The sequence below is a fragment of the Hesperophylax consimilis genome, chromosome 16 (assembly GCF_061612785.1).
Source record: "Hesperophylax consimilis isolate HC1 chromosome 16, BYU_Hcon_1.0, whole genome shotgun sequence".
NCBI classification, from domain to species: domain Eukaryota; kingdom Metazoa; phylum Arthropoda; class Insecta; order Trichoptera; family Limnephilidae; genus Hesperophylax; species Hesperophylax consimilis.
In genome coordinates this window covers 1894844-2471559 of record NC_142851.1, presented here as the reverse complement: position 1 = coordinate 2471559, position 576716 = coordinate 1894844, and the positions used below count along the sequence as shown (strand labels likewise).

General features: G+C 34.7%; 8 protein-coding genes, 1 long non-coding RNA gene and 4 other non-coding genes across 15 annotated transcripts in view; 5 read left to right on the top strand and 8 right to left on the bottom strand.

The window, feature by feature from the left end:
* The window catches only part of LOC149416536 (uncharacterized), a 3485-nt gene extending 1130 nt beyond the window's left edge, over positions 1-2355 (bottom strand). The window contains exons 1-2 of the mRNA XM_089641268.1: positions 2205-2355; positions 1-1148 (exon numbers count right to left, since the gene is read on the bottom strand). The exon at positions 1-1148 is cut by the window's left edge and continues 1130 nt beyond it. Coding sequence (XP_089497394.1) covers positions 1-1148; positions 2205-2354 — 1298 coding nt within the window. The 5' untranslated portion in view covers position 2355. The remainder of the gene's footprint in view (positions 1149-2204) is intronic.
* Positions 2356-17353: 14998 nt separating this feature from the next.
* On the bottom strand, positions 17354-59546 carry LOC149416534 (nose resistant to fluoxetine protein 6-like). Its single transcript, XM_089641267.1, has 13 exons — positions 59354-59546; positions 49794-50023; positions 48121-48383; positions 24097-24179; positions 23137-23333; positions 22795-22949; positions 21611-21779; positions 20983-21182; positions 20181-20328; positions 19849-20038; positions 19063-19205; positions 18618-18730; positions 17354-17564 (listed from the first exon to the last, which is right to left on the bottom strand). The coding sequence occupies exons 1-13, from the start codon at positions 59544-59546 to the stop codon at positions 17354-17356; spliced, it is 2295 nt and encodes a 764-aa protein (XP_089497393.1).
* On the bottom strand, positions 33572-33764 carry LOC149416535 (U2 spliceosomal RNA). Its single transcript, XR_016303465.1, has one exon. It is a non-coding gene; the product is annotated as a U2 spliceosomal RNA (small nuclear RNA).
* Positions 59547-77542: 17996 nt separating the features above from the next.
* Positions 77543-81377, top strand: LOC149416533 (uncharacterized). The gene is made up of 4 exons (XM_089641265.1): positions 77543-77771; positions 78898-79059; positions 79399-79548; positions 80603-81377. The coding sequence occupies exons 1-4, from the start codon at positions 77543-77545 to the stop codon at positions 81280-81282; spliced, it is 1221 nt and encodes a 406-aa protein (XP_089497391.1). The 3' UTR covers positions 81283-81377.
* Positions 81378-103641: 22264 nt separating this feature from the next.
* Positions 103642-103760, top strand: LOC149416532 (5S ribosomal RNA). Its single transcript, XR_016303441.1, has one exon. It is a non-coding gene; the product is annotated as a 5S ribosomal RNA (ribosomal RNA).
* A 322-nt stretch (positions 103761-104082) lies between these two features.
* LOC149416531 (5S ribosomal RNA) lies at positions 104083-104201 on the top strand. Its single transcript, XR_016303459.1, has one exon. It is a non-coding gene; the product is annotated as a 5S ribosomal RNA (ribosomal RNA).
* A 591-nt stretch (positions 104202-104792) lies between these two features.
* On the bottom strand, positions 104793-104864 carry TRNAE-CUC (transfer RNA glutamic acid (anticodon CUC)). Its single transcript has one exon. It is a non-coding gene; the product is annotated as a tRNA-Glu (tRNA).
* A 1953-nt stretch (positions 104865-106817) lies between these two features.
* amon (prohormone processing protease amontillado) lies at positions 106818-369830 on the bottom strand. The gene is made up of 14 exons (XM_089640806.1): positions 369351-369830; positions 212140-212244; positions 185981-186221; positions 169941-169978; positions 164473-164549; positions 126113-126201; positions 123990-124165; positions 120932-121044; positions 116699-116899; positions 114601-114676; positions 114097-114254; positions 112659-112823; positions 110805-110922; positions 106818-110616 (listed from the first exon to the last, which is right to left on the bottom strand). Exons 1-14 carry the CDS (start codon positions 369513-369515, stop codon positions 110455-110457), a joined length of 1884 nt encoding a protein of 627 aa, XP_089496932.1. The 5' UTR covers positions 369516-369830; the 3' UTR covers positions 106818-110454.
* Positions 369831-383153: 13323 nt separating this feature from the next.
* LOC149416528 (uncharacterized) lies at positions 383154-385339 on the top strand. 2 transcript variants are annotated; one of them, XM_089641389.1, is made up of 5 exons: positions 383154-383381; positions 383527-383728; positions 383818-383898; positions 384075-384149; positions 384959-385339. In XM_089641389.1, exons 1-5 carry the CDS (start codon positions 383211-383213, stop codon positions 385321-385323), a joined length of 894 nt encoding a protein of 297 aa, XP_089497515.1. In that variant the 5' UTR covers positions 383154-383210; the 3' UTR covers positions 385324-385339. The 2 variants fall into 2 exon arrangements, with proteins under 2 accessions (XP_089497515.1, XP_089497514.1); XM_089641388.1 differs by having other exon boundaries at positions 383812-383898.
* A 4278-nt stretch (positions 385340-389617) lies between these two features.
* LOC149416527 (uncharacterized) lies at positions 389618-398671 on the bottom strand. The gene is made up of 3 exons (XM_089641387.1): positions 398409-398671; positions 394966-396189; positions 389618-390957 (listed from the first exon to the last, which is right to left on the bottom strand). Exons 1-3 carry the CDS (start codon positions 398482-398484, stop codon positions 390527-390529), a joined length of 1731 nt encoding a protein of 576 aa, XP_089497513.1. The 5' UTR covers positions 398485-398671; the 3' UTR covers positions 389618-390526.
* A 332-nt stretch (positions 398672-399003) lies between these two features.
* On the top strand, positions 399004-546339 carry LOC149416526 (unc-112-related protein-like). Its single transcript, XM_089640805.1, has 9 exons — positions 399004-399630; positions 533060-533293; positions 534257-534519; positions 535771-536003; positions 536851-537061; positions 537682-537917; positions 541562-541805; positions 542601-543050; positions 544266-546339. Exons 1-9 carry the CDS (start codon positions 399489-399491, stop codon positions 544464-544466), a joined length of 2214 nt encoding a protein of 737 aa, XP_089496931.1. The 5' UTR covers positions 399004-399488; the 3' UTR covers positions 544467-546339.
* A 4508-nt stretch (positions 546340-550847) lies between these two features.
* Positions 550848-551924, bottom strand: LOC149416525 (uncharacterized). Its single transcript, XR_016303427.1, has 3 exons — positions 551528-551924; positions 551262-551332; positions 550848-551177 (listed from the first exon to the last, which is right to left on the bottom strand). It is a non-coding gene; the product is annotated as an uncharacterized LOC149416525 (long non-coding RNA).
* Positions 551925-553339: 1415 nt separating this feature from the next.
* LOC149416524 (uncharacterized) lies at positions 553340-558547 on the bottom strand. Of its 2 annotated transcripts, XM_089640803.1 has the most exons (3): positions 556803-558547; positions 556041-556576; positions 553340-554836 (listed from the first exon to the last, which is right to left on the bottom strand). In XM_089640803.1, the coding sequence occupies exon 1, from the start codon at positions 558339-558341 to the stop codon at positions 557268-557270; it is 1074 nt and encodes a 357-aa protein (XP_089496929.1). In that variant the 5' UTR covers positions 558342-558547; the 3' UTR covers positions 553340-554836; positions 556041-556576; positions 556803-557267. The 2 variants fall into 2 exon arrangements, with proteins under 2 accessions (XP_089496929.1, XP_089496928.1); XM_089640802.1 differs by having other exon boundaries at positions 553340-556576.
* Positions 558548-576716: the final 18169 nt, after the last annotated feature.

Genomic DNA, 576716 nt, shown 5'->3' with positions numbered 1-576716 from the left:
CCTCCTTGTTCTGTTGCCTCGTATCCCTCATCATAATTGGTCTTTGATTCTATCGTAGCCAGACTTGTTTCAAATTTTTCTTTGTTTATATGTTCGTTTGATACATGCAGTGCATTTGGCTCATTTTCAATGAGCTGATCATCTAGCTCAACAGTTTTATCAGGCGGAACATCACTTCTCTCTGTTGAATCAAAAGACTTCGCACTGCTTGTTGTCTGACTTATTTCGTGATCCTGTATCGCAATTTGTTCTTTTTCTTCTTCCAAATTGGAAGTTTCTGGATCGTTGACTAATTCCTCCTGTTTGACTTCTTTTCCTAATGGCGCAATCACTTGTTCTACAATCTTTGCTGTGTCTCCTTTGTCTGTGTGTGGAGAGATAATTTTGACTCTGTCCTTTTTAGTATCACTTATTTCTTTTGAATATTTCTCTTCTGCTGTTGCAATTCCTTTCAAAGGTTCTGGAATGAGTTTCTCTTTTATTAAAAGTTCTAGTGGATTTAATGTTTCTTTCATGTTCTTTTCAGTGGAATCGTCTTTATCTTTGTAATATTTCTCATTGCAAATGTCACTTCTACCACTTCTTCCGCTTCCTTCTGTATCGTCCAAATCGTCATTTGAACTTTGAACTTCTGCAGTCTGTTTTAGATGAATCGCATTTCCATTTAGTATTTTAGGCTCTCCCCTTTCATAGTCATTGTAATATTTTGGTGATGGTTTCGTCAGTCTTTCCCCATCTCCGTTCTGAGGGTTCTTATCTCTGTTATAATAATAAGCTTCTGGGGGATAACTTTCATGGGAGTTTCTTTGTTTTGGATGAGGATCTCTGCGCCTTTCATTATCGTTAGTTTTTCTTTCATCCGGCAAGGGGTAAAGAACATCTCCTTGAGTTTTTGGTACTAATACAAATCTTCTTGAAATCTCTTCAATGGCATCATCCAGAGTTATTGGTTTGTGTGTGTAGATGGGATTGGGTTCATTGTATATTCTTTCATATCGGTAATTAGAATATTGCAGAGGATTGTGGCTGTAGTCGTGAGGGGAATTGGCAAAATTTATTGGAACTCTTTCAGTGAGTATTCTGCCACTGTGTGAATATAATTCACTGACTGAAGGACGGGGGCTGTTGACTTGATTCTTGTAAATGCTCTGGAATAGAAAAATTATTATTAGTTAATGTATCCAAATCTGTTATTTTGATTTAAAAAATCATTGTTCAGTGAAACCCAAATATGAAGTTCTCATAGAAGAAGTGTTCATGCTCAGAGGAAGAAAGTATTGGAGTAGGACGGGAAAGCCTGAGGACTGGAGGCAATGCTGGGGGATCGGAGCCAGTAGAGAACTTTATGGAGGATGCCAAATTCCTCCTTGGGATGTACTATTTTTTATTATTTTTTATTTATTTATTAACATTCAAACCTGCTAAACTACTTATGTAGTTTGTCAGACTAGACATAAACATTAGTGGATCGTGGTTATTCTCAATGGGGGTTCACTCAAAGTTTAGACAAGAAAAATAAATTTTTGATTTCCGTTCGCGTAAAAATCTTTTAAATTTATTACTATATTTGGAAATGCATTAATACATAAATTTTGTGCCTCTAAATAATCTTTTCTTATTTTTACTGTATTTTGCTTTCATCTGAGACGCAGACAAATATGATCTCCCCCCATGTTACCTAGCAAAAATATTTTCTAACTCGACCAAAAAAAAATCTATTAATCCTACAACTGATATTTAAAACCATGATGAAAGAGAAAGGGGCCTTTTTGGCCCGGAGCTCTGTATGCCAATATTTCAAAAGTCAAAAGTAAATATGATGTTATTTGAAAGTGACATCTGACGAATTTTATAAATATTTGAATGTCGCGTGGACATTGTAGATGGTAAATGCTAGTGGAAGGTGTGCCGTGCCAAATTTGAATATTTTGGTGCGAGATATGAAAATTTTGGCTACGATACAGAATATTGGTCACATGAAATATTCCATAAGAATTATCTGTCTATAGGTGCATTCTGGATTCCGCTCCTATGATAAGATTTTCTCACAGGCGGGAGGATTTATGAGTAAAGAATTTAAACTGCGCGCTATTCAAAATGTTGTAATATTATATTTCACGTTTTTTGCCATTATTTGGGAGTTCACTGCACACATGCACCTTAGAGAAAACCGCCACTGGACATAAGTAATGTGTGCTAGCCACCTTCAGAGACTTGATCCTATCCGTCTTGGCTTGCAGGAAGGCCGCCTTCTTCTCCACATTCTCCAGCTTGGCGAGCAACTTCACATTCCTCTCCCGCCTCTTCTTGTGGTCGGTCTGTAACACTTGGTATTGCTTTTTGGCCGCCGACATTCGGTTATTGGCTGAAAGGTTAAAAGTATGCTTTTGTACAAACTACACATAGGTAAAAATACTATCTAATACAGATTAATATTGGCAGCCTCTGTGGTCGACGGGTAAAGTCGATTGACTAACAATCCGGATTGTTAATTGTTAATTGTTTCAAATCCCAACATACCCAAGTAAATTCTATTTGATTAAGTTGAGTCATTTCGCAATTTATTAATTTAAAATAATACATAGAACAGTTGGTATTTGGTTTTGTACGGTATTCACTTAAGGCGATGACATACGTAGTAATGCAAAATAATGTGTTTTGTGTTTGAAAATTTCGTCGCCTAGAAATGTTTCAGATGCTTTAATTAAATACTGCGAGTAGAATACATCTTGGCCTTTGAAATAATCGAGTATTTTTTAGATAAGTCTTTTTATAAGCCCAGAAAAAAATAATGTATAGGCCTATGAAAACTGCTTTAAAGTTCAAAATCTCCTACTTAGGAACCCATTTTCGGTTATGATTTTATTGCATAATGTGGCAAATTAAGTTATTTATAAAATGATCGAAAAAAAAATAATTATTTATGCCTGAACAGCCATAAAATAAAATAAAAGGCACTTTTTGGCCATGTTTTTTTCTTGCATAAATCAAAACAGGCAGATGGTGTTAAGCGGGAATTTAAACCTTATCGCCATCTACGTAAGGGTTATTATTGATAGCGGCTCAATTTAAAATATTACACGACGTAGTGCATCGCCTTAACAAAAAAAGAATATCCGAAAAGCTGTTCTCCCTACAGCTTAATTTTTTCGTCTCTGTGTATGTCCAAATAGGTGTGCAGAGATCGACATTTCTTATTTTTGCAATTAGTTCTCCCTTTGGCCACCTACAAAGATATGTTTGTCAAGCTGTATAAATCTACTACGGCAGGTACCCAACCCACATTACGTACCGAAACTATATTATCCACCATATCTTTACAACCTTTATTCTTCATAAAACTTTTTGAATTTGAACCATTTTTGGGGAAAATGGGTTAGAATGGCAACATTATTTTTTATTATTATTGCAACATTATTATTACATTATGTTAAAACCAAAAACACAATATTATAGGTATATGTATTACCACAAGTCTCGTCATAACATGATACCTTAGTGAAGTTATAATCATATATGTAATATTCTTATTATTGCAAAAACTCATGTAAAAAGCATAAAGATAGGTACTTTACATTGATAATTACAGAGAGAACTTTGCAAAAGTATTTAATTATCGCTTTGCGTTTTGTAGTAGTTTACTGCATAATAAAATAAACCAAAAATTTTGCTTCCTATTTGTTAGAAAGTTTTCGCATTTTCTCCTACAAAATATATTTATCACATCACGGCAGTTGAGGCAAAATTAATGGACATTTCAGGGAACGCAATGATCACAATGTTTCATGTCGAGAATGTGCGGAATATAATCCGACTAATAATGGCAGCATTCGTTAAAAGTTTTGAAATTAAAATGAACAATGGATTGCTAAATTTCCTACATTGCAAGGGGCGGCTTTCCTTAGGGCCGGTATTTCATTTGCTTTTTAAGCTCGGCTTGAAAGATATTAATTTACTATCCGGTAGGTTTCCTGACAACCCAATCTGACTTATATTCCTGAGTGTGGATACTGAAATACTGAAAAATTGACTCGCTAAAACTGGCGGGGATATTTTTAATTGGTGACCGGATAAATCAACAAAATGATAATTCATCACATTTTTAAAAAGTTATATATCATGGAAAGTGATAAAACCAAAACTTTTTTAACTGGGTTAAGTAGGTTAGGTTAGGTTAAAAAAAAATTTTTTTCATCGTTTTTAATGACTTTATATCACTTTTTAAATGTACGTTGAATAATCACTGTGTTGAGTTATCATGGAACCTTTTAATTCACTTTTTTTGCGTGAATGTGCTCTGACGTCATTAGTCCCGGTGATAACATACATACGACGTTAAAAAATATTTTTCTTGTTAAATCTATTCTGATGCTTTCGAATTTACGATACAATTTTTGTTTGGTTCCTAGGTGTAGATACTACACCAAGAACTCCAACATATAACACGTTTATCCCACAGAATACAGATGAACAGAAGAAATACGATGTGGGCGATTTTCGTGATATATTTATTTTCGTGATGTTATATTTCCAATACATGTACGTGTAAGAGAAACAGAGTGCATGTTAAATGGGCTAGACCCTAGCCCTGTTGATGCAGATATATGCATCTGCCTCTAATATATGTTCCTGCATTCCTCCACCCAATTACTTGTTACCCAATTACCTGTCCATGTCTGAAAGTGTGGAGTACATACCTACATCAATGATATTACAAAAATTGTACATTACCAGTATCTTCACGGTCTGTGCCGTGCTAAACTAAGTTCTCCCTCAGTGTGCATAATATCGAATCCATTAGGGAAACTTGCAGTGATTACCACCCGTGTTGTCCCTCTGGGCCATAATATCAACTTGGAATAAGACGTGCATCAGAATACCAGGGGTAATTCAGAATCCCTTTCCAATTCTAACTGTTAACCAGCTATCCCAAATGGTTGTTTAAATTTAAAAAGTTAAAATTATTGATTACAGTCCACTTTATGAACAGATCCAAAAATTACTGATTCGCAGACAATATTTGCGAATACAAGCCCACTAGAGCTTGAACCAAAATGTATGCAAGTCAGTAGCGACATTGGATTCCATTCAAATCTACATGGAAGGCATTTTGTGTGTGTTTTTTTACTCAATACGTTTAGCTAAAAGTCGTTTATTTCGTTTTTAAAATCAATAATACATATATGCATTATCAAATTATTAAAAGTACACATTTTGGGTTTGATCAGACTTGACTCTTTGATAATCTTCAAATATTCCACATTATTTGTGCAAATAATAATAATACCCTGTGTTCATCATGGCCCTCTATTCATTTCGCTGTGCTGAGACCGGATTGGTTAATTTAAAGCAGAGGTTCCCTAACTTTTTTGCCCCCTAGACCACTTACCAATTTTTTTTTTCTGTAGACCCCCTGCCTGCCGAATATTGAATTTTCCTAAAACTACTAACGTCCCATGTGATAATCATTTTTTTTTCTTTTCCTGCCCTTCCCTTCAAAAAAAATTCCCTTCCATTGCCTGCCCTGTAACCGGGTGGCGATATTGTTCCTCTGTTTTTGCATTGTGTAGACAGGGGCGCCCTTGTGAGGTATTACACCAAATGAAAATGGAGCAGGATAAGCAACGAGAATTTCTTTCTGTATCTGGCCCTACAGAACTGCCCCTTAAGTTCTTTGTTAGCGCTTATTCCGATCAGTTCTTCTTGTCATATGATATCCGATTCTTCAACATTCCATTTCCACAGTCAAAATGTCCTCAAACTTAGTTTTGAAGTCTGTGTGAATTACATCTAAATGTTGAACGTCATTATTACCCTGGAAATTTTCAAAGACAAGTTGGGGAACTAGGAAAATTCGCGGCTTCCAATGAGCAATGTTTTGGTTCAATATATTAATTCTGACGAGAAAAGGAACGTAGACTCTATTTATATACCTCAATAAATAACTTTACGATATATAAACATACAAATATCAAATAAGTAATTTCTCAGTCTATTATTAGTATTACGTAAACTGTGGTATTTGTGTTGGGTGTATTGTGTCATTTACGGAACTCCTAAATATTGAGTGGTAAATGGGGGTCCGATTGTATGTACCCCCATTTGAATCTCGTGGACCCCCAATTTTTTTTCTCGCTGACATAGACCGCCAGCAAGCCGATATCGACCCCTGGGGGTACATATAGACCACTATGGGAACCTCTGATTTAAAGCTTAATCACTGCCAACACGCACTGGAAAAACAATAAAGTCCTCGGGGAAAATTCAAAGCCTTAATGTTGTTTACCTACTTCTAATCTGTGCGATCAACCATCTTCGGTCATTAAGCTAACCACACCAGATAGTAACATTTATAGGGAGAAATTAAGTTGTTTACTTTAGTGTGGTTTTTCGTAAATCCAGGACCGTAGGGATATAGTTCAGAATTGTGTACAATAATTTTAATTGCATATTTGTTTTTAGTTAATTGTGGTCGAAGTTTGAAGGTTAATTTAAATGCGTATTAATGAAAAAGGCCGATTTGCACCCTACGGGACAAACAATCGATTTTAAACTTGCAGAAAATTACGATAAATTGTCGTGATTAGATGATTAAAGTTGCATTTTTGAAATCATATTTTTGTCTAAAACTGGAGGTGTGAAATAATTGTTTATAACCAACTATAATAGTTCATAGACTTTATAATACTATAATAAAAAGTACTTCATACCCTGGTAGCCAGGATAACATGATAAAGAACTTTTATTTATTATACTTGGAGCAGGTTGATGAGTTTGTGTATTTAGGAAGTATGTTCTAGAGAGATGGGAAGGCTGACAGAGATATTGAAAGAAGGGTAAATGCAGGTAAATCCATCAATAAAGGGCTAAACGCAGTTGGCGTTAGCAAAAAATTGTCCAAAGAAGCGAATTTAGCAGTCCACAATGGAGTGCTGGTACCTACCCTGATGTATGGAAGTGAGACATGGAACTGGCAGAGAAAGGATGAAAGTAGACTGAATCCTGTAGAAATGAGATCCCCGAGGCGTATGTGTAGTAAAAGCATGCAATGATCGTATGAGAAATATGGAGATCCGCAAATAGTGCAAGGCTGATGTAAGCGTAATGAGTAAGATTAAAAAAGGGACGCTTAGATGGTTTGGGCATGTAGAGCGAATGAACGAAGAAAGGAGTGTAAGGAGAATATATGATGCGAATGCGAATGGTAGCAGAAGTTGGGGACGCCCAAGGAAGACATACCATCGGAAGACATCAAGTGAATCAGCCATGTCAAGAGTCTGAATAATAGCAGAGTATGTATGAGACAATGTATGAATGTAAATGTGGCAAGTTTGTGCCAAGACCGAGTTGTTTGGCGTTCCGTCCGCTCTGCCTACCCTTCCGGGGAAACGGCGTGATGGTTAGTTAGTTTATCAAAAAGCGAATAGGTTAAATTATTATTATGTAGGCACCGAGAAAAATAATCAAATTAAAAATGTCCTTGTCAAGTCTATAAAAAATGGATCCCCTAAATCCCACTAATCCTAAATAAATCTTATTTCTTAACTATTAATAATTGCTTTAGGTAGGTACGAGAATATTGTACTCGTATATTATAATTGCTTTAGGTAGGTACGAGAATATTGTACTCGTATATTATAATATAATATTTTCTTAGATTTTGAAAATAATTCCAGCTAAAATGTCTTGTCTTTTGAATGTGGCTATAACTTTGTGGTTATCGATTATAAATAAATTAAACAATTTTACTTTGTTTAACACTATTTTTTTGTATACGCCGACTGATTTCGTAACAACCGTTCCTTGTCTGAGAAATCCCTCAATAATAATGTGTCCAATATCAATAAACAAAAAATATTAACTCACTCATATTAAAACACTCACTGAAACATTAAGTATTTTTACAATCTACATGCCAACTTGTTCAACTGACAACTTTGAGGAATATTCTAACTGCCTTGCCTCCCTACAAGCAATAATTGACGATAAAAATTACATTAACACAATTATTATTGGAGATTTCAACGCTAATCCCGACTCACTCTTTGGATTGGAGCTAATCTCTTTCTGTCAAGAATTTGAATACGTATGTGCCGACATCGAATTATTACCTGCGGATTCTTACACCTATATCAGTGACGCACACAGCTCTACCAGGTGGTTAGACCATTGTCTGGTAACGAAAAATATTTTGAAGCAAATTGTTGATATGAAAATATATTACGATATTGATTGGACAGATCACCGGCCTCTCGAGCTGATCTTACAAACAGATGGAATAGCAACAACGGAAGTGTTTACATCTGAGTTGAGGGATCCAGCACTATGGAATCCGAATAATATACTCGATATCGGAAAATATAACTCTTACTCGCAAACCTATCTCGTCAAAATCAAGTCAAATAAAACATTTACTGAGGATGGTGGCAACCCTACACACGCCAAAATAAAATACCTATACGGCAGTATAGTAAATGCTCTACGTAGCAGTGCCATTTCTGTGTTTACTAAGCGTACTATCCAAAAACATAAGCAAGTATGTGGGTGGAATGAATTTGTAGCGGATAAATACGATGAATCCAGACAAGCGATGCTCACTTGGATAACTGACGGGAGACCAGGCGAGGGTCCTGTCGCAGAGGATAGAAGGGCAAAGCGTGGTGCCTTTAAAACAGCACTAAAACAATGCCAAAATAACTCGACTCAACTCCAGATGGACAAAATAGCAGGGGATCTAGATAATCGTGACTTCAAAAAATTTTGGAACAAGTCAAATAAACTGTTAAACATGCGTTGTAAAATCTCGTGCAACATACACGGAGAGACGAATCCAGAAGTAATTGCAAACATTTTTAAAGAACATTTTGCAACTACCACACCGACTATTGACTCAAGTGAATCACATTTAACGGCTTATGATGATATCGATCTCACCATCACAACTAACATGATAAAATCGGCCATTAGTAATATGAAATCTGGAACGTCTGCAGGGCATGATGGTTTAAGCACCGAACACGTCAAACATGCAGGGGCAGCGATTATGGGACTTCTGGCAACACTGTTCACCGACATCATAAAGAGTGGCTATCTACCCAAAGACATGACAAAGACAATTATTATACCGATAATAAAATCCAAACTGGCAGACATAACTTTACAGGAAAACTACAGACCGATATCCATCGCCACGGCCATCGCTAGAATATTTGAACGAGTTCTCTTAGATCAAGTCGGATACCATATGACAACGAAAGATAATCAGATGGGTTTCAAGAGAGAATGCTCTACTGACTCAGCTATATTTTGCGTAAAAAGAACGTTAGAATACTACAGGAAGAAGAAAACAACAACTTATGCATGCTTTCTGGACCTTAGTAAGGCATTCGACAGAGTTTCCCACCCCTTATTATGGAAAAAACTAAAGGAAAGAGGGATACCATGGAAAGTGGTAAAAATTCTCGAATCATGGCACCGTCAGCAAGAAAACCTTGTAAAGTGGAAAGACGGATTCTCAGAACCCTATTTCTTGAAAAGCGGGGTCAGACAGGGAGGATGTATGTCCCCAGTACTGTTTAATCTATACATGGACGAATTAACCCACAGATTAAACAATGCTGGAGTGGGCTGCCACATTGGAGGTCTATGTGTTAATAATATGAGCTACGCAGATGACATGGTTCTGATGGCACCGTCAATACGGGGATTGAGAATTCTCCTGAAAATCTGTGAAGAATTTGCTCACGAAACCAACATGATCTATAATGCGAAAAAAACAGCACTGTTGGTCATAAAACACGGGGAAGGCCCAAAAAACATTCCCCCCGTCTTTTTGAATGGTGAGATTCTGAAAACAGTAGAAACCACAAAATATCTAGGACATGTCATCAACAACAAGTTAACGGATGATGAAGATATTGACAGGCAGAGGCGTGTACTGAGTATTAAATGTAACATGCTCAGTAGAAGATTTGGGCTCTGTAGTCCACGAGTGAAAAGGACGCTCTTCTTAGCCTTTTGCACCACCCTGTACACATGCGAGCTCTGGGCTAATTTCAAGAAAAGAACAATGGAAAGGCTTCGGGTGCAATATAACAACGCTTACAGATTGATGTTCGGACTCCCCAGGCACTGCAGTGCCTCCTCGATGTTTACAGAAGGGCGAGTTCCAGGATTTGCAGCTCTGTTAAGAACCAGGATTGCAGGACTGAGGGGAAGGATAAACCATTCCAGAAACACTCTTATGATAGAATCCCGTCTGACTTCAGGATCGAGCATTGAAGACCATTGGAGAAAGATACTTGCTCCCACAATCTTAGATCCGATGGATTCCCGTGCTTCTCTGGTTTAATTTCATGTTTAATTTAATTTTTAATCTTTTTATTTTTATTTTTATTTATTTTACTATATGTAAATACTATATGTACTTATATCCTCTATGGGATGTGTGGGATTGCACTAACCTCCCCACATCCTGGAATAAAGAATTTATTATTATTATTATTATTATTAAAAATACCCATATTAAATATTAAACATATTAAATATTATATTAATATTAAATATTAAATATTATACATATTAAAAATAAATTACAATAACGAGATACACGGACACGGGACGAGAAATTCTAAGCAAATTAGATTGCCAACAAGAAAAAAAACAAGCACCCAAAAATCTCTGATGTACCAGGCCGTTCAACTCTATAACAAAATCCCGAAGGAAATTGCTGTGATATAAAATATTAATAAGTTCAAAAATGAATTAAGAAAATATGTCTATCTCAATTATTAATGTTTCTTTTTTTGTGACTTTATTGAAATATTTAAAGAAAGATTATGTTTGCCAAACAATGTACATGTTTATATGTTTATAAAACTATTAGCACACACGAAGATGTGAGCTAACTTAAGATTAATAAATAAATAAATAAATAAAATAAATAAACCCCCACTTTAACACATAGTAATGTATTACGTTCACCCATTGTTTTGCCCTGAGGAAGGAATGCATTTAGCACTTTCTCAGTACCCATTGTTACATTATTTAATTTAATTTAAATAATTTCTTTAATAAATACAAATAGTTATTTAACGCCACTGGTAATAATACATAACATAAATTCCTTCCATGTAGATTTGAATGGAAATCAATGTCGCCACCGACTGACCACCTTTTGGTTCTAGCCCATTTAGCACGCGCTCTTTCTCTCTGAACAATTGACGTTGTATTTCGCTATCCCATTTGATCGAAATGAAAATTTCATAATGATGATGAAACAGAGTTCTTAAAATTTAAACAAAGAATGGTCAGACTTTTGGAACACGAAACACGCCCACATTGCATTTCTTGTGTTATTATTTATTCCATGGTGCATTTAAAAGCATTCCAAAAGAAACACACATATATGTAATTTACGTAAAACTATGCCAAATAGGTACCTACATTCTAACAAACAACATTACGTAACAAGAATAACATTGATTTATGAAAAGCAACCATACCTTAGCATTTCTCTTTAAAATGATTGACCTTGTTAAAAGTCATAACATGGAATCTGCAGCTATCGATCGGAACGAATCACATCATACTAACAATATTTATAACATCCATTATACTTAACAGATTAATGATAATAGATTAATAACAATTTGTTAACAACTAGTTACAATGGAAATCGATTGATTTGTTTGAAATAACTGATATTATAACTTGACTGTTTGAGGGTAGTTTTGTGTTGTTGGCGTGGTGCTCGTAGCAGGGGTAGTTAACGACTAAACCTACCCCTATCGTTTGATAAACAAACTGGGTTACTAACATCATTCTGTCAGCTGTGCTTCGATTAGTTGATGGGGGAAGGGGTGGTAAATGCGCGGCCCGCTGACGGCCCCTTGTGTGAGAACTTGCTCGGAACGTAAATTATAACTTTGCAGAATATAATGCTCACGTGTGCTGGAAAATGTTGTTTAACCGGGTTATATATGAAATGTATAGCATTTATCGACCAACTTTAGATGGTTAACATAGTTTAAGTAGGGTGTTAACGAAATGAAGGGCTTATATTTATTTATTCTTCTTTTAGATTGACGCTCATAAAATAAATTTCATTGCCTTATTGCCTACGAACTATCTTAAATTTTTTTTAAGATAGTTCGTAGGCAAGGTTTTTATAAGTTATTTTTAATTTTACCAGAGATCAAATGGGAAAATAATTCACCGACTCCAGATATTTTCATATCAGAGGGTTCGGCTCGGTAGAACTCCTAACTGGACCTATAAATCCTACTGATCCCTCAATATAATTATTCAAAAAATCTTTAGTAATCCTACATGTATTTAAAATGATTGATTTTTGCATTTTTATATATAAATTCTTTGACAGATCTAATACGCCTAAATTTTGAATGAGAGATCTAGGTAATGCCAGTAGCCGAAATAACAAATGATAATATTTTTATAGTCTGAGTATGCCAAATTCTTTTATTTCCTAAATCTGTGTATTTTATACAATTTGTAAGTATATAATATGTAAATTATTTTTGCGTGCTTTATTTTATTCTTATATTTTTGTGAATACCGCAGAAGAGTCGCAACTACCTTGAGCCAGCGTGACTATGACATCACTGATTAAGGGTATGTTGAGAGGCTATCGGGAGTACGGAGAAAAGGAGATGAAAAACTTTCTTTAAGGGAAATTTTGTAATTAAATTATATAACCCTAGAAATTTTTTCAATGTGATAAATCTTAGTAAATAATATTATCACACAAGAATAATCTATGTTTAAAATTTCAAAAAAAGAAATTCGTTTCATAATCATTATGAAATTTTGATATACGATGTCAGGCAGTATAAGACTGGAAATAATGCTACGATGTAGCACTGACGAGTTGGATCAATGCTCCTCGTACGCAGCGCGTGGCACTACAGATCTTCATTCATCCACCTACATATTGCCGCAAGCGACCGACTTATTCAGTGGCGACATTGGTTTCCATGCAAATTTATATGGAAGGCATTATATCTATCTATTCAGTCTCAGTATATATCAACACATTTTTGGTACTTTGATTACCAATAGGGTATTTCACTGTCTTTTTACACCGAAAAAATTACAAAAATGAAGGTATTTTTATGTTAACGATTAAATTTTCTATATAAAATAAGCCATTTCCAATTTGCCGTTTAAACAATACGTTTGTTTTTATTCGTGATTTTGGTGGTGTTGACGGCTTACTAGGCGTTTTCTATGTCATTATTACTTTGTGGCCAGTTGGAACCGTTTCGGAATGTGCGGATTTTAAAATCAATAATCAATAAGGAAAATATATTAATCTTTCTATTCAAGTTCTGTTATTATATCATTATTGGCCAGTTGTTTCACAAACCTGAAATAATGTCAGAACATGAATACCAACTTTGAAATTTGATGAATTGTTCAAATTTTGTGAAACAACTCGTCCTAAGTCTTCCACACATTTTTAACGATATTCATAGTTTGTGAAAACTCCATCGATCAATTTTTTTTTTGCATATGCGCTAATGGAGTAATTATTATTAGTTTAGTTTAGTAAAAAGGCGTTTGCCAAAATTTGTTTTGATTGACTTTTATGCTTTATTTATTTTTAAGCAACATCATTTTGAACACCTGTCTAAATGAACGATTTCGTGCGCAACTCTAATATGATATTTTTGTCTATAATCTGGCTAGAAACGGTATTCTAACTAGAAATAAATGTATCCGAAACAATGTAAATACCTAATAAATACATAATACAAGTTCGGAACGATTTCACAATCTGCAAAATATTATCATACTTTCGTCTGTTTACAAGCCATAATATTATTATTAAGGTTAGAACTTTGGGTAGAGTTTATTTATCTCGACAGGTACGTGTGATGCTCTTTATTGGCGGTGTAGCATGATTGCATTCATTATCCATGAGTTGGTTAGTGGATGAGGCCATAGCCATAACCTTTACAGTAATGTGGGGTGGGGTAGATACCCCAGGGTCGTACCGCCAGTGCCAGGGGGGACGGGGGTGGCCAGTGACGCAGTGGCGGTGTTGTGTGACAGTAGCGGTGTTTATTTTTATGTGAATAACTGTTCAGAGCCAGTGGGATTACGAAATCCCTGTTTTGGGTATGTTATGCGGATCAACAGGGTGGAAGGGAAATTATATGGGTTAGAGGAAAGTTGGGATGTTCGTCTCTATTCAGATTTGGTCACTAAACACGGATAAAGCCATTACGAGCAACACTTGATTCTGAATAATGGTATTTCATCAAGGCAATACTGAGAGTACCTATAACTCTTTTACTTGTTTGTTTTATAATCCACGATATACAATTAAAGCTTATTATTATAATTGAAACATCTATACTATACACACATTCCAAAACATATTTAGTTGTTTGTTATAAAAATATGAAACAGCAATAATAATATGGGGTTTCGCGTTGATTTCAAAGTGCTATAACTCGTGATTGAAATAATCGTGAGACCTTCAGAGAGTCACCACCACCTTTGAGAGTCGTGCAACATACTTCTGTTGTATAGTTCACTAAAATGTTAATATTATTATTATAAAAAATAGATAATTACCTAGATTTAGTTATATACAGGGTGTCTGGAGGTAACGTGCACAAACTTCAGGAGGTGATTCTACATGATGATAGAAGTAAAAAACATATATATCTTTTTGAAATTCCATTTTTTCCTTTCAAACAATACCACTTCTTCTTCAGAAAACTACATTAAAAAATTGAATTTTAACAAAAAAAATATCCTTTGTACATACTACTTTGTACTACCATGTGGAATCACCTCCGATGTGTTTGCACTTTACCCCGGTCTACATCTTGTATACATATGAATATTTCTAATTTATTACGAATCTCTTCAAATTATTGGTAATCTGGTTAAAAAAGGGATTGCAGGCCGTTTCCTGATGATAAACTTTTAGTAAATTTCTTTGATAATATATAATGACGAAATGCGAAATATTTTGTGACAATATTCGTATTTTACTTGATTTTTATCAGGAAACCTATCAATTCATTAGTAAAGGGCCTGCAATTCCGTTTTTAACGGGATTACGAATAATTTGTAGGGATTCTTATTAAATTAGCAATACTCGTTTTTCTCCGTGTACACATCATCTGCCATGATGATGGGCACTGTGGTGTTGGATTTATTTCTATAACAAGTTTAATTTGTCACGAACCGTTCAAGCGCCTATGCTGGGGGTATTTTAAATATAGTAAAATTGCTCAACAGTATCTAACTATTGCATGATACAATATTTTGCCATCAAACTCTGCGAAAATGAAATCACAAACCATCAAACCTTTGCCCTTGACGACATATTGGGCTCCTTCTGAACAAAACCATCCTAGAAATGGATAAAGTACAAAAGACGTGTATGCGTTATCTATATATAAGAGAAAATACGTACTATCCATTCCTATATCCATCCAGGAATGCTCGATTTCAATACCCGAAACACGCTGAAAAATATGTTTTTTAAACTGATCTCTGGAAACTTAATCCACTTATATTGAAAGAGGTTAACTTATATGTGCCTAACAAGTATACTTATATTGAAGGATGTTAACTTATATGTTCCTAACGCTTATACTTATATTGAGAGGTTAACTTATATGGCTAACAAGTATACTTATATTGAAAGAGGTTAACTTATGTATGCCTAACAAGTATACTTATATTGAAAAAGGTTAACTTATATGTGCCTAACAAGTATACTTGTGGGGAGTTCCCATGCACTTTTTCATACTTCGCATGCGAGGACTTCTGCCAATCAGAACGCGCCAATCCAACAGAGTGACTACATTGACCATCAACATTTTCTACGTCACTTACAGACGTTTCAGCAACTATCTTTTGACGTAAATATGTCACAAAATAGTAAAACTACCCCCATAATCTTTTATACTTACATGCACCTCAAATTTGTGATTTTTTCCGTAATATATTGGTACCTAACCGTTTTATGGAGAACACGAATAAACAAATAATACATAGCAAGAATATTTACCAGATACATTTACAAAATTTATTCAAATAAGTTTTATTTCTTGTTTAAAATGTGTATATAACTCACAAAATAAAAAATTATTTTCTTAAAAATATTTCATAATCCTTATTAATAACACATTTCTAAAATTTAGTTAAAAATATTGAATGCCTAGGTAAGTACTAAATTAGCCTTTTTTGATTTTGAGCAAACTATCCAAGGAACAAAAATATCTACAAACTTATTTTAATTATGTACAAAAGCAGTTCTATCTATAAACGGTTTATTGTTTTTGTTGGTGAAAAAAAAGAAAGCTTGTCTTAATAGATTGTCTCCGTGAATTAACAATTTTTTACTGCCCAGATATGTCATTTTGAATTTTTGGCACTCAATGGAATGTTTTTTGAAAATTTAAAATTTTGTATTTAGTTAGTTATCGATTAAAACATAATAGTATTTATACAATATCTATTAGGACGGGTTGTTTCGGACAATTTGTACAATTCTTCAAAATTTAAAGTTAGGTTATGGGTTGTTTCATAGAATTTGAACAATTTATCAAATTTCAACGTTAATTTGCGAATTCTATGAATGTCCTATTTAAGTTATGTTATTTATAGAACCTGCAGATCATTAAAATTCTAGTAATAACAATGTTTTATAATAAAAATAGTTAATAAATAAAAATGTATGTATTTCTTTCACACAATGGACTTTGGATTACCGTTATTATACAATTATAATCTTATTCTACTTTCTAGAAACAAAGAAAATCACTTGCTTGCTCCTTACTATTTTGACTTTTTGATAAATTGGCATACTCTTTCAAAATGGTGGATTATTATAGATGGTTGATTTTAGAAATTTATGTTTAATATTACTTACCTACCTATGTACTAATTAGTGGGAACGGCTGTGAGGAACTGTTCACAGGGAGGATTTGTTTAGACTTTTAAATATTGTTCGAATCTCAAATTTTTTTGCGATATATTATCTTCAATTATCAGAAGTCGTAAAACTTTTACAGAAATTTGGTCACTATTGCGGGAGGCCGTTAACAAGTTAAAAAATAGAAATAAATCTTCAATAACAACTTATTCTCAACTTTTACCAAGGTGCGTAGGTATATTAATAAAACACTAAATCATGTAATATATGTTACATATGAATTATTTTCACCTGTATAATTAACCCACCAAAAATAATTAACAAGTAAACTAAATTAGCAAAAAGTTTTCATTCACTGTTTTTTTTTTTATTTACGCAAAGCACTGATGAGGGGGTTTCTCACATTTTCCATATTCAATTACCTACTACCTACATGTGAGATTTCATCTCGCAGAAATGATTTATCTTATTATCTTCGTTATTATTATCATTCTTGACAAAAATCCCCCTTATATCATTGTCTTTACGCTTGACAGCAGGATAGTCCTTCTCCTGCGTATCCAGCTCTACGTCGTTTCCTTTATTGTTGTATCCTGTTTGCGAAAAGGTTTCCTCGCTCACTGGGAGACTACTGCTTTTCCTGTTGAAATAAATAATCAATATAAAATTTATCTAAATAAACATCCTTCACGCAATTATGGCGCTACTAATTCAGCTTGTCTAGACAAGTCTAAAACAAATCTAAATAAACTACCGTTATTTTACGCTTTTTTGCGAAACATAAATAACATATCTCGATCGTTTTGGGAAAACGATTACAGCTGAGAGTTATTGTTAACCATAAAGGCTTCTATTTAATTAACCGGCAAGAAAGTGTAGAATTTGGAGTCGTAAGCTTGTGTGGCCATTTAGTGTGGAGGCAAACTGCCATAAAACTATAAAACTGGGACCCCACCTTTTTTTTTTTTATAGTGAATACCTCACAAGAGTCCCAACTGCTCCCGTCTGGAGCCAGTGAGACTATGGCATCCCCAATTGGGGGATGTTGTGAGGCTGAAGGTAAGTGGGGAAGGGAAAGAGGGGAAGGTGGGGAAGTACCTGGCTATTCAGATCTAGTCACTAAACACGGCTAAAGCCATTTGGAGCAACGTTTCAATTCTGAATGGTGGTCTTACACCAGGGCGATACTGGTAGTATCTTCCACTCTGGAACGTGCCGCAAATATACTATATATTATTTTAATTAATTAATTGTGAAATAACACAAATTAATCAAATAAAATTTATTTGCGCACGCCGGGTTCGAACCCGCGACCTTCGGAATGGCAGTCCAATGCGTTACCACTGGACTATGCCGGCCGTCAAGGATCCTGACCTATCATATGATATTTTTCTAGAATCTATTAAATAGATTAGTGGAAACAAGCTTCCAATGCGATAGACACCCAAAGTTGAATCGATTTCAACTTTCGTTCCATGAAAAAGACAGTAGAATATATTAGGTGGGAATAAGGAACCGGAGGAGGATAGAGTCGGCAGGAGTATAGTCGTTTTCTGGAAGCGGTCAAAGCTTTCAAAAGATTTTAGAGAGGATAAAAAGGGAACCTATTATTTTATGCGGAAATAAATGGAGCACGATAGGTCTTGTTCGTTGGGGATAATAAAAAGGAAGTAGCCAAACTTTCGCTTCTTACTTTTTGGGAAAGATGATCATGTTGATGACCTGTCTGATGGGGCCCTCTACGGTGAGATATAGCAAGAATGATGCAGCGAACGAGATTACCATGTCTCCCAATCCTTGACCCAGCTGTAAATAAAGTTAAAACGTTTAGCGAAATTACACAACACATTCGTCACACTAATAGTAAACTCAATTACGAAATAAAGAATTGTAAATAATAACAGATACGTCGAAAGAAATGACTGTTACAATTTACTTAAACGAAAAAAATCATCCAAATTTATTCATAACGATATTACAGTAAAAATTATTTAGTAAATAACATTAGGTACCATTGAAAAGTTGGCTGCGTATATTTTTCTTAGCAGAGATGGTAGAATGCACCCTTATTGACACCTGTTTTCCCAACGACTTGTGAATTGCAAACTCGCATACAACTATTAAGATTAAGAACTTACTATGATGAGTGGATCCAGGTGGTATGGTTGTCTCGTCATGGCCACCGCCCTGATCTGCAAAGACATGTGCACCAGATATGCTCCGTACACCAGTTTACCCAGGGGGATCCATGGTTGCCAACTTAGTAGAATGGATATAAGAGCTAAAAACGAAATAATGGCACATTCAAAGGAAGGTACGTATTCCAGTTGTAATTCTGTCGTGATCAAGAGTAATTTTCATCTAATTTACAAGAATTTGCCCTGGAAGGCAAGCAGGGGTAGTTATATAAAAAAACATAGATTATTTATCGATTATAGCGCCGTTTTCGTGGAATAATCACTTTGAATAATTGAGCGCAGGGGGTAACAAAGGGATATTTGGTGGATTCTTGTCTTCAGAGGGTAATCAAGGGGAATCTATCGAGGCAGCTATTACCATAGTGCTGCGGTATCTCGGTAGTCGGAAGAGTTGGCAATAGGTATTGCAGGTTACCTCCTGTGTAACCTCTTAAATGCCGGCGTATCCATATGGACACGTTCAAAAATATTTCTGTGAATATACCTAGCTATCCTGGGGAAAGTACATAAGGTAGATTATGATTATGTACTATTTTTATAAACATATAAGCACTTCACCTGGTAAGAAGGTAACGGTTTTCACAAAAACATATTTTTGCAAAAACAAGTAAGTTATGATTATAATTAGATGCGCACGGCGAAAATTTTGCGGCGGCATACCAAGAGTTAAGCCGTTGGTATATAGTGTTGTATAGATACAATAATCATATAAAAAAAACTACTTACGGACGTGTCCAAAGACGCAGCAACTGATGAGAAGGCACAGCGCTGCAGCCCACGCAGGTCTGTGGAGAGCTGCGTAGAAAGAGGCTTCCACAACACTGTAGGGTCTGGAGGGCTCATAGAACACGGTCCCTGAGGCCATGGCGGCCAGCATACCTCCCAAGGCCACCAAGGCACCGATCACAGATAGGGGCTGCATATTATGAAGAAAAAAACTAGAATGTACGTATTTATATTCGGATACACCTTGTATTGGTAATTATTAAATTCAAATAATTTGCAGGATTTTTCGAGGACAACAGATAAACATTGAAATAAATTGCTTTATACAATACCGTAGATATTCTCTTGGTGGATCCAGACTTGTGGTAGCGGACAATCAGATATCCTGTAATCATCCCTATGAAGTACGGGCCTGCTCTGGTGTGGGAACCGATGTATATATACTTGAAGACAGGGTGGGCACGGGGGTTGGTCAAAAAACTAGAAACATTTCATGTTCAAAACAATTTAGATTATTCAGATAAATACCTTTTGATGGAATTTGATGGAACCACCAGTTTTAATTTCTACCACCCACACGCCTCTCTGCCAGATATTATTGGGTAACAATGATACATATAATGAAGCCAAAGTAGGTATTAGAATATTGACACGATCTACTAGGAGAGTATAAAGTTTAGCAGGACTAGCACGGCCATATCAACAACTAAGCAGAAGTGATACGACAAATTAAATAAGCTGTAGACGTTACTTTATCAATCTCACTAGCACGCCATGCGCTTTAAATTAATCAATGTTTCGTCGGTTAAAAACCACCCTGCAATAAGTATCATAAGTAAGTTGTTTATCGTTTGCAAATGTGTTCGCTTTGGAAGCAAGTTTTGTGTACTAACTTTTAGTAGCTTTTCCTGACCATTTTCAAACCCGTTTCCCCAAGTTTAAATCTCTTTTTGTTCATTTAAAAACAAAATAATAATTTAGTTTTGTTTTAAAATTCGGGCTCGATAAACAAAGCAGCTTTTAGTCGATTAGAACAATTGTCAACCGCCTTTCCGATTTGCGAGCAAAGCTAGCAAAGGTCGACTAATCAACGATAATGTCTATGGATGGAACTGGCATTTCGTGTTCACTTACTCGTCAAAGAAGAGCAGCGTGCCCGGCAGCTTGTAACAGAAGGTGATGAGCGCGGGAGTGAGCACGGCGGCCAGGGTTAACAGCGAGAGCACAGTGAGCGCGGGCAGCAGGCGGGAGCGCATGCGGAACAGCGCGCACACGATCACGGACACCAGGAAGTAGTGGAAGTCCACGGGAATGTACCAGGAGTGAACCATGCACTGGAAACATTTCACAACATTTTACTGACAGAATTTTGCGAGAAACTGCCGCCCGCTCATTGCCGCCCCCGCTCGATAGCCAATACCTCTGCCTTAGATTTAGTGATTATAAGTGGTACCCAGGTTCATCGTCGGATGCGTCGGACCGGATCAGGAGAGGCCGGTTGAGTGAGACCCTTTGACCGCCACAGCCGGATTTTGTTCCGCAGTGGGTGTTCCTGTATACACTGACCCCCAGTTTCATAAAAACCTCTCATACCTTTTCCTTCCCAGAACTTCCTTTCCAGGACCTCCTGTGTGAAGTTAATGTAAAAGAAAAAACGTTACCCGCCTCACTAGACAATGTCCGGTCTGAGACGGGTAGCTGGATAAATACAAAAGTAGACTTGACGTAAAATAATATAGTACCTATCTCCTGTTTTGTTTACCATTTGTTCCACGTTGATGTAGTTACTAAGCATGAGAAGGTTGGTCCACCAGTTCTCTCTACAGTAGGTGCCCTCCACCTCCAGAATGACCGGCCACAGGGGCCCGGAGCCGGTCAGGGGCAGAACCTGCGCTGTGAAGAAGATCACCATGGCGTAGGCTGGAATTAGTCTGGAAATAAGAATAAAAGGTTTTGAACGAAGAAATAGCATAAATCATGAACTATTATTATCTACCGTACTATTGTGCCAACTCCCACGGTATCACCGTTTGCCGTGTGCTGAATTTAAGAAAAAAAATTACAAATGTTTTGCAGTCTCAAACAAACAAAATATTTGATGTCAATAGGAATAAGATGCTGCCACAGCATGCACCAAAGATATTAGAAGAAAGAGATGTGCTATGAGCAGTTCATACTGTGTGGAATTGTTTTGCCCAGTGTCGCCGGTTTTGTTCACCAATACTACTGCACACCTTCGCTTACGCTAAGGTATCCGCACTAATGCATAGAACAGATTTCTGTGCGTACACGTCCCGATAGTATTCAAAGTACCCTAATTAGGTAATACTCCGCCTACGGTCCGGCGGCCAACACGGCATATCTTGTTCTTCTAATATCTTTGGCATGCAGAGTGAAAAGATGCTGCCACAGCATACACAGTGATCAGATGTTGCCACAGCATGAACAGTGATAAGATGCTGCCACAGTATGCACAGTGATACGATGCTGCCACAGTGCACAGTGCACAGTGCACAGGTGGGGTCTCAATAGTCTCGGTTGTTTCCCCCAAACCATATGAAAGAAGTGTGTTGTAGAGCAAACTAAATAATACGTTTTGACCTTCACGTACTTCGCATTTGCAGAAGTTATTTGGGTATCCAGGATGATGATTGGTGGTTTTTTTCCGGTTGACCCCACCTTTTCCCAAGATCTGTTTTTGTGCATCTATTTTCTGGCGCATTATCTTGTTTGTCACACTATAAATCATCTATTTTCTAACTTATAACTATATATTTACGTATAAAAAAAGAGTGCATGTAGCGGTCGGCGTTCCTTTGATTTTTATTCAAATCTACAGTTTTGTTCAGAGGTTGATAAAATTTCGCACATTTGACCTTCAAAACAAGAATAAGGACACGGTCGGCATCTGATTTCGTACAACGCCGGCTAAAAGTCAGTTAATACCTTATATATCTGTACAACACCAGCAGTGGAATGTTCATGGGCGCATCCTTCCTCCCCAGCAGCCCGTGGACACTGAGCAGGCCACTGAGCACCAGGAAGGAGTCCACTAACAGGTCGCTGTGGCAGATGAACACCGACGTGAACGAGTGGTATTTCTGCAACCAAAAACATCATAACCGAATTACATACTGATAGCAAAGTTGTTGGCACAAACTAGATTTGAAATCGGGACCTGTCGGGCTGTTCGGGCTTCATAGCGGGAATGGCTTCAGGAGACACATTCGTCGTGAGACATAACTGCTAGGCTGGCTTATAATTGACTGGCTGCATTAGTTAGTTTACCTCTTCAAGGTTCTCCTTGTTGGATATAGGCCCCGAGATAGCGGTCCCGAAGCGATGGTCCAGGATGACGAAGCAGATTGAGAGGAAGCGTAGCCCCCACAGCACCTGCAGCTTGTCCCCGGCGCGAGGCTTCCTGCCGAGGTCGCGCAGGTGGCGGATCACGGAGTACGTGAGCACTATCTGCGGACATTCTGCCTCTAAAGAATTCAGAACAGCTTTTTTATTCTGCCGGTAGATGGCGAGTAATAAATAAATCTTATACAGGTAATGAATGATTGCCCGCAAAGTAATTTTGAATGTGCGTTGGTTTGGTCCTACCCAACATATTAAAAAACAATAAAGTGTAGTAAAATATTTAATTAATTATCATCAAAATTAAATTACAATCAAAATACACCATAACTAAATGACTTTTTATTTTAAACGACCAAAAAATATAGCTAAATGTGCGGTAATTGCCCACTTCGATTCGATAAAAAATCACTAACAAAACAAGCTGAAGGTACCCACTTATTTACTAAGTTTTATTATCAACAATAACAGGTAAAACATTAAAATAATAAAAGAAATGGATACTAGCAAAATTGAAGAAACTTCGACGCGCTTCACAAAATCTGATTTCAACGCGTCTGTTTCTACCAATATTGCATTCTGTCGATTCATTTTGAACTAATAGAGACATCGAATCTGTTAAGATTTCGGTGAAATAATTTATACGCCCTCCTCATTCCTTTTATCACTATATCTCTATACATGTCTATATTTGAAATTTAGTTTTAGGTAAACCCTGATTAGGTGAGCATAGTTCACGGAACATGTCGGTTGGATCCACACAATAAAAAAGTGGTTAATACGAAATGTTAATTGTTTTTCATTAAATTGGTGCCACAAAATACAATAAATTAGCTGTGTTTGAAAAAGTAAGATAGTTTATTATAATATTTAGTGTATTTCTCTTACCATTATCTCTTTCCTTTCTTATTAGATACCAGTGGTAGCAAGAAGATACCACCACCAATCCGACGGATATTCCGAATATCCAACTGAAAAAATAATATATTAGATTTCATTTAGTCTGGTTATGCTCATCAGTAACCTACATCCATGATGTATGTAAATGTGCTGTATCTGACACCAAATGACAAGTTCTCATATAACTCCCATCTCTTTTTATAATATGTATGAAAAATATATATTTATATATATATCTGATCTAAAAAGTATAAAACAAAGTCGCCATTCGAGTCAGTCTGTTTGTGTGCTTAGTTCGTCTAAGCTACGCAACGGATTTTGAAATGGTTTTAACAATAATTTAGAGATTTTCTTCTGGAAGGTTTATATAAATAATACATACAGAAAGTAGGGGAAGTTTTACAATCAAGTCGTATTTTTTTACGTTTTCTCTCGCTTACATTGCTAACGCTGGCTAAACCTTATAAGATATGTTTTTCGAAAAATATTGTATGGAATCCAGCACTGAGTGAGCAATGCCCTACAGGTGGATTATGTAACTACTTTTCGTTACTAGGTACAGTGAGTACAGGTAGTATTTTATAATGGGCCTAATATTTCTAGGTATTTTTATTAGGTATTTTTGAAGTGAAACTTCTTTACGCGCGTCATGCATTTTCGAGGACCGGAGTAAAACCGACTTATGACCGTCACGAAAAACCGTGATCATTTCGCTATAGGAGCCTAGCTAATATTATATACCTTGTTTAGGTCACTTTCCAAACTCAGCTTCGCGGTTTAGAGGCAGAGCGCCCGACTGTCGTCGTGAAGAACCGAGGTTCGATCCCCGCTTTAACTATTTTTTTTCTTTTCGTGATTTTTTTTAATACGAGGAAAAGTGATAAAATGCTCTCGTGCTGCGACTTTGTCAGGCATACATATAAGAATATATCTACATGATTTGTAATAATGTAGTAAAAAATTACATAAATTTGTTAATTTTAACCTTAACTTTTTTAGAGTCTCCCGAAATGTCTAAATCCATTTAGTGAGACTCTAGACCGGCAGGTGTTCACTCGAGTAATTGGCTAGAAGTAACGGTCGGTACCTATATGATATTTTGGTCGAAATATAGCTTACAAATCGAGCCGATAGAGTCGCTCGGTATTTTGATTAATTATTTTTATTTTGAATCATTAAAATTACTAATCAAGGCCGATAACGCGACTAATTACCCTCGCAGACGTGCGTGACAAGTTTTTACGATAGATCTTTTCCAAAACGGACAAATATACGGAAATATTTTGAAAAACGACAGATATGACTTCACACTGCCGATATATCTTCGATTCAACCCTATATAAAGCGTTAACGAGACGTTATGTGATATTATTCATTTGCCGTGTTTGAAAACGAAAATTTGCGCGGGACAAGTCAATTGAGGAGTACACGTTGTATACGCGGTTCTCGTCGCGCGAGATACCTCTCCTCGCGGTCTAGAGGCAGAGCGTTCGACACTCGTTATGCAGGACCCGGGTTCGAATCCCATATTTTTATAACTTTTAATTTTTTTTATCACATTCTACTTATAAATATGTCAATATTAGGAATCTAGTTAAACTTTCATTTGTTAACAACACGCCTATAAATAAATTTATGCTTTTTAAAACTATAATGTACAGCATTCTGAATAATAATAATATGAAATGAAAAGAGAGAGAGAAGAATACTAAAAGTCTCACTTCCGTCGTGCGTAGGCTTGCCACACACTGTATTTTTTAATATGTAATTTGATGGGTATTTTTAATTGTTACTTTTGATGGGTATTTTTAATACACGTTTAGGAACGGAAAAAGGTGGGGAACTTTTCGACAGGGAATTTCGTTGCCAGAGTGGAAGATACTACCAGTATCGCCCTGGTGTAAGACCACCATTCAGAATTGAAACGTTGCTCCAAATGGCTTTAGCCGTGTTTAGTGACTAGATCTGAATAGCCAGGTACTTCCCCACCTTCCTCTTTCCCTTCCCCACTTACCTTCAGCCTCACAACATCCCCCAATTGGGGATGCCATAGTTTCACTGGCTCCAGACGGGAGCAGTTGGGACTCTTGTGAGGTATTCACTATAAAAAATTTAAAACCCCCCCCCCCAAATGGATTTGAATTATTACTATGGGGAATCACGGTGACCAGATAAATCATCACAATGATAATTCATCACATCTTTAAAAAGTTATATAAAGTCATGGAAAGTGATGAAACAAAAACTTTATTAACTGGGTTAAGTAGGTTAGGTTAGGTTTAAATTTTTTTCATCGTTTCTAATGACTTTATCTCACTTTTTAAAAGTGTGTTGAATTGTCACTGTGCTGAGTTAACATGGAACCGGGAATCACATATCCATTTTTTTGTGGGGTATAACCATTGATGTATTATACTAGATTGGCCCTGTCTATATTAAATCCATTTTAAAAATGACCCCACATAGCGCGTACGTCACAAATATGGAGATGAACTTAACAACCCAACTCTGTTTAAACTCTTTGTACAACCGTTCAAACTCGTAAGCGAAAGCACGGAGAATTTGTTGTCAGAGGTGTTGTAATATTGACATAAAACCAAAAAGAAACTAACACTTACAGCAAATTTTATGTGCTGAATAAGGGCTGAATCAGGAAAAGAATTGATAAAAAACACAAAATGATTTTAATTTATTTTATTTGTGTTTTTGAATTTTATACAGGTCCTATAGAACCAAAAACGTTTATATTTTTATTACTGTGCATAGGTTTTTTTTTTAATTTACATTAATTTAAATTTAATTTTATTTTTATTTTTGTATTTATATAGAATGGTATATAAATATTGAAGAAAGCAATCACTTTGTGACTTGACATCATTTTATTTTCTTTGGTTTTATTCCCAGTCGGGCTTTTGCATGCATTTTAATACAGAATATATCTAGTAAGCTATCGAAAATTATACAAAATAATTAAAGCTGATGAATATAAAATAATATTAGTAAAACGTTTAACAGTAACATAAAAATTATAGAGACTAGAACAACACTATGTAGCATTAAATAATCATACTACTATCATTCAATTAAAAGTTATTTTGTCTTCAACCACTTTGTTAGAATTGAGACATTGTGTCAACTAGTTTATCAACCTTCTTCAAGATAGCATTATTGAAAACTAACCTAAGTACTAAACGACTTTTCATTAAACATAATGTAAGATTAACATAAAGAGAGAGTAATGTTGCGTGTTCACAAGCGAGCTGAACCACGACTTATTAAGAAATATAAGATTGCTTCGTTCCTTTCCCATAATTCGTAGTTCGGCTCGCGTTCCGGTTCGCAAATGAATAAGCAGCAATGATGAGGACAGAGCTTTAGTGATCGTATGGGAGAGTGGTAAGGGGGGAGGGGGTGGAGGTTACATGATTACAATACATACTTATTTATTTATTTACGCCCGTTAAATAGAATTTTACGTGTTATTTACGGCATTCACGCACATCGGTTGTTGCAATTCTGGTAGAGGAACAACCGGCTTGTCGATTACAGAAGAAGTTTCAGCAGGATCCAGAACCAGTCCTGTTCGAGAAGAAACAATGACGGTATCTCTTTTCGCAGGACCTGTGGCCATGGTGGACAGCAACTGTCCAATAAACAACGACATTATCAATTAAAACCTGTTTTAAAAAAAAACTTAAAAATTAAAACCAATCAATACATAATAAACTTGCTTAAGTTTTCACACGAAAATCAAACCAAATAATTACCGGAATAACAGGCAAAGCTTTTCAGTCTACACATCGGAAGCCGCTTGCAGTTGAATAAATATGTTTGGCGTGAAAATTATTAGAGCAAACGCGGTTTCCTGCTGATGGTACCCAGTTATTGTCACATAATTGAATGCGGATTGCTTCTAACCATTTCTCCATTTTTTCCGGTTTATGTGGAAACCTAAGCGAAAATACACAAAAAATAAATGAAGTTATTAAATGACGCAATTTTATTTCTATCAATTCTTCTGCAAAAAATCGAAAAGGCGAAGCCCGAAAGGCAATGACGACTTAATACAACCCTGATTAGCAAAATGCACGGACCAAATAAATCACACATACACATGAGTTGTCGCGCCTCTCAATGCGTGTCAACGCTAGACGACTAATACATCCACAAGTATCACGCGTTGGTTGCGTGATTTTCGTATTCTCACCACGTGATAATAATTAACTTGAATCACCCTATTGGTCGAATCACTTGGAGGTGTGTTATGCATGTGACGTCACAAATTTGCCGGAAATAAATCTAATCTCGTTGAATTTTTCACATTTGTTAATACGCTGCCCTCAATCGATCTGTAAGGTACTGATATATTTTTGTATTCAGATAGCTGATTACATTTTCTAAAATAAAGTCCGTGATAGGTACAATCTAAAATATTTGGAACTGGGTTATTTTTGTGATTGAAAAAATGAACTTGCCCAGCATAGCTGACAAGCAAAATAGCTTAACTCTAGACCAACAAAAGGTAAAACGCAATGCACAGTGCCCATTTCGCATTGCGACACAATGCGTGCGCCTTTTCATAAATGTGCACGTGAACCAAAACAAAATTGAGTTGGTGTTATTTTTCACTGGTTACACCTAGTCTAGTTGTATTTAGTCTATGGGTATAACCTTTAGGTACCTTTCACAGAAGTTCTCTAACAACCCCCCCATGGTTTTGAAATATTTTGTGGGGAATTATATTTCACGGAAATTCTCTAACAACCCCATGGATGTCGAATAATTAATTATTGGGGTAATCATTTTTTTTTAGAAAAATTGTGGGGAATCTGTGGGTAGAAATTATGTCAGTATAGTTTACAAATTACTTCTTCTTAATCAATCCTCAGGTCGGTAAAAAAATTTATAACCGGTATTTTTTTGATACCTGTACTCATTGTAGTAAAAGTACCGGGTATTTGTATGCGATACTTTGTACTTCTACTCCACTACTCCAAAATACATGGTTCCAAAATTCTCACTAATATTTTATACGGGGTAAATATTTTTGATAGGTACTTTTACCAGGTATTTTTAATAGGTACTTTTGATGGGTATTTTTGATAGGTATTTTTACCAGGTATTTTTACGGGTATTTTCAAAAGGTATTTTTACCAGGCATATTTGACAGGTATTTGTAGTAGGTATTTTTTATTGGTACTTATTGGGTACTTGTGGGGTATTTATCGTCATGGAATTTCGTAGCCACCCCCCATGGATTTGAAAAATAAGTGTATTGAATCACATATTGAATTTTTTTGTGGGGAATAATCTTTCACACAAGTTCCCAAACAACACCCCCTCCCCAGGATGTGAATTTTTTTCTGGGGAATTATACACTGGAAATTTTGGTAGGGAATTATGTTTCACAGAAATTGTCTAACCACCCCGCCCATGGATATGAAATTTTTTGTAGGGAATTATGTTTTGCAAAAATTCTCTAACAACCCCCCCCCCCCTCATATATTTCGAAAAATTATTGGAGTACAGTTACTACAAACTGTTTAAATTTAAATTACATAGTAAACATCTTAATCAATCTCCTCAGGTCTGTAAAAAATACTTTTAAGTATTTTGTAACCAGTATTTTTTTTTACCTGTACTCATTGTAGATTGTACCCAGTAACTAAAAGTACTCACAGGACTCACCTCTAAAAGTACTAACAGGACCCATCTCTAACTTGTACCAGTTGGCGTATTTAGACCCAGTGAAAGTACCGGGTATTTTCATGTACTGTCATACTTGTGACAAATGTCCAAAATACCTGGTTACAAAATACTCACAAGTATTTTATACTGGGACTAAATATTTTTAATAGGACTTTTACCAGGTATTTTTGATGTGTATTTTGATTTTGAAAATCAAAGAAATTCTCTAACAACCCTCCCTCTCCCCATGGATTTCGAATAATTAATGGGGGAATCAAGTTCTGTGGGGAAAATGTGGGTAGAATATTAAATTCCTAGTAAGAATTTAAGTGAGTGCAGTTTAGAAATTACTTTTTCTGAATCAACCCTCATACCTCAGGTAAATATACCTACTTTTGAGTATTTTGTCACGTTACCAGGTATCTCTTTGTAGCTTTGTACCCAGTAACGAAAAGTATTCATAGGACCCAGTGACCCACCTCTTCTTACTCTAGGGGCCGTCTGTTTCAACGCTAGCTATAGTAAAAGTAAGAATAAAAGTAAATGCTAAAGTTAAATTTCACCAAAATGCGTTTTTCAATCAATTTAACTCCTGGTTTTACGTCACTTTTAACTTTTGTTTTAACTTCCCGAAATCCGAGAGTTACTCGCGAGTTATTCGCGATTCTCGAGTTACTCCGCCATTTTGAAATATTTGACAGTTCTATACGTAAGGTTCTTCTGTTGAGTGTTGTTACGAAACGATTATTAATCATGATTAATATTATCGAAGATGACAGTAGTGAAGATGAATTCGTCATGCAATATGTTTTACAGCGAAAGCCAAAAACATTTCGACCTTGTTTCGTGTTAATAATATGGTCATTTGGGATGATTCCGAATTTTTGGCACGGTATCGCATGTCGAAAGAGCTTGCAAAATTTGTGACGGATCAAATTGAGGGAGATATTACTCCTGGAAAGTAAATTATATTTTTTCCGTGTAATATCGTATATATTATAACAGGTCGTCATTTATTTTTAAATACCCACAGAAATATTTTTCTAGGAACAAAACAATGTAATAAAAGTATATCTTTTTTCATAAACTTTGGTATAAAACTTATTATTATTATAAACCCTGTATATAATGTTTCAATATACATATTATAATTGAAAAGAAACTATGTAATAAATATATAACTTTTTTTTTACAAATTTTGGTTGGAATTATTAATCAAAGGAAACTAGCCCCTCCAATACTCTCAAGAAATTATTCCTAAAACTATAAATCGATCTTCATCATGTAAGTAAAAATTAAATTCTGAAATAAAAAATTCGAACACAATAACAAACAAGAAGTCAGAAGAGGTTATAATGACGCACAACGCACAACAAACTTCTGTATTTTGACAGTCACTTAACCAGAGATCATATTTAATCTTCGGTGTAGCCGTACCAAAAAATAATGCCGTGCGTTTTTCCACGTAATTTCGAGGAATATTCTGCTTTTTAGACTGGCCACACTGTTACTTTTGCATTAAGGCACTTGAAACAGCGCGCGGTCCGATTTAACATCCTTGTTACTTTAACTGACAGTTAAATTTTTAACTTAGCTCACGATTTAGCATTCTGTTGAAACAGACGGCCCTAGGTCAAAGTAAGAAAACGGGCTAGTACGACTCACACGTATTTACTAGAACAGATGTTTGGAACAGATATTTCAAAGAGACTTTCGTACTTAGTATTTATTCTTAAGTATTGCGCGTCTTGGGAGTCTTGCGCGTCTTGCGAGTATTGCACGTCTTGCGAGTCTTGCGAGTATTGGACGTCTTGCGAGTCTTGCGAGTATTGCACGTCTTGCGAGTATTGGACGTCTTGCGAGTATTGCACGTCTTGCGAGTATTGGACGTCTTGCTAGTCTTGCGCGTCTCGCGTCTCGCGTATTCATACCGAGGGCGGGGCATATGTATAGGCATCTCGTTACTCGCTTACATAAGAAGAGTGTTTCCCTAATCTTTGAATATTAGGGAACTTATGTAGGTGAGTAAGCGAGAAAGGATTATGATACTGAATTTAGTAGATCGCGATCAGCGCGATCTCGACTGGTATTGTCAATAAATTCCGACAGTATGCGTCCACCAGTTAAAAAAGGTTTTAGCAAGAGTACAAAAGTATCGCCGGAGACGAGGTCCGGCCGGGCGCTTCCTACGTGGTGCACATAATTAGTGCACGGCTAATGTATTATTTCTCGCTTTCGAAAATTGGAAGCTATCTTGTGCGAACTGTGAACGAAAGTGGCGCCATCTAGAAATAAAATATTAAGGCTTTATAAAAAAATATTTTCACTGTGTTCTTTGTTGGCATTTAAAATCTTTGTTGTTGAGATGCATCACCATAATAAAGCTTGGCTTGTGTATGTGGGGGTGTAATATTATGTTCGGTATTTTTACTATGAGTATTCTGTTTATATTTTCAGTGTATTTTTAAGGTGGTATTTAAAATGTTTATTGTTATTTCTAATACTTTCTGATAATGTATTAAAAAAAATTCACTCCAAGATATTTATAGTTGAATTGCACTGTTTTTTTAATTACTTTTTCGAGTTGTGAGAGTTGATGTTTATCTGGGTTTTCTATTATTTTAAAAGGTGCAGTTTTATTTAGACTATTTTCTTTGTAAATTTGTAAAATTACGTGTTTTCTGACTTTAAATTCTTTAAACAGAAGTTCTGATGAATATGTACCTATATGATTTAAGTGGAATTATTTTTTAATTATTATTTTTATGAATCTATGATGTATCTTAGTTTCCTCACTCTGTCTTTGAGTACGTTAATGTGTGTGGACGATTTTATCCATTAATTTGTCTACTGTAATGTATAGGTATTTTATTTCTGTTTGGTTTTCTATCACTAAACACAAGATATTGCAGATATTATTATGTTGTTGTGTATTTGCTTAGAGTAGATTATAATTTATTTTTCTTTAGTGTTCCTTGTTTTTTATGCAGAATTGCATATAATAATTTTTTTTTAAACATAGTGTTAAGTAGTAAATTTATGTCAAACCACTTATTTTAGTTCATTGATGTATCTGTGTTGGCCATGTTGTTTATTTCCGTCCATGTTTATTAGTAGCACCAAAGATATTAGAATCTAATATCTTTGAGTAGCACTGTGTCGTCCTTTTGTTTCACCTTAATTACTATAAAAGGCAATGTGCATCTGGGAAATTTAAATTTTAACATTCTAATTTTCATTATAAAATGAAAATTCGCTTTCGTTGTACGGGATGACAGTCATTTAATAATTTAACATCTTGGGGCCTCTTATTTAGGTAGCAAGTTTTCCGTGCTAAGACTCATTTATCAAATTAATTAGGTTAGGTAAGATGAGAATCACCGAAACCGGTTCGTTCGGAGAGAAATAAATAAAGTTTTAAAAATTTATTTTATTTTGCTCCATTGAAATTGAAATCCTCTAGCAACCCCCCCCCCCCCCATAATGGATTTGAAAAGTCGTTGTGGGAAGTGGGAATCACATTTTTTTACGGGAATTACCTTTTTAGAAATTCTCTAACAATCCCCCCCCATGTAATGAGCAAGTGAAATACTAGGGAACAGGTATTTGGACTAGGTATTTATTCATACTTGTACCAATTGTTCCAAGTTCCAAGAAGAGCTAGTACGACACACCTCTGGGACCCACCTCTTCTTACTCTAGGTCAAGGTAAAAGTAAGAAAACGGGCTAGTACGATTCACATCCAATCGCCGTAATCTTGACCTCATTACAATTTTAAGATGGGCCGATCCCGGCGGCACTGCAATGCCGGGCCAACCCGCGACAGGAGTGGAGCAAGCCCCGAACATCCCGTCACATTCCAAAAATCAGTTTAATATACTGGTCCCGCATTGCGGGAACTATCAGATATTAAGCTGATAAGAACAGATACTACACTTTGATCTTAGCCAACAGGCCGAGAAGCGATACCTTTCCAGCGAAATTCTAGGCTTATATTGACCTGATAGAATTATACGTGTGCGGGCTGCAAACGGAAGTGTCGCCATCTCTACTAAACATAAAGAACTAAACAAATTTTATTTGCCACCGATTTTGTTAGGCATTTATACTAATACTAGACATTATTTTGTTGTTTAATGTGCATTTGTAGGATTCAGGATTTAAAAAATTGTGTTTCAATGTTTTTTTAAGTTTTCATATTGATAAAAAAAATAAATGGATATCAGATAAAACACATTGTCATATAAATCACCGAACTATCACTGTGAATCGCATTGAGGTATCAATAGTACAAAGTACAACAGGTAGAAATAAACAAATATTTGTGTTAGAGGAGCTTAGATTTACATTTTCGTTTATACGTAACTTATAAGGTATCATCTAAAATTGATTCACAAAATTCGTAATACTTCAAAAGTCAAATAATCCAAAATTGCATTAAGTGCTTACCCATATTGAAGTTAACTCATATTAAGATTATATCTATCTCAATGTCTTACTTGAAGTTCCTACCTACTTAAAACTATTTGATTTTGTACATAAATTAAAAAAATTGGTAAGATCACAGCACCACGTTAATCTAAAATATAATAACTATGTTACGCAATACTACACTTATTTAAAATATACTAACTATGTTTCGTTTACCATATGATAATTATAATGATTCCGATATAAATTATAACACAAATGTTATTTATGATCTAAATAATCCAAACAAATACAATTGGGGCTCATATAGTCTAAAAATCATACATTAGAATATCAGAAGCATTTCAAAAATCGATGATTTTTTATTATTTCTTGATCAATTTAATTACTCATTCGATGTTATAATTTTGTCGGAATGTTGGATAAATAAAGAATACACCTCCAAAATTATACACAATTACTCTGAATATCACACTAACATAAGTTTAAATAAATCAAGTGGAATCGTTGTTTACATCAGAGACGGAATACAAGCACAAGTAGATGAAATTTTATTATCACAAGCAAACTGTCTGAAAATTGTTTTGAACGACAACTTATGTTTCTTTGCAATCTACAGATCACCCGCTTTCCAAAACATCGAAACTTTTTTGAGCTCACTTCAAGCAATCATCAATAGTTCAAAAAAAATAGAACGTCAAATCAACATAGGCGATCTCAATATTAATACTATTCCCGAATACCACCGTCAATATAACGATTATTTATGCCTGCTTACTGAAAATGGATTCATTCAGGCAATTAACACCCCTACTCGAGAACAGGGCATGAGTAAATCTTGCCTAGACCATATCAATGTTAAAAATGTTAACCTAATCGACTCATTTGTTTTTCACACTACAATTTCAGACCACTACACCACAGCTCTCTGTCTTAAAAACAAACCTCCCACTGATGCTAAAATTAAATATGTCCCTCGAACAAATTACAATAACTTAGTCGAAGACTTGCGATCAGAAAACTGGCAAAACGTTCTAGACCAAATTGATACTGACTCAGCAATGAATGAATTTATCACAAAATTACATTCATATATATCTAAACACACTAGTCACATACACATAACAAATAATCAAGTAAAACTCACACCTTGGATCTCCCCTGGCCTTGTCAAATCTATTCACAGAAGGAATCAATTACACGAAAAGGCGAAAAGATGTCCTGAAAATATTTTAGTACAAGCTCATTATAAAAAGTATAGGAATTTATGTAAACATTTAATTAAATCGACCAAAGAAAATTATTATTAAGAAATTATTTACGAAAATAACTGTACGCCAAAACGTCTGTGGGAAGCTTTTCGTAATATATCTAAAACAAAAATTAATAAATCTTCCGAAATTAAATCGTTGTACATTAATAATATAAACTGTTCAGACCCAAAAATTATGGCAAATTTTGCCAATAATTATTTCACTTCAGTGGGAGTCACTCTTGCGAAAAAAAATCTTGATAAACTTAATACTACTGAAATTGATCTCGCTAAGTTTACTACCTCTAATTTCGGTCATAAAATAAACAATATACAAACAACGACAAACGAAGTCATGAAAATAATTGACGATCTTAAGTCATCAAATGCTTGTGGTCCTGATAAAGTCTCATCAAATCTGTTAAAACTTATTAAATCCTCAATCGCAATACCGATCGCGTTCATTTCGAATCTAAGCTTTAAATCAGGAATATTCCCCAATCATTTAAAACATTCAGTAGTTATATTACTTCACAAAAATGGTGACAAATCGCATGTACATAATTACCGGCCAGTTTCTTTGCTAAATTCGGTCTCGAAAATTATCGAAAAAATTGTAAAAAATCGCCTTAGCACATATCTGGAAATTATTATTTTTTTTGATAAATTAATGTTTTAAAGACAAGATTTTATTTATGCATAGCACAAAGGATAACAATTATTTTTATAAGCAGAAGATAATAACATTCTTTCTAATAGACAATACGGCTTCCGACCAGGTTTAAGCACAGAAAACGCTATCGCTAACCTGACAAAAATCATCTCTAATAATATCGATGGAGGAATTAAATGCACTGCACTATTCCTGGATCTAGCCAAAGCGTTCGACACTATATCACATAAAATTCTGTTGAAAAAACTACAGTGCGTTGGAATACAGGGCCAACTATTAAAGTGGATGGTTAGTTATTTAGAAAACAGAAGCCAAAGAGTGAACATAAATGATACTCTAAGCCAGGGGTGTCCAAACTAGATGGGACCCAGGGCCAATAAAAAAGACTAAATACATTGGTGGGCCGCAAAATATTTATAAAAATAAAATACTGGTAATAATACGTAATATCGTTATTTTATTATCTACTTTTTCATTAATTTGTCTTTTACAATTCTGTCAACATCAACCTCAATACTAGTGGTAGCTAGGCGCAGTGCATGTTTAAGTGAAGTATCTGTCAATGAAGACCTGTATTTCGATTTAATAAACTTCATTGTTGAATATGCACTTTCACAAAGGTAGGTACTGCCCATCATCGAGCCCATTTTTTGCCCGAAATTCGTCAGTTTCGGGAAACGTTCAGCGAGGAGCTTAAAAAAATCAATTCCTGTTTCTGTTCTGCCCTTGTAAAAGGGGTCTGATTGCAGATCACACAGTTCCAATTGATAATCAATCTTCACACTCGCAACTGCGATCGTTAATGGATGAGTAAAGAGAGCTATATCACTCTCAATTTTTTTTAAATCTGCAAAACGCCGCTCAAATTCGACGATTATTTCGTCCATGTATTTGAGGTGGTCCAAAAAATTACATTCTTCAAAATTTTTCATCTCTAAATAATGTTCTTTACAACTTGAAAAAAAAGAAAAATCATTTTGTTGTAGAGACGTTTTGAACAATTTCAGTTTACTTCTGAATCCATTCACATTTCCGTACATGTAGGCTATATTGAGGTTTTTACCTTGCAATTTTAAATTTAATTCATTCAAGTGTTGCGTCATATCAGTTAAAAACGCAAGATCCGCCAGAAACTGAGGATCTCGCATTTTATCTTGTAGTTCAGAAGTGTCAGATGATATCTAATTTTTTAGAAATAAAGGTATTTCTTTTCTTAAGGCGAAAAAGCGTTGCAAGCACTGGCCAGCACTTAGACATCTGATTTCCGAATGCAATAGTAAATCTCCATAGTTTGCATCGATTTCACTTAAAAAGTCTCTAAATTTTCTATGTGTCAATGCCCTGTTTCCACCTCTAATCAAATTGGTTATCCTTATAACAACTTTCATAGCATTCATTTGACGCAAAGATTTTCCACACAAGGCTTCCTGATGTATAATACAATGCAACAACGGGCAATCAATGCCATTTTGTGTTAGAAGTCCCGCGAATCCTGTCACTGTCCCGGTCATAGCTTTTGCCCCATCGGTCACAATACAAGAACACTTACGAAATCCTCCATATTCTACTATAGTTTTGTTAACCGCTTCAAATATATCACTGCCTTTAGTTGTTCCATGAAATGGTATTAAATCCAGCATTTCTTCCGTGATAGTAAAATCTTTGGAAATGCAACGTATAAAGATTATTAATTGACTGACATCGGTCTGGTCGGTACTTTCATCCAAACATATTGAATAGTATTCGCAATCTACAAAGTAATCACATATTTTTTTTGTAATATAATTACCCATGTCCTCTATTCGTCGCGCCACCGTTTGATGAGATAATGCAACAGATTCAAACTTTTCCGCTAATTTCGGCTGCATAAAGCGTTTAGCCATTTCAACTGCGCATTTTTTTATTAAAACTCCATCACTAAATGGTTTTTTTGCTCTGGCTAATTGTAATGAAACTTCATATGAGGCAGCCAAGCTTTGTTCATTCTCAGTACTTACTTTTGAAAACATACTTGTTTGTTGTATTAGTTTTTTTTTTGTACTCAGCCACCATAACTTTTCTTGCTCCACCGACATGTTTTTTATACTTTTCTTCATGTAAAGAAGTATAGTGTCGCTTAACATTATATTCTTTACTTACAGATCAAACTTGCATACAAATCAAACACTGAATTTTATTGTTATTGTTGGAGATAAAGTAGTCTAACTCCCATTTCGCATTGAATGTACGATTTTCTTCACTTAACTTCCTCTTCTTTGTAGACATGATGAAAAGTTCAATACACTCAAACACAAAGCGAACAACGTAATACCAAACTTTAAAATAATGTAAAAGTCTTTAATAACCTGATAGTAACCTTGCGCAATCAAAACTTTCATTGCGTTGAATGACAAGTGACAAACAAATGCCCAATGAACGATGCGCGGTAGGTACCTATTTTGAGTTCGGGGAATTCCCCGAATTCTCGAGTCAATAGTGATGTGAGCGACGTGATCGAACATACCCAAAACGTTTGAATTTCGTCGCGAGAAAAATAGTTTGCTCATTAATGTATTTAAAACTTCGAACAAAGAAGATAATGAACTAAAATCTGAATAATAATTGCTTTCATACAAAATGTGACAAGAAATAAATAAAGTAACTAAGTTAAAGCAATTATTAATTAAAATAAATATAGTTTAAAAAAACTAAAAAACACGCTTTTAAATAATATCGAACTAAAAACTTCAAAATAATTTTTAAAATAAGCTTAAAGCAATAATGAATGAAAAATGATAGTATTATTGTTAAAAAGCGTGGGCGCTTTGTGCCATATTTTTCGTATATCGTGCGCCCGACGCTTTTTCACAATAATACTATCATTTTTCATTCATTATTGCTTTAAGCTTATTTTAAAAATTATTTTGAAGTTTTTAGTTCGATATTATTTAAAAGCGTGTTTTTTAGTTTTTTTAAACTATATTTATTTTTCACTTTTTAGTTTCGTATGCTACAAAAGCGTGTTTTTTAGTTTCTTTAAACTATATTTATTTAATGGTAGTTTCTTTATTACCGACTATGGTTCTAACAGGTAACTTTTATTCCGGAGAGGGAGCCTGAGAAACGGCTACCACTAGGGCCGAGGAAGGCAGCAGGAGAGTTACATACAAGCAAGCAAACAAGCAAGCAAACAAACATACAAGTGAAGTTAATATAAAAGCGTGTTAATAAAGTATTATTATATGCAGTGGGTACACCTACAGACCTCTTTGTAGTCGGTGTAACCGAACCGGACTTTTTTTGAAGTCGGTTAAAAAAAGGTTCAATGGGCCGCAATAATCTAAACCGCGGGCCGCATGTGGCCCGCGGGCCGTGGTTTGGACAGCCCTGCTCTAAGCGATTCAGCAAATATTAAATTTGGTGTACCTCAGGGAAGTACTCTAGGGCCAATTTTGTTTAATATATATATTAATGAGCTATGTAACAGTTCCCTTGCCGACCACATTATTACCTTTGCAGACGATACGGTCTTGTTATTTGTAGGTAAAAACTGGAATGAAGTTCACAGTAAAGCAGAAGCTGGTATAAACAGTGTTAAACAATGGCTTGATAATAATCTACTCACACTCAACACGGAGAAAACAAAATTCATCCGCTTCAGTGCAACTCAAGCGGGACAACCGAAAGAAACACAAAACTGTTATGTATGGCCATGTTGGCAGTCCTGATGCGTCACGTGGGAGATTATAACGAGTGTGCGCAGTGTCAATAAACGTCATAGGTCTGAGTCAACAGTCTTTTATTTTTAGTAATCCCCGATATAATAATTGGCGACGAGGATAATCGAAAAAGTTAAATTAATAACGAGTAATATTAAGTCCAGTGTAAAACAGTGATTTCGTCTTTGTTTTTTCAATCATTTTAACATGTCTACGAGTACTTTGCCAGTGCCGCAATACGAGTCGAGTTGTGAAACCTTCGGAATGTTTTTAGAACGTGTTCAAATTTATTTAAAAGTAATTAATATTACGGACAAAGAGAAAATTGGATATCTTTGTATGATTATTGGTGCGGAAAAATATAAAATTTTAAAAGAAACAGTTCATCCGAAAAATATTGAAGAGTTAACTTATAACGAGATTGTAACAACACTTCAAAATAAATATGAAGAAAAAAAATGTACGATCGCCCAAAGATATAAATTTTATAATCGTCAGCAACAGTCGAACGAGGGAATTGATGATTACATTTCAGAAATAAAAAGTCTGTCAATATCATGTAATTTTGGAGCATTTCTGGATGAAGCCTTGAGGGATAAATTGGTGTGCGGTGTGAAAAATGAAGCCATGACTATAAGATTACTGTCTGAAGATGAATCACTGAGTTTCGAAAAATCAAAAAAAGGTAAAATTTCGATCGCGCTGGCCTCGCTTATTATGAATATTTTTTAGATAAAACCTTTAGATTCACCTTAATTACTGTACGACAAAACTTTTAACCTTCGGGGAGGTGGAAAATATTGCAATAAAAATTTCAATTACGTAAAACTAAAATTAGCTTTCGTTTTGTGAAACGAGACCGTCCATTTTCAAACTTTACTGTCAAACGTCATTTTGTTTTGTTGGTATTTCTGTTACTATGGGATAAAACGAACGGCTAGAAGTGGCTAGAAACATAATCGCGCGGGCGTTTTTTTTAATATTAAAAAATTCCGTCAAATTAGTATTTACCTAATATGCATGCATTGTGTGCGTTGTGATTGAATTTTATTAGCTGGATTTTATTTTTTTACGTTCAAATTTTATTTAAGTAAACTATTTCTGCGATGTTGAGCGGCTACGCTAAGTTTTTGTAACATGGTTTATGATGAAAAAGAAAATGCCCCTTTATACCGCCTGCTCGCGTCAATGCAAGAAAAACATCCCAGTTTTCAATTAGTTTAGCGGCTACGCTAGGTTTGTGTAACATGGTTTGTGATTCAAAAGAAAGTGTCCCTTTTATACCGCCTGCTCGCGTCAAGGCAAGAAAAACATCCCAGTTTTCAATTAGTTTAGCGGCTACGCTAGGTTTGCGTAACATGGTTTTTGAGATATATATAAAACTACAACAAACCTAGCGTAGCCGCTAAACAATTTTAAAACTGGGATGTTTTTCTTGCCTTGACGCGAGCAGGCGGTATAAAAGGGACACTTTTTTTGAATCACAAACCATGTTACACAAACCTAGCGTAGCCGCTAAACTAATTGAAAACTGGGATGTTTTTCTTGCCTTGACGCGAGCAGGCGGTATAAAAGGGACGCTTTCTTTTGAATCACAAACCATGTTACACAAACCTAGCGTAGCCGCTAAACTAATTGAAAACTGGGATGTTTTTCTTGCCTTGACGCGAGCAGGCGCTATAAAAGGGGCACTTTTTTTGTATTACAAACTTAGCGTAGCCGCTCAACATCGCAGATATAGTTTACTTAAATAAAATTTGAACGTAAAAAAATAAAATCCAGCTAATAAATTTCAATCACAACGCACATAATGCATGCATATTAGGTAAATACTAATTTGACGGAATTTTTTAACATTAAAAAAAACGCCCGCGCGATTGTCTCTAGCTACTTCTAGCCGTTCGTTTTGTCCTATAGTAACAGAAATACCAACAAAACAAAATGACATTTGACAATAAACAAATAAAAGTTTGAAAATGGACGGTCTCGTTTCACAAAACGAAAGCTAATTTTAGTTTTACGCAATTGAAATTTTTATTGCAATATTTTCCACCTCCCCGAAGGTTAAAAGTTTTGTCGTACAGTAATTAAGGTGAATCTAAAGGTTTTATCTAAAAAATATTCATAATAAGCGAGGCCAGCGCGATCGAAATTTTACCCAAAAAAAATTGTGAAGAATATGGAGACAGTAAGTTGTTCTGCAGAAATATTACACAAAGAAGATCTTTCATCGGGAGTTTTCGAAGTAAAGCCGAAAACGTCACGTCAAAGGAGTACTAGTCCGCAACAAGGTCATAGGAGTTCAATGTCATCAAGTCGTCTTTCATCTCCATCACGTGGAAATCCCAGAAAAAGATGCGAGAGGTGTTTTATCAGTCATTAACCAGAGTCATGTCCGTCAAGGAATTGGAAATGTTACAAGTGTAATACATACGGTCATACGTCAAAATTTTGTTCTAGTGTAAAATCAATTGTTATTAATCATGTAAAATGTGTGGGTAATATAAATGTTTTAAATATGTCCGTGTCTGAAACAGCTAATATTGATTTGTTTGTAAACGGTAGGAAAATGTCCTTCATGATTGACACAGGGAGTTCATCGACCTTGATAAGTCAGAAAATGTACATAAAATTTTTCAAAACTTGTAAATTAAGTCAGTTCTATGGTAATTTGTTTACAGCAAATAGTCAAAATTTATATTGTTTTGGATTTTTTATTGCAAAAGTAAGTGTAAAAGATGATTCTAAATTGGTCGTGGATTTACCAGTATTAGTTATTAAAAATCTATCGTCTGAAGCTATTCTTGGTAGGAATTGGATAAATATTTTGAATCCGTCTTGGGAAAATACATTTATAAATTCTTTTATGTCAAATATTGGTAATGATAATACTGTAAATTCAGTGTCTGTCAGTGGAAAAAATAAATCAAACATTGTCGGAAAAATTGTCACAAAAATATTTAAATTCTTTTTCTAAAACGAATAACGACATACCAATTAAAGAGTTTTCGGTAAATTTAAGTTTAAAAAATAATTCAACTCCTGTTTTCCACAAAGCATATGAGGTCCCTTATGCACTGCGTGCAGAAGTATGCCAAGAGCTAGATCGTCTTGAAAGCGAAGGCATAATTTCTAAAGTTAAATATAGTACTTGGTCTTCTCCAATAGTTTGTGTACCAAAACAAAATGGAAAAATACGTTTATGTGCAGATTTAAAATCTACAGTCAATCCACAATTGAGAATTGATCAATATCCTATTCCACGTCCAGAGGATATTTTTAATAAATTTTCAGGTTGTCAAGTATTTTGTAAATTAGACTTAACAAATGCATATTTACAGTTGTCTGTGTCAGATTCTAGTAAAGAATTACTTACAATTAATACATGTAATGGTTTATATGTTTACAATCGTTTACCTTTTGGGTTGTCATCGGCTCCTGCCACATTTCAAATGGTCATTGATACAGTCTTGGGAGGCATAAAAAACTGTGCTGCATACATTGATGATATTTGTGATTTTTGATATTGTTTCTCATAAGATGGTCTATAATATTGTCCGCGTACAATTATAAATTAGTTTTTAAAAATGGACTGAAAATTCCTCAAGCTGATGTGATGTCACGTTTGCCAAGTGAACAACAATTTAATGTAGAGGAATGTAATTTTGTATACATGTCAACACCCTTAATTCCATTTTCAGAAGTTGAAAGTCATTCTGAAAAAGATGAAATGTTATCTAAAGTCATTAAGTATGTTTCAATCGGTTGGATTGAAAACTTGTCAAGTCCAGAAATTAAAAAATATTTCAAGTTCAGAAATTTACTGTCGGTCAAGGGAAAATGTCTTTTATTTGGTGACAGAATTGTAATACCAGAATCTCTTAAGTCTAAAGTCTTAAATTTAATACATTATGGTCATCCTGGTATAGTCAGATCAAAAATTCTTGCTCGTTCTTATGTTTGGTGGTTAGGTATGAATCAAGATATTGAAGATATTATTTCTAGATGTGAAATGTGTCAGTCGGTACAAAAAGCTAACAAAAATGTGCGTCATAATTGGCCTATTGCTGAAAGTCCATGGGAAAGAGTCCATTTGGATTTTTTTGACTTAAAAGGTTCCAAATACTTGTTAGTTTGTGATTCATATTCAGAGTGGATAGAATGTTTTTATATGAAAAATACTAAATATTCGGATTTGTTATCAAAATTAAGTGAAGTTTTTTCCAGATTTGCGTTTCTTTTTCGTTAAATTTATGTTTTCAAAAAATTCTAAATTTTTGTCACCAGCTCAACGTCTAATAGATTGTTTGTATACTTATCGTTCCACCCCTACTTCTGTCACGGGTTTGTCTCCTATGGCTAAAATATTTTCGTATGAGCCACGTACACCTCTTCATGTTTTGACAGAAGAAAATAATGTAAATAAAAGTAAGCAATCAAGTAAAAATGCATTGACAGAGTATGAGGAAAATGATAATGTATTGGTATACTTAAGACATTTGAAAGGTCCTATGAAATGGGTTCAGGGAAATATTAAGTTAAAATTAAGTTCATGGGTGTATTTAATTCTTTTAATCGGAGGAGAGGTAAAAAAGGTCCATGTTAACCAAATAAAAAAAAGTTGCATTAAGTTAAAATCAAATTATGAAAATCCCGATAAATGGTATGACTTGGGAAGTCAAGAAAATAAAAATGATAGTGAGCCTTTACCCAGCACTAGTGGGAAAACTGATGTAGTAACTAGGGCTGGCAGATTGGTGAAACCTCTTGTCAGATTTAGTCATAGTGATTATGTTTAAGTTTTATTTGGTATTGTAAATTGTTTGAAAAAAAAAAAAAAATAAAGGAGGAAAGGATGTTATGTATGGCCATGTTGGCAGTCCTGATGCGTCACGTGGGAGATTATAACGAGTGTGCGCAGTGTCAATAAACGTCATAGGTCTGAGTCAACAGTCTTTTATTTTTAATAATCCCCGATATAATAAAAACATTATTATACACCACTGCAATAACCTAACTACTTGTAATTGTAACACCCTAGAATGCGTAGATAGTATAAAATATCTAGGAATTATGATAGATTCTGAGATAGGACCTACATATAGACTCAATTTCCACAAAAGTCAGAAAATTTACTCATCTTTTCCTGGGCATTAGAAATATTCTCTGCATAAAAGATCTTAAATGTTTATATTATGCTCTGTGTAACTCATTACTTGAATATGCATCTTTGGGATGGGGCGGATGTACCAAAACAATACTGGATCCCTTAGCAAAAGCACAGAAATCACTACTAAGGGTCATCCTAAAAACCCATTTAGGTACCCCAGTGATGTATTATTCGAAGAGATACGAGTTCTTGATGTAAGGCAACTATACATAAAAAAAATTATATTACACACTCAAAAACAACGTCACCACTACCCTTCCATTGATCATTATCACGACACTAGACATTCAAGGAGGAATCCAGTTGTTCCACCTACTACTATGACATCCTTTGCCCAAAGACAATTTTATTACCTTGGTCCAAAATTATTCAACCTCTTACCCGATTTATGGAAATCGAAAAGCATAAGCATTCTGCGTAAATGAGTTTATTATTGGCTTCTAGACTTAGGAAGAGTCGAAAGCGAACTTATGATGACCAACAGATAAACAAAAATGTTCTGTACTCACATTTATTCATTGTTATTGGCAGTTAAATAAAAAATTCCTACCATGCATCTGATTTATACAATGCGATTGATAATTTTTGTGATTGATAATGTTTATACAATATGTTTTCATGTACCTTGTTTATATTTTTCTTGATTTTGTATATTATATTATATGTACCTTGATTATGTAAATTAATACACAGCACAGTAACAGCGATCAAATTAAGAAACCCACCTAATATTTTTCTTATATTGTAACCATAAATTGAATTAATCCAATATGTTATCATGTACTCTGATACAGTGTTCCTTAATTGCATATTATTACATGTACCTTGATAAAATTTATCAGGTGTTTTCATAAAAAAAACTAATATTCGGGTGTACAAATATGTCTGAAAAAGTTTTTATTTTGATCACTTTGATAAATATATATGTATATAGACTATATTACTAGCGTAACTATTAATGTAAAGTATGGAAATATAATTCATAACAGCAGCGTGTACAAATGTTAACTAAACCAGGCAATTTGGCTGTCCTAAAACGGGAAAATTTCCTAGTTGGACAGCCAAAGCTTCATTAACATGTATGTTATTATTTGTATCTAATAAATAAATAAATAAATAAATAAATTTAAAGCTGATTGTGTTTTAAAAAATCTTACCAGTGATAAATCTTAACCTTTTTTCAATATTTTATAATAAGCCATATTCAAGTTTCGGTTGTCTCCTTATTGTACCTTTTTAAAATGTCTGCTCAGAAAATTCTCATTTCTGAGCACAAACTGCCTCCTGTTGTATATTCTGTTTTAGTTTTAATATTCTTGTTTTGTCCTGCTGTTATTGTTATTTTAAGTTTTGTCATTACTTTGTAAAAACAGTGTATTTAGTGTTATAATATTAGATCTGTATTTGGTAAGGCACACTAGGAATAATTTTAAGAACCACTAATACTGAATTACTATTTTAAAGTTTGTTTTAGATAAGCGCACTTGAAGTGCAATGACACTAAACTGCGCTATACATATAAATGCCATGTTATTATTATTATTATTAATGTTATGAAGTACAAATATACATAAGTTAGCAAAAATATGTTTAAAAATGTAGCTGTCAAAAACCAAACAATTTATGCGCGTTGTTATTAATTTCATCCGTCCGCTGTATGCTGCACAAAAGAATAGAAAAAACAACATTTAATTGAACTAATAAGCGTTCCGAAACAAAAATAATGTTGGATTTCGTATTGAGAATACGTCTAGTTCCTACCGTCATGTCCTTTACCCACAGTTACAGTGATTTTTAGGAGAGTAGGTAATATAGGTAATTGCTATCACAAGATTTTTGAAAAATGGAACAAGAAAGTGATAAACCGAGTTCTATTGTTTTGAGGAAGAAAAAATGAAAGGTTTGTGTTCGAAGCTCGTTGGTGTTGGTCGTTGTTCTGGAGAATTGTTTCCATCCATTGTTTTTCGTCCTATGTTATGATTAATGTAATATGAATTAACTGAAAGTACAGCGCTTTGAATTTTTGTTGATTGAACCTACCTCCCCAGGGACCAAAATGAATGAATCGCGTAATCACTTCAGCCAAATCCAAATTGGATGGTACCGAGATTTGTCATATATTACCTGCTATAATTTAATTTAACAGTAATGCACTAAACTAAACATTCACTTACCTGAGGTTTTTTTTATTTTTTTTATTACAACACTTTTATACTCGTTGGCTGAACACTTAACGCTGCATCTTGAATGTTTATTTAATAAACTTTATATTGTATTTTGGTAGAAAACGGTCACTTTGTTGTTTGAAATAAATGAAAAAAAAAATACCTAGCTTAAACTTTATATTGTTGCGAAGCTTAATGCCACTATTTTGATTAATCTGTATAACGAATTGGTGTACATTATGAATACCTACCAAAAAATATGCTTTATATAAATTGAAGGTTTTCCCAACGTTTCGCTTGAGTAGAATACAAATAAAAAACTACATTACACAATAAAAATATAAATGTAAACTACAATTTTTTTTTCAATAGAAATGTATGAACGCACAAAGGAAACAACTTATACAAAATACAGTATTATAGCTAAGATTATCTGTGACAGTTTAACTTGATTAACTTTTTTGCTTTCTTATATAATTATTTACAAACTAAATAAAAAAACAGTTTTGTGCTTGAAGTCGAACGTTTCTAGACTCCGTTTGTCAAGCTATTTTAATGCCTATTACCTACGATATAAGGTATTCCAAGAATATACACATTTATGGCTTGTAGCTTCCTCATTTTATAATAACAATGGCGTCACACGTAACACTGGACAAACGATTGTAATTTTACAATGTAGTTTTGAAAAAAGAATGTTGGTTATGAAACTATTCTAGTCTAACAAAGGATACGCGATTGTGAAAGAAGAGTGCAACTATGCGATGCTAATAAGTTATTTATTTGTTTTCTCTCTGTGTATTATTAGGGCAGTTCCTCTGTTTATTCTTTTTGAATGGAATTCTTCAAACACAAACAGTTAAAATTTTTGAAGGACAAATTTTCACACAGCAAAAATAGTATTTTTTAATGATTACAAAAAGGATCTACTTACAAAAAAATCAAAGCGCCACTACTAAGCGGCTTGGCCTCGTACACCTCCCTCTGGCAGGTCTCGTTGGGGACATTGACCTCGAAGCTGACTCCTGCCGTTAACCCCTCACGCCCTGCTTGCGCCAGGGCTAGCACTGGGGCAGGCGCCTCTCGACTTAGCTGTTCCTGGAGCAGGGCTGTCAGCTCACCAACCGAACAGCTGGCGGGGGCGCACAGACCCCAGTGGATCTCGTTGCGCTTGATACGGACTCGGTCGCCCTTGTACTGAAAAATGTACATGTGTGGAATATTTAAAGATCATTTATCTGGTTCATTAGAACTTTCATTAGAAATAAGCAATTAGGCCACACTAAGAACACCAAAACGTATTTTTATTCTGATGCAAATGTATTAAATCATTGAAGAAGAGGATAATATTAATAAATCTAAACGAACCACGACAACGGTAACAAGTAGAATCTCTTCGAACCCAGGATCTCGTGTCTTTTCGGAACAGGCGTCTTAAACTACTCGACTCAAACATAAGCCACTCATAATGAAGGATTAGTGGTGAAATGTACCAATTCATCCGGTGAAAGAACCCTAAACTATATCGTAACTACCTATGACTGTTAAAAATAATTCCATTTATCCCGCTAGAGTCAAATACAATGAAAACATTGGCTCTTATATACATATGATTTATACTGATGCCCTTGTATTGCTAATTGGAACTCACATCACTAATTATAATTTTATTATACCTCATGTAGGTACCTACCCATACGTATGAATCTATTTATCAGGGTTTCCGTTGCATGCGTTCTATAATACCCAGAGGTTCTCAAAATCCCCTCATTGGGGATAATAAAATAACGACTTCTCCACAATTTCCTTAAAAGTTCCGTATGTAATTCTACCTCCTAAATGAAACAATATTCTTTTGAAATTAGCATTTCTTTTGTCAGTGTTTAGTTAATTTTCGGAACTTAAAAAAATAAATTGGTTTGAAATTTCTTGTAATTACCTACTTGTAATTGGAAATATTGTTATTCAAAATGTTTTTTATAATTGAAAATCAAGAAATAATGCTCTTTCGGTATTACTTATAAAGGGTTGCTAATGCATATGTTCTATAATATCTACAATGCTCAAATTCTCCATAAGTTCCTTTACCTCCAAAATGAAAAAAAAAATCTATTAAAACAAATATTAATTATGATCTATTCATTTTCGGATTTTTTCCTTCGTTTAGGATTTCAAACATAAAATTTAATTGAAAATTATAATACATTCACACAATTATTGTGAACATTTTTTTCAATGTGATAGGATAATCAAGAAATGTCCAGAAATTCATGACAAATCTCATTCCCCACGAATTGGCAGCCCTGCTATTGGATGTAATTGTTCATTTATACTTGTTTGTAATATAATACTCCTGTTAAATATATTATATAAAACGTTGTAAACATGTACCTACTGACAATCTACAAATGTAGTTTAGCAGGTTTAAATGGTAATAAATAAAAAAATCGCCATTTTATTCGACACATAAACAAAAGCAAAATGACCCTAAACGATTATAGTAATATAGATGATGATACGCTCATTTACGGTCATCGTTATATGAATAAATTATTACGTGTTGGTGGATAAGGGTAGTCTAATTGAAATCTTAAATTAGTTACTTACAAAAATCTTATTGTAGGCGCTTTCGTATGGGTCAAACTTGAACTCCTGGTAGGGCAGCAGAGGGGTCTGCTTGACATGGCTGACCAGGGTGACCTCGGCCAGGCAGTACTGGCGGGCCGGGCCCCCCGCGGGCTGCGCCCTCTCCTCGCCCAGACACTGCCCGAAGTTGCCCAGCTGGAAGGGCGAACCATGCAGCAGACCTGTGGGGCCCCGTCCGCTGGAGTCCCACACTAAACAAGGAATTGTAAGGTTAATAAATTGGAACGACGGAAGATACACCTGGTGGTTTAGTACGATGAAATTGATAACTTGACAATATCGGTTCGATAGGCCAAAATGACGACGACTTTATATTGATATCCCTAGCACGGTTGCGCTGTAGATATCCGAACCGAAATTGATACGAAATCGTTATACGATGGCAACACGGGCGGATCTGTTTATGGATTTCTAAAAGCCAAACGGCTATTTAAAGACTAATAAACGGACAATGTCGAATTGAAATACAAACTTTAATATGCATTGGGAGTCCGCATGTCATTTTTGACCCTAAAAAGGAATTTAATTAGTTAATGGAAGACCCCAAGGCAAGAAGTTGTTAACATACATTTTTCTAAAAAATGAGTTAGAATGCTCTCTAAACTAATTCGCATACGCTCTTTCCAATGAACACCATGCCAGAGGTTAAAAACGGCAAGAACATGCTTAAATCAATGTGATGAACAAGTTAACTACGTGTTTCTGTGACATTAAGTTGATAAAATCAGGGCAAGAACTTGTTAACTACTAAGTTAGCAAGTTCTTGCCGTAATTCTGTAATTAACAACTTCTTCCCATCTACATTGGTTTAAATTTTTATGGTTAACATGTTATTCACTCACTTTGACGTTTACCTTGGTGGTTTTAAAAAGTTTTACAGTGCGTGTTTTTTATTTAAAAATCATCGAAAATGAGTTCCAGAGGTGAAAAAATGGTGAAGATGTGTCAAAAATTGATCAGTTAAGCTGTATAAAACATTATCGTTCATCTTAATTTATCCTTAAAGTAGTTTGAAAATGGGTGAATCATTTTTTTTTGTGTTTTTCTGTCTAAAAGTCAACATTTTTTTATTGTAATGCTTATTAATTTGTTTCAGGAAGAGTTCAAGAGTCCACTAATTTAGTACAACCTGAGAAGCATTTAGAAATACCTCAAAATAATGTAATTTTAATGGATGGTAAATGCAAAAAAAATGTTTTACTCTGTGACTCTGAATATTCTTTTATGTTTTGAATTCCTTCATTAATGCTTTGCAATATTTTGCTTCAGAAAGTGTTCAAGACTCTTTGACTGGTGTTGAGTTTGGGATATTATTAGGAATACCTCAACATGATGTCATGTTAATGGAAGGTAAACTTAAAAATATTTTATTGTGACGCTAAATTCTTTTGAACATTGAACTAAAAATGATTATTTTATTGTACTTTGTATTTTCAGAAGATAATCAGAGTAGTCTAGAGTATATCGCTACTTCCACTGGTACAGGAGATATAATTTTGGAATACGTTGTAGCTTAAAGAAGTAAGAGAACACATCAATATGTTCCCTGCAGAAGCTTCGTATTATTCCAGGAACAAAAATCCCCATAAATTGTACCTCGCATCCGATTTGTCAATCCCAAAACTGTATGAGCTCTATAATATGTTTTGTGGAGAAAAAGAGTATGCCCCTGTTTCGTTGAATCGTTACACTAGGATCTTTACAGAGGATTTCAACTTGTCGTTTGGTGTGCCTAAGACAGACACTTGTGGGACTTGCGATAGCAAAAAATCTGACCAAATTCATGTAAATATGTATAAAGCTGCATTTGAAATGCAAAAACATGATAAGAAAAAGGCATCTGAATGTGATGAAACTTGTTTCATCACATTTGATTTGGAAAAGACGCTACCTCTCCCAAAGATATCCACAAACGTGGCTTTCTATTTAAGAAAACTATAATTTGGGAGTACATTGTGTGACAAAGGAGTTAAATAGGGCATATTTCCATGTTTGGAGTGAAAACGAAGGGGGCAGAGGGAGCGAGGAAATTGCCAATTGTTTAATGGCCTTTGTCAACACCATGCAACTTCAGAGCAACAAGTCTCACCTTATTGCTTGGAGTGACTTGTGTGCCGGTCAAAACAAAAAATATATATTTGATTATGTTCTGGCAATATTTAATTCTAGCAAAAAAATTCAAAATAATTGACCAGAAATTTCTTGAGGTTGGTCACTCATATATGGACTCTGATAGAGATTTTGCATTGGTAGAAAAAAATTAATAGATGCCAGTCCATTCAATCAGTGGACCAATATGTAAATTTAATGATGTCGGCTAACACAAAAAATATACCTGTCGTGACAATGATGGCTGATAAGTTTGTTAATATTAAAAAATTAGGGCAGCAATTGAACTTTATACACAATACAAAAAACACTATCGGAAAAAAGGTTAACTTTCAAAAAGGAATTCGCTGGATAAGAGTGGAGGAATTCGGGATTTATAAATATCGCAAATCACTCTCCGAAGAAGAGCATTGGAAAGAAGTGGATCTTAAAAAAAAAAGGTGTGAAACATTATCTTCCCCGCCAATGCTGTCATCAAAAGTGAGAGATAACAAAGAAATCGATGCGGCCAAATGGAATGATATCCAAAAATTGTTACCATACCTGGATGAGGTTTTTCGTGGATTTTTTAAAAGTCTCAAAAAAAAACACATGCTCTGCTACCTTTTCTTTTCAATAATAATTATTATTTAGTTACTTTATATCAAAAAAATGTTTAATTTGATTGATTAAATAAAACAACAAGAATTTAATATGTTCTTGCCTTTCAATTCTGTATCTTCCTCACCTATCCCTGAAGATGGCATGAACATGTTAACTACATTTTTTTGTAGAAAACATGTTTATTTTAACTTTTAGACTGCAAAACTACTTAATATTACTAGATGTAGTGTAAATTTGGTTTGTTTACTACACCATGAAGGATCAGTACGTTGTTAATGACATTCAAATAAAAAATTATAAGGCAAAACGCAAAAGTCTAAATATCTCAGAATGCCTTCAATGTAAGTTAACAACTTCTTGCCTTGGGGTCTTCAATGAATCTTTAGTCATCATAACAAGTGATATTTGAACAACTTTTGTTTCTTTGAGCTGGAACGGAATCAGTTGATTGCGTTATAGATAAATTTTTTTTTTTTAATGTGTTTATTCAGTTTTTTTATTTGTACAATATTTTATCTTACTTAAATCCTACAAAACTGATCAATACGTTTAATTGTAAGAAATCTCTCACTTTTCCTATTTATTTGCTTATAATAATATATTTAATCTCAACTTGATATCTTGATGCGTAATACATTTATAAAAATACTTACTAATTATTATAATGCTTATGATCATAATGTACGAAAGTAATTGTTTTATTTTTAACAATGGTTAACAGTTCTAGGTATTTTTTACAATATTATTTGTTTTTGATATTATTTGGTTTTCACAGATCTAGGTATTTATCCCCTTTTTTATTTGTTTTCATGTTTCACGGAGGTAGAACGATCTGATTTTCATTTTGATTTTTGAATAAGATGTCTCATTTTGAATGTCTTCAGGTAATGCGTTAAATAATTTCGGAATTTTATGTCTTTTTGTTCTATCTCCGTATACATTTTGCGATATTTTAATAATAAACATTTGTGCTTCTCTATGCCTAGTAGGGTAGTTATGGTTTACAGGTTTTTTGTGTTCTGTGTTCCAGAATTCATCTAGCGTTAGTTGGTAATCTACCCTACTATGTATAGAGAGCACATTACACAAAGAGAACATTTTTTTATAATCGCCTTCACATAATTGCATTTTTTTTTGCCTGATATCAATTTTAGAAAACGGATTTGTAATTGTTCTATTTTATAAGTACGTTTTATATGTTAATCCGTAACTATTTACTCCGTATCATATAATTGATTCCGCTAATGTATTATATATACAGTATAGTATATTTTTATTAACAAAGGTTTTTAGGTGCAAAATTTCCCTAATATGGATCTTAAACTATTACATATATTTTCAATGTGATTTGACCAGTTAAAATTGACATCTATTGTAAGACCAAGGTATGTATATTGGTAAACTTTTTCTATGTTTGGGCATTTACATGGCAGAGATTGGTTTTTTGTGTGAAAACAATCGTATGAATGACTTTTAATATATGCAGTTCTTTATCCTGACTTGCATAATATGGAGAGTGTATAAGCATATATTTTGTTTTTTTTTGCGTTAAATTATATACCTATATATATATATAATTATCGGATTACGTGTTTGATCACCTGCGTTTGTCCTGATAATTCACAATGACGAAACGCAAAAATTTTAGAATTATTGTCAACACATGTTCCGACATCGCCATAGTACATTCGTGTTTTACTGATAGTTTATTAGGAAACCTGTCAGTTCGTTCGTTTTAACGAACGAACAAAAGCATTTAGGCCTGCAGTCCCGTTTTTAACCGGAATACGAAAATTTTGAAAAGATTCTTAATAAATAAGCCATATTTAATGTCATTAAGTTTTCTCCGTGTGGAAATGTTATCCTTGAATTTCGATGGAAGATGCTCTGAGGAACTAGCGTCATAGATCCTTTCGGAACTGGGGTACAGTCGGGAAACAAGCCAAACGCGCGACTTTCATTTGTTGACATTTGCCAAGTGTTCAAAAGCTCGGCTGTGAAGTGATACCTCCATCCTCCTCATTTCCCCGAAAATATCCTCTACACATCATCCTTAAAGATGACATAGGCCGTGAGGGAAATTATTTAATGTAAGAAAACCTCCACAAAACAGGACATAATGATGGCACATATGTAAGTGGTCACATTATTTATGATGATTGAAAACAAAGCAAATGTTGTATATAAATGTAGTGAAAAACAAACCAAGTAAGGTAGGTTGTTTAATACAAAACCACAAGACAGGATCAGTAGGGTATCAGCGTAATTCATCAGTATCCATCTAATAGCCTAAACTAACTAACTAACTAACTAACCATCACGCCGTTTCCCCGCAGGGGTAGGCAGAGAGGACGGACCGCCAAAAAACTCGGTCTTGGCACACACTCCTTGCCTCATTCACATTCATACATCGTCTCATACATACTCTTCTATTGTTCTGACTCTTGACATGGCCCGACTCAAGTATCTGATTCACTTGGTCGTGCCATGTCTTCCTCGGGCGTCCCCGACTTCTGCTACCATTCACATTTATTTGTATTTATTTAATCGCGGTGTAAATACTATTACTTGGCACCAAAATTCGGTATAGTGAAAACACGACGGCGTAGGTATGGTCAAAATGGCTTTAAGGCGAAGCTTAATGCTAAATCACTATTTTGATTAATCTTTATAACAGATTGGTGTATATTATGAATACGTTTGTATGCTTTAGATAAATTGAAGGGTTTCCTATCGTTTCGCTTGAGTAAAATAATAAATTACTCAATAAAAAATATAAATGTAAAATACTAAAAAAAATATTTTTTCAATAGAAATGCATGAACGCGTAAAATAAACAAATTCGGTATTATAGCTAAGATTATCTGTGACAGTTTCACTTGATTTACTTTTTTGCTTTCTTATAAAATTATTTAGAAAATAAATAAAAACCAGTTTTGTGCTTGTAAGCGAACGTTTCTAGACTCCGTTTGTCAAGCGATTTTAATGCCTATTACCTTCAATATAAGGTATACCAAGAATATAAAAAAATTTGGCTTGTAGCTTCCTCTTAAACTGTGCTAAAGGGCGGCTTTACCATACTAACGCTGAACCGGCGCTTAATAATTCAATAAGTAGTAACTAACTAACTTGCATACACACGTACCTAAATTTATATGTACCTCAAATTTGTAATCTTCTCCTGAATAACCGTTTTATGGAGAATTATTTATTTATTCTTAAATAAATAAAGAAAGGGATAACATTCGGACGGATCGAATTCGTTTACTTCTTTCTCAATTTGAAGTCCCACTCAAAAGGTCTGTAATGAAATCATTGGTTTAATACTGTTTATAGCATATTTAAAAAAGTTATTTCAACTTTTTTTTTTTTTAATGCTTCCGATTTTGTTGTCCGGGTTAAATCTTCCCCATAGGAAAAACTAAACCCTTCCACTTACTTTTCCACAAATTATCAGCTAGTCAATCAACACTATGCAAGTGCATTATATAAGTAAAATAAATACAAAACAATACAAGCACAACAACACGTCAACTCACCAGAGATCAAATGGGAAAAAAATTCACCGACTCCAGATATTTTCATATCAGAGGGTTCGGCTCGGTAGAACTTCTAACAGGGCCTATAAATCCTACTAATCCCTCAACATAAATATTTAAAAAATCTTTCGTTATCCTACATGTATTCAAAATGACCGACTTTTGCATCTTTATATATAAATTTTTTGATAGATCTAATACGCCTAAATTTTTAATGAGAGAGCTAGGTATAATGCCAGTAGCCGAAATAACGAATGGTAATATTTTTATAGTCTGAGAATGCCAAATTCTTTTTATTTCGTTTCCTAAATCTGTGTACTTTCTTATTTTTTCATTAACAGATTTTTGAATGTTACAGGAATTTGGAATAGCGACATCAATGATATAAGTTAATAAAAAAATATTAAATATTATTTTCAACTAAATAAAATGATTATTATTACGATCGGTTATGATTGTATATTATTATCTACTGTTTATGAAAGAAATATTTGTTGTTGTACGAAACCGCCAATAGTCCCAACTACTCCCAACCGCCAGTGAGACTATGGCATCCACAATTGGGGTATGTTGTTAAAGTTTCAATTCTGAATGGTGGTCTTACACCAAAGCGTTACTTACAGAGTATATTCAACTCGGGAACGTGCAATTAAAAATACTGTATATTATTTTATGTGACTAAATTGTGAAATAACACAAATTAATCAAATAAAATTGACTTGCGTGTGCCAGGATTTGTACCCGCGACCTCCAGCTTGCGAGTCGACCACTAAGGCCGTCAGATATATTTTTAAACCTCTGTGATTTCAAAACATAATAATCTGCAGGTACTTAAGTGATAAGCAAATTAATTGTTCACCCATGGAATAAAGAAAAACACAAGTAGTACTTGGTGGGCGTGTTATGTGAGCCCGATTTGGGCCTGTATTTTCATACAAACCTGTGTTTCAACATGATTACAAAATTCAAATGGGATGGCAATATACAATTTCAGGCAAGTATTAAAGATACAGGCCGTATGCTAAATGGTGTAGAACCAAAATATTAAAAGAAAGATAAATATTCCCGGGTTGGGTATTTACTTTTCCATGTTCTATAGGAGACAGTACTACCTTGAAACACGCTCGGGTAGGTTACGCTACTTCTCGTAGGTTACGCCTCCTATAACCTTACCTAATATAACCTAACCCACCACGATGCCAATTCGGATACTGACCGGTTACATATATAAGAAAGACACTTCTATTTTCGCAAAGTTACATTATTTATGCATTTATTCCGCTTCTAAAACACAAAAAGTCTAAATAATAAGTCAGACGTAGAACTTTTTGCTTCTTTCCTGCATAATATAACGGGATCCGAACATTGGCGGCTCATGACTTTTGATTGTGATAGGGTGCTAAGTTTGACAAAATTCGACATTATTTGTGTTGTTTAGTCCAAAGAGATTTATTATTTTTTTCTAAAAATCGTTTTTTTACATAAAAATTTTCAGGTAATTTAAGTTTGTCATTGATTATCTGAAAATCTTCATACAAAAAACCGAATTTTCTAAAAAAAACCACTTTCGCATACAAAATCTATAATGCTATTTTTTGTAATATTAGCACTCTAGTTACCTAAAACTTACGAGCCGCCACTGGATGCGAATAGTGATGTTTTAACGCGATTACAATAATTTGAAAGAGTGAATAAATGAGTGAATACTGTCATTTATTATTTTATTCGTGTAAATAATATTACAACATTACAGGTTATGTAACATTATCTAATTTGTTGATTTGTTGGAAAAGTAGGTACCTACCGTCGATACATTTAGTATGCAGAGAAAATTCTTATAAACTTACCGCACTTCGAATTTGTCATCTATAATCTATACTATTCGGGTAGCCAGGGCAGGCACTACGTGGGCGCAATTGGAGCAGTTATCTCCAGGTACCGTATTGCAAAGGCGCTAATAATACCTAACACCTAGTAGTTCTAACACATAACGGTTGAGGTTATTTTTAATAAAAGCGGCGCTACACAAAAGTACAAATAGGCGTCTACTGGTTGTGACAAGAAATAATTAAGCGAAAGTGGTGAAAATATTTAATAAAACACGACTCGTTTGAAATTGAGCAATCTCTCTCGCTTAAGTTGCATTTAAAGATACACTGTGATTTTTTAATGCCTGTAATATTTTAAATAACAGAACGAAGCGTGTTTTTAATGATTTTTGGAGCTTGCTTTACCATTTTTTCTGTCGAAGGAATTTCATAAACTTAAGGTTTCTGCATAACAAATGTATAGATATTATCTTCAAAAATAACATATTTTTTGGAACTTAAAAACTTGAAGAGTCAACTAGAAACTCGCTATAAATCGGTAGAAATTAGATATGCGGGGGCTTAAACAAAAAGAACAATCTGAATTTATGGGCGGGTTTGATATATCTCGGGTTTTAAATGTATTGCAGATACGTCCCATTAATGAATTTTGCTCAGACTTATAATGTGGTATTCAGAATAAATCATTTCTTCTTTTATATAATCAATAATATTATTTTATAATAAAAATTACGTAATAATATTATTATTCAATTTATATATTATTTCAATAATATTATTATTCTATCTAATTATTATTACGCGTGACATCTGTCTCTCCTTCTGATGGCATTATCATAATAATTACACAATAGGACTAGTTTATAAATAAACTGGTTTTTTTAAATATATAAATTGATATAATAAAAAAATAATAATTGACCTGATAAAAATTAATAAAGAAATATGTTCACTTGGATAGTTTAAACGAGTAAGGGCTAATAGAGAGATTCAGGTAAAATATAAACATTTATGCCAAGTTAAAAAAAAAAAACAAAATTAAGCAAGTGAGACGATGGCATCCCCAATTGGGGTATGTTATGAGGCTGAAGGTAGTGGTGAGGGGAAGGAGATGGGGAAGATAAAGGTGGGGGAGTAGCTGGACATTCAGATCTGGTCATCAAACACGGCTAAAGCCATTTCAAGCAATTCTGAAAGGTAGTTTTACACTAGGGCGATACTGAGAGTATCTTCAATTCTGGTACGTGTCGCTAGTATACTATATATTATTTTAAATGAATAAATAGCGAAATAAATAAATTTTACTTGCGCACGCCGGGATTTGAACCCGTGACCTTCTGCTTGCTATTTGAAACCTTTGCACCACGGAGGCCTACGTTACTCTGAAACTCAGATAAAAGTTGATAAAAAAATTGAGAACAATCTTTAGATAAGTACTTACTTTCAACTGCCCACAGTGTCATGTTCCTCAGGTTTGTGTACATCTCCTGTATATCCTTCTCGCAGTTGGAAGACACCTTCTCCTGCAAGTCAGGAAGGCTCCAGGACACGTTGAGGAAACCCTCCACATTGCTGCAGACACTTCCCAACAACACCAAACTCAACAGAATCCGAACAACTTTAACATCCCTCATTTTTAACGATTTCAAATACACTTTTTGTTTGTGTACTGTTTTCCAAATCTTTAAAATATTCAAAACATTGTCATAAACACATTTTTAAAAATAAAATATTTTCACTTGGTTTGATCTCACTGAATTTGTATTATTTTTAGACAATTTTCTTAACATTTCGAGTATTCTATTATCACACCTTGTAAAAACAACTGCAAACTGCAGAAATTAAAACATAGTTTTATCATGAAAAGATCAAAAATATTTATGATATCTGCTTACATATGTGTATTTAAATATATACTTTTAATATATATTTCTAAATAAATAAAATAGTAAATATTCGTTCGTTTAAAATCTTAAATCGCAGAAAGTTCCTCGCCGATTGCTTTGAAATTGCGTGTATTTTCATCTTCCTATAATATATATAGTCACCCGTGACAATAAATTTATTTGTTTAATTCAGTGTAATAATTATACGAAAGAATCTTTTTACGAACCCCATAGTATCACGAAATCGCACTATTTTTAAAATTTGCCACGTATTTGTTTTTACAATCCGTTCAAACGGGTTGTTTATAGAAAAAGACAGCGAGACAGTGGACACATGTGTACCCACGACCGACGGTGGAAATACTTATAAATGATACTCGATCACTTTTGTTGATCGTAAACTATTAAAATCACCGCAAGTTGGTTCAGGGTTGGTTTCACTTGACAGTGTAAGAAATGTTCAAGATTGTACTCAAGTCATGTTCAGGGATTTGTGGTATCAAAAGCATATAAAAAAATAATAATTCGACCATGTACCTTCATTAGTGACCTCAGGTGCAAAATGGGGAGGACAGTAAGGGGCAGCGACGGCAGTAAAAAGGCGTCATAAAATTTTTCAACTAAAATATTAAGTATTAAGACAAAAGCAGGCATGTTTTATCGTGTCAATTGAACACGTGTTTCGATATTATTATGAATTTACTTTATCAGGAAGCGGCATTAAGTCCCGTTTTCAACAAAATTACAAATAATTTCATGAGATTTTAATAAATCAGCATTGTTCATGTTTCTCTGCACACAAAGGACTGGAGGACAAGGGGCAGCGATGGCAGTAAACAGGTGTAGTAAAAAATTTCAACTGAAATTTTCCTTTTTCCTTCCAGATCTTCTTCTCATTCATTTTCTCAAAAGAAAACCTCCACACAGCATCCCCAAAGATGAAATAGGCACCGAGGTAAATTATTTTCCTCGGGCCACCTGTCTTCTGATAATTTAATGATGAATTGTCTGAATTATTCATATGAACGGTTTCGTTTTAAAATGCTTTTTTTCCCAATGAACCGCTCTAAGTACCAACACAATTCACATTGCAACCGATCAAGACCTACATGGCATGGCTCTATAACAATCACTATTAGAAGACAGAATTATTGTATTGGCAGCGCAAATATAAGTCATCGTGAAAATTATACTAACAGTCTCCGTAAGAACCAGCACTGATAAAATGTAAAATCATTTATTTATTCTTATTTTTCGGGGTTTTTACACATGAATATTAAAAAATATACATTATTTACTGTACATAACTGTATTGCTTAATTAACAACATTTTATATTTGTTTAAAGATAAATTGAGTATGTCCACTGACTTTTTCCATTAATTTTTTCCCTCCATTAGTATTCTGGGCAAAGAGGAATACATATGGTAATTAGTCCCACAATTTCTGCACTGAAATAAATCCTGACTTGAAGTGTTACGTTGTGGAATCCGGAAGCTTACCAATGCTAGCAATACCGGACTATCAACTAAATCATTTAGAATTTTATTTAGATATACCAAGTCAGTGAAAATTCTACTGTCTAACAATTTGAGCATATTCATATAATTTAACAGAGTGTTGTAGTTCAACATAATTGCTGGAATACCCATTTTCAAATTTATTTTGTACTTGCAATTGTACTCAAGTTGACTTCTTACATCGGCAAAATATAACAATTCAATACACTTTATATTGTTAAAATATATTATTATTTTATTTTAGTCTATATTTTATCATGTCAATTAAATAACTGTTTTCTAAAAAAATACTACTCATAAATAGAGAAAACAAGAGATAACAACTAACAGTTAGGTTAGTTTAGTCGAGGTTACTCTTTAGAAACGTTATATCGATGTACGGAACGGAATATTTGGACCAAACAGCTTATTACATTATGGTACCAAATTCTACAACAAAATCACACTCTCATTCAAAAATCACAACAACGTTAAAACTTTAAAACTAAAATAAAAAGTTAGATACAGAAACGTAGGGAGATCAGAAACAGAAAACAGCCTGAAACTAAATTCATACTGAAACATAAATCACTCAATCGCACTGAAAACACTTTTGTGTAATTCTTTCAGTAACTTCACATTATTCAAGAAATTAAATTTTAATAATTAAATTAAACCTCTTCAGCACGGGAGATCTCAGTGAGGATATCATTATCTCTACTCGTAACACGAAGAGAAAGATAATAAAAATATTATTATTTTTACCAGCGAGATCCAAAAAAAATTTCGCACTCTTCTGCATTATTGACAAATCAGTATCAATTTTGAAAACGACAATTAAAAATAATTTCCGTCAAAGGTATTTTACGTCATAGGTAGGTACTTTATCGCTTGTCAGAATTCTTCAAATAAACGCTTTCAATTTTGAAAGAAATAACACGTAGCGAAAAAAAAAATCTATTGGATCGGGTTGGGCATTCATAGTTTTAGTTTTAGGTGAATTAGAATGTTGAGAAGTGTGCAATTTTTCTTTTTGCTAAATTTTCCATACATTTTCTCCGAGGTGTAAAACTGACAAAGTGAGTCTTATTATGAGTCTCAACATTGCCAAGTTAATCTGCATACTTCCTAGGAAGTATCAAGTGTGTTAGCGGCCTAACATAGAATCCCACTTCAGCCAGGATATCAAGTGTCGATAACAAACCGTTAAGATATTTATACAGTATAAATCATTATCGATACAAATCTTTACCATGTTTCAGTAACAAAAAAATAAATCAAAAAATAAAATACTTCATACAAAAAAAAACAAAACCGCTGGATGCCTTTACACTTCATTTTTTCTATCATGACTAGTTAGTTGCCATGCGTGTTTTAACTTTTAATGCTTGTTTTGTTATTTAATGTTAGATTTGTTACATTTATATTGTTCTTTAATTTTTTAAATTTTTCTATCCAAATTTTTTTCGTGGAATGTTTTACGAATAAAAAAAACTAATTCAGTTTTCATTTTCATACAGCCTTTTATAAAATCTAGTACTAGTTACTAATTTAGTGTCTATCGACGGAAACTGAACAATGCTTAAACATCTTCCCAGTTTCTATTTTTATTACTTTGTAAGCGGATCAATTATAATTAATAATAATAATAATAATAATAATTGGATAATTTGTAGAGCGCCGTTTTTGTGAAAAATCACCTCAAGGGCGCTGTACAATTTATTTCCTAGGATCTACATTTGTTATTTAGAAATGATACCAAAACATAATTAATTTATATTTAAAAGGATGTGTTCTCATTATCACATGTCATTCTGTAAGACTAATCGTTAAATATTATAATCGCTAACGAGTTCGTCATCATAATCTTTTATATTACTATTACTGACTCAGTTTATTAACAGAGTCAAACTACTAAATAAATAAGATCAATTAAAATTAAAATATCCGTGAAAATAATTTGTTTTAAACGGATCGCTCGAAATTCGAAAATAAATCAAAATTTGAGAAAAAAACAACATTTTTAAAGAAGTATTATGTTGAAATTATTTTAAACCATTCATACAAATTCTTTGTAAACTTTCATGTTTCACTTTTCACTAAAATATTACATAAAAATGCATAAGTATACAATTTTATCAACATTTATAATATATACTTGCTTGTTTTTGCATTTTGTGAAAACAATTAATCATGCAAGTTTCATATTTCACTTTTTCACTACACTTTATAACGCACTTATGTTTATTATATCGTAATTATATTTTAATGATAAACTATTGTTTATAAGACAAGGTTTTTATGCATTGAACAATGAGTAACAAATTATTATAAGCATTATTTACTCGCCTGAAATATCCATACAAATTGAAACAAATATAATAAGAAGTAATTGTCGATTGAAGTACTAGTACATATTGAATTATTTGGCGGGTTGGGATTAAGCCGACGTAGCTCAGTGGTCCGGAGCATCTGACCGGACATCAGAAGGTGCGAGTTCAATTCCCGTCGGAGGCATTTATTTTTACTCGAGAGATATTTTCAATTTGTTTGGATATTTCAGGCGAGTAGTTGATGCTTATAATAATTTGTTATTATATCTTAACTTCAAAATTTACATTATGCTTGTTGATGTACTTTAATATTTATTTTATTTAAAAAGTTTTTTAAACATTAAATTACGAATTCTCCGTGCTATATATTTTAACTCTAACCTTTAACTCTACTTTGCAAGCACATCAGAAATAGTATATTATAACTGAAAAATTGATGCTATTATCCTAAAATATTATAAAAATAACTGCACTTATGTTATTCCTTTAGTATCCCATAACATTTGAAAAGGGAACTTCATTTAAATTATCCCTCTAGTTTCCCATAACATTTTTAAAATATCAGAATTTGTGTTATTCCTTTAGCATTCCATAACATTTGAATAAAGAACTGCAACTGCATTTATTATCCCTCTAGTATCCCATAACATTTGAAAAAAGAACTAAATTTAAGTTATTCCTCTAGTATCCTATAAAATTTGAAAAAAGAACTGCATTTAAGTTATACCTTTAGCATCCCATAACATTTAAATATAAAACTGCAACTGCATTTATTATCTCTCTAGAATCCCATAACATTTGAAAAAAGAACTGCATTTAAGTTATCCCTTTAGTATCCCCAAACATTTGAAAAAAGAACTGTATTTCAGTTATCCCTTTAGTATCCCGAAACATTTGGAAAAAGAACTGCATTTAAGTTATCGCTTAAGTGTCCCGAAACATTTGAAAAAAGAACTGCGTTTTAGCTAAATCGGTTTAGCTCATTTACCTATTTATGTTTCGCGATTTACGTAAGTGAGTGATTCGCGTTAGTCTACTACACACTGGGAACCTTGCACTTAGAGCAATAGTTTTATAAGGCGCATACTCTTCTCTTTCACAATATTTTCAATGATCTTGATTTCGATTGTTATCACGCTAACGATTGCCGATGGACGATTGACCAAGCGACCCATGGGAAATATTTCCTACAACAATATCAGTGCATCTGTTTATGTAAACATAATAAACGGTCTACGTAAATGCGACTTACAAATTGCAGTGAATCACTTGAATAGATTTTTTCCTACATTCCGTCAACATTACCGTCGTTCATTTACATATAATATTATTATACTTATAAATAACTATATATAATAACTTATAATATATAAAGAAAAAGTCTTTTTCAGAGAATGGATAAATCATCAAAGTGAACCATTTAAAAATACCTTTTTATGCTTTTAAAATAGGTAGCAAAAATATTTATTTTAAAATATACAGGGTGTCCGGAAACTCGTAGTACAAGCGGGAAACTGGTGAATCTACATCACATTTGGAGTCGATTTTCTAGTATATATTTTTTTTTATTTGAGCTTTCGTTATCGAGTAAATCGAGTTTGAAGTTGATTTTTTTTTTTTTTTTTTAATCAAATTCTTATAAATTATTACTGAAGATCAAAGTACCCAACTAATTAAAACTGTTTGAAAGTAAAACAAATGAAGAAACTCGGATTTGAAGCATTATTTTGAAATCACCCTTCATTTAACCCGGTGTAATCATACAATATTTCTGCTCTGCAGGGTTAAAACATCTGTTATTCAACCCTAAACACCAGAAAAAACTTTAACCCTAAAATAGCCGAAAAATATATTTTTTTGTTTTTTTTTTTTTTTTTTGAAAATGCTCAAATCAAAAAACTTTATGTTTTTTTGGGTTCCCCATGTGGTGTAGATTCTCCAGTTTCCCGCTTGTACTACGAGTTTCCGGACACCGTGTATATTATTATTAAATTTATTTCAAAAATACTAATTTTGCTCGGAAAACTCTGGTTCAATGAACTCAGATTTGCTATGAATTTAAATGTTATTTAAAAAATTAGAACTGATTACATGGAGAATTCAGACAAGGGAGTATTTTTTTGAATGTGAAACCGCACAAGAGTCCCAACTGCTCCCAAACGACTAGAGCCATGGCATCCCCGATTAGGGTATGTTGTGAGGCTGAAGGTAGTGAGGAGGGGAAGGAGATGGGAAAGAAGAAGTACCTGGCTATTCAGATTTGGTCACCAAACACGGCTAAAGCCATTTTAAGCTACGTTTCAATTTTGATAGGGCGATACTGAGAGTATCTTCCACTCTGTATATATATTTATTAATTTTATGAAACACTTATGAAATAACACAAATTCATCAAATAAAATTTACTTGCGCACGCCAGGATTCGTACTCGCGATCTCCAGCCTGCTAGTCGAGAGTACTACTCCTCCTTAGGCCGTCAAAGTACCTGCACATTTTTTTTATTTTTACCAGAAATTTATTTTAATTGTCATTTTCAATATTGGAACTGATTTCTTGGGTCTGCGCTAGTATGTAATCCTAATATGTTTAAAATCCAGTCAGTTATTCATGCGGTCCAAGGCGTTGTGTTCCGGGTTCAAACCTTTTCTAGCACTCAATGATGGAAGTACAGGGTTTTCCAATAAGAGGTGTTATTTTGAATAAGTTGCCCAAGAGTTATTGTTGAAAAGCCTCTCTATCCTGAACGTGTGACTGTTTGGTGCGGTTTATGGTCTGGCGGAGTCATTGGACCTTACTTTTTAGAAAATGAGGCTGGAGCAACAGTTACGGTGAATGGATTGCGCTATCGAGAGATGATTAATGATTTTTTATGGCCGGAATTGGATGGTGTATTGATCTGGACAACGTTTACTTTCAACAAGACGGCGCTACGTGCCACACAAGCAACGGAACCATTGATATTTTACGATTGAATATCAAAATAACACACCTTATTGGAAAACCCACTAGAAGGGATTGAAATATTGTCTGGTTTTTCGTAATGCGAGTGTGTTTATTTATGTGAGTAATATTATATATATAATATTATATACGTAATATATATATGGATATTTTTAGACTGTTATTAAGACAAAATTGGAAGATATTGCATTGTCCAAGTAATTTTAATAATAAATATAAAGAACTATTTTACCCCTTGCTTTGTTTAATTATGGTAAATAAATTCTTAAATTTATTAAAAATGTGTTATTTTTTAGAATTAATCGTCTGGAGTCTGGAGCCGTGAGACTGCGGCATCCCCAATCGGGGTATGTTATGAGGAAGAAGGTAGTGGGGAGGGTAAGGGGAAGTTGGGGAAGCACCAGACTATTCAGATCTGGTCATCAAATATGTCCAAAGCTATTTCAAGCAATGTATCAATTCTGAATGGTGCTTTTTCTGAAAGTATCTACTACTCTATAACCCTGCAAAGATACTTTATATTATTTTAAATGAATGAATTGTGGTATAACGCAAATTAATCTAGTAAAATTTACTTGCGTTCGCCGGGATTTAAACCCGCTACCTCCGGTTTCGTAGCTAAGATATTAATCGCTCAACCACGAAGGCCGTCAAGGCCGGAGTTATCACGCAGTACCACTCCTTGAATAATGGTGTTTTTTATCAATTGACTGTCGAATCATAGTCGGATCGGATATTATGAATAAACTTTTGTTTTACTAGCTGAAGTCTCTTGCTGATTTTTTTTCAGAATCGGACTTAGTTAGTGATCTTCCTCTTTGAAGGTGAAGTGTGCGAAAATTCATCAATATCGGAATAAAACTGTAGATTTGTATCAAAATCAAATCCACGTCGCCAGCCGGTGTCCGCCCGTCCGCCCGCCACAAATACACACTAATAGTGTTCAGGTGTTTTATTATCTTCAATTTTTGTAAAACTAGGAGTCCAAAACACCCTACACAAATATAAACATTATTTTTATTTTACCGATTATTTTCTCTATGAATGATACATCCCTAAATGATATTTTATGCAAACATGGTGTCTGTGAACCAACCTATATAAAAGTCCGTTTTGTAACCTAAAGTTCCATTTTGTAACTGTCCAACGATTTTGAATACGATATTATCATGTTTTTCTCTCAACAAATAAATATTGAAAGAATGTGTTTTTTGATAATTATGTTCTTAATAATGCTGAAAACAATTTTACATACTAATGAATTTTTATCTGCATTATTTGGATATAGTTACGAAATAGAAATTTGAATGTATTTTTTAAAATCCTTTATATAGTGCGTTTCATGATTATCGCTGTTAAGGAGATTCACTACATAGTAATGCAAAATCATGTGTTTTTTGGTTTGAAAATTTGGTCGTCTAGAAATGTTTCAGATGCTTTAATTAAATACTGCGAGTAGAATACATCTTGGCCTTTAAAATAATGGAGTATTTTTAGATAATTCTTTTTATAACCATCAAAAAATAATGTATAAGGCCTATGAAAACTGCTTTAAAGTTCAAAATACGTAATTACTAACCCATTTTCGGTTATGATTTTCTTGTATAATGTGGCAAATTAAGTTATTTATAAAATGATCGGAAAAAAAATAAATATTTATGCGTGAACATTTACAAAATAAAATAAATGGCACTTTTTGGCCATGTTTTTTTCTTGCATAAATCAAAACTGGCGGATGGTGTTAAGCGGGAATTTAAACCTTATCGCCATCTACATAAGGGGTGTTATTGATAACGGCTCGATTTAAAATATTACACGACGTAGTGCATCGCCTTAATATTTAAAAAAAATCTATGTCTTAAGGTTATGGAATGCATTTTTTTAATCAAGAGCGCACAAAATTAATTATTTAATACTTTTATGATTTTGTTACAAAACACAGTCTGGATGGACACTTTCGCTGCGGTTTTTTTAAAATAATAAACGTATATATTTTTTAAAAGTTAAGGAATGAACTTAAATATATTTTGCTTAACTTGGCGAAAAAAACTTTAAACTTATCGTTCCTGTTATAAAAAATAGGAGGTACAAAAAATGGCAATATCTGATTCTAGTCTTATGTTCATGTTCAACTGTTTTTATTTTATGGGCATACATTACTTTTTTTAATATAGGTCACACTGTCAAGCATCAAGTAGATTATATTCCCAATGAGACCATCGATTGAATTTACAGTTAATTAATCAATTTACAGTGTAAAGACAGGGGAGCTATGTCGCCATCCGGTTGGGCAGCGTCGTGAGGTGGGCTAGGTAGGGGCTGTAGGAAGGGATTTATCAATGCAGGTCTTGAAGGAGGTAAAACAGATGCCGGTAGCTCGTTCCACATAAGAGTCACAAAACACAAAAACGAGTCCTGATGCCCAGTTTCTTGGAAGCCAGATTTACTCGGGCTTTTATAGAGCCCCGATACTTAAGGCGAAGCTTAATGCTAAATCACTATTTTGATTAATCTTTATAACAAATTGGTGTACATTATGAATACCAAAAAATATGATTTAGATAATTTGAAGGTTTTCCTATCGTTTCTCTTGAGTAGAATACAAAAAAATATAATTTTAAAATAAAAAAATGTTAACTCCTTCATTTGTACACGCAACTATACTAAATACTAAAACATACTAAATTTTATAGCATAGTAATGATCAGCAGAATCCATTTCTAGCCAAAAAAATACCCTCGAAAATTCAAATCCCTATGTCTATGAAAGGCGATTTTCAGCCCACTGTGCGGCGGGCCAATTCACCCGTAAATACATCGTTTAAAATATTATTTTTTATAAGCAAAATCGCTCACAATAAACTTATTTATTTTACATAATATATGAAAATGAAAATAATCTTCTTCTTCAATGGCGCTACAGCCCATTTCGAGCCTTGGCCTCCTTTAACATGAGCCTCCACCGCCCTCTGTCCTCGGCCGTCGTCTTCCAATCTGCAACATGGAGTAGTCCTCTGGCATCTTTCCTGACATCGTCCTCCCATCTCAGCCTAGGTCTGCCCGCCTTTCGTTTGCCTCCCGGGTGTCCTGTTAGAACCTTCTTTGGTACACGTGTGCTTGGCATTCGGTGCACATGTCCGGCCCATCTTAGTATTTGGAGCCGTAAATGAGTAGAGAGTCTGGGAGCTTGGTAGATGTCAACGGCCCCCGCAATAGTGGCCAAATTCCTGTAAAAGTGTTAAGACTTCTGACTAAAAATCTGAGATTCGAACAATATTTAAAAGTCTAAACAGATCCTCCCTGAGATCAGTTCCTCACAGCCGTTCCCACTAATTAGTACATAGGTAGGTAAGTAATATTTTCTCATATTAAAAACATAAATTTCTAAAATCAACGATCTATAATAATCCACCATTTTGAAAGAGTATGCCAATTTATCAAAAAGTCTAAATAGTAAGGAGCAAGCAAGTGTTTCGAATCAAATATGCCGGGAAGAAGATTTTCTTTACTTCTAGAAAGTAGAATAAGATTATAATTGTATTATAAGATTATATTGTAATTATTATTATAATTGAAAATGAAAATAATATCAGTACTTTATCACTGAAGAAAACAAATATTAAAAAAAAAAACAAAAAAAAGTTACAACAATATATATTCAAAAAGATATAAAGAAGAGTGTTCATAATGTGTATTAAATTGATTACTGTTTTTCAGGTACAGAAATCACGTAGATGCCTCTTGAAAAAACTATATTAATTAAAAAATATATCTATGGTAGTGTGCGTTTTAGCAAGATACTAATCCAGTTTGTTGACAAAAAAATCCGCACAAAATACCAAAATATGTTAGGGTTTCTTGTAAATATATTAATTGATGTATATGTTATGTGTAAACTGTCATCCTTGCCAAAAAATTGAAAACAAAATTTACCAAAATGACCGGAAGTTGTAAAATTGCCCAATGTCTCCAATATCTTAGTCATGTCAAGAGAATTGAAAAATAAAAAAACACACTTACAATATTGGGTCATTGTCACTTCAATGCTGTGTATAGTGCATACAAATGATAGGTATAACATAATAGTTTATACTAGTTGGCGATGAAGGCTTTGCTTTAACACCTAATCTCTTACGTCCGTATGGAGGTACACATTTGAATACTGATAAAAAGATTTAAACGAGCAGGGCGAACACGTCTACTTTTTTCAAAAAATGCGAGCCGATGACGCGAGGAGAGCCCGGAGCACGGGCGCGGCGAGCAGGGACAGCCGGATACCGGCACAAACTCGTTCACATTACTCCGGTCCGGTGGTTCTACCGGCACTTTCGCAGTGACAAAACGCTCGGTAAAAATGCCGGGCTCGGCAAAAATGCCGGACCCGGGATAATGTGAATAGCTACGGCCCGGTTCCCACTATGCCGGACCGGCAGATCTGCCAGGCCGGTAAAACTGCCGGAAGGGCTAGTGGCTGTACAATTTATATGTAGCTGTTCACATTATCCCGGGTCCGGCATTTTTGCCGAGCCCGGCATTTTTACCGAGCGTTTGGCCCGGTTCCCACTATGCCGGACCGGCAGATCTGCCGGAAACCGGACACCGGACAAGAGTGTTCACATTACACCGGAGCCGACAAGAATATCGGACAGTCAAGTACTCACCTCAGTTGAATTTGGACCTGTGCGCACAATGGACGACGAAATTGTTGTGTTGTGGTGGTATCTTAATAGAAGGCAAAATAAAAGAAAACATTGGGTGCATCCTATTTTACGGGAAAGATTTTCACTTGGAACATTTGAAACATTAATATGTGAACTTAGAAGTGACGAATCAAAGTTCTTCAATTATTTTCGAATGACAGCAACCACTTTTGACAATTTACTGGGACGACTTTCAATAGGAGTACGAGATACAAGTTTCAGAGAATGTATTTGCCCAGAACAAAGATTAGCCATATGTCTAAGGTAAGATAATTTTATGCACTAGCTCTGAATGAATGAATGAATGTTTGCTATGTGTTTGTTTGATGAGTGTGAATATATATAATATGTGTGTGTAAGTGTATTTGATAATAATTATGATAATTAAAAATGCAAATAACTTATTTAAGTATTTATTTGTACTCAAACTCAAAACTTTATAAAAATTCTTCAAACTTAAAACCCTTCAAAATCTAAGTATTCTTGGGAGTCTTGGGAATTTCTGGAATGATTACTAGATGCTGTTGGCGAAGCTGGAAACGGATTGGAGGACGAAGGTGAAGTTGATGGTATAGGTGTTGTTGCCTGTTGATACGTAGAGTATCCAGAGTGGTGTTGATATTGCGTAGGTGTTGCATGTTGATTGACGCTTGTGTAGTATTGTCCGGTCATCTGATTAGAATCACGCCAATTCCTACTTTTAATTTTTTGCAACATTGTCAGGACGCTAGCTTGAAATTCTAAAGTCTCTTCGATATTTAAAGTGTTCAAGATTGGTATAATGCCTTTGAAAAAAGACAGATGATGGTTTTCCTTTTCTGGCTTTATTCTGGAGTCCAAAAACTTTAACATCTTGTCATTTACCTCTTTATTATCAATTTTTCTTTTATTTTTAATTAAAGGTGAACGAAACTCTGATTCCATGCTTACTTCAGTCTCGGTTCTTGCTTTTTTTGAAACTGACTCATGAGGTGGTCGAGGTTCGGAGACTTTTTTTAAAAACATTAATTGCTCGTGATATAAATAATTTCGTGTCTGTTTGGCCGAAGATCCAGATTTAGACTCATCTTTTTGTTTCTTTACTGTCTTAAGCCACGAATCACGTATATTGTTCCATTTTGTTGAAACCAGTTTTCCTGAAATCATTAAAAAATATCATAATAGAATAGAATAGAATTTGTTTATTGGTAACGTATAAAGTAATAATGTAGTAACAAAAGATTATTTTTTTTTCAGATATTTAGCTTCAGGATGTTCATTCAAAGAAATACATTACTCATACAGAGTAGGCGTCTCGACAATAAGTAAAATAATAAAAGAAATGAGCCACGTCATTTGGGAAAATCTTAAGACAGATTTCCTTAAGCTGCCTGATACTGAGAGAGAATGGGAGGACATCGCTTCAGGATTCGAAAGAAAAGCCAACTTTCCTCACTGTGTTGGAGCAGTAGATGGCAAACATATTAGAATTTTGAAACCAGCCAAGAGTGGTTCTATGTTCTTTAATTACAAGGAATATTATTCTTTTGTATTAATGGCAGTTGTTGATTCAGAGTACCGATTTATTTTTATTAGTGTGGGCTCATATGGCAAGGAATGCGATTCTACTATATTAAAGGATAGTACATTTTGGCAAAAGATCAATGATGGTACTTTAAATGTACCAAAGCCTAGACCGCTTCATGAAAACTTGCACGAGAAATTACCGTTTATACTAGTTGGCGATGAAGGCTTTGCTTTAACACCTAATCTCCTACGTCCGTATGGAGGTACACATTTGAATACTGATAAAAAGATTTTTAACTATAGATTTAGTCGAGCAAGAAGGTATGTTGAGTGCGCTTTTGGTATTCTGGCAAATATTCTGACAAAATTACCAAAATATAGAACATAGACAAGAACAAGAAACGACACCTGTGAATCGAAATGGGTCGAGTCGAGGTGGCCCTAATGCCAACGCTATACGGACAGCATTTACTGATTATTTTGTTTCGGATATTGGTTCCGTTCAGTGGCAGGCAGCAGCTATAAAATAATATTTGTGAATACAACATTTTATCAATAAAGCATTAAAAAACTCACCGTATTGTTTTCTTTCTTTTTCTTTCAGTTCATCGAAGTCTGGTTTCAGTAATAAACATACTTCACGCCATGCTGCTAACTTTAAGTTTTTGTCTTTATAGACGTCTTCGGTCTTATCCCACAGAACAGGTCTCTCTTGGACAAGCGTAATTAAAGTTTCGGATTGAATTTACATGATACTCGTCTACTTTGGACAAAAATAGCACAACAAAGGGAGCACGAGCAGGGCGAACACGTCTACTTTCTTCAAAAAATGCGAGCATATGACGCGAGGGGAGCCCAGGGCCCAGAGCGCGGGCGGGGCGAGCGGGGACAGCCGGATACCGGCACAAACTCGTTCGGCCGGGTTCCCACTATGCCGGACCGGCAGATCTGCCGGAAACCGGACACCGGACAAGAGTGTTCACATTACACCGGAGCCGGAAAGATAATGGGAGGACATCGCTTCAGGATTCGAAAGAAAAGCCAACTTTCCTCACTGTGTTGGAGCAGTAGATGGCAAACATATTAGAATTTTGAAACCAGCCGAGAGTGGTTCTATGTTATTTAATTACAAGGAATATTATTCTTTTGTATTAATGGAAGTTGTTGATTCAGAGTACCGTTTTATTTTTATTAGTGTGGGCTCATATGGCAAGGAATACGATTCTACTATATTAAAGGATAGTAAATTTTGGCAAAAGATCAATGATGGTACTTTAAATGTACCAAAGCCTAGACCGCTTCATGAAAACTTGCACGAGGAATTACCGTTTAAACTAATAATAATATTTGGCTGATTTATATAGCGCCGTTTTCGTGAGAAATCACCTCAAGGGCGCTGTACAATTTGTTTCCTAGGATCTACATTTGTTATTTAGACCAACTGTGCCAACACGAGGTTCGTCACCTGTTCAGGTATGTGTCTGCCGCCAATATAGCGCTGACATGTGTCCGCTGCCAATAAAGAGCGCTGACACAATATCCTCACATAGATAACATACCTTGGCAGCACCGCTGTGACGCTCGACGAAGATAGAAGATGGAGACTCTGCTGCAAGAATCCTAGGTAGCGAAGGAACTGTACCAGCTACTGCAGCGAGAGAGACCACCGCGTCCACCAACAGTGCCAGCACGAGGTTCGTCATCTGTTCAGGTATGTGTCTGCTGCTAATATAGCGCTGACATGTGTCTGCTGCTAATAAAGAGCGCTGACACAATATCCTCACATATATAACAGACCTTGGCAGCACCGCTGTGCAAAATCACCTCATCCTAGTCTATTTTAGTCTCTCTACTCACTTCTCAGCTATTTATGCCACTTAGTGTATCCTCTCGACCCTTTTAGACTCTTTCCTGGCTATAATACCTAAATAAAATCCAGCAAAAAAAAAAAAAAAACAATTTTTTCTATTGTCGTGATCCGAAGATTTCATACCTCTGTCTCAGACCTGGCCTGGTTCCCACTATGCCGGACCGGCAGATCTGCCAGGCCGGTAAAACTGCCGGAAGGGCTAGTGGCTGTACAATTTATATGTAGCTGTTCACATTATCCCGGGTCCGGCATTTTTGCCGAGCCCGGCATTTTTACCGAGCGTTTGGCCCGGTTCCCACTATGCCGGACCGGCAGATCTGCCGGAAACCGGACACCGGACAAGAGTGTTCACATTACACCGGAGCCGACAAGAATATCGGACAGTCAAGTACTCACCTCAGTTGAATTTGGACCTGTGCGCACAATGGACGACGAAATTGTTGTGTTGTGGTGGTATCTTAATAGAAGGCAAAATAAAAGAAAACATTGGGTGCATCCTATTTTACGGGAAAGATTTTCACTTGGAACATTTGAAACATTAATATGTGAACTTAGAAGTGACGAATCAAAGTTCTTCAATTATTTTCGAATGACAGCAACCACTTTTGACAATTTACTGGGACGACTTTCAATAGGAGTACGAGATACAAGTTTCAGAGAATGTATTTGCCCAGAACAAAGATTAGCCATATGTCTAAGGTAAGATAATTTTATGCACTAGCTCTGAATGAATGAATGAATGTTTGCTATGTGTTTGTTTGATGAGTGTGAATATATATAATATGTGTGTGTAAGTGTATTTGATAATAATTATGATAATTAAAAATGCAAATAACTTATTTAAGTATTTATTTGTACTCAAACTCAAAGCTTTATAAAAATTCTTCAAACTTAAAACCCTTCAAAATCTAAGTATTCTTGGGAGTCTTGGGAATTTCTGGAATGATTACTAGATGCTGTTGGCGAAGCTGGAAACGGATTGGAGGACGAAGGTGAAGTTGATGGTATAGGTGTTGTTGCCTGTTGATACGTAGAGTATCCAGAGTGGTGTTGATATTGCGTAGGTGTTGCATGTTGATTGACGCTTGTGTAGTATTGTCCGGTCATCTGATTAGAATCACGCCAATTCCTACTTTTAATTTTTTGCAACATTGTCAGGACGCTAGCTTGAAATTCTAAAGTCTCTTCGATATTTAAAGTGTTCAAGATTGGTATAATGCCTTTGAAAAAAGACAGATGATGGTTTTCCTTTTCTGGCTTTATTCTGGAGTCCAAAAACTTTAACATCTTGTCATTTACCTCTTTATTATCAATTTTTCTTTTATTTTTAATTAAAGGTGAACGAAACTCTGATTCCATGCTTACTTCAGTCTCGGTTCTTGCTTTTTTTGAAACTGACTCATGAGGTGGTCGAGGTTCGGAGACTTTTTTTAAAAACATTAATTGCTCGTGATATAAATAATTTCGTGTCTGTTTGGCCGAAGATCCAGATTTAGACTCATCTTTTTGTTTCTTTACTGTCTTAAGCCACGAATCACGTATATTGTTCCATTTTGTTGAAACCAGTTTTCCTGAAATCATTAAAAAATATCATAATAGAATAGAATAGAATTTGTTTATTGGTAACGTATAAAGTAATAATGTAGTAACAAAAGATTATTTTTTTTTCAGATATTTAGCTTCAGGATGTTCATTCAAAGAAATACATTACTCATACAGAGTAGGCGTCTCGACAATAAGTAAAATAATAAAAGAAATGAGCCACGTCATTTGGGAAAATCTTAAGACAGATTTCCTTAAGCTGCCTGATACTGAGAGAGAATGGGAGGACATCGCTTCAGGATTCGAAAGAAAAGCCAACTTTCCTCACTGTGTTGGAGCAGTAGATGGCAAACATATTAGAATTTTGAAACCAGCCAAGAGTGGTTCTATGTTCTTTAATTACAAGGAATATTATTCTTTTGTATTAATGGCAGTTGTTGATTCAGAGTACCGATTTATTTTTATTAGTGTGGGCTCATATGGCAAGGAATGCGATTCTACTATATTAAAGGATAGTACATTTTGGCAAAAGATCAATGATGGTACTTTAAATGTACCAAAGCCTAGACCGCTTCATGAAAACTTGCACGAGAAATTACCGTTTATACTAGTTGGCGATGAAGGCTTTGCTTTAACACCTAATCTCCTACGTCCGTATGGAGGTACACATTTGAATACTGATAAAAAGATTTTTAACTATAGATTTAGTCGAGCAAGAAGGTATGTTGAGTGCGCTTTTGGTATTCTGGCAAATAAGTGGCGAATACTCCATCGAGCTATAGATCTGAACGTAGACACAGCAATTCAAGTAATTAAAGCTTGTACAGTCTAACATAATTTTGTTAGAGAAAAAGACGGTATAAATTTTGAAAATTACCAAAATATAGAACATAGACAAGAACAAGAAACGACACCTGTGAATCGAAATGGGTCGAGTCGAGGTGGCCCTAATGCCAACGCTATACGGACAGCATTTACTGATTATTTTGTTTCGGATATTGGTTCCGTTCAGTGGCAGGCAGCAGCTATAAAATAATATTTGTGAATACAACATTTTATCAATAAAGCATTAAAAAACTCACCGTATTGTTTTCTTTCTTTTTCTTTCAGTTCATCGAAGTCTGGTTTCAGTAATAAACATACTTCACGCCATGCTGCTAACTTTAAGTTTTTGTCTTTATAGACGTCTTCGGTCTTATCCCACAGAACAGGTCTCTCTTGGACAAGCGTAATTAAAGTTTCGGATTGAATTTACATGATACTCGTCTACTTTGGACAAAAATAGCACAACAAAGGGAGCACGAGCAGGGCGAACACGTCTACTTTCTTCAAAAAATGCGAGCATATGACGCGAGGGGAGCCCAGGGCCCAGAGCGCGGGCGGGGCGAGCGGGGACAGCCGGATACCGGCACAAACTCGTTCGGCCGGGTTCCCACTATGCCGGACCGGCAGATCTGCCGGAAACCGGACACCGGACAAGAGTGTTCACATTACACCGGAGCCGGAAAGATAATGGGAGGACATCGCTTCAGGATTCGAAAGAAAAGCCAACTTTCCTCACTGTGTTGGAGCAGTAGATGGCAAACATATTAGAATTTTGAAACCAGCCGAGAGTGGTTCTATGTTATTTAATTACAAGGAATATTATTCTTTTGTATTAATGGAAGTTGTTGATTCAGAGTACCGTTTTATTTTTATTAGTGTGGGCTCATATGGCAAGGAATACGATTCTACTATATTAAAGGATAGTAAATTTTGGCAAAAGATCAATGATGGTACTTTAAATGTACCAAAGCCTAGACCGCTTCATGAAAACTTGCACGAGGAATTACCGTTTAAACTAATAATAATATTTGGCTGATTTATATAGCGCCGTTTTCGTGAGAAATCACCTCAAGGGCGCTGTACAAATATATTTCTTAAATAGTTAATACTAGAACTACTGACTTATCTCTAAGACTTATATCTAGTGACTTACGACTAAGGCCTATAACTACTATCTTAACGACATATATACGAGTATTTACATATTTAGCAACTTACAACTAAAATTAATATTAACAATCTAATCTTACTAACGCCAGAAGAAGGAGGAAGTTCTATTATATTAGGGTGTTTTTTTATTGTTAGCTGGATATATATGTTAAATGAATGAAATTAATGAATAAAATCAATCGTCAATCTTAAACGCATTTAGATGATTCATCTGCCAACAATTAAACCGATTGACTTGTTATGTTCCCGCTGATATTGTCCATTATCCATTGGTAGGCAAGTCAATAGAAAAATTGAATGAACGGAATCGCTAGATAATGTAACAATTACAGTATAAAAAAATGAAAAAAAGAAATATTTGGATAGAATGACGGATTAATGAAAATGAGTGTCTGAAGGCTTTAATATCCTACGTCCGTATGGAGGTACACATTTGAATACTGATAAAAAGATTTAAACTAGCAGAGCGAACACGTCTACTTTCTTCAAAAAATGCGAGCCGATGACGAGAGGGAGGCCGGAGCACGGGCGCGGCGAGCGGGGACAGCCGGATACCGGCACAAACTCGTTCACATTACTCCGGTCCGGTGGTTCTACCGGCACTTTTGCAGTGACAAAACGCTCGGTAAAAATGCCGGGCTCAGCAAAAATGCCGGACCCGGGATAATGTGAATAGCTACATATAAATTGTACAGCCACTAGCCCTTCCGGCAGTTTTACCGGCCTGGCAAATCTGCCGGTCCGGCATAGTGGGAACCAGGCCTTCACATTACTCCGGTCCGGTGGTTCTACCGGCACTTTCGCAGTGACAAAAGGCCTGGTTCCCACTATGCCGGACCGGCAGATCTGCCAGGCCGGTAAAACTGCCGGAAGGGCTAGTGGCTGTACAATTTATATGTAGCTGTTCACATTATCCCGGGTCCGGCATTTTTGCCGAGCCCGGCATTTTTACCGAGCGTTTTGTCACTGCGAAAGTGCCGGTAGAACCACCGGACCGGAGTAATGTGAACGAGTTTGTGCCGGTATCCGGCTGTCCCCGCTCGCCCCGCCCGCGCTCTGGGCCCTGGGCTCCCCTCGCGTCATATGCTCGCATTTTTTGAAGAAAGTAGACGTGTTCGCCCTGCTCGTGCTCCCTTTGTTGTGCTATTTTTGTCCAAAGTAGACGAGTATCATGTAAATTCAATCCGAAACTTTAATTACGCTTGTCCAAGAGAGACCTGTTCTGTGGGATAAGACCGAAGACGTCTATAAAGACAAAAACTTAAAGTTAGCAGCATGGCGTGAAGTATGTTTATTACTGAAACCAGACTTCGATGAACTGAAAGAAAAAGAAAGAAAACAATACGGTGAGTTTTTTAATGCTTTATTGATAAAATGTTGTATTCACAAATATTATTTTATAGCTGCTGCCTGCCACTGAACGGAACCAATATCCGAAACAAAATAATCAGTAAATGCTGTCCGTATAGCGTTGGCATTAGGGCCACCTCGACTCGACCCATTTCGATTCACAGGTGTCGTTTCTTGTTCTTGTCTATGTTCTATATTTTGGTAATTTTCAAAATTTATACCGTCTTTTTCTCTAACAAAATTATGTAAGACTGTACAAGCTTTAATTACTTGAATTGCTGTGTCTACGTTCAGATCTATAGCTCGATGGAGTATTCGCCACTTATTTGCCAGAATACCAAAAGCGCACTCAACATACCTTCTTGCTCGACTAAATCTATAGTTAAAAATCTTTTTATCAGTATTCAAATGTGTACCTCCATACGGACGTAGGAGATTAGGTGTTAAAGCAAAGCCTTCATCGCCAACTAGTATAAACGGTAATTTCTCGTGCAAGTTTTTATGAAGCGGTCTAGGCTTTGGTACATTTAAAGTACCATCATTGATCTTTTGCCAAAATGTACTATCCTTTAATATAGTAGAATCGCATTCCTTGCCATATGAGCCCACACTAATAAAAATAAATCGGTACTCTGAATCAACAACTGCCATTAATACAAGAGAATAATATTCCTTGTAATTAAAGAACATAGAACCACTCTTGGCTGGTTTCAAAATTCTAATATGTTTGCCATCTACTGCTCCAACACAGTGAGGAAAGTTGGCTTTTCTTTCGAATCCTGAAGCGATGTCCTCCCATTCTCTCTCAGTATCAGGCAGCTTAAGGAAATCTGTCTTAAGATTTTCCCAAATGACGTGGCTCATTTCTTTTATTATTTTACTTATTGTCGAGACGCCTACTCTGTATGAGTAATGTATTTCTTTGAATGAACATCCTGAAGCTAAATATCTGAAAAAAAAAATAATCTTTTGTTACTACATTATTACTTTATACGTTACCAATAAACAAATTCTATTCTATTCTATTATGATATTTTTTAATGATTTCAGGAAAACTGGTTTCAACAAAATGGAACAATATACGTGATTCGTGGCTTAAGACAGTAAAGAAACAAAAAGATGAGTCTAAATCTGGATCTTCGGCCAAACAGACACGAAATTATTTATATCACGAGCAATTAATGTTTTTAAAAAAAGTCTCCGAACCTCGACCACCTCATGAGTCAGTTTCAAAAAAAGCAAGAACCGAGACTGAAGTAAGCATGGAATCAGAGTTTCGTTCACCTTTAATTAAAAATAAAAGAAAAATTGATAATAAAGAGGTAAATGACAAGATGTTAAAGTTTTTGGACTCCAGAATAAAGCCAGAAAAGGAAAACCATCATCTGTCTTTTTTCAAAGGCATTATACCAATCTTGAACACTTTAAATATCGAAGAGACTTTAGAATTTCAAGCTAGCGTCCTGACAATGTTGCAAAAAATTAAAAGTAGGAATTGGCGTGATTCTAATCAGATGACCGGACAATACTACACAAGCGTCAATCAACATGCAACACCTACGCAATATCAACACCACTCTGGATACTCTACGTATCAACAGGCAACAACACCTATACCATCAACTTCACCTTCGTCCTCCAATCCGTTTCCAGCTTCGCCAACAGCATCTAGTAATCATTCCAGAAATTCCCAAGACTCCCAAGAATACTTAGATTTTGAAGGGTTTTAAGTTTGAAGAATTTTTATAAAGCTTTGAGTTTGAGTACAAATAAATACTTAAATAAGTTATTTGCATTTTTAATTATCATAATTATTATCAAATACACTTACACACACATATTATATATATTCACACTCATCAAACAAACACATAGCAAACATTCATTCATTCATTCAGAGCTAGTGCATAAAATTATCTTACCTTAGACATATGGCTAATCTTTGTTCTGGGCAAATACATTCTCTGAAACTTGTATCTCGTACTCCTATTGAAAGTCGTCCCAGTAAATTGTCAAAAGTGGTTGCTGTCATTCGAAAATAATTGAAGAACTTTGATTCGTCACTTCTAAGTTCACATATTAATGTTTCAAATGTTCCAAGTGAAAATCTTTCCCGTAAAATAGGATGCACCCAATGTTTTCTTTTATTTTGCCTTCTATTAAGATACCACCACAACACAACAATTTCGTCGTCCATTGTGCGCACAGGTCCAAATTCAACTGAGGTGAGTACTTGACTGTCCGATATTCTTGTCGGCTCCGGTGTAATGTGAACACTCTTGTCCGGTGTCCGGTTTCCGGCAGATCTGCCGGTCCGGCATAGTGGGAACCGGGCCAAACGCTCGGTAAAAATGCCGGGCTCGGCAAAAATGCCGGACCCGGGATAATGTGAACAGCTACATATAAATTGTACAGCCACTAGCCCTTCCGGCAGTTTTACCGGCCTGGCAGATCTGCCGGTCCGGCATAGTGGGAACCAGGCCAGGTCTGAGACAGAGGTATGAAATCTTCGGATCACGACAATAGAAAAAATTGTTTTTTTTTTTTTTTTGCTGGATTTTATTTAGGTATTATAGCCAGGAAAGAGTCTAAAAGGGTCGAGAGGATACACTAAGTGGCATAAATAGCTGAGAAGTGAGTAGAGAGACTAAAATAGACTAGGATGAGGTGATTTTGCACAGCGGTGCTGCCAAGGTCTGTTATATATGTGAGGATATTGTGTCAGCGCTCTTTATTAGCAGCAGACACATGTCAGCGCTATATTAGCAGCAGACACATACCTGAACAGATGACGAACCTCGTGCTGGCACTGTTGGTGGACGCGGTGGTCTCTCTCGCTGCAGTAGCTGGTACAGTTCCTTCGCTACCTAGGATTCTTGCAGCAGAGTCTCCATCTTCTATCTTCGTCGAGCGTCACAGCGGTGCTGCCAAGGTATGTTATCTATGTGAGGATATTGTGTCAGCGCTCTTTATTGGCAGCGGACACATGTCAGCGCTATATTGGCGGCAGACACATACCTGAACAGGTGACGAACCTCGTGTTGGCACAGTTGGTCTAAATAACAAATGTAGATCCTAGGAAACAAATTGTACAGCGCCCTTGAGGTGATTTTTCACAAAAACGGCGCTCTACAAATTATCCAATTATTATTATTATTATTATTATTAATAGTTATTTTAGGAATTATTGGTTTAACCATAAAAGAACCTTAGTATAATTTCACAAATTTCACCATTAACTGGTGAAGTTACTAGGAATTTTACTAATTTACTAACTGGTAATTTTACTAGTAATGTTACTAATGTTTTAGAGACAAGGTTTTAAAAAAAAATGCAATGGCCTCGGGTTCAATTTCTGTCGACGGCATGCATTCTTTCTCGGAAGATTTTTTCAATTCATGTAAGAGTTTTAGGCTAATAATTATTGCTTAAAAATAATATGTTATCTTTTGTGATATGCATAAAAACCCTTGTCTCTTAAATATTAGTTCATAATTAAAAATAATAATTAAGGTGCAAAAATGATCATATAGTTTGAAATTGCACAACACAACCACAAGAAACACAACCACAGCCATTTCATGCAACGTTTCAATTCTGAATGGTGGTGTTACACCAGGGCGATACTGGAGTATCTTCCACTCTTTAACGTGCCGCAAACATACTATATATTATCATAAATTAGTAATTTGTGAAATGTCACGATCTAATCGAATAAAATTAACTTGCGCACGTCGGGATTCGAACACGCAACCTTTAGCTTGCTAGTCGAGAATCAAACGTGTCGACCACGGAAGCCGTCTTAAAACGCACTATGACAAATAGATGTAATTCGAGCTAATTTTACATTATAATATTCTATGAGTTCATCTAATACATTACTCATTTATTTATAGAATGCCCGTAGGGCTTTTACAGACATTATACAAATAAATTAACGCATAAATTTAATATCTTAGTATATATAATAAATTAGATTAAATACAATAAAGCGACCAACAAAATTTTGCACACTCTGTTTGGTTTATTATGGTTTACATTTCACCAAATGAATCAGTTCTATTTGTAGTCATAAAATTTATAAGAGCGAACTTCTGTGATCAATTGTATCTGTCCTGCCAGGAACATGTAACGAAATTAAATGCAACAACACAGTATATTCAATAACAAATAAATAATTTTAAACAAACACGTCATTAACTCGCCAAAATTTTTTCGTTCGCATAATTTTAATAAATTTAATGAGTAAAGAAGGTAGCCGTAATCTAGGCATTTTCTAGGAATACCTATTCTAAAATTTAAATATCCTAAGAAATTATTTTGGGTTCTTTCAATAGTGTGTGAATGAACTTCTTAATTTGGAGATCAAACTGTGGAATTATATTCGATATGACTCCTTACTAGTAATATACAATGTTTTTTATAGTGTAGATATTCCGAAAATCATTAGATAATATTAAAATAAAGCCCTAAGTTTTCAAAGCTTTGGTGGATATGCTTTCTTTACTCTTTATAAAATTGAGTTTCATATCAAACCATATACCCAAGTCACTGATTTTCGAGACGGAAACTAAAGATTTATTACTAATAAAATAATATAAATTATAAGATTCCTTATTCGATAAAACCTCATAATTTGACATTTGTTTATGCTGAGTTGCAATTTATTTTCTTGACAACATATAAAAATTATTTATTAAAAATTATTAAGTTATTTGACAATATATGGCAATGATTAACATTTTTTATGTTCTTGAATAATTTTAGATCATCTCTTAAACAGTAGGACACGAACATCATCGAAAATATATAAAACTTCATTAACAAATAGCAAAAAAATATCGATCCTAAATGTGACCCTTGCGGAACGCCACTCGTAGATTATTACGATGGACTTATCAAAAGGTCGTGTTTATAAATCTTATAATGCCTTGTATTGTGTTGCGGAGTAGCTTATACTGTGACAACACCTGATGGCGCGTGACGTGTCACAGAACACCGCAATAGCTTCCGTTTGAAATTGCAGGTGTACATTGCAATGCATGCTCTAGTACTAGACTATTATGTTGTGTTATTTAATTATTTAAAACTTAGATACATATAATATAATAATTGAATGAGCGTAGCGGAGTGCCGTTTTAACGCGACCGTTTTGCATCTCGTCTGTCTGTAAATTTGTTTGTACGTTCCGTTTCCGGTTTAAGATGGTGAGCGTTTTGATAGTCCAGTAAATATTATTTTTTCAAATGTGAAATCGTTGTGTTTATTTGGACTTTCTTATTTTCATATTTTCAATATTATGGTAACATAACCTGCATGAAAACAGATTGAAAAAATAATAATTGTTATTGAGATAGTGACGTTTCCTTTCTTTATTTGAAATGTAAAAAAAATATCATGATTTACAATAAAATAGGTAGGTTTTTAAGTACCTAATAACAAAACGATTTCAAAGGAAATTAGGGGTTTGATTTTTTTTTAGTCCCAACTCTTCCCAACCGTCTGGAGCTAGTGAGACTAAACCATCCCCAATTGGGGTATGTAGCGATGCTGGAGGTAGTTGGGAGGAGAATAAGATGAATGGGATTTTGGGAAGAGGAAGGTGTGAAAGGGAAATTTTCTCTATCCTGGAATTAAAAGAAAGCCTTCAATTTCGATTCTTGATGTAATACCATCTTCTCTCCAAGGTTTTCAAAGCCGACATCTAGGGTACTGGTAATCTCCCCATTGCACCTGGTACAGATTATCCGTAGAAAAACTTTTAGTATAACTAGTACTTCTATGAACAAACGGAGAAAACTACTTGGTAAAAAAAATATTGCTAATTTATTAAGAATCTCTTCTTAAGATAATATTACACTTAAAAACAAAATAAATCCGGGTTCATTGCACCCGAGCTACACAGACACACACAAAATAGAAATTAGTATTCTTAATTATTGTACGTTACATATAATAATGACACCGACAGTAAAACGTTAGAGGTTGTAACAATTCTCTGCCTTCTCGCCAATTCGTGTCGCTTGGGTGGGGACAAGGGGGTTAATTTAACTATGAACATCTATTAACTATGAGTCTCAATTTTAATTGGGTTTATCAAGTTTTAATACTAAATCTAAATTATACTTAGATCTACTTACATCTATAACTTAATTAGTTGTCATATGGTTCGGATTACTTCTCCACTATTCACATTGTCATTGTTCACAGTTACTACACTGTTGTCACTGAGTTGGTTCTGTTCGTTGGCCTTAGTAAGGCCGAAGTCCTAGGTGGCAGCTTCTGCAGTTCTGCAACTCAGGCCGCGTCTGGTCACCGCGCTTCCTTCGCCTCACGCCCAGCATTACGTCGTTGGGCAGAGGATAACATATCTTGAAAATCACTTTCTCTAACTCGACTGTAACTTCTTCATCCACCGTCCTGCATCACACTGCGGCGGGGAACGCGTACTTCACCACCACTCCTGTCTCGGTCTCCTCTCTCTCCCGCCTCGATCTTGACTGTCTTCCTTCCTGTCGCTCTACCCCGCACTTCTCACTTCTTTCCTTACAACCCACGTCTGTCAACACTTTCTTTGTCTTTGGGCGCACACTGCGGGAACACACTCAATTTATAATTCAAATTTATTTGTGACGAAATTTGATTCGTCACAAGGTGCCTATTGAAGAAGTATATTAAAGCTTTGTAGCTCGTTAATTTAATTCCTAAATAAAATCTGCTTTGGATTACTTCGCGGGCTAATAAAAGCAGGGATTAAACAGAAAAATCCCTTATTGAGATCTAAGTACACCGTAAAAGCATTTCTTCACAAGGATTTGTAAATTATAACACTTAGCACGCAGATGTGATTTTTTGTAAAAAGATATTTAGTAGATTCCGGAAAATAAGGTATACCTTATATTGCAGATAATAGGCACTAAAATCGCTTGACAAACGGAGTCTAGAAACGTTCGATTTCAAGCACAAAACTGGTTTTTATTTTATTTTTTATTTTTTTTAATTTTTTTTTTAAACAAACAGTACATAATTACATAGATGACAATAGTTACAAAATTATAAAAGTTAGTACAATAATTGGTACCAAAGACATGTCGCTGACATATGCATATGAGGTATATTATACATTTTACGGTAAAGTTACATTTTTAAGTTAAGTTAAATTAGTGTGCTGGGGAAGGATTTTATTGGATTTTATTTTATTTATTTTGTAAATAGTTTTATAAGAAAACAAAAAATTTAATCAAGTTAAAATGTCACAGATAATCTTCGCTATTTCTAATACTGTATTTTTTTAAACTTGTTTTCTTTCATACATTTCTATTGAAAAATTTTTTTTTAGTAGTGTACATTTATATTTTTTATTGAGTAATTTATAATTTTATTTGTATTCTAATAGAGCGAAACGATAGGAAAATCTTCAATTTATCTAAAGCACATTTTTTGGTATTCATAATGTACACCGATTCGTTATAAAGATTAATCAAAATAGTGATTTGGCATTAAGCTTCGCCTTAATCAGTTGATAAGGTCTATAGCCATAACTACACGGAGAAAAATGATATTGCTAATTTATTAAGAATCTCTTCAAATCATTGCAGGCCCTTAATGAATGCATAAATAGGTTTTCTGATAAAGTTTTAGTAAAATACTAATGTATTATGAGGAACGTCGGAACACGTGTTCATAAAAATAATAATATTTCCACATTTCGTCATTATATATTCTCAAGACAAATGCAAGTGCATAAACACGTGTTCTGATTTATCAGGAATTTAGAAAAGTTCACCATGAAACGACCTGCAATCCCGTTTTTACCGGATTACCAATAATTTGAAGAGATCTTAATATTCAGGAAAAACTTTAACTTTTAAACTTATTTTGATGGTTATACCCATCAATGTGAAAGGTATGATTTGAGATTTACACGGCAAAAAACTCCTTCTTTAACCAACGTTTTGGACAGCATTGCAGTGTCCATCATCAGGGCAGATGTGTGATTACACATCTGCCAGTATTCACAAACTCTCATTCAATAAAACTCCGGCTTTAACGAAACACTTGAACTTTTATTCTGATAGATTGAAAATAGCTCTGATATATTAATTAGCAGGCGGCTGGAATACTCTGAACCCTGACCTTGAAGTTCCCACCTTATTTATTATCCTATTATTCTCTACAGCTAACGCCATCTATGGGTAACCTAAAATACTTATCGAGTGCATCTAGGAGAGCTAATACACTTATATCAAGGATATTACAGAATTGATAATCCAAAGCGCACAACGATTAAATTAAATTAATCACTTTTGTATTAATTATTCAGATAATTAAATCACACGAGAAAAATATATAATTTACGCAACCTTGATAACATGTTTATGCATAAATTTGTAATTAATGAAGTGAGTGGCTCTTCCGGAAAAAAACTTAAAACAATTATAGATAATAATAACAATGATGAAAAATAATATATATGGATAAATATACAAATATACTCTTAGCAGTGCGTTCGGAATTCTATCGCACAGGGGACGATAGTGTCGACCGCCACTAAAATAAGTTGTTACCAACTCACCCGAAAAGGAGCTCAAATAGAGTTAAAATATTTATATTTTTGATATTAAACCATTTTTAATTATTATTAAAATGGACACAAATAAATAGATCAAACATTAAAATATATTAATTTATACGATGCGGTTAAGTAATATCAAGAACTGTATCGAAAACTAATCATTTTCAATAAATCCTAAATACCACAGGTTACTCAAGAAAATATTGACGATTTTAGTGAAAATATTGATTACACAACAAAAAACTTTACTTTGGAATGAAAAAACATATCGAAGGAAGCAAACACTTTGTGATGTGACATTATATATCAAATGAAAAATACACTTTGTAAAACACCACTTTTATTTTGAATTAATATTAACAACCAACCAGGTTTCGCTTAGCTCAAGCTTCATCAGGGCTTATTATATCAACTAAAGTTATTTTCATACAGACATATATATATATATATAGAAGAAAATAAAACAATGAGTGAAAGAGATAGAAATAAAATACACAAGTGAAAGAGATAGAAATAAAAGAGCAGACACCTTATTAGTGCTAGAACGAGAAAGGATGTATGCTGATTACAGGATGGGTAGGAAGGGAGGGGGAAGGGAGGAAACAGTTTTATCAGAGGTTAACGGAATAAATTAAATATTGGACTATTAGTTAAATTGATTTGATTGTTGATTATATTTGATTTATTATTGACGGCTTTTTTAATTTCGAGGGCTTCTAAATTGTTTAACCTAATTCCAATTCCATTTTTATGTAATATTGTAGTCCCAGAGGTTTTATCAAATGAATGGTTAGTTTCTAGTAAATGATTTGCGAATTCTGAAAAAGCATTATTATTTAAACACCTCAGGTGTTCTTTTATTCTTATGTTTACGTTCCGGGCCGTTTTTCCTCCCTTCCCCCTCCCTTCCTACCCATCCTGTAATCAGCATACATCCTTTCTCGTTCTAGCACTAATAAGGTGTCTGCTCTTTTATTTCTATCTCTTTCACTTGTGTATTTTATTTCTATCTCTTTCACTCATTGTTTTATTTTCTTCTATATATATATATGTGTCTGTATGAAAATAACTTTAGTTGATATAATAAGCCCTGATGAAGCTTGAGCTAAGCGAAACCTGGTTGGTTGTTAATATTAATTCAAAATAAAAGTGATGTTTTACAAAGTGTATTTTTCATTTGATATGAAAAAACATAATTTGGATTAACTCCAGGATTACAAAACATTCCACAAAGCTTGCTCTTTGATGAGCTTTCCCCGCACAGAGTTTTGGTAGCCGGGCTGAAAGAGCCGACGGGTCACGAGTCTGGCCGAATGAAGCGTCACGCTTGTTACGCAACAGTCAGCTTTACCCCCTAGGCGCGCCAAAAGATGTTCCAACAGATTGTATAATATTATTTATTCCAGTTTAAAATGTACCGTAAAATTGCTCGCTGTACAAAAACAATTCTCGTAGGTACTAGGTACTATAAGCTATTATTTAATCGCACGCGTGAATAATGAATAATTAACTATGTGATGAACAATTTCTACTGTTCACGTAGAATGAATTGGCACTTCTTATAAAAATGTGTAAGAATTATTATTAGCATGGATCGTAAACCTTGGTTACCTGGGGAGATAAAAAGGAAAGAATTGCACCTTTTTCTAGTAGGTACCAACGTCTTGCACTATTTCTATAACTGATTCATAGTAAACTTACTTTTTATTAAAAACTATAAAAAATGCTTGCTAGAAAGAAAAATTTCAAAACAAATAAAATTAAGTTATTTTATATGTAATGGTATTCATTTTAAAAGTTCGTGGTAGGAAATATGAGCGTTGAGAATTTCAGATGTTCACCGTTTGATAGTTCTTGCTGTTTTAAACACTACATTTTTCTACTACACATACCAAATTCCCTTTATCATGGGTACAGAATAAAAAAATATGCTTTAAATCACAATTAATTATCATGGGTAGGTAATACGCCACTTTTAATGGGCAAATCCTAACTAATTCTAACCCTTTACTATGCCTTAATTAGAAGTAAACTTGAATATGGAAGCACTATTTGGAATCCACATTATTGCAAGTATGAACACATTATAGAATCGGTTCAAAAAATGCTTGGACTATTATCTTTCAAATGAGGACTACATGACCATCTTAGATCGTACGAAGCACGTCGTGAATACTTTAAGATTGATACACTTAAAATAGGAAGGCAATTGACTGACCTAATATGTTTGCATAAAATTATCCACGGCCATCTTGATACCTCATTATGTCTTAGCAATATTGAAATAAATGTCCCCAATAAGGAAGTTGAGTCCATTTTTTTTTTTTTTATCAATGTTCGCATTCAAACTTAAATACTGGAATTTTTTTTTTTTTTAAGTTTGTTTTCATAATTAAATTAATTCTCAAAGTTTAAATTTTACTAAGCCCGCCAAAACGAGCGGAATCCGAGCGGTAAGAGGCGGGGTGTGGTGTGACGTCATTCGAACTGTGAAAACCACGTCGCATAAGCATTTTGTATCGAAAATTTTGTAATTCTTCAACAAGGAATTCCAGTAATTTTTTTACCAACGTTAACCGTCTATTAGAATTGATGTTATTAAAAAAAAAGAAAATTGATTAAGATTTCATAGTTAAATTAATATTTTAAGTTAGAATATTTGCTTTTCTCGCTCGGTACGGTACTTGTACGGTATTGCCGTCGCTACTTGTTGACGTTCCCCGTGCGAATTCAGGACCACCGCGCAGAAAAGTAAAGACCAATAGTAAAATAACGGTTTACAGCCCAGTTCACTGTTTGACTTTTCTGGGCGGCCGGCGGCCTGAAGTGTATCACATGCTATGTGACATGTATAATAATAAAAACTTCTAAGTTATGCAATAAACAACATATTATTATAAAGCACTATACGAATATGTATCTTTAGAAATCCATTTCATATAATAATAACAATAAATACGTACATATATTTGACAAACCCAAATAAACCTTTGGCCTATACACCTCTCTCATCTAAACCGACCATCTCTCATGTAATAGAAAGAGATGCACCATAGGTGATCTGTTGTACATACAAGTCACGACACATGTGACGTCAGAATTCTTTCGACCAATCGTGGAGCGTATACAGTCTATTGCTATTGAATGCTTTTTCAAGAACGTTTAACTAATTCTAAGAATAATAATATAGAAATATATTTATATATTTAGAATCGATATTTTTTGATCTACATGAACATATTTTTTATAAGTCAAAATATTTTTTACTCAACTTCCTTATTCCCATTGTTTAAGACACCATAGCATTTTTCACCTAAATATTTTCAAAAATAATATCGCCTATTTTAGCCCTCTGACCCAAATGTGTAGACTGTACAATAAGATTGAGTGTGCTGAAGTAGATATTTTTGTCGATAATTTGTATGTATTCAGAAAAAAAATTCTGCTATTGTTAAATAATATGTTGCACTAATTATATTATGTATTACTTGCGTCTCTTACTTTTAAATAAATATGAAATACAAATATTTGTATTTCTATTTATTTTTGAAATTTTATTTTTATTTGTTTTACATTTTAATCTTTATTTAAGTATATGAGAATTAATGTATATTTGTATTTTAATTGAGTTTTTATAACTGGATTGTTCTCACGTAAGTGAGATCGTCTGTAAAAACCCAGTATAAATAAATAAATAAAGAATCCTAATTTTTTCATGTTTTAAAACGATCTACGAATTTATTGTTTTAAATTACGAAAAATCTTGTTTTCATTTCAAAAGTTTATGACTACGAATTGATATGGAAAGTAACAACAACAAACGACTTCAATAAAATCATTTTTTTCTAATTTGATCTGATTCAGGTTGTTCGTCCCTGCTCACAGCAATCAGAAACCTTCTACTTACTACATACACTTAATTGACATACTAAATAATGGCCTACGATTTAATTACCTATTTCATGACTACAGCTCTACTTCTTATTACGGAAATATAATCTGCACTCTCAGATATGTGGTAGATAATGCTAAATTATTGCGTGCGCGAGGTACCAGCTAATTATGTATGTAAGGACCAAAAAATAATTTGGTCTGGGATTTGAGACTTGTTTGCACGTTATTAACCTAATTATAATTATTATCACCGTATAACCACACATATACAGATTATCAGAGATGTGCAAAATGGGTACCCAAAACCATTTGAAATGCAAAATGGAAATGGGTCAAAACTTTTCCATTTGAAAATGCAAAATGGTTTTTAGAAAAGCATTTCAAATGCAAAATGCAAAATGGTTTCTCAGGTTAAACAATTAAAATAATTATAGATTTTTTAAACAATTTTGTCATTTAATAATGGACATCAATGTAGAACAAACATATTACATGATGGTAAATCCAAAAACACCACGACTACAGATTATGAAACCACAAAAAATTTGCGCGGGACTAATGTTGCCAACGTAAAAACATAGAAACTGCTATCTAACATTTAATATTACAGCTTCATGGCTCCATGTTCAGTATTTTTTGTAATGGTATCACTCAATTGCCAGAGCTCCTACCAGGGAGCAACGTGACAAATGTAAATTATCTCTCATGGCGAGGTTGAGGACCGACTGATATTTGGGGCTTATGAAAAAAAATGAGTGGAGATAGTAGGAAGAATGTTGCAAAAAAGCATTTAAAATGGAAAATGCATTCAGAAAAGCATTTAAAATGCCAAATGCAAAATGGTTTTTAGAAAAGCATTTAAAATGCAAAATGGAAAATACCCATTTTGCATTTCCATTTGAAATGGATTTATTTGAAATAAAGCACATCTCTGCAGATTATTATGTATGCCCGTCAAGTTTGACGATGTTGATTTTTGACCATACAAAAAAGCGAGGTAAGCCGTTCACAATGAAGTGCCTACACTAACTAACCTTGACGTACCCAATGAGGCATGGAACTGACATATTAAGGGTGAAAATTACTGAATTTTGTAGAACTAAAATAGCTGATGCATGTTTCTGCTATCGTGGTACGAGAACACGCCGTCAGATGGAATGCAGGAAAACACTTCTTCTTCTTGACATATAAATTTATTAATTCACAATATAATTGCAGAGGATCTTATTTTCCTCTGCTAAAACTTAAACTGAAAGAAATAAAGGTCTAGTTTCCTCTATTCTTCAGTTTTCCCTAGGTTTACATAAACCTAGTAATTATCTCACGACTGACTGCCTAGGTACGCATGTACCTACCAGTTATTTCAACACTCGCTTCTGCGTAGGTACGTCTGTACCTACCAGTTATAGCAACACTCTAATACTGTCCTTTTTCTGGGAGGTATCTGTATTTAAACTAAATTCTGAAGGACATTTTACTAAAATAAAGATGTTCCACCCGCTCGTTGGCAAACAACATTCTTAACATAAAATAAAATGCACTTAACTATTCTTAATGATACAGACGTGATTTAAACAATACAAATATTTTAAAGGAATTATTTTAAGGGAGGTGAAACTTTATTTGGGGTTTTTATTACTATGGGACAGGGGTGGGAAAGGTATTGGCAAATATTTTTAGGCATAATGGTTTAACTAGGGTCATCATAAAATAGAAAGCGAACAGCTCTATTTGAAAGCTGCCGCTGCTTGCAGTAAAATGTCACTAATTCTTAAATCATAAATGATACACAAACAAGACAATATCTTTATAAAAATACCAGGCCAAAGAATTGTTTTATTGTAGGGTCGAATCTGCAAATGTGGGAAGCTACACTATCTTTAAAAATACGAACTGTGAGAACTGGCCTGAAGGTTAAATTTTACTGAGCAATATGTAATAGTCGCATTCTGGAAGATACATACCTCCTCCCGTGAAGTACTTCACAAAATAGGCTAAGAATGCGACTGTTATCTTTATTAGGTACCTACTGCATGTCTACGAAAATTACCAGTTAAATTTATTAAAATGTCTAAAATACAAATATTTATGCTGCTTTTAAAACTAGAAATTCCGTGGAATATGTAAATCTTATGACTAAAAATTGTGTATTAGGTAATGTCTTAAAACTAGAAATTCCGTAAAAAATGTATATCTTATGACTAAAAATTGTGTAGTAGGTAATGTCTTAAAACTAGAAATTCCGTAAAAAATGTATATCTTACTGACTGACTAAATGGTTGTAGTAGGTAATTTCGCATTCACCTCCACCCTTAAACCCGCCTTGAGCATGTATGTATGTAATATCTTGTATTAATTTCTTCGCACTTTCTAATGAATTTACACTATCTAAATAGTCGTCCATGTAATGTTTTGTTTTTATTGCTTTGACGGCCTGGGGATACTGAGATAAAAATTGATCCGTGTTTTTATTTTTTACGAATTGCGCCGAACAAGGTGATGATTTTGCGCCAAAAATTATAAGAAGGGAAGAAACCGCGTCACGCGCCTCTCCTTTTAACGCTTTTTGTAATGTATATAAATTTTTGCTGTCAGATACGAAGTCTGTGGTATGATGAAATATTAATTTGAACGCAATCCATTCAATTGGATTGCCGTTAAATGTGGGAAGATCATTAACTTTGGGCCTGGTATTATATAAAGACATTGCCTTACCAATTGATTCCGCGAGACGGTCTTCAGTTATAGCAGGTGTTGGTCCCTGGAATCGGCCCTGCGACTCTGGCCACTGTTGCCCGTCGCGTTGCTCTGCTAAGTTGAATGGCTGCTCTGATGTAGGCAGCTCCCAGTAGCTACTGCTTGGCTGCTGAGGCTGCGTCGACTGCAGCTGAAGAGATTGCCCTACCGAGGGCTGCTGATCCGATGTTCCTCTGGGTGGGAGTAGCTCGTACCGCCCGCCCTGCTGCTGCTGCTCCAACCGCTGTCCCAAGTGCAGCGGAAGAGTCTGCTCTGCCCGAGGCTCCAATTGCGATGGGAGAGTCTGCCCTGCCAAGGGCTGCTGCTCTGAGGATCCTTTTGGTGGGAGTAATGCGTACCGCCCACCCTTGTGCTGCTCCAACCGCTGTTCCAATTGCAGCGGATGAGCCTGCTCTACCCGAGGCTCCATTTGCGACGGGGGAGTCTGCCCTGCCAAGGGCTGTTGCTGTGCAGTTATGGTGGGCGGTTGTAGTGATAACCGCCCATCATGGAGCAGTTCCTGTTGCTGCTCCATTTGAACTCGAAGAGGCTGTTCATCGTAATCTCCAAGTTCTGACGATGAACTATGATGTGACTGGTCCACCCAGTCATTGACTCTATCCCCGAGAGTCCGTTGCGAAGTCCTTGATGCAGCTTCTAAAACTAGCGCCGCATGTTGCTCCTCTGCTTCCAAGACTGACATTGCTGCAGCCATCTTTGCTTCAGCCATCTCCGTAAGTAGGCGGGCCTTTTGTCTCGTGATGTGCACCTTGGTTGTTGAAGCTTTTATTTGAGCCTCCATCAAGCTGCTGCTGGTTCCCGCCTTGCTGCCGCAGACAGATGACGTCTTTGAGTGTTGTCCCGCTTCCATGATGCTGCTGTTCCCGATGCGGCTCGAAGGACCATATGTTTCTGCTATCGTGGTACGAGAACACGCCGTCAGATGGAATGCAGGAAAACACTTCTTCTTATTGACATATAAATTTATTAATTCACAATAAAATTGCAGAGGATCTTATTTTCCTCTGCTAAAACTTAAACTGAAAGAAATAAAGGTTTAGTTTCCTCTATTCTTCAGTTTTCCCTAGGTTTACATAAACCTAGTAATTATCTCACGACTGACTGCCTAGGTACGCATGTACCTACCAGTTATTTCAACACTAGCTCCTGCGTAGGTACGTCTGTACCTACCCGTTATAGCAACACTCTAATACTGTCCTTTTTCTGGGAGGTATCTGTATTTAAACTAAATTCTGAAGGACATTTTACCAAAATAAAGATGTTCCACCCGCTCGTTGGCAAACAACATTCTTAACATAAAATAAAATGCACTTAACTATTCTTAATGATACAGACGTGATTTAAACAATACAAATATTTTAAAGGAATTATTTTAAGGGAGGTGAAACTTTATTTTTGGTTTTTATTACTATGGGACAGGGGTGGGAAAGGTATTGGCAAATATTTTTAGGCATAATGGTTTAACTAGGGTCATCATAAAATAGAAAGCGAACAGCTCTATTTGAAAGCTGCCGTTGCTTGCAGTAAAATGTCACTAATTCTTAAATCATAAATGATACACAAACAAGACAATATCTTTATAAAAATACCAGGCCAAAGAATTGTTTTATTGTAGGGTCGAATCTGCAAATGTGGGAAGCTACACTATCTTTAAAAATAAGAAACGGTGAGAACTGGCCTGAAGGTTAAATTTTACTGAGCAATATGTAATAGTCGCATTCTGGAAGATACAGATGCATTTATGTGATAAAACTACGTATTACCAATAAACCATTGAGATCCGGAAAGAATGCGACGCTTGATGCTTGAAACGAGTCATGTCAGAGTCAGAATATCAGAGTCTAAGTACGAGTTGTTTCTGAGAATTTGAACAATTCATCAAATTTCAACGTTCATTTTCGGGTTCTGTGAAAGTCCTCTTCAAGTTCTGTTGCTATATCATTGCAGGCTAGTTGCTTGACAGAACTGAAATAAAAATAGAACTTGAAAAAATCTTTCACAGAACTTGAAAATGAACGTTGAAATTTGATGAATTGTTCAAATTCTCCGAAAGAACCCGTCCTAAGTGTAGTGTAAAACTGTTCTAAACGACGGTTTAGTGACGGCCTCCGTGGTCGAGGGGTGAGGCTCTCGACTAGCAAGCTGGGGGTCGTGGGTTCAAATCCCGGGGTGCGCAATCAAATTTCGATGACCGATGATCAAAATGAAAATTCAACACACCCATAAAAAGTGCTATAAAGTTATGAAAAGTGATGAAACAAAAACTAGGTTAATTAGTTACATATATAACCTATAGTCCTTTTGAGGAGTTATCATGGAACCTCAAATTTCATTTGATTAATTTGTTTTATTTCACAATTTACTCTCAGTATCGCCCTGGTGTAGACCACCATTCAGAATTGAAAAGTTGCTTGAATTGGTTTTGGTCGTGGTTGTTGACCAGATTTGAATAGACAGGTTCTTCCCCAACTTCCTCTTCCCCATCTCCTTCCCCTTCCTGCTATCTTCAACCTCACAACATACCCCAATTGGGGATGCCATAGCCTCACTGGCTTCAGACGGTATGGAGCAGTTGGGACACGTATAAAAAAACGAACAAAGTAAAGTGTTGCACACATCAAATAAAATTGTTTGGGTCAATGTGAAAAACTTTGATCAAATAGAAATCACATGATTTTAAACACGTGGTAAATTAAGCAAAAAAAAAGCTTCCAAAAATTTTTTGGAAAAAATTTTTGGAAGCATTGTGCTGGAAAAAAATAAAACATTTCTTTACAAAGCACCTACTCCACGGAATGGACAATACCCACTAGAATACCCTTTTAATATTACCTCAGTCAGTATATTTTTTTATTTTATTTTTTTTATTTATTCTTTAATATATTTGTTAAACAATGGTATAGTATATTGTCCTCCACGCTAGGAGTTCACCTGTGTTGTGGAGGACTTTAAAACTAGAACTTTATCTCAGGCAGTACAATACCAGAATGTATGAAAGGTCGCCATTGATTACCTTTTGGTTCTTGCCCATTTAGTACGCGCCTGTACTGTCTCTTTTACACTTACTTGGCATCGTATATCGCTATCCCATTTGAATTTCATAATGATGATTAAACACAGTTTTGTTTTAATTTGAGATTTTCACGGCTAAAAGTATTAGGGTGATTTATTTTTAAGGTATTATTCCGTGTTGCGGTGCCTCCTTCTTTAGTCAACGTTTCATCACATCTGATGGACAATGTAATGCTGTCCGAAATTTTTACTAAAGAAGGAGGTAGCGCAACACGCCATAATACCCCAAAAATAAATCACTATAAAACACAGTTTTGTATTCGAAATTTAAGGATCAATTTGTCAGACTTTTGCATCACGAAAAACGACCACATCGCATGTATCTTATTCTTCTTTATTCTATGACCTACGAATTTAGTTATTTGTACATTTAAGTTTAAAAGTGCGGTAAAACCATCCATCTATGGTCATGAGAGAAATGTGGAGATCCGCAAAGAATGCAAGTAATGAGTAAGATTAAGAAAGGAACGCTCAGATGGTTTGGCAGTTGGAGCGAATGAACGAAGAAAGGAGTGTTAGCAGAATATATCACGCAAATGTGAATGGTTAAAGAAGTCGGGGACGCCCGAGGAAGATATGGCACTGTCAAGGGAATCAGTAGAGCCATGTCGAGAGTAAGAAGAATAGAAGAGTATGCATGAGATGATGTACGAATGCGAATGAGGCAAGGAGTATGACCGATATGTATATCAAGACCGAGTTGTTTGGCGGTCCGGTCTCTCTACCAACTCCTGCGATTAAACGGCGTGATGATTAGTTAGGTACAGAGATGTGCTTTATTTCATATAAACCCATTTCAAATGGAAATGCAAAATGGGTATTTTCCATTTCGCATTTTAAATGCTTTTCTAAAAACCATTTTGCATTTGAAATGCTTTTCTAAAAACCATTTTGCATTTCGCATTTTCAAATGGAAAAGTTTTGACCCATTTCCATTTTGCATTTCAAATGGTTTTCGGTACCCATTTTGCACATCTCTGGTTAGGTAGTTAGTTAAGATTTTGTTAACTGGTGTATGTTTCATGGTTCCAACAGCGCATTATAATGTTTCATGGCATTGCAAAGTAAATCACAGTTTTGCACATTGGCCTGGTCATTTTTCTAATATTCTTTGAAAAATATTTTAGTAACAGGTTGTCAATTATTTTATGTATAAATATTATTGCGTTCAATGTATAAATCTGTTAGCCAAATAAGCTTCTTTTACGTTTTGGTTACCTTTAAAAATCTTTTTGGCTTAATGCCTGAATTACATCTGCCGAGTGCTCGGCCGAGACCGTACGTTCGGCCGAGTGCTCGGCTGATATGATCCGTATAGTCAGTACTCGACCTAGAAGCGGGTATCCTAGTTGGACAGACAAAGCTTCCTAATATTTAAGTTGTACTTTCTTTTGTATCTTTAAATAAATAAATAAATTGAATAGCGCGTGATGTAAAGCTATATGCTCAAACTACGCAATCTGGTCGATTTAATAATACAAGAGCTTAAATACACACACACAATTACCTGCCATTTTGTAAATCACAATCGTTATAAAATGACCTACATGACCTAAACAAAAAAATCGGTATACGAGTTAAGATTCTTAAATTAAAAAATAGTTACTTATCAAATTTATCAAGGAATGATAAATATGATGTATAGATTTTTTGATGTGTGATTTTTATAGTGTTAGTAGCCTATTCCAAGTACTCAGATAGAGGTGTATATATTGTTTATATGCGTGAGGATGCGTCATATGGGTGTATGTATACATGTGATGTTATATGTATATAGGTATGTCTGCTGCTATATACACATGTGTGCTTGCATGCACACATATTAAAAATTATATACATATATAATTATGTACATTTTTACAATCTAATGCTAATTTACTTCTTTCTCCTTTCTAATTTCTATCTTCTACTTTTTATTACAATTTTTCCAAAATTTTAGCTTCATCTATAGTTACTAATTTCATATGTTTACACTAGATTTCATATTTCATACAAAGTAATTACACTCAATTGGTTACCATGAAACAGGCAGCCGCCTAGTATGGTGATTCATTATATCTACTTTATGTAAATTTCAAAACAATGTAACATGTATTAAATAAAATAAAAAAAATAGATAGTGGATTAAAACCTCCTAGATCACAGAAGTTTTGTAAAGAAGCAAGGCCCAATGATGTTTGACTTTGTTGTTGTGAAACTTCCTTCATTTTTGTCTCTTCCCTTCATCGTGAAACTATGTTGACAGCACTTTAAACTAATCTCAATGAACTGGGGGAATACTCTGTATCTTTCGAAACTTTCCTGCCGCCGGTTTAGCCACGTCACAAACCCTTCCCTTACGGTGATCAAAAATTCCTCGTCCTCCGGTGCTATATAATCGGTAAATATTTATATATTGTAATTACTTAATGCAATACATAAATGTATTAAATTTGAACTCTGTATTTAGTACATTTAGAGAGATATTTTATTAATTAGACCCGATGTTCACTAAATTGACAGCACCGGCAAGGAAAGGTTAAACTACGAACTTACTGGTTTGTTAACCCGAAAGATACAAAGTAGGCCCCCTCACTCGTCCACTGTCTCTCATACATGTGATCACCTCTCCTCTCCAATAAGTTGCTCGGCAGGTGTACTTCGGCCTGTTTATTGTAAATTGTTTTTTGTATATTGTTTATTTACTATCGTTTATTGTATATTATTTATTGTTTATTGGTTGTTGTCTGTTGTTTATTGTTAATTGTTTATTGTTTATTGTTTATCGTTTATCGTTTATTGTTTATTGTTTATTGTTTATTGTATATTGTTTATTGTTTATTGTTTATTGTTTATTGTTTATTGTTTATTGTTTATTGTTTATTGTTTTTTGTTTATTGTTTATGTTTATTGTTTATTTTTTAATGTTATTGTTTATTGTTTTTTTGTTTATTGTTTGTTGTTTATTGTTTATTGTTTATTGTTTGTTGTTTATTGTTTATTGTTTATTGTTTATTGTTTATTGTTTATTGTTTATTGTTTATTGTTTATTGTTTATTGTTTATTGTTTATTGTTTATTGTTTATTATTTATTGTTTATTGTTTATTGTTTATTGTTTATTGTTTATTGTTTATTGTTTATTGTTTATTGTTTATTGTTTATTGTTTATTGTTTATTGTTTATTGTTTATTGTTTATTGTTTATTGTTTATTGTTTATTGTTTATTGTTTATTGTTTATTGTTTATTGTTTATTGTTTATTGTTTATTACCTGTTACAAGCCTGTGTTAAGGTTAATAATTTTACAAAATAATAAAAATTAAAAAGCACCGAGATTACCCAATTCGAAGAAACGTTAATTTAGCAATATTGTTCTCTTAATATATTATATTATTGTTCTCTTAATATATTATATTATATTAAGAGAACATTAATTATATTAAGAGAATTATATTAAGAGAATTATATATTAAGAGAAATAATAATAATATAAAATTATTATATTTAGAGAATATTGCTAAATTAACGTTTCTTCGAATAAGGTACCTACATAGTACCTATTATTAATAATACCTATTTTTTTTTTATTATTTAATATAAGTATAATTATAATTCGCATTACTCTGTGTTGGGTAATTCACGAATTTTGTTCCCTGTCACACAAGAAAATAATCGTTGAGCAGTAGTTAAAACGTGGAGCAATAATTCAATTCAGTGATTCAATCAAAAGTCACCGTCATCAGTTGTTTTATGGTCAGGTGAACAGAGTTACTCCACGACACTGACTAACATAATGCTTAATAATTGATTACTGATTCGATTACCTTCAAAAGATCTCGGTCAGTGTTAGGTTAAGGAGGAAGGATGGAGTTGCGAAATGTTTTCTAATCTAACTATTGTTTGACGATTATACATTTCTCAATTAATCGAGAATTCTATTATCTGTCAATGGAATGCCTTTTTTCTCATTTTTGTAAAACGAGGTAAATTTGCAAAGCATTAAAAAAATAAATACAGGGTTTTCCTATAAGAGGTGTTATTTTGATATTCAATCGTAAAAGATCAATGGTTTCGTTGCTTGTGTGGCACGTAGCGCCGTCTTGTTGAAAGTAAACGTTGTCCAGATCAATACCATCCAATTCCGGCCATAAAAATCATTAATCATCTCTCGATAGCGCAATCCATTCACCGTAACTGTTGCTCCAGCCTCATTTTCGAAAAAGTATGGCCCAATGACTCCGCCGGACCATAAACCGCACCAAACAGTCACACGTTGAGGATAGAGAGGCTTTTCAACAATTATTCTTGGGTTTTCCGAGCCCCAGATGCGACAATTTTGCTTGTTGACGAAGCCACCGAGGTGGAAATGGGCCTCATCACTCAAGATGATTTGAATTTGATTCACTCAAGTGAATTTCAATAATTTCAATGCATTGTTGAAGCGTGTATCGTTCCACTTTTATTAATGGCGTAGTTTCTACTTGTCAAATGTTAAAAAATGACAGCTTCAAAAGTAACATCTACCGAAATAGCGGGCTATTCAAAATAACACCTCTTATTGGAAAAGCCTGTATATTGTGGTTGTTATCTTAATATATAACAAATTCAGCTCATTTTTGGGCTCGCAATACGCAACTCGCATAGTAGTCAACCGATATCGCTGAAGATTTCAAAGTATGTTCTTATTAGGACCACGAGTGTTCAGATAATAATGTGAATGGTAGAAGAGGTCGGGGACGCCCGAGGGATACTTAACGCACATTTCTCGGCACCGGAGTGAGATACAGAGTCGATTTAAAGTTGATGTAATTCAGTTTTTAACAGTAATAACATTACGGTATACAGTAATGAATGGTGAAGAAGTCAAAGACGACGGAGAAAGATATTGTTTATATATATATATATATATATATAAACAATATATATATATATATATAAGCAATATCGAAGCTTTGCAGAGCCAAAAATTATTTATATACACGGTGTCCGGAAACTCGTTGTAGAAGCGAGAAACCGGTGGATATTCTTAACTTGGAGTCGATTTTGTGGTACATTTTTGGTTCAGCAGTTTCACGCTTATAACAAGAGTTTCCAGACACCGTGTAGGACATCTGACTAATAAGTTAGGCGTAGGAATGAAACATATATGTGACTGAACGAATAATATTGTAACTTCAGTACTAGGATTAGGTAACATTGACATAAATTATTATTTTTTTGGTAAACTTAATGTTTAAGACAAGATTTTTTATGCATAGCACAAAGGGTAACAATTATTTTTATAAGCAATAATTATTAGCCTGAAACACTCATCCATATTGAAAAATCTCCTGATAAAAGATACATGACGCCAACATGACGTCCCGTTGGCGTCATGTATCTTTTATCAGGAGATTTTTCAATGTAGATGAGTGTTTCAGGCTAATAATTATTGCTTATAAAAAAAATGGGTGTGTCAAGCCTACGCAAGACAGAAGTGAAACTTCTAGTATTCTTCTCTCTCTCTCTTTTCATTTCATTCTCTCTTTTTTTCTGTCTATTGACATATTTATAAGTAGCATGTGATAAAAAAAATTAAAAGTTATAAAAAAAGAAAAAAAAAATTAGTTAAAGCGGGGATCGAACCTCGGTTCTTCACGACCACAGTCGTGCGCTCTGCCTGTAAACAGCGAAGATGAGTTAGGAGAGTGAGTTAAACTAGGTATATAATATTTACACCTTGCTAATGTTTTCAGTATTATTAGGGCTTTTTTATACTAATTTTCATATATTTATTGGCAGGTAGAGTAGAAATTAATATTGTTTAGCGTTTGCCAACGACCATACCATGTTGAACACACCGGTTCTCGTCCGATCACCGAAGTTAAGCAACATTGGGCGCGGTCAGTACTTGGATGGGTGACCGCTTGGGAACACCGCGTGCCGTTGGCCTATTTTTTATTTTAATTTCATGTTTTTTTTATTTTTTTATCATTACTATAATTAATAATATCATAAAATTCTTTAACTTTTCAAGTATGCTACAGGCCTAAAATATTACTTAGTGGATTGATATTATGGTCAACCATTGAAAAAAAAAATTCCTACAAACTTATTAATGTAATTACGATCTTTTTCAAGCGCGTATGTAATGATTATTTTTATCAACCTCGCACACACCTTGCTAATTTTTTCAATATTATTAGGGCTTTTTTATACTAATTTTCATATATTTATTGGCAGGTAGAATAGAAATTAATATTGTTTAACTTTTGCCAACGACCATACCATTTTGAACACACCGGTTCTCGTCCGATCACCGAAGTTAAGCAACATTGGGCGCGGTCAGTACTTGGATGGGTGACCGCTTGGGAACACCGCGTGCCGTTGGCCCATTTTTTATTTTAATTTTATGTTTTTTTTCATTTTTTTATCGTTAACATCATAAAAAATTTTATATCATTCTTTAACTTTTCAATTATGCTACAGGCCTAAAATATTACTTAGTGGATTGATATTATGGTCAACCATTAAAAAAAAAAAATTCCTTAAAAACAAAAAAATAATATTCCATGGCCGAGAATCGAACTCGGATCAACTGCTTCGAAAGCAACTATGCTGACCATTACACCACCAACGCCAGTTGTCGAGATGAGCTAAGAAGCATTTATATTTTACTATATCAAAAATATCCTTCCTTTGAAAAATAATGATTCTCCATAAAAAAGGAGTGCACTGCCCGGGAATCGAACCCGGGTCGCAAGAATGGGAATCTTGCATGATGTGCTTCCGCATTCCTAAAATAATTGTGAAATTATAAATACATCCCGGCTGCCAAAAGTCCATATTGAAAAATTAACAATTTTATGATTTTTTTCAAGTCACTGCTTGTATTTAATAAAATGAATTCTTAAAAATATCACCTGAAATAATCAAAACACAAATTAAATAAAACAGTATCTCAGAAAATTGACCAAAAATAATTTCCGGTACCGGGAATCGAACCCGAGCCTCCTGGGTGAGAGCCAGGTATCCTAGCCACTAGACCATACTGGACTTGCGAAATTGTGCGTAAATACGTTATTTAACTTGTTTAATAATTACAACGAATTTTGTACACCATTTTTCTGAACGGTGAGCGGTGGTGGGGGTACCCGCTTTTTCGTTTCGATCTTGACTCGGTTTTACTACGTTCCCGAAAATTCATTACGCGGCTAAAGAAGTTTCACTTCAATAATTAACATAAAGATGATTTGAATTAATGAAATTTCTGCTATTGTTGATAATGAGGCTTTAGTTTTTAAATGTTTTCATTCCTAATTGAATTACATTGCCATTTAATTTTAGTTTTCCAGTGATTTTAATTTATTTTGAGGAGATCGAAGACTTTGTGCGAAGTACCCCTAGTTTACGCCACGTCATTAATAATTATAATTCTCTTCTGCAATTAAATTCCGATTTAAACCTTCAGAAGCGCAATCCTCTTTATAAAACATAATATACCTAATATGAATAACTTAAGTTACTTGAACAATGGACATTATTTGTATAGAGATAAAAGTCGTGACCTAAAAATTCTATATAGAAAAACTTTTTGACTTTCATCATGTGCAATTTTTAAAGAAAACCGATTATTATTAAACTTGCAAGATACCAATGAAATTAAAATCTGAAAACACAAGACTAAGAAACTCAAAATGGACGAGAAAAATATTGCTATTTTAATAAGAATCTCTTCAAATTATTGCAGGCCCTTCGCGAATGCATTAATAGGCTTCTTGGTAAACTTTTTATTAAAATTCGAATGTATTATCACGATGTCAGAAGAGTCTTCATAAAAATACTAATATTTCCGCATTTCGTCATTGTATATTGTCAAGGTAAATGCAGCTGCATGAACACGTGTTACGATATAGTAGGAATTTACTAAAAGTTTATCTTTAATGTAATCCTCGGATAATGTAATAATCGGATTACCAATAATTTCTATGTTTTAATGTTTATAAAAAGAAAAAGTTATTGAATAGAATTTATTTACTAATATTTTATTACAAAAAAATATTTAATTATTTGGGTGAAGACTTTATTTTTGGAATAACTTAATGAGTAAAACCCAAATTGTAATATTTAATTATTGAAGAAAATATTAGTGACTCCTAAACGAAAATTTGAAACAGAAGTTTTACTAATTAATTATTCTTTTATTCACTAATCACGTAACCAAGAGGTACATTTTATTGATTTTTCTCTTTGAAGAGCAAAATGTGACACTTTGTTGAGTTAGTTTTTTTATGTTTCTTTGAAGTCTATGAGTTATCATTCTAGGATAAACATATTGTATGGAAATGGAAGTGTCATTTCCATAAAGCGCTTTGCATGATTTGTTATTTTTTTGTTAGAGGCTTGTCAAGTGTTTGTATTGAAGAGTGTTGGGACCAATATGGAGCCTTGTGGTACACCTGCTGTCATGAAGCGAGGAGGGCATCTTGGATCTTCATCTGAAAAGTTCGTTTGCCAAAAAAAATGTACGGAATATTGAGCAACTGATAATAATTGATTCCAACACCTCGAACCTTCAATGGAATATCATTGATCCATACTTTGTCAAATGATTGTGCAGAAGTCTGATAACTATCGAACTATTATTTTAGGCGAGAGTGTCATGTTTTCTAAAGTATACGTATTTATTATTGTTTTCTACCATTTTAATTTGCTTTTGTGTATTATTATTTTTTTTTAATGTTTTTTGGTTTTTACATTTCCTTATTGCTTTTATTTGTCAGGTACATGTTTTCTTATTTATTTGCTAAGGGATCAATCATAGATATTTCCAAATAATCTCATTATTGCCCATACTTATTTAGTAACAATTGCCCGGAGGCAGTTGTCATGGCATCCCTGCATTTGGGAATGTAGTGAGTCTGAAGAAAGTGAGGATGGGGTTCTGGTAGCTGGTGATTATGACTGAAAAGGAAGAAAAGTAAGGAAACTTCGAGTTTTGCTGCCATACTTAATTTACTTAAACAGTTAAATTAATGTTTACTTTTATTCAATGAATAAGTCATCGTTAATTTATATTTCAATTATATATTTCTGTATTTGTCAACTTAAAAACTAAAGTTTATCTTAGTATTTAATAAATTTGTAATCAAGTAACATAAATATATTATTAATAAGATAGCATTAATTCACTAGGGTACATAATAATGTATATATTTTCTGAGGCTGATTTTAATACCCGTAAGAAGAAACACTTTCTTTTACAAAATATTTTCAATATTTTATATAATTTTTCCTAATTCAAGGAACGGGGCTATGCTCAGATAGATATTCACTAGAGGACTTGCAAAATATACTGTCTTCATAAATATCTAATTCAATTTAAAGTTTACTTGAATTAGTTCTTAATCTGGGCAAAATACATACGTGGTAATTGCTGAGACTGGTGCAATGGTATACAGTTTACAGATGTTTTTCAGTAGCTGACTAGAGCTGGTTAGTCAGTTTTCTGAAAAATACAGATAACTGATTTTACTCGCAGGTTAATTCAGAAAATCAACATAGTTACAAAACCACTCGGTGAAAAAATATTATTATATTACTTCCGTGCACTTTTCAAATATGATAGCAAGAATTAACTTGTGAACTTGGGTAAAATAGCCAAATTATATATTTTTTTAAACCTTAAAAGGCTCACTAGTGTACCAAATACAAAAATAAAAAAGTACATTTAAACTTTCGACCCTGGCGTACTTATAAAGTTCCTTGTGTAATCGTGTGGCTGGAAACGGGTACACAAGTCACGGAATAAGTCCCCGGGATTTCGTACTACTTGTATATCTGTTTTCGTTATCTTTTCAAACGAACCTTTGCATTTTTACATGTCCAATTTACATTGTTGTCAAAAATATATGTTAACATTTTATGTAAACAGCATTGCTTACATTTTATTCACGAATATTGTTTTCAATATAACACTCACGTTAATTTAATTTGCATAGTGAAGAATATTATATTTCATTCAAGCCAATTCGGTTACTTATTCAATATTTTATAATATAGAAATATATATTATTTGTTGGTAAGCTGAAATAACATCTACAAATGTAGCTTACGTTGGCTTGGATTTGAATTTAATTTATTTGAGTAGAAAACATAAAATAACAAATCTGTGAGGATCTTGGCTGTAAATGCAATAAATAGTATTTAAAATAAATATTTTTAAAACAGAAATATTTTATATTAATTTTAAAGTTTATTTCTGGGCGTTGACTGATCCGTCACTATTTTCCAGCAGCATTTAGTAGTGATCAACTTGTGTATTTTGATGTAATTCCTGTTTTAAATATGCGTTTTCTTTTTGGAATATGTTCGCCCCTGATTTTTATGAAATGAGGCCTTGAATGTTTTTTTTGTTTTCAAATTACGTCCAAATTAGTTAATCAGTTCGCATCTATTATACTAATGGTACAGTTTCCATATATCATAACACAGTACGTTGTAACGATTTAAATTCTGTAAAAGTAAATATTTGAGATTTACGACTTTAGCATCGAAAATCACTGTTATCTGGTTAATCTTTAAACCAAACAATTATATAAAAAGCTGTTGGAGGTTTTTTTTCTACATAGAATTTGACACTATGAATTTTTGCCATTAATATAATACGGTGATATATTCTCCGCTGTATTAAAAATACCAAAACATTATGATTAATCTACTCGGAAAATGTATTTTATCAAACAGGTTTTATGCTGACGAACCGCCACTGAATAATTATTAAAGTTAACATTATCTAGGATCCATTTTCACTACAGCACAGTCACGTGGTATGATGACTAGGCGTGGGCGCGCGACGGATTTTGAAGTGCATATCAAGTCAGTGCCATCGAGCAACGACAGTTTGCAAATGGCGGTAAATATTGTTGATACTTGTTGTTGCTGCTGATTTACCGCAATAAACAGAGTGAATAATATGCAGTGAAGTTTACTTAGCGACAACACTGACCTTGGAATCTGGAATGCCGAAGTAATTTTTGTGCAGTGCTTTATTGTTTTATTTGAGAATATCTTCCTCGTTCTTCGCCCCCCTAGTTACACACCACGTGTCTGTAGTGAACACGGAATCCTCACGACTAATGGTACAATGTTTCCAGCATTTGCTGAGAAAATGTCAATCAACATTTGACAAACCGTTTTACGCACCAGCTTCGATACCAGTCGATAGGAAACTACCTGACTTTTTGAAAGTGGAAATCTCCACAATATTTACTGCTCTAAAAATATTAATTTAGCTTACTCAAAGGCAATGACAATTAGGAGAAGCCTATAAATAACCATTTGATTACATTATGTATCTTTAAAATTAATGACGTGCGTATAGTTAGAACCACTCAGGGAGAACGATGATAAACTCGATATGTGTTAAAAAGTTTTCATTTGGAAAATTGGTCATTATCTGTCGTAAAATCATTGGTAAAAAATCATTTAATATTTCATTTATTTGCTGCACCTCCAATAAAAATAACTGTCGGTTGAGACATGAATTCAAGAAAAGAATTACTTTCAATACTGTTTTAGTTGAGCGATGGTACTCTTGAACGTAATCAAGGGAAATCATTTGGAAATACAAATAATATGCTCACCGAAGCTTCTTTTTTCAAAGAATTTGGAATAAAGAAGTCACTAGAATAGAATATTCAGAATCTTACAGTAGTCAAACAATCGAACTTTGGAGAAACTTTCTCTGGTTAAATGCAAAACGAGGTGTACGGTATCTACATACAATATATTGGAATAGTTGCGGTTAGGGTCGGAGGGAGTTTTAGTCCAGTAATGTCAGTTGAGTAGAAATTAGGTTTGTAGCGTGCTTAAATAAGTCAGGCTTCTCATCTGGCTCTTAGGACACTTTGTCGCTTGGTCGTTAAGTCTCGATTTCGTCAGATTTTCGGGTTGTTGGCGTTGGGTCGTTAGGTTAGTTTACTGTAAAGTGTGGGATAGCCCTTTGGACTTTGCCAACACAAGTAGTGTCTTGATTGTTTAACTTGGCAATTAGCCATTGGAATCGTTATGACTGATTTATATATTGACTTCCATAGCTTCCTGCACTGTCCACTGCACTAGCGGTAGAGAGTTGAGTGGGGAAGTCCTTCTACCCTGATCTCTCACTCTCCGATGGCTGACCATGTAGGCCAGAATGAATTACTTGTTCCAAGGGAACTGAAGACTCTTCCGTGCGGGGAGGAACTCATCTGGTTCACTCAACTGGAAGGTGCAAAAAAAGATCTTTAGTTAGGTTAGGTCGTTACTATGTTATCACATTGCTAGTACTCAAGAGATTCCTTGTCATCAAATGACTATTTTTTTTCAGATTGGCAGGTCATTGGGGCGTTAGGTCGTGAGGTAGCTTTCAGATTGTCAAGATGTCTGGTTACGAGGTCACTGTACATTATCTCCGTTCAGCTATATTGTGAGGTCTTTCTGGTAATACAGTTGCTTTGTACAGACTGGTATCCTTGACACAACATCAAGACATCACGCCTTTAGCTTGTCCGATAGTAGAGTCATGAATAAGTCAGGTCGGTAGAGTCGGGAGTGTGTTATTGTCTGGTAGGTGAGGCGTGTCTGAGCGGGAGTGCGGTTGAGCCTAGACGGCGGCGCGCTCCTCATGTGCCTTCTTGACGATGGCCAGCTTGGAGTGCGGGTCGAGCGCGCGCAGCCCGGCGTAGGGCGGGTCCCGGGTGCCGTGCAGCACCAGCGACCACTCTCGGAGCCAACCGCGCTGCGGAGTCTTTGAATTGAAGCTAGCCTATAACATACACCACATTTCAATAAGTATTAATTATTTATCTCAATATATAATTTATCTTGCTAGAAACATGGAAACTACAGACTACAAGAGACCGGTCTGTGGCTGAATTGACAAATGCGTCAGGTTTCCACCCATTCATCGTGGGCCACTGACCGGTCATTAAGAGAATGATGATGTTAATTTACCTCCAGTAGCCACGTGCCTTGAGGGTATTCGCCCCAAGTGTGAGTGGTCATGAAGGGCCACTTGGTGAAACCGTCCCTGCTGTCATCGTCGTTGGCGCGTCTGCTCAGGATCATCGACCTGTAACCGTCAATCAAACAATCAAACAAACAACCGAACAATCAACAAGCACGCAACCAAAAAATCAAACAAAAAACTGAACAATCAACAAGCATGCAATCAAACAATCAAAAAATCAAACAAACAACTGAACAATCAACAAGTACGCAATCAAACGATCAGTTACTCCACCAAACAACCTAAAAATCAACGTTCACGCAATCGAACAATCTATTAATCAATCAAGCAACCGAACAATCAGGCAATCAATTAATTTTAACCATTGAAGAAGAAGACAATACTGATAAATCTAAATGAAACATAAAATAAAAACGGTAAAAAGTAACGGTCGCAATTTGGAATCGAACTTAGGATCTGTCTTACCTGGACAGTGCCTCAATCCACTCAGCCACCTACATTAATAATTTAATACGTCATTTTTGTCGATTTCATATATCAAATCCAGAATTAACAATATTATCTTCAACTAATTTTTCCCAATATTTTTGGCTGCTATCTTTATTGAATGATTACAAAGCGGATTGAGAATTAAGATTAAACAATAACTATAAATATCACCATCTTGAATAAACCACTAGTGATTTTTAAGGGTGACAAGAACTGCGATACACTGTCATTTCCCTTTGCCACCGTTCTTGGTGAAGTTAATTGTCTCATTAATTCATTTTTCTTGTGAGCGATATTTTTTTATACCGATCTCCAAAATCTTTATTCTATCGTATTTTTCATACTGACAGTTGCCATTAGAGAAGAAATTATTTTTTTGGGACGATAAACCCGGGCACCCCTGCTAAATCACCAAACGTAGCAAACCACTTAGCGTGACCCATGTCAGTCTGGCAGCCAGCCAGAGAGGTGTTGGTTATCCAATAAATGGTTACCGGGGCGGTGGTACCCAAACCCGCCTCCCAAATTGTTGAATTGAATTCCTTCTAATTTTCTAAGTTCGTAAAGCCCGATTTTAGAAGTTCTAAATTTTTTGAATATAAGTCGTATGTAAAAAAATATGACAAATGAGAGAACTTCAATTTTACCAACTTATTTAATGTCGTAAAAGTTATAAACCTGGCCACAGAAAGTAACGGCAAAACTTTACCCCCGACACACAACTTTACAAGCATAAAAAGCTTATTATGTTTTGCAGACCTTTGTGCGTGTCAGAACTTTTTCTAACTTCTCAGTGCTAAGTTTGAAAAACAAAATTATGTTACTGACTGAAAGCATTATTATGTAGGTTTACTATTTTGTTACGTAGGTACTAGAATACCTGATAATCACTAGCACAATATTTCGTAGACCACGCAGTTTTAAAACGTTAATATTCAGACAAGTTCGTTTTGCAAAACTGATTTTATTACTTAATTTTTACCATTATCGTTGGCCATCGTCATTGATATTCTAAAAACTATCCAAACATCATTCCCTTAAGATAAAATCTGTCGTGGATCATTAAAAAGCAAACAATAATTTGGAATACCACACGAGAATTTTGATAACGATGTTTATCTGTTTTAGTAGACAAGCTTATCTAGAGAGCGAATAGGCTTGTTAAATGAATAATATTTTGTTATGTCAAGTGTTAAAAATCATCGACGATTTGCGCTCGTGCTAGCGCTAGCAAGTGTCGACTAATTACCAATATAGTTGCTAAAAACCTTTTATCGGGTCAATGTTAATAATGTTAAGGCGTTCCTGCTAGTTACCCAGGCACAGAAAGATGCGCTCAAATGACTGACCTGGTTCCCATAGGGCTAGTGAGGAACAGTTCCAGGTCTCCCCGCCTGGTGGCGTTGGCAGTGACCACGGCTTGCACGTGCTCCAGGTAGTTGACTGCGGTGTCGGAGCCCATGCAGGCCTCGGTCTTAATCTTCAGCAGAAGAGAGCGGCCGGAGGGAATTTCGCTGGAAGGAGTTTAAAAAATCAGTTTAGAATCTGCGTCTAGTTAACACCTTGTTGGCTTTGGATAAAGAGTAAAGATAATCATGAAGACTATTTAAAAAAATTATCTAGCTACAAAGTACTTATAACACATCATCACAACAAGTTAACGGATGATGATGACATGGAAAGGAAGGGACGAGCACTAATTGTAAAATCAAACATGCATGTCAAGGTTTCGTTTCTGCAGTTCACAGATGTAAAGGATACTCTAATCAGCCTTCCATACTGAACTATAAACATGCAAGTTCTGGGCCAATGATACAAAGAGAAGCATTGAAAGGCTTTGGGTGCAATATAATAATGCATACTAATGTGGATGGAAGAGTTCGAGGATTTGCAGCCTTTAATGTGAACAAGCGATACAGGAATGAGGAAAAGGATCCTATAAAATCCTGTTAGATTTCAAGTCCGAGCATTGATGCAAATTGGAGAAAAATATTGGCCACAACAATCTTCAATTCTATGGATCAATAGCGACAAACAAAAGCAAAATCGACTATTTTTCCTTTTTTCTCCTTCATATTGTAAATGTATTATTTTTCTTACTATTATTACTGTTGTATATACATGTATTATGTATTTATATCTCCATGGTATGTGTGGATTGCACAAACCTCCCCACATTCCGGAATAAAAAAATTATTATTAATATATTTCACCTCAGTGTGAACTCGAAAATCTAATTGAGCATGAGACCATTGTAATATTTTGTAGGTACCAAAGACTGCCACAGGTTGGACAAGTTCAAAGAATGTCAGATAATATGATATAGCAAAATTATGACTGTGTGGGTGCCCCAGTGGATTAACATTAACTCCATACAGGTGGCCCGGGTAAAAATTATTTGGGGGTGACGTGTGGAGGGTCTTTTTGAGAAAATGAAGGAGAAATTATATGTAATAAAAAGATGTGAGGAGTGGGAAGGAATCCGTGTTCAGTGTGTCCGGGAGTGACGGACGTTTTATCCATCCATCCATCAGCTGGAGAGATTAAAGGGTCTCGCTCAACCGGTCTCTCCCGATCCGGCCCATAGCCCATGTGGTGAGGAAATGCATCTGCCGCCAAGACCATGACAAACCTCACCCCATGAACCAGAGCATCCTGCTAAGTCACATATCGCTCAAGAAAGAGATAACCATTCAGAATGTAAAAAAAATAATACTATTTTTGATTCTTTTGGCTATATGTGAGATGATCTGAATAGTCAGTTTCTCAAAATTAAAAACCACTTACTGCGATCCTATGAGAGATCCGGCCTCGCAGTGATATCTCGCGGGAACGGTCTTCCACGGCTTGGCCAGCGACACCATGGCTCCTGCGTCAAGCACCCCGAACCCGAACAAGTGGTTGAACTCCAGGCCGACTCCGTTCATCGTCCAGTGGAAACGGCCCTGTAATGGACATGCATGTTTAGATTTCGAATAAAACAAAACCATTAGTAGCAGATGGCGTTAGTGTGGTCGGAGGTCATTTGTATGATATGACAGCTATCTTTAAAAGATATTGTTTTAAGGGTTTAAAGGATTTTTTTAAAATGCTTGGTTGGAGAATCAAGGTGTTTTGAAAGTGGTGAACGTGTACACGTAGTAGTACGAGTTTGTACTTATTTATAATCATATCGCTTTTAAAATATAGTTTTGCTCGAATTAGACTGTGCGATTTCAGAGTTATCACAGTCTGATTTTATGTTTATTGCAAATAAGATCATTTTTGTACCGGTATCAGTATGGTACTTACTTTAGCGTCAAACAACGAGTTTCTCTTGGAAGTAAGGACCGTCAAATGTTGAATATCCCTCCAAGTCAGTTGCGTACTGAAAAATTAATTTTGTCATTTTTAATTTGGATTGGTTAGTGGGTAAGTGTAGTGTATAGTTTACAAAAGTAAAAGAAAAAAAATCAAAACAAAGTAAATGAATTAACTAAAATTGCGCTGCATTTTTAAATTCTTCAATGTTTAGTTTCTGGTTTCACAAGCCTGGATTTATTTCTGCGCCGTCGTTATTTCTTTAGTTCCCCATTGTTATTGTTCAAATAGTTTCTCTTTCAAATTTTGTTCTTTATGTTTTCAAGAGTTCTCAGCATTTTATTTGAGCTTTCCCACAGGGAAAACTCAACTTACAATGAATAGATGAACTGAATAATTCTTAAGCTTTATTGTGAACACGTTGTAAACACTTTTTTATTTGAGATGCTTACATGAAGATTGCTTGTAGCTTATTTATTTATTTATTTATATATATATATACGCCTAAAAAGGCTTTTACATAGAAGTGATACATGATGCAGTGCAATAAGAGATATTTATGTTGTTTTGACGCTTTTATGTAAATATTTAGGTTGTGTTTCTAAATAATAATGATAAAAAATGACATTTGCGATTTGAGAAAGGCACTAGTCCCAAAAATACATAATTATTAAGCAATCTCAATATCACAGTAAAACTTTAATATGTAAAGGGCAATTATTACTATTATTTTTTTTTGTTATTTATTTCTACACAACAGACAAGAGCAGTGGCGGCTCTTCTTAGAAGGTCATTTGGGCAATGACCTCCCAAAAATATGATTTAACAAACTACCCGATTTTTAATTTAATTTTTATTCGTGCAGATTCGTACGTTTTTTCGATTCGTTCCAGTGCCATCTAGCGTCCAAATGAGAAGCTATTGCATGTCCTAGCATGGGTCACTTTAACTTTTGTCCCAAACCAATCTCCTTTCTTTGTCTTTGCCATAGAGACAAAGGAGGTAAACACTATCTTGTCTGATGTATGCTTAGTATTATACAAAATTTATTTTTTAGGTATTTTTGGATATGACCGCGGTGAGATAGAGATATCTACGACCTAAGATTATTAAGGTATTAGAGGGAGATGTGAAAAAATGTCAGTCGTAACTTTTTGTTTGATAAACGATAGCCACCTTGAACATGAATATAAGTTGGCGAAATTGTGATTGTTGATTTAATTTGCATGAAATAATTTGAAATGTAAAATTCTGTGGATATCGTATTGAAAGAAATCGCAAACAATTCATTGAATCATGACAGACGTCTTCAAATAAAGTGACAATTAGTTTATGCTTCAAGACAGAAAAATAAGGAAGTTAAACACGATATTTTAAAACGAAAAATTATAATTTGTGTCAGTGGTTTTGCCGGTGCAATAAAATGAACGTATAGGTACTTTTGATTTTATTGTTTACTTTTTAAATCTAGTTATAAAAAATGGACTGAGGTTCGAATTAGTGATTTAAAAACTTTTAGGAGAAAAAAATCTTTCAAAAGAAAATAGAAACATTAATTAGTTGTATATATGTAAATAATTAGAGAAGTAATCTTAAATGAAAGAATATTGTTCTACCGGCTTCAGAACATGTGAGTATCAATAAATTAATTACATACAATGCCGTTTTTATAATTTTCAACACGCATTAGCAATATGTATTAACATTTTTTTTTTTTTTTCAATTGACAGAAGGTTAAAATCAATAAATTGCAAAGAAATAACGAAGAATAAATACCAACCGTCCTGTAAAGGTGTACGTAAACATAAAATAATAAGTGGGTAGGTACCTATGTAAAACATCAGCAAAGAATAAGAGACAATAAAGTAAAGTTAAGCGAAGTCACAACAAGAGATTCCAATAAACTAAGCCAAAGGACAAGACATTACACTAATTTTGTCTGAAATACTGGAATAAACGGAGCGGCGATAAAGCAGAACATAATAAAATACATACTAGATTAGGTTAGTAGTTTTGTTCAATGTTCTGATTTGTCACTGCGCTATTTTGAAATGGAACCGTTGGCTACAGGTTGTAAGAGAGAACTCACTTGGCCTCCAGGGCGAGGGCAAACACGCCCGCAGCCTCGGGGGCCGCCGCGCTGGTGCCGGAGTGCGTGGTGGTGCACTTGCCGTACAGGTCTGTGGTGGCCACGCCGGTAGCCGGGTCCTTGGCGCCGTTGCTGAAGGTGGAGGCCAACGTGCTGGAGCACGACTCGTCATAGTGGGCGTTCTGGCCGTCGTTGATGGCGCTGAAATTAAATATTGGCCATTTTAATTAGGCCTGTACAGATAAATACAACATATTGATATCGATTTATGAAATCCACATTTTTATTTTTTATTTTTTTATTAGTGTCTATTTAATAAGGTTTGATGAGAGTTACATTATATAAAAATCTATAATATTTCATTCATATAGTTTCTTCTTAGTCCTCCTCACTAGGTAGTCCTGTGCTGAGGCGGACTGGTAGATTTCTTTGATTTTCTGTTATTTTGTTTCTATGATTTTTTTAATACATTTTCTAGTATGTCTGCATTAATTTCTTTCACCGATGTTTTGATTTTTTACTTAAGCTTATTTATCTTTTCTATCTTTTTCAAACTTGGAGGAAGGATGTTGTAAAGTTTGGTTGCCAGATATATGTGGTTTCTTTGGCCAAAACTTGTCTTGAATTTCGGAACATCTCGTATATCCCTTTTTGAGGCTCTTGTATCATGTATCCGAGTTTCATTAGGAGATTTTCTGTTTTTAAAATGATGTATTAAAATATTCTTGGCATATATTTGTTTTAAATTTAGAATGTCAAAAAACTTAAAAATATCTTTTGAGGGGGTTCTGATGGGTAATTTTAGTATGGTTTTTATAATGCTCTTCTGAGCAATATCTAAGTGGTTTATTATTTGCTGTAGCAGATCCCCATACTAGAATTCCGTACTCAAGACGGGAATGAACTAAAGCATAAAATTCTTTTTTGATGTCTTTCCTAGGTAGTGTGTTTCTTAGGTTTTTGAAGAAATATACAAGTCTCGTTAGCTTTTTATTGATTCTATTTATGTGTATGTCCCATCTAAGGTTTTCGTCTATTTCCACTCCTAGATACTTAATACTTTTTGCCTTTGTTATAATAGGGCAAGAGCAATGTGACTTATTTTTTTGACACTCGTGCAATTTTAGAGTGTATTCTTTACCCGGTTGACCTCTTGAGTTTATTGAAAAGGCTAGATAATTAGTTTTAATTATATTGAGCGTAAGAGAGTTCATCCGAAGCCAATTTTGAAGTGCAGTTAGTCCATGTTCAGCCTCTTTATAAGTGTCCATCCAGTCCTTTTCGTGGAATAACATAACAGTATCATCGGCAAAACTAATTATGTTTCCATTGATGGGAAGTTTGGTAATTTCATTTATGTAGATGAGAAATAAGATTGGTCCCAAGACACTTCCTTGAGGGACGCCGTAGTTTATTGGAAGAGGATTGCTTTTTTGTTGGCCTATTTGTACTTGTTGTGTTCGTTCTGTCAAGTACGTCATCAGTAAATTTAGTGGAGTGCCAGATATGCCAATTTTTTAAAGTTTTGTGAGAAGAATTTTATGATCTATTGTGTCAAAGGCTTTTTTTAGGTCTATAAAAACAGCCAGACATTTTTTTCCATCGTCTAAATTTTTTATGGCTATTCTTGTAAAATGTTCAATGGCGTCCACGGTACTCAAACTTTCCCGAAATCCATATTGTGTCGGGGAAATTTTTTTATTAATTTCCAGAAAGTGGACGATTTGGCTTTTCAAAATTTTTTCCAGGATTTTTGAGAAAGTGCTTAGGATTCTTATAGGGCGATAATTATTTATGTAATTTTTGCTTCCATTTTTATAAATTGGTAAAACTGTAGCATTTTTTAGACAAGAAGGAAATATCCCCTTTGATATAGAGAGATTTATAAGGTATGTCAGGGGGAGGATCAACTCCTCTTGGAGATGTTTTATAGTTTTGATTGAGATAGGATCATTTCCTGAAGAAGTGTTGTTATCTAGTGAAGCAATCACTTTTCTTAGTTCGTTGCTAGTTATTTGGTTTAGATTTAGTGTGCTATCTTGGATTGAGACTTCATTATTTTCTATTTCCTTTTCATTAGTAATTGGTTTTGTGATTTTATTTGCCAATTTCGAGCCTATGTTAGTGAAAAAAGTATTAATATATTCCAGAATTTTGTCAGGATGCTCTGCAAAAGAAGTTGGAATCATGTCAATGTTTAATTCTCCAATCATTTTCTTGTTGGAGGAGGGTTCAGAAATAGTGATTTCTTTTATAATCTTCCATATTTTTCTGGAGTCATTGTTACATTTTTCTATTTTCCTTTTATAGTAGTTTTCTTTGGCGTTGCGAATAACATTGTTACTTATATTTCTGTATCTTTTATAGAATCTTAATTTAAATATATCGTAAGGGTCTTTTTTAACTTTTAAATGTATTTCATCTCTTTTCCTTATACAGTTGATGATGTTTTGTGTAATCCAAGGTTTGATGTGCTTATTTTTATGGGTTATCTTTTTTTCTATTAATGTGGTATTCGATAGTATTGTATGTTGTATAATTTCGTTAAAATAGCTCCAAGCAGAATTTGTATCATCTGTTTCATAAAGGTTTGTCCACTCAGTATTTTGTATTTTTTTTTTACTACCTTCCAATTGGTTTCTGATGTTTGCAGTACAATTTTATGATTTTGGATTTTTCCTGTTTTATTTTTGTTAATGGAGAGAATTGTTGAGTAATGGTCTGTAATAGTGGATGTATATATAATGGCTTAAGTTTGTTTATTGGTCGTACTGAAGATATGATCGATGCAAGTTTTGCATTCATTTGATATTCGAGTTGGTTCATTTATGAGGCTTTTGAATCCAAGTAAGCAAGCGTCTGCATATAGTCAAATTTTTTTGGATGTCCATTTTGAAGAATATCAATGTTGATATCACCAATAACAAAAACGTTTTTAATGTTTTTGAGTTGATTTAGTTCTTGAGATAGAGAATGAAGGAAAGGTTCTATGTTTTGGTTGAGGGCGATTGATAAATTGCTAGTATGGCTGTATCGTTCCCAATTGATAATTTTAGGCAGTTTGCATTATTTATACTGATCTCTTTAACATTAACTTCTATATCTTCATTAATGTATACAACTACACCATCACTTTTTCCCTTATTCATTAACGTTGAGTGAGGGATGTAATTGTCAATTTGTAAAGCAGAGTATTTATCGGTTATCTAGCATTCGGTAGGTATAATTATGTCCCATTTTAATTTTAAACTTTTTATTAGTACTTGTAGTTCATTGAAGTTTTTATTAATGCCCCTTATGTTTTTATGTAAAATGTTAAAATTATGTTTAAGTGATTTTATGTTCTCTGGTTTAGATATAGTTATTTGTTCATCCATTTTTGTAAATTATTATTATTATATCTTTAACATGCTCCACTTTCTTGAATATGTAGTAACAAATATTTTTATATTCTTATAATAAATTACTAACAAATATTTTTATATTCTTACTCTAAATAGTTTTCCTCTTCTTATTCCTGATTCCGCTACCTCGACGGGTGCAGTTTTGATGTCATTGATGGTGTTGAGGGGTGCAGTTTTGATGTCATTGATGGTGTCGACGGGTGCAGTTTTTATGTCGTTGGCGGGGTCGACGGTTGCAGTTTTGATGTCACTGATGGTGTTGACGGGTGCAGTTTTGATGTCGTTGGCGGGGTCGAAGGTTGCAGTTTTGATGTCACTGATGGTGTTGACGGTGCAGTTTTGATGTCGTTGGCGGGGTCGAAGGTTGCAGTTTTGATGTCACTGGTGGTGTTGACGGGTGCAGTTTTGATGTCGTTGGCGGGGTCGAAGGTTGCAGTTTTGATGTCATTGATCGTGTTGAGGGGTGCAGTTTTGATGTCATTGATGGTGTCGACGGGTGCAGTTTTTATGTCGTTGGCGGGGTCGACGGTTGCAGTTTTAATGTCATTGATGGTGTCGACGGGTGCAGTTTTTATGTCGTTGGCGGGGTCGACGGTTGCAGTTTTGATGTCACTGATGGTGTTGACGGGTGCAGTTTTGATGTCGTTGGCGGGGTCGAAGGTTGCAGTTTTGATGTCACTGATGGTGTTGACGGGTACAGTTTTGATGTCGTTGGCGGGGTCGATGGGCGTAGTTTTGATGTCGTTGACGGGGTCGATGGGTGCGTTTTTCATGTCGTTGCTTAAATGCAATAAGGTAAATTGGTTGAGCATCAAAAGTATAGTCTTACCTGTTTATAGAAACAGTCCACATGGAAGCAGCATAGCCATCGCAGTTGCAGTCATCGTCCTCCCCTCCGTCACCACTGGCCCACACGTAGATGTTGCCCAGTCCATTTCGGCCCTGCCACAAACATACATATATATTCTCAACGAGTCCCTAGGAGGATACTGTGATTTTACTTATGACGGTAGAATAACACTTTATCTTAAACATGCGTACACTTCTCACGCAGGTTCTCCTAGTGAGGTGTTCACAGAACAACACTACTAACCTATTTACATACAGTAACCCATTGATTATTCATGTTCTAGATTTATGGAACTTATTATCTATGTAAGATGTAATCATCAGTACGTGAAATAAATATAAATAAAATATTTACAAACATGTACAAATTACGAATAACCTGACAATGTTCTAATTCTTTCTACTAGCATAACGATAGGCGGAAAATGTTGCATATAGAATGATTGAATACTTAAAGGATTTAACCCACGAGGCATTTGTCCACTCAGCTACTAATCGGTAAAGGTCATAGTCATAATCCGGTCAAGGCTCTCAGGCGGCAGGAGCAAAACCAAAAATAATTATCCTTGAGAGGGGTCTTAAACAGAGCCTATGTTCTAAATCTCTCGTTTGGGCCGGTTCGTGACGCAAACCCGATAATCCTTCTCTTTAACGACCTCACGAAATAAACAATATCCGGCGGTATTTAATAGGACTCCACCACTAAAGCGATAATCCTTAGAAGTGTTACTAAACAGATTTTAAAGAAAACGGTTGTCGTTAATTTAAATAGAAACCGCTAATAGACAGGACGATGAAATTGTTCACCTATTCAATAATGCAGTAGGTATGTTGTATTTGAACGGGGAAACATTTATAAGACTAACTTGTATCCGGTAGTCAAAACACTAAAATGATTTTTAAAGTTATTTTTAAAAGCAAAATGGTGATATTTTGTATGTTTTTTCAATGAGTAATTTATTATTCAATATTTGTAATACTTTAGATAATTCTTACAGGAACAAAATTTAAATACCTAATATTTTGTACATCTTTCACCCTTATTATCTATAAATTTAAGTAAATAAACTAGCTCCCCAGTTAAACACGAAAATATTTCTCTACTAACTCGTTAATTCAAATAGTTAATTAAGATCGTTAACATAATAATTAATTTTTTTATTTGTACATTTTTTTTATAATTTCAATTTTAAATTTCGTAAAAATGAAGAATTTTGATATGTGAAAACGTTTTATCAATTTCACTAGAAGTAAAGTAAATAAAGCTTTCTTCGTATCACAAAATCATTTCTATCGGTTTATATATTCAGTGGATTCCACGGATCGAATTCAACTTTTTAATAATAAATGAACAGCGTCCATTTTCAAAGGCGATCATTTCTAATTTGAAACAATCTCGAATCAGAGCGACTAATGAACCTTTTGTAGAAATTGCGCGAATTCTCGCTGCCGAGTTCGGGCGAATCAAAGGAATAATTTGCAAAATGTTTGCAAAGTTTTGCCGAGTTAGAAATAATTACTTCTTTAACGGAAAATGACTCAAATTTCGCGAGCGCTTCAGGAAAATTACAATAAATCTCCCTTAAAGATACCTACCGCTGTTTCTGGAAATAATATGGTATTTGAGATAGGCACGATCGAGTTCGCACATCTGCGAACTTCTAAAATTCCTCAAGAATATTTTGTTCAACAAGTTATGCAAAGAAATTGGTTGTTTCATTCTGACATGGTAAAATAATTATCCATTTGATCGCGTAGTAGTATTATTATTATTACTTTAATCAAACAATATAATGATTACGGGCAGTTCGTAAATAATAAAAATTTGTAATACTATCAAATGTACCTCCACATAATTTAAAAATATATTAATGTTCACTAGGGCGTGTGTTTCAAATAAAGAGGTATGCAAAAATGGAAAAAACACAGCAAATATTTATTTTTATTCAAAAGGATAACATGTGCAATGAGATCCGTCTAATGTTGTTCAGTTTATCGGCTAAACAAAACTCAACGGCGTTCACGGACGCTATTGGTATGAAACCCAAACGTTAGAGATGATGTCGTGAAAACTGTCTCCGGTCGACCTTTTTCGTGGATCAGATTTTGTAGTTTCCGGTCTTTCGGCGTTAAAGCGTTGGGTGCGTTGAAGGCCAAATCGGACTAATTGGATGTACAAAAATGGAACCTATTTGTTCATTTCATGTCTCATTTAAATATAATTCATCAATGCCCGGAAAATGGTGTGGTCCAGTGTATAACATTAACATATATCTCATTAACCTACTAAGTGTTCACGGGTACGCAAGAGGGTAAGAGATAATTCCGTGAAAATGGTCTCCGGTCGTCTTTTGAAGTTTGCATGTTTTTAGGTCGTCGAAAGATAGAATGGCGTTTGCTCGGCAGCAGTAATAAGGGCGACCGGGGACAGTTATACCAATTTGACTATTACCATTTTCTACGTCTCAGGTATAAGGTTTACGAAAAAAAAAATTACGCTCAACGACAGATAATTTAGCCGACTAAAAAAATTCTTTTATTATAATATTTCTAAATATTAAAGAAAATAAGCTATAAGCGCGTAAACAGATCGGAGGAAATGCCACAACTGACCCCGACCCTGGGGTCATTTGTACCGGTCGCGGAATGTTGGTCAAATTTCAGAATTTAGGCATAACGTTGTTCTATTTGAATAATTTTGGCGAGAAAAACCAGTTATTTTTTTGGTAAAGAGAAAGAAAACTCTTATAAAATTCGTCAATTGAAGTGTTATCACGAAATTGAACTACTTTAATGTGATAAAATGGAAAAAACAAATACATGCCAATATCAAAGCTTTATTTAATCTTGAGAAAATTAAAAATTTTTGTTGAAAAAAATGTGCGTGTCAATTATCCCCCAAATAATATGTACATATTTATATGTATATATATAAAAATAGGAATTTTATCATAGAAAAGAAATAGATAAAGAGTAAAATGAAAAAATAATTTGACATTGGCGAGTGGTGTTGCCTAGTGGATATGTGGAAGACTTACCTCATTAACTCCTCTGACGATGGCCCTCATAGTGGCGTTCCTGGGTCCGTCCACCGTCTTTCCATCGTCGGTGGGTCCCCACGAGGCGCTGTAAATATCGATCTTATGCGGCTCGTGGCCCATGGAGTTGGCTTCAATCAGGTCCGTCATGTAGGGCTGGTCCAACATACGAATCCCTGCCGACAACAACAACACTTTAGCTAATGTAATGTGATACAGAGACTGTATTATACTCCACACTTTCAAATCAATTTGGGAGGCGGTATAAGTAAGCCCCCCGGGAACCACTAATTGGATAACCAACACCTCTCTGCCATAGGTCACCCCAAGTGACAAGATTAATTTTGTTGATACTTGGCAGGGGCACTTAATGGCTGGCCAAATCGGGAGAGGACAGTTGAGGGAGATCCTTTGGCCTCTCCAGCTGGACTCTCCCGATCCACGGCCTTGCACCGCAGCGGAAGGAATGAATTCATACGTCCCTTGTGAACACACCAAGGCCACGTGTCACGTGATTAAGTCAGTGCCATCGAGCAACGACAGTTTTTACAAATGATAGCTATTATTGCAGATACTCGTGTTACTGCTGAATTGTATGTTCTCTTACAGCAAGTATATTTAAATAAACATAGATATTAAACTCTTTTAAACAGTGAAGTTTACTTAGCTACAGCACTGACTTCGTAATTTGGAGGTGGCTCGCCCTGGCATGTATTCTAGTCGGTCCTGGGGACATACTAACCTCCGAATTCCTACTCACCCTTCACACCGTTTTTCTTCGCAGAACTTCCTCTTCTTTATTTACTTAAAATACCCTGACACTATCCCTAAAGATAACATAGGCCATGTCAAAAATATATATATTTGTATCAATGACATAAAAACATATAAGACCAATACGGTTTGCAATCAATCACAATTATTGGAAACTCTTTTTATAGTTAAGTTCAGAAGGTCGCATAATACAAGTCTGCCGAAAGAGAAAGAATACGACGCGGAACTGATATAAAGATTTATTTTCTAAGGAAATCCATTTATTTTTTAGTGGAGGAAGATAAATTTCGCGTTCCGACTGCATTGCTAAAAATAAAACGCGAGGTAACCGTCGTATTTGAAAACTGCCGTATCTGGGAACCATCGCATTTGCTTTATCATCTGAATGTTCTTTGTAGAACGACCATAAACATAAAAGCAATAGGTACCTAGTTACTTCCAAGCATAGAATTAAGAAGAAAACTAGAAGTGCCTTCCATACAAATTTGAATAGAAAATAATGTTCCATTTAGCCCCATTGATCAATGCTTTGTCTCACTTATACTTATACTGGTAGATCTCCATCCGATGTGAATTTCGTAAACAGTTTGAAACACAAAACACATCCTCAAAGCATTTCTTGTGTTTTTTATTATTCTGTACTCCCAAGCATTTAAATATGCTTTTAAAAACATTTTTTTTGCAGTTGAAAATGAACAAACACCGCAATTAAAAAAATGGCATACATTTTGTAAATTCATTCATCCATATAAAAAAAAAACATATATCCCACGTCGAACGCGTATAAGTTAATCCGTTCCCGTACCAATTTTTGTTCGTGTATTCGTTTCACAATATAACGTAATTTTTAGTGGCTTACTGACAGTTTTCCTTGGCAAGGACACAAAATAAACGGAATAGTTTAATAATTTTCCTGCATACTAGTCCTAGAAAAAGCTTGTACGCACGTCATAATTTTTTCACCTGTAAACAATCAACTTTATTTTTGTTATTCTATCATTTTATGGTAGTACAATTTTGGATGAAGACGTAATATGAATCTATGACTAATAATATTTAATCCTATCTAATAATAAATAATATTTAATCCTATCTAATAATGTTCGTAGGACTAATGAGTTTTAACCAAAAAACTTAAGACAAGAGTACAAAGCATTCATATCTGGATATTTATGTATTAAAATGTACACAAACTGTACATGTATACTTTCGTCATTATGGCCATTTTCTGACTTCTGGCTTTTATCCCGCCCATGAAAGAAATAACCTGATACAGTTTGAACTGGCCCAGCGAGGCATTGCAACTAAATACAAATTATTTGAGAATCATGAAAAACTAAAAGGCTTACCTGCAATCTTGGAGTCGTACGCCACCCCCACTCCACACACCCCGTTGTCCCGCGCTGCCGCTACCTCCCCCGCGCACCGCGTGCCGTGGCTGAAACAAACAACACGCCACGTTAGACCACCTTACATCCCGTTACACACCATATACACAACCTAACCTAACAGTACAGTCATGGGGAATTTCACAAACAAGGGGATATACATGGGGGATACCATCTACCATCGAGATTCCGTTAGAAATTTGAGGAAGTGTGTTATACTGATACTTATAATCGGATTAAAAATGAGTATTTTTGGTTTATTTCAATTAGGTTTTTTAGTAGTGGTTTTCGTTTAATTTATTTTATTTCTTATTATTTAATTACAATTCATTTTATTTAAATATAATTTGTCACATAAAAATGTACAATGGGGGCCTCTGCACTAGTCAATGTGCTTATTAACTGTAAGTTTGCTATCAAGGTAAACGCCGAGGTCCTTACATTCCGTTTGAGAGATTAGAGGTTCATTGTTGAGTGAATGCGGGGGTGCCACAAGGATCTGTGCTGTCTCCGACGCTGTTTTTATTGCACATCAACGATCTCGTTGAATGTGCACCAATTCACTGCTACGCTGATGACAGCACCGTTCACGAGGGTTATCTTTTTGACAGGCCCCCTTCCACCTATGATGTTCGAACAGCTCGGGAAGTTTTGAAGCGAAAAATTGACCACCACCTAGAGATGGTTCGTGCCTGGGGTAAGGCCAACTTAGTCAGTTTCAACGTCTCAAAAACCCAAGCGTGTCTGATTTCGGCAAAGAGGGAGATCAATGACTGTCTGGTGCAATTTGATGGGAGCACTCTCCCCAATAAAGACTCCATTGAAATGCTTGGAGTTACTATATCAGACCAGCTCAAGTATCGGGGATCCATAGAAGCCCGAGTAAATCAGGCCTCCAAAAAGTTGGGCGTCTTGTACAGGGCTAGGAGATTCTTCAACAGTGACCAGCTGCTGACCCGGTACAAGTCTCAAGTCCGCCCAACTATTGAATTTGGGAGCCACCTTTGGGCTGGTGCCCCAAAATACTTGATAAACCTGCTTGAGTCTGTGCAAAGGAGAGCGATCCGTCTGATTGACAATCCGTTGTTAACAGACCGATTGCCTTCTCTGATGCATAGACGCAATGTAGGCATGCTGTGTCTGTTCTACAGGTATTTCAATGGAGCCTGCTCCAAGGAGCTAGCAGCATTGATTCCTGATGCACCGGTGCACGTGCGCGAAACTCGACGGACACGAACTGAACACCCGTTCACGGTTGACGTTGGCTTCATGAGAACGGGCCGTTTTTACGACTCGTTTTTGTGTAAGTCGGCTCGTATGTGGAACGAGCTACCGGCATCTGTTTTTCCTCCCTCCTATAATCCGAGCCTCTTCAAGGCCCGCATTAACAAATCCCTTCCTACAGCCCCTACCTTACTCCGCCTCACAACGCCGCCCAACCGGGTGGTGACATAGTTCCCCTGTCTGTGCACTGCACAGGCAGGGACACTCTTGTGAGGAGTCACATAAAAAAAAAAAAAAAAAAAAAAAAAAAAGAATAAGATACTTAATTACACGTTTATTTTTGGTGAATGTCATAGTGTGACATTTAGAAACGTTGATATCTAAACAGTTAACTTAACAATACTTGCAAAGCATATATCGGCCACTTTGTAAAGCTTCACAGCTCGCATATTGTAATCGCCTATTACTAGAAAAATGTCATTTGGATATTCAGTGGTTAAGACAGATATGTCATTTGTATGACTATTGATGATAGAAAAACGTTATTAGACAACTGAGGACTAACTCCTGGTAAGTAAGAGCAACAAATATGAATATTTTAAATGCGATGTTTTGAATGTCTTAGTAATAGTGAATTCCATATGTCGTCGGCTTCAGATGTCCATGATTTTATGAGATCGAACTTTGTAGGTTTTTTTTATACCTATACCAACGCCAACCCCTTTAGTTTTACCCATTTGATTATTATCTCTGTCATTTGTACATACATTATACCGACAATCAAAAAGCTCAATACTGAAAAAAGTCCTAAATAATAAACTGAGATAACATGTTAAGATTAACAAATAATTATAAGCACAATAGCGGCGTCCCGTTCCTGTTGGCGGCATTTATTTTTACTTGGGAGATATTTACAATTTGTAATAGTATTTCAGGCGATTAATTATTTGTTGTCCTTTATGCTATGCATAAAAAAATGTTATATTAACATTAGTTTATCATTAAAAAATAATGTTAAATTAGGTTAGCAACTGGCTACGTCCTATAACGCCTATAAAATATTGGCCGGCGTTACGTCACCAACGCCCTCTCATTACATTTCTTTTTATTGGCAAATAAAAAATTGTATATGTATTTTATATTTTGATCGGTATAGATTATTTATTCGTCATAAATCAAATTTTGCCATTGTGATATTACTACGATACTGTTAATTAACAGGCCTTATTAATCAATTTTCCATCACGATAAATAAACAGGCTTTATTAAGGCGAAGCTTAATGCTAAATCAGTATTTTGATTAATCTTAATCTCTCTTGGTGTACATTATGAATCCCAAAAAAATATGCTTTAGATAAATTGAAGGTTTTCCTATCGTTTTGCTTGAGTAGAATACAAATAAAATAAAAAATACTCAATTAAAAATATAAATGTAACATACAAAAAAAATATTTTTCCAACAGAAATGTATGAACGCGTAAAGGAAACAACTTTAAAAAAATACAGTACTATAGCTAAGATTATTTGTGACAGTTTCACTTGATTAACTTTTTTGCTTTATTTTAAAATTATTTACAAAATAAATATAAACAATTTTTGTGCTTGAAATTGAACGTTTCTAGCGATTTTAATGCCTATTACCTACAACATAAGGTGTACCAAGAATATACACATTATTGGCTTGTAGCTTTCTCTAAAACATCAATTTGCCATCACGATAAATTAACAGGCCTTATTAAGCCCTGCATACCCAATTTCTACTGATTTATAACAAGTTTCTCTTTAAATCTTTAAGTTTTTAAGTTTAAAAAAAAGTCATTTTTAAGATAATATGTATACATTTGTAATGCCGAAACGTTAATTATATGAAATTCCCTCGATAGAAAAAAATCGCAAAGTAAGCTCCGAAATTTTTTAAAACACGTTTTGTTCTGTTATGTAATATTGTTCGAACGAATCGTGTTTCATTAATTATTTTACACATTTCGCTTAAATATTATCATTTTTTAATATAAGCGCACTCTCTCTAACATTCGTATTTACATATCTCCCTTTAAAACTATCTTTAAACGCTTACTGCGGGGCCTTAATAAGACATCAATTTCAGAATTTTTAATCCATTAGTAGTTTTAGTGCAAAAATATTTGGATATTCTTGAACACATGTTCCGATTTCCGTCATCATTATAATATATTACCATAAGTTTATCAGGAAACCTGTTAATTCATTTGTAATTCAAGCAATCCCGTTTTTAACCGGATGTGCCAATAATGTGAAGAGATTCTTAATAAATTAAAAATTCTCGCTTTTCTGTAACATCAGAATGAAGTAAAAATTATAAGGCGATTGTTCAGAAAAGTGTGTTATTAATATTTAACGTGCATAATTAATTAATTGATTCACGTATGAAAAATACTGCTCACAGGGTAAAAGCCTTATTATTTTTTCAAGAGCAAAGAGTAATTAAATCTCTCATCCTTAATTGCATGACCATTCTTTGTTTTGGATCAAAAAATCTCGAGTTCAAAATTATTGAGGTGAAAATGTCAATATTTATGATATTACTATGGGTTTCCTCACAAAATACTAATTATAAAGAGATTTGTTTTTAAATTTATCAATTAAATTTAATTATAATATTATTCAGTTCTGAAAGTGTTTTAGTTTGTATTGTCGTGACATCTGTGAAGCGTACAAAGCCAATAGCATTAACTGTGGTTTTGCAACATTGAGATGGCTTATTAACTGTGTTCTTGCAACATTGAGATGACTTATTAACTGAGAGCTTCACAGATGCACTCGTAGAGGGGAGTGCAAAGAGCTTGCTGAGAAGTCCGCAAGATGGCAGCTAGTGGTCAGTAGTCGCTAGGGCCCGTTAGGCTGTTTCCAAGCAAACATGGTGTTTGCAGATCTCATTTAGCCAGCTCCTAGTTAGGTCGACTATCGAAGTCACTATTGTAATATTCGAAGCATTGAATAAATCTTTGATTTAATATAAAGAACTTATTCTTTAAAATCTCCTACCACGAGTTGGAGAACTGTTTGTGGGAACACAACACTTACTAACTGTGGTTTTGCAACATAGAGATGGCTTATTTTCAAGATTTTACTCACTCCCATCCTACTTTTATTTGTATGATGTTTAAAGCTATTTATTAATATGCATAGAGGTATAAAAAGCGATTTACTTAGAAATTCAAATTGTGTAAGGCGATTACAGTTTAAAAAATCCCTTTATGATGGTTGGTTGCGCCATTGTCCGGAAAAAAAAAACTAAATCCACAGATCCAAGTTTAAAAAAAAACTTCTTAACAAAACTCTTTTTTAGTATTTTTAGTTTACAGATTACGAAAAGGAAAGAGTAAGTAAGACTATCCGTTTTAAGGTTACATTGTACATTGTTTTGTTAAAATGTAAACACCAATTATTTAGTTAGGGCATTGATTACATAGATATAGTTTGGTCAAATTTTATTTGTATACTTATACTGATATTCATTGTCTTTTGAAAATATATTTAAACATGTTTATTTATATTTTTACACTTGTTTTTTACAAAAATATTGATAGACGGTGAAACTTTGAAAGAACTGTTTGAAATTAAATTTTATTAGAAGTAATACTGGATTCCAAACTGACTTTTTCTCTATCCCTATTGGGAAGAATAAGGAGATCCCTAAACAGGCTGAAAATAAAAACAAAAGTGTATAAAACGCAATCATTGTACCACAAGTTAATTAATGTAGCAGCATTCAATTCTTAGCCAACAATGAATTAATAAAAATGTGATAGTACTACAAAAAAAGAGCTATGAGAATTAAAGCGAAGAAAAATAGATATGCAAAAATCAAGTAAATATAGAAGTAATTAAATATCTTGTCTTATAAAAAAATTATTTACTTCCATAAATTATTTTTAATTTAAAAAATAATTAATGGCCACATATCAATTGAATTTCTTAGAAAAGTTGTAAACGTGAAGCACAAACACACACATGAGACGAGGAAAATAAATTAAATGAGAATCCCCTTCAGAGAAAAAACAAAAGTCGTTGATGTACAGAGCATTCAAGATATTTGGCAAATTACCAGAACAAATATTAGAATTTAAACTTGAATTACGAAAATATGTGATTAATTTTTTTTTTATAATCCATGTAGGTATAGGGATTATGTTGAGACATGTATAACGATGTACCTATTTAAAATACCACAAATAAAAATAATAAATTAATGAAAATGAGCACATTTTTCAGTTTTCATGTTATAAAACAATCGGATTTGGTAAGGCATACCAATAATTCTGATGTAGCATTTCCATTAATTAACCTTTCGTATTTGTAATGGGCAGAATCAATTTAAAATTGATTACGAATAGCAGATTTCTCCAATTAGATTATGTAATTTTGTCTTGTTCGCTGAACAAAAACATGATCATCGAATACTGGTTATTTAATTCGTTCAACCGCCGCGATGGATAAATAACATCTAATTGAAGAATGACGTAGTAGAGTATTTTCAGGGTGTTGTTACAGTCGAAAAAACCATTATTACGACATTTTATTTTATTTTTATTATTTACCAAAAGTTCATTTATGTTCGTATGGAAGACTTTTTATGACACCACACCGGTCGTCATTTTCAAGTGTCGGCGTACGACCGGAAACCGTTTTCAAGACATTATCTCTGAGCGAGCGGGTTCTGATAAAGTTAGCAGTAATAACAAGTGTCCGTGAGCGCCTTAGGGGTTTATTTTCATATTTAAGAGGGCACCATGTAGGAACTCTATTTGCCGGGTACATCTCGACCTTCCACTTCCATTCTCCCTTAACTTCGAAATAAATAGGTAAGTTAGTTTGATTGAAGTAGCAAAAATTCTCAAACGGTGATCAGATTTCTCATATTGTGAAATGTTCACAGATTTTCCTTTCTTGAATTTTCATGTCATCTATTTTCAGTATGCACACGCAATTTACATGACATCTATTTTCAGCATGCACACGCAATTTTCATAACATCTATTTTCAGTATGCACATGCAATTTTCATGACATCTATTTTCAGTATGCACACCCAATTTACCAGTATGCACACGCAATTTATATGATATCTATTTTCAGTATGCACACCCAATTTACCAGTATGCACACGCAATTTATATGATATCTATTTTCAGTATGCACACCCAATTTACCAGTATGCACACGCAATTTATATGATATCTATTTTCAGTATGCACACCCAATTTACCAGTATGCACAGGCAATTTATATGACATCTATTTTCAGTATGTAAACGCAATTTACATGATATCTATTTTCAGTATGCAACCGCAAATTACATAACATCTTTTTTCAGTATGCACACACAATTTACATGACAACTATTTTCAGTATGCACACGCAATTTTCATGACATCTATTTTCAGTATGCACGCGCAATTTACAACATTTAAAAACTGTGTAGCTTCAAAATATTCACTTAACCGTAAAAAATTTCATTACAAATCATATTGTATCAATAAAAAAAAAGATTTCATAAAAAATGTTTTTAAATCTCAGGTGAAGAAATATTGGTTTTAATATAAATAAATAAATTTAATCGCATTCGTAGCATTACTCGAGGTAGTACCTAATCAATTGTGTGATTATATAAAATGGATTTAATGTGAGGTACATTACGTATTCTAGCAGTGAATATATGATATTTCCAAAACGTAGGCAAATTGGATATTTTCCATACCGTTATAACGTGAAAGCCCCAGATATTAGAGTTAGGCTGTTCACTTAACGAGGTGTATAATTTGAAATCAGTAGCGTAAAAGTGCCTTACTCTGTCCCTGAAGGGGTAACTTTGTGCGTTTGATTTTTTTATGTTGTATAATATCTCCAAAATATCTGTATAATATTTCTTGTTGAAATTTTAATCATATTTCATATCGTTTTAGGTACTTTTGGTTAAATGTTTTTAACTCTAAGTGATGGGAATAGATTAAATGCATAAATTAAGTTGTTAAGCGCTGTTGAGGTGATTTTCTCACGAAAACGGCGCTATACATATAAATCGTGAGTGTGGGGTCCGTAACTTTTAGCACCAAAGTATTGTCGCCTCGAACACATTCTAACAAAATTGTTGTTTTTATATTCCCAGTTTTTTCATAGACAATAGAGTTTCCTGACTGTCCAGAATTGAAAGTCACAGTCTCTAAGGAGCCAAGATCTACATAACCGCTGTCGTCTGCTAAATATGTCTCATTAACACCCTTCCTTAAACTGATATTGCGTTTGCAAAGCGATGACGCCGTGCAATTACTTTTTGGATTGTCATCAGGTAGTTTGCCATTTTTGCATGGGTGGAAATAATATGATAGCAACAACCAGCCAGACTCTGGTGCTGTCAGAGGCACATTCATGGACGTCGTGAAAAATGCATCGTTTGCTGCGCTCAGATTATTATTTTAGTAGTTGCGTTATTTGAGCACTAATGTGTAAGAAATAATTTGTTTCACATTTAAAAAGATCACATGTTTTACTTGTGATGTGCACCATTATGAAAATTCAGTATTTCAGTCAGTATTCGTGATAAGCATAATTTTTCATCAGCAATAATTAACAAGAAATATTTAAGCCTTTGCAAATTCCCCAATACACATTTTCCAGTGCAGATACTTTCAGTATCGCTCCGGGAAAGACCAGCATTCAGAAATAGCTTTAGCCGTATTTGGTGACCAGGTCTGATTATTCAGGTATTTCAACATATTCCTCCTTCCATCTCCTTACCCTCCCTATGACCTCTGCCCCACAACTTTCCTCAATTTGGCATTGTCTCTTTGGTTCGAGTTAGCAGGGAGCAGATGGCACTATTAAACGAATATAAATTATTAGTCATTTTTTTTAATATCCCCTAAATTAATTATTCCAATATCGCCGAAAATGACGAAGTTATAAGCTTTCAAAGAAAACTTGGGTAAAACGTGTACAATTGTGTCGTGTGGCGTCCCACGAGACACGACTCATGATTCAAATGGCAGTGACAGTACTGCGACAATATTTAAAAAAAGGTTTGTTAGTAATGGAGTATAGGTTAGAGATTAGAAATAGTGCGCTTATCCTTCGGCGGCAAATATTATCATTTTCATGGCTTATTATTCGATACTATTTTCTTATCTTTGGTATCCTACGATATTTTCGAACAATTCTAAAATATCTGTCCTCTCTCTCTTGGCATCCCTAATATCGAGGCCGGAAAGGCAAAAGGGCGTAAGCGACAATTTAGTCAAAATGAGTTAAACACACAGTTCCATAAGATATATTTGTAAATAATATTAAATTTATTTGTAGAATACAACCGTATTTGTTAGTCTGGGGATTTCACCAATTCGATGAAAATTCAAGCAACATAAAATACAGTAGCTTTCAGGTATGTAAATGTTAATTCCGAATAAATTTCCAAATAAACATTTCCCATTCCGGGAATATTCCCGGAAATTTTTGCAGGAATATTCGGCAAAAATAATGAGAAAAAAATGCTTTCCCGGACAGATATTACTGGTTGATTGATGGAAACCAACGTCCAATAGGAGATGACATCAGCTAATTTATTTTTTTGAGTAATAATATAAATAAAATTGAAAATATTTGTTTGTTCAAAATCTTAAATCTCCGAAAAGTCTTCACTGATTGCTTTGAAATTTTTCCAGACCGTTGCATTCGAATAAGCGTGTGTTTAAATACACCCATATTATATAGATGTCACCTGTGAAACATGTTTTTTTTTTTTTTTTTTTTTTAAACAGCGCCATCTGTTGGATGTAAAAGCAACACGCACTGTTGTTTCTCTATCTGAACAGACAGACTGAGTCACATAAAAGCATGGTGGGGTACAGCTAGTTAATAATAAAACAGTTTTTTTACAAATGTGTTTAAGATATCCCTCGGGGCATCTGAGGAGGTCTCGTCATCAAATAAATGAAATAAATCATGGCTTAGTGATGGGTTCCCAAGAATCCTCAAGATGGGTGGTAAGTGGTTGTAATTTGATATAATATGAGAAATCCGATATGTCTCTGGGGTGGTAGAAATTTATTGGTTATTGGAAGCTCCCAATCAGATTATCTGATGGTTAAATACATAACATACGAGCTGGCAATTATTGTGTCTGGAAATTATATTACACAATATTCTACTCACAAATATGGAGTAACATTAATCAGATTGAGCCCGATACTGCGACAAATATATTGGTTGTACCCATGTTAAATTATAGTAGTTTATAGTGGATTCTCATTACATCTCGAAATATTCGTCAGAATAATTTTTTAAAGACTAATCAGTTGACGCATTTGCAATAACCCGAATTTCGTATTTAAAAAAACGAATTTCGCCATTAAATAACTCGAATTTTCACACTATATTCTGGTAATATAAAATTAGATATTTTTTATATCTATTTATACTGTGTTTAAAGACGATCTCACGTACCTACGCAAGAACAATCCTGTTATAAAAAGCAGTTAATACACAAATAGGAAGAACAACCATAATATCCTTCTTTATATTATTAATTATTTAAGTTTGAATAATAATACCGTTTCTCTTTTCTTAAATAATTATTACTAGTTTTCGTATTTATTTCGTGGAACTTAAATTTAAATTAATTTGAATTTTATTGCAATGTAAATTATATTTAATAATGCCATTTAATTATATTTTGATTTTAATTTAAATCGTATTTAATAATCAAATATGATTTAAGATTTTCACGGCCAAAAGTATTTTTGTTATTTGTTTTTGGGGTGTTATGCCGTGTTGCGCTAACTCCTTCTTTAGCCAAAGTTTCGGAAAGCATTGCAGTGTCCATCATCAGGGCAGATGTGTTATTGGCATAACATATTGGCATAATAACACATCTGCCCTGATGATGAACACTGCAATGCTGTCCGAAACATTGGCTAAAAAAGGAGTTAGCGCAACACGGTATAACACCCCAAAAACAAATAACAAAAAACGTATTTAATAATGTTTTTATTAAGTTCTTCGAGTATTTTAGTTTTGTTTTATTATTGTGACAGCTGTTTCGGCGTTCAAGGCAATTTTTAAACTGTGGCTAGGCCATGTTGAGACGACTTATTTATATGATTCTATTTACACCCGCCAAATTTCTTTTTTTATGATGTCTAAAATGATTTATTACTGATTTTTTGAGAATGTAATTGTGACAATAAATTCTCTATTCTCTAAACAAAAAGTCATTTGTTTCGATAAAAAAAACCCAAACACCAAAAAATAACGCGAAACTTTCAGTTCCAAATATTATAAAATTAACATATCATGAAGATCCCCAATATTGGGACACATTTTCATAAACCTCTGTTTATTTTTTAAGCATTTTTGTCTCTTAAAACGGCTTTTGAGAAAAAAGACTAAACTGTTTAAACACAAAAAGCACGTTTTTGTTGCAAAGTTTTTACATCTTAATCGAAGGTTTGAAGAAAATAATTGAGTTAATCTTTATTTTTCTCGTAACATTTTCCGAGCACATTATTTGCTATGTCTAATGCGGTTCCGCAATAAATTCCATAAAATAGTTTTCGATAAAAATAAAACTTTTATTTGTAAGTTTGTTTTAACTCTTTTGGTTCATTGTATGATTCGGAGGAAGGTGAAATTTTCCCTGGTTTACCCGTATAATATTAGAATTTGATTATTTTTAAATGAAAATTTATCAAAATAGGTAATCTAAATCTATAGGTTCTGGCTTAAACATTTAATATTCCACTGTAATTAATAAACTATTTCAATTTTAATTCTTACAATTCGTGGTGGAATTCCAATATATTGATTAATATATTGAAACAATTTTTAACTCTTTTTTTGGCCGTTACCAGTTTCCGCTTATTAACGGTCAAAAAGTAAAATAAGTGGAAAAGTTTAAAATTGTTTCAATATAATATCATAAAACAGTACACATGGAACATGACTGGTAAACGTAAACCATTGTTGAAATTTTTCCAACTGAAATTTAACTTTAAAATATTTATTGACACACCCCATTATGAACTGTTGTTTACCGATTAATAGGTAATACGATAGAAGAAACCATTTCTTTCATTATTAATATAAATAGAATTGATGTAACTGACTATCCCGATTTTTTATTTGGTTGAACTCAAACAAGGAATTTTATGACTTGAAATAATTATGCGAACTTTTTTGTATTAGATCTACACAGGAGACCCTGAGGTAAAATAATTCCCCCAGGGTCTATGTCATGCTGTTTGTATGGTATTTTTTGGGAAAGGAAGGAGACAATGTTCTGGGAAGGATAAAGGTATGATATGAGAGGTGGGTAGGAATCTGGGGGTTCAATGTGTCCAGAAGTATTGGACTTATGAATCAATCCCTCTTACTGCAGTGCAAGGCGATGGATCGAGATAGAGTTCGGCTCAAGAGGTCAAAAGGTCCAAAGGACCGCCACGCAGTAGGTGGGCAACGCATCCGCCGCCAAAGCCTTAGAAAAACCTCACCTTATGAACCCGGGCACCCCCGCTAAGTCACCAAATGTAGCGAACCACTTAGGGTGACCTATGGCAGGGGTGTTAACTATCCAATAAATGATTCCGGGTCTGCGGTACCCATACCCGCCTCTCAAATTGTAAACTAATTATTTTCTAGAAGTTCATTGAAAAACTGACTTTATTTTTGGTAAGCTGTTGGTATTTTATTTAAGTCTAAACTTTTTTTATTATCGTTTCAATATCAACCACCATACCTGTGCTAAATATTCAACGTGTTTTATTAGATGTTGACAGTCCAGACAAACCCATTTTCGGATATTTTTTATTGTATAATGTGGGAAATTCATTTTTTTATTTGATAATCGAAGGAAATTTTCATATTTGTACCAGAACTTCACAAAATAAAACAAAATATGCATTTTCGCGTTGTTTATTTTTACACGAATATCGATCGATTTTCGGGGAGGTAAACATTGAATTTGCCATTGTGAAATAAACTCTATGTCGTCTACGTAAGGGTTTCACGCTTTTGTATTTAGTTACCGCCCGGCGCTGACAGGGTAAAGACGTTCTTTATCTTAGTGCCGCTCTGTTCTGTGAAATTTTTTCAACTAAAATCAGTTTACTTGTAATCGTTTTTTTTAATTCCTAGTTTTATACAATGGGGAGGAAAGATAATAAAAAACTGGGTACGCTCAGTGGCCTAAAACAAAATAAAAAAACACGCTGAAATATTTGGGTTAGTTCAAATAATTTTTTCCATAATTAGGTACATACCTAGAAACAATAACGCAAGAAATATTTGTTTACTTTATGTTATTATGTTTAGAAATCAAACAGATATAAATAAAGAATAATAACAAATACCTATACATTCCAAAATGAACGATATTTAATGTAGTGGATTTATATGATAATACTATTTGAAAAACAACCCTCTTTGCCAAAAATATGTAAATAACGCAGCTGAACAAAACAACGAGTAAAGAGTGTAGAGTGTAAAACCAATTTCAAATTTCGCGCGCTTTTGCGTACCGAAGCGACGCACAGTGGTAAAATTTAACGAAATTTGGAACGTATTTGGTCTTAAAAGGTTCCAAGGGTTATGTTTATTACTAGGATTGTTATAAAGTGGTCATTTATTGTCAATTCACGCATTACAGATTGCTTGTGTTTTATATGTTTATTACCAGGATTGTTATAAAGTGGTCAGTTATTGTCAGTTCACGCATTACAGATTGCTTGTGTTTTATGTTTTATTCTAAATGGTCAATGCAGGTTTTGGAATTGTTCATTTTTCGAGTGAGTTCATTTATAAGGCTTAAAAAAAGACTATGAGAGTCCTTAGATACTTTTTTAGGGATCACAATTATCCAGAATAATTATGTAAATCTCCAATAAGACAAACTTTTGATCGATAGATTGATACCATAGTTGATTTCTTTCCAAATAAAATTTTGAGACAATTGGCATTTATTATTGTGATTTACTTCACCTCGGCTTTTATTTCATTTTTATGTTTATAATTTGTTTTTTTTTTTATTAAAACACAAATAACATTGTTTACATCACTTTATTTCGATACAAAATCTCAACATGTTTCATGAACCAAGTTCACTTCATCAGGAGCACAAGTATACTAAAGTTATAATTAAAATTAGGTCTAGAAAGAAGAGGTAGAAGGAGCGGGGAGGGGTAAGAGTGGGGGAGGGTTATTCAAAGTAGGAATTAAAATGTCATTAGACGGGAAAGACCGGGTAATTGGGAAAATATTTAAAATGGGGTTTATAAAAATTTTTTGTTTATTAATAATATCTGCTTTCATATTCACGTGTTTTCTTATTTCTAGGATTTCAAAATTATTGATTTGAGATACCTTGTAACCAGAATGTAGTATTTTAAAACCTGAATTAATATCGAAAGTATGGTCGTTATTTAATAAATGATCCGCAAATTCTGATTCACAGTTTCCCTTTAAAGCCCTAAGATGTTCTTTAATTCTGATCTCAAAGTTTCTATTAGTTTTTCCTATATAAAATGAATTACAATCATTACAGTTGAGTTTATAAACACCTGATTTTTTAGTTTGACTATCAATATCTTTATTATTAAGAATATATTTTTTTAATTTGTTATTCGTATAAAACGCCGGTTGAATAGTGAAGGGGATGTTTTTATTTATAATTTTGGAAGTATCATTATCTACAAATAGAATTCTACGCCATTGTTTGTTTGTATCTTTATAAATAGGATAAATATAAAGTTTAAAGAATTTATGTTTAATTTTTTTATTTAGTATTTCATCTATCAATTTATTAGGATAGCCGTTATTAGATGCTATTTGTTTTATGATATTTAATTCTGAGATATAATTAGGATCCGACAAAGGAATAGAAATTAATCTATTAAGCATAGAATGGAAAGCTGCGACTTTTTGAGAAAAGGGATGATTTGATGAATTATGAATGACAATATCAGTGTACGTATCTTTACGGAAAATATTAAAATCTATTTTATTACCTATTATTGTTAAATTTAAATCTAAGAAATTTAAACTCTTATCTATACCTATTTCTAATGTAAATTGAATATTTTTGTGTATTTTATTTAAAAAGTTTAAAAACATGTTCAATTGTCTTTCTGTTCCTAACCAAATGCAAAAAATGTCGTCCACATATCTCTTCCAACAATATACATTTTTAAGTAACAAGGCACCGCTATTAAAAATCTTATTTTCTAAATTATTAATAAAAATATCTGCAATCAAAGGACTCGTACTGTTCCCCATGGCCAAGCCATCCTTTTGTTTAAAAATTGTATTGTTAAATTGAAAATAATTTTGTTTAAAAATAACTTCGAAAAATAAAATATGGTCATGGATAAGGTCTTTCTGTAAGTTAGATGAATTTAAAAAATTATTGATGATGGTTTTACTTTCTTCTATTGGAATACTAGGGAATAAATTTACTACGTCAAAAGAAACCAACATAGCATGATTAGGAATTTCCAAATCCTTTAGATAATTAACTAATTCTAACGAATTTTTAACTGTGTATGTTGGTTGAAATATATTAGCATTATTAATTACAGTATTGATAGCTGACGCTAATTTAAAAGTTGGGGCATTACAATTAGAGACTACTGGCCTAATAGGTTTGTTCAGTTTATGTATTTTTAATATGCTGTAAAGTTTAGGAATTTTTGGGTTAATTAAAATCAAATTTTTGTTATTTTTCATGTTTACAAAGATATCACTTTTACAACGTTTAACCGCTTCTTTCACCATTTCTTGACACTTATTAATAGGGTTATTTAGAATTATTTCAAAATTGTCCCCTTGTAGAAAATCCATTGTCTTGTTAATATAGTCAACTTTATCCATGATGATAACACTGTTACCTTTATCTGCCTTTGTAACTCTCAAAAAGTCGCTAACTTCTCTGACTATATTAACAAGACAATGGATTTTCTACAAGGGGACAATTTTGAAATAATTCTAAATAACCCTATTAATAAGTGTCAAGAAATGGTGAAAGAAGCGGTTAAACGTTGTAAAAGTGATATCTTTGTAAACATGAAAAATAACAAAAATTTGATTTTAATTAACCCAAAAATTCCTAAACTTTACAGCATATTAAAAATACATAAACTGAACAAACCTATTAGGCCAGTAGTCTCTAATTGTAATGCCCCAACTTTTAAATTAGCGTCAGCTATCAATACTGTAATTAATAATGCTAATATATTTCAACCAACATACACAGTTAAAAATTCGTTAGAATTAGTTAATTATCTAAAGGATTTGGAAATTCCTAATCATGCTATGTTGGTTTCTTTTGACGTAGTAAATTTATTCCCTAGTATTCCAATAGAAGAAAGTAAAACCATCATCAATAATTTTTTAAATTCATCTAACTTACAGAAAGACCTTATCCATGACCATATTTTATTTTTCGAAGTTATTTTTAAACAAAATTATTTTCAATTTAACAATACAATTTTTAAACAAAAGGATGGCTTGGCCATGGGGAACAGTACGAGTCCTTTGATTGCAGATATTTTTATTAATAATTTAGAAAATAAGATTTTTAATAGCGGTGCCTTGTTACTTAAAAATGTATATTGTTGGAAGAGATATGTGGACGACATTTTTTGCATTTGGTTAGGAACAGAAAGACAATTGAACATGTTTTTAAACTTTTTAAATAAAATACACAAAAATATTCAATTTACATTAGAAATAGGTATAGATAAGAGTTTAAATTTCTTAGATTTAAATTTAACAATAATAGGTAATAAAATAGATTTTAATATTTTCCGTAAAGATACGTACACTGATATTGTCATTCATAATTCATCAAATCATCCCTTTTCTCAAAAAGTCGCAGCTTTCCATTCTATGCTTAATAGATTAATTTCTATTCCTTTGTCGGATCCTAATTATATCTCAGAATTAAATATCATAAAACAAATAGCATCTAATAACGGCTATCCTAATAAATTGATAGATGAAATACTAAATAAAAAAATTAAACATAAATTCTTTAAACTTTATATTTATCCTATTTATAAAGATACAAACAAACAATGGCGTAGAATTCTATTTGTAGATAATGATACTTCCAAAATTATAAATAAAAACATCCCCTTCACTATTCAACCGGCGTTTTATACGAATAACAAATTAAAAAAATATATTCTTAATAATAAAGATATTGATAGTCAAACTAAAAAATCAGGTGTTTATAAACTCAACTGTAATGATTGTAATTCATTTTATATAGGAAAAACTAATAGAAACTTTGAGATCAGAATTAAAGAACATCTTAGGGCTTTAAAGGGAAACTGTGAATCAGAATTTGCGGATCATTTATTAAATAACGACCATACTTTCGATATTAATTCAGGTTTTAAAATACTACATTCTGGTTACAAGGTATCTCAAATCAATAATTTTGAAATCCTAGAAATAAGAAAACACGTGAATATGAAAGCAGATATTATTAATAAACAAAAAATTTTTATAAACCCCATTTTAAATATTTTCCCAATTACCCGGTCTTTCCCGTCTAATGACATTTTAATTCCTACTTTGAATAACCCTCCCCCACTCTTACCCCTCCCCGCTCCTTCTACCTCTTCTTTCTAGACCTAATTTTAATTATAACTTTAGTATACTTGTGCTCCTGATGAAGTGAACTTGGTTCATGAAACATGTTGAGATTTTGTATCGAAATAAAGTGATGTAAACAATGTTATTTGTGTTTTAATAAAAAAAAAAACAAATTATAAACATAAAAATGAAATAAAAGCCGAGGTGAAGTAAATCACAATAATAAATGCCAATTGTCTCAAAATTTTATTTGGAAAGAAATCAACTATGGTATCAATCTATCGATCAAAAGTTTGTCTTATTGGAGATTTACATAATTATTCTGGATAATTGTGATCCCTAAAAAAGTATCTAAGGACTCTCATAGTCTTTTTTTAAGCCTTATAAATGAACTCACTCGAAAAATGAACAATTCCAAAACCTGCATTGACCATTTAGAATAAAACATAAAACACAAGCAATCTGTAATGCGTGAACTGACAATAACTGACCACTTTATAACAATCCTGGTAATAAACATATAAAACACAAGCAATCTGTAATGCGTGGAATTGACAATAAATGACCACTTTATAACAATCCTAGTAATAAACATAACCCTTGGAACCTTTTAAGACCAAATACGTTCCAAATTTCGTTAAATTTTACCACTGTGCGTCGCTTCGGTACGCAAAAGCGCGCGAAATTTGAAATTGGTTTTACACTCTACACTCTTTACTCGTTGTTTTGTTCAGCTGCGTTATTTACATATTTTTGGCAAAGAGGGTTGTTTTTCAAATAGTATTATCATATAAATCGACTACATTAAATATCGTTCATTTTGGAATGTATAGGTATTTGTTATTATTCTTTATTTATATCTGTTTGATTTCTAAACATAATAACATAAAGTAAACAAATATTTCTTGCGTTATTGTTTCTAGGTATGTACCTAATTATGGAAAAAATTATTTGAACTAACCCAAATATTTCAGCGTGTTTTTTTATTTTGTTTTAGGCCACTGAGCGTACCCAGTTTTTTATTATCTTTCCTCCCCATTGTATAAAACTAGGAATTAAAAAAAACGATTACAAGTAAACTGATTTTAGTTGAAAAAATTTCACAGAACAGAGCGGCACTAAGATAAAGAACGTCTTTACCCTGTCAGCGCCGGGCGGTAGAAGTGTGTCGTTCCGGCCGGAGCGAATCAAATGAGTCCGAGTCCGAAGGCGTTTGAATCGATCCGAGTCCGCAAAATAAAATGGATCGAGTCTGGACTCACTCTCACCTCTCGCTCTCAACTCTCACCTCTCGCTCTCGCCTCTCGCTCGATACTCGCACCCCGAACCGAACTGTGTTTGGATTGTTGATCTGCACTGGTTGACGAAAATATTTTTCGAAAAGAAAGTTTAGTAAGTCTTAGTCAAAAGATTGCAATCAAAGCATTGCTTTTTCCTTTTGATGGTCTGCATAGGGCAAATTTGCGTTCCAGTAAACTCGCGCCAACGTTACTTAGGTCTTATCTAGTCTAATTATTTAGCTTTGTGAAGATCATTTTTCAAAAACAAAATTAAAGCAGTTATTAGTATTTTAGCTGGGGGTCACCGCTGACGGCGCTGACTTTATTATTAACAATTTAATCATGTTTTAATATTCCTTAATTAAATTTGTAGATTATATATATATTGTAATTGTCCGAGTAAGCTGCAGGTTGCGGTGTTAGTGATAAAACTGTTTTAATCCACTTGAAGCAAATTGGGAATGTGAAAAAGCTTGAAAGGTGGGTACTTCACGAATTGAGTGAAGCAAATAAACAAATTATTAAAAAAACCTACTTATTTGATTTTAAAAAAATTGGTAATTTTTTTTAACTTTTGAAAATTAGATTTTTTTTGAAAATTTGCCTTTTTTGGGTAATTCGAATTTTTTAGAAAATTTGATTTTTTTTTGAAAATTTTGAATTTTTTGAAAATTTTTGACTTTTTTGAAAATTTTGACTTTTTTGAAAATTTTAATTTTTTTGAAAATTTTATCTTTTTTGAAAATTTTGTTTTTTTTAAATTTGACTTTTTTTTAATCTTGCAAGTATCCTTCCTGTAGTTAATAATAATATGTGTAACTAATCCTTTACCTTTCGAAAATCGCGAGTTGCGAAGTAGGTATAAGGCTAGCTTTAGACTTGTAAGTTTTTTCGTAAATTTACGACTTCTAGCCAATGGGCATATTGCATTTTGAAAATCCAATATGCCCATTGGCTAGAAGTCGTAAATTTACGAAAAAACTTACAAGTCTAAAGCTAGCCTTACAGATAACAGGATACACAAAATTATTATTTCGTGACACTCATTGTGACGTTCCACCGGGTTCTGCGAATCCAGCTGATTCAAATTCAAGTCCACAGGACTCAATCGAATCACGATGAGTCCGGCGGAACGGTTTCTAGTTTGAGTCCGCCGGACTCATTTCAAACGTTCCGACTCAAACCGTTCCGCCGGACTCATTTCAAACGTTTCCACTCAAACCGTTCCGCCGGACTCGCTTGATTCGTTTTGTAGTATGAGTCCGGCGGAGCGGTTTGATCGCCTTGATTCGAAGGAGTCGGAGCGAATCCAATGAATCGAGTCCTTTAGAATGAGTCCGGACTCTGATTCGAGTCCGAAAAATGAGCGGAACGACACACTTCTACCGGGCGGTAACTAAATACAAAAGCGTGAAACCCTTACGTAGACGACATAGAGTTTATTTCACAATGGCAAATTCAATGTTTACCTCCCCGAAAATCGATCGATATTCGTGTAAAAATAAACAACGCGAAAATGCATATTTTGTTTTATTTTGTGAAGTTCTGGTACAAATATGAAAATTTCCTTCGATTATCAAATAAAAAAATGAATTTCCCACATTATACAATAAAAAATATCCGAAAATGGGTTTGTAAATGGGATATTTTGCACTAGACAGTTTTTTTTAGGCCTGATACTTTATTTTTTTCTAGGCTTATAAAAGGTCTTATCAAAAAAATGATCGATTGCTGACAAGCCCAAGATGTGTTCTACTTGCAGTATTTAATTAAAGCATCTGTATTATTTCTAATCAATTAAAAATTTCAAACCAAAAACATCTGATTTTGCATTACTTGGTATTGGATCGCCTTAAAGGTAAAATAATGTTTTTTACAAGACAAGGTTTTTATGTAAAGCACAAAGGAAAACAAATTATTATAAGCAATAATTATTTATTATTATTTTTTTGGTAAACTAATGTTTTAAGACAAGATTTTTTATGAATAGCACAAAGGGTAACAATTATTTTTTATAAGCAATAATTATTAGCCTGAAACACTCATCCACATTGAAAAATCTCCTGATAAAAGATACATGACGCCAACGGGACTTGAACCCGTGTCCTTTCGATTTCCGGTCGACAGCTCTGACCACTGAGCTATGGCGGCTTATCTCTTATCCGCGAAATAATTCAATATATACTAGTGTTTCATTCAACAATTACTGCTTATTACATTTTTTCACCTGAAACAACCAACTTTATTTTATATGAGAAAGGCATTGTAAGTGCTAACTCTCTCACAAGATGGCGTCGAGACAAATTGTCTAATTTTTTTTGTGAAAATACTAGAACTTGTCAAATATTAATTATTATTTTTTTGGTAAACTAATGTTTTAAGACAAGATTTTTTTATGCATAGCACAAAGGGTAACAATTATTTTTTATAAGCAATAATTATTAGCCTGAAATACTCATCCACATTGAAAAATCTTGAAAAAATGTAACAAGCAGTAATTGTTGAATGAAACACTAGTATATATTGAATTATTTCGCGGATAAGAGATAAGCCGCCATAGCTCAGTGGTCAGAGCTGTCGACCGGAAATCGAAAGGACACGGGTTCAAGTCCCGTTGGCGTCATGTATCTTTTATCAGGAGATTTTTCAATGTGGATGAGTGTTTCAGGCTAATAATTATTGCTTATAAAAAACAATAATTATTTGCCTGAAACAGCAAAACAGCAACGAAATATAAATTGAAAAAAATTTCCGAGAAAAAACAAATACGGCCGAATTTTTTTCCCAAATTTTTTTCAATTTATATTTCTGTTTCAGGCAAATAATTATTGCTTATAATGACAAATAATTTCAGGGCTGACAATACCAAAATTAATAATTTTACTTAATCGAACAAGGTCAGAAATAATCCGCCTATCTGTCAGCGTAATCAAATTGAGCTGTTTCATCAGAATGATATAGTTAATGTCTTGAATTAGAATATTCAGTTTTAGTTAATTTAAATCTAAGAAATCTGTGCTGTACCCTTTCTATGTTGTTGGAATGCATTTTATAGAATGAAGAAAAAATAGGCGAATTATACTCTACCTGACTTCTTACTAAAGAAGAGTAGTGTTTTCAAGCATTCTAGTGACTTGAAATCACTTGCAGTTCTGCATATGCCTAGCATATATAATATTTTTTCCTGGTGAATTTTTTTATTTTTATTCTCTGTTTACTAGTGGTAAATAAATTTAACAAGTAAAAAACATCGGCAAGCGATTCTAAAGTTTTTGCTATGCTTGCTAATTTTAAAATTTTTTTTGGGGATACGCTGAACAACAGCGAAACTAGTATCTGAAATAAAATGTCAGGCGGGTATTTTAACAACTTTTAAACGCTACGAAGAGAATTTACAATTCAAGGAGTTGAGAAAGGAAGGATAAGTGAATATGTGTGCGTAGTTAAGTGTAGAATGTATTATGGCTGGTAGGATATGAATCGCTTGCTTACCTTCAGCGATCGGGTGCCGATAGATTATCTGACTCCAATTTATAAATCAAAACACCGATTGTAATAAATTGAACTTTATTGTTCATTTAAATTTATTAACGAATCAATCGTAAATTTATCAGAAGGAGGGAAAAAGAACAAACTGTTATCGAAGGAAGAAAGATCCCGAATAATATTAAAAATAGCCATCGTCCCCAGCTGGATCCTGCAAATATTGCCCGCAGTAAAAAAGAATATTCTGCGTAAATTGTTGTTAGTTCTTATTCCCCACAGTATGTTAAAGAGCAGTAAGTGAATTTGTGTGCGTAGTTAATTGTAGAATGTATGTTAAAGAGCAGTAATTTGTTTGTTTATCGTTTAAAATATGATGTTTCCCGGAGAGGGATCAACCAGTAGTGGCACGGTGTCTAGACTGTCTAGTGCTAGTGATAGTGCTGGTCGTAGAATAGCGGTAGGTGGCAGTGGAAGTTAATGAGCCATTTAATTAACACCATGTTCCTGTGGTCTACTGTAGAGGGGTCCGCTTACGTGGGGGAGGGAGTTCTACAACTTATTGCGTGAGTTCTTCCTTTTATATTTCTGTAGCCTTATTCTCAACGTGAATTCCAAATAAACCGTAAAAAAGAGACTGATAACGAAAAAATTACTTCGGAATATTTCAGATTAATATTGAAACAAACAACAAGTGGTTTACTAGTGTGAACACATTAAAGCTAGTAAAATAGTGGATACTGAATCTGGATTGTTCTGGAGGTTTCTAGTTTTATTATGCTCTGCTGCTCAATCTGTTTAAGAACCCTGTCATCATTTTAAATCATATTTGTGTAACCATCCATCAAAACAAATTGCTATTGCTATTATGAAGGGCCGAACATATGAATAAATCACCACATTTCTTGATTTTCCGACAAAACCTTTTTTATCTGGTGCCTTCGATATTTTTTATAATGAAAAGTTTCATTCCTGGGTTAAGAACAACTTGACAATATCAGAAAATCTCTTACTACCATCACTTATGTTCCGTCGTGATGGAGGACTTAAGACGAGACAATAGCCTAAAATGAAGCCAGAATCTTAGTGACGTAAGTGAAGTAGTCGTGCACAAAAATATACGACGCGTGGCCCTTGTATATTGAACAGACCTGCGGTTGAATTTGCCCTATCAAATATCTATAATAAAGTGGGAATTTTAACGACATAAGTGATGAATTTGTGTAAAAACAATATTCTCTCGATTTTTCCTTGGGTTTATTTTAATTATTTCTGAAGAACGTATTACTAAAATCTCAAATGTTTTAAGAGGGATTCCCCGGTAAGTTAAACTATTCATCGTCTAGAAAAATCAAATCTGGTGCTTACCGATAATTTTATAAATTAAAAACGTTTTATTAAATTTGCCATCCGTTTTGAATTAAATATTTTAATGGTAAGGTCCTGTTTTTTATTAATCTTAAATATAAATAATTTATATCGGTAGGGATCCCTCTAGAAACATTTGAGGCATTAGTAATACGTTCATCAGAAATAATTAAAATGTGAGCGTCGAGCTAATCCCCGTTATTAGAGTCCAATGTCGTCCCAGTCGAGGAATTATTGAACTCTTGACGCGGTGTCATCTCAGACACTGACCGTATTACATGTATTGTAATTATTTTTATCTAATATATGCATTATTGAGGAGAAGAAAGGTGACCAATGTCACCAAAAATTGAAAGGGTCTGTTTATACTAACTTGTTGGAAGCAAGGTTTAGAATAAGGCCACACGTCCTTGTAGGTAATTCTCGTGTGAGCTATTCTGTGGGTTTCCTTGTAATTGTGTTCATTACGTATATCCTTACTTTTATAATGCCAAGTAGTCGAGAGGTTAGTTCTTGAGTGCTTTTTTGTTGCTGTAACCCGAACACGTAACACTCTCACGTTAGTAACGTAGTTAGTGGTTGGGTTGATTGCGTAAGTACTGACTTCGTACTCTTAATAAAACAAGGTTCCATCTGCCATTTGAATGAAACTGAAACATGAATGATATTGAGGTTCAAAGTTTGAATCCGGAATTAAATACTAAGGTCGGGTTGTTGCACAGAATTTGAACATTTCATCAAATTTCAAAGTTAATATTCAAGTCTGTGAAAGTCCAATTCAAGTTCTTTTTAATGTAAGTAATGTAAAACAAATATACCATAATTAAATACTAACAGAACTTTAAAATTTTAACTTTTAACTTTTGTGAAACAACCCGTCCTAAAACTTGAATTTTATGAAAAAGTTAATATGAAAAACTTATTGTAAGGGTTAATTGTAACAAAAAATTTGAACAATTCATCAAATGTCGAAATTAATTTTCGAGTTCTGTGAAAGTTCTATTCAAATGCTGTTATAATATTGATATGAGCCAGTTGCTTTACAAGTTGAGGGTCAGTTGTATAAATTTTTTTTAACAATTCTACAGATTTAGAAATTAATTTTCGAGTTCTGTGAAAGTTCTATTCAAATTCTGTTATAATAGTATTATGAGCCAGTTGCTTTACATAACTGAAATAATAACAGAACTTGAGTAAAACTTTATGTAATTATTTATATAATTAACTTCGAAATTTGATGAATTGTTCAGATTCTATTAAACATCCGACCCTAATTGTATTTTATTTATGCTCGAACATTCTAAAAAAAAAACACTTATTAAAAAAAGTAGGTAAAAAAAACAGTTTTTGCTTTGAAAATCAGCTGAATTTAGATCAGGGTTTATAACAGGGTTATATCTGATTATTTCAACTAGTTTATTTGTTATTGTTTAATTTTTCTGCTTGCAATGATGTCTTAAACGAAAATATAATTCAACTACAATAATGTTCTGTATATATTAATGTATTATTTTTCATCTCAGATTCAAGCCATTGGCAGATTGTTGTTCCAAGGGAACGATTTGACGGCTTGACCCACGCTAATTACTTCAAAATATGATTATTATTATTATTTAATTTAACTACCTTCCCGATATATTTAAATGTATTTTCGTAGAAAGCGCTTAACATCAATAATATCAAAGTCTAAATTTTATTTTCAACGTGGTTTTGTCCATTAAAATAAATTATAGAGGGGAGCTTTTAAGTTATTAATATTCACGTATTCCCAATGATGAGAATTGAAGAAAGACGATTGGCTAAACCTTTCAAAACTTTTTAGCGCTTATACCTTTATAACTATTCCATATTCTGGGAAAATGAAATTTAACGTATTGACGTGGGCGCATCTATAACTGTGTGAATAACTGTAAAATACAAATGCGTTGGATGTATACAAAATGACTCGAAAGACTTTGAAAGCTAACGTAAATCCTAAATAAATATTAACGTTAGCTTTTATTATTCTTTTGCATATGTCCTTTAGTTAATTTTTCACGAAAACGTGAAAAACGTATAAATTAGCCACATATTATTATTATTTATGTAATATTTTATAATTTCTTTAACAAATTTTCCACCCTAACAAAGTATCACTAAATTATTATATGTATCACATGTTTGTAAATATAAAGCCTTGCATTATTTCAATTGATTTCATTTCATGTTCCTAATATAGTCACACGAACTAAAACTATCTTTCACTGCAACAAAACTGTCAATACCAATTAGTTTATAAACTCCCTTATAGCACGCTTAGGTAACAAATATGCAGAAGTAGCTATATAAAAGCACCGAAAAACTTACAAAATAGCATTTCACTTATTTCTTAAAAATAATTCTTGTACCTATAACATTTTTTTTCCCCACTCCTGATTGTAATTTTATTAGATAAATTTAGTTATCATATTAGTATGTCTTCACTGTATAATGTAGTTATCATATTAGTATGTCTTCATTGTATAATTTAGTTATCATATTAGTATGTCTTCACTGTATAATTTAGTTATCATATTAGTATGTCTACACTGTATAATTTAGTTATCATATTGGTATGTCTACTGTATAATTTGGTTATCATATTAGTATGTCTTCACTGTATAATTTAGTTATCATATTAGTATGTCTACACTGTATAATTTAGTTATCATATTGGTATGTCTACTGTATAATTTGGTTATCATATTAGTATGTCTTCACTGTATAATGTAGTTATCATATTAGTATGTCTACACTGTATAATTGTTTGTAATTCTTTTTTGTAAAATATGTTTTATTCAGTATTTAAAGGTATTTTTACAGTAAACAAATAAATATAAAACAAAGTAAACATGCAGCATCTAAACATAATATAGTTACGTAAAACAATGACGACAGAAGTAAAATAATGCTCCTCGCAAACTTAAACCGAATCTATGGAAATCGGTACCAAAATAGAGAGTGCGTCATTTTTTCATCCCGAATCCATTGACAGCCTCCGTGGTGGAGGGGTAAGGCTTTCGACTAGCGATCCGAAGGTCACGGGTTCGAATCCCAACGTAGTCAAGAAAATTTTATTTGATTTATTTGTGTTATATCACAATTTATAGAAGGTATATTTGTGGTACGTTCCAGAGTGAAAGATACTCTCATTATCGTCTTGGTGTAAGACCGCCATTCAGAATTGAAACTTTGCTTGAAATAACTTTAGCCGTGTTTGGTGACAAGATTTGAATAGCCAGATATTTCCCCACCATCCTCTACCCTATGCCTTTCCATTCCGCACTACATTCAGACTCACAACATACCCCGATTGGGGATGCCATAGTCTCAATGGCTCCAGATGGTTGCGAGCAATTAGGACTCTTTTGTGTTTTTAAATGAAAAGACGACCCACAGGGAAAATAAATTATCGTCTCAAACCTGGTCAGAGCGGGGGGTATGCGGTTACTCGTAGGAGTAACTAATGACAATGTGGCAGAAATATTTTTTTTCAGTTTTTCCTCCAAATAAGCTCAGCAATCGCTGGTTAACTCTTGACAGGCCAAGATGCCAAACAAAACGTCTGTAACCAAGTGGGTCTTCCGATGACCCCATGCATTTTTCTGTCTTAGGGGCTTTTACACTATAGAAATGGTAATGGTAATGGATGAGTATGTATTTGCGCAGAAATACGTAAAATACTAAAATGATATATGTAGTATTTAAGCTAATATAAGGAGGATAGTAATTTTGGGTACTACCTACTCCTCCACTTGGCTGCGGGTAGTTAATGGAAGGTGATCTGAAAGGTTGCAACCAATGATCCCTTTCATTGACAAGTCAAAGTAGGTGCCCAACCTTTTCCTCGAGAGATTTTCAATTAGTCACATTCATGTCGCCATAGCTTGGTGGTCGAATGATTTGCTATCTTTGGTGTTTTCGCCCTCTCACAACATGGATCTAACTTATGTATTTGCTCAGAAAATCTGATAGTGAAGTATTTAAGCTAATATAAAGAGAATAGTAATTTTGGGTACTACCTACTCCCCCACTTGGCTGAAGGAGTGTTAAATTTTGTCCGGAACGTACTGATCCACCCCATGTATAATATGTTGTTATGGTGGTACGGCCCACGCCGCGTGTCATCCGTTTTAACATTGGATTCTTGTATTCAGTTTCACGGCCGATGAAATTTTACGATTCTACGTTCACGTCGTTTTCCGCCGCCGTATTTTTCAGCGGCACTAAATTAAGACGATAAACCTTTTATACTGTCAAATGTGTCGCATTATCACCCGCTTACGGAATAATACAATTTAGTGTGAAATATGTCTTTTTCCAACCTGTGGCGCGCAGTAACACCGATGGCACGGACAAGGCGTTTGTTTTCAGGGTGTAACATTTTTCTTCGACTCTATATTTTTAAGAAAGATATCATAAACAAAAGGAATTTATGTCATCATACAATATCTATCGGTTATATATAAGTCATATTAGCCTTAGTGGTTTTAGTGGAAAAATCCTTGGCTCTGGCCAAAAGAACTCGCAAAGGATAAATATATTTTTTTTATTTAAAGAAAGGCAAATATTCTCGGGTTACGAAAAACCTGACGATAATTTGGAAATCTCTAGTAAGAGTGGTAGTAACCATCACAGTTAGTACAACGTATTGCTTGTGTCGTAATAGAGGACTTAGTCAGCTGTGGAATTAAACTCACGATGCCTGGACAGGGCCCAGGCGCGATGCCAACTCGGGCAAAGTCGTGATGAAGTCAATTAAACCGTGTATTTGTACCGTGGCTTACTTGATTCCTAGAATGAAAGGTACTGTCAAAATCAGTGAAAATAACATTCAGAATCAGAAAGTTATTTGAAATGGCTTGTTTAGTGACCAGACTTGTATAGTTAGGTGCTTCACAAACTTCCTACTCACGTCTTCATTCCTTTCCGTTGGGTATGCCATAGACTTAATTGCTCTTAATTTCTTTAATTAGCAGCTTTGTAAATATATAATCCTCACTAAAATTACATAATTATAAAAATAATATAACACGTCTTTCGGCAGGAAACTGCTTACGTGGGTATATTTAAATATACCCAAGTAAGAAGTTTTCCACTAGTCTAACGAAGGTTACATTATTTTGACAAATTACATTGTCAGTGTTTAAAACAACCCTAAATGAACCCTGCCATTATTTCGTGCTTAATTAACTATCCTCGTTCTACTGATAGATTAACGTTCCTGGTTAGGACCAAAGTTTCCTGATCACAGCTTTAAGGGAAGCTTTTGGGAAGCCGTGATACGAGGAAACATACAGATAATAAATAATGGCTGTTTAATATCTATTTGTAAATCCAGCCAACAGCCAACAGGGCACTTGAAAGGTGTCAATTGAATTTCCCCACGAGCGGGAGCTTAACAGATAGGGTATGACAGACTTATTACTTTTAATGGTGTAGGGGCGTAAGTACACAGTGAACAGTTGTCTGTTGAAGGTTTTAGGGGTAGCGGGAGACTGTGCGGGTTTTCGTGGTGGGTTCCACCCCATTTGAAGATTCACAATGATGTATGAGAAGTGAAATGTGACAAAATGGAATATATTAATTTCACGCCTGGAAGAAAACAAATAATATAAATTCAGTAACAAAAATAGCTTTGTAATTTTGCTGACGCAACACCTAGCGATACCGTGAGCAAAAAAAAACTATTTAACTTACGAGGTTACAGTAATAAAACAATTTAACTTACGTAGTTACAGTAATAAAACAATTTAACACAAAGGTACGGAATGGGACCATCGGGCACAATGCATTTTTGTGATTGCTACTGAGAAAATAGATTTTATTTGTTGAACGTTTTATGTTTCATTTGATGGGTGTCCGGTTATCTCATCAAAGTGACAATTCAACACATAAACAAAAAGTGATATAAAGGCATTAAAAGTGAGGAAACAAAAACTAATTTAAATAGTTATTAGTTATTTGTTTGCGCCAGTACATACGCAATATGAATATGAATAAATAGTTTTCTTTGTATAAATTAACCTTTTTTTAAAGAAAAGCATACAAATACAATATTGCATTGGTGATTTAGTCCAATATTATATTTGTATGCCTTTCTTGAAAGAATTGAGTTTTTATACGGTCAAAACTATTTATTCATATTCATATTGCGTATGTACGGGCGCAAACAAATAAATCCTCTTAATAATTTTAAGCAAAACTTGCAAAGAGTGTATTTCAAAAAATAATTAAACTAACTGCATGAACATGAAGATTAAAACGAACGATATGCCTACAAGACCTAGTCTCCGGGGAAATTTGTTGTTTTTTTTCATATTCAAATAAAAAAAAAAATTTTCGAATTTTGTCCCTGAACTATCCTCCGATTAATCGCCAACTCCCCACCTGATCCTTACCATCATGATCCACTGATTTTTTTTTGTTTATAAGAAGAACAAAATCATCGGAAACCAAAATGCAATCTACACCGTTTATACTCCAAATAAGCTCAGAAATAACTGGTTAAAGCATGTCACGTAAGTCTCTTAATACCCTGTATGATATGTTGTTATTGGTTCTGGAAAATACTCTAACAGAATGTCAGCTATGACTATGTGCAGTAATACGATCTGCATTCTTTGATATAAACTACAAAATATTTATTTAATAGTAGAATCATGTAGGTTTTAGTCTGTGACGTCCGGTACAATATATTTGCTTTATAGCTGTACCCCGCCATATTTGCTGTGGCTCAGTCTATCTGTGCAGATAGAGAAACAATAGCTCGTGTTTTTTTAAATTTATTTTTTAATTTAATTTAAACGCCCATAGGGCTTTTACATGCAATGCAAATTTTTTTAAATACAATAAAAATAAAGAGTTTACATAATATATAATAATATACAGATTACATAAAATATAAGATTTAACAATGCGTAGGTTAGCAAAATATAGGTAACATGAAACATAAGAATTTCCAAAACGTAGGCAACATGGAATTTAATTAAGTGAAATAAAAATAGATGATCTGCCAATATCCTCCAAATCAATTGAAAATAAAAAGTTTGAAATTGTTGTTCACATTAGCCTATAAACTATGTAACATTAATTAAAAATCTCTATTACGCAAGATTAGTATAAGAATCGACAAAACGTTGATACGTCCAATAGATGGCGCTGTTTAAAAAAAAAAACATGTTTTTACCTGTCACAGGTGAAATCTGTATAGTATATATAAACATACGCTTATTCGAATGCAAAGTTGTGTCAAAAATACAAAGAAATCGGTGAAAACTTCCTGAGATTTAAAATTTTGAACAAAGGAACATTTACATTTTTATTTATCTAGATTATTTTACTTGGTTGAAGAATTACGAAAGAGTTTTGTAATGAAATTCTGTTGGGGTTTTTGAAGGGTTTTCCATTTTTTAAGTGACTTTTTCGAAATCAAATGAGATGTTTTGAAAGGGATTATCAGACGAGATAAAAAAAGTTTCGGAGGGAAGAACAAAGAACAATATGATAATAACTAAGATTATGGGAGGGTGGGAGATTGTTAAAATATAATTGTAATTTTTATAGTAAAAGGTCACCTCAAGAGCGCTTCATAATTTGTAGAATATCCCTCAGAGAAATTAACTATGGTTTTTGTAGAAATAATTGAGAAAGCTTGCGTCATTTGAATAGGTATCAGAGTTTAATTAAGCAGAAGGATTCAAAGGATTTCATGACGCAAGAGATGAAAAGGTAGACCAGGTTACTAGTTCCTCATCCCTTATCGTTCCTCGCTACCCTTACCCTCTACCTCGATACAAGCTGAGTATAAACTGCGCCCGCAGGTAGGAACTATGAACTACAACTACACGGAGCCCACTACCGTAGCAAGGCAACATTACAATATTGTGTGTTGTGTATTTAGGGGTTCCCACCCCCCACCCCCTCCGATGTCCACCAACACATTCTCCCACAACCCCCAGGGGTCCTTCTTCGTTTGGTTAGATGTTTGATGTTTGACATTGACTAAATACACAAGTAGAGAATATTGTGCCAATAATTTTTATCAATTACAAACTCGTAGTTCTGTGATTGTGAAATGTGAGATGACCTCGCGCCTAATAATAAATCCAACACATCTCTTATTTAATAAATCCAGCCTTTCTCTTATTTAACAAAACGAAAAAATCCAAATTAGCCAAATATTATATATTTTGTACCCGTTTTTCCATTATTTCAGGATGTAAACGATTTGTTGAGAGAAACGCCACTATCTCAACGACAAATCTTTTAAACATTCTTTAGGCCGGTAGGTACCATAAATTAAAAATAAAAGTGAATGAGAAAGTCCAAATAAACACGACGATTTCACATTTTCACAAAATAAACTTCATTAAAACGGCCACCATCTTGAAAGGGAGACGGAACGTACAAACAAAATAACAGACGGACGAAATGAAAAACGATCGATAAAAAATAGGACAGTCAGTTTATATAAGGTGTGTGAATATATATATAATTTTTTTTTTCTTTCCTTTATTCGTAAAATATATTTTTATACAGTTTTTTACATAGTTTTCGACTACCACACTAGACACATGTCCGTATTGTGGTAGTCGAAATTTGTGTATAATTATATAAATGTAATATATGTTCATTTGTTAATATTTTATTTTGTGAAATGCAATGTATTTGTAAAATAGGTAATACTTTAACTAGTTTTCTAGTTAAGTATATTTCACAAGAATAAACCAACCGTATTGAAAACTGTTGATTTTAATGAGATAAAATAAAAATAATACAAATGGGCAAATAAACAAATGACTTTACTTGTTGATATAATAAAATAAAGATAAATTAATTAATTATTTTTGAAAGAAATTTTAAACAGAATATAACAATAAAGCAAGTGAACTTAATTTAATGATGTCAGGCTTTTTAAAAAAAAAGTTCCTTCCCTTCATAAATAACCAATTCTGAATATATAATATTAAGTAGACTATTTTTTTATTTTTTTTTATTTATTGTTTTTATTTTAGTAATTTGTACATTTAAGTTTACAAATGACTAATTAATTATTACATACAAATATACTATGTTTTTTTTTCTTGCTTGATGTGGCTCCTACACAACATCTTGAACTTTTCAATTGGGGCAGACTTAAAGTTTTCCGGCAGCGCGTTATAGTATTTTATCCCTTTATATAATATACTATTCTGGGTATTCGCTTTGTCCTTCTTTGGTAGCCTGATTTGATTGTACGTCCTAGTTTTATGTTTGTGTATGTCCTTGTTGTATACAATTTTATTCGAAAAATATTTGGGTAGCAGGTTGTTTACAATTTTGTGTAAAAATATCATCGTGTTCAAGGTCAACATCTGTTTCACCGTTAGCCAATTTAGTTCGTTTAACATTTTATTTACTTTTGAATACCTATTTCGTCTGAGTTTTGTTCTCATTGCCCTATTTTGGAGAATTTGAAATTTATTTTGTTTATTATCACATACAGGAAAGGAGTTGAAGTAGGTGAATCTTGTAAAAATTAAAAACAAAAATAAAGTAGGATACAAATAAAAATAATAGACAATGTTAGGGATAGTAGGAAGAAAAATAAGAATAATCACATCAGCGTAATATAAAGTTTTTGTTGAAAGTTAATTTAGAGATAAAATTTTTACTCGAGAAATATAAAAAAATAAGAACAGTTTTAAGATGTAAGGCATTCTTTATAATATTTCCTTTCCTGAGCAAATAGCCAGTTATGTACATTAATGGCATAAATTATTATTATTTGTATGTTTTAAGTATAGAGTACAAAACTTAAAATATAAGTATTTTTACTAGTTAACTAGTTACCTTCCATATAAATCAGCCTTTCTAGAAAAAATAAATGCCGCTAACGAGAATTGAACCCGCAGCCTTCTGACTGCTGGTGAGCTACTCTACCAACTCAGCTACGTCGGTTATTTCAAACCCGCCAAATAATTCAATATGTTCTAGTATTTTCTTTCAACAATTATTGCTTATTACATTTTTTCACCTGAAAACACGCAACTTTGTTAGTACTAAATCTGCCACTAGATGGCATCGAGATATATTTTTTTCATGGGAGATTTTTTAAATTTATATGGGTGCTCCAGGCTAATAATTATTGTTTATAATAATTTGTTATCCTTTGTGCTATGCTTAAAAACCTTGTCTTCTAAACATTAGTTTATCATTAAAATAATTAAAAAATTGTTCAAAATTCGATAGCGTTTTAAAAAAACATTGAAAATATCGTATAAACAATATTGTAGGGAAATTTAAAGTGAGTTTACATCTCCCGAAAATAATGATAACATTACTTTTATCCACATTCTTGTGAGGCTGGTATCATTGTGAACCTGCGAGCGATACCTCGCGAGGCAAATAATTCATTCTGTCTCCAGCGGTCTAGACGTCGGTTTAGCCCTAAATCTGCGATAGCGTACGCGATCCGTTTTTGTTAATAAAATCATTGTAACGTGAGTTTTGTTAAAATAAAAACTAAATTGGAAATATCCGAGTTCTCATTATTACACATCGAGAGTAATCACTTCACCTTGGATTCTGCGGATTGGAGAACCACAGAATCATTCTGCCAACAACCCATTGAAATTGGCGATAATCACAATCTTCCAAAATATGTTGAAGAAAAATGAAATTAATTATAATTGTTTTTGAACAGAATAGAACAAAAAAAATTATATGAACGACGGTATGTCTCTCTGCGCTTTTGTCGTGAACAGAAAAAGGGTGGAAACAATTTTTTTTAATTAAAAAACTATCTTTTGTTGTAAACACGAATATAAAGGAGATGGTGGAAAACGTGATAAAACGAATATAAAACGACTTTTCCAAACGATGATTGCATTACCATCATCCGTTGTTTACATAAAAAACGTAATAATTTCTGAACATCAGAATCTCATAGTTTTTCCAATCACTCTCCAATGTCTCTATAATTTTATTGACAAATTCGGCGCTCGTGCTTATTTCTCAGAATAATCTAGACTAGCTTTAGACTAGAAATACTAAAGGTATTTTTCGTAGAAAAGGAACGAAACGTTTTAGAGAGCAGTCAACTTAATGGTTAGCTTCCAGTTATCAAACTTCTGTTATGCCAGGGCTTCCCAAACTTTTTTCAACTGTGACGCCCTTGGGAAGTTGCCATATTTTTGCGACCCCCCCCCCCCCCCCCCCAAATTTCTTTTTGATCTGTACTTATTCTTAATTACTGCAACTGCAGAGAAACCTGTCTCAAACCTCTGTCCTGATGTCGCAAACGGTAATAAAACCCTTAACGCTGCAGTGCTGATGGAACGATATTCTTGATAAACTGAGCTCCAAAATTCAAGTAGCTTCTCCTTATTATATTGCAGCTTAATGCTGGAGTCACAGGACAATTCTATTAACTGTTCTTCTTCTGCTGTCGAAAGTGTTGATATTGAGGTTGACTGGAAAGGGTTTCTAACCCAGTCATATTGCTCCAGATTTTCGGGAAAATATTTTTCAAAATGTTCGCTCAAAGATGACAAGTGCTGTGTAAATATTATTTTTAAAGAAGGTTCGAGAATTTTTTAGGTTTACAGCGCAGTTCACTGTTAGACTTTTCTGCGCGGCGGCGGCCTGAAGTGGCGCGGGACGTTCGTTCCGAAGTGTGCGTGTGGAAGACGCTATAAAGATTGCCTCACGACGCCCCTGGGATGATCCCGCGACTCACAGTTAGGGAAGCCCTGTGTTATGCGAAAGGCGGAAATCAAGTTTATTGTTTGGAAAACTCTGCTTTACGTCATTTTTCCAAGTTTTACATTCTCTAAGCTTTCAAAAATCAAATATTTTTCTTTGAAAAATACTTTTCAGATTTTATGGACAAGGTAGATATGTGGGTACAGGTAAATCATTGCAAAGATAGTCTTTATTGTGTATTGGTGTACTGGATAGATCGAAAAATAAATAAACATAATAATAATTTTGTTTTGTTAGGAAACAGAAGAAAGAAACAAAAAAAATTGTCGATATTTAAACGGATTTGATAAAACATCGCTACGCACTCAGCACCTTTGAGCATTTGCAGGGTAAGAGGGGCCTGTAGGCGGGAGTCAAATTACAAGTTATTTTCAATAATGGTTTTACTTAATACATTTAATAAAATATATTTGTTATGCAACTTGTTTTGCCCATTTGTCGTCTACACATTATGAAAGTAATTAGAGAATTTCGTTAAAAGCAAAATTATTTTTAATCGAGGTCCAGTGAAACTACAAAAGCCTTTTATAAAAATAATTTTCCCAGATACAAATATATACACAACATTGCAATCACGTCTTTTGATTTCATCGGTTTTTGATGGCGCGTTATTTTGAGAACAACTCGATTCCATTTTGTGGTTATTCAAATATGTCAAAACCATGTACAAATAAATATTTAGAGTTCATATCTAATTTATCCCAGAAAATTATAGAAAATCATGGATGATGGACCCTGTAATGCTGTCCGAAACATTGGCTAAAGAGGTACAGGTAGGTAAAAAATAAATACTTTTGGACGTGAATAACTCAAATCACCTACTATGAATCAATTAAACGTATCTACCTATAGATTTTTTATTTCAAAAGTATATAATAAAATCTGTCAATATCAGCGTTACTGAAAAGTACCATAAAAAATATCACAAGTTACGAGTATCCGCATAAAACTTTGTGTGTACCAAACAAAAGCTTTGGCGAGAAACAAAGCCTTGATGAGACGAAAGCTGATTAGCTTCTCATTAACGTTCCTGAAAAGCCTTTCACGAACAATACAGAAAAGCCTCCTGGCGTCCAGCTTTGAGCACAAGTATCTCTGAAATTTCATCAGTTTATTTGGAAGCAACTTCTGTTTCTATTACTCAAACAAGTCGCCGCTAGTCGTGTACATGTTATTTTCTTGTTATATTTAGATTTTTAAGTGTAATATCAATAAAAAATAAAAAAAACATACATAAGCGTTTAACATTAATCTTCCTGAAAACCACATTTGTAGTCGTCACCATGACTGCGACTGGTTCAAGATACCACACGGCAGAACTAATGTTCTAGCACGGTTAGCACGACAAGAAGAATGGTGTTATTGAATGAAATTTCAAAAACGGAAGATTAATTTTATTCCTCTTTATATAACTTCGCAACTTATTTGTAAACCTACTTCCCAAATTTTAAAATAAGAACGCTTGTATTGTAATTGAATTTATTAATCCGTGATACAACAAAAAGTTTTTTTTAAATATCTCATTGTAGCCACCAAAAATTTTCAAATCAATCATACTTAGGGGGTATTTCACTATCTCTGATTATGTTCTGACCAAGCACTAATCCTCGGATTAGTCATTTTTTCGTTTTCACTATATCTGAATAACGCTAACGCTCGGGTTAAAGTTCGATTTGACTAATCAGTGCTCGAACTTCACGTTAGGCGCTATTCCTCGAATCAAAGATGGCGTCAAAACATTCCAAGTTTGACAGCTGAGAAGTGAGTAGAATTTTGTTGAATGAATTTGAATGCTTGTATGATCCATCCTGAATTATTTGATTGTGTTCAAAATAAGAAACAATGTATTAATTCGACACGAATCTATCTAAAATGACCTGATAATCAACATAACATAACCAAAAAAATGCACACTTCGCGGTGTGCGGACTGTGACGCATGACAGCCGTGGCAGTAGATTGAGTAACTGCAAACATTTTGCGATGTTGCCAGACTATTTCGAGTGTTATCTATCCGGAAGTTCGAAACAATAGTGAAACGGTCGCCGTTGAATAACGAAGTTATTCTGATCTTTAAATCCAGCCAACGGATAGCTAGTCAGATATTTAGCCCGACATAGTGAAATACCTCCTAAGGGGGTATCTGATTATGTTCTGACTCAGCACTAATCCGCGTATTAGTCATTTTTTCGTTTTCACTATATCTGAATAACGCTAACGCTCGGGTTAAAGTTAGATTTGACTAATCAGTGCTTGAACTTCACGTTAGGCGCTATTCCTCGAATCAAAGATGGCGTCAAAACATTCCGAGTTTGACAGCTGAGAAGTGAGTCGAATTTTGTTGAATGAATTTGAATGCTTGTATGATCCATCCTGAATTATTTGATTGTGTTCAAAATAAGAAACAATGTATTAATTCGACACGAATCGATCTAAAATGACCTGATAATCAACATAACATAACCAAAAAAATGCACACTTCGCGGTGTGCGGACTGTGACGCATGACAGCCGTGGCAGTAGATGGAGTAACTGCGAACATTTTGCGATGTTGCCAGACTATTTCGAGTGTTATCTATCCGGAAGCTCGAAACAATGGTGAAACGGTGGCCGTTGAATAACGAAGTTATTCTGATCTTTAAATCCAGCCAACGGATAGCTAGTCAGATATTTAGCCCGACATAGTGAAATACCCCCTTACAGTATTTGAAATATCAAAAAACTATCTCAGCTCCCATAACCATGAAACAGTAACATCAATAAATATGTTAAACAGAAATGGTGAAAGATTTCGTATTCCTAGGCTCGTCTATAAGGGATGAAGGAGGCTGTTAAATAGAAGCTCAGAGAAAGATTTGCATGAACAAGGAGGCCGTAAAATGCAAAAGATATGGAGTTACAGAAACATAACGAAGACCACTAAGACAAGACGTCCGGACGCTCATTTATCCCGTATTTCTATATGGTGTGGAAACATAGACACTTAGAGCAAGCGAAAGGAAGCGAATAGACACTCTTGTAATGTGGTGCAGGAGAAAAATGCTCATGGTTCCATGGACAGCCAGATGCACAATTTTGTCCATTCTGGAAGAGAAAGGCATAATAAGTCTTCAACTGTCTGCCTACTACGTATTTTGTCTAACGATGTGTTTGGCAGGAGAAGAAGATGAAGGTAACCAATGCGCTGGAGTGACCAAGTATCGCTAGCGTCCGGAACCTTGGTGCCCTCAGTTCTCCAAGGAGTGGAGGAACCATGGGAATTGGAGTAAAGGTCACAATCCTCAGCAATGAGGAACTGACTTAGGAAGAAGCTAAGTATTTTAATGGTTATTTAATAACAGTTACAATATTTTCCTATTCGTTCTCCAGCCAATTAAGTAAGTTTACTCCTAACTCTCTTCTACTTCACGACATACCCCATTTGAGGATATTTGTATGGTTCTGCAATTTATACAATGAAGTTAAAGAAATAGCTACAGAGCAGTATAAGAATTAAATATAATGTAAGTTGCCGTTGTTATCCTTGTCGATGGCCAAAATAAAAGCAACTTCGTAAATAATAAACATTTCACTGACCTGTTGAACCAGTCATCTGTGTACCTCGGGTAGGGGAATGGGTCGTTACTACTGAAGTCATATGATGCTTCAGCATTCTGGAAAGATAAAGGTTATCCTTAATTATTATTACCTTAATTTCTCACAACTATAGTCCAAAGAAAGATATTTTAAACATTAGCGACTTCGAGTGAACAATTTAAACGCTAAATGACAGAGCATAGATTTCTTGATATTGTTATGGCTTGGGAACACTCTTTGTCCACTATATCTGTTCACTTGTCACCGGTCAGTATTGATGACGTATTGCACATAATCTCATCAGCTGCTAACTTAAACATTCAACATTATCAATGTATCAAAGGATATATTTGAAATACTCCATAACACAACCATAGTCCAAAGTTTTTTTTTGTAAAATAGATTTTAATGATGTATGTATAGAATAGCAAAAGTTTTTAATATCGTTTTACAATCTAACATATAAAATCTTTTTTTTTCATTGTGTACATATTTGAAAATCGGAAGTTAAAGTATCACAATTCCGATAAAATTAAATTGATGTGGAATCTTTTGCTTCAAAACTGCACTATTGTGAAAATAAGTAGTAAGTTTTTTCTTGTATTTTTGTTTCACTCTCTGCAGTTTGTCTGAATCTTTAAAACCTGTCCACAACCTGTGAACAAGTCCTGTAAACACACAACAGTAGTTAATATGTAAATAGCAGTTTTCATTTGTCATTTCATGTTAAAACTCTGTAGTTTTATGGTTAACTACCCTAGACCAGAGTTTTAATGTTATTTCTAGTTTTGTAAAATGCCCTGGAGAATTCACTAAAACAGCGCTATTAAAATAAGCCAAGTACTTTTACTATAACTTAGTTAATAAAATATATTTAACCATTAATGACTGTTGTAATTGGACACCCTTTGATTTATTTTAACTAACTCCAGACAGGAGGCCCTGGGATGCTGCCTGGAGGGAATTTTAAGGATAGAAAGTAGCGGAAGTTCTGTGAAGGGAAAGCGTATGAAGGATGGGTAGGAATCTGGAGGTCAGTGTGTCTGGGAGTTACGGACGTATGAATTCATCTCTCTCGCTGCGGTGCAAGGCAATGGGTCAAGAGTGTCCGGCTGGAGAGATCAGAGGGTCTCCCACAACCGGCCTCTCCTTATCGAGCTGGTGTGCAGGCGCATCCGCCACCAAGAACTTAACAAACCTCAGACCTAGAATCTGTGCACCCCTGTTAAGACGACATAAGACTCTAATTACGGGGGTTTGCTCGACGTTCACATTTTAATTATTTCTGATGAACCTATTTCTAAAATATAAAATGTTCCTAGAGGGATCCCTACGGATATATGTTGTTTATATTTAAGATTAATAAAAACGGGATCTCAGTATATTTTTTTAATGTAAAACGATTTTAAAATTTAATAAAACTTTTTTCAACTATAAAAATAACGGTAGGCATAAGATTTTATTTTTTAGGCAATGAATTTGTGACTTCCTTAGGTATCCTTCTAGGAACATTTGAGATTTTAGTAATACGTTCAACAGAAATAATTCAAATAAACCCCACGGAAAGATACATTTTTTAGGCCTGCTAGGGCAAAGTCGACCGTAGGTCCGTTCATTATGTCAGAATATTGTTTTTACATAACTTCATCAATAATTTCGTTAGTTTAATTTAATTTTAATTATTTGATAGGGCAAACTCAACCTTCAGGACTGTCCAATACACCAGGGCCGCGCATCGCATATTTTGAGCACAGCTGCTTCACTTACGAAACTCTTGGAGTTACCTATAATGGCTGTTTGATTCGTAACACCATTGTTCCACGTTAGTTTTGTTCTGTTCCCACCAATCACCGAGCCAGGATTCAAACCTTAAACTTTGGATCTCCGCAATTATTGTAGGTCGCCGCCGACGATAACTGTACAGCGACATCTGGTTTTATCACGAGGTGATAATTCGACGAGTATTTATTGATTGCTTCAGTATGCTTGTGTTGCTGTGATTAGTGTTTCAATTTATCTTAAAAAGCTGGTCCGATATTGCAATATTGTGTAATACTTTGTCTTTGGTGTTTTCATTTTGTAGAGAGGACCCATTCCTTTTCTCTGACCCATCAGAGGAACAGCGAACCACGTCAACTGTACCGTACAGCTGTTGGTTATCCAATAAATGGTTCTATTTTTTGCCACAAAATTTTAGTTGAAAATTCTAAAACAACAGAAACATAGATAGGTACAATTTCTGCAATATAAATATAGATACCAGATGACGTCTGTCACAATGCTTGTCGCTTCACATTCAACAATTTGTTTCCCCGTCACGTATCCAACAATGAGTTTGTCGTATTCGAACGAATATGCGGTCCCGTCACTCCAAGCGGCTTCCCTTGTTGTGTTCATTTAACATTGTATGTTCTCCATGTATAGTAATAATTCCCAGAACATGGCAAATATAATATATACGATTCAACCTCCGCTTGTTTCCAAAGAAGCCAACATGAACGGTCTCACTCTGAGAAATTCCAGCTGTCGGATATTCGCTCCCGGTAAATAGAAAATTCCATCAAGTTTTATTATGAATATTATTGGTTTTTGTCCCGTCTTCACTGTCGTTTTGTTCCCAGTTATTTTGAATGTTGAACATAGACCAAGTTTTTTTGAATAATTATATTCAACTGCTAGCACATATAGTTGTTATGAATTCTCCGCTTGTGACATGCGAAGTTAAAGTGACAATGAAAAAATAGACTCCAAAACTACAGGACCGATTTGGTTCAAAATTACAAAGTTTGTTATTAAAAGTGTTTGCAGAGTAGTTTGAATTGTAGATTAAGTCGGTGACGCCCGATGAAGACTTGACGCATTCTTTATGAGAATGAGATATGTCGAAAAAAAAATCGATATAATGTAGATTTTTTTGAAGTAACGATGTGGTTTACAGTAGTGAGTGGTAGAAAGTTCGGGGACGCCCGAGGAAGACTTTGCTCTTATTTCTACACTGGAATGAGATATGGAGTCGAGTTATAAATATTCCGAGTAATATAGTTTTTTTAACAGTAAAAATGCGAATTTCATGATTTTACGTGAAGCTAATGGTAGAAAAGACACAAATCAAATAATTATTCGTAGTAATTTGCAGCGTACGTGATGAAAGAAGAAAGAGGTGTAAGGACAATGTATGACTTTGAAGTGAATGGTTAAAGAAGTCGAGGACGCCTGAGCAAGACATGGCACGATCAAGTCAAACAAATACTTAAACAATAATAGTATGTTCACCTTTAAAATGCACCTAATAGTTAATTGACAGCTACACTAGAATTAACAACCTCCAAACTTGGGTGTATTAGAGTGCTAATATTTAAAAAATGTCATTATTGATGTTGTTGTAGCTGAAAACGATTTTTTATTTTTTTCGAAAATTCGATATTTTTTAAGAAGATTTTCAGGAAATTTCAGTTTGGCCGTGCGCCCCACGGATTTCTTGAAAATCTCCATACAAAAATCGAATATTCAATAAAAACGTTTTCAGCTACAACAACATCAATAATCCCATTTTTTAATAATAGACTAGTCTAGTACACCCAAAAGTCACGAACCGCCACTGAGTCTCATAAGTAACCGAGCAACGCAAGTCAGCTAGTAATAATATAAAACATGTGGCAGCTTGAGATTAGAAATAGGAACATTCTTATTTAAGCATAGTATTTAAAGTACCTACTTTAAAATAATATGCTTTCGGAAGCACCTCACGCTTTTAAAAAAAGTATTATCTTTATCTACCATAAAATCCATTTGTTGCCACGTTTTTATATCCATAAATTAGGATTATTACGATTGAGAATCCCTTTTATGAAAGTTTCACATTGTTTTTTTTTACCACCAGTAGATTACGTTCATATAAAATTTAATATGTAATGAAAAGTGCTTTTCCTACGCAACAAAATTTCTTCGTGCTTTTAAAATAAGTTTTTCATCATTTACGCCAGTAACTTTTTTGGGAAAGTAGAATAATATTACTTACTTTTTTTTAGCAGTATGAAATAAATTTTCAATGCAATTAAATTTTTATGGGAAACAAGGAAAACTATGCACTACAGGACAAATGAGAAAAAAATCTTCTGAGAAAAACTCAAACGGTGAGCTCTGGCACTATGAAATTTGTCCAGCAGTTACATCCTCTTTGACTCTTGATTTTTTCGGCTGGCAAGGTAATTTTATTACTGACCCGTAGGGCTTTTTGTGGAATTACGTTTAATTTTACTATGATTTTTGTACGGAAATTTTAAAACATTTCGGAAATAAAATTTGCAGAAATTTGATTAAATTTTGGAAACTTCTAGCAAAATTAAAGTAGGTTCTACCAAATGAAATGTTCTTGATTGCATAAAAAGCGGATTACACCATGAAAAACATGATTATAAAAATTGTTAGGTTATTTCAGCAAAGCTATGTTAGTTCCTTGTAGCATTCTGTATTCATTTTGAAGTCATAAGTCATAATGTGTTTTGAATTATTGAATATATATGATATATAATCTTCATATATATATTTATAACATATTTTTTATTTATTCACATTATTAAACATTATATTTAAAATTTTTGTAAAATTTTCAATTATTAATATTATAGATATTATATAACAAATTTTTAATATTATAGGCCAATAATATCACCATTCAGTTTTCATTACATTGCTTAAAAATAAGCTGTTTTTTAAATTAAAACAAACGTATAAAATAAAATAAATTATTAATTTTTCGGAATAACTTAATTGAGTAAAACGGTCCTGGGTTCGAGTCCCAGATGTGACCGTTTCCTTTTCTGATTTTTCTGTTTCAGATTTTCGTTTAAAAATCACTAATATTGTCTTCAATATTTAAATATTACAATTTGAGGTTTTACTCAATTAAGTTATTCCGAAAAATTAATATTCATTCTAGACTTGCAGAAAAGTCAACAGATGTCGCACATTAAAAATAAAAAAATAAGATAGGTTTATCTAAAAGACGCTGTCTGGATTGCATTTAGTTCGGGTTGAATCTTGCGATCATACATAAAGATAGTTGCCAATAAAAATGTGCGGTGAAAAAATGAAGACAATGTTGGTAGTTCTTATTCGAAGTATGATACAGTTAAAAGTGACCGAGTAGGATAGGGTCCCATTAGCGCAGTTGGTAGAGCATTGTCCCGGAAAGACAAGGGTCCTGGGTTCGAGTCCCAGATGTGACCGTTTCCTTTTCTGATTTTTCTGTTTCAGATTTTCGTTTAAAAATCACTAATATTGTCTTCAATATTTAAATAAAATAAATTGTTAATATTAAAATTGAATTCTTCAAAATAAACTTAAAAAATAAATTCAATTCTATGAAATCATAGAATTCGTGTAATAATGGAAATCGCCAAGAAAATTACTTTTAGGGGTCACTTCTGAACCCCCATTTTTTACATTTAAATTTTCAAGATACTTACATAATTATATTTTAAATCTGGATGCATGTAGTCCACACCTGAAACAAAAAGAAGAGTATTGTTAAAATAAAGACTTTAAAAGTGGAAATTTGGTAAAATAAGCACATATTTTGTGATTATTTACGTACATATATAAAAATCAACATTCATAAAGTTTGCTATTAATGCGAAAAAGCGTTCCTAACAATATTTCAGTTAAATAAAGTATGAAATGTGTGCTGCTAGGAATAATCTATTCATAGAAAGTTGCCTTTGCTTTTCCTCTCCATGCGAAGGCTGAATAAATACCACTTTCATGCTTCAAAGTTCTGAGAAATTCACCGAAAATAAAACGTTTTAACTTTTACGTAATACGCACGTTTAATAATGTATAAGGTTAAGGATTGAAATAAACCGAATAAAAATCAAGCGTGCTTTACTTAGATAAAAGCTCTCTCATAAAAGAATTTTCTAAAAAGCCTTTTCAATTGAACTCGGCACCCTAGACACTATTTCGTCCATTTGATTAAAGCTCACAATTTATCTCGGTATACTTTTTATTCATTTCTAAAGCTACCCTTGTAAAAGATTCGACGAAATTTTATTGATTTCTCGGATTATAAAGAAACTCTTTGACAGCACACTAACCAACTGGCAGCACGTCAAGATAGTTTTGATATATGAAATAATACATTCTTGGTTACTTTGTCAATTGACATAAGAAAATGTCGTTTACCAAATGAATTGTTCAGTTTCGGATTTCTACTTAACAGTTTTATGTTACTCAATGTGATATATATATAAATACTAGCTGACATGTATCCGGCGTTGCTAGGGGTTATCCTTAGGAGATATACATATATCAAAAAAACTTTTTTGTAGGCCTTTTTAAGATTTAAAATTCCGTATTACATTATTTTGATGTATCTCATAAGGTTTAGCCAGCGTTAGCAATGTAAGCGCACAAAATATTTTTTTATGACTTAATTAAAAATATCGACTTTTCTCTACTTTCTAGAAATATAATATGCATGTTTTAAATATAAAAAACCTTCCGAAAGAAATTCTCCAAATTATGTGAAAACCCATAGTTTGTTTTATACTATTTAAAGAAGAGCGTCTGTGGCGGGTGGGTAGACAACGAGCAGCGTGAATTTGATTTGTTTGTAAATCTACAGTTTTATTCTAAGACTTATGAAATTTTGCACACTTGACCTTCAAAACAAAAGGAAGGTTTCCATCTATGTGTATTATAATTCGACGCAAAGCCCTCACAATGTCAGGCACTTCAGCTAGTTGAACCTGGCTATTTTATTATTATTTGTTATGTTCTCTCTGATATTTGATATTGCGAATACTGGAATAACCGTGTCTTATGTTTTTTTGTGTTTAATTTGAAGAGTTTATTATTTTCAAATTTAAAGTAAATTAAATTTATGTTATTGTTAAATTTGGCAAGTATTTTAATTTTTATTATTATTGTATTACATTATCGTATGCCACATCGTTTATAATTTTACATAAACCGCAAGTCAACTCTTTTCAACCCAAAAAAACCATCATCATATCATAATATCCCATATTGTTTATTATATATACTTCAATTGTAATCAAAAACACATATTAGGAACTTAGATGAATCCAGTTAGTAAATAGCAGGTAATTGAGGTCTGCAAAATATGTTTTCATTTAATTATGTGTTTAAAATTAATAAGAAAATCTATTTAGAAAAATGGTATTGAAATTCTGACGAATCAATACACTTTATACAGCTGATTGAACCTAACATAGGGTGAAATATAACTCAATTATGCTCTATTAGTAAATATAGCGATATTATTATCTTCGACATAGAGCGGTCTTGATTATAAAAAATGCCTTGCCAAAGAAAATCTTTCTATCTCCGGGCGGTATCTATTGAATTCCACAAATGTGCGGTAAAAAAAGCACAAACAAATGCTAAAAGAGTCGGGTAAAGACGAGCAACCTTATGCCGGGTTCACACGAGGACATACGATAATAGTGTATTGTTCAAACTACTGTGAACAGTGGTTTGGAGGACAGGACAATGAACCAAGACATTGTCCCAGAGATAGACAGGCAAGCTATCTCCGAAGGACGGTGCCAGGCTGCGCTGTACGCGTATAAACACGGTTGGAAAAGACAGTAGGAAAATGGTTTGTCGTTCCACGAGTACGTATCTCGCTCTCGGCACTCTCGGCTCTGATCTCATATTTCGGCTTTAAAATGTCACGTAAATTTAACAATAAAATACATCTTGGTATTTTTCATAAACTCGCTCGTAAAGCGCGTTGTCATGTTTCCATTTTCACAGCGTTCCGCAGTTCCGCGTTTGAACTACGGGAGAATTATTGTATTGTCACATGTCCTGCCTTGCGCGGACTAGGACAGGACAATATTGTATTGTCTTTCTTCGTGCCGTGGGACACTGAAGAGATAAACGGATAGAATTGCGTTGTCTCCGTATTTTAACAAAATAGATCAATTTCAATGCCTGTCTGGAGCTATTGTTGGAAAGTTTTATCCACTCGAGCGATAAGATTTCCAGGCGATCGGCTCGATTAAAAAATCATACCTTCGTATATTATCAAATCAAATAAGCAGTTTATATTTTTTCCTTACTAAATCTACTAAAAATAAAAATATTTATATATTTATCCCATACATAAGGTTTTATTTTTTTTTAATTCCTTCAACAAATAAACGCATGAATTATGTATGTTAGTAAATACCCTATAATATTACTAATACGTCCAACTCCAGTAAAATATTGGCAATATCAACAACGCTGGCAGCTAGAGGCGCTAGTGTAACATATTGATGTTGCACTTACTAATTTTTATTTTGATAACTATTGATTATTTAACAGTACAAAAATGTCCAAAAAGTAGATTCTGTGTGTGCAGTTTACGGGTGAAATAAATTACAAACAACAAAAACACTCCAAGTCATTTTTCAGGATGCCAAAAAACGTTGACAGGTTAGTTATAATCGCGGGAATTGAATTTTATTAATTAATAACCTTTAATATTAATTAGTTGTTATTCCAGCTAAAATAAATAGAATTATTAATATTATACAATATTATATTAATATATATATATATATATATATATATAATATTTTATTACCTTTCTAAACCATTAACTAGCCATTTAATAAAATATTAACGTAAAATAAAGAACATATTTCACATAAAAATGCATGAAAGAAAATTAAGGTGCACAACTCATGCCACTAGTAGGCGCTAGTGTAGTATACTGCCACAAGGATGTGTGGGAAGTTGGAGGTATTATTATCACTTTCCGAAAGGGTTAGAATATTAATATTGGGGTACGTTGTCTGTGGTCTACTGAAAATGTATACAGTAACAGATATTATAAAATATTAATTTTATACATGTAAACAAATATTACGATTTGAGATTTACACGGCCGAAAATAGTTATTTATTTAGTTATTTGTTTTATGGCGTGTAATATTTACGGCATATTAAGAAAAGAATATTAAGGGCTACCTAAATATGGGTAGCTAACACGCCATTGGTTATGCAAATTTATTTGATTGATTTTCTTTCAGATCGGTACCTTCTAGGGATTTTCTTTCTATACCACAGGATGGTATAAATTACAAGATGGTATAAATATTTATTGCAGAAGAATGATTGTTAGAAAACCGAGGCCGGTAGGAGTAGTATATTTATTTTATCTGTGTATATATTGTACACGTTCCCTAATAATATCATAACTCTGGAGATATTTATGAAGTGTAATATTTATGGCAGTGGAGGGCGGATGGATTATGGCGGGTCGTAGTATTTTATTTCCCAAGGCACGCGAACTTCAAAAAGATTCATGGCTTTGTAACAAAAAAACGTGGAACTTGATTTATGACATTTTTAAGATGCTTATTTTATTACGTTCAAACGTGTTTGGAAAATTTATCTGGTTGCCTTTTTTACTGGCACTAACTTGTAATTTATAAATATAAGAGAAATTCACCGTCGCATCCTTATTCTCGCGAAAAATAATTTTGTATTTATTTATTATTAAAAATTTTCAAACGGTTTCAAACTCTGTATCATTTGGACAACTTTATCCGTCTAGAATTTTTAGATCAACGTAATATTTACGTATTAATCTACATGTGTCTCTTTTGTCTCTTGCCTATCTTTGGCTATTTGTCATTTGAGTGAGCGTTCATATAATTTCCTTTTTTTATTTGTATTCTTTATTTGGATGCATGCAAGCCAATGTATCCACGTCTGAGTAGATTTTTGTAACTATATCTACCTATGTATGTATTAACTGAGTTTTTATAACTGTATTGTTCTGAATAAATCTAATAAATTATCTGAAAAAAAAACAGTATAAATACATCATATTCTAAAGTAGTCACTTTAATGTGTGGATGCGCCTTTACATTATTACGCAAAGTTAAGGCAGTCAATCAGCACAACAGATCGAACGGAAACGAGAAAACGGTCAAATGGCGGCGGATGTGCTTTGACGTTTTGGGACCGTGGAGAGTTTTTAAGGGAGGATTTTGGAATACGTATTGATCTAAGTTTAAGTAATTAATTTAGTTTTGCCCGAAGTAGAATGAATTCTTTTCTGTGGTGAAATAACTGAGTTGCTTTATGTAAGAGTACCAACTGTTTAACAATATGACCTTTCATCTACAGTCATAAATGGTTGATATATAAAAACACCGGGTTCCTACGTCTCAGGGAATGGTTGTCATTGTGTGTAGAGAACTTTAGCTTTAAAGCCTTTCAGAAACATTCCCATTTGGTAAAGGCACAGTGAAACCTCTGATACCAGCCCGGGGCAGCGTAGGAGTGACTTACTATTTTAATACAATAGTTTCCTCAAACCTTTCATTCGGTTTTACCCCCAGGCGCTTCAGTGGCTGAACATTAAGATAATTGTATCGAGATTATCATTTTGTTTGATTAGTTATAATAAAGTCATATTTGAAGCTATAATGGTATGAACAGACATGATGATTACTAGCACGTAAGCATGCTACTACTGAACAACTGCTATTTAATGGCAAAACATTGCAAGTACTAGGCATGCTACAGGAGGCGCGGGTGGAAAAGGGGGCTTTTACCCATTGCATGACTTAACAGGTTTGTTTATGAGAACGTATTGATTCGATAAATAATTAGTTTTAGAGAGTAACTCATCAAATTTCTGCAGAAGCACGCGTTAATGATTTTTATAACTGTTGACATATTCTTCTCGCACTAACAAATGGTCACTTGCTCCAAGGTTTTTGCTTCTAGTTATCCACTTAAAGCGACCTTCAAATGTGAACTTAATGATGATTATTTAAAAAAATAATTTTGCTATGTTTACTCTACTAATATGATGAAATATAAAATTAAAATAGGGATGATTTTAAAAAAAGCATTTTGATGGGCGTAAATTTAAATCACAAACGACCGATTTACGTTGGAACACAAATGTGTTGGATATGAATGAAAGTTTCGCCGTTTTTACAACGTTTTATTTTATTTGTCCTTACATTTACATTCTCTTTTAATATTTTTCTTTTAGTGTTATAATTATATTTTAATTTTTAATCTTTATTTTTAGTTTAAATTTATCATTATTTTAATGTTGTTTTTCTTTTTTTTTAAATGTATAAATTCTTAAATTATAAAATGGGGGCCTCAGCACGGGTAAACAACCCAGTGAGGCCAACATTACTGAATTGAAATATGAAATATTGTAAAAAAATGTTCAACAATAAAAAAAAAATTAACTGTGAAGTAGGATAAGATTATTTTTTTAATAATTACAAATAACTTGCAAAAAAATGTCTTTAAAATCACGCAAAATTGACTTATTTAATGGCCCACATTTCAATATTTAAAACACATTTCCGTTCCAGAAATTTTTTAAATATTCTCATCAGTTTGCTTAGGTATTGTGGCCAAATTCAAATTTAAATTTTGTACGAAAAAGACCACACAACCTTTCCTTTGAACTTAGGGTGCAGTTATAGTCACTGCTAAAATACGACGCCTATACGATGTTCTAAATATTGCAAACCGTTTGTTAAAATAATATGCGCCCGTTTCTGCTCAGAATAGTCAAGGGATTTTCAGATGTTATGGAGCTCCAGACCAGAGGTGGCTGCCAAACAGTGAGACGTACTTGCGATTTGTACAGGGTCAGTATTTGCAAATATGTACAGTTGGAGAGCATGCGCGCAAGCATGCTTATTTATGAGCTGTTGGGGTAAAAATCATAAATTACTCAACGAAAATGTATTATTATTATTCTCTCTTGTACTTTAATAAAAAAAGATGTATGTATTTTCACTTAGCCTTGAATGTTTCGCACAGCGTGGCGTGATATTTATTAACGTTTTTTGTAAAGCAGAACAAAAGTGATTACTTTATTAAACAAAAGTCACAACATTTTATAAGCGTAATGAAATAAGCAATAAGGTAAGTTCACCAACGAACCTTCAAATCACAATGCTGTGGTAGGAAATACATTCACTGTGATGTCATTCATTACCTTTTTTTATATAAAAAAAGTTTTCACTCTTAATTCCTTCATTAATATATGTGTGGCCTTTTTCAAACAATACATAAATTTAGATTTGAAACCAAAATACTCTAATTATATTACATTCAATAGGAATGGCAAATTATAAAATAAAGGCCATTAATTCGATTTTAGAGGCCACGTTGGCAATTATTTGTGAGTTAATGATAATTTAAAAAAATAATAAGTATGCTTTATCAGTACGTTAATATTATTATCACATAATTAATAAATTTGGTTTGGTATTTTGGCAACAAATCCAAATTTAAGTTTTGTATGGAAAAGGCCGCGCAGCAGTTACTTTGAAACACTGTTTCTATCGAAAATATCGTGAAACTTTTTTTCGAGAGCATCGCGAAAGGATTTTTCATGAATGACTTATTTTTATGGATTCATTTTACTAATGAGCGGACCGGCTTCATTTTATTACGAGCATCTTCAGACTGGTTCAATTTGAACTAAATCTGTGATACACACTGAAAGGTCCGAGGAAAAAACCGGAAATATCTTTAAGCGTATTGGAAAAAAATTTTTGGTCTATGTGATATGGATTCACCAGTTTTTGTATATTTGTGATGTGGATTCACCAGTTTTGGTCTATGTGATATAGATTCACCAGTTTTGGTATATGTGATGTGGATTCACCAGTTTTGGTCTATGTGATATGGATTCACCAGTTTTTGCCTATGTGATATAGATTCACCAGTTTTTGTCTATGTGATATAGATTTAAGATTTTGATGGCCAAAAGTATTTTTGTTATTTGTTTTTGGGGTGTTATGCCGTGTCGCGCTAACTCCTTCTTTAGCCAACGTTTCGGACAACGTTACAGTATCCATCATCAGGGCAGATGTGTGATGATGGACAGTGTAACGTTGTCCGAAACGTTGGCTTAAGAAGGAGTTAGCGCGACACGGCATAACACCCCAAAAACAAATAGCAAAAATAAGTGATATAGATTCACCAGTTTCCCGTTTGTACCAATAGTTTCCGGAAACCGTGTGTACAAAATAATGTTTTTTTTTTCTTAGCCCGAGCTTACCTCGGCTAGTGCACTTTTTCTTTTATTATTTATTTATTTATACCTTGAAGGTGTTTATATGTTAATATTAATATAACTTTATATACTGAGTATGAACGATAAAACCAGACAAAATACAAGTTATCTTAGAGCGTTCTGCTGAAAAGTATTTGAGGTAGTATAAAAGTAGCTACAGAGTAATGTGTAGTAACTTTGTTGACATTTATAAAAATTAACATTAACAGTTCCTTGTAAAGCATGTTTGTATTTAGCAAACCTTTTTTTAGCCAGATTGTTTGTTTGACAGAACATAGCTTGATTAATACAGCGATAAAAGGTGCACTTGAAAAAGTATGATTTTTGTTTGATGTGTTTGGAAATGTTTTACAGCGAAATAAATATTGTGCCAAAATAAAGAAGTAATTTAGTAAAGGTACATAAAACAACAACAAGATATAGTATTATTTCCCACCCACTGTGGTAGTTTGGAGTGTCGCATGTCAGCTCGTATTCGTAAAACAACAACAAGATATAGTATTATTTCCCACCCACTGTGGTAGTTTGGAGTGTCGCATGTCAGCTCGTATTCGTAAAACAACAACAAGATATAGTATTATTTCCCACCCACTGTGGTAGTTTGGAGTGTCGCATGTCAGCTCGTATTCGTAAAACAACAACAAGATATAGTATTATTTCCCACCCACTGTGGTAGTTTGGAGTGTCGCATGTCAGCTCGTATTCGTAAAACAACAAAAAAACTTTATTTTTCTATTACGGAGAACGTGGCCCAGTGGGAAGCTTCAGGGTCCGCAATTTTATACACGTGAACTTTCAAACACGTGTTGCTTCGCGCTGGAATGTAATTCAATTTATACTAGTAGTTGCTGCAACAGTAGTCTTAATGTTAATTATTCCAATTCGAAACGTGCGCCAAAGGGCATTAAAGAAAATTATCAGCAAAATATGTGAGTTTTATTTTGCAACTAAAAAGAAAATAGGAATATAGGATAAGGATAGGAGAAGCCGTCGATATATTCACGAGCGTTAATTTGTTATGGTACGCTTTACTTCGGTTGGATATTACTGGAGCTCATTTTTAAGAACTAACTAACTAACTAACTAACCATCACGCCGTTTCCCCGCAGGGGTAGGCAGAGAGGACGGACCGCCAAACAACTCGGTCTTGGCACACACTCCTTGCCTCATTCACATTCATACATCGTCTCATACATACTCTTCCATTATTCTGACTCTTGACATGGCCCGACTCGAGTATCTGATTCACTTGATCGTGCCATGTCTTCCTCGGGCGTCCCCGACTTCTGCTACCATTCACATTTGCATCATATATCCTCCTTACACTCCTATCTTCGCTCATTCGCTCTACATGCCCAAACCATCTAAGCGTCCCTTTCTTAATCTTACTCATTACGCTTACATCAGCCTTGCACTCTTTGCGGATCTCTACATTCCTCACACGATCAAACATGGTTTTACCACACATACGCCTCAGGGATCTCATTTCAACAGCATTTAATCTACTTTCATCCTTTCTTTGCCAGTTCCATGCCTCACTTCCATACATCAAGGTAGGTACCAGCACTCGGTTGTGGACTGCTAACTTCGCTTCTTTGGACAATTTTTTGTTAGCGCCTACGGCGTTTAGTCCTCCATTAACGGAATTACCTGCATTTACCCTTCTTTCGATATCTCTGTCAGCCTTCCCATCTCTCGTAAACATACTTCCTAAATACACAAACTCATCCACCTGCTCCAAGTATTCCCCATTCACAATTATATTGCACACTGTTTTCGTACTCTCTCTTTCAAACACCATTACTTTAGACTTACTTACATTCATCATTAGCTCATTCTTCATGCATACTTCGTTCATCCTAGACACGAGAGACTGTAGATCATCTATACTATTAGCAATCAGCACCGTATCATCAGCATACAACAGGCAACATACTTTCAAATTATTCAAATTCGCGCCCAATCCCACCTCTTTCAATTCTTGCATACAATTATCCATGTATAGATTGAATAACCACGGTGACATTACGCAGCCTTGTTTAACACCTTTTGTGATATTAAACCACCCCGTAAAACCACCGTTTACCCTAACACATGCAACGCTTCCCTCATACAGAGACGCAATTGCCTGAATCAGATTCGTATTCACTCCATACTTGGACAACACCTTCCATAGCTTTTTCCTGTCGACTCGGTCGTATGCTTTTTGTAAATCTACAAAGGCACAGAAAAGTTTCTGGTTTTTTGCCAGAAACTTCTCAGTGAGCATACGCAATGAGAAGATCTGGTCCATGCACCCCCTTCCACTCATAAAAGCACCTTGCACATCCCATATTTTATCCTTTGTTTCCTTTCTTACTCTTTCAATCAAAATTCTACCATACAGCTTGCCAACTGAACTAAGCAGGCTAATAGCCCTATGATTCCCACATTCCATACGTGACCCTTTACCTTTGTATAATGGCATGATCACAGCCCTTCTCCAATCTAAAGGCGTGTAACCTTCCTTTAAACATTGGTTAAAAAGATTGCACAACCATGTGAGAATTACACGGCTACCTCCTTTAAAATATTCAGCAGCAATATTGTCAAACCCAACAGCCTTACCATTCTTCATACATTTAATCGAGCTTTCTATCTCATCCATGCTAATTTCGGTAACATTCACTCCATCGTCATTCATATCTGATTTGCCACTGGAATCACTGTCACTCACTTCACTTTCGAAGACTTCCTCGAAATAATTCATCCATCTCTCTTTTATTTTTTCCTCATTCGTCAACATTTTTCCATCTTTTGATTTTATCACTTTCATGCTTCCGTTTTCTGGGCCACTCCGGGACCTTTTGACTTCTTTCCAAAACAACTTAATGTTTTCTTGGAAATGGTTTGTCATTTTCATTCCTTCATCCTCTTCCAGGCGTTTCTTTCGTTCTTTCACTCCAACTCTTACTTTTTTCTTACATTCCTTATATACTTCTTTCGCTCGATACTTCTCTTCGCTGGAAGCACTGCCAGCCGCAATCAGACACAACCATGCTTTCTTCTTTTCTGAGACCAGTGCTTTAATCTCATCATCCCACCATGCATCACCTTTCTTCCTACCTTGCGTACTTATTCCACAAACCTCCCTAGCAGATTCACAAAGACACACTTTTATGTGGTTCCATGTTTCGTCTATGCTTAGACCATCCATTTCCTTCGCATTCAATCTTATCTCTGCACAATTCACATACTTACTTCTCACATTATCGTTTTGCAGTTTTTCTATTTTGACTCTTGTCGGAGTTGGTACCGTTTTCACTTTAGAGCGCCAACCGCGAAAGAGGTTTACTCTCGACACTACAAGAAAGTGGTCAGTTTCGACCTCAGCCCCTCTGAAAACTCTTGTGTCCTCGGTAACAGCTCTCAACCTAGAGTCAATTACTACAAAATCAATAATTGACCTCTCATTTCCTCTTTCCCACGTATATTGGTGGATACCTTTATGATCGAAGAAAGTATTCGACACAAACAGGTTCCACTCTAAACATACTTCAAGCATTCTGTTCCCGTTGTCATTCGTTCTTTTATCCCCAAACATACCTAAGACCGAATCAAATCCGTCACGTCTAATTCCCACCCACCCATTCAAATCGCCTGCCATTATAATCCTTTCGTTCATATTTTTTAGTCTCATTACAACATTCACACCAGTCCAAAAATCATATTTCACTTCATCGCTTTCAGAATTAACAGGGGCGTAGCAAATAACAAGAAACACCCTTGTCAAACCGATTTTAAATCTGATCCACATTATTCTCGGACTTACACATTCATACTGCAACATACATTCAATCATTCTGGGAGACAGTAGCGCTGCAACACCTTGACAAGCCCTCTCCGTATCTGGTCTCCCAGACCAAATGACGAGCCTATCATTATGCTGCATTGTACCGCTACCTTTTTTCATACTCTCTGTTATACAAAGTACGTCCAAACATTTGCTCACCATAGTATCACACAGTTCGTTCATCTTTCTTTCCATTCCTCCTCTAATGTTCCATGTACCAATTCGACATTGATCACGTTCCGTCCTCCTCTTTGCGCCACCGAAGGGTTGGCGATGTGATGGATAGCGAACCTCATCGACATCTTTGTCGGCCATTCCCTTCCAAGTACTACTTAAACATCTTAATTATACAACTTATCATATCTTATATATTTTAAGAATGTCGGTATTATTAAATGTGTGTTACACATAAACGAGGAATAGAAGATTTTTTCCTAATTTTCCTTTTCCTGTTCTGAAAGTGGGCAAATGAAAACATTCGGTTTGTCGGGTTGGTCTTGACCAAAGATATTATTGGTCTTGACGGTATGTATATTTGAATAAAATCGATAAGCTAAGGCGAGTTCAGGCCATTTTTCAATGTTTTAAATAATAGGATTTAATCAAAAATTAAACGTCTTTGAAAGGAGTAGAAGTTTTAATATTTTGTGGATTCGGAGTTGTATGTAAAGTGGAAATTTAGTATGGTACAAATATATATTTTTTTAAAAAGAATGACAAACATTCCCGGGTTACGAATAACCTGAAAAACTCCTACTACCACCACAGTAAGCGGAAAATATTGCTTGTGTTGTTATGGAAGACTTAGCCAGCCGAGGAATTGAATACACTACGCCTGGGTGGAACCCAAACGCGATGTCAACTCAGCCACCGACCGGTCGCTGATATTTACTTCAATGTTATTGTTGAATTCTTTTGATTCAAATATAATAAAATCACCCCAGTGGTGCAGTAATGGTGTGTCGTATGCCTGTCATACCGTCATATCGCAACATGCATTTACACGAATGCCCGAGGGAGTGGCAAGCAATATAATAGGGAACTGAGAATAGTGAATCTAGCATCGCCATCGTCTGGATGCTATTGGAATTCGTAACCAGGCCAGAAAATTGGAAATAGCTTTAGAAATTGCATATTAATTTAGAATTGCAGTACATTTTTAACAGTGTCATATCATGTTCGTTAATCGTAACACGTATACAATATCCTTCCCAATTGCCTGAACATAGAAAATAGAATAAACATATTTAGGGAAAAAGAAAATTGGTGTTTTTTTCCAGAAATTAGGTATATTTAATAAATATAAAGATTCAGATCCAGTTGTCAGTTCTGATAAAATCTTTACTAAAGGAGATTTAAGGGTTCAGAAGTTGGAGTAGAATAGGATCTAACGGAAGGTGTGTATTCAGGAATTCAGTACCGAAAGGGGTGCATTACTCTCGACATGGAGGACCTCGAAAAGGCGTGGGGTCAAAACCTGAAAACCCTGAGCTAGTTCTTTCAGAGTAAAAGTAAAGAATTTACACTTTGGTTAAAAGTATACGATCAAAACAAGGACTCTCGGGTAAAAGGCAAATGTCGGGCTGTTGGAATGAAGAGATTTTTGAAAGAGATTTTTGAAAGAGATGTACGAATGGGGGGATTTCTTTAAATCTTGGTATACATGTTCAAAAAGACAATATTGGCAAATCAGGGATTAAAGATTTAGTGCCTTTTAAATACAAATAGTTTAAAAACAGAATTCTGCATATTTATCAAACAGTCTAAAATGAAATAATATCATATTTTCTTATGTTTGCCAACCTGCTTTTCTCTAAATTACGAGTGTCAAAAACGTGACGGTGTATTTCACGAAATAATGATAATTAATGATCTGTCAACTATTATTTGGTCAAAGTACGCTGTGTAGTGTTGACGATAATTGATTACTGTTCAACTGACACTTCGTCATTACGAAGGCTTCACGAATATATAAATTAATCTCTTTAGGCTGCTAAACAAAAGAATTCACCATTTCGGTAAAATTGTTTAAAATAATAACCGAAAATAAATTCAACCAAAACAAAATTTATCAGAAAATCTTGTCTACTTAAATATTGACACGATATTATTTAAAATTAAACAGAATCTTCTCCCCGCAAACTAATGGGCACTTGTGAAATTATTTACGAAGCGTGAAATAATAAATCAAAATTAGTTATTTCCCTTGGCAACATCAGTCTCAATCTAGCTGTATCTTAATATCATATAAAAATTCATCGTGCGAATTTTTGTGCTCGCAAAAATCGAAAATTAGTCTAACGATATCGCTGAAAATTTTAAAGTTCGTTTTTATAATTAGGAGTGTTTAGAGAGTGGTTTGAATGGTAGAAAAAGTCGGGGACGTCCGAGGAATTCTTAACGCAATATCTCTGCACTGGAATGAGATACGGAGTGGAATTTAAGTCGATGTAATGTAGTTTTTTAACAAAGACATTGTGGTATACAGTTGTGAATGGTGGAAGAAGTTGGAGACGCCCGAGAGAAACATTAGCAATAGCGATTATACTATAAAAGAATGTCCCAGTGTGTAATTTTTTATCTCCATTTGATGGTATTTTGCAAACTTGAACTTCTAAACAGGACTTTACTGTCTACTTGAAATTTGAAAAACTACCCCCACCCACCGTAAGAACAACGTCGGGTACTTAAGATAGTTCTTGTATTATATAAAAATGGAAAAAGAATCAGATTAAACAATTCTGAAGACATCGAAATTAAGAAAGTCGTTAATATTAATTCGAATATAATTAATAATAATTTACCGATAGTCCCGTACTTAATTTGTTTCGTTAACTCACAATTTTTTTCTAATTCTTAATTTTTCCCCCTTCCCTTAGCTTACTTCCTATAATACATTGTCGCCCTCTACTCTTCCAAAATCTTTCTTTGTAATTATAATAGTTTCATGTTTTATACATGTTTGTGTCTGTATTTATTTATGATTATTATTTGATATAGTATAAGCCCTGATGGTCGCTTGTCTATAAACGATTATCAAATTTAATAAAATTGTGTTTTTCGTTTAATATTTAATGATTCATTTCATACAGCTTATTTTTTAACTCAAAGTTATTTTATTTATTTATTTATTTATTACACGCCCTAGTGGGCTTTTCTTAAAAAAAATACAAGCATTTTGTATCAGAGTAAACACGTAAAAATTAATACAATAAAGAAGAATGTAAACATAATGGCAAAAATGAATCCTCACGCATATAACTGAATAAGATTCAACAAAATAAAATAGTAGAAGCGGAGAAGTTATATGGGTACATAGGTCTATTTGTGTCTAGAAGAATAAAAGTGATAGAATATACAACATTTATACTGATTAGTTTTCAAATAAAAAATATCACCCAGATCAGGATATTTTAATATTTTAATACATACTCGTACTTACATATCAAATAACTTAATATTATATAACGAATATACTTGTATGTAATTACGGCTTAGTGTACTGGTACTTGAAATGCGTTTTTCTCGGAATCCTATTTCCGAACACGTAGCTATAATTTTGCTATGTAGCGAGAATTTCAAGTTACAATAATTAACTTTGTAGATCTCAAACAGGCTGAGATGAGGAAAGAGGAATGAAGGATCAAATGGAGGAAGTTTAAGGAAAATAAGTGAAGTAATTTGAAATGTTGTAGTCAGAAAATCAGTGTAGAGGAGGAACTAGTAAAACAAAGATTGAAAAAACGGTTAAATTAATTCTTTGCTAAAGAATAGTTGGACCAAAGTTTGCATGATAGAAGAAGAAAAATAATAGACAAGCATCGTGACATATAACTGTCTTAAAATAAGATTATTTCAAGAAGAAAAAAAAGCGATTCGAAAATCCTCTTTGCCCCTGACTAACTTATCCGTTGCTATACCATAACTAGACCTAGCCCAGTTCAAAATGATGATTGCCCGTTCGCCGATTCAAATCACCGATGGCCAGAGAAACTTCTTTACAACACGGTTTTACAAATTAAAAGTGTTCAGTTTCGTCGTCACGAAGTTGCAGACTTTTTAAAAACTTTCACTATTAAATTTGTTCCAGTTTCTTATCCCTTCTGTGGTTGAAACTAACAAAGTTACAACCTAATCCATACATTAGAAAAACTACTAATGTGATTATAATTAGTGAAGCAAAGTTCGGAAATGAGAGAAAGAAGAAAAGAAGGGTGACCAAATAAAGAGAATGATGAGCAAACTAATACTTATGAAGCAATGGCTGATGAAAAAAAATCGGGAAAGTTTGAAACATTGAAAGAGGGAAACAGTGAAATAGTAAAACAGAAAACAGAGAATCGGGGCAACATGGAATCAGGGAAACGGGAAAACAGGAAAAGATGAAATCAGGGAAACAGTGAAACAGGGGGAAAGGAAAACACGGAAACAGTGAAAAGTGAGACACAGAATCAGGAAAACAGAGAAACAGTGAAACAGGGAAACATAAAAACTGGAAAACAGGAAAAAAGTGAAATAGGGAAGGCATATATATGAAACGAGAAAAAATGGAATAAAAGGAGAGTGAAAAGATGTCGTTGAGCCTACCGTCGTCCATGATGGCAGTGGTGACGTTCTTGCCCGTGACGCCTTGCGCCCAGGCAGCCTCCACGTTGAGGTCCAGGCGAGCCTTGCCGCCGTTCTGTCCCGTGTTGCGCAGGTACCACTGGAAGGGGAAGTAGGGGTCGCTGGGGTCAGCCAGGGGCAAGGAGGGCGCCGCGGAGGGGGCGCGCGCTCGCAGGCCCCGCTTCACACGCGCGAAACCGGGCTGCTGGATCGCTGAGTGGACCTGGAAAAAAGATTTCAATTTAACAATGCCTAATGTAATATTAATTGACTTTATAGTTATTAGAATTACAGATAGTTTTTACAGTCGTTTTTATTGTCGCAAGATATTTTTTTCTTTAATTTAATTTATCTACCAATGGAGATTTCTGTGGAAGCAGGTAATTAAAAAAAATGTAAATCATGACACAATTCTACTGCACCCAGAGTACTGTATGAATTTGTTCATTGATTACGTACATGCACTGCTTTTTTTACATTAGCTCCACCAGAAATTCCCTCTGGGAGTATGTCTTCTTTTAGGATGCTGTGTGGAGGGTCTATTTAGAGAAAGGAAAGAGAGAAAGTTCTGGCGGTCAATGTTTCCAGGAGTGACGGAAGTATGAAACTATCCCTCCCACTGAAATGCAAGGCGATGGGTCGAGAAAGAGAGTCCGGCTGGAGAAGTCAAAAAGTCTCCCTCAATCAGTCTCTCCCGGTCCGACCCGCCACGCAGTAGTGGGAAAACGCATCCGCCACCAAAACCTAGACAAACCCAACTCCACGATGAACCCGGGCACCCCTGCAAAGTCACCAAACGTGGCGAACTATGTGGGTGACGTATGGCAAGAGTGTTGGTTTTCCCCGAGGCAGCGGTACCTATATCTGCCTCCCAAATTAGTGAGATAAGATCGTTTCGTACTGTCTCTTTCTCCTAGAGAAAGCTTTCACATACTGCGTATCATGTATCGATATACTAACATTAATAATGTTCCATGCGTTCGAAAAAATAAATATTTTCATAATAGCATAATATTAAATGAAATAAACAATTTGTTTTAAACTACTAATTAATTCCAATTTACCGATCGATGTCGATTAGCTTAAGCTGGCGTTTTGTCTCTTTATTTTTAATATTCAGTTATTATAGAGCGGAGATGGTTCACGTATAGTTCCCGTGAGCACTTAGGCCATAGGCTCATTGTGCTATCTCCCGTTTTACCATATTCTTTTGAATAACCCGGTCCCTTTTATAAAGTTCACCAGGGTTGTCGTTGGATATGTCTTCAAACTCCCCTTTGGTTTCGTGAAGGCCCCAAGAGGGAAGAGGACCTCATCTCTCGTCTCCACTCCTCATTGAATTCCTGAAGAAGGCCACACAATGTAAGAGGACATCATTTATCCTCTCCACTTTTTCGTTCTCCGACGGCTCCACGACGGAAGAGTCAACTCTCCCTAAATAAATAAGTGTGTCCCACTCTGTTATAATCTTAAATTATCCCTGTCTCACTTTTCCATTGCTTTATTGTCTCCCTGTTTACCTATTGCCCACTCTATGTATTTTTACGCTGATGGAGCTTAAGCTAGTGGTTTAAAACAAAGTTTTTTCTTTAATTACTTGTAATTGCTGATTAATTCGCTTCTTCTTTCTTATAACAAGGTTTTAGTAATAGAGATGGTTTATTATTCAGTTTTGATAAAAAAAGTACTGTGATAGGTATGACTGCTTTACAAGAAGCAAAAAATCTACACGCTGTATACATTTTCCTTAATGATGAACACAAGAAAGCTGTCCTCAAAGTTGTTTTTGGATGGTAAGAGAAAGCACAAAGCAGCGTAGTATCTTCATTGAAAGTTAAACAACATCGTATAATTATTTGCCGTGTGAATCTTAACTCGTACCTTAGGGAGAATTTTCCCAGAATACAGCAAGTAGTGTCCCTTCCTTTGTGTCCATAGTGTGCCAGGGCCCAAAGGACTATAAAGATCCGTGTCGATCTCATTTCATTAACACCATCCGATACAGTTAGTTTGGAAAGAAAACAACCCGGTTTCTAATAATATGTGATACAGTGGGCTTCACTACGTACGAGTACTTTGCCCGTGCTGAGGCCCTTATTGTACAATTTAATAAATTTTAATGTAAAGATGAAATGAAATAAAATAAAATACAAATAATGAAGGTGATAATGAAAAAAAATCACAAAATTTTATAAGATACGGTTGTATATAATGAAGTGTATATTGCTATGGTATTGTGCATTACGTATATATGTGTTTTATTATTTTACATTATAGGTATACACTTTTTTAAATGATCATTTTTGTTCTTTAATGCGTTTTAATTTTGTATCGAGTGAAAGATTGATGAATGTTTTTTAACCTGGTATTTGTGGTGTCTTAGTCCAAAGCTTGTGTTTACCGTCGGAGTTTTTTGTACGCTTGTCTAACTGGTATATTAATGAGTGTTTGTGTTTGTTGAACTTTACTTTACAATGCATTGGTTAGGAGTAGGCTTGAGAGTGGTTCGGTGGTTTGAAGCCCGCACCAGAAGTATTCCATCATGTTGGATAAGGTTCAAAATAAATTTCTAAGATTTCTCTATCTGAGAGAGAATGGCTGCTACGTGTGGCTTGACCCTACTGACTTTCTCCTGGGTATGCTCGGAATGAACCATCTACAGGTCTGAAGGGATATGTGCATTGCTACACATTTTTCATACTGATTCGTGGATGGTTCGAAAACTCGGCTAACATGGAGAGCATTAATTTCTATATTCTCGATGTTTATCTCCGTCACCCACGTGTTTTATATGTCAGTCTGCACGACTATCTGCCAGTGGAAAAATGTTTTTGAAGTCTGTAAAATGATTGAATGGAACATGCCTGGCGTCCTTTTTTTGGTCGAATATCCGCATTATTTTTCGGCTCAAGTTCATGGATGTTGAAATGCAACGACGCAAACGACCCAAGAGAACCGCATTATCGATCACATTCGCTCCGTTATTTGGGACGTTTTCAGGTATACGAACTAACTTCTCAATCACAAATACTAAATTTTGGTTGTGGGTCTGTCTGTGAGTGATTGCAAAATCTGACTCAACGAACTCGAATTCGACTGATTGTGTCAATTCCGATTTGCGATAATCTTTTAATATTTGATCACCAGAATTTTATTTTCATTTTTAATTTGAACGTGTTTAAATTTATTATGGTTAATATTGACAGGTAAATTGAGATTTCTTGATTTTCCACGGGTCTGTGCTTTTTCCATTTCTATTTCCATCAAGAAAGCATTATTTAACTAGGTACTAACTAACCAGATTTGCTAACCTAATATCGGGTTTTCGTTGGTCTGCGCAAACATCCATCCATATTTGCTTAGATCAAACACAATGATCACCCAAAAATATTACATAAAATCGTAATAATTAATAATAATTTTAAACGTGCGCAGTTCAACGTGTTAGCTGTACCCCATATATTTATTATAGGGGTTAGGTATTTACTGAAAATAAGAATTTTTAATTTTTGATTGTTACGTACATTATTAAATATACTAATTTTGGCTGTCCGTGTATCCTGCGTTAAATCTGATACAATTAACTAAAATTAGCTTTGAATTTAAGTGTAATTTTGATAATTGGAACTGATTTTTTTTTTAAATGAGTTTGTTTATTTAGCTTATTTACAGTCGGAGGACTGAGTGAGGAGTCACTAGGTGTTCCTGTATTTTGATTTCCACACAGTAAAAAATAAATTTAATAAGAAATCTTCGTGTTTGTTGATTGTAAGTTGTGTTGATGTAACTGCATAATTTGAATGATTTCCTTATCTTAACGTTTTGTTGGTCATATTTTGATCTCATTCTTAAACTTTTTTATCTCTATGGTATTTTTAATTTCATTTGTAAGATTATGTGAAGAATTCAGACGAGTCATTTTCTTTTTCAAAATTGGAACTGATATTTTGTCAAGAATTTCGACTATCCCGTGATTTTTCACCGATCTGCGCTAATTGTTTAATATTACAAATCTGGTGCAGTGCTTTTCATAATAATAATATTTTTTTTATATATTTTTTACATATAAGTAGTAGTACAATTTCGCATTTATTATATATGGATGACATAAAATTATTTTCGAATTCTGAACAAAATTTAGAGAAAATGATCGAGGTAGTTAAAAACTTTTCAGATGATATCAAAATGACTTTTGGTTTAGATAAATGTAGAACGATCCATATAGAGAAAGGCAAAATTGTAGATGGGGACGAGAGTATATTTAGAAATTTCCAAATTACTAGTATGAAAAGGGATGAGGTTTATAAGTATTTAGGATACCCACAATCAAATAGATTAGACCATAGTAGTATTAAAAATGATATTAGGATTAAATTTCAAACTAGGATCAGGAAAATTTTAAAATGCAATCTATCTGCTAAAAATTTAGTAAAAGCAATAAATACTTGGGCAATACCTCTATTAACGTACTCATTTGGCATAATTAAATGGTCTAATACAGATTTAGATAACTTAGAAAGATTAATTAGAACTACGCTAACAAAGTTTAATTGCCATCATCCAAATTCAGCTATAGAACGAGTTAATTTACCTAGAAATTTAGGAGGTAGAGGTATAGTCAAAATAACTTCTTTGAAACATAATCAGGTAGAAATGCTAAGAACTTTTTTCCATAGGAAAGCTCATAGCTCAGAAATGCACAAAATAATTTGCAAGGCAGATAGAAATATTACACCTTTAAATTTATACGATGAGAATGCCAACATTTTTATAAATCCCAACCAGGAATTATTAGATTCCTGGTCAAATAAAATTTTACACGCAAAACACTTCAATTATCTCAACCAAACGTATGTTGACAAAATTTCGTCAAACAAATGGTTGAGTATTGGAGAGTTGAGCGCAGAAATAGAAGGATTTATGCTTGCCATTCAGGATAGAGTCATTAATACTAAAAATTATAGAAAGCATATAATCAAAGATACAAATCAAATTGATGATTTGTGTAGAAAATGTTTGGTTTTTCCGGAAACTATAGAACATATTATATCGGGATGTTCTATATTAGCACCGTCCGAGTATACATTTAGGCACAATCAAGTTTTAAAAATAATTCACCAAAATTTGGTAATTAAACATAACTTGATTGACTGCCGTAATGTAGTACCATATTATGAATACGAACCAAATTCATTTTTAGAAAACGAATTTTATAAAATATATTATGATAAAACTATACTAACAGACCGAGCGATTAGTCATAATAGACCCGATATAGTTTTACATGACAAAATTAAAAAAAAAACTTATATCATTGATGTCGCTATTCCAAATTCCTGTAATATTCAAAAATCTGTTAGTGAAAAAATAAGAAAATACACAGATTTAGGAAATGAAATAAAAAGAATTTGGCATTCTCAGACTATAAAAATATTACCATTCGTTATTTCGGCTACTGGCATTATACCTAGCTCTCTAATTAAAAATTTAGGCGTATTAGATCTATCAAAAAAATTATATATAAAGATGGAAAAGTCGGTCATTTTGAATACATGTAGGATAACAAAAGATTTTTTAAATATTTATGTTGAGGGATCAGTAGGATTTATAGGCCCTGTTAGAAGTTCTACCGAGCCGAACCCTCTGATATGAAAATATCTGGAGACGGTGAATTATTTTCCCATTTGATCTCTGGTGATTTGACGTGTTGTTCTTGTATTGTTTTGTATTTATTTTGCTTATATAATGCACTTACATAATGTTGATTGACTAGATGATCATTTGTGGAAAAGTGAGTGGAAGGGTTAAGTTTTTCCTTTGGGGAAGACTTAACCCGGACAACTAAATCGGAAGTTTAAAAAAAAAATATAAAAATTATAACAACAAAACTCGATGACGCCCGCCGTTGTCGATTGGTAAAGCTCTTATGATTTAAGATTTTCACGGCCAAAAGTATTTTTGTTATTTGTTTTTGGGGTGTTATGCCGTGTTGCGCTAACTCCTTCTTTAGCCAACGTTTCGGACAGCATTGCAGTGTCCATCATCAGGGCAGATGTGTTATTTGAGGTTGAGTTAAAGTGTGAGCTTATGTATGAGGTTGTGATACCGTGTTGCCAGCTCCAACCCCCTGAGCTAACATTAACGTATCATTTTTATTTTTTTTATTTATATTTAAAGTCCAACACGGTATCACAACCTCTTACATAAGCTCACATTTTAACTCAACCTCAAATAACACATCTGCCCTGATGATGGACACTGCAATGCTGTCCGAAACGTTGGCTAAAGAAGGAGTTAGCGCAACACGGCATAACACCCCAAAAACAAATAACAAAAAGGTAAAGCTCTTGACTAGCAATTTGAAGGTCGCGGGTTCAAATCCCAGCGTGCGCAAGTAAATTTTATCTCATGAATTTTTGTTATTTCACAATTCATTCATTTAAAACAATATATAGTATATTTGAAGCACGTTCAAGAGTGGAAGATACTCACAGTATTGCTCTGGTGTAAGACCACAATTCAGAATTGAAACGTTGCTTCAAATGGTTTTATCCGTGTTTGGTGATCATATCTAAATAGCCAGGTACTCCCCCACCTTATTTTTCCCCATCTTCTCTCCTCCCTACTATCTTCAACCTCACAACATACCCCCAATTGAGGAAGCCATACACTCACTGGCTACAGGCGGTCAGAGCAGTTGGGACGCTTGTGCGGTATTAATGTATAAATAAAAAGATGTCCTTAACTTATTCACCGCAAAAGTACCGTTATTACGGTGAGTATCACAATAGCGCTAAAAATTAACTGTATAAATAAAAAGATGTCCTTAACTTATTCACCGCAAAAGTACCGTTATTACGGTGAGTATCACATTAGCGCTCAAAATTCAATGTATAAATATAAAGATGTCCTTAACTTATTCACCGCAAAAGTACCGTTATTACGGTGAGTATCACATTAGCGCTAAAAATTCAACGAATAAATAAAAAGATGTCCTTAACTTATTCACCGCAAAAGTACCGTTATTACGGTGAGTATCACATTAGCGCCAAAAATTCAATGTATATGATCGCAACGAAAAATTCCAGGGATATTTCGTTTTCTGAATATCTCGAAAATGCTGACCTTTTCGGAAAATGTTTGATAATATTTAGTACATAATGAAGCAAAAAAACGTTTGACATTCTTGAAATTACGAGAACCTTTCTGTTCACTCAACAGGATATTGATAAATTTCCGAGAAGATTTTCAAAGTTGTACGCTGTGTTTACGGCTAGGTAATAAAAAATTCCATCTTGAGTTACTACCCTTTTAACACCAATACTGTGTTTACGATGCAAAATTGCGAGACTAAATAAAAAAAATGGTATTCGGAGAGACAGTATCAGTATTAATCGAATATTATTGAGTGCTTCAGTTTGCATTTTGATATTTGTATATGGGTAGGAAAAGGCATTAGACCGGTCCAGACGCGGCGAGCGTCCTGTAGGAAGCGAAATAAGTTTCTATAATAGCTACTTCACTCTGTACAGAAACGGGCAGATGGCTTTTTACAGATTCTCCTATCTTAACAGGCAGATTTCAATTTTTAGAACGATGAAAGATGGTAAGAGGAACTAGCGTCTTTGATCCCTTCGTCACTGTCGTTCTTCTTGTGTCTTCTTGACTCTTTGCGTTTCTTCTAGCTTCTCTTGTCACATTTTGCCTCTTTTTGACTCATTTTGGCTCTTCTTACACATTCACTAATATTGTCTTCAATAAATAAATATTAAAATTTGAGGATTTACTCATTAAGTTATTGCAAAATAAAAATAGCAACAGCTTAGACTAATATCACGATATAACTCCCCATTGAATTATGCTGGGCTAGATAATATAAATGCATGTTCCTTGCAATATTAAACAGAGCAAAAAGATATCCCCTGATGTAGTTTGTTAATTTATCGGAAAATGAAGTTGACAATCCAACTTGATCTAAGCTTGATTGTACACAGGGCCGGCACTGTGCAGGCGCAATCGGAGCAGTCCGCTCCGGGCGCCGACTTGCCAAGGCGGTGATGATACCTAACACCTAATGGTACGTATACATTTGCGAACCGAGCCATGGGTTAAGGAAAATGTGTTTCGCGCTCTTTGCGGTTGCTTCGTTCCTTTGCCGTAAGTTGAGGTTCAGTTCGGCAGTTCGGTACGCGTATGTATATGTAGCATAACACAGCGCTCTTGATTGTTTTACTAGCGCCAGGTACCGTTTGGCGTAGGGTCGGCCCGAGTTGTACAAGCTTCTAAAGTCGTATGCGAAACAAGCGAAAAGCGATCGAATCAAATATTTTGAATACATCTCATCGTGATCAGTGGGTAGAATAACGTTAGAAAATTTGCTTGCAATAAATGTAATGCTTTCAATTTTTACATATATTAATACGCTGTCCTCAAACTATGTGTTAGGTGTGTATATTACTGTATACGTATATATTTTGTATTCAGATAGCTGATTATATTTTCAAAAATTAAAGTCCGCGATAGGTACCCACTAAAATATTAAGAACTGGGCTATTTTTGTGATTAAGTCCCTTAGCATGGCTGGGACACTAATTGGCTCGAATTATGTAGACCAACAAAATGTAAAACGCAATGCACAATGCGGTCTAAATAATGCGATACAATGCGCGCGCTTTTTCATAAATGTTCACGTGAACCAAATTGAAATTGGTTTAAGGACAGATGCGCACCATCTATTTCTTATTTGGTCGATGTTTGTGACCAATAATATATTCTTTTGCTTTTTTATAAATGCGCAAGTAATTATTGCTTGGTGCATTGAACATTTTTTTATTATTATTAATGCAGCTCATGGAAACTGAACGATGTCGTCAAAAGGGCTAATCCTTTGATGGGAAGGTCCGACTTCACTATCATAGTAACAGTAATTGATTTTTTACACTTTATTTCGGAGCGGGATATTTGGGAGCGGTTCTGTGCGTTGTGCAGCTTAGTCTGGACCTAGCCATTTAAGTTAATATTGCGGCAATTACTTGGGGTCTAGTAATAGCATGCCAATTAGTGACGGATAGACTCACTCGGTAACCCGATGACATAATATTGGACGTGCTGAGCAAATTTACCAGAGTAATTATATTCCTATTTTCTGTAATAATATATAAGTCGTCACACCAGACATAGGATTATAAGTCAACAAGTGGATTGAGTTAAGTCGATGAGTTAACCCTGTTTATTTTAAGGTCAGGCTGGTGACTTGATGGTTCGTTAGAGTGAATATATATTTTATAATCAGAATATTAATAGATATTTCAGGAAAATTCCTTGATATATTTTCTCTGGGAGATCTAGCATTATAAAAATTTGCACGGCTGCTTTTTACCCGCGATATCGTTTCTATCATAAACTGTTGATAAAATTATATACTGTTACTAATCATTGTAAGATTGATAATATTAATAATTATAACAGTGCTTGTTAGCTGAAAAACGTAGACCCTTGAAGAATAATGAAATTAGACTTCACCTGACAAGATTAACCCTAAGAAATTTGAAATACACATTTCAAATATAAAATAGAATAAAAATAATTTTACTGTAAAATGTATTATTTTTCCCGGACAACTAACTCGGCCATTCGGACCTAATCATTTTTTATTCTTTGTAGATTTAATATTTCAAATTAACAATAACAATATTATTTTCAACTAATTTTTTTACTAATATTAACGAATTTACTGGCATATATATTCTGTATCACTTTTTGCTTGTCTGAATTCTTGACACATCTGCGCCATGTTTGAAAATACTTTTTTGTTAAAATGTTATACAGGCTGTTAAGGGACGTATATGACTTACTTTAACTGTTGACTACTGATATTATGTGTAAAAAAAGGAAATTAAATTTTTGATTTCCGCTGCACGCTTAGTACGCAAAAAATATATGAATAACACTTGGTTTCAACTTAATTACTACATGAAATAACTATTTATGTAAAAAATGTATTAAAGTAACATTTTTTCTTAATCAAAGTTGATTTTCAAGTTTGGGAAATACGCATAAATTATTAAAATAGCCCAAACTAAACCATAAAACGTATTTTCTGCATGTTTACTTAAGGACTTGTAGTAAGCGTTCAAAGATGGTTTTAAAGGGAGATAAATACGAATGTTAGAGGGAGCGCGCTTATATTAAAAATAATAATAATTAAACGAAAATGCTGAAAATATTTAATAAAACACGACTCGTTTGAAATAGAGATAAAATCTCTCTTCAAATGCTTTAATTACATTTAAAGATACAATGTGAATGTTTTCTTGCCTATAACATAATAAATAACAGAACAAAACGTGTTTTTAATAATTTTCGGAGCTTACTTTGATTTTTTTCTATCGAGGGAATTTCATATAAATATCGTTTAGGCATAACAAATGTATAGATATTAACTTAAAAAATAACTTTTTTTGAACTTATGAATTCCTATACGTACAGGAAAAAAATGAAGAAATTTTTAGTAATCATGTCCATGTACCAAGAATGTTCAAACAAAAAAACCCACCCACTTGAAACAACACTACATGATCTCGTTGATATCGAAAAATCCTTTCTCTCTGAAATGATTTGACCAAAACTAGGGTACACCAGATGACGAGCATTCGATAAAGAATTAAGTCACTTCAAATGACTTTCCGCCAGATTTTCATAAATAAACTCACAAACCAGCTACGTGAACATAAACCTTTAAACCGTTCCCGTGAATTTAAATGGAAGCTTCCCGTACAACCTTCTGTGGAAAGCTGTTTTGAATATTTCAAATGGGAGTTCTATTGTAATCCAGACGTGTTTTTATTTTATTACAATTGTGTTAAAATGTAATTAAGTTTCTGTCAGATAACAGCCTACCTGGATGTTAATGAATTTGTTCTCTAAATTGTTCTGATTCTCGCCGATTAAAATTAAAGATATTATACTGTAATTATGGTGGTTATTTTAATCGCTCGCAGGAGTTCTAGATTTGGTTGAATCAAAAACTCACTATGACAACCCACTAAGAATGATAGATAACAAAATTCTGTCCTGTTCAGGGTGGATCAATGCAAAACGAACTCTAAGCAGAATTCTTGCCTGAACAGACTATGGAATACCTACAATAGCGTATTATCCAAGGTTGATATTTTCAGTTGCGAATTTACCAAATACAAGAGGTCTATAAAATAATACTTTTCTGATGGTTTGTGAATAATGTTATGTCTCTATTGTTTATATTTCTATTATGATTTGATGTATATCTACAACCTCTCTCTATGGGTATAAATGTAAAGATAAGTGTTTTGTTTTGTAAATTTTGCGTTTTATAAAATCATTTGTTTTGTAAAAATTTTTAATTCATATTCCTTTCTTACAAATTTAATTTACTTCTTCCTTATTATGCTGTCTCTGTAGAGGTAAAGTCACAAGGAGGAAATCCATAATTGGTTTACTTTGGCTATATAATACTTATGTACAAACTAAAATAAATGTAAACTGTCGATTTCCCGAAAATTAATAAATAAATAAATAAAGTAACCAATAAGAAAACGTGTGCTGTTAATGGATGATTAATCTTTCATACAATAATATAAATAAAGTGAACCAACCTATAAAACTATGAAATAATATAAGTATCTACATTACCTATAATAAAATATTTATAGTTTTAATACAGCATCTCTATTGATAACCCACTAAGAATGATAGATAACATATTACTATTTCGGATATTACATATTACTGAAAATGGATGATTAATCTGTAATAAAAAGTGAACCATTCTATAAAACTTTCAAATAAAAACATTATAATTTAATATTTGTAAACTTTATCTTATCGTAATCGTCCATAATTTTTAACATTCGTTCCACATAACGCCTTGATGACGTCAAAAAAAATTCCTTTTATTATATACGAACGTTTAGTTGTTTGATGAGGCCTGCTGGTAAAACTCTCAAACAAAAGAACTTGCCATTTTTGCCATCCTTTTTATCGAAATATATAAAGTTCTCATTGTACCACCATGTTGTTTAAACATTTTTGTCGGAATAAAAGAATCTAAAACACAATGAAAAATACCAAATTCTATGGCACGAGGATTGAATTTTAAATTACTGTTAAAATTTGAATGGTAATTTTGATTTTAATCACATAATTTTCAGAAAACTCAACCGCAGCTCATATTTTTTTCAAACCTGCCTACGTTATTTATATTTTTGTCATGATCAGAATTAATAAGGATCAGCGTTATCTCAGATAAGGAAAAATTACAATAATTTGAAAGAAGAGAATAGAATTTTCATCTCTCACAGACAGGGATATTCTATTTTCACAGCAGTTTTCCACGAATTATGCATAATACTTATACCTATTTACGGAAAGGGGAAAGTGATTAATATTGAAATAGCCCTAAAAGGAAAACAGTGGCACGTCGTAACAGAATACAGGATCAATAAATCCTTAGGATGAAGTAACTGGACTGGAATACGTATGCTACGTAAGCCACCGTTATAACTCATTATGACAGATGGCATTGTGGGGTACCGTAATACAGGGCGTCTTCACCATCGCGGATATCTGCATTTTTTTCGCTATCACTCAAAAATTACTTGATTCTATAATGATTTATTTCAAACAATGTGGATACCTTATTATTAAAAGCAATAATTAGTCACCTGAAATTTCCATACAAATTGAAAATATCTCCCGAGTAAAAATAAATGCCGCCGACGAGAATTGAACCAGCACAATCTGATGTCGGGTTAGGTGCTCTGGACCACTGAGCTACGTCGGCTTATTTCCAAAATGTCAAATAATTCGTGTACGTACTAGTACTCCAATCAACAATTACTGCTTATTATATTTTTTCACCTGTAAACAGCCAACTTCATTTTTGTAGGAATGACTTTGTTAGTAATAAATTAATAAATAAAATATATACTAAGTTTCCCACTAGATGGCGTCGAGACATATTATATCTACATTCGTTCGTGAAATATTTTGACTTGTCAAATATTATTACTTTTTTAATGATAAAACAAATGTTTATAAGACAAGGTTTCTTATGCATAGCACAAATGATAACAAATTATTATAAGCAATAATTAGTCGCCTGAAATATCCATACAAATTGAAAATATCTAAAAATAATTTGGATATAATTGGCTCTCATATCTTATAATATACCTACCTGAGAGTACCATTATTTCATTGCCTATAATAATCCTGATCACACTCTTCTTCTTGGATTAACATTATACACCTCAAACTATCTCTTACCGAGGGACAAATCATATTTAGGGAGATAAATTCTAATCAAATCCTTGTACAAAATTTTAAATTTGTTTTTCCTTTCCTAAGCATATTCATTAAACAACATTGATATTTATTAAAATAAATACCAGGATTTAATAATAATAATTCCAATAACACGTGTTCCAAATTAGGTCCTCTACGAGCGAGCTGTAAATAAATTTGTCTAATAAACAATAAACATTGTTAATCTCAAGATTCTCAAGTGATCTCCCAGATAAGTATATTCCTGTGTATTATCTGCCTGTAGAGGATATAAATAAATTATAGCGTATGTACATTTTAACGGCAGGATCACGTTAATTGGTACATATATAGTTTGTATTAGTGATCGATGAACCGGTGGATGCAATTTGTTAGCCATAAGTTGTTATAGTAAGCTTTTGACAAAGTTAGGCGACTTTTTTTTGGACAAACTAAGTTAGTTGGGAAGTAGGGATACTTTATTGATTTGGATTAACAGTTACCTCATTAAAAGAAAACTTCGTGTTAAAATAAATCCTACTGGATTTATTTGTCTGTCAGAACAGAATAATTATATTTGATTTTAATTAAATTAAAAAAATAATGTTTTTAAAAAAATATTTTGGGATTGGCGTATTTTTTTTATTTTTATAGTGAATACTTCACAAGAGTCCCAACTGCTCCCGTCTGGAGCCAGTGAGACTATGGTATCCCCAATTGGGGGATGTTGTGAGGCTGAAGGTAAGTGGGGAAGGGAAAGAGGAAGGTGGGAAAGTACCTGGCTATTCAGATCTAGTCACTAAACACGGCTAAAGCCATTTGGAGCAACGTTTCAATTCTGAATGGTGGTCTTACATCAGGGCGATACTGGTAGTATCTTCCACTCTGGAACGTGCCGCAAATATACTATATATTATTTTAATTAATTAATTGTGAAATAACACAAATTAATCAAATAAAATTTATTTGCGCACGCCGGGTTCGAACCCGCGACCTTCGGAATGGCAGTCCAATGCGTTACCACTGGACTATGCCGGCCGTCAATGATTGTAATGATAACCTTATAAAAAATAATATACTAAGTTACCCAGCTTTGAAAGGTGACTTTGATCACCGTGTTATTATTTTATTCCCCTAACACATTTTTTATTTTATTCACCAACAATTTTTAATACAGTTTAAAAACGTGCAATATTTTTTGTCGGTAAATTTTCCGTCACAAATATTTTTGTATAAAAAAGTTGAAAATTGATAAAGTCGCTCCATTTTACGGAACTGTTCATATAGACAGAAAAGTAATTAGATCAGGTTGCTCTTGTAGAGAAAACTGGGAAAAAGTTACAGCTTTTTTAATGAAAAAGATAAGCGATAGTGACACCTTAAGAAGCAAAACAAAGACTTTATATGTTTTCTAAATTTTTCAGATCTTTTTTTTAAAATAATTTTTGTAATATTTATATGTCTTAACTTTGCGCGGTTTATGGCAACCTACAGTGATTCAAACATATTTAAAAAAAAATTAAAGACCATGTTTCGCTTCGAAAACTCAGATGTTAGAACAGAAATCTTTCTCAACAATGTGTGTTTAATTTTAAGACAAGAATTTTTCAGACTTAGGTACTTTAAATTCAAACGTTTGCATTGGTAAATCTTTCAGTATTTATATTCTTAGTATTACTGAAACCTTTGTAAACAATGTTTATCACTTATCGTTAAACAGATATATATGTCACATTTTATCTCGAAGCTATTTCCTGATAAATTTGTTTTGTTCCGTCACACGTCCAATTTCCCCTGATATGGCGTCATAAAGTGTCTGCAGAACGGAAATGCACCGATCTTGCAGTTTTCGCAGTAACTTGATATTGAGATATCCACCAATAAACTGGATTCATATCAACTTCAAGGTTCTATTTTAGAATTAAATTGGCGTGCTGTGCTTCTTTACGTGAAGCTTTTGAGAAATCTATTTTTCACAACCAGTTGGGACTATTGATTTTACCGCCATAAGAAATATTCACATTTTATGACAGTTTTAAATGTATCTTGATTAGTATTTTCATGAAATTTAAACATAAATATGTGAGTACCGCGCAAGAGTCCCAACTGCTACCAATCGTTTTGGAGCCAGTAAGATTATGGCATTCCCGTTTGGGTATGATGTCAAACTGAAGGTAGTGGCGATGGGAATGAGATGGGAAAGAGAAAGGTGCGGAGTACCTGGCTATTCAGACCTGGTCACCAAACACGGCTAAAGCCATTTAAAGCAACGTTTCAATTCTGAATGGTGGTCTTACACCAGGGCGATACTGAGAGTATCTTCCACTCTGTATACTATGAGTTATTTTTAATTAATAAATTGTGAAATAAAACAAATTTATCAAATAAAATTTACTTGCTAACGCCGGGATTTGAACCCGCGGACGCGGTTTCGCATATACCGTAAATATACCCATTTTAACAAAAAAGCAACTTATTTCAACAGATAACATTATGTTTTTTGTAGAAAGCATTTTTTTACGTTTAGTCTTCGATATACTGGGTATAACAGCATGTAGATACTCGAAATACTATAACCATTCCAAAGCTTATTTGTTATTTTGCTGTCCGATGATATTTTTCTTATTAAAATACCATCACACATCGCCACTGGGTACACCCTAACGCATCACCGTAAAGACGGGAAAAAAACCCTTAAATAAAGCCAGAATCTAGCACTAGGTCCTGAGGAAAATAATTTTACTCATGGCCTATGTCATCTTTGGGAATGCTGTGGGGGGTTTGTCGGGATTCATTCATTAAAGGCATGCAATCTCATTTTTAACCGGATTACCAACATTTGAAGAGATTCTTAATAAATTAGCAATACTCAATTTTCGCCGTGTGTGTGTAGAATTACAGAAAGATTTTTTTACCAAAGATATTATTCAAAATCTCTCTTCGGTCAGCAGTATTGCACCCGGTTACGAGATTTAAAACGTGTTAAACAGGATACCTAAAGATTTTTTTCAAGGGTTATGTTATCTTTGGGGATGCTGTAAAGAAGATCCTTTTAGGAGATAACCTGGATCTAGAAAATATCCATTTTGTGAGTTGGAGAAAACACCAAAGATAGCAAATCATTCGACCACCAAGCTGTTGGCGACATGAATGTGACTAATAGAAAATCTCTCGAAGAAAAGGTTGGGCACCTACGCGTTTGACCTGTCAATGAAAGGGATCAACAAATACTTCCTTTTACGATCCTGCCAAAGTATAACATCACAACTGCCATTCTACAAATAATTCAACACTCCTCACACACCAACACTAAACCAGTCTTTAATTCTGACATACACCAGTAAAAAACACGATCACAAAATCAAATACACTTATCGTCATCTACTTAAGCGACTAAATTTGGAATTAACTCCTTACAATACATTGCACATAAGCAATACAACGCATTACCTAGTAATCTAAAACTTCCGGCAACGAAGAAAAAAACATTGGCAGAAGCTCTCAAAAGCTATTTCCTCAGCAATTTTATTAATGATTAACACCATCTTTCTTTGGAACTCCATAATACGTCTTGTGAATCAATGAAATGAGTTTTGTAAACTCACTGGGAATAATACATTATAACTTTGTTATTATTTTGTAATGTATTATCTTTTAATAAATAAATCATTGGCGTCAATCTTCCAGATCACCTTCTGTTAACTATCCCGCAGCCAAGTGGGGGAGTAGGTAGTACCTAAAATTACTATCCTCCTTATATTAGATTTTTTTTTTAACTTCCGATTTAGTTGTCCGGGTTAAATCTTCCCCAAAGGAAAAACTTAACCCTTCCATTAGATTAAACACTTACCATATCATTTTAGTATTTTACGTATTCCTGCGCAAATACATAAGTTACCATTAATAATCCATAATACCACCCAGGCGTAGTGTGTTCAATTCCCGGCTGGCTCCTCCATCACAACACAATCAACATGTTCAGCTTACTGTGGTGGTAGTAGGAGATTTTCAAATATTGTCAGGTTATTCATAACCCGGGAATGTTTGTCTTTCTTTTTAAAAAAAAAAAAAAATAATAATAATTGACTGAATAATTGGGATTTCTATAGTTTAAAGGCCCACGAGACAGAAAAATGCATGGGGTCGTCGGAAGACCCACTTGGTTACAGACGTTCTGTTTGGCATCTTGGCCTCTCAAGAGTTAAAACATCGGAAAAACATTCACAGCATCTTGTAATACTTAACACATTATTTACATCGTCTCTAACGAATGCCACGAATATGAGGGTATCATTCTGCAAAGGGCATCATTCTTCTGTTAGATAATATCCACCGTTTTATATAATTCTTGCAAACCTTCCTGACTATCTACGCAATTACAGGGAAAGCTATTAATACAGCCGAATGAGGTAAGAATTTTTTCAAATATTATTTGTTTGTCATCCTGACGTACATGGTTCGGAAAGGTAATGAGGAGATGTATCACTTACCTGGAAATACAAATAAGAGATCTCGGGAAAAGGTAATGACTATTTACCCAGTAAGGAGTTATTTATTTATCCTGCCGTACGAACTTGAACGTTTTCTAGTTCAAATATGTGGGATGCGAAGGGAAGTGATACAAGTCAAAATTGACGAGAAATACAAAATAATACAAAATAACACATTATTAATCTCCTTGTATGCTAAAGCATTCGATGAAAAAAACGTAAGTAATTGAAGAAAATATGTAGGTGACTTAAATGTGTACCAGGTAAATGTGTCTCGTGCGTAATATGTAGGTAGCATTACACACATATGTGTATATCATAAAATATGTACCTAGCTTTTATTAAGTTTTGTAGCTTGCGTGGAGCTCGTAGCTTACACAATGTGTTTTTTATTTGTATATAAACTCCACACGTGCGAGAAATCTTCGCCTTTGAGATCGCTGTATGGAAGGTTAATGAAATGATTGAGTGAACCTGGATCTTGAAGTGATCCATTTGTTGGAGAGAAGAAACACAGAAGCCGGTAGCTATTGTGTATAATATATCAGAAATACCGAAATCAATACACTCTACAAGAGGAAACATGAAATAAGACTCCCATTCCGAAAGAAGTCAACATCACAGAACTCATTACTAGTTATAAAGAGATATGATAATCTTCCAAGAAATATCGACCAATATAAAAGAAGAGTACAAAATTAAGAGTACACGTATGCCCTGATGATGAACTTTGCAATGCTGTCCGAAACGTTGGCCAAATACCCCAAAAACAAATCACTATAAAGGAGAGTATAATTTAAGACAGTAATAAATTATTTTTTTTGTAATTTGTAGTAGTAAGTATGATTTGATTTTTAATAGAAAAAATGTGTTAAGTATTACAATACATGGAAGCATTTTTACATAATATGCTATTTTGAATTAAATAAAAAAATATATTATGAAATCTTTATTATCTTTAATCATATTCCTCATGTTTTGATAGAGCTTCGTATTTTAGAAAAACCACATTTTAACATTATACGTAGCTTTTACAAAATAAGGCATAAAGCTTATGTAGTTAGCTGCTTAAAATTAATAACTTTATTCATTGAAGTTTTAGCCTTTATTTGAACAAATATAATCTATTGCACCACCTATAGTGATTATCCTTACATCCTTCTTCATAAGAAACATCAGGAATATGTAGCAAATTAAAACGTCGAACCCCGGTTTTTGCTACAATATTTCGATCGCACAACATAGCGATCAAGAAGATGCCAGCAGGCTAATACAAGGCATGCGAGATGGAAGGACGTTACGGGAAAATTTATAATTATTAATTATTTTTGATTGGTTTTACAATCAAAATTAATTATTTACTTTGCGATTACGTCTAAATGACATAGGGCCCTTTAGAATCAAGAATTGATTGATATTCAATATTAACTTTACTTGGTTGTTGTGATATTTACGTACATTAATTAAAACACTAAATCTTTTTGAGTTTTAATAAGAAGGGTTAGTTGATAAGAATAAATAGTTAAGATTCTAAAATTCAATCCTACATTAAGAATATTTGAACAATTCATCAAATTTCAAAGTTGATTTCTTTTCATGTTCTATTATTATATCATTATTGGCCAGTTTAGTCCAGTTGCTTCACAAAAATAAAATAATAATAGAACTTGGATTGAACTTTCACAGAATTTGAAAAACGACTGAAATTTGATGAATTGTTCATATTCTCTCACACCTCAATTTGGGAGGCGGGTTTGGTTACCGCCGCTCTAGGAACCATTTTTTGGATAACCTCTGCTATAGATAACGTGGTGATTTAGCAGGGGTATCCGGGTTCATCGGGTGAGGTGTGTTCGGGATAGCCTGTCCACCAGCTGCGTAGCGGGCCGGATCGGGGGAGGCTGGTTTGGGGAGACCCTTTAACCTCTCCAACTGGTCTCTCTTAACCCATCGCCTAGCGCAGTAGCGGGAGCGATAGAGCATTCGTCTGTCACTCCCGGACACACTGATGCGTTGTTTCTTACCATAGACATATGAATATTAGTAGACCTGCCCTAAGTGATTAAAAGCGTATTATCCCCACTCCCCATACCGGTTCCATTGGAGCCGGCTGTGCTCGCGTATGGCCTCAAGTGAAATTTGAAAACGTGTCATCATTCTTGTGCGAACTATGGTCGAGGAATCATCGGTTCATTTTACGAAATAACACGGCAAAATGTTGACTTGTGCTATGAAAACTTGTAAAAATAGATGTGAAAAAGAGAATAAACCCAATTGTCGTATTACATTCCATAAGCATTATTTTACTTTATTTTAAGCATATTCACATCGTATAATATTTATTTATTTATTTATTTATATATATAATTTGTACATTTATTTATAACAATTACAGGTAATAAAGCCTAAGACGTTATAATTGTACCATTTATGCAGTGTATATGCAATGCCAAAAATCTCGTAAATGCGCTATAGGACACAAAAAATAAATCTAATTTCTTATCTACCGCATTCAAAAAGCACGTAGCTCTCCCCACAGGTGAGTTCATTAATAAATTAGTGCGGCTTGCTCTACTATATAGAAGATTGTGATGACGTCCTCGAGAGTGAGACTCTGGTACAAAAAAATTTAATTGGGCCAGTATCTCATTATTAGATAAGTGACCGTTTATTAGTTGGAAAAAATATTTAAGCAAAGCAATACCTCTACGTGTCTCTAGGGAGTGGTAATTGGTCATGCCTAATATATAAATCGATGGGTAAAGCCAAGGGTAACGTCCATAGAGCCGCGAGAATAAAAACCTTAAAAAATTTTTATGGACTCTTTCAATGCGTAAAGTGTATGTTAATTCATGTGGAGCCCAGATGATCGAGTTTGATTCAAGTACACTTAGGACTAGTGTGTTATATAATAACGTCAGTGTTTTTGTGTTACGAAACGGATATGAGTTTCTAATTACGAAGCCGAGAAGCCTGTATCCTCTGCTTATTAAATTATCGATGTGTTGGTGAAAGGTTAGTTTGCTGTCGTAAATAACTCCTAGATCTTTGATTTGATTTAGGTGTTGGAGAATAATTTCATTGATTGTATATTCAAATACATGCGGTTTCTTTGATCTTGTATACGAGACGATATTGCACTTGGGTGTACTGAAGTTCAAGCCATTTATTTTGGCCCAGTTTGAGACGCAGTCAATGTCACGTTGAAGGAGAATACAGTCAAGATGGTTTTTTATTGAACGATATAGTTTCAAGTCATCTGCAAATAGTAAATACAGCGAATGTGTGATGACTGAACCAATATCGTTGATAAAAATCAGAAACAGAAGTGGTCCAAGGATAGACCCCTGAGGAACTCCAGAAAAAACTGTGAATTCCAAAGAACTGGAACCCTTATAATAAACAAACTGTCTACGATTTCGAAAATATGAAGCAAAAAAACAGAGTAGTCTTTTGGAAAAACCAAATGAAGCTAGCTTATTTAGAAGAATGTCGATGTCAACCTTGTCGAATGCTTTTTCCAGGTCGAAATAAGCAACATCCACCTGTCCCCGATTGTCGAGAGTTTGTGATAAGAAATCTGAGATGCATAAGAGGTTTGATGTTACTGACATCTGGGGTCTAAAACCATATTGACGGTCATCAAGAATTGGATTAACGTGATTAAGTATATATTTATGTAGAATTTTCTCGAATATTTTCATGATGGAACATAGAACGGCAACTGGTCGATAATTCCGGATATCGCGTTTATCTCCCTTCTTGTAGATAGGGGTTATTTTAGTTAATCTCCAGATGTCTGGGAGAATCCCGTTTTTTAGGCAAACATTGAAGAGATGACATAATGGTGGTATTAAAAGGTCGGAACAACCCTTTAGTATAAATGTTGGAATATTGTCAGGACCGATGGAGTGAGGTTTCTTTAAATTTGAGAGTGCCTCCTTAACATCTTTTTCTGAAATACTGACCAGGTCGAATGAGGGCCCAATCTGTACAGTGTGAAGGGTAGAGTCAATATTGAGAGTTGGTTGGACATTTTTGTAAACAGATGAAAAAAAGGTCGCAAAACTATTTGCGATTTTATCATCAGTAGTCAATTCCTCTCCGTCAAGAATCATAGACTTAAATGAGTTGTTGGATTTTTTTAGATCCTTAATGTACTTCCAAAACTGTTTGGGATCGATAGATAATTTTTCTTCCATTGAAGTTAAATGATTTTTAAAAGCTTCACTGATTTCATGTTTTACGATGGAGCGATAGGCTGAAAAACTAGCATAGTCCAAGTTGTGACGTGTTTTTTTCCATCGCTTATGAAAAATATGTTTAATTTTAATATTTGAAATAATACTATTGGTGTACCACTTAGGATATACTCTGTGTGCCGTAGTGCGAGGTGTGGAAATGGGTATACACTTGTCGAATATATTGTAAATTGAATTGTAAAAATTTGTACATAATGCATTTATATCTGTTGAACTTTGGCAGACCGGTTGCCATGAGCATTCAGAAAGCAATTCATATAATAAGTGAAAATTTCCTTTGTTGAATCTCCATGCGTTTATGGTTCTAGCTCCATGATAGGAGGGAACTTCTATTGGACTTGGGTTTAGACATGAATTTGCAACACCTGTGTGAGTTTCACTAATACTTATAGACAAAGCAGGGTGGTGCTTGTCCTCGTTTGTAATAGGGTCATGACATTTCTCAACACACTTTATAAGATCCTTGGCATTACATAAAACTATGTCCAGAGTGTTATTATAATCATTACATATCAAGTTATATTCTTGCAAACCGTAGAAACATTTAAAATAGTTAAACATGTTCACAATATTGGAGTTACAGGAAGGGAGGTTCAAATCACCTAATATTAAGATATTTTTGTCACTGAGAAGATTATAATTACTTTCTATTTTTTCGAAAATGTTGTAGTATAACGAAGTTGAAGAACGAGGTGGCACATATATCACACATACGAAAACAGTTGAAGATTTCAAGGATAGCTTCACCCACAGGGATTCAGTGTCGGGGAGGTCCATTGAAGAAATCCTCTCAGCATGGGTTACAGAATCAGCACGAACAGCCAGGACGACACCCCCCGCTCGTGTGAGGCGGTCACGACGAAAGACAACATAATTTTCTGGAAATAGCTCTGAATTATGCACACTTGGTTTCAGCCACGATTCAGTGATTGCTATTAAATCTAAGCTATCTCGAGCAAATAGGTTGTTTTTAAATACCACAATAAAAATATTTTTAAAATATGGATCAGTTGTAGAAACATATACTATCACATCGAGAAACGTCTGGACGCGAAACACAAAGCTGGTTGGTTGCTGGGAAGTAAATTATGAACATTTATAAAAGTGTCTTAACTAAATACTTAAACGAAATATTCGACTCTGAAAATAGAAGAAATTTTTTGCCGAATTTGGACTTTGCAAATTTGTTCATAACGTGGCGAGTAATTTGCGCTCCCATGTAAAAATGTCTATTCATTCAAAAGCAGATTTTACTTTTAAGAACTAAATGGTGATATTATAATGCGAGATGCCTATTTACTGTCAGATTGATTTATTGACGAATCACAGTCAGCTTTACCCCCTTCGTTCTTCAACAGTTGATTTTACCCCTCGCCATTATCTTCTCGTCTATTAATTCCTATGTCTGTGTTTCCTACCCATCCCTCATACGTTTTTTCTTCCCAGAACTTGCTTTCCTTAAAAATATGACATAGGCCCTGAGGGAAATTATTTTGGGGTGTGGGGTTGATGTAAAAAAATATAAATATATTCTGTGAAATAATCCGTCCATAGAGTAAACTAACATTTGGAGTTGTTGGCTTCATATTTAATAAAAAACTTGTATTCTGTAATTACTCCTTTATTTAAGTACCCATAGTATGATTGATATGTTACTCATTCAAACTCCATGTTGGATTATTAGCTACAGATGGACACAAACCAATTGCAAATTATGATTTCTCTCAAACTTACATACGTTGTGATCATACACAAATTATACAAGTTGTTGATATCAACGTAAACATAATATTATCCAGTTAATTCCTTTTTTAATATATTTTGGTTTAAATACATAGTTGCGAAGTGGGTTGAGTTAGAAACGTTATTGAATATATGTAAGAGCTTTTATAAGAAGACCAAATTACATTACTGCCAAGTTTACCTTGTACCCTCTCCATTTTAGTGGCTTATGTAATATGGCCTTCGTACGTAACCTATGTACGTGTGGCCACATTAGCTTGGACGGGTATATGTATGTTGAAGGGATGTTGCCTGTTATGTATTCTAGGATTGCTCCGTCAAAATTACTTGGGATAATTTAATACTTGAACTTTTAGGAGATATTTATATTTTTGCTGAAAACAAATATTACCTTTTGAGTAATATTGCGAGCTAATTGTATAGACGCACACTTTTAAAACTCTGATTTATTGCTTAGGTTTTAAATACGTGGACGTACGTCACGCATTTATCTTTGATATATTTAATGTGTGACATTACGCTATCGATCAGGCACAAGAGTCCTAACTCCTCGAAACCGCCTGGAGCCAGTAGGACTATGGCATCCCTAATTGGGTTGTGATGTTGTGAAACTAACGGGAGTGGAGAAGGTATGAGATGTGGAAGAAGAAGGTGGGTAAGTACCTGGCTATTCAGATCTGACCACCAAACACGACTAAAGCTATTTTGAGCGATGTTTCGATTATGAATGGAAGTATCTTCTACTCTGGAACGTGCCGCAAATATATTAAGCATTATTTTTTTTAAAATCACACAAATTTATTAAATAAAATTTACTTGCGCACGCCAGGATTTGAACCCGTAACCTTCGGATTGCTAAACGATAGTCTTACCCCTCGAATTCGGAGGCCGTTAAATGTCATCTTTGTGCAGATGTGGACGGTTAATATAAAAATAAGCAGATACAGAAAAACATACTTACTGGCTGGTCATTTACAGATATACACACTTTTATTTGAAAAGTAAAAACACTGGACATTGATTTTATATTTGCTATTTTACCCTACATTACCAATATGATATTACATTTATTAGAAGATTAGTGGTAAGAGTAGACTAGATATTTTTTTAAAAGACTGGAAAATTTTTATTTTCTAACATCAATTCAATTGTCTAACAATTAGAATTGTCTAACGCCACCGCCAAATGCAGTCGTGTTAACGAAAGTCGATTAATCATCGATGATGTTTTTTTATTTTTTTTTATTTTTTATTCATAAGAATATATTTGGATACAGGTTTTTTACATGTTTTTCGACTACCACACTAGACACATGTCCGTATTATGGTAGTCGAAATTTGTGTATAATTATATTAATGAAATACATGATTCATTCAGTTGTAAAATAGGTACAGGTTAAATAGGTTTAACTGAAAATAAGAAAGCGATGAAAATAAAGATAAATTAAATAATTATTTTAAAAAGAAATTTAAAACAGAATTTAAATGAAAAAAAAAGAATAATAAAGCAAATGAACTTATTTAATGATGTCAGGTATTCTTTAAAATAGTTCTTTCCCTTCATAAATAACCAATACTGAATATATAATATTATGTACATGATCACATACAGGAAAGGAATTGGAGTAGGTGAATCTTGTAAACATAAAGATAAAAATAAAAATAAGGTAGGATACAAATAAAAATAATAGATAATGCTAGAGATAATAGAAATAAAGATAAAAATAATCGCATTAGCGTAATATAAAGTTTTTGTTGAAAGTTAATTTAGAGATAAAATTTTTACTCGAAAAATAAGAACACTATTAAGTATTGAGGCATTCTTTATAATATTTCCTTCCTTGAGCAAATAACCAGTTCTGTACACTGATGGCATAAAGATCATCAGTTTTCGATGTCTTAATATCAATACTCAGTAAGTTGTTTAAAACAAACCTTTGTTTTTTACATTTGAAAGGTGTCTGTTAAACGCCAATTCTAGGTACGTTTTAGCTTTCTATCAAATTGTAATAAGTTAACAAGTTTGTCTGATAATTTTTCTCTTCTATCACATGTTGTTCAAGAGTTGAAGCAGACTTGGAAACAGCATTTAAAAATATTTATTTTTGTAAAAGGATATTTTTTTTTACAAAATCACCTCAAGGGGGCTATTGGAAACCATTCAACTGTCAAAAAACAAAATAGCACTGAATGACCACTTGATGACTTTGTCACACGTAAATTTCTGCGAAACAACTAGGTCTAAGTGATGGTTAGGTACAGTAAGTTGTAAAGCGCCAATAAGGTATTTTCTCACTAAAATGGGAATAATTCATTTATTATTATGTCATTAAAGTACAGCTTACCTCAGGGTCCATCTTTAATAACCTCATGTGAGGTATACTCCGACGTGTCCTGGCGTGAGGAAGGGCTCGGTGAGCGAAATGAAACTCCGAGTCGGAACTGAGAACCTGTAAACAAAAATGTGGTCAGATTCAATTTTTATTTTTTATCGAACTTTTTTGAATATAACATTTATTGAGTTCTCTCGACCACCGTATCAGTGTTGCTAGTCGTATGTAATCTAGATCACGTTTTAGTATAACAATTTCAACGTGTTAAAATCCCATTTTTTCAGATTAGCTTTGAATTCGTGTCTATTCTGATTGTATTTATTTTTTTCAAGTTTAAGTTGTAGATTATGATTTGAGATCGGCATTACAGAGTCCATCTGCCCTAATGATGTCCAAAACGTTGGCGAAAGAAGAAGAAAGCGCAACACGATATAATACCCCAAAAATAAATCAATTTGGATAATATAATTTTTAAAGGCGGTTAATTTATAAAAAAAGCTCTGCCAGGAAATTACATCTGCGGCAGTTGTTTCGCCCCCTGAAGACATTATCGACAGAGAGTTTGAAATAAAAGTAAAATTATAACAATAATACAATAAAAGTCCAAGACAACTTGTGCACACATTTCCATCTATTATATTTAATTGAATTAAACTTAATTTATGAGAGTGATAGCTGTTTCGCTTTCCGAAGACGTTGTTAAATGGTTATGAAGCAATTTTCGTACAGAGAAAATATTCGTAAATTTAGAAAAAACAGATTTTTTCGGTTCGTATAGGTTAAATTGGCCATCCGAACTGTTTATACAGGATTTATTGTTTTATTTCAATCGTTGATGTTAGTTATGGCAGTTATCAGTTATTTGGAATGACGACTGATGAACGAGAACAAAACAATTAAAATTTTGAAATTTTCTCAAACCTCACGTGTGATTAAATGATTATTTTTCACGTAGAATTTATATTCCCAAGGGACATTTCATAACCTCCACCCCTCGTGAACTTCCATTATAAAAGGTCATTAACATATGAGTGCCTTGAGTTGAAGCCAAAGGCGGGGACAGGTCCTCCACAGTGAATAGCTATTAGCACACCATTCAGCAAGGTCCATTCGCCAGTCCACTTGAGGAACAAACGTGTCTCTTCAAGAAACACCCTTCCATCCCTCCATGCGTGAGATAGAATTCATATCCATCGTAATGTAATGTTTGGCAAATTTTTAGGATGGTATAGCATTGAATTATTACCAGTAAAACAATATGGCAGAATATGAGTGACTCCTAAACACATAGCAGATAGAGTAGAGTTTTTGTTACACATTGTATAAATACTGTAAAAGCTTTGATTCGAGTTAGTATTAGTAAAAAATATCTTTAACTGCGCTTCAAAAGAACGGCAACGACGGATTTTCCGCAGAAAACGATAGGTTATTTCGGACGCATTATTCTTTAAATGACTGTTACCGAGTGAATTTAATAAGAATTCTGAGAAAGTGATGTTTTTAATAAAATAAATGTTTTTTGCACGAGTATGTGTAGTTAAATAACAGAAATCAACCTTTTTTATTTTGTTAAAAAATATTTTTTTATTGTCTGGAAATTAATTTAATTAATTTTTTTTGTCCAAACTAGATTAAAAGTGTCGTGTAAGTTTTCTTGCAAATTCCCTAAATTAAAGAATTGTGTTTTCAAAATTTCACATTCACGGAATTTTTCGACGTTTCGGGTAAAAATATGTGTATATTTTTCTAATTCGAATAAGAAAATCTAAAAGATAATGTTATCTAGTTTCTTAAAATGGTATTTTTTTCATGATATCTTCCAAAAGAAGAAATATATAGCACATTTAAAATACCTTGAAAATATTCCAACATTCATTGAGAAATTTCTATGAACAACCCCCAACGACTGTGTAAACAATGTATATATCTTTCCACTAACACATCCTTCCAAGAATATGTCAATTTTATTAATTTTTTCAAAAAAACGGTCGTTTATCATTTGAATATAATTTTCTCCACGTTTTTTAGACCGTCAGTAGATAGTTTCAAGAAAAAACAATAATTATATAATACACAACTTTCACTGGAATATAAACGGCCTATCCAGGAACTAATATTGACCCGACAAGACACAATAGCACTAGAACACATTTTTATTATTTTTGGTTCTTTTATATTCTCAATCGTTATTAGTTATTAGGTAAATGTATTATAAAATATAATAAAAAAATTATGTTTGCGATCTTCTAGTGTTTTTTAAAGTAGTAAGACTTGCGATCTTCTAGTGTTTTTTTAAGTAGTAAGACTTGCGATCTTCTAGTGTTTTTTTTAAGTAGTAAGACTTGCGAACTTCTAGTGTTTTTTTAAGTAGTAAGACTTGCGATCTTCTAGTGTTTTTTTTAAGTAGTAAGACTTGCGATCTTGTAGTGTTTTTTTTTAAGTAGTAAGACTTGCGATCTTCTAGTGTTTTTTTAAGTAGTAAGACTTGCGATCTTCTAGTGTTTTTTTTAAGTAGTAAGACTTGCGATCTTGTAGTGTTTTTTTTTTAAGTAGTAATACTTGCGATCTTCTAGTGTTTTCCGTTTTGAAATTTCCAGCTCTACGTCATTCTCATTATAAGTTTTTTTATATTTACAGTGAAAACAGTGGAATATACTCTCAGTATCGCCCTGGTAATGGTAATCATTCAGAAATTGAAATATTGCTTGAAATGGATTAGCCGTGTTTTGTGACCAGATCTGAATAGCCACGTACTTCCTCACCTTCCTCTCCCCATCTACTGCCTCTCCCACTAACTTCAGCCTCACAATATACCTACTGGCTCCAGACGGGGAAATAGGAAGGAACACGGTTTTGTGTAAACAATCTTACATAATCTTACTAATAACACATTTTAACGCAACTTATTGTAATGAGGTCACTACATAACAGGTGTATGTTATTGCTTCTTTCTTAACTGTTATTTTATTTGTTATGTTTTAATTTAATTCTTTAATTTTTCACTCATCATAATTTAATACTGTACTATGTATGTGTAAAAAAAACTTAGGTATTTGAATGGCACTAGTGCCGTAAATTCTAAATAAAGAAATAATATTATAAAAACCACAAATTGTATTGAAATCTATTTCAGGCGGCATCTTTCAAATATATTTTATTCATAAATTTTGTTTTTCTTTTGTAATCCAATTTCTTTGTCCAGATCACTATATTATATACGGCTTCCAGTTTCGACATTATACTATAATTATTCATCAACCCTTTATGAAGTCAACGCGAACTGCTGTGAATAGAAATCAATCTACCGGAATTAGTTCGCCCTTGGAACAGGAAACCAGGTCATGAAATTGTTTAGCAAACCAGTAGACTGTTTACAGAAGACCGCAGTAGACTATACACTAGAACTTTGGAACTGTAGAACTGTAGAACTGTTGAACTGGAGGCAGTGGCTTGTCACGGATAAGGCTGTAAATAACCACCAGCGTTCAGACCTAAGCGGCGCTTTAGTTCAGTGCTGGATTTACCTGAGTTCAGTAAACTGAGTTTAAACGTTTAAACTTTGTAACTGACAACTAAGTATTAACATGGATTCCGCAAAGACGGGAGACATTTTTTAAACTTATAGCGAAGTCTCAAACATAGTAGAGAAATAGGTGTACTTTCATACTATTATTTTTTGATGATAAACTAATGTTTTTCAGACAAGGTTTTATGCATAGATGGCGATAAGGCTCAAATTCTCGCTTAACACCATCCACCTGTTTTGACTTATGCAAGAAAAAAACATGGCCAAAAAGTGCCTTTTATTGTATTTTGTTGATGTTCAGGCATAAATATTTTAATGTTTTTGGATTATCTTATAAATAACTTAATTAGCCACATAATTTGTTAAAATAATGTTATAACCATATATATATTGTTATAACCATAACCGAAAATGGTTTCGTAAGTAGGAGATTTTGAACTTTAAAGCAGTTGTAATAGGCCTTATACATTATTTTTTTTTCTGGGCTTATAAAAATACTTATTTTAAAAATACTCGATTATTTCAAAGGCCAGGATGTATTCTACTCGCAGTATTTAATTAAAGCATTTGGAACATTTCATAGTGCATCGCCTTAAATATTAAACATTTTGTTTTTTTAAAAACAAAGAAAAAAATTCTCCGGTTACGAATAACCTGACAATATTTGAAAATCTCCTACTACCATTACAGGTAAGCGGAAAATGTTGCTTGTGTTGTACGGGGACTTAGCCATATATCTAATATGTTTAAATTTGTGGGCGTTAGTAAAGTGGTGTATCTAGTAAACAATGATTTGGATACATAGTTTATTAGATACAATTTGCAGATTTTGAAACACCACGCAAATGTTTCTAGAAACGCTGTTCTGGAACTTTTACTATCTACATAGTGAGCTTTTGCAAATATGTCGCCTACGTAAAGGTTATGTAGGTACATATGCAAATGTGTAAAGGTTCCCACATCTTTTTGGGATTTACAATGCTTTCGAAATTTCTTCAACAATCCATTCAAACTGCCTCATATAGTTCTATTCATTGAATATTTTTTCGTTGTTCCATGGAGAACTCCACTGTGAAACTGACTTCGGCTTGCTCCCCACCGCCCACGGAAAGCGACGCAATACATCGCGACCAAGATGAAAAACCTAAGTTTATTGCAGCGTATATCAATGACTTCAGAAACACCTAGATTTTTGTTTGTGAAACAGTGTTGATAAACAAATGCTTGATGATGCACAGGGCTTAAGAGGAAGCGACAAGTCAAAAATGTCTTTATTCTTGGTATACCTTATATTGTAGGTAATAGGCATTAAAATCGCTTGACAAACGCAGTCTAGAAACGTTCGATTTCAAGAACAAAACTGTTTTTTTTATTTATTTTGTAAATAATTTTATAATAAAGCAAAAAAGTTAATCAAGTGAAACTGTCACAGATAATCTTAGCTATAATACTGTATTTTTTAAAGTTGTTTCCTTTCCGCGTTCATACATTTCTATTGAAAAAAATATTTTCTAGTAGTTTACATTTATACTTTTTATTGAGTAATTTATTTTTTATTTGTATTCTACTCAAGCGAAACGATAGGAAAATCTTCAATTTGTCTAAAACATATTTTTGGCATTCATAACGTACACCAATTCGTTATAAAGATTAATCAAAATAGTGATTTAGCATGAAGCTTCGCCTTAAGAGTGAACCATTCGAAAAACATATTGCCAAGGAAAATAGTCTCATCCTAGCCATAAGAAAGCTATATCATTTTTGTATTTTGTTTTTATTATTTGCTTTCTTTGGTTTTATTGTTTCAAAAAATTCTCAGAATTTGTTCAAGAATTTAAAATATGCTTGAAATAAGTACATACATATTTACATATACATTTTCATAAAGAGCTACCTGATTTAAAAAAAAGATTTTTCGCTCCAGAAAACTTTGAAGGTGGTTTATTAACATTGAAGCCACTCAAGTTATTATTTTAAAAACAATTATGTATTTATTGGAAATGTAATTTAACTAAATAAATATGTTTTTTGTTATATTTGCGATAGACCGTTCTTAGATGTGGTAGAGCAGAAAAAAATTATTGAACCCGTCTTTGGAAAATACAGTTTGTTCCATTAAAATTATAACAACTTCCATTTAGTAAATAAAAATATGTTTAGTTTGCAAACACTTTAGAGGCTTTTTTACCTTCTCCGATAAGTGTTTGCATTCTTTTAAAATTTGCTCACAGATAAATTGTATAGTATTTTTTCTTATTAACTGTTGTTTTTTTACGCCTCTTAGAAATAATATAATAAACAGAATTAAAAGATTGCAAACAACAAAACAACCTTAGAATATGATCATTTTTAAAAGGGTACATAAATTTGTGTTTCCGAATTTTGAAAGCTATTTTAGAAAATAGAGTGGTTCGGAAAAACTTAACGTGTTTAACTTATACAAAGCAGAATATATGTTTCACGAGGCCCGTGGGACGGATTGCATGTAAAGCATGGCATTATGTCCTAAACAATTCCAGGCTAGGGTTTTATTGGATTTGTTTACAGTTGAAAAGCTGGTCGTTATAAATAGTTGTATTAGTTTTTAGAGTCATAGGACAGATGTTTTATGGTGCTATTTATGATTTGTAGTGTCGTTTAAGATGGCATGTTTTAGTTTAAATATTATTTTATCAGGACATCAAAATACTTTCAGACTTTGAATTTCATTTTTGTTTTCGGCAATGAATCAATGCAAATCTTGGAAGCGGAAATTAACCCACTTTCCTACATCTGATCGAGTTTGGCCGATGGAAATTTTGTCGATGACAATGCATTCTATAAAATTTCCGTGGCATTTACACATAGGCACGCGGACATATACGTATTTCTTTGAAAGACCTACTCAGGCAACCCTCAGTCAAACCAAAAAAAAATATTTTAAAAGAAATTTAAAAATAGATGAATTTTAGGGTAAACGAACTTTGATTTTAACGGTTTTATTTTATTAATTGGTGTGAAAATTAACACTTTTTTAAAGTTACGAATTCAAAGATTAGTAATTTCTGCACACCCCTGCATATATAATCCCCAAAGAAGAGGATAGGGGTTTTTTAGGATCTTAATGTATGAAGTTAATTTAAAAAAAAAACAAAAATTAGTAAGAACTCTGAAATTTGGTTCAAAAATCGTAAGAAGCAGAAATCATATTTACAAAAAGGTTTTTTTTTTAATAATACACAAATAAAGAAAAAAATATTAACAAATCATATGTCACTGGCTTGGCCATAGTTTTAAAACACATTTGTCAGACGAAACAAGTTAAGTTAAGTACAATGACCAAACACAAAAGGAGGGATTGATTTAAGACAATAATGTCCAAACTGCTCGTGATACTAGAACCAAAGGGTATAATCTCTTAACTACACCTTTCAGTAAAACAACTTTTGGCCAAAAAAAATTAAAAACTGCGAAAAAGCTACAAAATGCACTTCCACTGGTCATTAGACACTGGTTATTATTTGAAATATAAATCAGACACAAAGTCTTGGATTATTAGCCAAGACAGATCAAACATCAACGATTTTATTAAAACCCATTAATAAGTATGTATTTCTTAACTGATTGTCTTTTATTTTAAATGTTGTTTTGTTATTTTTTTTGTAAAATGATTATGTACGGCGACGAGGTAAGTTGCGCCACTAACTGGTCAGATGAAAGGAATAGTTCCTCTCTCTGCCGATAGAAAACCTGTGATCGTAATACAGGATTGCACTGCCCACACCAAAGACAAAGTATTAAATAATATTCTATTCAACAGATTTTGGTTATCTTGGTGTGTTGATGCAAGTGGGGCCCGGACTATGATGTGAAGGTAAATTGGAACACAAGGCTCCATAAACCTTAAAACACTTATCACAGCAACACAAGCACACGGCGGACGACCCTTGCAATGATTATGTTTTCCACAACGTGTACGTCGAACTTGACCAGTAGTTACTGATCCAGAGCAATAGACTTGTCACCAGCGGCCAGTCATAAAATAAAAAGTTGAAGTTCTTTCAAAAGTTAAAGTTCTTTCAAAAGTTAAAGGTTTGAATCCTGGCTCTGTGATTGGTGGAAACAGAACAAACTACCGCTGACCAATGGCGTGACGAAACAGCTAATGTTATAAACTGCGCTTTCTCTTAACACAGGAATTAGTGAGACAGGCAAAGCATATGAATATAACTTATTATAAGTAATAAGGATGAATAAAATTTAAAAAAATCACCCTATAATAATGCCCATCTGTGTTCGATCGCAAATAAAGCCATTGAAATGCTTGAAAATTCTTCTAGATGCAGAAAAATAAATTTTATATCCGACATTATATTCTTTATGGCGTCTATAAAAAAAGCAATTCGAAGAAGAGTCAATTCCGCCAGTATTTCCTCTGTAAATGTTTTTCTGTATTAGGTTTCGGAAGATAAAGTGTTGTATTGGAGAAGCCATTCCCCTAATAGTGCTGTCATGTCTCGCTACAAGAATGGAATATTCCGAGAATTGGCCGCTTCCATAGAGCAAGTCCCTTCCATTGTTCCGCTTTTCCATATTCTAGGAGACTCAAATAAATAGTTCCCATGTAATCGATACACGTCTATTTTTGGAAGGTGGTTGACTGGAACTGAATAACGAAAACAAAGCAAAATAAATTTATTATTTTTATTGATATGTAGCATACGTATATATGACTGGAGTAAAAACAATGCACCAAAAAGAAGTCGATTTTTTGTGTTATAAATTGAGGGCTAGGTTCATGGATATTTAAAAGCTTCATTACTCGTGATAAAAATGAGTTTGAGAACTGAAAAAAGCACATGGAAAAGCAGTTCGTATTTAAAGACGCCACGTTTGGTGTTTTTGCTGCCTCAGCGCACTGATTTCTGTTTTGCAATTAAAATTTTAGTTTAATAACTGTTTATTATTAATAATGCACCGCAGTGCTTGAGCTATATGGCAGATATGAAAAAATCATAAAAAAAGTATTATGTGGGAATAAGTTCTTTTTTTTAAACTATAGCTAAAGGTAAAATATTTTGAATAGCATAAAAAAGTATATAACTTGGCCGATGCGAAAGCAAATAGCGTTCCAGTTTACTCTTGTAGAATTCGAGCACTGTCATGAAAACATGAGCAATTGTTTTTTTTAATAAATTCTTGGTCAGCAGGAATCCTCAAATATTTATATTAGGTAAACAGTAAAAGAAAAGGTAAACAAAAATATTAAAGTGGTAAAATGGTTAATCTAGATTATAAAAGTGAACAAGGTGTAATTTTCACAAAACCCACTCGCTGACCTTTGGTTGTCCTTTGTCCAGTCATCATTAAATGATGTTAGGCCTTAGACATATTACGCTATATTATACGCGCATAAATTTATTATATGCTGGGCTGACTCACAACGCTATCTTCTTCGGGAAAGGGAGTCAGATCAATTGGGGAACTGCCGCGGAATATCATTTCATTGTATGGGATCTGTCACTTTGATAGATGACAGCCGCGTAATTACAGGGCTCCGTAAATTGTTTTGACACGCTCTACCTTATAACACATCACCTTTTTAGGTGCAACAGGTCTGTAAGGGATTGTATGGATAGCAATATGGAGTTATTTAAAACGCTTTGAACTTATAGAGTAATCTGTCACCCCCTTTATGGTGATTGGTGACCTTATAGCAGGTCGCACCTCAGCTTCTAGCAACTCTGCTCTGTTATAATATACTATAAACTAGTGTATGTATTCTTATGCAATACTATGTACACTTTTTGAGTCACAGTTATTGGAATTAATATACAAGGAGGGAAAATTCAAAAGCACCTTCACCGTCAGGCCTTTGGTATATTGAACGTTATATTTCTCAAAGACGCTGACAGATGATCGGAGAATCGGTTTGTATTTCCGCTTTACAATAAAATCTTTATAAATAAATAGAATATTTCTGAACTAATCCGAAAATTTAAATCTATTTTTGAAATGTGATGAAATTCACTTTCTAATTTTATTTTTTTTAAATTTTTATTTATTTAATGCAAACATAAAAAAAATGTTTTAAAAATTGCTCACCTTAAGTATTTACGCCTAAATGCTAAAAAAATCATCTAAAAATACGTATTTAATTAGACAAATGTGATATAAACATTACTATTACCTAACTCTTTAATCGTTCCGTATAAAAACAAATTAATAAAAAAAATCTTTTTAGTTTTATAATTTTTTTTTTCGAATTGCAGTCGGAACCTTTGCTTTCATAGATGAGTACATTTCAATTATTTCGTGGTTAACTTCTGGATTTGAATATAAAGCGTGATGTTTTCTCTTTCGCACACCGTTAAAATCATATTTCTCACCATGAAAAAAGGGGGATACAACGATTTCTATTATACCATATAAGCTGTTCCTGATGGATAATAGGTGTTTGTTCCCAAAACCGAACAAATTAGCCTGAGGGGTTACGGTGGTTTCGGTAAAGTATGGTAACTTCGGGAGGTGATTCTACTTACACGATAGTAGAAGAAATAAAGATATACGTTGTCTTTTTTTAACGTTCGGTTAATTTTTCACGAGTAAACTTCTAGTCTATCTATCTATTTACATAAAGAAGACTGTCTGTGGCAGACACCGAGCGGGTAGCGTGGATTTGATTTTTATTATATTACAGATATTGATTCTACTGGTGTTGACACCGTACTTTGCGCTTTTCTATGAATTATAATTATGCTCCTCACACGTTAAGGCAGGACAATCAGCCATGTGGAAGCTTTGCTGGACCATCTTTTTAAAAATTATTAGATTAAATAAAAAATGAAAAAAAACATTAACAAGTAAAAAAATTAAAAAAATACGAATCTACTGTTTTATTCTGAGGTTGAGGAATTTTTTGCACACATTACTTCAAAACAAGAGGAAAGTTACTATTAGATTTTTTTTAAAGCCAAAAAGCCAGGACAACGCCGGGGACTACAGCTAGTCTAGATATTTATGTAAGTGAGATTATACCCCGGACATGCGGCGTGAATTTGATTTATATTCAAATCTACTGTTTTATTCCGAGATTAACAAAATTTTGCATATTGATCTTCGTCACTGTCAATATGACATTTCTAAAAACTACCCGATCCCTTTTTCCAATCCCATAAAGTGACATTTGATATGTCTTGGTGAAATTGTGAACACTTGAGGTTCAAAATAAGAGAAAAATTACTGTCTACATCTAATTTCGAAAAATTCTGCGTAAAATCCGGGCAACGCCGGGAACTTTATCTATAAAATCTTGATTTGACAAAATAATTTATTTGTTACAACTTTGCCAACAAATATATCTTTTATAATAAAAACACATAAATTTGTTTTTGACCACGATAGTTTTATTTTCACTCTACCGGTTTCGGAAGATCCCTTCCTTCGTCAGGAGAATATTTAAAACTAATCTACTACACAAAATATTGACACATAAATACAAAAATGTTAAGTGTTTGAGAGAGATGTCGACAAAGTGGAAGGGGTAATTACGGGAATTCCAGGAAGAACAGAGCGGTTAACTGGAAATATGTCAAGAATAGGACTATAAGACAGATTAATTTGGTTATTTATTATACTGGAGTTATTATTGATGGCTTTTCTGATTTCAAGTGCTTCTAAATTATCTAATTTTTTGTCTTTATTACTACGGTGAAGAATTTTAACCCCTGTATCTTTACTAAAAGTATGATCGGTGGAAATGAGATGATTGGCAAACTCCGAAAAATTATTGTTATTTAAACATCTTAAATGTTCGGTGATTCTAATATTTATATTTCTAGTTGTCTTACCTATGTAGAACGATTGACAATCATTGCAACATAGTTGGTAAATGCCTGAGTGGCTAAATTTGTGATCTTTATCTTTAGTATTTTTAAGTAATTTTCCCAAGTTGTTATCAGTATAGAACGCGGGTTTAATGTGGGTAGGCAAATTTTTTGTACTAAGTGAAGAAAAATTGGATATGTATAAGATTTTACGCCATTGAAAGGGATTTATGATTTTATTATTAGTTTCAGGTGTACCAAATAAAAATGTATTCGTCGAAATGAGTTTAAGTTTCTTATTCAGGATTTTATCAATTAAGTGTGTCGAGTAACCATTATTTAGAGCAATTTGTTTTATTTTTGACAGTTCAATTTCGAAATTAACAGCTGATAGTGGGATTTTTACGAAGCGGTGTACCATTGAATGATAGGCAGAATGTTTGTGTGATATCGGGTGGTTTGACGTGTTATGTATAGTTATATCCGTGAATGTCGGTTTACGATAGATGTTAAATTCAATTGTATTATTTATTGAAGTTAGTGTTAAATCTAGAAAATTAATCGATGCATTACTGCCTACCTCTACAGTGAATTGAATTTTTTTATGAAATGAATTTATAAGAAGAAGGAATTTAGTTAGTTGCCGCTCTGTTCCCGTCCAGATACAAAAAATATCGTCTACATATCGTTTCCAAGTGAGAACATTATTTAAGAGTGATGACTTACAATTAAAAATCTTATTTTCTAAGTTATTCATAAAAATATCTGCCAAAAGTGGGCTAGTAGGAGCTCCCATAGGTAGCCCTTGGCTCTGTTGGAAGACGCAGTTGTTATACTGGAAATAATTTTGATTAAGGCACATATTGAATAAACGAGACAGGTCATCAATCATATCTTTATCTAAATTAGAGGATTTTAACATATCTACAATTATTTGTTTGCAATCAGTAGTTGGAACATTTGGAAATAAGTTAATTACATCAAACGAAATTAGCTTAGCATTATTGGGAATGAACAAGTCCTTAACTGAATTTATTAAATCAAATGAGTTTTTAATGGTATATTTGGGTGAAAACACATTAAAATTGTTGAAGACATTAGTGATATGAGAAGCATTTACCAACTATGTTGCAATGATTGTCAATCGTTCTACATAGGTAAGACAACTAGAAATATAAATATTAGAATCACCGAACATTTAAGATGTTTAAATAACAATAATTTTTCGGAGTTTGCCAATCATCTCATTTCCACCGATCATACTTTTAGTAAAGATACAGGGGTTAAAATTCTTCACCGTAGTAATAAAGACAAAAAATTAGATAATTTAGAAGCACTTGAAATCAGAAAAGCCATCAATAATAACTCCAGTATAATAAATAACCAAATTAATCTGTCTTATAGTCCTATTCTTGACATATTTCCAGTTAACCGCTCTGTTCTTCCTGGAATTCCCGTAATTACCCCTTCCACTTTGTCGACATCTCTCTCAAACACTTAACATTTTTGTATTTATGTGTCAATATTTTGTGTAGTAGATTAGTTTTAAATATTCTCCTGACGAAGGAAGGGATCTTCCGAAACCGGTAGAGTGAAAATAAAACTATCGTGGTCAAAAACAAATTTGTGTGTTTTTATTATAAATTATGATGAGCCACAAAGTGAATGCTTTTTACAATTACGAAATATATCTTTCTTGTTGATTTCAATTTATTACAATATGTTTAGTATTATTTTAGAATTAGATAACTACTGATTTCTTGTTCACTGCGTATTTATACAAGGGAATACATTGCCTGAAAATTAATTGCTAGCTATAACGTGTGACGAATAATGGCTAGCTATAACGTGTGACCAGTAATTTCTAGCTATAACGAGTGACCAATAATGACTAGCTACAACGTGTGACCATTAATTGCTAGCTATAACATGTGACCAGTAATTTTTATCTACAAGTGTGACCATTTAGTGCGCCCTACTGTCGAATTTGGCAGCCATCTCTGGTCTGGAGCCCCAAAATACCTGAAAAAAACCCTTGACTCTGTGCAGAAACGGGCGGTCCGTTTGATAGATTCCCCAATCTTAACAAACGGACTGCAATCTTTAGAGCACAGGCGTCAGGTAGGTATGCTGTCCTTGTTCTATCGGTATTACAATGGAAGATGCTCTGAGGAACTAGCGTCATTGATCCCTTCGGCACCGGTGCGTAGTCGGGATACACGCCAAACGCGCGCCCAACATTTGTACACAGTTGACACTTGTCACATGAGAACGGGTCGCTTCTACGATTCGTTCTTAAGTTCAACAGCTCGGCTGTGGAACGAACTGCCGGCCTCTGTGTTTCCTCCCTCCTACAACATGGGACTCTTCAAGACCCATGTTCACTCCTTCCTCTCCAAAAAAAGACCCTCCACACAGCATCCCCAAAGATGACATAGGCCCCGAGGGAAATTATTTTCTTCAGGGCCTCCTGTGTGGAGTAAATATAAAAAAAAAAATAAAAAAAAATTGTTAGTTATAACGTGTGACTAGTAATTGCTAACTAAAACGAGAAATCAGTAATTTCTAGCTACAACGTGTGATCATTAATTGCTAACTATAACGTGAGATCAGTAATTTCTAGCTATAACGTGTGACCAGTAATTGCTAGCTGGAACATGACAAGTAACTGTTCCCAGTAAAAGAGCTACACATTATATTAGTTTTCTTAATTCTAACTAGACTTCGGTGGCTAGGTCATGTGGAGAGAATGACCGAGCATCAAGAACCAAAGTCCCTGCTGAGCTCAAGACCGATAGGGAGAAGAAGCCTGGGAAGGCCAAGGTTAAGATGGAGCGACAACGTCCTCAAAGATTTGTCTGCCTTGGAGCTTCGAAACTGGAGAGAGCTGGCGCGGGACCGAGATGAGTGGAGGAAGACTCTTGAGGAGGCCAAGACCCACCAGGGGTTGTAGAGCCAAAAGTGATGATGATGATGAATTCTAAATATTAAAAAAAACTTTTGTTTACATTAACATAGCAGCAGTAATAAATTGTTGTTAGAATCAAAACTGTAATGAAATTCAATTTAATTTCGTGTATGTAACGGTAGGTTTATGGATATAAATCTTTGCTTGCTACTTTAGGCAATCTATCAAATTTGACAAGAAAATTCTAGGAAATATATTACGTATTCCAAGAGGATCGAGTCAACTGTCTGAGAATCCTTCGGGACTTAAGAACCTCGGGTGCTCACTGGAGATAAAATGGATTGTTTATTTTTTATCAAGGACTAAATAAATATACGCCAAATAAATACAGAATACATTTTCCAGTGGGAATATACTGATTGATGGATCGACTCAATCCACGCTCTTCATTTTAATGATACGGACAGTAGGGACAGTTAGGTGGTATCACTTAAGACGAGACAATACCTTAAAATAAAGCCAGAATCATAACCACGTAAGTGAAGCAACCGTGCACAAAAAAATGCGACGCGCGACCCTGGTGTATTGAACAGACCGGTGGTTGAATTTGCCCAATCAAATCTCTAAAATAAATTGGGAATCTTAACGACATAAGTGAGGTAGGTGCGTAAAAACAATATTCGTCACGCGGCCCGACGTAATGCACGGACCTACGGTCGACTTTTCCCTAGCAGGCCAATAAAATCGTTATTTCCGTGGGGTTTATTTTCATTATTTTTGATGAATGTATCCCTAAAATACCAAATGTTTCTAGAAAGATCCCTCGGGAAGTTACTAATTCATCGTCTTGAAAAATAAAATCTGATGCTTATAGCTAATTTTATACGTTTATACGTTTTACATAAAATATTTTAATTTTAAGGTCCTGTTTATATTAATCTTAAATATAAATAACTTACATCTGAGACAATACAGAGCAGAACTCAAACCTTTAACTTGAGTCTCGGCATTATTGTACGAATTGTTGCACAAGTCTGTAACGACTTCTTACCTTCTCACACCGTGAGAATGAGACGAATGTATCGCTGGTAAAATATTCCATTTTACATATTGAAAGTTCTATATCAGTAACTACTGATATAATCCGCCGTAAAAGTTGTAGAAAACATAATCATTGCAAGTGTGGATCGCCGTGTGCTTGCTTGTGCAGTGATTAGTGCTTCTGATCCAATTTATATCAACATCATCAGATAATCAAACCTGCTGGTGAGTACAATGTTGTGTGTTAATATCAATGGTTTGGAGCAACGCATTTCTGTATCGGGATTATTATTTTTCATTCGGCAGAGAGAGGATCCATTCAACAATAAAGTAAATCAATTTTGCAAACACACGGCGCGGTTCCACCTTTATTTTTTTACATTATTTGAAAAAATAGTCGACACGTGAAAAATAGCAGAATGTATTTTAACTTTCCAAGATGAAAAGAAATCTTTTTTGATAATCATGTTTCAGTGCTCTAGACCAGTGCTCCGCAACCTTTTCTCACCTACGACACACCAAATTTCTTCCTAGAATTCCGCGCCACACCAAAAGCTAAAATATATACATATAAAATTGATACACAAATTTTACAATAATTTCTTTTTTTATTTGAAAACTATACATACATACATATAACTATAAAAGTTTTCAACTAGCAAATTACATACTATAACGTATTTATTTTTACGCAATCTTAGTAATTATTATAAAATAATAATAAATTAATGAGCGATTAATTGTTAAATTAACCTGCGATTGTTTATTAACCTGCGCTTGTTTCAATGAATACAAAAGTTTTATATTCGGCTCGATTTTTGACAGCGCAACCCGAAATTCTTGGTCATGACCTTTTAAGCATGACCGCTTATCATTTTTAATTAATACAAGCGTTGAAAAACTTTGCTTACATAAATATGTCGTTGAAAATGGAAGTATTGTTAAGAATGCTTTGATGGAAATGTGAGGATATTCTTTTTTAACGTAAATCCGGAAAACATCTAATTGATCTTCGGAGAAGTGAAGTTTTAATGTCATGTCATTATTTAAATCTGTAAATTCCACTCGAATTTGCAGAAGCATTGCTTCCGTAGAATTTATTGCATTAGTTGCAAAAGGATTTCGAATCCAATCGTATTGTTCCGTATTATTGGAATAAAAATATCGACCAAATTTCTGCTGAAGCATACTTAAATGTTGTTGGGCCAGATCCACAGTTAATTGTTTGTTTTTAATTGTACTATGGTTGATCCTTTGGTACATTTCCAAACATCCTTTTTGCAACACTTTCTGCCGAAGTTCGTTATTAAGTTTATTCAAATGCTCGAATATATCAGCCATGTATGTAAGTTTGGCTATCCAGTAATTATCATCGCGGTACTGATATAGTTTAGGCATATTTTGATTTAAAAGAAACTCACACACCTCGTAACGAAGCTCAAACAATCTAGCCAAAACTTTGCCTCGGAATAGCCAGCAAATTTCTGTATAAAACAATAAAAAATCATATTCGGCTCCCGTTTCTGCACAGAGTATTCCAAAGATTCACGAGTTTAGGGCTCTTGATTTAATTATGTTTACTATTTTAATGCATTCATTCATCGTGTTCAAAAGTTCCTCCGGTAAATCTTTGACCATCAATGCTTCTCGATGTATGCAGTAGTGTGTAAATTGTAACGTTGGATTTTTTTGTTTTACATAAAAGACAAAACCCTTTTTACTACCCGTCATTGCCGCAGCGCCATCCGTGCAAACAGCAATGCAATTGCTCCATTTAATATTATATATTTTGAAGAAATCATCGGTTACTTGAAAAAATTCTTCACCGGTAGTTCGCTCTGGAACCTCCTTACAAAATAAATAATGTTCTTTAAGTCCTCGTCAACGAAAAGTACAATAGCTATCAACTGTGCTTTATTTTTAATATCGGTTGTTTCGTTGATCTGAAGCGCAAATTTTTCAGCCAATAGCAGTTTTCTAATCAGTGTTTCTAATATTATTGTGAATACGTCTTTTAACAGTATCTGCATACAATGAAAAATAGACAATATTATGAAAAATATTTTGTCATTGTGTATTCAATACATATTAAATATTGTAAAATGTCAAATACATTGAATTTGACCGCGGCACACCTGTGACCGGCTCACGGCACACCAGTGTGCCACGGCACACCGGTTGCGGAGCACTGCTCTAGACCCTAGCAAAAGTTGTTTTGTCATTAGATCTTTTTTAGTAAAGCTGCTGCCACACGCAAAGCTCACATCAACAGATAATATAAAGCACAATAGCGCTCGCCATACAATCCCATACAGACCCGACACACGTAAAAAGATAACGCGCTATAAGTGTGGTTCTGAACTTCGCTAACCGAATTTATTTTACGTAACCGCTCCCGACGCGATATTTGAAAAGTATGCGTCCCTCTCTCCGCCGTAAAAAGGAGAGGGGGTCATTTTAATTGCGGAGCTACCGACTAAGTTCCGTGTTCCCTTTGACAGCCATGACATAAGCAGCCTAATAATGGTGCTGCCACACGCAAAGCTCACATCAAAAGTTAATGTACAGCGCATCATCTTTTCTACCGACACACGACGCTATCAAATATTTCTTCCTATGGTAGGAGAGGGGGTCAGTTGAATTCGAGAGCGGCCGAGGAACATAATTTCATCTGTCAAAGTGACAACTTTACTTACTGACAGCTTGAGCACGTTTTCGAAATGGATGATACTTGTCGCCTATTGCTGGATCTGTTGGACAGCTCATCCTCAGATGATGATGCCGCCAACTATATAATTATAAATGCTATTTATAAACTGTTTAGATTTTAAACAATCTGCGCGTAAATAGCGCATTTTCACATAACCTGACATAACCTCTCCGTCGAATCAGGAAATTCGCAGTTCGCATGCCGATCGACGAAAGCGACATATAATAAATTATTGTAAAATAAGCTCAAGTCGATTTCCAAAAATGTCGAAGGCAAAGGCGGCAAGGACCAACACCAGGGCAGGGAACGAGAAGAGAGCACGAGAGCTGACGAGAGCAAACCAGATTACCCAGGAAAACAATTGAAAACAATCAACAAACGAACAAACTAGAAGCTTCTCTATGTAGGTATCAGGCCGTCCAACTTTATCAAAAAACCGAATGATATTACCATATAAACATACTTAGTTAAAAATATGATTAATTTTGAAAGGGCGAAACCTCTAACTTTACCCTTTGTTTTATGTTTACTTAAAATATCAGATCTTACCAGTCCCGCCTTTGCTTTTCGTATGTTTTGTTGTTCAACATACACGCTTATTTTTAAACAAGAAAATGTTATTTTATTTGATGTAAGCTTTATTTTAATGCTCTTTTTTATTGCACTGTATAAAAAATCACGTATCACAACATGTGTATGTGCCTAATGAGGTGGCTTCTAATAAACTCTGAATAAAGTTGTTTTTTTAGAACAGCATCGAACTAAAATGGTATAATGAAGAATGATATTTTACTTTCGACAGCGTTTAAAATTATATGAATTAAATACATTTTGAATACTGTAAATAGCGCGTGAGTTATTTTCATAAATATTTAACGACTAACAAATAATTATATACTTAATTTATTTTGAATTTGATGGACACCTGTTCTCATTCAATATATTTTCCATATTCAAGTCATATTCAAATAATTCCTAATTCAATATATTTCATTGTTCATTTAATTAATCTAAGCATTTAGATCATTTAGAGCTACATTAAACGTTGAGCTCTTCCCAAATTTAATCTGGCTTCCCTTTTGCAGCAAAATAAAAATGTTACGTTTTAAATGAAGCTCATTTTTTTCCGCAAATATAATCAAATTACTCAGTTGCCTGAAACAATAAAATGTCTGTCAGAAATTCTTTCTCTGTTAAATTATTTTAATTGTTTTATTTGAGCTGAATAGAAAATTTTATTGGTGTCAAAGTCAGAAGTAATAAACCTAATGAAATAAGCAAAGATGCTTGGTCATTCATCTTAGGCCATTTTATGGGTATTATTATTTCATCTATATTTATTTATTTATACGGCCGTTGGGCTTAACACGCATAGATTTAAAAATTTATTTAAGAATATAAGTACCTACATAGATAGTAGTAATAAATCGTATAATAATTATAACTTAATGATACAGTTAAGGTTTATTGCAAATCGCATGTATATTTGTTTTCTAAAGTCGTAACATATCGAAAGAGCAAGTTTCGTTTCACACACAGCGCAATCACTGTGGAGAAGAATACTTGTGTATAAAATGAGTGCGAGAAGCAACTACATGAAATGGAGCAAGGAACATATAATTAGTCATACTTACTAGGTCAGCACTGTCTAATAAAATATAGATAATTTTCCTTCGATGTGACAGTTCGGGTAGTTCAAGTAATTACATTTTTTGTAAGATTTATAAAAGAAATGAGGTAAGTATATATAAAATATACTACTAATATATTTTTTTAGTATATGCTTTATTTTGAGATTTAAATACTACTCTTTCATGGAAGCGTTAGCTTGTGGTTGGAAATTAACAAAAAAATTACCTATTTCCACGATAGAAATTATACAAAATTCTTTTATAAAATATAGACGCTAGGTCATATATGACCCAAAAATTACGTTGAGACACAAATTTGACGTACCAAAAAACGCTTCTCTTGACATATCTTGACGATCATGGTCGCATTTCGAAGCAAGACTACTGGTAGGTTATTAGGTCAATCGTACGTGTATATAACCTTTGACTTTGACACTGGCAGCGTTGTGCGGTAGGCGGTATGTATGTTTAAGTAGCTCAAAGCTCTACAATGATCGACATCCTTAGACAGAGATCTCCCAATTTACATTACAGGTTCTGGTTCGAGTCCAAGACATCGCAATGTGAATTTGCACAAACAACGACTTTAATATACCATTTTCATGTAGTGTTTTTTTCCAAAATAAAGGAAAAATATATATTTCATCCATCGTCACTGGTCACTCGGCCACTGTTAACCGCCTGACTCCCCAGATCGACTCTAACTGTAAAATACCTACTAAAAGATTTTTTTTGTTGAAAAAAAATCTTGTCACATGAGACCAAAATTTTTTTTTTTTACTGAAAATAATGTCAGGAATCACTGGTTAAAGTAAGTTTCTTAGTACAGTGTATTTGTACCGATAGACACTATTACAATTTAAATAACACGAAACTATTAATCGTTATTTATAAAATATATTAATGTTTCTCTCTGTCTGAAAATATTTAAATCCCAACTCAACTAACAATATGTTTGAATATAACTAGAAACCAACTTTGGAAAAACACTTCAAGGACGCTGCACAAATAGATATATAATTAAATAAATACCATGGTATAAATTAATATTACTATTGTATCCATACTGCCCGAAAAAAAACTTAAAAAGAAGAGTAATTTTTGAGTGGTAGCGAGAACTACAAAAATATTCGGTATGATCAAATTCACCCCCTAATTCAAAAGTCGCCCCATATCACGGTACCGGAAAAGTGTATCGAACGTCACGATGCTTTTTGTAAGGGCAAAGAAAATAAAATATTACGAAAGTCGCCAGTCACCGGTGTTAAAATGTTAATATATCCATAGCCCGTAATACCATCGTGTAAATCAAATTATTATTCACAATTGAAATGAAATGCTTCACGTTGATTTTTAGGGCTTAGTGACAATTCACGGTATATTATTGTGGTAGATTATTTTTAGACTAATGCTTACACAATAATGCTGAAAAAATATATAACTTGTTTACAAATATCACATAATATGCGCCTATATATTTTTTTTTATTTTTACTGTTTTATTAAATTTTCTTGGAAAAATCAAAAGGTTTTAAAAATACATGTTTGCTTTTAAAGTTTTATTTCATTTTATTCAGAAATCAAAGGCTTAACCATTTTATCAACGTACTTATTTTATATCGCCTACGAATTTCGTTGGATTCAAAATATCACAAGGCTTCAGATTGTTGCGGAAACAAACCTACGTCTTCGAAAACATTTTTAAAGTGTATTTTTGTGATAAAATACCGACCTACCTTTTTATATATATTAATAATAATATTTTTTGTTTATTTCTGCTAAACAGAGCGGTGAGCGCAATACGTTGTCTGTCATATAAAAGCATACATCTAAATAAATTACATAATATTATGTTAAAAATAAAATTAAACATATTTAGCATTTGTACTACGGTGGCTTGAGGGAAAGTTTAAATCTATGGTGTAGAAACGCGCCCTGCCACTGGGCGACGGCCTGGACAAGAGTATTTTCCGATCTCCGATAGCGCCTATTTAAACATACTTACATTTTTTAAATAATTAAATAACTTGAATGGGAGAAATTACACAATTTTCGAAACTTTTTTATGTTTATTATTTTTGAAAATAAACAATACAAATAATATTTGAGATTTTCACGGCCAAAAGTATTATAGTGATTTGTTTTTGCAGAAATTACACATCTGCCCTTATGATGGATACTGCGATGCTGTCCGAAACGTTGGCTAAAGAAGGAGGTAGAGCAACATGGCATATTACCCCAAAAACAAATCACTATAATGCAAATAATTATAACTCTTTTTGATTTTTTTGCTATTGTCATTAAATTGTAAAAAATATGTAAAAGCCCACCAGGGCAGTGATGTTTAAAAAAATAAATAAATATTAAAAAACACACCCACACAGCTTAATTGTGGGGGTGCATTGTTACTTATTTACACTGGGTGTAAATAAGTAACAATGCACCCCAAAAATTTAATGTTACTTTTACACTGCTGGTGCATTGTTATTTATTGCATTTATGGGGTAAAATACTTAAAGTAATAATTAATGAGTAACTTAAGAATATCTTTAAGAATAACTAAATAGATATTAATTAATCTTCCAACTGATATTAGCTAGCAAAGCTTTGAACCCACAAAGTCCGGTTTCGAACCCGTCGCATTAGACCAATGACTACTAAAACGGTTATCACGAAACCGTGAAATCTATTTTATTTTTTTTTATCTAGAAACGTTATGATGGCTTTTTACAATGGAGTACAGAATTTCAAAAATAACATATCAACAATTGACAGGTTTGAATAAAGTATTCTAAATTTTCACCCCTAGACTTGAATCTATTTATAAAAATCTACGCTTTAACAATATTTCTTTTCTTATTTTGCAGTTGTCCATCAAATAAACACATTTGCGTAGATGTAAAAAGGAACCTATCGAATTATAATCATGACAGTAGCTAATACAGTAAGTAATACACAATGCGTCTTCATTATTGTATATTCCTTTTATTCACATTATTTGTCTGGAACAGATAAATTTAATGAATTTATATGGAAATACAATGAATGTTTGGCAGTGGGTGGTTTTGTATAATCTAATTTAATAAGCGTGGAGTTGGAGTAATACAATAATGGAAGTGGTCGGGGAAAAACACCTGTGCTAAAGCAATCGTGGAGAGCCAAATAATGATACAATTGTGATCTGAATTGACACAAATTCAATACAATCACCTTGGACAGCTGAGACCAATTTTCTTATTCGATTATTTATATTTTTTTAAAGCAATGAGATATCTATTGATCAGTATATATTATACATTTCTTTAAATACTTCTGCAAAATAATTTACAAAAGTAACTAGTCTACATATACAGGGTGTCCGGGGGTGAGGTGATTCAGGAGGTGATTCTATGTTATTGTAGACGTAAAAAAGATAAATAACTTTTTTCAAAATTAAAATCCAATATTTTTTTCACATATTACTTTAAAACATTGGAATTTCGAAAAACGTTATTTTTCTTTTGTACTTCTAATATCATGTACAAAAATTTACCCTCGGACGCCCTGTAAGTATGTATAAGTATATATAAATGAATTTTTCTTTGTTTGTTCCCTGTAGACTCAAAAACGATTATTTTTTTTCGTTTATCCTCTCACAATTCCATAGACAATGAATATATTATCGAAAAAGACTGGAGAAAAGTAGTCAACCGATATCGCTTAAAATTTCCATGTTTGTTCTTATTAGTGCCAGGAGTGTTTAGAGAGTCGTTTGAATGGTAGAATAAGTCGGCGACACTGCACTGGGATGAGATATTGTAATTATAGTAACAATATGGAGTACAGTAGTGAATGGGAGAAAAAATCGGGATGCGGAGTCGAATTATGTAAATTGGAACTAATTTATTATGTTTGTGCTTTGTTATGTTAGTTGAGCTATTAAAAGAATAAGAATAATTGCTTGATCCGATTGTTCCTTTGAGTAAAAAGAAAAGCACAACGTTGATATTTCTAGAAATGACCAGACAGCGAAAACTTTAAAAATGATTCGATAGTACCATAAATTTTCTCTCTCGGAATGTTCGTCTTTCCATTTAAAAGTATATCCAGATTTCAACTTCGCTTCTCTCAAGTCAAACATTATTTCTTTCTCTCGTTCCTCCGTGAACGCAGCATTACACCCTGACAATGGTATTTGTGCAATCCTTCGTGAAGTGTGCTCACTGTAGAGTTAACTGTTTGCCGGAAAGTATCTCTGGAGACTGGGATGTCGACAGAATAAGAAGAAGAGTGAATTTCTCTCAGATGTATTTGTTTTCAATTTATTTTATAGCAAGGAACCATAAGAGTCATGACTCCATTTGAAAATTGAGGTAAGAACGAACATTCACATAAATTTCTGTTTATTTGTTGATATAACTGCCATAATAAAACACAAATCAGAAGTAACAACAAGTATCAGCTAAAATCGTCGCCATTTGCAAACTGTAGTTGCTCGATGGTACCGATTTGATCACGTGACAATTCATCGCGCGACTGTACTGTAGTAATGTAGTTGGCCTTTGTTGCAGCTAAGTGACTTCGCGCTCAAATATTATCTATCTAAACTCTAATCTCTAACCAAAACAGTTAACCCATTTACGCCTGCCGTGCCCAAACGAGGACGCCTTCAAATCTACCCACCATTCTGTTATTAATGTGGTAAGTTTTGCTAACAGTGCATTATTGTCGAGTTAATTGATGTGTCTTACATTTTATATCAAACATTTTGGATAACACCATTTATAAAAAGTATTTTAGTGTCATAAATAAAGTGAATCTCAGAGTCGCGGTGATTACCAAATGTAAGTATTTTTTTTTATATGTTTACGTTCGTAAATTTTTAATTTTTCTACATAATCATATTGAAAACTTTGTTTACTTTGGAATAAAAATTTGATAAGGTAAAATATATAATTTACTGAACTGTGAACTACTTTTTTTTGTTGGTGTCCCCAAATAGGGACAGTGGGCACATAAAGAGTAAAATATTCTTTTTTTTACAGAGTTTTGACTGCACATAAATATGTCAAAATGGCAATTTGAAGTAAGCGATAACTATCATGGACTCCAGGAGGCCCTTGATGCCATTATGGCAGAAGAGGACTCAGATGTTGAATTTGATATCGTTGCTCTTCCTCCAGAAACAAGTATCCTCACTGACGAAGAAGAAGGCGATGAAGACAATATTATTACCAATGACATGCCAAGAGATATTCCTGGAAATATCGAAGTTTTTGTAAACAGAAACGAAGAAGATTGGGACAGTTCTGATGAAGAGCCTTTGTCGAATTCCGCTAGAAGGCAACGATGCAATGTTGGGCCCCGTTGGCGTAAATGCGAGCCTAGCTACGATCACATGCCTTTTGATGAGAATAATGTACAACAACGATGCAAAAACCTAATTACTGATCTCAAAGGTAAAAATCCTGTTTCAATTTTTGAGAAGATTTTTGATCAGGAAGTAATCGATATGATTCTTCAATATTCTGATTTGTATGCATCACAAAACAATAAACATGATATCAATATTACCGTTGGTGAGTTGAAAACATTTTTGGGCATTCTATCTCTATCTGGTTATCACACTTTGCCTCGCGAACGTCTATTTTGGTCTTTAGACGAGGACTGTAATGTACCTGTTGTTTCTAAGGCAATGACGAGAAACAGATTTTTAGATATCAAAAAGTACCAACATTTTTGTGAAAATACTGTAGCTGCTGAAACATCAGATAAAATGTTCAAGATGCGAACCCTTGCTGAGGTTCTCATGAAGAAATTTATGCAATGGGGAGTGTTTCACACAAATCTGTCAATAGATGAATCCATGGTGAAATATTTTGGACGTCATCCATCGAAAAATTTATTCGAGGTAAGCCTGTACGCTTCGGTTATAAAAATTGGATGCTCGCTAGTGCTGATGGCTACTGCTACAATTTTGATATTTATTGCGGCAAGTTGCAAATACCCACCAATGAGCCGTTGAGTACACGAGTTGTGAAAAACCTGTTGAACAAGCTAAACACAGATCCTAGAGACCATGTTGTGTTCTTCGATAATTTTTTCACTAGCTATGCGTTGCTGCGGAATTTATGGGAATCTGGCTACAGGAACTGTACGTGAGAGTAGGACCTGCAAATTTCCTATCACACCCGTCAAGGAGATGAAAAAGAAAAGTCGTGCTGACTTTGACTACCGGTTCAACACGGTCAATAAAATATTGTTTGTTCGCTGGCTGGATAACAGCGTTTGTACAATGGGAACAAACTACGATAATTTTCTTCCGAGCTCAATCGAAAAGAAGAAAATCGATGAAAATATTCCTCAAGTATTTATGAATTACAACAGAGGCATGGACGGTGTCGATCAAGCCGATCAGTCGATTTCAACGTATCGAACTTCAATACGAGGCAAGAAGTGGTGGTGGGTGTTATTTACATACATGTTCGATCTACACATACTTAGTAACGACGTGAAGATGGACCAGCTACAATTTCACCCATCAGCCTCTGTAGTGCTCAATTTACAGTTTGATGGTTTTGGCCACTTTCCGGAGAAGTTGACAAAACAGTTGCGATGCACTATTTGCCATAGTAAGGCACGTTAGGAGTGCAAAAAATGCAAAAAAACTTTGTGTATTGAAAAACCATCCTTCGAGAAATACCATACTGAATGTGCCCAGTGTCCCCATTTGAGCACGGCACTTTTTTTTCTAGTAAATAAAAAAAATTATTATTTTTTTTTTTTTTGTTAAAAAACTCTATTTCCTACTACATAAAATGAATTTATTCTTTTTTCTACGATAACTTTAGTCATGGGCGTAAATGGGTTTTAATAAACTAACCAATCGCTGAACAGTCATGTTGTCATTTTGTACTTCTCGATAAATTGAGTCAGCATCTGGCCTGTCCGTAGCACATTCCACACACCAATGATATATTATTTTTTGAAACATTCAAGATAATATTAGCGATTCTTAAACGAAAATTCGAAACAGAAAAATCATAAAAGATCTGGTGTCATCTGGGACTTGAACCCAGGTGTTGCCGGCGCGATTCTAACCACTGCGCTAATGGGACCCTATTTCCTTCGGTCATATTTAAATGTAATACGGGATTTTCCAATAAGAGGTGTTATTTTGAATAACCCGCTATTTCGGTAGATGTTACTTTTGCAGAGATGTGCAAAATGGGTACCCAAAACCATTTGAAATGCAAAATGGAAATGGGTCAAAACTTTTCCATTTGAAAATGCAAAATGCAAAATGGGTTTTAGAAAAGCATTTCAAATGCAAAATGCAAAATACCTATTTTCAAAATGCATTGAAAATGCAAAATGGTTTCTCAGGTCAAACAATTAAAATAATTATATAATTTTGAAACAATTTTGTCATTTATTTATTTATTGTTTTTATGACTTGTTGCATAGGTTTTTCAGACGTAATTTTATTCTTATTTTTTATGTTTCAAAGTATCTGTCAAATTAAAATTATACTACCATGTAAAAGCCCTCTGGGGGTTAAATAAATAAAATTTAATAATTGACATCAATTTAGAACAAACATTTTACATGATGGTAAATCCAAAAACACCACGACTACAGATTATGAAACCACAAAAATTTTGCGCGGGACGCGGATAATTGCCAATGTAAAAATATAGAAACTGCTATCTAACATTTAATATTACAGCGTCATGGCCCCATGTTCAGTACCTATTTGAATCAGTATTTTTTTGTAATGGTATCACTCAATTGCCAGGGCTCCTACCAGGTAGCAACTTGACAAATGTAAATAATTATCTCTCATAGCGAGGTTGAGGACCGACTGATATTTGGGGCTTATGAAAAAAAGATGAGTGGAGATTTAGTCTATGGTGGAGATAGTAGGAAGAATGTTGCGAAAAAGCATTTAAAATGGAAAATGCATTGAGAAAAGCATTTAAAATGCAAAATGCAAAATGGTTTTTAGAAAAGCATTTAAAATGCAAAATGGAAAATACCCATTTTGCATTTCCATTTGAAATGGATTTATTTGAAATAAAGCACATCTCTGTACTTTTGAAGCTGTCATTTTTTGATATTTGACAAGTAAAAACTACGCCATTAATAAAAATGGAACGATACACGCTTCAACAACGCATTGAAATTATTAAAATTCACTTGAGTGAATCAAATGCAAATCATCTTGAGTGATGAGACCCATTTCCACCTCGGTGGCTTCGTCAACAAGCAAAACTTTCGCATCTGGGGCTCGGAAAACCCAAGAGTTATTGTTGAAAAGTCTCTCTATCCTCAACGTGTGACTGTTTGGTGCGGTTTATGGTCCGGCGGAGTCATCGGACCTTACTTTTTTGAAAATGAGGCTGGAGCAACAGTTACGGTGAATGGATTGCGCTATCGAGACATGATTAATGATTTTTTTTATGGCCGGAATTGGATGATATTGATCTGGACAGCGTTTCATTTCAACAAGATGGCGCTAAGTGCCACACAAGCAACAAAACTATTGATCTTTTACGATTGAATATTGAAATAACACCTCTTATTGGAAAACCCTGTACTTCGAAAGAGAACTACCATCTTCATTAAACAATTTTGGGTTCAAGTCCCAGATGTGACCGAATCTTTTATGATTTTTCTGTTTCGCTAATATTATCTTTGATATTTATAATATTTAAAAAATTGAGGTTTTACTCGATAAGTAATTCCAAAAATAAAAGATGTATTAATTTATACTGAATGCCTAACGCATTCCTGAAGTAGTCTTGCTGAAGATTGTTAATCATTACCTACAAGTTGATGACTCTACATATTGTGGGGCTACTGCCAAAAGTTGGTTACAAACATTTTTTTTATTTTTTTGAGTTAGCGTTAATTTTAATGTTTATGTATTATAACTATGTCTGGAATAAATTTGGGTCCCCTCTTATGTCATTTAGTAGTTTTTTAAGCTACTGCTTTATTTTATAAAACTTTATAACTTCACATTTTTATAATTAATAAACAAGAAAATATTGTTAAAACTGTTTTAAAAATAAGCATGATTGATTAAAAAACAAAATTAATGATTTTTTCTAAAATAACATTAACAATATTACACAAAACCCTTACTTTATAATGAAGAACAATATTTAAAATTGAGTTTGATCCAAAATATATTTTGTAAGTTTCCAACTTTTGGCAGTTACCCCACGATATATACTTGTATAGTGTATATGTTACGTATTTACAATGCTTAACAAATAATTATAAGCAATAATTGGTCGCCTGAAATATCAATACAAATTGAAAGTATCTCCCGATATTATACTATGCATAAAACCTTGTCTTATAAACATTAGTTTATCGTTAAAAAATAATAATATTTGAAGTAAAAAAATATTTCACCAATAAATCAAGATGTAATATGTCTCGACGCCATCTAGTGAGGAATTTAGCACTAAAAAAGCCTTTCCTACAAAAATAAAGTTGGTTTTTACAGGTGGATAAATAAAATAAGCAGTAATTGTTGATTGAGGTACTAGTACATATTGAATCATTTGGCGGGTTGGAAATAAGCTGACATAGCTCATTGGTTTCAGGGCACCTGACCGGACATCAGAAGGCACGGGTTCAATTCCCGTTGGCGGCATTTATTTTTACTCGGGAGATATTTTCAATTTGTATTGATATTTCAGGCGACTAATTATTGCTTATAATTATTAGTTATCCTTTGTGCTATGCATAAAACCTTGTATTATTAACATTAGTTTATCATTAAAAAATAATACAATGTTTACCTATGTAACCTATTTTTTGTTTCATCACTTTCCATGACTTTATATCAATTTTTGTAGGTGTTTCGAATTTTTATTTTAATGACATACCCGGTCACCTTACAATGCAGATTCCATTCACAACTATAAAGATAATTATTTTATAGCAGCGTTCAATTTAGGTAGGCTATTTTAAAAGGTCGGATGTCCTTTCTGTGTTCAAATGTCAAATATATCTGTTTTGTTTAACCTTTTAACTTATCGTATTAGATTACGTGTTCTGTGGATAACGGACATAGTTATTTGTTTTGGTGCCTAAAATTAATTAATGATGATTACAGAAATTTAATCAACAACATTTTTTGGCCTTAATTTTATGTTCAGGAATGTGGTATTTGTTTTCTGACTTATATAAATTGCATAGCTATGAACGTTGCGTTTGAGGAAGCACATACATTGGTAACTACATCATACTCGAGTTTCGAGTTTCGCCGATGAATGACTACCATTCAGAATCGAAACGTTGTGGGAATTGATTCTGTCTTCTTGGTCTTAATTTCCTTATTTTGTTATTTATCCACGACTTTTCTGCTTTCGGCTTGGGTTTTTCTTGGAGACTTTCTAGACGGATTCTGATTATCGGTCACCTCGGCATAGTACCTGATTTTTTAAAAGGATATTTAACCCCTGGGGGTACAAGGGGGATCTGCCATCTGCCGGGGGGCTAATAGCCAATAAATTATCATTATAACCCCTTTTAATAATAGCCATCTATTAAATATTAAGTTAGTCAAGTACTTTCAACCTTCACCTTCCTCATCTCCCTCCCCTACTAACTCAATTCAGCTTAATAATTTACCCAATATGCGAATTTCATAGTTTCACCGGCTCCCAAATGCGATCAATAATATTATTGTGGCATAGATGACACTAGTAGCATTAATCCAGAGAACTACAGGGTTATAAGTTATAATATTAACTATAACTCCTTAAGTTCATCGAGAGAAAATATCCTACCGCTATAGGATACTGATATTAGCCTTCCTTGTCTATCCAGCTTCACAGAGTCTCTACTCGACACACTAGGCATGTCGACCTATTTTGGTTCCATGATATCTCAACACAGTGACAATTCAACACACTTTTAAAAAATGATATAAAGTCATTGGAAACGATGAAAAAAATTTAACCTAACCTAACCTAACCTACTTAACCCAATTAAAAAATTTTGTTTCATCACATTCCATGACTTTATATAACTTTTTAAAGATGTGATGAAGGATGATTTTGTGATGATTTATTCGGTCAACATTTTAATTACATCCTACTGTAAGCCATTTTAATGTCAGAAATTCAAAAGTGTACATACAGGGTGTATCGGCACGTACCCGACAAACTATAACCAGCTATTCCTTAGCATATTTGGAGTAAAAAATCTTATGTGCACTTTGCTCTCCGGTAACGTTTTTTTTTTAATAAAAAATTTACTGATCATATTTTCACCACATTTCACCACTGTTTTATCCTTTGTCAAAGTTTGAAAACCCATCTGGCAATAATTTATTCGAATTCCGTTGAATAATGTACGTGTGTACCTATATTGCAATCACAACGAAATGGCACGGCACCATTCGTCTCATTTTTAACTATTATTATTTAGTGTGTGCGAAAGAGCGAAGACGATTTTCGACAATACTTGCTTATAACAGCTGTTGAACACGAAAAGCAATGCCAATGACAGTGATGTAGTGTGGAATTTTTTTTTTTTTTTTTATTTGAAAAAAAAATGCTACCGGACAGCAAAGTGCCAATAACATTTTTTACTCCAAATGTGCTAAGGAATAGCTGGTTAAAGTTTGTCGGGTACGTGCCGATACACCTTGTATGTTGAGTGCGCGTTTGCCGTGATTTCCGTTGAAGTTAATGAAAAAAAGTCCTGCTACTCGGAAGATACGACAATTTTTTAATTTAATTTTAATATGATACAAAACAATTCAATTACATATCACGTGCTACAGCGCTAACGAGGTTGAATGGTGTGCTCCACTTACCCCGACCTTGTCACTTTAATTAAGTTCACATCGCCTCACAGCGCGACTGGAAAGAGGGCTGCAAACATTCCAGCTTTTAAATACATTACTTCTCCTCGCAATCATGGAAAAACCGCAGTGAACCTACAATGTATGGAGCACTGGAAAAACGAACCTAGGGAAATTGTTGTGGGCGTGTCAATAGGCCTTTAATAAGCTCATATTTTCCTTACTTATTGATGAAATTGACTAAACATTTTCTGTAAAGATTTCAGATAACTTCAGTAAAAAAAACACACTCCGGTTTTAAATATACGTCTGAGTTTATTTACAAGGTAACAATTTACATGATGACTTTACGCTTTTTAAATCTCTACCCCGATAAAGGACGGCTCGGCCCCTCTGCTAGTTCTAAAAAAACTGCCTTGTTCCGCGTACAAAATATAAGAAGTGATTTTTAAGGAAGCTAATTGTATTTATTAAACAAATTTATCAAATTAACACAATAGTTTTAATAGAATTCTATGTTTTTAGGTGAACCCTGAAATAGTATCCTACCTTATCAATAAATAAACTGCTTTACCATATAATCAGTGAAACATAAGTACGACGGTAGGTTCAGCCAAGCTTCAAACCCAATAACATTTGAAATTCGAAAACTTTAAGCAGATGGCAATACTATTGCCGAATATATAAATTTATGAAAAAAAAATCGCCTGTATGTAGGTTCTATTTTATTTTGTGATATTTAGCCACAAATATTAAAATGTTTTCAGACCAAAATCTAAAGAACTTAATACACCTTATCATACAATAAAACCATATCCGAAAAATGGTTCATAAGTAAGAGATTTTATGCCACCAAGCAATGCTTATAGGCCGGTTACTTTATTTTTTTAAAGACTTATCGAAAATGCTCTATTATAGCAAAAAGCCATGATGCGTTCTACTCGCAGTATTTAATTAAAGAATCTTTTTTTATTTCTAAGCCATTAAATTTTCAAACTAAGAAATCAGTTTACAAAACCGTTTTCTTTCGAATCAGTTAAAATTACATTTTGTGAATACCGCACGAGAGTACCAACTACTCCCCACTCTCCTCGTTCTCCGGACTATAGTAACCTCAATCTGGGTATCTATGTTGTGCAGCTGAAGGTAGCGGGGAAGGAGATGGGGAAGAGAAAGGTTGCGAGTACCTGATTATTCAGATCTGATCACCGAACACGGCCAAATCTATTTCAAGCAATCGTTCGATTCTGTCTTCGATGGCGGTCTTTCACCTGAGCGATACGATTATCTACCATACTAGGGATTTTCTGTTCTGTGCTATGAATATCCCCGTGGTGTTGGCTCTATGTAATTTGGAATATTCTCAAGTGCTCTCCATTTGGAATTAGGCTGGCCCTGACCCGTTCCACCTTCCATCTTCTATCTCCAGATCCACGTCTGCTATCTGTCACTCTTCTAAATGAAGTTAGTCATAGGACTAATGAAGCAAGTCTGTCATATTGAATTCTAAATTCGAAACATCTACAGGTTTATTTGATTTGCTAGCAAGTTTACCTTGAAGAGATAGGCTTGGAGTAACTATTTGTAGATTAACATACATACACCCACAGTAACAACACGACAAAATACAATATTCTACAGCAGCACACATAAGCGTAACTACATTGCCCACTCTCCGATACAACGACTTCACACCATGGGAAATCATCACTTGGGTGATGTTAACATATTCAATACCAACTTGGCAAGTTTTGTGGATCATTTAAAAAATTTATTTCAACAATACTCCTAAACACATCATGTAAACCTACAAATAGCTGTAATTTTCTGTTTTTGTTTCTTGTGTTTGTATGACTTGTTGCATAGCTTTTATCAAATGTAATTTTATTCTTATTTTTTATGTTTCAAAGTATCTGTCAAATTAAAATTATACTACCAACAATGTAAAAGCCCTATGGGTGTTAAATAAATAAATAAAAAAAAAATTATGTAATACATTATTAATTTATCAAGTTAGAACAAAGCTTAGTAAAAATTCTTTTCCGGCTCATCTGAGGCTTTTTTTACTTTTCGTTCGTACTTCCCAGGATAATCTTTTCCCAAGTAATGCTGATTTATTGAAAATCTCTTCAAATTATTATTATTGAATTCAAAATGCTGAGTTTCAGTTTTTACAGATGCTACCCGTTGAACAAAAGCCTGCCGTTGACAAATAGTCCGTGACATTTAAAATAACTTACTAGTAGTACTGTGACCAGTAGACCTCGTATCATTTTTAATAAACCGAATTTGGGAGGCGGGTTTGGGTACCGCCGCCCCGAGAACCATTTATTGGATAACCAACACCTCTGCCTTAGGTCACCTCAAGTGGTTCGCTACATTTGGTGACTTAGCAGGGGTGCCCGGGTTCATCGAGTGAGGTGTGTTCAGGACGCGCCTATCCACCCCGCCAGCCGCGTGGCGTGGTGGATCGGGAGATACTGGTTTGGGGAGGGATAGATCATACGCTCGTCACTCTTGAACCCATTGATCTCTAGATTCCAACCCATCCCTCTTATATTTTTCCTTCCCATAACTTACTCTCCTTCCTTTCCTTAAAAATACCCTCCAAGCTGTACTTTTCTCAGAAACTCCTGTGTGAGGTTAATGTAAAAAAAAAAAAAAATCGTCTGAAAAAAAAAGATTTATAAGCAGGTACATAAATGTCTACTTACTTGATTAAATACCATGTATTATTTTTATGCAACATTTTTTATTTACAATAATGAAGTAACTATACTATTTGCCTAAAGAAACGTCACTATCTCAATGACACTTCTTTTTGCAAACTTTCTTCAGAGAGGACTCAAAACTGGTAAACAACCATTTTTTTTTTTTATGTGACACCTCACAAGAGTGTCCCTGCCTGTGCAGTATACAGACAGGGGAACTATGTCACCACCCGGTTGGGCGGCGTTGTGAGGCGGAATAAGTTAGGGGCTGTAGGAAGGGATTTGTTAATGCGGGCCTTGAAGAGGCTCGGATTATAGGAGGGAGGAAAAACAGATGCCGGTAGCTCGTTCCACATACGAGCCGACTTACACAAAAACGAGTCGTAAAAACGGCCCGTTCTCATGAAGCCAACGTCAACCATAACAATACAATTACAACGTAACAATACATTAATGCTTATTTATAAATTGTGTAAAATGTATAACACGTTTATTAGAGTCAAAAACAAAAACAAAAAGATTAGGAGACAACCTTGTTCTCCAGTAATTCTCCAATAAGTCTGGCAAACTAAAATGTGTGCTTTATGAGCTTAGCTGAGTCGTAGTTTTAAACAGAACAAATAAGAATACATGTAGACCAACAATCTTTAAGGGCCAGTGACGTAATAGGCCCCTTGTTTTCGTTGTCCCGTCACACATTTCCCCCCGGACTCGCCCGGAGTGACGGGATTACTGGATGGGTGACGCGCGCGTGAATATTAAGGCGGCATCAGACGGCTCATTTTTTTTCATTCCGCGTTCACACGGCACATACAGAATGATATAGAAATGAACGTTCATCCTCGGGATCCCACTATGAGGTCGTCGAACGAAGTCGTGCGCAATAAGAATTTTACTAAAATGAAGCAAAGCAAGCGTCGACGGTGGTGGTTGCTGATTTTCAAATACATTGTTGAGAGAAATAGAAATAATACAAGAAAGAGAAAAGTCCGAATAAACTACATCGTAGTAGTTTGTCAAGAACTAATTAGTGGAAGAAGATCCTGAATCACACTTAAATCAAATCACTCACACTTCGAATGGATAAAAGTAAATTTGAAGAACTGCGACTATTTGTTGCTGCGTCAATAAAAACAGATGAAACAGTAAAATTGTCGAATTTCTCTTCATGCAAAGGATTTTCAATAAATAACACTTGATTTCAACTTTAATATCTAATGGTGAGAACTCTTTAAGTCGGGGGTTTAAATAAATACGCAAAAAATAGGTTTTACGTTGTTAGTTTGGGTTATATAATAATTTCCTAACCTTCAAACTTAACTTTTAGAATTTTGCATCTTTTACCATCTCCCCCGACATAAATAGTTATTTCTTGTAGTAGATAATTAAGTAAAAACCGAGTGCTAAGTATATATCTTTTGCGTACTAAGCGCGAAGCGGAATTCAACAAGTTTATCGAAGGTGTATTCGAAAGTGTGAATTCAACAAGTTTATTCGATAAGAAAGAGTATACAAATGTACTGAGAGAAATTAACGAGCATTCATTCCGTGTTCAGACGTTTCATTTTTGTTTCATTCCGAGCGCGAGTGAAAGATGAAGAATGCCGAAATCCACCATCGACGGATCGCTTTACTAATAAATTCATTCGGCACTTTCGTTTCATTTTGTGTTCAGACGTTTCTTTTCGAGTGAAAGAGGCAAAATGAAAGACAGAAATGAACAAAAAGTGAACCGTCCGATTCCTGCTTAACACTTCTGTTTATTCGCGAGCTAAACGGATGTGCGAAGGACTCCTGTTAACAACTAATAGCATTATACACTAATTCCGTACGCCCTCTGCCGGACCAGAATAAACCCACACGCAAAAGCGAGCGCCTGTTTTAATTATGAATTTATTGTTATCAACTTTAATTTGTAGAACTCCATGTATATTATTATTCAACTAGATTTAACTGTTAGTCCCATATTTAATTTGTTCCGCTAACCTCCGCTGACACTGTTATCCCTTCTCCTTACATACCCCTCCTATAATAATTTGTCTCCCTCTTTTCAATACGTATCTCTTTCTGTTACCAATAAGGTGTCTTCATCTCTACATGTCTCTTTCTCTCACTGTATTATATCTTATATTTATATATAATATGTGTGGATATGATTATAATTAGTTAATGTAATAGCCCTGACGAAGCTTGAGATAAGCGAAACCTGGTTGGCTGTCATTAATTCTGTAATAAAAAGTGGTGTATTACAAAGTGTTTTTTTCGTATAATATATAATTTCACATCCCAAAGTATTATTTGATTTTTTACAGAAAATATTCCAGTTTGTTTGTATGTGTTTAAAACAAATCTTAGACTTGATCGAACTAGATATTAAAATAGGTGAAAATTATGTTGATATAAATTTATTTTTTATTAATTTATTCTAGTTCTCCATAAAACGATTATGCACCAATATATTACACGAGAAGAATATAGATTTGAGGTATAAATAAGTACAAAAGGTCACTTGGGCAGTTTTACCATTTTGTGACCTACGTCAAAAGACAGTTGCTGAACTGTCTGCAAATGACGTTAAAAAGGTCTATGTCCAATGCAGAATCGTTAAGCAGTTGAGTCACTCTGAAAATATCTACCGAGTAAAAATAAATGCCGCCAACGGGAATTGAACCCGTGCCTTCTGATGTCCGGTCAGGTGTTCTGAAACCACTGAGCTACGTCGGCTTATTTCTAACCCGCCAAATGATTCAATATGTACTAGTACCTCAATCAACAATTACTGCTTATTATCTTTTTTCCAACTGTAAACAACCAACTTTATTTTTGTAGGAAAGGCTTTGTTAGTGCTAAATTTCTCACTAGATGGCGTCGAGACATATTATATCTTCATTTATTGGTGAAATATTTTTGACTTGTCAAATTCAACTATTTTTTAATGATAAACTTATGTTTATAAGACAAGATTTAAATATTATTTTTTTGGTAAACTAATGTTTTTAAGACAAGATTTTTTATGCATAGCACAAAGGGTAACAATTATTTTTATAAGCAATAATTATTAGCCTGAAACACTCATTCACATTGAAAAATCTCCTGATAAAAGATTCATGACGCCAACATTTATTAAGCCATTTCATGCAACGTTTCAATTCTGAATGGTGGTCTTACACCAGGGCGATACTGAGAGTATATTTTAATTAGTAATTTTTGAAATAACACAAATTAATCAAATAAAGTTTACTTGCGCACGCCGGGATTCGAACCCACGATCTCTAGCTTGCTAGTCAAGAGCCTTACCCCTCGTCTACGGAGGCACTGAGTTATCTTAGGAGGTATACTTAAGAATAATCTTTTATTTTTGAATTTAGAATGTTACGTACGTCACGTTCTAAATTATTTTATTCATTAATATAATATGACTCGACTTGGAAAATAGACAAAAAATATGTATTGTAATAATTCTAAACAAGGAATCCTTTCAAATTTACATTGACCTTTAAACCGCAGAATCAAATATATCTGTTTCATGTTGACTTCTGACTGACATATCTAATAGGGTATTCAAGCTCATGATGACTTCTGACTGACATATCTAATAGGGTATTCAATCTCATGATGACTTCTGACTGACATATCTAATAGGGTATTCAAGCTCATGATGACTTCTGACTGACATATCTAATAAGGTATTCAAACTCATGTTGACTTCTAATTGACATATATAATTATTATTATGAATCGTCTAATTATTAATCTCCAAATAGTATTAAACAAAGTTGCTATCCGCGTATGTCTGTTTGTGTGCTTAGTTCTTCTAAACTTCGCAACGAATTTTGATTTGGACTTATACTATCATTTAGAAAATTTCTTCCGAATGGTTTAGATACATACATTTATTTACAGACAATACATGTATGTTATATTTATATATAGTAGAGAAAAGTCTGGTACACGCCAGATGGTTAATTAAATAAACTGAAATACTCGTACGCAGGAACTGTTCACGTTTCCGCCAATTTTAAACTTCCAATACTTTCAAAGAATCTTCCACAGCTTAAAACCATTTTATTTTCACGAATTTATATAATAACTGCTTTGTACAAATTTCTCAAAGTTTTTACAAAGAAAGACATTATTTTTACTCATTTGTGATTTCTTTACATTTTTTTTTCGTTTACGTCTAACTTTTTTTCGAGATTTCCATGAGTTTTTTTTAATGAATATTTCGCCTTTAGCATAATCAATTCGTCGATTATTTATTTTCGAAAAGTCAAAAGAATGATTTGTGGCCGATGATATTATATTTGTTTTGCTTTTTTTATATATTTGCAAGTAATTGCTTGGCAGCTAGCGTAATTTTAAAAGTATTTTACAAATATACTGGAGCGAGATGGTTTAACCAATTACCGATTAATTTAAGATTGTAAACATATATTATACAAAGTTCAAAAGAACGATAAAAACTCTTTAAACTGTATTTCTCAATTACTATGTTTTTTTATGTGAAATCGCACAAGAGTCCCAATAACTGCCAACCGTCTGGAGCCTGTATGACTATAGCATCCTCAATTGGGGTACGTTGTGAAGCTGAAGGTAGTGAGGAGGGTAAGGAGATGAGGAAAAGTATGGTGAGGAAGTACTTGGCTCTTTAGATCTGGTTAACAAACACGGCCAAAGCCATTTCAAGCAACGTTTCAATTCTGAATGGAGGTTTTACACCAGGGCGATACTGAGAGTATCTTCCACTCTGGAACGAGCTGCAAATATACAAAATATTATTTTAATTGATTAAGTTGTGAAATCACACAAATTAACCAAATAAATTTTACTTGCGCACGCCGTCATTTGAACCCGCGACCTCCAGTTTGCTAGTCGAGAGTCTTACCCCTCGATCACGGATGTTGTAAAATATAACAACACATATATTCTCGACTTTAAGAACTGTTCTTGTTATCTATGTTTAAGCGCAGCTGGGCGTATAACGAAATAAAATAAAATCTGTTAGCTCCTCAAAGGATTACGCCATGGACAATGAGCACATCCTTCTACGAGTTTCGATACATAAGTTAAACAAATAACTACATTCCAATCTGATGTCTTTGTTCTAAAGATCGCCATTTGGGATTTTTTTCAATGTAAATTTTTCTATCACGTCAGTCGCTGTGGAAAATAAAATGTCAAGGGTTACAAAAGGTTCCATCCCCATTTTAAGACTTTTATCAAACGAGGACTGATATTCATAGACCGTATATTGACTTACGATTAATATCGGGATAAAAATCAACTTGTAATAGTAAATAATTTTATGTTTCACCATAAAATAATATTAGAGTTTATTTACGAAGAAATATCTATCGGGCGTTGTTCCCAATATTTCTCTTCAAATGCATGGCATCATCTCATTTCAGTGAAAATTTAAGTAACGTCGTTTTGCCTACTCTAAACATTGATTTACCAAAGTAACTCCTCATTATTTACGCACCGTTCGTCTTCTCACAAATCCATAGACAACAAAATGATATCATGAATATATCATCGAAAATCACTGGAGAAAAATAGTCGACCGAGATCACTAAAAATTTCAAAGTTTGTTCTTATTTTTAGAGAGTCGTTTGAATGGTATAAGAAGTCGGGGACGCCCGAGGAATACTTAAAGCAATATCGAATTAAAGTCGATGTAATGTAGTTTTTTAACAGTAACATTGTAGTATATAATAGTGAATCGTGGAAGAAGTGGGAAACGCAAGAAAAAGACATTGGAAATAGCGATGCATTGCGCAGTCAGTGGTTAAATAAAATTATTAATTTTAACCTTAAAACCACTCACTGTCTGAGAAATATTTATTTAACAATTATCGAACCATATCCCATTACAACACATAACATATTACACGAAGTTAATACGAGCGGAAAGGTTACAATATAGATAATGATAAGTCAAGACATGAACAAGTTTTTGCTGTAGTTCACGACTTTTGTCAAATCAGTACAAAATATTACTCGCGTAGTTACCGACAAAAACCATTAAGACTTACTCAAAAATTCAAGGTCCTGGCTTGGGTTGACAAGTCTTGCCATTCTGGACTTAACATGGATGTGTATGGAATCCATAATTTGTGTTTGTGAAGTGTTGACTGAGGAAAAGCAATCCATTTTTCCGAGACCACGGGAAGGGATATTGAAAGAGATGAGTTACAACAAAGTAGGTGAGTCAATCATACTGTTAATCATGTTAAAAATGCTGATGAGATTACTAAAAAAAAAATATTGAGATGGTTTAATTTTACTTCAAGTTCATCCTGTCAGTAATCGCCTCTTTCTAGGTCTAACCTTCAAGCAATTCTTCATAAGAATCAAATCTGTACGGATTCGATATGATTAATGTGAACATCATAGAATGGAAACCAAATAACGCTTGCATATTCTAGATTAGGGGAACCGACGAACATTAAAGAGGTTTTAGGTTAATTATTATTATTGAAGTTACAGGTAATTCTTGATAAAGCCATGTAGTTTAAGAAATTTATTAATATTTTCTTTATAGTTCCTAATAGATGGATTCAAGGAGTCATAATAAATTACATTTTGAATTATTTAATAACAATATTGTCTATCTCAATCCACTGTCTCAAGTGTGTCGTCTGTAAAATACTTTCGAATGCGGAAATTTAACATAAATATATATACAAACAGCCTATTAAAGCAAATTAACCATCTACTAACATGACATGTCATTGAGAATAGTGGTGTTATTAGAAATGTTCTAATTTACTTTTCTTATTTGTTTATTGTTTAGGAACATTTACAGACTATTGACATGAATTCTTATTCTGAATCTATTCTAATCTATCTATATTATATTTTACTTTGTATATTATTTTTCTTATTTATATTTTTGGTTTGTTTTCTGTTATTTAGCACGTGACGGCCTTCGGTTTCTAGGGCAAGGCTCTCGACTAGCAATCGCGGGTTCAAATCCCGGCGTGCGCAAATAAATTTAATGTGATGAATTTGTGTTGTTTTACAATTGATTAATTAAAAATAATGTATACTATAGTTGTTAAACCTTCCAGAGTGGAAGATACTCTCAGTATCTCCCTGTCGTAAGAACACCATTCAGAATTAGCCGTTAATTCTTTAGCCGTGTTTGGTGACCACATCTGAATATATCTTTCTCTTCCCATATATTTTCCCTACCCTCTGCCTCACAACATACCCCAATTGGGAATGCCATAGTCACACTGGCTCCAAACGGTTGTGAGCAGTTGGGATTCTTGTGCGGTATTCACATATAAATAAAAAAAATTAAAATCTCTACGTATATATAAATTACAAGCTTCACATCTTGTAAAAAAATTTAACTTGATCGTTAATACTTTCGTATTTCCCAGTGTTAATTTTATAAATAAAATCATTTTAATACTCTGTAAATATTCCCAAAAAATTCCATCAGGGCGTTTAAATTAATAAATAAAACAATTTATAAATAAGGAGAGACGGTTTTGTTCAGAAATTTTATGGTCTAACGATAATTGTTAACAATTGGAAACAATGACCGTAAATGTATCAAGTAATAGAATGTAATTTCTAGTTTCACCGTTTAATATAATTGTAAGCTAGTTTCACCCGTTAAACTTGCCACGGCAAACTAATTTAGTAATACAAATTTATAGTTTTTAAGGCTTCCGAGGTCGGAAAGGGAAGCGTCTTCATTGGTTCTCTAAAACGGAGTTTAGAGTTGCGAGGGAAGCCTTTGATGCATATTAAAGTGGCTAACATCGCACATTGTTGGCCCAATAACGTATTGTTTTTAAGGTGGCGTAATATACATAATTATATACCAACATGGTGTTTACATAATACATCATTATTATTAACCAGCAACCCGTGAAAAATCATGAAATACAGGCCAATACACAAAAGAAATGTATATTTCAAATATAGAATTAAAATAATTTTCTGGTAATAAAGTATTATATTATAGGTAGGGTGTATCGCTTGGCTGAATTTTTGAACAATCAGTTCCAATTTTGAAGATGATAATTAAAATATTTTTCTGTTCATATAATATAAACGGAGAAAAAATGGGTATTGCTAATTTATTAAAAATCTTTTCAAATTTTTGGTAATTCGGTTAAAAATGGGATTGCGGGCTGTTTCCTGATTAACTTCTAATAACTTCTTAGTGTATCAGAATACGTGTTTAAGCACCTGCATATGGCTTTATAATATACAATCACATTAATAAGCATTAGAATTTTTTCAATATGTGTTTAGACATCGTGATAATACATTAGTATTTTACTAAAAGTTTATTAGGATACCTCTCGATTCATTCGTTAAAGGCCTGAAATCCCGTTTTTAATCGAATTACGAATAATTTGAAGAGATTCGTAATAAATTAGTAGTAGTCAATATCAGTCATTTTTACGTGCAGGTTGACACAATCAGTTCCAATTTTTAAAATTTCACTTCCAAATTCAAAACAAATCCGAGTTAATTTAACCATTTCAATTTGGTAGGCGGGAATGGGTACCGCCGCCCTGGGAACCATTTATTGGATGACCAACACCTCTGCCACAGGTCACCCCAAGTGGTTCGCTACGTTTGGTGACTTAGCAGGGGTGCCCGGGTTCATGGGTTAAGGTTTGCCCAGGTCTTGGTGGCGGGTGCGTCGGCCCACCTTCTGCGTGGCGGGCCGGTTGGGAGATGCTGGTTGAGGGAGACCCTTTACAACCGGTTACCGCTGTCCGGGCCGCTCGATAGTACAGGGGCCCGACCCTCAGGCTCACGACTAAGGGTGGGCTGCCCCATCAGCGAGTGTAAAAACCCCGCCACTGCTGTTGTGCCGGTTCGTGACCGGAGGGGACCCAGCAGCAGCGTTTGGGGCGCATTGGATGCCCTCTCCAGCCGGACTCTCCCAGCCTATCGCCTAGCACCGCAGTGGGTGGGCTGGAACCAAACGCTCATCACTCCTGGACAGCCTGAACCCCATATTCTTACCCACCCCTCATACCTTTCCATTCCAGACCTTCCTTTCACTTCATACCATTAAAAAAAAAAAAAATCATGAATATACATAAAAACATACATAACATCATTGCAGCGGCGAGTAGCAGGCGTCCCCGGTGCGGGCCAAAACTGGTAAATTTTGCCAACATTCGCGGCCTGCACACTAATTTAAATTCAGTTCATCACCATCTTTTGTCCCGACGTCCCAACCTTCTTTTCCTATCCGAAACTCAGATAGCCGAGCCGCCAGACTCCTCCTATCTGGACTGCCCGGGCTTTACCCTTGCAAGCAAGTTCCGGCTCAAATGAGGAGTCTGCCTCTATAGTCAAGCTGACGTCAACTGTATACGACTATTGAGTCTGGAAAACTCCAGATTCGACGTAATGTGGGTGCGCGTCAATCTTGCCAGTACGGCAAGATTCGACGCTTGTCTATACCGCTCACCGAACCATAGCGAATCAGACACTTCCGAGCTCTTCAAACATTTGAGATTGATGATCTCTTGCCCCGCTACCCTTCGGCCGAGTTTATTGTTCTGGGGGACTTCAATGTTCATAACGAACCATGGTTGAAGTTCTCTGGCCCAACAGACTCGGCTGGCTGACAGGCGGAATCCTTTGCCATTTGCTACGGATTAGAGCAACTGGTTCAGGAGCCTACAAGGGTTCCTGATGTCCAGACTCACCGTTCCAATCTGTTAGACCTATTCTTAACTACTGTGCCACACGGTTATAAGATTGACGTCACAGCGCCTCTGGGATCATCTGACCACTGCCTAGTGACGACATCAATCCCCGTTAACCTCAGACCAACCAATGAGAGGCTGAGGAAAAATTGTGTGGCACTATAGGTCAGCAGATTGGTTCGGTATGCGGGCCCATTTCAACGCTTTTCCGTGGTCAGGTATTTGTTTTCGGACTTCGGACCCTTCAAGATGTGCCCAGGAGATTGGTGAAGTCATCAAATCGGTGATGGATGGCTTCATACAATCGACTACTAAAGAAACTGGTGTGGGCTCAAAGCCGTGGTTCAGTCGACAATGTTCCGAAGCAGTTCGACGAAAAAACGCGGCTTACCGAGCCTACAACACATCTCGAACGCCCGAAAGCAGATCAGCATACAACAAATCGGCAAAGGAATGCAAGAGAATCATTAATAGGTCAAAATTCGAACACGACCTGCAGATCAGCAAAAAGCTGGCTGCCTGCCCGCATGGCAGCAGAGCATTCTGGTCGCTTGCGGGCTCAATAGGTCGGAATTTTTTCAAACCCAGTTTGCCACCTCTTACCAGACCTGACGGCTACTAGCAAACACCGCCACCGAAAAGGCTAACTTATTAGGGAAAATGTTTGCGGAAAACTCGACCCTCGATGACGGACGTGCTGTTCCGCCGTCGGTTCCTCACTGCGGCTTCTATATGAAAAAGCTGAGGATCCGGCATCGGGATGTACTCCACGTTATACGGGGGCTCGATGTTAACAAAGCTAGTGGACCTGATGGAATACCTGCCCTGGTATTGCAGAGGTGCGCTGCGGAAATAGTTCCAGTTTTGACAAAGCTCTTCAAAATGTCCCTGAAGTGTGGCACTGTGCCCTCTGGTTGGAAAAAAGCGGTCATTCACCCTATTCCCAAGAAAGGTGACCGCTCCAACCCGGCCAACTACCGCCCCATAGCGATCACATCAGTTCTGTCCAAAGTGATGGAACGTGTGATCAACGACAAACTGCTCACATACCTCGAGAAGAACAAAATTATCAACGACCATCAATACGGATTCCGGCGGAACCGCTCGTGCGGTGATCTTCTCGCGTATGTGTCGCATGTTTGGGGGCGGTGCCTAGAACGTCACGGTGAGACCCAAACGGTCGCACTAGACATATCCAAGGCCTTTGACCGGGTCTGGCACCGAGGACTTGTCAACAAATTGCCTTCTTACGGACTTCCCGCATCCCTGTGTACGTGGATTGCTGACTATTTAAGGGATAGGTCGATTCAGGCAGTTGCTGACGGTTTCACCTCTTCCTCGCACTCTATAAATGCTGGCGTCCCACAGGGATCGGTTCTGTCTCCGACTTTGTTTTTGTTGCACATCAATGACCTTTTGACATGTGCACCGATTGATTGTTAGGCGGATGACAGTACAGTTCATGATAGCTTTTTGTTTGACAAGCCCCCAAAGGGCACACAAACTCCAACGGCTCAGAGGGCTTTGAAGCAAAGAATGGACGGTTATCTCGAGAGTATTTCCTCCTGGGGTAAAAATAATCTCGTCGAATTTAATGTTTCAAAGACCCAATCCTGTCTGATTACGTCTAAAAGGGATCTAAATGATAATCTAGTCTCCTTCAACGGAAGCAATCTTCCGAACAGGCCTTCCATTGATATGCTTGGAGTAACTATAAGTGACCAGCTCAAGTATGGGGGCTCCATCGAAGCCAGAGTAAAGCTGGCCTCTCAGAAGCTGGGCGTACTGTACAGGGCCCGCAGATACTTTAATAATACACACCTGCTGACCCTGTACAAATCGCAAGTGCGCCCTACTGTCGAATTTGGCAGCCATCTCTGGTCCGGAGCCCCTAAATACCTGAAAAAAACCCTTGACTCTGCGCAAAAACGGGCGGTCCGTTTGATAGATTCCCTAATCTTAACAAACGGACTGCAATCTATAGAGCACAGGCGTCAGGTAGGTATGCTGTCCTTGTTCTATCGGTATTAAAATGGAAGATGCTCTGAGGAACTAGCGACATTGATCCCTTCGGCACCGGTGCGTAGTCGGGATACACGCCAAACGCGTGCCCAACATTTGTACACGGTTGACATTTGTCACATGAGAACGGGTCGCTTCTACGATTCGTTCTTAAGTTCAATAGCTCGGCTGTGGAACGAACTGCCGGCCTCTGTGTTTCCTCCCTCCTACAACATGGGACTCTTCAAGACCCATGTTCACTCCTTCCTCTCCACAAAAAGACCCTCCACACAGCATCCCCAAAGATGACATAGGCCCTGTTATATGTTATTGCATAGTTATAATCACACACAGACAGACCCAAAACCAAATTACTATGTTTGATGATTGATTTGTCGAATTATCAAAGCATTGTCGAACTGCAATGTTTTCACAGTAAAAATAGCAACATTGCAAGATAATGGAAAAGTGTAAAACATGAATATTGTTTTATTTTTAAATTAATAAAATTAATGTGTTAATGGTATTCGGATGAGGATTGGACATTGTTCCGTTCTTTCTCACCATTTTAAAATTCACGTGCTTGACTCTTCCGATTATACATTCTGTGGTCTAGAAGTGGGAACTTTAGATAGCATATGTTTTGGTTGTCCCTCTCTTTCATCAAGCCTTATCAAAATTGCCTACCCTCCGTTCAACATCTCATCTGATATAAGCCTGAACTCGACTCCAATCTTCCTTATAATTACGAAATTTACTCATTTAAATAAAATTAACATGTAAATTCACTTACCCTCTCTCCGTAATTTTAAATAACAGCCTAGAAGCCTTGGAAGATGAAAGTTAAATAAATTTGAAAAAAAAATAGATAATGTCATGTAACGTATGTTTTAAAGCCACCTCCAATTTTTGGAAATCAAATCTATTTAACAGAATTGAAAAAAGGTGTGTTTTATCTAGATTAAAAAGAATGACTATATCCTGTACTTTGATACAGTTTTCTTGTACATGTCGTAGTTATTTTTTTTTTACTTTTTATCATTCATAATGGTTTTTAATGCTTAAATAATAATCAGTTTAACAATAAACTAAAATTGACTGAATTTAATAATAACATAATTAAGTTTAGTGTGTGCTTTTGTGTTTAATTTTAAATTATAAAAAAATAAATGTTCATTAGTACTACGTCCAATCAGGGCCGATCTTATGCGGGCACAATTGGAACAGTTCGCTCCGGCGGTGAATTTCCTGGGCGATTTTTGCATATCTTAGGCTGATTTTAGTGTCACGCCGACCGCACGCGCACCGTCGGCGCTGATGGTCGAGATTTATGAACTTCTAGGAAGCGTTTTTGAATGACGCGTAGCTGTCAGCGCGCAAGGTGGTCAGCGCTGATGGCTACGCGGCCGTACGCGTCGCGCGTCGGCGCCGCGTATCTGTCGGCGCTGACGATCGCACGAGCGCCTCTGCTTTCAGCGAGCGTTCTAGTGTCGAGCGGAGCAGACGTCATCGCGTGTACAGTCATGGCGAATCGCGAAGTGGATACAGGTCGAGTTATCGATGAGGTTCGCCATATAACAAGACAAAGTCTCCAGCAACGGCTCTCTGCTCAATCAATGGATGAACATGGAGACTTCGTCGTCGCCGGTTTTTATTTTTTTGGGATAGGTAGTACAAAGCAGTAATAACTAATACACTCCGCATTTTGGTCTTCGACTGTACAGTAAGGCGGTCAGTACGATACTGAAACGAGCCACGCTGAGCCTCAGCGCTGACGAACTACGCGCTGATCTATGAGCGCTGACGGTGAGCGTGACACTAAAATCAGCCTTAGGCTGATTTTAGTGTACGGCCGCGTAGCTATCAGCGCTGACCACCTTGCGCGCTGATAGCTACGCGTCATTCAAAAACGCTTCCTAGAAGTTCATATATCTCGACCATCAGCGCCGACGGTGCGCGTGCGGTCGGCGTGACACTAAAATCAGCCTAACACGTAACACATCGTCCTTGAGACATAGAGATATATGCCTCGAGATTATTTAAAAAAAATGGAATTGCACAAAAATACAAATCATCCAAATATCATTGATAGACATCGACATATGATCGACAGACGAGGTAAACTGTAGTTTACCTCGTCTGTCGGTTTTGACAGGGAGCAATATTTTCAGCTTACTGTGGTGGTAATAGGAAATTTTCAAATATTATCAGTTTATGCATAACCCGGGAATGTTTAAATTTCTTTTTAAAAAAAATTAAAAGATATATAATTCTTATATAAAGTAGATAAAAGTCGAACAACGCCGGGGACACTTTTTTATTTTTTTTTATTTAGTTACTTTTTTAAATAATTTGGTACATTTTTGTATGGCACATGAAATAAAATATATATATAAAATTAAAACAGATCATTGAAGTCCTCCTCACTAGGAGATCCTGTGCTGAGGGGGACTATATATGTTAGTATACGTTTTCAGCGACTAAGATGATGTTTTAAATATATTAGCTAGTTCTTCTTCCGATATTTCCTTAAGCCAAGATTTGATGTCCTTAATGTAGTTATTTTTCGTTTTCCTTTGTTTTATGTTGAGAGGGAGTTTATTATATAATTTTATTGCTAAAAATTCAGAGTTTCTTTGTCCAAAGGTAGAATTACATTTAGGAATATTTAGCATGTCTGTTTGCTTGGCTCTGGTTTTATGATCGTGAGAGGGGTTTGCCTCTGGTTTATTTTTTAAGTGATGAACTAGAATATTTTTAGCATAGATTTTTTGTGAACTTGGAACATCAAACAGATTAAAAATATCAATAGTTGGCGTCCTTACGGGGAGCTTTAATATGGTCTTTATGATCCAATTTTGAGTTTTCTTTAGTTGTTTAAGATGGTTTGATGATGCTGAGCCCCATCCTATTATTCCATATTCTAGTAGAGAGTTGCATAGAGCATAATATACTCTCTTTAGATCTGTAGTTGACAAGATGTTTCGTAATTTTTTTAAGAAATAGATGAGTTTTGTTAGCTTTTTTGAGGTTCCTTCGATGTGTGCATCCCAATGAAGTTTGTCGTCAATTATGATCTTATAAAATGCGGGACTATTGCCAAGTGGCAATTTTTTCCAATCAACTTTTCTCCTAAAAGAGGTTTAAGCATTTACATACAATAATTGTCTCCGAATATAAACTGGTTCATATAAAGCCCAATATCCATCGGGAACGAAGCTAAGCTAGTACTAACTTAGTTTAGCTTAGCTCGCATTGTAACTATCAACACTTCACTAAAACTATAAGAACCACCAATAGTTCCTTTATTTTGTAGAAACATCTCCAGACAATCGTCTTTATTCAGAATCCTTGTGACGCACCAGCGCGCGCCCGCGTACCTATTTGTTAGAAGCGTATAGCAGCAGAGTAAAAACGTTTTCAATTGAATTCACGTGAACGCGCTACTTCTCTGAAATGGAATTGAAAATCGCATCTATTTTAACCACCTTCGTAAATACTTCAACAGATCTGTTAGTTCCATTATTTAGGTTGGTTTAAGGAGGAAACAATCAGATTTGCATGTAAATAAATTACAGGTAGTTATATTAAAAGACGGATTTCACTGTAAACCACAAGCGGTTTTACTCACAGTCTAAAGTAGAGTGATTCAGTCTGAATTAGAAAATGCAAAACTTCTGACGGAAAGCATTACTATTTTATTTTTTACATTAGCCCCGCTCAAGAGGTCCTGAGGAAAATAATCTCCTTTAAGGCTTATGTCATCTTAAAGAATGCTGTGTGGAGGGTCTTGGAAAGAAAAAAAGGTATGAGGGGTGGGGAGGAATCTGGGGGTCAGTGTGTCTATCTACCTCAGACCTAGATAAACCTCACCCATGAACCCGGGCAACTCTGCTAAGTCACCAAACGTAGCGAACCACTTGGGGTGACTTATGGCAGAGGTTCTGGTTATCCTAACAGCTTCCCAAATTGAAATTTAATTGTTATTTGTTCTTTGGTTTACCGGAGAGCCGATTTCGACAATCAGTAATGATGAAACACTATGTTCAATTTTAACTTCCGCGAAACTTACTTACTAGTTATCTTTATTTAAAATGATTTTTTTTCAGTTTAGCTTGATCTCGACTCACAAAATACTATGTCATGATTCAAAACGTCAATACATAGCGAAAGATAATGTTAGTAGTAGTGGTTCTGGGAAGAATAGATCTCCCGTCCAAAGAAGTTTGATTCTAATTTTCTCTTGGTTAATAAATGAAGATAAAATTTCCGCGGAAATCATAAATCCTTACCTACTTAATAATAAACCATAAATGTGTTACGTAACATTTCAAAATAGAAATTATTTATTTTGTCTAAAGAAAATTGACCATCTCAATGACAATTCTTTTTCAAAAGTTTTTCCAGTCCGGTAGGTACAATGATATCGATTATTCGATTTGACTGGTCACGATAAGAACCACGATCATGCGAACTCTGGCGAGACTAAAAGGTAGTAGTGAAAAAGACCGCCATCTTCAACGGGAACGTTACAAACAAGTTGCAGAGAGATGAAATGCCTAGTGGTCAATTTAATACAGGAATTCGCTATTCTCAATCAATATAATCAGTCTAAGGATGGGTTGTTGAATTTTGAACAATTCATCATATTTCAACTATCATTTTAGGGATCTATGAAAGTCCTATTCAAGTTCTGTTATTATATCATTATAAGTTGAAATAATAACAGAACTTGAAAATCAACTTTTGAATTTGAATGATTGTTCAAATTCTCATAAACAACCCGTTTTAAGTGTAGATACTTTTGAGTGAAAATTGCGCCCAGTCGCAGTGGTCTCATGAATTTTATGCGGAAGATTAATTTTAACTAAATTTGATTGGCAAACGCAACGAATAATGAATTCTCTTTAAAATCATAATAAAAACAAGTCAAAATGTTGAATATCTATATTTTCGCATGTGAATACATATACTCATATTCTGGCCAACACTAATTGTCATCTCACAAATCACATGAAAGCCTTTCGGCGCGAAAAGTAATTGATACACGTACTAAAGGTTTCATAAAATCATGGTTCCCAGAAAGTGTTTATGTTGAGTACTTGTTATTAATAGCATATTCAATATTTCTCGTAGAAGACCAATATCGTGAGTGCTTCTTTCTTAGATGCCGGTGAACGACTATCTATAATATATTTTGCTATCGAATCTAGAACCAACCGCTGAAGTGCGGAATCGCTTTTAAAATACGCTTTTAAAATCGCTTTTACATTCACGCTGAAAAATGAGAAGAATTGTTGATATCTTTTATCTAAGATCGGGGAAACTAGTTAAACATTTTGCAATGCAATGAAGTAGGTCAATTTGGACCATTTCACCAACACCCCTGCTATAGGTCACCTCAAGTGGTTCGCCACGATTGGTTGAGTGAGGTATGTCCAGGTCTTGGTGGCTGATCCGGCCTACCAGCAGTGTGGAAAGCCGGATCGGGTGAGGCCTGTTTGGGAAGACCCTTTGACCTCTCCAGCTGGTCTCTCTCAATCATCTTCTTGCACCGCAGCGGGAGGGATGGATTCATACGTGTATCACTCTTGGACACACTGACAACTAGATTCCTACCCACCCCTTAATAGATATATTCGTGGCACTTGAATTCTGAAATGCACAGTATCAAGCCTGCATCACCTAGCATTTTTACCTTGTGACAAAAAAGGAATATAAAAAACACACTTGACAATTTCGAAATCTTAAAGTAAATAAAGGTTTTAAATTAAAAATATTGTAATACTACACTAAAAAATATATACATATAAATATAAGAAAGTTTTTGAATTCGTTAAAAATCCTTTGTAAGATAGAATATTTACACATTACAACATCGTATACTCGTCAAAACGATGTTTCCACGATGTTTTAAATTCAGCTTTAAGTGTATAATAACCAAAGCATGAATAAAATATTATGTACCCATTAAAATACTTCCTTTATTCATAATCCTTGTCGTTGGTTTTTCCGCGGTGTCGTTTTACCGGGGCCAAGAGAAAATGAAAACCACTTACGAAATTATGTTATTTATACGTTAAAAGCTAACATGGCAATGTAACTAGAAGTCTCTCATAAACTCGGTAAACTATTGAGGTTTATATAAGATTCAAAATGTACAAGATACCTGTGAAGAAGTTTTAAAAGACCTTGAAAAAAGGTGGACGCAAATGTGACGATCTATGAAAAACTTTTTATTCATATTTATCTTCAAATAAAATTTTACCGTTATCTTTAAAGAAAGAGGATTTTATTTTGCATTCCATTTGTACTGGAAATATCAAATGTGTGTCTTCGAGGTTCCGCCGTTACTAAGTTATTCCGTACCGCAAACTGCAGGGTGATGAACGTCCCGACCAAAAACAAACCTCAAAATAAATCACAAAATTTGTGACTTCATGATAATTTGGTAATACATTTACCTTGGCAGAACAATTGAAGCTCTACAGAGACCAATCAAAACAAGGTGAAATATCCCTCTAGGGGGCGAGGGTATTTAAAAAAATACATGTTAACAAACTAAGTCGAGTTATGCTTTGGTTTGCTATGGTAATGCGTGTTATCAACAAGCGACCGACAATATATTACTCCATTCGAGTCTTCGTCGAGGATAACGTCTTAAATATACGTCAACCCCATTAGAATTTATGCTTGCACATTTCTTATTCAAATACTCTTACAACACAATCACATCACCAAAAATATAACCATCCGACACTACAATGTACACAAACTTCATACTATATCAGCACAAATTCCTTAGTAAGGAGTAGAAAGTGGGTTGGTGATTTGGAGTCCACACCAGGTAAAGTATTCTCTCATGTTGGAGAGAGTTCAGAAGAAATTCTTGAGATTTCTCTACATGAAGGAGTATGGCTACTACTCGTGGCTCTATCCCACTGACTTTCTTTTGGGTATGCTCGGAATGAACTATCTACGGGTGAGGAGAGTTGTGCGCATTGCTACACATTTCTTTAGACTGATTCGTGGATGGTTTGAAAACTCGGTCATCATGGAGAGCATTCATTTCTATGTTCCCGATGGTTACCGACAACATAGACTATTTTATCTCCCGGCCTGCAGAACTAACTTGCCAATGGTCATGCCTACGGGGAGAGCAATCTTGCTGTTGAACAGAATCAATTCGAATATTGACATTTTTTGCATCAATGAAGCTTCCTTTAAAAGACAAGCTCTATTATCACCGGTATAGTTGATATACACAGTGTTAATATTAATCTAAGAATTCTTATTATAAAAATATTTTAAAAACGCATTGAAATTAACAATTTTGTAATGTTTTAAAATGAATATACAAAATTGAATTGAATTGAATAGAATTATTATTAATTGAACCTTATTGCTCCGCTCACCTTTCATTACCTGCCTTCAGTGTTCCTTTCCATTTCTACAGTCTACAAAAGAGATAATATAATTCCTTATCCTTTTACAGGAATTTGGAAAGCTAAAAGTAAAGTGATCCCTCTTTATCTGCGGGGGTGAGGTTCATGCAAAGCGGTGCGGGTGGCGAAACCGTACATATTATGTCAAGATAGAATAATAATATTAAATGCTGCGTTCAATGAAATATCCGCAACTATATGTAAACAAACTTCATACTATATCAGCACAAAGACAATTCATCTACCTAACTCCTAAAATTTTCACTCTTCTCCCTGATTACTTAAAAAATGAAGCCAAACTTCATTCTTTCAAACACACAAATATCTCTGAATGAATCCTTACTTCTGCAATACAATTCAATCATAACACTCATACATACTTCACTCTAAGCACCTAATGGATCCTTACATCTGCAATACATTTCAATCATAACACTCATACATACTTCACTCCAGCGCCCTTGAGGTGATTTTTCACAAAAACGGCGCTCTAAAAATTATCCAATTATTATTATTATTAACCATCAGGATCCTTACATCTGCAATACATAAATAATAATAATAATAATAATAATAATAACAATACATACTCTAAAAATTATCCAATTATTATTATTATTAACCATTAGGATCCTTACATCTGCAATACATTTCAATCATAACACTCATATATACTTCACTCTAACCATCTAATGGATCCTTACATCTGCAATACATTTCAATCATAACACTTCTTCACTATAAGCACCTAATCTCCTTTCATACGTCTCTCCCTTATCCAATTTTCCTAATTAAATTGTCATATAAAATATTTTTCACTTAATCTGAATTGTAAAATTTAACCATATTTTGAAATTTTTTAATCTGTAAACTTCACCCGCCAAACACAGGGAAATTCCTAGCACGGCGGATGAAATAACATTAAGAAATGTATCCACTGCAAAATAATTTGGAAATTAATTAAAAAAATAAATTTTAAAAATACTATGTTTTCATTTGTGCTGAATTGATTCATACCATTTCCAAAACGCGGAAATAAAACAATTATAAATCGAAAAATATTTTATTACGTAGAAACGTGTATAAAGTTAAATTATTAATATGTAAATCATATTAATGTCCGCAATTTAAATTATTATCTGACCTCTTATAACTAGTACGTTTGGGGAAATGCGCGAGGTGCTCTCTCGCACTCGCAGGTAAGGCTGGCCGCATACATACGTTTTCCGTATTCGATTTCCGAATTCGTTTTCCGTATTCGGAATTAACGCAAAGCACTAGCACTAGCGCAAACGTTCGTTTTTCTTCATTCGGAATGTATAAACGTCAGTACCCCCCCCCCCCCCTCATGAAATTTATTCTTCTGGGGACAAATTTTATATTTTCTTGAAATTCTCTAGCCACCCTCCCCATGAATTTTTTTTATTTTCTGGGGACAAATTTTATTTTTTTGAAATTCTCTAGCCACCCCCCCCCCCACGAAATTTTTATTTTCACGTAAAAACATCAATCATACATTCTTCTTGACAGTATAAATTAATGAAGATCTGCATAGTCCGCCCAAAATAATGTGTTAGAACACCCCTTCTAGGGGGTTAACCTTTTTTATTTCTACTCGTATATATATATGACCAAAATTTCACGAATGTACGAATTTTGTCCATATTCGTACTATTTTACCCATACTTTACACCACAAGAATTACGAAATGTATTGCAGATATAAGGATCCATTAGGTGCTTAGAGTAGAGAATGTATGAGTGCTATAATTAAATTGTATTGCAGATGTAAGGATCCATTCGGAAATATTTGTGTGTTTGAAAGAATGGAGTTGGACTTCGTTTTTTAAGTAATCAGGGAGAAGAGCGAGGATTTTAGGAGTTAGGTAGATGAATTGTATTTGTACTGATATAGTATGAAGTTTGTTTACATTGTAGTGTCGGATATTTCATTGAACGCAGCATTTAATAATATTCTTCTTTCTTGACTTAACATGTACGGTTTCGCCATCCGCGCCGCTTTGCATGAACCTCACTTCCGCAGATAAAGAGGGATCACTTTACTTTTATCTTTCCGACCTCCTGTAAAAGGATAAGAAATTATACTATCTCTTTTTGTAGACTGTAGAAATGGAAAGGAACACTGAAGGCAGGTAATGAAAGGTGAGCGGAGCAATAAGGTTTTCCAGTCCCTAAACCCGAACTATTCAAATATTTATAAGACGGGGGCGCCTTTGTCCTCTGGGATTATACAGAGGAGGGGCAGCCAAGTGTTGTCAATCTCTTTAAAGCCCTCCTTATTTACCAGTATATTCTTTGTACACTTACATATTATCTGTTGCAGAACGTAGCAGATAAAATGTTTGAACATAAAACATGAACAGTTTAGAATGCCTATATGACCTTTATCTATATCTGAAATAAATAGAATTCAATAAATAAATAGAATACGACGCTAAGTGAATTAATTCGCAAATGAAAGAATATCTTTGTTTTAAACCACTTTATTACATTTATATACGTCGACCGGTTTCGGTTGAACTCAACCTTCATCAGGACAGTAGAAATATAAACTAAAATATAATACAGAGGAAGATTATTAAGTAAACAATAAAGAAAGAGAAAGTATATAAATGTGAGGAAGAGAGCATCATGCCAAAACCGGTCGACGTATATAAATGTAATAAAGTGGTTTAAAACAAAGATATTCTTTCATTTGTGTAATAATGTCAAGCCACAAAGTGTTTGCTTCCTTCGATAATTGAATTAATTCGCTTTACGAATAACCCAACAATGTTTGAAAATCTCCTACTACCACCACAGAAAGCCGAAAATGTTGCTTGTGTTGTGATGGAGGACTTAGCCAGCCGAGGAATCGAACACGCGATGCTCGGGTGAGACCCAAGCGCTATGCCCACTCAACCACTGACCGGTCATATTTATTTTATTTTACGCCCACAGGGCTTTTATATATATACATAAAGGCAGTACAATTTAACATGAGAAAGGAATATACATACATACATAAATGAATTAAAAATAAATACAATAAAAATTTAAATTTAAAGTTCAGTGAAAAATAAAACCCATAAAGTACCGTGATCAGAGAATCACAACATATTATTATTATTGTTACGGTATTGGTTCGGTATTGGTTTCGCATAGTACGAGACCTCTGTACCGGGGAATTAGCTAGTTGCAGGAGTTCAGAACTGTCCGATTTGTATTTTAATATTTTATATAAGTTAATTTTAATGATAATTTTTTTTTTTATTACAACTAAATAATACTACAGATTATGATGGTTTATAATGCTTATATGAATCATACATTTAATTTGCCGATGTAGTTGATAAATTTAACAATCAAATTCTTTAGTGAGAACTTGTATCATGGATAAATGATTTGATTATTTCATGTTTATATTGTATCAGTGACATAGAAGATTATATGCATAGAAGATTACTAAAACCTTAATTACCTAACCACTAAAATATTTCACGTGAAACGGTTTGAAAAATTAGCGCTGAGCACCGGATTATTTTTCTAAGACGAGGAATTAGTAACGTCCCCGTTTAATTTTGTATTGCCAAGATCACCCTTAATGGGTGAAAGCCATAATGTATAATACAAACAAATAATAATAAAATAAAATAAAACACTCAACGTGTAAAACGCTAAATTTTCGTCGTGCGCCAGCTGACTCTATTTTCATAATATCTTAATTGTTTTTTTTCAGAATTATGTGTTGTTTTTATTGTACCGTCTTACCAGGTAATGAGTATATAATTTTATTACTATCCATTTTATCCAGAATAGCTACTTATATTCAGAAGAATATTTTTTTTGATCGTGCCTATCGGCTACAGCGCAGGACAGGTTAAAACGGCCTCCATCTTGAAAACTTAGCCGAAACCTAAAAAAAAAATTACAGACAGATGAAATTTCAAATGATCGAGTCAAAAAGTTTAAAAAAAAAGTAATTAAAGAACCTCAACTACTCGTGTGGGTACAACGGTAAATATCGGAAGTTTTATAACAGGTGGTCTAAATAGATGTTCATGTACTTTTTTTTATAAATCCGCAATGTTTTCGTATCTCTTTTAACTGCACCTGTTTTGTCAGTATGTCGATAACAATGATGCATTGTATTTGTGTGATAAAAAACGACCATTGTGTTCACTCAGTTATAGTTGCCTGGCAAAAACATATTATCTCGTCTGTTTATTTTTTTTATGTATTCACGTGTTTCGATTAGCAATTGTTTGTTTGTTGTTCAGAAAACAACTGAATTACTGAAGTAAACAAATCGCAATAGTTGTAGAGGAAATCACGGCATATTATAACCGCGTAAGAGGCCCAACTGCTCCCTACCGTCTGGAGTCAGTGAGACTATGGCATCCCCAATCGGGGTATTTTGTGAGAATTTCGGCAGTGGGGAGAGGAAAGAGATGGGAAAGATGAAGGAGGGAAAATACCTGGCTATTCAGATCTGTTCACCAATCACGGCCAAAGCCATTTTAAGCAACGTTTCAATTCTGAATGGTGGTCTTACACCAGGGCGATACTGAGAGTATCTTCAACTCTGGAATGTGCCGCAAATATAATATATATAATTTTAAATTAATCAAATGAAATTTACTTGCGCACGCCGGGATTTCAACAGGCGACCTCCAGCTTGCTAGTTGAAAGCCTTACCCCTCGACCACGGAGGACGTCAAAATATCGTGAGCATTAAACTCCAGGGTGTCTAGAACGGTCGATTGCTAAAATTTGTCATCGTCCACGATTGACTACAGATCGCCAACATACAAACAGCAGTTCAAGTCGAATAAATTAAGAGCACTTAGTCGTTGTGAACTGTTGTTTCTTCTTTGGTGATCTTTAGTCCTTCTCGTAACGATTCATTTTTGACAATACTATTATTAAGACTAGACAATACCCTAAAATAAAGTCAGAATCTACGAACCAATGACGTGCACAAAAATATACGAAGCACGATCCTGGTGTATTGGACAGACCTACGGTTGAATTTGCCCTAGCAAATCTCTAAAATAAAGCGGGAATCTTTTAAACATACAAAAGAAAGTTATTATACACATAAGTTGGATCAGGCTGAAAATGATAGTAAAAGAGTATGGACGGTGATAAATGAAATAATTGACAAAAAAAAAACAGGAATAATGAAATCAGTGCTATTAATCATGATAACTCGAAAACATGTTGTAAAGAAAACCCATCAAAAGCTGCAAATATATTTAACACCTATTTTGCAAACGTAGGGAAAAATCTAGCCAATCTTATACATATTGACCCAAATATAACATCTCCAGACTGTAATATTGATGCTGAAAAAAAATGGCAACATTTAAAATCACCACAGAGGACGAAATAGTTTCTATTATAACTGATATGAAAGGAGGTTCTGCTCCGGGCTTTGATGCAATTACAGTTGATATTTTAAAAAATATTAAAAAACTAATTTCCAAACCATTAATGCATATAATAAATACAAGTTTTCAAAGCGGAGTATTCCCATCAGTTTACAAACAAACTACTATTACTCCAATATTTAAATCAGGTAATCCAGAAGAAGTAAACAATTACCGACCCATATCAGTCATCTCAAAATAGCAAAATTTTTTGAAAAAATAGTTAAAAAAAGAATGAGCCAATTTATAAAATGCAATGGTATAATTAATGAAAACCAGTTCGGTTTTATGGAAGGGAGAAGCACACAGGATGCAATTGCAAAATTGAGTAGCCTAGTATATAATTCTTTAGATAAATCATTAAAATGTCTTGGAATTTTCATAGATCTCAAAAAAGCATTTGATAGCATATCACATGACAAACTTATAAGTAAATTAAGAAACATTGGATTAAATGGTACAGCTCTAGAATGGGTAAAAAGTTACCTTTCCAAACGACCTCAAGTCGTAAAAATTAACAATGTGTTTAGCTTGCCAAAAACGAGTCAATTCGGCATACCGCAAGGTACAGTTCTGGGTCCGTTACTGTTTATCATCTATGTTAATGACATATTCATACAAAAACTAAACGGGAAAATAATATCGTATGCTGATGACACTGTCATAATAATCGAAGGTACGGATTGGAATACTGTTAATAACTTGGCAAATGCTGATATTAATATACTGAAAATTTGGTTCGATAAAAATCTTCTCTCCCTAAACACAGAAAAAACAAAATTTATCCCATTTTCAATCAATAAATTTAAATCAGAACCAGATTTAAACATTATAATACACCAACACAAATGTGGCAGAACTAACTGCAATCAAACTTGTCCTATCCTTAGTCCAACATCCAAAATCAAATATCTTGGTGTATATATAGATCAATATTTTAAATGGAAAACACACATTTGTGAACTCGTCAAACGGATTAGGAAATGTATTTATATATTTATAAGACTTAGAAATATTCTTAGACTGGAAAACCTAAAAAGAGTGTACTATGCGATTGTTCAATCTATATTACAATATGGTATTATTGGTTGGGGAGGAACATATAATAAAATTTTGAACCCACTTAAAGTAGTTCAAAGATTGGTAATCAAAGTAATTTTGAAAAAACCATCAAATTTTTCTACCGAAATTCTTTTTACAATTTTCAAAGTACCTACAGTAGACAAAATGTATCACAAATATTCAATACTTCAAATTTACAAAGAAATGCAGTCAAATACTCATAACTTGCAATTCAATACATCAGCAAGATACCAGAAAACTATTAAAATCCCAAAATTTAACACTAAGCTCTGTCAAAATACCTATCTTTATCTAGGCATAATTTATTTTAATAACCTTCCATTAAATTTAAAAAATATCGAAAATATTCAAGAATTTCACCTTAAATTAAAAAATTACCTTAAACTATTATAAGTCCAAAATACGTTTACTACTTACATCTAGAAGTAATATTGTTTAAATCTTGTGTTGTTTCTTTATAAATTATTTACCTTAATACTAACATGTACATAATTGAACTAGAATTCCATCACCAAACACAACAGCATTGTCTCTTTATGATGAGGAAAGGCTACTTTAATTTCTATTGTTTTATATCTTTTTTTATCCTGTATACTTATCTATGTAAATATATATTTTTTCAAATATTAAATTAAAAAAAATTAAAAATAAATCTTCGTGGGCGTAATGAACGGATCTACGGTTGACTTGTCGGTCCCTAGCCGGTCTAGAAAAACTATCTTTCCATGGGGTTTATTTTAATTATTTCTGATGAACGCATTACTAAAACCTCAATTTTATCTAGAAGGTTCACTCGGGAAGTTATTAATTCATCGTATGGAAAAACAAAATCTGGTGCTCACCGCTAAATTTTATAGTTAAAAAGGTTTTATCAAATTTAAAAAACCGTTTTACATAAACTATTTTAAAGAGACAGGCATATCTGAGTGAGACAGCATGACCGAGACGTATAAAAAGGCGTGTCTGTTGTAACTCGTCCTCTTTTCAATAACAAACTCTTATACTGTCCATTGTATCAATACTTATAGCTACCTGAATAAAAACCAAATAGTACGGAGTACCCGCATGCATTTTATTAATAAGTAATCTGGGTGATCGGCACGGAAGATCACTACAGTAAGGTCCTGTTTTTATTAATCTTAGATATAAATAACTTATATCCGTAGGGATCCCCCTAGAAACATTAGCGATTTTAGTAATACGTTCATCAGAAATAATTAAAATGTAAGCATCATGCAAAACTCCGTTATTGGACTATTATTTCGCCTTAAAATATCGAGACAGTATGTTAACAACAACAAAAATATTGCTTAGAATCAAAATTTGAAAATGTATTATTTATCTGTCGAACAAATATGTTTCAATGTTCCAAACTTTTCTCATTTAGAATTTAAATGAGGAAGCAAAACAATTTTAATCAAAATTTCTAGGAATTCATTAAATGATTGCTTACCTTTATTATGATTTATTTAATCAACTCCTTAATTAATATCAGAACACAATGCCTACGCATTACTCTACAATGATCGCTCCTTGTTTTTGCGTAGTCTTTTTGCCGAACTTACCTGGAACAAAGAAAATGGAACAAATTAATGATTTATTTTGTAAAGGTTAACACAGGGAGTAATTTAATAAAGAGGGAATCATATTTCAAACTGTAGACTATTTTTTAACGAATATTCCTTGAAAATATTTGTAAAAATACAACGTTATCAAGTTATATTTTGTATTTAGTCCTGATTTCAAATATTATTTACAAGGTGGGGCAGATAAACCTATTTTTTTAAATGCAAATTAATAAAATTAAAAATATGTATTGTTTGTGGAAAACTTTTTTTTTATAGTGAAAGAAAGCGATTTCAAGTTAAATCTTGCAGTTAAAAAAACATCTATAAGGTGGTTCCCACCATTCTCTTGGCACACATGCAACCTCAGGTAATATAATGTGAAACATCATTTTCTGAAGGTTCTCTACACATGCCAACATGTGTACCGGAATTTGGGATATTTCCTGACGAATAAGCTTGTTGAGTCAAGCTAGGCCTTTTGACTTCGCCATAAAACAAATCATCTCATTCGACACAAATTCCCCGAAAGTCTTAACATCCCCTACATTGTAGAGTTTTGTTAGAAATCAGATGTTTCTGAAAAAGACTCCGCATTCCGAGTTTCTATCGATAAATAACATTCTTCCTCTGAACACGTTCAGTTTTTAAGCCCTTAAAAATTATATTATGTAATTTTTGAAAATAATCTCCATGCATTGGCCGAGTTGAAAAATTTAATAAATATGAAATACCCTCAAAGCATGCTTTGAAAATTATACAAACACACCTTGTTCTGTTATTTAACATGAAACGAATATACGCATGAGACAATGCACTGTGTTCTTTAGATGCTATTTAAGATTTTTGGTCTCTTCAAGACCAAAAATTCTTAAAGTCGCTAAAAAAACCTATAAATTATATTAGTTTTTTTAATTATTTTACGCTCCATCTAACATTCCTATTTATTTTACCGCGCTACATCTAAAATCTCGATTTATTTTACCGCGCTCCATCTAACATTTCTATTTATTTTCCCGCTTCACCTCCTAACATTCCTATTTATTCTACCGCGCTCCATCTAACATTTCTATTTATTTTCCCGCTTCACCTCCTAACATTCCTATTTATTTTCCCGCGCTCCATCTAACATTTCTATTTATTTTCCCGCTTCACCTCCTAAAATTCCTATTTATTTTACCGCGCTCCATCTAACATTTCTATTTATTTTCCCGCTTCACCTCCTAACATTCCTATTTATTCTACCGCGCTCCATCTAACATTTCTATTTATTTTCCCGCTTCACCTCCTAACATTCCTATTTATTCTACCGCGCTCCATCTAACATTTCTATTTATTTTCCCGCTTCACCTCCTAACATTCCTATTTATTCTACCGCGCTCCATCTAACATTTCTATTTATTTTCCCGCTTCACCTCCTAACATTCCTATTTATTTTCCCGCGCTCCATCTAACATTTCTATTTATTTTCCCGCTTCACCTCCTAAAATTCCTATTTATTTTACCGCGCTCCATCTAAGGTATTTTTAATAGCATCGTAATAACTTACGAAAAATATTTCACGTATTTTTTGAAAATAGTAATTAGCTAATTTTGTTTTCTATACCTGATTATAAAATTTAGTCATCTTTTTAGTATGTCTACACTGTACAATTGTTTGTAATCCTTTTTTGCATTTTTTACTCTGTATTTAATGGAACTTGTTCCGAGAGTAAAATAAATGATGATGTTCAAGTATTGAATTCTACTGTACTACAGTTTATTGAAGCCAAATTAACCGTAAATTAAATCACACTTAATGATAAAATGAAAATAAAGAAAAAGTAGGTAGTTTTCAAAATGAATCTTGAGTGTTTTTGAAAGTTCATCGTTCAAAATCAGACTCTGAGAGTAAGTTTCATTTTATCAAGAGCTTTGTCTTCATATGAAAGTTTGTCTTAGAACTCGCTGTCAATCTTCAGAGGAACAACTCTCCGCGAACTAAGTTCTTGCTCCTTATCTGAGTATAATATATTACGTGTCATGCTAAGAGCTCGTGTAGTTAGTTCACTGGAATCTGACGGCTTTCATTCGTACATGTATAATTATAGGTTGTATAGCATTAAATATATAGGTGCCAATTCATCATTCCCGTAGAATATTACAAGAAGATTTATATCATTTTGCGCAACATGTTGAAACGCTTCTCGTTAACATTTAAAATTACGGAGACAAGTGCTTTTGTAATGATTACGAAAGATTATTGGAAATTCAAAATTACAAAAATACTCACAAATACACTCAGAGCTAACTACGTTTGCTTTGGTGCAGGACGGAGAGGTTCTGAATAACTTCGAAAAGATTTGTGTAATGAGTTATACGAATAGGTTTTGTTAAGATTGTCACAGTGGAAAATATTGTGGAGTCTAATAGATTTAGTCAGGGACACATATTTAATACACCTATGAAGTTATTCAGTAATTTAAAAGTGTAAGAACATATTTAATCGATCTCCGGGTAGAAAATAGCAGTAGTTTTAGATTAGAATTAATATTTTATAGCAGATATCATTTACAGGTTGTATCAACTTATATTGGACATCTCTAAAAAAACTTATTATGTACTTTAACCAAGTGGTGTAAGTAAGAAGTATAAATTAATAGAAAACCACGCAGGAGATACATAATACTTTAGCTGTGAAATCACGAGGGAACAGTACCTAAAGCAGTTTCATTGACTCAACGTTATGTTACGTGTCACGAAAGCATGTTCGGAAGGATAATGGGACTAAAGCGCAATCCTTGGACGCTGAGTTCACAGATTTCTGAGCGAAACTGAAACTCTCCTCCTTTGAAAATTACATTTGTAAATAATAAAATTAGAAAATAAACCCTTATTTCATATTTTCAAAAGAAGTTCCGTGTTTGTTTTCGCCTTTTGCTAACGTTTCAGACAGCGTTACAGTGTCCATCATCAGGACAGATGTGTAGATTGTGGTATGGTGTGGGTTTATGTATGTAAAAGTGATACCGTGTTTCGTGCGTTAATCCTCTCAAGGCCAGTATTCAGTATGCTTAGTGTATGTTAATATTAATGGGGTTTTTATGGATTTCAATTGCTCATTGCGTTTGTCGTTTTTTCAGAACTTCAAGAACAAATCCAAATTAATTGCCGGTTTCAACGTGCTTGGTAATTATCCATTTGTCCGGATAGCCGAGTTGAGTTTGATAGTTCCGAGAACCTTTTGGAGATGGTCCGTTCTGTCTTCTTGACACATCCCTCGCAACTGAGTTCAAAAACTCCATCTGTCGGGGAAATTTAGTTTGCAAGGCCCTAAGAAAATGTTAATTTCATGACTATGCCATATTTTTTCCAGCTATTTATTTTGATCTTCTCTCTCTTTTATTCTTCAAATCTCAAACCTTTCACAGCCCGCGACAGTAATACAAATAGTACGTTCAAGATAACGTTTTAACTAACATACTCAAAACCGACAATCGACTGGTCGCAGGGTGTTTGCTAATTCTAAAGCTCGTAGCCCGTCGACCGACATAACTGTGGTAATTTGTTGTATTGCTAATATTTTTATGCGGCTTCAGTTTACAATAATACGGCTTATGAAAATGCCTCATTATATTTTAAAAAGTCTCATTCAATTTTTTCTAGAAAATTTTGCTGAAATCTGCGCTCTCTCTAAAAAAAGGACACCCTTTCACGTTTTTCTTATTATCCTACAAGGTGCTTTGTTATTTCATTAATATTGGTGACAAACGACTATACTGTTAAACTTCTTCCTGTTCTCAACCAATGGGAAGTTTTCCTCCACATCCTGGGTACCATAACTAACGGATATTCCTTAGCAACGGAAATTTCATACTTCCTTCACCCCTTTGGCCTTCCACTTTCCCTTTCGCGCTTTCATGGCCACTTTGGGTACGTGGCACTTGTTGCTCCGTGGAATATTTGTATCTGGAGTTGTTTTTCATTTATTTATATTCTTCAGTTACTCCTGCACGTGTATGATCCTTGTACCTCGAGGAATCTTTTATTTAGCCCTTTATGAAACGCTTGGTTCTGGTTCATTTCCTTCCAAGCAAAATTGATAAATCTGGGAAAGAATTTATAAACCTAATAATTAAAATATCTGTGAAGGAGTTTTCAATATTAACAGAGTAAATTAGATCGATTCTACATTGAATCCAATTAAAATATATTTGGTAGATTTTCATAATTATAGGCGTCACGAGCCCGATAATACCATCATTTTTAAATGTATTCAACAACTTTTCAAATATGATTAAATTTAAAATAAACTCCATAACTTTCAATGACTCATCATGAAACAGCATCTAAAAATCTAATTTTTGACCTCAAAAAATCAATTTGTTATGTCGATCAAATTCATCACTTGACTTAAACCGTTATATTTTTTGTAGTGACCGGATAACTCATCAAAATGATAATTCATCACATCTTTAAAAAGTTATATAAAGTCATGGAAAGTGATGAAACAAAAACTTTATTAACTGGGTTAAGTAGGTTAGTTTAGGTTAGGTTTAATTTTTTTTTCATCGTTTCTAATGATTTTATATCACTTTTCTTGATTTATCATGGAACCGTCTCCTGGATTCCAAAACATAAAACTTATCATCATGCCGCGGTGGTCGTCAGGGTAATGAAAGAATGTTTTAAGAATTATTTCAGATACTGATACGAGAAAAATTAACGGATATCATAATTTTACATTTATAAAGCAAGTAATTTTTTTTAATATATATAATTTTTTTAATGATAATAAGAACATCAGAAGTTTACCTTTCGTTTATAAATCTAGAGAGTTAGTAAATAACACTCTCTTGAAAATGGAAAGCGAAAATACATTTAAAAAAAAATTATAATAATTTTCTGGTTGAAAAATAAAATAAAAATTGTATTATATGCTCGTCTGAATTCTTGACAATCCAATTTTAAAAATGACGCTTAAATTTAAAACCAACCAGAATTACAACCTCAGACAGACCCAAAAAAGAAATGTATTATTTTTTTGATATTACTATGTTTCAATCACAAGAATAATGTCAGAGAGAAATGGTAGAATATAGAGATTTTTATTTGTTGTTTAACGGCGTATTATAAATAAATCCCAGTACTTGTTCGAGACAGGTACGACGAGAAGGTGAGGGAGGTAATTTATAGCATGTCGGCGCCCAGCTTAACCCCCATCCACGGCGGCAGTTAACCCCCTCTCTTCTGCGCTCCTGGTAAATCTCGCTCCCTTTGTCTCAGATGTTTCAAGAACGTTTTATGATGATATATATATCATACAGTAAGCTGATTTTTTCCGCAAAAATGTCCAAATTTCCGTCGCTGTTCAAATACGGTTAATGACACTCAAAGCAGTTAATGAAAAATAATATATTGATTAACAGGATAATACTGAGAGTATCGAACGCTTTCAAAATATAAATATGTGTAATTTACTTTCACACCGTAGATAATTGTGTTTTTTTTATGTCTGTCCCAACTACTTTGTCAAAAGATCTCTCGCCAAAAGTCCAACAGTAGCTATCATTGGCGTTTCGAGGCCTATATCACTGAGAGTTCAATCGGAGATTAAAAAGTTAAAAAAAATCACTTATCCATAATTTCCATAATTATATTGTATCTGAATTCATTGAGGCGTCTGTCGCTAGTGAGTAAAATCTGTAATGAGTGTAAAAAGTTTTTTTAAATTCAAAAATCTTAACTAACGCAATAAACTGTTTTTTTTGTTGTTGTATAGTGAAGATTAATAAAATCAATTTAATAACAACATAAAACATGAAAAACTATTGGTTTTTTCAAAATACTATTCCGTAAAAAAATGGTTTTGGCAAATCTTATAGTGCTTAGATAGATTTATAAAGTTTTGCGCTGAAATGCCACGAGTGTAATATGTTATACTTTTGATAGTAGCTATAAGTTGGTATTTTTTTATTTTTATAATCGTTGAAAAGAATGTGACCTTACTGGGGTACCCCGTTCTAAGGTCATATTTTACATGGTTATTTGTTCGAATTATAAAGAAAGTCTTTTTAGTATGTTAATTTATTTTAAAGTAATTTATTAAGCGTCTGAAAATATAACAAGAGGTAAATTATAAAGCGAAAAATAAGAAAAACGTAAAATTATACGAGAAAAATATATAGTGGAAAAACAAATAGAAGAAAAACCTAACATAATTAGGTTACAACTTTACAAGTAATATCTTAATACTTTTTTTGAAGTCGGTTATGTTTTATGTTTTTTATGGTTTTTATCAGAGAATATTGTTATTGGGTTATCAAACTGTCTAGACAGTTTGATAATGCCTTCAGAGGGCGAAACAGCTGTCACGCGTAATAATAATTACACAGCAGAACTTTTTTTATAAACCCAATAACAATATTATTGAATATATAAAAAATAAAAAATAAAATGGAGTTCTACAAATTAAACTTAATAACAATAAATTTATCAGAGAAATATTGAAAATTTATTTCCCCAATAGTTGTTGTAGTTGTTGGTTGTAATGAGGATCTATCTGTGTGTGCAAAGTTATTCTGGTTTTTTAATGCATAAATTAAAATATAATTATTTCAGAGACATGAAATTCAGGGAATTTCTTGTAGGGGTTCTGATGGGGAAATTGCCTTTTGTGTTATAATAACTGGTTTTAGAATGGAATCGCATGAACTTCTCCCATCCATTATAAATAAATAAATTATACTACACATTTATTTTTTTTTAAACGCCGACCGGTTTCGGAACAACCGTTTCTTTTTCGTGTTATTCTCACTACTACTTTAATATGCCCGTCTCTGTTTTTGTGAGGCGGAGTAAGTTTTTTTTCATTTTCAAGTGTATCAAGGAACGGGTGTTTCGAAATCGGAAAATATTTTTTTCACATACTTTGCCCTGAGGAAGGAATGGTTATTTCGAAACCGGTCGACGATTATGAAATACATATACAGTTGTTTAAATAAAGTTACATTGTTTCAATTATAAATATCCATGGATAAAATCCCATATTCAGTGATTTTGAAATACACGTAAGGTATTCATTTATGACTCGTTCTCGGTAAATTCGGAAACAGGTGGATTTTTTAGCACGGAATTCTTTTTTCAATTACAATCTTTCTTACTTTTCTTTTCTTTCTGGGGTCCAGCTTTGGACTTACACCAACAATGTTTTTTTTTCACGTTTTCCGATTCTTGGAAACTCTCCCCCATTTAAAAACCTGATATGTCAGTTTTTCAAATTTCACAAAGCCAATGTAAATTTGCTCTTTTTAGCATGTTACGATAAAAAAAATGATTTTCCAGTGTAACATACGCTCCCAAACTTCTAAAAATCTTTTCTCGTAATCGAAAGGTTCTTTTAGAATTCCGAAGAGAGTTAATATGCATAATATCGAAAAATAAAATTGACTCTTTTAGAAGCAATCCATAGAGTTTTCTTGTGTCAAAATGTATTCAGTAAAAAAATAAAAGTTCATGAAATAAAATACAAAAAAAATTGTTTTGAATATGTTGAAAATACTTTTTATAAAATACCTTTTCTAAAGAAAAAATTCGATAAATCACATACAGCCTGCTGCAGTCGACTGATCTAGAAACTGGAAATGTTAGTACCGTAGAGCTGTAAATATGTTGCCTTGATTTACAGTTCAGAAGGCAAGCTTAATACGTGTCATTCTCACTTCTACTTTAAAACCCCCGCCCTGTTAGCGCGAAGCGGAGTTAGTTTTTTTTCATTTTCAAGTGTGTGAAGTGGATTTATGATGGCTTCGAAAATTGTTTGTTTTATTAATGACTGTATCATAACTCCATTGTTTTCAAAGATATTATCCATTCTGTAACGTAGTGACAACTTGATACATATTAGGTGGTAGAATGGAGTCTAAAAAATTGTTAAATAATGTCACTTAAAATTATTCACACTTTTTACTATCCCTGTGGAAGAAGGCCCTTAGTAGATATTTTAAGAGAAAAAAATAACTTATTACAGAATAATACACGATACACGCATAACTGAAAAATTTGGTTCCATAGAAAAACCAACTTACCTAGATGGAACTAATATCGACCTGACAAAACATAATAACACTTGTATACTTTTAAATATTTTCAGTTGTTCTAAATATTTATCAGTTATTATGTACTTCCTCTTATGTTGTTTGTTCTATTTATTAAGAGGAGAGTTTATGGGCACTGTGAGCGGCGGCGCGGCGGACACCGCGTGCATTTGATTTCTATACATATCTGCACTCTTATTCCGAAATTGATTGAATTTATGGAAATTGATGGAATTTTGCTCACTTGAGAAAGTGAGAATCAAAACAAGAGAAAGGTTAGTCTCCAAGTCTTAATTCGAAAACCCTGTAATAATTAACAAAAATCATGCACGCCAATTTCGATTGTTATTTATTTGATGTGATGTGAAATATTTCTGCGTGAAATCATTAACAGTTCAATGAACTTTTAATTTTCTAAATTTGAACTAATTATTTAACCAACTCATTATTCGAGTGGAATGACTTATGACGTTTGTCGTATGTAATAATGTACCTTCGACGAGACTCAAGAATAAGAATATCTATTATCTATCTATATCTATCTGTATGTACTTTCGACGGCGATTGCGAGCGACCTGGATTGGAGAATCGATTCCTAGACAAGCGATAAAGCAGGTACCAAAGTCATTTTATCTTAAATGATTAATTAATAACTCTACATTTGAAAAACGTATTTCATTTGTTAAAGTTTTTGATAGAAGTTTTACTAAAAGCGTCATTCGAAAGGTACATTTCTGATTGTCTCTCAAATGAGGCAATTTTTTTTTGTACTTTTAGCTTCACAAATTTTACGATAATAATATCCTGTAATTTTTCATGGGTTTGTAAATAAATAAAGTAAAAAGAACAGTAAAACAAATGCCAGAGTTTGGTAGGTCTCTACATAAATATATAATTTTGAAATGGGTTTGAATTAATCACAAGCGTTGACCAAATCTACAAATACATACATCTTTGATGACAAGCAATCATCATCAATCATCAACCAATACCATTTCCTTTGTCTGAACGTGTGAAGTTTGCTCAATTAGCCTGCGTACCGGATCCATACACGCGCACGTTTCGATTATTGAAAATAATCATCAAAAATATTCTGTCGATTGGATATGAAAACCGGGTTCTATTTCTAGAACTTTAAAATATAGAAAAAATATATACAGACTGGGCTCACACTTCGGTATTCAACTTCATTTTAAATTATAAAGAGAGGGAAGGAGAATTTATACATTAATTTTGTTTAAATTGATATATTTCAAAATTATATTGAAGATTGTAGCCGAGTTTAGACTTAGATGAGATGAGATGTTGAATGGAGGAAAGGCAATTTTAGAAAAGGCTTGATGATAGAAGAGAGGATATTTGTTTAGAGAGGGACAGCCAAAAAATATGTGATCTTAAGTTCCCATTTCTAGACCACAGAATGTACAATCTGGGGAGTCAAGCAAGTGAATTTAAAAAGCGTGAGTCAATCCTCATTCGAATGAGTGAGGAAAATTATTTTTTGGAGGAATTGGGAATTGTTGAAACCACGTTTTTGATGGGATAGCCTTTTGTATTGAGGCATAGCAGGCTCCTCTGCGTTGACTAGCAATGTGCCAATACTTTTTTCCAAACATTGCGTGATGTATCTTTGAGGATGGAAATGTGGTTTACGAGGGTAACAATAGTGTTAGATGATACTTGTTTTGCCAAGGAATCCGCAATATTGTTACTCACGATGCCAACATGTCCAGGAATCGAAATCAGGGTTATTGTTTTTCCAGTGCTTTGAATTGATGCTATCAGCACCCGAATTAAACACAAAAATGATAAAATATATTATTTTGGTACGTACCTACTTTATTTTTTGTCTGAATTCGTGACAAAATAAGTTCCAGTTTTTTTTTAATGACACTTAAATTCAAAACTAATTCGATTTCATTGCATCGGAGTGACAATCACTCAAACAAACAGTCTGACCCACAACCGAAACATTAGATTATATTTTGTATTTCATAATATTTGTGCTCTATAATATGCCTCGCTTTGTTTGCGATATAATTTAAATCGACTGAGAAATATAGAATCTTTTACCATTGTATTTCAAAAAAATTGTGGATATTACGAAAAAGAAATCATTAGAAAAATATATTCGTAAGTATTCCGCAAGTGAGTCATTTTACCATTTGCTTTTTGTATTCTATTCTAAAAAACGTGTTACAAATGAGATATTTCTTTCTGAAATGCTTTCCAGTAAATACAGTTCAGCAATTTTAGAAATAAGATCCGCTGAAATTAAGGAAAGAGATATAAAAAACAAAAGAAAGATCTATGTCTTGTGGTAAATACAGTAAATAGATGTGGTCTATTCCTTATCTTTTAAACAATAAAATACTTTTTCGTATAATAAAGCACCCCGGGGATTCATGAACTTCTCGAGCATTCCTTTATCAAATGTTTATCTTGCGCGTTTGGAATGTTAGCTAAAAAGATTTACAAAATAAATGGTTTTTCTTGTTGTTTTCGCCTCGAGTAAGTCGCGCTTTTTTACACTAAACACGTACGCAATAACCTCGGCGAAAGTGTTTACGTGTTCAAATTACAGGCATTTCAAGGAAATGCGATTAGGTTATCATTTTGAGAAATGAATCAACATGCCCTTGGATTATTTGATACTGGGCCTAGATAAATTTAAGCTAATAAGTATGATGTATTCTCACAAAGTATCCACAATCCTTCTGGAATCCATTGGACATAGTCCGTGTGAAATCTCATTTTTGGCGATTATTAGATTTTTTCACCCATCCGATGCTGGAAGTTCTCTTATGACTATGAGTATATTTCTGTATCACATTGAATGGCGTTAATCAATGACATTATTGATTATCCATTTTTGTTAATTGTGCTACGTGCCCAGCGTGATCCCATTTGAGTGTGGAGAATCTGAAGTTAATCGGATACCTTTGTTCTGTATATACGGCAAAAAAACTAATTAACTAACCATCACGCGATTTCTCCGCACGGGTAGGCAGAGAGGACGGGGCGCCAAGTAACCCGGTCTTTTCACACTATGTAAAGAATTATTAGATCAACTAGACGTTTTAATAGTCGTTGATCTTAAATATAACAAAATGCGCGTATACGATAATTGTGCGAAAAACTGTAATGAGGGACCCAGACACGAATCTCCAACAGAACATGAAATAGGATCAGTCACCGTTTTCCGTCTATGTGTTTTTCTTTAGGTTCGACCCACGAAGTCACTCTGGCAACGAATCTGTCTAATTGCTGGCCAAAACTACCTACAGGTCACATCCAGAATATTGGTGCAGTAACCTGTTCAAAACGTACGTTTAGCGACATCTCACGGACTAAGATTACCGAATTCACAATGCAGGTATTGGTTTGCGTCCGAGACACCACAACACAGTTTCTACCCATACACGCTCCTTGCCTCATTTACATGTATACATCGTCTCATACATACTTTGCTGTTATTCTAACTGTTAACATGGCCCGATTCTTGGATCTGGTTCACTTGATCGTGTCATGTCGTCACATTCGCGTCTTTTTAACTATCTTCAAACTCCTTTTTTCGTTCATTCGTTCTACAAACAATTTTAAATTTAGTGAAATAACTTTGTAAGGTTATTTACATCAATCTAATATTTAAACAATAATAATAGAATCGAATAATATAGACCTAAAACTGAGAATACTCCTGTGGCGTCGAGAATAATCCATTGAATAATTAATAATAAACCGCTCGACCTACTTAGTACCTACTCCCGAATTATGTACCTGCAGTCCAAACCGCAACGTAAACAAAGCAACCTACGTACTGCAAGTACCTACTTGTCTACCAGGTGACAATACGTCACGGGCCATCTTACACATACGAGAACTCGCCAGAAGGAACGAGTCTGCCGCCTATGCATAATTGCCGCGCTATCGTAGGTTCCTGAAACATACAGTCTGTGCGAGTGCCTAGGATTTAGTTGCCATCCACCTACCTACTGCCGCCGTCGGCCGTGTAGTATAAATATGCCCGACGCAGCGAGTCAGTCAGTCAGTCATCATTCCGCCGTCAGTCTACAAGGATCAACGAGTGTTAACCCGCGCTAATCTTACTAGCGCAAAGGACAATATTCCCGGCTTCGCCCGTACCATCATGGACTCTATCGGGACACCATCATAGCGCCTCGGCCACGTCCATGGCCAGCGCTACTCGGATTACAAGCGCCCTGGTTCCAGTGTCTCTGACCAGCGCTTCTTCCACGCTACCATGACCACCACGAGGACACGCAGCATCCTCACTGGTTTACATCGTTCCCGCTCAACCGCCTACAAGGTCCGCCGCACCTTCGGCCTTCCGTCAGCACTGGAGTATTGATTCCACAGATCGCCAGTGCCTGACAGTCATCGAGTCCCGGTCACCAGCGCCCGGCGTCGACTCACTGACCCGCGCCTGACCAGCACATCACAGCCAGCATCCGGTGTATTCTTCTGTCCAGCGTCAACTCTCGTTACGGCTACACTGACTCACCAATAAACACAGTGACCTTCACCACACGTTTTTTTATTTCGTGCCTTCACCACTGATCCCCAAACTCCTCATCAAGACCTATGTATGGAGTATCTTGATGTACGGCTGCGAAACATGGTGCCTATCCGAAAGAGATAAACAGAGACTAGAGGCTTTTGAGATGTGGTCCTATAGAAGACTCTTAGGAATCTTAGGAATTTCCTGGAGAGACCATATTACAAATGAGGAGGTCCTCCAAAGAATCTAAGGAGGAAGGCACCAGCTCAGGACCTTGTCCGAAAGGCGTGCAAGATGGATCGGCCATGTTATACGACAAGAAGGCCTCTTGCATGTCATAATGGAGGGTATGACCGAGGGGACCAACTCTAGGGGACGAGAGTACCTGGAGGACCTGCTGGTGGACGTGCGCTGCTCATCATATGCAGAAGTCAAAAGAGCCGCAAAAGACAAGGAAGAATGGAAGAGGAGATTAGATGAAATTGCTGCAAACCAATCCCAGGATTGAAACCAGAGAGAGAGAATTATAATAATAATCTAAACGAAACACTTGTTATTTATTTTATTTCTAAAAAGTATTTTCACAATTTATTGATTTAAAATACATAACATCTAAAACATTTTAATTTATAATATTGTCACAATAATACAGGATTTTCCAATAAGAGGTGTTATTTTGATATTTAATCGTAAAAGATCAATGGTTTCGTTGCTTGTGTGGCACGTAGCGCCGTCTTGTTGAAAGTAAACGTTGTCCAGATCAATACTATCCAATTCCGGCCATAAAAAATCATTAATCATCTCTCGATAGCGCAATTCATTCACCGTAACTGTTGCTCCAGCCTCATTTTCGAAAAAATAAGGCCCAATGACTCCACCGGACCATAAACCGCACCAAACAGTCACACGTTGAGAATAGAGAGGCTTTTCAACAATAACTCTTGGGTTTTTCCGAGCCCCAGATACGACAATTTTGCTTGTTGACGAAGCCACCGAGGTGAAATTGGGCCTCATCACTCAAGATGATTTGCATTTGATTCACTCAAGTGAATTTTAGTAATTTCAATGCGTTGTTGAAGCGTGTATCGTTACATTTTTACTAATGGGGTAGTTTCTACTTGTCAAATGTTATAAAATGACAGCTTCAAAAGTAACATCTATCGAAATAGCGGGCTATTCAAAATAACACCTCTTATTGGAAAACACTGTACATGTTTTTTGGTATTTTTACACCAATGAAGAGAACTAGCTCTTGAGTTTGGTGTAGGAAAATTAATATCATAGAGTGTATAATATTACGTATAACATGAAACAGAACAAGACACAGAAAATTTAAAAAAAGTAACGGTCGCAATTGATGATCGAAGCTTGGACCTCTATCTTCATTAGGACAGCACTCTAACCAATAAGCTATTGAGACTTGATCATTTACAGTAATTAATTAATTCCCATATTTTTGTGGCTATCTTTTTGTATAATTATAAACTGTTACCCGAATATATTATTTGTAACCTAGAGACTGTCTCTATTATAACTGTCAAGTTTTCTTTAATATTCTCCAATACCTAAATCTGTTGTACCATATCATATACCTTAACATTAGCGAGCGAACATCAAGAAATTACAGTTAAATAGTTTTAGTTGGTTTAGTTTCCATTGTTCTTATAAGTCACCATCTCTTTAACTATCATTTTAACGATTATTGGACCGGGGAATTATTTCAAAGGCCAGAATGACACATTTAGCCAAATTTAAGCTTTACACCTTATCCACGGAAACAAGTTCAACATTTTACTTCTAGCAAGTATTGCGATTCTGTTTAATTGCTTTCTCGTTGATTACCTGAATATAACGCTAGTTCCAGTTAAAATCTAAGGCAGTGATAAGCAACCCGCGAAGCGCGAGCCTGTTTCGAGCGGACCGCAAGCCTTTTTATACTGCCCACTTAATAAAAATGTTACGGTTTCTGTTCTTTACTGCAAAAGGGTTTAGCGGAAAACTTTTGTCTGTCTTCAAAGTTTTTAATCAACCTCAAAATAATAATCTTTTTTATCATATTCAAAAAACAGAATTTTCGGATTCAACTTTAATTGTAGAAAAAAATTCACCTTCGCAATACTGTGCTCTTTTGTTGAGATCTTATGTTTGATGCTTATTAATGGATTCCGTTTAATGAAATACCAAAATATTTCTTGACTAAATTTTGTTTAAGGCGATGCCATACGTAGTAATGCAAAATCATGTGTTTTTGGTTTGAAAATTTGTTCGCCTAGAAATGTTTCAGATGCTTTAATTAAATACTGCGAGTAAAATACTTCTTGGCCTTTTAATAAGTCTTTTAATAAGCCCAGAAAAAAACAATGTATAGGCCTATGAAAACTGCTTTAATGTTCAAAATCTCCTACTTACGAACCCATTTTCGGTTATGATATGGGAATTTAAACCTTATCGCCATCTACGTAAGGGTTGTTATTGATAGCGGCTCAATTTAAAATATTACACGACGTAGTGCATCGCCTTAACGACAAAAATCAATAGCATTTATTGGTTTGAACTTGTACCTATGAAAATTTTGCCTGCGACGCTCTTTTTTGCGTGCTATAATATATATTTGGCAAAGATTTCATTTTATAAGAGTATTCAAATGATATTTCTGAAAACATGTAAGTAACAGAAAGTCAATGAATGATCAAATATTCAACGTTTCCGAAGTCTGTTTTTCAAAATTCGTTGGGGTTTAGCTAAAAAAATGTGAAATGTCAAAAAATTAAAAATTAAAAAATTGAAATTATTTTTGAAATTTTCTTTTATATTTCAGACTGATGTAATCTGCAGGCATTCATTCATGCCTTGGAGAAATACAATTTTCGATTGCAGCGCTTTGTTTTGGGTCCTATCAATGTTATATTTCTGCCAAGCTATACGTAGGTACCATACCCCTGTGGCCCGTGAAAAAAATTAAAATTGATAAATAGGCCCTCCGGCTAAAAAGATTGATCGTTGCTGATCTAAGAATGAAAAATACACTTTTATATAGTTAGAACTGAATTATAACGAAATAGGTGCTTATTTTGTGACGCGTTTTATCCTTCATGTTTTCTTAGCTGGAACATTGCTTTGATTTTATATCATAAAAGTTATTCATGAAGAAAATGCCCATTATTACTAATATTCGTACATATAAAAGTAAATCGTCATAATATATTTAAGCGTACCGCGTTACATGATGGAGAATATATGTTTCTTTTCCTAATGCTGTTGGATTTCACAGTTTATAGGATGTAGGAATTGTGAAGGTGAAATTTTATCTAAAGAACACATTATAACAAGGACAATTGCTGCAAGAAAAAATATTTTCGGCAGCAACATTTTATGATTTGAGATTTTCACGGCCAAAAGTATTTTTGTTATTTGTTTTTGGGGTGTTATGCCGTGTTGCGCTAACTCCTTCTTTAGCCAACGTTTCGGACAGCATTGCAGTGTCCATCATCAGGGCAGATATGTTATATATTAATAACACATCTGCCCTGATGATGGACACTGCAATGCTGTCCGAAACGTTGGCTAAAGAAGGAGTTAGCGCAACACGGCATAAAACCCCAAAAACAAATAACAAAAAAAAAGCAACATTTTAATTAGAAAATTTTTCGTGATAATTTTTTCTTGATCAGTTATGTAAGTCATCAAAATATGTCTGAATCCTTGACACACCAGTTCCACTTTATTAATAATTTTCATTTAAAATATAATATAGGTCGGTAGGTACTTTATTGATTGCCTGAATTATTGGTTGACACTTAAAATCTAAACAAATCTGAGTTGATTGAACCAGAGTTACAATCACTCACAGACAGACTCACAACCAAAATTGGTGGTTTCGATTAACTGAAGTTAAGACGACACCAGAGGAAAACATAACACGATCACATGAGATGAGACACTGATGCATGAGACTGATTCGTTTTTTCGACCTGCTCCGGGGATCAACAGCTGGGACCATTACATCATGGATCTATTCGAGGCTCCAGGTTACTTCCTCTTTGTAGTATAAGTTGGTTAAGTCTAATACCGCGGAGAAACCTTTGTAAAAATGTTAAGGGGGGACAACAAAATTATACAGAGATATACAGCCTTTTTTACTATTGTTGTTTTTTTTTAACGTTACATAAACAAACAGTACATTGGTCACATTAATGAAACAATTTACAGATACAAATTAATTCATTATTTCAAGATAGGTACCTATTATATGTTTCCCTGTAATGTCTTATATGTGGTATGTATATTCAATAATTATCGGGTAATGTGTGTAGTCAGTAATGTATAGGTGTGTATTTGTAAGTGTGTATGCGCATTGAACAGTTTATGTTATTGACATGATGCTACTTTTAAATTTGTAGATAGGCAATAAACGGAATGTGTTTTTTTACATTAATTAAGTTTAATTTCATAAATTATTCATTATCGCATATTTGCGGCACGTTCCCGAGTGGAATATATTCTCGGTATCACCTTGGTATCATCATTCAAAATTAAAACGTTGCTTGAAATGGCTTTAGTCGTATTTTGTGACCAGATCTGAATAGCCAGGTACTCCCTACCTTCCTCTTCCCCGTCTCCTTCCCCTCCACACTACCTTCAGCCTCACAACATACCCCAATTATGAATGTCATAGTCTCACTGCAGTTGGGACTTTTGTGAAGTATTCAAATAAAAAAAAATAAAGGCTTCAGAGCCCATTATCAATCTATCATAAAAAGGTTCAAGTGTTTTGTTGAGAGTTGTATTAACTCTTGACAGGCCAAGAAGCCAAACAAAACGTCTGTAACCAAGTGGGTCTGCCGACGACCCCATGCATTTTTCTGTCTTAGGTGCTTTTAAACTATAGAAATCCCAATTATTCAGTCAATTATTAATGGTAACCGAAGAGTTTGTATTTGCGCAGAAATACGTAAAATACTAAAATTATATGTCAAATATTTAAGCTAATATAAGGAGGATAGTAATTTTTGGGTACTACCTAATCCCCTACTTGGCTGCGGGTAGTTAAATAAGAGAGTTTGTTAGAAAACCTGGAGATACAACAAAAATACACATCTAAAAGCACCGGCAGTGATGACATAAGTCCTGGGGTTTACGTAATTGCTTACATAGCAATTTAATACCCTCTAAACATTTAAACCCAGTTAATCATGGAATATCATACATCTGATTTTATACCACATTTGGTATTCCCACGACGTGACTTTCAAACAAACGTAATCCCGATTGGCCACCGATATCGCACCGAGTTTCAGCTCCACTCTTGGCCCCGAGTTCCCTAATGAAGTTTGCATCTACTCAACTAAAGGCTAAATGTCAACTGACTTTAATTATCTTCACAGGGAGTCTCCAGTGAGGTTCACCAACTTTCTCAATCAATGAACCCAAATCCTTAACCCATTCAAAACTATGAATATGATTTAAATTATTTTGTGTACCCCTTGTAATTTGTAATCGATTTTAATTTCCGCTTTGTAGGGCGAATGCTTCACCAGTTTCAAGTATTAATATTTTGTACCTTCTAGAAGCGCTTTAAATTGGTTATTGCCAATTCTTCCTTATTCCAAGGTCACATAATATTTAAACAAGAGTGTCTGAGAACAAGGCGGGTAGGCTGTCGGGCGGACTGACTTTGTTTTTTTTTTAATCTTCAGCTTTATCCGAGATTAATTAAATTTTACGTATAATTTTGAAAAACTCTTCGTAAATCTCGGGCATCGCCGGGAACTTCAGCAAGTAGATAATAAAAAATATGCGCATCGCCAACATCGCTGTCCTAACCACTGTAAATAGGATCAACGCTCTTTCAGCCATAATAATAAACAACAATAAATTGTGATCATTGAAAACAAAAATAAACCCTTAAGGCTCCGTAGCAAACATTCAAAAAGAAGAAGAAGATAACTTCAAGGGGAGATATGTAAACACTAATATTAGAAGGAGTATTAGGACATGTCAGAATATTAAAAAATACATATTTAAAAAAAAAACTATTAAAAGCCGTATGATGTTAATGTTGCTCTCCTCAATCGCAACTCCTTTACCGTAACCTTCAACGTTGCATTTAGAATTGGTATCATGACATTAATTTTATTAAAATCGTATGCGATGCATGAAAATCGCAAAATTAAATCATTTATTTTCCAGTATAAATCGGAATTGATTGAAAAAAGTTGTCACCGCGCAATAACTTCAACTTTCAAGAATAAAACTGGATGGCAACGTCGTACGTGGCTGAACAGGGGCTTAGTACACTTTACGTTCTCAAAAGCCCTTATTTAGACAGATAAAATGTTTCCGTCCAGTTTTCTTCCTCAAACAATATAACAGTATAATCAGCAAAACTAAGTATGTTTCCTTTAACAGTAAGGTTTATATTATTATTTATCTATATAATCAATAGAATGTTCCCTGTTCACTTCCTTGGGGGACGCCATAGTTTAATCGCAATAGTTTGTTACGACAAAAACCTTTGTAAGTTTGCGTTCAAAAAACAAAAAAGGTTAGAAAGTATTATTTAACAGTGTGAAAACACCTTTATACAATCGCTATTATAAAGGTTAAGTTTAGTGAGGTGTATCTAAAATATTAGTTTTCATACAAAAATGGAACAATATGGCAGATAACTTAAGCCAATTTCCTGTGGTCCTCCATTTTGCAATACATCCGCTCCGCTGCGCAGGGGTTCTCTTTCATCCTGTTTCCGGCGGAAAGAGATGCTAATCGCAGTTCTATTTTTGAAATACAAACTCGTAACAGATTTCAAAGCGAGATGACGCCATCTCCCATTGCTGGGCTTTGAATAATTATCTCTATTTTATTTCAGGTATTTCGAATTTCAGAGTTTCGAGTTTTAGTCGAGGCAAGGAGAAAAATATTTCGCAAATTAATTAAAATTGTATATACTTAGTTCGGACTTTATTTCCTACAGTTTTCTGTTGCTGATTATGCAAACAAACACGATGATATGTTCTCGTTAACATTTTCGGAACAAAGTTATTTTATTACGATGTTTAGTTTTAACAATTTCAGAATAAAGGCGAACTTTATCGGGATTCAGAGAATACTATTCTCACAAATAATTAAGTTTAGTATCAAAATATACCCATTTCAATGTCCAGCACGACATTCAACGAGATGTATTGTACACTTTAGATCATTGTTTTTCAATCTGTGGGTCGCGACCCCTAGGGGGGTCGCGAAGCCTTCCTCGGGGGGTCGCCGGCAAAAGGAAAAAGGCGACGTTTTAACAATAATAAAAACACTATTTTCGTGAGAAATATGAGCTTGTTTATTTTTCAAATAGTTGTGCTATTTTTGATATGTTAATAATCAAATAATTTTCTAAGTTTAGTCTGTTTCTCTTTTTAGTTTTAATGTCCACCATTAAAGAGAATGTCAGTTCACATTATCATGAAGTGGCAAATGGCATTAATAATTTTAGAATTTCCTTTGCCAGCTCTGGATACTCTTCCTTTGTTTTCATCCAAAACACGACAACACTTTTTGGCGTCCAGTCAAAGTTGCACACAGCCTTACCAACTTACCTCGTATTTAATTTCAAAGCTTTCGCGGCTTCCTTGCAGAGCGTAGGCCTTAATAATGAATATAGGTACCAAAATAGAGAAAATAATTAACGTATTTAAATTACTAACTTTTTGTCTGTATCTATGGCCAAGTAGAGTCGCCAGAATTTTTCATCTTGTAAAGGGGTCGCGTATTCAAAAAGATTGAAAAATACTGCTTTAAATGAAACCCTGATATAAGGGCGGCTTCGGCGTAGGCCTATCCTCAAACCATTGTAGTAAATATATTAGACCTATGCTTCCACCTTTTATTTATTCAACTTTGTATATATACTCGTATATAGTTGAAATATATATTATTGTTGTTAAAGAAATATTTATTATATTTAGCTTTCCAACTACAAAACATAATAATGTTATTTCTTTATTTACTGTTATTCTAATGTTATTTTTTTCACATCTATTATTTATTTATTATTTTTTATCTAAAGTGCCTGCAAGCAATATTTTTTGAAATTTCTGTTCCACATTTTTCGATTGAGAATTGCTAATATTATCTTCAATGATTAAATATTACCATTTGAGGTTTTTCTCAGTAAGTTATTCCAATATTTTTTTTTAATATTCATCTTAGACTTGTAACAAAGTCAATAGATGTCGCAAATTAAAAATAAAATGATTAAATTAAATTCGGGTAGAATCATTTATAGCAACCAAAAAAATAAGACGATGTTGGTAGTTCTTAAGTCTACAAGTTAAGTACTATGCAGTTAAATATGATCGAAAGGGATAGGGACGGATTAGCTCAGCGGTTAAAGCAAAGCCCCGGCAAAGCTGAGGTCCTGGGTTCAATTTCTAGATGTGACTAAATTTTTTTCTGATTTTTCTGTTTCACGTTTTTCGTTTGAGAGTTGTTAATATTATCCTTAATGTTTTAAAATTATACTATTATGTTTTATTCTTATCTTTAAATTATATTATGCTGTATTTATTATTCTTATCTTAAACTTATATAACTCAACTTATTATTCCTGTACATTGTAATTTTGCTAACTTATCTTGAGATTGAACACAATGTTAAATAAAATATATCAAATATATATTTAAAAAAATACATGCGGACTATGTCGTTAGAATTGACGCCATGTTTAATCGTATTAATACACAAATTTATATATTATTTTTTTCAAATTATCCTACTACCAACAGTAAGCGGAAAATGTTGCTTGTGTTGTGGTGGAGGACTTAGCCAGCCATGGAAGTAAACACACTACGCCTGGGTAGGACCCAAACGCGATGCCAACTCAGCCACTGACGTAAACAGTAGGAAGAAGATTCTTGTAGGAATTAAATTGAAGCGTACATTTTGACAACATCCAGGACTTGTTTCTCCACTTGCGGGCTATAATATTAACTTAACAACTCCAAATCATCTACGTTTCCCTGACTTTATATATTTGTATTCCATTTCCTCGCTCCGGTTCTGACGCTAGCATCCTCCCTCGGAGAAGAATGATTTATATTCGTATAATCATTTTATGAAAATATTATCACCAACATAAATAACATAATACGTTTAATGTCGCCAGTCACTAACTCGTGTATTTGCAAAGCAATAATTCGACATCTACTCACTAGTATTATTTATAGGCAATGCTTCACGAGCAGTGATAATGGCGATGACGTCAACATTGGACAAGAGGTAGATATAACGTACATACAGGGTGTAGCAGCATGTACCCGAAAGACTTTAATCAGCGATTCCTGATAATATTAACAGTGAAAACTTTTGATCTCATTTTGCTGTCCGATGACATTTTTTTCAATTAAAAATCATAAAATATATTTTTACGTCATACATTGCCACTGGGTTCAACCTATTGGATCACGTGATATGCAATCTATCTCGTTCTTGTAGCACCGCACAGAGGAGACGGAGCGCATATCATGTGATCCGTTGCGGTATGTGACAGTTTGATCAGTGGCGTCGTGTGAAATACATGTTTTGTTTTGAATTGAAAAAATTTCATCGAACATCAAAATAACATCCTTCACTTTACAGTTATAACTTTAATATGATTATGAAACGTTGTTCAAAGTCTTGTGGGTACGTGCTGATACTCCCCGTGTATGCTGGTTTAGGTAGGTATGTGATATGTATGTATGTTGGATATGCATAGTGATTTAGAGGTGTAATCACCTGCGATTACTGACAGCTCCGATAACAGAGCCGCAGGTAATATGGCTGTCACGCTATACCCGGTACCTAATGACAAAGGAGTAGGTACTCTCCCAATAATCACCAATATACCTTATCTATGACGGGAACAATATATGTAAGTTTGTTAGATGATAGATATCCTGTTTGGTGTGTAAAACACTGCAATTCTTCAATACCTAGTTAAGTTTTTGAGTACTTACTGAAAATGCGTATTGCGCACATCTTAGCAAACTAGTGGCCCACGACAAGCGTAGCAAATTATTATCACTTCTGTCGGTCGGTCAACCTTTTTAATCGTTTTTCGCTCGGCGCCTATCTAGTACTCCATCTAACTCAATTACATCAAACTCCTGGTTTGCGTTACGTTAAATTTTATTGAAATGGCCAAGTATTTGCATCAGATGTGTAATTTCACAACATTTTCAGTGATTATTTTTCAAGTAAGATAAAGAAGATCAAAAATGAATGCTGATTTCTATTTAATTTCAGTCAAAAAATTTCCCGACCATTTGGTATAAAATGCCCAATCCATACGAGGCTAGTATTTCACGCCAGGATAGCAAGCTACCACACCGGCGTCCTAGCCTGGCAAGATCTTGGCTTGCTCTTCTGGCTTGGCACAAGCTAAAGCTGTTTAAAGGATGCTAGGGAATGTTAGGCCAGTTTCATTGCAGGAACTAAGGTAACAACAAAAAGTAACAGGAAAAATTAACAAAAAAAATGTAGGGAAAAATGTAGTGAGCAAACATTAGGCATAGACATGTCGGCTCATCTCGACACAGGAATTCCCTAGTGAGATAATTAATAAATAAATCAATAAATTAATTAATAAATAAATACTTGATACTGGTGTTCCACAGACATTCTCACGGTATAATTGTACACATTTTAAATGAACCCCGTTACTCAATTTTGGAATTTATGCACGGAAAATACACAGCGCGTCGTCACCGTACACAGGCCGATCATCCACAAAGCAGTCGGTACAGTAAAATAAAGTAAAGTAAAGTAAAGTAAAGTAAAGTAAAGTAAAGTAAAGTAAAGTAAAGTAAAGTAAAGTAAAGTAAAGTAAAGTAAAGTAAAGTAAAGTAAAGTAAAGTAAAGTAAAGTAAAGTAAAGTAAAGTAAAGTAAAGTAAAGTAAAGTAAAGTAAAGTAAAGTAAAGTAAAGTAAAGTAAAGTAAAGTAAAGTAAAGTAAAGTAAAGTAAAGTAAAGTAAAGTAAATCAAAGTAAAGTAAATTAAAGTAAAGTAAAGTAAAGTAAAGTAAAGTAAAGTAAAGTAAAGTAAAGTTAAGTAACGTAAAGTAAAGTAAAGTAAAGTAAAGTAAAGTAAAGTAAAGTAAAGTAAAGTAAAGTAAAGTAAAGTAAAGTAAAGTAAAGTAAAGTAAAGTAAAGTAAAGTAAAGTAAAGTAAAGTAAAGTAAAGTAAAGTAAAGTAAAGTAAAGTAAAGTAAAGTAAAGTAAAGAAAAGTAAATTAAAGTAAAGTAAAGTAAAGTAAATTAAAGTAAAGTAAAGTAAAGTAAAGTAAATCAAAGTAAAGTAAATTAAAGTAAAGTAAAGCAAAGTGAAGTGAAGAGAAGTGAAGTAAAGTAAAGGAGGAGGCGGAGCTACTAATAGAATAGCTAATAATTGAATCCCATCCTATTAAACTATCCTGGCTTGAGATGCCAGCCTTCTGGCTTCCTCACTAGCCGTATTTGGTGACCAGATCTGTACTCCAGGCACTCCCCCACCTTCCACTTCCCCCATCTCCTTCCTCTAAGCATTACCTTCAGTCTCACAACATACCCCAATTGGTGATGCAGTAGTCTCACTAGCTCTAAACGTATGAAAGCAGGTGGGACTCTTGTTCGATATTAACATCAAAAAAATATTTCATTAAATGTATTATCGAAGCAAATTACCTAGAATTTGCCTTGATAATGTGTCATAACGAAAAACAAAAATTTTCGGATTTTCATGGCAAATGCAAGGCAATTTGCTTCAACATTATATCATGACGAAATGCAAAAATATTCGGATTTTCATGATCATGATAACATATTTTTAAAGTTTGACAATTCATTAGTTAAGACCTTAATGTCATTTTTAACCAGAACTACCAATAATTTGAAGAGATTCTTAATAAATTAGAAATTTGTCATTTTTCTCCGTGTAGAGTTACCAGCTCGCTAGATTACTTGCATTTGCCTGCTGTCCTGGCTTGAAATACTTGCCCCGTGTGGCTTGGGCATAAAGAGAAAGGCCTTATCAAACAGCTGACAGCTGAATATTTCCAAACCGATAGACAAAGTAAGCCGAAAATCCTATAGAAGTGAAATAAAATAAACTTTTACGATCTATAAAATAATGATTTTCGTGTTACATGAACGGAGAGAAGGGTGGTTGGTTAGTCAAATGTTTAGTAAACGAATTTCCGTTCTTCATGGGATTAATCATATCTCGTATCGTGTATTTATCGCATTAAAACGTCATTAGTTTAATCTTTCCATTACAATCATCACTTTATGTTAATATCCTTATTCAGGTAATATTACTGGTATTTATGAAGAATGATATATTGCATCGACGAGATAAGTAATTTTGACAAAAACGAGTGCAATCGCTGGGCAAGAATGGCCTTCATTCAGGAACCAGTGAATAGAGACTGGTGATTGTCACTTAAAAAGGACACAAATACCTACACATTACACTGGAAAAAAAAACAAGCTAAACCAAAAAGAAAATTGTTGAACTTTTAATTTACAAAATTGTATCTGAAATAAATCATATCAGACAAGCGATAAAGTATCAAAATTATTTTAGTAAATAATAATTCTTAATTTGAAATATTTTGATTAAATGATTCGACAAATGATTATGAATTAATGGTTTCACTGAACTAGGTCCAGTGGACATACTTTAGCGGGCCTTTCACATAAATATTCTTTGAATGACTATTTTCATAAGCGGTGGTACATTTTTTGTTCGATGTAGTATGAATATAACGTGCCTTATGTCATCGTACAGATTCGTAAATTTTCAAGATTACTCACGTTCGAAAGATAAATTTCTTCTTTTCAAAGACAATGATCCAGACCAATTTTTTTTTATAAATACGTACAGAATCACAAATCTTACAGTAATAATATAACATGATTTTGACGGTAAAAATTCATGAGTGTAGAAATGAAATCAGAGCGTTTGAGCAGATATATTTCGTATATTGGAAGGAAAGTTTTAAAAAATAATAAACGAGAAACCTTTCTCTGCGGGTTTTCTCACCAGGGATAGTGGCCATTATGCCCTTAATCCTATCCCGCCTCACTTTCCACACGCCACACTCATCACATTCATATGCAAAAAGCTTTTATAATAAGAGCGTTGAAATATGCACGGCCATTACCAGTTCGCTTCGTTTTCAAAAGCTGTACAGTACAATGTAAACATGTGCTTAAATTGAAGATTCAGAGTGTTCGTAATACGTTCGAAAATTTAAAATATAAGGTTTAGTGCAATGACGATACAATATACCTATATAGACGAAGAAGAGAAAGAAAGAGAAATTTCAGAGAGGCAAGTGAAAAGTACGCCAAATGTAGTTTTTTTTTTTTTTTTTTTATATTTACTCCACACAGGAGGCCCTGAAGAAAATAATTTCCCTCAGGGCCTATGTCATCTTTGGGGATGCTGTGTGGAGGGTCTTTTTGTGGAGAGGAAGGAGTGAACATGGGTCTTGAAGAGTCCCATGTTGTAGGAGGGAGGAAACACAGAGGCCGGCAGTTCGTTCCACAGCCGAGCTGTTGAACTTAAGAACGAATCGTAGAAGCGACCCGTTCTCATGTGACAAGTGTCAACTGTGTACAAATGTTGGGCGCGCGTTTGGCGTGTATCCTGACTACGCACCGGTGCCGAAGGGATCAATGACGCTAGTTCCTCAGAGCATCTTCCATTGTAATACCGATAGAACAAGGACAGCATACCTACCTGACGCCTGTGCTCTAAAGATTGCAGTCCGTTTGTTAAGATTGGGGAATCTATCAAACGGACCGCCCGTTTCTGCACAGAGTCAAGGGTTTTTTTCAGGTATTTTGGGGCTCCAGACCAGAGATGGCTGCCAAATTCGACAGTAGGGCGCACTTGTGATTTGTACAGGGTGAGCAGTTGTGTACTATTAAAGTATCTGCGGGCCCTGTACAGTACGCCCAGCTTCTGAGAGGCTAACTTTACTCTGGCTTCGATGGAGCCCCCGTACCTGAGCTGGTCACTTATAGTTACACCAAGCATATCAATGGAAGGCCTGTTCGGAAGATTGCTTCCGTTGAAGGAGACTAGATTATCATTTGGATCCCTTTTAGACGTAATCAGACAGGATTAGGTCTTTGAAACATTAAATTCGACGAGATTATTTTTACCCCAGGAGGAAATACTCTCGAGATAACCGTCCATTCTCTGCTTCAAAGCCCTCCGAGCCGTTGGAGTTTGTGTGCCCTTTGGGGGCTTGTCAAACAAAAAGCTATCATGAACTGTACTGTCATCCGCGTAACAATGAATCGGTGCACATGTCAAAAGGTCATTGATGTGCAACAAAAACAAAGTCGGAGACAGAACCGATCCCTGTGGGACGCCAGCATTTATGGAGTGCGAGGAAGAGGTGAAACCGTCAGCAACCGCCTGAATCGACCTATCCCTTAAAAAGTCAGCAATCCACGTACACAGGGATGCGGGAAGTCCGTAAGAATGCAATTTGTTGACAAGTCCTCGGTGCCAGACCCGGTCAAAGGCCTTGGATATGTCTAGTGCGACCGTTTGGGTCTCACCGTGACGTTCCAGGCACCGCCCCCAAACATGGGTCACATACGCGAGAAGATCACCGCACGAGCGGTTCCGCCGGAATCCGTATTGACGGTCGTTGATAATTTTGTTCTTCTCGAGGTATGTGAGCAGTTTGTCGTTGATCACACGTTCCATCACTTTGGACAGAACTGATGTGATCGCTATGGGGCGGTAGTTGGCCGGGTTGGAGCGGTCACCTTTGTTGGGAATAGGGTGAATTACCGCTTTTTTCCAACCAGAGGGCACAGTGCCACACTTCAGGGACATTTTGAAGAGCTGCCTTCGATTTCGTAGTTTAGGTACTAAACTTTTACGCAGTCGCGTAAGATCTCGCGTCGTGGTCGAGGAGTAGGACTCTCGACTAGCAAGCAAGAGGTAGCAGGTTTAAATCCTGGCGTGCGCTAGTAAATTTTATTTGATTCATTTGTGTCATTCACAAATATTTTATTTAAAAAATATGTACTATATTTTTTCGGCACGTTCCGGAATTGAAGATACTCTCCGCATCGCCATGGTGTAATACCACCATTCAGAATGGAAAAGTTGCATTTTTTTTTTATAGTGAATACCTCACAAGAGTCCCAACTGCTCCCGTCTGGAGCCAGTGAGACTATGGCATCCCCAATTGGGGGATGTTGTGAGGCTGAAGGTAAGTGGGGAAGGGAAAGAGGAAGGTGGGGAAGTACCTGGCTATTCAGATCTAGTCACTAAACACGGCTAAAGCCATTTGGAGCAACGTTTCAATTCTGAATGGTGGTCTTACACCAGGGCGATACTGGTAGTATCTTCCACTCTGGAACGTGCCGCAAATATACTATATATTATTTGAATTAATTAATTGTGAAATAACACAAATTAATCAAATAAAATTTATTTGCGCACGCCGGGTTCGAACCCGCGACCTTCGGAATGGCAGTCCAATGCGTTACCACTGGACTATGCCGGCCGCCATGAAATGGCTTTGGACGTGTTTGGTGACCAGATTTGAATAGCCAGGTACTCCCCCACTTTCCTCTTCCCCATGTCTTTTCCCTCCTCGCGACCTTCAGCTGCACAACATACCCTAATTGGGGATGACATAGTATCACCGGCTCCAGATGGTCGGGAGCAGTTGGGAACCTTGTGCCGTTTCACATAAAAAAATCGTGTGCCACCTAACTAACTAACCATCACGCCGTTTCTCCACAGTGGCAGGCAGAGAGGACGGACCGCCATACAATTTGGTCTTGCACACTCCTTGCCTTATTCATATTCTTACATCGTCTCATACATACTCTTCTGTTATTCCAACTCTTCACGCCTGACTCAAGTATCTGGTTCACTCGATCTTGACATGTTTTCCTCGGAAGTCCCCGAGGAAGACATGTCACTTCTTATACTATTAAAATTCCCGTCATTCTTCTTACACTCCTTTCTTAAATGGTTCGCTCTACATGTCCAAACCATATATGCGTCACTTTCTTAATCTTACTCATTACGCTTCATCATCCTGGCACTTCTCACAAGATCATGCACGGTTTATCACACATACGCCTCAGAGATCTCATTTATACAGCATTCAGTCTACTTTAGTCCTTCCTCTGCCAGTTCCATACCTCACTGCCATACATATGGTTGGGTACCAGCACTCCACTGTGGACTGCCAGTTTCGATTATTTTTGTATGTTTTTTTATTTAGTTATAAAATAACATTTTTATATTTCGTATAAACCTTTTAAACTTATTTCTATTACATTGAAGACACTTTACAATAAATATAAAACTTATTAATTATCGTATTTAGGCATAACCCACGAAAAGCAGCAAGGCTTTTAGCTTCTTTAAAATCTGTCGGTAATTCATTAAAAATTTTAAATCCTTTAATAGAGATTTTTTTGGGTTCCCGAAAAATTTGTTTTTGGAAGTCTAAAATCTCCACAGTTTCTCGTGGGGTAGCCATGTATTCCGAAATTAAAATGAACATTCTTAAACATGTATATTGAGAGTATCTTATTTTTTAGCTTAAATATAAATATTAGGGTATTGTAAATTATTCTCTGTCTTACACTTAACATTCCTAGTTTTTTTTGCACAATAATTATCTTAGAAAACCTACTACATACTGCTCGCATACCTCTATTTTGAATTATTTGCAATTTATTTATCTGTGTTTGATTGCACAAGTAAAGGACACTAGAGCAGTAGTTTAAATGAGATGCTACTATACTATTATAAACTAATTTACTTGTATTTATATTTAATTTATTCCTTATTCTTTTTAAAATATTAACCTCTTTTGCCATTTTCTTAGCTAATAATTCAAAGTAAGAGTTAAATTTGAGTCGATTGTTTATTATAATGCCCAAATATTTGATTTCCTCTACTTCCTCTATTTCTTGGTTGTCTATAATTGTCTGATTCCGTTATTTTTTTACCTATTACGTAGTAAATACGATTAATGCGCGATTTAAATCTGAACCCGGGACAGTGAAACGCGGTCAATGGACGCCGGGGTGCGAGATTCCGTTTCGAGAGTAATCCTCAAAAAGGGCGGCAATCCTCACTCGCTTCGCGCGTAATACCTGACAGGAGCAGGCAGTAATTGACAATTTATCGGATGGGTATCATATTTGAGAGCGGAATCGCCTATTTCCCGCCTTACCACACACGCCTTGCGGTCTTCGCGAATACTCGGACGGATGGTAACCGGAGGCCATTGCAGAGGAACTGATAGTCCCTGGGCTGGGACTGAACGAGAGACGGAGCTGGCGGGCTGGTCGCCCGCGCTGAAGCAGTCGCGGACCCTTGAAGGAAGGCGTCTCCATCCATCCACAGCATAGCTAGTTAGATAGGGTTTTGGTATACGGTCTGTGATGGGGGGTAAGTTTTATATAATATCTTTTCTGTAAAAACCACTTATGAATGAAATAGAGGTTATTGGTCCTATTTAAGAAATTGGCTTTCATTAATACTCATCAGATCTGCTTGCGAATAAGCACCCTATACCCATCCCTGAGGGAGGGTTTCATGTATCTACCACAGCGCTCGCCATACTTTGTCACTCAAAGTTTGGCGTCCTAAGTTTCCTACGGAAACAAAGCCGACCACTGTGTTGGTTGTAAATCACTATGTAAGTACCCACGTATCACTTCTTCAAAATTATTTCCCTTTAAATATAAAAGTGTATCATCTGCAAACAGTTTGACAAAACAGTATTTTAAGCACTGCACTATATCGTTGATATATAATATAAATAGTAATGGCCCTAATACAGATCCTTGTGGAACTCCTAGGTTCACTGGCTGTTCCTCCGATATGGCGTCTTCAAACTTGGTTTTTTGTTTTCTATTTTTCAGGTAGTGCTTAAACCATTCTAGTTCTTTGCCAACTATTCCCATATATTTTAATTTGGATATTAATATGTTCCTGCCTATTGTTTCAAAAGCACGTCAAAAATCTTGGACAATACCTTTAATAAATTAGGTAAATAATGGCCAAAATGCCCTTGTGTGGAGTGAGAAAGTGTTTTAATTATTTGGCAAACACTAATTAAAGCCAACGAAATAAAATTTCAAGGTACAATTGTTTTCCGCCCGACGATTTTATTGTCATTAGAGAAAATGCAAGGCCTACTAGAGTACTTACAGATCGGACGCGTAACTGCCAAATTCCAAGTCACTGCTGTCGCTAAGTAAACTTCACTGTTCAAAATAGTCTAACCTAACCTCCGATTATTTATTTACTTGCGCTAAACAACATACACATCAGCAGTAACAACGAGTATCAACAATCGCCACCATTTGCAAACTGTCGTTGCTCTATTATGACACGGAACTAACTTGATCCATTGACATCTCAAAATCCATCAGACGCCCAAGCATGTACTCTAATCGGTTTCTCAGTCAGCTGCCCGGTCCTACCGTTTGTTTCATTCATACACATATATATTTTGAATACATATCTTTGTCATATATGATCAACGTTTGAATTAAGATTTTACTAACTGAAAACATAAGATTTATTCATACTTGCCACAAGTCTTGATGTATTGTACCGTTATTATTTTAGTGGCATGGACATGTTAAACTTTCGGATAGAATTAATATTTGAAGTAAGTATATGTTTTTTACCCCGCACAAACTCTCGGCATCCAAAACATCTTTTAACTTTGCCAAAGCATCCAAAACAGCAATACTCATTATACTCCGTGTATATTCCGAACGTTCTATTGTAACAGATCAACAGATAGCACAATTCGGCGAAATCAATCGGACAGATTTTTTTTTCTTCCATTTTATTTTTCATTCCAGTTGGTTACCAAACTCAACAGTGGATCGCACATTAGCTTAAAATAATAAGAGATTTCCTTAGAAACATTCTATATTAAAGTACACGAAGTTTCTACCCTACATCTTGAAAAAAACAGCTGCCTAGGTCTATGTGGTGCAGTGAATATATCAAATTGAATTACCCCAAATTAATCAAATTAATTATTTCAAATTAATTCAAATCTTACCATCTTCATTATTATTCCGCTTAGTCTGCCGCTTCACGAGCGCTTGTACTAAATAAACCAGCTTCCATTATTCCAATATAAATAATTTATGCCGTGAAATCCTTCATGTTTCAATATTCAAAATGGAGGAACAGCATCATAACCTCAATCTAGCGCCCTGTGAAACCTTTCCAACGATTTTCCTTGAACAGAAAATTGCTTTTTTAACGTTCAAACTTTGAATTTGCGAGTGGCAAACAGTTTTTTTATTATCGACAGAGACCTCCCGTTAAATTTTAAGCATTTTTTAAAACCATTATAAAACGAGCGATCAGGTGCTTGCTCGCGGTGATAAGCGAAAAGTGTAATTAAAATGTAATAGAATAAACCTGGGCGTTTAAGCAAGCGGAATAAATTTATATTCAACAGATTTCATTTGTTAATGTAATAAAAATAGTAGTGATAAAGGTTTTATCGTAAACTAAACACTCCCAGGGTAGGAAAATGAACTCCAGCGTTTAATATCTTTGCTTGTGAGGGCGATTTTATTATTATGATAGATTTATTGCATTCAAGAGTAGAAGAGGAAGATACTCTCAGTATCGCTTTGGCGAAAGACCACGATTCAGAAATACAAAACACAAGCAATAAAAACAATCATACTATGTATTAGTAACACTAGATCTCTATGTTAAAAACATATCCAACAAGTAACTAACAAAACAGCATTTGGACACAATAAAATCTTATGCTATGTACAATCCAACTCTCATTCATAAGATTTAAATGGCAAATAAAAAGTTGAATACATAACATATAAATAAATACAGGAGATCAGTAATAGACATACCGACACCAAATACAGAAACTGAAACCACGCCACTGCAATAAAATAAAAAAAACTACAATGTATAATTATGATTCTTTCAGAAAAACTATTACTTCAAATAATAATATTATTTTAATATGTAAATGAAAACTTTAGCACGTGAGATCCCAGAGAAGATAGCATTTTTTTCTGTTTATATCTTAAAAAACATTATCCCTACAAAAAAGTGACAAATATTAAAAAAATAAAAATTGAATCGCTGCGTACTTGAAATCAGTATTTGGTGACCAGATCTTAAAAACAAGTACTTCCCCACCTTCCTCTTCCCCATAACCTTCCCTGTCCAACTACCTTCAGCCTTACTATGCCATAGTCTCACTGGCTCTAGAAGGTCGGGAACAGTTGGGACTCATTTCACTAAAATATCATTTGGGGAATTTTGTGACGCTGAAAGAATTGGCAGAAATCAACATCTCATCTTGTCTAAGTCTGAACTCGGCTCCGATTTTCATTATAATTTTGAAATTTGCCTATTCAAATAAAATTAATATTCAAATTCACCTTTCACTTCTCCATAATTTTAAATGATGGCCAAGAACACCCTTGAAGGATGAAAGCCAGAAATAATAGGAAAAGAAAGTTCTTGATTTTTCACTTAAGGTGCAATCCAAATCCTTTAAGTAATATAACATTTATTTATTTATTTACACGTTTATATGTCTACATTGTTATAAGCAAATTGTTCACGGGTGCAATCATAAGTTTATATAAAATAATAATTTAGGCAGGTACAACACAAGTTGTTTTAGAGTTATGTTGTACAAAGGTGTTCAATAATTATTTTATGTACTAACTAGAGTATAAAATAAGTAATTAATGTACTATGAAAGTAGTTACAGAGCATTGTGTAGTAACTTTGTTGATATTTGTAAAAATAAACAGTTTCGTATTAAAGCAAGTTTGAATTTAGAAAACCTTTATTGGGTGTTTTGCAGAGCATAGTTAAATTAATATAGCGATAAAAGGTGCACGTGAAGAAGTATGAAAGATGTAAAGATTTGTGGAAAGTTTTACAATGGTGTTTGATAGTGTAGGTACCAAAGTGTATGGGTGTAGATTGTAGAAGTGGAAGATCGAGGGGATGCTTTAAGACCTTTTAGGGGATTTTCCAAAAAGGTTAACATTCGTCAGAGAACGGATTTTCTTGGTAAGGGTGAATTATTTTGCATAGCTGAAGATAAGAAATGATTTCCTTGACCACCCAGAAGAAGATTATTGTTGAATATTAAAACAGTTTTAATATTCAACAATAATCTTAGTACTTAGTAAGTACGTCACGTAATAAATAGACTAATCACACACTATATATATCTCCCATTATTCTAATTATTGCTCATACACATTCGAAACATACACAACAGCTCAAGTTCGACTCTATCATAAGATTGTAACGATTAAACATCACAAATTAAAACATTAATGAGATATATTATAGACATAGACAAATCACACACTTACTTTCACATATTTTTTGGTTTCTTGGAACGGGCAATTTGCCTAGTTAGGAACCAATAATTTCGACCTGATAAGGTACAATAATCAATAATCACAAAATATATTTTCATTATATCTTGTATATAACATATTGTACTGTGTGTAAATTTAAATGAAATGAATGACTATCCTTTTTATCCAAATTGCCTTTTCCCTTGTTTTGTTCCAATCCTAAAGGTTCCATACCTTCGAAGAAAGAAAGATCGAAGAAAAAAGAAGCCCAAAGCACGTGTTGTTTTGTTTTAAGAGGAAGCTACAAGCTGGAAATGTGTATTTTCTGGGTATACCTTATATTTTAGGTAATAGGCATTAAAATCGCTTGACAAATCGAGTCTAGAAACGTTCGATTTCAAGCACAAAACTGATTTTTATTTATTTTGTAAATAATTTTATAAGAAAACAAAATAGTTAATCTCATAAAACTGTCACAGATAATCTTAGCCATAATACTGTATGTATTTTTTTTTAAAGTTGTTTCTTTTATGCTTTCATACTATACTATTGAAGAATTTCTATTGAAGAAATATTTTTTTTAGTAGTTTACCTTTATATTTTTTATTGAGTAATTTATTTATTTATATTCTACTCAAGGAGAAACGATAGGAAAACCTTCAATTTATCTAAAGCATATTTTTTGGTATTCACAATGTATACCAATTCGCTATAAAGATTAATCAAAATAGTGATTTGGCATTAAGCTTCGCCAAGTGTGAATATAGGTCCATATTTTTCGCACCACGTAATAATTAATGTCATGAAAGTTTTTTAAGGAGTGTAAATTATCATCCCCAAGAGAAAATAGATTAAATATTGTGAGTTGATCACAAAATAGTTAGTGTTGTGGAAACAATGGTGCTAGATGTACATCAATCTGTAAACTATTAATAGTGCCCACGGAACCTTCCAGAAAACATCAGATCTTCCAAATGAAACAAACGTCATTCTCAATGTAAAAGACCTCCTTTTCCCCACTCTAAATTTCCCTTCTAATAATCGTTTAAATTACAATCCATTTGTCCAATACCAATAGTTGGTACGCGACAATTATATTATCGACTTTGGTCGATAATATATAGATAACTTATAGGTCATATAACATTGGCTGTTGCGAATAAAAAATAAAAAAAATTATTTTAAATGAGGTATTTTCAACATCGTACAAAAACATTTCCAAAATAACTCAACGGCGACATTCGCTATTTATAATATAATATTTCGAATCGGACGGAGATAAAACGCGAAGTGGAGTGAAGCCATCATTAGGAGAGCAAATATTTTAGTCTCTCAGAGTATGATAATTTATTATGGTAATCCTCGGGATTAAATACATTATGCAATACCCCGGGAACCTTGATACATACCTCCAGAGGTCCGCTGGGAATATAAAAAGATTTCTTTTTATTACCATTTCAGTAGAGTTAGTATTTTTAAAACTGGGGATAAATTGTGGATTCACAGATTTCAGGGGATAAATAAATCTAAGTGGGAAAAAAATACTACAGTTATTGTTATAAAAAAATAACATCTAAGACTTCCAACCTTTCTCTTATTTTCTTCTCTTCTTTCTCCATTTCTTGAAACTCTCGTTATAACTTAACCTTACTTTACTCATACTTTATAGTTTTTTATTTTTTTAATCACAAACGTCTGTAAGGTTTTTATGGATAACACAATTGTTTATAAATTATTATAAGCAATAATTAGTCGCCTACAATATCAATACAAATTGAAAATATCTCCCGAGTAAAATAAATGCCGCCGACGGGAATTGAACCCGCGCCTTCTGATGTCCGGTCAGACGCTCTGGACCACTAAGCCACGTCGGCTTATTTCCAACACGCCAAATAATTGAATATGTACTAGTACTTCAATCAACAATTGCTGCTTATTATATTTTTTCACCTGTAAACAACCAACTTTATTTTTGTAGGAAAGGCTTTGTAAGTGCTAAATTTCCCACTAGATGGCGTCGACACATATTATATCTACATTTGTTGGTGAAATATTTTGACTTGTCAAATACTATTATTTTTTAATGATAAACTAATGTTTATGAGATAAGGTTTTTATGTGTCTGCAATATCAATACAAATTGAAAATATCTCCCGTTTTTTGTTGTTGTACAGTACATACATTGTTTTGTGTTCACACTGGTGCAGAACCGTGAAAAACAACGTAATATTATGATTGTGGAATTTTTTAAGCTGCAAGTATTTATGGAAAAATATTTGCCTCAGAATCATTGCCTTTCAAATAAAGAAATTTACCATTCGATCGTTAGTAAATTTGAGAATAAAGACATCTGTCAAACATTTAAACAAAAGAAATACGCATTTCAAACTTTATAGTTTGTCTGACATGATTTATACTTCAGTTCCAATTTCGAAAATTAAACATTCATTAAACTTGACATATTTTACGTATTATGCAGGAATACGCAACCACTTACATGCACCCACCCACTCATGCACCGACAAATGAAATGAATATGTTTAATATTGTTATTCACCGTTATTGGACGGTTGGTATACATATTTTTGCTATTACTTTTGTAATTTTTATGTTAATTCTCTTTCTGTTGTGTACTAAACGTGTTGTGCATTAATAAAATAAAATCTCATTCCCCTCTTTAGTCTCTTGCATCAAAACATACCCTAATTGAGGATGCCATTGCCCCGCTGGCCCCAGATAGTTGAGATTCTTGCCCAGTATTCAAACATTAAAAAAATCTACAGTAATATCTAAATTGGAAGGTGAAAGATCTTTGAGAGAAAGAATATTAAATGATTTAGAGGATAATCCCGGATCGCAGATATTTCATAAAGAATTAAAGGACCGAGGTGGAGATGGGTAGACAAAGCTTCATGGAAAACAGATGATTGATGCAGTACCCTGGAACTGTAAACTGCAGAACAGAAGGAAAGGGGATCACCTGGAAAACCACAAATGATTTGCGGTGATGATTAAAAAAGCGCAGAGTGTTAACAAGACAGACCCGAAAGCAGAACCATTGGGAATACTGGAAAGAGCACTATACCCATAGAATAAAGAATAACACAATAAGTTCCCTGTGGGCAAGTTTTGCGATCCAAATATTTACCTAATCGAGGCTTATATTTCAGTCAAGTGTTCGTAAGACGGAGCGCTATTGGGCTATTGGACTAAATGGAAAAAAATCTATTCAAATTTATATGGAAGGCATTTCTGGTGTTATTCTATATTCTATGTATATACCCAACAATGGTTAGAGAAAGCTAAATAAGAGAGAGGAATAAAGGTAAAATAATAACCTATTAGGATAGATGTTATTCATAAATACTTGAATAAATGGTCTTGCGTCGGTTTTAATGGTGATTTCCTTAAGATAAGTAACCGTGCAAACGGTTTTAATGATTCTCCAGGGAACTTTTAAATGCTGTGTTATGTTTGTTTCGAGGAGCATTATTCAAATTTTATCTCCTCTCATGGCATGTGGCACGTGACACGTTGCACAACTCTTTACGCCAGATCGCTTAACTTCTCCAATTTCATTAAAAGCGTAGTTGAAATTCTGTTTAGATTGTTATGAGTTAGTCTTGAAAAACTTCCAAAATACGAGAACAGTAAGATCTGAACTACAAAGGTAGAAATCAGCTTTTTTTTATGTGACACCTTACAAGAGTGCTTACTGCCTATGCATTGTACAGATAGGGGAACTATGTCACCACCCGGTTGGGCGGCGTTGTGAGGCGGAATAAGGTAGGGGCTGTAGGAAGGGATTCGCTAATGCGGGCCTTGAAGAGGCTCGGATTATAGGAGGGAGGAAAAACAGATGCCGGTAGCTCGTTCCACATACGAGCCGACTTACACAAAAAACGAGTCGTAAAAACGACCCGTTCTCATGAAGCCAACGTCAACCGTGAACGGGTGTTCAGTTCGTGTCCGTCGAGTTTCGCGCACGTGCACCGGTGCATCAGGAATCAATGCTGCTAGCTCCTTGGAGCAGGCTCCATTGAAATACTTGTAGAACAGACACAGCATGCCTACATTGCGTCTATGCATTAGAGAAGGCAATCGGTCTGTTAACAACGGATTGTCAATCAGACGGATCGCTCTCCTTTGCACAGATTCAAGCAGGTTTATCAAGTATTTTGGGGCAACAGCCCAAAGGTGGCTTAATAAATACAAAGCTTGATAATTCTCTCGAGCGGTGAGCGTTAATACCGAAAAAATTGCACAATATTTTATAAATCCACGCAATGTTATTACCATCACGAACTATGTACTGTGAAAATGAAAAATATAATAATTGGTTAGCTGGAAGAAATAGGATGTAACCTATAAGTTATACCCTTTGTACTATTTGTATGTATTTTTGTGCAATAAATATTTTTTTGAATTTTAAAATTTTATTAATTTTCATGAAATACTAATTCATGAAATTAATGTAAGCTCAAGCGAAAAATCAGTATTGCTAATTTCTTAAGAATTTCTTCAAATTATTGGCAAACCAGTTAAAAACGGGATTGCGGGCCGTCAAACTTTTAGTAGCATCCTTCGAGTAAAACTTATAAACATATATCTAACGAATTGGTACATACTTTTTAAAAAGAAAGAAAACCTTCCCAGATATTTAATATTAGAGATATTTTAATTCCTTTTACTACCATCATTACAAGCGTAAAATGTTGCTTCCTAATGGTGGAAGACTTAACTATTGAACCCGCAACGCCTGGTACATAACCCTATAACTAATGGTGGAAGACTTAACTATTGAACCCGCAACGCCTGGTACATAACCCTATAACTAATGGTAGAAGACTTAACTATTGAACCCGCAACGCCTGGTACATAACCCTATAACTAATGGTGGAAGACTTAACTATTGAACCCGCAACGCCTGGTACATAACCCTATAACTAATGGTGGAAGACTTAACTATTGAACCCGCAACGCCTGGTACATAACCCTATAACTAATGGTGGAAGACTTAACTATTGAACCCGCAACGCCTGGTACATAACCCTATAACTAATGGTGGAAGACTTAACTATTGAACCCGCAACGCCTGGTACATAACCCTATAACTAATGGTGGAAGACTTAACTATTGAACCCGCAACGCCTGGTACATAACCCTATAACTAATGGTGGAAGACTTAACTATTGAACCCGCAACGCCTGGTACATAACCCTATAACTAATGGTGGAAGACTTAACTATTGAACCCGCAACGCCTGGTACATAACCCTATAACTAATGGTGGAAGACTTAACTATTGAACCCGCAACGCCTGGTACATAACCCTATAACTAATGGTGGAAGACTTAACTATTGAACCCGCAACGCCTGGTACATAACCCTATAACTAATGGTGGAAGACTTAACTATTGAACCCGCAACGCCTGGTACATAACCCTATAACTAATGGTGGAAGACTTAACTATTGAACCCGCAACGCCTGGTACATAACCCTATAACTAATGGTGGAAGACTTAACTATTGAACCCGCAACGCCTGGTACATAACCCTATAACTAATGGTGGAAGACTTAACTATTGAACCCGCAACGCCTGGTACATAACCCTATAACTAATGGTGGAAGACTTAACTATTGAACCCGCAACGCCTGGTACATAACCCTATAACTAATGGTGGAAGACTTAACTATTGAACCCGCAACGCCTGGTACATAACCCTATAACTAATGGTGGAAGACTTAACTATTGAACCCGCAACGCCTGGTACATAACCATATAACTAATGGTGGAAGACTTAACTATTGAACCCGCAACGCCTGGTACATAACCCTATAACTAATGGTGGAAGACTTAACTATTGAACCCGCAACGCCTGGTACATAACCCTATAACTAATGGTAGAAGACTTAACTATTGAACCCGCAACGCCTGGTACATAACCCTATAACTAATGGTGGAAGACTTAACTATTGAACCCGCAACGCCTGGTACATAACCCTATAACTAATGGTGGAAGACTTAACTATTGAACCCGCAACGCCTGGTACATAACCCTATAACTAATGGTGGAAGACTTAACTATTGAACCCGCAACGCCTGGTACATAACCCTATAACTAATGGTGGAAGACTTAACTATTGAACCCGCAACGCCTGGTACATAACCCTATAACTAATGGTGGAAGACTTAACTATTGAACCCGCAACGCCTGGTACATAACCCTATAACTAATGGTGGAAGACTTAACTATTGAACCCGCAACGCCTGGTACATAACCCTATAACTAATGGTGGAAGACTTAACTATTGAACCCGCAACGCCTGGTACATAACCCTATAACTAATGGTGGAAGACTTAACTATTGAACCCGCAACGCCTGGTACATAACCCTATAACTAATGGTGGAAGACTTAACTATTGAACCCGCAACGCCTGGTACATAACCCTATAACTAATGGTGGAAGACTTAACTATTGAACCCGCAACGCCTGGTACATAACCCTATAACTAATGGTGGAAGACTTAACTATTGAACCCGCAACGCCTGGTACATAACCCTATAACTAATGGTGGAAGACTTAACTATTGAACCCGCAACGCCTGGTACATAACCCTATAACTAATGGTGGAAGACTTAACTATTGAACCCGCAACGCCTGGTACATAACCCTATAACTAATGGTGGAAGACTTAACTATTGAACCCGCAACGCCTGGTACATAACCCTATAACTAATGGTGGAAGACTTAACTATTGAACCCGCAACGCCTGGTACATAACCCTATAACTAATGGTGGAAGACTTAACTATTGAACCCGCAACGCCTGGTACATAACCCTATAACTAATGGTGGAAGACTTAACTATTGAACCCGCAACGCCTGGTACATAACCCTATAACTAATGGTGGAAGACTTAACTATTGAACCCGCAACGCCTGGTACATAACCCTATAACTAATGGTGGAAGACTTAACTATTGAACCCGCAACGCCTGGTACATAACCCTATAACCAATGGTAGAAGACTTAACTATTGAACCCGCAACGCCTGGTACATAACCATAAAACTAACCGAATCACCTTTATTCTTATTTTCAATTATTATGTTATCTTAATACGATATGTGTAATAAATTTGTACATTGTTCATCAAACTTTTCAATCGATTTCTAAGCTTTTAGCTCAAACGAATAATTGACATCTCATGTTTTGTTGTAATGGACTTAGAATTAGAATATCAACCCAAAGAAAAATGGGCAAACCATTACGCCACGGAATCGGATTAATTGAGGAACACGTGTGTTAATGGAGCAAAAACTTACCTTAATATTCTCCACCAATTGAAAATATATCACCCTAGTGGAATTGAAAGCGACCAGTCTGTTGATTTAAGTGGCCGCTTTTAAAGACCCTCGAGAATTCGATGACTTTCCTAAATTAATTACGCAAATAAAATATTTTTTAAATGCCCTTTTCCTCGTTCTTCGTTCGGGAGTGTAATTCAATTTATTTTTCTTTTTATTTGAGCATTTTGCTGGCTTGAGAGATTTAAAAAAATATATGCCGAAAGTCGATGAAATGTATGGAAAGTAGAATTTTTAATGCTCAACTTTATAGGAGTCCACGAGGGGTGTAATTCTTTATTAAATTTGATGTCCTGAAAATGGAATGGTTACAACTTTGACATCTAAATTTTTAAACGGTTTCGTTTATTGCCTCCAATAACTGCCATCATTTTAACAACCTCCAGAGTCGAGTGTTAAATGGGTTTTTTTGGTATTCAAAAATAAATTTCTGTACATTGGCACCTCGTTCCACGCATACTCGTTATACTCGGTTCCATGCTAACTCAACACAGTGACTATTCAACACACTTTTAAAAGTGTTATAAAGTCACTAAAAACGATGAAAAAAAATGTTTTTTAACCTAACCTAACCTACTTAACCCAGTTGATAAAGTTATTGTTTCATCACTTTCCATGACTTTATATAACTTTTTAAAGATGTGATTTGTCCGGTCACCGTTATATTTGTACATACTATCAATATCGCCCTGGTTAAAGACCACTTCTACTAATCTAAACGTAGCTTGAATATGCGTAGCTAAAAATATTTTTGGGAAGATCTTAATTGCCAGGTAACTACTCTTTTTATTTTTGCAATAACTTAATGAGTAAAACCTCAAATTGTAATATTTAATTATTGAAGACAATACTAACGATATCTAAACGAAAATATGAAACAGAAAAATAGGGTCCCATTGGCTCAGTTGGTAGAGCGGTGCCCCGGCAAGGCAAGGGCGCTTGGTTCGGTTATGTCTTTCTGATTTTTGTGTTTCAAATTTTCGTTTACGAATCGCTAATATTGTCTTAAATAATTAAATATTACAATTTGAGGTTTTACTTATTAAGCTATTACAAAAATAAAATATTCATCCTAGACTTGGAGAAAAAGTCAATAGATGTCGCACATTAAAAAAATAAGATATATTTATCTAAGACACTGTCTAGATTGCGTTTAGTTCGGATTGAATCTTACGATCATACATAAAGATAGCAGCCAGTAAAAATGTGCGGTGAGAAAATGCAGACAATGTTGCTAGTTCTTATTCGAAGTATGATACAGTTAAATATGACCGAAATAGATAGGGTCCCATTAGCTCACTTGGTAGAACGGTGCCTCGGCAAGGCAAGGTTTCTGGGTTCAAGTCCTAGATGTGACCGTACCTTTTTCTGTTTCAAATTTTCGTTTAGGAATCGCTAATATTGTCTTCAATAATTAAATACTTCTCATTGCCTTCCCGTTCCTCCCTTTGCCATGCCATTTCTCCTAAATGGCAAAGCCATATTCCCAAACGTTAAAAAATGACAGAACTCTGACTCGAAATTCAGACAAGTCTCTTATAACATATTATTATTTCAACTTCGACGCAGATCCAATCAGAACAGCGTATTTTTCAGAGGCTTTGACATTTATTCTCTCCTGGTTTTCGACAAGGGTTGACGAATTTAATTATTTGTGTTGTAAGCTTACTGGGGTATTTAAGTCGAGTATCGGTTGATAGGAGTATAACTAAATATAAATCACACACTGTTATCGAGAACCAGACGAAAAAATCCATCGAAAATTACTGCCCAACGTTTAGCATTTGAAATGAATTATCGGTCATTTATCCTCCGTCGAAAATCTTTTCGAATGGTCAATTTATTTGAAGCTATAATTATTTTCCAGTTTTCTGTATTGGATTGGAAAACGCTGAAACTCGTTGATTGGAAATTCTAACACTACGTTTTAATTGCAATTCATCTCCTAAGAGGAAATGGAACCGATGGAATAGATTGCGATTGGAATCCTACGCTAAAGTTGACTTCATTAGAATTCATCGGTTTTGCAAGCGACTTTTTTTTTACTTCATTTTTACTCATTTGCGTAGATACTACCCTACAAATGTAGAAATAACCTTAGCCTGCTACATTATTTTAGTCTAGTATCTAGTTTGTGTGAGTATTTCATTTTATATTTATTTAACATTATATCAATTATTATTACTTAAACTCAACTTATAACCATGTATTTATTATTTGCATGTACCTCTGTATTGTTATACTATTTTATATTATTTTCAAACGTATATTTCTTGTGTGTCTAATTAATTAACCTCTGTATTTAACTAATGAACTTACCATCACAGCATTTCCCGTAGGGGTAGGGCAGAGAGGACGAACCGCCAACAACTCGGTCTTGAAACACACTTCTTGCCTTACAAAGTCATCTGTTATTCCGACTGTTGACATGACCCAACTTAAGTATCTGGTTCACTTGATCGGTCATGACTTCCTCTACCAATAACATTCGCATCATATATTCTCCTTATGCTCCTTACTTTGTTCATGGCTATACATGCCTTAAACCGTCTAAGCGTTACTTTCTTAATCTTACTCATCACGGTACTGTATTTATTTGTTGTAGTTGTACAATAAAGATATATTATTAATATTGACGAATAGCTTGCTGAACTGTCATGAAACTATGTTCACTTATTCGGCTTATCTAATTTGCTGTTCATACCTATTTGTTGCCCGCTAAAGTTTTATTATAAAGTACTGGCTGACGCAGATACTTTTATATAAAGAAGAGTGTCTGTGGCGGCGTTGCTTTGTTTTTTTTTTATACAAATCTAAAGTTTTATTCCAAGATTGACGAAATTTTGCAAATAAGATCTTCAAATTAAGAAGAAGGTGACTGTTTTCACGCAATATCTATAAACCACCCACATCTCCCTTTGTCACCGCTTAAAGTACAATTTTTATACTCAATGAAATATTACGTATGTAATTTACGTTCAAAATAAGGAGAAAATTACTGTCTACATCTGATTTTGTAAAAATCCACGGAAGTTCCAGTCGTTGCCCGAGTTTTACAAAATCAAAACTTATATATATTTTATAGTTAGGTGTTGTTGAATTTTTGGTAAAAAAAAAATTTTCCCATCTTCAGTGATTGTGTGAAAGTGTTATTTGTTCGGGCTCAGTTGATGAAATCGAACTAAAAGATCATAACTTCTTCAAACAACAAGTTATTAGTTCTCAAAAATGAGTATACTTCACTCAATGCTGAAATCCTTCATCCCCCGTATCTATTAAAATCTACTACCCTTCATTATAATTAACATTATTAAATAATGAAAGCAAAAATTATAATTAACATTATTAAATAACGAAATACGAAAATAAATAAAGAATTAATTAAAAACGAAACGGTGGGTTATTCTTTAACATTTTTCATAGAAGGCCCCTAACTTCTTTTTTTAAATGTTAATTTTTAGATTAATGTCGATTAGAAAGTGTAGTGTTGATAATTAGGAGTAGTTTCAATACAGATCAACAGATATCGTTTGAGTGTGTAGATCTAAGTTATTGATAGGTGGCAGTAGTAACGCAACATGACAGAGACGAGATGCAGGCCATACCCGAATGGTTACGAGTAGAGCCGATGATAACCGATCTCCAGGCCAGCAGCTCAGTACGAGTTGCTTCCCTCACTAGAATAACGGAGTCTCCTATAGAACGGACGTAGGTTCTGCTAGAAATTCACTGTAATAAATAAACTCGCAATCTCAGACGGACAGAAATAGTTATTGTAAACTCCCGATCATCAAATGTATAACTAATTAAGAAGAGAATTATCAGTATACTACAGAAAGGAAAATTATTTATTACCAAGGGTCAACCATCAGACGTTATAACTGAAAATGGCAGATAAACCTACTAAATCGTTAAGGCTATAAAATCTCAGTAAAAATATTAATATTACAGACTTGAGTTGATAGGCTTTTAGGCAAACTACCCTACTAAAATTCCCCTCAATAATAATAATATATTGCTAATCTCTAATAAAGCCAGGCTATTCACAGAGCGTAGGACATGAAAAGAGCGCTGCTTTGTTTTTAATGTGGAAATATTTTCCTTTGCCAGGTTTTAGTGTGTTTGGAGCATGTGTATAAATATTATGTGATAGAAAAAATGGTATTTGCTAGTTCCATATTTTAATAGTAAAGGAACATTGTTACCAAATGCTAAAAGGTCGTGAGGGTTTGTACGTCACATATCCGAGGTTCGTTGTCATTCGCGATGGGGGTTCAATCCAAGTTCCGAGAGAAAAATACATTATGTAATTTAAATCTTCGTTCACATGAAAATCTATTAAATTTTTACTTTATTTCCAAATGCATCAAATATTTATTAAAATGTACCCGAACAATATATTTTTAATAATCAATTTTGATCTGAAAATTCTGAAAAAAAAATTTAAACTTTTTCTTTAACAATTTCATTGGGGATGCGGTGTGAAAACTTCAACGATTCTTTTTGAAAATAACAAAGAAGAAATGACAGAAATGCGTGTGGGAGGTACGCCACGACGCTCTACGTAACATAATATTGTTCGTGTGAAATATGCCATAGTGATAGAAAATATTAATAAGTTCAAAAATGAATTAAGAAAATATGTCTATCTCAATTATTAATGTTTCTTTTTTTGTGACTTTAGTGAAATATTTAAAGAAAGATTATGTTTGCCAAACAATGTACATGTTTATATGTTTATAAAACTATTAGCACACACGAAGATGTGAGCTAACTTAAGATTAATAAATAAATAAATAGTAATTATATGTACATAGGTGCGTTATCGACTCCGCTCCTATGAACGGTTTTTTTTACACGGGTAGATTCCTAAGTAAAGAGTTTATAAGTGATGAGCTGTACATAATGTGGTAATATTACAATTGAATGTATTTGCTACTGTTCGAGAGTTCACTGTACATACGCTACTTAGATTAAACCAGCACTGTTTATAGGTAGATTAAACTAATAGTTAAAACCTAGTAACCTATATTCTGTTTGGCATTCAACGCCAATGATTGGTATAATATATACTATACAAAGTCACACTTGTTTATATTATTATCGTTAACAATTACGTCTGTCGAAGCTTAGAATAATGGCCCATTTCCTTAGAATAATTGAGGTAAATGTTCATCTTTAAAATAGGTGTATCAGAAAGTTAGGGAGGTTATGATTTTGTTCCCGTAAAAGTGGAAGAGTAGTATAAATCCGAATATGTAACTTTTTTGAAAAAAATATTTTGAATAAACCGATCTAATAAGTTACTTACATAAAAATAATGTTTGAAAATTTCTTATCGGATCTAATTTTTCGAAAATGTACCAATCTGTAATGATTTGGTGTATAGAGATAGTTATATCGTGGTGTCACTACTGTTTAGCGGGAACAATGAATTATTCCGTGATAAGTTATAAGAATAATTATGAAGTCATTTAAGCTACTGAAAAATAAAAATATTAATGAAGACAAACAGTGGCGGTTCTTCCCTTAGGTCAATTGGTGTTTGACCCCCCAAAATTATAAGACAACAATAATAATCAATTATGTGCATCAAAACAACTAGTCTTTCTCAATTTATTTAAAATGTAACGCGAAACAGCGGCGGCGGCGAGTGACTAGTAGTGACATCTGTTGTCTCTAACAGAAGCTTTCATTCACAAGTCCACACGATTCGCTGGGTCAATTTAAAGAATGTCCACTTTGGCATCTTCTATCCCTATGCGCGCCATAGAATAAACGAGATGGCACTATATTTTTCGTCGAAGTAAAAATTAGCTTCCGAATAAAGTTTAGGGACGCTTAGGTCATGACCGTGGGGGAGACAACACGGTGAATTATATGTTTTACAGAGAAGGTGACATAAACAAATATCGGTTTTTCATTTTACACGCTTGCAGTGTGTGGAACAATGGTTGTTTTTCAATTAGATAGTTCGGGAAAGGTTTAGAATAATTATTTATGTTGTTATCGACTTAGAATGAAGCTGAAGAATGAAACAAAACAAAAAAACGTTAAAGATCATTGTCAAATATAATCAAACTATTATTTTATTTACTATAAAGTTGTGCACAACTAGGTACATTAAAACTTAATATCTTAAAAATAATTTGCTGTAAGTACATGGATTGTGTATTTATTTCCAATTTAACATAATATGTATTTAGAGTCCGCGACTCTATAACTCTATAACAAATTGATATAGTTAATAATAAATGGGCATTTTCACAATATCAAATAAATAAATATTTGTCAGTAAGTATGCATCTTTCTTCCTAATAATTGATTTCGATCTTCCTTGTTTTTTTTTATATATATCTTATTAAATTAAATTTGTTATTACTGTAACTAACCAATTAATATTACACAAAGAATATTGAAATGAATATTGTGCTCACCTATAATTAGAAACATCATTATAACCATGTATAAATGTAAATTACTGTAAAAAATATGTGATGTATTTTGTTGGTGAGCCAATAAATTAATAAATAAACACAAAAAAAAAAAAAGATTAGTCACACATTTTTTTCAAATGACCTACCATGACTGAATCCCTAGAGCCGCCTCTGAAGACAAATAAGCTACTAAAAAAGATGAATGTCTATAAAGACCCTTCAGCTACTGAAAAATAAGAATATAATTGAAGACATTTAAGCTACAAAAAATGAAAGTTATTTGTGAAAACATAAGCTAATAAGAAGCTAAGCTTAAAAGAAGAATATTTATGAATACATTTAAGCTACAAAAAATAAAAGTTATTTGTGAAAACATAAGCTAATAAGAAGCTAAGCTAAAAAGAAGAATATTTATGAATACATTTAAGCTACCAAAAAATAAGAATACTTATGAAGACATTTAGGCTACTAAAATGAAGCACATTTATGAAGAGATTTAAGCTACTAGTTCAAGAGTTGTCTTACCCCAAATTTTCCAAAGAAGATAAATAATGCGATTGACAATTTGACGTTTTTTTACTACGATAATATGTACAGTTTTTTGATTGTTACGTTTACATTTTGGTGTCTAACATAAAAATATAATTGTGTGTAAACGTGTTTTTGAATATTAGACCACTATTACAAAACCCGCGCCATCGTTTTTTCTCCGTGGAAATGAGGTTTCATGTTTACAACAAGTCAGTTAGTTAGTCTAGGCTACATTTTAACACCCTTAAAGCACAACAACTCGCGAACTATCAATAAACCAGAGGCAATGTGCACCCACTTCGGCAGCCAACAAACAGATCGCTAACGAGTCTCTAATGACAGGGTAATGACTAAATCCATGGGCTGGTGCGGGGGTGAGAAGTTCGTGCCGAGTAATAGGCTATACAATAAGCATATGCCTAATAGTAGGCTGTACCATACGGCTGTAACGACTAGTCTGTACCGCCGAGCCATAAATTCTCTGGATCATAAAACTTCTCCGTCAAATCAACATCTGTGACGTTCTCTCAGTACGCACTACAAAGGGTGATGATTGCGGCTGTATTTATAGATTGCTTGCTCAAATTATCACGCCAAATTGAACGTAATACCAGCGAGTTACGCTGGATATATCTGGATACGTCACAATATTGACAAAGAAAACCATCGATTAAAAATAACCCAAATACACAGCAGTAGGCAAAGAGGGAGACAGAATTTAACATACATAAATGAACAGTGAGATATCTGGTATGAAGCTTGTCTAAAACAGAGTAAATTAAGTGGTTAAAAATAAATTCCTCCGTTCAATTCAAATATTATTATAATTATTGCATATGTGAGATTCCACTTCGAGATGACACGTATACAAAACTACAACTTACGAGTGTAATTATTTAACATGCATTCAACAATTTTTCGTTAAAAGTGACGTAGACTCTAAATTACAGATCGCTCTGCTAATTGAGTTAGTAAAACTATTTACGTTCAATGCTTAAATATATTGTTTCGTGTGGTTATATTTATTACTTCTCGCTGGTACAATTACTTTTTACGTTTCTCTTATACATTCACGTGTAACGTAAAAGATACGGGAAATGTTTTCTTCTGTACACCCCCGAACGTAACCATAACTGATAAAAATAATATGAAACTTCTATTTCTAGAAATTTGACCTGTAAAGTTAAAAATACGACACATTTCCAGCATGCCTGACTGCACACTTTATCAGCAATATATTCCAAACAATATATTTTCCCTTCTTCTGAAAGTGCTTTTTATGGTTTTTCCGATACTATTTGGTTTACTTATCTCCGTGCGAAGAATATCTTCTTCTGACTATGATAACCGCATGTGTTCTGGTTATATAATGTCCCATAAATTATTAATACGCCTTGTTCTCGGTAAGAACCCTTATTAAGTAGGGCACCTCATCGCGGTAACCGACGGGGGAGCCTCTCCCGCGGAGTTGAGTGCTTACACTTTTACAGCGGGCATTTAGCGCCTACTTATACTCGTACAGCAAGACTGAAGTGGTGAGATCCTAATTTATAATAATATCGCTTCCTTCTTCAGTAAATTCTTCGTGCATAAAAATAGGTGTTAATATTATTAAACCAGAATCTGTGAGACAGGGGGTTCCACAAGGAACAGTTATCGGCCCGATTTTTTTTTCAAAATGTTGATTTTTCCCCAATAAAAACACTATCCAATGATTATTTTGATTTATTTTTGAGTTTTTATAATGTATTGAAATTATTCATTCTTTAGTCAGTGTTGCGGACGACTTTACGGTGTCCATCAGCAGGTCAGAGCTGTAGATTGTGGTGTTATGGATGTGCAGATGCGATACGTGCCGCACGCATCCCCACTACCCTTGGCTTCACAACAATACCCCATTTGGGAATTCCATGGTCTCCCTGGCTCCATACGTTTGGAAATACCACTTATGTGTGGTTACACATTAAAAAAATAATATTGGCTCACCGGTAGAGCGGTGCTCCGGCAAGACAAGGGTCCTGGGTTCGAGTCCTAGATGTGACCGTATCTTTTTCTGTTTCATATTTTCGTTTAAGAATCGCTAATATTGTCTTCAATAATTAAATAATTTAAAAACTTGAACACGCCGGATTTCAACCCGCGACCTTCGGGTTGCTAGTTGAGAGCCTTACCCTTCGACCACGGATATATATAACATACCCATTTTTTACGAAAAAATAGAACTCTTTTTATGCCGTCTTATTTTTGTGATTGGAATATGTTCTCTTATTTTTCTTCGCGAAATATTCCCGAATTTTCTTAAAGAAAGTATTATTTTTATTTTATTCCGAAGTGTCAGCCCTCTCCAGCCCCTGAGACGCAAAGGTCGTGAATCAACATTGCCTTCGGGAATATTTGGGATGTTTTTAAGCATATTTTTCTCTGCTTGTTAAGAGATAACTCGAGGAATTCATCGTGGATGTCATTCTTCGACTGAAATGAGATGGCTCAGATGGCGTAATGTGATGTTCGCGTATTTTTCTCCATAAAAAGGTAAGTATGAACTTCAACTATAAAATGGTAAAATAATTCGCTGACATAAGAAGACACATCAAATTGAAAGCTGACACCTATTGTCTCTCAAGTCTATAAAAAAAAAAAATAATCAGTTTTCATTGCGCCGAGTTTGTTTCAATGGACTAGATTCTGTTGAAGATGATTTTATTAGTGCACTACGGCGTTGTTTTTTGGACACTTCAAGCCTAAAAGTCTTTTATCACTTTTTACCTGCTTTAAATTATTTAATAATTTAAGAGAAGCAGATAATGAAGGACGTAATATTTATGTTAACCCTTCAAGCCTTGAAAGGACATTACTAGCGACAAAGTTCATATTCCATTAGAGCCTCTGGGGGTCTAGCACAGTGAAGTCGATAACTACCGATGATTTTATACCAATTTTTTGAGGCACGGTCCCGCTGTTGATACCCAAACAGTTACAAATAATTGTAATTTTAACTTTAATATACGCTGGCAGTTCACGTGTACTTTTTAACATCAACAAAGAGAGTTGATAAGTTCATAAGGTCTTTAGTCATAACTAACAACCTTTGTTTCTTGAAGCTGGAAAGGAATCAATCGATCGCGTCTTAGATGAATTAATTAAGTCTATGGATCGTCTATACAATTTCTTTCGGTTCTTAGAGCTTAGTTAGTTCACCACCATTCAATAATAAGCCAGTTTTTTTGCATAGCGAACGATTTTATCCAAAAAGTTGTGTCTATCTGACACCTTAGAGGCCGCATAAAAGTAGCGGCTTTTCTCTACCGACTGTAAGAATCATATTCTAACCGTGCTCGCAAATATCACTAACTGACCATAGATGACGAATTTCTTCAATATCTTATTGACATAGAGCTTTATCGATCGTCCGTGCTAGACTTCCTGATGGACAGATTTGACCCTGGCGTCCATGCATTATAAAAGTTTTTTTTCTGTAATGTGATTTGTTAGTTGTAGGGAAGAGCAATATGAATTCTTTTCAGTTATAGTAAAATACTTGTTATCATGATCACCATTTTTCAATAATTCCCTACAAAAAAGTAATACATTTTCTAAATATCATAATTTTCCAAAATTATGAACGAGGGAATTCGAAAGAAATGTTTCGGTAAGTTTTATTGTTAACATTTTCATGGTTAATATTAAAATTGTATTATGTAGAAATATCAATGTTTATTTCAAATCAAACATCTGGAAGATAATAAATATTATCTGGTTTCGAAAATGGTATTTGTTGACAACTTCAGAATTAATAAAATTATATATCACATTTAAAATACCGTTTTTTAAATGAGACTTGTTGGAAAAAATATATGAAACCCTGAAGAGTTAATATTCATTATTCTATTACATAGAATTGGTAAAAAAAAATTTAAAGACTTATTCTCACTTTATTTTTGTGCTTATTTTTGAAAAGCTATATAATACTTTTTGCATGCAAGTTTCCCGAAAGACGAATTCCAAATGGCAAAGAACCCAGAAAAGGACTATTCTAATAACATAAATATGTCTTCTGTAAGTAGAAGTAGTCTCAATATGGGAGGCGGGTATGGGCACGGCCGCCCCGGGAACTATTTATGGATGACTAACACCTCTGCCATAGGTCACACCAAGTGGTTCGCCACGTTTGGTTTCTTAGCAGGGGTGCCCGGGTTCATGGGGTTAGGTTTGTCTAGGTGTTGGCTTGGACTGTAACGGGAGACACTGGCTGAGGAAGACCCTTTGACCTCTCTAACAGAACTCTATCAACCCATCGCCTTGCACCGCAGTGGGAGGAATGGATTTATACGTCCGTCACTCTTGGACACACTTACACCCATCCCTCATACCTGTTTCCTTCCCAGAACTTCCTCTCCTTTTTTTCCTTCTTAAACAGACCCCTTAAACAGCCTCCCCAAAGATGACATGTGCCATTATTTCCTTAAGACCTCCTGTTTGGAGCTATTGTAAAAAAGGAGAAGGCAACTTATTAAAGCAACAACAGATGATTTTTATTTTAAAATTTGAAGTTCAGTCGCAAATTGTTGAGTTAAAGGGGATATTAATTTAAAATAGAACATAAAATTACAGAAAGTAAAACGATAAATTTCAAGTTAGTGTAAATAATCACCACCAGATTATAGTGCTCCCAAAAAGGTATTCCCGTTAACAGTGACAAATTAAACAGTTCATTGGGCAATAAGTAATACCAAATAACCCTAGAGCCGCAGCGGACGGGAACCAGCAGCTGCTAGGCGGACGGATAAAGTACGGCCAGGGCCGCCGCGAGGGTGCTCCCGCTTATATTAAAATATCTGTCCACGATATTTCATCAAAATGAAAATTTAACACACCTTTAAAACGTGATACAGAGTCCTTAAAAGCGATGAAAAAACTAGGTTTAATAGTTACCTATGTAACCTATTTAACCTAAAAATTAAAGTTCACTAAATTAAGGCAAAAGTTTGCAGCGCTGCACATTGTGGGAGTTTTATGCGCCGGATTTGAATGTTGGTTCGAATTTCCTGGCGTAACGACGCTAAAATTGAATGAGGTAGCTTAATTTATAACACATTTGTAAAAGTGTCTAACTAAATAGTGTAACAAAGTATTACATTTTGGAAACAAGCCCGATTTGGGATGTGTCATTTTTATACACGCGCCATTGTAAAGGACTAATAATTTGTAAGTAGATTTTATTTTCGAGGACCGAATGGTGATAGTACAGTGAGAGTTACCTTTATACTATCAGATTTAGTGACAAATCACCGAAAATGGGACGGTGACGCTGCCTCCCGCGCTCCGCGCAATTAAGTTTGTACTTTGGCTGATTTGCTCGTCTATTAATTTAGAAGACTATTGTTACAACGAACCTGTCAGCCACAGATCCGTACTTGGTGTAATTCAAGGCTTTTAAAGTTTTCATTAATAACATCCTCTGATAATTAATGATCAGAAAACAATTATTATTTCAGTCTGCTTTTTAGCAAACTCGTTTTCATAATTAATTTAATCTCCAAATTTTGCGTTATTTAGCAAGAGAATGTTTATATGGCGAAGAAGAAGAATTCGGAGTCGCCCGAGGAAGATCTAGCGTAATCAAGATCTTGTGTTGGGTTATGCCAAGAGTCAGTACAATAGCAAGTCTCTGCTTAATCTACGGAGATATTGCATGATGTTTATTTTTTTTAACTCGTTAAGTGAAAAATTTGAAGTTGTTGAAGTCACATATATCCAAATCATGCTCTAGCTAGTGGCATGGGTTCCGATGACGTCAGAATAATCAAGGGGTATAACAATGATTATGCTGACGTCAACGGAACCCATGCCACTAGCTAGAGCATGATTTGGATATTATACCAATTTGAAGTTGTTGAAGTCACATATATCCAATAATGATGACGTCAGAATAATCAAGGGGTATAACAATGATTATTCTGACGTCAACGGAACCCATGCCACTAGCTAGCTAGAGCATGATTTGGATATTATGCCAATTTGAAGTTGTTGAAGTCACATATATCCAATAATGATGACGTCAGAATAATCAAGGGGTATAACAATGATTATTCTGACGTCAACGGAACCCATGCCACTAGCTAGCTAGAGCATGATTTGGATATTATGCCAATTTGAAGTTGTTGAAGTCACATATATCCAATAATGATAACGTCAGAATAATCAAGGGGTATAACAATGATTATTCTGACGTCAACGGAACCCATGCCACTAGCTAGCTAGAGCATGATTTGGATATTATGCCAATTTGAAGTTGTTGAAGTCACATATATCCAATAATGATGACGTCAGAATAATCAAGGGGTATAACAATGATTATTCTGACGTCAACGGAACCCATGCCACTAGCTAGCTAGAGCATGATTTGGATATTATGCCAATTTGAAGTTGTTGAAGTCACATATATCCAATAATGATAACGTCAGAATAATCAAGGGGTATAACAATGATTATTCTGACGTCAACGGAACCCATGCCACTAGCTAGCTAGAGCGTGATTTGGATATTATGCCAATTTGAAGTTGTTGAAGTCACATATATCCAATAATGATGACGTCAGAATAATCAAGGGGTATAACAATGTAGTATTATGAAAGATTTATTAATTTTACGTTTTATAATACCTTCACGAACAAAACCTATTCAGTTTCAGTTTTCGCTAATTTATTTGTAATCATCCATCTAATCAGGGTGTTGAGGGACGTACCTGACTTATTTACCAGTGAATCCTGACATTAATTGGAGTAAAAAATGTTAACGAAATTTTGATTTACGGCCACACTTTTGTGTTTTTTTTTTCATTTGTCGTCACTGGTCAAGCAGCCGAGTAAGTGCTCAACCCTTTAACTTTTCTGTAACTTTCCAATACCAGATTTAAAAGAAAAAAACATAAAAATGTCTAAAAACCTATACCAAAATTTCTTTTTCGTATTATACTCCAAATAATCTCTTGTTTAAGCAAGCACTCTTATATTAAGACACTGTGCTGTATATTAGAGAGTGTGTAAATACAAAATTTCTGATAAAATATTCAAATTTGAACCTGTGTCAGTCGCTATGATAACAGTAGGTATTTATGTCTTTCTCGTGACCAAATGTATGTATATAATTAAAGCATGTTGGGAGGCATAACGCAATTCTGGCAGAAAAATCAGCATAAACAACGACAACAAGTCGTGTACGAAACCTAGTAAACTAATCAATTAGCAAAACACTTAACACAAAAATCAAATAACGTTAAAACTTAAGAATAGTGGTGAAATAATAAATGTATGATTAGGTTCAAGCAACCAATAACTTTATTCACGTGAGAGTAATATTTCCCGAGTCAAGTTATCGAGTTAAAATCCTGCTGTAACTGTGTTATTTCACGAAAATTATCATATTATTTATTACACGTTTGTGATAACATTTTCATCTCACGACCGTTAGGGAACAAGTGCGGGTGGGAACAAAGGGAAGGAGGGGTTGTGGGTGATTTAGCAGGGGGAAGGAAATCTCATATGTGTGTCACGTGACGGGAAACATCTGCTTTAGAAGTTTTCTATATTTTCCCAATCTCAGAAGAAACTTTGAGAACTCTTAGCCATAATCTTTGTTACGAAACAAATAATCCAAAATCTTTATAGCAATTGGAACTGATATAGAACTCATTTTGATAATATTTAGTTTATTTATTCCTTAAGTTACAAAGTACAGTACTTATTATGCACATTTTCATATCAATTACATCACATTTAGCAATACGTTACAAACTAAGTACTTTGATAGCCTTTCTGCTTGAGGGGTAGAGCTCTCGACTAGGAATCCGTAGGTCGCAGTTTCAAGTCCAAGCGTTCGCAACTAAATATTATTGGATTAATATGTGTTATTTCACAATTTAAAATAATATGTAATATATTTGCGGCACGTTTCGGAGTGTAGGATCGTGCTTTAACCGTTTTTGGTGACCAGATCTGAATAGCTTCTCCTAGTTCCTCACCTTCCTCTTTCTCATCTCTTTCCAACCCCCAGCACATTCAGCCTCACAGCCTGTTTCAATTGGGGATGCCATAGTCTCACTGGCTCCAGATTGTTGCGAACTCTTTTGCGGTATTCACACAAAAAACTTCTCACAAAGTAAGTACCAGGTATGTTAAACCTATCAAATTATTTTTAAAAATTATGCTTTGCATATTTTTTCATCTCTTTTTAATATAAATAGTTTTTTTATACTTATAAATTATCATAGAATAACAGAAAAATGTGCCTCTTCTAAATCATTTTTAAGCCATTTTTGTAAGGTCGTTAAATTTAATCAATTATATATTGTTGCATACCGAATCGATTGGTACTGTACGAATGGACTGTAATTTTTTACGAAAATACAAGATAAAACAATCGTGTTTATAAGGAAAAATAGGAGTGGGAAAGGAGGCCTTAATCTTATGATTCATTTTCTGATCACTTTCGATAATAGACAATAATTATTTAATATAATTATTACGAGGGGGCGACAAATACGCAACGATATTAAAAAACAGTGAAAATAACATTAATAAACAAATGGCACTTGCTTTTTGCTTCTATTTTAGGAAATGGAATAAAAACAGGGCAATTTAGGTAGGAATCGGATTGTTGGAGTAACCATAACAAGAGTTTCAATATTAAACACGTATGTTAAAACATGGATTCCTAAAATAACTTATATCCAATTCGAAAGCCGAAAATAATTCAATTCGCATAGATGAAAGGAATTGTTATCAAATGGACGAAAATTGGGATATAAAAATGTTTATGAATTTTGCGAGTCGTGAAACGGTTCTGATTTGTGGGATAAACTGTCGAGAATGGAAAATAATAAAAGACAAAGAAAATCTAAATATGGGTTCTACGGGATACCGCTATTATTATTTATATATGTGAATGTGTTTTATGAAGAGATGAGTGTATATCTTCGCTCTAAATGGAGCATTTCGTTGATAGTTTATATGGGGGTTTATTTCAAGCATTAGGACCCTCTTTATGTAAAACCGCACAAGAGTCCCAAAATGCTCCCAACCGTCTGGAGCCAGTGAGACTATGACATCCCCAATCGGGGTATGTTGTGACGCTGGAGGGAGTGGTGAGGGGAAGGAGATGGAGCAGAGGAAGGTACCTGTCTATTCAGATCTGGTCACCAAAGCCATTTCAAGCAACGTTTCAATTCTGAATGGTGGTTTTTATACTAAGAGTATTTTCCACTCTGGAACGTGCCGCAAATATGCCTATTAGTTCTATACGGCCAAAAGTACTATCATGATTATTTTTGGTTTTATCATGCCGTGTTGCGCTTCCTCTTTCTTTAGCCAATGTCCATTTATACAATATCCAATCAGGATCATTTGTAAATTGTGGTGCACATCTGCCTTTGTAATACTGTTTATCTGCTCTGATTATGGACATTAACGCTGTCCGAAACGTTAGCATTAAGAAGGGCAAAGCGCAACACGGCATTATAACGAAAACATTAATCATGATAAATTAATGCTCTTAGTAATGAAAATCTCAAATCACACGAGAAACAAATGTCTATATCTATAAGTTCCTGGAATTCAAATTAATTTATATGATAGGTCCTGAAGTTTGACCTTTACATGCCTGTTTTATTTATCGGAATCTCCCATGAATAAAATATCCTACAGCCTCTATCTCCCATACCCTCGGGGGATATTTGATGAGCTCAATCAACTTGTTGGGTCAATTTTCACAAATCCCCTCCAAGAAAGGTTTTGGATTTTTCTTTGGAAACGATTACTGATTACAATAAGGAAGTTGAGTCCATTTTTTTTATTTTTTTTATCAATGTTCGCATTCAAACTTAAATACTGGTATTTTTTTTTTTTTTTTAAAGTTTGTTTTCATAGTTAAATTAATTCTCAAAGTTTAAATTTTATTAAGCCCGCCAAAACGAGCGGAATCCGAGCGGTAACAGGCGGGGTGTAGTGTGACGTCATTAGAACTGTGAAAACCACGTCGCTTAAGCATTATGTATGGAAAAAAAATTAATTCTTCAACAAGGAATTCCAGTAATTTTTTTACCAATGTTAACCGTCTATTATAATTGATGTTATTAAAAAAAAAAGAAAATTGATTAAGATTTCATAGTTAAATTAATATTTTAAGTTAGAATATTTGCTTTTCACGCCCGATACGGTACTTGTACGGTATCGCCGTCGCTACTTGTTGACGTTCCCCGCGCGAATTCAGGACCACCGCGCAGAAAAGTAAAGACCAAAAGTAAAATAACGGTTTACAGCCCAGTTCACTGTGAGACTTTTCTGAGCGGCCGGCGGCCTGAAGTGTATCACATGCTTTGTGACATGTATAATAATAAAAACATCTAAGTTATGCAATAAACAACATATTATTATAAAGCACTATACGAATATGTATCTTTAGAAATCCATTTCATATAATAATAATAACAAATACGTACATATATTTGACAAACCCAAATAAACCTTTGGCCTATACACCTCTCTCATCTAAATCGACCATCTCTCATGTAATAGAAAGAGATGCACCATAGGTGTTCCGTTGTACGTACAAGTCACGACACATGTGACGACAGAATTCTTTCGACCAATCGTGGAGCGTATACAGTATATTGCTATTGAATGCTTTTTCAAGAACGTTTAACTAATTGTAAGAATAATAATATAGAAATATATTTATATATTTAGAATCGATATTTTTTGATCTACATGAACATATTTTTTATAAGTCAAAATATTTTTCACTCAACTTCCTCATTGAACAATTAAAATATCAGGCAAATAGAATATTATTTATTATTTTAGCCAGAATTTGTTGTAGACTGTAATTTTTTTGTCTTACTCAATCTTGAAATAAAACTGTAGATATGTATAAACAATAAAGCCACGCCGCGCCGCCCGCCACAGACATTTTTCTTTTAAGATACATATGGTTAGATAGATAGATTGACTAGTAAAATCACAGGATGTGACTCGACTTTTTTTTTGGGTAATTTTTTCTTTTTTCTACAAATTGAAATAAATTAAACATTTTTATACAATAAAAATAATAGCATTGTTTATATTACATCAATTGACTGAATTGTAAAATATTTGCATGCATCGCTTATCTGGATTAGAGAAGAATATATTTGTAATTCTTTTACAGGTAAAAAAGATCTCATTTTGAAAATGTCACAGTCGTACGCACACAAAAGTTTTTTTTGTTTTCCGGACTTTGTTGAGACATTACTGACATTAGAAAACCACCTCGTGGTCCAGAGACGAGGAATTTACCCCTCTACCACAGAGGACTGTTAATCAAGAATGTGCTTACTGTTTGCTTTAATTTATTATATTTCCCATTCCACTATCGAAAAAACAGTCGAATAAATCGATTGGCGAGCGGCAAAAACACGAGATGACAGGCAATTTTTCGGGGAAGCGAAAGCAAAAAAACAAAAAGTGCTTTCAGGAAGGGTGGGGAACAAATTAGGGGACCGACCAGCAGTTTTTTACGCTTTGAGGCTAAAAAAAGACAGATAGGATTGAAAATAAATTATGACCGGCAGTTTCAGGGTGTCCATCCTATTCAGGCCAGAGTGATCAGGAGCCATTAAGACGATGACGGAAAATATGTACCTATCCCTAAAAACTTTGGTAAGCGGGCATTTTCTTTCCGGCAAGATATTGCCGTCAAGATTTCCGTATTTTCGGGAAAAATTGTCGTGTATTGCATATTTTTGTAAGTTCTCTCGGCTACCAATATTAAGACGATGTTGCCAACATGCTTTGTTAACAAAACTTACGGCAATTTAGACGGCTAACGCCTTGCCCGGCAAGACTATTGACGGGTAATTGTTTGGCAGTCGACAATAATAGGTAATTTATCTTGCTCGTTTACCAGCACCGTTAGTGGTGTTTTTAAACATATTTTACTGCATTAGCAAATTCAGATTGATTGTCGCCTAATTTCAGCATGACAACAGCTTCTGACCATGGCAGATATTAAATAAATTTTTACTACATTAGCTAATTCATATTGATCGTCGCCTAATTTCAGCATGACAACAGCTTCTGACCATGGCGGATATTAAATACATTAGCTACTTCATATTGATCGTTGCCTAATTTCAGCATGACAACAGCTTCTGACCAAGGCGCATATTAAATACATTAGCTAATTCAAATTGATCGTCGCCTAATTTCAACATAACAATAGCTATTTTTTTAATTACTCTACATATGAAATAGAAAAATTAGTTACGTATTACACCATGGATAAATGTGTGCGTGGATATTGGACATATGGAAATTATGTATTTACCAGATAGCCTGATTTGATTTGAGATTTTTACGACCAAAAATATACTCGTGATTTATTTTTGGGGTATTATGCCACAGCGTATATGCCTCTGCCCTAGTGATGGACACTGTCCGAAACTTTGGCTAAAGAAAGAGGAATACTAATAAGAATTAACCATATTGAAAATACCTTTAAGCAAATCAAATATTAACATTGTTAATCTTTACCTGATGACAAACTACAAAAGTAGTTCAGCAAAATTCAAATTTATAATTAACCAGCTTCATCTATCCCTTCTATTTCGACTACCCTTAAATTTTAAAGCAATAATCTACCCATGTAACAAATAAAGTATAAATTTCAATTAATTAATCTAATATATTCAGAGAGATTCAGATCTTACGACACGATTTCCTTGCATGAATTAGATCCAATTAATTACAATCATCCCGCTAAGACCCGGGAGACGAATTTATGTTTTAATTGTCAATGGAACAAAACAATTCTCAGACTGGCAAACGCGTTCCACTGCAGTCATATTTTAATGACTAAATCTACGAAGATTTAAGTTACGAACCCGTCGGACGTCGCTTCAACTCGTAAATGCATTTGGGATTAAAGCATTACACAAACCACAACAGAAATTAAAGAGGCGAGGCGACACAAGGCTCTAATAACGGGGTTTTTTTTGGGTTCACATTTTAATTAATTCCGACGAATTCCTAACGATAATACACATTTTTAGACCGATTTCAACGGATGTAAATTATTTATATTTCAGATTAATAAAACACACCTCACCTTTAAAATATTTTTTGTGAAAGTATAGAATTAGCGGTAAGCACCAGATTTTATTTTTCTAATCGATGAATTAGTAACTTCCGGAGGTATTGGTCTAGAAACATGTGAGATTTTAGTTTTACGTTCATCAGAAATGATTCAAATAAACCTCACGGAAAGATCTATGCCCGCTAGGCCAAAGTCGACCGTAGGACCGTCCATTATTATTTGAATGGTAAAATGTTAAACCGTGTTTGACCAAATTACGAATGGCGAAATCGGGGGTAAATTCAACGATGACGTTAGCGAACATAGGTAGTAAACACGTTCTGATTATTTGAATTTTTATAGGGTATGGAGTATTTGGAATATGATCAACTCTTCAAATCCAATCTCCATATTCCTTGACAGTTCTTATAAAAAATAATAACGAGACCTTCAACAAACTTTACCCCTAATATCCCTTTAAAATATTCCACCCACACGGAGAAAAATGAGTATTACTAATTTATTAAGACACTTCAGGAACAACTTGTTCTTTTAACTTATTTTGAAGGTTATACCATAAATGTAATATATCATTGAAGAAGAAGATAATAAATAATTATAAGCAATAATTAGTCATCCAAAATACTAATACAAATTGAAAATATCTCCCGAGTAAAAATAAATGACGCCAACGGGAATTGAACCCGTGCCTTCTGATGTCCGGTCAGGTGCTCTGTATCCACTGAGCTATGTCGGCTTATTTCCAACCCGCCAAATGATTCAGTATGTACTAGTACCTCAATCAACAATAACTCAGTGGATACAGAGCACCTGACCGGACATCAGAAAGCACGGGTTCAATTCCCGTTGGCGGCATTTATTTTTACTCGGGAGATATTTTCAATTTGTATTAGTATTTCGGATGACTAATTACTGCTCATAATTATTTGTTATCCTTTATGCTATGCATAAAACCTTGTCTTATAAACGTTGGTTTATCATTAAAAAATAAGAGGATAATAGTTATAAATCCATACGAAACATTAAAAAGCACAAGACACAGAGAAATAAAAAGATAAGGGTCACAACTAGGAATCGAACACAGGATTTCTTGTCTTACCGGTAAGTCAAGAGATCCTGGTTTGAGGTTTAAAGTGTTTATAAAATATTTACATCAGGATCAGGATCTCAGCCTTTCAAAAAAAATATTAGAGAAATCTGTAAAATCATCATTATGTATAATATATATTGTTAGAATTTTCGAACGCCGCGTTAATTAAAGGCTTACGTGACAAAAAGACATTGTTGTTTTACTGTATCAAATTTCTCGCCAAAAATAGAAAAAAGTTGACCAAGGTTAATAAATATTAAATCTTGATTATGTATTGAAAACCTACGATGTTTACCTCCCTGTTGATGAATAAACCAAGACACGAAGGTGGGAAAATAATTTCATCCCCCTAGAAAATTTTTGTCATCTGACGTGCTTGGAAATACATAATGAATATTTTAATACTAATCTCGGAACTTGGATATTTATTTATACACAGAGTACGTCATACGTCAATTTCGTGGGGACGGGAAGGAGATCGGGGTGGTAGCTGTAAAGAGAGGGGGCGAAAAGGTTAATTGATTTATTCAATATTTCAAAAAGCTGATTGCAAGCGCTGGAGGTTTTATTTAAGTACGCACTGCGAAGGGTAAATACGTCGCGTAAATATTCAAGTTATGTAGTTAACATTAAATTATACACAATTCGTGGTAAATTTAAAATCTAGCCGTTTTGCACGTGATTAAAGTTATTGCTTTATTTTTTAATTATTTTATGGAAAAAATATGTAATTTCACCCTTTCAAATAATGTGTTCCACTCTTAACAGTAGGTGTTTAAAACATTTATTTATGAAACTTTAATAGATATATGTTTCGCTCGTGTTTGCCAATAAAGATTTATTTATTTTTTAAAAAACAAACAGCTTTTTGCAATGCAACAATGCAAAGATAAATACGAGGTTAAATTAGGTTAAGCCCGAAAAGTTTCCTATGCTAATGTTGCTTAATGAGATGAGGGTTTAATTTTGTCTTAAAACTGATATGAAGGTAAAGGGAAAAGGAATATAGGATGAGGATAGGAAATGCTTTCGACGCATTTAATAGAGGCTTTGCAATTCCACGGTGAAAATATGTTTTATTTGACAATCTTAATCTAGATCTCTAAAGACGAGTTTTCTCATTGAATTTGAACAGTCCATAAAATTTAAGTTAAATTCAAGTTCTGTAAAAATCCCGTTCAAGTTCGGATATTATCTAAGTGAAAAAATCAGCACATGATAAAACAATAACAGAACTTGAATTTTATCTCTAAACAACGCGTCCTTATGAACCCTTTTTAAAGATCACCCAATCATTTAAATCACCATCAAAGCATCCAATCATATATTTTTATAGCCGGAAAGAAGATCACAAATAATATAAATATCTTAAGGTTTAGACCAGTATGCTATCCGTTTTCTTCCCTATTAAAACAATAATCCTGCGGCGCGGTTGTGCTTTTTTTCAATGTAAAAAATATTGGTTCGATGAAGAAGTTAGAGGAGTTTACATTCAACGGAAAAGCTCCCTAGCCTAAAGCGTACAACGTAACTTTGCTCGGAATGAGTAATGTTAGCTTTAAATATATCTGGCCGACAATCCGCCCAGTACAATGCATCAACTAAGTGAGGCTGACACATGTTCCTTCCGAGGCGACTTGGAGGGCATTATCTCCTCCAGTGAAGTAGCGTGGGAGGATAGGAGGCCATGAAGGGGTGGTGGGAGGTGGTTAGGGATGTGGGAGTCGGGGGAGAGTGGCCGGGCGTTGATTGCAAGCGACAGGTGATGAGCACAAAGCGAGAGACACGAAACTAAATATTGTTCACTTAGCCGACCTGCCACCAGCTTCAAAATAATCAAACACCTTGGCTTGTTTTCTCATAGGTTTTTGTTCTATTATTTTTTCGTCTGACTTTTCAAGTAAAATCACGCCATGTTTCGTATTATTGATGCTTTTAACATTAACGGCTTTTAGCATCAAACTTCAACTGAATACGACTTACTTATTAAAGCACCATTTTAAAATGACCAAACACCGACCTAGGTTTCTCATCTGAGTATGTTTTATATTTCTGATCTCCAGCTTTTTATTTGAGTTTTAAATTTTTTAATGTTGTGATTTTTTGACGAGAGTCGGATTTTGTTAGGTATAGAGTTTAGTACCATAGCGTTAGAAACTTTTTGTCCAAATGTTGTATTCGTAGTTACTTGTGGGATATGATTTTGTCGAAATGTTGTATTCATAGTTACTTGTGGGATATGTTTTTGTCCAAATTTTGTATTCGTTGATGCTTGTGGGATATGATTTTGTCGAAATGTTGTATTCGTAGTTACTTGTGGGATATGTTTTTGTCTAAATTTTGTATTCGTAGTTGCTTGTGGGAATTATTGACCCTGAATTCTAGTGTTTCTAATATATGCGTGTTTGTTGTTATTTCTTGTGTTTTGTATTTATGAAGGAATATTGTTTTAGAATAGAGTTGTTTTATCAACACGATTGTTGGAGATTTCATCAGCATTAGTTCTTACAAGGACTTTTAGCATAATTTTCATGATAGCTTTTTGAGTTTTGACGAGTGAATTAAGAATATTATCATTTGCACTGCCCTATTCCGTATTACCGTAATATTGACCAATTTACATTTTACATTTTTACAATTTACATTTTTGATTGTTAAAAAAAATATACATTTAAATATATATATTTATTTAAATAACAAATACGAACAGTTAATTTTAATTTGTGGTCAATCTTTACGCTTAGTTATGTGATCAAACCTTTCGAACGAGTTACAGTTAGGTGAAAGGAGCTATGAATTTTCAAGTTAAAGTTTCCTTCTAAGAGTATTATTTTTATATTTAATGTGATGAAATTGGTTTGATTAACATTTAATGAATTTAGTGGTATTCGAGCCATGTTTTATTCTATTTAGTGTGTCTTATGCTTTATTAAACTTCTCTGTTCAGGTAGTCCATTCAATCAAGAAAGCTATTTGAACTTTTTTTTTTCTTATTAGAATATGTCACAAACACACACTGAACACTGCCCAGATCTAGTTGACCTATGACATTCCCGTCGGAGGAGAGATACAAAGCAAGTGAAATAGGGAAGAACGAGTAGAAGAGAAATGTTTGGGAAGATCTTGTTCACATATTTGCGTTTCACATGAGCTCTTCTCCAAATCAGCACATTTTAGCAGGAAACTACCAAAACCACTTCGTTGGCATCAAACAAAACCTTTTTTACAGAACAAACAGCCCGCGTAATGGAGGCCTTTTCATTAGTCTCGGCCGACGGAAGAAATGGAAGCAAATGTTGACCGTCACCAAGTTGGATTTTTTCTAAGCACAAATTAATTTGAATTTCTGATTACTTTTTCTGTTGGATATTTTTGGTTTGCAAATAAAATATAATTTTTTAGGTGTCCACTTCATCGCGAAATAATATTTTTTAGGTGTCCACTTCACCGCCAAATTATATTTTTATGCGGCCACAGAAAATTATTTTATTTAATCAGTTTGCCTACAAATATTAGAGAGTTGGGGAAAAGTAGTTATACGCTTTGAAAAACAATAACGAAACCTAGCTTAATTTTACGAATATGGTATGAATGTTTTTAATATTTTTAAGGTACATATAGATTTACATAATCCTATTACAATACACATAATATATTTTAAAGTATTTGTCTAAAATTACTCTTGAAACCTCCGACGCCAATGTTGAAAATGTCAAAAGACCTAGAGATATCATTTAGAAGCATCATACCTCTTGTCATGGTATGCTGGGTCTGCTGCCACGAGGAATATAGAGCAAGTCGTGATGTCGACCCTAGCGGTAGTTGTTCGGTACGAACAATTTGTAGCATTCCAAGATGTGTGGGATGTTAATAAAGTAGTTTATAATTTTTAACGCTGATATTGTTAGGGCTCCATTCACACTAGATGGGAGATTTTCGTAGCGCATTTCAAAGAGCAAATCCATGTGATGCGTACTCACCATGCATTCTCATATAAAGATATCTTAGAAACTTTTTGTTCCAATAATTCTATGTATTTTTGCAGATATTGGGCCCAAAAAGCAGAAGCGTATTCTAGTTTTGATCGTATAATGCAGTTGAAAATCGATGTCATTGCTTCGGACTTGGAAAATTGTTTTCTTGTTCGTATCGCAAATCCAAGAAGTTTGTAGCATTATGATGGTAACCCCACTTTTTGGTTTGAATACATATTTTGACTTCCTCAGGTTTAATTGATTCCAGAGAAACTGAATCTATAAATTTAGTCACTTCTTGCCGGAGACTCTCAGCATCAGAAATTGTTGGGACATGTTTGGTTATAGACCGATCCAAAATAGTCCGTGAATTTTTCTGACACTAGTTGGGGACGCTGGATGATTTCATCCGGGTCCATGAGCTCGATAGGAGTACCACCACTTGATTTTTGCGACTTGATATATTGCCAAAAGTTTTTTACGTCGTTTTTAATCCCATTTTCAACATTATGCAAGTAATTTTCTTTTTTAAAGTAATTTTTTTTTGTACTGATCGGAGTAGCCTTATATTTTCTGCGAAGAGATTCCTTACATTTAATTTTGTCTATTGTACATTTATTGAACCATATCGAATAACTAACATTTGCTTTCCGTAGTTTTTAAAGGGAACACACAGATCAAATATACTGCCTAGAATACAGTAAAAATATTCTACGGAAACATCAACCGATCTTATGTTATGTAAATAATTCCAGTTTAAGTGGGATAATATTTGCTTACGTGGGTTAACATTTGAGTGTTTAAAATTAAATTTATTAAAATGAATTCTATTCGATGGTAAATTAACCGTTAATTTGGTATAATGCAAACAGGCTTTGCTTAAATATCTCAAAATGTTAAATAGCCAGATTTTCTAGAATAAAAAAATCTACTGATCTATAATTACATAATTGATAACAATGCTCTTTAGACATCACTAATTAAAGACTTAGGCATCACATTTCTATCAAACCTTTCATTTGTTAACCATATAACAGAAATTTCCAACAAATCACTTACGAAATGTTGGGATTTATAACTAGATTATCAAGAAATTTCAACAACATTAAGTATATTAAACTGTTATATTTAGTTTTTATTGGAAGTCAACTTGAGTAAAATCCTCTCGTCTGGAACCCACATTACAACATTCATATATAAGCTTGTGCAAGTATTAAAAGAAGACAAAATAAATTCTTTCGGTTTTCTAAGTTTTAAAATGGGTATTCCGGCAATATTGTTGAACTTCAACACTATATTAAATGAAATAAATATGCTTAAATTCTCGGTCAGAAGGATTTTTACTGACTTGGTATTTCTATATAAAATTCTAAATTATGCATTTGATAGTCCAGAATTGCTTAGATTGATAAATTTTCAGATTACACTACGTAGTCGAGATTTATTCCCGTGAAGAAATTCTGGAACTAACTACCATTTGTATTCTTCATTACCGAGGCAGTTTATGTACCGATTAAATTTAGAGTATAATTTACAGTGTTTTTATTATACTTACAAGTTAAGACAGTTTAGCCTTGGCTTTAATACAATTGTATAATATTTTTACAAATGGGAGTGATTATTTTGCTACCCGAAATTCCAACACAAATTTTCAACTTTGGATATATTAAAAATGTAGGTAAAAAGGCAAAATTGCGTATTATCTTATCTCTTTACAGTTAAGTGGATATTGAAAAGCGCTAAATGCAGATTCCTTTGAAAGTTGAAAATAATGCTGACCTAAAGGTTTCTGAACGATGAAGTTACCGTTTAAGATTTTTTCTGCTTTATAAAGCAGTTTTAATGCTTTATACTCCGATTTAAATTGATCTATATTAGTTTCTTTAATGGCGGTACTTCTCCATTATGAAAAGATGTAACTCCGTTAAAAGAGCCTACCAAGAGTAACTACATCTTCAAATAGATAAAATTTTGAGACAACATATTTGGTTACTTAAAAAGGAAAATTTCAATGATTAGAATTAAGTTATCAGAGCCTCTAGTTTTATCAGGACCAGCACTGATAAAACTATTGGATCTGAGACCTGATTAAATTCTGTTATTTTTTATCGATCTCAAATTTCAATGGATTTTTAACGTTATCCTAACTTATATTTCTATATTTTCATTGAGAGTTGAAAAATTTCGTTTTAATTGAATTGTCGTGCCTTTATATTCTGCTGAAAAGATTAAAACTAGGACAGAGGGGTTAACTGTCCGTCGGGCGACAGTCGGCAGTAGTTGGCGGTTTACAGTTGGCAGTTGGCAGACGAAGGCACATTATTTGGCTTCCAGCCTGAATCGGCTGTGAGGGAAAAGCTCACAGATTATTTCCTCAGCGCGGATGCATTTCCTCTGATGAAATTACAATGCGGGCGGAGCACCGGATTCCAATTTAAAAGCAAGCTGCAAAATTGCAAGTGATGCAGTCAATGCAATGTCGTCAAACTCCGTTGCTGAAATGCAATTCCCTTCTTTTATGGATTCTGAATCCATTACAATCTACGTAACTAACATCGGTTGTTGAAGAAAGGTCTCGTCTTTTTGAAGTGCGCCTAGCTAATAACTGGTGAATGTAATATAATATTTGCAGTTTGAAGCACAGACAAATCAATACCAGTTTGAATACTAAATATTCAGATTATTTCACTTATGGACAACTTCAGATTGATCTTAAGTACATATGTGGCAATAAGTTTGTTTCACTTATGGACAAATTCAGGTTGAACCTAATTAAATATGTCGCAATAAGTTTATTTCACTTATGGACAAATTCAGGTTGAACCTAATTAAATATGAGGTAGTAAGTTTATTTAACTTATAGAAAAATTCAGGTTGAACCTAAATAAATATGTGGGAAAAAGTTTATTTCACTTATGGACAAATTCAGGGGTGTACCTAATTAAATATGTGGCAAAAAGTTTATTTCACTTATGGACAAATTCAGGTTGAACCTAAGTAAATATGTGGCAAAAAGTTTATTTCACTTATAACTTCCGATTGAACCCAAGTAAATATGTTTCACTTATGGATAAATTCAGGTTGAACCTAAATAAATATGTGGCAAATTTTTAAAAATTTATTCAATATAATACTGCAACGATTTTTTCGTTATTGAATCAATTTATAGGTTGTAAGTTTTATTAATAACTTTAAATTATTACCCACAATTTGACTAAAGGTAAAAGAAATACCATTTAGTTGGCTACAAAAATATTTTCAGTAAAACTATTTTGCAAAACAACGATTTCGATTTTCAAATTTGGGAGGCGGGAATGGGTACCATTTATTGGATAGCCAACACCTCTGCCATAGGTGGTACCTAAGTGGTTCACTATGTTTGGTGACTTAGCAGGGATCCCCGTGTTCATGGGGTTAAGTTTACCGAGGTCTTGGCTGCGGATGCGTCTGCACACCAACTAGTGGGCCGGATCAGGATAGACTGGTTGAGGGAGACGTTTTGACCTCCTGTGGGAACTAATATGTTTGATATTGGCGTTTTTAGTGGAATTACAATGTTGTTCTGTGATGGAACTGAGAAGCTTGTTTTGCTACAAAATTATAGAGAAATTAATTTATCTTAGCTTATCGTAAAACAGAAGTAAATTGCTTAAACTTACTGATATGAAATATTGTTAATTTATTAAAAATCTGGTCAAATTATTCGTTGTTAAAAACGGGACTGGAGGCCTATAACGAATAAATTGCCAATTTTCATAACAAACTATCAGTAAAGCACGAAAATGCTATGAGGAAGTCAAAAACGTGTTCTAAAAAATTATTATATTTTTGCATCTCGTCCATTATATTTATTCTGACATTGCCACCTGCATGAGCACGTGTTCAGATATATTCTGAATTACTAATATTTTACTAGGAAATGGTCATGGAGTCACATTTTTAACAGTACTTTTATTTTAAAAAAACCGTACTTATTATCCTCCGTGTAGTTTCATATGTTTATTTTTTAAATATATAATATGTCTTTTAGGACGGGTTGTTTCGGAGTAGGTATATGAACAATTCATCAAATTTCAACGTTCATTTTCAAGTTCTGTGAAAGATTTTTTCAAGTTCTGTTTTTATTTCAGTTTTGTCAAGCAACTAGTCTATAATGATATAAAAACAGGACTTGAATTGGACTTTCACAGAACCCAAAAATGAACGGTGAAATTTGATGAATTGTTCAAATACTCCGAAACAACTGTGTATTATGTGGGTTATATATAAATTACCTAAATAAAGTGACGTTTAAATTATTTCTGAAATAAAAAAAATACCAATTGCTATTTCATGATCAAAACTTCTAAACAGTACATTAAAACGTGAAATGTATGTATCTTAAACATAACACACTCTGAATAATTGCCGATTGATATAATAAATGTCACTGGAAAAAGTCGGTCGAGGAAAGACCTAGCACTGACGAGCTGGACCTACCTACATTTTACGACTTACGTACACGACCGACGTATGCGACCGACGTATGCGACCAACTAAGTAAGTTTTCTATAAAACAATTTTCTACTTGTATTAAGTCAATGAAATTTTAACAAATGAAAATATCGTTCGAATTATTATTTTTTCACATTGGCTTTACATAGGAGGCCCTGGGGAATTTTTTTTTTCCTTGTAATCTTTGGGATACTGTATGGAGCGTCTTTTAGGGAAAGGAAGGAGATGAAATTCTGGAAAGCAGAAGTATTTGAGGGGTGGGTATGAGTCTGCTATGCTGCTGCTAAGTCACTAAACGTAATAAACCACTCGGGGTGACCCACGACAGAGGTGTTTGCTATCCAATAAATGTTGTAGTGGGAGGCGGTACCCAAATCCGCCTCCCAAATAATTTTTTTATACACAAAACTTCAAAATATTTCAACAACGAATACAAAAACCCGTATGAAATTTTTTTAATGTGTTTCGATACGCAAAATTGGTCGCCCTTACGAGGGAACCTTTAAGCATTCCGCGCAGCATGAAAAGCCTTTGAAACATTATGGGGAACAAAGCTAAAGCGGAATTAGCTCCGTTCCCAGTTTTAGTATTTAAATAATTTCCGCTCCGGGAAGCATGAAGGAACGGAGGTATCGGAGGTTGCGTTATTTGAATATTTCATCTTTACTAAACGACCCTTTCAGCGAAAAATGACGCTGAAACATTTTCATACGTCTTGCTCGCCTATTTAGGACGAGAGCTCGAAGCGCTGCTACCCTGTTCCAGCTAGTGACGGTTTCATAAAGCTTTAAGGACTTGGAACAATGTGCTGCATTCTCGTTGTTTACTTAAGTCTAGGATAACACCGGAGCTAATTGGCGTCTTTATCATGAATAACACTGGGTAACGCCAGAGCTAATGTGGTGGCGTCTTTATCTTTAACGGGTTAGCAGAATGGGTAATTCCTATTTTTGTCTTCCACTCTCATCGGAGGACAAAATGCTTTTAAAAGTGATTAGGTATAGAATTATAGAACATAACCTCAATATACAAAATATTGCAAAAGCTTTCAAAGCTTTGTAGTTGTACTATGTAGATTTTTTTTAAATGTTAATACTATGAAAATTCAGTATTTTGCGCATGTTCGCGTTTGAAATACGCCTCTCAAGTCTGAAATCCCAGGTACATATCACACATAGAAAGGATTGATAAAGTGTATCGTCTTCATCTGAGTCATGAGAAGTCAGCCTCGTTTTTCAGGATTTTGTTACTGGAAAGTCGCAGAAATTCCGCAGAGGCACTTTATCTTTACGAAAGTGACCACCTCTATGATAGAATGCCCGTAACAACTTTATTTAAGTAATCGTAAATAATTCAATTAAGAGTGCCCATCAGACAAACCAAACAACCACACATTGATTATCCCTAAATGCAAGACTAACTAGAAAGCAACTGACTGATCTAATATGTTTACACAAAATAATTCACTGCCAAATTTATACTGCATTAAGCTTATTATGCAATATTGAAATAAATGTTCCCAATTACCATTGTTTAAGACTCCATAGCATATTTCATCTGAATACCTTAACAAATAATATCGCCTATTTTATCCCTCCAAATTTAAACCAAATGTGTTGACTATATAATAAGATAGAGTTTGCTGAAGTGGAAATTTTCGTCGATAATTTATATGGATAGAAAAATGTTCTGCTATTGTTAATATTTATTAGCAATAGCCATGTTATGGTACTTATACATTTACAAACTTAAACGTGAACCGAGCCACGAATTACGGGAAATGAACGAAGCAACTGCAAGCGGCGTTTCGCGCCATTTGCGGTTGCTTTGTTCCTTTCCCATAAGTTGAGGTTCAGTTCGGCAGTTCGACTCCCGATGTATACGTAGCGTTATCTATTACTTGCGTCTCTATTTGTAACTATTTGAAAAGGCTTACGAAATATGTCTAGATATCCAAAAACTTAAAATGTTAATTTTAATCCTATTTATTACATCTATACGTGCCCAATTGCCGAACATTACACAAACTAAACCAATTCAGCAAACGAGATACCGCAGAATTAGTTTTTGATCCAATGATTGACGGTTATTACGAGACCCTTGTAATCTTTTTGATTGATTAAAACGGTACCTACCTTATCATGGTAGCTTCGCACAGTTCGCAGCTCAGCGGGGAATGGTTTACGTATTAACACCCATCGTTAATTAAAAATTCCTCCTACAAACGACTATAACACGTACAAAATATGTTTTACGGCGATCATAAACTTGAAACGCTTAAAAATGACCTTTAGCGGAGCTGTAATATCCTAACGAGTGCCATTGTCTGGTAAAAGTTGAAATCTCATTGATAACTAGAAGCTTCATGGAAGGATTTCTCGGTCGTTTAAATCCTCCCTCGTTTAAAACTTAAAGAAATCACTTCTGCGATAAAAGATTCAACGTTAGAAGTTAACTTAATTGATGTTTGCTGATTTATCAAAGATCAGTAAACTGCTCGATACACGACTCTAATAACGAGAGTTTGTTCGGGGACCACATTTTATGTAATTTCGACGAATTCGTAACAACAACACATATTTTTTACGGTTTTATGTTAAGCGGTTTGAACATTTTAACGTTTTTCAACTATAAAATTAGCGCTATTTTTATAGACGATGAATTGTCAACTACCCGCGAGATTCCTCTAGAAACATCTGAGATTTTAGTAATACGTTCATCAGAAGTAATTAAAATAAACCTCATAGAAATATCAATTCTCCATGTCTGCTAGAACAAATTTGACCTTAAATACGCTGGGCCGCTCGTCGAATATTGTTTTTACATGACTTCATCACGTATGTCGTTAAGATTCTCACTTTATTTTGGAGATTTGCAAGGGATATTCAACCACAGATTTCATGTATATTTTTGTGCATGACCTTTTCACTTACGTCGTAAAGATTCCAACTTTATTTTAGGGTATTGTCCAATGGTGATTTTTCATTAGTAATAATTCGAATTAGAAATTGTACAGTCTTTGTACAACATGTAACAAAATCACCGTTTAACGGTTGTGAAGTGATTTTTCATTAATAACTCTGTAATAGTGGAACTAAATTTAGACTTGAAAAGCGCAGTGCAATTCGTGAAAAATAGTTGAAAAGCCAAAGTGGGCTGCATTTAGCCTTTAAACATGTGTTTTATCTGAAGTACATTGTGCAATACTGCACAACTGCCAACTTCACCAGTCGCGAGACAGACGGGTAGTCAGACAGACGGACAGACAGACATAAAGACAGACAGATGGACAGACAGACAGACAGACAGACAGACAGACAGAGTAGCATGATTGCCAAAGCACTGAACATAGAGCATTTCAAAAGAACGACCCCGTGACCTATAAAACGACAGCGGTGCGGACTGTGCAACCAGTATGCTACTTGCTACGTCATCTGACTGTAAATATGCTGATTACATTCCGACATCCTAGTATTAAAGGCAACTGTAGGTTTATTATTTTAAAACTAGTAAAACCTGTGAAAAATCGCAGGGCGTAAACTAAAGAAATGTGCTTTTGTCAAGAATCAACCCGCTTATAAGACAACCATGATGACCATAACCAACGATTGTTAGAACGGCGGCATAAACTCATTTATATGTACTGAAAATATAAGAATGGTTTTTTATTTTATTTTTAGAATGTTACGTAAATCACAACCGAAATTACAATTTTTTATTTATTTTATTTTAATCGCCCAAAGAGCCTTCACATAGGTACAATTCAATACATATTTTTGCAAAAATATAATACAATAGTTATAACAAAATAACAGTAAAAAAATATAGGTAGATAATTTATGAATAAGTAACAAAAAATATATGTTCTGTTAATTTCCTTAAAAAAAACGATAATATTATTAAGAAACTATAGAATTTCGTACATATCACGTTTGAAGTGTGACAAGTTCAAATCATTGTAAAATATGTGCATCTATGTCGTTTAAACGTAAACGTTGTATAGGGGATTGTAAACTATAGTTAGAATGAGATGTAACATTCATTTTTCAGAAGGACATTCCCAAAATACAGTAATATATTTTCAGACGCCAATATTTTCAATTTGTCCTAAGTTTAGTTTACTAAATGCATATTGGAGAAAATACCCTCTCCCCCTGCTGTATGTAAGATATCTCAGTTATTTTCATTTTTTGTTTTCATTAAAGCGTGTAAGATATCTAAGATTTCTCAGTTATTTTCATTAGGGTTTTCTATTAAAGTGTGTAAGATATCTAAGATATCTCAGTTATTTTCATTTTTTGTTTTCATTAAAGTGTGTAAGATATCTAAAATTTCTCAGTTATTTTCATTAGAGTTTTCTATTAAAGTGTGAAAGATATCTAAGATATCTCAGTTATTTTCATTACGGTGTTTTGTATTAAAGTGTGTAAGATATCTATTTTATGTTTTTCTGTTTATTTATGTTTTTTTCTGTGTGTAACATGAATTTTATGTGCAAACTTCACTGGTTAATGCAACATGTTATTATTTATTTAAAATTGTTTGTTTCCACCATATACTAAAATATGAATTTAAAATTTTGAAGTTTGTCTAGTTGTTCGTAAAGGTACAGGTAGATTTATTAAATGGAGGTGTTCACTGCAATCAACTTTATGTTTATCAACGATTTTAATAAAAAAGTTAAATCATTTAATTTCCGTCTGTTAACTAAATTTGGAATATTTAAAATATTCACTAACGACAGGTTATTTATGTGCTCTGAAGGGATGTTATGTTTAAAATTTACGATGCGTAGAAATTTTCACTGAATTGTTTCCATATTATGAATCTGAGTTTAATAGAAGGGCGACCAAACTATGGAGTTATGTTCTATGAAACTTCTAACTAGGAATATGTACAACTATGGAGTTATGTTCTATGAAACTTCTAACTAGGAATATGTACAACTATGGAGTTATGTTCTATTAGACTTCTAACTAGGGATATGTACAACTATTTTTGTTACTATTTTTGTTATTATCATTTTGTTATTATTATGTATTTAAACATCCATGTATGTAAATTTTTGGGCACCATGCCTGTTTTATGTACTTAACCCATTTACGCCTGCCGTGCCCAAACGAGGACGCCTTCAAATCTACCCACCATTTTGTTATTAATGTGGTAAGTTTTGCTAACAGTGCATTATTGTCGAGTTAATTGATGTGTCTTACATTTTATATCAAACATTTTGGATAACACCATTTATAAAAAGTATTTTAGTGTCATAAATAAAGTGAATCTCAGAGTCGCGGTGATTACCAAATGTAAGTATTTTTTTATATGTTTACGTTCGTAAATTTTTAATTTTTCTACATAATCTTATTGAACACTTTGTTTACTTTGGAATAAAAATTTGATAAGTTAAAATATATAATTTACTGAACTGTGAACTACTTTTTTTGTTGGTGTCCCCAAATAGGGACAGTGGGCACATAAAGAGTAAAATATTCTTTTTTTACAGAGTTTTGACTGCACATAAATATGTCAAAACGGCAATTTGAAGTAAACGATAACTATCATGGACTCCAGAAGATGATGCCTATTGATGCTATTATGGCAGAAGAGGACTCAGATGATTTGATATCGTTGCTCTTCCCCCAGAAACAAGTATCCTCACTGACGAAGAAGAAGGCGATGAAGACAATATTATTACCAATGACATGCCAAGAGATATTCCTGGAAATATCGAAGTTTTTGTAAACAGAAACGAAGAAGATTGGGACAGTTCTGATGAAGAGCCTTTGTCGAATTCCGCTAGAAGGCAACGATGCAATGTTGGGCCCCGTTGGCGTAAATGCGAGCCTAGCTACGATCACATGCCTTTTGATGAGAATAATGTACAACAACGATGCAAAAACCTAATTACTGATCTCAAAGGTAAAAATCCTGTTTCAATTTTCGAGAAGATTTTTGATCAGGAAGTAATCGATATGATTCTTCAATATTCTGATTTGTATGCATCACAAAACAATAAACATGATATCAATATTACCGTTGGTGAGTTGAAAACATTTTTGGGCATTCTATCTCTATCTGGTTATCACACTTTGCCTCGCGAACGTCTATTTTGGTCTTTAGACGAGGACTGTAATGTACCTGTTGTTTCTAAGGCAATGACGAGAAACAGATTTTTAGATATCAAAAAGTACCAACATTTTTGTGATAATACTGTAGCTGCTGAAACATCAGATAAAATGTTCAAGATGCGAACCCTTGCTGAGGTTCTCATGAAGAAATTTATGCAATGGGGAGTGTTTCACACAAATCTGTCAATAGATGAATCCATGGTGAAATATTTTGGACGTCATCCGTCGAAACAATTTATTCGAGGTAAGCCTGTACGCTTCGGTTATAAAACTTGGATGCTCGCTAGTGCTGATGGCTACTGCTACAATTTTGATATTTATTGCGGCAAGTCGCAAATACCCACCAATGAGCCGTTGAGTACACGAGTTGTGAAAAACCTGTTGAACAAGCTAAACACAGATCCTAGAGACCATGTTGTGTTCTTCGATATTTTTTTCACTAGCTATGCATTGCTGCGGGATTTATGGGAATCTGGCTACAGGAACTGTACGTGAGGGTAGGACCTGCAAATTTCCTCTCACACCCATCAAGGAGATGAAAAAAAAAAGTCATGCTGACTTTGACGACCGGTTCAACACGGTCAATAAAATATTGTTTGTTCGCTGGCTGGATAACAGCGTTTGTACAATGGGAACAAACTACGATAATTTTCTTCCGAGCTCAATCGAAAAGAAGAAAATCGATGAAAATATTCCTCAAGTATTTATGAATTACAACAGAGGCATGGACGGTGTCGATCAAGCCGATCAGTCGATTTCAACGTATCGAACTTAACTCAATACGAGGCAAGAAGTGGTGGTGGGTGTTATTTACATACATGTTCGATCTACACATACTTAGTAACGACGTGAAGATGGACCAGCTACAATTTCACCCATCAGCCTCTGTAGTGCTCAATTAACAGTTTGATGGTTTTGGCCACTTTCCGGAGAAGTTGAAAAAACAGTTGCGATGCACTATTTGCCATAGTAAGGCACGTGAGGAGTGCAAAAAATGCAAAAAAACTTTGTGTATTGAAAAACCATCCTTCGAGAAATACCATACTGAATGTGCCCAGTGTCCCCATTTGAGCACGGCACTTTTTTTTCTAGTAAATAAAAAAAAATTAAATATATTTTTTTTATTTTTGTTAAAAAACTCTATTTCCTACTACATAAAATGAATTTATTCTTTTTTCTACGATTACTTTAGTCTTGGGCGTAAATGCGTTAAATAAAAATAAATAAACTATGGAGTAACGTTCTATTAGACTTCTAACTGGGGATATGTACAACAGTTTTACGATATGTAACGCTTCAAAGTGTTTAATTGATTTTAAATGTATGAATAATAATAATAAAAGTATAAATCCTGAAATTGAAATTATAATAATATTTATTTTTTGGAATAACTTTATTGAGTAAAACCTCAAATTGTAATATTTAAATATTGAAGACAATATTAGTGATTTCTAAACGAAAATCTGAAACGGAAAAATCAGAAAAGGAAACGGTCACATCTCGACCAATAAAGTTATTCCGAAAAATAAATATTCATTCTAGACTTGCAGAAAAGTCAACAGATGTCGCACATTAAAAATAAAAAAATAAGATAGGTTTATCTAAAAAGACGCTGTCTGGATTGCATTTAGTTCGGGTTGAATCTTGCGATCATACATAAAGATAGTTGCCAATAAAAATGTGTGGTGAAAAAATGAAGACAATGTTAGTGGTTCTTATTCGAAGTATGATACAGTTAAAAAAAGTGACCGAGGGGAATAGGGTCCCATTAGCTCAGTCGGTAGAGCACTGTCCCGGAAAGACAAGGGTCCTGGGTTCGAGTCCCAGATGTGACCGTTTCCTTTTCTGATTTTTCTGTTTCAGATTTTCGTTTAGAAATCACTAATATTGTCTTCAATATTTAAATATAATAATATTGTTTAATAGCGTAGTAACTCACGGATAGTTTAAAAACCAGTTGCAATTTTGAAAATTACAATTAAAATAATTTTCTGTTAAAAATATTACATAGTAGGTAGTTTTTTTTGGCTTCTCTGAACCCTTCACACTACCAGTTCAGTCAATTTTGAAAATGATTAAATGAAAAGAAAATTTGATTACACTGAATTCAATGTTTTGCACGTTTGAAGGCTTTAAGGTAAATAAACCCCTACGAGTGGTTACTTCGTGAACGTGAAACAACAAAAATATTTAACGTGAAAGTGAAACAACTAAATTACCAAGTTGTTTTCAAAAGCTTACTTTGGTGTTGAACAGTGAAAGTTTTGAGGGGAGCTGCCGTACAACTGCAGAAATAAATTTAATAAAAAATATTCCTGGAACTCTCAAGTTATTAAATTTCATTTATATTTAGAGCTCCTTTCATTGGAAACAATACATAGTTGAGTAGCGCCCTTTGTGGCAGCTGGACGCGTCATGCCGTCTCCAACCGCTTTGTGTTTTTTTAGTATTTTCAAGGGAAACGAGGCAACATCCCTTTGAAGTTATTTAAAAAATCAGTGAATCAACATTTTAAATTAACTTACCAATTAGTAATCAGAACTTAATAGTAATGTGACTAGAGTGCAGTGTTTCAAAAATGAATAATCGAAAATTGTGCTAAAAACATTCTAAATTCGCTGAAGTTGAAGTTGAACTTGGGACGAGAATCGGTAACTGTTGTACGCCAGATGTTTTCAATGTTATTCTTGGAAACAGTGAAAGCCCTAACAAGTGCCCAAGGTGATTTATTATTCCGTCCGCCGCCTTTTATTTCGGAACAATGCACCACTAACATAATCACCAGAAACAAGTGTACAAGGAGATGGACTTTCCGAGCGTCACAAGGTTTGTTATCTATGTGAGGATACTGTGTCAGCGCTTAATTAGCAGCAGACACATACCTGGACGGATGACGAACCTCGTGCTGGCACTGTTGGTGGCGCGGTGCACTCTTTCGCTGCAGTAGCTGGTCCAGTTTCCTCACCACCTGGGATTCTTGCTGCAGAGTCTCCATCCTCTACCTTCGTCGAATGTCACAGCGGTGCTGCCAAGGTCTGGAATCCATGAGAGGACATTGTGTCAGCGCTCTATTAGCAGCAGACACATACCTGGAAGGATGACGAACCTCGTGCTGGCACTGTTGGTGGACGCGGTGGACTCTCTCGCTGCAGCAGCCGGTCCAGTTTCCTCACCACCTAGGATTCTTGCAGCAGACTCTCCATCTCCGTGTCACCTGTTTCTGTACTTCATTTTATTTAACTTAATTTCAATTTGTAATATTTATATTATTTTTTTTTGTAATATCTGCATTAACTGTACAGCGCCCCTGAGGTGATATTTCGCAAAAGCGGCGCTATAAAAATCATCCAATAAATAAATAAATAAATTGGTAACTCTCTCTAACAACAATAACATTACGTAGCTTTGCGTGGTCCGTGATAAAGTCCGTCACCCAAGTAGGTACGCTGAAAAGCTGATTGTATAAGAAGTGGTTTTTTTACATTAGCTCCACACAGGAGACCCGAGGAAATTAATTTCTCTAGGTGTCTAGGTTATCTTTGGGGATGCTGTTTGAGTGTTTTTTTGGGGAAAGGAAGGAAGGAGAAAGAGAGTAAGATCTGGGAAAGAAAAGGTATGAGGCGTGGGTAATTGAGCGAACATGTATCTACCCTTAATAATAACATTTTAACAGAAAATTATTTTAATTCTATATTTGACAAGTGTATTTCTTTTGTTTAAATTTGTCAGCATTAATCTTGACAAATTAAAGTCAGATTTCGTTACTTTTCAGGGGTCTGCGTTATTTGTAATAATACTCCAGCGCTTTGTAGAGATGTGAAAAATAGGAAATAATGACCAAACTACCTAAATTTGTAGCCTGTATAATGAATATTCTGTAATACCCCGATTCTTTGTAGAGATAAGAATAGTTTCTTCGTGAACATATTGGAAAATTTCTAATATTGCTTTCCCGCTGCCAGTGCAAAGTTTAAAACGAAGTCGAAATTAAAATATTCTCCCCTATCTTCCGAGAAAGAGATTAAAGTTTTTCACGAAGGTGCAACGGCGAGAGGGAGTATCTTATGAGGCAATCTCCAGCCACTTCACAAGACCTAGAGAGATTTGCATCTAAGAGGCCAAGATCCACTTTCAGGAACCTCCCAAAGCCTCAGGGGTCTCTGCGAAGGCGGAAAGGATGCGGGCTCGAATGAGGGATCAGTTTCTACGTGACTAGAATACTGCAAGCTAGACTAGAATACGCCTCACGCCTCACGCCCGGCCAATCGGAAGACGCTTTGACCAAGGAAGGTATAATTCCTTTTTGTAGATTGTAGGAATTACGGAATTAATATATTGTTCATTAAACAGAATTTGCCCGCTAATCTAAAAAATACTTCCGCGTGATTCAACAATCGAACTGGGCGAATTTAATTTATTTATTGAAAACCTTCAGTAAGAATATACCATATATAATAATTACAAGCATGTTCAAATACTAACCATTTTTTTAAACTAACAATTCACATTGGCATTTGATCATAAACTGACGACAGAAAGTATAAAATTAATACAATCTCTAGAAGGACGTAAAAATGGGTTAGGTTAAATTAATATTGATTGAAAATATATGGTAGAATAGCCTTCTTGTACCTATCTTCCGTGCAGTTAAATAGATCCGCCACATCTGTGTATCTATTACTAACTTCATGTTATCTAGGTACAATCGAGTGTTTGGAATGCTCAGTCCCGGTATTGTTACATTTAAACAGGATTTTGGAACGAGTAGCTCTCGGGTATGTGAAATTCGACAAGATTTATCAGGCTAGAATTTGGATAATTTACCATCCAAACTTCCATGTCGCCAACAACAGTGTACTCTCTTTCTTGCCGAGACATCCCTGCGTGGTTTAACCTCCTTCAGACGTTTTGGGGGTCAGCCGCACTCACAGTGTAGTTAAAATAACTTTCTACATATCTTTAAAAATATTTCAACATTCACAATAAGCTAGAGACACTAATTTTAACCCAGTTTTTATAGTGGAAAACGGCGTTAGTGTTTCAAATTTGATACGACTGTTTTCAACTAAATTTTAAATAAGAAATGTGGTTGAACCTTCCTACAAAGCTTAAATGCGAGTACCATGGAAGTAAGAAGTATTTTACTTCGATGGTATGTACCTTACGTTTCAAATTCTGGGGGAAACAATACATTTGGATTTAAACAAAGCTCCCAGCAAGTAGCAAATCATTAACTCTCTTGTGTTCTCCCCCCTTTCAACTTACAACACAATTTGATCTGAAAAGATGGAGTTCGTTGTGTTGTATTATTTTTTATAAAAATGAGTGCCAGCTGTTGAAAACGTTACATATTATTTAAGAATTGAAAAGCTTTTTACATTTCAATCTTTTTACATTGTACCTATTCTATTTTTCGCCTACTTTTTCATGTGTGTTCTTCGTAGTCTACCTACGTACGCTTTCACATATTATCACTAATTTTCTTATTTAAAAATATGCCGTCTTCAGCCGCTATCTGCAACCTACTAATTATCAGCAGTTAATTGGATATTTTGTCAAAAACTTTTCAAAGCAAATTTTAAAAAGCCAAAGTTTATCGTTTGATATTTTGCTTTGCTTAATACATTTATAGGAAGGTGACATCGATTAAGTTAGTTAAATCGGTTGAAGGTACCTTAACGGTTACGAAAGAGTTGATTTACTAATTAAAGCGCTCCTATTCAATTCAATTTAAATCCTTAATAATTCTTGAATTGGATTCCACTTGTGGCTAACCCATGTTCATAAGGATTTGTAATGAGAAACGTGTTCCGTTAATTCTCTGTAAATTACTAAATGTTTCGTGATACGTTTTACGATACTAGAAACTGAAAACATTCATTTCAAGTTTATATGTTTTGCTTACTTCGTTCACCTTTTCCGTGTAACTTTTCAAACACATTCAACATTTGAAGCAAAACACTTCCAAATGAAGGTGGATCATTACCGTAAAGTTCAAAGGCTGATCAAACATCAAGAGGTCTGTTTTATATTGTGTTACTAGTTACATTGCCTATCTACTTGATTATTAGATCCCAAACTTCATTACATCAGTTCCGAAAGTCCCTTCGTCTGTAATTAGACATACGCAGCAGAAACTAGCCCGAAGTTAAATAAGCCGGGGCCCGATAAACAAAGCCTTGTTTTAATACCCGGCGGAAAGAAAAAACATTTTCCAATAATTACTATTATTGTTGGAGTTTCTTGGATTTCTTAGAAAAGAATGGAAAAGGTAATTAAGGTATCTCCTTTGTACTTAAATAATTGATTTTTCTCTGAATCTTGCTCATTACCTTATTATGTTTCATTTGAAAAACAAACATTTAATTAGGAAGATTGTATTTCATTTATATTTATATTTCGTCTTTTGTTGTTCTTGAATAAAATGTTTTAAAACAATATTGTTTTCGGATTATTTGAGTATTATTTTTTCCCAACGATTTAAAAACACGATCGTGCGTTGTTTATTATTTGTAATCTCCATAAATGAAACACCCAAAAAAAATTTCGTTGTTTTTAATTCTTCGCACCCAACTGCTTACCAAAATTTGCAATCAATAAATACAGGGTTTTCCAATAAGAGATGTTATTTTGATATTCAATCGTAAAAGATCAATGGTTTTGGTGCTTGTGTGGCACGTAGCATCGTCTTGTTGAAAGTAAACGTTGTCCAGATCAATACCATCCAGTTCCGGCTATAAAAAATCATTAATCATTTCTCGATAGCGCAATCCATTCACCGTAACTGTTTCTTTAGCCTCATTTTCGAAAAAATAAGATCCAATGACTCCGCCGGACCATAAACCGCACCAAACAGTCACACGTTGAGGATAGAGAGGCTTTTCAACAATAACTCTTGGGTTTTCCGAGCCCCAGATGCGACAATTTTGCTTGTTGACGAAGCCACCGAGGTGGAAATGGGCCTCATCACTCAAGATGATTTGCATTTGATTCACTCAAGTGAATTTTAATAATTTCAATGCGTTGTTGAAGCGTGTATCATTCCATTGTTAGTTTTTACTTGTCAAATGTCAAAAATGACAGCTTCAAAAGTAACATCTACTGAAATAGCGGGCTATTCAAAATAACACCTCTAATTGGAAAATCCTGTACTATTGAGATTGACTCACATATATGATTTTTTGTAATTTAATAATTTACACATCTCATGTACCTGATCATAAAACATATTCCTGGGCTTCTTCTTATGCAGAAGGAAGATTATAACGTGATTTTAATTAAATTATTCTACTACGGATTAATCACCATTTATAACAGGAAATTTCTAATTTGAACATTTTTTTAATTTTTTTTTTTTTAAAAGAAAGACAAACATTCCCAGGTTACGAATAACCCAACAATGTTTGAAAATCTCCTACTACCACCACAGAAAGCCGAAAATGTTGCTTGTGTTGTGATGGAGGACTTAGCCAGCCGAGGAATCGAACACGCGACGGTCGGATGAGACCCAAGCGCTATGCCCACTCAACCACTGACCGGATTCGATATTTATTTTTTAATGTAAACCGCACAAGAGTCTGAACTGCTCCCAACCTTCTGGAGCCAGTAAGACTATGGCATCTCCAATTGGGGGTATGTTGTGAGGCTCAATGTAGTGGAGAGGGTAAGAGGATGGGAAGAGGGAGATTGGGAGTGTAAGATACTCTCAGAATCGCCTTGGTGTAAGACCACTATTCAGAATTGAAATGTTGCTTAAAATGGCTTCAGCCGTGTTTGGTTACCAGATTTGAATAGCCAGGTACTCCCCTCCTACCTCTTCCCATCTCCTTCCCCTCTCCACTTCCTTCAGCGTTAGTCTCACTGGCTTTGGACGGTTGGGAGCAGTTGAGACTCTTGTGCGATGTCACATAAAAAGTGATTTTATTGCCTCGTATTTGTGGTGTCGAAAGCTTGTGTTTACTGTCGGAGTTTTCTTGTTTTTTGTGAGCATGTCTAACTGGTCTATTAATGATAGTTTGTGTTTCTTGAAATTTTTATTCCGGTGAAAAATGAAGTTTATTAGTGTATTTATATATAATTGGTGTTTATATGGTACGTCAAATATTTTTGGTACGTTTGTTGTTCCTCCCCCCAAACAATGATTCCGTATTGAATTATGGACTGACACAGAAAAAAATTATATACTATATTGTTTTGTTTTCTGTATTATTTTCGTATGTTTTAGTTTATTTATGTTTCTTATTTATATTAAAACCAAGTCGGAATCATTTTCTTTCAACTTTCAACCAACCCACAATTTTCACTTTGGGATTAACATTTTTTTGTGTGGTGCAGATATTAAACTAACCTGGTTTAGGGGACAAAGATAGAATAGGGCATTTAATTAAAGTGTGCTAAAGGAAAAGCAGTTGGTGGGAACGGTAAGGGGCTCTTTAGTTCACATTACTTCTAATGGCACGTATTTATACACTTGCGAGACACGGACCATTCTCGCCATTTGCTGTTAGTTCGTTCTTTTCCCATGATTATTGGATTGGCTCGCAAGTGTATACGCGTCATGATAAAACATAATAATTTTGGTTGTGGGTCTGTCTGTGAGCAATTGCAACTCTGGTTCAATGAACTCGGGTTGGTTGAGAATGAGTCCAGAATTAAAACAAGTGTTTACCTGCTTAATATTTTTTGATCAGAAAATTATTATTGTATTTATTTTATTACTTTTTAACAATAGGTGTACAAATTATTACATGTTGCAAGGTGATAAAGAACAAATAAAAACTCTTCCTCACCATGAAGATACAGGGCTTTTGTGTTTGGTTAGGGGATTCATCCTTAAATAATAAAGCCGCATGTAATAAAATATCGTAAATAATAAGAAATAAAAATACGTAAAAAAACAATAAGTAAACGAAAAACGCTGAACATAATATTTTTATTTATTTATTTAAATAAAATATTAATTTCTCTCTTATAGTAATTCTAGGTAATTTTTCAAATTAATGCTCAAATTCATGAATATTTTCGAAGATTTAATGTAAGGCTTTTAAAATAGGTTATTGCTAGATAGAAGAGGTAGGAAGATGCTTGGTATTAAATTTCGAAATTTTAATGTTATTTTGATTTTTAATATTTATTTAAAAAAAAAAACTGTATTTTTGAATATTTCTCGATACATTTTGTTCATTGTAAATATTTCTTTTGTTTAAATCTTAGGTGTGTTCTTGATAAGTCAGGTTTCGTGATTTTCAATGGTCAGCTTATAGGTAACGTGCAATTATTAATCCTAGAGTAAAATTATAATACCCCGAAATTTTTCATTTATCAGAGGGCGACTCGTTTCAAATGCGCGATGCCGTACACTGTAAAGAAAAGTTATTTATTTATTTTTCTTAGTCTAAATTTGGATACCAATATATTATTACATAAATTACGGACGTAGAAAAATAAATACGTAACAATTATTAGTAATCACAAATGTAGAAGTGGATACGTAACAACACTAAGTGAACATAAACAAAAATGCACGTAGTGACATTATAGTTTCTTGTGTTACTTCACGTTGGTACAACTAGAAAGGGTTGATAGTAAGCAATATAGAAGTATAAAAAGGTCATGAGGCAGTTTTACTATTTTGTGACATACGTCAAAAGATAGTTTGCTAAAATGTCTGTAAATGACGTTGAAAATGTCAAAGGGAGTCACTCTGTTGATTGCCGCGTTTTATAGACAATAGTTCTCGCTTTAGTTGTTGGGACTTTCAATATAGGTGGATTACGAATAGTTCCAAAGGATTATAGGTAAATTCTTCGAAATCACTTTACCGAAATCAATAACCTATTTTTCGAATGGCAGTTCTCGAAATACACATTTTTCGAAGTCTAACCTCTTAGAATAGCAATTCTTCTGCATAAACATTCGGTGATATCCCCCATTGAAGGGTGGTGCAGAGGCTTCATGCAGCAAATCTCGGTGCATCATCCAGATATTTGAAAGTTCATTGAGGCAATTAAGAGTTGCTGGATATTTTATGCATTTGATACACATAAAATACATGGGCAAGTCACATCCATCGTAGATATTGTTTTGACGTTTCATTTCAGCAGATTGTGATTATTGTTCCGTGCGATAGAAAATAATAAAAAATGCCACCGGTACGATTCTATAGCCTTGAAGTACATGTCTTTCACAGTGTGACAGATCGCCGTACGAATACGATCAATAGAAAACACTTCCGATATACATTTTTTATTTATGTATAGTGTAATAAATAAAATGAAAATTCTTGCTTAATAATGGTAAAAATGAAATGTTTTAAATCAGGTAAATAAAGATTGATTTTTAGTCTAAACAATATTGTTGTTTTAAATTATAGTACTGAATTTTAATTTAATGAAGTGTGATTTAGTGAACAATATTTTTTGTCAACCCGTTTTTCGCCAATATGAATAGATAAAGCTTACACAACTTAAAAATGACTTACGACCCTTTTTCATTAAAAAAAATTCGATAAAAAATTGATGGGGGGTGTAGAGAAGTTCAAACTTGTGGTTGTATGTATTTTTGGATGATAAAACTAAAAAAAAAAACTTTTCAAAAATTGAAAAAAAAATTATCGGGTTCAAAACTATCATATGTTTCAAGCTAGAACATATAACCATACACATTCACAAAATTTCATTGAAATCGGTTGGGCGGTTTTGGAGATTAGTGACGCGTGATTTTGATATCGTCCCTTAGCTAACAACACCGCATAAGTCATTTTTACCAACTTTACAGGAGACGAAAAAAACTGTTTATTTTAAAAACTCGGTGGATTTTTTCTGTTATTACTTAATAAATACCCTAGTTAGAGGTTAAGAAATAATTATTTATACTTACTTTGACAATTTACTTTATTTTAACTTTTATTTTATGACTTGAGCTGTGTTGACTGATATTTTATTAGATTTAGGCGGTGTTGCTTGCGGAAATGTTAGGGAATAAGGTATTAAAGATGATTTACAAAGAAAAGTTTTTATCAAGAAATATTTCAAAAATAATTAACAATCGTTATAAATAGGTATTTATAACCTAAATCTTAAGAATAACATTGTTGAGATCAATTGCTTAAAGTTATTTGGTGACACACGAACCTTTAGAGCGTACCTAAGTGCAATTATTATTATTTTTTTTTTTTAATTTAACATGAAAATATTTAAAACATAGTCTTTAATAAACTCCAACAAAACAAGATATAATAGTAATGAAATTATAAAAATAAAAAAATATACTCGAAATATCTAGTCTAATAGTTAGTTGAAGTCTTTAGCGATTGCTGTGCGGAAGGTCATCATAAAAAGAGTGGCAACTAGATGGTAATACACTTTTTAGGTCTTACAAATCTTTATACTTCCGATTTGTAATTGGTATTCTAGCTGCATACAATTTCTGCAGGTGATTTATTTGTTTAATGCTGTTAATTGGCGTGGGACGATGTGGTAACGGCCGAAGCTCGTCATCAAAACCATTTTTTTACCAAATTGTGCTATTTGGTCTGTATTCTAGCATACGTACATCTGTGACGACTGGGTCACCTGCTTTTTTACAAGGCCGTATATATTTATAAATTAATTCTTTCGAAAAGTCGGTAAAAAAGGTATAGTCCAAATAACGAGCTTCGTAAGGCATAGGATCACTCCTAGCGGTTTTAGTAATAGCCATGTATTGTTGTGGAAGGTAAATTTCTTTACCTTTTAATTTACACTCTATTGCACTGTGTACGGAATCACATTCCATGTGGGTATGGCCTTTTACCAGGTACTTTTGAGTAATTACAATATTTTTTTTCAATCGCTAAACGTAATAAAGCATTGCTTAAGGTAACATAGCGATGTGGAGCACAACAGCCATCGGAATATAAAATCACAGGCAATAATTTCTGGCTCAAAACTTTCTCTAGATAGTCTACTAAGCATGAAGCAAAAACAAAGGCTTCAAGTGTGCTATTTGACTCATCGAACCAATAACACATTACTTCTTTAGTTGCTAAATTGTATAATGTAAAATTATGGATGCATAATTTAGTTTTATAATATATTGCATTAGCTTGAAGATACGGAGCCAATTTTACCGATTCAACATCCTGTGTGAATACATGACAAGCTCCGGACTGTGCAATATCTTTGTCTGTATCTTTCTCTCTCCTGGCTCGATCTTTCTTCAAAACATGTTGTGCGTATTCTTCATCCGTAATGTTTCCAGTTTTATGACTGCAACAATCGTTACATTGATCTTTCTTCGGGTAGAATAGGCTCAGATTGAGTTTCAAAAATAATTTGTCGAATAATTTACGACCAAGGCATTCTCTACCCTCTAACTCACAATTCTCTTGATATGTGTGGTAGAGCTGTGTCATGTTCGAGAAAATTGGTTCTAAGCATTCTTGTGATGTTTTAGCACGACAGTAATGCGACGGCATATTTGGAAGACCTGCTAAAAACTTTTCAACATATTTGTGGTCTTCAATTTTCTCTGGATTTCTGCGGTTACTGGTTGAAGTAGACAAATCTGGAGGCATGGCACAGTCTGTTTTTGTCAGCCAATATCTTATAAACGAATCTTTAATGCCAAGAGTGGCCAAGAACATTTTTTGAAAGACTTGGTGACGTACATTATCAATCTTGAAAACGTAAGTTCGACTATCAGTTCTTTTGGATGATTTCTGGATTTTTTGTAATTTTCTTTGGTACTTTATTAACATGAGAAGTTATAAATGATCTTTGCTGCTCCCAGTTCATGTTCTTCTAGAAATTTTCAAATAAATATTGCCGCTTTTGTTCGTTATGTTGTCACATGATCTGAGTTTAGATTTCTTGCAAAACACCATCATCACCTGAACTCCATGAATCAATTTCTTCTCCATCCATAGTGTATTTCAATTATTGAGTTTCCTCAAAGAAATAAAATACATTTTGAAACACCGCCCAAGTTTAAAAAGCTGGTTAGTAAACACCGCTTAAGTAAATGAAGATATTCAATAATGATTTCTTTCTATATGAATATTATGTGATAATCAATAAACATTACTGTATTATATAGCTTACCTCTTAATCTTCTATTAAAACATCTTGCAAAGACCTTTCAGCGATAAAACTCACATAAAAATATAATAATCACGGAGCGCGAAGTACTCTTACGAGAAATGTATGACAGACTAACGACTTGTGCGGTGTTGAGAGGCTAACCGACTTGCGCGCTGTTACTACTTTTTTAATTAAGGCTTCTAATTGACTGAAATCTATATCATGTGACCAATGGTTAGACGCGCAATGAGCAGCTCTATCTATCGGCATTAAAATGTGAAAACCGCCAATTTTCGACTTGAGCGGTGTTGTAAGCTATGGGACGATATATTTAGATAATCGTAGATATTTAACATTCAAATAATGCTCTGCCGCCATTTCTGTCAAACCAGTAGCAGATGCGTATTTTAACTTGCGTATGCAACTAGCGTAGCGTGCAACTGAATTCAAACCCGTCGTGTTTTATCAAAATAGTTTGGCGGATACTTAGGAGCGACGCGTATGCTACGTGCACAAATCTCGAGTAGCTTGTAAGGGTCTCCGTGTACGAATGGCCTTAGGGGTTTTGTTTCTTTTTTTCAACCCCTCGATCTTTGAAAACTGATTTTCGTTTTTCTTTTTGATTTTTATATTACAAACGGACATTATACATTAAACTAAAATAACAGATAATTTTTAAAATCGCTTACTTAACCTTTTTCTTTTAAAAATGACAAACCTTGACCGGGTGAACTTGCTTGAACCGGTTGTACGAATGGCCTTAGGGGTTTTGTTTCTTTTTTTCAACCCCTCGATCTTTGAAAACTGATTTTCGTTTTTCTTTTTGATTTTTATATTACAAACGGACATTATACATTAAACTAAAATAACAGATAATTTTTAAAATCGCTTACTTAACCTTTTTCTTTTAAAAATGGCAAACCTTGACCGGGTGAACTTGCTTGAACCGGTTGTACGAATGGCCTTAGGGGTTTTGTTTCTTTTTTTCAACCCCTCGATCTTTGAAAACTGATTTTCGTTTTTCTTTTTGATTTTTATATTACAAACGGACATTATACATTAAACTAAAATAACAGATAATTTTTAAAATCGCTTACTTAACCTTTTTCTTTTAAAAATGGCAAACCTTGACCGGGTGAACTTGCTTGAACCGGTTGTACGAATGGCCTTAGGGGTTTTGTTTCTTTTTTTCAACCCCTCGATCTTTGAAAACTGATTTTCGTTTTTCTTTTTGATTTTTATATTACAAACGGACATTATACATTAAACTAAAATAACAGATAATTTTTAAAATCGCTTACTTAACCTTTTTCTTTTAAAAATGGCAAACCTTGACCGGGTGAACTCTTCAGCATTTTTTGTTTTATGGTATTATTTAAAATTATACGGAAGCGTCTATTGTGGTATATTGTAATCTTTTAAATTCAAAGAGAAAGCTTGGTTTTCTCGCTTTCTAAATCTGTTTATATTATATGACAGACCAAAATAGAAAAGGAGAGAGAACAAGTTTTAACAAAAGATAATAAATAAATTGAAAGATTTTATCGTGAAAGCCCCGAAGAAGTCTTCAAGTAGTGTACTGATGGCGATTGTATCAGTTCATCAAAGACGCAATAAATAATGAATAATTAAAAACGGGTAAATTACGTAAAAGAAAACTTTTAATTAGTATTTTTAATCCGGGCCGTGGTAATTTTCTTCGAAGACGCGACTAATGGAAACCGGCTCACCGGCTTTGCTAATTCTAATTAATAAACGTACTGAGGCCGAAGCTCTGAAGACTAACTAATAATTAATTAAACTACATTAATTAATCGATAACTCTACGGTGAAATACAGTATCAAAGTTGTGTATTGGGATTCTCATCGGAGGTTTACTATCGCGAGGACAATCCCGATGTGAATGTCACTGAATTCCGAGAAAGAAATGCAATGTTACCATGCATTGTTTTGAACAGCTGGAAATGCTTGCCGCGTGTCATGTCACTCATCCAGGATAATAATCAGTATTTCCACGTTTATAATATTGTTATAAAAACTGAAATAACTACTTTTGGCTCATCAAGTCATCGGCACACGGTGGGCTGAAAATCGGCTCTCATAGACATAGAAACTTGAATCTTCAAGGGTATTTTTTTGGCTAGAAATGGATTCTGCTGATCATTACTATGCTATAAAATGTCGTACGAAGCAATTGCGTGTACAAATGAAGGAGTTATAATTTTTTTAAGAAAAATTTGTATGGCGCTGACATTAAAAATGAGGCTATCTCTGGAATCATAAGGTTGGCCGTTCTATCCTTACACACAGATAATACTACTATTTATTTGTATTTTTTTGACATACTTCATATTGTGGCGCAAGGTGCGATTTTTTTTTTAAAAATCCTAAAGTGGAAAAAAAATCTTTTTTTTGTTGATGATTCATTTTAATGCTTAAATGCTTTACATATGAGTATGCTTTGTCTAGTTTACAATATTTTATTTACACTCCAAGCCAAAAAACTGTGCACAGTGAGCTGAAAATCGCCTTTCATAGACATAGTGACTTGAATTTTCAAGTGTATTTTTTTTGGCTAGAAATGGATTCTGCTGATCATTACTATGCTATAAAAATTTGTATGAAGCAATTGCGTGTACAAATGAAGGAGTCATCATTTTTTTAAGAAAAATTTGTATGGAACTGACATTAAAAATGAGGCTATCTCTGGAATCATAAGGTTGACCATTATATCCTTACACACAAATATACTACTATTTATTTGTATTTTTTTGACATACTTCGTATTGTGGCGAAACTTGTGATTTTTTTTTTTAAATCCTCAAAGTTGAAAAAAAAACTTTTTTATGTTGAAGATTCATTTTAATGCTTAAATGCTTTACATATGAGTATGCTTTGTCTAGTTTACAATATTTTATTTACACTGCAAGCCCAAAAGCATTTAAGCATTAAAATGAATCATCAACATTAAAAAGGGTTTTTTTGACTTTGAGGATTTTTAAAAAAAAAATCGCACCTTGCGCCACAATATGAAGTATGTCAAAAAAATACAAATAAATAGTAGTATTATCTGTATGTAAGGATAGAACGGCCAACCTTATGATTCCAGAGATAGCCTCATTTTTAATGTCAGCGCCATACAAATTTTTCTTAAAAAAATTATAACTCCTTCATTTGTACACGCAATTGCTTCGTACGACATTTTATAGCATAGTAATGATCAGCAGAATCCATTTCTAGCCAAAAAAAATACCCTTGAAAATTCAAGTCTCTATGTCTATGAAAGCCGATTTTCAGCCCACTGTGCGGCATCGTGATAATACATTCCTCTTTTACTAAAAGTTTAACAGGAAACCTATATACTCATTCGTTAATGGGATTCTTAATATATTATCAATACTCATTGTTCTCCGTGTACACTTCTACGGTAGGTACTATAATTAATGGGTCCTCCATCCAGTTAGACGTTTTAGATCACATTTGCAGTTTCTTCCAAGAATTGTCAATTCCAAATATTGATGCTTTCTTTTGAGAAGGTTCAAACAATACTGGTATGAATTACTTTTGGATAAGATTTTCTCTAAGACATCAGTCAAGAATGATGGCTCCAAGTCGTTGAGCGTCTTTAACCAGTAGACCTTTTTAACTGGTCGCGTTCTGTAACCCAGATCCAATATAAATCAGGGGTTAAATTTCACAAAAAGAGATAATTTGATTATGTAATTTAAAATGGATACGTGGATTAATTTCAGTAACTCAGCGTGGAAACAGCAAGAGAATTATAGAGGTTTAGCAACTTCTATCAGGAGACTCCTGTGTAATATATTGGAACTCAAATAAAAAAATCTTTGTCCACCTGTTTTCGCCACATAATAAGTCTTTTAAAGGTATCATTGGCTCACATTCAGCAAGAATATTGTCATTTCTTATACTCTATTTGGAAGGTTGTACACATCAATGTAATTTATTTATTTATTTTATTTATTTATTTATCCATTTAACGCCCAGAGGGCTTTTACATGTGGGTGGTACAAATTTAATGACAGTTTTGAAGCATAAGAAAGAAAAGAAAGAAATAATAAAAATAAAATTACATAAGTATATGCGAGAAACAAAATTAAAAATAACAAGAACATAAATTAAAAAATACAGCGATTTGACTGGTTTACAAAAATATAACTTCCATTTAGGAATAGTATTGAAATAGGTCTTTTACGTAATCCACAAAATTCGCAAAGTTAATATTAAATATATCGAATTAAATTATTAAATTAAAAATTAAATATATGTAATGTTTAATCATTGAAGAAGAATATAATATTAATAAATCAATTGATAGATTACAAATGTATTCGGGTAGAACTTTGTAATCATAACTGGAAATTATTGAGTATTGGCAATACTTAAGGCGAAGCTTAACATTAATTGGATTAATCTTTACTACGAATCGGTTTACATTATAATACCAAAAAATATGTTTTGGATAGATTGAAGCTTTTCCCGTTGTTTTGCCTGAGTAGTTAAATAATTAATTAAATTTTTTTAAAATTATTTTATTGAAAGTGTAAGTATAAACTACTAAAAAATGTATTTTTTCATCATTAATGTATGAACGCATATATGACACAACTTTTTTGAAATGCAATATTACGTCTTAGATTATCTGTGACAGTTTCTCTTGATTTACTTTTTCCTTTTTTACAAAATTAATTAATTAATACCACTTTTTCGCTTGAAATCGATTGTTTTTCACTCCGTTTGTCAAGCGATTTTAAAGTTTATTATCTACATTTGTGGTGAAATAAGGCACACTAAGAATGTACACATTTTGTGGCTTGTGGCTTTCTCTTAAATTTAAATATGAGATCGACAAAAATTACGAAAAAGAATCAAGTCTCAGTAACTCAGTGATAGAGCTTTTCCGGTAAGATCTAGATCCTGGGTTCGATCTCTAGGTGCGACCGTTACCTTTTTTTTGTATTTTCTGGGTCAATTTGATTTATTAATATTACCGTCTCCTTTTTAGACGTTACGTGTACGTTATCTGTTCCATGTGTGGGCACAAAGTCTTATTTACTAATCTTTGGTTTTTAAAAAATAACAATGTGTTTTTTTTTCCTTTTTCGAAGCTTAATGAACTCTGGTTTATCTGTGTAAGTAGGCACGCATGATCCGCACGATAGTTGTCTCAAATATGTCATCAATAGTCACATAAATATATTTGGATGGTACATGCTGATCTAGCTTTGATTACAAATAATACACGCTGAGAACTTTGCTAAAGAATTCTTTCATAAATTTCTTCAATGTACGAACGATTTTATAATTTTATTATTCACTCTATATACCTACCTATCTACATTTGAACTTTAAAAACATTTTAGATTTATTGAATTTTGTGAATAAAATGTATGTTTGTGTTTTGTGAAAGATTTACTTTTAAAATACAGATATATAAATGAACGTATGGTCAAACGAAAGCTCTATCTACAAATTACTTTTGTAACAAAACTTGTCAACAAATGACCATATTGTTAAATCACTTTGACGGTTATTTAATTCTTTGAGTTTTTTGATACGCAATCGTGATGTTTTGATATAATTTGGTAGGGTTTATGGTTAATTATTTACTCACCGGTCCGAGGAAGTCGAAGCCAGTCCTGTCAGCCACCTGCTGGGCCAGAGCAGGCCCCCCCGCCTTCTTAAGCCGCACCAGGAAGGAGTTGGTGAAAAGGGGCCCCTTGGCTGCCACCAGCACTGCTGACGCCAGCCCCATCCACAAGGAGGGCCACCACCACATGCTGGCCTGAGAGCGAAATCCGCGAAGAAGCTAATCAAGCGGACACAACAAAACACGCAAAGACCGCAAAGAGATTGTGTATACAGACGAAAACAAGAGGTTTAATACGATTTTTATAGTAATTTTAAGTTTTGAAGTGTTTTGTTGAGGTAAATTAAGAGTGTTTCTGCGTCGATGTTCTCCCTAGGCGCTAGGGTAAGCGAGTGGCTCGCGGCGCGACTCCTGTCACTTTAGTTCGACTCTCGCTGCGTCGTCCTGTGAGGAGTGTTCCGGTGGAGACTGGCGGCGGATGACGGATCCCGCAGCACTGGGCCTTCTCCCCATTCCCCCTCTCCACTAGACCCATTCACGGCGTGACGTCACGGAAATGGGCGTCGGGTTTTCCTCCAGCGTCGGGGGAAATAACGTGGTGATTTTCCGTTTATCCGCTGGCGCTGTGAGCAAACTGTTGTGGCGATTTTATGATAGGGGGTATTGATTTTACTCCGGCGCCTGCGCACTCCGACGCACTTGTGTGTAGCCGCCTCTTCGGCAATGTTGAATTACGTGACAGGAGGCAGTAACTGCCGTCCCATTCCTCGAAAGGCGTCTACTAACTATCTCGACTGCCAGGTTGTCAGAAGCTTTGAGGAGGTTGTTTGATGAGCGGACAGCTTTCATTCTCAACGTGAAGAATGTTGACGAAGTAGGCTTGTGGCTTCGGACCTTGAGAGAGGAGAGAGGTGACTATGAGGACACTGAACACTTCCACCCTAGTGCCGTGAGCAGTTCTCTTACAGAAGTTGTTTGTTGACTCTGTCACGCGTTGTGTCACTGTGTCTGTGGACTGGAGCATGGAGCTACCCGTATATAATATTATGGTCTTGAATGTATTTGTGGAATACTTTCGTACGTGAGGCACGTAGAAGCAGTGGCGGCTTTTGCCTATTTTCAATAATTCCATTTCCTCTCACATGGCTGTTGAGCAAATTTTGTTAGAACCTTACAATTTAACGATCAACGCTCAAACCTGGAAGCCCCACAGTTTTATGTTTCGCGGGAATCTTATTCGCAACCCTCTAATTCATAGTCACTGACCTGCGATCGTCATCTTAGCTTTCTTATCTACCAAGAGTCGCACTGTCCGGAGCCAGTGGATCTTTAGCACACCTACGGACATTCAATGAGGGGAGAAATATGAAAACGGTATTTTCACGAAAAGGGTTTTTTCCACAAAATGTGTATCTACATTCCTACATAATGTACCAAATGTTGTGAACACATTTGACTTTATTTGTGCACACCGATAGTGTAGAATGTTTCAAAAAGTTCAGACAGTCCCCTCTTACACCACAAACGCCCAATGATACTGAGTGCGTAGAATAATTTATCATTATTTATTCAGGTTGTTAAGGTACGCAGTTGATTTACTTTGAGCAGTTATTCCCGACATTATTCGGAGTAATTTTAGTCTTCAGTGACGTTTTTGATGTTTTTTTTTCAAACTTTAAACAAAAATAATCAGTAGGTATTGAACAGTTAGGGTCGGGGAGAAGGGTTGGGCAGTTACTCTTCTGAGTGATGAGATGTAGAAGTTTTTTTGTTCGATTTTACCAAAATTTCATCGACACTTTTTACTCCAAATAATGTCAGAAATCACTGGTTAAAGTATGTAAAGTGCGTTCCTACACCCTGTATATTGGGTAAGTTTTTAGATTCTCACGGCCAAAAGCATTTTTGTTGTTTGTTTTTGGGGTGTTATGCCGTGTTGCGCTAACTCCTTCTTTAGCCGACGTTTCGGACAGCGTTGCAGTGTCCATCATCAGGGCAGATCCGGTAGATCCGAAGATGTGCTGTATATGTGTACACATCTTCGGATCTACCGGATCTGCCCTGATGATGGACACTGCAACGCTGTCCGAAACGTCGGCTAAAGAAGGAGTTAGCGCAACACGGCATAACACCCCAAAAACAAACAACAAAAAAAACCCTGTATATTGTTAAAAATAGTATTATTACTAGCTGTACATCTCCACCTCCTTGCTGTGGCTCGGTCGGTCTGTGCGGATAAATAAACATTAGCGCGTGTTGCTTTTACATCCGACAGATGGGGCTGTTTTTCAAAAAAGCATGTTTGTACAACAAGCAAGTTGTTACCTGTCACAGATGACATCTAAATGATATGAAAATACACACATATTTGAAAGAAACGTTGTATTAAAATTTCAAAGCAATTGGTGAGGAACTTTCGGCGATTTGAGATGTTGAACAAACGAACTTTTACATTTTTTTTATAGAAAGATATAGGTAGAAAGAAACATAAATATTTCTTTTTCTAATCTTAATATAATATTTGAGTTAATAACTATTTTCACCTAGCATCAGTAGGTATTTAAGTACTTCATAATGAACACATTATTGATTTTTTTTTCCTCAGGTAGGTACTGTTTATTAGGTAAATTTTAAGAAATATGATGTGTCTGCCTATAAACTATACCTTTTGAGCTTAATATTGTATTTTTGCAGTAAAAAAATTTAATTTGAATCATTAGCTTCCAAACTTCAAGCGCTAAAAAGACAAATAATCGTTATTTTTAAGTACATCTATTGGAATTTCACTTTTGTTTTAGGGGATGAATGAATGCAAATCATGGAAGCGGAAATTAACCCCCATTTCCGACATCCGATCGAGCTGAAACTAGGCAGATAGACTCGTTGTCGATGACAAAGTATTCTTTCATCTTTTGGTGGCAATCACGTACGTGCACGCATCTCTCAGCAGTTAATAGAATTTAAATATATAAGAAATAATTTAACAATGTTTGACTGCAGGACAACAGATTGCGATTACTCTCGTAATAATATTACTCTGAAGATCTTATTTTGATTTTTTAATCCTTTCGTTTCCTTTTAAGATGACGGAGACGGAGATAGTTAATATATGAAATTCGATCTCCCCTCGGAGCTCGGAGATTGCTAAAAGTCATCTGTCATGACTGTCACCCGCGGATAGAAGACAAACTAAAATAGCGTCTCAAGAGGTCGCCACCAGAATAATGGTTTGTTCTTCAGACAATTATCAGCAACTTAACTCCTATTTGCCGTGTTGAAGAATCCAGTGCCCGTGCACGATACAAAGCACTTATATTGCAGTGTAGTCCTTATGCATTCACTTTGCCTTTGGATATTACCTCAACTGGGTTAGTTGAAGACAAAAATAATCACTTTATCGAGTAAGGTATTTTCTACGTGTTGGCTTTAACGAAAACTTTTTAACGGGTACACGTAGTAGGTAGCAGGTATGCACGCTATGCGCGTGCATGATGCGCTAGCGGAGTGCAGCTATGCAGAGTGGCTGCCCGTCGTCAGTTGTAGCTGGACGCTTGAATAGGACTGACTCTCTTGTAAGGTACCTCGATGTCACCATATTTATATTGACCAACTCGTTCGAGAACAAATCGCGAGTAGGTTGGTTGGCGGCTTCGCAATTATTCTAGATAACGTAGATACAGCGTACGTTCGCAGTCTTACTCGTAGGTTCCAATGTGATGCGCGTTGCATGAATAAATTTTCTGGAACCTTCTAGTAGCTGCCGCTACAACCTTTTGATTTTTTATAATTATTCAGATTTGTTGGATATTTTGAACGTAAATTCAAAATAACGTTTTGTATGAAAAACGCCGCGCATCCATTCTTTTGATAAACCTTTGTTTAAAATTAAAAATATTCGGAAACCTGTTGCTGAAATAAAAAAAAATGTACTTACTTAACATTAATTATAATTTATTCTATGATTTAAGGAAGATGAAGAATGTACTTCAAGCTTTTTTTTCTAAAATCGTTGTTATGGAAGTTGGTAGACACCACTGCCTAAATGTATAGAGGTAAAAGTAATTATTGGTTACGAAACAATGAAACACCAGCATAATTACTTAATCCATATTCCGGTTCAGTTTTTGTGTTGATCCGTGATAAACGGAAACCCACTGTGAGTGGTTCGATAAATAAATATACTTAGTTGTCTTGAATCTTATACAGGAAACCCAACTAAATTTGAAACAGAATTTAAAAAAAATAATAATGAAAAGTTGCAATTCGAAGAAATTATTTGTACCTACAGACTAAGTAACATATTTAACTTATAACTTAACATTTAGTTGGCTAGCCATTTTTCGAAGGAATCAAATACTGGGTGTGACAATAAAATATATATTTTTTTTTTTTTTAGTTTTTTTTTATTAGTAAAAAAAAGATACACGAATTACATAATATAACAATTACATAATATAATTACACAATATAGTAGGTTATTAATTGCATAATATAAGTATTCGATGTACCCCCATATATAAGCAGGGCTTGTGTGTATGGGGGTGGTATATATTAATTCAAAAACACACTTTGTAATACACTTTTAATTAATCAATAGGTACATACAGCCAACCAGGTTTCGCTTAGCTCAAGATTTGTCAGGCTCATATACCAACTAATTATAACACAGATATTTAAAAGGCAAACAACTTTGTAAGAGCAAATATTGCACGCACAGACTTGAAACGGTGAGCGACATCATACACGAGAAATGATGAAGGAGGCTATGAAACAGAAGTGAAAAGAAGGATTTGCATGATAAACTACGCCATTAGCCAAATAAAAAAGATATGGAGTTACAGAGGCATAACGAAGACTATACATTAAGGTGGAGCGGTCTAGTATGGAGAATTTTTTTTTCGTAATATAGAATTCGGCATACGCGGGATTGGTGCTCCGTTATGTACTTATCTTAAATAAAAAATATAAAAAATATTTATTTATAATTACGACATCGCCACCACTTTGAATTTTTGATAAAAACACTGAAAACACCAATAATGTTCTCCCGATTCTTAGAAATGCTTATAAATATGTAAAAAAAATTGAGTGTTTATTTATTACCTATGATATAATTACATTATTATTTTATAAAATAATTATAAAGTAGGACTGTAGGAACAGTTAAACTATTCTCACACAGCAACGAATCCTTCTACCCCAAACGCGTATCAAACAGAGTGAAGTGTATCGCGTATCATCTTGGCAAAGTTTCCGATCCGCTAGACATTATCTAGTAGATCGGGGTACTGACGCTATTCCTTCTTATAGTTTAAACTTTAGACTCTCAAAAAAATGTGCTTCGTCTTCAATTCCTCAAGAAATAATGCAAAGTGAAGCACAACCAAATAATTCTCACCATGAGGTGAAAGACTTCCCTGTTGTGGCCAGAACACTAGACAGATATTGTATTTCAGATCGAGCAGGAGCTGCAATTGTTTTCGATGTATTACAAGATGTTGGCTTAATTTCACAGAACGATACATCTCGCGTTGTGGATAGGAGTAAAATTGGTCGAGCTCGAATGAAGAAAACAACTGCCCTTACTAGTGAGCCGTTAGTAATCGATTGCAATGAATTTGGTTTATACTTCGACGGACGGAAGGACAAAACTTTAAGCATGCAGGACAACCGGCGAAAAATAATAACTGAAGAACACATTAGTTTAGTAAAAGAACCAGGTAGCGAGTACATGGGACACATTTCATTAAAAACCGGAAAATCTGAAGCAATAAGTTATGAAATTATTTCATTACTGTCTTCGAAAGATATTGCTTTGGAAAAAATTGTTGCAATTGGATGCGACGGAACTGCAGTTAATACGGGGTATAAAGGAGGTGTTATTCGGCGCCTTGAATCACATCTCAAACGGCCTTTACAGTGGATTGTCTGTCAATTACAAGCAAACGAACTCATTTTGCGACATCTCTTTGAGAACATCGACGGAACCACGACTGGACCGCAAAGTTTCACTGGAATTAATGGTAAATCTGTGAATAAGTGTGAACAACTTCCTGTCGTGAAATTTAAAATCATTCAATGTTCAATACCAAGTATGACAAATACACAGGATTTAAGTACAGATCAACTGTATCTACTGAAAATGTGTAAAACTATTGACTCCGGATTCTGCAATGAAAATTTATCAAAAACAAATCCCGGTAAAATTGTACAATCCTGGTGGCTCACTCCAGCGAATCGGATTTTTCGGCTTTACATTTCTACCCTAAAACCATAAAAAAATATGTTATCTTTAGCGACATTTGTATTAACAGTTTACGCACCTATGTGGTTCAACATTAAGACCAAACCATTATGTCTTTCCAGTGTAAGGCATTTACACGAAACAATAGTGCTTTCACGGTATTTGCCCAGTGATTTAAAAGATATTATTGATCCAGTAATCCAGCGTAATGGCTTTTTGGGCATCACGAAAATATATATCGTTAGCCATGTTAAACGACAACCGAAAATACGTAAGAGAGTTGGCTTTGAGAAGAATATTGAAAGCTCGGCAAATGAAAATGCAATCAGACTTTATTCGTACCTTCAAAGTGCCTGTTTTTGATTTTTCAGCAGATGGTTATACCTATTGATGTTATAAAGTGGGAAAATATAACCGAGCCACCACTAACCAAATTTGTAAGTGACGAGACAATTTTACAAGCCATTACCGATCACACGATAATTGACGATGTCATACTACCAATGATAAAGAATTTTCCTTGCCACACTCAAGCTACAGAGAGATCTGTGAAAATTGTAACAGAAGCCTCAGCCGTTGTTTGTGGACCCTTGAGGCGAGATGGATTAATAAAAACAAGGTTAGAGTCACGACACCTTATGCCTATTTTTAACACCAACATGCAGTACCGTTCATAGTAACTTTTGTAATTTTCAAGTTTTTCAATGCGGTAAATAATATATGTACATTTTTTATTTCCACTATTTGTTCCATTCTAACAATCTACGAATGTATTATCTGTAAAATAAATGGTAAAATACAAATTTTATGTGTGTTTTATTTCGCGTATATGAGCTATAAATACTTAGGTAAAATCGTGAAAATGATAAAATATAAAGCTTTGGCGATGTCCAGGTATTGTAAATATATTTTTTTATTATTTTTGTTGTAATTGTTAATATATGGAGCATCTTTCCCAACTATGCCGATTTCGAAATTCTCAAAAAAAAAATTTCACTCCACCTTACTATACATATGAGACTCATCCGGGCGCTGATTTTCTCCATATTTCTATACGGTGTGGAAACATGGACACTTACGCAGAGGCGGATTTGCAGTCTTGGCCGCCCTAGGCCCCAGACCATGTAGCCGCCCCTTTCTCAGTACCCATCATATTGACCAGGAGTATCCAAACTTTTCAGTAAGTTCCTAGGGTCAAAACCGTTTTAATTTTCCTGCCATTATCATTCATGGTTCATGGGGTGAGATTTGTCCAGGTCTTGGCGGCGGATACGTCTGCCCACCTGCTGCATGGCGGGCCGGATCGAGAGAGACTGGGTGAGGGAGGCCTTTTGACCTTTCCAGCCGGACTATCTTGACCCATCGCCTTGCACCGCAGTTGGAGGGATGTATTCATACGTATGTCACTCCTGGACACACTAATCCCCAGATTCCTACCCACCCCTCATACATTTTCCTTTTCAGAACGTATTATCCTTCCCTTCCTTAAAAAGACCCTCCACACAGCATCACCTAAGATGACATAGGTCGTGAGGGAAAATATTTTCCTCAAAGCCTCCTGTGTGGAATTAATGTAAAAAAATACGCTTGCTAAATTCGCTAGTTCAATTACTGTATAATTGTCGATTGTCGCAGGCCGGATTGATGACATTGGCGGGCCGTTGTTTGGAGACCCCTGATATAGACTATAGACTACATAATGAATTTACTTTATTGACAACTTTTATCGAAATCGATTCAGAAATTTTGTTAACTATAATAGCTGCTAGTTTGTAATACTTTCTAAGGTTTCTAGGATTTGAATAAAACATTGAAAACAGTTTTAGGTTTAATTTATTTAACTAGTTTCAGGTTTATTCTCACACAATAATATACATATAAGTGTTTCACAGTTACAATTAGGGTTGCCAGATACGGGCTGGATAAAAAGTTATTATTAAGTCTCCAAACAAATAAAAGAAATCAGCACCTCTTTTAAATAAAAATCAACTTAAGGTACATATTCGAATATAATAACTAAACTTAAAATACAAATTAAAACGTTGATAAAAAAATTTACGTAAAGCATTAGGTATCTAACATTAAAAAAAACTGAACTCAAAACAAAAATCTGGCAGTTACAATTCTCGTCTGCACTTAAGTGCAGCAAAATCATTAATTAGATCTTCGCAATCCAATTTCCTTAAAAAATCTGCTTCTATGTTAAGCAAAGCAAGATTGTTCAGCCTTTGCTCCGCCATTGTTGTGCGTAAATATTTTTTTACACGTCGTAAACAAGAAAATGATCGTTCTCCAGAACAGTTACTGGCGGGAGTACACACACACATTCGAAGAGCAATATCCACGTTTGGATAAATGGTTTGAAGATCTTCAGTTCGTAACCATTTTAACAAACTGACAGCATTGTTTCGATCCTTATTTTTCACACTGCAGTGAGCACGAAAATGGAGACATTCTTCTGAAAAATGGGCTTCTAAATCACTAGAATAAATCATTTGCTATGATTTTGCCTTTTCTTCGACTTCAGACGGGCTTAGTTTTGTCAATTGAGTAATAAAATTAAATTTATTATAAAGTGATTTGTAAGCACCCAGTCGTTTTTTTAGTTCTGCTGATTTCGGTCGAAAATTGGACAACGGACCACTTTTATTTTTCTGCGATTGATTTCGGTCCAAAAATGGACCACATTTCCTACCATTCGTAAAACATTTATTGTAATTATTTAAAACATTTTCTTGGCCAGCCGTTTATTTTAACACGGAGTTATTGCAAATTGCAATGCTTTATCTATTTTGACCATAGATGTCACAAATCCGAACTCCGTAGGCTACTTTAGAACAATGCTAAAAAGAAATAAAAATCCTTTGCCTCTTAATCCTATTCCTACGTTCCTCCACCCCCCCCCCCCCCCCCCTTTTTCATAGATTTTAACAAAAAATATATATATTTTTATTTTTTAAAGAAAATACCTTTAGGCATAATGTCACACTTTATTATTCACTATCATCAGTGGAAAGTTCATAATTGGCATAAATAACATCTTATTATTGAATTATTTTATAATCTCTGATTTATTTATTTATTATAGCTTTTGTAAGGTGATTAAGAGCGTGTTCACACAGAGCTATAATATGCGTGGGATGGCGTATTTCGGCATATCGCTCGCCGTACATTCCAAATTAGAAAGTATGGCGAGCGATATGCTGAAATACGCCATCCCACGCATATTATAGCTCTGTGTGTGAACACGCTATTATGCATAACAATACCTAACGCGGTTCAGTCACTAGCGCAACTGAATCACGGTAGGGATTGGAAATACGCGAGCGGGCGAGCGACGGAGCATGATAGGTGTGGCGAGGGCGGCTGCGGGGCGTGGGGGCGCGCTGTGTGTGAACACGCTCTTGCATATCGCTATTTCGTACGTAGAATATTTAGGTACTTAGGAAGTAATTTCTTGTTATCATCTGTGACTTTTTTGTCACGATTGGCCGCCCCTAATATCTGGCCGCCCTAGGCCCAGGCCTACATAGGCCTAAGGGCAAATCCGTCTCTATACTCATGGGTAAGTACCTTCTTGTAAATTCCTACCTTGGCTTTGTGCTAATGTGTATATCCCTGTCTGTTTCCTTTTTTGTTTCTTCTTGTTTTTTCTACTTAACCTCCCTTTTTCTATGTATTGTAAGTTCCTCTCGTCCTACAATAAGTTTTTGTAACTCATCAGGTTTGCTCTAGCAAGAAATAAAAAATAAAAAAAGTTTTATTGACCTGCCATGACATCTTCACCTGAAATTTACAAAAAACTTTTTTTCCATGTTTCTAATGCTCCTCACAAATCGCAATTCAAATAACTCTTTATTATTTTTACGTTTAGTGGCATGTGTTGGATTATTGTTTCTCGACCCTTTCTAGTTACTATCGTTAAATCAAAAAAAGTGCATGAACCTCAAAATCGCTCCTCAGCATCGATTTATTGATGCCATCCTTAATTACTAAAAAATGCCAACACCATAAAAGATTTGTCGTATCCTTTTTGGTGAACCAAAACGGCTTAAATACAACATGTCACCGACTTATTTTAATGTTATAAAGAAATATTTGTGGGTGAAAAACGATTCTTGATTAGAAATTCTTGAATAACGGAAAAAGTGTGGTATAAAGCTTCATTAATTTTCTCCTATTCCGCCTCACTCTTAATACGCAATATTTCACTTTCAAATAAATGGATTTAGCTTTATTAATTCAAAACATGATTTATTATGTCGGGGGAGACGGAAATATACACACTTTTAATTTTAATTTCGTTTATTAAGTCACTTACGCGATATGTCAATTAGTGTGCGGCGCCGCCGAAAGCGACTATATTCATATCAAGAGTTGGATTATATTCATAATATCGTAATTCATACCTACAAAATATTTCATAGACACTGCTGCCAATCAAAAAAAAATTAGTATTGCCATATAAAATAAATAATATTATCGTGTATAATTAATCAATATTAATATGTAAGTCAATGTATTATTTATAACAAATAATCAACATATAATTAAATAAAATAACCCGAATAACAAACAAATAGAATAAAATGTGATTAAACGTATTCCGTTTAGGTTAGGTTAGGTTAGAGCATGGAAAATAGGTATTAGAATTAAATCACAAACAAGTCTATACAAACCTAGCGTAGCCCACATACTATTTGAAAACTGGGATGTAACTCTAAAGGGGACGCGAGCAGGCGTTATTAAAGGGGCATTTTTTTGCTATAGAAAATCACAGTTAGATTAGGTTAGGTTTTATACATTAATTTAATATTTTCAAGATTTTATTTTCTTTAACTGAATTAGTTCGTAGGTAGGTACTGAACCTAACCCGCGCACTGGCTAGGTAAATAACTAGTTGTGGTATTTCCGGCAAATGTCACATTATTTTGTTTCTTTGAAATCTTGTGTGACATATCGCGTAAGTGACTTAATAAACGAAATTAAAATTAAAAGTGCGTATTTTTCCGTCTCCCCCGACATAATAAATCATGTTTTGAATTAATAAAGCTAAATCCATTTATTTGAAAGTAAAATATTGCGTATTTACCGTGAGGCGGAATTCGTAACCTTTACCAAAGCTTCTACTCCTGTTGTAGGCCAATGGCAAATAATATAACAAACTTATAAAAGTATTAAAAAAACTAGACATATACATTGGTGCATAGATGCCGTTGACAAGTGCCATTGACGAAGCGGAATGATGTTTTCTCCCTCTTAAAATATGGGTCTCTTCCAAACTCAGGTTCAATCTTTCTATTTAAGACCATTCACACAGTATTCCTGAAAATAACGTAGGCCCATTGGGAAATCAGCGTGAAGACTGAAGTTAATATAAAAAATAGTTACAAATCACTTCTATATCGATTGGTTTTTGGAGCGGTCCAAAGCGTCTGGATCCCATCCAGGCGTCGCGGGTTCAATCCTCTCATAGCCAAGTCCTCCAACATAGAGCAAACAACATTTTCCACATGCTTATCAAAATTTTTTCAGAAGCTGTTCGTTTTAGTTATTAAAAGAAATACAAATAATAATAATAATAAGTGTTAACTATCTTTTTTTTGTAACAAATGGATATAATGATTTCCTCACTGGGATCTCCCGTGCTGAAGATTTCATTTACATATGATTAAAATTTAGTATTATAGATAAATATAAAATAATTATAGATATATTCAATAGTATTTTTTTTCTGAAATAATTATAAATATATTAAAGGGTGTTTTTTTTTGTTCAGTTGAGTGGTTTCGGTTTCAGTCTATATTTGGTGTCAGTATATTGTCTATTTCTGATCTCCCTATGTTTTGTATCCAGCTTTTTATTTGATATTTAAATGTTAAACTATTGTTGTAAGTTTTGAATGAGAGTGGGATTTTGTTGTAGAGTTTAGTACAATAGTATAGGAAGCTTTTTTGCCCAAATTTTGTGTTTGTAGTTGCTTGTTGAATATGTTTTTGACCCTGAGATCTAGTGTTTCTAATATATATGTTATTTAGTTGTTATTTCTTGTGTTTTGTATTTATAAATGTAAAGAAGTATTGTTTTAAAATAGAGTTGTTTAAGTGACACAATGTTAAGTTTGTTTAAGATTTCGTTAGTGCTAGTTTTTACAGGGACTTTAAGAATAATTTTCATTATTGCTTTTTGGGTTTTAATGAGTGATTTTAGGATATTGTCATTTGCACTGCCCCCATCCGATAATACCGTATTCTAAGAGCAATTGGCAAAGAGCCTTGTAAATCTTTACATATTAACACCCGTATTCAGAGTCGATCCTTAAAGTTGTCTAAGTCAAGTGTCAGCCTTACCTAAGCAAAGGTAAGAACCGTCCTTACCTTTAACGCTTCTATACAGAGTCCACACTTTGAGCTTCCTTTCCTCAGGTAGAGACCTTTTGTCTACGCCGAAAGAAAGGTGTGACGTCATCCGAAACTTGTCGATGTCCTGCTTCTACGGAAACAACATGCCCCGTTTTGGGACAATCTGTGTGTTTATCTATGCTGTTGTCTATGGATTTAGTTCAAGCGTCTGTCGTAAATAAGTAAATAACAGGGGCATTTCTCTCAGCTTTGGCCTTGAAACTCATTTGAAACCGCCACGCCCACCTCAAAATTCTTATAGAAAACGAATAATATGGCTAAAATCTCAGATCTCATTGGTGAGAGCAGAAGGGTTGGTTTGATCTCTCGCTCTCTACCATAATGACTCGTGTAACAGAAAGAGATGACGGAATTTTGCCGTGAGTGGTTTATTTATACACGCGGGTTGTCATTTGCTGCCGAAATACTATCATTTCCGTCGTTTTAAAGTTGTTCGTGATAAAAATACAATATAAGCCAGTATAGTGTTAGCGAGTTACAAACATATATTCAACCTACCTACGTAAGTTCAAGTTTAAAGTGAATTGACAGTTTTTAGGTTATTACGTAACATACTTGGCATATGTCTTCCTCCACAACGTATAAATGTTATTTTTATATCGACCAACTTATTCATGTTATTGATTAGTGTTATCCTGTATTATCTTATTGTTTTGGTGAAATTAAAGATTTTTAAACATATGTAACCATGAGTTCATGAGGCTAAAAAATGTCGGAATTCTTCGCCGTACTGTCGGACAATCATGTTTTGGAAATTTTCTTCAGTGTTGTTGCAAATTTCTTGTCATTTTGGGTTTCTTCTTCTCAGATTAACAAGTTTCATCTTAAGGAAATGCACTGTAAAAGTTTATTTTCTTAGTCAGATGAACCTTGCCATTGGAAAACATTTCGACATTTTTCTGCTTCAAGGACATTTTTATTTTTAAAATATTTTTTTGGGCTAGTGAATGAATGGAGTAGGCCGAGAGCAATTATATTGTCTATGGTTGCATCTTACTTTTAGATGACCTTGAGTTTTTTCTATCTTGTCTACTGCTCTTTTCCGCACGGTAGGTACTGCTTGTATATCTGTGGTTAAGTACTGTATAATTCTGTTGTATACAAAAAGCCCGAAGATATCGATCTAGAGAGTGGTATATTTATGGTAAATAACATCGGCCTGTCAAAAGTCTCTGTTACATCTTCAGTTGAGTGTCTCGAAAGTTTCCTTTTTAAACAATGAATTCTCGTATTATAATCACGCCGAGTGAAAGGCAATGTTTATTAGATTTAATAAACACATATCCTGCCGTTGCCAGCATTTCGACTAATCATCTGCAACTTGGCGAGAAGAAAAATGCGTGGGCCAAGTTGACAGATGATTTCAACTCAATCGCCGGCAATCAAAAGGTTTGTATCTTTTGTAATTGAAATACTAACTAGCCATCACGCCGTTTCCCCACAGGGATACTCTTTTTTCATTCATATACATACTCTTCTATTGTTCCGATTCCGTAATACTATTATAATACTGTATTATTGAATTCCTTCTTAGCGGACCCAAGCGCAGCTTAAGAAATGCTGGGACAACATTAAGTCAAAAAGGAAGATGGAGCTCTGCGAGGAAAAGAGGAGCAGGATGAAGACGGGAGGGGGCAGGCTGTCGCCAACTGTCTCTGATGAGCATCATCCCGTTGACAGCGTGCTGGACTTGGCCACCAACGTTGAACTGAGCTTTAGCAACGACAGCGATCGCGGTTAGTTTAAGAAAGTTATGTGAAATATTTTGGCTACTTGTTTATTTAACTTTGACCTTATTTCTTATAAAGTATTGTTTAAGTTTCAGATACCGCTGTGCCCAGCACCAGCACGTCTGCTTTATTCAGCATGCCATGGACTGACCAGTCGACGGAAGTGCCGGTGTTTGGTAAGTCAATTTTTGATAATATAATTGATTCTTATCAATTCAAAATGTGATTTGTTGTTAGATGGTAGTGTTCGCATTTCTCTGTAGGAACTTATTACATAATTTTATCAGTTGTCATGCTAAATCTTAAATAATTTTCGAGATAGAAATATTGCAAAAGTGTTTTTAATTTTCAGATATAACAAAAACACCGGAGGAAAGTTCAACGCCCCAGCTCAAGACGAAGACACGTCGCATTATAGCCAAGAAAGGTGACTATATTTACCTCTCTATTTGCTGTGATTACTTGCATTTTCGTACAAAGGTTCAAATAATGCTCGGAGTTCGGAGAGCTTTACTTTAACCTCTCGTTTTCCACCATAAAGAAAGAGGGGCCCTGTTGAAGATGCTGTGTGGGGAATGTTTTTGAGGAAGGAGTGAAAATGGGTCTTGAAGAGACCAATGTTGTAGGAGGGAGGAAAAACAGAGGCCAGCAAATCGTTCCACAGCCGAGCTGTTGATGACAAATGTCATCCGTGTACATGCAATGAATATGCTAATATCGATCACTTCGTCGGTAATCTGGCCTCATACAAAAGATGCATTAAACTTAATTTGTTTGCTAGTAGGTACCACGATAATACATCATGTAAACATAATATGCCTACCAGTACTGCACTCCAAAACTATTTAATGTACTAGAAATCATAGGTACTTGAAAAATTTATCAAATCGGATGACATAATCCAGGATTTCTTACTTTTTATATTTAAATCTTTGTGGGTACCTTTTAGAGATAATTTATATTTCTACATTTTTACTGTTTTTTTTCTTACTTTAAATTTTAATTTTTACTTGTAATTTATAGTTTGCACTTTATATTTACTTTACACTTACTTACTTTACTGTGTAAATAAATAAATATGTTGGGCGCGTGTTTGGCGTGTTTCCCGACTGTGCACTATGTCATGGGGCACAGAGTGTTATTTACACAAATAAACCTGTTATTTACATTGATGACTAATCAGCTTGCAATTTTGTGTTGTTTCACTAATCAGCTTGTAATTTTGTGTTGTTTCAGACTTGATACCATCTAGTGGGCAGGTGGTTCGGGACGAGGGCCAAGTGCGTTGCCTCAGAAGCACCAATCTAACAAAGTACGATGAAGAAATGCACGTAGTAAGGATGGAGACTGCCCGGGAGCAGAGAGAGACTGCCCGGGAGCAGAAGGAGACTGCCCGGAAGCAGAGGGAGACTGCCCAGGAGATTGCCCGGGAGCAGATCGAGACTGCCCGGGAGCAGAGGGAGACTGCCCAGCAGATTGCCCGGGAGCAGATCGAGACTGCTCGGGAGCAGTCGAAAGGAGCTCGTCTGCAGAACGAACTTATAGAACTACAAATAAGAAGAGCGAAGGCAGAATTGGAAAAAGAGCTCGCCAATAAATAAATATGAATAAAAAATATATTAATCTCCAATAAATGTTTTATTTATTTTCCATTCTGTTTCAATTTTTTTGATAATGGACATTATTAATACATACATAGGTATATATTTAAGATAAACCCTTGTGCTCTTTCATAATTCAATACACAGCATAATTATAACATATTATAAAAAATATGACTTCACTACTCATTACATTAGATAAGGTGTCCTTTCACAGCATGACATTACACAGCACAATTACTATGCATTAAAAAATATGACTTCATTAGTCATAACATTAGATATGGTGTCCTTTCACAGTTCAATACACAGCACAATTACTATACATTATATATGGTGTCCTTTCACAGTTAATTACACAGCACAATTATTATACATTAGATATGGTGTCCTTTCACAGTTCATTACACGGCACAATTACTGACGTCACTATTCATTACATATATGGTGTCCTTTCACAGTTCATTACACATCACGTAAAATGTCTTTGGATAAATGCATCTCTTATCGTTCTGCCTGAAGCAGACTGCACCACCGAATTGACAGGTATATTTATACCCTCAAACCGCCCAAAATGCTGGTCGTTTGACGATATACATAAATTATGCAAAATGGCACACGCAACGATAATGTTTGTAGTATTACTTAGTTTATTTTCTAATTTCCTCCTCAGACAAGGAAATCTCCTCTTCCATACACCAAATAATCTTTCGACTACATTCCGTGTGGAAATTTGCGCCTTATTATATTTTTCTTGCCCTTCATTTGCAGGATTTAATACTGGTGTGAACATATAATTTGTCTGGCCATATCCGCTGTCCCCGAGAAGAATGCCTGTAATCCTTTTCTCCTCAAACTTTAGGCGGCACGCGCTGTTTTGAAATATCCTGGAATCGTGGGTAGAACCAGGCCACCTGGCAACTATGTCCAAAAATTCCAAACGTGGACCTGACACAGCTTGCACATTCAAGGAGAACCATCCTTTCCTGTTGCGAAAAGATTCCCCTATTGTTCGGCTTGGGCTCTTGATGGCAATGTGTGTACAGTCAATACATCCGACGACTCCTGGAAATTGGGCTCTTGAATAGAAGAGTTTCCGATTTTCAGCGTAGTCCTGGGGCCGTTGAGGAAAATGAATAAATTCAGTTATCCGTTGCGCCAATCTGGAGGAAATCTTTTGCACTACTCTGCTGGAGGTTGGTTGGCTCAGTTTGTGTAGATCTCCCGCAACAATCTGGAATCATATAAAAATATGTAGGTAGTTAATGAACATTGAAAATAATACAAGATGAACACTCCATCTAGATATTTTGTACATCTAAGGGCATCTGGTTAATTTTAGGTTGACATCATGTTTTCATTAAATAATATATGCATTCTTTCATTCTTTGTCGATTTCAAATCAGTACAGACATAATGTAAATAACAAGTTTCAGCATCACAAAATGTAATATTTTCGTTTCACAAAAGTAGAACATAATTTGACAATAGATATCTAGTAAAAAAGACGCATTTACCTGATAATTACCAGTAGCGTAGAATCGCAGCGCGATAGCTACCTGAATAACAGGAGGTATGGGCAAGCCTCTATTATTAACTAAAGCGTAATTCGGAAATAATAGAGGAATTAATATATGCATTACAGTTGTTTTCTCCAACCGATAACGATCCTTAAATTGCCGGTCACTGTAAAACTCCACGGGATTTTCAAAATCGCGTAAATAACGCCGCACGCTGCCCATATTGTCCGTGCCAACGTCGTCACGTGTATTGTATGGATCAACGATGTAATCCAAAAACTCGTTATCCATTTCCATGATCTCCATTTCCATAATCTGCATCTCCATTGTTTTATGTTTTCAACAGCAACAACCGCAACAACTGGGAACAAATCACCGACTTAGCAAGGCAAAGGTACCCTACCCACCAACCTCGAGTTTTGACAGCTAAAAGTCAAAGTAAGCAAGTATGCGCGTGCGCAGTGTCGTAGAGACTTCCATAGTGACGTCTCTGAATACAAAATTTTTTGAAATCTTGAGAAAGGTAGCTTCCTTACTAAGTGACGTCACACCGACTTTAGGCGTGTCTCTGAATATAAAACGGTGTTTTTTAAAGGAAAGGAAGGTTTCTTGAACTAAAGGATCGACTCTGAATACGGGTGTAAGTCTTTTTTACGAAGAACATTTCTGATGGTTTTGAAGAAATAATTTAGTTTTTTAAATTTTATTATTTAGATAGTTAATGTGCTCAGTCCATTTAAATTTTTATACAATTTTTCCACCTAGATAAGTTACACGGTCAACGATTTCCAATGTATTAATTACATAATTGATATAAATACCTGGGACAAAAACAGCTTTCAAGTGATATCTAATTGCTAACTACATAATTATTTCATCCCTATTGGCTGTCATACTGATATCAGATTTACCTCCAAAGATTCTGTTCCTAGAGAGTTGATCGGTCAGGTAATTTGGTTTCAGGTCAACATAGAATTACTTGTATGTATGTTTAAGTTTGTTAGGATAAAAGGTACCAAATAAATATAATTTTGCTTTTGTTTTGTACCCTATGATTTAGATTAGAAATTAAGAAATTTGATAAAAATAATACAAAGTAAATTTGCATCTCACTCCAATGGTGGTGGAACTACTGAAAGATCACTATTAACCTTCCAGCGGGAGCGTTGAGAAATTTCCCTTCAGCGGGTGCTTGTCGTAAATTTTACGTCATCGAGTTTTCCCCATGTAAGTGGTGTTTTATTACACAAATGTTAGTGAATTTTTTTAAGGATATGAAAAATGATAATAGGCAGTAATTATTTGACTTTTTCTTAAAAAAAAACGAAGCAACACTCTAAACATGTTAATATTTCAAAACAAAATATTTTATCGACCTATTTAGTCAGAATCAATATTCTCATCCTTACAATTGTTACAAACCACCTCAACTGAAGAATGGTTCTTGCATGTAAAGGACTGGCAACGACAACACTTCATTGATTCTGAGGATCTTTTCTTATCCAGTGCACATAACCGACAAACACCGCGTTTTGGAAAGCTTCTGTTTTCTTCTTCTGTTATCGGTTCAACTGCCCGACCGTAATTCACTTTGAGAAAAACATTTATATCTTGCGGTAAATGTTTGACATTTAATTTGACTCTAGCATAGCTCGAAGCTCGATGCTGACGACTAAGTGGTGAGAGTGGGGGAAGCGATAAGGCGCGTCTGTCTTAAATTTTACGACAGCGCGCCCGCTGGAAGGTTAACGAGTTTGGTGACTGAACAGCCAGGTACTTTCCAACCATCTTGGTTCCCTCCAACCTCACAGCATCCCCCTTAATTGGGATGCCTTAATAGTTCTAATGGCCCCGGGCAATCACTCAACACTTGTGGAGTAATACATAAAAAAGTTATCATATTTAATCAATCAAAAGCTTGCTAACCCTCCCGCACCAGAGGAGGGTAATATACATACCCTAAACAAGAGTTTTGTGTGATATCTAAGTTCTTTTTGCATCACATATCCCTAAATATTATAAAACAAAGTCGCTCTCCGCGCCTGTCTGTTTGTGCGCTTAGTTCTTCTAAACTAAACAACGGATTTTGATAGGGTTTCCATTATTTAGAGAATTTAATCTGAGAGGTTTATATACAGGGTGTTCTCTCGGTTTACGCGTCACTGGCAAATAACAAACAACGTTACCAGTCTCGAGCTCGACAAGCACACAGCGAATTTATCGGGTAAGTGTGTACCTCCACTAAGGATTTTTGGCAGGTATGTCTTTTTGTGTGAAAAAAAAGTTGGAATTTCGGAAAAAGTTGTCTATCTTTTTTGCTCCTATCATCATGTAGAATCACCTCCCAAAGTTACTACACTTTCACCCTGAACACCCTGTATTTATATATTACAAGCATATTATATTTATTTTAGGTAATTCTGAAAAAGTACTCAGTAATCAATCTGCATTAAAAAAATTATCCCGTTACTATATCCTAACACATAAAATAAATTAAACTTAATTACTCTCCCCACCCCCCAATAGGACATGGCGGAGTTCCACAGGTACAAATTTTTCATGGTGGATAGGCACTTCCTGCACTCAAAGAGTCGATGATTAATTGCTGGGCAAAGATGGACAATGTCATATAAAGGGCAAAAGGAATATTAAGAGATACAATCCCTCCGTAACATATGGCAGACCCTAGTCACCGCCCTTCAGAAGTGATTTTTACCTTCAGGTACATAAAGGTATAATTTGAAATAACACAAATACTGTTAAAGTATGTACAAGATTTATTCCCAGAATTTTGTAGAAAGTTTATTCAGCAAAATAAATCACAGCAGGAAATTTGCTGGCAAAGATCCGCCCAGTCCCAATATTATTACACAAAATAAAACTTCAAATGTATTAAATCAATACAAACGACCCTCGACACATCATCCTCAATGAGGGCATAGGCCTCATGTGTGGAGAAAAAGTAAAAAATAAAAATATAATCTTTACACTAAATGATTATTAAAAAGGCTTAAAACATTGTAAGAATATGCATATCAAATTAAAATCAACAGTAATAATTATATTACGTCTGAAATTCTGTTGGCCCTTGTAAGCCCTTCTTCCATAGGAAGTATCCGATACTAGACAATTCAAGTAGCTTGGTGACTACCGCCATACATCTGTGCGGTGGCATTTTGTAAACTTGTTGGCGATATCAGTCTCCCGCAACCAGTGGGACGAGGTTGTTTTTGGACATTAAACATGGCGTGCTTTAGATCAATGCTAGGAACAAAACTGTCAACAAAGAATGACAGCTACTTACGGCAATTGTTTGGTAGTGAGTGAGATTATGAAAGTATTCTAGTTTTGACGTTTCGAGAATTCAACAATGGTTGGTGGCGACACGGGTCTTTGTGATTTCAGTAGTGACCTATACGGACCGTGTGCAACAATTGTATGTGACGAGAGTACACAACATGAGTTTCGGATACTAGGAGGAAGGGCCTTACTTAACAGAAGCAAACATAAAAGACATACCGTCGATAGCTTTGTTGTAACTTCTCCCTGTTCAGGTAACAGACGGTGTACAACAAAGCTTTAGGACCAGTTTCATTATAAATTATCCTGAAAAATGAATATTTCATTGACAGCAGATCTACAGAGTTCATTTCACAGCGCACATTGATTTCCTCCTTTTAAAATCATTTCCTTAAAAGACCTAAAGCTTTCTTCATTTGCAATTTTTGCAACGCTTCTTTCCGTTTTCTTTCAATTTCTTCCTGAATTTTTGATTCATTCACTAGCGGAACACTTTTAATATTCTTGGATACAGTTGAAGCCTTGTTATTATTGTTGTTATTATTCTGGTAAGTATTATTTTCTAAATTTCTACCATTCTTTTTAACATTTTCAGCAACACTAGAGGCTTTTTTGTATGCCGTGAAATAGTTAGTTTGAAAGGCAAGTTTTGGTGGCGAATGGAAGTTATCAAGTTCAGGATTAGATGGAAGAGAGTTGAGAGAAGAACTTTTCTTGGAGCCGGGTTCTTGTTTCCGCGCCATCAGCTTCTCTCTGGCAGCTTGGTGTTTCTTCTTAATCTCGTCTGGAGTGCACTTCATCGGTTGGGAGAGTTCTGAAAATGATTACAATTATTATGAGTTGGTGTAAAGGATTAATCTTTAATGAGATCATTATCATACACATCATTATGAGAGAATTTCTTTTTTCAATTGGCCATAATGCATAATAACAAACTCCTGTACATCCAAGTTCCCTTCACATACATTTACTTATTTAATGTTTGCAGATGACTTAAAACTGTACTGCAGTGTCTAGCAACACTGAACAGGCGGTTCGGAACTGCTCGGGAAGGCCGAGCGCTTCCGATCCGGTTGCGTAAACTACGGGCGCTGGCGGAGCAGCGCCAGATGGAAAATTACCCCGCTAGCGAGCACACGTTACCAAACTAAGATTGTACAGCTCGGTTGTAATTGCATTTATCGTAATAAATCTGAAAACGTCAGAGTTTCAATCACCTAACGAGCCTTGAGCATCAGTAAAAGTGTAGTAAACACAGAAATACTACGTATAATCAAGAACCTTATCGACTGCGTTCTTCTGCAAACTGAAATAGATTCCATTACAAATTAGGCAAAAACAAACTACATATCTAAAGGCTGGTTCGGACTAGTAATTTAGTTGAGTGGCGAATAATTTAGTAGCTAAACCCAGTTCTACTTGTATCCGAACACCATAAATTTAGTTGAGTAGTTTAGTCAGTGATTTAGTCGGGTCAATCCATTTTATTCTATTTTTTCGGGCGAGTAGTGCCCCCCACCACGTTTCACTGCTCACTGACGCAACCACTAAACAAGTCTGAACCCATTAACATTCATTAACTGCCGCAAAAACATCGTTTCGTTGGAGCGAAGATACAACTCTAAAATTTGTAACGCTATATTTACAACATGAGTGGCTATGGAATTTTAAATCCCCGCTGTGTAAGCATAAAAAAAGCAATCTACATATGCTGATTTGGAAAACGAAATGAAAATATCTGGATTTGGTGATATGGTGTAACAGTGTGCAATATAGTTGTGATTGTTGTGAATGAGGAATACTTGGAGCAGGTTGATGAATTTGTGTATTTGGGAAGTATGTTTACCAGAAATGGGAAGGCTGACAGAGATATTAAAAGAAGGGTAAATACAGATAACTCCATTAATGGAAGACTGAACGCAGGTGGCGCTAACGAAAAATTGTCCAAAGAAGCGAAGCTAGCAGTCCACAATGGAGTGATGGTACCTACCCTGATGTATGGAAGTGAGGCATGGAACTGGCAGAGAAAGGATGAAAGTAGACTGAATTTTTTTTAAATTTTTTATATTAACCATTTTTGGAGGCCACACAGGAGGCCCAAAAGAAAATAATTTCTCTCAGGGCCTATGTCATCTTTGGGGATGCTGTGTGGAGGGTCTTTTTGTGGAGAGGAAGGAGTGAACATGGGTCTTGAAGAGTCCCATGTTGTAGGAGGGAGGAAACACAGAGGCCGGCAGCTCGTTCCACAGCCGAGCTGTTGAACTTAAGAACGAATCGTGCCAGACCCGGTCAAAGGCCTTGGATATGTCTAGTGCGACCGTTTGGGTCTCACCGTGACGTTCCAGGCACCGCCCCCAAACATGTGTCACATACGCGAGAAGATCACCGGACGAGCGGTTCCGCCGGAATCCGTATTGACGGTCGTTGATAATTTTGTTCTTCTCGAGGTATGTGAGCAGTTTGTCGTTGATCACACGTTCCATCACTTTGGACAGAACTGATGTGATCGCTATGGGGCGGTAGTTGGCCGGGTTGGAGCGGTCACCTTTCTTGGGAATAGGGCGAATGACCGCTTTTTTCCAACCAGAGGGCACAGCGCCACACTTCAAGGACATATTGAAGAGCTTTGTCAAAACTGGAACTATTTCCGCAGCACACCTCTGCAATACCAGGGCAGGTATTCCATCAGGTCCACTAGCTTTGTTAACATCGAGCCCCCGTATAACGTGGAGTACATCCCGATGCCGGATCCTCAGCTTTTTCATATAGAAGCCGCAGTGAGGAACCGACGGCGGAACAGCACCTCCGTCGTCGAGGGTCGAGTTTTCCGCAAATATTTTCCCTAATAGGTTAGCCTTTTCAGTTGCGGTGTTTGCTAGTGAGCCGTCAGGTCTGGTAAGAGGTGGCAAACTGGGTTTGCAAAAATTCCGACCTATTGAGCCCGCAAGCGACCAGAATGCTCTGCTGCCATGCGGGCAGGCAGCCAGCTTTTTGCTGATCTGCAGGTCGTGTTCGAATTTTGACCTATTAATGATTCTCTTGCATTCCTTTGCCGATTTGTTGTATGCTGATCTGCTTTCGGGCGTTCGAGATGTGTTGAAGACTCGGTAAGCCGCGTTTTTTCATCGAACTGCTTCGGAGCATTGTCGACTGAACCACGGCTTTGAGCCCACACCAGTTTCTTTAGTAGTCGATTGCATGAAGCCATCCATCGCCGATTTGATGACTTCACCAATCTCCTGGGCATATCTTGAAGGGTCCGAAGTCCGAAAACAAACAGCTGACCACGGAAAAGCGTTGAAATCGGCCCGCATACCGAACCAATCTGCTGACCTATAGTGCCACACTTTTCTCCTCAGCCTCTCATTGGTTGGTCTGAGGTTAACGGGGATTGATGTCGTCACTAGGCAGTGGTCGTGACGTCAATCTTATAACCGTGTGGCACAGTAGTTAAGAATAGGTCTAACAGATTGGAGCGGTGAGTCTGGACATCAGGAACCCTTGTAGGCTCCTGAACCAGTTGCTCTAATCCGTAGCAAATGGCAAAGGATTCCGCCTGTCGGCCAGCCGAGTCCGTTGGGCCTGAGAACTTCAACCATGGTTCGTTATGAACATTGAAGTCCCCCAGAACAATAAACTCGGCCGAAGGATAGCGGGGCAAGAGATCATCAATAGTATCGCTCAAATGTTTGAAGAGTTCGGAAGTGTCTGATTCGCTATGGTTCGGTGAGCGGTATAGACATGCGTAGAATCTTGCCGTACTGGCAAGATTGACGCGCACCCGCATTACGTCGAATCTGGAGTTTTCCAGACTCAATAGTCGTACACAGTTGACGTCAGCTCGACTATAGAGGTAGACTCCTTCTTTGAGTCGGAACTTGCTTGCAAGGGTAAAGCCCGGGCAGTCCAGATAGGAGGAGTCTGGCGGCTCGGCTATCTGAGTTTCGGATAGGAAAAGAAGGTTGGGACGTTGGGACAAAAGATGGTGATGAACAGAATTTAAATTTGTGTGCAGGCCGCGAATGTTGGCAAAATTTACCAACAGTTTTGGCCCGCACCGGGGACGCCTGCTACACGCCGCTGTAATGATGTTAATATAAGTTAATAATATAAGTTATTTTTTTAATTTTGTCATGTAAAACTATATCGGGTCTATTATGACTAATCGTTCAGTCTGTTAGTATAGTTTTATCATAATATATTTTATAAAATTCGTTTTCTAAAAATGAATTTGGTTCGTATTCATAATATGGTATTATATTACGGCAGTCAATCAAGTTATGTTTAATTGCCAAACATTGGTGAATTATTTTTAAAACTTGAATGTGCCTAAATGTATACTCGGACGGTGCTAATATAGAACATTCCGATATAATATGTTCTATAGTTTCCGGAAAAGCCAAATATTTTCTACATAAATCATCAATTTGATTCGTATCTTTGATTGTATGCTTCCTATAATTTTTAGTATTAGTGACTCTATCATGTAACTCTCCAACCATTTGTTTGATGAAATTTGTCAACATACGTTTGGTTGAGATAATTGAAGTGTTTTGCGTGTAAAATTTTATTTGACCAGGAATCTAATAATTCCTGGTTGGGATTTATAAAAATGTTGGCATTCTCGTCGTATAAATTTAAAGGTAATATTGGGATTTCTCCAACTAGAATTATTGAACAATATAAATATATTTTGTCAAGTATCATTATGCAGGCCCTTTGAAGCCCAGGCCCCCCCTGCAGAGGCCCGGGGTACTTATTCGGTCACTAAGACACTAATGACATAAACTAAATAGATGTGTAGTAAAAAAGGAGTTTGTACCTTCCATATCCTGAATATCGGCTACGGTAGGCATGGTGCTGTGACGACTGAAGGTGGACGATGATGAGGCACTGTTGCTCTTCAGCTTCTTGGTCTGCGGCGCCGTGGGGGACTCCGGCATGGACTTGTGGCGCCCAAACTTACTCCTCGACTCATTCAGGAGACTGTTGTTCATCAAGTTCGACATGTTGGATATATTATTCAAAATAGAATCCCCTGTCTCTTCATTCCAGCAATTATTACCTTTGTTAATATTTGTAACCTTTCCAATGCTGTTTTTCACAAAATTAAATGTGTTTTTCTTAGCACTCGCCAGACGGGGTGAATTCCTCGAGAGACTCAAACCTTTCGGCGATTTAATTCCTAATTTCTTTTTAACCACATTATCAGTGGGGGGCGCTTGCGTTAGAAATTCAATCTCACTGTCATTCATGTTGCCGATTAGGTTTTCAAAAGAATCGTTACTTATTTTAGGCGAACTCAACATGGTGACCTGGTTATTTTTAAACGTCAAGGACAATCTATTATTTCTTAATGTATTATTATCACAATTGTTTGTATTCATTTTAAGTAGGTGCTCTTCCTCGACCATCTGGCTGGCCTTGAGCAGGAATTCATTCATGGAATCATCGGACTCTAACGCTCCTTCATTATCGCATTTAGAAACTTTATCAATTACATTATTCTTAAGAGGTAGCGAAGAGGTATTCACATTGCAGTCGTCTCGGACAGGTTCTTGGGGTGGTTTAATTATGCTATCAAACAGACAGTCATTGTTGTTCGGAGTCGTGACAATGTGTCCCACAGGGGCACTGAAGGAAGTGTCAGCATCCGGGGAAGTCGCAGTATTGTTAGTAGGCTCCGAACACATCAACCCTTGAACATTCTTATTTAGAGCAATCAGTTCTTCTTTGAGTCCTTTGAGGAATTCTTTCTTTCTTAGAGAAGGTCTGATAAGTTTCTTCTTCATGGGTATTCGAGTGACTGGGGAGAAGTCATTGTATTGGAACTTTTTCTTCCTCTTCCGGATGGGCGTGTGGTGTGTGGGTGAGCCCTTGTCCGAGGAAGGGGAGTAGTAATTCCAGACGACATCGTGCTCGCCGCTGGAGCCATCCTGCGTGCAGAGGAATGGGATAGGCGAGGGTGCCGAAGAGTGACACGGGGAATCGCTGAGCCACGGCGGGGAGTCAACATTCTCACCAACTTTCGGAGTGGAAGACACTTCTACAAAATTTTACATATGTCAACTAAGTATCAAACAATTTACTTATCTCAAACTTACATATCTTCACCTTCATTCGTAGACTGAATGGCTGGCATTTGGTATTAAAATTAGTTCTGCTTCGAACAGTCAAAATCGTAAATTCAAAAAAAAAATCTTTGTTTTTAAACACAAATTAGTAAAATGTCCATGGTGCCATATGTCAGAATGAAGTAAGCTTCCGTTTTAAAATAGAAAGCCTTAACTTATAAACGTTTAATGATTGAAAATAAATACAGAAAAATATGGATGTTCTGAAAATAAATAAAAATGACTTATTTATTTATTTATTAAACGGTTATGCACCAATATAATATATTAATATTACGGACAAGATTACAAGATGTTTCATCGTAAAAATATAATGACCGGTCTTTGATTTTTTTTTTACTACATAGGTTTTGTGCCTCCTGTAAAATCTGACAAATGGTAGTTAAGCATTCTACGAATTAAACCAACCAAATATATCTTATCTTTGGTAAAATTTCTGTACTTTACCTATATTCTAAATATGCACAAATTACTGAAATAACACTTTGTTTCAACTTAATTAGTACATGAAAACATTATTTATGTCGGGGGAGATAGAAAAACATGCACAAAATAAGTTATTAGGTTCTTAGTTTGGGTTATTTAAATAATTTGTGCGATTTCCAAACATCGGCGGCAAAAAAAGAAAAAACACAGAAATTTTTTTGCTTTGAAAAATGAACTTTGCATCTTTTACTATCTCCCTGTTGTAAATAATTGTTTCTTGCAGTAATTAAGTTGAAACACGTTATTTAAATAATTTGTTTGTATGAAGAAGTAAGCGGAGTATGGAAACTTTACCTTCGGGCCTACTCTGTATCTTTCGGGTTAACAAACCATTAAGTTCGTGGTTTAACCTTTCCTTGCCGGTGCTGTCAACTGAGTGAACATCGTCTCTAATTAACCTTTCCCTTACTGTGCTAAAAAAATACATGCGTTACGGTGCTGTGTAGTCAATACACATCTCAAAATAAGCGATTTAATATCGGAAAAATATGAATATTCATAGCAAATCGATTATGTTCATTATATTTTATATCAAAAGTGATAAAAATTGTAATTTAATTGCTGAAAACATGAAAAAACCATCGGCATATGCTAAAGAAACGTGCGAGGGGTCCACATCTAACGACGGTTCGCGGCCAACTGGCTAGCGGCGCAGCTGGCACAAACACAGCTGTGCGGTCGTAGGTATCGATGGTCTAAATCAAAAACTACAACTGCAGAAGTGTGGATGTCTCATATTCCCGCCTAGCGAATTAAAGCGGGACATCAATAGCGTGTCATTTCCTCGCACACTCTTCGCGTATTTAGTATCACACGGTTGATTGTATCTGTGTATTTGTTCCCGATTTTTAACAAAAAACTCTGATTTTTAATTGAATTTGAAAACTATGTAATGTATTATTTTTTAATTCAGTGCATAAATGTATAACGGAGGAATACCTAAAATCTGAACCCAGAATTTATTATATTTGTAGAGTTATTAAAGTTATTAGAAGCAATGTGTAGTAAATACACACCACAGATGAGGAAAGGTTAATAAATATCTCTCTAAACATATTAAACACAGAGTTCAAATTTTAGGTATTCCTCCGCAATACATTTATGTATTGCAAAGTAATTACAATATAAATATTTACCGAGTGTATAGCACCGGAGGACGAGGAATTTTTTAATACCGTAAGGGAAGGGTTAATATGAGTTTGTGACGTGGCTAAACCGGCGGCAGGAATATTTCGAAAGATACAGAGTAGGCCCCCTTATCTTTTTATGTTGCTTTGTCTTTTGGAGTATCCACCCTGATGATGGACACACTACAAGACTGTCCCAAACTATGACTCATGAAGAAGGAAGACGACTCAACACACCAAAAATAAAACAGGATAATATCATTAGCCTTGAGGATCTAAAATAACATTCCATTATCTTGCATATAATAATAATATTCCTGGTGCTATAGAAGCTACATAGAATTATTTTATTTATTCAGAAAACTTTGTAATTAACATGTGTAGCAGTTTGGTTGAAAGTGAGCACGGTCAGCATAGATTTTAAAGAATGGAGAATGAATTTAGATACACTTTGACACATCGCAAGAGACTTGGCGCGTAAAACGCACAGAATAATTAACTAATCACAATGAACGTACCACTTTTCTTCCGGATATTCACGCCATTCTTTCCTGATAACTTTAGTTTTCTCCCTTGTTTGGGTGTACGCTGCATATAGAAGATTTCTTAAACAGAAATAATATCAATCTCATGAGTTATTTTATTATTTCGCAGAGAAATGGCTTACGTACACTAACTTTTAGGAACTTCACGAAGTCGAAGTCGAAAACTCAAAACAAATTTGACGTTATTGACATTCATAGACAATAATATTCGATCCTTCAATTTTCGTGCCCTTTTAGGGTTGTTAAAAATATGCAAAAATGAATCGAATTCTTGAAAAGCAACAAAAAATTGTTATATAATTTTATAAACAACTGTCTACTGATAAATTTAATATTTTTTCAATGTCTGAAAATGAGTACTTTAGTAAATGACGTTTTTTCATATTTTTTATATGAAATCAACGAGTTCCATAATGCCGGTAAAACAGATATCTAGATCGATAAATGCAAAGTTAAGTAAAAAATTCACAGGTGGCGTTAACTCCGTTTATCGGAAACTATTTCCAGCATCTCACGGCGCGCATTCCGGAGATCCGCTTCGGGTTATGTCGGAAACATTCGACTGGGTTCGGGTCCACACCGTAAATGGTCATTGCCAACTTTAAAAAAAATTAAGATCTCTCGTGACAGTTTGAACTTTTGACTTGATTTATGATTTTTGTCATTTCATTTTTGAATGCACACGTTATTTTAAACTTTGATTGTGTTTTTGCCCGACAAGGTGCCTAATTCATTTGAAAAACGTAGTGAGTTGGCGGATTGATTGCGCAGACCGCAGAACGGCAAAACGCTCGGCTGTCCCCGATGGATCCGTGAATTCCGCACTTCCTTCAGTCAGTTTCTCAGAGCGCGCGCCGTCGTTTGGTCGTGTGTTGTTTGACGTCTGTCGGAAGACACAAAGTTTATCCGTGTTTTTGTTTATTTATAAAACTTCATCGGAGTGTCGGTGTCTTCCAAAGTTTGCGATCGCGAGTTTAAAATGAATATTACCACAAATAAGTGTTCTAAGTGATTTATTTTATTTGAGAAGTGTATTCTGGGAACATAGCAAAAATGATTTCCGACGGTTATTTGGTCGGCGATGGGTCGTGGACTCTCCGGGTCTACGTGACTGATATGGATACTGAGAGGACCCTGAGAGTCAAGGGAGAAACCCACATCGGGGGAGTGATGCTGAAGCTGGTGGAAGATCTAGGTAAGTTCCATAACCAAGTAACCGGAGTAACCCTACTTTAGTCTGTACCTGGCCTGGTCTGGTCTGTACTACGTCATTACCAGTTAGGTACTGTACTGGCACTCGACTATTATCATAAAGTACGCATCAGATCTGATATAGCTCCTTGTGCGTAAGCAGGTACCGAGATGGCGTATTCTCGGAGGTGACATGGGCTGATTTGTCACCATCGCTTGCAGTGGCGGCGCGCAGAATGGCAGAGGCAGAATGGCACGGGCGGCAGAAAACGGGATATTCTAGCGTCAGTGATAGCCAAGGCCGTTTGAGGCCACAACAGTGGTGTAGTCAGTAGCAGTGCAGGTAGGGTGAGAGGTTCTCCGCCTGCAGTTGCGCTAACTACCTACCCGTTCTGTATAACCTACTGGTATGGAAGTAGAGGCGGATTCCGAGGCCCGCGAAACACTTCTGGCCAATGGAATCTGGGTGCTCCCCTGGAATGCAGATAATTACGGATATTTTGCGTGGTCCTACGCCAGACAAACTTAACGTGGTATGCAGAGGCGTTGATAAATAAGTAAACAGTCCTCTCCTGTCAGTAGAATGACAACATGTGGAAATTACCTAAATACTATAATAAACAACACAGATAACTTCTTGATTTATGACTGAAAGAACAATACAAAATAATTAAACGTTTACACCAATAATTATAGTATCTCTTATCTATCCACTCTTCAAAATACTTGTAGCCGTTGTTTCTATAAATAAAAAAAAAACAAATAATAATATTTATTTATGTACATTAGCCCTTATGGGATTTAAAAAAATGATATGTATGTACAGTGGAACAGTAATTATAATTATGAAGTAAAATTTACTATTAAAATTACACAAAATTCATGCATTATGCTAACCTTAATTATTATTATTGAGCTATGTTGTTATAGCCTTCTTGTAACTCTATTCCGTGCAGTTGAACACATCTACAATTTCTGCGAAAGCTGTAAAAACTGCATGCAATCTAGGTATAAACGAAAGTGACAAATGGTCCTGATATTGTTTTTGCAATTAAAATTAATTTTCGATCGAGATGTTGAAGGTGTTTAGGCACAGTAAATCAGGGCTGTCTATAATTCCATTAATAATAATTTTAAAAATCAAAGTCAAGTCGGTAACAAGTCTTCCATCTGAGATTTTTAATAATTTGAATTCTTTCATCAAGTGGTTGTAATTTATATTATGATTTCTGTCGGTAAAATAATACAGAGCTATAAAATAAAAATCTTTCGCAATATGAAGCAAACGCACGGAGATAAAAAAAAAACTTGTAACAACGATAACAATATTACGATGTTGATGATATTAAAATGATACCTACGTTATTATTTTTAGAATTATTCTATCAGCGAACGCAAATATCTGACGTATCCATTATTATTGCACACACCACCTGGCATTATGTCATTTTTTTAATTTGCCCATTCAACGAGTAAAGTTAAATGACTGCATGGACTGCTTCTCTGTTTGGCCATGATTATGGAAACATAATATTTCATACGCCCACAGCTCTGTTCTCAACTGGCCCGAACTAAATGGTATTGAAAATACACATTGTTGCTTATTACACCATTATTTTAATCTCGTTCCATACGCCTTCGAACATCACTTGAATACACAATGAAAAAAAACCCTCTTATTTACGTCGATAGTTTATCGTAAATGTTGCTTCACCATGCTATTTATTTTGCTGCAATTTTAACGTTTTGTAGATAATAAATTAATCAGAATTCTGCTATCCGTGCCTGGATTGATTACACCAGTAAATAATAACATTGATAACATTTAAGTAGGTAGGGGTACCTACTATTTACTTGATTTATATATTCAGCACGGTCGAATTTACAAGTTTTACAAGATAAGTAATAGGTACCTACCTATTTACTACTTTGAGGTGTGGCCAATGCCCAAAATTGTGATAAAAATAATCGTACCACCTCTAGACTTGGAAAAAAGAACCAATCGTATTGATATTCAAAATATAAATGACAGTCTCTACTATTTTCTACTATTGCTACCCAAATCTAATGTAAATGCGATATGGTAAGATATTAAGTTGTTTACATTAATGTACACTCGTTTTAAAATGTTCAGTTTTTGCACACTATCCGAAAACACATCAATTTCCTTATTTACATTCGGCTGCTTACGCCATTTTAAAATGTTTTAAATATTTCCCAGTTTGAAAGTCACTGTCCTTGGGAGCACGTTTGACTGCAACGAATAGCAGCTACTGAAGCTTGAAATACCTACATTATTTTAAAGTTATATTTCTGTATTTATCACTTTAAAATGGAACAGAGAGAATAATTTACAGCCGGGAAAAATGAAAACATGTTCGGTGTTCGGTTTGGCGCTAACGTTTATTTTGTTCGTGGTAAGCACGTCGGACTTGGCGCCAATTGGAATTTCGTAATGGTCCCAATTTAACCTCTATCTCGGTTTGGTTAGGCTTTATTAGGATAGTGTCAATGTCAACGCGTAAATGGACGGCTTACTGTCAAATGATTCTAATCGTTGGCGCTAAGAACGGGTCTTTTTAAAATAAAGGCCGGTCTTGACACCATTGCTGTTGTAATCTCGATTATTTGTGCAATTAACCGTTTTACTCGATGCTACCCGGCTTATTCTAGTTCCCCCGTATCAGATTTGCTGGAATAAAAAAAAATGGGCCGGTGTCAAAGCTCACCATTTTTGTATTGTTTTTTAAAAATATAATTTTGTAATAATGAACTCCATACTGGTAAATGACTATCTGTGAGGATGCTATGTGGGGTCTTTTAGATGAAATATCCATATTGTAGGAGGAAGGAAACACGAAAGCCGGCCAATTCTATACGGTCAAGCGTCAAGCTGAACTCAAGATCGAGTAAAAACGACTCTTTCTGGTGCGGAAATTTCAACTATGTTTCCCAGCCGTTCACCGGTCCGGAATCAATGATGCTAGTTCCCCAAAGTAACTTATATTGAAATACCATCTATGTTATTCTAAATACGTACTGCAATCCGACACAGCAGCAGATTTGTTGAGTCAACATATGTGTATAAATTTAGCATCACTATTTTTAGTTTATTTTTATGTATTTTCTTAACTTTTGCCCCATTTTACTGGGTTTTGGTTGACATGCCTAATTGATAGCGTCGTTCCACGATTTTTCTTTCTATTTTATGTTATCCTGTGTTAGATGTAGTATAGATTTTTAAATTTGACAAAAGACAACCCAGTGACCACACGCGTACAAAAAACAACACTGGACCGGTTTATTCCTAAATACATTTTGGTGTTACCCCATAGGACTTTGTCAACAGCTCGTGCTAGAAGACTTTTTGTTCATAAGTAAGCCCTTGGAAACATTTCATTTCATCCATATTATTTGTTAAGTGTGCGTCCACTTACAAGGCCTTTTAAGACGATTTTATTTTTTATTTTTATTACTTTATTTATTTTCATTTCTTTACACATATTATACATATTAATAGATAGTATATAATAACACAATATATAATACCAAATAGTATACACAAGAAATGAAAACCCACTAAGGCACTGCCTGAGTGTGGGTAATATAAAACGATTACTATATTTCAAGTACCTAAAGTATAATATACATTAGTAGAAAAAGTTTTTTTTTGTTTATAGTTATTATAAAAAGTAAAGAGAAAACATTATGTACAATAGTTTGTAAAGTTTCAGCAAGTGAGTTGTAGAAAAGATCAATAAATTTATAGTAAAAGCGTTTCAATATCTGCCTCATTTAGCCATAATTTTACCTCTTTAATATATTCTATCTTTTTATTTATCATTTGAGTTTGTAGTGGTAGAAGGTTAAATGTACGAGGACCAATGAAACTGCTATGTGTCTGCATTAATTTAGTATTGGTTTGGGGGTGTAAAATATATTATTTGTTCTTTTGCTCATTCTATTTTGAAATTATTTTTGTTTTTAAATAAATATTTCATAGTTTGTAATATAAATAATTTACGAATGTTAAATAATTAAGATTCCTTGTATAATAGGTCGGTCGGGAATGTTTTTTTTTGTTATATATGACTTTAATTATGTGTTTTTGAATTATTTGTAGAAATTAAGTTTATATTTTCACTGGTTTTACTACCCGTGTTCGTCCGAGTTTCACCAATATGATGAATATTATGGCATTTTAGAATAACTAAATCTAACTAACTTTTCTCCGCAGAGGTAGGCAGAGAGGACGGACCGCCACATAACTCTGTCTTGGCACACACTCCTTGAATCATTAACATTCATACATCGTCTTCGGAAAATTGTTTGATTTTCATAACAACGGAACTCACAGTTTGAGAGCTGTGCCGATTATTTTTTAGGCATGTACGAGTAGATTATTATTGATCACTGGTCACTTTTATGATTGGACTAGCTCAGACTCACGAAAATCACGTGATAGTCGAAATTATTTCGACTATCCAGTATAACAGTTCCAATTTTGAAAATAACAGTTAAGGCGATGCCATACGTAGTAATGCAAAATCATGTGTTTTTGGTTTGAAAATTTGGTCGCCTAGAAATGTTTCAGATACTTTAATTAAATACTGCGAGTAGAATACATCTTGGCCTTTGAAATATTCGAGTATTTTTTAGGTAAGTCTTTTTATAAGCCCAGAAAAAAATTATGTAAAGGCCTATGAAAACTGCTTTAAAGTTCAAAATCTCCTGCTTACGAACCCATTTTCGGTTATGATTTTATTGTATAATGTGGCAAATTAAGTTAGTTATAAAATGATCAAAAAAAAATTAAATATTTATGCCTGAACATCCACAAAATCAAATAAAAGGCACTTTTTGGCCATGTTTTTTTCTTGCATAGATCAAAACAGGCGGATGGTGTTAAGCGGGAATTTAAACCTTATCGCCATCTACGTAAGGGTTGTTATTGATAGCGGCTCAATTTAAAATATTACACAACGTAGTGCATCGCCTTAAAATAATTTTCTGTTAAAATATTATACATATTATCGCTTTTCTGAATATTACGCACAGTCAGTTTCGTTTTTTCATTTCACATTTACATTCGAAACAAATCAGAGTTCATTGGACCAGAGTTACAATTACAGACAGTTAACCGAAATTAGTATGTTTAATGATTTTGTGTGAAAGATTGATGATTTTGAAGAATGTGGAAAAAAATGATAAAAAGTATGTAGTTTTATCACAAAAATATTGTTTCCCATAAAATGGTATAAAGACGGTGCTATCATTTGAATTCTCTGTAACACTTTGTATGTCCATTGTACGCTTCAGTTCATCCTACGCGATTATTTGTTCAATTTTATTATCTCGCAGCACTATTTCATCTGCAGCTCAATTAATTTAATTGTTATTCCTCCCACAAGCTTACCCTTATTCCGGTTTCAATCCCAACTTTTAAAGTCCCTGAACACAAATTACGAGAACTCATCGAAAATGTTCAAAAATACCCCGCATTCATTTTTTCCATGTACAAATAAACATACCCTTTCCTTTCCACCACAATGTAAGTACATACTTTTGATGGTACGGATTTTGCCGATCATCTTGCTTCGAACAATGGTTCTTGTGTCCATTGTGTGCTTCTTTACCTGTGTAGTGTAGGGCCTGTTTTTTATTTGTTGAGGGCAGAAAGGACGAGGCCAGTGAACACGAGGACAGTGGGGTTTCCTTACAATATGACCTCCATTAGCAGTCGGGTAGGTACTATTTTCGAAACCTTCCTCTCGGTAGTAAGTTGTCGTCAGTCCTTACGTTCTTGACCTGCCCTACAGAATGACAAGAATTTGTTCGGAAACTGAGAAAACCATAGAATCACATTCGTATTCAAATATAGAATAATTATTACATTTTTAAATTTTAGATGACTAGTTTTATGAGAAGGAGATGATGTCACAATGAAGCTATCGACGGTGTCCTTTTACCAATTTATACCATCTATTTATATGCGACATCTTGCTTTAATTTTTTTTTAATCGTGTGACGTCACGGTACATAAAATGACTAGCGCGGCATAATGCGGTACTTACTGCTATTCGAATTTTTTTGAATTGTATTGTAATTTTGTCTCGTGACGTCCCGGGTATTTTTAGAGATATCGGAAGCGCCCTTGAGGTGATTTTGTACAAAAACGGCGCCATACAAATCAACCAAATATTATTATGAAAACTAATTTGACTGTCGTTAAAAAAATTTAAAAATTAAAATTATTTGAAGACAACCTCATTGTATTATTAATTATGATTAATGAAAAATTTCCATTACATTCTCTTTATCATCTATATTTTTTGTCTATTAACTATTACTTTTTTTTTTACATTCGTCATGCTTTGTTTTTTAATTACACTTTTCTGCTTATAGTATGTATCATGCATCATAATTAACTGCACTCCGCATTGCATGAAACTATCGATTTTTACTACGAAGTACTTACCCTACCTAGAATTCTTCTATTTTTTACTGTTGTGTCACGTTTCATCAAAATACATAACCTACCCAACTCCTGTCCTCCCATTACTGTAATCTCATTTTTGCCTTTGAGCACGGATAACGTTATTAGGCCGGTTTTGTTTTTCCACCGCTTGGATAGTGGGAACTTGATGTGTAAAGTGGGCTTGGTTTAATGTGAGTAGGTAACCTAGGAACCTACCTGTCATTCAATGGAACGCGTGGCTTAGATTTCGTCGTCTATGGTTATTTTTTTTGTTCTATGATTTTTCTCCCTCCAATTTGAAGTGAATTACAAATAAATCTTTTAGTCATCGAGTAGTTCACTCATCTATGGCCTTGAATGTAAGACGTTTCTTAGTAGAACCATTTTTTATTGGGTCAAGGTTCGTCTTTTTCATTATCTCCTTATTCTTTACAACTACACACGAGTACTTAGGTTTGATTTTCTTTTGCAATGCTTGCTTTTCGAGTTAAACCTACATAATTCATTGTGTACCCTTTTTTACACTCCGCAATTAAGCTTCGATCAACACAATATTACGATTTACGAACTAGATAAAGCCATATTGTTTTTTCCTTGAACCTGTGAGAGATAAGTTTAGTAAGGCCAACGTTTTGCGCAAAAATCACCTCAAGGGTGCGTAAATCGTGCATATCTTCCCAATATTATTGGTTGGAGATAACCACTGACCTCTATTGTAATAATGATAGATATTACTGTCTATCAGATAATAATGTAATCTGCATCAATTTCATTATTAACGCTGACGTAATAGCCAGCATACAAACGACTATCACAAATAATACGTTATTATTAGTTCAACTATGTAAGTAGTAAACATAAAACATTAACACTAGGCAAACAATCTTGCTTATTATTTATTACTGGATGTTTGCTTAATATCTAGTTAGGTGGTGAAAAATAGTCGGAGTAATTTTAAATACTACATAATTATCTATTTACTTTTGTGTCGTACACTTGTAAATAAATTGTTGTTTTTAACCCGCTAAAGTTTAACATTAGCAGTTCGACGCACAGTGGAGGTTTGTTTTCAATGTATTTCAATGGCTTTCACCCTTCGAATATGTTCTAGACCAGGCATGCCCAACCTGCAGCCCAATTGAATAGTTTTCTGCCTTCTGTGTTTTGGATTTTGGCATTCACGCAAAAAAATCGTTCTCGTGTTTTTATATTATATTTTTTGAATAAGTGAGGATTTTTTTGTTATTTTCAATGGGGAACTTGTTGAATTGAATTGAATTGGAACTTTTTGGTTTTAGTAGATTCCTATGCAAATTGATTGCTTAATATAAGTGCATCGCTGAGCGAAAATTACAAAAAGGCACAGTTACATTGGTAAATGATAATACCAAAATTGAGAAGTTAGGACAATATGCAATAATAATTATTAATACCACATATTTCTTTAGCCTAAGTCCATTAAACCGTTACTATCTGTGCTAATTCTTGATTGTTTTTCCTACGGAATGAGCCCAAGCATTAGTAGTAAACACCACCGTGTATTATTATAGTAAGTGGCTATTACTAAGATGCGATATGCGACGTTGTTAGTCGGTGCTAGTGCTAGTGCTAGTACATTGTGTGCGACCCAAATACCTCCATGTTGCTCACACGTATTAATGCTGTCGTTCTGCCCACTTTACTCAACTTCACCGGACAATCGTTTCCATTATTCAGAAATAATACTTATTCGCTCCATAATCGGAAATAAGCCCGTGGCGTATCGTCTCTCTCTATAAACCATCCAGGTAGTACATACTGAGTCTTCTCCCTGTGGGTCTCTTCAGCGTTCTAATATTTCTGAAGACATTCAGAAGTGGCCGATGTTTTTTCAGCCCTAATAATATAATCCATATGTAGTTATGGGTGTTATAATGAATTATATGTCTACTAAGATCGCCATCAAAGTTACTTGCAGGTATATTTACACTCAATTAACAGACATAATTTAATATTTAAACTAGAAGGTGGTGCGTTAACCTCGGCGTCAGAAACTGAGTGGTTCGGTTCGGGCTCTCTCGGCCCGTGCTGGTGTCAGTTATCACGTCCGCTATTGGTGAACGAGTCGTCAATAATAGGTATGATCGCTGCTGTGTTCGCATAATTTAATGAAATGATTTAATGTAATGTGATGAAAAAATGATTTACATAAGTAATAAATGTAAATAATTCATCTTTATCCAACTTAGAAATGACAGCATTATAGATAATATGTACCCTGTATACTGAGTACACAGCACCGAAGCTCGTGGGATTTTCAATCACTGCAAGGGAATGGGGAACTCCGTTTAATGGACTAATCATTGCGATACTAATATATCATGCTTTACCCCCTTTTCTTTTCACAGTAACCCAGTTGCTTTGATGCTGTTGAAGAGATGTTGTTGTTGGATGCTGGCGATGTCTCCTGGTTTCTCAACATGACTTTCCAAATATCTGAACCTTCAAATGACAGCTGGACATTAGCACCTGTCTGCGCATTTCTGGGTATATTATAGTTATAGGTCTCCTTTCAGTATTCTCTGTTTTGGTCCGCTGTTCTACCTTCAGATTATGTTTAGGCCATCGCTCAACCTCCGCTTTGATCTTCTTGTTGGTTTAATTTACTGGTCTCCGATTAAACATTACGAGTATTACTCAAACTATTCATTTTCGTTGGTGGCACGGGCCCCCTTTTAGTTGTACCAGTATTTCGACAACGTCATTAACGTGAAAATGATCTCTAACTTATTTTCAATAAATGAAACAATTTAACTTTTTTACCACTATATTTTAATAATAATAATCAGTCCATTAGTAATAAACAAAAAAAAATATCTTACAGTCCCTTCTTAGACATGTTCCCTTTCACCGTCCGTTCCATCTCTTCCCCCCACTCCTCATCAATAATCCCCAGTGACGCCCCCACCCCCATTTGAACACTTAGTAATATATTATGTCCACCCATTGTTTCGTAGTGTTAAGTTGTTAAGATAACCACAAAGTTATGGCTACATTCAAAATTATCAAATCCATTTCTTTGTATTGTGATTCGTTAGTTAAAGGTAACCTAAACCCGATTAAAGCTTAACATAACATATTTATTATTACGAATTGCAAACATTTCTTGGTGGTGGGTGTAAAAACAAAATGGTATTAATATCACCGTCGCTTATATTTCCTCTTTAGAGTATCGGCCCCGCTCTACACTAATATGGAGTTGTACAATGTACACTCTGAAAATAATACTGCACGAATATTATTATAACCGAGGACCGACCTCCATTATTATTAATAATTATGCGTAATGTTATTCGGTTCAACAATCTGCGAACAAGGAGTCGGTGGTTCAATTTACGTGCTCACGAAACCGCCCACGGCCATGTGCGATATTTCCTATGGAATTAAACAAAACTAATCAATTACTGCATGCGGTCACCTTCATTAATGAACACTAACGAACAACTCTGAAAACGACAGCCGGGAAAAAAAACAACAAATGTTATTTATTTAAAAATTGAAGACAATATTAGCGATTCTCAAACGAAAATTTTAAACAGAAAATCAAAAAAAGATACGGTTGATTAAGTTGAGACATACGTTCACTATTATTCCATAATCTCAATCAATTTGTTGAAGCTTTGAAGTCGCAAATTACCATTATAATTTGACTGGCAAAGCTTTTAAAATAATGTTGCTTGCTTGTCGAAAACTGCTCTACTGTGGCTCTACTCTAGAATTTTCGTTGTTTTGAAATCAGCTATTTGACAGTTTCAACATTTATTTTAAAGCCAAGATCAAATAATGTTTACAAAACCCTCGTTAATCTGTGCCTCATTTGTTTTATTGAAGACGGAATAATGTTTAACAATGCCCAATCATTTCAGCTAAAACTTGGCTTAATATTGATAAATAATATTCCAGCTTGGCTTGCGGTTGTGGTGATTGTGGTTTGTTCTCCGAGAAACAGTAATCAGAATCAGAATAACATTTTTTAGTATCAAACAGTCGACGCTATTTATAGGTTGTAGATTAGGAATTTATCGCCGAGCTGCAAATTAACATAAAATAATTCAACCTTTGGCAAATATGCACTTTGATAAGGCGTTGGTGACATTTTATGAAGGTGAAATGTATGAAACACGGAGAAAAATTAGTATTACTAATTTATTAAGAATCTCTACAAATTATTGGTAATCCGGTTAAAAACGGGATTGCAGGCCTTAAGGAATAAATTCAGGTTTCCTGATAAAATTTTAGTAAATTACGAATATGTTATCAGGTCATGATATATTATCAAGACAATTGCAATTTGCCTTGATAATATATCATGGCGAAATGTGAAAATATTCTAAATTTTGAAAATATGCAATCCCGTTTTAATCGGATCACCAATAATTTGAATAGATTCTCAATAAATTGGCAATACTCATTTTTCTCCGTGTACGTAAATCCGAATGAAAATTTTCGAGTTTCATTTATGTAACACCATGTCTTTATTTTGTCGCCGATGTATGCCTCACATTAGTCTTGTGACATACGAGTACCTACGGGCGAGGAAATAAAGATAATGTTTTGTTAATTCGAAAACGTTGATTTCGGAATTATCTAGTTGTCGCAATTACTCTTCGGGTTATAAATAATGGTAATTTAACCATCAATTTAGTGGGGGTTTTCCCTGTGAATGGATGATAAATATATTGTAATGTATACATGTAAAGCATATAATATCATTAAGCAGATGTTTGATGGATTATGATCAAGTTGCATTTTCGATGTGATGATGAGTTTATTTTTTTATCCAATATTGTTCAGATTTTAAGTAATATAAGACAATACAATAATTCATTATAAAATATAGAATGAAAGTGGTAAAAAAAGCATAGGTCATGAGGGCGTACTGTACACATCTCCTTCCCGATTGTCTGAAAACGGAAAATCGGATAAAAAAATAAAAATTTGTTTAATCTCAAGATAATTGAGGAAAATTAATATCTACCTAGACAGAATACTGTGTAAGATATCAATAATCAATATTATCTATGATGGGAAACAGCAATCTGTAAATATTATGTGAAAGCAAAATTTATTTCTTTCTATAAGAAATAAATAAATAGATCAGGTAGGTACTTTTATCAATGCTTTGGGGAGACCTAAACTCCCTCCTAATTGGCCTCGATTTTTTTAATTTGTGTATACGATGTGACGACGTTTGCCTCAGTAATTTAGTTTGTCATAAAAATGAGGGATTTTGTTTCGGTTATTTAGTTGTGTCATGTGAAAATGGGAATTTCGTCCTGTTATTTTGATGTGTCACGTGAAAAGGGGAATTTCGTCCAGTTATTTAGTTGTGTCATGTGAAAAGTGGGATTTCGTCCACCAACTAGTCAACTCAAACGGGGATATTTTTTATTCTTTCACTGAATCCAACCTTCCATAAGCTAGTCACTTTTCTCTGTCACTGCACTCTCGTTCGGTTCAATTAATGTGGACTGATCCTAGAACGAAGAAATACGAGTAAGCCATTGATTTGGATTAATCCATACAGGATAACAATATAAGTGTCATTAAACCCATCAGCAATACCATTTTTATCGAAAATCAATCGTTATTGGTAGTTATAGATTATATTATTTGTATAAATATCCAAAACAGAAAAATGATTATTAAATGGGTACTTTTGACTTTTGGAAGAAATTGCACAAAATCTCTATTGTCCCATAATAAATACTGCCATGTTTTAAGTCGAGACGATAAACTTTTAAGATTGAATCCGAAAGTTGAAACTTACTCGAATTTCAAAATTTGCATTTATTTAATTTTCACTTCGCCGCCGCATTTTGTGTCTTCATTTCGAATAAAATTCTTCAGTAAACTGGAGAGATTGCAATTCTTGTTCTTATGGGGTTAGTTTTTCGACCGCTATTTATTTCAATATAACCACATTCAAACGGTTATTTCCTTAGTTTTGACGTGCATCATAACTGTCCAAATGGAGATATAAACTTAAAAGCCTCTGTCGTGTGATGGTTGCAAATTCGATTTTTTCTCCGGGTAAATTTACACCTGTAACATGTAAATCTGTTTGTGCGTTCCGTGTCCGGTTGATCCTGTCAAGATAGTAGCCGTATTTGATATTAGTTGAGGTGATTTTTCACAAAAACAGTGTCATATAAATTATAATTTTTTGTATGCCGTTTTTCATTCCGTCAAAGCGCGTAAACGTTGCGAGCTGTAAAGTCGGACTAATCAACATTACGCGTAGTCTACTGTTCACAAAAGTACCAGTGTATGGAATATCTTAGTAAATCAAAATTTTGAAAATGTTGTTAATCAATTTCGCTTAACTTTGGTCAGACAGGCTCGCTTACAGTACCCTTTTATTCTTGTTTATCTCTTAAATTATACGAACAATTGTAATAAATACAACGTAAGCATATTTGGTTCTAGTTTATGAAATAAATTAATTTATATGCATTTTGAAAGTGACCAAATTTATGGAGCACGTTATCTCTAAAAACAAAATTAATCATGTGCGTTGTAAAATATTCGCTTTTTTTCATTTTTCTTGGCCAGTATTGACAAACTCGTCCATTCTACTTTACCTCGTCCCATATTATATTCGCGAGGAATGTCGCCTCCCGTTAGCTGATAGTGCGTTCCTTCATCAGCTGTCAATACCGTCATCGCTTCCTCACCGCCTCCCTCCCCCTTGCTACCTCCCGACCAGAGCGGGACGGGCGCGGAGGCTGCGTGCTAATCTGCCTAGGAAACGCAGCGCGGTCAGTTTTTACACCTGTATTGGATGCGACTGTAGGAATGCAATATCGAGTGTCGGGTCAGGTGCAACGATTATTCACTTGATTTGTGCATACATTTTGACGGAATCGATATTTTCTCACTTAAGAGGAAGCTACAAGCCAAAAATGTGTATATTCTTGGTACACCTTATATCGTAGGTACTAGGCATTAAAATCGCTTGACAAACGGAGTCTAGAAACGTTCGATTTCAAGCGAAAAACTGGTGGTTATTTATTTTGTAAATAATTTTATGAGAAAGCAAAAAAATTAATCAAGTGAAACTGTCACAGATAATCTTAGCTATAATACTTTATTAATAATCTGTTTCATTTACGCGTTCATACATTTCTATTGAAAAAAATATTTTTTAGTAGTTTACATTTATATTTTTTATTGAGTAATTTATTTTTTATTTGTATTCTACTCAAGCGAAGCTATAGGAAACCCTTCAATTTATCTAAAGCATATTTTTTGGTATTCATAATGTACACCAATTCGTTATAAATATTAATCAAAATAGTGATTTGGCATTAAGCTATAATAATAATATTTGGATTTGGAAAATAGGATAAACAGTCTTTAGCATAGACAAGGTTGGAGATCCAATTAAGGAAAAGGAATGTAGAATTTAGCATACGAATTCCCCTGTAAACGTACGTATCGATCTTCCTAAAGCGGCTGGCTAGGAGTAATGGCTTAGGAGTAATTTACGCGTCCGGTTTCGCCCACCGCCACCTCCTTCCTCCTACCATAACAACGATCTTCGCAATCTCCCTCTGCTCTGCCATTATCTCTGATAGCCACCTACACGGGGCTGACTTCAAGGAACTTCTACAACTATGTTATTTACATTTACGTAACTGACAAACTGCGCCTACCTGTTGCAATTCACGTGCAACGCTTGTTTAATAATCTACAGACTACAGACATTTAGTAGTTAGTCCAAGACAACAGATTGCTTGGTTTATTTGATCTTTGTAATAATCAGAATACATATTTTTATTTATTGTACGATTATTTATCAATTTACAATGCGAGATTTGAAAAGATGCTCTACAAAGAAGTTTTAAGTTTTTTTAGAGTAATTAATATTAATATGTCCACTGTTTTAGAAATTTCATTCAATAATTCCATTATCTCAACAATAAAGCCGATAACACACCGGAATTGGATATTAGCCGGACTTCTTTTTCTACTCAAACAATCATTACGTCGCTTTCTTCTGTGACATGTTTGTATGGCGAGCGGTATGGTGATGTAGACAATGCCCAAATAACGCTTTGAGAGTATAGTGTATCAGTAGCATCATTCAGAATTCTGAACAGGAGCATTACTCAATTTTCGTGATACAATTTACATCCAGACAAAAGTTGTGTACATCTGTAACCTTCACCGTTCAAATTTGGTCTTTGATCAGTGATCATTGATTGATTGATGTTTTATAATTATTTACATTTGATAGTAAACAAATATGGAAATGATAATCTTGACGCTGAAACTCTTCGTCTGTTGGTTAAGCATTTTCTACCAAAGATGTCTCACTGAAATATTACCTTTCTCGACCTTAGTGATATCAGCCGTCATTTTCAGTTACTTTTTCTCTTTTGAATGTTAATAAATCAAAATTATATGTACTCGTGCACGAAATATAGTATGTACACTGTCTGTCTGATATCTGCATTTTACCCAGTGAATAGTAATATTTGTAGCAAACTAATTGAATGCCAGAATGACTGTGGTAACCGCTTGGACTAAAGCCGCCTCCACACACATCCGACTTGCTCACCGTTTCAAAGAAAACATGTAGGAAAGGTATCAAACAATGGTCTTTACTTAATGAAGGGATGGTCGACGTCCGAGCCTTTCGACGCAGTGGCTTCAGTAAGTACTGTGCAAACCAGTCGTGTGAAGACACTCAAATTGTTGCCATTCTCTTTGGCAATTTGATAACACTGTCCACTAGTTTAGTTCTGTAGCTTGCATAATATTGAATGAACGTATCTGAAAGTTGGTTTCTTCGTATAATTTGTACGTAAAACAAGGGGAAAAACAACGTTTTACTACTATGCTTTTAGAACTTGGCAGTCGTCCATACAAAGTGGAGACCCGGACGTGGAAGCCGTTCCATAATATTGACTTAGTTAAAGTTAGGGAAATAATTGGAACATAAATCGGGGGCGTGACGCGATGTTTCCGATTTTCGCAATGTTCCACGGCTAAAAGTTTACGATCGTAAGCTGGAGATTGAAAGAGCTTTCTCAAAGTTGAAACGGTCCTTCCATATAATGCAATTTTAACAATATTAGGACACTACCATAAACCATAGCCTAACTCTCGAAGAACTTTGATAGGACTGACTATTGGAAAATTTTAAACCTAAAAACCCCTCGTGCACTAAAGAGCATGTTCATGGAAAAGTTGATGGAGCGTCATAATTTGATGGATTGTTGACCCGCGTTCGTATAATACCCGTACTGCCAAATAACGAGTCTCATTGGTGCGTTATCAATATCAGAGCCTATGGGACCTTCCGTCGCATTTCATAGGTTCATACAAAACGGTAACCGGGTAACTCAGAACAGTGGATAAATGATAGTGATTAAAAAACTAGGTTAAATAGGTTACGTTAGTTTAGGTTTATAAGCCAATCGTATTTCAAAAGTGTGTTGAATTGCCACTGTCCTGAGTTGTCATGGAACCGTTGCAGAATCCATATCTGCTGAACTATCATTGAATAGCGCTGTAAATTTATAAGTAGATTTAGTTTAATAGGCCGACAGCTTGGTAGTACTGTGTGTACAGTGTTCTGTGGGCCGTGGTTCGACACCCACTAGTGCTCCGCCATCTGGCCGGCCCTGGATTGGCGTGGGCTAAACAACCAACTGCCAACACCCAATCAAATATATCGCTCCTGTTGATAGACAGGGTTGCCACCTCACCTGGCTATGATTACATAGAAATAGTTTAAACTTTCCGCAATCTGTCTGCAGTAAGACTCGTTACAACCGGTTCAACGTGTGCCCTAACCTCTCAAACTCCTAAAATGTATTTCCGTTCTCCTGAATTAAGATTGGAAAAGTAATCCAAAGAAAAGTTTTGACACCAAAATTAATTAGTTCCATTTCAGATTCCAACCCAGTTTCAATTGTACTCAATCTCTGAGCTTTGTTAAAAATAAGCTTTATTTAATAATATTGCATGTTTACTGAAATAATGACTCAATACGAAACTAAATTTTGTTCGTGAAACGAGATTGAACATTTTAACACTATTCTCATAATATCGTGAAGTAATATTGGCACTTACTGATATTAGTAGAAAGTGCAAATGGAAATGGTTAATTTTGACGAAATAAGTCAGATATGCACATTTTTGTCGTCATTGCAGCAAACGAGTGATATAAAGTTATGGAGAAGTTTGTGTACAAACGAAACCCGGAAACCATTTAAAATATTATTTCTTTAGCTAGTTGGACATCCAAGTTTAAAAACGTCTAATTTATTATTAATTAATAGTAAATTGTGGTGTTGCAAGTTTAAACGTAGCCACCATTTTTCATTTGCATTTTTATTATAATATTATCTTCTGATTCATATTTGCAAACAATGCATCTGACTTTTAATAAAAAAATATTATTGTGTTTTAGTTTTAATTTCAGCGAGTCCACCGATTTACGAATACTAAGATAAGGAAGCTACGTAGTATAGTTTATCTTTCTTGTACAACTAAAGATAAGAGTGCCATTATTAATTTAATGAATTGAAAGATAAGTTTTACTGCTTATTTACTTTATTAATAAATTATTATATTCTACCTATTCGATTTGTAGAAATGTTTATTAACTGGGTGTGTTTTGGGTTTTAATCAACACTATCAGCTCGTCGATAGTGTGTGCCGAAGTTCAAAATTAACTTAACCTGTACATATTATTAGGTATATTGATAAATAATACGCTGTATGTGGTTGTTTGGTTTGTTGGACCACGCTTGCGAGTAAAGCTGGACACACACGGCAAAGCTAGTGAGCCAAATATCCCCGCGCCGATCCAAAGCGTAATACTCAATTTTAAATAAACCTTTGTTTAATATTTGTGAAACAAAAAACCTATTTTATTTATCCATGTACGATTTTAGTTTACAAGTTGTTCACTCGATGGTGACGTAGATAGTGATGCCATTCCTAAAATATACCGATGAAAGTTTTCTCTCTGAGGTTCTCTAGCCACCAGAAATATAACAACTAACCCCTAATATTTGATGTCCTACCGATTTCCATTCTTGCGGCATGGCATCACTAGATCAAACCTGGCTCGGCTCTCGGCTCTTTCGGGTGTGGTCTCCCAATTTGGACCGTGTCCAAATGGATTCAGCAAAATGGTTCATGGTCAAATGGCTCTGCCTTGTGTATTCAGCTTCGTTTTATATTATTTATATCAAACGAAGATGGACAGATAACTTTAAATCTTTGCACGTTTCATAAGTTCACATACAGGACGACTGATATTTAAAATAAACGTTTAAATTGTACTAGATGTCATACATTTTCCTAATGGCACGGTTCATGGTATAAAAATGCGTTTGAAGTGCTGTAGACTGATGCTCTCAGCATCTGTTACCACTAAAGATTATTGTTTCGGCACTTCAAAAGTACTTCATATTGGTTATTGGTCTGCTTCTGAAGTGATTGGGAAAGGCAAGCACTTAGAAAAGACACGACAATCTGATTTATTCTCACAGTTAGCAAATATAAAATGTAATAATTGACATCCTTTAGTTTGTGTTTCATGTTGTGAGAAATGAGATCCTAATTTTAATAATTCTGTGATATAATATTTTCGTTCTTCAATATTATCTTCTGATCGTATTATTATCTCAATGACTGTACAGTTTAGGATTGTTGTAAACGGAAGTGACGCCCTCTGTTTTTTTTTTCCAAAAAGAACAAAAGTTTTCAAACGGCGTCCCGCGGTGGATTTTATATTTTCACTTACGTTTCAATCAGTGGGATTGACTACAACAAGGCAACTCGGAAGTCAGCTTTTTCGAGTTAACCCAAAAATATAACTTTATTTCAAGCCCATATATTCCACAATACGTATTTTGTTGTGTCTGTTGCATTAATGGAGAGAAAATAAAAGTATGTTTTTTTATGTAGAATAACTCGTGAAGCTAATTTATTTATTTATTATTATTACACGCCCTAATGGGCTTTTACACACCACAAAGTTTAATAGTAGAGTATCACAGTTATTATAGATTCTACAAAATTAAAACAATAAAGGAAACATAATACAACGAAAAAAGAAAAAATATTAAATGTTACAACAAAAGCATATAATAAAATAAGATACATTAGTAAAAATGATAAGAAGTCTCACATAAATAGATATTCAAAATAAAAATATAAATATATCGGAAATTATAGATGTCTATTTGTGTCTCGATCTATAAAAGAATTGAAATAAACAATATTTATATTGATTATTTTTAAGATGAAATATATCTCCCAGATCAGAGTATTTATTTCCGAGACTGTGAAGTCTTGGAATTGGGGAATTTTGATAAGACAGTGTCCTTGTGTTGTAAAAATAAAAAATATTTTTTATTTTTTTTATTTATTGAAACATATGTATAAACAAGGATACAATTTTTTTAACAATATAAACACCAATATATCAATCACTCTCCTAATAAAGCAGCTGCTTGTGTTTAGGAGAGGACAACAAAAATATTTTTACATTTGTTTAAATTAAACAAAAAATATTAGTAATAAAACAAAAAATAACACAAAAAATAACAATAAAAGTAATAAAAATATAGGTTAGTTAATAAATGATTCAAAGAATTTAAAAGGCAAAAACATATTTCTAAACAATAAGTAAAGTTATGAGGTGGTACAAGAGTATTTTAATTTAATTTTTTTTATATATTTTTCGTAGTTTTCTTCCGATCGTATATCAAGGGGTAATTTATTAAATAATTTTACACCCTTGAATATATAGTGATGTTGTGCTGTTGTGGTTCGTGCTAGTGGCACGGTTAGTCCTCCAACAGATATTATTCTTTTGCTAATATTCAATTGTGGTAAATTATTTTTACTAAAGAAATCTTTATGTATTTGTAGAAGTGCAATTTTGTCATAAATTTTTGTAAGTGGGGGAACCGGGAAATCTTGAAAAACATTTATAGTTGGGTAGTAATATGGCTTTTTTAAGATGATTTTTATTAGTATTTTTTGAATAGTTTCCAGTGGGAGTAGGGATGATTTATATGCACCCCCCCAAGCCACGATTCCATATTGTAGGACAGAGTGCGCCAGTGCATAATAAATATCTTTTAGTATTTTTAATGATACAATATTTCTTAGTCTAAAAAATATATAGATTAGTTTTCTCATTCTGTCTACTGTGGAATTTATTTGACTTTTCCATTTAATGTTATTATCAATAATTATTCCAAGATATTTTATTTCTTTTTTACTACTAATGTTTATACAGTTTGAATTACAGGGTGCGAATTTAAGGAGGCAATTTCTTTCGTGAATTTTTATGTTTAGATTTACATTTAAGTTATTCCCTGTTAGGCTTTCTAAGTTACATAATTATATTTTTTTAATGATACACTAATGTTTATAAGACAAGGTTTTTTTATGCATAGCACAAAGGATAAAAAAATATTGTAAGCAATAATTAAGCACTAACAAAGCCTTTCCTACAAAAATAAAGTTGGTTGTTTACAGGTGAAAAAATATAAAAAGCCGTAATTGTTGATTGAAGTACTAGTACATATTGAATTATTTGGCGTGTTGGGAATAATCCGACGTAGCTCAGTGGTCAGAGCACCTGACCGGATATCAGAAGGTGCGGGTTCAATTCCCGTCGGCGGCATTTATTTTTACTCGGGAGATATTTTCAATGTGTATTGATATTTCAGGCGACTAATTTTTGCCTATATATTTGTTACATAGTTATAGTAATTAGGCTGAATATCAAAAACTGTTACCACTGGTTTAACGTTTATTTTTTCCTCGCCTTTTTTCTAATCATCAAATGTGGTAAAGCTAATTGACGTGAGAGCAGTAAACAATCATCAAGGCATTATTTTGGATGAAAATAGAAAAAGACATAAATAAAGCAGAAAAAAAAATTACTAAAATTATCGCATAATGTTTGGATTACCTTGATTTTCATGGCAAAGCAAACCAAAAAAAATAATTAAAATATATTAAAGTATATTTACTTTACGTTCATTAAAATAACTTGTATTTATAAATCTCATTTTTTCAACTTAAGACTGCCCACCATGCGTGTGTTATGATTCTCGGCAGCCGAGAATGTAGACAATTGTAAATTCAAGGTTCGCGGCGTGGATTGGTAAAAATTCTATTTTTTTTTTCGCGGAAACGATGTCTAAAATAGAGCAACTTTATTTTAGTTTAAATCTAGCTGACGTATACCCGGCCTTTGCTCGACTTTTCTCTACTCTCTATAAATATAATATGCATCTATTTTACATGTAAAGGATTTGTATTTCCTTTTAGATTTTTAATTTTGCCGTTGTTTCTGAACAGACAGATGATATAATACGTGGAAAACCAAACAGAACGAAAATCAAGATGGCGATATTACATCAGAATTTTTACGTGGTTGAAGTAACCAAACCGAACTAAACCGATTGTTAAAAAATAACTGATTCAATAAACTTTAATATCGTTTTACAGAGCAACACAAATGTTTTATTCAATCAATTGAAAAGGAATTAATGTTCAATATTATATATGGTAAACCTTCCGGAAGAAATTCTCTAAATGATAGTGAAAATCCGTTGCATAGTTTAGAAGAACGAAGCGCACAAACAGACAGACGCGGATAGCGACTTTGTTTTTGTGTAATAGAGATTAATCTCTCAATTGGTTAAATGGTTTTAAATACAAACTTTAGATGTTTTCAGTTATTAGTTTTTAATCTCAGAATTTCTTCATTAGCTTAATAAAAATATATTCATCTTGTCATTTTCCGAGTACATTCGCTTAAATATAATGATGTGTAATTTCTTACTTATCTTATCATTTATTTCAAAGTCATGTTCAAATACCAATCTTGACAGTGGCAAAATACGAAATGCTGAAGCTTTGTTTTGTGTAAATACTAGAAACATTTAAGCTAATTTAATTCAGTATGACAAAGGCTATTTCGTTATCAACAAGGATGTGGTGGTCGTTTTTCTTTAAAAAGAATTATTTGTTTTATCAAAATAATTACGACATCCGTAGTAACCTGCATTTTTTTTCTCGTGATTCAATCACTAAATTTTACTGCGGTGAAATGTGTGTATTTTTTTCCCATGAAATCATTGAGAATGGATTTGGCTGTTGTAAACTCTTCATATCATTGATTTCCGATGTGTAGAAAATTTAAATACTTGCAGAACTTCTATTGTCAGGAACAAACACTTTCTGTTACTCTCAATGAAGAAATTATTCGCCGTAAGTGTGCTTGCATTGTAAATATACATGTCCTCTACCAACGCCCGTTGTTTCAACCTGCGATGAACATCTTGCGAATGTTGTCATTGCAGAATAATAAATAACACAGATCATAAATATTTATGGAATGCTAGAGAAAATATGCAAATGTATTCAGTGTGAAGTATTTGTATAAAATTAGGTTTATGGTTCATAGTCTTTGTGATTATCACCAGTTACCAGGTTTACATGTTCTCGATGCCAGCTCTTAAAATAGCATTAATTCAATCAAATGGTATTTATTTCCCTCCGAGAGCGCTTTCGAGAATACTAATTATTATTATTGTATGTGGGAACAGGAAGTCGGGTTCATTCAGTCAGATTGCCCTGAACAGCTTTCACCTCCATATATGAGACCATCGGCAAATATCATTTGATAAGCCGCCGGTCTCTAAATAAATCTACTGCTTTGTCAGCGACGCTAATGTTATCATCTTTCCTCTTAACCCTATCAGAGCCTAGCAAAAAAATGTTATCATTAATTGTAAATGAATTTGTCGTGTCGCGCCACTCTCCCGCCTTTGTTTTTGGACAAGACAAGCTTAGCGCTAGAGATCTTTACGGGTTATTCTGTTCAAGTCTTAAATTTCGCAATTGAAATGCAAATTCGATGCCGAAGAACGTTGTGATTACACGTTTGGAACTATCTCCGTCGCGAATTTCTCTCGTAGACATTGTCATCCCTCGACAAAAGAATCGCCGCAATTTGCAGACTTTTTATAATTGTTTTGAAGCGATGTATTATTACTATGCAAATTAATTTGTCACCCATCGTTTGCTTTATGTATTGTGTTCACCGTCGGCATCCTGGGTGTGACGTCACGAATCACGAAGGAAGTTTGTATTTGGGGCCCTCTGCAGTTTTCTCACGTAGCGTGAGACGTTCTGAAAACCTTGAACTTGCAGATTGTGCCCGAACACCTATTCGTATTCGCGTGTGTTACTTTTCAATTAGCGAAATAGTGTCATTCGCCTTTCCAGTTTAGTTTAGATTGGATAACGGGGTCAGCTGAATTTAAAGTTTAGTCAGAGCCGGTCTACATTAGTTAGCCCACATCTCCGTGACTTGTGGTCTGTAGTTCACCTTATACGTTGCCTTCCGTTGGGAATTTATTAATCTATTGAGATTCACGAACTCCGGGCACGATTTTCGGACCATGACCATACCATATTGATGCGGCTCCTACGGCATCAGGATTGATTTAATGCTCAATTGTTTTCCTGGCCAGTCCACTGTCCACACAACTTGCGCTGTGGTATACCCAGTTTTCTAGTGGCTGCTCCTATGCTAAAAGTGAGCCATCTATTATCCTGTGAGATATGTCTGTTTCAGCTGGAAGTCGTCCAATATATTCTCTTAGTTGAACAGCCGTCCTTCCATGATCGAACTACTATACGTTCTCTGCTCGATCTAGAGCGCTAACTGAATCAAATATAATCGTTCAGATTCTTTATTTCGTACCATTTTATAGCCATCTGGTCAGAATTCTTATTAATCCCTCCATGTTTGGATGTATATGATTATATTTCGGTAATGCGCGTAAAAGCTGAAAATATTTACGTTAGGCCATGTTCATTAATGCGTGTCGTATATTTTGTGACGAATTCAGTACCTCCATGCTTGTAATATGGATAGGTGCAGGTTTATCGGTTACATTTACACGCATATGGCGTGTTTATCCAAGTGTATCATTTCTGATAGTAAGAGCATGACTGAAAACACTTAACTTTATTTCGAGACTGTCATTGAAATATTTGACAAAGCCCAGAGTTTATTACGCAAAACAACATGATATCGAAACCGCCCACACGAAATGTCACACATGCAAATTACTAATTATAATCAGTCAACAGAAGTACGATAATGGGATACAAATTAGTGTGTTTTATAACATTTTATCGGATTCGGAGTTCTACGCAATTCATAACTACAGATGCGTACACGGAAGAAATGACTAATACTAATTTATTAATAATCTCTTCAAATTATTGTTAAGTTCGATTAAAAACGGGATTGCAGGCCTTACGAATAAATTTCCTAGTAAAATTTTAATGAGACTCGAAAATTATCATATAATTAAAAATTCTAATATTTTTGCATTACAACGATTTTTTTTGTATCGTTATAATATGTTATCAAGGCAAATCGGTAAAACATTCTTAAATTAATGTTTTATTAATAAGGCCTTTTAATTTATCGTGAGGGCAAATATCGATTTCTCTCCGTGTACTTATAACGTCATTAGTATATTTTGATGACACCCTCAGTATCGCCTTGGTGAAAGATTACCTTATAGAATATCTTCTTCCCCTCCACACTAAATTCAGCCTACACAACCCAATGTGCGTCTTGTACGGTGTTACCTTTGTACACAGGTAGATGAAAAAAAATCTTCAAATCATCGTCTTAGGTCAAGTAACGAAGATCATTATTAGCACGGGCGAAGTCGGGTAAGAAAGCAATCTAAATAGAAATCATAAATTCCTTCGCGATCCGTTTGCCTTAGGAAGCTTCTTTCAACAGTCATAAATAAATAACTGGATCGATTAGTTCTGCCTATTGATTCAACAAATGAAAGTAACTGGAATGAATCTGTAATGTATTATTGCCGATGGTTAAGTAGATCAATTTATTGTCTCCAGTATCAATCAGAGCAGCTTCTGTCCGTGGCGTGTTGGGTACAATGGATCCGCAGCTGGTTTTCTCCAGTTATACTTGGTTGACTTGTTATGCTGGTCTATCAATTTAAATAAGCAGGTACCATACCATGCAGATAGTTTAACATAATATATATGAATGCTTTTGCGTGGTATGGTAGCTGCTTACTTAAGAAAATTAACATTGGAAATTTTAAGAAAGTTATAAATCGATTATATTTTAAAAATAATAAACATTTGGCTAATTTATATAGCACCGTTTTCATGAGAATTCACCTCAAGGGCGCTGAAATTATGAATTTATTATACTATAAATTGATTGTATTATAAATTGATTATATTATAAATTGATTATATTTATTATAAATTGATTATATTAGAAATATATTATACTATAAATTGATTATATTAGAAATATATTATACTATAAATTGATTATATTATAAATTGAGTATATTATTAATTGATTACATTGTTAATTTATTTTATTATAAATTGACTATATATATATATATATATATATATATATATATATATATATATATATATATATATATATATGTATGAATGTTTATTTGTCTGTCCCGTATGCGTTCCTATACCATTCATCCGATTTCTCTGAAAATCTCAAAGTTCGGTCTTATTCATTACCTGTAGATTGGATTCTAGAAGAATTTGCAATCGGAAATCATCTTCCTTTCCTGGACACATTGATTGGATAAATTGATTATATTATAAATTGATTATATTATAAATTGATTATATTATAAATTGATTATATTATAAATTGTTTAGAATTGAGAATATTATTAATTGATTATAGATTAGAATTTGTAATCGGAAATCATCTTCCTATCCTGGACACTCGAGGGCTTTTTGACGTGGTTATCTTGGGAGCATCTTGGTCGCTCTCACTCTGGAAGTCAATCTATATTTTTTTTTAATTCGGCCGAATTTCATTGCTGCCTGCCATGCTGTTCATCAAATACGCTTCAGCTAGCATCACACCATATTGTATTACCCTAAACAAGTCATTTTGCCAGACAGCTTAATTTTAGGATGTTTTTATTTTATTTATTTCAATATATCAAATTTTCTAAAATCAAAACGATGGATTCTTCATTTCATTATATTTTATTTGTTGCCAAATCTAAAGCCAGGAATACACATGCCTGTAGCTGGCACACTTGCATGCCAGCTCCTTGCACATGCCAGCTACTATCATGTGTATACGCTAACTTGCATGCCTGTACCTGCCTTGCCAGTAGATTGCACAACATTTGATTTACTGGCATGCAAGTTGAGGGAGGGGACGAGGGGGGCTATGAAACCGGCATGTGTGAACGTCGTGACAAGTACGGGCATGCCAGTAGCTGACCTGTTGTTCGCCGCGGCCTTTTCTCTCATTAAATTAGCCACACATTGTACTGCCAATTGCAATACGATGATATTTAATTCACTTCGAATGTTTTCCATTGCCAAAAAGCTTGAGACTACTCAGTCTCAGAGTGATTTGAGACACGTACTGTCTAGTGACTGGCATGTGTATACGTCTTGCAAATACAGGCATGCAAGGACGCAACTGGCATGCAAGTTTAACTTGCATGTGTATTCTCATTGCGCCAGTAGCTTGCACATGCCAGTAGCTTGCATGCAAGCTACTGGTCCATTTTACAGGCATGTGTATCGCCGCCTTATCCCTTGGTAACATAGTGCCAGGAGTGTTTAAATAATAGTAGAAGAATGGTGGAATGAGATACGGAATCGAATTATTATTTTGATTGATCTTGATAACGAATTGGTGTACATTATGAATATCAAAAAATATGCTTTAGATAAATTGAAGGTTTTCCTATAGTTTCGCTTGAGTAGAATACAAATATAATAATAAATTACTCAATGAAAAATATAAATGTAAACTACTAAAAAAAAATTTTTTAAATAGAAATGTATGAACGCGTAAAGGAAAAAACTTTAAAAAAATACAGTATTATAACTTATATTATTATAAGATTATCTGTGACAGTTTCACTTGAAAACTTTTTTGCTTTCTTATAAAATTATTTACAAAATAATTAAAAACCTGTTTTGTGCTCGAAATCGAAAGTCGACATAACGTAGTTTTTAAAAAGTTACAATGCGGATTTCATGATACTACATGAAGTGTGTGGTAGAAAGTGTCTGGGATGCCCGTGGAAGGAAAATCAAATAATTATTTGTGGTAAAGTGATTAACGAAGAAGGAGGTGTAAGGAGAACGTATGTTCGGTTCGACGGTTCGAAAGGTCGAGGACGTACGAAGAAGAAATGGGCAAATAGTTATTACAATACAATTATATTATTTCCACATTAAAAATGCACCCAGTTGTCATCAGGTACTCTAAAATTCACAACTTCAAAACTTTACCTCAAACCATTTTTAAGTCCCCGAGCATGTTTTCAGCTACAACATCCATGCCATTTTTTATAATATTTGCACTCTAGTACACCCAAAAGTCACGAGCCGCCACTGCCTGCAATCCCGTTGCTACCCAGATTCAGAGATGTGCAAAATGGGTACACAAAACCATTTGAAATGCAAAATGGAAATGGGTCAAAACTTTTCCATTTGAAAATGCAAAATGGTTTTTAGAAAAGCATTTCAAATGCAAAATGCAAAATACCTATTTTCAAAATGCATTAAAAATGCAAAATGGTTTCTCAGGTCAAACAATTAAAATAATTATAGAATTTTTAAACAATTTTGTCATTTAATAATGGACATCAATGTAGAACAAACATATTATATGATGGTAAATCCAAAAACACCACGGCTACAGATTATGAAACCACAAAAAATTTGCACGGGACTAATGTTGCCAACGTAAAAACATAGAAACTGCTATCTAACATTTAATATTACAGCTTCGGCTATATTCAGTATTTGAATCAGTATTTTTGTAATGGTATTACTCAATTGCCAGGGCTCCTACCAGGGAGCAACTTAACAAATGTAAATTATCTCTCATAGCGAGGTTGAGGACTGACTGATATTTGGGGCTTATGAAAAAAAGATGAGTGGAGAAAGTAGGAAGAATGTTGCAAGAAAGCATTTAAAATGGAAAATGCATTGAGAAAAGCATTTAAAATGCAAAATGGTTTTTAAAAAAGCATTTAAAATGCAAAATGGAAAATACCCATTTTGCATTTTGCATTTCCATTTGAAATGGATTTATTTGAAATAAAGCACATCTCTGCCCAGATTACTATTAATTTTAAGAGATTCTTAATAAATTTGCAATATTCATGGTTAAATACCACAATTCAGTATTACTTCCTTTGAAGGTTGCTGAGGTAAGGTTATGTTTGCATTATTTTATCTTGTCTTCGGTTTGGTTCGTTTACTGTTTGTTTACTCTTTTAAGTTGTTTAATTTAACATCGAATTAGATTGAATTAACTTTGATTCAACCATTCCTAGATTTGAGACATTCTGACAGTTATTATTTCGGTAAACTGTCAATGTGTATTATATTCATCCTTACCACAACACATGTTCCGGCTTCATGCCACCACGACCACATGTTGTATCATTATATTATTGAACGTGACCTTCACACACGTATCACATTATGAAGTTGGTTGATATGATGCGATGTCCAGTCGGCTGATTAGTGATTACGTAACGCTATATTACACCAAACAACACATCGAGGACAGACTACTGAATTACTGTTCAAACAATTACCGTTAACTACTCTAATGCCCCACTTCGATAAACAACCACTAAATATATGTTCTACGTAAACAATTTAGTATAGAGTGAACTGCTAATCGTTGGAGCAAGTGGATGAATTTGTGTGCTGCATAATTTTAGTATGTAGGTTCGTATGGATAAATACTGGTAATAAAGATTAAAAGCAGTTACTTATTCCCGATGGTTCCCGTGAATAACCCAGTCCCAATAAGTTCACCAAAGTTGTCATTAAATGTATGGCTAAACCTCCTGGTTCCATGTTGAGCTTTCCCAGGTAGCTGATCATTGTTCCCATCAGGGCGAGTCATTGGCACCATAGGTGAATTGGAGTATCTTCTCCAATAACCTCTCCCAACAGCTGCATGCGACTCCTGAGGTGACAGTGTCCCGTTAGTAGTCCCACTGGTTCCCTCAGTGAATTGTTGTAGGGAATATCTAGTCTCCGGGGATGCTGTGCTCATGGTTATTATCTTTTGAAAAGGGTGGAGTAAACGTTTAAGTCACTCATGTTATAGGAGGAAGGCACATCAAAACTTCCAGCTCATCCTATTGTTCGTACAAGTGAACATTTGTGACCTGATTGCGTAAGAGGTCATTGTGTTACTAATCACTTTACGTCCAGGATTAGGATTAACGCTCTCTTAACATAACCTGTTAACGTAAACACGTGTTAGACGAATGGCAATGATTATTTATGTGGTACTAATTGTTAATGCCCATTGGTAGAAGAATGAGAAAACTGCCTGTGGTTAGAAAACCACAATTGAAAATGTTTCCAAATATTCGCCACAAACGTATTAGTTCTGTGGTATCCATGATATTTTATTTGTCTTGAATATTCTTGGTTTTTACTTCGATGACTCATTCGTTACAATGTCTTCATTATTCGGAAACAATAATATTTATTTGCATTTCGTATTTTCGATAATCGTCCGGTGTTATAGAACTCGTCCCTCTCCCGTTACCCCATTCCCATCACCTTAATTATCACTTATTCATTAAATCAAAAGTTAGTACCTAGCTAAAAAAGCAAACATCCTTTGGTTTTGTTACCGGACAACGCAAAAAAAGTTTACGCACACCATGACTCCACCGGCTTAGAGGACACGTTTATGATAGGATCACGTCACCTCAGTACCTCACGTCACGTCACGTCGGTGATAATAAATATTATGCTTATCCCTCGTCTTCTACTATGGGCGGGCGACATATTTATATTAGAATGAACTCTATAAGAGTTGTCAATATTATTAGCACGCGAATGTGCCGACTGTATATTTATGTGTTTGTCCGGATATGGAGGAGTGAGGATGGCACAATAAATCATTCTACGCCAACATTAGCGTCATTATGGTTCGGACGAATTACCACATCCTCGTTAATTTCCCTTGCCAATAAGTCCCTAATGCATATTACCTCATTTTTCCGAGTTGAATTATGACGGCTTTTTCTGTAAAATACCATAAATGTGACATGTCATTATTTATGACCTATATTTCTAATTGTTTAATGAATAATCGGATACTAAGCATTATGGTATTTAACTCGAGTCACCTCAATTTGATTCTTATGGAATACAAAGAATTAGTTTATTGTTATGACAATTCATAAAGCTATGTCTGTTTCTATCTATCAAATTCAAATCGTTCATTAAATTCAAATTATTCAACTGCGTTTCCTTTCACGACTTTCTATTCCTTTTTACATAATATATGACAGTATTTCCAATTGCCTTACGTCCCGTGATTTACAGAGTGTCACCGCATTTCACTCTCCCGTTCCGTATTTTTCACATTGACGATCTACCTTGGTTGTTTGGATTTTGGTTTGAAAGTTTTAGTCACTATCCAAAAGTGGAAAAGATACTTTCCTTGATGACTACTCTGTGGACGAACAAAAGAAACTAAAGGAAAACGTAGAAATAAAGATTGAAATTCCTTCTTTTGCTACGTATACATCCGAGAGCCGAACTGCCGAACTGAACCTCAACTTATGGGAAAGAAACGAAGCAACCGCAAATGGCGCGAAACGCAGCTTGCAATTGATTCTTTCCCGAAATTCGTGGTAGGGTTCGCGTTTCGGTTCGCAAATGTATACGTACTCTTAGGTTCGTGATTATTACAATAAAGTTTATTTATATCCTTTATTCATTTTTGATAGTAGTGACTTCTTATCTCGACGTTCTTTTGGCCAGAATATCATCTCACAACAATACTTGGCACGCATTTCTAATAAATTCAGATAACTCTGCTCATTATTTTTAACGTTAACCTACGATTTTCACTACAGACTGTCACATTTTTTACTAATTGCGGATTTTATCTTTATAGAGATAGACAGAAAAACACGTCTACCCACGCTAATACCTAATGCTGTGCCAAAAAAGTTGTATTGCAATACACCATGACAAAATAATACATATTCAAACTAATTAAACTAAACCCTGCTGGTTTACAAACGTTTAAAATTGACCAAAATGTGGCCAAATCACTGTAATTCATATACAGTGGTGCCTCACACAACGAACGCCTCGCACAGCGAATGCTGCACACAACGAACTTCCTTTTCGTTCATTTCACGATTCATACAACGAACTTCGCTTCACACAACGAAGTCGCCCGATCTTCTACGATCACTGCCGATTAATTGCATCCTCCCGCGCAGGCAGTCGTTAGACTCGTTAGTCACTGCCAGGGGGGTATAACTCCGAGAAAAAAGTGGGTCAGAAAAAAAAGACACGGTAATATCTATGGGTGACTTGTGACGTATATTTTCCACAAACCAATACGAACTTCATGCATGTTTATAGGCCGCTGTCATTGGCCGATTTTAGGCTAGCCAATGGGTTGGCTCCGAATGAGAATTATATTGTCTATGGTTACGCCTTTTTTTATAGTTTCTATCCTAGTCGATGGTGAGTATGTGTAGTAGTGACGTATATTTTTCAGTTACTGACTTTTATCTATGGCAAACATTAGGACCCATGGGCTCAGTACTAAAAACCCGAAGATATTGATCTAGTGAGTGGTTCATTTATGGTCACTGCGTAGTACGCTTAACTTACGCACGTATCGCAGCAATCGTTCTTCATTACGAATTAAATCGCACACGTATCACGGCAGTCGTCCTTTTAAGATAAACTCAACATTTTTTTTATATGATGGGTTCTAAAAAAGCAGGAAGGTCATTTCTCTTGAAATGAAACAGGAAATAATTAGAAGGAGTGAATGTGGGGTAAAACAGTGTGACCTCGTCAAAGAGTTTGGCCTCAACAAGACCACCATTTTCACCATTTTGACAAACAAGGATGCAATAAAATCGGCATCGGCAATTCCGGCAGATGTTGAAGAAAAGAGAGAAACAAACGACTTTGGACAGGTTTTTCACTGCACCATCGGCGGAAAATGGATGAAGATGTGCAAGATTCGATTATTTCTTAAAATTAAAAAATGTGTGTTTTTTTCATTATGTTTTTAGATGTATCTAAATAAAAATAATAACAAAAAATTTATCTTTTTTTTATGTCATCTTACCATATTTTATGCTACAGAACGAATTATTTTTTTTAACATGTATTGTTATGGGAAAACGCGTTTCACATAACGAACTTTTCGCATAACGAACTTGCTCCTGGAACGAATTAAGTTCGTTGTGTGAGGCACCACTGTAAAACTTTGTACCTACTCTGTAGAGAAAAGCAATACTCATTTATTAATACTTAAAAATCGCTTACGTTTACAAACAATACTTGTTATTTTTCTCAGTTTTGGGTAAACACACAATATTTTTTGGACTTGGTACCGATCAAATGGTTGAATTAGTGAAAATCATAAGGAAAGCTAAGCATATCTGTATTATAGTATTATTATTAGAATAAATTCTGTATCATAATTAGAATAAATTCTGTATTATAATTAGAATAAATTCTTTATTATAATTAGAATAAATTCTGTATTATGATTAGAATAAATTTTGTATTATAATTAGAATACATTATGTATTATAATTAGAATACATTATTATAATCAGAATACATTATTATAATCAGAATAAATTCTATAATTAATACATTATTATAATCAGAATGAATTCTGTATTATAATTAGAATACAATATTATAATCAGAATAAATTCTGTATTATAATTAGAATAAATTCTGTATTGTATTTAGAATAAAATCTTTATTATTTTGTATTACGCCATTATCCTTTGGCTGGGGAAGACACCGGGTTAACGTGTGAAATATCATTGATTTCTAAATCGGTTATTGTGGGAATGGATAGTCATCAGTTTATTCCTGTTATTTTAGTAAGGATGTTTAATTTTAAAGATATATAAGCATAGGAACCAATTTATTTACTATTCAATTTAATAGATTCCTAAGTTACCATGATAATCAGTGTTCTTTTGTTTTCTGTAACCATTATCTCTATTCAAATTTTCTAACTCTGCAATAAACAGCTTGTGACCGAAGCGTCCTTGTGTTATAAAAGGAATTGTACTGGAAATTAAAAGTGTTTGAGTGCAATATTTAACAATGGAAATTTCGAGAAATCAGCGTAATGTAGCGATACAGTTGGCGCCAAGCAAATCAACTAAATAACACAATGATTAATTATTAATAATAATTATAATTAATATTAATAGTATGCAAGTACTTACTTATCATAATGCGTAATAAATTAAATGACCAGTGGGTACATCTAATAATACCAGGAATTATATAAATGAGTATTACGAAGAATTACTCATAATATAATGTAATATCCTGGCCCCGCATAAAAGATCAAAAATCTTTTTCCATGTGAGTGAATTATTAATGTATTCCTTTGTTTTTTCCCAATATTGTTTACACATAAGTTTCGTACACATTTTTAGAACAAAAAATTACTTATTATAAAATGCTAAAAAAGGTCCTAAAGGGAACCCACAAAGGCACTGTCTGCACGGAGAAAACTTACTGATGCGAAATATTGTTAATTTATTAAGATCTTTTTTTTCTATAACGAATGAATTCACAAATTTCCTAACAAACTATCAGTAATGAATTTCACATTTTTAACAGTATCTTGATAAAGAAAAGCCGTACCTTTTTTTCTCCGTGTCTGCGTGGGTAATTTTAAAAATTTACTAATAAAACAAAAACAGATTTATATTGCATTTTTGTCCATCTGGTGTAAAACTGTCGTAAACGAATTTTTGGTTATATATCTAAATAAAACTCCCTTTGTGAACTAGGCTTCAGTTTTCCTCTGTTCAGTGAAGGGATTCCTGTCACATCGTGAAAGTGTCAAAGTTTGAAGCTGTTTGGTATTCCAGCTAGAAAGTCAATAAATAGTGTAGCTAATGGGACTTGCAGCGCGTGCTTAAGTTTCACAATTGTTTATTGTGTGGATAAAACAATGACGTGTTTCACTGCCAGTATGTTGAAAAGTACTAGTCGATTCTGTTACTGCAGTTTTATTTGTAAGTTTCATCGCCTACAACATGTAAACTTATTATGCTACTGACCACACGTAAAGAATCACGAAAAGGCATCCAAGGCTGGGAAAATGGATAAAAACTGCTATACAAGCAGTCGATACTTCAAACACTCGAACTTTTGTGTTGTTTTTTTTCTATGTGAACTATGTAGTCGTTGCTTAAAGCTGTCCATATCGACTGCCTGTAGCAGTTCATGTTCCCAGTCTAAGAAGTTAAACGTTAAGTACTAGAACAAATTTCAGAATCATCCTAGAAAATGATTTCTACAGAATAAAACTGAAACGTGAGCTCGAATATTTATTTGAGTGTAAGGTTCTGTAGCTGGTTTTAGTAGAATTTCAGATAACAGGTCACCGAAGATCAAGGATCATTTGACGACCTAGAGGACAGGAGCAGGGTGGGAAGGATCAGAAACTGTAGAGTGTCTGAATATATTATCATCTCTAGATCTCCATCTAAAGTCTCTACTCTGCAGTAGGTAGATATTGGTTTTGTGTTCTTTGTTTCTTAGCTCATCGGACCCAATATTGTCTCATTACCATCGGTGATATTTTTTATTCTATTCTAATTTTTTACGACCACACGGTTCGGACATTGAATTAAGGTCGTTCTTTATGACTGCATGACATAACACGTGAATTAATAAACTTTTTTCGGATTCGCACCTTGTGTGTTCTGTAACAGGTCTCGCGATCCGTAAATAGATATTACAAAATGTACCATAATTTCAGCTGTAATTGAAGCAATTACCATATTTATTACCTGCACTAAATAACAGTTGTCTCTAAGCGCCCAACATTAGATAAGATCTCGTTAAATTGATTTAAATAGGAAAAACCTACGCATGTCTAATTTAGTGCTATTTTATTTCTAGATTCATATAGGATGTAGGTAGATCCACAATATGGTAACAAACTAAACTTTAACAGTCTTACTTATAAAGATTCCCTAATACACCGCAACCGCGTTGGTATAGCTGTACGGTGAAGAGGGCCGTATGCTGCTCGGGTTAAAATCTTTACACATAATAATATTCATGTAAGATTTTTTTAGACTGTCATCACTTTGTTCCATCCTCAAAAACACGACCATTTTCGCATTTCGCGTTTAATTGTTTTTTCATCAGCTGACATTTACAATGTTATTGACCCGGGCTGTTTTGAATTGCTTCTAAATTTGGCCAGTTCGATTATGCTCGATATTTCGATTTAAAATATTTCTTTAATAGTTCTCCAAATGGGTATTACTTTTTTTTTACATTTTCGATATTTATCAAATCAACCAGATTTTCAACTTTTTTTTTTACAATTTAAATCTGCTAAACTGCTTTCGCAGTTTGTCAGCAAACTAAGTCCGCGATCTCCGTCTTTACGATCGTAATACGTTTATACATATACCTTGGGATAGGTCGGTTTACAAATCTGTCAAGTTCTATACTGTCGTATTACGGCCGGAATACGCAGTTCGCAAGCGTGTGATTATGAGTAACTTTTTCAACCCGTTCTTATCCCCTTGTGTTATATCTGCGAGTATTATGAGTAATACGAAAATTGATTAATTTACTAATAGTTTTACCCGGTCTCCCCGAGTTACAACCATCTTTTAGAAACCATTTATGAAAAAATATGGAACAATATTTTAACTTATCTCAATACTGTTTTATGAATATTTCAAAGATCATTCACGATGAAAAACGTTGCACTATCCTGTAGGTATATTTCAAATAGAAAATACTTTACACATTTCATAATGCCTTCTCACCGTTTGAGAGTATTTGCTACTTTAAATATACATACCTATATTACCTATCGGTTTTTTAGTAAAATTTCCGTTTACGTGAAAGTATTCACCTAGGTAGGTTATATTATTATTTTTCTCAAACAAGCCTTGAAGCCACAATATTATTCCTATAACAAAAACACACCCCGTTTATTTGTTTATTTTGTTCCATTTTCTTATTATTTTATTCGTTCAACTTTATCGCAACGCTTGCACTTTGTGGTATAATATTTCATTTGCATCTTTTTTTTCGCTCCATTTTATTTATTTTTCTTCCTTCGGTATAGGAATAAATTCGATCGTTCCCCCTCTGAGATATAGAGTCTCCCCGCGACATTATGTGCCATCGGTGACTCCAGAGGCACGTGGGCGTGGGGCGAGCACTAAACATCATCAAATAAACCCGTCACCTTTAGTTACGTATGACAAAAATGAATAACGCGTCCCCTGCTGAAAGGGGGCTTGTTGAAGTGTTATCGAATAAGTTAACAACTTTATGGTGTGAGAACATTAATAGTGTGGGGTTCAAAACTGCAGTTACACATACACAGATATCCGCAATTAACCGTAGATAACAAAAACTTTTACCCTTGTTACTGTGATGATCGAAGATTTATACCCGTTTTACAGGATCATTTTTTTCATCCAGTTTTTCACAGATGGCTCTGTTTTTTAAAAAAGCATGTTTATCACCAAATTGCGCTGCTTTTCAAAGGCATGTTTTTACCTGTCACAAATGACAGGAGGTATAATATAGATACATAAAAACACTCGCGTATTCGAATGCAACGTTGTGTCAATTTATTAAAGCAATCGGTGAAAAACTCCCGGAGATTTTTATTTTTGTGTAGAAGATAGATATTAATAAAAAAGACTATAATATATATTTAATACTGATTGCGAATGTGTTACTGTTAGGTATTGTGAATTTCGCGTTTATTGTTGATGATTTGACATTCTGTTTTGAGAAAATAATACATGATAATTTTACATAGTACTGTTAGTTAATTAATGAATAGAGACAAGGTTGTGAGAGTTATCGCTTTAGCATCTGCGCTGCTGAGTTTTAGTAGTTTTATCTCTTAAATTGTACGAATATCGTACCGATAAAGATACAATCAGGTAGGAAATTTTGTCAAGGCATAGGTACCTTATAAAAATCATTATGATAAGTGTTCAAAGACGAACAACAACATCGATTGGAAAAGGACAAAGCACGTGACGCAGCTCGCAAATGATAGTGACAGATGCTTTCATGATTGTGATCTATGGTTATGTTCAAGGTCTTGTCATTTTTTAACGATTTAGTACCGTGTTAAACTATTATTTCTTCTCTAATGACAAATATCTGTATGAAATCGTAAGTATGAAAATAATGATCGTGTAGAGCGGAAAATTTTCATCTATGTCCCGATACGGGGATCGGTATGAAAAAAGTGTCGATCGAGGCAGGTCTCAATTGCAAATGGTCGTTCATTGCAGGAGACTGTTAATAAATTCGCTCCATTGTTCGACGATTTGAATTATCCTCTAAGTTTAAATTGCATTCAAAATCGGTTTTTCCCATAGACATATGAATATTAGTAGACCTGCCCTAAGTGATTAAATGCGTATTATCCCCACTCCCCATACCGGTTCCATTGAGCCGGCTGGGCTCGCGTACGGCCTCAAGTGATATTTGAAAACGTGACGTCATCATTCTTGTGCGAACTATGGTCGAGGCATCATCGGTTCATTTTACGAAATAACACGGCAAAATGTTTACTTGTACTATGAAAACTGGTAAAAATAGATGCGAAAAAAGAGAATAAACCCAATTGTCGTATTACATTTCATATATAAGCATTATTTTATTTTATTTTAAGCATATTCACATCGTATAATATGAATCAGTTGTTACTATCACATCGAGAAACGTCTGGACGCGAAACACAAAGCTGGTTGGTTGCTGGGAAGTAAATTATGAACATTTATAAAAGTGTCTTAACTAAATACTCTGAAACTAACTACGACTCTGAATATAGAAGCTGCCTTACTTTGCCGAATTTGGACTTCGCAAATTTGTTCATAACGTGGCGAGTAATTTGCGCTCCCATGTAAAAATGTCTATTCATTCAAAGCAGATTTTACTTTTAAGAAGTAAATGGTGATATTATAATGCGAGATGCCTATTTACTGTCAGATTGATTTATTGACGAATCACAGTCATCTTCACTCCCTTCGTTCTTCAACAGTTGATTTTACCCCTCGCCTTTATCTTCTCGTCTATTAATTCCTATGTCTGTGGTTTTTCCACTGACTGAATCATAATCACATTCACTTATCGTCATCTACTCACACGACTAAATTTGGAATTAACTCCTTACAATTGTGATGGACTCGCCCTGGGATAAATTTTTTTTATTGTTGATTTATTATGGTTAGAAAGAATTTTTCAGTTGATTTCACGAAGTAAGGGTTTACCAGATGTTGGCCTTAAAGCTGTTTTAGAAACAAGTGTTTAGATTTATTAGGGTAGAGAAAAAAATGGGAACATGCACTGTATCGTCAGAGACCTCCGGGATGTGGTTTGAATTCTTAGATTTTATTCAGTGGAGAGCGAATTTGGGCTGGGAAACTGGACTGGGGGTAGTCAAGTTTCATCCTTTGAACGAAGAGTTAGACATTTTACTGGAGAAGTAACAATTTATTGGTTTTGAAACGATTTAAAATTAATGTGACAGGTTCTAGGGCCATAATTGATGTGTTCCTTTAGTGCATTTCTGTCTTTTGAAAACAAAAAGCATTCAGAATTCAAAAGAACATAAATTAGAAATCGCATATGGTGATTTGGGGGGGTTGGTTTGGGGAGGGGGAGTCTGGATTTGAAAGCGCGGGGAGACGGTCGAGACAGTCAGCGTTGAAGAACGGAAGAAGAAAGTCGATAGTCGAGGGTGAAAAAAGCGGTTCAAGAGAGTCAGGTTTTGAAAACGTTGGGAGGCGGGAAATAAAGTCAAGGGGGTCAGAGTTTCAAGGTCTGGGAGACGGTCAGGAATAATCAGGATCGGTCAGCGTTTTAAGATAGTCGAGTTAGTAAAAACTAGGAAGCGCGTCAACAAGAATTAATCGTCGGGACGCGAACACGGCTAAAATCATTTAGTGTAGAAGGTGCGGTTTTCTAACAGCATGAGTATTTTACTGCATGTGACTGTGTTGGTTTTTTATAATTATTTGGATTGTTGACACTAAGATGTATCGGTAAGTCTATTATAATCTAATTATTAACACTTATTTCCCTAATGTAAACCATATAATTCAATTGTATTTTGAAGTAGGGGTATTTAACTTGAGTACTATAGGTCCGGACCTGTTAGCAAGGGAGGCCATAAATCACCTATTGCATGGAAGCGACCGGGTCTCGGCTATAAAAAAAAGGACGAAGAGCGGTTACCCTGAAGCCGCTTGGATCATTCAATAATAGACATTGTTTATGAGTTAGACTATTTTATGCAATTTAAAATGATTTAATAATTCTCCAGAAGTTATATTTAGCGCCAAAATTTATAGAACACAAACCATTGTATTTATGCAGTGTTTTTAAGTCCGGCGAACGGTTATTAGTCGAAACAATCAGATACCTATGGGCGGAATAGTAACGGATAGAACGATTATTAGTCGAAACAATCAGATACCTATGGGCGGAATAGTAACGGATAGAACGGTTAATTAAATGCTTCAATGCCTGTTATTTGACAATGAGTTGTCGTATCTTCCTTGGGAATTCAACTTATTCTTCACGGAATTCATAGAATATATTTAATTAAATATAATTTATTCAAACATCACTCTTTTAATTCATTTTTGAATCGGAATAACGCAGCGGATCGAGGCTAGCCGCCGAGAGAATGCATCTGTCTGGCATTCCTATTCTATCAAGTGAGACTTTCAATTTTCATAAGTTTGGCGGGGACGGAGTGTACGAATTTTCCGTAGGCTGTCCTATCTTACCAAAGCGACAAAAGCGAAGGGAACGAAATTTGTAATTGGCTTGCCTAATAGGGACTTTTGTGTTAGCAAAGTCGATAACCCTGGATACCGAGATAAAGTCTATTTTAGTATAGCAGCGCCGGCTTTTTCCCCTGCTATTGGTGTGGTTGAGTTATTCCCGTAAAAAGCACCGGTTTCTGTCGAAGGTGTTGGCGGACCAGCCTTAGATAGTCACCCTGAATAGACCCCTGTTTCGAGTATTTTCAGCTGGTGAGAGGACGCTTTCACGGAGTTCAAATCGAAGGGAACGAAAATTGCTAATGGGCTTTCCTACTTGAGTTAGCTGGTAGACGAAGGAACAAAGCGGATAAGGGCTATGCTATTCTTGTCTGGCGTATGGTGAGGATTTTCTCGCTGACAGAACGAAGGGATCGTGACGAATATGAAGTTGTCTCGGCGATTTCTGACGTCCTTCCTGTCAAATTCAATAAGTACTTACCCCACTATAGGAGGAGAAGTCATCCAGAATTAGGTTGGAAATTGACTCCGACTGAAACCGTTTGAGCTGACGGAGATCGGATGATTTCAGATTCACGACCTGATGATTCCAGTATCCCTGATCCTTAGCGCCGGAAGTCGAGGATATCAATTTCTACCATTCTTTGATATTTGAAGCGAACGGAGGGTAACAAACGATAGAGCGAATGACCATGACTTTGAAGTGGGGTAAAATCTCCCGTCTAGGAAACATTCGTTATGTCGGATGGATGCCCTCATCCAAATTAAATATTAATATGACTATTTTGAGTGTGGACGAAAGACTTGAAGTATGTTCTGTATTGTACATATGATAAATATGTGTCATTACCTCTACTGGAACGAGAATCTGTATAGACTGGAGCCAGGAGCTATTTGGAGTAGCGTGACTGCAGAGGCGAAGTCGAACAAACTGAAGCTGAATTCATCATTATCCTTACGAGCGTAAACCAGAGGGGTGTTCACGGGACTCCCGAACTCCTGACGTTGCTGATGCAAACCACTTCAGTATATGTTTATGTTTGAGGTTAGTAGAGTGGACTCCTAATTTTCGGCATGCTGGCGAAGCTTAACTCATCATCGATTTGGGGGAGGTTGACGCGACCTAGACCTCGCGCTACCCACGTGACCCAAATGGTTCCTGACACCAGGCTATCATGCCACCGGACCGGAGCAGCCCCTTGTACCTAACGGTATAAGATGAATCTTCATCATTCATCATCAACATCAACATCAACAGTTACCACCAAGGACCCACATTCCACCTTCATCACCCTCCGGCAGGAGGCAAAACATGTCATTATCTCATCTGTCGCTGAGCGATATTCAATTCATTTCTGGAGGTGTTGGGATTGGACCATCAACTTGGCTGCTCTCGAGCTGGTCACGTTGATGGATGGGATTTGGACGGAGACCAATCGAAAGCAACACATGTTTTGTCTCTAGCTATTCCCGAAAATACCTACTCATAGAAATAACTCACAAAACTAACAATCCATAGTCAAATCATTAACTTAGAATCTTGTGCATCTTGAATTGAATTGTCTATAGTGAATTTCATGTACTTAATTTGTAATTAATTGTCTCATTATATTAGCACTTTATCGACTGCAGCAACCGGAAACGTTTGGGCGAGCAAACAAGGTAGGAAAAGGTAGTTAAAATCAGGGTAGTCGGTCATTGTCTTATTTTCAAACCGTACAGAATGTAACACGCCTCATCTAAAAAGAACCAAAGTTACCACAACCAATTAAAAGGATCCTTCAATGAATTAATCCCTGTCGAAACAAAAAATTGACACAACGTGACATATTAATTCGTTAAGATTGAAGGGTTGATAAACCGCGAGAAGTTGCAAATAAAACGTAACAAAATATTAATTCGTTAACAAGGAGTTAGGGGAGACGGTGAAAACATTACACAATACATCGCTTATATGCGTTGACCGGGTATGTCATCAAAATGACGATTCAACACAACCTACAAAAAGTGATATAAAGTCATGAAACAAAAACTAGGTTAAATAGGTTTTTTTCATCACTTTTAATGACTCTATATCAATTTTTAAATGTGTGTTGAATTTTCATTTTAATGAAATATCATGGAACCAGTTCCTTATACTTTTTTAATGTATTTATGAAATATTTTTAAATCAACTGTCTCTCTAGTCTGTTTCAAAATCTATGTACACTGTTCATTAAACTCCCTTTTAAATACGTATTCTTATGTAAAAAAATATTTCCTTTTATATGGTATGATGTCTTTCCCGTAATAAGTTTTACTAAACTTATTGGGAATAATTTATTATTAATATTATTGTTTTTTTTTGTAATATTATCTCTTAAATTAAAATACAAATTATGTACTAGTTAGTATTCAAATGATAACTTATTCTTAAAACATAACAATCTGAAGTCCCCGGTTTTGCCCTGGCTATACGCAGCTTTCCGAAATTAGAAGTAGTTAGTAGTATGTAATATTCCTCTTATTTTGAACGTTATGTGTGCTAAATTTCATGTGTATAAAAATTCTGATGGGCAATGGATGGTTTTTCGAAATCTCATGTAAACGGCCATTTTCCTCTTGTTTTGAAGATCTAGCGTGCAAAATTTCATCAATCTCGGAATATAATGTGAATTTTTATTTAAAAAAAAAACAAAGCCACGCCGCTTGCCACATATCTATAAAGAGATTCACAATTTTCAAACATCCAAACGCCCAATATGTCCTATTTTTTGCACCGTTTTAAATATAATTATTTGTTCTCATTCATTTTTTGATTCTGCAAGTCTTCTGTGTCATGTTTTGCAATATTCAGGCTGCATACCAGTTTCCAGTTTGACTATAAAACAGCTCCGTCTAAGATCATTTGCATCGAGCAAATGCATCGCTGCAATCGACCAAAATATCGATGATCGCCGCAGATTCGATTTCTCAACCACGCCTTTGGGACCTATTTACTTGGGAGGTATGAATTTAACCAGGCACTTAACGTGTGGCAACGGTTCTAGATAGTTTGAAGATAAAAAAGCGGTTACGTCAGCACCTGCCAGCGCAAATATGATGTAACTTTATCTTCTTGCTCAAATTTACCATCTTTTATCTTCTATGTCTTGTTCAAACATCCTTAAGATCTTGTACAATTGAAATAGTGTAGCAATATCCTACAGTTAAAGTAAAACGCATTGTACGAGACTGCGTGGGATGGCGGAAACTGCGAACTGATAAGGGGTTCGATTAAGAAGACGGGGACGCCCGGGAACACAAGGCACGAAGAAGATAATCAAATATTTAAGAACCTTAACGACGTAAGTGAAGAAGCCGTGTACAAAAATATGTGTCGCGTGACCCTGGTGCATTGGACAGACCTACGATCGAATTTGCCCTAGCAAAAACTCTAAAATAAAGTGGGAATCTTAACTACGTAAGTCAAGAAGTCGTGTTAAAAACAATATTCGATGCGCGACCCGTATTGTTCGAATTTGCCCTAGCAGTCCTAGAATATGGAATTAATTAATTTGAGTTCATTGAACGAAATTTCTCGCAGGACTAAAGCACATCACAGGCAACCTAAAGTAGTGTTTTATTTATTGCTTTTGTGTTTAATTTGTAGAACTCTGTTTCGGCTTTCAAAGCCATTTTCAAAAAAAAAAAAAAAAAAGTAGTGTTTGTACTAGCGCGAACCCGTGAAAAATGACTGCATCGTGTGAATTCTTGAACAATCAGTTACAATTTTGACAAAAAATAATGATCTGTTAAGTATAGTATGTTATTTTAGCTAATTATGGTTTTATTTATTTTCAGGTATGTCATCAACTTCTTTATACCTCTGGTTTAACTCCGTTCCGGTGATGTCTGACTCACAAAATCGTCAAGTGGTAAGTATTCTTCTGTTAAGACGGTACGTTAAGACGGTACAATACCCCAAAATAAAGTCGGAATCTTAACGATGTAAGTGAAGAAACCGTGCACAAAAATATGCGATGCGCGGCCCTAGTGTATTGGACAGAACCAAGGTTGAATTTGCCCTAGCAAATCTCTAAAATAAAGTAGGAATCTTAGAGGAACGGCTGCGCCACCTTCTTTATACAAAACTTAAATTTGGATTTGAGGCCAAAATACTTGAACAAACTTAATAATTATTTTTTAATCAAAATTATTTTAAAAATTAAACATTGTAAAAACGGCGTTTTTACAATTTTTCAGAATTTAATATTTATACACAATAAATTTGTGTTCCAACGGACATCGGTAGATTGAAAATTATATTTAAATTCAGCAAAATATTTTTTTTTATTAATTCACATTTTTTATTTTATTCATTGTAAAAATGTAAGATAATTTTTTTTAGTAATTATAATTAAGTCTCAAATAATTGCCAAATTTGCATATCGGAACACGTGTTCATGCACCTGCATTTGACTTAAAAACATATAATGATAAAATGCAAAAATATTATCGACATCGTGATAATGTATTCGTTTTTTTACTAAAAGTTTTGTCAGTAAACCTATTCATTCATCATGCCTGCAATCCTGTTTTTAACCGGATTACCAATTATTTGAAAAAAAAAAAGATAAATTTTTATAAGTGTGGCATTTCATCCTCTCTTTCCTTACCGTTGTTGGGACATGACACGATGGTTACGAGTTGAATGTTCTAATTTCCTACGAGCAATTATTCTTTCCGTACTAAATTGATCTCGCCATTGCGGAACCATGCCCCGAACCTCTGCATGAAGCGAGGAGTGTGCCGAATGGACGATGAATTGAGGGCACCGCTGGCTTGATGATAAAAGCAGTCATTACTCCGAATATCTGCACCATAACGTCATCCACTATACCCCAATTTCTCAACGTCTGCCTTTCGTACCCACATCAAGTGGTGTAAATTCAATTAAATTTTAAGAGGATGTTTGCTTTGGAAAATGAATTTAAATCAACACTCCTTTTACATTCTTTAAATTTGCGCCGGAAACAAAGCTAAAACATGAAACATTACGGGATATTATAATTGTGGGATTGATACTTCCATTTTAGCTAAAAAACTATGAGAACCTTAAAAAATCAAGAAATGTACACAAAATGTAGAAATATAGAATAAAAATAATTTTCTGTTTAATAAAATATTATACTTTGGTAGGTACTTTACTAATTTATAGTCTTTCTGAATTCTTAACAAATCAGTTCCAATTTTTAAAATGACAATTAGAATAGTTTCAGTTAAAATATTATACTTTTATCTGTAGGTACTCTATAGCTTGTCGGAATTCTAGACACAATCAGTTTTAATTCTGAAAATGATACTTAAATTCAAAACTAGAAACTAAAGTTACAATCATCAAAGACGAAATTAGTATGTTTAATGATAAATTAACCCTGGTCACTAAAATTTTAAGATCCATCACAGTACGATTACGTCATGTAAATATAAGGCGACAAATCGTCCCATAGCTAACAACACCGCATAAGTCATTTTTACCAACTTTACAGGAGACGAAAAAAACTGTTTATTTTAAAAACTCGGTGGATTTTTTCTGTTATTACTTAATAAATACCCTAGTTAGAGGTTAAGAAATAATTATTTATACTTACTTTGACAATTTACTTTATTTTAACTTTTATTTTATGACTTGAGCTGTGTTGACTGATATTTTATTAGATTTAGGCGGTGTTGCTTGCGGAAATGTTAGGGAATAAGGTATTAAAGATGATTTACAAAGAAAAGTTTTTATCAAGAAATATTTCAAAAATAATTAACAATCGTTATAAATAGGTATTTATAACCTAAATCTTAAGAATAACATTGTTGAGATCAATTGCTTAAAGTTATTTGGTGACACACGAACCTTTAGAGCGTACCTAAGTGCAATTATTATTATTTTTTTTTTTTTATCATGAAAATATTTAAAACATAGTCTTTAATAAACTCCAACTAAACAAGATATAATAGTAATAAAATTATAAAAATAAAAAAATATACTCGAAATCTCTAGTCTAATAGTTAGTTGCAGTCTTTAGCGATTGCTGTGCGGAAGGTCATCATAAAAAGAGTGGCAACTAGATGGTAATACACTTTTTAGGTCTTACAAATCTTTATACTTCCGATTTGTAATTGGTATTCTAGCTGCATACAATTTCTGCAGGTGATTTATTTGTTTAATGCTGTTAATTGGCGTGGGACGATGTGGTAACGGCTGAAGCTCGTCATCAAAACCAATTTTTTACCAAATTGTGCCATTTGGTCTGTATTCTAGCATACGTACATCTGTGACGACTGGGTCACCTGCTTTTTTACAAGGCCGTATATATTTATAAATTAATTCTTTCGAAAAGTCGGTAAAAAAGGTATAGTCCAAATAACGAGCTTCGTAAGTCATAGGATCACTCCTAGCGGTTTTAGTAATAGCCATGTATTGTTGTGGAAGGTAAATTTCTTTACCTTTTAATTTACACTCTATTGCACTGTGTACGGAATCACATTCCATGAGGGTATGGCCTTTTACCAGGTACTTTTGAGTAATTACAATATTTTTTTTCAATCGCTAAACGTAATAAAGCATTGCTGAAGGTATCATAGCGATTTTGAGCACAACAGCCATCGGAATATAAAATCACAGGCAATAATTTCTGGCTCAAAACTTTCTCTAGATAGTCTACTAAGCAAGAAGCAAAAACAAAGGCTTCAAGTGTGCTATTTGACTCATCGAACCAATAACACATTACTTCTTTAGTTGCTAAATTGTATAATGTAAAATTATGGATGCATAATTTAGTTTTATAATAAATTGCATTAGCTTGAAGATACGGAGCCAATTTTACCGATTCAACATCCTGTGTGAATACATGACAAGCTCCGGACTGTGCAATATCTTTGTCAGTATCTTTCTCTCTCCTGGCTCGATCTTTCTTCAAAACATGTTGTGCGTATTCTTCATCCGTAATGTTTCCAGTTTTATGACTGCAACAATCGTTACATTGATCTTTCTTCGGGTAGAATAGGCTCAGATTGAGTTTCAAAAATAATTTGTCGAATAATTTACGACCAAGGCATTCTCTACCCTCTAACTCACAATTCTCTTGATATGTGTGGTAGAGCTGTGTCATGTTCGAGAAAATTGGTTCTAAGTATTCTCGTGATGTTTTAGCACGACAGTAATGCGACGGCATATTTGGAAGACCTGCTAAAAACTTTTCAACATATTTGTGGTCTTCAATTTTCTCTGGATTTCTGCGCTACTGGTTGAAGTAGACAAATCTGGAGGCATGGCACAGTCTGTTTTTGTCAGCCAATATCTTATAAACGAATCTTTAATGCCAAGAGTGGCCAAGAACATTTTTTGAAAGACTTGGTGACGTACATTATCAATCTTGAAAACGTAAGTTCGACTATCAGTTCTTTTGGATGATTTCTGGATTTTTTGTAATTTTCTTTGGTACTTTATTAACATGAGAAGTTATAAATGATCTTTGCTGCTCCCAGTTCATGTTCTTCCAGAAATTTTCAAATAAATATTGCCGCTTTTGTTCGTTATGTTGTCACATGATCTGAGTTTAGATTTCTTGCAAAACACCATCATCACCTGAACTCCATGAATCAATTTCTTCTCCATCCATAGTGTATTTCAATTATTGAGCTTCCTCAAAGAAATAAAATACATTTTGAAACACCGCCCAAGTTAAAAAAGCTGGTTAGTAAACACCGCTTAAGTAAATGAAGATATTCAATAATGATTTCTTTCTATATGAATATTATGTGATAATCAATAAACATTACTGTATTATATAGCTTACCTCTTAATCTTCTATTAAAACATCTTGCAAAGACCTTTCAGCGATAAAACTCACATAAAAATATAATAATCACGGAGCGCGAAGTACTCTTACGAGAAATGTATGACAGACTAACGACTTGTGCGGTGTTGAGAGGCTAACCGACTTGCGCGCTGTTACTACTTTTTGAATTAAGGCTTCTAATTGACTGAAATCTATATCATGTGACCAATGGTTAGACGCGCAATGAGCAGCTCTATCTATCGGCATTAAAATGTGAAAACCGCCAATTTTCGACTTGAGCGGTGTTGTAAGCTATGGGACGAAATGCAAGTTTGCTAAACAAGTATAATATAATAAGATTTATAATGTAAAGAACCCGTTTGACAAACTGCTACAAAGTAGTTTATCGGGACTTTTTTGCCTTATATTTGTAAAGTGTGTAAAATAAAAATAAATAAAGGTAATAAATAACCCAAGGGAAGATTGATTTAAATTTGAGCAGAGGATAACATCGCAACTCATCGCTATGTACGTGGCTTATTCAAATGCAGTTCCGCTGAGTTCCAACCTCCGATGGAAGAGATCAGGGGACACCAGAAGCAACTAATATTACAGCCTTTAGTGATGGAAGGTGAATTCAAATATTTTCGAGTTAATTTAATTTTTTTTTTTTAATTTTTCTTAAAAGAAAGACAAACATTCCCGGGTTACGAAAACCTGACAATATTTTTAAATCTCCTACTACCACCACAGTAAGTTGAAAATGTTGCTTGTGTTGTGATGGAGGACTTAGCCAGCCGAGGAATTAAACACACTACGCCTGGGTGGGACCCAAACGCGATGTCAACTCGGCCACCGACCGGTCTAAATTATTCGTTAACGTCTTTTTTCAGTACATTAAAAAAACATGTTGTACATTGTTGTGGAGTGTAAGGCTACGTGTGAATGAATTGCCACTGTAAATGAGTATTTATGTTTTGAACTGGCTCTTGGAATATCAATCCAACAACTCAGTTCCCGCTTTCTTCCAGTTTACTATCAAGTCGTTTTGTTTTCGTGTGTGCAGTTGAATCTTCAATAAAGCGGCAAACGCAAGGCCGTCGGATGATCGTGTTCGTGTGTGGACTAATCTAATGTATGTTTCACTTTCATCGCATAGTAAATTAGTGTTCAGGGCCCGCCATACCATCTCCCTGTTGTCTAGTACCTACTACACTACACACTGAGCAGTTAGATGGTACCACTTTCATTTTCTACAAAACGGCGTCATTAGTTGTGGCTTAACGATGCCATCTCAGACTTACTAATGTTGATAGTCAAATATTCATCTTCCTGTACAGCATCCGCCCGTTAACGTCTCATCCTTTCAACGAATTCTTTTAATTTAACGTTTAGGATGCACAGATTCCTCTTTGGTCTTCTGGTTCAACCAAATATTGTGTTTGATGACACCAAACAGATTTTGTCTCCAGCGTAAAGTAAAGGTAATGTAAAGGGACAGTGGTTAATGGAAAATAGTATCCACATCAAAACTATGATATATTCAAACATCGTTTCATACATATTCTAATATTTATATGAATTTTTTATTCATTTTACAGGCGAGAGTTTGGGTATTACCGTCTGTTGTATCACTAACTTTCTCACTGGAATGCTAGGACTAGATCGTCTAAAAGTTCGGAGAAAAATTGCAATCGTGTTCAATGGACACATTGCCAATCCTGGTGTTTTGGAACGTATTACGTTTTATGTCCACGATTACTTCACAAAAGCTAAGTAAGCATCTCAGACTTTTTATTTTTACAAGAGGCAGGACCAACCTACCAATAATGATCATGACTCTGGTGAGAATGACTACGCTATTCAACCACCTTCCTTCTGAGATTGATATTTTTCAGTCAAACCTCAGTGAATTCAAAATAAGAATAAGTAGTTCTTAAAAGGCGGCTTCATAGCAGCTGATACAATTAATGTATGAATTGAATGTAGGTACTACTGTATAAATGTTATTTTGTAAATGTTGTGAATAAATGTGTTAATGGAATCATTGTTTTTCACAATAAATAAATTTCTATTCTCTTATATACAGTTTACATAATAATTATCTGTACGGGTAGTAATAGTGTTTTAAGTAACACTTCACTAGGAGAACCTTTCATTTTTAACGAGGATACTGTGGTTCCACCTATACAGGCAGTTTTGTATAAAAATAGGTTAGTTGCAGTTAATACCTACATCATAATATTCAGAGATGTGCTTTATTTCAAATAAATCCATTTCAAACGGAAATGCAAAATGGGTATTTTCCATTTTGCATTTTAAATGCTTTTCTAAAAACCATTTTGCATTTTGTATTTTAAATGCTTTTCTCAATGCATTTTCCATTGTAAATGCTTTTTTTGCAACATTCTTCCTACTATCTCCACTCATCTTTTTTTCATAAGCCCCAAATGTCAGTCGGTCCTCAACCTCGCTATGAGAGATAATTTACATTTTTCAAGTTGCTCCCTGGTAGAAGCCCTGGCAATCGAGTGATACCATTACAAAAAATACTGATTCAAATACTGAACATGGGGCCATGACGCTGTAATATTAAATGTTAGATAGCAGTTTCTATGTTTTTACGTTGGCAACATTTGTCCCGCGCAATTTTTTTGTGGTTCATAATCTGTAGTCGTGGCATTTTTTGGTTTACCATCATGTAATATGTTTGTTCTACATTGATGTCCATTATTAAATGACAAAACTGTTTAAAAATTCTATAATTATTTTAATTGTTTGACCTGAGAAACCATTTTGCATTTTGAAAATAGGTATTTTGTATTTTAAATGCTTTTCTAAAAACCATTTTGCATTTTCAAATGGAAAAGTTTTGACCCATTTCCATTTTGCAGTTCAAATGGTTTTGGGTACCCATTTTGCACATCTCTGATAATATTACCTAGAAACTATGTAGTGAAAAAAATGATACTACGTGTTCTTTGCAGATAGGAAGAAAAGAGAATGAAACAAAACAAAGGTGACATCAAGTTATACAAGTTATTTAAAAACATTACCAAATAATTAAACAACTATAATCTATTTAGTAGGACTAAAAACATAATATGCATGCTAATCAAATTGTGTTATGTTTGGTTTGGTGTGAGTAGGTTTTGGAAAAATTGTGTAGCTTTAATTTTTATCCATTCTGTGATCTGTTTTTTAGTTTGTGTATCGGTGAATTATCAGCAGGCAGAGTGAAGTAAATAGATGTTATTTGTTATTGTTAGAGAAGTACATATTTTGGGAGGTGGGTTTGGGTACCGCCGCCCAGGGAAAGATTTATTGGATAACCAGCACCTCCTTCATAGGTCACCTCGGTTCGTTACGGCCAGTGTTTTAGCAGGGATGCCCAGGTTCATCGGATGAGGCGTGTTCAAGATGCACCTACCCACCAGCTGCGTGGCGTGCCAGATCTAGAGACCCTCTGTCCTCTCCAACTGGTATCTCGAGCTATCGCCTTGCGCCGTAGTGGGAGGGATATATTCATTCGTCCTTCACTCCTGAACACACTGATCCCTAGACACCACATATATCTTTTACTTTCCCAGAACTTTCTCTCAAAGATGACATCGGCCCTGAAGGAAATTATTTTCCTGGATTTTATTGAGTTAATGTGATCAGTCCAGCGAATGGTTTTCATCAAATATGACGCCAAGAATTTCATTTATTTGACATATTCTATTCGTTCGCAAAGGCAATTTGAAGAGGATGGTGAATTGTGATTGTGATGATGTAATTACTATTTATACCAGAGTTCTACCTAGGTATTTTTACGATCATTGACATCTGCGATGGTTCAAGTGTTCAAAATTACACATGATTTCATCGATTACACCTTGAAAACTATCTTTATTTGATTCTCTACGATTTTTATGTTGACAGGCCCTGGAGTAACCGGTTAGGTACACCAATACGTTATAAAGCTGCTGCCAGACGCAAAGCTCACATCAAAAGTTAATGTACAGCGCATCATCTTTTCTACCGACACACGACGCTATCAAATATTTCTTCCTATGGTAGGAGAGGGGGTCAGTTGAATTCGAGAGCGGCCGAGGAACATAATTTCATCTGTCAAAGTGACAACTTTACTTACTGACAGCTTGAGCACGTTTTCGAAATGGATGATACTTGTCGCCTATTGCTGGATCTGTTGGACAGCTCATCCTCAGATGATGATGCCGCCAACTATATAATTATAAATGCTATTTATAAACTTTTTAGATTTTAAACAATCTGCGCGTAAATAGCGCATTTTCACATAACCTGACATAACCTCTCCGTCGAATCAGGAAATTCGCAGTTCGCACGCCGATCGACGAAAGCGACATATAATAAATTATTGTAAAATAAGCTCAACTTTCGTCCAAGCCGTCCAACTTTTATCAAAAAACCGAATGATATTACCATATAAACATACTGAGATTAAAAATATGATTAATTTTGAAAGGGCGAAAATTTGTTTACTTCAAATTCAAATATTGATTATATTTATATTTTAAATATATGTTAAGTATGTTTGCCAAATAAAGTTTTTTTTTTATGTTTCTAAATTTACTAGCACACAAGACGATATGAGCTAACATAATAAATAAGAAATGCATTATTAGGCTGCTTATGTCATGGCTGTCAAAGGGAACACGGAACTTAGTTGGTAGCTCCGTAATTAAAATGACCCCCTCTCCTTTTTTACGGCGGAGAGGGGGACGCATAACTTTTCAAATATCGCGTCGGGAGCGGTTACGTAAAATAAATTCGGTTAGCGAAGTTCAGAACCACACTTATAGCGCGTTATCTTTTTACGTGTGTCGGGTCTGTATGGGATTGTATGACGAGCGCTATTGTGCTTTATATTATCTGTTGATGTGAGCTTTGCTTGTGGCAGCAGCTTTAAATGTTATATTAATAATAATATTTCGAAAGATGGATTCGCGATGAAGTGATATCATCGTTTGGTGTGTACTTAGAGACATTAATTATCTACATGTATCGTTACTTTGGTAGGACAGGGTTCTAAATTTACTTTAATCTATTCTGAAAAATGTGATAAGTTGATAAGTTTGCAAACACGAATTCTCATAATCTACTTAACAATTTCTGATTTTGGGGTTATTAAATCTCATGTAAAGTTTTTTACCCAAATAGGATGTGCTCTTCCCATTTAAAACATACCTAAACCTGTAGAAAACACACGGAGAAAAATTGTTAACACAATTGATTGTTGTTTAAACACTGTTAAAAACGGGATTGCGGGCCGTTTCTTGTAAAACTTTAAGTACGTTCCCAATATATCGAAACACTTGCGAACATATTAGGATTTTTAGGAACCCGTGTTCCGACGACGTGATAATGATAATAAACCTATCAATGCATTCGTTAAGGGCCTGCAATCCCGTTTTCAAGGAATTACGAACAATTTGAAGTATAAGTATAAGTTTTCTCTGTATGAAACCAAGATGCAGTCAATATAGCCCAATATAAATTAAATCTTTTGGTTTTTACTAGGGTTAATCCATCTTAAGGGTTTTTATTTGCCCTATCCTGACCTATATAATCCATTATCACCACTGCTAAAACTCTTCACATTAATATATTATAGTAAAACAAATAAAAAACTTTATTCCACTTAATTTTATTTTGACCGTAACCGGTTTCAGCTCGTCAAAGCCATCTTCAGACTGGTACACAAAATTCTTAGTCTACGGTTTATATACACAACATATGAGGGAGGGGGGAGAGGGGTAGTTTATAGGGTTTTAATCAATTTTATTTGTTACTAAGTCGTTTAAGATTGTCGAATTTCTAACTATTTGGTAATTCCAGTGAGCTAATTACCTTGGGTTTGTAGCTCATTTCAATATTTATTAGGGAAAAAACCTCACAGGTAATATGCATTATTAATGACCTAATTTTACTGTCAAATCATTATTTATGATGGGATTATATTTGCTTTTTGAAAAGATACATGTTTACATTTGAGAAATTATTATAAGAATTAAGAAAGTAGGGACTTAGCAACTGATACTAATAGCTTATTAATTACAAAGTTACTTATTGAAGGGGTACATGTTTACATTGAAGTAGGGATGGTCTAACCTAACTACATATTTTAATGTCGAAATTGTTATGAAAATTACAATGGATACAAGAGCGGAGACTTGGCAAATGATTCTAATTGTTTATTCATTACAAAGTTAGGGTCTATTTTATTAATTAAGCGAGTAATTTCTAAAGATTCTAATCTATCAAGCTTGTGGCCTTTATTGCAAGTATGGAGGACTTTAACATCTCTGTCTTTATCAAACGAGTGTTTGTTTTCTAATAAATGTGATGCTACATTTGACAATTCGCCTTTATTATTTACCCAATTTGTAAAATGTTCTTTAATACGGGTTTTGAAAGATCTCCCTGTTTGACCAACGTAATATGCTGGGCAGTTAGCGCAGTTCACTTGGTAAACGCCCGAGTTCTCGAGTTTTTCTCTTTTATCTTTGTTGTTAATTAAAATTCTACCTAGAGAGTTTACATTATAAAAAGCTGTTTTGCATTTATTGATTTTACGATACGTGCTTCGCTAGAAAATTTCCCCTCAGTCGTTGCGTTTTTTATTATTTTAGTACATAGGTATTTTTTTTTTTTTTTTAAAACGCAACGACTGAGGGGAAATTTTCTAGCGAAGCACGTATCGTAAAATCAATAAAAAATAAAATCAAACAAAATAATCTGATTATCTCAAAAGCAGATAAAGGTAACAGTACAGTTATCTTAAATAAATCAGATTATTTAGAAAAAGTCCAAGATGTGCTGGACACCAGTAATGTAACCTTATTGAAAAAGGACCCCACTCCTAAATTTGCAGCAGACGTAAACACAATTCTAAATTCATGCCAAACCTTGATTAAAAATAAATACCATAAAAATAGCCTTTCTGTTATGAACCCCCAATGCCCACGTCTATATGGACAGCCAAAAGTACACAAAAATAATATGCCAGTAAGACCAGTAGTGTCATATAATTCAGCCCCTGCCTATAAATTAGCAAAATTTGGAAATAATATTATAAAAAATACTCTTAATTTTAAACCAAAATACGGAATAATAAATTCCCTACAACTTATAGACCTCATTAAAGACATCAAAGTTCCCAATAATGCTACCTTAGTTTCATTTGATGTTGTTAGTTTGTTCTCAAACATACCAACAAACGAATTAAAAATAATTATTAATAATTACATGGAAAAAATAAACATTAATTTAATAAAACGTAACGAAATAACAAGATTACTAAATACATGCATAGAACAAAATTTCTTTAGATTTAATAATAACTATTACATCCAATCTAGTGGGTTAGCTATGGGGAGCCCGATTTCACCGGTCTTAGCTGAATTCTTCATGGATTATATCGAAGAATCCATCGAAAAACTAAAATCGTTTAATAAAGTCGCCTTCTACCGTAGATATGTAGATGACATTCTGATTATCTGGACAGGAACAAACAGACAATTAGATATTTTTCTAAAAGAAATCAATAAAATTAACAAATCAATCCAGTTCACAATGGAAATGGGGGGTAATAAGATTAACTTTCTCGACATAGGTATCGAAATCATTAACAATAAATTAGAATTTTCAATTTATAGAAAACCTACATATAGTGATAATATCATACACAATACATCTAGACACCACATTTCACATAAATTATCAGTATTTTATTCACTCATTCACAGACTTTTACACGTGCCTTTGAATTATATAAATTATAATAATGAATTAAATATTATTAAAACTATCGCCAATAACAACGGATACAAAAGCGAAACTATTGATAGGCTAATAGAGAAAAAGGATAAAAAACTTACATTAACAATCATTTCACAAGGCCTTGAAAATAAAAATGAAAAAGATAGTAATAAACAATGGGTTAAAATCCCTTATATTGGTGAAATATCAACAAAAATATCTAGATTAACCAATAATGATAAATGCAAAACAGCTTTTTATAATGTAAACTCTCTAGGTAGAATTTTAATTAACAACAAAGATAAAAGAGAAAAACTCGAGAACTCGGGCGTTTACCAAGTGAACTGCGCTAACTGCCCAGCATATTACGTTGGTCAAACAGGGAGATCTTTCAAAACCCGTATTAAAGAACATTTTACAAATTGGGTAAATAATAAAGGCGAATTGTCAAATGTAGCATCACATTTATTAGAAAACAAACACTCGTTTGATAAAGACAGAGATGTTAAAGTCCTCCATACTTGCAATAAAGGCCACAAGCTTGATAGATTAGAATCTTTAGAAATTACTCGCTTAATTAATAAAATAGACCCTAACTTTGTAATGAATAAACAATTAGAATCATTTGCCAAGTCTCCGCTCTTGTATCCATTGTAATTTTCATAACAATTTCGACATTAAAATATGTAGTTAGGTTAGACCATCCCTACTTCAATGTAAACATGTACCCCTTCAATAAGTAACTTTGTAATTAATAAGCTATTAGTATCAGTTGCTAAGTCCCTACTTTCTTAATTCTTATAATAATTTCTCAAATGTAAACATGTATCTTTTCAAAAAGCAAATATAATCCCATCATAAATAATGATTTGACAGTAAAATTAGGTCATTAATAATGCATATTACCTGTGAGGTTTTTTCCCTAATAAATATTGAAATGAGCTACAAACCCAAGGTAATTAGCTCACTGGAATTACCAAATAGTTAGAAATTCGACAATCTTAAACGACTTAGTAACAAATAAAATTGATTAAAACCCTATAAACTACCCCTCTCCCCCCTCCCTCATATGTTGTGTATATAAACCGTAGACTAAGAATTTTGTGTACCAGTCTGAAGATGGCTTTGACGAGCTGAAACCGGTTACGGTCAAAATAAAATTAAGTGGAATAAAGTTTTTTATTTGTTTTACTATAATATATTATAATGGAATTCCACCACGAATTATCGGTCTCAAAAATAGAAACTCTTCACATTCTTTATAATCGGTTTCTCAATATATCGATTATCCTTAGGAACCTGTCAGTGCTAATCGTGTCGGCAATAATAACCTATTTTCTCACCGAAAAGCGGCTATGGTAAAAATACTCCCAACAGCTGGCCCGGATTCCGCTGCCAAGCAATAGTGACCCGTCTTTATTCCATCACTGTACAAGCTTAGGAGGGTTATTGGGAATCAGAAATCTGCACTAATAATTCGCCGGAATCTTCAGAAACATACTCCAGTGAGGAATTCCATTTTTGTATATTTCCGAGTGAGTCACATACCTCTAGTCAGTATAGCATAAGAGCATATTTTAGACGAGTTATGTGGAGCCTTTTTATAAATCAAAAAAAAATTAAGTACCGGGCCTTAAAAATGTTTTAAATGAGTTTAAAATTTCTTTATTACGATCCCTTTTCCGGTTTTCTTTAGTTGTATAATGTCTAAAATTGTGTTTTTTAGAGTCTGACCGGACAATATTTCAATATTGGTGCCTGAAGTTCACACAATAAAATTAAACATACATTCTGGCGATGTTTTTTTTTGCAAGCATCAAAAACGCCTGCTGTTAAGTGCGAATTTCATCCTTGTCGTCATTTACGTAAGGAGTGTGGGATTTAATTCGGATTTTACGTTTCTTATTTGAAAGAGTAATTGGCGGAAGGGTTGCTGTAGCTACACGGAGAAAAACGAGTATTGCTGATTTATTAAAATCATGCTAACGGGATTGCAGGCCATTTTCTAATTTATTTATTTATTGACGCCCTATTGGGCTTTTAAGTACATAAACATTACAAATTTCATTTTTAGCAACAGTATAAAACAAACAATGGAAAATCGAAATAAAATATAATGATTTCTTATACATTATTTACATTTAAAAAGTGGTGGACTAATTTGGCTTTAAATGTATTGAAGTTTAAATTAAATATGTCAGCGACATCACTTAGTTCATTGCCCAACCTATGTATTCTTTCTAACACAGAATTCGTAGCGAAGTTATTGTTGTAGAATAAAATATTCCGTCTAGTATATTTTGGAGGTACCTATATGTAAAGATAGCAAGTTTATAGTGTCAGGGCAGTCTAACCTTGAATGAACAATTTTATATAATAAAAGAAGATCAAATATTTTTCGCCTTTCAGATAATTTCGATAAGTTAAGTTTACTGCGTAAATTGACATAATTGATTTCAATAATAGGAATACCAATTTTGAAATTAATAAAACGTAAAAATTTATTTTGAATTATTTCAATTTGTAATAAACTTTTAGTACATTCACAATATATCGGAACACATATTCATGCACCTTTTTTGCCCTGATAATACAGTGACGAAATGCGAAAATATTACAATTTTTATGAACACGTGTTACGACGTCGCGATAACACATTCGTGTTTTATTAAGACTGCTATCCCGTTTTTAACCGGATCATGAATAATTTGAAGAGATTCTTAATAAATTAGTAATATTTTATATCAGTTAGGATGGGTTGTTTAAAAAATTTTAACAATTCATCAAATTTCAAAGTTGTTTTTCAAGTTTTGAAGGTTTTATTCAAGTTCTAACAGAACTATTTCAGTTTTTTTTTAAACTGGCCAATAATGATATATTAACAGAACTTGAATAGAAACTTCACAAAACTTGAAAATCAACACTGAAATTTGATGAATTTTTCAAATACAACCCGTCCTAAGTTTTCTCCGTGTAGTAACTTCGGTTCTGATGATGTCAGAACTCCTTTCATCAAACAAAATGCTTAGATGTTTTGGCATATAATATAATTATTTTTCAAGAACAATTTATTAATTTCTAAGCGTAATTAGGTTTATTCAAGAAAACTTTGATCCGTTTGAATATATTTATTTGATGCAAGTTTTGATATCTTTCACTGGAATGCCGTTGCACAGATCTCTCTCTCAAATAAGATTTTCTCTTCAATCTCTTGTTTATCTTCAGATTATTTGATCGTGCCGGCCTGTAGATCTAATTCAATATATCAAAGTTCAATTTGTCTATTGATTAACCTACATTAATCTCATCCACTGGAACGTTATCGAAAACATGGCCTTTTTGCATTGAAGTATCTACTCTACCGTATGACGGCCTCCGTGGTCGAGTGGTAAGAATCTCGACTACGGATCTGTAGGTTAGGCGTGCGCAAGTAATTTAAATTTAATTTATTTGTGTGTTTCACAATTATTGTAAACAAACATGGTGTATTTGCGGCACGTCAAGATACTCTCAGTATCGACCTGTTGAAAGACTACTATTTACTGAAATGTTGCTTGAAATGGCTTTAGCCAGATATCCTTCCCCTTCCCGCTACCTTCAGTTCACAACATACAACAATTGGAGATGCCATAGTCTCACTAGCTCTAGATGGTTGGGAGCAATTGAGATTCTTGTGCGGTATTCCTTTTCTCTTTAAACATACTAATTTATAAAAATTCTTCAAATATATGTATTGCGGACGCTTGGAAATTTTCCATGGTTCATGTACCATAAATGAACTTGCAGGTAGTTGAGGCAACGAATAGATTTAGAAACCATAGAAACCAAAGTTTCTACAAAACTTATTAATTTAATATCTCTATTGCTCTGGTTTATGATGGAACAAACCCTAAAAATAACGTCGGAATCCTAACGACGTAAGTGAAGAAGCCAATGCTCATTAATATGTGACGCTCGGCCCTGTATATTGAACAGATCTACGGTTAAATTTGGCCTACAAATCTTTCAAATAATGTGGGGATCTTAACGACATAAGCGAAGAAGTCGTGTTAAAAAATATTCGGCGCGCGTTCCGGCGTAATGGACGTACCTATGGTCGAATTTGCCCTAGCAGGCCTCGAAAATTGATCTATCCGTGTAAATTAGTAATCTTGTGCTGTAAATCTGTTTTACCAAATGTTTGAAGAATGTTAAAATCAGTAATCTTGTGCTGTAAATCTGTCGTACCTACAATAAATAATTTAAAAAAATATATTTATTTGTATATCCTTTTCGTTTTAATTATTAATTTTACCGTTCGGTTCTATCTATAATCTGGGTTAATTTATCAATATGGCAATGCAATAATATCTCGATCCGTCTGGTGATGTCATCGGTGATGCAAGCGTAAAGGTTGATTTGTCCATTGATGCTGTGTTTTTCAGTCTCGTGTTCTGGTCTGGTGTCGTTATCAATTAAAAATCACATAGTCCTTTTACAGCTGTACTTAATTCATATATTGGCTATTTGAGACCACTCCTTGAACCGTGTCACTGCTAATATACTTGTACAGTTAGTTCTCGATTATCGAGAAATATGTTGAAAAGACATACCGGATTTAATAGAACGTACCCGACAGACTAATCAGAACCAGTGATTTCTATGCTTAATGAGAGTAAAAATGTCGATGCTATTTTGCTCTAACTTTTTCTTTGTCTAATAAATCAAAATAGCAAAAAAAATATAATGAAAAATATTTATTACTGTCGCAGACATGCGAAAAATCTCAGATAGTCTGAATTCTCGAAAAATCAGATTCAATAATTCTTTTCGCTTTAAAATATTACATTATGTATTACCTTATCGCTTTTCTGAATTCTCCAAACAAACAATTTTGAAAATGACACTTAAATTCAAAGAAAAAGGTCTATGGTTCATTGATCTTGAGTTGCCGACAGATAGAGTCACAACCGAATTTAATATTTTTAATACTGGGTTTGTAGAGATTGTTCAAACCTTATATAATATAAAAGATGTGTCAAAGAGATACAAGAGTGATACGTAATAATATATATTTGTGTAGCGCCGTTTTTGTGAAAATTCACCTCAAGAGCACTGTAAATAAATAACAAAATGTATTAATAATTCGAAGGAAAGAAAAAAAATAATTAAACTAAAATAGCAGTATAAGAGAATATGTGAAAATATGAAATGAGAATTTAAACAAATTTGAAGATATTTAGACCTACATATGTCATAGTTTAACATTTTCAAGCGAAAGCAAGATATGATAAAGAAAGTCCGGTCCATGTGCTTGTGTTTCGAAGGTCTACTGTACTTGGTTCTTGAAAGCTGTTAGCTCTAATTCGCTTTGGTCGTGTTGTATCAAATGTCGCGTGACATTCTCAAATGATAATTTATTAGGCACAGCCCGCTATTGTGCGGTTAGGTTAGTTACGTTAGGCCGAATCAGCCAGGAAAATTCTCATACTAACCGGCATTCCTTAACTTATAAAGGAAAATTCTCATACTAACCGGCATTCCTTAACTTATAAAGGAAAATTCTCATACTAACCGGCATTCCTACTTATAAAGGAAAATTCTCATACTAACCGGCATTCCTACTTATAAAGGAAAATTCTCATACTAACCGGCATTCCTTAACTTATAAAGGAAAATTCTCATACTTACCGGCATTCCTTAACTTATAAAGGAAAATTCTCATACTATACTAACCGGCATTCCTTAACTTATAAAGGAAAATTCTCATACTAACCGGCATTCCTTAACTTATAAAAGAAAAATTCTCACAAGTATTCTTTAGCTTTTCTAGGGAAATTTTCACAGCCATTCCTTGTGTTTTATTCTATAAAACACACTATGTATTGCAAAAGCTTTAAACATCCGTTTTTATTGCATTTACAAGAGCCAATTTTTCATTAGCGCTCACCGCCTCAGCTAATCTTGCGGTTGCGTTGTGATATTTCGATAGAGCGCCGTAAAATATTTAAAAATATCACACAATAAAAAAACAGAGGTCATACTATTTCAAAACATTATGAGATAATCCAGGTTGTGTGCCTGGTGTGTAAATAATCTCTCGACAAATAAATAAATCGAAGATACTATTAAAATAAATATTGTTCTTGAGTTTGCATATGTATGTACCTATTTGCTGGTATGTGTACATCTTGATTCTTGAACTAAAAATAAAAAAGTGTGATTATGAAATAGCAATAATAATGATTGATACTCTCGAACGGTGGGCTCACACGTAATGAAATCTACAGAACCTACTATTTCCGAAATTTCTTGGTCAATACAACCATGTTCAATTCCATCCTATGGGGTATTTAAATAACTATGTATTATTTATGTGTCGAAAAAATTGACAAAGGTGTACTTATAGTTTGCTACTGATTTTAAATTGTTTCAAAATAAGTGTTTTTACAGAACCGCTTAGTAACTAGGTACTATTTAGTTATGTGTATACTGTAAACTCGTTGATCATTAAAATTTTCCATAGAAAAAAGGAAATTCAAACACAAAATATAGTTTTTACTTTTCCTTTATCAAGTCTGAATTCAAATAAAGCCATATTTTATGATTCCAAGAAAGAGTTCGTATGACCTTCTTTTCATTAGTGGACACCACTGGCCGTTGAGAGTGACCCCTGTTCTGACGGGACGGCCATTAATCATCTCGCATGGGATCTTCAATTGTCCCAATTGAGTCTGTATCAGCCAACCACCGCAGCTTCTCCTGCCTGGACCAAATCTGTAGGGCCAACAAGCAATTGCTGGTGGCATGTTGGACAACAAATTGACAATTGAAGCGGGGAATGTAATTAATTAGATGTTTGGATGGTCCGATTTACTACTTCCAAAGGTTATAACTTTCATTAACTTTGTGATCTTTCAATAATATAGTTTGTCAACGTCTAGCACTATAGGACCATGCAGACTGCTGTCCTACCAATGAGATCTCGGTTGTAGCGTTGTGTTCTTTCTGTTACATACATGCGTCGTTTGTGTGAAATATGGAAAGGTTACAAGTGTTACAACGTAACAATCTATACGAACGAAAATTAAATTTCTCTTAATTTCAAAATAGTAATTAATTTTGTAATCATCCGAAATAACTAAAAAGTTCCCGGCAGAGGGTTCGACCTCTTCAACCTTCGCCACACAACTATGTTTTAGCGTACACTCCTTGCTTCATTTACATTAATACATATTTTCCTACGTAATCTTCTGTTATTTTGAATCTATCATTTGAAAATTACATTCACTTGAAAATTTGATTCACTTGAAAATTTCATTCACTTGAATATTTGATTCACTTGAATATTTGATTCACTTGAATATTATTGATTATTATTATTAATAATATTGATTCACTTGTTTTCGATTCATTTTTTTCTGTTATTTAACATGTTATAGGTATGAAAAAATCACAATGTATCTTTAAATGTAACTTAGGCATTTGTCCAGAGATTTTTGCTGTATTTTAAAAGTGTCTTAAGTGTTTTAACAAATATTTTCATAATTTTCGCTTAGTTATAATCTTTTTATTTATATTAGCGCGCTCCGTCTAACATTCACATATACCCCTTTCAAACCATCTTCTTCTTCTTTTTGAACGCACTTTACGGAACCTTAACTTAATTTTGCATCGTACACTACCACAATTTGAGGCACTATTGCATAGTGATATCGTGTCGAAACCTACTCCATTATTATTGCTCCATTATTAGGACGTGATTAGCGGTGCACGTAGACGGGATTCGGTAGTTTCCGATCGTTCGGCGTTAGAGTAGAAATGTCGTTAAAATGTGCGGAACATTTTCTTTCATTCTGAAAAACATTCTGAAACCGTTCCAACAGTCTACAACGTCATTATGACTGCTGGTATGGATGAAACTGGTACGACGGCTATGACCAACCCTGCCTGGCGTGACGTCAACCGAACCGCCGTATTCACGAACTCGTTTTTTTGGCGGCAAATCGAAAATAGCACATTTTAAATCGTTATAGACAATTTAAAAATAAAATAAAAATACCTTCACCATCCGAATGTTTTCGAAAGTAGAAAAAACCAGCGAAAATACCATGTTTTTGTACGTATCAATGTACACCACAAACTACAATGTCTTGTTGTGTTTTAGAGGAATAGCTCGAAGCAACCGATTAAATCCGCCGCTGAAAGTATTCGAAGCGTAACCGACTGCCCATTATCCAATTAGTCCTATTACATAATGACATGGCTAATCTTACCCCTACCGTCTCATTCACGTCCAGTCATGATAATACTTCAATGTTTAATGTATGCAAATTGCTATCTATATCCATGTGTGAGTGTCTTTAAGTATTATAAAATTTATAGTAGTTTATGGCACACATCATTATTCTGTTTATTTATGACATCACCTCTCTTTAATATTTCACAGTCCAATTCTCTTCTTGGTAGCGTCCCAAATACTATTATCATGCAGCACGAATTCAACTGCATTGTAATCGTCAGAATATTCGACTGCATCTTCAGTTCTACAAACTCATCTTGTTCAGCCCGCTAAATAAGAAGTGACTAACCCAGAAACTTTCCACATTCCTTTACAAAGAACAAATCTTTTGTGCGAATGTGTAGACTATTATAACATCCACTTTTCTTAGACCCAGAAGTTAAGTAAATTTCTTGAATATTTTGTTTTGATTTTATATAGGTAAATTATCTATAGTTGACTCAAGCTTTATTGTCTCTTGTTTTTGCTGTTTTGTTTTCTTGTTTTATGTTTGCATATTGTTGTAAGCTGTTATTGGATGGTTGGTATTTATTATTTGTAATTTTTAATGTTAACCCTTTGCTGTGTACGTACATTAATAAATTTAAATCTAATACACTAAACAACCAACTATGTCTAAAATTATATATTTTTTAATGATAAACTAATGTTTATAAGACAAGGGTTTTTATGCATAGCACAAAGAATAACAAATTATTATAAACATTAATTAGTCGCCTGAAATATCCATACAAATTGAAAATATCTCTCAAGTAAAAATAAATGTCGCCGACGGGAATTGAATCCACACCTTCTGATGTCCGGTCAGGTGCTCTGGACCACTGAGCTACGAAATATTTCAGGCTACTAATTATTGCTTATAATAATTTATATCTAAAATGTTAATGTAACTATTTTCAACTCGAATCTGATATCCACCGTAAGATGTGGTGCTTTCCATTTGACAGTACCTAACTAGTGTAAAACAATCATAACGTATAGATCTGCTAGTACAAACTTTATTTATTGTTTTTGTGTTTAATTCGTAGAACTCCATTTAATTTTTTTTTAATTTAATTAAAATCAAATTTAATAATATAATTATTAAGTTCTGCAAGTATTTTTTACTTGCAGAACTTAATAATTATATACAAACTTTGCTTGTTTTGTACATGTAAAATATCTACAGTAGGAATATCCCGACTGTATAGATAGGTTCATTGATAGTAATGTTGTGAGAGATTTTTAGACATGCTATCTCATGTCTTTATATTTAAAACAGAAGAAATATATGATTGATCGAAAAGTTTTAAAGTATAGACTATGTGTTCCGACAAAAACTCTGTCGTTGATAGCATGTTTACGTTCAACCATAAAGCGTTTTAGTGCCTTTTTATCGCGAGGTTTGCAACGTGTTTGGTGACATTGAGCTGAAGAAGGTCTCTCAGTGTCGCCGAATGGTGATTGCATAATGCGGCTTAATTAAACGCTGGAAGCATCTGCATTGGAATACTGATGCTGTGAATGCATCATCACGGCAAACGTATTTTTAGACATAGCCGATGGATGGAATCTGAGAAAATTACATCACGTCTTTTACAAAGCGTGTTTTTCTGGGAAAACAATACTGTTCTTTGATGATTTGATCTGGTGTAAGAAGACAAAGGAACTGGCATGCATAATACAAGTCATATTAATAACAGTTTGTCGCTGAGAGCTCCGCTGTAATCTCTATTTTTGTTTAAAGTTTCATTTATGAGAAAGAGAGGGAGAGGAGAGGTTACAGCGGAGCTATCAGCGGTATGCGTTAATTTTCTACCTTGCTATTCCCCTCATCAAGTGGACATAATGAGTTTATTTGAAAATTGCTTCTCATGTTTCAAAATAAGTCCGTCTAGTTCCCTATTGACTTATTTAATGTCTCTGGCAGAGTGTTTGACTAGTCGATTTAAAAACGCAATGGCCTGAAACCACTCAGGCCACAAGACTATTAGAGCAATGTTAGAAATAACGAAATATTTTTAATATTAATAACTATTATAGCTAACGTTTATCCGGCGTTGCTGGGGGTTATCCTTAGGAAATAGACATATTACATCGCGGACTTTTCTGTAGGCTTTTTAAGATATACAATTCCGTATTACATTATTTTGATGTATCTTATAAGGTTCAGCCCGCGTTAGCAATTTAGTGCCCGAAAATATATTTTTACGATATTATTATAAAACATCGACTTTTCTCTACTTTCTATAAATACAAAAAACGGATTGAATAACGCCCATAAATACTGTCGATAAGTTTACTTTGACGTCGAGTAATTTGGACTATGTAGCATAGACCTGTCAGTGGCTGAATTTGAATCGCATCTGGTTCCCACCCAGACGTCGTGGCTAAGTCTTCCATCACGAAGCAAGCAACATTTTTAGCTTTCTGTGATGGTAGTAGGAGATTTTCAAATATTGTCAGGTTATTCGTAACCCGAGAATGTTTGATTTCTTTAAAAAAACTAAATAAAAAGAAATACCTCGTAAATTTGGTAGCACTACCCGACTTCACCCTTGATTTGGATTTGGATTCTGGACATTATTTGGAGTAAAAAATGTAAATAAAATTGTGTGACATTTTTGATATTTTTTAAAATTCTATTATTATTATTATTAAACTTAAATCTTTAAAACTTAGTAGGTATTCGACAGTTAGGGTGTGGATTAGGGGTTGGGCGGTTTCTCGGCTGAGTGACCAGTGATGAAATGTTGAAGTCATTTTATTGGTTTTGAAAAAAAAAAAAATTTCACTCCAAATAATGTCAGGAATCACTGGTTAAAGTCAATAATATACGTCTCTTGACACCCTATGTATGGTACATGTTAATAATTATTATGATATTTGGATAATTTATATGGCGCCGCTTTTAGAACAAATGACTTGTACTTGTGAAAGTCCTGTACAAATATATATTTCTACAATTATACATACAGATAAAGAATATATTCTTACCTCACGGGTCATTTCAGATAAACAGTTTTATTAGAGAGTTTAAGCTTTTGTTTTAGGGTATTGGAAAATTGTTTTATCTTATTGTTTGTATCTTTTCCATTTACGCAAAGTATTTCATTGCAGAATATCAGCATACCTTTCAGAAAAACAATTATTTTTACCTAAAGTAAATACATTGATTAAAGGAAAAATTAAATTAAACAATTATAAACGTATTAGTCCAATGTTTTAGAGAACAAAATTAATTTTCAACCTAAACAAATTCATTCTTATTAATAGAAATTATTATTTCCGAGGCCCATGACAGAAAAAAAACGTGTTTCCAAGGAACACTCGATCCGGACACAGGAAGAAGCTCGCACTCACGCATGATAAAATATCCCTAAAAATAAACAATTTCATTAGAAATATAAATAAACGTCCCGAGTTTCTGTTCTGGATAATGTCTACCTCACCGCGACATCACCTGCTGGTCACGTGCTGGCTTAAATTAAGAACTCGGGGAAAAGGTACAAGATGCCTTGTTGTTTGTTTGTTAACGGGCCCGTGCTATGTTCAATGTTCAAACGAGGGAAGTGTTGTGATGGCTGATTGATGATAAAACATGAAAATGGGCAGGGAAGATGTGTAGAGTAGCCAGAACTGATCTGGCACCATGTAAAACTATGTGTGATTAACAGTTCCAGCGAAGCTAGCAGTACCCAATGGAGTGCTGGCACCTACCCTGATGCATTGCAGTGAAGCATGAAACTGGCAGAGGAAGGTAGACTGAATCTGTGTTAAAACCACGTATGATCGTTTGAAAAATGTGGAAATTCACAAATGAACGAAGAAAAGAGTGTAAGGAGAATATATGTTGCAAATTTGACTGGTAAAATAAGTCGGGGACGCCCGAAGAAGATGTGGCACAAGAAGCCGGGCCATAGAATAAAGAAGAAAACTAAAAATGCCTTCAATTTAAATTGGGCTTTTATTTGGATCACGAAACACACCCACAACGAACTTCTTGTGTTATTATTTATTCTGTGAGTCGGGCCATGTCAAGAGTCAGAATAACAGAAGGGTATGTATGGTACGATTTATGAATGTGGATAAATCAAAGTTGCTGTTATTGTTTGGTTGTCCGCCCTTTCTGCCTATCCCTGCTGCAAAACGGCGTGATGATTAATTAGTTATTAAACACGTTAAATTAGGTACGGTACCGTTCGATCACAGATTCATATTTGTTTCTAACCACCCATTTACATACATAATACGTATTGATACTTCTCCCTGATGGCATTTATTTATTTGGTAGGTGAGGCGACTTTATTCCTTCAGGTTTTTAAATATTTTTACCAACAAGTCCCAACGACATGGTGAATTTTCTTATAATTTCGGAATGTTCCCCAGGTAACTAAAATGTGCTACTTAGTTTTGAAGTTGTCGTTAAAAGAAATACTATTTTAGAAACTAGATTCAATTATCTGAGAAATATTTGCATTTGAAAAAAACATTGATCTTTCTAAACAATTTTTTTTTTAATATCAAAAATGAAAATGTTGGCAAAAAAACATACCAGGACATTTTGACTCGGAACGTCCATAAATTTGAAATAATTCGATATTTATAAAACATATTCCTATTGTGTAGGTAATAATTATTAATAAAACTGTCACTTCACTTTGTATTGATGTATTGACGCCCCGGTTAGATCTGTCCTTCACAGGCTATAATGGAATACGATGTGTGTGGCTAGTAATGACCTTCGGAGGCCTGAAGGGTTAGAAGTATCAAAAGGTAGGTAGGTACCTAATCCAATCGAATGAACAATCAATTAACCCGATCGACCTGCGATTCTGCGACCCACTTTCTTAATATGTACAACTGCAAACAACTTGGGGCGACTTGGCCTTTCACGGGAAAGTCCATTTTCTTACGTTAGACAACACCAATCATTATTTTCATTTGGCATTCTAGCTTCCAATAAACCAAATAAGTGATCAACGGTGATACAAACCAAAGAAACTCCGACAAAAGAATACTGGACATAACAGAAAACAAACTTAAATACCAATTTTAACCATCGTAAAGCACTAATTATGTACGAGTATGTTTTAATTATTTAAATATCGATCGGTGAGTTCCAGTTGTTATGAAGTCGGAACACGTATTCTTTAAAATAATAATAATTTTGCTTCATACATTATATTTATTCGGATAAAACCACATGCTTTGAATACGTGTTCAGATATATTCTGAATGACTAATATTTTATTAGGAAGTAATCACATTTTTAACAGTATTGTGATAAAAAAGCCTTACTCATTTTTCTACGTGCACTGTTTCATTTGTCATAATGGTCATTTTCGACAAGATTAATTTTGATGTTTCTTAAATATTCTAAATTATATTTATGCATAATTTTGGAAAATGAACAGTTTTTACGTAAATTTGGAACAACATTGAAAACATTTCTGATGTAATCTATTACTTCCATTTAGAAATGATATTGGTGGAAACTAATAAGTGAACAATAAAACTGAAAAGAATGAATGCATAATAACATGTACAAACTTTGGCGAATATGCCCGTATTATAAACGTCCATAGTCTAAACATCGAAGTTCTCGTGCAAGGGCCTAATGTAAACTAACATCCTGCGATTTGTTTTGCGTTTTTTTTATTATTTTATTTTATTTATTTTTATTTCTATATCCACATTATTCTTTCTATTTCCGTACCACACCAAACAAATGGGCTATGGTCTTTACTTTAAATCTGAAAAAATCGTTGTTTGTTCAACAAATCGTGGCTTCGTGCATTATTTTCCCCGCTAAAAGCGTCCATCTATTTCTGGGACAGAAATCGAAAGTGGGACCCTCCGCCTCCTTCCATCTTTTCATATCAACAGATATCCAAACAGGCAACATCATACCACCTTGTCCAAAGGGACTGATCTCCCCATATCCCCATAACTCTCATCCAAAGATCATGAGATACGTTTTGACTCGTAACCTTCTGCCGACAAGAAGATTTGGTCTCGTCACTCCATATCTTCACAGTATTCAACCTTCTCAACATCCCATCAGCCACGGTTTCACAATGCCATCTAGTCGAAAGGGTTTGATTTCTCCCACACCCACACAATCCTCATTTATATTTAGAGTTAGTGTTTTTGACTCGTAACCTTTTGCTGATTGGAATATTTGATCTGGTCCCTCCTTAGGGCGGCACTGATATTATGATGAATGGACGGCGTTACGATTGGAGTGAGATGGTCGCTGGAGTTAGAGGCAATTTGGTAAATTGAAGCATAAATTTGCACCGATTTATGTATGAAAAAGAAACATGATCGAAGTACATTTATGTATGAACAAAGAAGCATTAACAACTTTCGAAAATTTTATTAAAATGTTTCTCTGTTACACAAGATTTTTAAATCTTTGATTTTAATACTTCTGTTGATTGTGCACACCAGGACAGACAATCTCTTTATCAATTAATTGTTAATATTATCGACATTTTATTTATTTATTAATTGTTTTTTGTGTTTATTTGCAATCATTGTGCGTTTTACTAATGTTATTTTCTTTTATTTTCAGGTATGTCAACAGACTTTTTACAGTTTTGGTTTACCTTTATCCTCGTGATATTTGATTCGCCCCATCATCAAGTAGTAAGTATTCTTCTTGCTCCTGATTTTTGCTGATCGCACATTCTTCGTCTTCTTGGTGGCTGATGTTCAAACGTCTATTTTCATTACTTGCATCGTTTCAAGTTTTCAGTTTCTTCTGATCATGTTCACTCCGCGGATAACGATCCAATTTATTTCTTTATTTACGATGGCACGCCAGCAATTAGTGCAGTTAAGATTCCCTGTTCTCCACCCCAAATACCATCTAAGCACCAGATGCACCTCTAATTAATTACATCACACGTTATTTCACGGACTTTCATTGTTATCTAATGAACCATGTATTTCTTGATCAAATCAAGCTAACCTGCTTTCAGTCAAAACCAGATACTAAAATTCTCTAATAATAATTTATGCAAAACTAAAAACAACTATATTTTGTAAAATATTACCTTAGACAAGGATGTAAAACACACCGAAGAATCAAATTTTTGCACAATGGCGTTATAAAGTAAATAAGGATTCCTTATTAAAAATACTATTTTCGGTTGTGAAAACTTTGATTTGTTTTGAATTCAATTGTAATGTTCAAAATTGGAACTGATTGTGGGAACAATTCAACAAGCTATAAAGTAGGTACCAAATTTATTTTTTATTAAAATACAACATTAACAACGGAAAATACAACATTATTAATTGTTTAACCTAACCTAACCTAACAAATACAACATTATTAATTGTTTAATTAATAATGTTGTATTTGATATGTGCATTTCTTTTGTTTAAATTTTTGAAAGATGTCGTAATTGTTCAAGTTTACGGTGTTCATTCGAAAGGTAAATTTTAAATATTTTGAGTCTAAATATTTTTTTCAATAATACTTTCGGCTTCATAAACCCTACAGTAAAAATATGCCGTGATTTTTAACGGGTCTACGCTAGTATACTTCTAAAATATATGGGGATGAGACTTTCTGAATACATTAGTTTAAAATTTTATTCTCGGTCGTTGTTCATATGGGCCGATCTCCAAGCTAAATAAGTATATAATTATTTCAATTACCCATAACTGGTTGGCTCGTCCCATCCACAAAGTATGGGCTGTCCCACTTATAAGATTGTGGCGCTTGGTCTCGTATTGATTATTGGGAATGCACTTGAATGGTTCCATTAGTTTTGTACCATTCCGCTAAGCCTTCACAGGGCTTCGCCCCCAGCCGTCCGGGGTGGCCTGCGTGCAAGTGAGCCCTTTGTCGGCTAGACTTAGGGGACTCAAACCTTTTACCCTGTTAGTAAAATACGAGTAGGCAGTTATGTCTCGTGTTGCTTTAACCTAAGTGTATGACCCAAGAAATGTGGTGTAAACTGATAAGACAATAATATAACACACGCTGAATGGTGCATAATGCAGTTGTAAACAACTAACTAACAAAAACCCAATTTCTCCGCAGGTCAGACAAAGCTGGAACGCCATAAAAACCCTGTTTTTGCATTATATTTATTACCAGCTGATCCCCCCCGCGCGTTGCTGTGGGTCAGTCTGTCTATGAATATAGAGAAACAATAGCTCGTGTTGCTTTTACGTCTAACATATGACGCTGTTTTTTCCTGTCACAGGTGACATCTATATAATATATAGACATTTGAAAACACGCGTATTCACAAAATTAGAAAGTATTCAGTGAAGAACTTTTGGAGATTTAAGATTTTGAACAAACAAAAATTTACATTTTTATTTATAATATTATATTATAAATTTGTATATTGTCATTGTTAGATAGCCCTGACATATTAATGTTGATTCACTTTCATCTTCCTACCATTAGATCAAGGTTCCCTGGTAAACAATTAAGGTTTCAGGGTACAATTCTATTATAAATAGATTACTTACCATTGCCAACTCTTATGCTGTTAGCTGGTGTTTTTAATATGCTTCTATTGAAGTATAAAGCTGTACTAATTAAACATTTTAGCAGTGCACATTTTAACGAGATCACTGCATACATGACAGGTTTTTTTTTCTTTTTGATTCATCTTCATGTCTTTCATTAACTGTACTAATGTGTATTATTTTTCTTTTATCTTGTTTACTTTTAATAATCTTTCTTCTTTCTACATTCTACTAAGACTGTCAATAACATTCATGTGTGTAAATAGCAGTTGTGCGGTTAATTCTAAATAAACACATTCTCAAGGATCTATTCAATCATTCTACTTTAGTCCTTCTTCTACTTTACTATTCTGTTTGCTTCTTGCTTGCCTCACAAATATATTGCCTTAGTGACTGAGTTGCGACTCGTATTTCACAGTTTATAAAAGCAGGATAGGTGCCTCCAAAGAAAACCCATTGCTAGCAAATAATATAATTTTTCCACTTAGCAGTTATAATTATGCCACGTCAAGTCCTCATTAAAAGTTATGTTTATTTTGACAATAAAAAATAGCAGGCAAGCAGCCAAAGAAGTCGGTAGGTAGGTACTTAATGATCTGAAAAGTAGCCGCAAGAACAGTGTCTGGACATCAAAGGAAGCGACGCGACGCTTCGAGTGTCCGCCCCGCGCTAACAGTGGGGTGTCATAACACCATTATTTTACGGCTGCCTTTGTTGTATCCCCAACAAATAATAGCGTCATCCTGACCTATCAACTCCTTCCACAGAGCTGAGTACAAGAATACTTATATTTGGTTCCTGGCCTGTACTGGTACTAGAATAAGCCAACGCAGTATTGGTGCGGATGTTTCTGCTCGGCGTTTCTCCTGTACCTACTTCCTTGTTTCCTAGTACGCTTGTCTGGTTGAAAGTGTTTAGCTCAATGGGGAGTCTATCCGGCTGTTTGTCCGCGGTGATTGCGCTTACAACAGCTCTTTTCATATTTTAATTATGGCTTTGCACTAAACCTCCCAGAATTGCATTGTTTATTTTTATTTGATTTTCCTATTGTACTCCCCGCCACTATAAACACGGGGCGAAAAACGAGTACCTCCGGTAGAAGCACACGGTGTGCCGTATTTGATATGATTTACCCTTTTCAATATTCAATATTTAAAAAAATAATATCGTAATTTGTGACCGTGTTGCGTTTCTCTTTACTTTAGCCATCGTTTCGCACAGCGTTACAGTGTTCATCATCAGGGCAGATGTGTAGATTGTAGTGAAGTGTGTGTTTATAAACGTGTATACTGTGTTGCGCGCGTTAATCCTCTTAAACATTAAACTTTAAAAAAAGTATTTTTGAACTTTAAACTTAATGGAGACTACAGTACCGGAACATGACGGATACACCAAAACTAAGCTCTTTAAACCACATTAATTTAATTAATTACTATACGGAAATACCAGCCCTAAGAGGTTTTGGTCGTGAAATGTTATTTGATCCCCAATGTTTTAATCAGATCATCGGAAAATACCCTTTCTTCTTTTGTTATACATATATACTCGTACGAGGAATATATATTAAAAGGCCTCACCCCTGGTGTTAAAATAATATAAGTGAAGCTGTCTCGCTCTTCAATAAAAATAACAAGAATCGGTGTAGCTCGCTTGTTCCACAGCCCGCCATATATGCCAAGGTCGCAGATTCGGCCAACCCGTTTTGCATAAGGCCTGCGCCATGTACTGTGCACTACACAATGTAGCCGGTTGGTTGGCAGTTAGTGCTGGTAGAGGTGTTCCTCGTGTTTATTGGGTATTCAAATCTGGTGGCATTCCCATTCATCCAATGGCCCTCGTCCGGAGAAACTTAATCGGCTGGTGTCGGTCACGTTTCACTTCACTTCCCGCCGTCTTGTAGGGCTGCCTGCTTATTTCATTACTCATTATCATTACGCGTTACACTCGTTACTATTATTGGTAATGTTGTTTTTTTCGCTTTTACCACCCTTGAGGTGATTTTTCACAAAAACGGCGCTATATCATCCAAATGTTATTATTATTAAGCTAGATAATTTTAATGAGGTCCGTAAGCTGAGCCTTTAGGTATTCTTTTGAAACCATCTATGACGAAAAAAATCTCTTTTGTCTAAAAAATACATCATTTGACTTATGTTTGGTAATGCATTCGCTCAGACATTTTTAAAGCACGCTTTGCTTTGGAATTGTATTATTTTTTTTAAGTTTTTGAAGTGAAACTTCTTTAGGCGCGTAATGAATTTTCTGGGACGGAGTAAAACCGAGTCAGGATCGACACGAAAATGCGGGTACCCCCACCACCGCTCACCGTTCACTGTCCCTCTCTCACCATATGCGCTTGTTGAGGTGGGGGAGCCGCTCACGAACGTTCTCTCCCGACACGGGACAACAATCGATGCAGTTTTTGCACGATTCATTAAGGATTTAAGTGCTCATGTATATATCTCGCACTTTAGTTACCATAACCCAATTATCACGACATTAGGAAATGATATTCATGAAATTGACAATGAAAATGGCACATGATTGGTAAATTGTCATTGTAATTTCTTTGCAATTTTTAATTGTAATATTGTTATTTATGTAATATTGTATACTTGTGAATAAATTGAAAATTTTTGGAACTATACATTAATCGAACGTCATTCATCTATAAGAAAATATTAGAAAAAGCAAATCCATGCTTCGTCGTTGAATTATTTAACCTCTAATTTTCAAACTAACCTAAGAGAGAAAATAGAGATGATGAAATGAAAATAGAGAGAGAGGAATACTAGAAGTTTCACTTCTGTCTTGCGTAGGCTTGACACACCCACTTTTTGATTATTTTATTTTCACTTATTTAACTAGAAATAACTAAAATAAATACATTTTTTAAATTACATTACACATAACATAACAATATTATTCACTTTCAGTGTTTTGCTGCTTGAGCATAAAAGTGAACATTTCTTTTTTTTAAATGTACCTCCACTTTTTTCATTTTCAATGTTGTCTATAAGGAAAATTTTATATAAATTGCCCCCCTCGTAACCAATGGATTGCTTGCTATAGTGAGTATGTATGGTGTTTAAATCTATGCTATCGTGTTGCCGTGTAATTAAGTGTAGGAAGTATTATGATGGCAGTAATATTAACTCACTTTTTGACAAGTAGCAATATTCGCAGATTGCTTGATTCTTTTGTTTAGTCCACACTTCTTCTTTTTTTCTTGATTCTTTTTTTTTGTTTAGTTCACACTCTTTTCATCTAATGGTGAAATCATCAAACTGACCAATAAGGCTGTCCCCTACAGCGAAACTTCATGTTATTTGCAAACTTAATCATATTAATAATTAGAGCAAGCTGAGATTTGAAAATATAAGTCGGTTGATCGAAAAGCGTATAAAATGTCTCGTGTGTACGTTTTTATCCATTTTCACGTTGAAAGCTCATAGCTTCGTAATTTTTGAAGAAATGGAAACACTAATTTTACTTGTGATTCTTTAAACATAATATAATTTTCACCAATACAAACAAATTAGGAGACAACCTCAAAATGAATAATTATTTTCATATTAATAAATTTCCGAGTTTGGAGAATTTATATTAGGTCTGGTAATATTCCCGTTCCCGGGAATCACATCATTACCTACATCTATGCCAGTGAGAGCTCCGTTGTGACCTCCCTTTCTGGATCATCATGTATCGATCATGAGAAAGAGAGAAACGTTATAATTGAGCTATTATCGGTACGCCCTTACCTGATGATATATTGTGAAATAATATTTCTTCGATTACACTTTTATTATTATTATTTCAATTTTAAAGCGTATTGTGTTTACTAATGTCTTGTGCATAACAGACTGTTTGCTGTACATATGGGTATGGATTTATCGTTTAAAAGACTTGTGTTCTGAGGTTTTACCTGTGCATAAGTAGGTACCTTTCCGATGACGTTTAGAACATATGGCCGAGTATCGTGTATTCTTGTAAGTGTGTCATGTCGTTCCCGTCACAATCTGTGCAAATGCCGTTTGTTTCGTAACAGTAAGTAATGAATGCTTGGATTCATATTGATCTATGTGGCTTTTCGTTTCGTTTTGTGTTTACTCTCAGTGGTGAAGGGCCACCAACACGAATTGTTGCTTAGGTACTCCTTCTTCCCCATCTTTCCCCCCAATACTCGTCAGTTCCACAAAATACCCCATTTGGGGAAGCCATAGTCTCACTGGCTCGTTAGCAAGAAGCAGTTGGGACTCTTGTGTGGTATTCACATAAATGTGCATAGACTTGGTATTAAGTATCGCTCCTTAAACTTGTTCAAGTGTAATAGTGCGTAGATACAAAACAAGTCATTATATTTTATTATTTGATGTTGAAATACTCGTAACTTAATTTGTTTCTTTTCTTAGCTGTGAATATTTCTTAAATTACTTTTTTATGTGTTGCCTTCGTTATCTCCTGAAATATCTTCCTTTTCTGATTGTGATCTTAATCAAACATACGAATTTCGGTTGCACGTGCGTGACATTATTCGCGTTCAATGAACTAAAATTTACTTTGAATTTAAGTATTGTTTTCAAGATTCTAACTGATTGTTTGAAGAATAATTCAGACTACCCATAAAGTAGGTTCCTACCCATAATATTTTAACGGAAAATAATGTTAACAATTTTTTCTAAATTGAAATTATAATCCCGTGATTTTCACGGTTCCTACGCTGGTTTGTATATAATTTTCTAACGACAGCCCTAGTGATGTATGTATATAAATACAAAATCACGTTATTGTTAAAGCCAAATTGGGTTCGTAAATAAATAAATTTACCGTTTGTTTTGTTGTTTCTTCGGTTCACATCACCACTACCTTTCTTAGATTGAATAATTTTACTATTTGACCGTTGTGCAAGCAAAACATCATTCAGACGTCGGCTAAGTCTTCATTTCCATATTCCAAAGTCAAGCCGTCTCCTTTATAAGCCGATGACATCGAGTCGAGTTGGTGGTACTCAACTGGCTGAGTCGGTCCAATAGTCCCTTCCCCGTAATTGCCTGTTCTTGCCAAACGTCTCGAGATAAATCTTCGCCATATGGTTTACCGTCTTCCATCTGTAAAGTCTTCAGGGCGGACGGTCGCGCAGAACTGTGTGTAACTTTTCTATATCATCCCTTTAATAATAATAATAATACCTGGATGACTTTTATAGCGCCGTTTTTGTGCAAAAACACCTCAAGGGCGCTGTACAAACTTATAATACATTTCTACAGTGTTATTACTTAACTATTTATGGAGAAAATATACAGTACAATACTTACCTGGTAGGTCACTTGAGATTAACACTTAATTAATATTATCTATTTGTTTATTGGCGAAGTTTAGATACAGGGTTTAGGACTTAATTGAAAAATTGAATATAACTGGACTTTCTCTTAGGATTGGTATATTTAATTTAAGGGTGCGACAACTTAAAAAGGTAAGTTTTTAGTTTAGACCTGAATTCTGTTGGACTTGTTATGGATCTTAGTTCCGGAGGGAGTCTATTCCAAGCCTTCGGCCCAGACACACCGAAAGCGCGATCACCAAACTTAGTATTTGGCTTGCGCATAGGTTCCATCAGTCTGCCTACAGCTGCTGATGTTGCTGATCTAAGCGTTGACTGCCTCAGACCAGTGTTTTCCGGGAAGCATAGTTCAGAGATGTAGGGTGGGGCCATTTCATTGATGGATTTAAACACCATCCAGCACAGTTTGTACTGGATTCTTTCAGGGCACTTGAGCCAGTGAAGGTTACGAAGGTGTTCTGAAATGTGCGAATATTTTGAAACCCCGGTTATGAGCCGTGCTGCTGCATTAAACACTGATTGAAGTTTGTCAATTTGATATTTTGGAAGGCTGGCATAAATGCCGTTGCAGTAATCGAGACGTGAGACTACGTAAGAGTTGACAAGTAGTTTTGTTGCTTCTGTAGGAAGGTTTCTTCGGACAGACTTGAGTTGTCTTAGGTGAAAAAAGCCAGTGCTTACAGTCCTATTTATTTGACTTTTAAACGAAAAGTCTGAATCTAAATTGACACCGAGAAGTTTAACTGTTGTTTTTGGGATGATATCGCTGCCGGAAATAGTAATAGGTGAATTGTCTATGAAATGTTGACGTTTGTTTGTGGCTACCCAGAGGAACTCAGTCTTAGATGGATTGAGCTTCAGCTTGTTTGAAGACATCCAACGAGTTATTGCTTCTAGACATTCAGTTATACGGATCTTGAGACTATTGATTTCATTTGGAGCGCAGTAAAAATAAACTTGCTGATCGTCAGCGTAGCAGTGAGACAAGAGATCAAATGACTCGATCAAATGACCTTAATTAAAGAATACCATAAAGAATACCATACTTTAATTAAAGAATACCATAAAGGTGCGTTACTTTGCCCCAAAACTTTAAAAGAGTTCGTTTTGCACATCTAACCCTTCGAGCGGTTAAAAATTGTTAATAATTAAATAAAACTGAAAACTGCCATAACATGCGTATTCCTAATTTATTAAGAACCTCTTTAAATTATTCGTAATTCGGTTCAAAACGGATTTGCAGACTCTTAACGAACGAATTGATAGGTTTCTTTTTTTTTAATAAACTTTTACTAATAGATGAATATATTAACATGATGTCGGAACACGTGTCCATAAAAATCCTAATATGTATGTTCGTATTATATATTACTAAGGCAAATACAGGTCCATGAACACGTGTTTCGATATGTTAGGAATTTACTAAAAGTTAGTCTCAAACGGCTTGCAATTTGCAATCCAGTTTTTGACCGGATTACCAATATTTTGAAGAGATTCTTAATAAATCAGTAATACTCATTTTTCTCCGTGTAGGTAACTTTGTACTATGCAAATATTTTTTTTACATATCCCCGAAAATACTATCCATATTAGGTACCTTTTTTTTGTTCATTTATCAAGACTTCTTCGTTATGTTGTCATTATATTGTATACTTAATATTATATTTTTTAATGTTTTAGGGTCCCTAGTCATTTATGTTACAATTCACTTTATTTTTTTTCCAATTTACATGACCTAAGAAATATCATGATTCTTGGTAAGGCATTAAAATTATTAACTCAGTAGAAACTATTAAATTCTGAACTTCAAATGGGTTTACCATCAAGCGGCATTTTGCTCATGGCGCGCTTATCCTCTAACGCTCTACGTTCTAAAAAAGCATGTAATTTGTGTCGTAAATTATTCTGCACCGAGCACGTGACGTCCATGCGTCGTACGCGTTATGAGAGGCACGTTCGTCAAGATCATACGCCTTTTTTTGGTTTCATGCTAACTCAACACAGTGACTATTCAACACACTTTTAAAAAGTGATATAAAGTCATTAAAAACGATGAATTTTTTTTTTTAACCTAACCTACTTAACCGAGTTAATAAAGTTTTAGTTTCATTACTTTCCATGACTTTAAAGATGTGATGATTGATGATTTATCCGGTCACCCCTTTTTCATACTAAATAAATAGTATTTTATTTAAGTCATTCAGTTTTTTTCAATATACCGTGTAATTATTGTTAATGTAATAAATAACCTGTTAAAAAGTGTGAGCATTTTGCTCACGCTCATCTCTCCGTGTTAAGCCGCTTGCAGGAAAGCTTCCTTGAAGGAAAGTAACGGTACTCTGTTCAAAATATGTTCCCTTTTTTAATAACAACGTTACCCCAATAAGGACAAATTAAGACGCTTTTACATTACTCTTTAGTTTTAATTGTTTAACACGTGTTTTTTTTATCGGCTAGGTAATCTGCGGAAGGCGTTACGTGTGCTGAAGTATAAACATGTCTGTTTTGCTTATCTTCATTACATGCATGTCATGTATTATAATGTAGGTACATCGGTGTGCAACCGTCACAAGCCCAATCAACATGCAAATGAATTCAGCCTATTAAAATATGGAATGACTTCAACATATTATAAAGGACATTCACATTTGCATATTCCGACCGCAAAGAGGTACGAAAAATACGTACATATTTAGGTACGAGTAAGAGCGAATATAATCCAAGACAGGCAACCGCAAGACGCAAACTGAAGCCAAGGCACTGCGAAGGAATATATTCGCATTAAGAAAGTCCTCGGTTTTAGGTTACACAGGATATATATAAACAATGTACTCATCAATCACGTCTTTGTATGCTTTTTGCAGAAACCTTTCATTATTTTCATCCATTGTGATGATCTTGAATTTCTCGAATTACAATCCATAGGCGGGTTTAATATATAAAATTTGATTTGAACCGAGCAATCGTTCCAGAGTGGAAGATATTATTCCAAATCAAATCATCGCTTGTCTATATTTGATTCTGTTAATAATTCGTGAAATTCCATTCCAATATTCCAGTTAAAAGGTCGGACTCATTTCACCACGTTACGGGAGTATTTGGACGAATTTATATATGTTCAGTGACTAGACCTGGATAGATTATTTTATGCGGAAACTTTACTGGTTCATGCAACCATGTAACATGTAATTAATTCAATAATATATGTGTATAGCTGTTTGTTTCCCTAATAAACTAAGATGAAAATAAAAAGATTTTTTTTTACAATTTTTTTCATACAGTTTTCCTAGCTGGGATTTCCCGTGCTGGGGAAGACATTGTACATTTTCAGTATTTTATATATTTTTTTTTATATAATCTAATATAATGTAATCTCATTATATAACCAGATTCTTTCAATCCTTCCCCTTTTTCTTACTCTTTAACGTCACCACACTCCCCTAATGGGAAAGTCATATCTTCTCTGGTGCCTCCATTCTTAACCTCCACCAGTGTTGTAAAGCTGTTACAAAATTCCTCATACCTTTCAACCCAGTAAGTCACTTAACTGAGGGTATTTCGGCTGGTGACACGGTCTATGGTGTAAGATAGAGCTTTATGCTTTGTCATCAGATTTTCATAGCCAGGTACTTCCCCACTTCATTCAACCTCACAATATTCCCAAAATGGGACGCCACAATAATAAATCCACAGATAATTTCGAGAACTTTCGTGCAATAAATTCACAAACTTCCCTAGTAAAGTGTTATAAAGTCGTTAACAAATTCCCCCAACCTTTCCGCCAGTAGGTCAAGGAATGCACTTAACTGAAGGTATCTCTGGCGGATGACCTGGCCTATATAATGTACTGCAGCACCAGCTAAGGGAAAAGGGAGGGCTGTGACCTTTGTCCTAGATACTCCTCCCAGGCTATTCGCTGTTCGCCGCTCAGCCTTGGCTAAACAATGACATGTTGGCGGCACTCAATGTTCCCCTTGTTGCGCCGTCAGTCTTAATCAAAACTGATTTATTTTTGGTCACGAGCTTTTAAGACTGTTGTTTTTTCTGTTCAGTCTTTCAATCAACGAATACATAAAGAAAACATATCTTAACGAAGTCAGTGGAGCTATGGCATTCCCAATTTAGTAATTGGGGAGGTGAGGAGATGGATGAAAGAAAAGACCGAAAATATTTGACCGTTGAGGAGCAGATCCTTGTTGTAGTCCAAAGTTATAACGCTGTGCATTCCCCTGGAAAAGTGGTTTGAATAAGAAGACAGCTCGCCTTTTGTTTGTTCTATAATTTTCAACAATTATAACATTGTTAAACAAGAAAAATTAGGTTTGAAACTAGATCGCTGACTAAATAATATCATGGATAATGTTTTGTAGACCTTTGCTGTATAATATTCCTTATTGCCGCCAGCTGTTAGAGTGGTTTATTCACACTTGCGCAAGTCGACTTTATGAATGAAATCCGCGTGGGAGCCTCGTTAAACATCGATTCCACCACCAATTAATAATTCAGGTAATAATACAACTACATTAGCAACACAGACACACGCACCTTTCATGCAAATGTGCCGTGTGGAGCTAAACTGTTAGAACTGGAATACGCGTGGAGAGAAATATTAATTACTTGCGCAAATATTCAATTAAACCGTGTCTACGAGGTATGAATACATAATTGATTCCTTATCAGATTGTTTCAAATGTGTGTTAAATGATTGGTGAGGCGCCTTTACGAAAAATTGAGTAAATTTCAGAAAATTTATTAATTCTAAGTACCTTCGTTCCTGTAAGAACCAAACTTCTAACATTAGTATATTCAATTATGATTGGCGGTTTTCTCTAATGAGCATTTTTGAAGTGAATTCCCAAAGAAAAACTAAGGCTAACAATTGTATTATAATATTACTGCAGCTTGAACAGCGCGCCTCTATTCTTCAGTATTTGCCTACACAAATAAACAGCGCGTTCCTAGACCAAACACCTAGAAGTTGTCCGTAGTAGAAAAATCACCATTGGGAACACGGCGCACGGTTTCACGTGTGCGGATCCCAGAACGCATACATGAATCGAACAAACTCATGGAAATTTCATGCAACCACACGATTTCGAACTGTGCCGGAACGAAGCCAAAATTCGATATTCGGGTGCGCAGCGATGCAGCAAATGTATTTTTTTTTCTGCGTTTCCGTCTGCTTTGATGGATTCTCTTTTCTGTGTTTTAACTATAAATTATTATATGGTTTTGTGTGCAGTTGTCTTGCCACCTCAATAATAATATAATTAACCTGAGGTTATTAAGGTTTTTTTAGAATAATTTTCGTTACATTTCCGTATGAATGTGGCCATAGTAGGACGGGTTCGTAAAGGCTGCGATTGCAGCTCCCACACAGAAGAAGATGAGCGTGGGACCATCAACCACAGAATACAGAACTACTCTCAGCGATTGGCCACACATCTGATGCGAGATTTACAATATCATTATTGGTATATTGTCACCGTCGCAGTCGCCGTGACATGTCTGGGCCTAGACTTTCAGTTGGATCGATGGCGCATCTCCTTTTTAGGCAACGTATGTGTGAATACGTAGATCTTATCTCTGTGCTGTTTGCATTATAAATAAGTAAGCTCTTGAAGGTGGGAAACATTTTATTTACACGTAGGAATGATCACTGATCAAAAATTCTAGATATTAATATGGAAGGCTGATTGTAGTTGCTGTTGAAAATCAAAAGAAATTATTCCAAATAATAATCAATTATTCTGGATTCTTTATTTATGTTTTTTAATCAGATTAGAGATTCCTAAAAAAACTGCGGGGTAGGACACATATTTGTCTAAATACTGATGCACCTTGTCACAAGTCTTGAAAAAATACAAACACCAGGTGATAAATGCTTCGAAGTGGATGATTTCCTACTAACTAACAACTTTAAATTGTTGTACCATGTGTCAAATATTGTTCTTAAAATTCTGATTATTTATTATTTTCTTATCCGGTACCTACATCTCCTTATATTTTATTGCACCTGTTTATCAACATTCTGTTTAAAAATATATATCTGTCAGTGATACTAATAGATACATCAATGATCGCTTTCGATTTCTGATTTCCTGTGTCTTATTTTCAAATACCTTAGTGTGGGCGCGCATATTCGTTTATTGTTAAACCTCCTCCAACGCAAAATAAAAGTTCCATCTCTGGTTCTGCAAACTGGTAGTTCTGGTAGTTTCTGTTTCAGCTTCTCTTTTATGGCCCCTATTTATTTACTAGTGACCTCTTAAATTAAAATATCTGGCAATCTTGTATCTAAGTAGGTAATTATTATAGATTCTTCACTGATCGCTTTCAATTTTAACTTCCTGTGTCCAGTTAGTGTGGGCTCAAATGTTCGCTTATTCCTCCAACGCTCCAAAAGATCTATGTCTATTTCTGCAAGTCTGGTAGTTGTCTTAAGTTAGGAGTAAGTATTGATGTGGATTTCCGGTCAACTTTCTGATAGGCGCGATCACTCCGCCCTCGCACAGCCCACGTCACCGAATTATAGCAGTATTACGCCCAAGCACTTTGAAATAATTATTGCTGAACCGACCATTAATCGTGTAAATAAGCCATTAAGAATCGCGCAATGTTTTCAGTGCATACATATACGATTAATGCACGATTAACAAAACAATAGGTTTTATTAAAATATATATTAGTTACCCAAATGGCGCTAAAATGATTTTAACCAGCTGCAAGTGTCCATAAACACACCTAACAAAAACGGCTTTCCATTATTTGGCTTAGACAGAGCTCGATTTCGGTACCAGCAATTTATAATACGACTCTGAAAAATTACGGAAAATATAAAAAAAGATGACGGTCACCATCCCATTTGAATTTTGTAATTATGATTGTGATTGAAGCAATAAAAAAATCTTATTAGGCTCTGGCGTCGTAACGCTTTCACTTACTCTTCTGTCTAGAATTTCTAAGACGACGACTGTTTTCATTGCTTTCGTGACCTATTTCTTTGTAATATCCTTTTAACTGTCAAAACATTGACATCATAATATTTTCATTTTGTTCAAAATTTGAGGAAAAAATAACTAAATTTATTTTCTTATACTTTGGCAAAGGCTGGGTGGTAATTTCTAGTAAAGCATGATATATAATGTAAGTACACCATGATGTGTAAGTCACGCTATTCGAAACGGCAATCCTTTCATCACCCAATTGCTGTAAAAATTCTTTTAAATCATCCATCTTATTTGTCGCATCGCTGATTGGACCAAAATGAATGCATTTTTCGCGCTTGGTGTAATTTACGCTTCATTAATTCTTCCCTCTTTGTGAATCAACCAGCAACGGTTGGATTAACGATTCGTTTCTCGTTCTCATCGGATACCCTTTTGGACACGCTACTTATTATTTATTAGCAGATTCACCACGACCATGACTCTGATAATATACTGTCCTCGTACTCGATATAAATCATTGAGACACCATACACGGTGTTAATAATAATATGCACCGTTTTTGCGTTGATTGGTGAACTCGCCAAATAATTACTATGCCGCGAAAGCTAAAACCAACCTAATTAGGAAGGCATACTATTATTGCTATGGAGATAGTCTGCGATCTGCTTATAGCTTCCATACGTTCTCAGACTCACAAACATTGGCACCACTTTTCATCATCATCTTGGATACTCATTATTTCCAACACTCCACTTTTTTCCACTTCCAAAAACTACAAGTTTGTCGTTAGATAGCAGCGTCCTTATTAAAGTTCTGTTTGTTCTATCGGTGAGTTTATGTCCATAATTTAAATTAGATAATCTTTTTCCATTTTTCCATTTTAGTGCTTTATCCAGTCGGTCATCTTACAAAACAATTCGGATTATTTGGTCATTCGCATGGTTTTGAAATAGTAGCAGCGAAAGGGATAAGTCTTCAAAAAAGTGACTCTTGACAAAAGAGGTACTCTAAATAGCCAGGGACATCCCAGCCTTCCGTTTTCCCTTTCCTTTTCTTGAGCCTCACAACCTTCTCCGAATGAGGATGCTAGAGTTTAACTGGTTCCGGACTGTTGCAACTCTTATGTATCATCACAAGTTACATACACCCTTTAGCACGTATTCAAAATTCTACTTCGTCATATTTGGTAGGTACCTATTCGTATCCACACTTCATCGTTCTGGAATTCTAACAGGCCTTTGCAGATTATCACGTCATCAAAATAACTTTGGTGCGAAACAGAATTCGTCAGCCTTGTGGAATTTTTATCACTCATTTGCTAACTGCTCTTTTAGTGACATTAACGGGCGAGCTCTATTATTCCTCAATTCCACAGCACCAAGCTGTTCCCGAGTGCCCCATATATCGCTATGATTCATACCCCACTGTTAGTTTTCACTGTGCCCCGTCATCTCATTACGTTATCTGAGCACCTGACAGTCTGTAAACATTATATTGTTGTTTGTTCGGTCTCGAAGAGCAGCACTGTTAGCAAACACCTTAGAAGGAGTTGATGCAATCTACCTTCATGGGCCAAAAGGGACGTATCTAGAGCTAAATTTAAATATCCTCTGTTATTATTCTTCTGGCGACCTCTTCTATCTGAGTTTATCTATCAATTAGGACAATCTTCCCCTACAGGCTGCAGTCGAAACAACTCAGGATCTGTAGCTAGTCTAGTACGATTTATGATTGGAAATGAAATATTTTAAAAATTCGCGACACGACTTTTTACGCGAAATTCGTTATTTTTATGTGAATTTTTACTCGATATTCGTCATTTTATGTGAATTTTGCCATTTTCACTAGAATAACGCGAAATTCGGACAAATAACGCGAATTTTCGTATTTTTCGCGCCGTTTTTTTTGTATTTTGAATTAGCACTTTCTAAATATGTTTTTATTTGTCTGTGATTTTGACAAGTTTAAATATTCTTAAATGGAACACAGAGTGACTTCGAACAACTGACACATCGAAATGCCGCTTAACTGTCATTTATTTTTCATTCTTCGCTTTGTAAAAAAAAAACGGCGTTCCGCCAATTTTTTGTCCAAAAACACTAAAAAGTTCATCATCATTTTTATTGCAAATACCACCGCTTGTTCCAAAAACACAACTCAAAAATATCCCCCACTTTATGACTTATGACTAATGAGTATGGCATAACAACTTTTAGCCATTCGATAACGAACATCTACATAGGTCACACTATCTGTCGAGGGTTTTCTGGATGCGTCAATATATCCACATTTGTAAGGCTTCTATCTATAAACTGCTAAGAAACCTTGTTTCTTCCATTGTACAATACACACGTAAGTCTGGTCCTGGATCTGTAGTATAAAGTATAACTAAGGCAGTGGTTGAGCCATGGTTTATGAAGTACAGATAATAATGTGTTGCTCCAGCACCTTCTTGTTGTGTTCCGCGTGTGGGTTCTCTAATCAGTTTACCTTTGATAGCCTTACTTAATTCCGTATGTCCACATTCAACCTAATGGCTTTCGTCGTGTAAATCGTGCTCCGAGCTGTCGCACCACCAGATAAATCCGTTCCTTAATTAATTACTGCTGCATTGTTTTCACAAGGGAGGCGATAGTGTTATTATCTGCCATAGCTGCAATAGCTCGTCAAGAATTCCATTGATCTCGGATATTTTCCTGGAAAGTGTTATCTGGACTGTTCTATCGTGGGATTTGTTATCATTGGCATTCCTTTTTATTATAACCTTTATTTTATCTAGAACTGCTATTAATGATTAGCTATTCTCTTCTGTAAATATTTTTATATGGGTATAACTAAAGTCCCCCCTTATTTAAATAAGAATAAAATATTTTTTTACAATAAAAGGATTACAAAACAATTGTATGGCACATACTTACCAATATGATAACTAGAACTTAAAACTCAAATTTACAATCAGGTTATAGGAAACGAAATGTTAACTAATAACTGTTTTAAAAAAATATGTGAAATGCTTTTTAGTAAGTTCTTTCGTTGCTGTTAAAAACATCTGCTACTTCTGCAGCTTACCTAAGCTGTGTGTGCTTGGTAAAGGGAGTTTATAAACGAATGACGTTATTGTTGCAATGAACGATAATTTTAGTACGTGTGACTCTATTAGGAACATGAAATGAAATTTGGATATTTAATAGGTATCTATTGAAGAATATAGATTTTTCATCTTGCAATACCCACTCTTTCACCAGGAAGAAATGCATTATTTGGTGGTGGATGACCTCTAACTTCTAACTCGAAACCATATTATTTTGGTTATCATCTTGGCAATCTGAACCCTGCTGGCTGCAGTCCGAAATAACACAGTGACACTGCGCTCGTAACAATGTAAACAATTACAATTACAATGATAGTTGTTGTGGAAGACGACACACGTGTAGCCTACTAGTATCCGGTCTGAAGGTTGACGCGGTCGCTCAGTAGTGGTTAGAACAGATTAATGGGGATGGTTCTGTGTTGAAATACGTACAATTTTATGATGATTAATCATTGTTTCTCTTTCTTCTTCCCACGAGGTGTTTCCATTTGCAAACGGTAGTTAGCAGTGTCCAGTGAATTAGTGGAGTCACTGAACCGCTGATGTAACATGATAACAGGCATTATGATTGTGAGCCGATTAAGTCCAGTAGTTCTGGAAGCATGGCGTGTCCAGTGGCATTGTGTAACCTGATCTCCCAACAGAGGGACATTAGCATCGCCATTCCCACGGTACCCATTTTCTTTACACCTGTACTATTCACTGACTGAACTCAATTGCAACCTCTCTATCGTTTATGTCAAAGGGAGAGGTTGCAACAGACTATATTAACACTCTATTAAAATCCGGATTCTTCACCAAAGTGCCAGTGTATTTATATTTATCTTGTGATTACTGTGCGACATGTGCGCGTTTCATGTCAAGTTTGTCTCTAGATCCGCTATTCAGATGACGTCAATTGTTATTGTTTGATGCTGACTCTAAATCCGGAATAACTGCTTCGCTGATTCTTCCTTTTCTGGAATTATTTATTCTAAAGGAGAAATCTGTTCTTATACAGAAAAAATCTCGAACCGTGACTATAGAATCGTGAAATTTTTATGGCAGGAATTTTTAGGCCATTGCCACTATTTATATTAAATATTTTAACGTTATGAAAATTCTTTACAAAAATATTTATACAGTATGTACAATAAATTTCTGAAGCAACAGAAACTCCGGAATGCCAAATCTCTGACGTCACAAAATTTACACAGCTTTTTATCTGGATTTTCTAGTTAAATGCAACCACGATACGACATTTCCATCACGTGCTATATATCTTTTAAATATCCACTTAACGGTCTTAAAATCAATTTAATTATATTCATTGGGGCTACATGGAAGTCACAGTAAATATAGCCTCCCAAAAGCTGGTCGTACTGTTCAGGGCCCACAGATACTTTAATAATACATAACTGCTAACCCGGTACAAATCGCAATCCACCTCTGGTCTAGAGCCCCAAATACGTGAAGGAACCCTTGACTTTGCAGAAACGGTTTGTTAAATTCCCCTAGAAATTCCCTTCCCCTAATCAGGTGGGAATGCTGTCCTTGTTCTACCGGTATTTCAATGGAAGATCCCTTCGGCGCCGGTACAGTCAGGAACCACGTCAAACGTGCGCCCAACATTATGTGTACAGTGTTGGAATTTATCACATGAGAACGGGTTGTTTCTACGACTCGTTCTTGAGTCCAACAGCTCGACTGTGGAATGATTAGCCGCCCTCTGTGTTTTCTCCCTTCTACAACTTGGATTTTTTCAAGACCCAGTTTCACTCCTTCCTCTCAAGCATCCTAAAAGATGACATAGGCCCTGAAGGAAATTATTTTCCTCCTGTTTGTGAAGCTAATGTTAAAAAAAGGTTTTGTGGTCCTTTTCCTTTATAAGTTGTTTTTTAGCAAATGCACGTTCGGTCTTCCTTCTGAAAACAGCTTTTAGCAATCAGGTGATAATCTGCTGCTTGTACTACGTCAGCTATGCACGCTTCAGACGGCGTTACTGAAGTATCGTGAATATATTGAATGAGAGACCTGGTCACCCGAGATCGATTGGTCCATTCTCTCAGTTCATCTCCAGCGCTGCAGTGGGAGGGCGGAGTCTGCGACTTCTATCTACTATCTAGTACAGTCCATTCAATAGCTGATATCACACGAGGTACAATGATCATAATGACTTATTACTGCTCTCAGGGTTTACTGTTAGTCCTAATGGGCGTGGGATTCCCATTTGGTGAGAGATTGCTCAATTCGATAGCTGGCCGTTGATCGGACAATAATGCATTGACCTGGTTTTAGGAGATAAAATACACATCTTAAAGTCGTCAATCTGATAACGGAATCAATAAAATCGCAGAATCGCTTGGTTTTAAACAAGCAGCTGTGAAGTTTATGGTTTTGTACTTTTTAAAATTGGTAACTGTTTGTTCGAAAAATTCAGACACGCGATAAAGTAGGGTACCTATATTTAATATAATATTTTAACAGAAAATTATTTCAATTTTTCTTTTCAAAATTGGAATTATAATATCCCGTGAATTTTTACGGGTCTGCGCTAGTTATTAAATAACAAAGGGTCATCAATCATCACACTAGGACCCGTTTCCAAAGTCAATTATTGTAATGGTGCTATCGCACTGATATTCATTGTAACCTCTACCCTTTTCTCATAAATAAACTGCATAATGATTTGTTTTAGAAATAAAGGTTACAGCGGAGCTCTCAGAAGCAGGACTATTACTGCGCGTTAGAGATATCAATTTCGATATAATCGATCGATTCAATCTCCTATATGTGTGCCAAAGGAAGAAGGGGATTAGTTGAAAAATAGTTTCGAGATAAGTATACAAAGTTGAACTTATCTTTCAAGGATAAACTAGGAATAGGACGGGACTTCCTAAGATAATTTTGTAATATTTCACCTTAAGGCGAATTATTTATCAATCAAAAATAATTTATTTTTGAAAAATTGATCGATTAGAAATATTTTAGATGATTTAATTAAATACTGCAAGTAAAACACATTTTGACCTCTGAAATAATAAGTCTTTTTATAAGCCCAGAAAAAAAGTATCAGGCATATAAAAACTGTTTTAAAATTCACAGTCCCCTACTTCCTAACCTATTTTCGGTAACGGTTTTATTGTATAATATAGCAAATTAAGATCTTTAGAAAATGATCATGAAATATTCAAATGTTTGTGCCTAAGCTTCGCAAAATAAAATAAAACAAATATAAATCAAAACAAGCGGCTGGTGTTAAGCGGAAATTTAAACCTTGTCGCCATCTACATAGTGGTATTGTTAGCGATCCGATTCCAAATGGTACACAACGTGGTGTATCGCCTTAAGTGGGCTTTACTCTAATATGTAGCTTGTTGAAGCAAAGCGACTTGTTGTTACATATTAAAATGATTTGATTATACCCATCACATCCCATAGTGAAGATGCTTTAGGTGGGTAGTAGGTACGATTATCGGCTTCTTAACCTCACAAATTCGCCTTTCGATCATCATTTGCCTCGCGGAAGTGACTGGAATTATTGTTCTCCCAATGATTTATCGCTTTTGTGAAAATAGAAGCAGAGTCAGTCGGACACGTGTGCGGAATAGCCGCCGGTTAGCGGCAGTAGCAGCCCATTCCAATTACCGTAAACGTTATTTATTACAGGGCTGTGGATCGAAATAATGTCCTGGGCGTTATGGCGGCAATGCTATTCTTAACCTAACCAAATGCTAGGGGGAAATGCTTTCAATTTCTCATATTTCTCTCAAAAACAGCCCATGTTCTTTGCGTGTGAAGGTTTTATAGGTACAATGAAAATGACAGTCCTTTCTTAATTTTTTAAATCAAAATTCTTAGTATTTTTTTAGAATTTTGTAAACTTCCAAAACCGTCCATTTTAGAGGTGGGAGTATTTACCATCAAATCTATCCAAATCAGTCACCATTCTTACTCCGCGCGGAGAAAAAATTCTAGAATTGAATATTGCTAATTTATTTAGAATCTCTTCCAATGATTCGTAATCCTATTAAAAACTGGATTACTTATAAGCTTTTAGTAAAATCCGTGCGATGACGTCCCAAACTACTACCACCTCACTGATGACTCCATAACTCGTCAGAAGCGTTTCGGTGTTGGTGGTAACTTAATCTATTTTCAAGAACGATTTATTAATTCTACGTATAATTAATTAAACACACATGATTATGTTCAGAATCTATGTTTGTTAAGCTATATTCTATATGAAGTCATAATTTTTTTCATTCAAGTAACTAGTAAGAGTTGTTCATAGCAATTGCCCCCCGCTCCCGCTGTGGTTTACTGAGGTCAGCAATTTCCTTATAAGTATTATTCGCAGCCATTCACGCTTTATTAGTCCTTTCGTAGGTTCCCAGAAGTGCGACAAGTCCACTGCGGAACTACGGCAGCCTCAGATAAATAATGTATTCAGCGAGCGTACCTAAATGGAGCCTTGCGGTACACCGGCGTTATTACGCTAACCTAACGCGAGTTACCTAAAGTACACTCGGGAAGTATTCTCACAGAATGCGATCTCAGCGCTTCCCACACAACTCTCCGTTGACCCACGCAACTGTTGTAACGTCGAAAGTAGACTAGTAAATGTGAAATAACCCATGTTAAAATTGCATTTCGTCTACTCACACCAGATTTTCCCAATCGCGTATTGAAGCCCTAACGCTCTGCCACGCAGGTTGTCAAAGGAAGAGAGGCAAGTAGTCCGTAATAATGATTTAATAACAACCCTGATGTGTGGCAATAAGATTACAAACCGAAGGCAGACTTATGTAATGCACTAGAATTGATATTCTTGGAGCTTACGTGTGAAAAACCATATATATAGGTGTAATAGAAAAGTTTTTATGGGAAGATGTGCCAAGACACAGTCTAATGGTTGTTCATCCTCTGCCTACCCCTGCAATGAAATGATTTTATAGTTTAATGCATAAAGTCAGATATGAATTTAGAATCTTCCACCGGAAGCGAGGTGTGTAGCACATGTGCGCTCCGGAGATAGGTGCGCGTTTCCGGTTTCGTTACTAGTTCTACGCACAAATAATTCAACTTGTGAAACAGTCATCTAATCTGTGATGTAATTGCGTAATTAGGAATTGTTGCGGTCTCCTTATCGCACATGTGCCCCTGTTCCCCCCGAAAGACATACTTGTCACATAATTTGCTAGATTTAATAGAACAGTCCCAATATTTATTGTTATGTTTAGTTGTGAATGATGAATACTTGGAGCAGGTGGATGAGTTTGTCTATTTGGAAAGTATGTTTACGAGAGGTGGAAAGGCTGAAAGAGATATTGAAAGATAGGTAAATGCAGGAAACTCCTTGTGAGCATGGAACTGGCAGAGGAAGGAGGAAAGCAGACTGAATGTAGAAATGAGTAAGATTAATAAGGGACGCCTAGATGTTTTGAGTATGTTGCAATGAACGAAGAGAGGAGTGTAAGGAGAATATATGGCGTGAATGTGAATGGTAGAAGAAGTTGGGGACGTACGAGAAAGACATGGCACGATCAAGTGAACCAAATACTTAAGTCGGGCCTTGTCAAGAGTCGGAAGTATGTATGAGACGACATGTGAATGTGGCAAGAAGTGTGTGCCAAGACCGAATTATTTGGCGGTCCGACCTCTCTGCCTACTCCTGCGGGAAACGGCGTGATGGTTAGTTAGTTAGTTATGTGTGTACGTCTGTTGCTGTTTTATGCAATTTGCTTGCTGACATAGTTTGCAGCGGTGCGTAAGACGATAACCTAAATCCAGCAGCGCTCTGGATTCTGTTAAATTATCGTTTATTTTACAGCGCGAATTAGCACGAATTCATCAGGAAAATTAATAATTAATTCGACGGCCGGCATAGTCCAGTGGTAACGCATTGGACTGCCATTCCGAAGGTCGCGGGTTCGAACCCGGCGTGCGCAAATAAATTTTATTTGATTAATTTGTTATTTCACAATTAATTAATTAAAATAATATATAGTATATTTGCGGCACGTTCCAGAGTGGAAGATGCTACCAGTATCGCCCTGGTGTAAGACCACCATTCAGAATTGAAACGTTGCTCCAAATGGCTTTAGCCGTGTTTAGTGACTAGATCTGAATAGCCAGGTACTTCCCCACCTTCCTCTTTCCCTTCCCCACTTACCTTCAGCCTCACAACATCCCCCAATTGGGGATGCCATAGTCTCACTGGCTCCAGACGGGAGCAGTTGGGACTCTTGTGAGGTATTCACCATAAAAATAAAAAAAATTTCGTCTGAATGGATTGTATTTATGCAGTGCGTGTGAGAAGGAAGCTATTCCAATCTCCATGGCCTGATACTCCTAAAATGCCTCTCAGAACTCATTAGCTTACTTCTTGTTTTCATTCTTCGAACTTTCAGGTAAAACAATCCTGTTTATTTTAATGAAATAAAATGTTTATATCTGCATTCTTCGAATAGATTGTCAAAGGTGGGGTCTGTACTTCTGCAACAATAATCTGTAACGCCTTCTCCTCGGTTTCCACGAATTGCAAATGAGTCAAAATAAAGATTTAACAGACCACGCACATTGCGGAATGCTGTCTTCACGCTGCGGTTTATTGACTTATATGCATAATGTAGGTGGTTATTTTTTAAAAAATAATAATAACACAAGTGGGATACCTCCGCAGTCATGATACTAAGTTTAAAGATTTCAGAATATCGGGTCATAAAAGGTCAGAATAAATTCCCGTATGAACCTCCGTAGATCATTTTTATAGATTTGTTTTTCTGGTTCCACGATAACTCAACACAGTGACAATTCAACACACTTTTAAAAAGTGATATAAAGTCATTAGAAACGATGAAAAAAATAATTTAAACCTAACCTAACCTACTTAACCCATTTAATAAAGTTTTTGTTTCATCACATTCCATGACTTTATATAACTTTTTAATGATGTGATGAATTATCATTTTGATGATTTATCCGATCACCGTTTATAACGTGTTATCAGAGTTGTTTATCCTTCAGGAATAATTACTTCAAGTTCGTTCGAAATTCTTCAACTTCTATTAGTAAGAATAAGCATTATTAAGAATAAATAGTGCTCACCACAAGCGCAAACTTCGCATTGAGAAATAATGAGTTAGTGACATAAATATTTATCTTAATTACCGCATAATTATAGAAAGTCATATCTTTTCCAGACATAACTGTCATCGATTTCCAAGAACAGACCTCTTATTTACTGGTATTCCTTATCGTGGCGCCTCAGGACATATCGTACTGGAATTTAATAATACTATTGATTGAAATGATTTGTATAGCGCTGTTTTTGTGAATCCGTTAAACTCGATGGACAGTATTCCTCAATATTTTAAATCTGGGCTTCTGAAACATAAGATAAGCCTATAAGCGGATTGGAGTATAGGATTGAAAGGACTCACCCGTCGTAGTTTGGCCACAAAGTACAGACGCTTCAAGATGATTCACTAGTAAGATGGGTGTAAAGAATACTAAATTCACAAAATTTTACTCCGCGGTCTTCTTTATATCACACATCAATCCTTCCTGTCCGAGGTACTATTTACACTATATACTTTATTTTCTCTTTGTACCTATAGTAAACTATTTTGCGTACTCGCTTTCTCCTTTTTTTGGTAGTCTGATTTCATTGCACGTTCTTGTTCGTGTTGTCTGTGAATATCCTTGTTGTATATCATTTTGTTCGAAAAGAATTTTGGTAACAGGTTATTTATTATTTTACGTATAAATATCATCGCGTTAAATATCAGCATATGTTTCACTGTTAGCTAATTTTGTACTTTTAACATTCTAGTCAATTCTGAAAATCTATTTCGCCTAAGTATTATTCTCATTGCCCTATTTTGGAGAATTTGCAACTAATTTTGTTCTCTGTCGTTATTATTTGGTTTACACTATTTATCAATTGATGTTTCTGATTGAATGAAAATAACTTTCAGAAGAGATTTTGCAGTCTTTAGTGTCTGCATCTATATTGGTTATTTCCGTTCTTTTATTGTGGCTAAGATATTGTGTCAAAGACTCCTGACAAGTGACAATATTGCCGACATCCTTGAACTCCTCTTCTGGCAACCATTGAACTTTTATGTCCCATTATCTCCTAAGTGCAACCCGACTCGTACAGACTCGTCTAGTACCTACAACACTACACCACTGAAGGGCCAAGCCCATAGAAGCGTGTTGTGGGAGTATCCGTGTGCCAGAAGTAAACTCAATCTTTCCTTACTTTTGGTAAACACCGCACAAGAATCCTAGTTTCAGATAAGTCATCTCCATTTAAGGAGCGTTTTTTTCAAAATTCAACGAATGCTCAGCCCAGTTACACATATTCTGTGTGTTTTGTGTTTGTGTTTTGGTGTTTGCTGGAATTGGATGGGAGTATGTGTTGGAATAAACAATGTATGGAATGAAGGAAAACAGGATGACCAATCACTTATCGCTGATCTCTACGAAGGAGCACACAACACAATCACAATATAGTAAGTCCCACCGTGATACCTCGAGGTAATATTACTTAAAATGATATTATACACTTTCAAGATAGTCAACTTCCTTCTTTTTACTTTTCAACGAGATTATGTACACGAAAAATGCCAACCACTTGCTTTCAAGGTATTCCCAATCGTTCTTCTGTTTTCAAAACAAATGCACTCGAATTTGCACTATGTTCTTGCCATTATTCCAAATTTAAAATATTTTTCCAGCAAGGTGATAGTTAGGGATAAGTAGGAACTGGATAAATGACATCCCGGTAGGAACTTAGCATATTATTCTCATTTCAAAACCGAACAAGTTAATTGAATCTCTATAAATGTGAGGTATTGTGTCAGCGCTTTATTAGCAGCAGACACATACCTGGACGGATGACGAACCTCGTGCTGGCGCTGTTAGTGGACGCGGTGGAATCTCTCGCTGATGCAGCAGCTGGTCCAGTTTCTTCACCACCTAGGATTCTTGCTGCAGAGTCTCCATATTCTATCTTCGTGTCACCTGTTCCTGTACTGCATTTTACTTAACTTCACTTTCTTTTTTTAATATTCATATTTTTTGTAATACCTGCATCAACTGTAAAACGCCCCTGAGGTGATGTCTCACAAAAGCGGCGCTATACAAATTAGCCAAGAATAAATAAATAAATATGTCTGTTCAGTTCAGTGCACCACACAGAGTGCAGTGGCGACACGATCAGCGTGTCTATATTGCTTCCTTTCACAACTAATAAAATCAATGAATAATGCTTGTCATGTTGCGTAAAGTCTCAATATACTCCTTTAATGCCGCAATGAACAACATTATGCACCATTGATAAAAAAATGTTATCAATAAACAATTAAATTGTCGTAATCATTAATGCCGCCAAAAATAGAAATAATAATTGTTGTTGAATGGAATATTGTAAGTATGACGCGTACATCACTTTTATAGCAACACGTCTTCCGGCTTTGTCACGAGTCTTTTATGTATTGATTCGCTATATTATACAATACATTATATTGAAGCATATTTGTTCTCATTCATTTATTTGTATTTTCATTATTTCTTAAGTTTTTTTTTTTTAATTTTTCTCTAATCTAATTACTGATCTTTTATTTTTTCCCAACATTTATTTTTTATACGTAGTGCCGACCGGGTGTCGCTACAACCAAAACCAAACCAGTCACCAAAATTGGTGTTTACTAAGTTATTGTTTTATTTTAAAATATATTTATTTTATTTTATTTGATAATATAAAACAGGCATGATGCCCAAGTTTCGCAAGATTTATTTAATATACAAAAATTTCTTTTTAATAATTATTTCTTAATTGATAGTGTCTCAATTGCTGGTAAAATAATGAATTACAAGTAATGTCACTCCTATTGATTTAACGTAAATACATGGCGTGTCTCGCGAAGCAACCAAATCGCGACAATTGAGATAAACGATGTGAGACTTGACAGACCCTGCACCAAGTGCGAACTACATGTTACTTGTTACAAGTGCTTTCTCACTTCATCGCTCTTCCAATTGACCGGGCATTTCCCCGAGATGCTGATAGATTGGACCGCGGTGCAACGGACATTGGGTCAGACTACCGCATTGGTCAGTTATTCTTCTGTTAGTCATTGTTTGGTCAAGTCATTATTATTCGGTCGGTCAAGTCATTATCATGGACGTCGTGGTACCTACGACCTGTTCACAGTTCAGATTTGACGTCTTCGCCAGCACTTATTACTTTGTTGTTGCTTACTGTAGCAATCGACAATCATGCATTATTCATTGTATTCGCGCCTGATGCCTGACGCCTGGCGCCATAGAATACATCCTTTTGGTGACTGTAAATTCAATAATGCATCCTTGAACAATGCCTTTATTGAACCACTCATCAATATTTATTGTATATTTTTATCTTTTTTTTATTAATTAATTACTGAACATTTTTTAAATTTTAAGAAGATGTTATGGAAGATATAAATATACAAATAGATATAGAATATACTCAAAGAAACCTAGTGAGAGAAGACCTCAATAAATTGCTCAATCTGGGACCAATTGTTGTGATCGGAGGCTATTTGAACGCCAAACACAACTACTGGAATAACTACAGAGGTAATGCGAACGGAAATACGCTCATATTAGTCCCCTCAGATGCTGTGCTGAGGCGAACTAGGTTTTCGAAAGAGGGTTTTTAGCGACTTGTGTAGTTCAACTTCAAGGTTTGGAACTTCTATGACGATGTTTTTAAATTGCTAATCAGTTATTTTTCTGATGATTTCCAGATTTAATAGTCTGTTGTTTTAATTTGTTTGATTCTGGGCAGGAGTACAATATAACTTGAAAGCCAAAAATTATTAGATTTTTTGTCCAAAGGTAATACAGATAGTTATCCATATTTAGCTTGTTTTCTTTGATCTGGTTTTATGATTATGTGAAGTGTTGGTTTTTTCGAGATGATTAACAAGAATGTTTTTGGCATAGGAGTTTTTTTTTATATACATACCTACTTGGAACGTTTGGTTTTTGGAATTTATTTTTTAAACTTTTTAATAATTTAACTACTTTTTAGATATTACCATTTCTAAAAGTAACGTGATATCAGATGAGTGCATTTTCCTCTTCTGATACCCTTTCCCAGTATCAGGGCAAATAGAACAATTCAGTGGATTGCACTTACACCAAGAGTTATCAATGTTACCATTATCGTCTCAATTTCCTTCCTCTGTTCTGTTTGTTGCAAACCTTGTCTCTCCTAATATAGCATCTGTATTTGTTTTCTGCAGGCGGCATATGGAGTTCATGTATAAAATTAATAAATAAATAAAATTTGGAGTCTCACAATCCCACTGGTTGTGTATGGTGTTGACGCAAAGACAAACCTTGTTTTTGTGCTGTAACATTTAAAGATCTCACAGTACGATGGTCACTTTCTTCGTCTCCTCCTACGCCTCCCACGGGAGGAGCTCCGTGACGCCAGACTTTATAAATAGACTCTCCAGACAGATATGAAGTCACGTCCTGACGTCACTAATCATAAATCTTAGCTCGCTTAATTGAAGCCACTGTGTCAAAAGAATCACCCATTAGCATCGCGGCCTTCTCAATTGTAGGGCAAGTCTGACTGCGTGGCCGATGACTTGATCGAATTCTCGACAGCTTCTGGACAAAAAAATAATGTCATGGTTATGAATCATGAGGCCCAATGCAGTGTTTTTTGGGCATGGTTTTCTCCAGTGGCGGTTCGTGGTTATTCTCAATGGGGGTTCAATAAAAATAAAAAATAAAAACCAATCAATTTTTACTATATGCATAGTGCCCAAAAAAATATTTTGCATCCGATAATAATGTCTTCTTTTATTGTGCTTTTACAAAAATACGAAATTATTCGAAAATTACATCTCTGGCGGATTTTATAAAAGCTCGAATGTCACACACACAATGTGTAAATTGCAATGGAAGGTGCGTAACGACAAAATACTAATATTTTGGTCCTAGAGATAGAGAGATACGTACCTATTACTTTACGGGACAGAATATTGTTCTTATGAAATATTTCACAAGAATTATGTGTCCATATGTGCGTTCTGGATTTCGCTCCTATGGACGAATTTTCACTCAGGCGGGCGGATTTACGAGTAAAAAAGTTGTTCAAAATGTATTATTCGTATTTACTCAGTTTGAGAGTTCATTGCACGTACCCCTGTTGAGAGACCCGCCACTGGTTTCCCCTCCCGAATTCGTTTGGATATTCCGCAGTCGAGACGTTTATTTTCTTTCCGTAAAACAGACGTCTGCGCAATTCGCAGTTCTACGACCCCTCACCGTTATGTATCGTACGTTAGGTACCTACTAACAGCCTTCTGTCAATGAATACAAAAGTGCATGTCTGATCTTTCATTTTTATTATATTTTAAAAAATAGTTAGTTTTTTAATAGTTAATTTAATTTTTATTCGGCCGTATTACATTTCGTCTCTCTGTAAATTGTATATGTACGTTCCGTTTCAAGATGGTGATGATTTTAATGGTTCAGTAAAGAATCCTTTTTCAAATGAGAAATCGTCATGTTTATTTGAACTTTTTTATTCGCGTTTTTTTCTCAGTATTATGGTATCTAACTTCCTGAAGAAAGTTTGAAAAAAGATTGTGACGTTTCTTTGGACAAATTATATAATTCCTTATTAGAAATTTAAAAAAAAATCATAAATTTTACAGTTTATGATTAAGTAGGTAGTATTATCATACTTACAAATCTTATGATTTCTGAGGAAATTTTGCTTTTTATTTATTAAGTAAGAGTTTATTAAAACAAAATATTAAAGTTGTTTAACGCGAGGTCATCTCCGTCCACAAAACGGTTCCATGATAAAAAAAACTAACCTATAAACCATTAATAATACTGTAGTATCCTGTAGATTCACCTTAAAGGGATTTAGTGTTCAGGATTGATTATAATACGTAAGGCAGGTTGAATATTTACAGAGATCGTTTATTGCTTGTTAACTGTGAGACTACAGAATACCGAATGGTAATACAGGCTACCGCCGAAGTGCTCCCCGCACCTCGCGGCCCGTAGGTAGGTACCGTGTACCACAAATACATTCTAAAGTTCTTGCCTAGGAGTGTAAATTGTGCAATACACAATACAAAGAAGAACAAACGTTTTATTGTATTGCACAGTTTACATTTCAAAGTTCTTGTCTGGGTTGTAAATTGTGCGATACACAATACAACGAAGAACAAACGTTTTATTGTATTGCACAGTTTACATTCCAAAGTTCTTGTCTGGAGGTGTAAACTGTGCAGTACACAATACATCGAAGAACAAACGTTGTATTTTGTGTAGTAGGTACAGTTTATATTCCAAAGTTCTTTTCCGGGGGTGTAAATTTTACAATACACAATACAACGAAGATAAAACGTTGTTTTGCACGTTTACATTCTAAAGTTCTAGTCTGGGAGCGTAAACTGTGCAATACACAATACGACGAAGAACAAACGAATACATAATTAATAAGAGTAACTATCTATAACATCTTTAAAAACTAGTGTTGGGGCAATCGATTTCTTCTTCACCGCGATATCTTGTATACACGATCTTACAAAAGTCCCAATTTCTAATCTAAAACGTTGCCATAAAGTTCCCGGTCCGAGCCAGCACTCAATCCCGCCCAACCCGGTGCAGTGCCAGACCCATGCACTACTCAATGCCCAATGCCCGCCCAACGTTTCCATTTCCCGCTCTCGTCCCGGGATCAATGCTTTCTTAATGCCCAAACTTATTTCTTTGGGAGTCTGAACGACCGAACCCGACTTCTGTGGTTAAAATGCCACCATATTTCATGTGTGTCTCGCCACGCGATGTCTTCATTTTGCATTATTTGTCTGCGACCAGAATTTATGATATTTTTCCCGAAAGTCTACGATATTTAAAATAACAAATTATGCTGTCGAAGAAGATGTTAATACTAATAAATTTTCCAAACGACACATGAAACAAAACAAGATATAGAAAAACAAAAAGGTAACGGTCTAAACTTTGAATTGAATCCAGGATCTCTGTCCTACAGGGACAACGTCTCTAACTATTGGGACTGATCTTATATTTCATATTCAGAATTAACAGTATTATCTTGCAACCAATTTGATGGCCGAGTGGTTAGAGGCTTTGTCCCGGTAAGAACCCAGGATATATTGTCTTTTCGGGACTGACGAGAGATCCGGGTTCGATTCTGAGGTGAGACCGTTGCCTTTTAATTTTTCTATGTCTTGTTCTGTTTCATGTTTCGTTAAGATTTATTAGTCTTATCTTCTTTTTCAATGATATATTACATTGATGTGTATAACCTTCAAAAGTTATTCCAATAAAATTGAACAAATAATGTATTTAAAAGTTGTTTTTTTTCATCAATTAAAATTGTGAACCACTACAAAAAATTACCCAAAATCATTTCGTTAACATTTTCAAGATTCTTCATATTTTATTTTCGTATTTCCGGCGCTATAAAAAAGAAGCAGTTTTAAATTCCTTTCTCTGAAGCACTTTCATTCCCCTCTCAATAAAGTCGTAAAATATTATTGGCCTTGTTGTTTCTGAATTTTTCGAAGCTTCTTCCCACCGAATTCCTTCGGACATGTTTTATTTAATGTGTGGTCCGAATATTTGCATAAAACGAACATATCCTTTTGCGCTGTAAATATAAATAAAAAAATAATTTGATTTGGCTGATACTTACAGTAGGTGGAAATATTTACATTCTAAGAATCTTGTAAACTGTTTTCTTTAACTTGGTAACCTCAACATTCAACAAAAATTCTATAATATACCTACATCATTTAGAGAAGATAAACAACATTTTACTGACCGACAATTAGCTGGTATTATATTTAAATCCAGGATCTCTTTTAATAACACTTTCAGTACCAGTTCACTCCTTCATTTTGAACATTGCATCCATTGTTTCATCGAAATGTAAAAACAAATAATACAATTTTTATTTTAAATGAGATGTTAAAGCTGTAAACTGAAAATTGGCAGGAAAATTAGCTCATTAATGGCTCAGTAAATAGGAATACCGATGTACCAGAGGTCTCGTGACCGTCAAATGACAAGAAATCAATAAGCGGTGTTGTGACAGTGTCTGATGGCTACGGCAATATATTATACTAGATAATTACATAATCTGTCGTTATTCAAATCGTTCGATTTTGAGTCGCGTTCCTCCACATATCTCAATGCAGTAGGGCCTATTACGGCGTGAACCGCATTTCTGAAGCCATATTTTGAGTTTATTTAAGTTGGGTTCGGATGATTTAGGTTGGGTTGTATCGGGTCGGGTCTTCATTTTGGAATAATAATACAATTGAGGCAAAACACTAGTTTGATTTAAATAGCAAATTGAAACTAAAACATTGCATATAGTATGCAATCTTCCAAGAGTCATGTTAAAGGTTGCACTAATTCTATACTTTCTGTATGTTGTATTTCTACCAGAGCGGGTTATTGGACTGTTAGGAAAGTTTCCTGGTGAATGCCCCCACAGTCATTACGTGTTATAATATAATTGCTAATCTTCGCATAACGCCTGTCGCCTAGTGTCCGGACTACCAGAGGTGTCCGGGCGCTATCTCCTCCGGGGATCTGCCGTGGAACCCTGTCTAAACGTCCGGAGTGGTGACATTTCAGCATCCCGATGACCTCTACCTTGCTCAGTCAACTCCTTTTCCAGTTCCATGGCATTTAGCAGTGAGGCCTGTTTAGATGTATTTAATTTAAGCTATTTTTTGCATCTTTTACGAACCAAAATACTTCAAAGTAGGTGAATGCGTATAGAATACCTGGACATATTACATTGTATGCTACCATAGTTACTTTTCACGCCGATTCGCAGGAATTCTGTAATCCATCATCAAATCAGCACCTCAATTTTGTCCACATTTCAACTTCTATCTAGTGTAAAAGTGTCCTAAACGACATTTTTAGTTTTAATTTTATAATCCGTGTTCAGTATCGTCTATCAATCTTTTCATATCCTCCTAATATTTATTTAAAATATATATTTTCGTGTTAAATTGATAATGTAAATTAGTCCTAAACGACTGACCGAGTAATATTGTATGTGTAAATACAAATATAATACATTAACGTACATATTATATTTCTATCTTGTTTTTTAGTGTGACCTTTTAAACTATGTAGGTATTTGTTAAAAATTGTCTTCGGTTCTCGCTGATTAGAGACACCTATTTATTTTATTGTCTTCGGTTCTCGCTGATTAGATACACCTATTTATTTTATTGTCTTCGGTTCTCGCTGATTATAGACACCTATTTATTTTATTGTCTTCGGTTCTCGCGGATTAAAGACACCTATTTATTTTATTGTCTTCGGTTCTCGCTGATTATAGACACCTATTTTTTTATTGTCTTCGGTTCTCGCTGATTATACCCTCTCAAGTACCCCAAAAAATCATAAGCCTTTATAAAAATAAAATAATCTTAGTTCATCATGCAACACTTTGTATTTAAATCATTTCAAAAGTTAGTCATACAAGATTCATACAAAATCGCACTACTGCTCTGTCCATGCAATAGAACAGATATTGATATTGGTTTGTCACACATAAAAAAAAACTTTAATTACTTATAACCTCTCGGTCTAATCTTTGGTTACACTTTTAGGCTAACGAAATCAGATAAAATCTCTCCTGGCAATTTAAATTTACTGTCAGTCTTTAGGACAGTTGTTTTTAATACAAATCAATACAAGTGTTGTAGTTTATAGTTTATTTATATTATTATCCATATATTTATCCAAATTGTTTCCTCCATCTATGTTGATATCGTATTATGTTAGTTTATAATAATATCAGATGTAAAACGTATTGCCTCCCACGGTAAGACCGCTTTAGGAGCATCCATGTAATTAATTTTGTACGGTTTCCGCATACACTACATACCAGTTCTGTAACCTGCAGTCTAATTAAGTCGGTACGTTTTTTAGGATGTTAGAAGGAGGTGTTTAATTTTTAAATAATTTAACAAAAAATTTGCGAATCAACTAACAGAAAAAAATATCTCGGTCCTTATAGGACTATTATAAGAAATTTCGCTGGCCAGTACCAAATGTGACTCTTGTACGGAGACAGGCGATCCGTTTGCTAGATTCTCCTATCCTAACAAAGGAATTGTAATGAGGCGTCAGGTGAGAATGCTGTCCTTGTTCTACCGGCATTTCAATGGAAGGTGCTCCAAGGAACTAGCCTCATTGATCCCCTCGGCATCAGGGCGTAATCAGGAAAACACGCCGAATTCGCACTCAACATTTGTCACATGAGCAACATGGGTCTCTTTAATGTTAAACCACCACACAGCACCCCCAAAGACGACATAGGCCCTGAGGGAAATTACTGTATGATTGTAAAATTAAATAAAATAATGGATGAAATTTTACCCTGATAAATTTAAAAGACCTAATTTTCATAATTATTTATCTGAACTTGGACTCTCTCGTCGCTCAAGTGATGGGTGAACCCTTGAAATTACCATCCACCACTCGCCTAATTCGCACTTTCCTTCGCAGTACGTGTATCTCGCCTTTGAAATGAACTGCCCTCTGACAATGTACGGGATACCCCCTCAAACGCCTCGTCCAGGGAGAGACCAGAAATATCCAAAAAATATTGTCAAAACTCGGTTTAAACCAGTTATATACAAATACGCGTTACGTTTAGAATTGTTGGTTTCCCCCTTTGTACAATGTGTATATTTAAAATTACATATTTTGTCTTGCCATCTTTCCTATTGTGGCAATCTCCTCCCACACCGTATACAAGGTGTTCCTTACAAGGCCTACCACATTCTGCATCGCCTATTTCATCCTCGCGACTGGTGATGTCGTCTGGTAGTAGTAATCCACTCTCAATCAGGCCTTATTTTGAACACGCTGTATAAATTATAAATTCTCATTTTCATCTGAACTGTTGATAATCTTCTTTGGTATTTTCCCAACACCTCCAATTATAAAGTTTATTCAATGCCACCTTTATAAAAGGCCTGTCTACTAACAGCGCCTCTAGCGGCAGACGCATTTAATTGATGTTTTCTGTCATTATAATTTGCATATGACGGCCTCCGTGGTCGAGGGGTAAAGCTCTCGACTAGCAAGCCGAAGGTTGCTGGTTCAAATCCTGGCGTGCTCAAGTAAATTTTACATGATTAATTTGTGTTATTTCACAATTTATTCATTTTAAATAATATATAGTATACTTGTGGCACGTTCCGGAGTGGAAGATATTCTCAGTATCGCCCTGGTGTAACACCGCCATTTAGAATTGAAACGTTGCTTGAAATGGCTTTATCCATGTTTAGTGACCAGATCTGAATAGCCAAGTACCACCCCACCTTCCCCTTTTCCATCTCCTCCCCTTTCCACAACCTTCAGCCTCACAACGTACCCCAATTAGAGATGCAATAGTCTCACTGGCTCCAGACTGTTGGGACCAGTTGAGACTCTTGCGCATAATTAATATTTTTTTAAATATATGTATTAAGAAATGGAGATTCTTGACTTGATTCACTCGAGCTCCTCTAATTTCTAAAGCCATAAATATTGCAACTTTTCGCAGTAAAACATGTAATATTACTAAAATCACTATAAATAATATTATTTTTTCAATATTTGTTGAATTTCAATTTAATTTTATCGTTGCGAGGATGGTTTTTATGCATTACAATTAGAGGCGCTATTGTGTACTAATATCTCATTGAAACGTACATGATTCGGTAGTTTTTGTTATAGTTAAAAAAGTGGAATCTATTTTTTCGCTTTATGTCTCGTCTAAATAAAATACATCAATGATTGTTTGTATGCCATATTTAACAAAAGTTCAAAAGATTCTCAAATTTTATCAACTTAATTTTTAACCTTTACACAATTAGTTACTACGATTTTGAAAATGACACATAATTGCAAAGCAAATTTGAGTTCATTGATCGAGATTTAACGCAAGACTAACGCACAGCACAGACAACCGAAATTAGTATTTTTACTAGCGAACCCGTGAAAAATCAGTTGCGATTTTGAAAATGATAAAAAAACAAATTCTGTTCAAAATAGTATATTATTAATGGACAGGTACTTTATCGACTCTGAAAATTTCACACTATCTGTTTCAATTATGATGATACCTAAATTCAAAGCAAATTTCAGTTCATCGATGCAGATTTCACGCAGGACTAACGCACAGACATCGAAATTAGTATATTTGATGATAATTTTTGCTAATTGTCATTTTTTTTTCAGGTATGTCGTCAACTTCTTTATACCTCTGGTTTAACTCTGTTCTCGTGATGTCTGACTCGCAAAAGCATCAAGTGGTAAGTGTTTTCTGCTGTTATGAATGAAATGAATCTCTGTAAATATTAGTTCGGCGACTGAGGCAACTAATGCGTCGGGTTCGCACCCAGGTGTCTTGGGTTCAATTCCTCGGCTGGCTAAGTCTTCCGTCATTGCTCAAGCAACATCTTCCGCTTATTATGATGGTAATTGAAGATTTACAATTTTTTTCTGGTTATTCCGTAACCCTGGAATGTTTTCTAAGGACGGGTTGTTTCGGAGAATTTGAACAATTCATCAAATTTCAACGTTCATTTTCGGGTTAGTGTCTTTCTTAGTGTCTTTCTTAAAAAAAAACTATACATGTTTCACAGTACTTGGATAATAACAAAACTTTCATAGAACTTAAAAGTTAATTTTGAAATTTGAACAGTTCAAAATAAGAGGAAAATTACTGTTTACCTCTAATAAAATATATAAATAACCGTAGGATTTTGATCCCTAGGTCCGAAGTGAAGTAGTAAATATATATTTTTTAATTATCTGAAGTCCCCGGCGTTACACGAGGTTTACACAGAGTTTTTCAAAATCAGACTTAGACAGTGACCTTCATCTTGTTTTGAAAGTCGAGGGTGCAAAATTTCATCAATCTCGGAACAAAACTGTAGATTTATATAAAAATCAAATTTACGCCGCCCACCACAAACATAGAGACACTCTCCTTTATATAAATAGATGGATAAGATCAACCGCCATCTTCCCTGGTAGTGTCGGGGCCTTATATACAGGAGTTTTTGTTTTATCAGAAACGATTGCAACCTTCCCATCTCAGGCCGAGAACCGAGAACCTAGAGTCCGGCCTGCAAGTCGTTTGGCTCCCCCGGTGTATAATTTTCTTCTTAATCTGTTGCCTATTACGGCCATATTACATACCGGCTCTGTCTTTGTCCAGGTATCTGCTGCAAAGCTGGCATTAGAGGTAATGCGGTGTCATTGAGTCTCCTGGTATTTGCCCAAACTGCCTCGGGCTATCTGCTGGCCGATAGCTAATAGCTACCTGCTATTTCTCCAATCTTAGTATCGGTAGGATAATAGCTACCTACTCCTTATAACTAGGAAGGTATCGGTAGGTTGAACACTCCGGCGTTATTTAGCGCGGGTTTTAAATGTTTGCTGGCATACAATTATTATGTAGCGCGAGTTTCCTTCAAATGCCGATTTTTAAATGTCAAATAGTTGCGCAATAGAGTGGCATTCTTAGCTTAATACTTACTTTGAATGACGTCTCTAATTTTTTTGGAAAACCCTTTAACATTTTCAATGTTATCGTTTCAGAATCTTTCGCTCGTTCTGAAAATCTGTACAAATATTCCAACGGTGAACCCTAGCGAAATGAAACACATTTTCGTCATGGAAAAAAAAATTGGATGATTTGTATAGCTCCGTTTTTGTGCAAAATCACCTCAAGAAAGTTAACGAGTATTTTAGCCATGTTGTTTGTGAAATATTTTTTATAAATAAAAATGATAATGTTCGTTTGTTCAAAATCTTAAATCTCCATAAGTTCATCACCGATTGCTTTAAAATTTTGACACAGCGTTGCATTCGAATACGGGTGTGTTTTTGTATCTATACAGGGTGTATCGGCACTAACCCGACAAACTTTAACCAGCTATTCCTTAGCACATTTGGAGTAAAAAATGTTATGTGCACTTTGCTGTCCGGTAACGTTTTTTTTTAATAAAAAATTAATTAAACATATTTTCACCACATGTCACCACTGTTTTATCCTTTGTCAAAATTTGAAAGCAACATCGCAACTCTCGCGTGTTGCTGCGAACGAAGCCCGTATTACATAATCCAGTACCAGAAAAGAAATATTTTATTTAACAATAATGATTATTCACATTTTTCGTATGCGAATCACTGATTGTCTTCTTGTATTGTACACATCAGTTTTATTTTTGTATCTAAATTGTTTCACCTCTGGAATGCTTTGGTTTCACCTCTTACGCGTTTCACGTATTAAATAGTCTAATTTTGAAACTAAGAAACTAATTAGTAGATTTCCTGAATTTATAATCGAAGTCCAATAATTCTGAGCACTTTTAAAAACAATTTTCCTCACTTAGGTACTTATCAATAATAATAATTGGATTATTTGAACAGCGCCGTTGTTTTTTAAATCACCGTAAGTGCTCTGTCAAAATGTTACTTGCTAGGCTATCCTACAACGTATATTTTTTAATAAATTTAGTTATTTACAACTTCGCGGAATGTGATTTATGAATATTATTGCTTATGTTAAAAGCCTTCCAGAATTACCGGAATATAACGAGCAGCTTGACACACTTAAGTTTATTTCCACTAATTTGAAGGTACAAAGAATGTATAGTTTTAAAAACAATCCCGATGAATCAAAAAACGGTTCATATAAAACTGCTGCGCAACACACTGAGACAAAGGAAAGCACTCACACAAACGTCATGACTGCATTGGATTGACCACCTGCAAATGAATGCTGCCAGATTGCTAATTTATTTAAACAATAATTATTAAATTTTATTTAAAATATCGCAATTTTTTTAAAAAATCGACAATAAATTACAACTATAATTTAAAAAAAATATTCTTAACCCCACGCTTTTTCGTAATTGATTAATTAATTCAGAATTTAAACGTTGCTTGAAATGACTAGCCGTATTTGGTGACCAGATCTGAATATCCAGGTTCAGAATTTAAACGTTGCTTGAAATGACTAGCCGTATTTGGTGACCAGATCTGAATATCCAGGTTTAGAATTTAAACGTTGCTTGAAATGACTAGCCGTATTTGGTGACCAGATCTGAATATCCAGGTTCAGAATTTAAACGTTGCTTGAAATGACTAGCCGTATTTGGTGACCAGATCTGAATATCCAGGTTTAGAATTTAAACGTTGCTTGAAATGACTAGCCGTATTTGGTGACCAGATCTGAATATCCAGGTTCAGAATTTAAACGTTGCTTGAAATGACTAGCCGTATTTGGTGACCAGATCTGAATATCCAGGTTTAGAATTTAAACGTTACTTGAAATGACTAGCCGTATTTGGTGACCAGATCTGAATATCCAGGTTCAGAATTTAAACGTTGCTTGAAATGACTAGCCGTATTTGGTGACCAGATCTGAATATCCAGGTTTAGAATTTAAACGTTGCTTGAAATGACTAGCCGTATTTGGTGACCAGATCTGAATATCCAGGTACTTCCTCACCTTCCACTCCTTCCCTTAGCCATAAAACTTACCCCAATTCAACATAAAAATTGTTTAAATTATCGGATGTAATGAAATGCATAATAATTAGACCCCAAAATACTTAATTATTCAGGGAAATAAACCCCTGAGTCATCAGTTGGAAATACCAACGACATTAAGTGAAATTAACAATGCAATAATCCTATTATTGCATTGTTTAAAATTTCACTTAATTATTAGCATTAGCAAATAATATTGGGATTAGCAAATAATAATTTACGACAATTTACTCGGAAATCAATAAAGCCAGAATAATAAAAAAAGAAAGTTATCACTTACGTCGTCTATAAGTGGCTTTACCAAAGTTTGATAATGCCGTCAGAAGGTGAAACAGCTGTCACGCGTAATAATAATTACAACTAGCAGAACTTGTTTATAAACACACTGTTTTTATAAATTTTTTAATAAGACTGTTAAAATAAAAAAAATCTCTAAATTGAAATGGAGTTCTACAAACTAAACTTAAAATCAAATAAATTTATTGCGAAGGTTCAAAGTACTGTACTGTAATATTATATTAAATAATTTTTACGTGTTTAATTATTGTTTAAAGTCAGATTAAAGCGATTAAAAAACCCACCTGGCAATTCTTATTCGAGTTTCGTTGTTTTTACGTATTGGCGCGCTTACAAGCATCAGTCGTCTCATTTTTAACCATTAATATTTAGTGTGTAGGAAAGAGAGAAGACGCTTTTCGACACACTTGTCGAAAAACTTGTTGAATGCCGACGGGCATACTCTTCTACAGATTTTATTAAATATTGATATGTAGGTAATATTGATGTGTAAATGAATGACATTGTGAGAATTTTACCAATAAATAATAAATGAAAATGCGGACATGTAGTTTATGTTAATTTTTTTATTGGAGCATTTGTTCGAAGTGACTACCATTATTTTCGATGCAAGCGTGTAGTCTTGTTATATTTTGATTATTTAAGTTTGCAGGATTTGCTTTAATTTCTGCAGCGGCTTCCATCACTCGTTCGAGCAGTTGCTCTCTTGAGGCTATTGGCTTAGCATACACTTTTTCCTTGAGAGCCCCCCACAGGTAGTAATCCAGGGGGGTCAGGTCGGGTGATCTTGGTGGCCAAGCAATGGCCGGACTTCCACGGCCTATCCAACGACCAGGAAACTCGACATCCAAGTAGTTCCGCACGGCAATCGAATAGTGTGGTGGGGCTCCATCGTGCTGGAACCACATTCTCCGTAGTAATTCGAGGTTCACATCTTCCAGAATCTCGCCCAGTTGCACTTGTAAGAACTCCAAATACATCGGTCCATTTAGTCTGGGAGGCAACTCGATTGGACCGAGTATTTGATTTCCCAGGATTCCTGCCCACATGTTGATGGAAAATCTGTCCTGGCTCGACGACTCCCGAACAAGCTTGGGGTTTTGTTCAGCCCAATGGTGCAAGTTGTGCACATTTAGCACTCCTGTTTTAGTGAACTGTGCTTCGTCGGTAAACAATATGTTTTTCATGAAGTCTGCATCTCTTATGACATTATGCAGCATTCTTCTGCAGTACACGACTCTGGAAAAGTGGTCATTCTCCATGAGGCCTTGGCAGCGCCTATAGTGAAAAGGTTTGAGCCCGTGCTTCTTCAGAACTCTCCATACCGCCATGTGTTCCCTGTGTCCTATCATCAGAGCGACCCGACGCACGGACAGCGTGGGGTCTTCGGTAATTAAGTTCAGGATTCTCTCCTCAACTGCCACAGGAACGATGTTGTGTCCTCCGCCGGCGCCTTCAATCCGTCCGATGCCACAGTCACGCAATTGTTGATACATCTGAAACAAAACAACAAATAACAACTGCTTTTATTATTCAGCTCAGTAATAATGTCAAATAAACAATCGCGGGCTTTTTCACTCATTTTATTTTTAAAGAACACTTATTTTAGGCACATATCAGAAAACTTACGTTTTCTCTTCATTTATTTCATTTTTTTATAGTAAAATGTATAACAAAGTGTTTTAAATTATAATTTTCTTAACTAGGTACGGTTGATATCTTGGATTCACAGGGGTGAAATTGAATTCAAGTAATTTAAATAATCCCATGGTGAGAAAGGGAGTGAATTCAATTGCAGTGAATGATGCATTTATTAGAGATTAAAATTAATTAACTTTTTAAAACGCCGTTTAGTGACCACTGAACACAAATCACCTAAAGTACAATTTACATTTTTAAAGTTGGTGGCCCCTTGTTATGTTTTTAATGTTCCCAGTTTAAATTTCAAAAGCGCTTTTTGGCATTATCAATGAATGTAAATAGTTTCAATAAACAATTGATAGGGTACAAACCTGGACAAAGGTAGCATGGTGTGGGACGCGTCTTCCAGGAAACCTCATGCGATACTCCCTTACGGCTGCTCGTGAATTTCCATTGCAAAATCCATAAACAAAAACAATATCTGCTTGCTCGGCAGGTGGATAATTGAGGGGCATATTTCAACAGTAAAAACTTAGATAACAAAACAAAAACGAAACTAGAAACTTGATGACATGCGAACTCCCAAAACAGCACTGACCACTGATACGAGACGGGGTGGCGGGAACCACACGGGACTTGAGACAGAATATGTGTGAAAGAGATGACAGTAGCGCGGCGTTGCCAATTATTTTACCCCTATACTGTGGGCAGTAGCGGAGTGTGGAAATTTTATTTATTTTTTGTTTTTAAAAGAAAAAAAATGTTACCGGACAGCAAAGTGTACATAACATTTTTTACTCCAAATGTGCTAAGGAATAGCTGGTTAAAGTTTGTCGGGTTAGTGCCGATACACCCTGTATAGATAATAAGAATTACCTACACAGTATTTAAATAGCTCGGTTTAGAGTTATTTCAAGTGCGCTTTACTATATCAAACTTAAAAATATATGTAACAGCTAAAAATATGATATTTTTAAACAGCGCCATCTGTCGGACGTAAAAGCAATACGCGACACAGCAACGGGTGGCGGGATACAGCGAGTATTGAATAAAATATTGTGACATATTTCCCTTTCAAACCTTGACTACGGAGCCTTATCTTGAATTCAAGCTTCATATAATCGGTGGGTAGTGTTATGTTTTATTCATAACCAGCTGAAGTCCCGACGTTGCCCGGGCTTTACGCAGAGTTTTCCGAAATAAGATAGACAGTAATTTTTCTCTTATTTCGTACGTCAAGTGTACAAAATTCCATGAAGAACTATCAAAACTCTTCTTTAAGGAGTGGAAAAAATGGGGGTGGTTTTTCGAAATCTCTTGTAGACAGTCACATTCCTCTTGTTTTTAAGATAAAGTGTGTGAAATGTCATCAATCTCGGAATAAAAATATAGATTTGCATAAAAAAGCCATCCACGCACACTCATCTATAGGTATATATCACCCCGCGAAGTGATTCAAGGAAGTTCACAAAATCCCTAGCAAAACCGGGTAGTTTAGCCAGTGCCCGATATATCGCGATTAACCCGCATTAGTTTTAATGATGTCTAGTCAATAATTTGGGGCTTCCCATAGAATAGAATATCACCTCCGTTTAATGTTAATAAGTTTAATCAATAGTTGTTATTGTAGGCATCAGTTGTTTGTGGTTCAAATAAAACATTCTAGCCCAATAGTTAAAGATCGACGTACTTATCTCTGCAGGCGGCTAAACATGGAAATAACTGTTTTTTTGTGAACACCGCATAAAAGTCTTCATACCCAATTGTGGTATGTTGTGAGACTGGAAGAAGAGGGAGGGGGCAAGGTCATGGGAATAGGGAGTTTGGGGAGTACCTGGCTCTCCAGATCTAGTTACTTAACAAGGCTAAAGCGATTTCAAGCAACAATGGTGATCTTTCACCAGGGCGATATTGAGAGTATCTACCACTCTGTCTAACTAAGGATATATTGTATCGAGTGTCGAATATCTACAGTAGCAAAACTCCCGACTCTAGGAATAAACTTTTAGAAGTTGATTGGTTTTGTTTACAAATCTGCCACCCCCAAGTCGGGCAGCAACCAAAGGAACTGAGTGCTGCCGGTGATTTTATTTATTTATTTATTTATTTGTTTCTACACGCCCAATTAGGGCTTTTACATATGATACAATTATAATACATTTGATATAATCAGAGAGTAGAAGAGATAAAACAATTAAAAATGTACCGAGTATAAAAATATTAAGTTAAAAACAACAAACAGAGTAAACTATAGGATGCACATTTCTATAACTTTAGATACATTGAAAATTATAAACATTACAAAGCTCAAGATAGACATACAGATTTAATAACAATGAATCTCAAAAAAATCAAGATAGACATACAGATTTAATAACAATGTTTTTATAGGCTGACAGACTTTCAGTACCGTTGGTGTTCATGTTATATTTATTCCCTGCACTGTGCAGTCGGTTCATTACTGAATTTAATTCTGCTTTCGTACCTGCAATGTTACAATGGTAAGGTACCTTCTGACGAACCGTTCTACTAGGCACATGAAAGTCAATCAGTCTAAGGAGTTCAGGGGAGTCAAACATGTTATTAACAATTTTATAAAGAAAAAAGAGATCAGAACATATTCTTCTTTCTTTTAAAGTGGCAAGGCCCATGACTTTCAATAGTGAGGTGTAGTTAATGTTTTCAATGGGAATACCTAATCTATAATTTATGTTTCGTAAAAATTTATGTTGGATTCGCTCGATAGATTTTTCATGAACATTGTAAAATGGATTCCAAATGGTTGAGTTAAATTCTAAATGGCTTCTGACAATGGATGAATACAATATTTTTAAAGTTTTTAAATTTTTGAAATCTTTTGATGTTCTTAATATGAAACCCAACATTTGCATTGCTTTAGTGGTTATATTGTTAATGTGGGAGATAAATGTTAATTTGGTGTCAAATATTATCCCCAGGTCTTTTATTTCGGGAACAGATACTAAGACTTGATTATTCATACAGTATGTGAAAATCAATGGGTTTTTCTTCCTATAAAATTTCATGACTTGACACTTTTTTACATTAAGGGTTAATTTATTTCGGATACACCATTCAGAAAAGCTAATGAGATTTGATTGTAATAATAAGCAGTCATTAATATTGTCAATAATTCGGTAAATTTTCATATCAAGATGATCGGAACTGTTGAATGTTCAGTTACCGGAAGTGAATCAATAACACACTCACCCCTCGCACGTGGCAGGGGATGCGCCCGGCACGTGGCACCAGGACCTCACGTGCACGAACACACGTGCTGTGTCCCGTTCACAACAGGATTATTTTAGTGCGCTGCAAATATTATTATCGTACTGATTTAAAAATAAAATAAAACAATCTGACAGAAGTGTTCGCACGATCAACCCCGCTATTTTGTTAAATACCTTTTATTTGGTTTGGTTTGAACGCCGTTATTGTTAAAAAAAAATTAAAATCAGAGAGCTTTTTGACTTCCGATAACAGGGTATTACCCATCTACGATTTTTATAAATAAACGATAATAGGTTTTATGAATCATGAAAATCCCTTTGTCAAATTGGATAACGCTTATCATATTCCCCGTGTTTTACAAAAACTTTAAAGCAATTTCAAAAATCTTACATGTAAAAAAAAAAAACTGGTATCCTTACACAGAGAAAAAATTCTATTGCTTATTTATTAAGAATATCTTCAAATTATTGGTAATTCCTGTTAGAAACGGGATAGCAGTCCTTACGAATGAATTAACAGGTTTCCTGCTAAACTTTTAGTAAATTCCGAATATATTATTAGATAATATGAATAGGTACGTATTCTTGAAAATCCGAATATTTTTGCATTACAATGGAAATTCTTTGTATCGTCACGATATATTATCAAGGCAAGTCGATAAAACATTCTTGAATTGATGTTTTTATCAATAAGGCCTGCTTATTTATCGTGAGGGCAAAAATCGATTTCTCTCCTTGTATATTTAATATTAAATACATATACAACTACTATAATATACGATATATTCTAACACTGTCAGCAGTCAGAAGCGCGTCTGTTGGTCACGTACAGCTCCTGGCGCCAGTTAGTTCGCATCGACATTTCTATATTGATAGATTCGAGTATGACGTAAACACTGTAAAAAAATAAACACTTGCTGCTCTTTCGCTGATGTTATATTATTTTATTAAAGAAACGAGGCTAGTGGAGGTCTGATGCCAGCCAGGGTGTGAGTTATTCAATCTTAAACGATTGTAATACGAATAATGATTAGTTAGGCTGGTGTGAGCATCACGAACAATATTAAGAAAGGGACGCTGAGATGGTTTTAGAAATCAGTGCCAGGAAAGCCTTAATAGGTACGCGCAGGATTGCAATAAAATATTGATGACTTTCCAGAAAGACATAGCACGTTCGAGTAACTCGAGTCAGTATTACAGAATAGATCAATAGTCACGATCGGGTGACTTGAGTCAGATCTTGACTCTGTATTACAGAATAGTAGCAAGATCGGATGACTTGAGTCAGATCATGAGTCTGTATTACAGAATAGTAGCACGATCGGGTGACTTGAGTCAGATCTTGACTCTGTATTACAGAATAGTAGCAAGATCGGGTGACTTGAGTCAGATCATGAGTCAGTATTACAGAATAGTAGCATGATCGCGTGACTTGAGTCAGATCATGAGTCAGTATTACAGAATAGTAGCATGATCGGGTGACTTGAGTCAGATCATGAGTCAGTATTTCAGAATAGTAGCACGATCGAGTGACTTGAGTCAGATAGCCTTTTCCGCCGCCCGGGAACTATTTATTGGATAACCAATACTTTTGCCATAAGTCACCAAGTGGTTCGCTACGTTTGGTGATTTAGTAGGATACTCCTAGACACATTGATCCCTAGATCCCCACTCCTCATTTCTATTTCCTTCCCAGAACTTCCAATGTTTAAAAATACCCCCTACACAGCATCCCCAAAGATGACATAGGCCCTGAAGGATATTAGTTTCCTCAGTTCCTTCCGTGTGGAATTAATGTAAAAAAAGAACATTCTTTCTAAAACCATATCGACCAAAATGTCTACTTCAGCACACTCTAATTATATAGTCGTGAGATGTTAAGTTAACGTCGATAGTAAATTTTGGTTACCAGCTTCTTATTTTCTTTTTCACAATAATGAACACAATACATGCCTTGTTTAATATTTTTTACTCTGTATTTTATGTATAAATTGTTTTTGACTCGACATGGATTTTATAAATTGTTTCGAATAGCTAACATTTTTATTTATTCGTGTATCTAATATTAGTCAGCATCTCTCAACACTTGTCCATTGTTGACTTTGCTCTTCGCAGTTCCCGAAGAATGCCAATAATTGTTTTCTGGTATGTAAATACTCGGATTCCTCGGTAGCAGCAATAAACTGAAGAGTGTGTACTTGTACTGGCTTGTGTACGGGAGCGTACCTGGTGTGTGTACTATTTTACTAGCGTGGTGTGCACTACCACTACAGTATGTGCTTGTATGTTGTCTGCTGAAGTCAGTATACGACTGTTTCTGATACTGCTAAGAGATTGATTGTTTTGGCACTATTTCACAGTCTGTTGTGTCATCCTAAATGATTCATATTTCATGAATATTCTTTACAAATGATGACGTGAGCGGTTACAATGGCTGACTAAAAATCATCAACATGTCTTCGACTTCCGTGGCCGAGTTGTAAGCTCCTTAGACAGGCACTCATAGAATTTGGGGGCTTAAAACCCAGCTTGACACCACATTAAGAATCCAAAAGTTTCATGTCGTTATATTTAGTAAGCCTTTTCTTCCATCAGCCTCACAACTTTTGAACAGTTAAAACTTTTGTGTTGTGTCACATTTAAAAAATACACGTTAAAGTTTTTGGGTTGCCGTATCATTGTTGGAGTATTGTGGTTTCTTGTGTTCAATGCATGTTTTATTGTTCGAGGTCTACTGATGTGTCTAGTATAAGCGTTAAATAGCAACTAATTACATGGTCACCACATTATCTTGTGTATATTTCTCGATGTTTGTTTGTTTCATTAGTACGCATAATCTCTGCACTGGATGAGATACCTACGGAGTAGAATTAAAGTTAACGGTGACAATGTGGTATACTTTAATTTCACCTCCGAGTTCACTGGAGGCCGCAAGAGGTTAAATTAACAAAAAAACTGAATGAACTGAAAATAAATGAAACCTCGCCGTTAGGTCAAGTTGTATATCAATAAATAAAAATACAGGGTGTATCGGCACTAACCCGACAAACTTTAACCAGCTATTCCTTAGCACATTTGGAGTAAAAAATGTTATGGGCACTTTGCTGTCCGGTAGCATTTTTTTTTCAATTAAAAATTAAAAAATTCCACACTCCATCACTGTCATTGGCATTGCTTTTCGTGTTCAACAGCTGTTATAAGCAAGTATGTCGAAAAGCGTCTTCGCTCTTTCGCACACACTAAATAATAATAGTTAAAAATGAGATGAATGGTGCCGTGCCATTTCGTTGTGATTGTAAAAGTGCGCCAATATAGGTACACACGTGCATTATTCAACGGAATTCGAATAAAATATTGCCAGATGGGTTTTCAAACTTTGACAGAGGATAAAACAGTGGTGACATGTGGTGAAAATATGAATAATAAATTTTTTATTAAAAAAAAAACGTTACTGGACAGCAAAGTGCACATAAGATTTTTACTCCAAATATGCTAAGGAATAGCTGGTTAAAGTTTGTCGGTTACGTGCCGATACACCCTGTAGTTCTTCACCGATTGCTTTGAAATTTTGACACAACTTTACATTCGAATACGCGTGTGTGTAAAAACATGCTTTAAAAAAAACAACAGCGACATCTGTTGGACGTAAAAGCAACACGCAGTTTCACTATATGCGCAGACAGACTGCAGCTAGTTATTAATATTTATCAAGTTATCTGTCCTAAATCCCTTGTGGTAGACACCTTACATTTAATCCTTTTTGAAGTGCTGATACAAGAAGTGGTATATTAGTTAAGTAGTCACATCGGGTAACTCTGTAATCCATTCCGCATTCCTCGCAGGCTTCTCACTTCATATCGAGGTATTAATCTAATTACCCTGTTAGCTGCCAGAAGTCATATCCGCTCGTCAACTTCTACTCGAGTTACTTGAAAAGGTGAGATACATTTACCAAGATTATATAGACAGGGCGTGTGAACCTTAAAATTAACACCGAAACCAAAGATATTGGCTAAAGAAAAAAAATACCAAAAATAAAGTGTATTGTCTCGCAGTCGAAAGATCGGATAAATCATTGATTTTCACCTTTTGTTGGTCTGCACAGAGCAAACTCATCTTAAAGCAAGTTAGTCACAAGAGTGTTGTGAAGTTAATCTATTCAAACACGAATTTGAGGCAGATATCAATATTTTCGGTAGGGTTCTCGCGGACTTTATTTATCAAAACAATTTAATCAGCTATATGAATATTAAAAATTAGATATACCTCATATATTGCTTCGAGACGGCATAATTTAAAAACGGTAAGGTAAAAATAGTTTTTTTATTTTTTTTTTAATAAATTTAATTTAGATTAAATTTGATAATATTATTATTAAGTTCTGCAAGTGTTTTAGTTTTTTATTATTGTGACAGCTGTTTCGGCGTACAAGGCCATTTTCAAACTGTATGGAACTGTTTCAAACTGTATGGATATAAACTGTACGGCGGCCTTGTACGCCGAAACAGCTGTCACAATAATAAAAAACTAAAACACTTGCAGAACTTAATAATAATATTATCAAATTTAATCTAAATTAAATTTATAAAAAAATTAAATGGAGTTCTACGAATTAAACACAAAAACAATAAATAAAAATAGTTAAATTTCTTTCCTGCGAAACAACACGTCACGCAAAATTACAACACTTTGGCCACAAAAAGAAGAATCTTGCTGGTTTCGCTAGAAGCTTAAACAACAAGTTTACATCAAGTTGGGTTGTTAAGTTCATTTCTTTATCTTGTGACGCGAAGTCTTTCGGGCCTGCTATTGGCCGATAAAATTAGGAAATTATAATATGGGATTACGCTATAACTTTGTGCTCGGTTTTATATTGTACTATTGCAGGCTTTCGAAGCGAGGCATCGGAATTCGAAGGAGGGGTTCTATTATGAATTTACTCTTTGATGGTGTTATGTTTAGATTGGAATTAGGTATAATAAGATTAATCTATATTATACATCGATGGTGAGATGATTTATCTTTTTCCATAAGCCAATATTATTCTTCAATGGACAGCGCACTCCTGCTTTACACTCTCAGTGAGATGTCCTTATGAAAGGGACGCTTACGTTTTGACATGTAGAACGAATGGACAGAAAAAGTAGTGCAAGGGGAATGAATATATGACGCGAAAATGAATGAACGATTAAGTTGGGAATACATGACTCAATCAAGTTAACCAAATTCTTAAATCGGCGAAGTCGAGAGTTTGTGAGACAGAAGTGTATGCATGAGAGGATGTCTGAAATTTGATGGAGCAAATAGTTGTGTGGCAGCCCATTTATTTATTTATTTATTGGATGATTTGTATAGCGCCGCTTTTGTGAGATATCACCTCAGGGGCGCTTTACAGTTAATGCAGATATTACAAAAAAATATATAAATATTACGAATTGAAATTGAAATTAAGTTAAATAAAATGAAGTACAGAAACAGGTGACACGAAGATGGATAATCTGCTGCAAGCCCATCCTCCCTGCCTACCCCTGCGAGGTATCGGCGTGATGATTTCTTAGTTATTTTATAACTTGCAATCATTTTCAATTACAAAGAATCTCATTCTGAATCTTCACCATTCTGTTGAAGCAATTTATTGTAACTTTTCCCCAATTGAGAGTCAAGTTCCTCTGCTTCCCGTGTTTCAAGTGCTCTAAAAATCCTGAGGAATGTCTGACGTATCAAGGCCGGGATGTATAACAGCTTTATGATAAGTAGGGACATGAAATAGACCTGGACTGGGAGGGCATCTGGTTCCATCAAGCGTCTTCCGGTCGTACAGAGCTGTAGACTACGCAGCGAACATTATCTCCACCTATAAGACAAATCGCCACTTGTCTATGTTATCAAATTCAAACCCAGAGCTTTGGTTATGCGCATGGCTGTGTTCAGCTGGGTTTTACCTTTTTTTTACTGTACGAAAGATTAATATTATCCATTTACAGTTCAAGATTTCTTTTTAAAATTCTTAAAATTGTAAAATGTAATATATCTGCCGTTTTAAAAAGAATCATTCATTGCTATGCTATGCTATGGTGTGCTAGAAGATCTGTTCTGCCGTGTGGTATTTTGAACAAGTCGACTTCGGCTGAGGTTTTAAGGCACGTATAAGCCTTGGCATTCCAAGAGGAATGTGCTATCAATAAAGTTATCAATAGTTTTATAGAAAACGTGCGTCCGTTTTTTTACAATAATCGAAGACCGTCAATATTTCAATAATTTTCTTCTAATTACCAAAATAATGTTTATTTATTCAAAAATGGTATATTACAACAAAATATAATATCGTGTTTTTTTATACAGTTTTCAAGTAACGTAGTTTTCTGTTGTACTTACATATTTTTTGAGTCCCACTGCCCGGAACCAGTGGAACTATAGCTTAACCACTTTGTGGTATATTGTGAGGCTGGAGGGGTTGGGAGGGGTAGGAGATGGGGAAGAGGAAGTACCTGGCTATTCAGAGCTGGTCACTAAACACGGCTAACACCATTTAAGAGCATTATTTAAAGCATCTACCACTATGGACAGTTAAGACAGAGATATTAATGAGAACATAAGTCTAGAGATTATTTTGATCCAGAATGTGATTTCTTTTCAACCGGATAGCAAAGTGCCTATAACATTTTTTACTCCAAATGTGCTAAGGAATAGCTGGTTAAAGTTTGTCGGGTACGTGCCGATACACCCTGTATATTCATTATGCCTACATTATTATAAAATCGATAATCGCTTCATGAAATCATTTAATTATTTGTGGTTTTCCTTTTGAATTTATCGATAACTATCGTTTCATGGAATTTTATTGTGGTTTTTTCAAAATCCACTATCGTGCGATATTATCCTAGTTTTTTTTTATGATGATTACACAACGGTGAATGGGGTTTTACCTCCGCGCTTGCTGATAAGGTAGTGAGTGTAACTTGGCTGTTTGATGATAACTTGGTTGGTTATCTTATCGGTCCTGGCCACTTCCTTGTGTCCACCTCACCCTACTCTACAACAGACTTTCGGTTCATTCACTCCTAACAGTCCCAACTCTCCTAACCCTTCAGATATCGTATTACTATTTCAATGAAAAAGAAACGCCACAAACTGTGCTTTTCTGAGTCAGTTAAAAAATACAAAAAGTCGGGTCGTAGCCAATATCTTGTTTCTGAATCGATTTAATTATTCTTGCAATGGGGAATGCTGTGTATTTTTTGTGAATGATTGATTTATATATTTATAAATCTTACGCCAATGTAAAGAGTAGTGGAAGTATCCGGCCTTGCCCGAATATAAACACTGTTTTTAAATATATCTATTTTAATTTCACCTTTTTTCGGGAATGAATGGATGAAAATTTTAGTAGTGGAAATTAACTTCCGTACATTCGATCGAGCTAATACTCGGCAGATGGACTCGTTGTCGATGACAATGCATTCTATCAACTTTTGGTGGCAATCGCCCGTACAGACGCGGACGTACACACATTTATCTGAAATTAAAAAAATCACAAATTTAAACAAAAGAAATACGAATGAAGATTATTATTATTATTAATTAAAATGAAATCTTTTTCTGATTGAAGGTATATACTTACTTTATCGCTTGTCTGTTATTGTTCACACAAACAGTTGCAACTTTAAAAATGTTGAAACTTAAATTCAAAGCCGGTCAGTGGCTGAGTGGGCATTGCGTTTGGGTCCCACCCAGGCGTCGTGTGTTCAATTCCTTGGCTGGCTAAGTCCTCCATCACAATACAAGCATAATTTTCCGCTTACTGTGGGTGGTAGTAGGATATTTTCAAATATTGTCAGGTTATTCGTAACTTAAGAATTTTTATCTTTTTTTTTAAATAAAATTTTAGTTCATTGAACAGGATTTCACGCAGGAATAACTAATGCACATCACAGACAACCGAAATTAGTATGTTTGATAATATAAATATTGCTAATCTATTAAGAATCTCTAAGTAATCCGGTGAAAAACGGGATTGCAGGCCTTTAACGAATGAATTGATATGTTTCCTAATAATCTTTCAGTAAAACACGAATGCGATGTCGGAACATGTGTTCATAAAAATTCTAATATTTTCGCATTTCTTCATTGTATATTATCAGCAAAAAACGCAGGTGCATTAGCAAGCGTTCCGATATATTATGAATATACTAAAAGTTTATTAGAAAACGGCCTAAAATCCCGTTTTTAACAGAATTTTAATAAATCAGCAATACAATTTTTTATCGTTTAGTATTATTCACCTTTACAAAAATATTAGTCAGGCGTGAAGCGTAAATGTGCAAAAACGTCATCGACAGCAAACTATACATTTTTTTGCTGATTGCAATAATTCTATTTGCTGAGTCACGGCTGACTAGTAGAGAGGTGCAAGTCCACTCGGTGTTACGTTTGGTGACTGTTAAACTGTGCGCTAAGTCACGGAGACCTGAAGGGCTAAGTGCTCGGCTGAGCCAACAGCCAACAACCAATACGACAGGGGATAGGAAGGATCAGTCAACAACTAGCGCTCACTCAGCGATGGATATTTTGAAAGCAAATAGGTGTGTGTGTGAGCTTCCTGATTATTTGTAAATTCTTCGTCTTGTGAGGTCTTAGGTTAGGTTATAAGAAATCTTATTTATTCTTTGTGAAGCCTTTTAATGTGAACGCCGCGCAAGAATCCCAACTGGGATTATGGCATCACCAATTAGAGTAGGTATGTTGAGTGTTGTTACTTACCCTGATGTACGGAACTGAGGGATGGAACTGGCAGAGAAAGGATGAAAGTAGACTGAAGGCTGTAGAAATGAGATCCCTGAGACGTATGTGTGGTAAAACCATGTATGATCGTGTGAGAAATGTGGAGATCCGCAGAGTGCAGAGTGCAAGTAAGGTCAAGAAAGGGGCGCTCAGATGGTTTGGGCATGTAGAGTGAAAGGAGTGTAAGGAAAATATAAGATGCAAATTTGAATGGTAGCAGAAGTCGGGGACGCGCGAGGAAGACATGGCACGACCAAGTGAATCCGATACTTGAGTCGGGACATTTCAAGAGTCAGAATAATAGAAGAGTATGTATTAGACGTTGTATGAATGTGAATGAGGCAAGGAATGTGTGGTGTGAACGAGTTGTTTGACTGTCCGTCCTCTCTGCCTACCCCAGCGGGGAAACGGCGTGATGGTTAGTTAAACACGACTAAAGCCACTTCAAGAAACTTTTCGATTCGGACTGGTGGTATTTCACCCGCGCCGACCTCCGTAATCTAGGGGTAAGGGTCTCGACTAGAGAGCGGGAGTTCAAATCCCGGCGTGCGCAAGTAAATTTTATTTGATTAATTTGTGTTATTTCACTACTAACTCATTTAAAATAATATATAGTGTACTCTCAGTATCGCCCTGATGTAAGGCCACCATTCAGAATTGAAATGTTGCTTGAAATGACTTTGACCGTGTTTGGTGACCTGCTAATTAGCTTTCCCTACATTCCTTCTCATACAAAACTTTCGATAAAGTAGAAAATTGGACTTAAAAGCAGTTTCACGTCATAGTAATATTCTCGTCATGGCCGACTGCTCAGAGGAGCATGCCTTTGCGCGTGACGGATTTCGAAGTGTCACGTGATCAAGTCAGTGCCATCGATCAACGACAGCTTGCTACAAATCCCGGCGATTGTCGTTGATACTCTTTGTTACTGCTGATTTGTCTGTATGTTATTTCTGATTCGTTTCACCTCGGCAATATTTCTCTACACAAACACGATCTAATAAAATTGGTTTCGTGATTATCTCATTTAATTGTAGTGTTATTCCCCAAACACGATCATTAATCATCCGAATGATGCCTATTCCCTATATATTCTGAATCAGCCCCGTAATCAAGTCTCCGGAATGTGGTTTCGCCCTTAGCTCTATGCTAGGATTTGTTGACTCATAAATCAAAGGCTTCGCTCCCGACACGTATGAATTCCCGATAAAATTAGCAATCGCCTTATACGTATAATACTCACTCGGTGAATAATAATAGCAACTAGAGACTAGTCAAAAAGAACATTGTGAGTTCATCGTGGTAGCTTGGATCAGAAGTAAATAGGAGACTTTTTTTACGTGTGAGCGAAAGGTGCGTACTATTGAAGGACATTCATTTATTAATACTATCAGACTGGTAACTCTGCTTCTTGTCAGTGAATCACCTCTGTGTGGATCGTGCTTGGCGTGATCGGCGAGCTGGAATAATGTACTTGGACAGCGGTGACTGGCAGCAGACATTGACAAATGTAGCCAAATAGACGGACTTGCAAACGTGACTAATACAGAAAATAGCCAAAACGATAAGCGAACTCCGGGATAAGTTGACATGACCAGTCAAAACCGAGTAAATTCAACTGAAAAGTTTTAGAAAATTTGATTTTCATTAATAAAAGCGATTTTAAATATTTTTTAGATATTTTTTGTAGAATCTATTGCTCGGAGAGAGGTCTCGCAGAGTGTGTAAAGCAGACATTAAAATCAAAAGGCCTTACTAATAAAAACATGTTTTAAATTTTACCCAACTGATAATGTTTGATAAATTGATTAATTGATAACTGTTTAATATTAATTAATTGATAACTGATTAATTAATTGATAGCTGATTAATGTTTGATAAATTGTTGTTTATCAGTTGTGTAAGATTTAAAACATATTTATTAGTAAGATCCTTTAGTTTTAATGTCTGCTTTCCACTCTCGGCGAAATCTCTCCTATCAATAGAGTATGGGTTGAAATTAGCTACAGACTGAGTAACTAACGCCTGTAGTTATTCTACTGTCATCTTTGAACTAGTGTTGGGTAGGACACGTTTTCAGAATGAGTTTGTATGAGGTGTTCAAATGCTGAAATGGGGTGTTGATTTGTCTCACCTCAAATAAGGTGAGGTGTGAAGTGTGAGAAAATCTTGTACACGTCTCTAATACTAAAATGTCGCATACACGAAATGAAGTAATTTGGTGCCAATCAATACAAAATCACCTCACAAAATGTAGTAATGTGGTGCCAATACACAAACACCTCACAAGCTAAGGCTTTTAATGGAAGACCAGTAAAATTATAATTATAATATGCCAATCAATGTGGTGCCAATCAATACACAAATACCTCACAAACTGTAGTAATGTGGTGCCAATCAATACACAAACACCTCACAAACTGTAGTAATGTGGTGCCAATCAATACACAAACACCTCACAAACTGTAGTAATGTGGTGCCAATCAATACAAAAATACCTCACAAACTGTAGTAATGTGGTGCCAATCAATACACAAACTGTAGTAATGTGGTGCCAATCAATACACAAACACCTCACAAACTGTAGTAATGTGGTGCCAATCAATACACAAACACCTCACAAACTGTAGTAATGTGGTGCCAATCAATACACAAACACCTCACAAACTGTAGTAATGTGGTGCCAATCAATACAAAAATACCTCACAAACTGTAGTAATGTGGTGCCAATCAATACACAAACTGTAGTAATGTGGTGCCAATCAATACACAAACACCTCACAAACTGTAGTTATGTGGTGCCAATCAATACACAAACACCTCACAAACTGTAGTAATGTGGTGCCAATCAATACACAAACACCTCACAAACTGTAGTAATGTGGTGCCAATCAATACAAAAATACCTCACAAACTGTAGTAATGTGGTGCCAATCAATACACAAACTGTAGTAATGTGGTGCCAATCAATACACAAACACCTCACAAACTGTAGTAATGTGGTGCCAATCAATACAAAAATACCTCACAAACTGTAGTAATGTGGTGCCAATCAATACACAAACTGTAGTAATGTGGTGCCAATCAATACACAAACACCTCACAAACCCAAAATATTTGTAGTAATACAAAAGAAAACAGTTGGGACAAATATATTTTGTGAGGTAGTGGGTTACATACTTTTGTTGTACGGGACATTTCTAGTGCATCTTGCAAGAAGTACTCAACACTGCTTTGAGTAACTTTATAGATATTTTGATGATGTATCTTTCAGTAAGCTTGGATATTGCTCATCTTACCATAATCGATAATCGTATTTGTCTTTTCAAAATCTTGGAAATTATTCAAGTAAGAGTCGTAAAATCTCAAAATGTTAAAGTAATGTGCCTAGAAATGGTGAGGGCGCCAAATCCGTCTTCATAAAAACCTCGCAACCAACATTTTGCCTCTTTCTGGCTTATAACTTTATTGAAATATCCACCACTGACTGTGACATTCTGTTTTGGCAGTCAACGCGTTTGGTTTGTGTTTCCTGTTTTTGTATTTTTGCATCTCCGTAACTGGTATAAACTAAAAGTTTGCGAATAGAGTTTCAGAGGAAACTAAGTATTATTTCTTGGAGAATCTTACTATTAAACCCAACATGTTAGTACTAATATCTACTACCTTTTAAGTAAGTATGTATGTATTAAGTAAGTATTTACCTCATTGAATTTCATATACCTACGAGAGCTACTCGTTCCAAAATCGTATTTCAATACCACACCGGACTGAGCATTTCAAACACTCGCTTATACTTGGATTACATGAAGTTAGTAATAGATACGCAGATGTGGCGGGTCTATTTAACTGCACGGAATGTAGGTACCTACAAGAAAGCTATAATATCATATCTTTCCAATCAATATTAATTTAACCTTTAAGTCTACTTGTAAGTTTTGCATGTACTTATATCTAATACTTTTATATCCTTATAGAGTTTCTTTTTATCATTTATATATTTGTCCCTAAGCGGCTCTAGTGGTATATTATGATGTTTGGGGCTAGTAATGTTGAGGCTTGAACGGTATCTCTAACTTTTTATTTTCTTTTTTAAATAACTACCTTCTGTTTCATGTCTTTCCTACATTAATACGGGTTCGTATTCAATTAAAGAAACACCGTTTCACCACTTACTACACAACACTATATCTTGATCTCCCATCAGTTGAATTAACATATAAATTGGCGATAATCTACATAATGTCAATGTACAAAATCTCCCCTCGACAAGAGTCAACACTTTAGTCTTTCCTTAATTTATGTACATCTCATTCATTACGTAAATGGAAATGAAAGCATAATGTGTGAGATTAAAATCAACACCAACCCATTTATAATCTGGTGGATAAGATTTGATTTCTATTTAATGATTCAAATTTTGTGCCAAAATATTATTTATTATTTAATGATGCGCTCATTTCTGATTTCACCTAAGTTTAACTGTAATTGAGTTATACTCATTCTATAATGAGTTAATACTTTCTTCTCTCCAAATAAGAATTCAAACGAGCTTTAAATTGGTTTATATTAGTAGCATCGATAACATGTTGTGGAAGTTTGTTCCATGTATCCACTACTTCTTTATTTGCAAGGAAGTTTTTCGTAAGATTGGGTGCAAAATGTGTTTTATTATTTTTTTGAGAATTTACGGAGATTTATATTTTTGATGCCAGGGCAACAATAATGTCCTGATAAAATTTTGAAAATCTCAATCAAGTCACCCCTTTCTCTTCTTTCATTTAAGCACCGGCATTCCCAATTTCTTCCGATCTAAAACAAGTTTCTCTTTAACTCTTTAAGTTCTAAAAAAATATATGTTATTTTTGAAGATAATATCCATACATTTGTTTTGCCGAAACGTTAATTATTTGAAATTGCCTCGATAGAAAAAAATTGCAAAGTGAGACAAAATTATTGAAAACACGTTTTGTTCTGTTATTTCAGTTCTGTCATCATTAGTTAAGTTTTCAGAACAATCTCAGGCGAAATTACGTAATGATATTTTATGGACATACGTAATAGGTACCACAACTATAATAACGAAAAATATCCTTAACTGTATCTTATTATACTGTGTATGTCTTAAATAAAATTATATATTGTAGTCATGAAAAAATTCACAGTGGTATCTATGCAACTAAAGCATTTGTCGAGAGAGTTTTGCTCTATTTCAAACCGCCGTATTTTATTTTCACCATTTTTGCTTAGTTTTTATCGTTTTTTTATATTAGCGCGCTCTATCTTACATTCGTATTTACATAATATCTCCCTTTCCATCTTTGAACGCTTAGTACGGTGCCTTAACGTTGGTAATCTTAGTTCCTTGAGTCTATCTTCATTATATTGCAGATGTTTCAAAGCTCTTGGTATTTTTGTAAATCGCCTCTGATTCCATGATATTTCAAAAGTGATAAAACAAAAACTAGGTTAAATAGGTTATATAGGTAACTATTTAACCTAGGTTTTGTTTAATCACTTTTAATGACTTTATATCACTTTTGGAGGTGTGTTGAGTTGTCATTTTGATGACATACCCGGTCACCATCGTCTCTGTACTCTCTCTATTAGATGTATATGTTTAAAAAAATGGACTCCAAGCATATTCCAAGACAGGTCGATATACATTTAGATGTTATTGGTAATAAAAAATACCTATACCCTTTCGTTTGACTGTTCCTTTTCCTTATTTTTTCAATGCTGTGTGGCATTTTGGTTTTCAGTGTAGTTTTAGGGTTCATAACAAAAACCACATGTTCCTTTGTCGTTTCATGGGGGTTGTAATATGATTATTGTTCAGAATGGGTAAACTAATAACACTTAAATTGTTATGGCTTTAATTTGGAACAGTTTCACAGGCTCAGAACCGATACCCGTTCTCATCTATCAGCGACATAGGGTGGGCCCAATTCCCAATCATTGAGATTAAATAAAATAAATATATTCAGATGCGGGCCCGTTGACTTTTGACTTGGGGTGATGATGATGATATATCGATGATGGTCGCTTCCCGAGCTTTATAATAATAGAATTTATTCCAGAATGTATGCAGAGGTAGTGCAATGCAATACATTCCATATTTGAAATAATATACCTACACAATCAGCTTAAGAAAAAAAAATACATGGGTGATTCCGATAGGCACAAAAAAGCGGAATTTAAGAGAAAAAAGATAAAATATAAACACAAAAACGAAAAAAAATTTACATTATTTATTTTATTTATTGATTCTCGCCTTCACATGTATACATTGTTATAGGTAAGTTCAATAATAAATGTACATTATTTTCGAAGGAAGCTAACACTTTGGGGTATGACATTATATATTAAATGAAAAAACACACTTTGTAATACACCACTTTTTATTTGAATTAATAATGACAGCCAACCGGGTTTCACTTATTGGATTGGGTGTTTTACGGAATATAGCTTAATTAATACAACGATAAAAGGTGCTCATGAAAAAATATGAAAAGTATCGAAAGTTGTACAAATATGGCCCTATCGCTGAGAGATCCGTTGTAACTTCTCTTTCTGTTATATACATCGTTTATGGGAGAAAGGGGGAGAGGTTACAGCAGAGCTATTGGCGGTACGCTAATAAGCAGAATAAATTGTTGGAGCTAGGGGGTGTATCACTATCCTCTGATAGCGTATCCATAGGATAAAGTATATTTTCGATTTATATATATGAATTCCGAGTTTACTATTAATCAACCTACCTATGAGTAGTGGCTATATATCGGATAAGTTCCGAGTTTACTTTATCCTAGGGAAATACCCTTTTAATAGGTTAATCTCAAGGTTATAAAGCAGTGAAATTTCTCGAATTCTGACAGCATGAACGGTTTTCCACTAATTTCCAACATGAGCAATGGAGCTTTAATATATCCTTCAATATATCTAACTTTGCACGCTTGACCTTCAAAACAAGAGAAAGGTCACTGTCTACAGTATTTTTGATAATTTCGAAACTTTCCCCTTTTCCTACCCCTTAAAACCGAATTTTGATATTTATTGATAAAATTTTGGACACTTGACGTTCAAAATAGCAGGACTCTTGATTCATCTGATTTCGAAAAGCACAGGCTACGCCAGGGGCGAGTTTATAAAAAGCTGTGGGCTTAAAAAAAATGTGAATACTGCACAAGAGACTATGGCATTTCCAATTTGGGTATATTGTGAGTTTGGGGGTAGTGGGGAGGGGGAGTAGATGGTAAAAAGGAAGGTGGGGCTACCTGGCTATTCAGATCTGGTCACCAAACACGCCCAAAGCCATTTCATTTTTTAATCTTCCACTCTGGAACGTGCCGCAAGTATGCAATATGTATTATTTTAAATGAATGAATTGTAAAATAACACAAGTTCATTAAATAAAATTTACTTCCGCACGCCGGTATTTGAACCCGCGAACTTCGGATTATTAGTCGAGAGCCTTGCCTCTCGACCACGGAGGCCTTCAAATAACAAAATATAATAATTTAACTCTTTTTTAAAAATTTACATTTAATAATCGTTTTTTAACGTTATCGTGGGAAATGTTAAGATTCTCCTAGCAATCTTAATATTATGTAACATAATAATTAATCGGCCATTATATCAACAGTGCACAATACAAAGTATTTTAGTCCAGCCAACACTCGACTCAATTCCGAAGCGATGATGGTATTTCTATAAGGAGCAAGAACAGATCAGGGAAGCTATTTGTATTTTTTATTAGTTCTTGCATAAATCATCTGTATTTGTTTAGGATCAATAAAGTTTTATTTCCGTTCTCAGCATCCATTCCTAGCAAATTATTCACAGATGTTTGAATAATGTAGCTTTCTTCTTGAAAACATATTTATTCAAAAGTATTGGAAATATTATCAATTTAAAATATTTAAAAATAGTATATTATGCGCTCTGGCTAATCGGTCATCGAATGTGAAATAATTGCATGGGGTGGTGCAACACTTTCGGCCATAGATTCACTATCAAAGGTGCAACAATTGATCATAAGAATTATCGTTAATGTCAAGCATTGAAGATATCTTTAACATACTCCAAGTAAATAATAAATAAATAAATATTGGACAATTTTTATAGCGCCGCTTTTGTGAGTTATCACCTCAGGGGCGCTTTACAGCTGATGCATGTATTAAAAAAAAATATTTCCAAAATAAAGTGAAGTTAAGTAAAGTAAAATGAAGAACAGGAACAGGTGACATGAAGATAGAAGATGGAGACTCTGCAGCAAGAATCTTAGGTGGTGAAGGAACTATACCAGCTGCTGCAGCGAGAGAGGTAACAAACAAAGCCAATATTTATTAGGAAAATAAACCAATTATTAGGAAAATACTCAAAGCACAAGAAATACGCGACGTAAATCAAAATAATACTATTGAAGCACAAAACAATAATTACATTTGGACAAAGAGACATCAGATATTTTGCGCCGAAACTATACAATAACCTACCCGACGAAACCAGACAAATATAAAATTCTAAGCAATTTTAAAATGCCACTAAACAATGGATATTCAGTAAAGGTCGTGCAATAACCAGTGAACTCACCCAGGTCTAGCGAATTTGGTATAAAATTATTGTACGATGGACGAAGAGTAATTTTGTAGGTACCTACTAGTCAATGAATTGTTTTATAGGATTATATATGTATTGGCAAACATTAGACAGTGTATATATATATTAATTTTACTCAAAATTCTGCCTCAATACAAGTTCGCCTAGTGAGACAGCTTATATCTCACTTAATTATACCTACTAGTATTGTCTCTTTATTACTGTGCCATTCACAGTTGATGTTGACTGCATGAGAACGGGCCGCTTCTTCGACTTGTTTTTATGTAAGACGGTTCGTATGTGGAAGAGCTACGGGCATCTGTTTTTCCTCCTTCATATAATCCGGGCCTCTTCAAGACCCGAAATTAACAAATTACTTTCTACAGCCCCTATCTCGCGGTCCAACCGGGTGGCGACATAGCTCCCCTGCCTTTACGCCGTACAGACAGGCGCTCTCGTGTGGTGTAACATCATTCTATTACAGTTCTTATCTAATGTTACCTTTAATAGTAAGTTTTTATATATTCCTGATATGTTTTTGATCATAAATAAATAAATAAAGTCAAGAATATCGTGTTATTCCCTATTTTCCATATTGTTCAAAGACATGCTACATATTTTTGTATTTTATCATTATCAACTATTTCTTTATTTTCCACTGAGACTGCTTTTCTTTCGAATATCCAAGTTATTTTTTGCATCTATTGTTCTTTGGTATAAATAGATGTTCGCCTTTAATAATTAAGGTTTGTATATATGGTTTTGTGAAGAGGCGAGTTTCAATTTTCGATCTGAATTCCGTTGAGCTTTCTATTCGCATTAGTTGTTAGTTTATACGGGAATTTATCACGACCTTTTATGACCTGATACTCCGAAAGCGCGATTTCCAAACTTAGTATGTCGACTGCGTTTTTGTCCTTCAAATTTGCGATATCTGATGATGTTGATGATCTGATCTGAGATGATTTACCCGCCTAATCTCTTCCATACATTTTGAACGGTATTCATAGTGTGTAAAAATACCCCTTTGACTAATATGTTTGTCTTTATTCCAGCACTCACAAAGGACTGGTCCGACCATGCGCTGTGGTGGCCTGAGCGCAATAGCTGGCTGTCCCGCACGCGCGCCACGCTGGACCAGTGCGGCGTGGCTGCAGACTCGCTGTTGCACTTCACCCCCATGCACAAGGCGCTGCGCGTGCAGCTGCCCGACCTGCGCTACCTCAACTGCCAGATCGACTTCTCCGTCAAGACCTTCAATGCCGTCATCGCGCTGTGCAAAGAGCTTGGTGAGTTCAAACATCTACACCTTATTCTTAAATAAAACAGTCACCAAAGAACAGCCTTGTGAAAAACTCTTTTTCAAAAACGATTTTGTAATGATCGCTCTGTACTTCACATCCTTCCAGTTAGTAAATGTAGCCCCCGTTTCTTCATTTTTCTTCATGCCTTCACTCGAGCTTTGGGCATAGATCAAATAAATGGATTTGGATGGTATCCTTCAAATGCAGATATTCATTATTGTTCATTATTTGTGCGTATCTCTGATGTTACCCTTCAAATATAGTAGATATTCAGTTTTATCCATCTTTGGAAGGTTTCCTTGGTCAGTGAAATATGTATAATTATTAAACCAATAAGAGGTTTTCGCTGTGTTTCTTAATTTTTTGTCATTTCGTGAACAAGAAAAGTGGATATTTATTTTATCCATTATTTATGGGTATCATGTGATGATATCCTTCAAATGTAGATATTCAGTTTTATCCATTGATTGTGGGTATCTCTGGATGGTATCCTTCAAAAGTAGTACAGTACAGTTTTATATTTGGGTGTTTATTAAAATGTTTTCAGTTTATCCATTATATGTGGCTAGACTTGGATTGTATCCTCCATTTATGTCCAGTTTTACCTGCTATTGGCAATCCTCTTTGGTCTAATTTTTGACTTAGGCAAATGGCATCCCTGAGATGACTCCAGTTTTGCTGATTCTTGGCAGCTCTCACCCATCCATATTCATCTACTTCGAACTTATTTAGATAACAAATTTATTTAGATTTACTTGTCTTTCTCCTCCAATCTACTGCTCCGACCATCCTGTTCATTATTGCCTTCTTCTATTTCGCGTAGGATCTTTAAATTGGAAAATTTTAACTTGTCCCAGATGTTTGAATAGTCAGGATCTCTGACTATTCAAACATCTGGATTTTGAACAGACGGTTTTGTATAATGTATTGGTGTTTTCCTGACTGCAGGCATCAGACACCCTGAGGAGCTGTCACTCTGCCGGCCGCTGGAAGCGTCCCACCTAAAACACAACTACAAGGACGGTGCGCACGCCAACGGGCAACACCCGCAGCAGAGGCGGCCTCCCCCCGACACCAACACCTTCATCGCGGCCAGCGGTGCAGGCGGCGGTTCGCTGGACGCGGGTGGGGCGCCCCTTCTCTGCGCGCCCACCCCCGGCGCCTACCCGCCCAGGTCCCAGTCCGCTACTCCCATCAGCTCACCTATGACTGTAAGTGCTATTCAGGCAATAATTGACTCTACCACTTTCCTGATACCTGACACAAGTGACTACCGATGTCGTCGACTGACTGAATAAGAAGCAATTATTCCACACAAATAATAAGATTAACAATAATGAAGCTGAATACCATCTTCAATAGGATCTCGGAACATTTCTAAACCAGATTAATTTAACTAATTATATTGAAATACCAGCCCTAAGAGGATTGGCATGTGCAACACGGTATCGCTTCTGCGTACATAAACACACCACAATCTACACATGTGAGTGGTTTATTTATGCTACACATTGCACTGATGATGGACACTGTAACGCTGTCCGGAACGTTGGCTAAAGAAGGAAGCGCATATACGGCATAATACTCCAAAGAGAATCACGATAATACTTTTGGCCTTAAAAATTTCAAATCATATCTAGTAATTTTCTTTCTCCGTAATGGCAGAATCTGAAAAAATATTTCGACAGTAAAAAAATCTTAAATTCTTCTTTAGTTCGAAGTCGATTATAAAAAGACGAATATAATTCTTCCATCGCTTTCTTTCTTTCACTTTAAAATCCACACTGATTCCATTGAAAATATTCAGCATAAATTTCTAAGATAATATTTAACTATAAACTCTGTCTACCTATATATAGAAATGATAAATTACAACCAATTGATGAAAGAATTAAAATTCTCAGATAGAAGACTTGTTTCCGGCTTGACTTTTATTTTTAAAATTGTTAATGGTATTATAGACAGCCCCGATTTACTAGCCTAATTACCTTCCAATACGCCAACTACAAATATTCGATCAAAAATTTTAATTGCAATACCAAAATCTGGACTGAGTCATTTAGATACTCGCTTGTACATAGATAGCATGCAGTTGGCAATACTTTCTCAGAAATTGTACACATGTTCAACTGCACAGAATTTTGTTGCAAGAAGGCTATAATAACATACCTATGTAAATATTACTGTTAGCTTTTAGAATTATTTTATAATTTCTTATATTATAATATGTAATATTAGCTAGTTATATATATATATGTACATCCATCTATTTGGACTCCCTCGCTATCGTAGCACAACACCTGTTGTTGGAATCCACTGTGGATTGTTACCTATCGGCTTTCCTCAACTTGGCTTGGGAAACCTAATAAGCTTTACTTCCTTTCGCTATGGCCAACGTTTACAATAAGATACAATGATTTTGTATATCCCCGAATAATTACTTTTAATGTCCCTTTCTCCAGCATCAAAATGGAACATGGAAGCGGGGGATGAACGGCACCAACGGATCGGCGCACTCCAACGGCGACCTATCGGATGGGTTCCTAACGCCGCACAACACCTCCGTGTCGCTGGAGATGCTCAGTGGCTCATGCGACACCTCGCTGGCCAACTCCCCCACGGACCCGGGGCGGGAGGCGCGCGAGGCCATCGTCAGGCCCAAATCTCTGGTTGAGAGGGCACGCATGAACGTTGGGTAAGAATCATTCTCTGTTATACACACAATCTGGAACTGTTTTCAACTTAATGTTTCGGTCAAGTACGTATGAAGAGTGTTTGATAGGGAAAGTATCTATGAAAACAGTTTGCAATATATTTGTGAATAATGATTTCTTGGAGCGGGTGGATGAGTTTGTGTATTTGGGAAGTATGTTTACGAGAGATTCAAAGGCTGATGGTGATATTGAAAGAAGGGTAAATGCAGGAACTGAACGCGGTTGGCGCTAACAACAAATGTAAATACGAGTATGGTTCATGATCAAGTGAACCAAATACTCCATGTCAAAAATCAGAATAACGGAAGGGTATGTATGAGATGATGTGTGAATGTGAATGAAGCAAGGAGTGTCTATCCTCTCTGCTTACAGCTTCGGAGAAATCCGCTGATGGTTAGTTAGTTATGTTTCCCTTTTCCATAGGTTTTGGTCTTCTATTTGGACTAGGAGTTTAATATTGAGTCTTCTTTTTAAGCCTTCTAGTGTTCATCTTTGAATATAGCCAAGTATCTCTAATTTCGCTGATTGATGATTTACTTTTCCGCATTGATTTGTCTTTGACCTAATGGCATTGTTTTGGTCTTCCGCTTAGAGTTTTCTTTATCTTCACGAACCTTCTGGCGTTCAGCTTAGATATGGGTCTTCTTGTTTCTCATGTCTGCAGTTGTACCGTGTCCTGGCAGCTCTCACCCATCCAAAGCCGCCAATTGAATCTGTGCGCAACCTTTGTTTCTCTTTCTCAACCACAAGCTTTTACTTACTTGAACCTGAAGATTGATATGAATGCCATTTATGACACATTTGCTGATGTATTCCTTCATCTTTCAGTTGGCTCGACTCTTCACTGTCTATAATGGAACAGGGCGTCCGAGAGGGCGACTGCCTGCGTCTCCGCTTTAAGTTCTACACCTTCTACGATCTGAACCCTCGCACCGACTCCGTGCGCATCAACCAACTCTTCCAGCAGGCACGCTGGCAGATCCTCAACGAGGAGATCGACTGCACCGAGGAGGAGATGCTGGTCTTCGCCGGATTACAGGTCAGTTAGTTATCGAATTTCATATTAAATTTTATTTCAGTTCTCTCATGCTCTGCCCGTATCATTATTGTTCGAACCCTTGTTCGGCCTTTTGTTCGAACTCCTGTCAAATTTGACTTTGTCATCAATTTGGACATTGTCGCCATTTTTTTATAATTTTGACATTTCAACTCATTGGAATAACATGGTTCTGTCTGAAGAAGAAGAAGGTCACCAATGCGCTGGAGTGACCAAGTTTCAGTGGCGTACGGTACGTCAGTGTCATTGGCTCTTCACGCAGAACAGAACCGTGAGGAGTGGAGGAGTCTGCCACCATGGTTTGGGGGGTCAAGATCCCCTGTAGTGCGGACAGGACTTAAAAAGAATCGACACAGCTAGATCATGGGCTCTAGAGAAAGCTCATTTTTGCATAACATTGCCGTGTCAGATGGAACCTCGTATTTCCAAGGGGTAGTTTTGCTATGTCAAATGCTTTAATGAACCGTTAAACACCAGTTCTCAGCCCTTGATTATATTTCAAGTTGCGTTATTTAAACAGGCCATTGAGCATAACAGGCATCCTAATCAGATTTTGAGGTTAATTTGTCATTTTAACTTAATTTGAGTTGTTTACCATTCAGGTCCAAATCAACCTTCAGACGTCTGCAGGCAACGACACCATGGACAGTATGATGTCAGGCGTGGATTCTCTGAACGTGAGCGCTGGCAGCAACGGGGGCGCCGGGGGCTTCGGGGGCGAGGACGAGGTGGAGGTTGCTTTGGCGCAGCTGCAGGCCGCCCTAGAAGGGGGCCCTCCGCTGCCGCAGGCCGACATCACACGGGTGCCAGATCTCTGCGATAATCTGCGCTTCTTGAAGTACGTATTTATAAAATGCTACTTTTTATTCAAGGCTCATTTTAATTTTATTCAATTATTTTTATCAACATGCATACATATATATCTTCGGTTTATCACTTACAAATATTATACATACTGTAAATATTTGTAAAAGTCTAGAAAAAAATAAAGTATCAAGGTCTTTAAAAAATGCATGCAAAATCTCCTACTTATGAACCCATTTTCGAATGTAGTTTTATGTGTCAAATTAAGTTCTTTAAATTATGATGGGAAACATTTTGATGTATGTGCCTGAACTTCATAAAATAAAATAAAATGTGCATTTTGGCGATGTTTTTTTCTTTTGCGTGAATCAAACAGGCGACACTGGTGTTAGGTGGAAATTTTAACCTTATCGCCATCTGCGTAAGGAGTGTGCGATTTCGCCCAATTCTAGAATGTTACACGCCAAGCTGTGAAATGTTACCATCAAACTGCGAATCTATGCCACTATTAAAAATATTGAATTAAAAAATTAGGAAATTAATTTATATATTCTTACGAATCAGAAATTTCTTATCAATGAAAAATTTATACTCAATATATTATGCATTAGTACAGTCTGTTCTACAATATGCCATTATCAGTTGGGGAGCAGCTTACAAAACTAGACTGACCCCATAGAAATTGTTCAAAAACTCATTATAAAAATAATACAAAAAAAACCTCCAGACTTCCCCACTGAACGCGTATTCGAAGAATTCAAAGTTCCTACATTTAAACACTTATTTATTAAAAATTCATTTATTCAATTTATAAAAGAAAAAGATAAATACTCATTCATAACTGAAAATCGAACCAGACTTAAATATACACGGTGTCCGGAAACTCGTAGTACAAGCGGGAAACTGGAGAATCTACACCACATGGGGAACCCAAAAAAACATAAAGTTTAAAAAAAAAAAAAACCAAAAAAATATATTTTTCAGCTATTTTAGGGTTAAAGTTTTTTCTGGTGTTTAGGGTTGAATAACAGATGTTTTAACCCTGCAGAGCAGAAATATTTTATGATTACACCGGGTTAAATGAAGGGTGATTTCAAAATAATGCTTCAAATCCGAGTTTCTTCATTTGTTTTACTTTCAAATAGTTTTAATTAGTTGGGTACTTTGATCTTCAGTAATAATTTATAAGAATTTGATTTAAAAAAAAAAAAAAAAAAAAAAAAATCAACTTCAAACTCGATTTACTCGATAACGAAAGCTCAAATAAAAAAAAAATATACTACAAAATCGACTCCAAATGTGATGTAGATTCACCAGTTTCCCGCTTGTACTACGAGTTTCCGGACACCCTGTATATTTGCATGCCCTAAACTACACACTTCTTTTGCCCAGCATCATTATACCCACCAAGTATAATAGAAGTTAGTTTAATAAATTACTAGAAGAAATCAGAAGCATTAATGATAAAAAACAAATATTGAACTATATAAAAAAATATTTTAGGGAAATCATTAAGAAAAAAACTGATTATGGTTTTTAATTTCGTACTTAATTATTTTTTATTTTGTAACCAATATTATTTTTTCGCAAATGTACACTCCTCTTCCATCCACAAGCAAATGCTTTTAATGAAAGTGTAGTATAAAATAAAACAATATTATATGTGATATATAAATAAATAAAAAAGAACAAAACTCAATTCAATACAATACCGAATTTTGAACATTTGCAATTTAATAATCAATGATAATATAATATCTTGCTTTATAACTTAACTTATTCTGATTCGCTTATTGCCGTACTTAGTTATCTTTTATCTGATACACATATTACATAATATTAATTTTTGTTTTATTCCTAATACATAGTTATCATACTTCATATCTAACGGTATTTTTATATTTTATTTGGCCTCTGGGTGAAGCACGTGTGAGGTGGATCACTGCTTTCCTGCGTAAGGTTTTACTCTGCTTTCTTTTTGCATATTTCCCACCTAACTGTTGTAACATGTTTTACTTTATATTTTTATCCTGGTAAGTCCCACATGATGAAAATAAGCTGTAATTCCAATGTCTCTAATTTGCACTTAAAATTCCAATTGAAAAGAGCTTAATAATTATAAATACACCTAAATGCCATTCACCATTTATGTCATTACCATTTTTAAAAACGAAAGCCTGATAATAATAATAATGATTGGATTATTTGTATAGCACCGTTTTCGTGAGAAAATCACCTCAAGGGCGCTTAACAACTTAATTTATTCGTATTAACTGCTGCTATTAAATAATATTGTTATTCAAAACATAATGGTACACTTTTAAATATCGTCGGCCTAATTCATAGACTGCGAAACTCCGATTTTCTCGAAAATAAGATTTTAATGCCATTTTGGTGTTAAAATTAGATAGAGAAAAATATGGTTCTGAATATAAATAAAAATAATAACTTTTCTTTCATTTTTTCTCAGGTTTTTGCACCTGTAAATTTGACAAATGGTAGTTACGCATTCTATGAATTAAGCCAACGATATATAGTATTCACCTGTAATTTTTTTCCATCAGTGTCTGTAAATAATATTTTCTAGTAGTTTTATTCTATTAGCCATGTTCCGTGTGTCCAATAAACAGTTGGATTTTTTTACTGTAATAATTCATTCTAAATCTTTTCCATTTCCACAAATGTGTTATCCGTACATAATAACGAAGTGCATTACTGTTTACTAAATATGTCAATGTTTTTATTATTTGTTGTTTGATGAGCAATGTTTACCTAGCCAGGTACCACCGTAATATGGGATGACTTTGGAATAGGGGAGCGACTTTGATCATCTGCATAATTCTCACAAACGCTCAAAAATTGTTTTTATATGAAATTTTTTCGAGCAACATGGATACTATGACATTTCGAAAATAAGTGGCAAATTAGTTGCTTTTTGTTATATTCAAATAAGGGTGTCTGGGGGTAAAGTACACTAACTTCGGGAGGTGATTCTACATGATGGTAGAAGTAAAAAAGATAAATGATTTTTTCCAACTCCCAATGTTTGTTTTCCCATACCAACAATTCAACTTTTTTTTATGTAAAAACTACCTTAAAACTTTGGACTTTCAAAAATTCCTAAATTCCTCAACGATTATAATATTTTCGTGTCATTTGTATTGTAAATTATATCAGTGTCTATCCATAAATTGTATAAAACTACAAGTAGTTATTCAAGAATATTCAAACTTGTATTTTTTTAACTAGGTTTTTGGGCGTATTATTGTAATAAGTTTATACAAAATGGCATATCAAAGTCACCCCTCTCCGAAAGGTGACTTTGATCACCATGTATAGGTTTTTTTACTCCTCAAAGACACAATGATATATTTTGATGGCTAAATTCGTGCAATAAATATGAGTTGAAAATTAATAAAGTCACCCCATTTTACAGTTTTTTTTTCCAACATCTCACTCTACCTTGTAATCAAAAGCTTCTATTTCTACCGGCCTTCAGATTTCTCCTTCCAGTTCCGTATACCTAAGGATACAATGTCGGCCTCCAATCCCTCATCCCACCTAACTTTAGGTCTCCTAACACTTCGTTATACTGCAGGCTAATCCTTCCTTCCTTTTATGAGTTTTGATATAATCTTGCACGTATATGAGCTCTGTTAATAATGTTGTACCTTGCAGACCGAAGCGCTTCACTCTCCGCGCCTTCAAGCGCCACTGGTTCACTTGCCGCGAGCTGACGCTACTGGGCTACCGTAGCCGCGAGGAGGCAGCCCCCGGGTCGGGTGCAAGGCCCGTGCTGGAAGTGGCGCTCCGCGGGGCCGAGGTCACTCCCGAAGTCAACGTGGCGCAGGCCCGCTATACCATAAAGCTGGAGACGCCCAGCGCCGATGGCATGACAGATATGTGGTTGAGATGCGACAATGTAAGAATGCTCTCTGATAGTATAATGTATAATGGCCAATTTTTTTAAAAGTTTTTTCTCGACGTTTATTTCTACATAGGAACTGATTGTTTTTGCAGAATTGTTCAATTATTAATATGTATTAGTAATAGTTTCGTAAATTTAAATATCATCGGAAACAAAAGTATTTCAAAACTATAAAATGTCATTTATAAACACTGAATAACACTAGTCCCAAATGGGATCCCTAAGGAATGTTTAGGAAACTTTATAGACATAAGAGTCAAGACGGCCTTCGCGGTCTAGAGTTACGGTCCTCGACTACAAATCCAGAGGTCGCTAGTTCTAATTTGCAAATAAATGTTATTAAATTATGTTATTTCACATTTAATTCATATAAATAATACATAGTATCCTTTCGGCACGTTCCTAAGTGGTAGATACTTTTAGTATCGCCTTAGTGAAAGACCACTACTCAATATCGAAACGTTGCTTGAAATGGCTTTAGCCGTGTTTGGTGATCACATCTGAATAGCCAGGTACTTTGACACCTTCCTATTTATTTATTGAACAATTTGTATAGCGCTACTTTTGTGAGATATCACCTCAGGGGCGCTTAATATACTCTATATTCCTCAAATCCTTCAGCATTTTAACATAACCCATTTGGGGGTGCCATAGTCTCACTGGCTCCAGTTAGCATCGAGCAGATGAAACTCTTGTGCGAAATTCACATTATAAAAAAATAGAAATGGAAAGAGTTCTTTTGAGTATGTTCGCAGAGCTGTTTTTTAATTATGTTCATTATGCTTGTAGGAGGAGCAGTATGCCCGCTGGCTAGCAGCCTTAAGGCTAGGGGCGCGAGGACGCACACTTGCGGACGCGGGGTGGGCTGGAGAGACACGCGCCATCCGCGACTTCCTGGCTCTGCAGAAGCCTTCCCAACAGCCTGCCATCAGTCCTCAGCAGCTGGACATCAGCCCTCAGGACTACATCGCCCAGCGCTTCCACAAGAAGCTCAAGGGAAAAGCCACAACCAGAATCCTGGAGAACCACGCCAACGTGAAGGACCTGTCCTCTATGGAGGCCAAGCTACAGTACATCCGCGCCTGGCAAAACCTCCCTGAACACGGTTTGGCACTGTTTGTGGTCAAGTTCATGGGCCATCGCAAGGAGGAGCTGTTGGGCGTGGCGCATAACCGCATCATGAAGTTGGACATCAATACTGGAGACCATCTCAAGACCTGGAGGTTCAGCACCATGAAGGTAACATTCTGTTCCATTCTTACCTTGCCACCATTCATGTCAGACATTCAACAAAATTTGTCCCTTTGATGGAGTACACCAGGGTTTTCATTGGGTGTTTGGCTGTTTCTCCCCGGGTATCTTATAAAAACCAAACCATCCATCTGTGGAGGCGAATGGGTGTTTCTTCATTCTCTTCATATTTCCTACTGCTATTACATAGTATGTAGTTTATTTACCCAATTCATGTTTGTCCGAGTTCTGTATTTTCATATTTCATTAAACTTACTTATTAATCCACTTCCAAATTTTACCAGTCACCAGGGTTAATTATTATTGTTTTAGGACATAAGGACATTTCGGTAACCAAAATAATCAAAATTTTCAGATTGTCTTGTGTGTATTCTAACAAATGTTGCGTGTGTTTTTGTTTCATTCTGCCACGTTTTTGCTTGAATAAGTTTAGAAAATGAAGTAAACACCTTAACTTTAACAAACCTCCAGGCTAATTTGTTCGCTTTTGGGAACAACTCATACCGTCTTACAGAAATCGTTGTATCTTCCTTATCGTAGTGATGAGAAATATGTTCTAAGCAGTGTTCCAAACAAAAAACACTATGCTTTATATTCAAATCTAGAAGTTAACCACAGAAGAATAAAAATGTGCACCTTTATGAAACCAAAGGTTCCAACCGCAGTTTGAATGAAACTTATGAGACTTTGTGAATTTATTATTGATTATTTTTATATCAACAACAAAAAAAGTGAGGCTACTTTAACATTTGTAATACATTTTTCTTGTAAAATAAGTGTGTTTTTATATATTTTTCGTTATCAGTAATTTTAGTAACAAAAAACGTAAAGTGATCCATTTTATTTTCCAAAAAATATATGTTTATTTCTAATAATAAAATTTGAAAGTGTATTTTATCACCTTTCAAAAATAGTTTTTCGGATACATATTCCATTTCTTTAGGTTTTATTGCAAAGCGGAAATACTCTGACAGAATATGACTGAGGCCCGAGGAGTTAAACCAACAAAATGCTAATTTTATGAAAGATCCATAGCGATGGTTTTATTTTATTAAAGATCCATAGCGGTGGTTTTATTTTTATGAAATAATCCGCCGCTTTCTCTAATTTGCCCAGTTTTTGGGGTGGCGGATTAGTGAGAGAGCAGTATACAAAGAGCGAGACAAGTAACTTTTTCTTAATGCCCAACTTGTATGTTTTCAGGCTTGGAACGTAAACTGGGAGATTAAACACATGATGGTCCAGTTCGAGGAGGGTAGCATCATCTTCTCGTGCCTGTCCGCCGATTGCAAGGTCTTCCACGAGTTCATCGGAGGCTATATCTTCCTGTCCATGAGAGCCAAGGACACCAACCAGCAACTAGACGAGGAACTGTTCCACAAACTCACCGGCGGGTGGGTGTGAACCAATCTATTCAATAAGGAACATCATTACTGGTTTCATTTAATCGAATAGAAAAATTAATGATTTTGTCTACTGTGAACGCTGCACTACTTTTGCAATAATAACATTTAATGTTTACTGTCGCCATCCCATAAACATTTTAGACTGGACTCAAACGTTCACTTGTCCATAGATAACGTACAAGTGAATTTGATGAAATTTTTGAAAAGCTTGTGGGATTCAGGACACTAAGTTTTGTTTTCAACCTTTTGACTCATTCATAATGGGGCTGACAGATTACGCTATACGCATCATGACTTGACATGTTTCAGCATGTCGCTCGCCATACAATCCCAATTTGGAATGTATGGCGAGCGATATGCTGAAATAGGCCAAGCCACGAGAATATAGCGTGCTCTGTCACAGACCTGATACATGTTATTATTCAGTGACTGTTGTTTAAAACATTGTATTGTTTGTTATAAATTGAACTAATTATTTTTTTGATTCTGGACATTATATTCATGTATTATGAAATTAAAATAAACTGTCCAAGTAAATAATTCACAACGTGCCAGAATTTTATAATTATAAGATGATGATTTTAATTTTACAGTTTTCATATTATTTTAACATAGTTTTTATGATTGTTCTTCAAAAATCAAATAAGTGTGGACTTTTTATATAAACATTTTATATTGTAAAGAAATGTATTTATTTGAAAATTACAATAAATTAGGTATGTATTGAACTTCGAATTAACTTTACTCTAACAATAACTATTTATAAAGTATTTAAAATACAAACCCACGTCAAGCCATTAATTTTGACAGTGTAATTTTAAACAATTATGTATGAAATTTGTAATGTTAGGAATTAACCCGATGAATGTAACTAATCTGTGACAGTTGACCATTGTTCTGTTTCTGAGTTTAGCCGATATTGAAGAAATACATTTGCTATTGAATTTACTAATAAAATGAATGTGAATTGAAGAACTTCTATGCATTAGGATTCAATCCTTAAATGTTATTTGATTAAATCACACAAGTTTTGTAAATTACCACACCGGGGAGGTATGCGCGTATTGTGTAGTTTATTTTATTTATTAATATGCATGTCCGACGACTTTGTAACATTTTTGATATGTTTATAGTTATTTAAGTTTTAATTATTTTAAAATTTCAATTTTACTAATGGGGCTGCTTCCCAGCTCAATAATAATTTTATGAATAGCACAAATTATAAAGAATGTGAGCGCCATTTATCCATACTACAGATTATTTCTTTATAAAGTATGGCTTAATTAGAAAGCACACTACAAAGGGGAAAATGCCTTACTAATGAAAAACGCACACTTATTAATGTGCCTTCTGTAACTTATCCTGCCAAATTGTGAAAAGAATGTGCCTACTTTTATACTACAAATACCTACACAAAAAGTTAATTGTTCGTTGAGGTCAGTTTGCTGCCCATAAATGAGGCACATATAATATTATTTAGTGAAGCTCTCAAATGCCTCGGTGTTGAATGTGTTTGTTTATCAGGTAGAATCTCACCGCCCCAATCTTTATTCAGTGTAACTAAAGTTAACTTTGATTGTGCCTTAAATTAACGACGTGTGGTTAGACTTTGACAATGTTTTGAAGTAAATAAATATTAATTTAATGTTAAATGTTATTCTATTATATTTTAACCAGTCATATTAGCACGTAACCTACTTGCCGTCACTTATGAACTTATTTGAATGGTTTTAATGTAAACATAGACTAATAAAGAAGTAATGATTTAACCAACTGTTAAACCTATTGTGTAAATAATATTGTATATGTTACGGACGTCTAATGTACTATATATTGACTCTTTCTAAATAAAGTTTTAGAAAATAGCGAAAGCGTGTTTATTCTATATACCTACTCCAAAAGGGAATATTTCCATCGATTTCGAAAGAGATAGACTTCCCCCAATATGAAATTCGGGTATCATTTCGACGAGCTGGAGAAAAACCATGTGACGATCATTTTGGAACCGGGAGAGTTTCAGCTTGTCTTGAATAGACGACGTCATCATTTTTACATTGACGGCCTGCGAGAGAACATCAAAATAACGAGACTTTCCACAGAAAAGGTAAGAAAACAGTTTGCAGTGCAACCCATTGTAGGACTTTGTTGCACAGGGTCTGAGCTTACGTTTCTAACCTTTGTTTAACAATGCTAAATATACCTATCATGGGCGTTCACTTCTGTGTTATTGCGGTAAGTAAAATATAACTCATCTGTAAAAGTGTCTCAACTAAATACTATGACAAAATATTCGATTTTGGAAACAAGTGGAACTTTTTCGCAGGAAATTACTCGACCCATGATCATAATTTAGAAATTTCTTATTATTGCAGTTAGTTCTCCAGCTCAAGAAATGCAGTTGTTGAAGTATCATTGAATAGTAATTGGTTACCTCCTCCAAAATGTGCTATCCAGACTTTATAAATCGGTATAATTTTAGTTAGCTTTAATTTGTTTTGAAATACTCACAAGCCTAAAAGAAAATTGATAAGTTGCATTAGGTGCCCGGTATTGTTTTTTATGTGCCCCAACCGTCTGGAGCCAGTGAGACTGGCATGCCCAATTGGGGTATTTTGTGAGGCTAAAGCATAAATAAACCACTCACGGCTGAAGGTAGTGGGCAGAGGGAGTACCGGACCATTCAGATCTGGTCACCAAACACGGCTATAGCCATTTCAATTCTGAATGGTGGGGTGCGATCTTCCACTCAGGAATGTAACGCAAGCATCTTCATATTATTTTAATTGAATGAATCGTAAAATAACACAAATTAAATTTACTTGCGCACGCCGGGAATAGAACCCGCGACCTTCAGATTGCTAGTTCATAGCTTTACAGTTTTAGGGATGCATGGTTTTACTCCGATCGATTCCTGCCGCTGCATTCAACCCAAGTTTTATGATCCTTAATACCTGAACTCGTCATAAGGAATAACATGCCTTTGATCCTACATAGATCGTAGTCATCCGGAATTGCAACTGACAGGAAAAATTCATTACAGGTTGATGCTATTTGGCTAATCAACACCTCCGTCATAGCGCGACCTAGCAGGAATTCCAGGTTGGTCCAGGTCTTGGCGGTGGATGAGTCTGCCCACCAACTGTGGCAAGTCAAGCTGGAAGAGGTCGGTTGAGGGACACCCTTTCACCTTTCCAGCTGGACTCTCGACACATTCTTTTATGATATGTGCTACTTTATTTATTTGTATTAAAATATAGGCTATTAAAGAACTAATTTTTCATGATTTCAGCTGATCCTTTTACTCTCCACATGACAGGCCATGAGGGAAATTATTTTCCTAGGGTCATACATGCAAAGATAATGTCAAAAGTGACTGATTTGAAAATCCAAAAACTATCCAACATTGTTTGCATACAGATTAAACTATTTATTCATATTGCGCAGCTTTTTCCTAAAATAACTAAATTAGCGCCATTTATGAGAGGAGATTATTAAATCTTTTGAGTCACCGTACTCTCAATCTGCGAAGAACATGGAACACAATAAAGTATGGAGAAAAACACCCATAACCATGAGCAATTTTTAAAAAGTGTCGTCATGTTTGCATCTAAAATCAGAAGATTCCAGCAAATAAAGGTATGCAGGGAAAGTGACATTCACAGTTTTTTGATTAATTAAACACCATTCTATTAAAAAAATATTTATTTGAAAGATAATTAACAAAAAATTGTGACTCACCATAGGTATTTATAACTTATACATGAGCTCTATTATGCAGGATCCGAAGCTCTCGATGGAAAGTAGTTCCGTTGAATGCTGACAGCTTCGGCTGGCGAAGGGCTGGACTTATCAACTTTCATCAGAAGTTAAACATAAACTTAATAACTGATATCTCTTGGAAAGAATAATCGGGCCACCAACCAACAAACAAACAACCTTATTACAGTAATTTTCCATACCTATTCTTATGGGTAGATAGATAACACAGATAATAAAACAAGGAGGGACATAACAGCGTATTGACTGCTACTGAGCTACAACCATAAATAAACCAATCACTAGATTGATAACTTCGGCCTTTAGTGGGGAGAAATTTTGTCCACGATGACGTCACATCCAGAATTGAGGCATAAACAAACCACTCAGCAAAGTAGAGGAAACAAAAAAAAAAAAAAGCGCGGCCATAGACAATATGATCTTACCTAGGTAGGCACCCAGGGAAGACAATATTGTGCTATTCATCAGCCTAAAATATTATTTTAAAAATAAATTTTAGAAATGTTAACAGATTCTCTCAGGACGACAAGGCTCTAACTCACAAAGTGCGGTCCTGCGAAAATGAGCTATAAGGTATCTTTCCTTACGGCACATTTTCTCAGGACGGCGCTTTGTAAGAAAAATCAAAAACTTTGTTACATGTTGTAAAGTATTTTTTATTTTATTTCAGTAAGATAACAGAAAGAAACAAATAAATTTATAAGCACAAAACACATTTTAAATGATTACGAAGTCTGCGACTGAAGCTTTTTCTGGTTTAAATATTCATTTGAGTCGCTAATATTGTTTTAAATTATTAAATATTTCAATTTGAGGATTTAGTCATGAAGTTATTCAAAAAATAATATGAATACAGAAAACATGAGCACAAAACACATCTTAAATTTGTACCAAGTCTGCGACTAAATCTTTTTCTGATTTAAATATTCATTCGAATCGCTAATATTGTTTTAAATTATTAAATATTTCAATTTGAGGATTTAGTCATGAAGTTATTCAAAAAATAATATGAATACAGAAAACATGAGCACAAAACACATCTTAAATTCGTACCAAGTCTGCGACTAAATCTTTTTCTGATTTAAATATTCATTCGAATCGCTAATATTGTTTTAAATTATTAAATATTTCAATTTGAGGATTTAGTCATGAAGTTATTCAAAAAATAATATGAATACAGAAAACATGAGCACAAAACACATCTTAAATTTGTACCAAGTCTGCGACTAAATCTTTTTCTGATTTAAATATTCATTCGAGTCGCTAATATTGTTTTAAATTATTAAATATTTCAATTTGAGGATTTAGTCATGAAGTTATTCAAAAAATAATATGAATACAGAAAACATGAGCACAAAACACATCTTAAATTTGTACCAAGTCTGCGACTAAATCTTTTTCTGATTTAAATATTCATTCGAATCGCTAATATTGTTTTAAATTATTAAATATTTCAATTTGAGGATTTAGTCATGAAGTTATTCAAAAAATAATATGAATACAGAAAACATGAGCACAAAACACATCTTAAATTTGTACCAAGTCTGCGACTAAATCTTTTTCTGATTTAAATATTCATTCGAGTCGCTAATATTGTTTTAAATTATTAAATATTTCAATTTGAGGATTTAGTCATGAAGTTATTCAAAAAATAATATGAATACAGAAAACATGAGCACAAAACACATCTTAAATTTGTACCAAGTCTGCGACTAAATCTTTTTCTGATTTAAATATTCATTCGAATCGCTAATATTGTTTTAAATTATTAAATATTTCAATTTGAGGATTTAGTCATGAAGTTATTCAAAAAATAATATGAATACAGAAAACATGAGCACAAAACACATCTTAAATTTGTACCAAGTCTGCGACTAAATCTTTTTCTGATTTAAATATTCATTCGAGTCGCTAATATTGTTTTAAATTATTAAATATTTCAATTTGAGGATTTAGTCATGAAGTTATTCAAAAAATAATATGAATACAGAAAACATGAGCACAAAACACATCTTAAATTTGTACCAAGTCTGCGACTAAATCTTTTTCTGATTTAAATATTCATTCGAGTCGCTAATATTGTTTTAAATTATTAAATATTTCAATTTGAGGATTTAGTCATGAAGTTATTCAAAAAATAATATGAATACAGAAAACATGAGCACAAAACACATCTTAAATTTGTACCAAGTCTGCGACTAAATCTTTTTCTGATTTAAATATTCATTCGAATCGCTAATATTGTTTTAAATTATTTAATATTTCAATTTGAGGATTTAGTCATGAAGTTATTCAAAAAATAATATGAATACAGAAAACATGAGCACAAAACACATCTTAAATTTGTACCAAGTCTGCGACTAAATCTTTTTCTGATTTAAATATTCATTCGAGTCGCTAATATTGTTTTAAATTATTAAATATTTCAATTTGAGGATTTAGTCATGAAGTTATTCAAAAAATAATATGAATACAGAAAACATGAGCACAAAACACATCTTAAATTTGTACCAAGTCTGCGACTAAATCTTTTTCTGATTTAAATATTCATTCGAATCGCTAATATTGTTTTAAATTATTAAATATTTCAATTTGAGGATTTAGTCATGAAGTTATTCAAAAAATAATATGAATACAGAAAACATGAGCACAAAACACATCTTAAATTTGTACCAAGTCTGCGACTAAATCTTTTTCTGATTTAAATATTCATTCGAGTCGCTAATATTGTTTTAAATTATTAAATATTTCAATTTGAGGATTTAGTCATGAAGTTATTCAAAAAATAATATGCTTACAGAATTCATGAGCACAAAACACATCTTAAATGTGTACAAAAAACTATAAATATTCTTACGCAGAGGAGCATTGTGTTTCCGTGTAACGGCTGAATTACTGCCGCTGGGTCCCACAGGAACAGGAACACTGATTTCTGAAAACAAAATGATCTTAGTGGTAAGAGGAAAGGAAGAAAAGATCTGCATATTGGATAACAAGTAACATAGAACAGATTTACCTTTGTAATATTCCATGATCTTTTTGGCAGAAGGAACACACCGCTGGTACCCGGTAAGATGTTATCAAGCTCTGAAATAAACATATTTATCGGGTTAACCAAAGTTCCTGAACTAAACATATCATATTGCAAGTAATTATGGTCTTTTATGACATCACACCGTCCTGGTGGAACGCGGACGGGGTCTAAAAGTAAATTCAATTCTTAGGTGAAATTAAGTTACACATTACATGGAACACTGAAGACAAACAAAGGGATATTCACACCTGTATTTTCGTCATAACGGGTTCGATACTGTCTTAAATCTGCATAACTACCAATGCTGGGTAGATTTAAAGTCAGCAGTGCGCATCTTCGAAGGGATCCATTTGGCATTTTTGTTTCTTTTGTAACTTCCGTATTTTGGGTATTTATGACGAGTGGTCTGTCTGTCTGTACACACAACACAGCTTCATAATTTTAGACATTTTCACACAACAACAACTCATGAATTCACGAAAGCAAACAACATAAATAAACCACTCACGCAAACAATCTGAATCTGTCACGATCTGTCAGAAGGACGCAACCATGACGCAATAATGGCGTCACATTGGTCACATTGTTTCCGGGGGAAATGGAGCGTAGCCTCTCTCTCTCTGTTACACGGGAGAGAGTGAGAGATCAAACCAGGACGGCTTTTCATTGGATAGTCTGGAACTGACGTCATCAAAAAACCAAAAAAGTGTCGGAGTTATACCCCCCTGGCTACAACCAAACTGAACAGAAACACAAACAAAAAATACCTATAGACCAAATGAGCAGATTCGTACAGTAACAGCGGGTTTCAGTGCCATTGTATATACCTACCGTGGGTCACTTTAAATTTTGTCCCCAAACTATCTCCTTTCTTTCTCTTTGCTATACAGACAAAGGAGGTAAACACTACCATGTCTGACATATGCTTAGTATCGTACAAAAATTATTTTAAAGGGGTTTTCGGACATAACCCGGGTTAGATAGATATCTACGACCTAAGATTATGAAGGTATTAGAGGGAGATGTCAAAAAATGACAGTTATTTTTTGTGTGATAAACGATAGCCATCTTGAACTTGAGTATTAGTCCGCGAAATTATGTTTATTATTATTGACGTAATTTGCATGGAATAATTTAAAATATCAAATTCTGTGTATATCGTATTGAAAGAAATTACAAACAATTCATTTAATCATGACAAACATATTCAAATAAAGTGAAAATTAGTTCATGTTACAAGAGAGAAAAATAAAGAGGTTAAAAATGATTTTAAAGTGAAAAATTATAATTTTTGTGGGTGGATTTGCGGGTGAAATAAAATGAATATATAGGTACTTTTGCTTTCATTTTTTTAAGTCAAGTGATAAACAATGGACTGAGATTAGTGAATCTTGAATCTGTGATCTTTTCATATTAAAAAAACATTTAATATGAAAAGATCTTTTAACCCTTCGATTTTAATTTAATTCTCAAACTATAGGATAGAAGAGTTCTAACTGATATTTAATTTTTATTCAAAATTATCAAATCTCTCATTGACAGCCCTGAATTATTGGAATCAATTTATATGAATGTACCTGCCAGACAAACTCGAAGCAAAGACACTTTTAAATGTAACAATAACCTCAATACTAACTACTCTATGTATTCACCAATTCCAAGAATTCATCACCTTGCAAACAAATACTGTAAACTTATTGATACATTTGGTGTTAATAACTTTGTGAGTTTCAAAAGGCAACTAATTTCAGACCTATTTGCTAGTTATTAACTAATATTATTTATTAGCTTTAAAAAAAGGTTTTGTCTTCATATTTTGATTTACTTTACCATATTATTTTCTAATTACCTTATGAGTAAATTATATTTAGCTATTTTATCCATGTACATGTTACACTTACATACATATACTGTCAATTTACTATGTAAAAGCCCGATAGGTCGTAAATAAATAAATTAATTAATTCCCTTAATAACAAATGTGAAAAATGTAGTCAAAAATGCTAAACACATTTTTACTCCAATCGTAGAAAAAGTGAGAGAATTCGATATTTATTATTCATTTAGGTTATTTTTATGATTTTATTAATGCCATCCAGTACAAATATTTGAGGCAAGCTGGAAAGAATTATTATTTCTCTTTCTATCGTCAAAAAATTACATATTTCTGAATGATAGAAAAAAAGATAAAAATTCTTTTATAAAATATGGACGCCCCGGTCATATATGACAACAAAAACAGTAATCGGTTATGTGTAAATAATTAGATGAATAATCTTATATTTAACAATACTGTACCACCGACTCCAGAATAGGTAAATACCGGCAAATTAATTATATACATTGGCGTTTTTATAATATCCACTACGCATTAGCAATTTTTCTATTGACCTTCCACTCCTGGACCCCTAGAGCCGTTACTGGTTCTAACCCACTATCAAAAATGTTTTAACCGAAACGTTAAAATCCTAAATAATGGTCTGGACTCACCAGAACTTACCAATTTAATAAATCTTCATATTCCGTCTAGATCAACCCGACAATTTATTTTATCTACCCTCGTGTAGAACAAACATTCGAAAAAATTCCCCAATTCCTCGTATATGTGCACAATATAATACAAAATTTTACAGCATTGACATTTTTGGTAATAACCTAAAGAAATATCGATATGAAGTAATGCGTAAGATCGATTATTAATATGAGAGTATGGAATGTATCGGGAGCATCTCCTATCCTCTTCCTATTTTCCTCTTCCTCTCCCCTTCCTAACACCAAATTAATTTTAAGATATTAAAACTTCATTTCCAATGAACTTTAACATAAGAAACTTCTGTGGCTTGACTTCAGTTAACTTGTATATTTATATCTATCATTTTATATTATATAAAAGCTGTTTGTTTCTTACAAAATAAATAATATAGATAAATTACATTTTTTGTTGCCGTCATACAATCTCCTGTTGAAGTGTTGGTTTGTATGCCAGACCAAAGTAAAAGCATGGACTTCATGAACAAGATTTGGAACATATATTTTTACAAGTAACATTATTTTTAATGGCTCAATAGCCATCTCAAATGAAAGTGTTATTGAAATAAACAATTAAAAGCACATTATAAAAAGTCACTCGCTGACTTAATTAGAGACAGAGAAAAATATTTAAATAAAATGCTTATCACTCGCATGTTCAATGGATAATAAAAATTTCCTTAACATTTAATGACCGACCATCAAATCGAAGATCAATGCTATTTCAATTATTGAAATTTGAACTGTCCCCGTTAGAAGCTGATTCGGTCACTTTTAAACATTATCAGCTGATGAGCATGCTTATCATAATTTACGTAAACAAAAAAAATGCTATTGATCGTGGTTTTTAGGAGGCTGAAATACCCCAAGCAGGGCCGGCCCTGATCCAAAACAGCATTTAGCACTAGTGAGAACCTCGAAGGCAACGTGTTAAGTATTATGTTATCAGCGCCTTGGCTCCTTAGCAAGTCGGCACCCGGAGCAGACTGCTCCAATTGCACCTGCACAGGACCGGCCCTGACCCTGACCTGTGATTACAACATATTTGTGAGCATGTGTCAGTCATCGAATCGCAGATTCATTTGAAATTGGATGCAAGCATCTTCAGTCATGGACAAAGTACATTACAGGCAAATGTTACAATTGAGTTGCCGACAAAAAAAATTACTATATAATATTATGCCATTTATAAATTCACTATATTGGAATACAATACTGTAAAATTAACTAGCGATATTTCGAAATATGCTGCATCAACCATACTTCGACCATGTTCGACGGAATGGTATGTGCAAAAAAAAAATTGCACCACTATTCACAAATGTAAGTTCTATGATATTCTTTGTATGGCTTTATCAGTTTCAAGCACTTGCAGATTTACAATCATACACAGGCGGCTAAAGGGGGGAACAAACGCAACACTGCTTATGCATTAGCAGCCTTTTTGCCTACAATAGTAATGCCTCCGACCGCACAAAATGTTTGTATATCACGGTAAAATATAAACATTAGAACCTTGGTAGTGCAAATGAATAAAATATTCTAAATAAATCATAGGTATCATACAGAAAATAATGGTCTCGTTCCGGTTATTTAATAAGTCAGAGAGCCACCAGTGGGCACTACGCTAAACCTATAGTTTCATCTTTTAATATACAGGGTGTAACAGCACATACCCCAAGCATTTTAACCAGATTCCTGGGTATAGTGGAATTAAAATATGTCACCACTGATCATGGACTGAGTGCGTATCACGTGACCCGCTAGATTGAACCCAATACTCAGTTACGACATGATTGAATTTTTGTTATTTATAATTGAAAAGTCATTGGACAGCAAAATGACATCTGCATTTTTTACTCCAAACATGCACAGGATTGGTGGATAAAATCCTCCAGATACGTGCTGTTACACGCTGTACGCATCCGCCATTAGCAATTACAACCCGATACGACAATCAACATTGGCTTGCGAAATACCCAATCAAGTAAATCTGTTTAAAATTAATTAACGTATGCATATACACAATGACAAAAACACACCGTAAGGACGGCATCAGATGTAGCCACGTATGCCCAGCGACTCTTTCCTTATAAGCCTTCAAATGATCTGTTTCCCTATAAACCTAAACAGACGGTGGCTCCAATCGATACCTTCTTCACAGCACATTTTTGCTATTGTACATATGCAGAGCTACAAGAGACAAAAGCTAGTTTTTATTGATATCCTTGCCAGTAGTTTACTGTAGACATTACACCACTCAGTTCTGGAGTTTCCAGAAAGGATTACTGGTGTTGGCTGGCACCAATTAACGGACAATTCTCCGCAGTGCCGACTTCTATACTCAGCGATACCCGGGCAGACCAGAGCTGAAACATAAAACAGTGTATAGTATTTCTTCGTAAGATGGGAACTAAATAAATTCAAGACGGTTTCTAAACATAAAACATTTATTTTATTCTGTTTTTAATCATACATTTTTTTCTTCTTAATTACCTAATAGAACTTAGAGATGATTGGTAACAAATAAATTAATAATAAACCAAGTAATGATTAAAAAAAAAAAAAAAACTCTTGGAGTTGATTAACACATGCAACAGACGGATCCTTTTATTAAATATGAACTACGAGCGACAATCGCGCTCCATTCAGATTAACTTATGGAATGAGGAGTCTTATGGTAATTATTAAAGTACAGGCGATACGTCATACTTAGCCATAAGTGGGGAGAAATGGAGGAGCATGTCGTCGGCGGCCCAGACTCTCCACTGAAAGCAAATCATCTCCATCAAATAACAGGTGTACAGAATACAATATATCTCATCTAAAGAAGCGTCGCATTCTAACGTGTACTAATTAAGTTATCTCTAGTCATAATCCAATAAAACCACACTTTAAAACTAGGTTAATATTAGGAAGGTTAGATTATTATAAAAGTAAAATAAGAGTGTAATATTAAAATGCGACGCTTGTAACAGTATAAATTTACTCCACCTTGGCTTATCCGGGGACTGAACCTGAGGCTCGGTGGTGAACAACTAGCCCCGCCGCAATGCCTGAAATTATTCAACAAGATAATACAGGGGTTCACACAGGGATATTCACTGGTTAGCTCAGATGTGCTGGAAACCCAAAAGTAAGAGTAGATTGGAAAAATAAATAGATTAAAGGATAAGATTAGTTTCCTTAAGACTACTGGTGCTTTTGGATGTTCCAGGCACCTATTCTATTAATCAATAGTCATTGATTGAGGCTTTTGTCCTTCTTTGTTTAAAGCACTTAGAATAACAAAATTATTCTTTGATTTGTAATGTTTTGAAAGAGTTAACTCTATTGTAATAAAGATATATAAAGTCGATACGGACAATTTACTGTTCTTATACACAAGTTCTTCTTTCTTCTTCCATTTCCTTGACGCTGCAGGGTTCATGATGCAGCAATCTGTGTAGCAGAAGTCCTTCAGCATGTCGCGGACTCCCAGTTGGCCGTGGCCTTCTTGTTGCACTGGGAACAGAATTCCAGAGATACTTTCTTATTTGATATGTGCAAGCAAACTCCAAAGTGGCCAGTTTCAGGTTCAGCTGTCTCCGTGAACAGTTTTGAAGAATAATTGTGATCGAGGAATGCATTCTCAGTGCTTTTAATGGATTCTGTTGGGTGTTCATCGATGCACGGCAGAGGCTGGTTGGATATCAAGTCATCCACAGACATGTAAGGAGACAGCCCCACATCATTCAGAGCAATGGGCAGGTCATCATCGGAGAAGTATGATGTTACATCGAGGTTGAAAGGAGACATGGGGGAATCTGCATCATAGGAAGGAGAAGCGACTGAACATACAGAAGTGGGCGGCGTTGGGATATCTCTCTGCTCATTTCCAGGCATCACGTCTTCGTGAACATTCTCGTAAGACCATGCTGTCTTACGTGCAATGGGCACGGTCTTTTTCAAAACCTGGTTTCTTCCTTCGCTGACAAAATCACTATTATTATTTCGAAGAGAAGTACTTACTGGCAGTCCTGTGCGAGTGTGCACCGCATTCAAAAGAAGGCTGATCTCTTTAGAATTGGCCAAGATACTCCGCAGGTAGTTCAACTCCGACTCCATATCGGTGATGTAACTGGACTGGGTACCCAAAGTTATTTTCATTTTTCTGTTCTGCGTCTTTAGAGTCGATATTTGACCCTCCAGACCGTCCAGGTATAACTTCTTCTTGAGCCTGTTCTCTCTGGCTAAAATGGCATTCCTGGAATTACAAGCCTGCTTCTTGTAGTGCGAGCCCTCCTTCTCATTGCCCGCGCCGTAGTTGTTGTCGCCATGTGTAATGGGAGCGTTCTCGTCGCACGATGACGAAACATGTTGTAATCTACGTACCTTACTGTTTCTTTCGCGAACGGACGACTGATAACGAGCCCTTTTAGAATCCTTCAAAGGTTGACGACGATTCATATTACTACCTTCGTCGGAACAATCACTATCCTCTGAAAAACTGTACATACTTGAGCATACGTTTGACGGACGTTTGGAAGCCATTTTGGGGCACTCGGATATTTCACTAAAAAAACTGATGATATCGTGAACACAATTGAGAAATTTGGTGAAAATGATTTAAATTAAACGTTTTTTCGTTAGATGTACTGAATATGAGGAATTTTACGAAGAAAATATCGGAACTGCGCACAAAATATCGGAATATGCGGGAACATAAATAAACCACTCTCTGCGGGAATATGCGTTTAACAGGAAGAGGAAAAGAGCAGTGTTGCCAATTTGGAATCTAAATATCCGCTAGAATGTACAAAAAAATCCGTCAAATTCCGTCAAAACTTACTTGGATTTCGCCAGATATTTCGCTGAATTTGAGCCCTAAAATCACGAACATTACACAGTTTTTATTGATGAACTAAAACAGATTCACTAAACACAATACAAACGTCTTGTTACAAATTATGAAATTTTTATGTTAACGTTCACTTAAAAATTAGTTTTTTTAGTAAAATAAAGTTAAAACAGTGCTATTGAACTATCATCATTTTCACTTTCCGCCGCCGCCGCATTTTGATCCTGTTGGTCTTCAAATTGTAATGAAGACGTTGATGGTTGGTCTAGGTCACGTTTCTTGTTATATATTTTCCCAGTTTCCTAATCGCATGTTTTATTCAATCGCTGCAATCCCGATCGAACATTCAAAATTGCATTGACCATTTCAGTTTTCATTTTGTTTCTAAATTTATTTTTTACAATGTTAATCACACTAAAAACTCTTTCCACATCTGCATTTGACTGTGGTAATACTAACATTGTAAATAAGAAATCACATAAATTCTTAAAGGAATTCACATTGGCAGCATCTTCATAGAATTTGACTTTCAGTCCAGAATTCAATTGTGCTATTTATTTTTGTCCATTTGATGAAATGTATCATTGTGATAAAATTTCATCAGATGGATATTTAAATAATACCAGTAAAGGCGTTATAGACTTTTTGTGTACTTTCAATGTGTTGCTTACGCTGAAAACATAAAATTTTCAAAATTTCAAAGTTATCAGGAAGTCTCTGACGTAGTTATTTTATTAATTTAACTGTAAAATTAACATATCGTTTACGTAAAGTTTGTTCCTCTGCTACAGACACAATATTATTTTCCCTTAATGATGCCATCTTGGATTCAAATTGGTATTCCAAATATGGTCTGGGATCCAGATGACTTTCAATATTGATCGTCAACGGATCAATTTTTTGCATTAGAATGGCTACTTTTGACACTAAGAAACTTAATAGATTCTTTAGGTCACCAAATAATTTGCACGGGTCTGCAGTTTTCGATTCAAATAATTAACAATATATAACTCTTAACATATAAATAATAACTCTTTGAACCTGTTACAGTACTGGGCGAATAAAACAGAATATAAGAACATTGGTATTGTCACGGTACATGTCATATAATATTTCTGCAAACAATTTTGAGTATGCCTCGTTATATTGAAATGAGCTTTTAATTCTATCCATTGCTTTAAGATTCGATCGGTACCATCGCTCCGAAGTGGACGTGTAATTGCCGGTATTGTTTGCTTGAAGAAATTGCCAGTGCGATAAAGTAATTAAACGAAGGACTCATCATTTTTTCAGTAATTAGTAATTCTGGGCTCTATTCGATTCCGCCAGAATTTTGAATTCCGCTAGACACAAAATTCTTCCGCTTCGAGGGCACTGAATCCGCCAGATATAGCGGAAAATCCGCCATGTTGGCAACACTGGAAAAGAGGCCAAAGAGGGTGGCAGTCATCTTATCATCCAGAGCGGCAGGGGCATTTAACTAAGCTTTGGCCTTGAAACTCATTTGAAACCGCCACGCCCACCTCAAAATTCTTATAGAAAACGAATAATATGGCTAAAAGCTCAGATCTCATTGGTGAGAACAGAAGGATTGGTTTGATCTCTCGCTCTCTACCATAATGACTCGTGTAACAGAAAGAGATGACGGAATTTTGCCGTTTGACAGTTTCAAATCATTCAAACAAAATGAGAGTGGTTTATTTATACACGCGGGTTGTCATTTGCTGCCGAAATACTATCATTTCCGTCGAAAATATTGCGTGTTAAAGTTGTTCGTGATAAAAATACAATATAAGCCAGTATAGTGTTAGCGAGTTACAAACATATATTCAACCTACCTACGTAAGTTCAAGTTTAAAGTGAATTAACAGTTTTTTAGGTTATTCGTTCGGTTTTTTGAACAATGCTTCATACTTGACATATGTCTTCCTCCACAACGTATAAATGTTATTTATTATATCGATAAACTTATTCATATTATTGATTAGTGTTATCCTGTATTATCTTATTGTTTTGGTGAAATTAAAGATTTTTAAACATAAACCATGAGTTCATGAGGCTGAAAAATGTCGGAATTTTTCGTCGTACTGTCGGAAAATCATGTTTTGGAAATTTTCTTCAGTGTTTTTGCAAATGTCATTTTGGGTTTCTTCTTCTCAGATTAACAAGTTTCATCTTAAGGAAATGCACTGTAAAAGTTTATTTTCTTAGTCAGATGAACCTTGCTCTTGGAAAACATTTCGACATTTTTCTGCTTCAAGGACATTTTTATTTTTATAATAGTTTTTTTGGGCTAGTGAATGAATAGAGTAGGCTGAGAGCAATTATGTTGACTATGGTCGCATCTTTTTTTAAATGGCCTTGAGTTTCCTCTACCTTGTCTACTGCTCTGCTCCGCACGGTAGGTACTGCTTGTATATCTGTGGTTAAGTACTGTATAATTCTGTTGGATACAAAAAGCCCGAAGATATCGATCTAGAGAGTGGTATATTTATGCAGAGCGGTATATTTATGTTATCATCGTACATCTATGTTCCCATTCATAAATGGTCCCATCGAGAGTGGTATATTATGGGTATATTTATACCCACTCTCGATGGTTTATTTATGGTCCCATCTATAGAGCATACACCAGTGATGCCATGTCGCAGAAATGAAAATCGGTAGATGTGAGTTGAAAAATTCGATTCTTCGGTGACATAAATAAACCACTCACATTGGTGACAAAAATCATTAGAATACTTATATATGGTTTTTATTTTAATTTTAGGAGTTATCATTTCAAGCAAAGAATCAAATTGCTCCAACCTCGATCTCATGAAAGTTTTATATTCTTTGAGATCTTCTGATTCGAACTGCAATCTTCCGATTGCAGTTCCTCCGCTAATACCTTATCGTAATAGCCTGGGCCTTGTCCATAATCATTATTGTTAATTTCATCTTCGATTGGCACATATGATCGAGTTGCAATACTGTATAATTCAATTGGTTAATTTCCTCCATCGCGAAACCACGTTAACACCACTTTAAACTAATCCCAATGAACTGTCTCTTCTATGCGTGATCACTCTTCTACTCTTCGATAAGTTGCTCGGCCGAGTAACAAACCAAGTGACTCGGCTGAGCACTCAACCCTCTCGGCAGGTGTAACTCAGCCTTACCTATACTTACACATACTTCCATGCTGTGTATACTTACACATACTTTCAGTATCGCCTCTCATGAAAAACCACCATTCGGGGTTGAAACGTTGCTTGAAATGGCTTTAGCCGCGTTTAATGACCAGATCTGAATAGTCCGATACTTCAACACCTTATTCTTCCTCTTCCCCTCCCCAATTCATTCTGCCTCACAATATACCCCAACAGGGGATTCCATAATTACACTGATTCCGAATGGTTGGGAGTAGTAGGGACTCTTGTGTGGTATTAAAATAAGCCTTCATGACGTGAATAAATAAAATATAGTTAAATTTACCAACATTGAGATTTTTTTTTTAAGATCTGAACGCACAGACATAGGAATTAATAGACGAGAAGATAATGGCGAGGGGTAAAATCAACTGTTGAAGAACGAAGGGGGTTAAGCTGACTGTGATTCGTCAATAAATCAATCTGACAGTAAATAGGCATCTCGCATTATAATATCACCATTTAGTTCTTAAAAGTAAAATCTGCTTTTGAATGAATAGACTCTGACCCTTGACTCTGTGCAGAAACGGGCGGTCCGTTTGATAGATTCCCCAATCTTAACAAACGGACTGCAATCTTTAGAGCACAGGCGTCAGGTAGGTATGCTGTCCTTGTTCTATCGGTATTACAATGGAAGATGCTCTGAGGAACTAGCGTCATTGATCCCTTCGGCACCGGTGCGTAGTCGGGATACACGCCAAACGCGCGCCCAACATTTGTACACAGTTGACACTTGTCACATGAGAACGGGTCGCTTCTACGATTCGTTCTTAAGTTCAACAGCTCGGCTGTGGAACGAACTGCCGGCCTCTGTGTTTCCTCCCTCCTACAACATGGGACTCTTCAAGACCCATGTTCACTCCTTCCTCTCCACAAAAAGACCCTCCACACAGCATCCCCAAAGATGACATAGGCCCTGAGGGAAATTATTTTCTTCAGGGCCTCCTGTGTGGAGTAAATATAAAAAAAAAAAAACATTTTTACATGGGAGCGCAAATTACTCGCCACGTTATGAACTAATTTGCAAAGTCCAAATTCGGCAAAGTAAATTTCTTCTGTTTGCAGAGTCGTAGTTAGTTTCAGAGTATTTAGTTAAGACACTTTTACAAATGTTTCATAATTTACTTACCCCAGTAAACAACGATGAGCACACTTGAGAATCGCTACATTGTGATGTGATAGTATTTGTTTCTAAAACTGATCCATATAATACGGTGTGAATAAGCTTAAAATAAAGTAAAATAATGCTTACTTATGGAATGTAATACGATAATTGGGTTTATTCTCTTTTTCACATCTATTTTTACAAGTTTTCATAGTACAAGTCAACATTTTGCCGTGTTATTTCGTAAAATGAACCGATGATGCCTCGACCATAGTTCGCACAAGAATGATGACGTCACGTTTTCAAATTTCACTTGAGGCCATACGCGAGCCCAGCCGGCTCCAATGGAACCGGTATGGGGAGTGGGGATAATACGCTTTTAATCACTTAGGGCAGGTCTACTAATATTCATATGTCTATGTCTGAACGAAATGTTTAAATATTTTTTTAAGATTTGAAAGAAATGTTCTAAATATTTTTAAACAGAAAAAATATTTTAGGTAGTTAGGAACCTACAAATTTTATTTAACTATCGGTTCTTCCTGAAAATTATATTAAAAATAAAACATCCATTCCTTTTTTGAAAAGTCAAATATCAAGTAAAAAATAAACAAAACACCAACAAAGGTTATTTTTTGAAAACTATGTACTATGCTTTTACGTGCGCGAATGGTTTATTTATGCTTGTACGTTACTGTATCCGTTTTTTTTTAAATTTTACAATTATTTGACAGTGTTATAAACTATGACTTTGATCCAACGAGGCTATTGCATCATGCATTTATCCATTATTACGATTTATATCTTATTTCTGCTTACAATATAATTCTCCTGATGAAAAGTCTGCCGATGACCGTACTCGCCGCAGAGAGAAAATATTAAATAATATTTGGGGGAATTATTTGGGATCGCTGGCCACGTTTAATATTTTGATTCACCTTAATTACCATAAAAAGAAATCTGAATTTGGGAAATGTAAAATTTTAGCATTCTAATTTGTAATTACGTAAAATGAACATTTGCTTTCGATAGGGGATGACGGCTATTTAAAATAATCTGTTGATGACATTTTCTTTTTTTAGGTATTCCTGATACTATACGAGTGTCTAGAAGAGACATTATTAGCATTTACTCAATGCAAATTAGGTAGGTACTATTTTGGCAAACTGTGGAAATAAAATAAATGTATTTTGGCATGTTTGTTCAAATAAAAAAATATTTTTTAAAAAGGTTACGTTATTATAGGTTAGTAATATAGGTTAGGTGAGGGTAGGTAAGGTTTTTTTGTATACAAAATTATTAAACAAATTTAATTTAATTTTTTCCAGAGTTCTGCCAAAATAGTGCCTACCTAACATGCATGAATTAGATGGCAATAACGTTTCTTCTATCCCCTCGTGATGCCCTCGTGTAGTATCAGAACATATTATGATCAGAACCAACATATGAAAATATCGTAGACAGAAATTATTGGAAATAGTTGTCATCCCATACAACGAACGCGAATTTTCATTTTACGTTGTTAAAAATTAGAATGTTTAAATTAAAACTTCCCAAATGCAGATAGTTGCTTTTTATATGGCAACCAAATTGTATATTATAGCAATTAAGTAAAATAGAAAGGTTTTATTTAAAAAAAATCGTATTAAGCGTGGCCAGTGATCCTGAATAATTAAGTCGTTGACACAAGATTTCTCACTGGGATTATTTACTATAGGAAAAACAAAAAAAAGTGATCTATTCCTGTGGAACGATTCCATTGCCAGCATGAACCTAAAAAGCACCACACTTTTTTGTATACATGGCGTCGAAGCCAAAATATAGGGCGAGGGAAATTACCTGGCAGCCATCTTGTATGACAAACTTCTGAAATGTGCAAAGTGGTGAACAATGAATTATTTATCATAATGAACTATTATATTCGATGTTTGTAAATTTTTCATGTAGGGAAATTTTTGATCCCGGAAAACTATATTCTGAAAATTTTCTTCTGGGAAAATTGGTTGGTAATTTTTTTTAAAGATTGTTTCTTTTGATATTATGTGAAGTTTGGAAATTTTCCATGTTGGTAAATTTTTATTTTTCTGAAAAAAAATTAAAAAAACGTTTACAAATACTGATTGTTATTATTTCTGCCCGTGATGTCAGTGGTAAGACATAACAATATATCAAAAAAAGAGTTTACGCATAATAAATGGTTATTATATTAAAGTGGGAAGTCAAGGAGAAAAATCCCCTGGACTGAGCAATGAAATACTACTGAAAAAAATGCGGTCTAGAGAGAAGTTTGTCTTGCCGTCTTTATAGATATACAAGGCACCTTTGACAATGTCTCCATCTCGATCCTGAAAAAAAAACTTTTAGGCCTTGGCCTTCCCCCCATGTTTGTCCAATCTATTATTAATCTATTTCTAGATAAAAAAAATCATTGAACTTCCAGATATTTCTCCTCAAAGTAGGTCTATTTGGAAGGGTTTACCACAAGGCGATGTATTGTCCCTCTTACTGTATAATATATACACATATGATTATGCATGTCACCATTCCCCCACAAATAAAAGTTATTGAGTTCGCAGATGACATAGCTTTTTTCTTACCATCCAAAATCATCCCTCTCGCCGTCAAATATCTTAACGAAGCCATGAATGCCCTTTGCACATGGCTCAAGTTAAATGGTCTTGAACTTTCAATCCAAAAGACTCAGTGTGTCACCTTCTCAAACCGCCATAAAACCACCCCCGTTCAAATTTTATTTAAAAATTCTCCAATCCCCAACGCTTCCGAAGTAAAATTTTTGGGAGTAACATTTGATAGGAAACTTAAATGTTCTTCCCATATTAATAATTTAGTTACTAAAAGCGAAAATTTTTTGAATATCATCAGATCATTATCTGGCGTTTTGTGGGGAGCTCACCCTACTTGCATCAAGTTGCTTTAAAATGCACTTATTTGAAGCCATCTCGACTATGCCGGCCCACATTTTAGTACTGCTTCATAAAATGTACTTGATAAATTAGACAAAATTCAATCTAAATCTTTGCGAATTATAACTGGAGCGATGCAATCGTCACCCATCAATTCCTTTCCAGTAGAATGTTCTGATCCTCCTCTTTATTTGTGCGCGTCGGCGTGGCACACGTAAGGTCCGTTTACGCAATTTTTTTTTAAATCGTATATTTTTAAAATTAAATAATTGATTTAAATGAAACAAACGGCAAACGCACGCAAGTGATAAATAAACATGGCAAATCCATGTAGTTGCGGATTCGTCATAAACGAAGTTCTGGCTTTCGTTCAACAAAAGGTTGAAGTGATGGATGACATTAGTCTAACCCAAGTGTGTGATATGTTTACGGAACAAGATATCGACTCCGCGAGAACTCTACTTACGAGTATTCTGGGCCAACCTCCAGGCCCCTCGACGAGGAGAATCGGTGAGGGAAAAAAGAAAAGGTCAATCACTGATTTGATTAAATACATGAGAGAAACTGACGGCAAACTTCTGCCAAAATTTGTTGTTTTAGACATCAATAAACTTCCACCAGTAACGTTTGATCGTGTAGATGTAACTACTTTGTTAAAAGAAATAATAATGTTGAAGAACGACATGCGTAATCTAAAACTGAATGCATTGAACGATAACTTCGCAACTTGCGAAGATGTTACAAAAATTCGACAAGAACTGCAAGATTTTAAAACAACATATTCATTGAAAATAAACAGAGATGATACAACGACATCTGTTGACGATGATACAAAGTTAAAGCCCACCTGTAGCAAACTAAATCATCAGGCGAACATCAAGCAAACGATGCCATCTACCGATAACGTTTCAAACAATGTTAAATCAAACGAGCCAACCCAAAAAAACAATGTGTGGAATAAATCTCACAGAGGGACAAGTACACTGGATAAAACCGATTCGATGACAACAAATAAGGCGCTTTCAACAGAAAAAAATAATCTGAAGAGCCCTGTTAATCAAACATCAGAAACCACGAATGATTGGAGAGAAATTACCTACAGAAAAAGAAAAAACTCACGTATTTTAATAAAAGGAAAAAACGAGACCTCCGGGTTAAAAGTACTTCCAAAACAGAGGTACATAGTTGCCTCCCGATTCGATCCGGAAACAACTACCGATGAAATAAATGGTTTATTGATCTCTCACAATTTACATTGTAAAATAGATAAATTTCTGGCAAAATCAGGCGAGTTTGCAACTTTTAAAATTGGAATAAACAGCGAAAAATTCTCAGAAATTATCAAGGAGGAAATTTGGCCACCAGGTATCATAGTCCGAAACTTTATTTTTAAAAAACCGATCTCCACGCTGAACAGAGAAGATAAAACTTCTAAAAATGGATCCACATAAAAATGTAAATTTTCTACGGATCGCATCTCAGAACTGTAGGTCGATTCGACGGACAAAGCATTTTATACAAGATTTATGCGAAACTAATGATATAATACTACTCCAGGAAACATGGGTTCTACCAACAGAAACAAACATATTTTCAAAAATTCATCCCCAATTTTCAGGATATGGAACTTCAGCCGTAAATCTAGCTGATAGCCCTTTAATTGGACGACCTTATGGTGGGGTCGCAATCCTATGGCGGGATTCTCTTTCTGTCGACATAGTGGAATGCTCTGAGCCAAGACTGGCGGCAATACAAGTAACTGTAAACAGTGGCAAAATATTAATTTTTTCAGTTTATATGCCGACAAATAAACCCGAAAATCTCGAGGAATTCACAAATTGCATGAGTAAGGTAAACACAATAATCAATGAAAGAAATTCGACGAGTGCGATTATTTTAGGCGATTTCAATGCAGATCCCAAAAGTTTGTTTGGCCGAGAACTAGAAATTTTTTGCAAAGAGTTTTGCTATGTCTGTGCCGATATCAAGTTGATGGACCGTAATACTTTTACATATGTGAGTGATGCCCATAGTACCACAAGCTGGCTAGATCACTGTGTCGTCACAAAAGCACTGGAAAACGCTATAGCTAGCGTAGATGTCCAATATGATGCAGTGTGGTCTGACCACTTGCCAATGTTAATAAATCTCAACCTTCAATTTCTACCAGCCTTTGTGGAATCATGTAATGATAATATGATTGATCCTTCTAGATGGAATCCAAAATCGAATGTTGAAATAACAAAATATACTGAAACTATTAACAGCAAACTTCTAAACATAATTCAAGATTTCGACCAATCAGACCTTGATATAAAATCAGCGGCACAATCACATGAAAATCAAATAAATTCCTTGTATAAAAATGTTGTAGATGCACTGCGAAGTGCTGCCTCCATTACATTTAATAACACGAGTCGAAAAAATAGAAACATTCCGGGATGGAATCATTTGGTTGCAGCGAAGTATGCAGCATCGAGACGCGCCTTTCTTTCATGGCTCGAGGCCGGAAAACCACTTTCGGGGCCGGCTGCCGAAGACAGGAAGAAGTACCGAACGATTTTCAAAGTAGCTCTGAAAAAATGCCAACAAAGAGAAATCCAACAGCGAATGGATGGTATTGCCACCTCACTAATAAATAAAGATTTCTATAAATTTTGGCAAAAAACCTCTTCAGAATTGAAAACCAATATGAAAACTCCTCTTTGTGTGAATGGAGTAAGAGGAAAGGAAAATATCGCCAATGAATTTCGTAACTTCCTCTCCATGGCAGGCGAAGAAGTAGCGGAAAAATCTCTGAATGTAAATTTTACTTTGAAAACCGAAGGTAATATTACCACTAACAGCATTACTCCACATATGGTAGAAAGAGCTGTAAGAGAAATGGCTACAGGAAAAGCCACAGGACATGACTCAATAGCTCTTGAGCACATCAAGTATGCTGGGCCAGTGATTCATGTTATCCTAGCAAAACTATTTTCAAATATTATGCGTTATAGGTACATCCCGAACGAAATGACAAAAACGGTAATTATACCCATAATTAAATCAACAAAACTTGATCCATCCATTATCAATAACTACCGACCGATTTCACTCTCGACCGCCCTGGCAAGAATATTTGAAAAAATTTTATCGACGGTCGTAACAGACCATCTAACGACAGAGGATAACCAGTTCGGATTTAAATCTGCACTGTCAACATCTATGGCAATATATTCCTTAAAAGAAACCATTAGCTACTATAAACAAAGAAAAACGCCAATTTATACCTGCTTTCTAGATCTAAGCAAAGCGTTTGATCGTGTTTGTCACAATAAACTCTGGAAAAGAGCAGTTTCAGAAGATATAATAGCGATTCTTTCAATTTGGCACACGCAGCAAGAAAATGTGGTGAAATGGTCCGGCGAGTTTTCCAACCCATTTTATTTGAAAAGTGGCGTAAGGCAAGGAGGAAGCATGTCTCCAGCACTGTTTAATATATATACTGATGAACTAATTCAAAGACTTAATAACAGTAAGATAGGTTGCCATGTTCAAGGAGTATGTGTAAACAATATTAACTACGCAGATGATATGGTTCTTCTAGCACCGTCACTTAGCGCACTGATGAAACTACTCCAAATATGTGAAGATTTTGCAAAAAATCATAACCTTGTATATAATACGTCCAAATCAATAGTTATGGTTTTCAAATGCAAAAACGAAAACATGCTAACACCTTCAGTATGGCTAGATGGAAGGAAAATGGATGTTAGTCGTAGCGTCAAATACCTGGGTCATATTATCACAGACGACCTGAAAGACATCGAGGATATGGAAAGGCAAAGAAGAGCGATATCCGTTAGAGCAGGTATGCTGTCAAGGCGTTTTTATCTCTGCAGTACAAACGTGAAAAAGATACTCTTCAATGCATTTTTCACTTCGCTGTATACGTCAGAGCTGTGGGTGAATTACACTTCATCCCAATGGCATAAGATAAAAGTTGCATACAATAATGCATATCGCCAACTATTCTGCCTACCGAGATACTGTAGCGCCACGGAAATGTTCCTGGAGGGACGAGTACACTCTTTCAGAGCGCTTCTCCGCCATCACATGGGAAGCTTATGGCGCAGACTACGCCAATCTAGTAACAAAATCATCAGAGCCATGGTTGCCTGGATGGAGTCCCCTCTGATGGCCCTCTGGAGACGGGAGATGTGCAAATATCCCCCATAAACGGCTGTTGACGCTCATTTTTGTGTTTATATTTTATCTTTTTTTCACTTAAATTCCACTTTTTTGTGCCTGTCGGAATCACCTATGTTATTACCATAGACATATGAATATTAGTAGACCTGCCCTAAGTGATTAAAAGCGTATTATCCCCACTCCCCATACCGGTTCCATTGAGCCGGCTGGGCTCGCGTACGGCCTCAAGTGATATTTGAAAACGTGACGTCATCATTCTTGTGCGAACTATGGTCGAGGCATCATCGGTTCATTTTACGAAATAACACGGCAAAATGTTTACTTGTACTATGAAAACTGGTAAAAATAGATGCGAAAAAAGAGAATAAACCCAATTGTCGTATTACATTCCATATATAAGCATTATTTTATTTTATTTTAAGCATATTCACATCGTATAATATGAATCAGTTGTTACTATCATATCGAGAAACGTCTGGACGCGAAACACAAAGCTGGTTGGTTGCTGGGAAGTAAATTATGAACATTTATAAAAGTGTCTTAACTAAATACTCTGAAACTAACTACGACTCTGAATATAGAAGCTGCCTTACTTTGCCGAATTTGGACTTTGGCAAATTTGTTCATAACGTGGCGAGTAATTTGCGCTCCCATGTAAAAATGTCTATTCATTCAAAGCAGATTTTACTTTTAAGAAGTAAATGGTGATATTATAATGCGAGATGCCTATTTACTGTCAGATTGATTTATTGACGAATCACAGTCATCTTCACTCCCTTCGTTCTTCAACAGTTGATTTTACCCCTCGCCTTTATCTTCTCGTCTATTAATTCCTATGTCTGTGGTTATTACCAACCTTATTATTATTTTTATTACTTATTATGTATATTATTTCAAATATGGAATGTATTGCATTGCACTACCCCTGCATACATTCTGGAATAAATTCTTATTATTATTATTATTATTTATTTAAGGCGTCAACTATTTGCTGACAAATTTGTTCTTAAATGTTTAAATTCTAAATGTCATCAGGTTATCCCCAGCGTCTCGTTGTTCATTGACTCAACCCATTCATCTACAATCAGAGCTTCAACTAAACCTCTTCCTACCATCTGTAAAAAAATTCATATTAAGTCTCTCTCAGAGCTTCAAATCATCCAAAATGATTTACTTCCCTTATACAAATTAAAATATAGTCACGTCTCACGTCACCCTATCCCCAACAATTTTAGAAGGGATCGGAATCCTTAAAAGTCATTCTATTCTCCCGGCCCGTACTGTCAATAATATGTTCAATGACATTATTTCATTTAAATGGCCCAACTTTTCTCTTTTATTTACTGATGGATCCAAATCTCCCGACTCTCCTAACTGTGGTATAGGTATTAACGTTTACCACAATAATTCTAATGACAGAATATTTCATTCAATTTCAAATCAACTTTCAATATTTTCAGCCGAGTGCATTGCAATAATAGAATCTCTCAAATATATACTCAAAAATAATTTTGAACATTCCCTCGTTCTCTCTGACTCTCTCAGTTCCCTCCAAAAACTTACATCCAGTCCCCTTCTTCATCCTGATGATCACTTTGTATGCCTTATTCGAGAGATGATAGCCTCCATTCAAAGCTCTGGAAGAACTGTAACTCTGATTTGGATTCCTGGACATATTGGTATCATGTGTAATGATATTGCGGATGCCTTGGCAAAACAAGGAGCGTCCAACCCTGTTGTTACCCTCGTAAACCACTTTCCCATATCTGACATTTTTTCCATCATCAAAGATAGATCCCACAATGTTTGGGCAGAGTATTGGCACATTGCAAGTCAATCCAAGGGAGCCTGCTATGCCTCAATACAAAGGACTATCCCATCAAAAACGTGGTTTGTAATGTTTTACCTTTTCACCATTTTCTTTTATTTTTATTTGTTTAAAACAATATAAAATTTTCTTCTCTCTTGGCTATGACCGATATTTAATTTTTTCTCTAAGGCTTTGCATATGTGTTCGCAGGGATGGAAAATTCCTCCCCTACAACACATAAGCCTCCATGAAAATTGGACCCTTTTCTTTGATATCTACAGAAAGCTACTTAAAGCTCTCTTGTACTATATATCTTCATAGACATATGTACTCAACTAATTAATACGTTATTTACGAACTTGAACGCAAATATTTCCGTATTTATATTGTAATTAAATTCCATCAAACGTTGTGTAATTTTTTGATTTATGATATAGGATTTTAATTACCTTCATTTTTGTGGTAACCCCCTTGGTTCTGATCGAGGTGTTGAGTTTCACAATTTAATTGGTCTTTCCATTGCAAACCTAGACTTAAATGAATTCTCTGGATGAGCTAACTTTCCTATTGTAATTATTCTGATTCCCTGCACCCTAACAAAATCGTAGTTAAACGCTGATAAAAGATATTATACATGTTTATTTGGACAAGTAATTTGATATAACTCAAATGGTTAATTGTTAGTAAATTTGATTTTGGTAAACTCTTGTGTCTGTCTGGCGCCACTCCTTTATGATTCTGCTGCTATAAGGTACATGTAAAGATTGATTTAGTAGGTTAATGTAATTAGTTAATTGCATATTTGACGAACTCGGAATAGCCCATTTGCTGGCATAATTTGGCTCCAAATCCTCCTGCAAGTAAACGAGATGATCTTGAGTCAACGAGAAATTCGCACAATCCTTTGACACGGCTCTTTGATTGATACCTAAGTTATCGCGTCCCAAGGAGCCTTCCACGTCATCATGTACTGCCTTCAAGTTTCCCCTCGAGTCCCGATACCCCCAAATTCCGACCCCTCCTTGGACTACAATTTACTTAGGGCGAACCGGTTTCGTCCTATATACAATCATATACTCACGGTTGGTGTGAACTTACGGGTCGTGAATCCTCATTCCACGTTTAAAAGAAAATGCGAGAGTGGTCTATAAGACCTAAAATGCAAGCTGTATGCAGGTCCGCATTCTCCAGTAAACAGTACATACGAATAAATATATGTATACATACAGTTTGGGAAAGGTTTATAACTCGCAATACGAGGCTATCTACCTCGCATTCCGAGCTCGGATCTCGCGCCAAGAACTCTGCGAAGCTCTAGGTCTGGTAACCGAATACATACGTACTAATAAGGTGATACTAATAAATACTAGTAGAATAAGGTCATATTTGATAGTTTGTTTTGGAGAGCTATCGAACTCCAGGCTTTTGTTTGTTTGGTTTTGACGTTTTTATTTAAGAGAATCGCCATCTCTATTGGATTTGGTTAATGGTCTTGTTATAGGAGCGACCACAGCCTCCTATTGATGAACTGTATTTGTTTTAAATTTTACCTCCAGGGTTCAACATTAATTTTTGTTCATCCTATCCCGCGATTTTCCAATTGTTTCAAGTGGTTGATTGCCACATTAGAGAGTACTCGACCCTCAAATATCTCAGGCAACTGATGGGGTTTTGTATGAACACCCAATCAATAAAATTCAAATGTTTCGTATAATTATTCGATATAAATCTGGCTAACCCGTGATTTTTCAATTGTCGATTGTGAATGATAAGTATTTGTGAGCACGCATCTTCCAGCTGTTTCAGGTAACTAATAAAAATCTATGCGACTATCTAATCAATGATATTCAAATGTTTTGTATAATTATTCGATATAAATCTGGCTAACCCGTGATTTTTCAATTGTCGTTTGCGAACGATAAGCATTTGTGAATGACCCAAATCGCTGCACATTGCACAATAACATCCTGATGTTTATCCTTATAACTCCGATAAATTATCTAGTTACGGCCAAGGTCGTTTCCAAACTATGCAGTTGACCCAATTCTCCAGTGAGCTCTTTATTTGTAAACAAATAATATAAACATCTCCTGACACACTAACCTAAATGTGAGATTTGTTTATTTTAAAATTCCTTAGAAGTCATTTGTGCCTCTTTACTTTTATTGTGCACTATTAATTAAAATATTTTTAAATCCTTTATTGAAGTTAAACTATTTTTCATTTTCCGAATTTAGTAAACTTACTAGGTTTAATTGAAGAATAAATATACATATATAAGTACACATATCTCGATTATCAAAATATGTTAACTAAGAGTACATATATTAATAAATAAATATAAAATATATGATTCTACATAGTCTGGAATATTAATAAATACATTTTTTTTTTTTTTCAATAATATAGATATGTCCTCGGGTAGGTATTAAAAATCGCTACCATTTCGATGCTTCGATTAATAAATAAAATACATATATATAATTACATTACTCATATATATATTCTTTATATACAATATTTTACTTTACTTTTATATAGATAAATATATATACAAATATACAATATACATACATTATTGTGTAATTCTTTGTTTTGTTGTTTTAATTTAATATTCAATTGATATACTTCCACTTCACAGCCCTTCTGTGTCTCCTGGGACCTGAAAATTATTTATAAAAGGAAAACTCACCCACGTCAAGGTATTTCCGGTCGGGTAGTACACAACAACCTTGATGAAGAAATCCTACCTAATTAATTGTATTTTTCAACTAATTTCAAAATAAATCTTTTCGACTATTTATTCCTATTTAATATTTTATTCTCGCTTGAATCGTATAAATTAGCTGATATTTAATTTTTCTTCCGAACGAAATCCTAATCCAGAAAACCCGTTGATTTAATAACACCTTTCTAGTTTAGGCTTTTGAATGATAGCTGTTTCAAATTCTTTTTCGAAATGATAGACTGATGATTAAAATTCCGGTTAGAACGACAAACACTTTTAACACTGTCGCTATACGCACGATGGATTTTAATTGAACAATTTATTAATTCTAAATTTCTTTTTATATATTTTTTTTTTTTTTTTTTTTTTTTATTGTTTAACTTATAACATTGTTACATTGTACATAAAATAAGTTAAAAATAAGTAATAGTGTAAAACATATGTTGTTGAATTTCTACTCCAATGAAGAGTGCTAGCTCTTGAGCTTGGCGTAGGAGTTATTTGACAATTATTTCATGTTTATATCAGTAATTAACATTATTACAGTACAATAAATATAAACTTAAAAGAGGATTGTGACGTTAATTTTGGTTGAAACATGAATTGAAGTTATAACATTTGATAGGTGATATTAATTTTTTTTAAAGATAAATTTGACCTTCTTTTTGAATAAAGTAAAATCTGGTATTTTTTTCACTTCTTCGGGAAGACTATTAAAATATATTATGCCTTTGTAAATGTAGTTATTGTGCATTTGTTGTGTTGAAAATAGAGGAATTTGGATGTTAAAATTATGCCTTAAGGATGAGTTAAATTTAAGTTTTTTTACTACAGTTTCTTTATATATTTGTAATATTGCATCTTTTTTATAGAGGTCTTCAATTTTTGGTACTTCGAAAATTTTGAACAATGATGCTGAAGAGAAAGTTGGTTTTTTTTTCAAAATTACTTTGATAATTAGTTTTTGTACCACTTTAACAGAGCTTAAAAATTTTTCATATGCACCTCCCCACCCAATGATTCCATACTGAAGTAATGATTGGACTAGTGCGTAATAGACTTTTTTCAGGTTGTTTATCTTGAGAACATTTCTTAATCTAATGAATATATAGATACATTTTCTAATGCGTTTAACAAGTTCACATATGTGTCTGTTCCATTTCATATGTTGGTCTACAATTACACCGAGGTATTTTATTTCAGTTGTTTGGTTTAGTATGGTACATGATTCATTACAAACATCTTTGTTACATTTTTTGTTGTGTATTATTATATGAATGTTGGGGTTAGTTTTGAATTTATTTATTGTGAATGGTATATAAACTGTTTTTTTTGCGTTAATTGTAAGTAGATTTGTATCGAACCAGTTTTTTAGGATTTGGATGTCATTATTTGCATTTTCATTTACAATTTTCCAGTCATTACCCTTAATTATGATAATTGTATCATCTGCGTAAGATATAACTGTTCCACTGAGGTTTTGTTTGAAAATATCGTTTACGTACATGATAAAAAGTAAAGGACCCAAAACAGTACCTTGTGGTATCCCAAAATCACTTGTGAGTGGTAGACTAGATGCGTGATTAATTTTTACAACTTGTGTTCTTTGGTGAAGATAACTTTTTAGCCAACTTAATGCTGTGTCATTAAAACCTACGATCTTTAATTTTTGTATTAGTTTGACATGAGATATGCTGTCGAAGGCTTTTTGGAGATCAACAAAAATACCAACACATTTTAATGATTTGTCTAAAGCGTCTTGTATGGTACTAGATAATTTAGCAATGGCGTCTTTTGTGCTTTTGTTTTCCATGAATCCAAACTGATTTTCGTGAATTATATTATTAATCTTTATGAACTGAGTTATTCTTTTTTTGGCAATTTTTTCAAATATTTTTGCAATGTTTGATAGTAAAGAAATAGGGCGGTAATTGGTTGGTTCTTCCGGATTGCCGGTTTTAAATATTGGTATAATTACAGATTGTTTGTACATGGATGGAAAAACTCCGCTTTGAAAACTTGTATTGATTATATGAGTTAATGGTTTTGATACTTGTGATTTTATACATTTCAGTGTTTGTATTGTGACCCCATCAAAACCAGGGGCAGAACCTCC

What these genes read in the sequence shown, in the direction of transcription:
- LOC149416524 (XM_089640802.1), bottom strand. Translation starts at nt 558,341, where the DNA reads ATGGCTTCCAAACGTCCGTCAAACGTATGCTCAAGTATGTACAGTTTT.
- amon (XM_089640806.1), bottom strand. Translation starts at nt 369,515, where the DNA reads ATGTGGTGGTGGCCCTCCTTGTGGATGGGGCTGGCGTCAGCAGTGCTG. An exon ending in CAGATTTAAAATATAATTAT is followed by an intron (nt 164,550 to 169,940) that starts GTAAGTATCTTG and finishes TTATCTTTCCAG; the next exon opens with AATGCTGAAGCATCATATGA. An exon ending in ACAGATGACTGGTTCAACAG is followed by an intron (nt 126,202 to 164,472) that starts GTCAGTGAAATG and finishes TGTTTGTTTCAG; the next exon opens with CCACGGCACGCGGTGCGCGG.
- LOC149416527 (XM_089641387.1), bottom strand. Translation starts at nt 398,484, where the DNA reads ATGCAGCGTACACCCAAACAAGGGAGAAAACTAAAGTTATCAGGAAAG. An exon ending in GAATATCCGGAAGAAAAGTG is followed by an intron (nt 396,190 to 398,408) that starts GTACGTTCATTG and finishes AAAATTTTGTAG; the next exon opens with AAGTGTCTTCCACTCCGAAA. An exon ending in CGATATTCAGGATATGGAAG is followed by an intron (nt 390,958 to 394,965) that starts GTACAAACTCCT and finishes AATCATTTTCAG; the next exon opens with AACTCTCCCAACCGATGAAG.
- LOC149416528 (XM_089641388.1), top strand. Translation starts at nt 383,211, where the DNA reads ATGAATTCTCGTATTATAATCACGCCGAGTGAAAGGCAATGTTTATTA. An exon ending in CAATCGCCGGCAATCAAAAG is followed by an intron (nt 383,382 to 383,526) that starts GTTTGTATCTTT and finishes ATTCCTTCTTAG; the next exon opens with CGGACCCAAGCGCAGCTTAA. An exon ending in TCGCATTATAGCCAAGAAAG is followed by an intron (nt 384,150 to 384,958) that starts GTGACTATATTT and finishes GTGTTGTTTCAG; the next exon opens with ACTTGATACCATCTAGTGGG.
- LOC149416533 (XM_089641265.1), top strand. Translation starts at nt 77,543, where the DNA reads ATGCGAGCATATGACGCGAGGGGAGCCCAGGGCCCAGAGCGCGGGCGG. An exon ending in AAGCCAACTTTCCTCACTGT is followed by an intron (nt 77,772 to 78,897) that starts GTTGGAGCAGTA and finishes TAAATTGTACAG; the next exon opens with CCACTAGCCCTTCCGGCAGT. An exon ending in AAAAGAAAGAAAACAATACG is followed by an intron (nt 79,549 to 80,602) that starts GTGAGTTTTTTA and finishes TAATGATTTCAG; the next exon opens with GAAAACTGGTTTCAACAAAA.
- LOC149416526 (XM_089640805.1), top strand. Translation starts at nt 399,489, where the DNA reads ATGATTTCCGACGGTTATTTGGTCGGCGATGGGTCGTGGACTCTCCGG. An exon ending in TGGTCTTCGCCGGATTACAG is followed by an intron (nt 537,062 to 537,681) that starts GTCAGTTAGTTA and finishes TTTACCATTCAG; the next exon opens with GTCCAAATCAACCTTCAGAC. An exon ending in GATAATCTGCGCTTCTTGAA is followed by an intron (nt 537,918 to 541,561) that starts GTACGTATTTAT and finishes TGTACCTTGCAG; the next exon opens with ACCGAAGCGCTTCACTCTCC.
- LOC149416534 (XM_089641267.1), bottom strand. Translation starts at nt 59,546, where the DNA reads ATGAGGGATGTTAAAGTTGTTCGGATTCTGTTGAGTTTGGTGTTGTTG. An exon ending in AGTGGCGCTTTGATTTTTTT is followed by an intron (nt 24,180 to 48,120) that starts GTAAGTAGATCC and finishes TTATTTTTTCAG; the next exon opens with TTGGATATTCGGAATATCCG. An exon ending in ACATCAACGTGGAACAAATG is followed by an intron (nt 21,183 to 21,610) that starts GTAAACAAAACA and finishes AAATGTTTCCAG; the next exon opens with TGCATGGTTCACTCCTGGTA.